The sequence below is a fragment of the Phaethon aethereus genome, assembly GCF_964289735.1.
Source record: "Phaethon aethereus genome assembly, chromosome: 10".
Classification (NCBI taxonomy): Eukaryota; Metazoa; Chordata; class Aves; order Phaethontiformes; family Phaethontidae; genus Phaethon; species Phaethon aethereus.
Window position 1 is genome coordinate 9,210,850 of NC_138586.1, and position 576,716 is coordinate 9,787,565.

At 40.7% G+C, this 576,716-nt stretch overlaps 2 protein-coding genes across 2 annotated transcripts; one reads left to right on the forward strand and one right to left on the reverse strand.

Annotated features, from left to right (window-relative positions):
- Positions 1-11,232: 11,232 nt before the first annotated feature.
- IDS (iduronate 2-sulfatase) lies at positions 11,233-19,892 on the forward strand (the record flags this gene model as incomplete). The annotated part of the gene is made up of 8 exons (XM_082004122.1): positions 11,233-11,850; positions 12,900-13,077; positions 13,955-14,043; positions 15,288-15,488; positions 16,099-16,269; positions 16,873-16,999; positions 18,508-18,681; positions 19,390-19,892. The coding sequence occupies exons 1-8, from the start codon at positions 11,719-11,721 to the stop codon at positions 19,890-19,892; spliced, it is 1,575 nt and encodes a 524-aa protein (XP_081860248.1). The 5' UTR covers positions 11,233-11,718.
- Positions 19,893-132,504: 112,612 nt separating this feature from the next.
- Positions 132,505-471,048, reverse strand: AFF2 (ALF transcription elongation factor 2; the record flags this gene model as incomplete). Its single annotated transcript, XM_082004365.1, has 22 exons — positions 470,827-471,048; positions 382,229-382,349; positions 374,104-374,994; positions 284,891-284,935; positions 261,880-261,966; positions 259,121-259,157; positions 258,819-258,870; positions 221,946-221,997; positions 206,476-206,513; positions 164,806-164,968; positions 163,256-164,275; positions 161,037-161,161; positions 154,584-154,818; positions 152,526-152,665; positions 151,900-151,963; positions 148,410-148,546; positions 145,002-145,073; positions 144,551-144,644; positions 141,703-141,750; positions 141,143-141,192; positions 137,084-137,298; positions 132,505-132,626 (listed from the first exon to the last, which is right to left on the reverse strand). Exons 1-22 carry the CDS (start codon positions 470,871-470,873, stop codon positions 132,505-132,507), a joined length of 3,855 nt encoding a protein of 1,284 aa, XP_081860491.1. The 5' UTR covers positions 470,874-471,048.
- Between the last annotated feature and the right edge of the window lie 105,668 nt (positions 471,049-576,716).

Below are 576,716 nucleotides of genomic sequence, written 5' to 3' on the forward strand. Positions count from 1 at the left end.
AAGTGTCTGATGTTTCAGCCATGAAGCAAGAAACCAATTGTTAACAAAATTGGCTAGGAGTAGGGAATGAAAGTCTACAAGATCAAAGAGATAAGCTGGATTTTTTTACCTTGTTTTCAGATCTGAGATCTAGCAAGATGACATCTCAGAATCATCTAGGAGTTGTCCAAATTAAATACAAGAGAAAAATCAGAAAGCTCCATCTCAGTGGTCCAAAGAGGAGTGTTGGATTACCAAGTCCAAGCTTACAAAGGATGACTAAATATGAGGACAGCATGAGGTGATTTATCTACCCTGGGCTTTTTGCTTTACATAATTAGCTTTACATAAGTCTACCAGGCACTTGTTTTTAACTTGTATTGTAGTAAACATGTGTATATCTTACAAGAAAAAAACATAAGTATTTTAAAGCAGTGGTGTTCTCACACAGCCAAGCTGTTGCAAAACAATCTTCAATGACATGATCACATGCTGTTTTTCCCCACAGGATTCCTGCAAATAAGTTGGGGTTGTCCAGCGAAGCATCACCTTGTGCATGCTTTTGTTGCTAAGGTGAAAAGTGTCCTGTGAAGAAGTCAAATAATTTCAGAAAGAGAAAGAATGTTCTCCTTTAAGGCAATTAAATCTTACCCTGTGTCTATGTGAGTACAAGCCAGGCTTCTCTGGTCCTTTTTTCCTCACTTTGTATTTCTTACCCACTAGGTATCTGTGTTTGAGATCCTGGGACCTAGTCTACTCACACCCGCAGCAGTAGTGATGAGGAGCTATGCTCATTCAAACCTGCATTATAGGGTTCTGTAACAACAAAAAGTTTGGAAAATCAGGTCCTAGGTGGACAAAATAAGTAACCACAATTTTGGGTTCTAGATGGATAAAATAAGTAACTGAAATTTGGGCCATAATCTGTTCCTTGTTTCTCCCTGTTCTTTAATTCCATCCTTTTATCAAAGGGATGAACTTTTAGTGAAGAAAGAAACACTTCTGTGCTCAAAGTACTGAAATAGCATGAAAGCTTAGCCTCCAGTTGCCTCTGCACTCCCTGGCCTGCTACCTTCCAAGGGCAGACAGGAGCATTGTCCATGAAGCAGCACTGCAGAAGGGGTAACCAGATCACAGCTGCTCCCACCTTAGCAGCTTTGTTCTGTGACTCCCTTGTGATGGCCTGGAGCAGCAGAATATTTTGCTCAGCTGAGGCTGGAGTTTCTGCTGAGCATGTGCAAAGTTTCTATTTACTTATTTTTAAAAGGCTTATAACATTATCATGTTCATGAAAGTTGACAGCTAGATCAATACTTATTTTTGGTTGCTGATTCTAATAAAGTTACAATTTATGTTCAGTTTCACCTTTTAAGACCTGCAGGGGCTTTGTCTTTATTTTACTCCCCTGGTTTTCCAGTTAATTCCTGATGGATTTTGGAGTTTTGATATCCTGCTGCTCCCCACTATCACTATGGCTACCTCCTCTCAGCAAATCTGTTTTCCAAAGCTTATTGCTGCTAGAGCATTTCAAAGCAAAGGTGGATCATGAGTTTCATTTCGTGACTTAACATGGTACGTGTGAAAGTCCTTTGCATAAAAAGTGATCAGAGCTATTATTTCACTTGAGCAAACACATACTAGAACACATTTGTCCCTTTGTGGTTTTTGCCTGAACCTTTTGGACCATAGAATACTATTGAGAATTTATGGAAAGGAGAGTTTTTGGAAAGGGCATACTAGTTTGAGCTGTTTATCGCTCCTGCAAAACACCTTTGAATCTCATAAACTCAAGGGAAAATTACAGTATCCAGAAAGGACTAGTTACCTTGTTGAAGTGTCATGCTTAAAAGGGCTGAGTAAACTCAGCATAGGGCCTTTGGGATCCAGTACGCTGACACCTATAATGGTAGAAGATGGAGGATGCAGGTTAGACAGAAATAATCTTTTGAGTTTTGTCTCCTTTTATACTAACAAAAGAATGAAATGTAGAATCATTATATTAGTAACCAGACATAAACTATTCCATCCTGCAGTCATACTCAGGGTTATATCAAATTCTGAATACATTGTATTGTATCTTGATTTTATCTTGATCTGTTATGTATTAAACTGGGAATGTAACTGGTGTGGAAATGTGGTTCTCAGAAAGTTTTCTTCTGGTGGACCAGACAGCCTGCTGCGGAGCTTACTGTGTACTGGGGTCATATCTGGCACATTGATGGGATGCTTCTGGAGGTATAGGTCATTTTTAGCATATGAAAGTGTTACTCATGGGTAGCTATAGATCAGTTTGTATGGTCTCGCGAATCAGAATTTGGAAACTACTGGTTTAGTAACAGAACCAGTCTCCTACTGTGTACACAGTAAACTCAGAGCAGTGCAAAAATGTCTACAGTGGCTGTGAGCAAAAAATTTTTTTGTGGTTCTGAATCTTCTACCTCACAAATCCATTCCCTGTGGTGAACTGTGAAGAAAGGAGATAGTAGAGAAAGGAAGAATTCGATCTTGTCAAAAGACACTGTTACTCACTATTACAATTGCTAGTTCTATGTCTCTTGGTCTTACTACTGTTCTGTTTTAGTCAAACATGATAAAAAGTGTTGTTAAAAGAATCCTGAAGAGTAGCAAGTCCTTGCTAATTTCTAAAAGGCTTTATCCTGACCTTGAGCACTTTTTAATTCTGCTTTGCTCTGCCTAATTAGAGATCCTTGCTTACCCTCCCCTGTGCTTCCACCTTCATGACACTTCCTTTGCATCCCACAGTTTGCATGTATATGGGAGGCAGGATCTGCATCTTTGCAGGAATTAATTCTCCCAGGCTTTGCAGGTAGAATGACGCTACAGAAAACATCACCTTAGTCAGAGCAAAGTAATTGTGTACTTTGGTATTCTTGTCAAATTACTAATTGTAAGGTTTTAATATTTGAAATGGAGAGTTGTTTAACAGAAGAAGGGGACCTTCCTGTTAGCAATACCTGAATACTGATGAGCTTATTCACTTCCCCTCTAAGGAAGTTGTAACAAGGGGAATAGAAGGCGCGTTAGATTTCCACTATTAACAATAAATGGGGGTCAGATTATTTTTAGGTTTTTTTAACAACTTTATTTTGTAACTATACTGAGGATGCCATCCAAAATATGCTCTAAAATCTGCAGCAACTATTAATCCAGCATAGCAAACAGATTATAAATGTTTAAATAATAGACCAGTCCTTGCCAGGAATTCAGTAGTATTACATGACATCCTGTTTCCACAGGCTTTCCTCTTTGCAGGCCTTATCTCTTTATTGTATCATGGAATCACAGAATCACAGAATGGTAGGGGTTGGAAGGGACCTCTGAAGATCATCTGGTCCAACCCCCCTGCCAAGGCAGGATCACCTAGGGCAGGTTGCACAGGAACGCGTCCAGTTGGGTTTTGAAGGTCTCCAGAGAAGGAGACTCCACAGTCTCTCTGGGCAGCCTGTTCCACTGCTCCATCACCCTCACAGTAAAGATGTTTTTCCTCATGTTGAGGTGGAACTTCCTGTCCTGTCGTTTGTGCCCATTGCCCCTCGTCTTATCACTGAGAACTGCTGGAAAGAGACTGGCTCCATCCTCCTAACAGCCACCCTTCAGATATTTATAGACATTGATAAGGTCCCTTCTCAGCCTTCTCTTCTCCAGACTAAACAGCCCCAGGTCTCTCAGCCTTTCCTCATACGAGAGATGTTCCAGTCCCTTAATCATCCTCATAGCCCTTCGTTGGACTCTCTCCTAAAGTTCCCTGTCTCTCTTGAACTGGGGTGCCCAGAACTGGACACAATACTACAGATGAGGCCTCACCAGTGCAGAGTAGAGGGGGAAGATAACCTCTCTCAAGCTGCTGGTCACACTCTTCTTAATGTACCCCAGGATATCATCGGCCCTCTTGGCCACCAGGGCACATTGCTGTCCCATGGATAACTTATTGTCTACCAGGACTCCAAGGTCCTTCTCCATGGAGCTGCTTTCCAGCAGGTCAATGCCTAACCTGTACTGGTGCATGGGGGTGTTCCTCCCCAGGTGCAGAAATTTACACTTGTCATTGTACTCACCACGTAACTTGAGAAATTGCCTGCATCAATGCTTATGTGCATGGAAGTTATTTCTTATGGGCTGCACTGCAATGTGCTTGCCTGCCCTCACAAAGCAATTGGGACGTGAGATTTCATTGAGCATTACCTGAATTGTAGGCACATTTCCTGAAATGGGTGCAGGGAGAGGTCAGGAAGAACTCCAGTTCCTCAATCTCTTCTCTGGCCAGCACATCAGAGACGGAGCTGGTAGTGTCTAATTTGCCATGTTGATAGGCCAAACAGGAAATGGGAGAAACTGTGACTGAGGTGTGCCTTTGATTCATTGCTTTTGGTGGTGGTAACAGCAGTTGCCTTACCTATTGCCCAGTACTCTGAAGTCAGTCTAAATAGTATCTTCGAAACAGCTCTGATACTACACGTGCTTGGGAAAACTCATTGTGTGAGATCACTAACCTAGGACTTGGGGGAGAGAGCAAGCGTGCAGCAGGTGAGCAGATCTGCATAACTCACTTCAGCCATGGATAAATGACTGCATATAAAATGAAGGCTTATAATGAATATTTTTGGATTAGGAATGTATTATCTCAAGTCTACAATGTACTTGCTGGTGCATAGCTCTGCAGATTAGACTGCAAGGACAGACTACAATGGTATCTTATCATTTATCATAAGAATGTTAACAAAGTCTATGCAGATGCCTCTAAATATGATGTTTTTAGCTAATCCTTGAGTGCTAATGTTCACAGATGACTTACAACTATGTTTGTTTTGATTCTGAAAGTAGAGCTATGGATTCTTTCAAAAGATTCCAGAGATTTATCAACATTATGTCTTAGTGGTTCAGGCAGCTCCATGTTTGCTATAGGTATTTCACTCCCCCATCATATGTGCCAGAGAAAGCTACAGATACTCAAGCAGGTGTTAATATTTTTAACGGGCTTCTCTCTCATTTTCTTCATAGCAACTTGTACAGAACTAAACTTCATCAGTCCATAAAACAAAAAGGAAAACGGTGCTTTTTTGAATAAAATCAGTTTAGGGATAAATAAATTTGCAATCAGAAGCTTCCTGTAGCGATTAGTCAAATACTTTCTATAATGCATGAGAAATAAATGATAATCTATTTGTGATTAGTTCTATTGATTCATTGAAAACATCATTGCTCTTTGAGAGTTTGAGTGAACGGATCATAGTGCCCAACCACTTGTTTATGAAAACACGCTTTCTTAGAATTACTGAGTGATGCAGAAAAATTCCTTAAACTTGCTAATGAATCTAATGTGGTATTTGCAGTTACTCTTTTGAGCCAAATGCAACTTTTGGTGAAATCACTGGGGGACATGTGCAAGGAGAGGTTGCATACATGAAGGGCCAAGACATCCTTCCCAGGCAGAGCTCAACACCTGGGTTATGTTATATTGCCTGACTATATTCACTTAGTCTTAAAAACACACTTTATCTTCCTTGTCAGAAGAAACGATGAACATGAAAATCTGCAAATCTTAATGTTAGTTTTGATTCCCATCTTGGAAGCTATTCCTTGGCATGTTGTTGTCCTCCATCCAACAGAGGAGGATCAAAGCCATTTTGCAGCACAGGAAAACAGCAGAGAAAGCCAAGTTGATCACATACTTTGTAAAGCAAAATAAAATTAGTTCTCTCATACTTGCATTAATTTCTCTATAACTTATTCCTTAGATGCTGACTTGAGACACCATTACCTACTAGTTTCTTGGGTTTTGGCTCAAGAAGTTTGAACACTAAAGAAATACAATTTCCAAATGAAGCTGATGAAATCCTTCTTTAAACAGAAAATGTACATGTGAAAACTTTCTTGGAAAGCATCCCCAGTTATGAAAATGCTACTTTATAAGATCTACTATGGGTCTGATAGTACAGCTATTTCTTACAGAAGTTGCATTAATAGAATTTTTCCCACTAAAAATATTGCTGTGCTGAATTTTTAGCATGTCTTAATGTGGGTCTGTCATAGTTGATTTTAAGATATTTAGCTGTTATCTTGGTGGCCTCATCTACATTACTAACACTTGTGCAAGCAACTACTGTAGACCCCCAAACCTTCAGTATCGCTAAGCTATCACATTGTCAGATCTGATACTCAGTGGTGGTGGCAGGTGGAGGAGGCTGACATTCATAAGGGCTTCTGGGACTTCTAGCAGAATGACTGAGGAGGAGTGTTGTACAAGGTATCGCCAGTGCAGGCAAGGTTTAGGTTTAACCTTTCCAATTACACTGCTGTAATTTCCAATTACAACCACACCCAATACAGCAGTGGTTTAGTTCAGGAGCTCAAATGCCCATACATCCGGGGTGGAGTGGATATCTGAGCTGTGAGACCAGTTTGTCACAAACATACCATTAGGACTGTGATTTCAGTGTCTGCAATCATTTACTTGGCATCATTCCAGTTTGCTTTTTAGCATCAGAACTTGTGTGCTGTCTGAAAAATAATTTTTCCTGTGTAATTTGTTCTAGTGGACTGAACTTAAGATGATTGCTAAATACTCATGTTCAGCAAACCAGGAAATCCATATCAAGTACCACCGAAAGAGGCAAGCGTTACGGTAATTAAATGCATGTGCAATAGCAAAATAATTCCTTGGCTTTTTCCATAAAAAGTATCCAATTGAAGAGGTGTCACTTGGGACACACTGTTCAATACATTTCCAGTAGCTGGTCTATGCTAAGAGGGTTTCTGATACCTGTGAGATACACTGCTTATACACAAAATTAATTCCGAAGTATTCAATCATCAAATACACTGAATAATATTCATGAGCTGGTTGCATGTTGTGTACTATGTAGTAACTGAATTTGTACTAACAGGGTTCTTGATTAGACTCAAGCATTTACACTGTGTGTAGATCCACATAAAAATAAAACTTCACTGTAATAGTTTAGAGAAGGTGTATGTGCTGGAATGTGTATGCACATGCTGTGTAATACATCATGTATTGGACTTTTGAACCACACATCCCACTGAACAATAGGATTGTGACAGACCATGGTGGGTTGACTCTGGCTGGACACCAGGTGCCCACCAAGCTGCTATATCACTCCCTTCCTCAGCGGGACAGGGGGAGAGAAAATATGATGGAAGGTTCATGGGTTGAGATAAGGACAGGGAGATCACGCACCAATGACTGTCACGGGCAAAACAGACTCCACTTGGGGAAAAATTAATTTAATTTATTGCCAATCAAATCAGAGTATGGTAATGAGAAAAAACCTAAATCTTAAAAACACCTTCCCCCCACCCCTCCCTTCTTCCTGGGCTTAACTTTACTGCCGATTTTCTCTACCTTCCCGCCAGCAGCACAGGGGGACGGGGAATGGGGGCTGTGGTCAGTTCATCACACCTTGTCTCTGCCGCTCCTTCCTCCTCAGGGGGAGGCTCCTCACACTCCTCCCCTGCTCCAGCCTGGGGTCCCTCCCACGGGAGACAGTCCTCCACAGACTTCTCCAGTGTGGGTCCTTCCCACGGGCTGCAGTTCTTCACGAGCTGCTCCAGCCTGGGTCCCCCCACGGGTGCCGTCCTTCAGGAACAGGCTGCTCCAGCCTGGCCCCCGCAGAGTCCCAGGTCCTGCCCAGCAAACCTGCTCCAGCCGGGGCTCCTCTCTCTCCCCACGGGGCCACAGGCCCTGCCAGGAGCCGGCCCCAGCGCGGGCTGCCCACGGGGTCACGGCCTCCTTCGGGCATCCCCCTGCCCCGGCGTGGGGCCCTCCCCGGGTGCGGGTGCAGATCTGCTCCCCTGTGGAGCTCCATGGCCGCAGGGGCACAGCCGGCCTCACCGTGGGCTTCCCCAGGGGCTGCTGGGGAACCTCTGCTCTGGCGCCTGGAGCCCCTCCTGCTGCTCTGACCTGGGGGTCTGCAGGGTTGTTGCTCTCACATATTCTCACTCCTCTCTCCAGCTGCAGTTGCGCAGTATTCCCCCCCCCCGCCCCTTCTTAGCTATGTTCTCCCAGAGGTGCTGCCACTGTCACTGATGGGCTCGGCCTTGGCCAGCAGTGGGTCTGTCTTGGAGCCGGCTGGCACTGGCTCTATCGGACCTGGGGGAAGCTTCTAGCAGCTTCTCACAGAAACCACGCCTGCAGCACCCACTACCAAAACCTTGCCATGCAAACCCAATACACAGACGACTTTAGCCAATGTTCCTGGTAAGGTTATGGTGAGTACATACACAGCACATTTCAAGCCTCAGGTATGCTTGTTTATAGAGAGAGAAACAGGCTATTTTCTATCCTATTCTCTTAAGGAGTTAGCAAAGCAAAGCAGTTGTAGAAAACTAAGGCATTGGTACTATCTGCAAACATCTGAAAATGCTTAACTGTTGAATTGTATGTTTTTCTTAATTGGCTTACACTTCTGGTTTTTATAGTTTTACCAGTAAATCTGCTCTCTTCTGATGTATACCTATAGGTATTTTAACAAAATATCTTGCATTACAAAAATTTTTAGATTGAATTCAGTTTCATAGTTCTGTCAGCTTTTCCAGAAGCGAGAAAAAAGCTGCTTCTGGCTCAAAGGTGGTTCTGTTTTAAGCATTGATACCCGCTCCAGTGAAAGCAGCCACCAATTTGGGGAATATTGATAGGAGTTCCTCGGTGGTTTTAGAGTAAAGTTCCTATATTTCTGCTTCATATTCTCCATAGCACTTGTAGTTTAATACATGTGCAGTTGGCATATCTGGGTTGTGTCACACATATGTGTATAGAGAACTTGCACAAATGTACTAAGTGTGCTGTGCCTGGCATGTATTGGAGGTACTGTATGAGCCACCAACACAGCAAGCATGCAGGAGATCCAACCTACCCAAGAAGAGCTTGGCTTATTGAATGTGTTTGCCAGTTGATGTGCACATGCACAATATGTCCAACATCTTGAGAAGGCACCAAGTTTTGTCTGTGCTTTGTGCTATTTATGTATTGGACATGCTGTGAATTAATTGCATCTTGTAAATCTACTGCCCTGCTTCTAAGTAAGTGATAGGGTATGCAGACATTCCAGACAAGCCTTCAAAATCTTTATATTCCCTTTTCTGGGTGGCAAAAAAAAAGAGGAGCATCTAGGAAAGTCTGTACACTAAGACTGTTTTCACGGCAATTTCTCTTAGTGCAGATAACTACAAAGTTGCAGAAGTACCACAGTTTGCACAATCCCAGCAGCACAGAAGGACTAATCCACCTACCTGCTTGCCTCTGGTATCCGAACTTCACACTCAGCTATTGATTTTCTTTCCATATGCTGTCCTCAGTTTAAAAAAAGTGATTAATTAGGGCATTTCTGTCTCAGAACTCATGCTGACAACATTTTAATTTTGATAAGAAAGAGCAACCTATTCAGTCCTGAAGCACAGAAAGAATAAAATTATAGATTCCATTACAGATGCATTGCTTTTCTGTAAAGGAAGGCTTTTTTCCCTAGTTGGGTTTTTTTTTAATAGCCCCAGCCTAAAGATATTGATATTTGCCAGTACATTTTCTGGTTAATCTGCCATGTGTAGTCAGAGCAGCACCTAACAGTTGCTGAAAAAGAAAAATCCACATGCCATCACAGGTACCATTTTCATAGTAGTTTTCACATGCAAGTGAGTGAAAAGTTGGCTGTATATTTGTCATCACTTTACCTGCTTGTTAAATGTTTAAGACTACATAGTTATGGTCTTTTTAATTCTTTTATAATCTTCTTGTGAGCAGCTTTATTATACCATCTTGGTCTTTGGTAATCTTACAGTTGCCAGTTGGGAAGCATCTGTATAGTTAACAGTGAGTTTATTTAGTATAGGAATACCGGCAATAAATCTATTCTCTCTTCTACAATTACAGATAGAAAGCATGAAAAATTTCAGAGCTTTTTATAAAACTAGTTCTTCCTGAAACTTTTAATATTATGAGAAGGGGGCAACATACAGCTTTTGTGTCTGCTAAAGCCAAGACTGGTCTTTGAAGGATTGGCCAAAACGGTGATCAGAACTTGTCTTCCTTTTCTGGCCCTCTAGACCCCTACAACAGTGGAGCCGAAGAGGACAATTGTCTTGAAAGCAAGGCCCTGCCTTGTGCAGCCGCAGAGGAGAAAGCCTTGGCACAGGCACAGAGCTTGGCCCACCCGGACTCTCACCCCTTGTAAGCGGCAAGCCATAGGCAAACACCGGCAGCGCAGGCCTGCAGGCTGCACAGAACGTGCTTGCTCACCAACTGCCTACAGGAACCTGACCTGTCTCGATCTTGGGGTAACTCTGGGAATGCAGTCTTTGCTTAAAGAGCAAAAGTTCGCGTTAGCTGTTATAGAACTGATTAACAAATGGGATTAAGGTACGACTGAGACAGCTTCTCTAAATGCTAAACCTTGACTTCCTCATTCCCCAACTACTTGCACGAGAAAGAAGTAATTGTCAGGACGCCATCACGCGTTCCCTCTCCCAGGGAGGCGCTGCGGTGCGCGCCCGGAGACTCCTGGAAGGCACGAGCGCGCTGACACCTACCGGCCCTCCCGCGCTCTGGGGCGCTGCCGCTTGAGCGGTGGCGGCTTGAACGCACCTGCCCCGCCCACCCCCACCTCCCGCCCCGCCCCCGCCCCGCCCCGCGCCACCGCCTTTGCGGCTCGACGCGCCGCAGCCGCCTTCGTCCCGCCAATGGCCGCCGGGGCTCCTGCGCGGGGCCACGGCGCCACCGTGTGGAGCGCGGGGGAACGGTGTCGTCCCGGCGGCGGTGTCGAAGCCCGTTGAAGCCGGGCAGTGGGCCTGGGCCGGCAGCTGGGCCCCGCCCCGGGTGGGGGGGGGCCTAGAGCCGCCCTGACCGTCCCCGCCGCCGCGCGTGGCGATGGCGGTCGTTTGGTTCTGCCTCTGCCTGCTGGGGCTTCCCCGTGACGCCTTCGCGTTCGTCCCGGAGGCGCCGGCGACCCGTCGGCTGCGCATCCGCGGGGCGGCGCGCGGGCCCGGAGGTGCGGCGGCGCTAGCTTCGCGGGAGGGGAGGACCGGGCCGGCGGCGGCGGCGGGACGCTGGGGGAGTCGGGCGGGGCTGCCAGGGAGTGCAGGGAAGCCCCCGGGCGGGCCCGGCCGCGGTCCCGCGGCGCTTCGTCGTTGTCGGACGCGGGGCTGTGGCGAAGCCCCGTCTGCCGCCTGGCGGGTTGCTGGCTGCCAACGCCTCCGGCAGTTTGTGCGCTGTTGGAACCACGATACAGCTCGCCTCCTTAAGGGCGTTTTCACAAATAGCTATCCAACTAATTTTTGAAAAATATTTTCTTTTTATCCGTTTGGAGCAGGGTAAGTAGCATAACAGTGTCCGAGTTTTACCTGTGGCTTAACACCCCTCTGAAAGCTTGTAGGCTGTAGAATTCAGTAGTAGGTAGAACTATAAAACACCTCTTTATTTCACACCACCTTTCTGTAGCCAGCTGAAGGCAATACCGTGGGAGGAAGCAATCAAATAGGAAGGGAAGTGAAAACTATTACAGTTCTGTCTAGGCCACATAAGAATTCTTTCATGTTGAAGGAATTAATCACGGTTTTTAAATTTCCTTATAGAGATGGCAGATGCTGTTGTTGATTTTTTTTTTTTATTAAGTATACTTCAGGTTTAAAAATGATAAGTCTGTATAAAGTAATCTCTACTTACTGGAGCTCAAATTAATATATTCCTAATTCTGTTACTTCATAGATGGCATGAATGTCCTGTTGATAGTTGTGGATGATCTACGTCCTGTTTTGGGCTGTTACGGAGATAAGCTTGTGAAATCTCCAAACATTGATCAACTTGCTTCTCAAAGTATTGTATTCAGCAATGCATATGCACAGGTGAGGTGAATAGCTTAATAAAAAAATGTTTTCTCTATGCAAAGTAATTACTGGTTTATCATAGTAGGTGTTAGGCAGAGCATTAGAAAAAGCAAGTATTTATTAACATTAAGTATTTCCAGTAGAACGGTTGGGCTCAACTATACTGTATATGAACCTATCTTTACTAAGGTGAGAAAAATGAAAACAGGGCACTTGAATGATAATATTTTTGTAGTCCTTGGAGAAACGTAATGTCACTCAAACATTTTCACTGTTAGCAGCAAAGTGCTGCTTAAAAATGCCATTTTACGAAATTAGTGTTCTTTTTTCCTACTGTTTATAAAAAATATTTTTTACTTTTTTTTTCTTTTGAGGAAATCTATTCTAGACTTTTATGAAGGGATGGCTTATGTGGTTAGCATCAGTCTTAAATACAAGACTCAAAATCTCACTAATTGCTCTTGAATACTTTGCATAGGATGCCTACATTCCCAAGTTTCTCTCTGCTGAGAAATTAGAAGATTGAGTCTAATTCTGACTAGGGGTTAGGACTTTGGCAAGAGCCAAGAGTTATTACTTCAATCTGAAACAGAATTGGTGAGGCTGTTGGACTGTAACCTGGACTCTCTGTATGTATATCCTTTTCATTATTCTTAAGGCAGTCCAGATCAACTAGACTTTGGGCTTTTGTCAGTACAGTCCATCTGCCACTTTGGTTTAATTCTGTGTGAGTGTGAGCTACTAGATTTTAAACGCTCTGTCTTTAGTGCAACTTGACTTTTCTTTTTTGCACTACTAGCTGCATAAACAAAGCCTTTAGTGCTTAGTAATTGGTTATTTGAGGAAAAATTATAGATAGGTAAACGTATATCTTGCTAAAAGCTTGTAATTGGGAATTGATATTCTTAATAAGGATGCTGTTCATTCCAGCTTGAAGTGATAGGAAACATTTTCACTGCACTTCCTGAGCCTTTGGATGTGTTGCCCAGCTACATCTAAGTCAATTTGTATGTGTGTTTTTGCTTTTTGTTCAAACTAATTCTCTTTTTGGCTGGCTTTCTCCTCAGCAAGCTGTGTGTGCTCCCAGTAGAGTGTCGTTTCTTACTGGACGCAGACCTGATACTACCCGACTGTATGATTTCTACTCCTACTGGAGACTACATGCAGGAAACTATTCCACGATGCCCCAGTATTTCAAGGAGAATGGCTACGTGACCCTATCTGTGGGGAAAGTTTTTCATCCTGGTACAGTTTGAGTTGTCGTCTACTTAACATACACATGTTTAATGTATATATTCTCACAGACTTTACATATAAATATCGATTCTGTGATTCTTGTCTGTATTGACAACCTAAATCATAATCATGAGCCAGATTGTACCACGATTGTAGGTTGTCTTTAAATCTTAAGGCATTAGAAATGAATATATAAGATGGCTCTTATCTAATGAATATTTTTGTATAATGTCTGAGGATTGTGGGAATAAATGTCTAACATTCTAAAAATATGTCTGGAAGTTAGGTATCTGCTGAAGATGAAATTACTGAACAGCCTCATTGTCTTAGTTCTGCTTATACATGTTTCATAATAGGCTATCTGTCTGGATCAGAAGATATAGAATATATGACTAATACTACCAATTAAATAGGAAATTAGTTCACTAGTTAAAAAGCAATAACATTACTGAGTTGAAAAATACTGTAATACTGACCCTCTTTTTGGTAGTTCTTTACACCAGAATTAAAGTTGTGTGGATATATGAACTTTCAGTTGATAGTAAAGCTAATGAAGGAAGTACATGAAGACTGTTACTAATCCCGTTTTTTTTGGTGTTTTTTTTTTGTTGCTGTTCCCTGAAATAAGGTTCTTCAGGAGGCTTGAGTCTCCCTCACCAGTAAAGGTGTATTTCAGGGAAAAATGTCAGTCTTAAACTTTTTGACTTTTATTTCTTGGTTTTCTTTTTCTCAGTTGTCAAAGATAATTTGAAACATTCCTTCATTTACCATATTTAAAAAAAAAAACAAACAAAACCAAACAACTGAAAACAAGTTAAACTTGTGTTTGAGCTCTTCCTGGTTCAGTGAACTATTTGAGCATTTCTAATGCCTTTACCCTTTTCAGGGGTTTCATCCAATTACAGTGATGACTATCCATACAGTTGGTCCATTCCACCCTTTCATCCTTCAACTGAAAAGTATGAAAATGATAAGGTAAGGGTGATTTGTGGGACCCTAACAAAGAAGGGTTTTCAGGATATAAGCAAGTTCTTTGTGTCAGGCTATCCTCTGGGGTTTTTGACATTGCAACCTTGTGCAGGGAAACGATGAGCCAGTTTGATAATCTTTCTAAGTTGTCCAAAAGAAGGCCTGTCTCTTCAGTTGTGTGTCATGTTAATTCATGTGCCCATCCTGCAGATATTTTAAGTATTTCTAAATTAGCATTTGGAAACTTAAGTTACTGAGGTATAAAAGTGCTTGCAAGAAAGAATGATCTTAATTTGTGAAAAGTGCAGTTGCCAGCTTCCACACTAATCTTGCTCTGCTTAGTAAGTGACAAAACATTGCCAATGGGCTTGGTGAACTTAATTCAATAAAGAGCTCAGGGCTAAGCAGGTGGAGGTCATAATTAAAATATAATCCTTAAATAATCTGAAACTTTATCATCTGATTTGGTTTTCTAGACTGTTTGTTACTCTTAAGTGTGACCCAAAAGAATCTGTTTTATGTTCATGTAAACATTGCAATAGCATCATGTGCTGGAATCTATACACTGCAAAGCTAGGAGCTCCAGCCATTAGGCTACATCCAGCCTTGGAGATACTTTTTCTTGCATTTACTGCTGAAAAAGACTGGTTTTAGCAACAACAGTGTTTGCATCCATGTCTCCTCTTCATGTTCATGTAGCAGCTCTCCCAAACACCCAGCTAAAGCCACCTTTTCTTGGCAACCATTTAGTCTAATTTATCTTTCTTCACTGATTATATATTGGCCACTGCTGGCATTTGCTGAGAAATTAAGTTAGTAGCTTCCAGTCAGCCTTCTATGAGGTCTAGGGGTCAGGAGGAGTAAAAATGCATGCATGTATGTAGTGTAGCCAAATTCTGCCTCCTTGCCAATAGGTCGGAGATTCAATTCATCATAGAAACTGTGTGTTTTCCCATATGACTATGTTTAATCTTCTGCCCAGCTTTAGAGGGGATTCTGCTTTTCCATAGGCATGGAAGTTGCATTCTTCCAACTCCTGAAGCTGTCTGCTGAGCCATCTATGTACTCAGCGCCCTTGGTATTCATAGAAATTGTGACATTCCTTTTTGTATCCAGTCTGCAGTCTTTTGTTGGTAGAAGGATTGAGAGGCAAACCGGTTTGAAAGTTGGGGAACAGAGGATTTTTTCTTTGCTTTTACACAAGTTAAGTTATTTAATAAATTCTTTTTTTTTTTTTTTTTTATTTAAAGACTTGTAGGGGAAAAGATGGAAAACTTTATGCTAACTTGGTGTGCCCAGTGGATGTGACAGAAATGCCCAGTGGTACTCTGCCTGATATTCAGAGCACTGAAGAGGCCATACGCTTACTGAATGTTATGAAAACCAACAAGCAAAAATTCTTCCTGGCTGTCGGTTACCACAAACCACATATCCCACTGAGGTACCCGCAGGTGAGGAGACGAGCCTGCAGCGAAAGGAACTTAGACAAGTGTTCTTTTTGCTTTTCAAAGCTGTTTCCACAAATATTTTATTGCTACAGTTTCTGGAAAGCAAGCTGAAAAAACAGACTTGATTTGGTGTAACTTCAGCAGTTGCCTGTGCATTTCAGAATGCTTAATGAGAATGAGTTGTGACCACTCAGCCAAAAGCCAGACTTCTACCCCCATAATAGTGACTGCTATTGCATGGAAATAGTGTTCCGCTTGATGGAATATGACATAATAAGGCCTTACAAGATGTTGTACTCCATCCCCTGTTTGACTTGGTGGCAAAACCCCTGCTCATTTCAGAGGAAGTGATGTTGGGCGTTTTATCTTGTTATTGCTTTGAGATACAGGAGGCTGTTTTTAGGTACTTACTAACTCAGTGTTTTCCAGGAATTGGTTGGGGATAACTAGCATAGTATTGCTACCTTTTACACTCTGGAGGAGGGGGAGTGAAGCCTTGTAAACTGTAAGGATATTAAAGGGTCATGCAAGGACAAACATTTGCTGCTTTACAACACAAAGTTCACAGACCTTAGAGGCGAGGGCAGTCTTTATGTGTGTTTGTATTGTAAAGGAATTTCTCAAGTTGTACCCCTTGGAAAACATCACATTAGCCCCAGATCCCTGGGTGCCTGAGAAACTACCTTCTGTGGCATACAACCCCTGGACGGATATCAGACAGAGGGATGATGTGGAAGCATTAAATGTTAGTTTCCCTTACGGACCACTTCCAGATGACTTCCAGGTAAGCTGTCAATACAGTGCACTGAAGTCAAACTGCCTTAAATTGTTCAAATGCAAGGGAGCCCTGCCTTGCATGCTGTCACCTCTAGCTTCATAGGCAAACCTTCACTGTAACTGCCGTCAGTTAGGAGGAAGAGATCAGCCATCAACTAGTGGTAGTAGTATGTGCTCCTGGTTTGTATATAAGGGAATGTACGTAGCAGCTACCAATGTTATGTTTGTTTTTGTTATCTGAAAGTGTTTATCTGTTTCAAGCCATCACTCGGTGTACATTCTTTTGCAAGATTTTGCTTGACTTTCCAGTACTTATGCCAAAATAAGGTGCACTGGCTGGACCCTGAGAGAAGCAGAATTGATTGGTTTGCAACATCTTGCTTGAAATAACTTCTGGGAGATAGATAGAATGTTCTAAATGCCCCCTCCCTGTTCACCTTTTCTGGGACATTAATCAGGCTACAGACACTTAAAAAAAATAAAGCTTTACAAGTAAAATCCTGTAGTTCCTTTACTTCTTTACTTACATAGCCACCCAGTGGTTCTCCTGTGTGTGTCTGGGAGAAAGCTAACTTTTTTTTTCCCTCTCCCCTGTTTTCTTAACTTGCAGCGGCAGATTCGTCAGAGCTATTATGCAGCAATTTCTTATCTGGATATGCAAGTTGGCCTGCTCTTGAATGCTTTGGATGATGTAGGACTCTCAAATAGCACAATAGTAGTTTTTACTGCTGATCATGGTAAGCGTTTAAATCTTTCTCCACTGTTAATAACTTAATTGTGCAACTTGGTGCTGGCTTATTAATCAAGTGTGTATTTATATAATATACAGCAGAATTACCATACCTTGTATAATCTGGGTAGTCTGTCTCTAATTAAATGGACTGACACAGGCTTTTGTGGCTGCACAGTTCTGTCCCCCTGCAGGTGCCTCTAACCAGGTTGAGGGTTTGCTCGTGAGTGATGAGACTGTCTGCCAGGACACTGGGCTGAGCTGCTTGTATTCTCACCTCCTACCCAAGGAATGGCTCTTGCTGGGAACAGTGCTGTGAAAGGGTAGCAACTGTTCCTTCCCCTTTACAATTTGTAGAGTCATCTGGCTGACAGGCTTTCTCATTAACTGCTGAAGTGTGCTTTCTTGCACTTGTCATTGCTGCTTGCAGAGGTTCTAAACTGATAGCAACATGGCTCCCTCCTCATAATTGAGGTTTTGCACACTCTGGATTCTGGTGGGAAAAACCTGAATTTGAGTCATGGTGCAATTACCCCAAGCATTTAATGTTTGTTTCAATGCTCTAATGTTCATTAAATAACCCGCCCATGATCCCTTTAATTGGGGTATGACTTAGCTGACTTAAAAGTTAGGGTATGGCTTAACTAAATCAATTTAAAGTCACATATTTAGTTAATTTGAGTTGACTTCAGTGAGCGTGTGTGTATAAACAAGCCCTTATGAGTTGTAGAGCAATGGGATTAATACTTCTGGTACTAAAGTGACTCTAGATGTTCCTTCTGACTTGCCACTTTGACTTGGACTTTCCACTGTAAACTGCATTTCTCTCTTCCTTGCTGTGGTTAACTGTAAACAGTTGGTGTTTCCAGTACCATGGGTAGCAAAATGATCCAAAAATATCATGTGTTAACATAACTGTCATAGAGCTCATTTGTCCTCCCCCAAAGTGAAGTTAGCAATAAATCTGCCTGGAAGGAAGTCATGTTGGCATCTCTTCCAAGAGGAAGAGGGGAGCTAAAGAGTTTTGATCTCTATTGCTTCCTCAGGGCTAACATCCTGATATGGCAGTCTGGCATAGATAGCAGCCTTGGCTCCAAGGGATGTTCAGTTACAGTGTTAACAGAAGTATTGGAGAGCTGGCAGCTGCCCAAAGCTTAAATGAGTTCTTTGTGGAATTGATTTGGAGACTCTTGCAGGCACTGTGACACACCCCAGTTCCTCTTTTCTGCTGTTTTAATGCTGATCTCCTAATTCTAATCTAGAGTAGGGGAAATAAGGAGAGGTGTAATTATTTCCATAAGAGTATCAAGTTGAAAGATTTAGGTGGCTGTTGAAATAGCTTTCATATTAGAGAGAAACCTTGTTATATTTAAATATAGGTTGTTATTTGCCTTTTAATATAACCTTGGTAACAGGCTAGTGGCCTCAACAGCCAGAGTCAATTTACAGTGAAAAAGAAATGATGACTAAATTACAACCCAGTATCTGCTTTGAATTGTATTCTTTGTCATCTAGGATGGTCCCTGGGAGAACATGGTGAATGGGCAAAATACAGCAATTTTGATGTTGCTACCCGTGTGCCGTTGATGTTTTATGTACCAGGAATGACAACTTCTGCCATTAGTCAAGGAGAGAGGGTCTTCCCCTACCTTGACCCTTTTAGCCGTATTTTAGGCTTGGTACCTCAAGGTAAATTTCCAGTATTTATTTTTTGTTTGCAGTGGATATATTTAAAGGAGAAGTGGTGATGTAAAGATACTTTGCCTACAGGCAGCTTGAGTCAGTGTCATTGACTGTGCTGCTTGTACTGATGAGGAACAAGATGGTGAAGGGAATCTTTGGATGCATACTTTTTGCTTTGGTTAGATCTGCTTTAGTGGAAACAGCTAGATGGCTACATTAACACAGCAGGTGGTTTATTTTTGTGTGGTGTAGATGCCCAAAAGAATACTTGACCTACCTCCTGTAGTGGTGGCTGCTGTCTTTCCAACAGTGACTAGTAAACATTCTCTGTGTAGCATCCGTACTTAAAATGGTGTCATTGGAAACTGTTTTGATGGAGGCACTCTTGTGTGAAACTATTGACACTGGAATTTGCTTTGTCTTTCTGAAGAATTCTTTTTCAAAGTAATGAATATTACTGTCTTGAAGGTTACACATTTGAGAAACATAAGTGCAAAAATTTTCTTGTTAAAAATACGTCATAAATGCATAGACTAGCATCTTCAGAGCTAGCTGCCACACCTTAATTGCCCTGATTTTTGTTACCCCACAAATCCAATACAAAGCACTTTCAATAAAACACCAACTTAATTATCAGAATAAGTTTCTAAAATGTTCTACCAGTGTCTGTCAAACCATCATGTTCCATAACTTGTGTTTTGATGATTCTTCTAGGGCAAAGCAAAAAAGTGGTTGAACTTGTGTCTCTGTTTTCAACGCTTGCTGAACTTGCTGGCCTGCAAGTTCCTCCTGCGTGCCCAGAGACTTCGTTTCATGTTGCGCTGTGCACTGAGGGGGCAAGCATTGTCCGGTATTTTAATGCCTCTGAAGAGAAGGTGGAGGAAGAGAAGAATAGGTGTGATGACACTTACAGGTGTTTTAATGAAGACCCTGTTGCTTTCAGCCAATATCCCCGGCCTGCAGACACTCCTCAGTGGAACTCTGACAAACCGAAGCTGAAAGACATCAGAATCATGGGCTATTCCATGCGTACAATTGACTACAGGTATACTGTATGGGTTCAGTTTAATCCTAACAACTTCAGCGCTAACTTTGAGGATGTCCATGCAGGAGAGTTGTACATGGTGGAGACTGATCCAAACCAGGATTATAATATCTATAACAATACCTCACATGGTTGTTTTTTCAAAAAAATTCTTGGCTTCCTGAAGCACTAGGGTTCAGAAACTTCTTTGTGCATGTTCTTTGCTGCTGAAGTAACTTCCCTTTTTTGTATAAAACCTTTCTGTTGTACATAAAACAACTGGATTGAATTAAAACCCGGTTTGTATCAAAACACTAGCTATTGTCTTTGTCTTGTTACAGCCTTTACTACACTGAAGTAGTCAAGTGAACTTCTGCAGTTGTGTTTTCAAACACAAGCTCACAACACTTCTGAAAAGGCCACATAGGGTATGCAGGCCCATACTGTGAAACACATCTGGTCTGTTGTGTAGGGACTGAAGAATTAAAATTCATTATCTGTGCTGAAAGTGAAAAGTGGAAAAAGAGAAACTTCTGTGTTTGAAAGGCTGTGCAGAGAATGTGTCTCTGTAAACAGGTCCTGTCCACATTCTCTAGGAGACTTGTGGCTGGAGTGGTCAAGGAAATATTTGATAGTGGTGAAGGACTGAGGTGTCTGCTCTCATCAGCCTTACCTCTGACTAGAGCTAAAAGAGAAACTTCATGTGTTTTGTTCAAAATGTAATTATTTTAACTAGAAGTTTTAATCTGGAGACTGATGCTTCTTATCATGCAGGAGGGGATCTGAATTTTTAATTAATGTGTATGAAATGAGTGCTTTCATCACTGAAACGCTAAATAGCACTGAGGGGTTAAGGTAACACCAGTATGCTAGTCTGTAGTTTTTCATGAGGATTGGTCTAGTGAGGCACCACAGGTGAAGAGAAATGGAAATCTTTAGCTGTTGTAGTTTGCTGGTTACTGTAATTTTGCACTGAGCAGTTCAGCTTGAGGATTGTCACGTCCAGTGACAGAAAGTTGGATGTTGGCATTATTTGGTGCAAAGTGGGGATTGGCAGTCTTGGTTTTGGACTAGGATAGCTAAAAGCTTCTCATTTAGTTTTAAGTTTTTAGTGTGGCATTTAGCAACACAGGATGTGGACCATTAGTTGTCCCAAGCTGTGCTGGTAAGTAAATTTCCATCTGGCCAAATGCATTAAGGTAAATATGTTTGGGAGCTTGCATCTGAGAAAAATGGTTTTGCTGAGTATTTTAAGTGCTATCCGTACCTTATGTTCACAGCCATGAGGTACACTGTGCTCTAGTGTGATGGCAATAATTTGTGTTGTGTTCTATCATCCTACTAGATTTCTGCAATTCCCTCTCGGTAATCGAGGCTCTCAGAATTTGTATCTTAACAGATAAGAGCTTGTTCAGACAGTGCTATCTCCTGCTACCTGCCTCAATGAACTGTTCCAATTCCTACAAAAAGAAAAAGCCATTCATGACTTGTCTTCCTCAGATAAATTGACTTCAATATTCTAGAGAAGCCACAGACATAACTGTTTCATTAAAATCCATGTGACAGTCTTATTCCTAATTAATGTAGAAAGACCCACCATGAATCTGATTCTCTGTTAAAAGGCAGCGGTTATTTAGTGCCTTAAACTCAATTAGAAGAATATGTTTCTTATGAACTTGTCATTTGTTTTACTCAGCCCAAGATGCTGTGTGTTCTGCAGCAGCATTATTCCTGATGAAAACCATATTTTCCCCTCACTTATGCATATATACTTAGATCCCCAGCTGGTGTGTTATACTGCAGTTGCACATAGTGGATTCAATGTAGCTATACCAATTTCATAGAACTGTAGAATAGTTTGGGTTGGAAGGGACCTTTCAAGGTCATCTAGTCCAACCCCCCTGCCATGAGCTGGGACATCTTCAACTAGACCAGGTTGCTCAGAGTTCCGTGCAACCTGACCTTGAACGTTCCCAGGGATGGGGCATCTACCACCTCTCTGGGCAACCTGTGCCAGTTTTTTACCACCCTCATTGTGAAAAATTTCTTCCTTCTATCTAGTCTGAATCTACAATCTTTTAGTTTAAAACCATTACCCCTTGTACTATTGCAAGAAGCCTTCTCTTTTGCAGACTGAACAACCTCAACTCTCTCAGCCTTGCTTCACAGGAGAGGTGTTCCATCCCTCTGATCATTTTCGTGGCCTCTCCTGGACCTGCTCTAACAGGTCCATGTCTTTCCTGTTTCCTGTGTGGAGGGCTCCAGAGCTGGACACAGGACTGCAGAAGGGTCTCACCAGAGCGGAGTAGAGGGGCAGGATCGCCTTCCTTGACCTGCTGACCATGCTTTTTTGGATGTAGCCCAGAATACGGTTGGCCTTCTGGGCTACAAGTGCACATTGCTGGATCATGTCTAGCTTTTCGTCCACCAGTACCCCCAAGTCCTTCTCGTCAGGGCTGCTCTCCATCCCTTCATCCCCCAGCCTGTACTGATACTGGGAGTTGCCCTGACCCAGGTGTAGGACCCTGCACTTGGCCTTGTTGAGCCTCAGGAGCTTCACACAGGCCCATTCCTTGAGCTTGTCCAGGTCCTTCTGGATGGCATCCTGTGTGTCAACTGCACCACTCAGCTTGGTGTCATCTGCAAAACTAGCTGAGGGTGCACTCGATCCCACTGTCTGTCATTGACAAAGGTGTTACAGCACTGGTCCCAATACAGATCCCTGAGGGGTACCAGTTGTCACTGATGGCTATTTAGATATTGAGCTGTTGACCACTGCTCTCTAGATGTGACCATCCAGCCACTTCCTCATCCACCCAACAGTCCACCCATCAAATCCTTATCTCTCCAATTTAGAGAGAAGGGTGTTGTGGGGGACCATGTTAAAGGCCTTACAGAAGTCCATATAGATGACATTGGTAGCTCTTCCATTGTCCACTGATGTGGTCACTCCATCATAGAAGATTGGTTAGGCAGGACCTGCCCTTAGTGAAGCCATGCTGACTGTCTCAAATCACCTCCCTGTCCTCCATTGTGCCTTAGCATAGCTTCTAGGAGGATCTGTTCCATGATCTTCCCAGGCACAGAGGTGAGGCTGATGGGTCAGTAGTTCCCAGGGTCCTCCTTGCTACCCTTTTTAAAAATGGGTGCAATGTTTCCCTTTTTCCAGTCTCCAGGGACTTCACCTGACTGCCAGGACTTTTGAAATATCATGGAGAGTGGCTTGGCAACTACATCAGCCAATTCCCTCAGGACTCTGGGGTGCATCTCCTCAGGTCCCATAGAGTTGTGCATGTTCAGGTTGCTCAGTGGTCTTGAACCTGATTTTTTTTTTTATCTTTTTCAGTAGTGCCCAGTGATAGGACGAGGGGTAATGGGCATAAATTGCAGCACAGAAAGCTCCACCTCAACATGAGGAAAAACTTCTTTACTGTGAGGGTGACGGAGCACTGGAACAGGCTGCCCAGAGAGGTTGTGGAGTGTCCTTTTCTGGAGACCTTCAAAACCCTACTGGATGCGTTCCTGTGCAACCTGCCCTAGGTGATCCTGCTTTGGCAGGGGGTTTGGACCAGATGATCTTCAGAGGTCCCTTCCAACCCCTACTATTCTGTGATTCTCTTACAGTGGGAGGGACTTTGCTCCTCCAGTCCCTGTCTTGCAGTCCATCCACTCGAGAGGTGTGGGAAGAGAGATTGCCAGTGAAGACTGACGCAAAGAAGTTGTTGATTGCCTCAGCCTTCTCCTCATCCCTTGTTACCAGTCTGCCAGTCTTGCTCATCAAGGCGGGTACGCTTTCTTTTGTGGCTGACATACCAGTAGGAGTCCTTATTATTCTTTGCACCCCTCGCCAAGTTCAGCTCCAGCTGTGCCTTGGCCTTCCTGACTCCATCCCTACACAACCGGGCAGCGTCCCTGTACTCATCCCAGGACACCTGTCCCTGCTGCCACTGCCTGTGCAGTTCCTTCTTGCCCTTGAGTTTGCCCAGCAGGTCTTGACTCAGCCATGCTGGCCTCTTGCCTTCCTTTCCTGATTTCTTACACATGGGATTGACAGCTCTTGTGCTCTATGGAAAGCATCCTCAAAGTTCTGCCAGCTCTGTTCTGCTCCCTTGTCCCTGAGGGCAGTTTCCCAGGGGGTCCTGTTGACTAACCCCCTGAAGAGCTGGAAGTTTGCTTTCCTAAAATTCAGGGTCCTGACTTTACTCGTTGCATGACCCCTATCGCTCAGGACTGTGAACTCCACCAGTGCATGATCACTGCAGCCCAGGCTGCCTCCAGTCTTGAAGTCACCAATTAGCTCACTTGCGTTGCTGACCATCAGGTCCAGTATCGCATCCCCTCTGGTAGGGCTGTCTATTACCAGGCATAGGAAGTTCCTCTTCCATGCGTTCCAGGAGTCTTTTGGATTGCCTATAGCTTGCCGTGCTACTTTTCCAGCTGATGTCGGGGTGGTTGAAGTCCCCCAGTGGGATGAGAGCCTAGCTGAAGGTGTGTTTTATTGAGAATGCTGCCAGGCAGAGATTTGGAGTCTGCAGCTAGAGCTAATTATATCTCTGACAAACTTCCCTTCAAAGGAAAACCAAATATTGGGAAAGTTATTTTGGGGGGATGTATTGAAGCGTTAAGGATTAATCTAAATCTCTGGTATGCTACATCAGTAATACAATGTACATTTAAAATTAATCTGGCAAATGAGTATTATCTTCGACTTGGCTACCTGAACTTTGTGTTTTAATCTCCTGCTAAAACACCTGTAAAAAAAAAAGAAAACCTCAACTAACTTTTTGGGGGGACTTAAAATTATAGCATGTAGATAAATTATTTATGAATTTATTTGCATGAAAACATTCTTGTGCATACTCTGCCCTAAGCCTCCCATCACTTCAAGTAATTTAATTTTTCAAGTGGAGATAGAAGTCCTGGTGCTAGGTGATGAGTATTTTTTTCCTCAAGACATTCTCTTTATATTGGAAGAGTGTCATGGTTTAACCCCAGCCAGCAACCAAGCCCCACACAGCCGCTCACTCACTCCTCCCTGGCAGGATTAGGGAGAGAATTGGAAGAGTAAAAGTAAGAAAACTCATGGACTGAGATAAAGACAGTTTAATAGGTAAAGCAAAAGCAACACACACAAGCAAAGCAAAACAAGGAATTCATTCAGCACTTCCCTTCAGCAGGCAGGTGTTCAGCCATCTCCAGGAAAGCAGGGCTCTATCACATGTAACGGTGACTTGGGAAGACAAATGCCATAACTCTGAGCATCCTCCTGCTTCCTTTTTCTTCCCCAACTTTATATGCTGAGCATGACGTCATATGGTCTGGAATATCCCTTTGGTCAGTTTGGGTCAGCTGTTCTGGCTCTGTCCCCTCCCAGCTTCTTGTGCACCACCAGTCTCCTCACTGGTGGCGTGGGGTGAGGAGCAGAAAAGGCCTTGACTCTGTGTAAGCACTGCTCAGCAGTAATGAAAACACCCCTGTAGTATCAGTGCTGTTTTCAGCAGAAATCCAAAACATGTCCCCTTACTAGCTACTGTGAAGAAAATTAACTCTACCTCAGCCAAAACCAGCACAAAGTGAAAAGCTGCCCTTGACCTTTCTTAATCGAAATCCAGTAATCTTTTGGGGATGCATGAAACAGAATTGTCTCTGACAGCCAGTGAATCAAGACTGGTATCCCTGTGCTCATGGCAAGGACGTTCTTGAATAACTGCACAAGTCACTGAGCAAGGCTGCTGTCCACTTAGCGAGCAAGCGAGCAGTTTCCTTCTGCCTGCTGCTGAGTTGAGGCGTAACGGTTTTGAGGATGAGGGAGGCATAGCAGTGAAAAAAAGCTTTGCTCTTGCAAGTACTGTATGAGTTAGTTTTGTTATGGAATTGCTTGAGCAAAATGCAAAACCGGTGAAGACAAAGGGAGAAGGCACATTTTTTCAAACAAACCAAAATTCTGCTGCTTCTGGAGAGCCTCAGCTGTGGGCTTTGCCAGGCAGAGCAGCCTTCACTGAAGAACAAAAGAGCTTAACAGGAGCGATAAAAGCGAAGTGCTCTTGTGAACAGCACTCTCTCTAGAGGGAAGAGGATGCAAGCCAAGCATCAGGAAATAAATGAGATGCTAGTGCTGACCCTGTTTCTCAGGATGGCACCAGAACAGCTGGAAGAACAGCGTGATGCTGCATCAGCAGGAATTGTTACCTGTGGTACATGTATGGAGAGATTCCACTGGGGACCCCAGAGTAGCCGTCGTAAGCACTTGGCACAAAGCAGAGTCAATAAACAGGCCTCTGTTAATAAGCTAATGTACAGGAGTGATTAAGCAATGGAATTAAAATTTTGGTCCCTAAACAGCTATATATTAGTCAATCATAACTCATGACATTTTTTCTAGTGTAAAAATATACAACACCCTAAAATAAAAGTTTTTAAAGCAAAGTAAAAAACACGGTGTGTACAAAGCAGAAGCAATAGGAATCTTTAAAAAATGGCTGTGTGTTTGGGTGTACTTTGTAATACTCTACTTGAATGTTTACAGCATGCTGTTTGCAAAGGAAAGATTTGGGTCTAATTTCAGGCATGCTGTGCACACTGGAGTGTATGGAAACGCTGTAGCTACATACTGTGCTGTGCAACAGATTGGAATCCCCCCTTTGCCCTGTGCTCTGTGCTTGCTGGGGGAAATGGGGTACGTTTTGATTTAATAGCTGTCTCTGTGAGTTGCAAATGTTTTTGTGTGGTGAGACAGGCAAAGGCAACTGAGTGTCCTGGCTCTTGGTCAGATGTTACCTAACTAATCAGTGCTGCATGTTGGTTATGTATTAGTGACTTGCTGCTGTGTTGTATTGGTCAAGTGGAGTCCCCTGCTGGAACAAGTGTTCCACAGCATGAAAGATGCGATACAGGCATGATGCTTCTATCAGGGATGTTTTTAATTCCTGGTGCTAATGTGTATTTTCTCTGATAGGCAGCAATATCACCATTGGCAAAATGGCCATAACGTCATGGTCAACACTCGGCTTTTGCAGGGCACTGTGCTCAGCTTGTGTTTCAGACCTTTAGGATAGAGTCTCAGACTATATTTGGGAAGTGCCTGGTGGTTGCAGCTGAGATCCTTTGCTGAATGTGGAATTCTTTTTTTTTTCCTCTCGTGGCTACTTAGCATTCAAATGTGAAATGCTACATAAAGAATGAAATTGCCCTCTTGGTAACTAGGTTTTCCAGCACTTTACAGTTTTCTAGGCTATAGACCTTCTTGCTCTTCACATCAGAAACTCCCAGCCAAGTTAAGATGACTCCGTGTCAAAACTTTTTATGTCTCTATGTTTGACTTCCTAGCTAATGAAAATTATCTTCAGATCTGCATGGGTGGATCTTGACTCCAATGTTCTTCTCTGCCTACATGTAGAGATCTCCTTTTAAAGTCTGTGGGAGTTCTGCTTATGAAAGAAGATAGACTACCAATGTCAAGATCCACCATATGAAGCAGCAAAAAGAGCCTTTTGCCCTCTGTCTTTAACACTTGGCTCAATGCTGAGTACTAGAAGAACATTTTTATCCCAACTATAATGGAGCTTTGAGTAAGCAAGAGGAAATGGCAAAGTTTGTGATATTTCTGTAGGTGCAGTCGGACATGGAGTGGGGATAATAGACTGAAGCAGCAGAGAGGAAAGGAACAGTAAGACGTAATGAACAGTGAAACCTGATATAAAGTCATGATCTGAAAGATTAGGATCCAGGAAGAAGATAGAAAGAACAGAAATCTAAAGAGAGCAAGACTGGAAAGGGAAATATTTTCTATCTCTGGTTTTAGGCACTGCAGACATCTAGGCATACTCAGATCTTCCTGTTTCTGCTCTAATTTATTTCTGTGTTTTAGGTATAAAATCTGTAAGCTTTGTACATGCTGTGATTGACTACACAAGTTCTTTGAATTTATCTCTGAAGCACTTTTGAAAATCGACGTCTGGACTGTGTGTTGTGATTTTGTCCCAAATATACTCAATTTGGCATTATCCATGTATTCAAATGTTCTTTTCTTTTGGTCCCAATGCCATAGTAGAATCAAAGTCTTTAATTTCTGGTATGTTATACACTTGTGCTGAAGATTCCCAGTTTAATCCTTACTGTGGAACTGAAGAGCAGTTACCTGTAGTTTACATATTCCTAATTGTTTGAACGTGCTCCATGGCCAGCCTGCACTAAATGTTTAGCAGATCTCTGGGCTGGATTCCTCCTAGGCAGCCTGCTGAGGCCGCTTGGTAAAGTGGATACAAATGAAGTCAGGGTCTGGTCGTGCTTCAGGGCTGTGTTGGGCTGCAAGTATAGCTGCAAGTCTTACGAACAAAGTCTTGTTGATGCATCTTCGTATAGATTATAAGAGCTGGCTGAGTATCATCTGACTGCGGTCTTTTTTGTCAGGAAAAATGTTTATTTGATTAAATCAAACTATCTTATGTAGAGATACTGCTTTGGTGACAGTTTTATTGAAAAGTTGTGCTTTGATAAGATCAGGGACCTTCGCTTCAATTTTATTTCAATTTTTATTATATTGCATAATTTTGACATAATATAAAAGGGTATTATAAGAAATGAGAATGCAATTACTTTGTGAAAATAATAAAGTCAAAACAAAAAATTTTGACCTCAGAAGGAAAGTGTTCACCTTTGTCAAAATGAAATGGCTCATTTCATAAGTGTCAATTCAAGTTTTTAAACCAGAATTTTTTGTAATTTTTGTCTTGCGGGAAAACTTCAAAATATTGGCAACAAGAAAGTGATGGAAAAAATCCCAATTTGTGCAGCTTCTCATGGTATTAAAAATGCCAATTCTAATCTGGCTCTACAAATAATTACTCACATTAGCACAGTGTTGAAGGCTAGAGTTGGGCTTAGGCTGTTACTGTTTGTGGTGCTCTAGAGAGAGAGTGGTATCTGTGCCCCAACTCTCAGACTAAACGAAAGGAGGGCAGTCAGGGAAGATTACTGCTCTTTTACAGGTACGGGGCTCCAGCCTAGAGAACTGAAATTTTTCCTCAAGGTCAGAAAAGAATTGTGGGCAGACATGGATCTAAAAGGACATTGATTCCTTATCTGGCGCTTTTAACCCAAGGCTGTTTCTGTTTTTCCAAAGCTTTCCAAGTGTGGTCTACAGATGACACAAATAGTCTGAGTTGAGGAGACGCTGCCATAAAGAAGAGGTGCCCAACTGGAAAAGGCTAGTGGTAATTCTTCTCTGAAAAATGGAGCAGCAGCTTTTTCTTCCATTTGCTCTCTTACCCCGCCACTGTCAAGTTTTGTTGTACTGCCTTGCAGGTTCACCCCGATGCTGCTGTCAGAAGGTCACTTCTCCCTCTCCTCCTTCCTTGGGAAGCCAGGCTACACACCCCTGCAGAGCCAAATAAATGCTTCCCCTGGCCAGAGAGATGCGGTGAATTTAAGCAGGTCTTTTTCTTCCAACAAATTGCCTAATAAGAGGGCAGGTATTAATCACATGTCTGGAAAAAGTTTGTTTTGATCTCTCTGTCTGCTATTCCAGCTTTAAAGAACAGAGTCTTTCTGAAATATTTTCTTGATAATAGAATTAGGATATAACTCCTAGAAGACAAATCTTGGCAGGTATGAAGTGTATAATATCTATCCTTGATTGAACCTACAGCCTAGCCTAATACTTCCCACGTTTTCCTGTTTTCAAAGTGAGTTTGATCTTGTGCTGAAGGAAATGATTCTTTTTACTTGAGCCCTCTCAAATATTTCACAGCAAGAAGGATGTGATCCATTACTTATGCAGCTCTCATTATATGCAGCTGTGGGATACTCATCTTTTTCCTTTATCAGCTCTGCTGGAAAACTTGGATACCTAGTTTTACTAAACAAAATCCAGGTCGGGGATGTTAAAAACAAGTGGATTGGCTTATTGAACTTGATAGTATAATAATTTTCGTGTCTCCAGCTTTAGCTTTTCTTTGCTGAAATAAGATTAGCACAGATTAAAGCTATTTATTTTGGAGATACAGCATTCTGGACAGGAAAGCTGTCATGGGTTTGCTTTAAATGGGTGTTCATATTTTAAGAATTTGCAAAGCCTCATTTCTTTTGAGGGTTATTTGTTTCTGTAACTGTTACTCTTGCCTGCAATTACTGTTTTCCAAGATAATACTTGGTGGAAACACCTCAAGTATCTTCTGTATTTGTTCCATGTTGCTCTATGAAAGCAATGACGTTCTTTCTGATGTAAACCCATGCAAATGAGATGAGAATTTTTCACTGCCTTTGTAAGTGATGGTTTATCTAAGGATTCTTTTAATACTCACTTTTTGAAAGAAAAAAGTGCTAACCTTCATTTACCTTTATAAAATACAGACAGGCCGTGACGTAGTAAAGCAATAAGCCATGCGCTTAAGTATAATTCCTACTCGGTAAAACACTTAAGTGTGTTAGCTAAGTATGAGTTTAAAATGCTTTACTGAACCAGTGCCAGAAGACTGTGGCACATGCATCCCAGTGCTAGCGCTACCAAAGGGAGCCAGTGGGCTGAAGAGACCTGCCTGAGTGGGTAACTGCTCTGTGTTTTAAGATCAGTTGATCACTTTTCAGGAATGTATTGGGTTTATGTGGTAAGGTTTTGGTAGCACAGAATGTAATTTCTACGCTTCATAAGGCTCTCACATTTATTAGTTTGAAACAATAGCCAGGTTTGGATTTCTCAAACTTTCCTGTATCCTTGATTGCAGATCAATAACATTTCACTTTTCTTGAGAGGTTTAAATGAATCACAAGACATTAAAACTAAAAACCAGGAGGTGCAAACACATGATGTTCCTACATCAGATCTCATTCACAAACCTCATGTAAACCGTCCATCTGCTTTACAGATAGTGCTTGTCTACACTTTGCGTTGCCTCTTCTTCATGACCGCAGCTGAAAGGATGCAAAACTCTTCCAGCTTTTCACTTCTTTGTTAGGATTTTGTAGTACTTCGGCTGTCATCTGCATACGTGGGAGCGGCTCTTCCCTGTAATTCCAGAGCTCCTCGACTAGAGGTCAGTAACACATCAAAGAACATGAGAGAAAATCATAAACTGTGGGATATGAGATACAACTAGACATTTTATTTTGGATTTGAAATGAAGACTTGTGATATGGTTAATCATCGTCAGCTATAAGCCACTGAGATATGTGACCAGAGTAGTGGAATTGTCCTTCTATTGTCTATTTTTTTGTATTAGAAGCATGTTGGAAGTAGTGCTTCCAAATTTTAAACAATGAGAAAAATTATCACTCTTTTAATATAATTTTATCGCTCTTTTAATATCATTTGTTCTTACATAGTAAGTTGCACATTTCCATGTGATATGTAGTTTATAAAAAACTTGATTTCTAGAAATTTTTGCTGCTAAATCTTTATATAATCTCTTCAGTTGCATTGGCATTTTCTTCACACAGTGCTAGGTAATGTGCTTGGAAGGAAAGATCGGTGTGTGAAGCAGAGGTGGTTAAAAGTAGATTACTTTACAAATAGGCTCAAAGTCCTATTTTCCGTGTCCTTACAACTTCATAGAGTATAGAATAGATCAGTCACTTTTTAATAAAGGGTAAGTTTAGGAATGCTTAAAGGTAAAATAGAGATTTTTTTTGTTCCAGTCTACTTTAAAAATAACCCTTATTGTTCCTGTAATCATTTCGTTCTTTTTTTTTCCTGCTAAACTGTTCCTGCTCAGTGATAGAGGAATTGGTCATCTGGACAATTAAAAAACGATTTATGGAGCAGCTCTTTCTCTTCCTGATGCATTTCTTTAAAGGATGTCTTGAACTGTGCTGCTATTTTAGTAACAAGTTGTTCAAATACATACTCTGAATCATTCCTCCATAGAAGCAGGCACAAAGCTTTGTTTGTATTCTTTGAGTGTGTCCTATCCTGAAAATACTCATTTCCTTTATCATGACTAATGCCATTACTGAGTGGTTTTGCTGAGACATTCAGCTCAGCTGTGTTCATGACCGTGATTAGTGTATTTGTCTCCAGCTAAAATGCTGATTCTTATTTGAATACTGCACTCCTAAGAGCTGTGCTCTAACTCTTTATGAAGGAGAAATCGCTGTTTCCCAGCATTCTTGTCTTAGCTAAGTTGATTGCTTTTTCCCCTGCATAAAGAAACCTAGGCCAAGGCACTTTCATATTCTTCTTACATATACAAGTCCTGTTTCCTTCACTCACGAGTTTTACACTTGCAAGCTACATTGTGATTTATGCCAGAGTTAGTAAGAGTGGAACCAGACCTATTATTTCTAAAATGAAAAATATTAACAACAATTATAATTCATGGGGTAATTCTAATGAACAATATCAAGATGAGAGATGCAAGCCTTTCTCAATGTAATGGCTACCAAGAGAGACAGGCCTACCATCAGTCCAGACCCCCAAGACTTCACCAAGCTCATTGCACTCCAAAAATCTGTTACTGAAATAAGAGTGTAAAGGTGGTTATGCTATCTAACACAGGTTTCTCATGATCTTGGCTCAAAACTGAGCCAAAGACTTAATTTCAGCTGGATTCTGCATGTACTTTGGCTCCATTTTTTTTTGTTGTTTATTTTTTCCTGCTGTTTAAATTCAGGAGAAGCATAAGAGAGAATAAAACAAAGTCCCCGAGACACGTGTTTTCTAAGTGCAGTTTGGTTACTATCTGTACAGACAAGTTCATAGGGAACCTGTTGTATAGGGGGAATATAAAGTCATGTTTGCATTAAGAAACTCTCAGTGTAATTTGAACTGAAAACTTAAAAATACAAAACCAGGTCAGTGGGACTCCTGTTGTGAGCTGCAAACACAGGAGACATCTTGTGTTGGAGCAGCAAAATGCATTAATGAGTGGCTGGTTTTAAGAAGTGATTATTCCTTGGCAATGTTGTGGGTAGGACAATGGAGATCAGTCTGAGGGTTGGTATTTAGTTTTGTGAGGGTATCATTAACAATAGTTACATTTGGAACTGGGACTAGACTGAAAAGTAGCGTCCTTTTCTTCAGTTCTCTTCCGCAGGCAGTCTTCAGGCTGCACAGCAGCTTCACTTTGTGGCCAGCCTGCACTTTCATGATTAGTAACCCTGGCCCATTTGGTGTGATACCAGCACCTCCCTCTTTAGCACCAGCAAGGCAAAAAGATCTTCATAGACAGCAGTCACTGATTGGAGTTTGAGCAGTATCACTGCTTTTAAAAACCCAGTGCAGTCATCTCTTAGGGTCTGGCATCTCTGTTTCTTGATGCATTGCTTGTACATTGGCAAAGCACTGCACTCCGACCTGCCAGCTCCAGAAGTGAATGGTGACAGGCTGTCATTGTCTGTTTCCCCTGTCATTCAATCAATTTTAAAATGGAAACCCAAGCTCGTGGGGTAGAAATGAGGACTTTCATGCATTTGATCATTGAATGAATAGGGGAAACGAAATGTAATGGAAACTCTGTTTTTTTTAACCTCTTTCATAAAGTAAATCAAGTTCTCTGCTGGCGTGACTATATGAAAGCCACTGGGATTAGCAGATTTGCATTGTTTCACTCAAATGGCAAAGGTAGATTTCTAGTTTAAGTGGTGTCGTGTTTTTTTACTAGAAAATGTTCAATGTTTCAAATCTCCCATTCTCAGTTGGGTCTAGAGACTGGATAAGGGCCCAGTTGTGCTAGACACTGTGCAAACCATCGCAAGGCTTTGTGCTGCGGCTGAGCCGACTGCCAATAGCAGCGACGGTCCCACCTCCCTGCTGCTGTTCACAGCTGGCTGGCTCTGCCCTCACCCTTCTGTTCGTGCATGTCTGATTCCTTGGGAGCTCGTTCAGCTTGATAACCCAACAAAAAACACTTTTTTTTTTTTCTTGTGTTGATTTATCTCCCAAGAAGTTAGAGCAGGGCCAGAGCAGGAGGGAGCGTGTGACCTCAGACACAGCTCCTGACTTGCAGAACTTAGCACCTTGGTGAAGAAGACCGATGAAAGCAATGCAATTACCATTCCCTTCCCTAGCAATGTATTTGAACTTTTCAAGTGGCTTTGCAAAGAGTTTGGTAGTTGTACGGAGGCAGTAGTGCAATTAGGGGATGTGCATTAGTATGTTGTTGCAAGGGGTGAAGGTGGTAGTCTGGCCTGATTCCAGAAGGTGATGAGCACCAGGTGGGAACTGGATGAGGTGAGCTCATATCATGAACAGCAGTTTAATGAGTAGTAAAACTAGGGGGATCTGATACTATCGCTTTCCAAACTGGGCAAGCTCAAGATGCTAAAACACTGACTTTTTTGTCAGATGCAAAAGACCGTTTAAACACTGCTACTTAAGCATCATACTGGTGACTTGGATAACAACTGAAAAAAACATTAATGATATTCACATTGGGATGTTGCTTTATCCTGTGTTCTTCTGAAGATTAATTTTTGTGCAGTGTAGTTTTTACCATTATGGGTTTATAGTCTAATCAGAAGTTTATAAACTTGTACAACATTAACAGGCAACTAAAACACTGTTTGTTTTAGGGTGAACAGGTTGTTCCAGCTCCAGGTGAAATCTGTAGGCATATTGCAGTTGACTTTAAAGAGTTGGAACTTAGCAGATTTCTTCTCCTCTTCCCTGAAACTCTCCAATCTGCTGATACAGTCTACTGTCTTGGACTAACAATAAAGTTCTTTAGCTATGTGGTGGTACACTTGCACGGAAAGCCCAGCTTTAGTCCTATTATTGTCTTATCTCCATAGAGTTATTTCTGTTATTGTTTATAGCTTTTGAAAATGGGCTTATTGCCAACGAGAAAGCAAAGAGGGAAACTCTCTCTGTGACAATTTTCATACATCTGGTATCATTATAAATATTTTATTTTATTAATAATAAATAGCAGTTAAACCAGAAATGGTTTCCTTTTACGGGTGATGGTAGGACAGCTGTCTGGTTTGTAATTCTATAATTTGTCCTACAGGCAATTTTGTGCTTATGGCATATTGACTTCAATAGGGAATTCTGCTTAAAACCTGATGGCACAAAATATAACTGTGTATTTCCATGAAGGCAGGTGTAGGCATTTGTGTTTCTACTGCCAATCCCTAGGTACCTCTTTGGAGAGGCTTTGGAGGAAGCAATTGGTGGGCTTTCCAGGTGTGTCCTGCATGTGAAAGGAGAACTTGCGAGGAACAATTACACTGATCTATGGTGTGAGATAGTTGAAAAGTTACCTGTCCTCCCCTTAAGAATTGTTTTAATCTCTTCGGAGTCCCTTGGGGCTTTGCCATTAGGAACAGGATCACAACTTCGATGAAAGTTACTGAAATTGCAGCGACACCTCAAAGCTTTATGCAAAAAAGAAGCCCCATCATGCTGATAGTGTACAAGTACAAAGACCTCTTTTTAGGTTTCCTGATGTGTGCTGGAAGACATATCTAACCCCACCAGTGGTCCTTGTGTTTTAGTGGGACTTGTTGTGGGGTAAGGATTACATCCTCTATCTCATCTAAGTGGTAGTCCCAGCGCCAAAGAAGAACTGATAACACTGAGAATGGTTGATTGTATTTAGCAGAGCTCTCCAGTTCTTGTGAGCTGAGCTGAGCTAAGCTGCTGTCTAGCAGGTGAATCGGAAAGCTTGAAAGCAGTGAGTATCTGGAGCAGTTATTACCTTCCCCTGACAAGAACCTGACTGGCAAGTGGGGTTTATACTTCTAACATTAATAGCAAAAACGCTGCAACCTACTGACTAGTTCTCAGACACAAACCAGATACCAGAGATCCAGTATACAAAGTCTTAACCCCAAGGCTATTGGCCCATTTTTTTCACTCTTTCAAACAACCTTGCCTCTCATAAATCTGTTGCTCATTTAAAGCAAACTTTCTGCTTGCATCAGAAATTACTTCCAGCATTGGATATGAAGCATTCTGCAATATGTTATAAAATGAGGGCTGGATTCACTGCTTAAATAAAGCAAGCCAGTTTGCTTCAAACGGGGCATTTATTGCTACCTTCATGCTGTATATTTATTGTGAGGATATTGTCACATTTCTTTCAGTTTTGAAAATGTAAGTTGGATTTTCTCTTTCAGGTTGCCATCTGGTATATTGCGAACAGTCTCAGAGAGTAAGAGGCCATCTGTTAATACTTTTTCAGGAAGCTTTTTATAGAGCAGTGAAGTGGCAAATCTCAAAAACACGTTGTAATGACTTACAAGATCTCGGGTATATGTACAAGTAAAGGCTGATATTTTATTCCTATCAACAATATAGTTATCAAGCTGGGAAGGAAAGGAAGAGAAGAAAGAGAACTTGCACACAAATGCACATGCATTTTAATGGATCTATTGCATATATTACTTTTTCTATTTTTACATAAAATGTAAAATGAGTTTCTGAAGCTCTGATTCAATTTATGCTTATGTACTGATTGCCTCTTCGAGAAACTGTTTCCTTCTTTAACCATTAATAGAAATCAAGTGACCCAGGATTTTGCCTAATAATACTAAAAATGTAGCTTGTGTTACTGTAGCATGTGATTTTACACCTCTAGTGTCTGGTATACCTAAGATGCTGATACGTCTCCTGCAAGATGCTGCCATGTAAGAAGGCCTCCAGTTCATACCTTCTGCTTTTAGTGCAGAAGCCTCAAGTTCAATATGTGGTATATTCCTATGGCAGAAGGTTAGTCCCACATTCAGCTCCACAAGTAGAGAGATTTTCAACCCAGGTTTGGTATGGCTGACAGAAGCGTTGCCTGATCAGCCACTGAAGTATTCTGACTGCTGTGGAACAAAAAAGATTGTGAAGGAGCTAGATATGAGAATTGCCAGTTAAATGCACACAATGAAGCTCGCTGCAGAGCACTGCAGGAGTAGTTAGCATTAACACTGGCCTCTCTGTGTGTCTGACAGAGCATGCCTCTGTTTCTTCTGCCCATGGCTCTATTGTGCCTTGAGAGCAAGCATGTAAATCCTTGTAAGGTGCTGTGATACTGGTGATGGTTTAAAAAACCAAAACAACAAACCGTGCTGATGATTGGTGCTATCATTTTATAGTAAGGTAAACTGAAGACCTGAGGAGAAGAGGTGACATTTGTGAGGTTATCCATGAGGTCTCTGGTACAACTAGTAGATAGTGGGTTTCCTGAGAGCCTCTCTGTGGACTATATATGCTATACCATTTTTTTGCACTTGCGTTGTCTTCCTCATAATTTTATGGTACAACAGAAGCAAGTAGAATTACGTCACATGCCTGTTGTGTGCACTGCTGAGGTTTATCCCAACTCTCTTCTGGCCTCTCTGAGAGAAGACCTGAGAAAACGCTTGCTTCTTTCAGGATCAGACCCTTTGAAAGTGCTCAGAGAAGCATTGGATTACTGATTTCTTTGTAAGCCTGACATGCTGAGGAAGAAAAGCAAGTGCTGATTATCAGGGCAGGTGACTGTAGTTTTGCTACCACAGCAAGATGTGATCAGTTGTGTTTTGTTGGGTGCTCATATAAATCCTTGGTGAATGGTGTGTTCTACTTCCACCTGTGCATTATCTGAAATGTCCCAGTCAAGCACATTTTTTTGTATTTTAATGCTGTATTCATCTTCTGTGCTTTGTGTTCTGCAGTAACAAGATTCCATGGTGATGTCCTTGGGCATCCCTCTACAGAACCAATCCTGCTTCAATGAAGAATAAGAGTAAATTCTTTTTCTCTTCAGTGGTTCCAAATTCAATAGTGAAACACCAAAAGTATCATCCAGGTATCGCTGGTAATAAATGTCGATGCTGCTGCATGTCAAGGCCATGTAAACCTGTAGTAAGGCCTGTTCAGACTGGCATTGTGCTTAAATGGTGATGATATTTAAACAAAACTAGGCAGCTTTAAAAGCAAAGGCAGCATGAATATCACCATAAAATTAAGCCCACTAGCCAGTGGTGAGAGAATCTGAAGCCTGTATGTTGGAAGAGTTGTAAAAGCAATGCTTTTCAGTGCTAACAACCCCTAGAAATAGAGAAGTAAGTGAGCCCAGCTGTGTTCAATATAATGTGAGTCAGCTCTGTATAATCATATCTAGCAGTGGTCAGACTATCTTCTAAAGTTTGGTTTATAAAAAAAGGACTTTCTTCCAAATTATTTTTAGAGGCATTCTCTTTTATTGCATGGAGAAACACTAATCTTTGTCTTGTTCCTATGTTTTTAATATAAAAGGAAGATAAAGAATCATAGAATCATAGAATCTTTGGGTTGGAGAATGAACGGTAGAAACTGTGGAGAAGCTATTTTGTTGTCTGAAAAAGTACAACATCAGCTACAGATTTTAGTTATGAAGTATGCTTTTTTCCCCATCTAACACCCATACTATGTTGCTAAAGGATCGTTACTTAAGCAAAGGCAAAAGGCAGTCATAATTTTGTTATTGCATTATTTGAGAATGCTTTTTGAAAGACCTACTATTGAATCCAGAAAAGAGTTGATGGAAATTAGTTCTGTTGTCTCTATTTTTTCATCTCGAAACGAGCCTAGATAGTCTTGACTGGCAGCTGCCCTGGGCTCTAGCATCTATCTTTCTTTGTTAAACGTGTGAAACTGCTGAGGGATCTCCTGAGATGTCAGTAAGTTAAGTGCTGGTATGAAGACGTGCATTGTGTCCTTCATCCATTTCATGTCTATTAAGCCAGGTCAGCATATAGCTCATGGCTGAAAATGATTCCTCAGAGGTGAAGGCTCATAGAAGTCCCCTAAAAATTAGCTGCCAACAGCTCAGGGCTGAGAATTACAGCTTATTGGGCCACTATAGTGCAGGTTACTACAATCTCCACAGATGACCAGATTGAATTAATGGTGCATCATGTTGAATTTTCAAGTGCCCTAGCATATGGGGTACTACTTTTTGCCATCAGAACTGAGATGTTACCAAAATACGTGAGCTACACCTGAGTTGTACTGGTGTAATCTGGAGCCCAGGCCTCTCAAAGTATCAGGAACATAGCTGTCCTGTGTTGTTGTTTGTCATGTGTCACTGTGCTTCATGCCTATTAGCTGGCATTGTGTAGATTTACTGGGGTAATGAAATATGAAAGATTGAATCTAGTCCTGTTTAGGGTTAAGAGTCTGTAAATCCACTGTGCTTGCAGAGACTAGGAATAATTTAAACACTGCTCACATTCCAGCCTCTGCAGTAGGGATGGGTATTTTGTTTTGAGGATTTTTTTCCTTATCTCAACTGCTGTACCATTTGGCTATCTGAAGCTTTTGCATGCCTCACAAACACCATCTGTTACAACCCAAGACACAAATACTGCAAGTGATTAGTAATATAAGCCAATGTTGCAGCTGTATGTGGTGTGGAAACCTGATAGAACCAGAACTTCCTTTGTAAGCCTGACATGCTGAATAGTGCGTTTGTGGTTTGTCTAAGCTTTTGCATTCATCAATTAAAGATTAACTTTCTGCTGCTATGGAGACATGTTAGATTTAAAAAAAAAAAAAAAAAAGAAGACTGAAGAAAACAAGCATTTCCTTATAGAAAATGTTAATGGAGCAAGTAAAGCACCTAGGACAGAAGGAGTCCCTAGCAGGGAAATCTTTCCAACTGCCACATCCTAATACTTTATTAGATGAATCTTTGATGGGTCAAAATAGTCTATGTATTCTTATCAATGCTTTTCCTAAAGTTGTAAAACACTGAAAATATACATATAACAGGAATCATTCAGCTGTTCTAGCCATGGGCAGATTGCAATAAATACCAATATATTCCTCCTGTTATTCAATATGTGTTCACAGCACAGACCAATTCTCCTTGAGTTCCAGCACTGTTTTTTCTCTCTTTGTTTTATCCTCCAGCATCAGCCTTGAGTGCAGTAATGGATGAAGAACTGCTTGTGCTGGAGGATAGCAAATTAGAGAGGAACACCATGTGTGCTCATGGAGGTGCACGAGGAATGAAGAGGAAAGGAGAGGGAAGTTTATATTTGACAGCTTGCAGGATAATTGCGTTAGCGCATGATAATCCAGGACATGGTTCAACCACAGAGACTGAAATTCTGAAATGGTGGTGTAAGTCCCTTTTTAATGTTGAATAAAGGAAACTGTTCAAATCAAGAACAATGACAGTTCCGTTATTGCTAATCTTCCCCTCCGTCTCTAAGCTATGCATGCCCCTTTACCATCTTTAGGCATTTGGATTTCCTTAACATCATTAGCTAGGGGAATAACAAGTGTGAGGACAAAGTTTGAATCACCTTTGTATTTCTCCTCTCCGTAAAAATCTCTGCAAGAATCTTTCACAAAACACTCAGATCCTTATCATCTTCTCATGCCACATAGTCCTTGTTTTAAAAACAAGGAAAAATTTTAATTCTAAAAAACTCCTCTGTTAATGTTATAGATTAGCAGGTCAAATCTGGAAGAAGGTAGGTAGGTGTATGATTTTTGCTTATGTAGACCATTTCCTCTATATAAGTGCACTATTGTTCTTAAACTTGGTTGTTTTTTGTTTTTTGTTTTTTTTAATATTTTTTGTCCATGGAGACAGGGCAAGAAGTAATGGCCTTAGATTGAAGCAAAAGGTTCAAGCTAGATATTAAGAAAAAAAACCCCTTACTGATGGAAAGGACAGTGAAAACTGGAGAGACTGTCAGGGAAATTGTGATGTCTGCATCACTGGAGATCTTTAAGAGCAAATACCATATCTACAGTTGATCTCACCATGGATAGAAGGATGAACTAAATGGCATTCTCGGGTGTCTTCCAGTACTATGATTTTGTAAGCTTGGTGACCCAGGAGGTCTTTTCCAGTCCTGTGCTGTATGTAAGAAACGTCAGGATCATCAACAGAGAGCGAGCACGGACTCTGAGATGCCTGGCTCCTGGGGTGCAATCCACTGCCATGACCAGAAACCCGAGGCCTTTAGGATATATAGGGAAAGTTAAATGCCTCCCAGTGGACTCTGGATAGAGGGCTGGCTGAGCAGGGAGGTACTTAGTTTAGCTAGTGGGAAAAGCTTGAGAATGAGCAAATCTTCATCCTTTTTCTCTGGAGCTGTGGCAGCAAAAAGGCATTGGTGTCAGACCAGAGTATACAGTTAAGAAGTCTTTGCTGTATCATGCTGTCCCTTGCTAAAATACAGTGGTTGATACTCAGGCTGATGGAGGAAGCAGAAGTTACTCTCTCCTGTCCCTTTTCATGGCTGAAACCTGGGTTGTAGGGCATCCATGATATGGTGGTTGGTCTGTGGGAATGTAAACCCACCTTTCCTTCTATCTTGAGTAACTCTTAAGCACTAGTCCATTGAGCGGGCTGTGGCCTTCTGGGCACTTGCAGTTAACCACCCAGGACTCATCGTGCCAGACGAAGGCAATGAGACTTTCCAGCCTTGTGAGCAGGGCATCTCCTTGGAAGAGGAAAGGTGCTGTCTTGCCCCAGGAATCGCTGAGGCCAGTTCAGTGGCTTGCCTTTTATTATGGGCTAGATTGCAATGGAGGTAGCTGGCATTTTATTGATATAAAGTTCCTTCTGGTGGTTTGATAACTCGTATTTAAATAACTGCAGCACATTCTGGAGCACTGAGCAGACACATGTTTATGCCCTGCTAGTTGCCCTTTACTGTGTATTATGAAGTGTAAGACAGCAGGACTGTGAGTGGCTGTGATTTAAATGACTAAATTTACTCTAGATTAAATGTTTGCCTTTCATGTTTGATTTCTCATTAACTGAGAATTTACAAAGTCAAGTACACAGTCCTATTCTTATTTGTAAACTTGCAGCTTTCTCTTTTAATGTCTAATAATAAGTTCTCCCCTCTGGTTGTTTAATGTATCACTTGTGATTCCGTTTTGACAAATCTCTCAGCAGTTCAGAAAACTCTTTGTTACAAGGAAATAAATATCCTGCTGACTCAATGGGAAAGAAACGCTTTTTGTCCTTTGAAAAACGTTGCAGCCCTGTAGATTGGTCAGTGTTACTTATCTGAATAGTGCTATTGTAGAGAGGAAAAGGGTACTTTATTGGGCCAAAGAGCATTCAAGGGTACTGGAGTATGTAGGGCAAGCTTATCAAGGCTTTACTTTGGTAATGTCTACTTTTGCTTTGAAAGATCATCTTACATGTGATATTTGTCTCTGTTAAATGCATTGCCTTTATTATTGCAGTAGCTTTTCTTTTTTAATTACAAAACGCTGACAAGATGTTTTGCAGTGACATATTATAACTGCATTAACCAGGTGCATTAGGATCTGTGTATATGGCAATTGATGCTTTCTTTTTGTCACTTACATAATGAACCTTCTGCCTGTACAGAATAAAATATTTATCCGGAATGCAGGCTAAAGCAAATGCTGGAGACTGGGGGAGGAAAAAACAGGCTGCCTGCAGTGAATAATTGTTGTAATCTCATTGTCCTTTGCAAAGTTGTTAATTAAGGCCTTTACTAAGCAGACTGTGCTTGCAGGAGTCCCACAGAAGTCAAGTTGTTGTACTCTTGTGCATCTGTTAGCTCACTGTTTTTTGCATACTTAATACAAGGCTCCCCAAGTTTCATCTTCAGAGAGATTATATATTAGGAAGGATGTCTTGTAACGCTCTCCCCCCTTTCCTTCCCTGTACTTCCTTTGAAATAAGAATGAATACAACACCTGAAGGAGGCTGGTAAACTGGTGTATAGAGCTTGAGTATCCTCCATCATCAATATTGTCATGTAAGCCTGCTAGGGATGTGGGGCTGTTAGTTTACTTGCAGGTGCTCTCTGGAGTTTTCTCTGCAAGGAGCAAATGGTATAAATTGTGTGTAGTTTGCCTACTCTGGTTCCAAGTTCTTTTTGTAATTTAGTTTTTTATTTCTACAGCAGCTAGAAGATCCATGTAGGGATTTTGACCATTCCTACTAGGCAGCAGCATAAATAGTATAAGGAAACAGTATTTGATGTGAAGAGATCTGAGCAAAAAATGACCTATTGTTGTCAGTTTCTTTATAGACATTAATGGAAAGGAGAATTTTGAAAAACAGAATGAAATTAATTTTTAGGTTGTTTCCCATGTGAGGGGACAGCATGGGAGGAAGAAAAGAAAGCATGAAAGTCCTAATTTTAAGAAGTAGCAAATGGAGAAGTTTGGTGCCAAGGGCTGATTGGAGGCAAGAACTGACATCTTGGGAGCAGATGAGAGGAAACAGGATGTGTCAGTAAATCATGAACAGCCTCAAAACTCAAGGCAAGCAACCCATAAATAATAGAGAAGGGAGAGCCCAAGGAGGAAGGGGAAAAACAGCAACACGTGAGCTAAGAAAAAGTTATTTGCAATATGATATGGGAGAGAATGGTATTGGGGAAAGATTGCATTAGGAAGGCCAGAGAGAAGAATGTTTATGTGACAGTAGATTGGCCAGATTCTGTGTGAAAAAGCAGGGGAAATAACCCCAACCGTTATGCAGACAGAATCAGCAAAATGGGGATGTGAAGACCGAAGTAGGGATGGATCAACAGGTGGCGAAGGAAGCAGAGTCAGTGCGGGGACTTTCTGAGTAGGGAAACACTGAATATGGTAATGCTGGGTGAACAAAGGCACAGAGGAAAATAGGAAATGGAATGAGGATGAGAAGAGTTCCTGAGAAATAAAAGACTTGGCAGAAGCAAAGTAATTTCTATGTCTGATGGGAAAGGAGGAGGAAAAACACAGAAGGAAGAATAAGACATACAAATGCCTAAAAGTCTTGTGTCCTTTTTTTCTTCATAGAAAGTTGGCAAAAGCTTGGGTTGATAAAGAATAGGAGGCAGAATGAATTGTGGAAGTGGATTTATTTTTATCAGAAAAGCAAACTTTGCTAGGGGCATGCCAGAGAAACTGATGAAGGAAGTAATTCTGGTCTCCATGATTCTACTGGAGCTGCTTTCCTCTGTGAGCTGAGCTGAATGGTGTCAACAGAGGTGATCTGGGATGGAAGCTTGGAAAACTTGCCTGGAAAAGACAAGAGAGACCTTATTAATGGAAGACAGAAAGGAAGGCAGTTGAGGAGGGGGCTGAAAGCAAAGAGAAGTTTTTCCTGTGTACTAGACACGTGGTGCAATTGAGTTGTGAAAAACCTGACAGACATGAAGTGGGAATGAGGTGGAGAAAGTGGATAGTGCTAATAAAGGCAGTTGTAGAACAAGGGCTCTGCAGCAGAAGAGTCAAGACAGACCTGCAAATGTGAGACCAAGAGATAGGTGACTGTTGTGGTTTAACCCCATCCAGCAACTAAGCCCCACGTAGCTGCTCGCTCACGCCCCCACGGTGGGATGGGGGAGAGAATCGGAAGGGTAAAAGTGAGAAAACTCATGGTTTGAGATAAAGACAGTTTAATAGGTAAAGCAAAAGCTGCGCACGCAAGCAAAGAAAATTAATTCACTACTCCCCAGGGGCAGGCAGGTGTTCAGCCATCTCCAGGGAAGCCAGGCTCCATCATGCATAACGGTTTCTTGGGAAGACAGACGCCATCACTCCGAATGTGTCCTCCACCCCTTCCTTCTTCTTCGTTCCCGCTTTATATACCAAGCATGACGTTTTATGGTATGGAATATCCCTTCGGCCAGCCTGGGTCAGCTGTCCTGGCTGTGTCCCCTCCCGGCTTCCTGTGGACACCCCAGCCTGCTCGCTGGCCAGCCAGCACGAGGAGCTGGACTGTCCTTGACTGCTTAGCAACAACTCAAAACATCAGCACGTTATCAACATTTTCCCATTCCAATTCCAAAACATAGCCTCACACTAGCTTCTATGAAGAAAATTAACTCTATCTCAGCTGAAACCAGGACAGTGGCCATGACTGCAGGTGGCTCATCAGAACAGAAGTTGCCCTCAATGAGATTTAAGGTGAAGGAGAGCCAAGAGTCAGTCGGAGAGGAAGGCTGATGAGAAGTTGGATCCATGGTAAACAGCAAAACTGAGTGGGTGAGAAGGCAGGACTCCTTGTTTACTAGAATGAAGTATCTCTCTGCTGCTTAATTAGTTTAATTAGGTCAGTTATTTTAAGTGAGAGCACATATTTCATAGTTTTTGGCAATGTCTGTAAAAATAGGTTTTTAAAATAATCAACAAATATGTATAATTGAAAACGAGCTCAAATTACTGACTGCCTTAGCCAGCTGTTTTGTATTTATTGGGTGAATATTCTGGGATAAAGCAAGAGTCGCACTGCTGCGCAGAGTAATTCTGGCAGAGGGACGGGTGATCGCAGCAGCCACTCCAGTGGGGTCTGCCCAGGGCCCATCCCAGCCCCTGCCCTGCTGCTGAGCGGGACCAGGAGCGGCCATCAGCACAGTGCAGGTATGCAATTTAATGCTTTCCAGCCTACTGACCCAGCCTCCAGCAATTTGGATTTTCAGAGCCAGTCAGGTCTTTTTATCCCTAACTTCTGCCTGTCTGTCTGTCCGTGTGTAGCGAGATTGCCGCTGGGAGGGGAAGCGGTCCTTCCACCGGCAGAGGTTGCTGCTGTTCCCTTCACCTTCTCCTCTCTTCAAGCTAGCTAACCTGTCATGTCAAGCGTTTAGCTGAAAGCAGTGGGAATTGTGAAGCTTTAATGTTTCCCAGACTGTAGTCTGCCACATTAACAAATCTTTCACTTTTCAGAAGATGATAGTGTCAATCAGGATGACAGGCTGAAAGACACCATTCATTGTTAATTAATTATTAGCTGTCAACTGAAAGACTTTGTTGAACTAAGAACATTCAGGCAGATTGTGGATTTCCTCTTTTTTAAACTTTATGTTTAAAGGACACTAAATACCCTTAATTATCAAAGTAAGTTGAAATCCTTTCATACCTCTTTCTTCTGCAGGTGACTGCTTCAGGTACAATATTAATTATAAATAGAATGAAGATTCTGTAGCTTCTTATTGCCTATTTATGTTTTCATAATGGATGAACTAAAAAGGAAGAAGTTTCCTTTCTTTGCTTTGGTAACAGCCCGTGATCCTTAGGCTGGCTCCAAGTTCTGGTGTTTGGAGGAAACAAACAGAAGAAGAGAGAGTCGTGTTTCTAGAGAAGGCCTGAAGGCTGTATAACCTGAAATGGGGGCCATGAATTTGTATGTGATTCTGTCATGTAAATCCTTAGATTTGAGTTGTTGGAATATTTCAGTTTTACTCCTCATGTCTGTAAGACTTTGACCAAAAAAATTAGGGTAGCTTTTTTGCTGGAGTTCCTGCAGGTGGGAATGAACTCTTATGGCTTTTTCCTAAGTAATAATCTGATTTCCCAGCAGTTCGGAGCATGCCCAGCCATCACTGCAGAGCTTTCTGATACAAGAGCCTTACAGTTAAATGTGAGGATGCTCAACTCTTCTGGTTGGGAGGCGATGGGAGTGCCCAGTCCAGGAAGGCAGCTTGTGCACCTAAGTGCTTGCAGAATGTGTCTGCAAGTTTGAAAACACTGGCCAATCCTCTCTCCATTTGGGCCTGCCAAACACACAGGGATACAAAAATACGTACCTACCTCATAGGAGTGCTCTGAGGCTTAATTAATGCATATGGGTAAAATGCTTTGAGATCCTCAGGTCATAATGATACTTAGCACTTTATATCTTCAAAGCCCCATACCCAATGCGAAGGAACTAATCCCAAACTAATTAGGCAAAAGGCACTATAAAAGTGCCAAGTGTTGTTATTTGCCTTAAAGTATTATTATTTAATCACAAATTGCCTCAAAGTGAAGTGTGACTGCATGAGATTAGACATAGTAATTAAGGCCTTGATTTAATATTTTAAAATTATTCAGCATACTTCAATGCAGCTCTTGAATTTTTTTCATTCTTTCCCAAACACCCGGCACACATTTTAATTTTTATAAACACTGCATCCTCATCACTTAATAGGCTTTCCCTCTTCTCTCAGTTGTGTGCCCTTAGGATGTTGCAGTGCTGAGGGAAGATAGTTTGGTGAACAAGGATTTGGCCAAGTTGGAACATAGCAGACTGAGTGTGTGCATGTGGGAAATAAATATGACAGGAAGGAAATGTGTAAATAAGGTCTTTCTTGCATGTGTAGTAGATATATTTATGTATGTGCTGTGTAAGTTCTACAATGCAAAAACAGCTATGAAAGCATCTGTCACCTCACATTACTTATTCTGCCTTTGAGATACAAGCTGCAGCAGACCTTCTTAAAGACGAAACTTCTCTGCCTGTCAGGGAGCAGCTGTAGCTGTTACTCTGATTTGGGAAGCAATGACTTTGGGTAAATAGTCTGGTGAAATTCACCCTCTGTACAGAAGCTCAGAAGAAGGTTTAGGCACCACTTCTCTCCTAGATAAACCTGTTGTCAAGGTGGAAGTGAATGTGAAGACCTTGTGTACAGGAGTAGATTTCATCCACAGTGTTACAGTGGGTTTAGGGAAAAACTGTTAGTGGGAATTGACTATACTGGCTCTTCTTTTTAAAGCAGTAGAAGAGATTTATTTTTCAAATGACTTGAAGTTCATAGTTACATGAGGGCTGGATGCAGTATGACCATACTGTGCCGCTGTAACTTTACAGACCTTGGTGGAGATAATCCCCAGGCTTCTAGTGCTGTGAGATTATAATTACAGTGAGGTTGAACAAGCAAGTTAATGGGATAGGAAGGCTTCATATTTACAGGGGAACAATGTGGAAGCTTTTTACTGAGTGAGCCGTGTGGTGGCATGCAGTCAATACCTTGACGTACTGAGAACTTGGTAGCAGCCGCACAGATATTAACTCTGTAGGGTCACCATACTAGAGGGCTGGAACACCTCTCCTCTGAGGACAGGCTGAGAGAGTTGGGGTTGTTCAGCCTGCAGAAGAGAAGGCTTCTTGCAACAGGACAAGGGGGAATGGTTTTAAACTAAAAGATTGTAGATTCAGACTAGATAGAAGGAAGAAATTTTTCACAATGGGGGTGGTGAAACCCTGGCACAGGTTGCCCAGAGAGGTGGTAGATGCCCCACCCCTGGAAACATTCCAAGTCAGGTTGCATGGGGCTCTGAGCAACCTGATCTAGTGGAGATGTCCTAGCTCATGGCAAGGGGAGTTGGACTAGATGACCTTAAAAGGTCCCTTCCAACGCAAACTATTCTATGATTCTAGTGAGAAGACATGAAGCAGGAGAAGCGGAGTAGATCCTGTAGTCCAGGATTGCAATAACACTGTGCTTCCTGACGAGTCTCACTGCAACAGGTAGAATTACTTCCAAAACAAAGTAGTGCTCAGTAGGACAGGAACACCACCAAAATCGTGTTTATCTTTGTGTATGTGTTTACATTTGTAAACTACAATTATTTAACACTTACCCAATCAAAGTAAGCTTTACGAAGTTTGGGGGTTTTTTGTAGAGCCATTTTTTTTTGTAAACCATAGCAAAAGGTTGTAAAGTGTATTTTCATGGAGCCATTAAAACACATTGTCTCTGGACTCTTACCATCTCTCCATAAATCTCTCCATCATCTCCCCCTGAAACTCACAGCATTTTTTTCATGCCTTGGAAGTTTGTTGATCCTATTTTTTGGGGGGAAGCTGTTCTGTTCCCAACTGGTCTCAGAAAAGATTCAAGACTGGGAAGTGTTGACATCGGTCTGAAATCAGTCAGAGGGAGCTGCTTAGGTAGCAGTTGGTAAGGCTGGGCCTAGCAGTGGAAACAATTGCAGGATATTTGTGTCTCAGTTACTCTGAGACATGCAAAACATTGAATGCTTGAACTCAGTTTTGAAACAGGCAAATTTTGAGTGGGTTTATGATGCAGCCGCATTCACTTTCAAGGCTCAAGCTTCTATCCCTTGTGTTCTTTATCTTTCATAATACAGTAGCTGAAAGAAATGTAGCTACTGGAATGCAAAGTCTGTTTGCAGGGGACCAGATGTTCAGCTGTGAAACTGAAGCGACTTCCCTGACTTCACACCAGCTGAGGGTGCAGTGCTGTACAGCAGGACCTGGGCTGCAGCATCCAAGTCTTTGATGCCTGAAAGCTTGAGACAGTATTTTTCAGCATGAATAACCAGGAGGTCTCTATTTATTCTTAGCTTGCTTTTACTGAAGTGTTCACCAGTCTTTTGCAGTGTAGGTGCATTGCTTTTGCAATGAAAGTCACATATTAACTAACCTTTGCCTCCTCCTGGAACGAAAGCAAAAATCCTCCACCCTGACAAAAAACATCAACATAGGAATGATCTTTAAAATGAATAACTGAACCAGGAAGTTGTACTAAGATACATGAGTGTGCTTTTGTGGTAATCTCATTGCCAGTATATATTTTGATAGAACTTCAGGTGTGGACAGCATCTACTGTAAAGCAGGGACAACTGAATGCTCCAGACAGGCTGGTTCATCCTGGAGAACTGAAGCTCCTACTGAAGAGGCTGACAGGAAATCCTCTCCTGATGCATACTCTTGATGCTAGGGGAGGAAAAGGTGAAGAGGTGAAACAATGAAGCCTGCTGTAATTGAGATCATATTTTGATGAAGTTTCAATACCTTCTTTTGTCTTAGTTGCTGAGCTGGTGAAAGCTGACATCCTTTCGGCAGAGCCACACTGAATTTTACCAGCCTGAGCTCTCTCCTTCACAATCCATGCAGGCCCCTTGACTTCTGAGCTGTGTGCCTTTACAATGACAAAACCTGCTGAGGAGTCCTAAATGTGGTGTTGCCCCACCCAAACATACACCAGGGCGAGCAACATTAATGTCTTCCCACTGCTTACACACCTTGGGGAAAGATGAGGTGAAATGAAGCGCTGACCTAAAAGACAAGAGCCCCTGAGGAGATAGGTGCTATCAAAATGTCATCTAGATAAATAAGGACCCGAACTCCTAGTATCTTAAGTAGCTAGACTATTGATTAAAGAATCATGATAAATGAGTATAGGGCTGTGAATTAGATCAATACCATCAACTTTAAAAGTCAATCTCCAGCTTGAACAGAGGCACTAAAATAATGCACTCAGGAGAACCACAAATCCTTGGGCTGATGGTGGCCTTGAGGTTTTAGGTTTTTCTCTGCCATTTCTTTTTTTCTTTTTTCCTTTCCTTTTTTGCCGTTTGTTTCCCTTTGTTTCTGAATAAACTTTAAAGGACTGGTAGAAGAGATGTTTGTGCCTGCAGGTATTTCATAGTTCACAAAATTAAGTAAGACTAGCAGTCGACAAAATCTGGGCTTTAGAGTAGATAAGGATATCTTTAGGACATTGTTATGCAACTCTTAGCGAGAAAATTTTCTGTGGCAATCATTGTGCTGGAAGTAAAGGGTCAAATCCTACGGTGGACAGACATCGACGCTCTTGGTCTAAGGTCACACATGCAAGGAAGGAAACCCTAAAATTTATTTTTTTCTTGAAAAGGGGATCATGTGCTTGGGAGATTCTGCAAAAAAGGTCTTTTTACAGGGACAAGAAAGAAAGAAATGACTAAGTTTTGGAAAATTAAGTACCCTTGCTTTCTGTGCTTCTCTGGCTGAGACTTCGGAAGGGGTAGTTGGCCGTTTTAGCATGCCAGGTATTGGAGAAGACTAAAAGCGGTGGTGCTGTGCTGAGTCAGAACCCCCCAGTAGGGCTCTGCATGGACAAGGGTTTCATCAAAGGTCTGTTTCTCGGGTCATATTGGCCTTTTCGTGTAAGCTTCAGCAAAGTCATTTAACCTTTTCCGATATCTGTTTTTGCATATATAAAACAGAAATGATCTTTTATGTGCATGCCTTATTGGTTGCTGAGATGATTCATGATTTCCTATTCCTTATTACTTCTTTCTGTTATTCTTGCAGCAGAATTGCTCCAGGGCTTCTTAAAGTACCTTCCTTCATTTGCCTACATCTCTACAAAACAAAAATGTAGCAACAACCAATTCAGCAATGGCTGTTGGTTGTAAAGACTGCTAAGGATGTCTGTAGGAAGTATTTCTTTCGTTTTCTTTTTGTGGAAGAAGTCCTAGTGTACCCAGTCCTTATTCTTGCCCTTCAAAATCTTTTATTCTTTAATAATGGTTAATTTCAGAGGTTATAGGTATGTTATTTGTACCTCACTGTGAGCAAGAGACTTTTCATCAGTGTTTCTGCACTGAGATAGGACTCAATTAGCGCAGACATTACCCACAAACGTATATTTTCATGATGCTGTTTTTGGAAAGCTTCGTACAAATCGGAGTCTGTGAACAAGCTGTCTATTTCTGACTGTATATAGCCATTGCTATGAGAGTTTGTCTTATGATGCTATTAAGATTCTTTCCCAATACTAATATGAGAATTATATCTATGCTGGCAAACTGTATGTGTGTTGATTTTAATAGAGCACTCTCTTGTCATCTGACTTCTTAGGATGAAATTAACCCCCTGTGCAGATATCTGGCACTTGTGCATCACTTGAGTCATCCTTTGACGTGATTGAAATGATACCTAGCTCCTCTGCTGGTTTGTTTCACAGAAGTGAATTTCCTGCAAGCAAGGTAACAACTCTTAAAGCAGAAACCCTCTCCTTCCCAGCGGCATCCTCATTTCACCTTCAGAGTGCTGATATTCCCACCTGAAATGAGGAGACAAGCTCTCGAAAAAAACTGCTGGAGAGTAGAGGTCAGGGTGATTGCTTGGGAGCAAGCTGTCGTTTATGATCGTTTACAGGGGCTGTATACTCAGCAAGTGCTAGTGCATAGGAGAGAGACCTCCATCAGAAACGAGGTGTCTGCTCCTGGGAGTTTCAGTTCCCTTTTCTGTAAGGGTGACAGTCATTCAAAAAGATTAGTGGTGCAGTAGGACATCAAATTGCTTTTAGTCTTTACATGATTCTTCTTCATGGCAGAAATTTGTATAAAAGAAGGAAAAAGTTAAGGAAATGTTTGCTGTTGTTGGAAAGATTTTCCCAAATCATGATTCTAGAAAACTAAAAAAAAAAAATTTAAAAATGGGCTCAATTAGAAGTGCTAAATGAGGATCATAATGAGATATCCAAAGTCTTGCCAAGTGAATCTAATCACTTTCTGATCCCAACAGCCACACAATTCAACTCTTTCTTAGCATAATTAAGCAAGTGACAATGAGGATGCTATTCCAAGACATGGTAATGAGATGCTGTGGGGCCTGAAGGCTGGAGGGGATTTCCTATTAAATATTTATTGTATGTGCAGCTTCTTCAGTAGCTAGAAATATAGAAAAGGAAATTTAGCCAAATAGAACTTCTTTTCTGAAATTGATCTGTGAAAAGCTGAATAACTGTGGTCACTTGATTTTGGACTGACTATTATTTTTGGCCTTCAGGCTGTATTCAGCATCAATAAAAATCATAGTTTATGTAGGAGGAAAATAAATTGGAGTAAGTTAAAATGTAGGAAAATAAAAATGGAAAGGGAATGAAAAGGAAATAGGAAAGTGACAAACCAATTAGGGAGAGTAAAAATGATAAAAGTCAACAGGAATTAACTAATGATGGGCTGTAGAATGCTGAAGGAGTAAAAGGTTTAAGGGAAAAAAAAACATGTAGAAAGGAAATAATTGGATAACAGAGATGATGGTATGAGCCAGTGAACTAAAAAATAAGACGACTTTTACGCATAGTGAACGTTTAATTCTGGATCCAGGGAGAAATGAAGTATGCTTTCATCATGTTACTTTAGGCAATTTATGGGGGTTATGGAAGTCATGGATAACCTATGTTTAAGTGAAACTGTAGAAAAAAAGCTCTATCAAGGCCCCGGGCTTTATAACACATTTTCACATACACGTATACAAGCCAAAGAAGAATGCAGAAAAATGCTATTCAGGCTACAAAATTGAGCTGGGGCCTTCTCAGCTATTGATTTCCCTGACTCCAGAAAACCAGTCTGCTTTCATGTTCCTCAGATGTTCTGGTCGTCTGCTGCACTGCCTTATGATCATCCTTATGATAAAGGGAGAAATAACGGCAGAGCAGAGTTCATTCCCCGTTAGTCTGGGAGCACCTAAAATTAGGTTGGATGGTGTCACTGGTGGCTTCTTTTTAAATGCAGCTGGTGCATGAGGAAACGCGTTCATAAATGCCTTCTTATTCCAGGCAGGAACGTGCAGGGGTGACAGGTCCTGGGGACAACAGAGTGCTGCAGGTGTAGGGGCACTTCAGGACACGGAGGTGGTTGCAGACCGTTCTGTGCAGAGTCCACCAAGCTCTAATGCTGGAGGAGCAGGCTCTTGCTCTGCTTCCCTGCCTTGCCTGCCCTTGAGAGCTGCCTTAAGTGCAAGGACTGTGGTTCTTCCCAGCCTCTGGCAAAGTGCAACGGATGTTCTCTGCACCCTGTTTATATTCTCCACGCTTTTGAGAAGCAGATGGACGGATGAGAAATAAATAAGATCTGGGAAAGCAGTGGAGTATTATTAGCTCCCCTGCAGAAACTGTAACCTTCCCCTCTTTCCTCCCTCCCTCATCTCTTCGGCTCTTTGGGCTTACTGACCGTCTTTCCCTGGGTGTTTGAACGATGTCTCTGGGGTATATTGGAATCCCAAGGAGAAACCGCTATGTAAATAATAATAATTCTTGTCGTACTTGCTAAATGGCACTCATAATTTAAAAACGTTTTTGGCAATAGGATCAAATTAACTTGATGAGAAAGCTCTTTTTTCTTGTAAAGTACTAGGAAAGCTGTGAGACAGGAGGTGCAATTAATTATCTCACTTGGATTAAAAGCTCTTTTATTTGATATTTGATCTCTTATTACTTGATTTCCCACAAAATTGCTGGTAACGTGCAGTCCTACTTAATAGCTCATTAGCACTCCAGTGTGGTATTTGTAAGGTGGTCAGGTTTGTGTATAATAAAGCAGTTGCTGGCTAGCAGTGAATGACTTCAGCCATAATTAATTAATTAAATGTGTGTAAAACATGGTTCATTAGCAAGGTGTGTGACAATCTCATGGTGTCCAGTGCTGTAATGGGCGTGATGCTACTGCAGCATTGCTTCATTAGTTTCCATCTTCTGCTAGTGTTGTTTAGGTAAAAGACCTCTGGTTTCCAGGGCTTGTTCCAGCGACCTGGTAGCGCTGGGAGGAATAGTTTACGGTAACCAATCGAACAGCATTTCTTACTGTTTTCACTTAAAACCCACACAATTAGAAATTATTACTATAGCTTAACAGCAGTAGCAGAACATTTGCTAGGGAAGCTGGAAATCTCAGTTCAACTGCAGTTCAAGCAATAACTATTCTTTATACTCAATTATGCGCTGTAACCCATTAGGGAAGTCTGTGGTTTCCTGATGTAGGTTTTTTTTCCCCTTCTGTGTTACAGCAAGGTTGCAACTGGCTACAAGTATATTAGAAATTGGTATCGTTGTACAATTATTCTGCAGGCTATCTAACTTCTACCCACTATATTTATCCGGCACATTTAGAGACAAAACAAAGCCAGGAGCTTCAGACCTTTAACCCAGATGTTGTTAAGTGTGGGAGAATGCTAATCTGCAGAACTGATGCACTTGTGGTGTAAAGCCATTAGAAAGTCATTCTTTAGACCGACTATATCCAGAAATCAGTGAATACCTTGTCTTCTGGGCCTTGATGGTGAGTGTCTGTTCACAGAGGAAAAGCTTGAAGAGAAGTTTATTTGTACCACTTGAAACCTTTTGCATTCAACCTCTGTGAAAATGGGGTCAATTAGTTCTATCAGCATCTTGTTTTGCTTTCATGAGCCAGGCAAAAAACCTTTCTGAGCTTTTGAGAGTCTGTGGATGTGATGATAACAAAACCAATTAAAGGAGGTATGATATTTGCTACTGTAGTGAATAGGGACATTAAGAATATTGCTTTTCCTTTGTTTTAGATAGGTTCAGTCACACTGAATGTGAGGTTCAGGTTCTGATGTTTGTGTAGTTGTTCTTGTTGAAGCATTTCTCTGTGCTGAATTGTTTTATGGTTAGGAGGGCCAGTGTGTTTGTGTTGTTAATATTATGTTTTTCTGCTGCCCTGTTTCTGAAATGAATTCCTGGAGAGCTTCAGCACCCTGCGATATTGATATAAAAAGCCTGCAGTAAAGATATTGTTGATGGCTCTGCCGGTTGTTCAGAAATATGGTTTTACAGTGTTATGGTCACATTTGACTGGTACTTAATTAGCTATCTGTTCTTGGTGTTTGCTGTAATCAGAGCACGCGCAGGAGTTGCTTTCTCCAGTGGGTGCATTGGAGGTCATTAGAAAGGTTACGATGGGACTAGAAAAGAACCGTCTGTGTGTCCTTGTTCTGGTGCCTTCCGTGCAACAATTTTCACATCTAAGGCATGACTTATTTTGGGACTGTTTTCTTTCTGAAGTTAGTGTACTAAATTCTCTATAAAAATTACCATTGCTAGTTTTCTCCTGGCTGGAGAAATTTTCTTCCTTCCTCTGGAGGGAAGACTTTTTTCTTCAATTTTGCAGATCACTGTGGTGTGACTTTGGCCCAGGCTCTTGGATTGGGTTGTCTGAACTGTCACAGTAGACTTCACCCAAAGTGTTACTGAAGCACTGCAATACACACAGAGGTTTTACCTTTTTACTTAAAACATATCCAGCTATAAAGGATTAAGAGAAATAACGTAACCAGCTTCATGGGAAATGACACTGAGAACAGCGTCCCCAATTTCAAGAGTTCTCTACTTGTCCTAATTCCATTTTATTGCCTTAAGCCTGAACATGAGCAGGTTCAGTTACAGGCTAAATACGAATGTGCAAAGCTGCTCTTCCCACCCCTTTACCCTGAGCGTCCCTCACATGCCAGTTATGTGCTGCCAATGCCTTCAAAGCCATTAGTCCTCATTTCGGTGTTTTAAAGTCTTATCTTTCAAAGTTCCACTATAATATGTTTCTTTCCAGAGGTAGGCAGTGAAACTTGTTCTTTTTGAGTGGCGATTTCTGAGTTGGGTTTTTTTTTAACACAGAGGATTCTTTTAAAGAAAGATATGTTATTTCCTCCTCCTTGAGTCTTCCTTCCCCCCATTATTACAATTTTCAAAAATGTAGATGCTCCTAATACAGCAGAGACCGTTCCACAGCTCTGCCTTTAATGGAGTGAGCAGATTGCAGTAAGAATGCGGTGCTGCTCAGTAAATTTAATGACTTTATGAAGATAAATGTTTCCCTTCCAAAGCCCCTTCTTGTCAGAATACATTTAATACCACCATTCCTTTGAGAACTAAATTCCTGTAGCACTTTGCAGCATATTAGCATGTTTTTCTCACCACATGAAATTGCACTTCAAGCAAGAAATAATAATGTTTCTGCATCCCCTTGTACATTTTTATTACTGCCAATGAATAGGAGTAAATTAACTATTATGGCTAACATTATTCACAGGGACAAATTCCTAACTCATTTTACAGGGAATAATAAATAACTGAATAAATAAGATGCCTTTAATTTCACATGTGAATTATTAAAGATTCCTCTGAGTAGGAGGAATAGGGGCCAGTTGACTTGCCAAACAAGATACAACTCTATAAGAGAAGTTAGATGTGTGTCCACTCATCTTTATTTTCTTCTATCCTCCCAAAAGTGTAATGAATATCCTTATGTGACTCCTATGAAAACAGGTTTCTCTTGTCTGGTTATTTGTTTCTGTGTATGTTTATCCAAATACTAATCTGGGAGATGAGCCACATTTTGCTGTTAGTTGCTTGGATGCTGCTCTGATTGATGGCAGTTATTGTAGGATTTACTTCATCTGCAGACCTTAGAGTGCTTTTTAAAGACAAAGTCCTTGTACCCTTTTACAAGGGAAACTGAGGCTCAGAGTGATAGGTGTCTTGTAGTAGGTTACTCAATGCATCAGAGTCAAAGCTTCAGTAGCTCACAATGTCTTAGGCCATCCTAAAGATTACCTTGTGACTTGAAAGAAGAACTGACCCTAAACAAAAATCTTTAAAAAAAAAAAAAAATTTAATATCATTATCCAGTTCAGAAGGGACCAGTCTTTATTTCAAGCATTTTAAAGTGTTGTTAAAAAAAGTTATGAAAATCTAAGTATACTTTTGTATTATTCACCAAGAGTAAAAATCTCAATGAAAGTAAAATAAAGTTTTTCCATTTTGTAAATGGAAAAACAGGACTATTTGCCCATGAATTTTTTTACTGTGGAAAAAAATGCCATAAATAAATTCCCACTTTGTCGAAATCTGATGGCAATAAAATATTTCATTGAACCAAAATGGTATTTAACCAGGACATTTAAAAATTCTTCTTCTTGAGTCTTTTAAAATTATATTTTGAATTTACATGCTTAATCACAAATTGTGCCTGCTTTTCTGTCTGTGTTTATGCCTGTGCACGCACACATGTACACATCTACTTCGGCTTCATTCCTAATCTTTGTTGCGTTGTTTTCTTCCAACAGTATGTGGGGCTCCAGCAGCACCCTACAGCCTGAATTTGACTGCAGGTGGCCAACATGTGCACTTGCTTATGGTGGAAGATCACTTCTAGCCATATTTGCCACCTACTTCACTTGACTAACGCACAAAGATCTGCCTTAACCCTTTAAGCTGAGGAAATAAAATTGCCATTTCTGCATACTGAGGTGATAAGGGCCGAACTTTGTACACATTCATTCTCAAAGCACTGCCACTGGGTGTTGGAGGTGGAGGAGGAAGCAAGTGTGTACCCACGTATCGTAATGCAGCATCTGGCTTTTAGGCTGAGGGACTATGTGTGTCTAACAAAATCTGCCACTCTTACATCATTACTTACTCCTTGAGGGGGGTTGCTGGAAGAGTAAAGCCTCTATGGTTTAACACACATCTCCACAACTCTTTGGCTATAAATTTATACTTTGATATCTGTAAAGGTGAGCATGAAGATGTGTGGGTGCTGTTGTTATAACTAGAGCTATTTAAAGACGATCCATGAAAACCATTTTTACTGAATGGAAAATCGCAGCAAAGGATTGGTGAAAAACGTATGTTCTACTTGAAAATTTCAAATTCTTTATTGGAAGCCCGTCCAACCCCCACCATGAAGAAATCTTTATCGTAAAGGATTAGTTTATTTGCCTGGTCTTTATTTTGCTGCAGAAAACAATTTTTTTCAGCATGAAGAATATTCAGAATATCAGGCAGAGAAGGACCACTGCTTTCCACCCAGCCCTGATCCTAATGCCTTTTTCATTCCTGTCTTGGCAGGCTCACTGAATGAAGCTCTGGAACAATCTCCTACCGCTAACACCGGCCGGTTCTCCGTGAGGAAGTTGCGGAGCTGGTGATGCCCTTCAGCAGGGCCTGGGTGACGCACCCGAACATCAGTGCGAATTTCTCCTTTGTACCCCTTAGTCATGTTTTTTTTTTTTTTCTGCTTCCCCTCCTCTGTTCCTCCGCAATAACTGTTGTAAATTAAACAGTTACTTCTCTTCTTCTGGTTTCAAAGCTTCAAAGATGTCTGTGAGCCCATTACCTTTGATGCCGATTTCCTGTTAGAATGCATGTTTTGGCGTTGCAACATCCTGAAAAAGTTTAATCTGAAGCAGAAGAACTGTAAAATGAAGAGAGCAATTACATGCAGCCCAGAGCTCTGAGCAGCTGAAATGACAACAAAGTTTCATCTGTTTATTAGGTTAGCTCTGTTTCGGATAAAACAGTATTAGCAATTTATGAAGAGGAGAGTAGGACTTTGAAATTGAATATCTGTCAATTAAATCTGAAAATTTTAATATGAAATGCTTTTAAAAGTCAAATAACATCTATTAAAACTCCAGATTTAGTCAATGAGATCAGGCTGTACCTTGGGTATACGCTATAGGAAAAACAGTATATACGTGACAGAACCTTACCTGTGAGTGGGAAGGGATCTTCTTGTAGACAGAGAGAAAAAACGAGGAAATAAAACACCCTTCTACTCTGCAAAGAGAATTACCATGTAAAGACAGTTACAGTTGTCAAGGCAACTTTGCTTTTACTCGTGCTCCAAATGTGGGCTCTGGAATCCCTCCCTACCCTTCCCCCCCCCCCCGCCCCCAAACACTGATCCACCAAAAAAGGCCCACCACCCAGATTTTTTTAGATAATTTCTATTTTTCAATAGAAAATTTTTGAGCAAAAATAGCCAAGGTTTTACATTCCTTCCAAGAGGAAGTAATAGAAAATCAGCCAATATTTGGAACTGATGCTTCTGTCTGTAACTTATTCTTGGTACTTAGCGATCAAGCTCTAGCGTTTAGCAGGGCGGATTAGGGAGCCTGCTTGGAGTATGCAAAAGAAGAAAAATAGACATTGATCATCTTTAACAGAGAAGCAACTTCTCATCTCTTCGGTTTTGATAGCGTCCTTTTGCTCTGTGTTTGCACACCACTTAGCTATTCACAGTGTTAGTCCACACACTGTGGTGAGTCTCTCAAAACCTCTTTCTTTAAGCTTGAAGGGAAGCACGGAGAAGAGCTCAAGTCCTTTAGCTGACTATCGAAGAAGATGGCATGGCAGCCTGGGTGAATGGGATTTGCCGTTCCCTTGGCTGTGGAGCGCCCGACGGCCTCGCCCTGCGGGGTGGCCTTTGCTGATAGATTGTGTTTTCACCTGGCGACTGAGTGCCGAACGACTGACAGCGCGGTGATGCTGTATTTACTGACGCATGGATCTTGCAGCTGTACCCTCATGGGACCCTTTGCTTTCCAAACCAGAAACCATCTTTTGGTGTGTGTAAATTTATGCATGTTTAGAACACCCAGCAGAAAGAGCGCAGGGTTTGTGATCAGTATCTTAGAGTTTAACAGCGGTAACATCAGTATTTTCCGTCTCCACGCCTACGGGCCAAACATGTATACCTCAAATTGTTTGTATGCCACAATATAATCTTCACTGAAGTTGTCTCAGCTTTTCTTATTTGGTCACAGTAATACTGTCAATAATCCTTGTTTATACTAAAAATGCAAAAAGAAGGACAATCTTGTCCTTAAAGCCCAGGGCTCAGCTTCCTGACCTGTAGTACAGGAATATGAATAATTCCTTTTTCTCTCTGTCTTATGGTACTTAAAATGAAAACTCTGCAGGGCAGATGCTGTATCTTAGTGTGTGTCTATGTGGTACCTAGGACGTGCCCCGATCTCAGCTGAACCATCAAAGTGATGCTTTAACACCTGTAATGTCAAAGAACAGATGTACCTCGTTTTTTTCTGAACTATAAGAAGGTTTTATATTCTGCCTGTGGTGTCACACTTGAAAACCAGTACAGAAAAGCTGTTGTTTTTGAACAAGTTAATAATATACAAAATTTCTTACAATCCTTACTTTAAATGATGGCCGAGCCCAGAGAGTCGTGGTGAATGGCGTTAAATCCGGCTGGCGGCCGGTCACAAGCGGTGTTCCCCAGGGCTCGGTTTTGGGGCCGGTCTTATTCAATATCTTTACTGATGACCTGGATGAGGGGATCGAGTGCTCCCTCAGTAAGTTTGCAGATGACACCAAGTTGAGTGGGAGTGTTGATCTGCTGGAGGGCAGGAGGGCTCTGCGGAGGGATCTGGACAGGCTGGATCGATGGGCAGAGGTCAACTGTATGAGGTTTAATAAGGCCAAGTGCCAGGTCCTGCACTTTGGCCACAACAACCCCATGCAACGCTACAGGCTTGGGGAGGAGTGGCTGGAGAGCTGCCTGGCGGAAGGGGACCTGGGGGTGCTGGTTGACAGCCGGCTGAACATGAGCCAACAGTGTGCCCAGGTGGCCAAGAAGGCCAACAGCGTCCTGGCCTGTATCAGAAATAGTGTGGCCAGCAGGAGTAGGGAAGTGATCGTGTCCCTGTACTCGGCACAGGTGAGGCTGCACCTTGAATACTGTGTTCAGTGTTGGGCCCCTCACTACAAGAAGGACGTTGAGGTGCTGGAGCGTGTCCAGAGAAGGGCAACGAAGCTGGTGAGGGATCTGGAGCACAAGTCTTATGAGGAGCGGCTGAGGGAACTGGGGGTGTTCAGTCTGGAGAAGAGGAGGCTGAGGGGAGACCTTATCGCTCTCTACAACTACCTGAAAGGGGGTTGTGGCGATGAGGGTGTTGGCCTCTTCTCCCAAGTAACTAGTGATAGGACGAGAGGAAATGGCTTCAAGTTGCACCAGGGGAGGTTTAGATTGGATATTAGGAAAAATTTCTTTACCGAGAGGGTGGTCAAGCATTGGCACAGGCTGCCCAGGGAGGTGGTTGAGTCACCATCTCTGGAAGTGTTCAAAAAATGTGTGGATGTGGCGCTTCAGGACATGGTATAGGGGACACAGTGGTCCTGGATTAATGGTTGGACTTGATGATCCTGAAGATCCTTTCCAACCTAGTGATTCTGTGATTCTGTGTGATTCTGTTTCTGTGGCTTCATATATCTTCATGGTAGTATTGCATGACAATATAAATGTTTGCTGAACAAACTCCTTCTGTTTTTACAGTGGTCTCAGAAACTGCCTTTGCCAGGATACTTCACTGGTTGAACTTGATTGCCAGAAACCATACTGGGCAGAGACCATTACCCATCCTTTAGAGGTGAGGACTTTCTTCTATGTAACTTGTAGAGTATCTTGCATAATCCACTGTGGCCTGTGAGTGGATCCAAAACAGTACTGTAATACAGGTTGGTGAATGCCAGTTGCAAGGATGTGATATCAATTTCCAGATCACATAGTCCAGTGCTGGATGGTTAAAAAGACACAGATGAAAAGACATTCTATAAGTGTGAAGCTGTGCTTGGGGGAATAAGAAGAAATATGGGTAGTTGTGATGCAAAAAATTACCCTGCAATGTATTAAGGGATTCCAGGACCAATATTTATGCTGAGGGAATTAGTTAATTATGTATTTTCTTTAATAGAACCATTGATAGGCACAAGACTAAATAAATTCTTGCTGTAGGAAGGGTGTATCCTTCACAGATGTTCTCTTCACTGTCTTGGACGTGGTTTGCAGACAGTGCTTCTAGGACAGAGATCTGAAACTTTTGCCTCTGAGTTAGTTTGGATCCCTTTCATAATAAATGGAAATGATGTGTTTTCTAGCCTGTGATTTGTCTGATCTCTTTTTGATATGTGCCTTAGGGTGAGATGAACATGTAAAATCTCTCTCTCTAGGGGCTATAAAGTCATACTGGACAAGTAGTATAAATGGAGAAGTCCCCATTGCAGATCTCAGTTTCGTTCGTCCACCATGCGTTGGGACCATATAATCCTGAGGACTCAGTTGCCCAGAGGCTCAACTGGAATCGATGAAAAGGTGTTTCTGAAATCTCCTTGTTTGTCTATCAGCATTGCCAGGAGCTGACTGTCTTCTGAAAGTCCAACCTTAAGTGCATAGCTGAGTTGCATTTAGCTGAGTCTCTTTTCCTATGGAGCTATTACTGTTCCAAGGCCACAGTGGATACCTAACTGCCAAGGGACAAGTACAGTTGTGCCAAGGAGGGAAAAAATTCCCCAAACTCATACCTGAGGTCTTGGCAAGTTCCTCATGGCCAAGTCACTTTTTTATGCTACAGTGACTCTCATGTACATATATTGGTTTTATTTTTTGATGGAATACACAAACCATTGGCACTTGCCTTCAGTCCTCCAGGTTTGAATGTGCCCGTGATAAATACTTCAGGAAAACATTATAGTATAAAATGAAAGTTAAGCTACACTGGTGTTTGCTGCTATGTAAACACCAGTTGTTCGGAAATGATAAGCATTTTTGATATCCCGAATGTATGTATTAGTGGGAACAATGTTATGTAAAATGTTAACATCTCTCAAGACAATATAAACAATTATAAGTAACTTTCTTTTAATGATGCAATTATACCGTAACAAAAGGTGCACTGTAAATTAACATGACACCACACCAGGTTTATGTATTTTAGGGAATAAATTCCAATCCAGCTAAGAAAACAAACAAAGTTTCCAGAAAATCCCTTCGGAAAAAAATAACTCCGCTAAACCTTTATGAAATAAAGTCTGGGAACTGAGATTGTTATTAAATCTGACCTTGATCAGATTTTTATTATGTCAGAAAAAATGGTTCTTAAGAGACAGAGTTGTCATGGGATTAGAGTACATCTACAGCAAGATGTTTCCATGGCAACAAATCAAACACCATTTCCTAAGTCTGCAGTCGTCTGCTTCAAAACCATGAACTTAGCATTGAATAATTATAGAGAAACACAATAATGTTGTGTAAAGAGAGGGGGGGAAATAAATCAATCTCGAGGCAGTGATTTATTTTAAAATGCCAATTAACCCCATCAGTGTGATTGTTTGGAGCTTCTGTTGGTGGCGGCAGGTTCCACGTAGGTATTTGGTTTTACAAATTGAAAGCATAATTTTTTTGTCACACATAACCTTAAAAAAAGTGAAAGACGAATCATAATTCCACCAGAATTAATGAAGTCTGAAAGTTATGTATAAAAGCTGTAATAGAAATTCAGAGTTGTGTCAGAGACTCCAGGCGGCAGTAGCACATGATACTCTACCTGAATTCTCCTCATGTTTGAAGGACCTGAAAACATACTTGATACGGGTACGTGTTTAGTCTCCTACAACCAATGAGCTATCTAAATTCATAGGCTCCAGTGTCACACAGCTGTCATCTTGGTGGAAAGTTAAGCCAGTGAACATATCACCACTTAGAACTTGGGGAGTGAGTTAAGGCTATTTAGTTTATCAGTCTTTTTCCCATTCTGCCATAATTGTATTATGAATGCATTGCTCTCCTCCAGAAGCCGTACCTTCTGAATTTATCTGCTGTGTGGGGACATGTGTCTCTAGATCTCTTTTTTTTTTCCCCCTACAAAATGGAACATGCTCCCCCCCCTCCAGTTACTGGGGGGTTTCCTAAGTACCTGTGGGACATATTGTACGACCAAGTTAGAAGACAAGTTGTGTTTTGACATCACACTTGATGAATGACCTTTAATTAAAGGACACAGGTTCAATGCAGAAGCACAGTCTTCAAGCATTGAGTGCAAGTAGCCTGTGCCTGCTTGCTTCATTTTAGGTGCGTGTTACTCCACAATGTGGAGGCTGCAAGAAAGTGTTAGCAGAAGTTTTGGAAACCACAGGCCTGAGACTCAGTAGTGACACGCTGTCCATGCTGTAGTAATTGCTCACACAGCTGCATGTTCTCTTCTCCAACAAGGTCTTGCTAACAGAAAAATCCTAGGATGGGCCATTCTTGTGCATGTATTCCAGCTACTAATAGTTTGATGAGTAACAGTCGGAGTCTCACCATTAGGTCGCAGCCAGCCAGCAGAGATGGAAATGTGCTAGTGTTGGATTGTAGACTGCAGCAGTAGACCTACCGTCACGAACAGGGTAACACTAAATTGGCCTCTGACTGCAATATAAATTCTGACAAAGGGTGTGGATTTTATGCTGCAAAACAAGGGTGGTCTTAAGGGGAACTGGTGTAGCCTTGAATCTCATCACAGCTGCTGCTTTCTCCTTTGCTGCTGGTCGGTGGGTTCATTCAAGCCATCCTCCATTTCTGATTCAGCTACCCTTTGCTCCTGGTGTGGTGATGAATCAAGGTCCTGCTCCAAATCAGGTCATTTGATATGTCGGGTGTGGATACCACTCAAATTTTCTCCAGAAATGCTTGTTTCAATGTGGAAAAAATGCTGGAATCTGGATTTGTACAGTATTAATTTACCTACCTCAGGAGGCTAACTTCACAGTTTAAACCAGAGGCTGTATCTTATTTTAATTCAAAAGATCTGTGGGTGCATTCCTGTAATTTTAAAATCAGTGAGTCAGAATAAGGTAAATGCGGCAGCTGAAACTTTCATGTAGATTGAAACGATAGGAATCTTTCACTTCTTATGTGTGCACAATTTACAGCCATTAAAAGTATATTAGTGTCGTAGAAAATGGGAAAATTGTTTGTTCCCTAAAGGTGTAAGGAAAATTATACTCTTCTTGTTCATAATAGGGAATTATTAATAAAGATAGAGAATTGAACCCACTCTGAAATACATGATGTTTTTAACATAGCTAAAAATAATGATGATGTTCTGAATTTTTAATGGAAATACCTAGATAAATATTTGTATTTTCTTTCCTTCATGAATGTTTTTTACATTAATAAGCCCATCAGTGAAGGAAATAGCCAAAAATCAACAGAATCTCCGTCACCGTAGTGTCACGGTTTTCAGTGAGTTTCTCTTCACGGCCACCCTGCGAGGTGGGATGAGGTCTTTCTCTTCATTTTTACTGTTGGAGAATGCTGAGAAGAGGGATATTTTTTTCTAATAACTACCTTGATATTTTTGAAAATCCCAGGTGGTGCTTAGCTGCACCATTAATTGCATGAAAACTGAGCTTAATGACTTCCCCAAGACTACACAAGCTATATTTAGGAGATCATGAGCTTGAGCTAGCCTTTTGCAAGGCTGGGTTACACTGCTAGCTGTTGGCCCACTCTTTTTCATGAGGCCCGCACTCCTAGCTAGTGCTTCAAGGCCGCTGTGCCACCCACAGATAGACACCATGTGGAGTGGGCAGGCCTTTGTTAGAAGAAATTAACTGCCAGTTGAGATCATTGATCACTATGCTTCAGTCCTCTCTGATAAAGCAAAGTTGCGTGAATTTAGGGAAGAAAAAAGGTAAGTCTCCTCAGAAACGACGTATTGCTGTAGGTGTAACAGGTAAGCCAGGCAATGGAAGGCTGCCACAAGAAATGCATGCAACTTGGCAAAGGCCGGTGGGGTTGTTTTTGTGCAGGACTCCTTTGAGTCACTTGTCTCCAGAAGTGAGGAGATGGTGGTGCCTCAGTCTGTGCACCAGTTCCTTCATGAGCTGGATGGCTTAAGTATGAATTTAAAATATACAAAAGATGAAAGCTACTCAAGGCTTGTGAAAATGGGTTTGAGGACAGAGCGTGGCCCATTAAATGACATAAAAGTCCTCCAGGAGAACACAAAACATCTGAGCCATGTGCATTTGTTGGTTTAACTCATTCACTACCGTGTCATGTGTATGTTTCTGGAAATGTCACCCTGTATCTTTTGCCCAGTAGATTTCAAGTCAAGTTGAAGACTCAAGTCATGTTTCCAAAACCCTTCTTTTCCTGTCTTTATTTCAACAGTAGAATTATGTAGCGATGCCAGTCCCACAAACAGTTGGAGGGCATGCGCCATACTGGTGGATATGTACAGCAGAGATGGGTTATATCAACCTGTATACATTAAAAAGCAAGTAACCCAGGGACATTAGGACTTTGTTGTCATGCTCAGGTCAAACTGTGCATTTATTGCTGCTTGTTTACAAGATGATTTTTTGCAACTAGACTCACACATGCTTCAGCCCATTCTCAGAGTTTGATGTGTCACCATGATACACTATCACTAGTGATTATTATATTGTGGAAATGTCTAGATAACACTAAAATTTCTTCCATTATCTAGGACTGAATTTGGCACTTCTGCCTGGTGGTGACCAGGAGAATGTGTTGTCCTGGATGGATGGAAGAGGGGAGGAAGCAAGACACCATCCATAACCATGACTCACCTGGTGTAAGAGAAGAGACCGCACCGTGTGGATCAAGAGGCTTTTGGGCAGTGCGTTTCTGGCTGGATGTGGTTGCTGATGGTGCGAGGCTGTGGTGTGCTGAGCCACTGAAGGAGGTTTGGGCAGCGCAGGATTGTGGTGCCCGGCTCTCCTGTGGAGCCAGGCCATAGTGACTCACTATGTAGCGAGTCAGAAGATGTATTTGGGAGCATGATTTCAGAAGAGCTACTCACTTCTCAGGGTTTCCCTGTAGGGACCAGGTATGTCCTCCCTGAAGGCTCAGAAAAGCTCCAACTCTCATTCTTCATTATGAGAGGTCTGAGCCTCCCTGAGCCAGGTGCCAGCGGGAGGGCACGTAGTTTTGCGGTGAGGACTTGTTGCTGTCAGTGTTGATGGTGCTTAGACAAATGAGAATATTCTTGGGCAAATGATGTGAGGTCAGAAACCTGAAAAAATTAGTCTAGATGAATCAGAAACTGCATGAGGCCATCTATGTATGTATAAGGTTCCTGGAACACCTTTCTGTGTGATCAAATCTTAGATTTACGGGTTGTGTTTCCTATGTAAACACTGAGCTGCAGATGACTGCTGGAGCAACTGGACACAAACTGCAAGCAAGGAGCATAATCAAAGTGATTTTTCCTCTTTAAATAGAAGGAGGAGCTGGCTCTGTGTTACACTTAAAATGGAGTTTAGACAATTCTGGGTAATGGTGCAATGATGATTACATTGCTTGAAAAAATGCAGGAAAGGAAGGACTGCACACCTGAGCTGACCATATGGGATACATAAGGCCCGGCAGTGCAAATGTTGGGTCAGTAGGGCTGAAGTACTCCGCTGTGATCCTCGGCACTCGTGAGAATAGGTTAAATATGACAGACACTTCACGTAAAAAGGTGGGGGTTTATTATCCACAAGCTGGATTCAGGGGAGAACTTTCATGTGCAGAGAGGCTGAAAGGTCTGGGCCGGCTAACAACTGGGGTGAGTAATAATGGAAACGTAATAAAGACTGTATCAAAATATTGAATAGCATGAAAGCTGACACTGTTTGCTCCTGTTTGCCCTTTCTAAGGAAGATATTGAAATGGGAAGATGCCACTTTTAAAATTAACTGAGGCCGCTTGGGTTTTCAGAAACAAGCCCTATGATTAACCCGTCGCGTTTACCGCCTCGAGATTTAATTGAGGCCGCGAGCTTAGCCGGGTGCCAGAGAGCGTCAGGCATCTGCGTGGGCAGCGGGAAGACGCGCAGCCCGGGGGCGGCCGGGGCTGTTTGGTTAACGCGAGCGCTGCCCAGGGGCGGCAGGGGCGTCACGGGCCCAGGGGGCGGATTTAGCCTCGGCTGCCCGTAGATGAGCGGCCGGAGCCGCTCCTGCGTGGGCGCGGGGAGGGCGGGAGCGCGGGGCCTGCAGCGCGGGGCGGCGGCAGCAGGTGGCGGCGTCCCCCGCCCGCTCCCGCCGCTGCCCGCCCGCTCCCGCCGCCCGCTGCCCGCCCGCTCCCGCCGCCCGCTCCCCGCCCGCTCCCGCCGCTGCCCGCCCGCTCCCGCCGCCCGCTGCCCGCCCGCTCCCGCCGCCCGCCGCCGGCTCCCCGCTGCCGGCGGCGCTGGGCTGTCCGCAGCGCGGAAGGTCCGTGTGCCGGGCACGTACAGCTAACACAGCCAGGTGCCGCCGGTGAACTAACGCGGGTGGCAACCGCTTTAGATCAGGTCGGGTGCTGTGTGTGGCTTTAAGCGTTAAACGTAGATTTTCTACTTGGGGTAGGGAACCTAGCTGGGAATCTGCTAGAAATGGTAACAGTAATGAAAGTGATTTTCTCTTATGGATATGGTAACGTTTAAAAATGAATCTAAAGGAGCTAAAAAATTAACAATGTATTACTTGTATTCCTGCTTTATATCTTTTCTACTTCTCCTATTTTATGAATACCATTAGAACCTGAGCATTAGCAGAGACTACCAGGAACAGCAGCTGCCTCAGAGGCAATACAGCTTGTTGAAGATGTATTTCCTAACCATTAATTTGCAGGTGCAGGTGGATGTGAGCTCCTAGAGGTGCCGTATTGCAGTTCCTCTTGTGAGACATGGGTATCAATATAAATGCTTCCTAAGCAGTCGGTTATCCAAAATGCATACTCAGAGCCTTTGGCTGGCTGCTTGACCACTGGACTCGCTTGATGTGGCTTCTTGTCCGTGAAGGTTTGTGCACGGCCATCGGGCTGTGCGGGTACTGGGGATCCTTCCCACGAGCTGTGTGCGTGATCCCTCCTGTGGGCAGTGTCCTGGGCGCAGCAAGAGCAAACGTGTACAGTAAAGGGATCTTTTACCTCTAATCAATCTACCTCTCTATCTTCTGCACGTATTGACTAGTTCTAAGGGCAGGAGCAGTAAAATATTGGACAAGGGTTAGTTCCTGAGAGAACGTTATGTCGTTATGCTGTCTTTAGAGGAAGACTGAAGACAGTAATCAAAAGGGCTATTTTTAACCATGGGTTGATTTATTTGGTTTTTTTTGTACAGCTATTGCACCTGGAGCCACTGGTGATGGCTTGATTAATTCTCGGTGATTTTTTTTTTTTCTCCACCTTCCGCCACACAACTCTTCTGCCTGGCATGAAGTTGCGTTGCAGCAAGCACAGTTTCTGGGTTCTCCCCTGCAGCCCCAAGTAAAGGCAGCTTTGGGCCTGTTGCTGAGGGCAGGGATCCTGGAAGCCAGTCTGAGTTTGCAAAGTGGATGATCCGTGTGGAGGTAAGTCAGCTGGGAGGGTTTTTCTGTTCCTTGTAGGCATGAGTAGATGCAAGTGTAGCTGAAGGCCACCTAACCTGGGTATGGTGAGCAATGTAGTGAAGGGTAGAGAGTGGCCACCACTGACTGCAAAGCTCCCCCAAGAAAGTGAATGAATTGGTGATGATTATTATCCAGCATAGGCTGCATAATGTGCTACTATCATCCCTGTGTTGCTGGCTGTACCACAGCTTGTTTAAAGCCAGTTTGAGTACCCATGCAACGCTATTATATTGACTTTGTAGCCCTACAGTGAAGGAAAAAGAAAGATTCCTTTCATCTACAAGCATTAGACAGATGCTGAGGAATCTCCTCTTTGAGCTTGTTACCTGCAGTGGGGGACAGAGAGTGAGATGGATTTCCCTGCCTGATCCTGGGGCCTGCACCTGCCAGATCGGGACCCAGTAACTACCTAGACAGATACCTGTCCTGACCCTTGTAGCAGCATTTAATGCTGAGTAAATTCAAGGCTACACAGCTATCAGAGCATTGTGGGAACATGTAAGGAGCCAAGATTTTCAAAAGCGCCTGTGAATTTTGAAATCTCAGACTTCAGGCACCTATCCTGAGAAAACCTAGGGAAACCCAGTGGCAACCACTTCTGTAAAATCAGTGCTGCTAGTTTGTCTGCCCCATCCAGAAATGTTCTCAAAATATTTTGCCTCCCAGGATTTTCTGAATATTCCCCATTCTTCCCCATCATAATTCACACCTTATTTTTTCCCCTCTGTGTGACTCAGTAACAGTCACCTCCCTTTTTAATTTCTCCTAGTTAAAGGTCAGCCTGAGCTGTGAATTACAGATGAAAGGATGCAGCCCAAAGCCAGCCTAGGGGCCCCGTTTGTGTTGTGGATCTCTCCTGAGGGTACTTCTGTTTGCAAGTGCGTGCCTTGCAACTTCTGAGAGGCCTACAGAGATTACTATTGTTTAGGGTAAGTTCTGTCAAATTTAATATTCCTCTAGTAATTTTTCTTTTTCATATTTCCTTCACAGAACCCAGACACTTTCAGGCTGTAGTTTTGAGCCTACTCTGTGCTAAGTGTCAGGAATGACTTTTTGTCCTCAAAGCTGAAGAGACATTTCCCACCAGTGCAGATGAAAATGTCTCTTCCCTCCAAGGAAGAGGAGAGGGCAGAAAGTGAGCTAAGCTCTCTTCTCACACTTGAGGGTAAAAAATTGCTGGATTTTGTACACCCACACATGTTTCATAAAATCTAATCTTGAGGGATCTATCTAATGTACTTGAGCCACTGGTAGATAGACACAGTGGAAGGGAATTCAAGGGCAGCTGCAGTTAGCCCTAGGTGTAAATACAGCTGAGGAGCAATAAAAAAGGACTATCTCCTGCTGAAACCAACTCTCAAAGTGACGGAACCTCTACAGGTCTTCCTTTAAGGAAAAGACATGTTCACCATCCTCATTTTTCTCCGTAGCTCTTGTTTTCACCCAGGTTGCCAGGTGTCTGTTTAATTCCAAAGCAGATGTCTCCTTCCCCCTGCCTGGATCCCCCCGCCTGTGGACAGCGTGGCTGCTAGCGTGTTGGAAACACCTGGTTTCCCCCATGATGAACGCTCAGAGCTATACCAGTCTGTGGCTCTGTGGGTTAAATCTGAAGCATCACCATGTGTGTCTTTATTTTATTTTCCAGACAGGATATGCAGATATGGGTGGTAGAAACATTATCTATCGCTTTGAGATGCAAACCTACAAAGAGAATGCACCAAAAACTACTAACCTTGTATCAGTTATAAGTAAGGAAATCTCTCTTGTGTCTTTTTTTATTCTTTTGGGGGGATTTTATCTATAAATTGAGGGTGTTAAGAGTTCACCTCACTGCAGGTATACCTAGCACTTTTACTGTGATGGCGCATAGATTGCACCATGATTTCCGAAGAGGCTGTTCTTTAAAGAGATAAGATACAAAACAACGGGCATGCTTATATAACAGATCATCATTTAAGGTAACACATTCTGCCTGACATGTAGTGTTTTGCACATTTTGAATTGTCTCCTGCCAAAATATTCAGGCCTGCAGGGGGAACCCCTGTTGGGAACACAGGACAGATGGATCTGAATCCAGTCATGAAACTCCCTGGGGCCAGCAGTGTGATGTTAATGATCACACCACAGTAAGATGTAAAACATACCTTTGTGCAGCTCAGTGTAAACAGCAACTCCGGTATTATGATGTAAATGAGAAACCAGCACGAGATGGTGTGTGAATGGAAACACAGCAAGGTGCTCTGTGAGGGAGCAGGATGCACAGTGCAAGGGGAAATTCTGCACATTGCAAATGGAGGTGGGATTAAAACATGGATTCACTTCGTTGTAGAGATAAAGTTTAAATACTGCTTGGGCTGATGCAGAAGGGAGGGAACTCACCAACCTGTACCTAATCCCAGCTGAGGTTCTGGAAGTGCAGTGGACAGGTTACAATTAGGCTTGGCTTCCTGGACTCACCAATTAAGATCTGGAAGATGAGGCTCAGTCCAAAGGGAAGAAAAAAATCACCAACAAGCCTTATTCTAATGTATGCTGCAGTCCACCCTCCTGCTCAAATCGGGGCCAAATTTGAAGTTAGGCAATGTTGCTCAGGACTTTGGCTGGTTTTCAGGTATCTCCATGGATGGAGGTACCTTTCTGGGAGGCTTGCTCTAGTGTTTGGGCACCTTCATGGTGAAAACATTTCCTGTAGCATTAAAGAAGTCTAAAATGGCTCCATGGATGGAGGGCATGAAAGATGACAACCTGACACAGGCAGGCATTAAAGGGGCTTGAGGGAGTCTCCAAAGGTGCAGGATGTGCAGTTGGGTCTGCAGCTTTGTTTGAGAAATCCGTGGTGCCCCTTTGAAAGTCCTCCCCTGTGTAGGTAGTGGCAGCTTGTCTGCAAGACACGATTTGCATTGGGTTCTTGTGAAACAGGAGGTGCAGTCAGAGGGTGTGGTGTCACCAATGTAATTTAGAAATGTGCTGGGCAGCAGGAGCGGTGCTGTGTCTGCTGCTGGCTTTATTGTAACAGTGATGTGCCTCTTTGTCCCAGAGTTCCCCGTCCTCTTCCTCTCATCTTTAGCAATGAAGTGAAGGGCTTGCTGGGAAGCTGAGCTTGACGCTAGAGGAGGTCATACTTAACTAACCTCCTGGAGTTCTTTGAAGATATTACTGCCAGGCTAGATAAGGGGAATTCAGCAGTGCGCTTAGACTTTCAAAGAGCATTTCACAAAGTTCCACATCAGAGATTAATAGCTAAGGCAAAAGGTAAAGGAAGAGGAGGTAATAGAGGATGTTGGATCAAAACCAGCTCAAGGGCAGGTATGAGACAATAAGCACAGACGAAAACTTTTCAAGCTGGCAGAAGGCTGTTCTTGGGACTGTTTCAGGACCTCTGTAATGCATAATCCAGACAGCGCAAAGGTGTGCCACCATGCTCATGTTGCTAAGGCAGCCCAGTTTTGGCACCAGCAGCAGCAAAGCATCCTAGCTAGACCCCCTTCTGACTTGCCAGCCTTATCAGCCAGGAGCTCTTTCACGTCTTTTTTGGGTGGGAACGGTTGTCAGCATGGTCTGGAGTCACTGGTGTCTCTGGGGCCATGGTGAGGGGCTGCCACGTGTTTCAGAGCAGTCAGTGTATTTGTTGGGCTTTGAAAATGGCGAGCCTGCTCCTCAGAAACACTGCGTGAATGTGAAACTGCTGATGTCTGAGAAGTTACTCCAGCTTTGCAGTGGGCTGAGGGAAGAGATAATTTGGTGTAAGGTCTCCTCAAGACTGCACACAACCTATGCAGATTCACCAGGGCCAAAATCTCTTCAATGACTCTGCTGACAAATGGCAAAATGGAGTTCAGTGCGGAGAAACGTGAAGTAATTAATCTGCAAGCAGGGAATCGGGCTCGGGAATATGTGCTAAACAGAGCAAGCATTCAGCAGAGGGATTAAGAGAGGGATTTGATGTATGTGGTGTTAGTTTCTTTTGGAAAAATCATTGAAACTGTCTGCGTAGATCACAGCTGTAGTAAAAGGGCAAGCAAGAGACAAAGCTGCATTAATGGAAGGACAGGATAAAAAACAAAAGAGGTGATATGTCTGTTGCTGTAAAAGCCATTAGATCCCACCTGGAGTATTGCAGCCCCAGTGTGTTGTAGCATAAGGCAGCAAAGAGCAGCCCTGCAGAACCAGCCTGTGAGCAAAGGTGAGAGCGCTGGGTTTTCCTCCGCAGGCTTCCGCCCACCCTGTCCATTCATCCTCTAAAGAGGAAATCTGAGGAGCACAAAGAGTTTCCCTTTAAGGTCTAACAGAGGTTGGGAATTTTGAAGTCAGTTGTATTTTTCTCCAGAGCATTTATTTCTCTCTGTCTTTCTCCTGCTCTCTTCCCTCCATCTCTTCTTTCTCTTTTAGTTTGTCATCTTTTCTTCCCTCCTACCCCCAGTCTGGGAGTTGGTTTGTCTTTCCCAAATACATTGCTTCTCCTCCACCCCTGCCTGGGAAGTGGAACTATTTAGTTACCTTGCTTCGTGTGACTCCTGAAATAGCCCCATCTCCAACGAAGAGGTTGTTACTTTAAGTAGTACAAGTTTTACAGACTGTGCAGCAGGGTGGACAATACATTTTTTCCCCATAGATTTGGATGGAAAGAAATCAAAGTTGTTACTGTGGAAGAGGAGAAGCTCAGCAATCAAACGGAAGGCAGGGCATGGAATATTACACAAACTGACCATCGAAACTCTCAGATGTGGCTTTCCTTCCTCAGTCAGAGGAGTTCACAATGGTACGGCTGTTTCTAATCATAAAAATTCCGTACCAAAATCTTCTTTTGTTTTCACTGGTGTACATTCAGAGCAAGTTCAGCAAGTTGCTCTGAACTTACCCAGCTAGAGAGGACAGCTGATTTCATTTGAGCTGTACAAGAGACAATCTTATTTTGCTTTCCCTTGGATTAAGGTAAGCTTGTCAGTCAATGCCCAGAGCCAGTCAATACAGCACAGCTGCACCAGGTGAGAAATGCGCTTGACAAACTGTCATAATACCCATTTCTTCTGCTCCTCTCTGAGCCAGCCCTGACCACTGGAGGAAGGCTGAGCGCTTTAGGTTTGTTATGTACCTTAAGCTGTTAGTTACAAGCCACAATCGTGACAGCAGCTTAAATGATAGCAATTAATATTTCTCTAAAATGGTGGGTTTTTTCTTTTCATTAACTGATACAACAATCTACAGGCTGATGCACAAAACAATAAAATAGGTGTCTAATAAGAAAGGGAGAACTTGTTATTATTCTTGCTGTTTAAACCCCCTGGAGTGGAACTGGCTATTGCTATAAAATCTGTGGAATTATCCTTGCTATTTCAACTTGCCAGACCAACCTTTTATCCCTTTAAATTCAGGTCTTTAGAGCAACTTGCCAAAATAATCTCTTGGCACCACTGAGGTGATGATCCACGTTGTGCTGCTCATGTAAATTCCCTGCTCATAGAACCATTCATCCTGGAAAGATTTTGGCTGGGGACTTGTGCTTTTAACTCTTTTAGCTGCTTTTGAAAATATTGCCTTGCTATCTTGCGGGAAATGGTCATGCCATGATGTACCGTGACAATGCTTCGTATGGGGAGTGGAAAGAAACACTTAAATAGAAATTAGAGCTAGACATGAAGGTGTGTAAGGAAAATCCAAATGACAGGATTTACCTTCCAAATCTTAAGGGCAAAGAGAGTCATTTGGCCCTTTTCTTGGATGTAGCTGGGCAAGGGAAAGAAACGCTGAGTCTCATATGATCTTAATTACACGCTGTGGGTGCCAGCAACTTTCAGGCTACGTGTGGATTCTTGACTGAGGCTCAGTGTGTGAACTTTGTCACTAGAGGAGTATGTCACACACAGAGCTGGGACATGAGCCATCATTCACAATTCAAACAAACCCCAAGCCCTTCAGAGATTGAAAAGAAATGTTCAGTTAACCATAAAAACTGTGGCATGATTCTCCATACCCTAGTGCCCTTTGGGAACAGAAATACTTTAAGCTCCAAACTCAGGCCCTTCTTGTGAGGCTTTTTGACTAGGCTGGAACCATCAACTATTCAAACCATTATACAAAATCCTGCTCTTTTGCAACTCCCAGCATTTTTTTCTAGACCAGGAGCACTAAAATTCTAGGCTCTAGAAGCAAGTCCACAGCCGTCATCTGAAACATCCCCCCTCGATTTATGGGGTGTCTTGGCAAAGTGCGACTTTGAACACGACAGAGTCTGGAGGTGGGATGGAGCTGACAGTGGAGCAAAGAGGTAAGTGCTGGGCACAGGGTGCTCTGATGGTTACCGACTGCAGCAAAAGTGCCTGTTCCCCAGCAAGCCTGAACTAGAGAATCTAAGTGAAAGAGATCATGTTAGGAACATTTCATGTTTGCAGATACTTGGCCTTTGGGTGGTGTGTTGACCGAAGGCCTGCAAGACTTCACCTGTCTGGGTAGAAGCCACTCAGTGAGCTGCGTAGCAATGCTCAAGCATAAGAGATGGTACAGCAGCCTCCTCATCCTCCCACTTGGAGCCACCTGCGCTACAGCGAGATGGCAGGCAGGTCGCACCCTCATCCGCAGGACGTATCTTAGTTTGATCTCGCAAACAGAATGTTGCTGTGAGGAGCAGCTTCTGTGTTTTGGCAGGAAAGTGTCCTTCATGTCACCTCTGGAAGTGAAGTTAGGCCGGCTTCATGTTCCTACCTGAGCTGCGTCTGGGAGGAGGAGGGCTCGGAGGGGTGTCTGTGTGCTCCTCTGAGATTGCATCCTCAGCAGAAAGCGTAAACAACTGGGGGGATGTTCCTGTGGCCAGCTGTGTGCTTGCAAAATTGCTGCTCTCGTGATCAGCAATAAAGGTTTTTCTGCTGCTGCTCAGAAATACACTGAAGGTTTAGACCAGAATGAAAATCCATTGTGCAGGCGGTTGTTCACATTGCGTACTCTTTTCTGTGCATGAGGGCTCTTTGTACTGTCTTTAGGGGGAAAAAGTCTGCTGTGGAAATCCATCATGTCCTAGCAGTTTAGTAGAATTACAGGGAACATGCTTACTTACCTAAAAGAACAAATGTGAACATATGGAGATAGCCTTTTTTTCCTTAACCTTAGGAAGTACCAGGAAAGATTTTCATGTTTATAAATTGTCATTTTCTTAGCGCAAAGCCGTGTGGAAAAGTCAAGTGTTTCTTTATGAAAGACATGATGGAAACTATTACAGCTCTGCTTCTTGTTATTGCTTGAAAAGCAGAGGTAGCAGCAGAGGAGGAAAGTAAGCACCAAAGGTTAGGTATGAGCCACAGGCAAAATGGTTGGGCCTCATCAGAGTTTTCTTTGGCTTCCTCAAGTCCCTACCTGTCCTTCCAGGCAAGAGTTCTTTCTTCATTGGCTCTTGTGTGGATCTGTCCTCTGATAGCTGAACCAATAGCTCTTCTCAGAAGTGAACAAACATGAGAATAACGTCTTTGCTCGTGAGGAACACATCTGGGCAAACACTACTATACTTCTCTGTCCTGCTGGCTCTAACTCTCGTCTCCTTTTGACTTGGAGGGGGAGAAATTGGCATTTCAGTGTATGAAATGCCAGCTGGGATCAAATCAATGCCATTGATTCCATCTCGTGCCTCCAAAGAGCTGGGATTCTTCCTTTTATTTTTTTTTTCCTCTGGCTCTATTCTTTGAGAAGTAGAAGAGCGAAACAAAGGCGCTGAGTACTGCCAGTGGTCCTCAGGCACAGCGGCCAGAGCCAGAGCTGCAGAGCCCTCCGTGAGTTTGAATAGCTTTGCTCCTGCTGGGCTAAATCAGGTTCGGATGTAGGAACTTGATTTTCACTTTCTGGGTTGCTTTGGTTCACTGTTTGTGAGCACCAAGAGGACAGAGTACCCTGCTCGCTGGTGTAGTTGACAGCATACTTTAGAGAGTTATGCTAGTTTACCATTGCTGACATTATGTCTCTATATGTTTTTCTGACAGGTTATAGTTGTGCCTACGCTGACTGCTGAAGGCAGTCACCAGTGACCTCTTCCGTGGCCAGAGCGGGTCCTGCCAGCAGCGGGGACGGCAGGCGGTGGATGCAGCCCACTGCGCTCGCGGAGCAGGCAGCGAGGGTGGGAGCAGCGTGCTGCGCCCATGGCTGCTCCCAGCCCCGCTTCTTTGGGCGGTGTGGACACAGCCTGTAAATCCGGCTGTGCAGCAGTTGTGGTTTATCAGGTTAAGGCCTGTGCAGTGGTTATTGATGCTAAAGTCACGCCAAGATCTTCTTATGGGCCCAGTAATGCATGAAGTATCAGAGGGCAAAGCAGGGCAACTCCTAGTGAGGCAACGATAGTAAAATATAAATGGAAAGATGTAAACTTGATAATGCAAATGAGTTTACTTTCCTTTTTATACAACAGATGTTGTTTGACCTAGGAGAAAGAATAATGTTATAGAAATTGAGATCAGTCAGAGGGGAAAAAAGAAAGTAGTCTAAAAATAAAACACAAACAGCAGCTGCTTGAATTGTATTTGTAATATATCAGTGTTGACAGCTCGCTCTTTCCCCCAGTTGAGGCAGGAATCCTATGGAAGCGGCTGGTAAAGCAGAGCTGTTTCCTGAGGAGGGATGCGAGCAGAGGCGATGGAGAGGCAGAGATAACACCGCTTCACGCCAGTGTGTGCCCTGGGCAGGAATGGTCTTTGGACATGTGCGAGGGGATGTGGATCGCATCGCTGCGCAGGCGCATGGCGGGGCTTGGGATCAGATGGTCCCACCGTTGATCATGGTGAGTAACACTCTCCTGCAGTTAGGAACCCAACAGAACAGGGTAGAATAAAGAATATTAGACTAAATAGAATAAAGTAGTCCAAAATTGTGTTCTTACCATAGTCTGAATTCCCATTTAGGGCGAGCTTTCTAAGTGGTGTTAAGGTAGGTGACCTGTGCTTATTTTTGCTAGATGAGAAGCTGAACTTAGTGTGTAAGGTTGGTGGAGTACATCCTTTTGATATAAACGTTTCTCAGTCTGTAGGCTCAGTCAGTGGGAAAAATGCTACCTAGAAAAAAACCAGGATGAAAGATCCTGACTTTTCAGTCCAGCAGCTAGTGGTTTTGCACTGTCAAGCTTGGGCTGTTCAGCCAGGACTGTGTGCTTAGGTCTGATTTGCAGCAAATGGGAAACACCTCCTCTTTCAAAACAAGAGGTCTTTGATAGGGGCTTAAGTTGAATGTAAAAATTAAGGCATTCCTTCATCGTTTGTGACCAGTTAGGCTGGAACTGGCGTAATATGACTGTGAGAAAAACTGTATGTCCTTTCCTTTGTGTGTGAGGAGCTCTGCCTTCGCCGGCTCGGTGCTGGGAGCCCGAGCAGGCACTCTGCCTCTCCTCGGTGCTTGCAGTGTGCCCTGTCCGCAGTATGCTGTAGAGCAAATAACACATTTTTGTTTTTATACAAATGTGCATAACTTCATCCATTTCTTGTGGCTGCTTTGACAGGAAAAGGAAATTTATGACGCACATCACCCATTTATTTGGCACAGGCAGTGTTTATTGCTGAGGGAGGCATTCTCATGGAATTGATTGCACAATTTCCTCTTGGTGTACTGTTTTCAAGTAATATCCCAAGACCTCTGTGTAGTAAGATACAGGGAAACTTCTTTAAACCCTGCAGAATACTACAGCAGAGGAAAAAAAAGCCACACAGTGGAAAATAAATAGAACAGAAAAATGTAATTTTAATTACACTGTAAATCTGGAGCTTTCTCTACTCTGCTGGGAGTCTCTGTAAAAACACCCATTTCCCAACAAGTTACATTTCTAGGTTTCTCCACAGAACTAAAACCAGCTTTGGGTTCTATGGCTGTTTCATTTTCAGAGATATAAAAGGTGGTTTTGGTCCAGTGTTGGTTCTGGTTCATGCTTTAGGCATGCCGGGATTATGGACAGGTAGTGGGGGAGAAAGTGCATTTTGGAAAAAGAGGAGGGTATGTTCTTAGCTTGATGGCTTGCTGAAAGGGTCCAGCAGGACCCTGTCCTGGCTGAGACAGGTCCCAATAGGCAAAGATGAGTTCAAGCTATTAATGTCACAAAAGGCAGGAAGAAAGGGGTTGTTGCCTTGATTCAAAGGACTGTGTGACAATATATATCTTAAACAACATGAATGGCACACAGTAGAGAAAGAGAGAGAGAAACATCTGTCCTGGAAGAGCATAGCTCTTGTCAATTTTTTTTTTTTTTTAGCTATTTTAATCTGCCCCTGCACAATCATTTGTACCAAAGCTTCAGTGTAATAGTTGTCTCATTTGCACGTGGAGAGGCATGGAGTTGCTTGCACACAAGTATATGCCAGGTGATGGTGCTGGTTACAAGTAATCACGAACTGAAGATTGCAACCAGAAAATTTAGAGCTCTTTTTTGAAAAGATGACTCTCTTGTGTGGGGTGTAGGGATGGAAGAACAGTGGTGCGTAACAGCAGTTACGGGCAATAGATTCTGTTCCCTTCCACTCCATAGGAAATGCCAGTGACAACCCCGCGTGCATCTGCGCGCTGAAGGTACATGTCTGCTTATGAAAGAGTCGCCTGATGAATAATCTTTTTCTTCTTCCGTGGCTGCCTGGTGAATGGCTCCTCACCTGCACTGCTCTCCTAAATTCTCGGAGGGAGTTTTGGCAGCCAGCACAGCTTTAATTTTATCATTTCACTTCTCTAGTGAACCTGTCGGTTTCTGCTAACTTGCCGATTATTCTTTCAGGCTCCAGAAGAAAGCGATCTCCTCCTAAGCTTCTGTTTTCACACTTCTGAAGGGCAACTACATCTTCTCACCTTCTTGATGCTCCTCCTCAGGGCCCGAAGCTGGGGACCAGCTTGAGCACGAAGCTGCCTATTCTGCAGCTCCCTGGTTTACAGTTGCGGCGGTGGCTTGCACTGTATGTTTTTTTAGCACAGAGGTAGCCGGCTCACTGGTAATGGCCTTTTGTACGCGCTGACCTCTGAACCAGAAACAAGCCTCGAGCCTCGGAGGAGGCCAGTGATTAATCAAGTCGGAGATCAGCTGTGACTCAGCCTTTAGATCCCAGCTGAGGTTGTGTCCAGGGCTGATTAAAAGAGGAAAATATATTTTGCTATTAACAGCTGTATCTCCCTCTGACTGAGGACAAGGCACCATGGATAAACATATTTATGTTTGTTAGATGTGCAAATTGTGGTTCCTTTGAAAACCTCACAGTTTATCATAAAGCCTCAGAAAGCACATAGCTGTTTATTGACGCTAGAGGACTTCCCGAGACTATGCCGTGGAAGCCGCTGCTCGGAGTATTTGACATAGGCTAGCATGTCCACAAGGGAAAAAAGCCCAGACGTTGCCATCTGCACATGAAAGGCTAAAGGTGGCTTTAAGCAGTCCTCTGTAGGAGATAATTTGCTCCCTCCAATTAGGTTACACTTTCTAGATGCCCCACTTTAGAAGCCTACAGAGTTCCCAAGCCCAGCTCTATAGTTAGTTAGTGGTGAACAGAACATATAAACTTTATATTGCTAATATCTTTCACAGTGCTGGGTGATATTAGCAAACTCCAAATAGCTGTCAGGACCTCAAGGTATCCTGGAACATCCTTTGATGCTACAAAGTAATGCATTTTCCGTATTATTCCTTTGAACACATTATATATGCACAGTCTAGCACTTCGTATAGGAGAGGGGAATTATCATACAATAAGATTTTTTTTTCCTCTAGTCCTTTCATGGCCATAACATACAAAATTTCTTCTTAAAATCCAGGCTAGGAACTCAAACTTAATTTATACAGCATTGAAAACATTACAGGGCATAAATCAGTTCAATTTTTAAAGTTCCTGTATGATATTTTCAGAGCAGCCAAATTCCTTCATTCGCCTGGACTCCTTCCAAAATTCTGCCAGCGCTCATGGAAATCTAAATAACTTTGGAGAAAAAGCAGGTTTTCTGTGGAGGCTCAGATTACCCTGTCACCCTTCTTCCACTGCAGACAGGCCTCTGATAAACATGGAGAACAGGGACAGGGAAATTACTTCATTACTTCATGTCCTTTTCAATTACAAACATCGAGGAGCCTGAGCCTCCTGCCAGCTCACGCCCCAGACCCTTGCAAATTTGTGGCTTTCAAAAGCCAACAGTTGCATTTCCTTTGCCAGCAGGGATAAGCAATAGAAAGCGAGCAGGGGAGCTCAGTGAATTTTATTTCTGAGTGTTATTTAAAAAGTTTCAAATCTCAGCTCTGTTTATTTAAAGTATGACTCCAGCTGAAATGTAAGTCTGTGAGCTAGAGAAGTGATCAAAACAGGGCTGCACCTTTCTTTTTTTCTGAGAATTAATCACTTAGTGGTGGTGTGTTACTGTAATATTTCTGTGATCACTTAACCTGGAAGCGGTACTTCCAGATAGCTTTGTAATATTCTCCTGCTGGCATCTTCAGATCTACTATTTGTACCGTTCATCTGTTTTCAAAGCACACGAGGTTAATGCATTGTTTTTCTACCAGCTTTGCTTTGTGTTTTGATTTACACCTAAGGAAACAAGTGTGTTTTCTTTGCTGTCATTTTTCCATTATTGATGAACTAATATTGCAAAAAAAGGCCGTTTAAGATCTTACTCTGAAACTTCATTATTTCTACAAAAAAAAAAAAAGTAAACCCCAGTTTCAGAACATTGTGTTACAGAGGGGAAAAAAATGTGGCAGGAGTGAATCTAATTTTGCACTTTGAGTGTAAATCTTACAGGCTGAGCTTCAGCTCGGCGTTCAGGTCTGTGTTAAAAGTCACTGAAATAAAAGCCCATGTTTGGGCTCACCATAGGTGCCTGTACCTAGCTCTGGGGAGGGTTTGCTGAAAGGCAGTCGCAGGGATTATTCTGCTCCTCTTTTGTTTACACGGCGGTTCTGCGGTGTGGGCTCGGGGGACCTGGTACCTTGGGCTGCTGAGATGTCTGCCCTGCAGTGGTGTACGTCCTGACCACCTCGCTGGCCAGCAGGGAGGGGAGGGACAGGAGGACGAGGAAATAGGTTGGGGGGGTTCTTTGGTGCCTCACAATTCAGGTTTTGCTTTGATATGAATCCAAATATTCAGACATGCTTGTGAAATGAATGTGCAGTGGGTGCGGCAGAGCAAAGAGCTGCGCACATGCAAACCAAGAGGCCGTTCCCTCACTACAGCCTTTCCCAGGTTTTACTTATTTCTTACCTACACATTACTTGAACGGTTCTGCTTAAGATGGTAGGAATTTTTCTAAGTAAGTGAAATGAAAGTGGGGGGAGTTGCTCAGTTAGAAGGCGCGCAGCATCTTTTTCATGCTACCAAAGCAGCATCCCTTGGCTGGAACTCTCCTGGGCTCAGACGGGGTGGGGGGGTGTGTGTGTGCTCGCTTCTTGATACTCCCTGCTACCTCTTGGGCCGTAAATATTGCGTGAACCACAAGGGAGGCATGTCTACTGCTGGTATCAGCCCAAATGTGGAAGTACATAAAGCAAAAAAATACTAAGGAAAAGTTCACCAGACTTGGAAACTCCCAGCTGGCCAGGTCTGGGCTTTGGGAGCTGGCTGGAATGAATGATATGTACCTGAAAAAATTTTGCGTACTCACTGACTCCCCAAGGCGTGACACCAAAATTCTTTCTTTTTGCATAATGCTTAGGTCATAATGATGTAGATTTTTTTAGTTAATTGAAATTTTGGATGCACTGTAAGCAGTTTTTTCCCTTTAAGAAGGAAAACTGCAGATGGACCCTCATTCTGTTTCCTGATGTGTCATAAGGAAAGGTGTATCACCCCAAGAATGCCTATTGCTGTGACGAATCACAAGAAGTGGAGAAAGACTTAGTGCCTGCTAAATTTAGCCTGTGCAAATCCAGCACATTCCAAGTCCATGGAGTGAAATACTGTTTGGAGTAAAATATGATTGAAACATTTCTGGGAATATAACTTCACTGGCTAGTTTACCACCTGGACTTAGTTTTCATATTGTAGGAGAGGAATTAAATTTTTATTATTTTTAAATTATAGCCCCCCCCCCCTCAGGTCTCTTGTCTTCCCACTGAAGCAAGCACTGCTAAGCTGCTATAACTTTAAGAGCATGAAAGCAAATGTTGTAAAGAGGTCACTGTAAAGGTCACGCAGCAGGTTTGATGTGTCAGTGGATAAATGATGGGATCACATCTGGAACAGTTTGGTGAATAAATAAAATGTGAAAGCTCATATATCACTGCCCACCTTCCAATCTGTAAGGGAAAGAGAAAATAAATTCTCTAATAACCTTGTAAAGCACATAAAAGATATTGAATAAACTCTTGAAATTTTGTGACTAAAACTGTCCGTATTAAATAATGATTTTAAGAGTGGCAGAAAGCTTGAAATACAGTATGAGTCTTCCTTGTAAAATGTTGTTTTATTTTATGGTTTATTTATTAGACTATACTTGGATAGCTTTGAAAAATATAATTTTGAGTTTAACTATGTGTTATTGAAACACTCTTCCTTTAGATATGTCCCCCAGAGGTATTTTATATTTACACTTAGGGAAAAGAATTTTCAATTTTTATTACACAGTGCTGTATTATTGCTTATACTGCCACTATATTCTGCCTTCTGCAAGTAACATTAATATATGCATATTTTACTGCCATTACCTTCAAAAGGCCTTAGAAAACCCATAGGTCTAAAATGATTTCTCTAAGCTGGTCATTACTGACTACTGAATTAAGATACGACAGGCTGTATATTGTTTTACTGGGCCATTAATAATAAGCCCCTGTGAATTGTAAGACAGCAAGCTAGAAACTGAGTAATTTCAGTCACCCAAGAAATGTACAGTATTAATAAAAGGCTCATAGAAACCCGTTCTGGAGCGTGAGTGCCTTTGGTGCCTGAGGAGGGACTGAAGGCAGCGGGTGAGTTTTGATCTCCAGGCTCCTGCAAGCAGCTCCCTGGGACGTGAGCGGCAGGGGCTCGCGCGGCTGCGTAGGCAAAGGATCACACTCGTGTAGGAAAATAATACGTGTAGATGTATGGAGGGACGATGTATAGTTGCTGCCAACAGCTACAGAAGAGAGTTGTGCTGCTTATTTCCCTCGCTTGTTGAAGACTGTTGCAGTGCCACCGAGTGAGACGCGGCCAGCCACGCACACCCACGCTGCGCTCCGCTGAAGTCACCAGGACGCTGGGCGGGCGTCGGGTACACCCAAACACAGGCTGCGCTGTGGGAGCAGCAGGCAAATTAGTCACGTCGCTCCCACCGTTCTGCTGGGAAGGAAGAGCCGAAGCCAGCGCCTAATGCAGTCACGGAGAAAGTGTCTCACCGGCCTCAGCCACAGGCAGTTGGGAGCAACGGGCTGAATGCTGTCGGTGGGCATGGATGTAGGAAGTCATGGGGTGGATGGCTGGACATCCAAGGTGCGGTGTGTAGGCTGTGGGTGCTGGGGTAGTTCGTTAAGAAACCTGAAATGTCATCAACTAATACCTGTTTGACCTCTACCTTTCACTCATGCAGTGCAAGGCATTTAGCATCTGAGGTAGACGACGGAACAAGAACTAAAAAAAACTATAGGCAGAGTCTAAGTGGGTGATAACCAAAAATACAGCTTTGGTTCTGGAAGACCATGTTACCTGTAGCCTTTAACCTGAACTGTGGCGGCACTTAGAAATTGCAGATCACCTTGTAACATTGCTAGACATCACTGAAACTGATGCCAGGAAGCAAATCAATGACTTACAAGAACATTTTATTTCCCTAAATATGATCTTGTTGCAGATAAGTCTAATTCATTTATTAAGCTCCACCTTAAAGTGGATTTGGTTTCTTGTCCCTGTCAGGCAGCTGTTCTAAATATCTTATTCCTTTGATGAGCCGAAACTTCTTCAAATATCCAGCTCATACTTCATAGCCAACTTAGCTCTATTAAACTTTTGGTAAATGTATGGTCATGTGGTCTTTGAAGACAACCATATTTAATACAATTCTGTGCAGATCTTTTTCCTCAGAGGAAAGGTAATTTAACTTACAGAGAGTATCTTGTACTTTAGCACTGATTTCTGATTCCCTGGGCAGATCAGGGAGAGTGTCTGTCCTGGGAACTTGGAACTGTGGGTGTTTCTCTTTCATATTTCTGTGATTGTTTCTAGTTGCTCTAAGGATGAACGGAAGCATGTGAAATTCTTCAGAGAGAGTGACAGGGCTGGGGCAGAACGTGACACATGTTCTAAGGCAATAAAAGTTGTAAAGGCAACAATTTCTTTAGCAGAGACCTGTGATGAGGTGCCATGTTGAACTTTTCTTGGCCAGTAACAGTGATCCATGAGTTTCTTTGCAGAAATGATACCTTCTTTTTACTCAACTTTATTCAGATTAATTTTTTCTTTTTGTAAACCGAATTCTATTTCTATTCTATTTATATTAACTAATTCTATCAAACTGAATTCTATTTTCTATTCTATCTAGGTCTATCTGAGGGTCTGTATAATAAATGAATGATTTTCTGTTCCTATTCTCTTAAAGTTCCTCTTCAGAGTCCCTTTTTATTGTATTGCCTCTTCTGAGCCCACTATCACTGTGCCCATCAATAAACTTTCATGAATTAACCTGCTGAGAGGTGGGATGGGAGAACCTTACATTGCAGCTATAAGATTAAATGCTGCTGTTGAACCCTGGACAGTTTTCTGCCACTAATCTTTTGGTCTGACTAATATAGCTAGATATACTACCCACAACTTTCAGTGATGGAAATCATATCTAGATCTGGTAAGCAGAGAAGTAAGAAGACTGGGTGATAAATACATTAGGAAGAGCTATTTTTGACCATGTGTTTGGCAACATTTTGAGGATACGTGTGATTTATAGATGTTACCTCTAAAACCTATGTTAAAAGAATACTATGACTGCAAAACAGCAGAGCTGTATTTGACCACTTACTCTCCAAACTTTTTATATCTATATATAAGAATAGGGTGTTATGTAGGAAATGTGCATATGAATGATTACAGAGATAATCTTCTTCCCATGATAAGTTTAATGTCCATTACTTGAATGTCCAGTCTTTGTCTTGTTTCTTTACCCACTCCAGACTTAGGATGGATATGTGTTTGTAGGCCACGTATAGTTAGTTGTATCTGTGAGGCCATTCATGTAAAGCTGTATAGTCATGTATGTGCAATAGCAAGCAAAATTAAAGATGTCCAGGGAAATATAACAGTAGCAAAGCATAATTTTTGCTTGCTTTTCTGGCAATCTAAAGTTTTTACTGTTGTTAACTTTTTGAGCAGATTTTTTTTTAAAGAAAACTCTAACTCTTTCAGAGCTCAGTCCGAGGCAGACCCCTTTGCCCTGTTGCAGAACTCTGCCTGAAAGCAGGGAATCTGCACCTATAATGGCCACGGGCAACAGTCTGTGAGGAGAACGACATGACACAGGCTTTGCCTATGTGATGACTTACGCAACCACTGAGAAGGCATCTGAGGGTGGGTGGTTATCAGCTTAGTTTTTGTTACCAGCTGATGATTTTGTTACTAGCTGCTTCAGAGATCCAACGTCTACTTTCAGCAGGCTATATTAGCCTGTGAGAAACTTTGTGATTCTGGAGCTATCTAGGGTTTCAACCCTCAGCTGACAGCTAAGACTGCAAACCTTGCTTCCAAGTACCCGAAGTAAACGCTTTAAGGCTTCATTCTACCTCATCTGGCAGCTGTGGGGGAGGCATAGCCTAGCCTTAAGTCAAGTGGTTCAAAGTCTGTAAATGAACCCTTGCAAGCCTGCACTGAATTGTTATTACGCACACAACCTTGCGGGTAGGGAAGAGTGAAGATGAGTAGAAAACCCAGAAGCCTTAATTTCATGGCTGTGTTTCTGACCATGTCTTTCTAGCCCACCATGGGTCAGTGTCTCAGTGGTGGCTAAGCACATATCTATCACAGCTGACCTGGCCCTAATCCTACAGTTCTTTGCCCCACTGATACACTCTCTGAGCACAACCACTCTACTTTTGGAGCCAGTTATTAGTTTCCTGTGGGATGTCTTCAACTTCCCTGTACTTTTCTGAGAAGTTTTAATCTTGATGGAATGTCTGGCTTTAGAGACATGCACAGCAGAACAACTGTGCTGTGAGGAATATGGTTTTAATCAGAGTGAAACAATGCTTCTGCTAATTTCGTGGTATACTGTGTAATAGATGAGATTCTATGCTCTTTCCTCTGTCAGACTATGCAACATCTTGTATTTTCTCTTCCCTGCCAGAAGCCATCAAATCTTTTTTTGAAATTCAGTTGAACAACTGCCCTTGCAAACAAAGAGGAGATTAACAAATGATACTGTAGGCTGAAGGAAATTTATGAGATTGAGGAAGGAAATACAAATCTTTCAGAATTATAAAGATCATGGCAAATAAACTTACAAAATAGGAGCTGATGCCATGTTGTTAGAAGATCCAACCATTTTAATTTTGAAACATTTCAGCACATTTACAAACTGTGGTCAGCTAAACATGCTGCTAAATCAATACCTGAAACACTTTTTAACTTTTCCAACTTGGTTCTTACATCTGCCTTTTCTGGGGGAGGGGCAGGTCTTTGAAAATTTACAGTATGGGGTATAACATATATGAGGTGAGATGTGATGCATGGCTGAGGGGAGGATCAGACCAATAATCCATCGTAGGACTGCGTTATGGTTCTACAATCCACCATCCATCTATGTCAGGAGGGTATGCTTTAAATGGGAAGTGGTAGCTATTGGAACATGTAAGATTAATAGGTGATGTGTGTTAATCACAGGATCATAGATGTTGGGTTTGGAATGGTCTTTATAGACTGTTGAGCCAAATCACCAGGTTCTCTTGCGGTTTATCCCAGGGATTTTCCCTCTGAGAGTGCTAGCTGGCGTCGGCTGGAATGTGTCTGTTGATAATACTTGTGGTGCTTCTCTTTTCAGACTGCTATGCTGTTGAATTACTGTTCTTGTTGGAAAGTTTTTTCTTGTTATCTAATCTAAACTTGCCCTTCTTAAATTTAAAGCCATTAGCTCTTGTAGTACATTGCACTTGTCCAACCTTAAATAAGTCTTTTTTCTCCTTTACATTATTTCCACTCAAGTATTAATTACCTTCAACACTTCTCTTTATTTCTCTAAGCTATTTAGGTTAACTTCCCTTAACCTTTCTTCGAACCCTCCTCTCAAAGGTTACCGTCAGCTGACATACTGTCTTGAAAATGTTAACTGTTGCTAAAAGCACTTCTTATAGAGCACACTTCCTACCGAGTGTGCAGCCAGATAAATACGTGGTGACCTTTTTTTTTCTAGGAGCTCTCACGGACATAACATGGTCATGCAGGTGATTCTTAACTACTGACTTTCCCAGTAACATACCTGGTGTTCTCTGCTTTTATTTGTGGATAGAAATCAAGGTTTACTTAAGGGTAAAGGACCTGACTTGAAAAGTACCCAACACAATTGCTCAAAAACTAAAGTGAAAAACCGAGATAGGGTGTATGGCCTGGTGGTAAAATCTCAATTGTGACCTTCTAGAGGACAAATTCTGTCCATTAATGTCTCCAGATTACTGAGGAAGCATGGCACAGCACAGAGTGTTTAGTGCTGTACACCCTTTTCTTTCAGGGAGGCTAAAAGACTTGAAGTCTTGACTGGCTCTCAGAGATGAGGGCTGAAACCCTGCCTGCCATCAGGACACTTCAAAGTCAGTTCGGTGGAAACTAATTGCATAACTGTGGTTTGCAACTGAAATGAGCTTGTGGACCCCAAAACATAACTGCTTATAGTCACTAGCTGGGAAGCAAAGCTGCCCAGAAACCCCTTCACCTCTGTCCTGTCCTAGGTAGGATTATTCCTACCAAAAAATGCCTACTTCCAGAAACCTACAGAGGAAGGTGCCTGTGCTACCCTGGGCACATGGGCTAATTTTTAAGCTTCTAATGCAGGATGCATATGGAGGAAGCGCCATTAGAGTATTTCTGCTCATTTACCTTGGAACTGGTGAGAATCTGGTCCTTAATCAAGAATCATTAAGTCAGGAGGAAAAAGTTTTGCTGTACTAGTCTGAGCAAGGCACACACATATAGGAGAAGTTATATTATCCCTTTAACAATCTAGCCATTAAACTCCACACAGGAACATCTGTTTCCTTCATATTCTTTGCACAGGATGGGAGTTTTGCTCTCAAAGACAAGGAGCTTTGCTATCACATTCTATATTTTGCTCTGTTCCTCTCTTTCACTTTTTCCAGGGGAGGTTGAAGGTGTTATTTGATACCTGCCAGAAAAGAGCCCATCTCTTACAACACAGGCTTCTTGTGTCGCCTTTGAGACCCTCCAGTGTTGCTTGTATCATCAGGGAATTAAAATGTTCGAATTGATGCAGACAAGATGAGAAAAGTCTGAGATTCTGGCAGGATGGTTTTTGTTCACAGTTGTTCCCAGGCCAACAAAATTTGGGGACCCCTGTATTTAAGGGAGAGTAGAATGTGTGAGAAGCCACCTCCCTCTCACACATGTATCCAGCTTGAAGCCGCATATCCAGCATGCCCACTTTCTCCTATGCCTGACAACAAGCTCCTCAGGATCTTGTTTTAGAAGCGTACGAACTCTGGTAAAACTGAAGTTTCTTGAATTCTTGCCCAGAGCTTTTCTGACTCATCATTTGGTATATTCACATGTAACTCATTTTCCCAGCAAATCTTTACTCCAGACCTCAAAGAGGATACAGGAATGAATGAAGAGTTGCTGTTTCTTTTCTAAAAGTTTCTGAGGAAACAGATTCTTTCCTCTTTCTGTGGTCCTGATTGCATTCTCAAGCCTGGTGCTGCTCTTTGTGCTGTTTTAAATCCAGAACTTGAAAATGTTCCAAAATAAAGGGAAATCCTTGTAGTAGTCGTACAGCTGAAATGGTCAGGTGACAGATGACAGTTTAGTGTAAAAAGGTAAATGAAGGTGTATTTATGAGTATGCCATTCTCTCAGGCAGGTGAGACTTTTTTTTTAAGTGTCTTATGTGCCACATTACAAAAGAACAATAAAAGGCAAATTCTGATCTTTGTGTCACTTTGCATGAAATGTTTTAACCTTGCAATAGCTGCTTACTTTTTCTGATAGAAGCCAACTGGCATTATCTTCTACTCAAGAGACGAAGCATGGAGAAGCTGTGTCATTGCCCAGGGCCTGGCTGGCTTAGTGATGGTGTTTTCAGCTACCAATTGTGAGCCTTGATCTCTCTGTTGCTCTAGTGTTTCCTTCTTCTAAGGTGTGTTATTCTCTACAGTCATGAACCAATGATCTCTGCTGGGGTAGTGTAATTTCTGGAAGGAATTCCCTAAAGAGAAGATTCAATACGAATTTTCAAAGAATCATAGAATAGTTTGGGTTGGAAGGGACCTTCAAACGTCATCTAGTCCAACCCCCCTGCAATGAGCAGGAACATCTTCAACTAGATCAGGTTGCTCAGAGCCCTGTCCAACCTGACCTGGAATGTTGCCAGGGATGGGATGTCAACCACCTCTCTGGGACAGTTTCACCACCCTCATTGTGAAAAATTTCTTCCTTATATCTAGTCTAAATCTACCCTCTTCTAGATTAAAACCATTACCCCTTGTCCTATCACAATAAGCCCTGCTACAAACTCTGTCCCCATCTTTCTTATAAGCCCCCTTTAAGTACTGGAAGGCTGCAGTAAGGTCTCCCTGGAGCCTTCTCTTCTCCAGGCTGAACAACAAATCCTGAATCCTAAAGCTGAAAATATCTTAAATATATTGGTGCTACTTGACCCGTGCACACTTTGTTATTCAGAATTAACATAATGGAACAAGGACACACTAGCAAATATGCTGATGAGAAATCCTTTATTTCACCAAGTAGGCAGAAGTTTGGGGAGTGAATTCTTCACATCTAATAAATTAAGGCTGCCCTCCCCATGGAGGAGATGCAAGAACCTTCTGCAGAGCTAGTATTCCCAGAAAGTGTTGAGTGGTTGTGATGGGTGCATCTCGCTCTCTGGGACTCGAGCCTCCACAGCAATGTGGGTATAAAAGGAGCAAACATTTGAAGTACAGCTCTATTTCCTGCTCGCTGCATTGCTCTCTGCAGAGAGGCAATTGGTGGAGATGTGGTGATCCTACTGTTATCACTCACATTCGATGCCTGCACAGCAGAAGCACTGTTTGGTAAAGGAACCTCCTTTGAAATGTTCCCAGAACTCCAGATTTTGCAAACCTCCTGATGTCTGCCAAAACACATGCACTTTTAGTCCCACAGAAGCCAGAAATCGCAGAATCATGCAGAGACATCTCCAGAGGATCATCTTTGGCATTAAATGGGGGATGATTGTTCATACAGAATGTGAGAATGGGAAAAACAAATGTGGCACCCTCTTGAATGGGTTGATTTATGATGGCAGAAGAATTGGGAAGTACAAAGCTGCCTTCCGGGACCAGATAATTTCATGTTTTAGTTGCTTGTAAATAAGTGAGTTTCAGATAAATGCACCCATCTAGCTGAGTGCACGTTTCATTACTGGGAGGATTAAGCTAGTTTAAAAGATTTAGGAAACTACAGTGCCAAGTTCATGTTTTTTAAGAGTGCGGACTGCCAAGCCCAGTGGGTGTAAGAGCTACTTTGGAAACATTTTATGAACTATTCCTGATGCATATCTTCAAAATATTTAAAACAACACCTGTCATAGTTGGTTCTCTCTTTATCCTCTCTTCATGCCAAGTAATGGTGCCACGTGGTTTCTACAACTGAAATAACTCTTGGAATACAACATCCTGCAGCTCGGTATGCAGTATACATTGGCAAGACTTCTTTTTTTCCTTTTTCTCCCCTCTAGGATTACTACGTATTGGGTATGAGTGCTAATAAACTGCTTGGGAGCCACTATTATCATGTTAATCTGGATTTGGCATTGTAAGGATATTAAAGCTATTCCATTATCAGCCTTGTGAATAAGAAACGCCATGGACTTTTAAATATTTACATTACTGTGAACTACAGGCCCAAAGGTGTGAGGGGACTGTATTCAGACCTCCCACGATGGAATCTCAGGCGTAAAGCGGGATTTAGCCTCCTGACTATGCAGGATTTTCACATCCTATCTCCCTGTATAATGAACAGAGAATAAGCGATTGTTGGCTAAATTTAGGTGCTTATAGCAAACCACAGATTTTTTTCCACTGATTTTAGAGGGAAGTGGGGTCTGAACAACAGGTTAAGCCCTTCTTTTTATCCTAAATGCAGCTGCCTGAATAGCTTCTGGCTTGGCATCTCGAAGCATGGTCTGTACCGAGGCTGTGGGCAGCTTCAGCTTGGGGTCCTGTGAGTCCAGTCTTCAGCTTCTTTACTTGTTTCTCATCCAAAGGATGCTCAGTGAAAAGGAAAGCCATTACTGGGACAGCTGTTCATACAAACACCATCATGTCCTTTTAGGGCCTGTCTAGCCATTTTAGCAAAGAATTGTTTTTGTCACTGTCTGTACCTGATGGCTGCAGGCTGGGGGTAGCTGGCACAACCCAACATCTCTTCCCTGTGCTCCTCCATCGCCACAGAACACGCCGCAGGCCATGTGAGCGGTAATACGTAAATCATCATTAGCAGATGTTTATTGTTTCTTTTTAGAAAATCAGATTTGACTAATCAGCATAAGTGAAACATATGCTGAAATTAATTAAAGTTTGTTTTAAAATAATTTGCATGCTTATTGCTTTTAACTGATTGTAATTGGGGCTTTTGAATACTTTTTAACAAACCGAGTCACCTAGGTCGAGCTTTTTAAGGAACTGATTGGCACATTGCCGTACAACTTCCACTAATATTTTGCTGGCGAAATGACCTGTATTGCACTGAGTTCCCAATCCCACTGCATCACAGGAAGAAGAAAGACCATGTCATTGTTTCCTATTACGCCATAGCGGTTTTCTAATGAGTACAATTGCTGAGATATGTGTGCCATGATGAAAGATGTGATGATCACAGATTAACTGAACATAGCAGAGCTTTTATGAATAATATACAGAATTGACAGCATGCTTAAGCATTGCGTGTGGTGGGAGGTCTCATTATTTTGGCAAGAGTGCTCACCTGCAAACATAACTTCCAGCCACCTCTCGCATCCCTCCTGGACAACAACATGTATGTCAAGGCTATCACAGAAGCCCATGGCTTGGGGCTGCCCTACAGGTTTGTTCCCTGACCGGCCACGTTGCAGAGGGGATTTAAGCTGATGTTACGGATTGAGCGCAGAGGGAGCAGCTGGCTCTGCAGACAGGGACATTTAGGGTGGGAAGGGACTGGCATTGTCTCAAGTTCTGCCCCAACAGGCAGCATGGCTTAACTGGCTCAACCCACTTGCCTCTGTGAATCCAGCACAACCGCCAAAGGCAGCAGAATCCTCACCAGAGCACACTGGTGTCTTGCTTGCGCTCCCAGCTGAGGAGCCTGGGTTCTACATCTAGCGCTGCTGCTTACTTATTGCTTAACACCGGGCGACTCGCTTCTGTTTTGGTCCTCACACAATTTTTGGGTCCAAGAACTGTCTCTTTGATAACAACAGCCTGCACAATGGGGCTCTGAACAGGACACGCTTTTAAGTCTGGGCATCTCACTGGGAGCCAATGAACCGCATGCTCCAGGCTTTAAGTGGGCTTCTTAATGGTCTCCAGGTGGAGATGAAGGTGTGGGTTATGGCCTATAACTTCCTAAATAGCCTGGGGCTGGCCTAGCCATGGTACTGCCTTTCTCTTCATGGAGTCCTGCCATGGTAGGCAGGAATGTGCTCCTTTATGGAAATAACAAGGTAACCAGCAGTCTGCAGCTGGTCTTAAGGAAGTGGTCCCTTCCCCCCCTCCCCTCTACTTCTTTGGTTTGCAATTACCCGAGTTTGGTGACTGGCGAGAATGGCCTCAGAAAAAGATGTGTTTGAGCGAATCTAGAGTGCCTGGGAGGCAAAAGGCTGTCTAGTCAGTCAGCTGAGCCCCAGTGAAAGGCCTTTCAGTAAGGTGGGAGTTAAATCTAATTGCAGTTCAATTTAATTTTATTTAGTCTCATACATCCAACAATCCTGATCTGGAAAATCTAAGCAGTCCTGAGGACTCAGGCTCCTTGTACGCTGAGCAGGCCCTTCGGTGGAGCTGTGTATCAGCATCCTGCCACTGATAAATACTGTTCATCCCAGCAGAGGATTTGTCTCGCTAGCACTACTTACTCTGCAGTGGAGCTTGCAGGGTTAGTGCAGGACTCGGTTTGTTCTTTTCATTCATTACCTTGCTTAGATCTTCCTCAGACCACACTGAAGACAAGAGGCACTTATTAAGAGCAGCAGTTTGTTTCAAGTGCTTTCTCATAAGTTTTCAGATCTTCCTGCTATAATGTCACAGCATCACTGGCTCCTGTGATGGAGAATAACAGTGGTTCATTAGGCTCATAAATCCAAAAGGAAGAAAGACTCTCCTGGAGACATGAGTAGCTTTATAACAAACAGAGCAGCGGGAGAGCCTGCAAATTATCAGCCCAATGCTTTATAAACACTTTATCATCAGTTGGGGGAAATTACAATAAAGAGCAATGAGTTAGTGAAACATAAACTATGGCATAAACGTGTCCCATGTTCTCTGTCCACGTTTCATGTAAAAGCTTATTTTGAAGCTACGGCACTAGGGTGAGAATCCAGGACAGCTTCAGAAGCTCTTCCTCATCCAGAGATTGGTCCAGGCTGGAAGTTACACAGGTTATATGTCATATGTACAAATTTTGCCAGAAGACAGAAAAAATATGCAACATTTAAAAATATCTCCTCCTATTATTCCAATGCAAGCGCTGCATGACAATGAGCTTGATGATGTTTACACCCTATCTAACAGTTTTGCCACTACTACATTTTTAAGTGTGTAGCTTTGATTTATGATCAGTGATACTAAGATCCCAGCCTGTAAATTTTTACAGCAAGCAGACTTGAATTATGTGTTGAGTCTGCTGCACTGGATCAAAAATGCTCAAAATGCTCTCTGGGAAGATTTAAATATATATGGTCTCTAAGCCTTGGAAATATTGCTTTAATGTGCCTATGTGATTTTTAACAGATTGTGAGTTCAAATCCATTTATCAGCTGATGTCTAATGAGTTTGGCAGGCCCTTACTACATTAAGTATAAGAAAAACTATGAGCATAATGATGTAGACTGAGGAGAATTTAATGAACAAATAAGTGACCTTCACGTTTATGTGAGATAAAGATTTCATGCCAAATTTTGCATAATATATGCTGGAAATAATGGGATATTTATTAGATTTCTTCTCTCCCTTCTCCTCTTCTTTACACAACACATTTTTTGCATAACAGCCCTGTGTCAACCATGGCATGTGACTGGGGAGAGCAGCTGACCTGCAGTGGCTAAGCCTTTCAGTTCTACCTGGGGGAATCTGACTGAACAAAATAAAGGAATAAGTCATCCAAGGCCTGCTTCAGGGTGGCAGCTCTGCTGGAGGTGAGCACACGGTTGCCACAGGTATTGGGGTTTGACTTGGTGTCTCCACTGCCAAATCACTGCTTAACTCTTCTGGAAAATCATGTCACCCATTTTGATGCTTGAATATGTATTTAGGAGCTTAATTGCAGGAGCTTGTCTCTCTAAAATGCATCCCAGCATTTTGGACTGAATCCCACTCATTTCATTGCATGGTGTTTCCTGACTAGTGACTACTAGTGACTGGCTCCAGTGCTTCTGAAGAAAGGGGGACTCCCCTTAGGCTGAGGAAATGTTGAGCTCAAGGATGTAGTTGAAGTTGGCTGGATCTGGGCTTTATTTTTAAGGTTGCTTTGAATGATGAGGATGGAAGAGCAGGATAAGGCTTCAAAGGTCTCCTCATTCTCCTGCCCTGCCATCACTAGTTAAGCTCCACTGCTAACTGGTATTTAAGTGTCCCCTTCTCTATTTAAATGACATAACCTGCATGGTAAGATCCTACATGTTGCATCATCCCAGGCCAGGACCTTGACTACATGGGCTGATAGACAGTAATGAAGGTGGAAGACCCACATGTCTGGGTGGCCCTTTGCAGTCTCCACCCAGTGCCCTCCACCTGTCCACTCATGAAAAGCCCCAGTGCTCTTGTCTGGGTCCAGCTCCACCTTCCATATCCAGACTGGGCTCCTCAAGGGCCATATCTGGGTGCCAGCAGCTCAGACCAGCAGTAGCCCTGTCTCCATCTACACTTCACAGCGGCAGATCCAGCCATGGAACTGTTTGTGTATGGGTCTGGGGAGTGAAAAGCTGTTAGATCAATAGGTGCTGGCTCCACAGCTTGTCCCATCTCCCATGGGAGCAGCCAGTGCTGTGAGTCTGTCCCAGTGCCTCAACTGGAGACGAGCAAGCATGAAAGACAGCCCACACCTTCCTTGGCCCAGCTTCCACCTTTCCATGAAGGTCTCTGGTTGCTGCTGCCTACCCAGGGAAAGCCTGACAAATAGACTCCTTACAACAATCTTGCAACAGTGAGATGGACTGGCAGGAAAAATAATAAGCTGTTTCTTGAGGCTGTGACATCGTACTTTCATTAAAAAGTAACCAATGCTGAGAATATTTGCACCAGAGGCAATGGGAGTTTTTGTTGAGGCAGTCCAACTCGGTGGGAAAGAGAGAATCATAATCTGATCATTAAAAAGGGAATAGGGCAGAGGGGCAGTTTTCTGAAAGAAATTGATTGCACCACATGGTAGGAAAAACAGCTACCTTTTTCCCCATCCTTTTTTTTGTTTATGCGGGAGCAGCAAAACCTGACTTCATTTTTCTATTTGAGATGGTCTGTGGCTTTGCTGCATGTCCTGTAACTCGGCAGGTATTACAAAGTGTATTTCCAACTAATGAACTGAGTGAATAATTTATTTAATGTGTCAGACATGGCAGAAGGTACTGCAGCCAGTCACTGCTCATGAAGTTAATTGCTGCACTAAGAAAACAAATCTGTGCAAGTCCTCATTTCAAAGTTATTTCCAAACATTAACTCAAAAGTTATTTCAATAACGAGGCCTCTCAAAAGGAGCATCACTTTTCACAGCACACTGCGTAGCTCTGTTGACCCTCAAGCACTGTTCAGCTGGGTGAAGCATAGCTCAAACAAAACTTTAACTGTAAAACTTTGGCAAGGAGGAGGCTGTGTAAAGTCTGTGATTAATTAGCAATTAGCAATATTGAAATGCAGTGAGAAGGGAAAGAATTGGTTCTGTGCAGAGATTTTTGAATCCCTGTTTAATCAGAAGTGTTTATGCTGAGGTGGTGGGCACTTGGGAGGTCTGAAAGTGAGGTAGTCAGACAACCTAAGCAGGAGCAGCTTTGTGGCTTGGATGAGCAACGGTTTAGATACTCACCTAAATATAATTTTTTTCATTGCAGTTGCCAAATTTGAACACATAGTCAAATTCACCATTGAGCCAAACTCTTCCCTCAGATGCCAGGATGTGTGTTGACCGCGGAACGCTGTATGTCGATCAGGGGAATGGCCAGATTGCTTATGTGCTGCCCTGAGCCTCTGCAGATCCGTATTTTAAGGCACTTAAGTGGTGCCCTAGCTTTGTGTTAGTCTTCTACAGAAGGTGAGTTTCCCTATCAGTAACTGGGGTTTGTTCTATCTTCTCCTTGATGCAAACAAGATAAGCAGTATCATGGGATTTCTGAACCTCCTGTAAATGGAAACTCCTGGCCTTATCTCCCACTAAGCAATGTGGTCTGAATGAGGAATAAGATATATCACAGACAGAATTCCCCCCTCCTTCTGTCCCATTTTCTTGAGATCTTACACAGACCTCCACCTACTTAAAGTCACTCTTGGCTTACCTTGGAGAGATTTTAGGGGTATTTCCCAAACTGTTCCTTAACCTTCTAAATTGCTGAAAGGAATACACACTTATGGAAGGGAAATCCTGAGGTAAATTAAACTTTTCAGGAAACACTTAGGCAGCAGATAACAGGTAACCAGGAAATGATGAACTAGTAGCCTGCTCCTGCTCACCGTAGCTGTTCCTGGGAAGCAACACCGAGAGGTGCGTTAGCTGCCTCCCTTTGCTCTGTGGCCAAGGGATGTGTCAGCCCGCTGTGAGCAAGTGCAACTCCATTAATTTCCATTTGCATTTAATTACACCAAGGCTGAAGTTGGTCCACGGTGTTTTATTGTATTCCTTTATTTGATTTTGTTTAATTTCTGCTTCCTATGCCATAAAGCTGACCAGCTGAACCATGCAGCATGTAGCAGTTTACGGTAAACCCTCCTTGTTTGACTCAGTAATGGATGGAAACTATTCTGAAGTTAATGGTATTAGTGAAGAAATACAGTCATTCTTAACCAATCTTGTAATGCCCTTTCGGAAAAATGATACTTTAGACTACTTTTATCGTTCGATTTACAAGTCACAAATTTGTGCAAGAAACTTGACTTTCAGTCAGTCAGACACCCTATAAACTGAGCAGGGCTGGTTCACAAATGGTTTTACAGCTCCATACACTTCCCTGGAGGAGCCATCTCCTTCCTGCTGGCCAGACACGTTGCCTTGAAATGGCTGCCAACTTTTTAAGAGTTCCTTTTTGGCTATGTTCTTCTTTTCATAGGAGCATTCATGGCCCGAACCCAGGTTCATAAGGAACAAAGTGTAAAATTAATCAATGGATTGATGCACTGTTTAGAATAAAAACAGCCTGGTTTTGGCTACATTTTCTGCCCCTCAAGCCAAAAGAGTGCATGTGTGTACATGAAATATAATTTAGTTTTTCCTTTGCTGCCTGTTGATTTACCTCTAATTCATTTTCCTTTTGCCTCTTATTGAGTCTCCTCTTGTCTGGGCAAGTTTAACCCTGTAGTGCCTGGTCTGCACAGCACACAGCAACCTGAGGGACCCTGTAGGTGGGCCCTGAGATAGTTACAGGATTCATTAGCTGCTGGAAGGGGTACGATGTTGTCCAGGAAAAGGACTGTGTGAGCTCAGCAAGACACAAGTGAAGCCTTCGGTAGGTAAAATCCACCTGGAGTTTTAATGACTTGTAAAGCCCTGAGAAAACCTCTCACTTGATATTTATTACCTTGAATGTCTTCCAAATGAACTTTATCTTAAATGTTGCTCAGCCTTTTTGGAAGCGTGTGTGCCTTTATTGAAGCCGTTAATACACAAAACTGTTCTTCCCTCCATGGAGAGAAACCACAACTTCTCAGTCACAACAGGATGTAACTTGAGACTCTGTGTTACAGAGCTTTAGTGCATAAACATGTGCATTCACACTTTAAAATAACGCTAGTGATTATTAATCAAATATCTCGAAGCAGAATGCAAGCCAATATAGTGTCTGAAGAAAGAGGAGGGTTTAGGTGGGCCGTTGGATAATTGCATACATTTCACAGACTCCAATGAGCCCTTTTCAGACAGGGGAAAGTTGACAATAGCTGTGTTGGTAACCTTAATTTCAGAAGTAGCTGGTCTGGGAAAAAATTAATCATATCGTAGGCACTGTCTACTGCCACTCAATCTGGTTTCTATCACTCTCAAAGTCATGTATTTTTAAAAATACCAAAAGCAATTTAAAAATACATCTAACAGTAATCACTTCATTGGAAACAACACACTGCAATAACATAAAACAGCAGCCACTTTCCTGTGAAGATTTATGAGACAGACTAGTTTTCTCACGACTTATGCTATTCCTGCCTTATTGTTTTGTCAGCATTGGATATGGAAAGTGGATGATATGTGAACACTCTCCAGCACTAGGAAGCTTCAGAGTTTTGATTAGGTAACAAAATTGAAAAAGTGAGTTTGCTTGCCCTGTTCAATCTCTGTGATTTAAATTTGGGTATAACAAAGACGCCTCAGCAATGAGCCGCCCTCTCCCAAGCCCACACTTGTCACTGTGGCTCTCGCAGATGCTGTCTGGAGCTTGATTCCGAATTTCCCCTGCTGGGTCTGGAAATCCAAAGGGACGGTAAATGTCAGAGTCAGCCACTGACTTTGCAGTCTGATGAGAGGTAAAATGATAGCGATGGCGAACAAATGGACACATGAAGGTATTTCAGGGCATGTAAAACTACGTTGAGACAGGCCTCGTGATCACATCAGTGTGGACAGCTCACGCCGTGCCCAAGGGACCTGGCTGTCCCGTGTTTGCGGTGGCCGACTGCTGCTGTCCCCTAGAAATCAACAGCCCGAGAGGATGATGATGGGCCAGAAGCGAGGAGCTTGGATGGAAAAAAATCCTCAGTAGTTAACGGGGGGAACTTGCTCTCTGTGAAAGCCTGGGGAATTCAGCCCAGCGTCAGTCACTCTGAGGGCAGAAGGTAACTGGAGTGTGTATCTGAGAGGATGCTTGGTGGGAGGATGCTTGGTGGGAGGCAGCTTTCAAAGTGAAAACAGAAAGCTGATTTTTCAGCACTTGCATGCATGCTTTGGGATCACTCCCCCCCATCCCACCGAACCAGAGTAAGGCCACCCTGAATGTGGATACAAAACCTCTACTAGTCAGTACTCCGTATTACAAACACGCCTCATATCTTGCACGTTCTTATACCAAATGCCTGTTACATCCTCAACGGTAATACAAAGAAGCAAATGCTCTCTATGGCTTTTAAATCTAGACCAGTCATAGAAGTGAAATTTTATTCACACATATATTACATATCTCTCTATATACGAAGACAGAACATATAAATAATAAAATGGGGTTTTCTATATGCAGTTTACCACCCTGGGTTATATTACAAAACACTTTTATTATAATCAAACAGGAACCAATAACATAAAAATACCCTACTCTTGTATTACTGCTATTGGGTTCTCACACCTTTTAGTCCACTTCCCTGATGGTGCTGCCAATGGCATCTTGGCTGGCCTTTTTGTAAATTAATTGCAACCTTCTGAAAAAAAAGTTTATTGTGGAAATGTCATAACTCAGTGTATTCTCTACTGGCATTAGCGTGCTGCAAGTCCCATGTTCCTTGGGTAGATCTGCTCACTGCACAGCTGGCTGACATCTACCAGGCACACTTACTGATGTGAGACTATTTTGTAGGCGCAGGCCATATATTCATAATAATTTGTAGCAATTCATTAAAAATAAGTTGCCTGTATTCCTAACAGAACAACAATTAATGTATATTGAAATAGTGATTGCTTTGCTGTAGTTCATTAGGAAGTCATATTTTAATTCCTATTTAATTACAATCCAGTTAGTACCATTTATTACCAATAATTCTAATGGGGTAAAATAAGAGATGTATTGAGAACTAATGATAATGTTACAAAGGTTCATTTGGAATTCACACAAAAATTCATATTTAATTACAATGGCATTACTTCTACTTCATTTGCATGAGGTGGGATGTGGTTGTGATTCTTGCTGAAGGATCAGCCTCTGCTGAACGTGGCTGGTGATGCACGATCCTCTGTGCTTCAACCTCCAGGCGCTCTCCTGTCCAGCATTCATCTGGGAATCATTTCTGAGTTAGAACGAGATGGGGACGGTTGTGTGTAACAGAGGACAGAGTGAGATGTGCATGAGAGGGCACAGTGAATTCAACACGGATGTAAAGCTGAAAAAACAGGTGGAAAAGTGCTGTCCTCGATTTTGTCCTGAGCCTGGCAAGAACTCTACCTGGTAACGGGGCTGGTAACGGGGCTTTTCTCTGGTAAGACCTCTGCTGTGCTCTGCCTGTGCAGGCTCCAGGGCTGCAGACCATGAAATGTTTAAGTGAATTGCCCACTGTCCTCTCAAAAAGTGTTTTCAGACAAGACTGGGATTTATTAAAAAAACACAACACTCATAGAGCCTAACAAGGAAGGGTACTAAGTCCCAGGCAGGCTTCTTAAGTCTGGGTCTGAGGGTCTGCCTTGTGCTTTTCCAGAAATGGGGATGCAGTCCCTGAAGTAAAACTAAGACTGCATCTGGGCTGTCTTCCCCTTCCCACCTCCAGGAAATACCGACTCTAGTCGAACTTTAGACTCATCTTTCGAAAAAAATTATGTGGTCATTCCTAGTTTTTCATAGCAAGACCACCTGATACAGGGGAATTTGAGGATAGTAATTTTTGTTTTGAGTTATACAGCTTGAAATGTTTGTGGAAAGTTACTGTGTGCTTACCTTGCTTGCATTAAGGCTTGATGCCTAAATTCCCCTTAAAAGCAATGAGTCAAATCCGTCCCTGGTGTAAGCTGTTTACTGTAGTCAAAGCCTCTCCACCAGGGACTGATTTGGTCAAATGTTCCTGATGCTACAATCCTAAATCAGCAAAATTATTCCCTTCCTATAGTCAGCTCAAGGCACAGGATATTTATAACACCCACTTACATAGGCCCTCATATTTTCCCTCATTCTCATTTCCCCCTTCTCTTTATTTCACTGTGTGTCTATCACCTTTTTTCATGTCTCTCCAGATGAATTTCCCAGCATCAGATAATTGAAAGTCAGTGAACTGAGTTTCAGGTTATTTTGCTAAAAGATGCCTATTATTTTGATGAAGCAGGTGCACAGAATTAAAAAAAACCCTCCATAATTGCTACTTTACTATCAGGCTTCTGCTGCCTAATCTTCTTTGATGTTGGTAGAACAAGCCTTCTGTCTCCTCTAGGATGATTACAGGGAACATTGCTCTGTTCCTCCTACAGAATCCATTCCTGATGGATATTAAACCTGGGTTATCAATTAAAGTTTCCTTATGTGCCGAGTGATTAGAGCCAGGATTGTGTGTGATTTCTAGCATAAAGCAAGTCTGAAGTGATTTCTGACATTAATATTAATTAATCACTGATATGCCAAACGTTCACAAATGAATGCACAAGGTGAGCATGTACAATTTACCATAGTAACCTGGGACTGAAATAACGACTGAACTGGTCTGATTTTAAACATTTGGCAACAGTTTCCATAAAGTCTTCTCAGTTTAATTAGCTGAAAAAGAAGGAGAAGCTGAATGAATAACTAGGGTGTTAAAAGTATGGCTGTACTACTGATTCTGACCAAAACGTCTGGCTCTTACGCTCTGTTCTCACTTATGGCTCTGACAAGCTTCAGATCTTTGGTGTAAAATTTTGGATGCTGGTTTTTGGCTTTTCTGAGTGAAAATAATACCCAAATGTGGACATGCTGAAAGTCTTAAAGTGTGTGTGGGTGTGTGTCTGCCTGTGTGTAAAGCGAGAAAGAGAGGCAGTGCTTGACAGAACATGCACATCTGTATAGACTCAGATTTTGGCAGATTCAAAAATTTTTAGATTCAAAATCTAAAAAACATCTAACTTCACATCATTCATATCTTCTAGCACTGAACTGATGCCCACCACCTCTTCTCAACTTCTGTGTGGGACTGGGCTACCCCTGAGCTCACTCTGGACACATAGCTAGGCATTCAAAGGCTCATAGAGGTGGAACAACCTCAGAAGAGTGCATACGTTAACAATTTCAGACCCTCACTGTATGTGACTGAATAGTTTGTTTGCGTTGAGTGAGAGCGTAGTGATTGCCTTACCATATAGAGTGACACAGGCATGTTTACAAGTATTTAAGTGGCACTTACATCTGTAGTATCTGATTACCTCCTAAAGGGCAATGAAATTGGGCAAGGAATCATTATTCCTGTTTTGGAAGTGGAAAACTTGAGGACAAAAAAGTGAATTGACACCAAAAAAAGATACCGGAGTTGGAAATAGATAAAAAATCTCCTTAGCCTCAATCCTGTGCTTTAGGTAATCTTTGAGCTAAAAGCTCATAAGGCCATACTAGTGATGTAATGGTAAAGAGACGCAGCAATGACCATTGCACCTCTGGCTGTTTAAGCCAGATGAATAGCTGGCAAATGGGATTTAATTATCCCAACCACACTAACCACACAGTCCATTCCCACCGATGCTACTTTTACTGTTGGCAGGAGCAGAACAGTGCTGCCAGGCATTAAGGGATGACTTCTTTTTCCCCAAGCATGTGATGTTCTTTACACATACAACATCAGGTGCAGGTGGCTACTGCTTAATCAGCTATATAGTTATACCCAGGACATCTTCCAGACGCTTCACGGCTTCTCAGCTGTGAGCTGTTCAGGTGACTGGCCTCTAAAACCCAAATTCACTGCTAGAGCAAGCTGACACAGTACCTTTGGCCTCACTGGAGCAGTGTGTGTTTACACCAGCAGTGAATGTAGCCAGGTGTATGGGGTAACTTGTGGCTTTTGCAAACACTTTCAAATTTCTGCCATCTCTTTAGCATCTCTTAGTTTGGCTGCTTTCTCATTTGCATCGGCACATTTTAAATCTGAGCCTTGTTCAGCAAGAGCCCAGTTTATCCGTTACTCACGTTATCATAAATCTTATACAAAAGCAATTATGAGGAAAGCATATTTCATTCTTTTATGGAATTCCTTAAAGCTGATGAGAGCATTCAGATGGTTATTTTCATCAATGAACCTTTGATAGAGCATTAGGAAACAGAGATGGTGTCTTTTAATAGACCATTATTACCTGCCTTGGGTGCAAGGAGCTCTCATGCATTCCAAAAGTATATTAATGGCAGAGTAAAACATGACTTAGAAATAATATCCCCAGAAAGGGCCTTATTTTCCCTCTTAAAATGATTTTAAATGGATTTAGCTTTTACTAACTGCTGCACTCACGTACAGCATGGGAGGTGGGTGCAATGAAACTCCGTTTCCAGCCCCGACGGGGAGCTGTGTGGCTGCTGTGTTGCGGCGCGCAAACGCCCGCCCCGAGGGCACGGCTGCTGCGCCGCTGCTTCGCGTTGGTGTGGGTGCCGGCCGCGCACGGGGCCTCGGCAGGGCGAGGGCACGCGGCCGTGCCACGGGGCTCAAAGTGGGACGTGGTGCTCTCACAGCGGGGTCGTGCAAGGGCACAATAAGCGGGCACCCTCGCTGCCTTTCACCAGCAGAGGACCCTGTGCGAAGTGTGCGTCGTGTTTTGCCTCGCTCCTCACCTGCTTCACCCTCCAGCTTGCCTGCCCCGGCTGCCGGGCTTACAAGTGGAAAGAGATGTCAGGGAATGGAGTTATTTCCAGGAGGATGAGGAATGGTAACAGGTATTTGCCAAACTAGGATAGTTTGCATATAAACTTGCATAGCAGGTTTCTTTCTCTCACCTATTTCTGTCCATACTGAGCTTATTTTACCCATCTCATCTCCCATGTGCGGGTGGTCTCGGAGCACGGTATGGCACCAGGGGAGGTGCCTACACTGTGGCCTGCTGGACTCGTGTTTGAGTTCAGAAGCTCCTGGATGGAGCACACGGGCTGAGGGGCAGCCCTCCAAAGTCTTTCCCAAGGCCGGACGGTGAGGAAATAGCTTCCAAATGTGAAGCTGGGAGAGAAAAGGTTCACGAGAGGGAGTAGGAAAAAAGAAACATAAGGGAGGCTAATGGGGAAAACGGACCCAGACTTTTGCGTTTAGGCAAAGCTGCTGTCTGTGGAGTCAGTGGTTCCAGGGAAGGCCGAGACAAAACCTCTGGGGAAACCCAAGACAAGATTTGACAGCAGCAAGGAGCAAATAGGAAATTCTGTGTGGCTTCCATGGGAGGCTTGAAGGGAAGAGGCTGATAGAAAAATAGATTTCTCTGTTTTAGGACAGATAAAGCGTAAATGTTTCAAAGCCTAAAGGAGGGAATGATGAGAAACGCGTGCAAAATTGCTCGCCATAATTAGGGAGCACGGCGTGCACAAAGGCCCACGGTGAGCCTGCGTGGTGTGCACCCTTCCGCAGCAGCGGTGGGAAGGGGTCAATCCAGCAATAGGACACCTCTGCGCTTTCATCTCCGCCCGCGGGCAGGCAGGAACGAGACGAGCAGTGGGGCCCCTGCAACACTCACCAGCACGTAGCAGTGTAATCCGGGAGGTGAATGTGTGTCTGACAACGAACGTACGTTAAGTGGCGTTGTCTCCCGAAATAGGAAGGCTGCGGTTTTCCAGCTTAGCAACAACTAAGCAACAACTTTGCCCGGGGGATGTTGTCTGAGGCCATGAGCTGCTGCGGCTCAGCCCTGGGCGCTGCTGGGCGAGACCGGACCTCCCGCGGCCACCACCTTGCGTGGGCACCCGGTGCTGAGCAAGACCCACAGAGCTGCCTTAGCTACCTTTCTGCAGTAATGATGTCTTAGCAAGCACTGGGAAGACAAAGTTGGGTAAGGCAGGGCATTTGGAGCAAATTAACAAAATCAATAATAATAATATTCACTCTCTTCCATTGCTCTTGTTTGAAGCCAAATTATGTTTTGCTATAAACCAGTCTTAAAATAGTATCGTCTTTTCATGTGTGACTCTTAATTAAAGTTAGGAATTTTATAGGGATTTTTTTTTTTTTCTGCATAACATGAATTCTTCCTCCTCCTTTCAACTCAGGTAGCTTTTCCTTTAATGATCTTCACAGACCATCTTTAAGAAAAAGGTGAGCAAGTGATTAATAAAAGTGTGAACAGGTGGTTGCTCTGCTACTGAAAAAGACCAGTAGTGCAATAATTTCCTAATTATTATTATACCTTTTAAAGGTTTTTAAATACATGGTAATATATTTTGCCATCCCTTCTTCTGGCACCCCTCTTGCTCCTGGCATTATTTCTCATGCAGAATAATAATTAATGAGAGCTGAGGTATCTAATATATATTTTATTCCTTCTGTTTCAGTCCCTTAAGTAACCATCTTGTCACATTTGTTATGCAAATTTTCACACATTGCATGTAATTTCAGCAATATGTGAGAATGCCTCTCAAAAAATGCCTTGAGTATTTTGTTTTATATATTTGTAAAAAATTATCATTTTCTTTCTTGAAAGTGACATTTTTCCATAGCCCCTTAGAGAAATGGATGAAGCTACATAATTGCTCTTACTTTACTGAGGTAAAGGAAAGCAAAGAAACAATTCTAAGCATAAGGTTGTAATAGCGATAGCGATAGGGATAGCAATAGTAGTAGTAATAATAATAATAATAAAAACAACAATAATTTTTGAAGAGAGCACTCTGATCTTTCTTAAAGGCTGCAAAATGTAAAATTAGAAACAAAGTAAGTACTGTCTCCACTTGGACAGGAAAGTAAGTATTGTGCATGTGTTTAACTAAAGAAAGTTATTTAATGTAGATGATGGACCATGCAGACTATCAAAGATATGGTGCTTTAATGAGAGTTAAGTGCATCCATTATGCATTTGTCAGCTTGGTCTGCTTGCTTGTAAAAGTTTCGTTGTCTAACAGAAATTGTCTTCACCGTAGGCTAAGTAAAGGGATATTTGAACACAAGGCGCTGGAGGGACCGAGGGAGCTGCTGAGGGGTGCAGCAGTTTCTGGAGCGCGCCGTGGGCCAGGAGCGCTGCCGCAGCCCCTGCGCCGGTCGCTGTGCCGGATGCCCACGCAGCGGGAGCAGGGCCCCGGCCCTGGGCTGCGTGGGGAGAGCCGGGCGCTGCACGGCGTGGCTCCCGTGGGGGTGATCTGCAGCCTGCTTGGCACCGGTGTGGTGTCTGCAGTTCAGCTGAATAAGCTGACTTCCTCTGTAAGTTCAAGTTTAGAGCTGGGCAGCTGAGGCAGGTGATACCCAGGTTTGGACTTGCTGATTCGCATTTCCACATGTCCAGACGTTCCTGCACTGAGCTCTGCGTTGCCACGCAGATGTGCTCCCTTTCTACTTTTCATCACCCTGGAAAAAGAAAGGCACTAACTGCCTGGTTTATCCGCCCTGTCTGGTTTTCCAACCAGCACTTCAGGTAGGATTTTCTGCTTTGCTAATGGTGGGCTGTCTCAATGGGGCAAATGGTAAAATTCCCATTCCCTGCAGCAGGAGCAGGACACAAAACCAGTGCACTTCGGAATGCGTTTCCTCACATAGTGTCCTGGGACAAGGATCATGTTGAACTTACAGAATTGGAGAACAAGTGGTTGATCCAGCTATTTGACTCTCATTTAGTCCACGTAATTTATTTTGAGTCCTTCTGGCATGTCCACTACCCATTAATTGGGATCTGAAGCTGCACCCGTGCACTCGAGATAGGAGTGTCCACAGGTTCAAGAAATAGCTGCATGGGCTCAAGCCATCCTATTTTCTTGCTAAGTTCAGCTCTGCTTTTCCTGCAAGAAGATATGGATTTCCCTATTACATTGCAGATGTGCATGAAGTGGGGCCGGACTATCAGGACTGTATCTTGGAATTCGCAGCCAGCAAGTGTTCATCTATGGGACATAAGGCAATTTGTCCTGAGCCTGTTTAAACATGTGTGGGCAGTCTCGGTGCAAAGAGTACTTTCCTGGGTTAAACTACTCTACTCAGCATCTCACAGAATCGGTCCTTATTCGGAAAGGCATTGTAAGTTCATGTGGGATATCTTAGCATACAGTTCAGGAGGGGTGAGAAAGGTGACATCTTTCAGGTGAGAAAGGAGGGGTGACATCTAGACCTGAGCAGGCAGTGTGACCTTGTGTGCGCACACATATATATGAGGACTTGGACTTTCAATCTTGAAGGAAAGCCTTCAGGGAATTTGGGTTTCTTATGTGTCAGACTAGTACTAACATTATGAATCTATCAGTGCTGCACAACTTGGTGAGCAGAACTTTTCTCTAAAGACTTCAGGTATTACCTTCCAAAAAGAGTGAGTTGGTGGGTCTGGAGTACTTACTAAATTATTTTGCTGCGGTTTGTCATTGGCAAGGGTCCTCGGGTCATGCAACTCTCCCACTCAGTTCTCCCTTTTACCTTTAATCACACTTTTGCAGTGTTGGATAGTGGCAACCATTTGCCCACAGAGTCCCTTCAAGGCTTTGGAAATCTATTTCTGGTGACCTTTTCCATGCTTTGTTGGAGATGTGGTCAAAGCCAGCCTCATATGGGGGATTAACCTATGAAGGGAATGATTAATTAGGCAAATTTGAAGGAAAGTCAGATCAATGTTTAAAACTGTTCCGCCTTGCTGAAGGCTGGAAATTCTCTGCAGGAAAAGAGTGGTTATTTTCTATACCGAAATATTCAGGGTGGTTATACGAAATGAAAACTGTGAAATGCAATATTGTCAGCACTGTGATGAGTGAATACTGAGAACTGAGGTTTGAGTTTGAGCTTCTACACGCCCCCCCCCACTTAAAAACTATATTTTGTTGTGAAATGAAAGATGACTATGGTTTGAACAACTATAAAATTTTGTTTTAACATTTGGGGGCTTTAAAGATGGTGTTAAAACTGGGATTGGGAGGGAGGGTGGAGGGTGGTGTGGCTCTGTGTGCATGTGTGTGTCAGCGGGAGCGGGAAGCAGCTCTTTCTCTGTCACACTCCCGCAGCCCCCAAGGCTGGCACCTCTCACAGGTACCTCAGGTGGCCCTAAATGATGCCGGCAGTCCATCCTGCGAAGGCTCGCGTGCCGAGTGCGATACACGCCATTGACTCCCACTTCACGCTCCGCTGCAGCCAGACGGGTGTCTCCAGCATTTTGGATGCCGCGCTGCCACTGCTCCTTGGCAGCCCTGTCACGGGACGTGGCCGGCCGTGCCGACCCGCACCCCGCTGGCCCGCGGCAGGGCCGGGGAGCCGTGCCCCACCTGCGGCAGACAGGGCTGTGCCCAGCAGCCCTTGCCTCTCCCCAGGGCAGCCCCCGGGCAGCACCCTGGGGGGCCCTTCCAGTGTGTCTGCAAGGACAACAAAACACAGGCTGGAGGTCTGAGGTCCCACCTTCTGCCTGAAGAGGGGTCTCGCCGGTGCCAGACTACATCAACTATAGCTTTGCCTACGTTACTCTTGAAAATTTCTTGGCCTCAAGGCTGCCAGATTTTAGAAAAAAAAATTGTTTTTGAAAATTAAACATAAATCTCTAGAATTACTCCAGTCTTATAAAAATTGTCAACACTAAAGCAGATTAAGCAATGTGCTTAGGAATGCCATTTTATGAGAGTGCCAGTCCTACATCCACAGGAGCCCTGGTCGGGCGCCTTCACTGAGACCTGGAATGTGTTTGAGCAGCCCTGAGTCCACTCCAAGTTACCTTTGGTCAATGCTCAGTGCCCTTGAGGGCCAACTTCAAGGAGCTGTGACTGTTTTAGCATCATCACTAGATTTTCCTTCTGCACTAAAGAGTAAGAAATAACAGGTCCTGAGGTTCTGAATACCAGCTTCTGCTGAGAAACATGACTGCCTCCCAGACAAGCCCCGGAGTCTCGGCAGCAGCACTGAGAGCAGAGCCTGGTGCGTGTTTAGGTGTAGGGTGCTCTCCTTTAAACCAGGGGAGCCCAGAGGTGTAACTCTGGGGCTGCTTAGTCTGGTACTTTCTATGCAGAAAAAACCCCAATACAGCAAACCCCTAACTCCCAAAGTTTTCAAAAGCTAATTGGGAGGGAGTGAAAACCAGAGTTATGTGTAATAAAGGAGGGATATTCTGTCCTCCCCATCCTGAAAAGCCATGCAATAAAAATGTAAATATCTGCCTTGAAGGCTTTCTTAATAAACCCTGTAATTTCCTTAAAATTCTTTCTATAATATCAAAATCCTAAACCACTTTGAGATGAGCTATTTTAGACTGTAATTGGGCTATTCATTCCCTATGCATACAGTGATCTTAATCTAATATGTAACAAGAACTTAAAAGCTAATCAATAATGGAACACAATTCTCTATCAGTAGAGCTGCCTGTTGACTCCTGTGAGAGAGATCTTCACAAGACAGCTTGGCTCTGATGACAGCCTTATATTTATTTTAAGCATGAAGTTGAAACATCATCTTTCTCTGTGTTGTCACTTCCAATTATTTTTGGAACAAAAACACCAGGGGGAAATGAGATCCTCATCCTGAAAAGCACATTCGTATTTGATAAATAGCCACAGATTCTGGAGAATGTTTACTGAAATGTGGGCTTGAAATGCTTTCACGTGCATTTTACTAGAGCCATTGATTATCTACTGTAACATGTGTCCAGGTCACTTTACTAAGCTGCCCCTTTCCTGCGCCTTAGAGGTTAAGGAAGAAAAAGGGCCCATTACCCTGGTGCTGGGCTTCCATGTTTTCCCTGGATAAAACTAAGGTAAAATTAGCATTGAGAGGGAATCAAAGTGAACCGCCACTTATTGTCCTTCAGTGGAAGTCAAGAAGCCTTTTATACCCTCACGCACAAAAGACAAATTCCCACTTTTCATGTCTATGCAGTGGCTTGAGATGGAGAGGGTGGAGGGAAGGGGGTTAAGTGAGTACACAGATGTGCCTAAAACCATATCAATCATAGGCATGAGAAAATGCTGCCCTTTTAATAGGCAGACTGAACCAATGTGCACAGCTGGATTTTGAATTTTATGGGCTTTCTCAATAAAATGCAAGTGGAAGACATCTTACATCACTCCCACAGCTCTGGCTATTTGTGCACTGCATCACTTTCCGAGCTGCACTGGGAATGGAGGAGCTGAAGGCCTACAGTTGTAGCCACGTACAAGCCCCTTGCCACTGTCTGGAGCCAATTAATGTGCGTTTTGGAAATACATGGTGGGTTTCTGATGTCACGTACACGTCTACAAAGTCAGTGGATTTAATGTGGAATTAGTCAGGGTATGAGGGATCAGGAGCTGGCTGGGAAAGCTCCTCTCTGGAGGATCCTAAATGCCAGTGATTTCACGTGATTATTTATTGAGCTTTATAATACTGCATATATCCTCATGCACACCCCTTCTCCTACAAATTACCCTACAACTTTCCAGTCTTTCACTATGTTGTAGAGGTTAAGGCTTTCCTAAGTAACCAAAACATCTAGGAAGGAAAGCTTGCTAAATGCTGAGCTAAGCTTAAACACTGACCCTCTCTCTTAACTGTATCAGGAACTTTATGTACATCATAAAATGTAATAATTGCTATGGTAACTGCTCATTCATACTAACTAAAGGTGTAAATAGAGTTGTGTAACGTACATAGCCAGTGCTAATGTTGGGAGCACAAGGGAGGTCTCCCCATTGAAAGATTTAATTGATACATTTGCTGTATAGGAAAATTTGCTTCTTTGCCCTTAATAGGTATATTTAACATCTTTAAAGCAATTCTCTTTCATGCTCCTCCCACTCTTGCCTTGCAAACCCTTTGGACATGGAAAGCAATTAGACAGTTGCAAGGAGATGGCAGATAAAGCACAAGGCTGTATTTACCTTTGTTTCCCTCCTGGCAATAATTCGACCTTATCCTTTTCTTAGGTGATGCCTCGTATTTCAGTTGGCCACAGAGAGGGAAGGAGAGTGAAAGTATGTGTTCCTCCTCGTTGTGTGACCAGTGATGGGTTATTCCCAAGCTTGGGCTCTGTGTGGCCATTGATTCCTTGTCTGATTCTTTGGCACATCATTTTGCCACTATTTTGATCACTTCCATAGTAAAATTAATAACTTCATGTCAGATGCTCTGAGAGGTCTGTAGAAAACAATGCCAATGGAATGAATGGGAATTTTATAAAGGCCAGTCTTGGACTGTATAATGTGTATCTCCCTGGCTTCTTAGCCATGTAACCCTTAGGACATAGTTAGAAGGCATATGTATGTGTACATGTATAAAGGCATAGAGATACACTAATTGTCTCTTCTAGTTGTTAATTTGATGTAGGAAGGTTGTTTTTGCTGTTTAAGCTAGAGACTGACTGACATTCTGATGAGCATAGGGTTCCTGCCTTTTATACAGCTCTGAAGATGGAAAAAAAATCAGTGGTGGTTTCAGCTGCAGGTCTCACTCCTGAGCAGGACTTGTGTGTTCTTGACGACCATTGCTGTGGCCAGCAGCCAAGTTTGTGTACAGAGAGCTAGTTATTTGAACAAGCTTCACGAGGTCTTTAGGGACCCTGGAAAATGTGGACTATTTCCTGGCCATCCCATAGAAGCTGAAGTTTAGGACAAGCTGAGAAGCTGAATAGGTAAGTTATGGTACTCTTGGGTTGTGTTAGGGCTTTAAAAATGTTGGAGGGGGGAGGGTACCTTCCTACCGGTGGAGAATATCCTTCGGTGTGGGAGTATTCAAATGGTGGACCACTGTGCTAAATCTGAATCTCAGCTCAGTTGTTCTTGCCTTCTTGTTGGAAAGAAAAGACATTTTCTTAGTGGCAGATATTTCTTTCACTGCGTACTACAACTGGCAGCCATTAGCTGCTGGACTACCAGCACTGAGCTGGAAATCTCTGCAACCCTGACTAGGTCCTGGAACGACACCATGCCTAGACAATATATTTGCCCCACCTCCTAAATGAGACACTCTGGCTCAAATTCATTCCCCGTGCAGTTGGTAAAGTCACACCAGATGCATCTAGCCCAAGAAGCAGAATTAGTGTATTTAGATTGAGAAAGATATCTCCTGTGTATTGCCAAACACACTCTCCATAAGCCTTAGTTTGGTATTTTCCCTTTGCCTAGCTGAAGCTCAGTCTGCACCTTGAATAATACATGTAAGTCTTTGATTGACATTCACTCCTAAGCATTTAGCTATCTTGATGTCTTGTCAAGTCATCCTTTGATAAAAGCATTTTAGGTGCCACAAAATATAATCACTTCACTGCAGCATTCTACATTGCAGATTCAAGTTTCTCTGCACATTTTTCAGCTAAGGATCTTGGCACTGTCGATAGATCTGTTCCATGGGCGATTTTGGATGGATCTATTAATATTGCCTCTAAGAGTAATAAGTCCTGCTCTTTTACAAAGTGAATCATCTGTCTCTGCTGTGGACAAGTGAAATTCTCCCTCATTGGACTTGTAGTCCACAAGTTGGCAGGGTTTCCTGTTTTGTTAATGGTCTTCATACAGCAGTGAAGTCATTTCAAAAAACGTTCAGCCCAGTTTTGGGGCCAAGTAGTATGTCTTTTGGTTATTTGTTCTTCTAGACAGGGCATGTCACCATTAGTCATACTTCAGAATGATGGTTTACTTTCATTATTCACTGACTGCACTGCTTCCGATTCAGCTCTTTCCAACTCAGCAAGATTTTCCTGTGCTAATTCATCTGAATAATTTCTAGAAGAGTTTATATCAAAGGACACATTCTCAATGTTAATAAGTGCAGGGGCTTTGAAACAGCTTGTAATTCTGGTTGTTTAAAAATGAACTTTTTAAAGGTGTTTATGCTATGTATGTGAGCATGGTATGTGTCAGTAGCGGTCTTAACATGATTGATAACCCTTTCCCTTTTTATTTATACTCTGTTTGGGACATCTAGCATACACTCATTCTGTGATCAGAACGTGGCTCCAGACTGAACACTAGGTCTACTGCAGCAAACCAGCAGCCCTGACATGTTTTAGGAGGTGGCTCAGACACCACAATTCACGAGGCTCTCTAAACCTGGCCACCTGTTCCACTTTCACCGTTGTGACCACTTACTTCAGATGAGGATGACTGAGATCTCCTGGAATGGCTCGCTACTGTGGATTTTTGGTAGGGCTCAAGTGATTTATGTGCTCTGATGTAGGCCTATCTCCTCCTATGTTTTTTTATTGGGAACGTACAACGTACCCACACATTTATATGCTACATCTGGCTCTACATATCTTTGACTCAGGGCAGAGGCTTGATCTCACTGGTTGCATTTCTGAATGGGTTTTTATCCTCTTGAAGGCTCCTTGGTTTGGTTGCTATTTCTGAACTCCCCCCACAAACATGAGTCTATCGTGTGTCATGTATTCTTACGTTCCTGAGCTGTCAGCCTGCCCATAGCAGCAGTGAATTGTGAAAGGAAAAAAATGAACAGAAAGTTAGTTAAGCAGAAACGTAACCGCCCACATCATCTGGTGTGTCCTACTTCACTGAAGCCATCTCAGAGCCTAAGGAGACAAAAACAAAACAAAGGACATTTTGTAACTCAGGTTGATATAAAATGAAGTTTTATGAGTTGCTCTGGGAAGAACTTAGAGGAGTTACCCCAAACTTGGAATTTTTGGGGTCAGGGTGCAGAGAAGGAGAATTTTGATAAATTGGGGAAAAAATCTTTTTGCTTTGGAACAAGAACAAGAGTTGCTCAAATGTTCACATGAAACAGAAATGCTGTTCTTTTTACATTTTCCAACTAATGATAATTACCAAGGGTATGTTCAGAATGTGACTTTTCGTGGTAGGCCCCAATGACCCTTTAGGACTGGTATCTACAACATCAACTACTCTAATAAAGCTCACATCCCTTGACTTTCTATAGAGTCAATGAAAAGAAATAGGATGTTACTTCTAGTCAATATTTATATTTATAGACTTGAGTATAGACTCAAGACTCTATTCAGATTGCTTTGAGTGATCTCCTACCTTAAAAAAAGCCAAACCCAGGTATCCGATTGGTTAGGGAGAATCAGATTCTCTGAAGTTGCCAAGTTTCTTCTCTCAGTAATCAATGGAGGGACTTGTGTATCTAGTCAGTACATGTGGGATGTTTTTTCTGAATACTTGGATGGGTTTTGTCTAGAGTTCGGGGGTGCCTATTGATTTAAGGTGTCTGGAGGCTTATGTGTGGTTGCAGGGCGGGAGGTCTGCACAGCTCACAGCCTGCTTAGCTCCCTGTTTTAAAGAGAACAGACACGGACCTCAGCTTTCACCATTGCTGCCCAGCCTGAAGGACTTGGCATTTCCCTTTAACAATACTTGGAACTATGCCCACTTTCCTTCTCTCTTCCTTCCTTCCTTCCATCCTTCCTCTCCCACCCCAGGACACTTTTTTGGTTTTTCTGATCCCCAGTTCTCATGGCTGACATTTTTGAGCCCTGGGATTAGTGATTGTGCTTGCTGCTGCTCAGATCCCTTCAAGCACTCCAAACCAATACAAAGCTCTGGGCTTTCAGCCAATTTACTCACAGGTTTATCATATGCTGACATTGTTTCTCTATAAATAGGTCTACCTTTACTGACATTATTGATTCAACTGCCTCTCTTCTCACTAATACTCTTTTTAATGTATCCAACCTGTCTTCGTATTTCACCTAATGAAAGGCTGAAGTCAGAGGGGTAGAGGTTGAGGAGGTTAAACTGCAAGCATAAAGGTCCTAGGCTTTAAAGTCAGTGTTTGCCACGTGAGATGCACAGGCTTGTCAGTGGAGCAAATCTGCAAGTCCGAGCTTGCTTTTCCACCAGCAAAAGGAAACCATCAAGACAATTTCATGTTTTAATAATTTGAATTAAAATAAGTTTGGACTACAAAACCCTCCATCTGATCTGTTCACGGGTTAACGATGATAACATAGACCCTAATCCATCCATCTCAGACTGTATGATTTTGAAAACAAGGAGCAAATTTTCCCTCACAGATAGGAACATATCTCACGTGCTGTTTGTCTTGGAGCTAATACAAATTAACAGATCAAAGTTGTAGTTGTCTTGCTTATAAAGTAAACTCAGCTTTAATATGTCATTTATGCATTTTCTGTATATAGGGTTTTTTTTGTGACTGACTGACTGGGCAGTTTTTGTATGCAGCGTGGCTCTCCCGTGCAGCAGGAGCAGAAGTGCTCAGCAGTGTGTCTCGGTGTCCATGCAGGCAGCAGCACTTTCCTGCAGCGTGGTGGGACGGTGCTGTGCTCTGAGCTGGGGAGACTGGCACCCTCACCAGATTTCTGCCGGGAAGGGCTAGTGGGCAACTTGTACAGCATGGCAGCCACCAGGCCATGCATCGTGCCCGGCAGATGGCTGCGAACTCATTGCACCCTTACGGAAAGCAAGTTCTCCCCAGGCGGGTGTTTAGACATGGCGACAGCAGTTGGGAGCTGAAGACCACGCTGCAGAATGGGTGGCGAGTGCATAGGGAGGTGCTAAGGGCCAGGTATTGGGTCTGTACTTAACCAGTGAAGAGAAAGAAAAAGATGCAGAATGAGATCAGGGTAGGGGAATGTCCACTAGCATATGGGACCAAGAGTCATTCAAGGTGAGCTCAGCAGGGCAAACCTGGTGGCAGCCCTGCCAGGGGCTCCAGGAGCCATCAGGGGTGTTGGGGAAGCTCCACTGGCTCGCGGCAGCACGGGTCTGATGGGAGCGCAGTCTCAGGTGATAGCATCACCCGCAGGAGCTGCCTGGGAGCCTGCCGCTCCTTGTCTCCATACCACAGCTATCTCCTGTCCGCACTGCGCTTCTCTGCCAGGTTGGCAGAGTAAAACCTCTACTTTCCCTAGTTTATTTTCTGACGTTTGGGCTGCTGGACTCATCTCTGGCATGGCTCGCAGATGCCACAGTGGCTGAGGCCACAGCATTGCCGGCAGCCAGCCTTTCCCCACAAGGCTGGGTGCCCATTTTGTGCTGGTGGCACCTTGATGCTGGCTTTGGCCAAATGTTCTCAATGGGGCAGGAGAGTGAAATTAAACAGTCGGATCTGGCAAGGGAAGCTGCAAGGCTGCTGGAGCAGTAGGCCATTAAATATCACACTCAAACTGAACAACATCCACCCACCCCAATAAATCATAAGAGATAAGACAACATTTCACATTGTTAAAAGTTTATACTATCTCTGACTTCAGACATGTTACCATTAACCTGGGAATTAATCAGAGTTTTTCATTTGCTCCTTGTTCTGAACTATAATGAGCCCTTTAATAGTATAAATAAAAAGATCTAAAGATTCAATAAACTATAATGTTACAAATGGCAATCATCTACCATGTGAGGCCTCTGTGTTAAAAAGCATCACGCAGCTGGAAACAAATGCTTCTGTATAACATTGTAAATAACCTCTAAGCCCACTACTAATTAAACTGAAGCTTCGCTTCTCCTGGGCATTGAATATATGAACCAATTAAGAAAATATAATTTCTTTTTGGAAAGACTTGTTTTTTCCCCCTTATAAAAAAAAGGGGGTGTGTGTGGAGGTAGAGAAAGAGCCAGTGACAGAGAGAAAGAAATGGAAAGAAAGGAGAGGGGGAAAGGAAAAGAAGAAAGGAGTTTCACAGGAGGGACCACACTGATGCACTGGGGTTACAATAATGAGATATTTCTGCTTTAAGCAAATTTTGCACCTGTAACCTGCAGAAATATAGCCATAGCACTTGAAAAATTACTTCAATGCTGCACAGTGCCATGAAAATTTATCTTTGAGATGATTTTATTGCATGGTTACCCTAGGCAATTAAATCAATAAATCTTAACTGTCAGAAAGGTTGGCCCACTGCCAGGAATAAATGAAATGCGCGGAATCAGTAAATAAAAGGTTTCTGACAACTCATTCTAGGAATTATTTAGCAGTTGGGCTTTTTGTTGTTGGTGGTGTTGGTATTGCTGTCTCCAGCATTTATTGACATTCTCTGTGAGAAATGATTATGCTAACATACACAATGTAACCCAGAGATATGGAGAGACGGGAGAGCAGAGTCAGGCTCTTCAGGGTAATAAATTACCCTTCTGGAATCACACCCGAACAGGAACTTTGGGGGGCTGATAGTGCTGGTGGAGGCAATCGGAGAGCTGGGGTCTGGCCACGGGCTGGCAGCACACCGGCAGTCCCAGTGCCAGACACTGGGAGTTTTGTGTGCTGCCCCATGGTGCTTCATTATTTAAAGAGATGTGCTGTTTCCATTGATTGATTCAGAGGTGTTTGAGATTGAAATGCCTCCTTGAGACATGGAGGTGACATTTCCATAGGCCTAGAGAGTACAGGGTTCACCACGGGAGATGCCAGTTTTGACAGTGAAATCATAGTTACACCTGTGTAAACCCCGAGCAGTCAATGCAGCTGCATTGTTTTTCATGCTGGTGTTACAAATCTGAAGGCCTGAATCTGATTTCACTTACCCTGGCATTTGACAGGTTAAGTCAGTGTGAAATAACCTGGAATTACGCTCAGGCTCTGCCTCCCTCCAAAAGACACTTGGGTGAGGGCAGGTGACCTGGTTAATGAACTGATAGATTTTTAGTCATTGTGGTCTTCTACTTGAACCTCCTGAATACCAACAGGCCACTAAACTTCACCTGCTAAGTCCTGGTTCAACTCTACCTTTACTGGCTGAACAAGCCTGTTCCTTCAGCAGGGCAGCGGCTGCCGGGATAACCACAGACCCTGCGGGGCCGCCCCGGCGGCGGGGGATCTGCATATCCCCAGTGCCACCGGTGACAAGGACATGGCTTCCAAAGGAGGGAGCAACCCACTGAGCTGAGCAGCGGAGGTGGCCACTGCTGCCTAGGACAGAACTAATTAGATGGTCTGTGAGGCCGGTCCCTCATCACCATCACACTGGGACAGTCTGGAGAATATGGGTCTGTCCTTGAACCAACACCAGCTCTGTGGAGCCAAGAAGGGATTTATTTTAGTAGTGTGGAAAAGCCAAATGTCTGTATGCACTCTCTGGACACTCAAGTGACCTCCAGTCATCGAAGCCTTTAGGGAAAAACTCACCGCTCTGCCTGGGGCCAGGAGAGACTCGCTGATGCAGCTCAGTCCAAGCCAGAGACAGATGTCATGTCATGTTGGCTGTGGAACATTTCATATGAAAGAGTTTCCTTCGCCATAGCCTATGGTTCCTCAACGCCAATGGCAGAGCTTCCCAGGCATATTACTCCTCTGACACCTCCTGTCCCAGTCACGATTTTGCAGCCTTGGTGCTCCCCAGCGGCGAATCTGCTGCCTGTCGTGGCGGCTCCGTGCAGCCAGGCAGGACGACACTGCTGGACGGCAGCTCAGGCTCAGGCCTTCCGCATCGTTGAGTGGGTGGCTGGGGCACCAGGGACATCCTGGACACCCATCTGGAGGAGTTTCCTCTTGGCTAATCAGGTCCCAAACCATGGAGGGCATTAGAGATCCGAGTGCTACGCTTAATGGCATCCACTTCTAGGTACAGCTAAAGCCAACAGGCTTTTACAAAGCTGATTGGCAAGCGGCTTCTCATTGCAGATAATTCCCTGCCAGCGCATCCCAAACGCATAGGTGATTGCTCTTAAATTGATGGCTCGAAGCACAATAACAGCCTTTTTATTTAGTTCCTGCTCGATAGGCAGCGGAGGCAGAGTTGCCAAAAAAAAAAAAAAAGAAAAAGAAAAAAGTGCTGCAGAATTTGCTTTCTGTTACACCACTGCGAGGCTGAAATTCCTTGGGAAAGAGAGTTAAACAAGGCTCCCAGTGCTGCCCAAAGCCCGGGATCAGCACTAAGGGGTACTTGGAGTGTGCTGAGCTTTCTGGCAGCTCCTGCCGCGGGTGGGAATTACCCTTCAAACACAGCAAACACTCAGGGGCCTCATTCTTGCAGCGGATGAGAGCTGGCATGCTGAATGAGAGCAGCTGGCACTAAGGTTTCATGGAGGGTGGCAGGGCAGAGGGAAGCCGGTGCCCCGGCACCCCGGCAGCAAGATTCAGCTCCCTTAGAAAGCAGAAAATGGAGCATTTTTCATGTGGCTTCATCATGTCCTGCCACAAACATTTCTCATAGCATCCCCCAGCCAAGAGGCTGAGCCCTGTCTGCATGGAGCTGGCTGAAAAATGGGGAGCGAATGGTGGTGGTTGCTGTTGCATTTTTTTTACTTTTCCACTCAAATCTTCCTTTCAAAATGTAAACTCTGCAGCAAATCTTTATGTGATCCTACAAATGCCAGCAGCCACATGTTCAGGCGGCTGCATGCCAGCGGCTGCAAATCATCACTGAGTCTGGCAAAACACAGAAGGTGCCCAAGGGCAGTGGACACACTGCCCTGGGAGAAATGTGTGAGAAATGTAACCAGAAAGCAGATGAGAACAACTCCAAAGTTGGTTTCACAGATCAATGACATATAACTTGAAAGAAAACTGATCCTAAAAGTTATTGCCCAAATTTGCCAAATATTTCTGGCTTAGGAAAACCAATGCTGTCAGGTAGCAACTTTTCTTCTGCAGTCCAGTTCCTCAGGTCTAACCGACAAACCCATCCCTTGTGCTTGGATGTTTTCATTTGCCCATAGGTGTACACGTTCCCAGAAGAGAGGCCAACACATCTCGTTTTCAGAAGGCCAGTCTATATACAGGCCTAAAAATATCAACTGTAGCTCATATGACCACAAACTTCTGTTTAACGTTAGCTTCACATGTGGTTTGTGTGCTGAACACATTTACTATAGTAAAGTCCTTCCAACCACGTGGACACATTATGGGGGGAAAAAACCCCTGAAACTCCCCATGCACATGTGCCTTTTTCAATCAAAGGGATAAAAGGATATCTAAATCCACTTTGAAATGCAGCTGGTAAGTGAAATCCCTCTCTATTACATGAAGCTGATCTGCATTGCTTTCCTTTTGGACCATGTAGGAGGGGCTGAAGAGAGTCTCAGCCTTTTCATGAAAAGATTTAGGCTAGACTTCCTACTCCTTAGGTCCACGGGCCACAGGAAGCTCCAGTCAGACTTCTCAGATATAAATAAGACTTCACAACCTCTATGTCTTTCATGCTGGCAACTAAACATCCCATGGTCTAGTGCAGCTTGTCATGGGCCAAATTAATTCCTGAGGGAGTTGTGCAGTTAAATCATCTTGGCTGGCTGAGAAATTGTAGTGCTTCTGTCTCTCTCTTGAGCCTTGCATAGCTCTTACCAACATCCTACTCCCACTGCCTCAGCCCCATATGACCAGGGAGGGAGGGAAGATGTCGCCTTGGCTGGGGAAAAGGGCCACACAGTGCCTTGCCTGAAGCTGTGAAATTGTGTATGAAAATGAGCATCCAAATGCCCATTTTCTATTACCCCCCTCATTGCTGTGTTTGGAGAAGACGCTTCTCCATCTAGCCAGCAGACCAGCTGTGGGAATCCCACATAGTGGCTATATGAATAAGTACCCTTTTTTTTTTTTTCCAGAGGGCTTTATTCTGAGTTGTGCAGTCGCACTAACAGCACGGTACAGCACAGGCTTATGTGGAGCCATTCATCATTCATAGCTGGGATCACAGAACACTTCACAGCCGATTACAAGGTTACACATGCGGGGAATGACATGAGCTGCCTATCTGAAGTCAAGCTTCAAGCTGGTTTCTGGGCACACCCAGAGGATGCTAAGGACTCGGGGAATGAGTGGCACACACAGCATCAGAGCTGCCCTCCTCTCTCCTGCTGACCCAAAAAACCTCTCTCCCCAAGGTATTCCGAGAGGATGTTTTCTGGCTCCTTGAACACAGAATGGGCACATGCCATACAAAGCCAGCTCCAAACTCTCCATTCCAGATTTTCTTCTGAAGTGTCCTATTGCTAAGAAGGACTGGAGCTCTAGGACCTGCTTTACAGGTAACCATTGACACAAGTGGGATGAGGAACACTGGCAAAGCTGTATCCTGGTGGGACCGGACAGCCTTGAGCTGCTTCATGTGATCAGAGTGCTGCAGAGAAGTTGGAGGATATCAGCGACTGGCCCTTTGTTTCAAGCCCGACTATACAACAAATACTCAGCCCACCGGTGTGCCTCTCAAGGCACCCTTCTGAGCAGCATCTGCGTTCTGGGCTAATGCCCCCGGCCCTGCCGAGAGCGAGGTGGTCTCCAGGCTAAGATAACCTCCTGGCCGTGCCTTCCTGCAGCACCTCCAGTGCGCCCGGTTCCCCAGACCAAGACGAAAAGGTTTTAAGCAGGACCGTAAGCGTGAGGAGCCGTACAGCAAACCACGGTGACAGTTTGTTTTGTTGGAGACAGTGGCCCGAGACGGCCTGTGTGTCGGCAGCGCTGCGGTTTGTCCCTCCCCGGCGGGCAGCCTGGCCTCGCCTGCACCGTGCTCAGCGGCACCGGGCGTTCAGCCTCGCGCCGGGCAGCCACATCACATGCTGCTTAGCATCTCTCGAGAGCTTTTTACATCTTTTTTGAGCTGGTATTCCTGGTGCTGGCTCTTAGAGCTATTTCTGCAACGACGATATAAAACCTGGCGTTTCTAGTTTTGTCATGCTGGGAAGCCCCTGAGGAGAAACGCAGCCCTGTGCGGAGGGTCAGCACGCTGAACCGCACCACTTCAGTCCCGCGGCAGCCTTGGGCTGCTTGTCGGCAAGCAACCAAAAAAACCCTGCCTTTGAAGCCTGGCTCCTTTGCTCTTTAGGTTGCGTTGGGGACAGACAGGAGTTAGGCTGCTGTCTTGCAGCTGAGGCCCCTCGGGGATGGGGAAAACACACTATTGATCCTGTTACCTCACAGCTGGTATCAGCACTACATTATTTTCTAGCATCGAGTCATTTTAAGTCTCTGCAATGACACAAACACATTGATTAAAAATTAAAACGAACGACAGCTCTCCCACAAACAGTACTTACTGTACCATACTTATTGTATCCTGGGAGGGGAATGAGAAAATAGCAGAAGACAGAATAATTTATAGTGATAAAATGGGTTACATTTTCATAAAAATTTTATTTTACCTTTTTTTTTAAATAATTCAATGCACTGGCAGTATAATTAATCCCTCTATGAGAGACACAAATGTACCAGTTCAACCAATATTATTTATACAGAGACATTGTGTTTAAAAACAACAAAAGTACATTTAAAATGTTTGTACATAAAGTATTACTGTTATTTCTTTTTTTCTGAAGAAGGAACAAATGTAAACAAAATGCATAATTGTGCAACACGTTGGAAATACAAAGCAAAACAGGCAAGATACAATTTTATACATATAAAGCAAAAGAAATCAAACTTTTATAACTATACAACATTTCAGTAATTGCTTGACATTTTAACAGTTACCTTGGTCTGTACAAAACATCTTAACTTATACTTAAAACTTTACAAGAATAACATGCTTGTTCAGAACAAAGACACCTTGTGGAATTGCAATGATTATTGATATGATATTTGCACACATGAGAAAAAAAAGGCTACTTTAATAGTAAATAAAAAGTAAGAATGTAAGGTAAAGGGCCATTTAGTAAACAGTAATCTAATTCCAATAGCTAATTAAGTTGCACTGCAATGCAGAAATTAAATCTGACTTTTGCTGGAAGACCGTAAGGTCATCATGTTGCTCTATTTCCAGGAACCAGAAGAAAGCATATATAAATTTTTCTGATATTTTGGTTAATTATACGTGTGTGTGCACACACAGAGAAAAAGGCGGGGGGGAGCAGGAAGGAAAAAATAGTATTTGCCACAACAGCCAGAAATGGTGGGCAAGAGAATGTACATACTAGACTACTCCCAACACGTCTAGGTTAAAAGACTAAGACAACTAGAAAGAGCAAACATCCATCGAGTTTGCCAGGATTACTTTTCCTGAACCTTAGTTGTATTCTGCTTTTTTTTTTTCCTTTTCAGAAGACAGGAAGCAACTGGAATTGAATTGAGCCATTTTTTAAATACCGGGAGTACTACAGCCAAGGACAAAACACAAACCAACGGAGAGCTCGAAACCAAAGCAAAAAATAACTGTATCTTTTGACTTGTTTTCATACTCTGTGAAGATATGTCCTAGACCTTTTGGATGTGGTTAAAAAACCAGCATTTAAAATTCAGTAGAAGATATGCAATCCAGAGATGTCAAAAATACAGACAGGAATAAATTATACAATATTTTATGGAATTACAAGGACTGTCAGCTTGGATACAATGTACATCATTTTAAAGTGTCTGCAAATCATACATATGGCTAAAATTAAACTCCTGATTGCATCAACCTAACATATTCGGTGCCTGATCTGCGACCTGTGTGCTCAGCGCTAATTCACACAGCTACTCCTGTGGACTTCAGTGAAGCAACCTGCTGGTTAGGATGCTCAGGGGAAGAACGGCAGAACTGGGCCAAGATAAATATTTGTCATATCATTTAAATGTACAAAACCCATTTGGCTTAGAAAAACCACTTTAGCCTGCTGCAATGTCTTTGAACTAAAGTAACAGATTCCGTCTCTGGACTGAGAGCATTTATGACACATTTGTATTTATTTGCCATTTTTCTATGCAAGCTAATGGTGATGCCAGTAAATATTTAAACTCAGACGTAATGAAATTGCAACATGCCTTTTAGTTAAAACCAAAACATATGCAAGTCTAGATGGCAGGCAGAAATTACCCTCCAATCCTTTTAGCAGGGATTATCTGGTTCTGAATCAAATAGTTCAATATATACTCGGCTTAAGCATGTACTTATAAAGCCACACTCGGGCATACAGCACAGTATGAAGGGGAGAGGACTAGTTTTTCAGCTGGTGTAAATCAGCAGTGACATCTACAGAGCTACTTGGAAGCACATCAGCTGAAGCTCTGGCCCACAGTCATCAGTCTAGTTTCTGATAACGCTTTTCCAGGCTGTGTGGTCTAAAGCAGTTTTACAATGATGTGCTCTATACTGCATAGCTTTGCAAAATACAGTTATTTCCTTACAGGCAAGGATTATGGTACATTAATAATTTCATTGGCATCATCAGTAAAAAAGGCATGATGATAAAAGCTTTGGGAGTTTATCTGCATAGAGATATAGTGGCAAAAATTAGTCTGGGGTTAAAGGGTTTGTTCCTCAGCATGTGCATATTGGATTAACTCCACTGAAATCAGTACTCCTATACCAGTTTACACCAGTCGAGGAACTTGCACTCTACCTCTGTCATAAATAAAGCACGTATGTTACTATCCATTATTCATTCATAAATTGAAGGGTAAATGCCTCCTGCCAGGGGTGTCAAAGCTTCTTCATGTCTGTAACTCCACGTTATTTGTCACTGAAGTCAATGGTGGTTTCCCTGAGCAAGGGCTGAGTCAACACATGGTCTGGTTGAAGAGCAAGTCTGCTTGCAGTTATTCCAGCACTAGTCCAGAGACCTTGAACTAATTTCAGTAGGGTGAGTGCTCAGCCAGAAGAAAAATAGATGTAATTCCATTGAATTAACTGGGTTAATGCAACTGAAGTTCTGGCCCAATAAACTTAACTCTGGTAATGCTATGACATTTTTGTTAATCAGCCTGTCCTTTGATAAACAGTGCTCAGCAAGCTCCATAAGACTTGCATGATTGCCATACAACAGCAGAATTTGGTCCCGTGAATTCTACAAGCTGAGCCAAGGTACTTTACATTTGCTTAGCTCAAAGTTTGGTCCATTGTAGGTACTGTTGGCCATTAAAACAATGAAATTCACTTCAGAATCTGACTTTCCTTCTAAATCAAGAGAAGGAAATAACTGAGTAGAGATTAGGGCTATCTCTACTTGATGGATTTTTCAATGGAATTACAACAGGGTGACACTCACACAACTGTGAGTAAACTTATATCCAGCACAGAATCATAGAATCATAGAATAGTTTGGGTTGGAAGGGAGCTTTAAAGGCCATCTAGTCCAACCCCCAAGCATAGAGAGCTTACAGAACTTGCATAGAGGGGAACGCAGTTAAAATCAAAGAACAAAACAAGTCTCAAACAGCTGCATCATGCACACATGGCTTTTACCCCTGGCATCAGTAGGACTCTGCTAGAGTCCGGTAAGCATGAGTGGTCCTGTGGACACCTCCATTTAAGTTGCAATTCTGCAGACAGTGAATATTGCCTTAGTTTTATGATGTTACTGCATGCACCATTTCTGTCAACTCGTTTGGCATTTCCAGATGCAGTGCAAGGAAAAGTGAGTTCTCAAATCCAAGTCCCATCTGCAGCCACAGAGGACCAAGACCTAAAAGCAATGCAAAGCCACAGCTCTGTTGCCCCCAGGCGGTGGGGCCGGGGGCAGTCCGTCCTGTTGGGCACAGCACTGGTCCCCCCCTCCCATGTCTCCCGCACACCAATACTATGGCCAGGGTTATGTGGGGATTCACACTGGGCAGACCTGAGTAGTCCAACACCCTGAGCAGGCTGAGGGCTCAGGGAGCTCTGTGCAGCTCCGCAGCCTGCAGTGGGCAAGGTCAGATCTTTTCTGCAGCCTCTCTCCAAAGCACCGAGTACACACATGGCTACTTGAGCTGGCTGCTGAGTCCCTGGGCTTGGTCCTTGCTGGAGTTGTAAAGGAAAAAGGTTTTAACTCTATGGTGACTTGAGGGCAGTGACAAGCATTAGCTCTTTGTGACATGTGGTAGCACCCTGAGGTGGATTAAGGAATTGGATGGGATGATGCCATATTCGGATTTTGTAGGATACCATGGTATAGGTGTTATTCTGCAGGACATATCAACAGTAATGAATGCCCTTTCCCACGAAGAACACACAGGTTAAATTCATAATGCCAGACTGCACCAACTTGTCCTAGTTTCTTTAAACCACTCTTCACATCTTTACCATTGCCTGATACGATTACAGTGTCAATGAGCTGCCTGAGATGTTGCTACATACCCTGTGGTTCTAGGCATAGCTTATCTTCATAGTATTTCTGTTGAAGTGCCTCTTGGTGTGGCCAGGGTTGATTCTCATCTGACAGCATTTTTATGCTGTAACTCATCTGCACCTGAGTTTGCTCTCACTTCTATCCGTAGAGCCACGGCATCCCCCTGGGATCTGAACCTAATCCCTTCTGACTTCAGCAGCCGCCACCGTGGGTTTAAACTGGCGTGAGATGATCAGAATCACTGATCTTGGAAGACAAAAGAAATAGACAAAACATCTTTGAAACCGAATGGCTAAAGTCATGCTACCGAGTCCATCAGAAAGGCAGGCCTGACAAGAATGCTGTAGAGAAGATGGCTACTCTGTAGGCCAGGCAGGAACACTCTACATTCAGTAGCAGGGCAGTTTTGATAATGGAGAGCCTAACCAAGCTTTTAGCCTAACATATAGGCTACAAAATATCAAGCGATATATCTAAAATACATCACTATATCAAGTAAGATATATATCTCTCATTAGACAATACAGAATACCTATATGCACTGCTGTGTATAGTGGTCTCGTTATATCATGGAAGTCTGGGAGGAGTATTAGAAATAGAGGAATTGAGCCCTCCCAGCATTTGTTTTATTTGTAGTTATAAAATAGTATGTAAAGCTGGAAGATGTCATAAGGACAGTGGACTGGTTTCTCATCTTCGTCCCCTTTGCCTCGCTCCCAGCGCACTCCGGAGAGGTCGGGGAGACGCTGCGAACGGCAAAGGCCCTTTGCAGTGACACCTCGGCCTGTGGGCCTGCCCACATACGGGGCATTTCTACACCTGGTTCAAAATGACAGTTTTCTTTGGTGACTTGTGAAATATTTTGTCGTTCTTAAAATTTCAAGACACCAGTCTATTGCAAATGAGTTAACCTTCTGAAAAACGATGCGCTGACAGCACATTCAGTTTTGATACTGACTTCAGGGACCACAGGACCAAGATGGCAGAGCTGTTGCTACTTTCTGCCACAGCTTCATTGCCTGCAAGGAGACAAGAGATGCAAACAGGGCTATACACAAACTACAGAGGAACACTTTAATAATACTGCTAGCACTCAGCAGTGGTTGGAGTGGTTTCTCTTTATGGCTATCACATATTTTTTCCTGTGCTATGAAGCAATATTGACCAAGGCCTTTCTGTTGCAAATCCACATCCAAATGCATACATATGTGTACACACACAGAGACAGTGCTTGCTTCAATACTGCGTGTACTGGAGTTTGTCCTGAACTCAAAGCAAACAAGAATATTAATATCTAAGTCAGAATCCCTTCCAGCCCCATTTTTGTTATCTTTTAAGTTGCACTCACAAAACTAATCATTGAATTTAGGCAGCATTAAATACTCATAGAAATACAATGAAAACATTTATTCCAAAGTACCTAAAAACCTGTCAGTGAATCTAAACTGTTATAATGGAAGAACATCATAAAATCTATGAAATTAAAAAAGCATAGAAATTAAGGTCCAGATTAAATTTCTCAGATTTTGTTTTTTTAGGAGGAATGAAAATCTCCATCTTTATTCTTAAAAAAACCTCATACTGATAGCAACAGACCTGTCCCTATCTTCAGAGGAGGTAATTTATAAATGAGACAATATATTCACAGAGAGACTGTTTAAATGATTAAAAGTCCAAAGGCTATGTAAGAAAAAGTGAAATTAAGGTATAAGAAGCAAGCTGTGAAAGTTGCCACCAACACTACCACCAAAAAGGCTATAAGCTAAACCAGAATGACTAAAAAAATAAAGCTAAGACAAAATAAAATGAAATTAAAAAAAAAAAAAAAAGCAGAGATACTGGGCTATCCAAACTCAGCATGAACTGTTTACACTGTTAGTTCGCTAAGCGCGGGAAGAGCGATTCATCCTTTGAAAGGAGCCGTAGGAGCACAGCTGAGATCAGTGACCAACAGGACACGGTCTAGGGGAACATAGCCCATACGGGATACATCACCTCAGGCTTTCCCTTCGATCCCTGCTCTCGAGGAGCCAGCACACATCACATGGCTAGAGATACTCACTGCACTCAGAGCAGGATATTCTGCCTGCACATTGTCAAATACTTCACTTAAGACCTGCTGCAGCTCTTGACATGGAGGTTAAGTGCTATGTAAATGCCTTGCTCGAGCACTTAGGACTTTGCTACCCTTGGATCTTGTACTGATGGAGCTCCCAAATGCTTGTGTTTAGCCCTTTACTGGCATGCTCCCTTCACTGCTGAACTATTGATATTGCTCCAAACCTCCTGAAGCATGGGACACAAACAACAGTCTTGTCAGCTCAGGCAATTTTTTGTGAAGCTTGGTGTCCTTCTTAAATCTCCGCTGCAGAAATCAAGAGATTACATCACTGTCCCAGTTTATCACTATTAGAAACAAATGTGTCATTTCTGGCCCTCTGCATGCTAGAAAAATGCCTGAAAACGTGTCATGAAATCAGTCTCAAAGCTCAGTATTCAGAAGGCGATACAAGAACAAAAAAAGTTTATTTAACCTCCCCCACCCCTCCCTGATTTGAAGCCAATGTTGTAATTTTTGGTGCTTGGTTCATGACTTTGAATGCCCGAAGCGGGCAGTATTAAGAGCAGACATAGCAAATGCCCAAGCAAACATATGCTGCTTCCCCATGGACTGAAACAAGCAAACAATCTCATTTGGTTAACTCTGCTGGAAGTAATATTTTAAGGGGTAAAATGATTCCACAAAGATGACATGTTGGCATTTGAAATGAGATGAATATAGTGCCTGTAAAAGTGCAATAATCCTTAATAACTAACCCAAAGGAGCATCATCCCCAGGGATAAGATGGTAATTCACTCTCCATATTTAATTTGTTTCTAAGCTGCTTTTGAAACAAGGCTGCTAAATAGTATGTTGGCTTGTGATCCTAGACTTGACTGCTGGACTTACTATAATCATGTCATTGATTCAGCATGCATTTCAAACTAAGTCACAGGATACAAAACCAGGTGGGCTAATTTCTTAAGCTATTTAAGCAAAAGATTGGGAACACGGGGTAAGTTGGGAGATAGGAGTCTGTTTACTGCAAGCAACAGGGGAAAGATAATACATTGTCTTCACCGAGTGATCGCAGCAAACTCTTTGAACAGTCTTGTGTTTGAAGATTGTATTTCAAGACATATCTATCCTTCATAAATGCATGGAAGTCTAGGATTTCAGTCTACATTAAAGGAACAAGTGATGACAATGCACTTAATTAGACTAAATAGTTACTGAATCTCATTAGTGAGATCGTGCAAAAAGAATGGAAAACTGGCTTATGACAAAACCACCCCAACACTACTTAGTCTCAAGTACTCACTCTAATAATAAAAAAAAAATACTTCAAGTGTTTTGTTTTCTTTTTCTATAAAAAACCCCCAGCAACCACGTTTCATCTACATTTCTAAGTAGTTCTCACTGTTGTGGTTTTACTCATTAACTACTGAGGCCAGAAACAGCCTGACAAATGCTGTCAGATTCACGTTTCAGCCATGTTCCCGAAACCCTCAGAGGACAGAGAAGGGTGTATCGACCACTTCAGGAACAGCAATGTGCAGATAATACAGGATGAGCATGTTCTGCAAATGTCCTTTTCAAACAACCTTAAACTGGATGATTTCTCTAATGATGCACCTTGGCTACATTTGCAATACAGTCTTGTGGAACAAAATATTAGGAATTATTGATTTTTAAGAAAAGGTAGTACTAGAGGGAGCTAATACACAACAGCTACAGTAATGTTCGTCTTTAATGTGCACTGGGCAGAGTCCTTAAACTGCTCTTATTGCAAATATCCAAGGCCAGCTCTAAAAATCATAACAGTCTGAAACTTTTAAATGCAAATTTGTCCTATTTATCTGGTCACAGCCCAGTGAGTAGAATCCAATAACTCACCAGATTAAAGGATATACAGGATTATATAGCAGAAGGTAATTGCAATTAACTAATATCTGGATGGCATTTAATACACATATTGTATTATTTCAATGAGATGAGACAGAATAATATTTACATTACTATGACCATTTTCTGTTTATAGAAATGGAATTTACAGTTCAGTAAGGTATGCAGGCATTATATCGGGAATGAGATGAGACCATTTAAAGTCTTGTGAATTATTGATATAAATTCATTTTGGTTTGTTTCATGCACCAGCGCTTCCTGCAGTGGCACCAGAGGAGCAGTGCAGTTTATAACAGGGGAAAAAAAGAAGAGGAAAAAGCAAATGTGAAATGGTGTAATTTATTCACAATTGCTTTGAAATTCTATGTGAATTGTCTCATTATTATTCACACATTAGATGAATGGTCCAAAACATGACAGCACGGGTAACCAGATGCAGAGCTTGGAAAATAGGTAATCTGACTGAAGTATTCAGGGCCATTATTAAACAAATGTTATATTGCTTTTGGGTAAATCTGCTGATTTTATTTAATTTGACATTGTTTTCAAGATAGCAAGATAATACTGTTTGTTTCTAATGGTCTGAAATGAACAAAACAGGTGAAAATTGATGCCACATGGAATTATAATGTTTCAACAGTAGCTGGTTAGTTAAACTTCTAGAGACTTTCATGAAGAATCTGCATACACTTATTAATGGACTTTTACATACAATATCAATGCTTAAGAGTGTAGCAGTCCTGTTAAAATCTGCTTTCACTGAGTCACTATGCAAGGAGAGATTGTTCTATGAAGAAGAATCTTGGATGAGTATTTGTTTGAGACTAAACAGTGAAACTGAAAGAAAATTCACAGATTTAGTATAGGAATGGTAGATAAGACTATGAAAGCTAGTATTTTGAAATTGCCTAAAAACTGCAATAAATTCTGCTGCCTACTGAAATTATTAAGCCAACAATAAACAGGAAGAATGGAATATCAAAACCTCATTGCATAGTGTGTCATCGTTCTTTAATGAGGCATTCCTTCAACCTTTTACCTCTTAACACCTTTGGTGATCTTACATTATATACCTGTAAGATATTCAATGTTCTCCTTTAGAGATTAAGCCTATAGGAAGTATGAAATCTTAGGAATGTACTGTGTCACACAATGATGCCAGAATTAAGCATCGAAAAGCTTGGTTCAGGTTCAGAAGATGATTTTGAATGAATAGCTATAACTTCTACTAATTTATTTCAGAAGGGACTTCTCATATATACCCTCAAATATTTAAGAACTATTTCTCAGGAATCCATATCTTCTCAAAGTGCTTTTTTGTTTTCACTTGAAGGCAGCATGGACTTAAAACAATACTGCAGGGAATGTACCGTTCCATAAAGCACATAAGGATGGCAGGATCCAGGAGACACAAGGCATAGAAAATTGTCGAAAATTATTAGATGGTACAACACATACTGCTCTTGAGTCATAAGTTCCATTTATGGTGACTTCTACTTCCAATAGATAGGATATTAAAAAAGGCAATAAAAATGAAGTTACATGAATAAACTTCCAGAAATGAGTGGAGTTCCACCAGTGATCGTCTCTGCGCTGGTAGAGGTAGAAGAATGGGGATGTTATGAACAGGGCAGCAGTCACTACAACAAATGAGCCTCAATGCGGAGCCAGTGGAGTCCTTGGCGAACGTAACGAACCAGATTGGTCATGCTGCTGTGTTGTGTTAAGGGTCCCATCACTGAGTCCAGGTCTACAAAGAATTCTGCAATACACAAAAAAGTGAAGTCATTGTTTCAGGTAATGGTACAGAAACACATGTATTGCCATGATTTCCCACCCAGTAGCAGCAGTGCGATTAGTGAGGTCTTAAGACATTGTCTACCTGAGCACATGGCCAGTAGGAAAGAATTTAAACAAAGGCAACAATGTATTTAAACAGCCCAAATTAAATTAAGTATGCTGGGAGTCAACCACAATGTGGTATGAGTTGTTGCCAACAGTTTTCCGTTAGCTCTGATGATCTGCACTTTCAGTTTTTTGACCCCAGGTTTGCTGACTGCATGATTTAAACAAGCTGCAGTGAATTGTGGCATCCTTTTCCATGCTGTACCCTCTCCTGGGCATGAAGAGCTTGCAGAAGTCCTTGCTTGCTCTTTTCCCCACCCTCCAATTTCTGTTACTGCCATTGCAGCAGTTTTGGCCCTCTGCTCATCCTGCTGCAGCTGCAGGCCCCAGAGGATGTGTGCAGAGCGGGAGAGAGAAGGAAGAGGAGAGAGGGAACACAGCAGGAAAATAGCATCTAGGAGACGGGAACTTATAAGGGGAAAGAAAAGATGGGTAAGGCCACTGGGATCGGGTGTTGGGAAGTTAACAGGAGGTCACTAAACAGAGAGCCATAGTTAGGAAGTGACACACCAGTTTATGCCATGTGTTAGATGCTCTCTGGGTGAAAGACTAATCCTGTTAGGGCCAACAGACCTTTCCTAATTGCTTTTAATGGAGAACTGGATTGTGTCCTCTATTCTCCCACAGCTTGTCTCTCTGCTCACAGGAGCGTGGGCTTTCCCACACACACACCACTTACACTAAGGCGAGTGGGAGCCCCCTCTCAGTTAAAAGCCCCTCAGAGCTCAGATAACAACCAACAATCACAATAACCAGTGGCTGAGCCCTTACATTCTCACCCTATCTGAAATCCAGCGCACGGCACTCAGCCAGCTAACACTGTATTGGCTGTGGTTCGGGAGGGCAGATGCTGGGTACAAAATCATTATCAGTACTTTCTTCAGCAAGTAAGTGCTGCTTTGAGGTCTTCTATAAAAGTATTGACAGCCTGACCCTGGTCAGCTTGGGAGCTACAGCATTATCACAGCACAAAGTGATTTGGCTGGAGGCAAGCATAATGAAAGCTTAGGGCTATCACCAGTTGTGTTAAGATGCTGCAGCCAGCAGTTACTTTTAATCTTCCTTCCTCTGTCTTTTATTCCCCTCTTCCAGTGTAAAATCAATACATTTGGAAGTGAAATAATGCATTGTCTTGCTTGCATTCTAGGCTCAAATAAATAATAATTGCTGAGAATTCACCTTAAAGCCCAATTTCAGTTTAACATCTCTTGAAAAAGCTACAAGCACTGAAGCCACTTATTAAATTTATATATGAAAAAACAGGCCTTTGTCACTACAGAGCTGATGATAGTTTTCTACTGTAGAGAAAAAGTGCTGCTATCTTTGGAAGCTTAAAAAAAATGTCTGATTTTGTAAAGTCAGCTGAGAGTTTGATGTTATAAATGGTGAACAACTCTCTAGGTGATCCAACACAAACCAGTCCATGGGTTGGCTTTGCAAAGTCTGCAGTTTAGCCTGACCTGCTACAGATGCAGAGTTTATGGCAAACTCCATCTATTCTCCCCTCCACACTAAACGCTACTGAGCAGGGGAAATTCCAGCAGAGGTACACAGCAGCATGCTCCCACTTTCCTTTTCAAACCAGATCAGCTTGGCGGGTCAGAGTTCTGCTGTTCTCCCTCTTGGTACGCCTTTTTATTTTAATGGCACATCTTTTGTCAGGCTGACAAGAAAGGCTTCTGTCTCCTGCCCTGAGCCAGCTGGACATGAGTCAAGTCCAAATCGGGAATGTGAAGGCATCCTTAGAGTAGCACAAAACCTAAGCTGTCAGCCATGGACAAGGGAAGGCTCCTACAACGTGGAAGAAATCTCTTGTGTCTGCATGGGCATGACCTAAGAAACATCTATGACAGCAGTAAGACCCAGATGTGAACGCTATTAGACATTACAACAATGGGGCCACATTTTTATACCCATCTCTATTAGCTCATCAGGGACATGTTCTTGGGAAAGACACCTCCTGTGATTCAGAAGACAACAGAAACAATGAGAGCTGACCACAAAAAAAAAAAAAGTTACTGGATCGGGGTTTTTTTTAAAGAAAATTCATTTTTATCTTAAGCATGGGTTTCTTTGTGGGTTTGTGTTTGTTTGCTTGTTTTTTGAGACCATTTTTATTTCAAGGGGGAAAAAAAAAAATCTAATTTTTTATGGTGAACTGACTGTCCAAACCCCTGAGAGAGAAGCTAAGAGATCTGTGCTTTGCCTGGTACTCAAGGCAGAATCTGGGGTTTGGACCTATCCTGTTCGCTGTCATGGGGCATTTTTGAACTCACAGTCCACATGCCAGCGTGTCAGAGCTTGGACACTGCAATGGCTGGTCCAGCTGGCAAAGGTGGATTAGAGATAGACAGGGAAAAGGATAAGTCCTGTCCCAGCCAGCAAGATACAGGTGTTTTGAATTGAGAGGTGTAGATGACTTCTACAAATATAATTACAGCTAGGTTTCATGAAACACAGCAACATTTCTCATGTCAAAATGTCTTGAAATACATCCTTCTGTAAATGGAATCCACTATGTGATATGATGAAGACCTGCAGAGTACCACAGCAGTTCTTATATACTTTTGGTTACACCATTAATTTTTCAAATTGCAGTTTAATTGTGTCTAAGCATGCAATTTTAAATTGAGTATTTAATTAGAAATGAGGTATCTTTCCAGGCAAAATGTGGAGACAGACATGCTATAGCATGTATGAAACTCTGAACTCTCTCCAATGGTTTATAGTACTTAAATGAAATTTGAAGTAACACAAATTTTCCATTCCCTGGAACATGGCTGCAGTTTGTGAAACAAGATATGAAAGAACAGGGCACAACCCTAGATGTCTTGCTCATGTGAGAAACCCTTATTCATGCATCCAGTCCCACTGAAGTCAAAGGGACTGCTCATCTGAATAAAGATTATTCCTATATGGCTTTGCAGAATTGGGTTTATTTGATCGTAAATCAAAAAGAGAACAAAGAAGAGTGTAGGGGGAAAAATGCAGAAAGAGAGTCAGCAGGTTTTTTCTCATCCAGCTCTAGGACTGATAACAGCAGTGGCTGGGTGCATTTTCTGTCTGCTGGCTGAATGCCTGAGCTATTTTGATTCAATACCAAGTAGAACATTTAACAACTCTACAACACACAGAGCTAATTACAAGACTATCACCATCTCTTTCTCCTATCAGAGCATCCTTCTGCATTCCCACTGTAACATTCTGCAGTGCATTTGACAGGGAATCACTTTCACATTTTGTGAAAATGGATGCAGCTATGGAAAAAATCCAAAATGACTGCACTGCTACTAAATTAACCAACGCGAACAAAGACAAGAAGCAGTGGGGAGGACTGGACAGAACTTCTATTATTGTTCCTCATCCAGGGATAGATCATTATGACCCACCATTCGGACATAAAACTCTATAAATCTCAAGCTTAGTTTCTCTAAATCAGTGGAAATTTGCCACTGACATTAATGGGAGTAAGATCAAACTGCATACAGCGAGAACATTTGTCAGGAAAAGTCAGCCATCTGAAATCTCAGTATAATTTAAGAGAATGAGCCAATTCATGATGAGAATATTTCCCAGTTAGGGTCTGCACTTCTAGTATCAAAGAAAGCTTTGTCAATGATTTGTGTAAGCCCAAAGCTGGAATCTGAATTATTACATTATCATGGGGAAGTTCACAGCTGGCCAACAACAGGCCAAATTTGTCCTTTAGTTACATCTCAGTCACTCCACTATACTCGATATAACCCTGCCACAAACTGCTTGCCAAAAGTCTTTTGAAACAACTGTGGTAAAGACTTACATGTTGTTGTTAGGAGTAAACAAGCAGATTTGCAATCCAACCATAGGATAGTCAAGGTTGTGGCTTTCAGTGGACATCTCCTAATCAGATTCCTTGCATAAACATAAAATCTAATGTTTGCTTATTATGCTAGCTAGCATTTTAATAGTTTTAAACTGGTTGACAGAGCGGTATGAAAATAACCTTGGTGCTTTATGGGAAGCTGAAACTGTGAACAAATTTGTAGACTCAAAAGCTCTCATCACTTGGGGCTCATGTTTGCTAAATTATTTGCCAGCTGCTCTGATAACCCCATGTTCAGCGTGTGTTACGCATCCCCCCTCTGTGCTTGACAGGAGAAGATACGCATTGGCTACAGTGACCAGCAAGCAGATTTGGTCTGTTTGCTCAAGTTGTCACAGTTGTGCTCTTAGATGTGGTGGTCCTGGGTCCAATTCCCCACAACACCTAAGAGAACAGAAAGAAAACTAGGGCCGATGAGCCAAAGGGGACAAGGAAGAAGCCAAGCAGGGCACCTTTGTTCTCTTTAGTCAGCTTGTCAGCCATGTCCCAGTGCTCATAGCTCCGCAGGACGTTGTTGGTGATGTTGACGTGGCTGGCAGCCATGTGGTGGATGCGCTGAGGGATGGTGATGGTCCCTGCCAAGGAGGAGCTGGTGGTGCCTGTGCTGCTTCCAGCAGAGCTGACAGGGGACGGGCTCAGGGACATGGGCGATGGTGTTTCTGTGCTCCTGCAAGAGGTAAAGGGAGAGTGAGTCCACTTCGCACACGCCACTTCTTTGCCATCCTAAATGCACTTGAAAAATTAACTCTGCACCCCAGTCAGGGGATAATGTGCAGTAGTATCTCCTGGTTTGATGAGAAAGGAGAACTTACAAACTGGGAATGACTGAAAATAAAAAGGGATTTAATTCTCCCTACAAATGAATCTGTTATTTAAAAAAAAAAATCTATCATAAAAATAGAGCAATCTTTCAGAGAAAGAAGTATCTCATAGCTGTAACGATCTTTCTACCTGCTGCCAGAAACTGCAATGGCAGTTAGAAAACACTCAATGTGCAATATTGGCTTATTATCAAAGCATTTTGTGGAAACCACAATGACAGTTTGCTCCAAATACAGTCACCACAATAAGTAAAGTGCAAGTCTTAAAAGCACCCTGCAGAGCAGTATTAGGAGCTGAGGGTACCGTAGGATTATGAATATCTCTATAGGATTCTTTAAGACTGGCTATGGAGATTTGTTTCTAATTGCCTACAGTTCATCCACAGTTTTGTACAGAGCAGCGTTTTAAGTTACCTACTTAGTGCAGCACTAATGTTCTAATATAGATTTTCTTTTAATTCTAACACCAGCAATTAGGAATCGCCTGCTGGCTGCAGGCAGTGTGGAGGTCAGCACAGCAAGCTCATGTTTAGAGCTGTGCAGCGCTGAACGCTCACCTGTAGCCATTCTCTTTGAAAATCTGTTTCAGTGAACAAGGTTAAGGGTTCCACAAATCTCTTCTCTTGCCCCCATGTGGAACCACTCACATAAACAAATGCATTCTATTTGCTGTGGAATACACTTGAAACGCAGGGCTGAGACGCTCTCGGTGCTCTCTGTGTGAAGCAAAGACACCAAAACTCTCCGGACAGAGGTGTTGCATCCCCTCTCTTGGATGGCCACTGATGCCTCATCCTGTGCAACAGCATCGAGCTCACTTAGACCCATAATGGGTCTGACCCAAACTCCAGGACAGAAAGGCTCCTCCTCTTGGCTTTACAAGCCACCATCAATGGTCCTGAACATGAAACGTGGGCCCAGACCTGCAGGTGCTGGAGGACAGATGGCCACCACAGCACTGCCTTGGGGTGAAAGGCATTTATGGCAACAGCTTTTGTTGCAGATTTCCCAGCAGTGCTCAACAAGAGACTCCTGCGATACATTCTTTTTTCAGAGCTAGAGACCACATTAATTCAGCCGCTAGTAGCTTTTTACACAGCTTATGTGTTATAGTCTGAGCATATCCTACGGCACAAACGTTTATTTTTAAGTCTCAAAACATACTGGTTACTTGACACACCACAGTGTCTTTAATGCACAGAAGAGCTGAACTATACTACATTAGGTCTGGGAGCAGTTAAAAATCACAAGTATCTGAGGAGACCAGGAGTATTTTGTTAGAGCCACTTACAACAAGCTGACGCACTTCTGCCAAATAAAGCACATTGTTCATTGGATTTTCCCTGTTGTGCACAGCCATTATTACTGTGGTGAGTCTATTAAATCTCTCTATTTTGTGCTTTCTGTCGCTAGAGGTGGGAAACATTTCTGTAATGAAACCAGGAAAAATTTGTTTCATTGCCAGCCTGGAACTCAGGCCAACCTTGTAGAGGTTCACAACCCTTTCAAACAAAAGTGGCCAGAAATTCCAGTAAGCCAAGCTGAGATTTTTGATGGTTTGAGATCCCGAGCAGATTACACTTCATGGCAATGGATAAGTTTTGCTTTGTTCAAAAAAAGATTTAATACCCTGCTGTCTCCCCATTCTGAACCAGCCTGCTGATCCATCTCCAGTGGTGCCATACCATGATGGTGTTTGGTCTCTCCTCTGTGGTGAGCGACTTCTCTTCCTATCTGGTACAAATTTGCAGGGGAATAAGGGGAAACTAGAGCGAGTAGCCCGGGGGAAGGCAGAGCATGTGCTGCCAGTGGCAGCACCAGGCCCGTGAGACAGTCCTTGGGGCCACCAGGAGACACCTGAGATATACAGCAACTCTGAGCCAGCTTAAGAGCTTTTCTACTGAGACACCAGACAGAGGTGACAGAATACCCAACTGTGGACTGTGGTCTTTGTGTGTTGAGTCACTGGTGTCATAATAGCACTGTTATAACAAGGCCTTGTCGTATTCAGTTACCCTTACACGTCAAGTGCTTCCTTCTCTGAATAAGAGAGATGTGCACTTTCAAAGCTTTACTTCCTTATCTCCAAAGTTAGTGGGAAGGGACTGATCGGCTGGGTGTCATGTTAGAAGTGACGCTGACCCGAACGCTGCGTTTCTGCTGCCTACCTTGTGACTGGACAAGAATTTTCTGCTCCAGTCAAAACCCACTGATTCTAAATCCTGGGCGCCTAATCAGCTCCTTTAAATAGCAAGGGAGATGTCATCGCCTGTAGAGCACACACTTCATAGGGCTCTATTATAGGACAGGAATAAAAGGACAACTTCTGCTCCATGAAATTTTTAGGTATAAGCCACTTCTTAAGGAACAAAGAGGTGTAATGTTCCAGTGGTCTATTTCGGCACTAAAACTTTATGCAAACCTTACTGTATTTTCTTATTGCAATACAAGTTTTCACTGACATTTAAATACCTTGAAAAACTGGCACATATTGAATAATTTAATTTAGTAGTTGCTTTTCCAATGTTAAAATATCCTTTAGGTTTTTATTTAAAGTAGTTTTATATTTAATAATTTTAGTTTGTGTTGTAATCTACACTTAAATATACACACACATTCAAAATAATTTTGTGTATTTATTTGGCATGTGTATATATATATACACCCCAAAATATTCTGAATTATCTAAGATGCCATTTACCTGTAAGCAAAATGTCAGAATTTTTGATTCAGAATGAAGTCTGTTTGAAAACTTCAATTCTTTGTGTGCTAAACTTCAACCCCTTCTACAGTTTTATTACTTTGTTTCCTTAAAAGCATCTCATAATTTGTCTTTATGAACCACCAGAAAGCGACCATTAACAATAACCACTTTCACGTAGAATTCAGCGTACTGAAATAAAGAAGGAAAGAAAGGTGAAGTCCTTCTCCTTTGTTTTACCTGTATGCGTGGCCAGGAGAAAGGAGCAGGAGAAATGTGTGTCAGGTGGCAATAGACATTGCAAGATAAGGGCAAGGTTGCAGCAGCAAGGCACCTTCACTGAACAGCAGATCATAACTGCTTTACCCTGACTTCGTGTCTGAGGTGAGGGTGTTTTAACCTCAGTATAAAGCCACTGATAATTGGCTGACTAAGTGCTTGCACATTTTCACCACTATTACGCCTTCAGTTTTATTAAACAGCACTTACCATATATCAATGAAATATTCATTGGTCTTTCATTACTGAACGAATCATTGAAAAATCATTGCGATGAAGGTTAACTTTACTTTGGCTTCCTGAAATGACATGGTACTTGCTAGCTAATTAACAGGTATTTTTATGGCCTTCATTTGGCTTGAGAAGCAAACTGTCAAAGAATTCAGCACAGACCCACCACAGCTGATTTTAGATTTAAAGGGGCCTTGCACAAAGATGAAGGTGTGTTTGAGCTCTTCCTTCCCTCCCACACTGGATGGCTCCCATGGGTACCTGATTTAGCTCAGTGGGTGTCCCTCACCCCCACAAGCCCAAGGCTTGTAAGATCAATTCTGTAGCCCAGAAGAACATTTTCTACCTGCTACATGTTTGAAACATACCTGTAGCTCCCAAACCACTGAGTCATGGCCTTGTCCTTTGCCAAAACATTCCCCCCCGCCGCCTTGGAACCACTTGTTCCCAGACAGAAGTACTCAGCAGAAAATACTCACTTTCCATTGCCACCCCAAGGTGAGGGGGCCTGTGAGGCTTTTGAAGAGTTCTGTAAGTACAAAAGCAAAATGTAAATAAAGGTGATGCAAGTACATGAATACTGATGACACAAGGCTCAACACTCCCTGTTTTCGTTGCAAGAGCTACAGTGCATGTAGCAGAACAGCTCCGCACATTAGTTCCATAATTAAATGTCTGGTGGATGATAGGTAGGTTCCAAGCAGTGGCTTGAAATTCGCTTGATGAAAGAGGGAATACAGTAAAGTTCCAGTAAAAGCAGATGTAGTTCACAAAGAAGTGGTTTAATTACCACTGAAACTTATCCTACAAGGTTCTTCAGAGTGCAAATAACTTCTTATCTTTAGGGGGACCTGCAATCTTTCAATAAGAAACAAAAAGAATTTGGGTTGATGTCTTAATGAAATTAATCCCTCACAAGTTGCAAGGGAAGGTGGCTTGGGATTCAGATAGAATCTAGTAGAAATTAAACTTCTAGTAAGGATCTGCTCGAACATCCTTGTTTTTATGTATTTTATTTGCACAAATGGACTTTCCTTACCTGCTTACTCATCCTGCCTTTCACGTCTGTGTAGCACCTTGTACAACCCTGTACAAAAAGATTGCCCAGCAACAATAAAGCCCAGATTTTTCCAGTCTTGCTCAAACTAGGTGGTATCTTACTTAGTTCCCATAAAAAGCTGTATTATCAGGGATGAGGCTATCTATGTGTGCTTTCTGAAAACAATCACTTTGAGCTCCCTTGCAAAGAAGTCAGCACACACAGTAAAAATTCAATCAAATTTTACAAGTTCTCTGCAAAAAGAATTACCATCATTATTACAAGATTCATCTGGTTGCTCTAATCACTATTTTGCACGTGAGGCACAGAGATTCAGCAGAGCACAGAGCAGGCCAGGGCATGGCCCAAGGTCACCAGCTCACTCTGGGAGCAACTTGACTTCTAAAACACAGCTAAATTTGCCAAACAGTGTTGACCAAAGCAGAAAATGCTGCCCAAACCATGATACCAACCTTGCCTGTATGTTCCTACACAGTATGCCACTGTGTTTCATTAAAGATGTGAGCATGAAATGGAGTGTTTTGCAGTGCAGAGCATATGTAGTGTATATTTTTGCCACCCACTCATATGTAAGAAGGAGGCAGATCCTAAACTCCTCTAGAAAGTCTTCAGAGATGAAGAAGCAGGGATGAAGAAGTTTTGATGTTAGCTTTTACTGTCTGGGGATTGTTCCTGACAGTATCTGCAGACAAATACTAGATCTGTCAGGATTAAGCCTAGATCTTGATTGCAGGTAGTTATTTGACAATGAAAATATTTGAAATATTTTTGCCAATGACTATTGACAACATATTTTCAAAAACATAATAATCTTCCTCAAACTTTTATGTGAAATGCATCAAACGATGACACTTCTGCTAATCTTAAAAAGTTTTATTTATATTTTAAAAATTTATCATTTTAGTTATATTTTACTCCAAGTTGTCTCTAAACCTTAAAACTACTTTTATGATTAAATGTTTATTTTCTGTTTTGAGATGTCAAAAATATAAATCTCAAACTTTTAATTGGAAATTAATCAGAACCAGTTCTGTCCACAAATGGTTTCAATTTAGGCAAAGCGGCACTTGTGAGGAACAAGATGAAAAAGAATTCTGCCAAAAAATTCCTCTCCAGTTCTGCTGTAAACAGTGGGCTGCTTTTCACAGTTAAAATTGTGCAAAATTTTGAATAACAACTCTATTCAAATAGTTAATCTATTTCATTTGTATTACAGATTCTCGCTAGTCAACACAGAGAACACTGTGCAGCAATACAAAACTAATACCTAGTTAATAGCTCCCATTCTTTTCTCCTCCCATGCCTTTACTACAAAAAGATCCTGAACATATAATCTGTATACACTCAAACACTACTTCCAGCAAATGAGTTACAGTGCCCGTAGCATACACGCGCTAACATTAGCTGAAATACTCAGCTTTAACTGGATGCCTGAAACCAGCATCCCTCATTTGTCTAATTTATTATGTCTTAAATTTTTTTCTCTTATTTTCATTTACATTGCAAGACATTTTCTATGTGTGGATGCAGTAAAATGGTCTTATGCTGGGAGTAGTAATATGTTATTCGCTGTACCTATTTGCACAGCAGAGAAAGTAAAATGGCTTTAAGGGGAGACGCCCCCCCCCTTTTTTTTAAAGAAATCATTATTTTCTGCAGAAAAAGTTTATCAAATGATTTGTCAATAACCTTTTTAAAGTGACAATCTACATTCATCCTGGATAAACCTGAAGTGGATGGAATACATTTCATGAAAATGCTAAGGCTATAAATGTGTCTAGTCCAAATTTAATTTGTTGTGCAAATCCCTGACTGAAAGCTCTGCGTGTACAACACAGACACTCCTAATGACTTCAAGAGAGCCTCAATTTAAGCAGAGATAGGAGTAACATTACTGAAGTTACAGAGATACACACACACACAGGGCACCAGGGAAGTCAGGACTAAGTGGTCATTGCTAGCATAGTAGTACTGGAGTTTTACAGCAGAAGGACCATTTTATCACCATTTACATGAAAATATTAAAACTGCAGTGTTAAAAGTTTTACTGGTTTGTAGTACTAATATGTCAAAGCCTGGAACAAATTCAGAGAGGCTGAAAAAGCCAACAAAAAAAGACTGATGGGCTGACAAACCAGTATAATTACATAATTATAGAGTAATAAAATACAAGAATTAATGTATGCTTCAAACAGCAATAACCAGTAAAATATGAATATCAAAACCTTGGCAGAGCTGAAGAAAGATTCTGTTTCTCTCTAAATTTAGGAATGGTGAGGACTACTCATTCTTACACTGGGTAAACAGCATTAGATGAGGTAAAGGAAAACACCAGGTCATGACAGTCAGCTGATCTCCACTTGATTCAAGGTAAAGGCAAACTTTCGAGATGTAGATATAAAAGGAGAAATTTCTGAGTCTGCAATAAGCTTCAGCAAATCTCACTGAATTTAAAATCTAAATTTTACTAACTAAAGCCTAAATAATTGCTTTATTATGGTTCATTTGGGGTCAGTTCATAATCACTTGCACATTGAAATCTTGAAAGAATCAGTTTCCTTTACAGAAACTCGCATAAACATTACATGGTGTTGAGAATAATGTTATTTTAGTAGAATTACTAAGTATGGTCCTTTGAATCAAGTGACTAATCCAAAAAATCCCCCAAATCACTTCTGTCCCCACTCCTTAGCAGCCACCCTGCCTGCATTTCCCAGAGGAGTGGTTAAATGTGGGACTTTTAAGTCACGCAGTTATACTTGTAAGACCTCTCAGCGCTGGTATGAATTTCATTTCATGTCAATAAATTAAACAGAATGAAGATTACCTTAAAATATTCCATCAGAGATCTGGAGTACTTCATAGCATGGTCCTTCTTTAGTTTAAACATTCTCAAGTAGAGAAGTGATAAGCATCGGTAGCTGTGGTAATTAGGAAAGGATTATGTTAATTCCATTGCTTAAGGAAACCTATAAAATGTAAAAAAAATAAATGCTGACCTATATTTTGCAGTTTCTGTTCTAAGGATAGATTTTGAAACATAAGCAAATGGAGAAAGAAAAAAACATGGTCAAAAGCATTAAAATCCCATCTTGATAAGAGTATAAATCAGAAGAATAAATGTTTAGTCAGCTGCTGAAGAAATCCATTAGTTATCCTTTAATAGTTTAATGGAAAACAAGAATAATGATCTTCTGTAAGCTGCTTAAGTAATTCAGTACTTTTAAAGTCCTCCTTAAGATTTTAGCTGCTTCTCTCATTGTTGCAACAGGACTTACCATAAAACTGCTAATTTCTTGTCCCCTTCTGTGGCAGAAGAGCCTGTGAAATTCTTGAGTCTCATTGCATACCTTGTCAGAAAGGTGAGGAGAGAAGAAATTGAGAGTTAAGATGTTTCCAGGAATACTAGTGACATTCTGAAAAATAATGGCCACACATAGATATTCTTCTCTGACTGCAATAGTTAATGGTCACATTGTTCTGTAACGATGAGATCAATATAAAATTCAACAGAAAGCACCACTTAAAATCTGGCGGCCTAAAGTAAATCACCAACTCATTTTCTAGGCCAACTAGGTGAACTATTCTTGGACATATTAATGATATTACATCCAGCCATCTAGGCTGAGTCCTGCAAACATTTGTGATGAGTGTTGGACAGAAGTGGAAGATCTTCTCTTTATATGTACTGAAGAGTAATATATAAGAAGGTTTTACATATAATACTTTGGGCTTGAATAATACCTTCAAAATCTTTCTCATAAATGCTTCTTCAAAGCCTTTAATATATTTTATATAGAAAATGATTTTAAATACAGGAAAGGTCATGTTCACAGCTTTTTAAATTCTTGGGTCCATTAATTTATGAGTCTTGTGTACTTGGTCTTCCCTCTCTATTTAATTGCTGCTGTCCAGCATTTGGATGATCAAAGATTGAATATTCCTACCTCCTCCCTCTTTTTTTTTCTCCTTTAACTGAGAACACTCCATTCCATGCATTTAGTCTCTTGAAAATCAATTCATCGCATAAAATCATTGTTCTGAGCCCTAATGCAATTTCACAGGTACTTGTGTTAGAATAAGTAATAGGGTTCAGCGTTGCGTAAGAAAGTTTCAAGGTATCCAGGCAGTCTTGATGAGTTCTCATTTACAAGGAGGTAATAGAGTGCAGGCAGGCAGTGCTGTTCTCACTCTGCCTTCCTCCCACCACCCCCATCATCAGCCCCCAGCTTGCAGCTGTAGCACACCACCTGATGTGCTTCTTCCATGTCCTATCTCACCTGCTCTTTGGTATTGTTCCAGTCATACTGAATGAATCTGATCAAACATGAAGATATGAGTCTTTTTGGGATTTTCAACATTACCATTAACTTAAAACACCTTTGACAGTCAGATCTGGTATTTCCAATCTCTTTGATGCTCCACTTGCTTTCACAAATAGGTGTCTGATGCAGATACTCAGGGCAGACATAGCTAATGCAAAAGGGGAAAATGGTGCTTCTGATAAAGGGAGGAGTGAAAGTGAGAAACACATCCTTCTATTTCTTACCTCACAGTTAAAATCTATGTTAACATTAGAACCATACTGAGAAAGTGCATGTGCACAGCCGCATACTTGGTTTGTACATTCGGTGCCCACTGTAGCCCACAAGAATTGTGTATTTGTCCATGGAGTTTATTGAGCCTGTACCAAACTGCTGCTCACCTGGGAAATCACCTTTTTTCCATATCTGACCACTGACAGCAATTAAATGGGCAAACTAGTCTCTCACTGGCTGCCTAGAAGATGCTGCATGCAAGAGTTGGTAAATCAAGCTCTACCTTTGATGGTAGGTGGTGGAATTAATCTCACTTGACTGTAGCTATTTAGAAACTGGCAATCTGCTATAACAAAGGCCTCCAGGTTTTTCCATAGCCAAAAGCAGTTCAAAAAGCAATCCAAAAGCAGTTCAGGTGCTGCTTCCATACCAAGGTCTGTCTATCACGTAGCCTGCAGCAGGACTGTGCTGATACAGGAACTGCTGGGAAGAGCACAGCAGGGGGGCTGCGCACGCTGACGACTGCCAGTTGCTCCCAGATGCAGCTGTACCCTGAGGAGAGCTGCAGGTATCACCCAATTGTGAGCTACTCCTAGAGCTGCCATTCTCCGAATTAAGTGGTGCACACGTTGTGGCTCTTGAATGAACAAAGATTTTTGGTCCACCTGCTCCTCAACAGACAGACTGCTGTACTAAGGGACAACATTTTCAACTGTGCTGTGTGGTTTTCTTAAAAAATAAAAAATAAATGTGGGCTTCTGTGAAGAAGCATTCACTTCTTTAAAGAATATTTCTTGAAATACAATTAATCCTACCATACAACTAACTGCACTTGTGTACTTTAGGGCACAAAGAGCTGAACTGTCCACTGTCAGAGTGTGGGAAGAGTTTCAGCACAGCGGAGCAGAGGCAGGCAGCTCCTTTTCTTACATCCTCTGCTCTCGAGGGTTTAACTTGGAATGTAAGTGTTGAGGGAACATCATTTTTTTGTTGAGTAATCTCTTTAGATTTTCTTCTCTTTATGAAGTGTAGAATGTAAAAACATGTTTTTAAATATTTAACAGGCATATTATTTACCTAGAATAAGAGCTTCTTAAGATTTGATACATTTTATTATGTAAATACACACTTACTAAAAATGTACAACATGCATTATTTTTGGCAGTCCCTAATAGCTAATCTGGCATGTTGAAATCCTGCATGTTAAAAAGACACCTTTGTCATATTAAACTCCAAACTTTTAGGGCCTGATTTGCCTCCTTTTCTTTCTCTGGTGTAAACTGCCAGTAATTACACTGACATTAATGTTGATACTCCCAGCATTCACTGGGGAAAGCAAAGGTGCATCACAGTGAAGAGGAAAAATCCGGTTGTTCTACTTACAGGTAAATTTAATCCTGCTTGATTTCACTCTGATAATTTGCGCAAGTAAAGCAAACAAGCCCTTCGTTACTCAGGAGACCATTATTTCTACAGAGCCAACAGTATGAAACAGCTATAGGGAACAGCAGCAGATTTTAAAATAATAATTCAGACATTTTATGAGTAAGTAAAGGCTCTCTCATCCATAGCCTTTGTAGACTCTAGCCTACGAGTCTAAAAACTGTATTAAAACTAATTCAGCTGGTTCACATTCCTTTAACAGTAAAAAATATACTTTTAAAATACAATATATGTGGAAAGCTTCCTCTCTGGCTATGATCTGATGTGCCAAGTTTCAGCTTTTTTTTTCTTACCAGCCAAGTTATAAACCTCTAAAAACAGGGTTTGTAATAGAAATCCTGATAGACTCACTTTAATGTTTTGAATTATAAAACTACACCTTTTAAAAGACAAGTGTCATTGCCAAACAGTGAAATTACTATACTTTACTTCCACCCACTACATTTCAATTTTAATTTTATGAATATTGCAAATTATAACACTCACATTATAACCTCTAAAGGGGATAATTTATAAAAGCAGTGTCCATCAATTATAAATTTTCCATGACATTAATAAAATGGCAAGAACTAATTATGATGACTTCTGAGATGAAGATGCCTTGGACAAATCATTAATACGTTGAAATGGTATTTTTTAAAACATAGCAGGTTCTAATTATGACTGAAATGAGATTATGAAAATGATCACAGAAAGGACATTAACCTGATGAGTTCCACAGTCTCTGAGTACATGGTGTATGGAGATTTAGCTTCTAATGGATCTCGCTCCATAGCGTTCCCGCACTCGATGAAGGAGAGGGCAGCATCAGCATAATTCACTGCTTTGCCGAACTTCTCCAGCTGCAATGGGAATGACACCGTCAAGAAAATCCATCAGCTTTAATTTCTAGGTAGACAGATCACGATACAAAGCAACACTAGCATTAGGATGAAAGCAAAGCGACGCTGGTAGTTAAGAATGAATTCATACAGTAATTAAGGCACAGACTATGTTTTTACCAAATCTTTTCAGGTATTATATAGCCAGACGCTCCACAGAGGAAAGTCAATGCATGGATTTACACGGGCAATGAGGGACACTAAGCATGTATGAACAAATCCATATTGCTCCTCGATACATGAACTAAGTTTGAATGTCACTATGCAAGAGTTAAGTAATAACTCTATGCCATTTGTCAGACGTCACATTCTGTCTTAACTGTTGACAAAAAAAAAAGTCATCACTTACATGGTGACTGAAAGAACAGGAAAAAAAAAGGAAAAAATATAGCACTGCTAAATATTTTATTTTAGTAGGATTTTATTGCAAAAGGTTTTAGCCCTCATAATGGTTGTGATTAAACTGACTTAGACATACTGATTTCTTTTTTCATGTGTAATGAATATTATATATGACATTTTTATAGTAAGTATTTTATAATAGTATTTAACATTTTCAATCTTTGATAGCTGTATGTAAGAATTCTACTAATGTGGCATTTGATATAAGAGATCCAATATACTTTAAATAATTTTAAAATTTCTTTGTATGTCTCTATCAAAATATTTTTGATGCATCTGCATATGTTTTCCATTCACAAAATAGAAGCCTATCCTAGCAACACATTAAGCAGAACATTTTATATTGGTCCAAGGTAACAGTGTATTTGCCTTTGTGGCTACTTCTAAGCAATCCTTATAACTAGTTCCCTCTGCATACCTTTAATTTCAAGTTCTGCTCTTGCGCATTGATAATGTGCAAAGCCTTTGTATAATTGATAGGTATTACTTCAATGATCACAAAAGGGGAAATATTTCTAAATGTTTTCTCTCTATTCCAATGGCTACTTCTCAGCATGTTCTTCAAATGCCTTGCTTTGAGTCTTCCACAGATGACGTTTTGTGGTATTAAAAAAAAAAAGAATCAGGCTGCAAGCAGATTTAGTACAGACACACAGTTTGAGCCAGAAATGGGATCTGATCCTGCCCTTTGCTCCATGCTGACTCTAGTGGAGTAGGTGGAATTGCTCCAGCTCATCACAGCTCAGCTGAGAACAGAGTGAGGTCTCCAAGATCTCCATACGGCACAGTCAGTTGCCACTGCAGCAGCCCATCCAAAGGACAAGTTTTCATGGAGTCACTCCCGTAAGATGCAAAACGCCCTGCCCTTCACCAGAAACCTATTTTCCGTACAAGCTCAGGAACAGCATTGCCACAAATCTCATTAACATTTGCTGACACGTTTTGAGGTCACATGCATTATCTTTCTAGCCACTGCAACACATCTTTCAATGCCGTGTGTGCTTTGTCATGTCATCACCAAGTAACCAGAAGCAATTGTTTCCATGGGACGACTAACACTACGGGATTGCACAGCAAATGTGTTACATGGAGATAATTTGTGTGCAGCTGTATTGGGTGGAAAAAAAAAAGTTGAGGCCTAAATAGCGGAAAGAAAAAGCAGATACTTTGTTCATGGGTATTTATGTCTGCCAACAAGTTGTATAGTAGCGGATGGCCTCACATTCCCGTAAGAGCACTCGGAGTGTCAAACTGCATGCGACAGGCAAGGCCTGCCTGCAGGCAGCAGCGTGATGTGCTGTGCCTGCTCCTCTTAGTTCTGCTTGAGAAACACCCCTGACTCTGCAAGGCATAGTCAAAGGTAAGAGGCTGGGAGACAGGTCAACACTTTTCTGAGTGAATCAGGCTGTGGAGGGAACTGGATTGACATAGCATGTTGAGACCATCAGGAGCCTGAGCCTGTAAATATTTGCCAGCGTGGAGCAGGCGTCCCTGTGCCAGAACCATGTGTATTTTCTTTAAAGGTCAATCAGCTGTGGGAGGTGTTGTCAATCTGCTTCTGCCAGCCTTTCCCGTGTGTGAATGTCAGGGCTCTGGCTGAACACGCTCTGCTGAGTTGGGCTGCAGGAATCGGTGCCGGCCATCTCCTGTAAATGGGCAGGTCGGGAGGGATGACAGCTAACTTACTGACAGCCACGGCAGGTTGCCAAAAACCTCAATGCGCCTCCCACAGAAAACACACTTGGTAACACTGTGCCCCGAGTCAAAAAGGAGCCCGGAGAGCTGAAGCAGTCAGCTTGACATGTCAACTCTCCTTCAGCTCACTGACAGTAGAGGGAGACCATTTATTTATTTATTTATTTATTACACATAGCATAGGATTGTTTTGGGGTTTTTCTTTGGACAAACACTTATTTCCAAGCACAAAATCTCTGATGTGGAATGATATAATATGCATGCAAAAACCCCACATATAATGAAGCAGGAAGTGAAAAATCACCCAGTTCTTTTTCAGCTGTGATTTTACGGGGCAAAGTGAATGGCCACACTCCATTTTAGACATCTTAGTTTAAATAAATAGAGGAGTCAATTCCACTAAGCCTGCCTAAATGAGACGCTGTTCTGCATTCTATGTAGCATACAGGAGCAAAGTTCCTACCTACAAAGCAAACGGCTATTAAAGGCACTTCAGTGCTAGCAAATAGCTTGGATTGAACAAACTATGATAGAGTATAATATGTCAGATTAAGTAGTTTTATCAAAATCAAATCACTTTGCAAAATTAGGTCAATCTTACTGGAATTTAATCTGGGGCAAAATGAGAGAAAAAGCTTTCCCAGCATTGAACTACCTCATTGCAAGATTTTTTGGGAAGAAGCTTGTTGAGTCTTTATTTACCAGCCTAAAAAGCATGCAATAAAAATGAATGTACTATTTAAAAGTCAATTGTTGCAAATTTTAAACAATTGGATTGGAAATATCAAACAGTTTTACCACATGATAATGGGGTTGAGGGTGATTTGCCTTTCTTAACTTTCTGTTATGGAATATTTCAACACTTTTGTTTTAGGCTCAAATTCAATAGGAAAACCAATTTCAAATACACATCATCTTTCATGAAATTATCTTACATCCTTTGTAAACATCACAACCGTTGCTCTTCCTCAGAAGAGATACCAGCTATTGTAAGAAGCTTCTTTTTTTGGGAACGAATTGTTAAAGGCTAGGAATGGTGCTCAGGGTTTGACTTGTTGTGGACAGTGTGTTCATGGAGTAGAATCTGAAGCATACTTTAGTTAATAGGAAGGTTCCTCTTGGTTTCTGAGGCTTTGGATGACATTTAGAATGTACATTTTTGTAACACCCAGCTCCATAGTGGAAAGAGACACCCCCCACACCCTGTGATAACCTACCAATGCATCTGCTTTATGCTTTAGCTTCTTAGCCTCTTGCATGTAATAATCCGCATTGTGAAGCCTGAAGAGACAAAATCAATTATTTCAAGTCTTTGTTTTCATACAATTGGACAAATATTGTTTGAGAAAATTGTTGACTGCTTCCAAGAACAATTTTGACATATACGCCCACTTATCTCTTTAAATCTTAACCTGATACTAATCTGAAGCTGCTGTATGCAAAGATATGATGGGTGACTAGAATGTAAAATAACTAGCTGTAGAAACTGGCCACCCGAAAGACCCATTAATGTGTGCTGAACAGAGGAAAATGAAAAATTTTTTAAACTAATTAAGCATAAGAAGTTTCCATTAGAGGAGCTAAAATAAAAAAAAAATGAAGAAGAATTACCGTGAACCAACATTCATGATCTGAAAACATTTATCAACAGAATCTTCATTAATCAGTGACAACAGTTCATTTGTAAAGATTAAAACTGTGTGTGCCTTTGTGCAGCACTATCCACGCAGGTGCCCAGTGCTAGCATTATAATCAAAGATACTCTCTTTCATTGGGAGATCTGCTTGCATGAAAATCCCAACTAGATAACATGTGGCTATCCCAGAGATCCAATAATACTTACACATCATCAAATGTTATTTTGGGTCTTCTGGGCTCAGAATTCCCATTGGAAAGCATTGGCATTGCAGACCAGATGTCTGTTTCTAGATGGCTGGTGTCAAGAAGAGTGTTGACTGTTGGCGTATTGTGAGATTCTTCCTCCTAGAAAAAAAGGACTGTTAGTAACTCTTCATAGTTCAAACAAACACCTTCCAACAATGTAAGTGCTCACATACACCCCACCAAAAAAATCCCAAACAAACAAAAGGCTAAGGCACAAAGTAATACTCATATATACCTGATTACATTCAGGTTACCTCACAAAACCACTCTTCCACCCTTTACAACATAAGTCCATTAGGTGAATTAGGCAATATGACTCTACCTTGGACCTCTCACCTGCACCGTTAACTCACACTCTTAGGTGATGTCAGCCTGGATACCACAGTGTTACTGGCTAGAGACACTGGTTAAAGCAAGGGTGGGCAAATCTAATGCAGAAGGGCTGGATTTAAACTCAACTTCATTCAAGGTGTATCACACTAATGTAACCTTTTTTTCTATATTATTATTAGCTAACTGTAAGGTGTTTAAAAAATTTGCTCGGATTTCAGCAAGGAACCGTTTCCTCACCCTTGCTACACAGAACAGAGAGAAGAACGGGAAGCAGAAGTCAGGAGCTATGCCTTTGCATTGATTAAAACCAGAAGCATAACAGAGGCATTTAAATCAGGCAATTGCAACTTGCCAGCTAGGTCCACAAACTAAATTACAGATGAACCAATGAACTAGGGAAAGAAATCTAACATTTTTAAAGAGACAAATATTTCATGTAGCATGATAATAGATAAAGCAAGGATAAATCCGACTAAAGATGCTGGGAGTGAGAGGAAGTGGCCCCGCTGTTTACATAGCATTGTTTATTTGCTGACATATGCAGTTCATTTTGGCATTGATTTCAGTTGAAGGCAGGTGTATTACTCTCGCAGCTTGAAGTGACACAATGATATCAGAAAGCAACAGGGATGAATGAATAAGGTGAAGTGATTTGTCACCTACGATCCAATGCAACTTGTGAGTTTCACTATTACAGTGCAGGGTAACAACCTTTCACAAAGCAGCGAACTGTGAAAAATGGGGCTATGCATGTCCTTTTCTGTGGCCGAATTCTCTTCTTATCTTTTAATTTTGACAGTGATACTAAGATACAGTTTGATAATAAATGCTATGTCTGAAACTCTAGAGGGAGGACTATTTTCTAAACTGGACCAAAACCCTGAAGTTTCCCCGTTTAACCTAAAAGAGAATGACAAACTATGTGAAATTTCACTTTTTTTTTAGTGAATTTGCTAGCAGCTTCTAGTTTTGGCTCTTTATCATGTATTTTCAGTAAAAAGACATCTGAATCTGGTGAAAAGCCAGCAAGAAAGAATTGTCTATGTGACAACCTTTGATGGGGAGATGGCTCTAAAAGAATGATGGGGTTTTTTTTTGAAAAAAAACCCTATTTACATGGTATCTGAAAGCTTATATACATAGTTCATGGGGATTAGGTGTAAATAAACAATACTGCTGTAAGCTGGGAGCCTGCAAGCCTGAGAGAAGATATTTCCATGTTGAGTGTGCTATGGATAGGTAGCGCTCCTTTAAATTTTTATTATCTGTTTAGTTTAGGCCGCAATATTCAGTATGACTACAGTGCTTAATTCTGGCTGAGAATTTCGGTAATTATTCAGGTGATGGATGCCAAAATTCTTGAAATTTTATTTTCAAAATGTGTGTGTGGTTGCTACAGAGTTAAGGGACTGATGGCAGCTAGTTGGTGGCTGCAGAGGCTCTCCTTAGGCTCAGGGACAGGGTGTTTCAGGGAGTGACACACAATGCCAAGTAGATGCCTAACGCTGATCTAAAACCGGAACTTGCAAGAGTTGCTTATGCCCCGCTCTGTAAAGATCCACTCCTCGCTGCTCTTGAAAACAGATTTAAAAATAGATACTGGGGAAAAAAAATCAAACAGAACAAAATCAAGTTAATTTTATTTTATCTTGTTCACTTCCAGCAACTGAGGTCGGTTACTTACACAGATTCCTTTGGAGTTAGAAGAGGATTTATTTTCATTCTTTCTGTGTTTAGAAACAGAGGAGGAAGAGCTGCTGGTCTGAGAGGTGTTTGTGACGTTGGTCTCTTGGCTGAAGGAGCTGTTGTCACTGCTGTGCCGCCGATGCACAGGCTCGTCCAAGAGGGGGGATAATGGAGGAGGGAACAGCTTCTCTTCTCTTTTCTTTGCCACCTTCTTCACTGAGCTACTGCTGCTCCTGCGACACAGAGAGGAACCAGTTGCATTTCAAGAACCTTGGTTAATTGTCCATAGCACAAAGCTCTAGATTTTATTTACTGAGAAGCTAGCTCTACCCTCAAATATGTCCTGCAGTCCCCATGTCGTAGGAGCTAAGTCAAAAGGGGACAGGCAGCGAAAACAGAAGAGCTACCTCTGTCTTTTCAATGGCTGCAGAAACCTCCTGCTTTGGAGGACAACTCTCAGTGCATTAGTACAAATTGCACCCAATTTATATGCTAATTTGAGTCAGTCTTCATTTGAGAGGTCACAGAGGTTCTGACTCAGCAAAGTGCTGGAAAGTTTTACATATGGGGTTAGTTCCTTTGACTTGAAGTATGACTATTTATGTGTTTAACATTAAGCATCTTTTTAAGAGGTGGATTAGGGCCTACCATAAGCAACCTTTGCAAAAAAACATAATAGCACATGGCATGTGAACAAACAAACAAAAATTTATAACAACTACAAAATGATAACCATAACAGTAACAAGACAATAATTATTTGACCTCTAGAATAAAACCAATGTTCAACACTATATTAAAATGATACTCTGTAGCTGGCAAAAGCCCTTGAACAAATATTGGTTGATGAATTGAACGTGATTCAGAAAATGAACGTGGTTTTGACATGAAAGCTTGAGTAATATGATAATCTATTGTCTGTTTTATGTACAGAAATTGTTAGCTGGCTAGAATTGGCAGCTGTGATACACAGTAAAAACAAAAAAACCTGTTAGACCTTTCTTCCCTCAAATCCATCAAAAAAGAAAAAAACAAAACCCAGCACTCCACTGACTATTTAACATGTTAATTTACTCATAGATTTTTATTTTAGGTACTGTCCCAGCTCAGTCAATGAAGATAACTTGAATTTTAATCTTTTGTTAGACATCTTAATATCGCACTACACGATCATTTACTTTTCATGATTATTGACTAAAATTTCAATAACAAATTAAGTCAACAAGAATTTATGTGTCGTTCCCAGTCACTTTCAGTCAGTGTCAGGAATTATAGATCTACTTTGCCTTAAAGTAACCAGGGACAGAGGAGAAGGCAACCCACGTTTCCTTACTCCTCATTCTGGAGTGCGCTCTCATTCCAGTCTCGCCTCTTTTGCAGTTTCACCAACAGTATCAATACCTGCACCTGCTTTGGGCATTCCCCTACTTTGGACCTTTGGTGATATAAAAGAAATTTAGCCTATCTGTGAAATCAGAGAATGAAATCAAACAAACTCGCCATGTTTCAGGTTTTATATCTCTTCTACTCAAAACTATTTTCAACTGAAGCAGAGTTAAACATATCTTATTTGAAACTCTCTGGTATTAAAGGTCTTCAGACTGAAGAAATAAAATGAGCACAGAATTTGTCTTGTCTTACAGTAGGACTGGTATGGATGCTGTCCTGCTCAGAAAACACATGGGACTAAAGAAGATCAAAGGAAAGCGACCAGGTTGGAAGAGACTGGCAGTTTTTCGAGGAGACCAATTTTATGCACATGTGGTCCTGCAACATGGCCTTCAAAAAGTTTTCACTCAAAGCCCCATCTGTTAGCCTTCTTACCCCCACCCCATCTGTTACCTTTCTTACCCGCAAAGGGCATTTTGGAACTCAGACAACCTACTACAGCTATAGCACAATAATACTCTGAACTTCTTCCAGTGGAAAGTTTTCCAAAGGAGGGTAAGCACTGCCCCAAGAAAGCACGTGCAAGTGCTACTGGATTGTACAGAGGCAAAGCAGACACAGTTAATGAAATACCCAGGAGCAGAATCCAAACCCTCTGCCTCTCAAATGAGTGTCCTACACAGGGAACCCTGAACATGCATATATGGATGGGAGCATGGAGCAAAGGGGTTCTCTGTGCCACTCTGCAAGGAGGTGTGTGGAGCTCTTCTTCCTCCCTGGTACAGCTCTGCAAAGGGAAGAGCAACCAAGTCTGTCAGATCTACCTCAAAAGTGTCTGAAGAAAAACTGCGTGTGAGCCATTGGCCAAGTCCTCTTTAGGATCTGACTCTGCACCACTAGTGAGGCTCCTCAGCACATCCCTGGCTGTTGCCAGGGCTAATGCAGGACTGTCACTTGCACAGTCTTCCGCTGCATGGGGAAATTTAAGGCACATATAAAGCAGTCGAAGCAACATTCCTCAGCTGCTACATGGAAGTGAAGGGATTAAGACAGTAGTACAAGAAAAAATTAAGGCAGCTGCAGGTACCATGGTTAAAACTTCACTACTTAAAACTTCACCCGTTCACTTCATCTTTGGACCCAAATATAAGATGGGGCAAACCAAGATACAGGTGCAGCTACTCAGCGCTGGCACACAAGTCAGTCTGTGGGTAGGAAGACTTAACTGCAAAGGAAAATGTGCTTGGGGATATTTTTTTTCTACATAACTCAAATTAAAAAAAAAAAAAACAAACAACAATACGGTTATAATTCTGTCTGGTTTTGTTTTTTCTTTTTTTTTTCCCTATTGCCCACTTAATCTTGCGACTTTTCACAGGAATTAAGCTGAAAATTTATTTAGCAATGTTACCTCCCTCAGATTTACGCCAAAGCATTTATGTTAACAATAACCTCCATGAAATAGTTTGTTACCAGCAGTTAACCAGATTGTCACTTTGCTTTGGGTTGCTAATGGCTAAGAAACTGGTCTTTGATTGCAGTAATCACTAATTTTGAATGAATTTATTGCAATAATTACCGAGACTCAATGGTTTAATTTGCTGACATGATTGTTAGTTAAACTATATTTAAAATCTAGGGAGAAACACAATAGAAGTGCAAGGAAGAAATACAAGCAGAACTGATGGTCTTGTGGCTGCAGGGTTTAATCTGTGTGTCTGAAAAGGCCAATTATCAAGGAACGAGAAGGCTTCCCATCTGCTTTTTTTTTCCCAGCCTGGTTTCTTTTAGGGCAGAAAGCAAGCAAGCAGGCAACAAGAGGTCAGTGTGTGAATTTCCATCTACTCTCACATATCAAGCTGCCTTTCTTTGCCCTTCCTTTATCCACTCCTTGTGGTATGCAGTGGTATCTCTGGCCTATTAGTGAGACAAAGCCATTGTCTACACGAATCACTTGGCTTTCCTTTGCCTCTACTCTCCCTGTCCACAATGAAATGCCGCACATTGACGGTGTATCTGATTTTCTGCAGGGGGTTAGCAGGGAAAGGTCACTCCCGCATTAGTTTGGACCATATGGCAGCAACTGAATGAAGCTGAAGTCATTGTTAGATGTAGAAAGCTGCCTCTGCCATGAACAAACCCCAATGAACGCTGTTGTGACTACCCAAGGGATCGGCTACTGTATGTTGCCAAGGACAGGTGCATCTTTAACTAAAAGTCAAACAAAAGGGAACAGGAAATCTTGAAAAACAGTCTGAAATTTTTGCCTCAGACAGACTTCTAGCATGCCTGTTAGACAGCAGGCATGTTCCACTAGTATAAGCCTAGTCTGAAACTGAGACTCACGGTTTGTATCAGCAAATTACTCTGTTGTTACAAACTGCCAAATGTTGGCGAATAGTGCCGTGCCTGGATTGGGTCTACCAATCAGGTATTCAGATATCAATGGTATTCAGCTGCACATACAATTAATGATTAGATTAAAATTGTTCTGGCAAGCAAGTAAATACATACATAATCCTCTGCTGCAAAGTGGGCAGCCGATCTGACAAAAATCCAGCCTCACAGCAGTGTTTCAAGGTATTACTATGAATTACCTGGACAAAACACAGTATCATCTATTCCTTCATTTGCTATGAAATATCAGAAATAAGGAAAATACGTGTCACATCTGATTTAGGAAAAGGCATCAGCCCCAGAGTGTGTGAGGGAAGGAACAGACAGAGATAACTAGTTGCATATGCAATTACTACATAATATAAACTGGCTCTTGCTTGTGCGAATGGCTTTTAAATTCACAGCTGACCATTTCAAGTCTCTACACTCAAATTGTATATGTGGTCATAGAAACTTGTGGAAATTAGGCATATAATTGCTGATATTAGACATGTAACTCTTCAAAAATTAACTGTGCATATTTGCTTGCTTTATTGAGCCCATATATTCAGGGAAAGATTATGAGAGACTTGTATTCAAATGCCTAAACCATAGACAGGCAGCCAGTGAGAGCTGCAAAAGCACAGGTATGGCCAGTCTTTCACTGATTCCTCCAGACTCCTGAATGCTTCAAATTTTGGCCCAGAGATCATGGTCCTTCTGTCAAAACACTCCTATACCTATAAAAAGCCCAATGAAAGCCTCTGAAGTCTGCCTTGGGGAACTTGGCTTGTTGGCACAGGGATCCAGTTCTAACGGGGGAGACCTAAGGTTCCTCCCGAGTGAGAACATCCAGCATGGGACGAGTGAGAACATCCACCATGGGATGTAACACCTTCTTAATGGAAGAACATCATCATCACACCTGTAGCTGAATCACCCTCATTTCTCAAAGTCCTCATTTATAGACTTAGGAGTTATGAAGGAAAATGTAGAACCTTTGGGAATAAAGGAACAAATGGCAAAGTCTGTCTCTCAGCCTTCTACCACTAAAATGCTATATTCCCCATGCCCTTGAACACTGTACTTTCAGCTTCCCCTTTCTTGTGCCTCCCCTTAAAACTCTACTTAACCCTCTGGAGCACAGAACCACTCCTGACTGCTTAAAAACAACCTGGGGCTCTCCAGAAATTTGTCATCACACAGTTCAGCCAGCTCCCTAATCTTTTGGGGAATATGTTGATCTATATTCAGTTGCACGTCTCTGGGAGTTGAAGACCTGGATTATCAAACAGTATTGTACTTGTTTCAAGCAAACTCAGAAGACACTAATAACAAATGCAGTATGATCCAGGTCTCAATCACTGCAGTGGAAAAAAAGTAAGAAAATTTTGTTTCAAAACTTGAGACAGATGAGAGGAAAAGCTAGCATATGGAAAAAACTATTGATGGACACAATTATATTTTAACAGAGAATACCAAAGGCTTGAAAGCTCCGAGGAATCAAATTAATGACCTGGAAAACAAGCTCAAATTAAGAAACATCAGGTTGGGGGTGGATCCTTAGGGCTTGCTGATGACAAGAATGGCAAGATTTTTTTAATGGATTGTGGAGGTGTTGGGGATAGATAATCCTTGATTCCCTCTGCGATATATCTCTGCTCATTGTATTTCTAGCAATGACAAACAGGCAAGACCCATTATGATGTTTATCAAATGTACAACATGTTACAGATCACATTGTAACTTTCAACTCACCTGCCTTTCCTGATTTTCTCAGGGGTAGAATGAGAAGTTAGTTCAAGGACTGAAGTTACTCTGTAATTACACCAGTATAAATAAAATGATGCTCAGCCTTCTTTATGGATTTTAAAATTTGTGTGCTATTTCATAAATGATTTTGGAACTTTATCTAAATTTAAATACCACTACAATCAAATTGTTTTCAGAAGCACGTTGCAGGTTTGATTCTTTGCTTGTCCTAGTGTGAAGCAGAAAGAAGTGCCTCATCTCAAAATAGTAAAAGCACAAAATTAATGACAGAAGGGAATTGGACTCTTTGGTTATTTATAGAATGTTAATCTTGTGATTATACTAATCAGAATCATTACGTGGCGCCTGTTTGCTCAAGCATTATAGCCATCTCTCAAAGACACTCTGAAAGGCACCAACTATTTGATTATATGTCTGCTAAAAATAAAATGTATGTCTGAAACATTTAGGATGGTCACCCCAGCGTTGCTGTATATACAGTTAAAGAATAAGAGCTGCTGAAGTGAATGGCAAGTCACTATTGTCACTTTTGTTCAATAAAACTGAGAACTGTCTCTTACGAAAACGATTTTAAAAAATAAATTCCAGACAATCAAATAAAGCCCACTTTTAGTAGGATTCTCTGGCCGTAGAGGCTAAGGATGATGGGGCAAGAAAGAACATTGAAAGGATGCAGTACGGGGGTAGAAGAGTATCCCAGGATTGTGATGGCACTCTGAATTCATGTAGTTCATTGGAAGGATGAACGAATCTCATCCAACACCATGTGGACCCTCTTCCTAATGGATGGTAATAGCAATGCCAGGTCACTTATGGTTATGAGCTGTAATACTCATCTGGCTCTACAGCAAAGACAGTTGTAGAACAGTACTGTGAAATCCCTCATGACTGATATGTGAAAAAAAAGAACTTACTCTTTAGTGCTGGTTAATCTGTGATTCGGTATCGGAGAGATACAAGGTGGGAGCAGGCATGAAGCTGAAGGGTCCTCCAGGCGCTGCTTCTTACTTTCAACAAAGGTATCCAGGCTTTCCATCTGCTTTAACAAAAATAGTAGAGCTTGAAAGATCCAGCATCTATGCACAATTTCACTTGCCATTAAGAGGAGCTCAGGAATCTCAGTGTACATCCTTTACAGTAGCAGTAGTTAAAATACAGGTGAAGAGAAGTCAAAGTCACCTGAAATCAGGGCTAAACATGCTCCAAACACATGACATGAAGTTATATAACAAGTGACAATTAGGAAGCAAAATACCTCATGTGCTATAGTTATCTTTTGTAGTGCACTGGAATTTAATTAATAATTCAGATGGAATGACTTGATAGTACCAAATCTTACTCAAGTAAATAGCTTGTACTTATTGACTTAATGGAAGTTGATGGGAAAACTTCCCTGAGTAAGTATTCCTCACAGGGCTAAAAGACTACAGGACTGAGCTGGGGTAGTCATTAACAATGATAGCTGGTTTAAAGTTTGCTTTGAAAGATTCCCTGATGCATGACTTTTGTGCCTGAACTAGGATGATACAAGCAAAGCTGATTACTGTTCTGTCACTGGAAACTTCGTATCAGCCTTCAAGCCCACTAATAGATGACTAAAATAAATCTTTTAATAGCATGATTTAGAAAGACAAATCAGGCTCTCTCTACTCTGTTTTAACTGTTGATATACCCTCAAGTCATCCTAATTGGTTTGTTTCCCTTTGGGTAGCGGTGAACAATCATACAGCGACTGAACGGGCTGTTTCGGAGTATAGCTTACATTTGTACAGTCCTAGAGCGAGATGCCTCATTTTGTTACTTTCTAATTCAAAGTCCCAGCCAATGAAATTATGAGGTTCCAACTTTCATATAATCCTTTTTTTTTTCCTGAGAGCCCTCAGTTTAGTTGTCAAGACTATACTTGTGTTTTAGCCAAGATTCCTTCTCCATCATACTGACACTCCACTAGGTTTCTTGTATAATTAACATACACCCTGATATACTTATACATACATATAAGCATGGACATTTATATATCCCTTTCCTCTTTCTTCTCTTCTCCTTCCTTCTTACATGTCTGCCTTCAGTGTACAGCTAGAATATAAATTGAATAAAAACCTGCCGAGTTTACTCATGTGATTATTTCCACTTAATTCAACAGGGAAGGAGCCAGTGCAGTGACTCATGTAGGCAGGGGTGCAGACCCTGTGTCTGCCTGGCATTGTCTGTCTTTGTCTTCTATTAACTCTCTCGTACCACTGGACTGCTCAAACTCAGGATTTCATGAAGTCCACTAGAACAGACAGCTGAAGTCACATTCACAATGATTTATGACATTTGGGGTATAAAAAAATATACACTATGGTGACTTCTCACAGACAGACCAGAGCACAACCATTTCAGCTGGAAAAACTGATTACAAAAATTCATTTATAAAACTTCAGATTCTTTTCTGAAAACACATTTAGTTTGAAGTGCAGTGTCATATCCCACAAGGCAGGATTCTCTTGGGCATAAATAACATAAAACATATGATAAAACATAACGCTTAAGTCAAAATACATTTGCCTTTTCAGGTAGCTGTGTAGAGAAAGCAGCTAGTTAAGCAATGATATTTCTATGAACCACATTTGTTTATACAACATAACAATATAAAGACTAAATTCACCAGAAGCATAAGCAAGCACCATTCCATTGACTTTAGTGAAGCTATGCCTTTTTAAGCCAGTGGTGAAAATGCCTTAATTCTGCAGACAGTAAGACCCTGACTTCCAAATAAAAGTCACATTTTCTGAGTATGGCTGAACCTGTAGTAATATGAACTCACCGCTGGGATTCTTTCTGCAGATTACAGAACACTGGAAATTAATGGGTAAGTGAGCAAATACAGTGAAAAAGCTTGCAAGACAAATCTCAAAAAAATACATTGTTCATTGATTTTGTCAGCTGGAGTTTGTTTTTTACTAGTTTCTGATGATAATTTGCAATGCACTTGTAAATGTATGTCCTTTGTAAAAACAATAGAGCCTTAGTGTTATGACGCCTCCTTACAGCCCTGCTGCAGGAGCAGTGAGGAATCACCAACTGTGGTCCTGACCTTGAGGATGCATAGAAAGTCAGTGTTTTCCTCCGAATAATGAAAACAACTTACCTTGTGTTTTCTTTTGGATTTTGTGGATGGTTTTTCAGCTGCTGGGGTAGGGGACTCTCGAGATGGTCGCCTGTGTTTCACAATTGCCTCTCTTGGTTCACTTTTCACAGACGTGGTTTCAAAAGGCTCTTGTCCAGGTATCCTAGAGAGTAAACTAAGGTCTATTTTCACCCACAGAGATTTGAGGTCTTCATATTCTCTCAGGGGGGAGAGAAGTTCGTTTTGTACAATTGGGATAGGAGAAAAGAGCTGCTCCTCCAAGTCATTGCTGGTCTGGTCAATGGATGTGTTGCTGCCATTGCTAGTTAAACTACTTACGCTGAGGATGTTACTGCCAGAGTCTTTCACTTTGACACCATTGCCAGACCCAGTGCAAGCTGGCAATACTTTAGCCTGCAAGCTCTCCTCCTGGTCTGTATTTGAGTCAGAAGTAGATGAATCTGTTTCAATGAATTCGCGGGACTTGGGGACAATTTTGCTGGGGCCTCTGTACTTTTTCTTCTCTGAAGTGAGACCTGTGCTACTTCGTGGTTCTTTCCTTGGAGCAGTCTTCCCAACTGCTGCTTTAGTTCGAACCTTTGGCTGCTCGGGAGGGTCCTGTATGTCTTTTTCTTTGGGAGTGTTGCTGGTATTATTTGGTTTGGGCCAGTTATACTCTTCTACACTGGAAGTCCTTTCTACCTTTTTGGGTTGCTTTTTCCCAGTAGTCCTTTGTGAAGTTGGCTCATTATGAGCTGGTGACTTCTGCTTGGAGCTTTTTGCCTCTGGGGTTTTCTGGGCAACCCGCGGTTTGGCTTTCTCTCGGATGGGACTAAGGATCGCCCGGTCTTTGGAATCGGTTGGGGGCAGGCTACTGTTGATCTTCCCTTTGTTTGGCCCTTCGGCCTGCTGGTTGCTCTGGGCCTGGGAGCTGGTCTCGCTGTGAGGGTCATTTTGACTGTTGATGATGGTCTTGTTGTGGGGGTTCACTTTATTTAGCCATTTATCCAGCTGCCATTTGTTTGTTGAGGGAGGTTCAGGCTGCAGTTTGAAGAATGACAAGAAACAAATTCAGACAGAAGCAATGATTTTCCCTTTAAATGAGAAAGTTTTTAACGTAGCCTTTTATTTCAGTCAACTAGTGGTGACTGCTAGTTTTATGGGAGTATTTATGGAGTATTTATGGTTAATTAGGCTTCCTTATCTGGTTTACAATGTGGCCCTGGAGAAATTTAGTACAACTAAAAAGTTTAGCTGGTCCCTGAAGACATAGTTTTGTCATGTTGCCTTTCCTTAGTCCCAGCTGAATACTGTGTCAATAAAATCTTCTCCAGCTACTGGCAAAAATCTAAATATTTCTTTAAAGCAATTCAAATGTAGGCCAGAAGGATTCTTCCAAAAGCTAGAATGAGTATGTGGGTCATACACGTAAAATGATAGAGGGAGAAGAAAGTCAACAGCATCAAACAGCACAGAACTCCAACATCTTCCTAACAAGGAGCAGGATTTCACTCTCTTTTACACCTCCCCCTTCGAGCTGCACTGGCGAGGAGCTGAGAGTGTGGCTTTACCTCTGGTGTGGCACTGCGCGACTCCTCGTTGCACTCGCTGTCACTGGAGCTGCTCTCACTGTCAGAGTCGGACTCAGAGCTGCTCTCAGACTCACTGGAGCTCCCGGAGCCACCGCTGGAATGGGCCAAACCAGTTGCATGTGCTGCTGGCACTGTCAGGCTGCTGTGGGGAGAAGACCCTCTCGTGTCAGTATGCTGCTTGTCTTTCTTAGGGTTGCCTTGGGGGGAGCTACCCTGTTCACACCAACTTTCCTCAGTGTCAACTCCCTCTCCTGCAGTACAGACCCAATGAAAGCTCCAGTGGCCATGCCACGACGTAGCCACCAAAGGAGCCAGCTGGGTTTATGCTTCATGGGACACACTGATAATGGTGTTAATAACATTACCATCATCATCACCCTCTAATGAGAAATACTTCAGTGTCACAAGCCTGAGCTTATTAGCCCAATGATTGTGAAAACTAACAATCACACCTAAATAATTCATTAATGGAATCATGGTTTCTTCATTTTCTGCTGGTTCATTTATAATTTATGATCAAAGGAACGACATCAGGCAACTAATATTGGACAGGGCATTTAAAAAATTAATTTTAATGAATACTTTTACACTGTGGTGTACAAAAACTACATATTTTTGAATAATCTCCAGGGACTGCCCAAGAATTTTTTATTTGTAGCTGTTTTTTCTCTCATGTTTATGTTAATACAGTGAGAAAGTGGCATTCATGCTGAAAATAAGCCTCTCTGTGAAATCTATTTTTCTATGTCCTCCAAGATGTATTTATTAGCAGTGCACTGGCTGCCATTGTTTTTCCTCAGCATTTATTTCTAAACTGAGTTGTTGGATGACCCCAGTTTTCAGCACTACAGAATTCTGACAGTCTGAGTCTTTATGAACTCACCTTTAATTTCAACTTTCTTTTTGTCAGGGAGATAACTGTAAGGTTTTATGTCTTTTCAGCTGATCTATACAGAGACTTTTTGATGATTGATTTTAAATTTGTGAAGCTGACAAAGCAAAGCGTTTGAAAATTGACACCATTTGCTAGTACTCCTTTATGGATATTCAATACTTCTCCTTAATATATCATATGCTCTGTGTGTCCCATATCGAGTGATCCAGAGATGTCTAGAAGTTATAATACAGTTTTGCCTTCATTTCTACTACCTGCTTTTCTACTTTCCTCTGAGGAGGATTCAAGTAAGCCAGGTACATGCCCTCCTTCCCCTTTCACACTGAGATACTCAAGATGCTTTCTTAAAAAAACACAGTAACCAAGAAACTGGAAGTTGGAAAAGCCAGAAAAAACTGATGTGTGACCCTGCTCTGCTACAGTCTTTACAAGTATTGCCATTGGCTTCCGTGACAATAATATATGGGCTTTAATTTTCTTCTTATGCTAAGCTACTTTCTCTCTCACTCCTTGTTGGTAAACCTATCCCTTACACTGCGGTTGGTAACATAACTGTCTCTTTGAGCATTGCAGTGGTCCTGCAGTGCCCATTGCCAAAACAGCTTGGTGCCTCAGGGTGCATTAATGAAACAAAATTACTCACTTGGGTAATTGCTACAGATCACTAACTTTGTTGCTCATTAAGTGCATATACTCCTTTTTTTTTCTTCAAGAGGCTCTTCACTCAACTCACTCAAGTAGAGCTACTTAAAAAATTTCAGCTGGAAGTTAACAAGTAAATCAAAAGAACAGATTATTTTAAAGATATGGGCATTTCTGAAAGTATTATAGAAAGCTAAGCACTGCTGAATTAAAAAAATGTATCTTACACTTTGTATTAGTGTCATTATTTTTGGAAACGGTTTGTGCACTTGTTTTTCTTTCTTTAGCCCTCCTTTTCCGTGAAGCTCAAGAAAATGTAGGGAAATATATTTTTCACTTCTTTTTTACAGCAAGCAAGGAAACAGAACAATGGAGAAAAAGTGAATGTTTGTAGGGGAGTTTGCCTTTCAATTCAGTATCTTGTAATTTCGGTCTTATATTTTCTATTTCGAAACACTAAGTAGATGAAAACCAAGTTTTCCTACTTTATCACAATTGTTTCCAAGAAGAAAGAGTTCGAAAAAAATAGAAAAAACTTCAAGGATTCCCAGACTAAGGACGCAAACATGATAATTCCACTCTAAAATCTAAAATGGAACATCATTTTCTGACTGTCCCCGTTGTTGAGCACTTAGGGAAAGTGGGAGAATGCCTTAGTTGGAGCCTGAGGGAAGAAAGCTTGTGTGACCTTGACTTGTACTGTCTTCCCCATGCATGGTGATGCACAGCAGTCCGGACAAACCACACTAGCTAAAGCACTTCTGTAAGCCACCACAACAGAAACAACAGCACCTTGCCTGGAGAGCTCTGAATCACTTTCGGCCGCTCCATACGTGAAGATTCTTCCTTTATTCCACAGGAAAGTTGTCAGTGCTCTCACTTAAGGGGCCCACTGATCAGCTACATCTGTCCTAGGATGCATGTTAGAAAGAAGTCGTCCCATGTCAAAGGGGGATTCCCTACCTGGCTTGCCCAGAGGAAGAATGCAGCTACAACGGGGAGAAGGGAGCCATCTTGCTGGCAGATCGGGACAGCCAGAGATGCTGCACCTATGACTGCCATCACAGACAGCACAGCCTTGTTTGGGAACCCTCCTCTAACACTGTGTGCCAAGCAATGAGTCGAAGTTGTCAGAAAATTGCTGGACACTCCTGAATCTATTCAGACATGTCCCCCATGCCCCATCAGCCCCCGAGGTGGTCGTTGGCTGGTCAGGAGACTGTTCCCCCCAGGTCTGTGGGATCCAGGCATGCAGCAGCAAGATATGGGCTGGGAAAATGGGTTTGTCTAAATAGAAGAGATCAGAGCAGCCCCATCATACAGTCCAAATAATAAGTGATAGGGCGAGAGGAAATGGTCTCAAGCTGCACCAGGGGAAGTTTAGATTGGGTAGTAGGAAAAATTTCTTCACCGAAAGGGTTGTCAAGCATTGGAGCAGGCTGCCTAGGGAGGTGGTTGAGTCAGCATCCCTGGGGGTATTTAAAAGATGTGTAGACGTGGCGCTTAGGGACGTGGTTTAGTGGCAAACTTGGCAGTGTTAGATTTATGGTTGGACTCGATGATCTTAAAGGTCTTTTCCAACCTGAATGATTCTATGATTCTATGATCAGCCTTGAAAAAAGTGTTATTTATGGGATTATCAGAGCAATGAAGTTGTAATTTAGAAATTACTTTTCCCTAAATCTGTAAGCTTCACCTGTTTCACTTCTATTTTCTGTTTTCACCCCAAAATGGAAGTGAACATGGCAATATTAATGTTTCAGCCTTGCAGAAAACTCCAGTTCCCACAACCCTAGCAGACAGCTCACTGTGAAGACAAAGAAATGTTTAACCCTCAGCAGCATCTCCAAGAGCTCAGGGCCAGGCATACGGCTACCTGGCACATGTTGGTCCCGCAGAGAGTAGCAAGGCCCATGGCTGCACCGAGCTGGTAGGGCACCAACCACATATCCTGCGGCCCAGTTCCTGCAGGGAATTAATGCACCTTTGTGGCAGGGCATATAAATCTATACCAGACTCTTGCAGTGGCAAAGCTCCTTGCCTGGAGTGGTTTATGCCCAGGCAACGCCCATACAGAAGGATGTACGTGAGGCTGCTCATATATCTCTGCAGATCTGCCTAAGTGCTCTGTTGTCTGTTGTCAGTGCTGGCAAGTTTGCTCTCATTAAGATGACTGATTTAAAGAATATCACCTCTTATAATAGATCAAAGAAGGAAAAGCCAGTGTCCCAGCAGCTAAGGATAGACCTTTCTAGCCTTTAAACACAACCTACATCTTTTAGCACTCCGGAAGAGAACTGACACCGTAGCTGGGATGCACTTACACAAAACAACTGGAGTTGTACTGTAGCAGACTGCAACTGTCTGACAAAGAAGGCAAAGACCAAGAACAAAACCATAGAAATAGATGGCAGCTCCAACCTGGCCTTATTTTCTTTCGTTCTGCACACCAGCCTCAGAAAAAAGTTATCATATGCCAAACATTACTGAATAACACAGCTCAGAAAGCTTGCAGGAACCAGACAGACTCAAAATAATGTTTTTCATACAAAACACAATGAGGTCATATTTGTCTTTCATCTGGGATAATAAAATTATGCCTTGGCTACATCGAGTGGTTTCATGCTGAAGACATCATTGCTGATCTACATTTTTAAAGTTCACTTTTCATCATGTAGTTCGGGTTGAGAGTAACTCTGTTTGTATGCTTTGCAAAACAATCAGGTAAGACCCAAAACGCCTTTCCTAGCATCTCACCATACTAAAGATAGAGAGATCTTGCACATAGCTACACGCACAATCAACTTCTAATAATGCTGTTCAGCAGAACAGAATAAAATATACAGACCTTTCACATACAAGTTTGTGGAAAAAAATCTTTGCTTCTAATAAAATTAACTTACTGGAGAGATTCTGGTTGTCTTCCATTGTTTTTTTTTTTTCCTTAAATAAAATGTATCTTTTATTCAATAGAACAGGTTTGTTTGCACTCTTAGCAAAGACTTTCCTCAGCTTCAAAGTTAAATAACACTTTTTAAAAGATGCTGGGATAGATTCTGCAAATGTGCATTCAAGCAGCTGTTATACAAATAAATCGGGCTGCTTCTATTAAGTATCAACTACATGAAGTGGGGGTTGCCTCTTTAAGAGACTTTCAAAGCAAGCTTTGTTGTGTTGCTAAGGTCCAGACAAGGAATGCCAGCCCGGACAAGGTTTAAAATGGATTTAAAGCATTTTATCACCAGACACAAGTCCGCAAAGTGACTAAAGGGGGCAGGAAGTACTGGTATTTGAAACTCTTGAATTTTTATTTCTCAGCAGGAGATGAGCACTCATATTGTTCCTCAGTGTTTGGGTGGACAGTGTTTTTATTTCATTTCAACTGAAAAAAAATATTAACAAAAACAATGCTGCACAATGGAATACAGTATTATTTGGGTAAATAACACTTAGAAGAAAGCCAGTTCATTATTACCGCTTGAGATTGGAGGCCCCAGCTGAGACCAGTGACCTGCTGTGCTGGGATCTGTGTAAATACACGATGAGACACAGTCCTTGAGCTAAAGAGCTTGCAATCCAAACACACAAAGCAAACATCAGAGGTATTACAATCATCCTCATACTCAGTGCAGGCCTCTCACTTTCTCTAAGTGTGAGGCCTCTCTGCAGTTAATGGAAACATCACTTTCACCCCCCTTTTAATTTTGTTCTCCCCATTTTCCAAGCCTTGTGCTCAGCACTTGAGCTGAAGCCTGCAGGGCAGTCAGACGTCTCTGCCCTGACGCAGAGCCCTGACCACGGGTGTGCTATCTGGGAGGAAAAATACACGCGGGACTCAGCAGCAAGGATCCCTGCTACTCTGGCCAGATGGATCAGCATCTGCTTACCCCTCTCCAAAGCAGCATCTCCTGTGCCTTGGAGACGATAGACACTGGAGTGACACCCATACCGTAGGTAGGAGGAAAACCAGACCTCCATCTTTTACAAAGGCCACAGAATCATAGAATAGTTTGGGTTGGAAGGGACCTTCAAAGGTCATCTAATCCAACCCTCCTGCAATGGGCAGGGACATCTTCAACTAGACCAGGTTGCTCAGAGCCCCGTCCAACCTGACCTGGGATGTTTCCAGGGATGGGGCATCTACCACCTCTCTGGGTGACCTGTGCCAGTGCTTCACCATCCTAATTGGGAAAAATTTCTTCCTTATATCTAGTTTAAATCTACCCTCTTCTAAAGGGTAACTCATGTGTTATTTTTCCAAAGCCAGTTAAAGCAGACATGGCATTATTATGTGTCTGGATTATTATGCTGCCTAGAGAACTGAAGGCCCAACACGCGGCTTACACTTTCTTTGTTATTGTCATCATCTAGACTTTTATATTATTTTCAACACATCATTTACTCCACTGTTGTAATAAATTATTTTCAAGATTAAACCTGGTAGTTACAAGAAAGATAATATGAAATACCAAAACTCATTAACCTCTAATAAGAAAAATAATAAACTTTTTACCCTGTAAACACATATGTAAAAAAAGTTATATAATTCAGACTACGGCAGTAAAACTCATCAAGTAACAAAAATTCTTAACAAGTCCTTAGCTATCTCCTTGAACTTCTCACCAATTAGATGTAGTCATGTTAATTGCTGTGAAGAGAATTTGGCAAATAGACGGTGCCCTCTGACAATAGGTTTATTCATTCCAACCCTTCCTTTTTAGGGTAATGATGAATTTGCCACTTGTTCCATTGCTCTACCCAGAAATCAAAATGTAAACTTTGAGAAAGCAGAGCGCTGCTGGGCAATGGGAAATTGTAGATGGGAACCAACCAGTGAGTCAACAGCGTATCAATGCTGGCAATGTATTTCCACAAGAAGCAGCACTCTACAAAGGTTGCTTTACTGCATAAGTCTATTTTCAGGAAAAATTCAACCAATAAAATCTGGAAAGGGGAAGGTCTGTGCTGGAAAAGTGACTACAGACTTGACAGGGTGGTTGATCTTCCCGGTGAGGCACTGGATTGGGACTTGGATGAATTTTGCTTTGTGTCTGAGAAGAAAATACATCTGTGCATCAGTTCTTGTTGAGTAAAAGAGAGACTATGTTGCCTTAATCTGGCTTGTCTGTTTAAAATGCAAATTCCTCAGAACAAAGACTCTGATTGGAGAGGACACTGAAAAGTGAGCACCCAGCTCTGAGTAAGACTTTTGTGCGCTACAGCCACACTACAGCATCTACCAGAGTAGATGGTAACAGACACTCTTGGGGGAATACTGTGCTCTCCTGCTCACTACACTTTATTCTGAGAGAAGAGCAAGGAACAAACTGCCTTCAGCTTTTCAGAAGCTAGCCCAATCTCTCCTCCAGAATCTATTTCTACAGAAAAACTGTGAACCTGAGGGGCATTACTAGGAGTTACTGGGCTCACTGAATTCTGCATAAATGTTCAAAAAGGCTGCTTCATTATTCTAGCAGATAATAATAGAGCAGCACCTAGCAGATTAAATATTTAGTGTCAGAATTTAATACTATAACTGTTCAATAACGAAGTTTTATTTCTCTTCTATTCTTACACCATTATCAGCAAGTAATATTCTCTTCTAATTTGAAAGGGAGCTGCCATTTTTTAATAATGAATTGTTCGTATCTGTATCTTCAAACTTATATATGACTGCCATTAGATCGCTTTTTAAAGAAAAGGATTGCTCTGAGTGATTTTTTCACTGCCTTTCCATTGGTTAGTATTAAATTATTTATCATCAGGCTGGTAGGATCCAAATCTAAACTTTCAAAGATTGGTTGACACAGGAACTGAAAACCTGTATCAAGCCCTTTTAAAATATTAATCAGCACCCAGGTCAATGAAATGAAATAAGGTGTGGAAATTGTTACTTCAGCTAACGTTAGCACGCATAGTAAGACATCACTTATGATGGCTCTCTCATGTGAAAAGACATGGAAAGGGGAAACCTCTCTAATATGTTATTCAGGATATGGCAGCTGATCTGCCAGTATCAATCCTGAATGCTGTAATGCAAATCGGAGTTCTGATTTATTTGGAGGGGGATGTTAATTTACAAAATATTATATGTAAAAAGCCACATTCTCATTTTATTGTGCTCAAAAGTAACTGTTTTAATCAAAGACTGTTTATAATAAGGTTGATAGAGTTACTGCAACAGATTTTTTTCATATACATATAAACCTTTATACTTCGAGCTTTAAAGACCATAAAAAAGGATAGTAAAGATGAAAGAAATAGAAAGAATGACAGAGTTAACTCCTATGAGCCACAGTCTATGTCAAAGCAGAACTAAAGTGATTGACAGCTTGCATTAGTAATGAATAGAGTGGGGAAAAGCTGCCAAGAACCCGTAACAAGGTCAAAGGCTTCCAATAAAGAATTACATTAGCCACAAATCCTAGGTGGAACTGTGAATATACATCTGCAATGTGACTTTAACCATGGTACTGTTTCTACTGTCCTATTCTGACCCTTTTCTGGGTTTTATCCTGGGCTACAGCAAGTCCGGACTCTACCATACTTGTGATAAAGAACAGGTGTAACATATCAAACTGCTTGTGGAATTCTAAAAGCAAGCAGAAGAGGAGGAATTTTAATGGCAGATCCCTAACGGTGCACATAAAAAACTTTCTGAACTATTGGTATTGTAATCACTCTCCTTCCAATTTCACAGCACTCTTAAACACACTTGACATGGAAGAGAAGGGGATTTTGCATATTAAAACCAATATTGTACCCGTGATTTGTGCATGCATCACCCACCTCACCTCAGAGTTTGGAAACAATTTTGTGAGCATGATATTATTCAGGGAATGCAATGTATATAGACTTTTTGATGTACAACATTTTAGTGAATGGATTCAGGTGTCAGAGAGCATTATTTGTACTATGCCCTGATGTGCTACTGTTTGTCTGGCATCTGGAAGAACAAGAATACAATCTCTTACTATGATACTCCAAAGGGCCTCATTTGATGTAAATGGAACCATTTTATTATATCAATATTGCCCCACTGAATCAAGCTAGATATGAGTATTGATACATAGAAACTTATTTATTTTCCACAAAGGAAATGTGGAATACTGCATCTTTCAGTACCCTTTGTGAATCTTCTGTGCAAGTTTAGAAGTACCTATTCACTCCTCTACTGTTTATAATTTTAAGTTAACATAAAATGTTTTTTAATTAGTCACTTATTTGCACTTTCATTTTACTTATTTCAGCAGAAAGTCCAAGCGTGGTCATGATAAAAAATGTCAAAAGCGAACCTCTAAAAGCAAAGTGTTGGCTTTTTTTCTCGTTCATGTATGGCATAAATTTGGACACATAACATTGTAAATGAACCACTCTGCTCATTCTAACTCAGTCCTACTTCAGTTCTATCTGAAAACAGAATCCAGCTTACAGAGCCCAGTGGGAAGAGAACTGGGAGCTATGGGACCAAAACACACTGGTGCAGATGGATCCACATGACACCTCCAAATCCTCAACATTTCCAGTCTCATCTTCTATCCGAGGAAAGCTAATTTTACTATCATCTTGAGCAATCAAGCAGTCAGAAAACATGAGAAAGTAGGATTTTTTTCTTTCCCCATATAAGACAACACCTCTGCGCTTGAAAAGGTGCCAAAAGGCATATCCTGATTTTCCAGAGCTTTACAGCACACACGCAGTCATTCACACCTGCGTGCTATGTACAAGTGTCACAACGTCAGCTCAGGAAACCGTCTGAGGATTTACTCTCTGTGGGAATCCCTTGGGAGCAGATCAGCAGTATAACCACTTCCAGACAAGAGCAAAGAGGATGACTCGGGAACATGAGTCTCTGCAAGCCAGAGAAGGGAAAGCAGCCTGTGGCAGTCTGCTGAAGCCACCCCTATTCAGAAAAAGCCCAAGATTGCTCCAACTGTGGCTATTGTCAGGAGCATGATGAGTAAAAAGCAATACAGAAAAGGGCAGAGATAAAAACTGAGTACAGTCAGAACAAATAGGGCAATATTTTGCTAAATGAGCTTCAGCTGCTCACAAAGTGGTAGCTACCTCTGTGCGTTATATACTGTACAAAGCACGAAACAGCAGTGTTGGTGCTAGAGGCACGGCATGGTTTGTAGGCATGTACTCAAATGATTAAGGCACAAATAATCCACCTCTACAGAGATGACTACAGCACCTTTGTAAATAAAGACAACCCTGTAGTTACAGCACTGGTCTGACACTTCAGAAAACTGGTTCGGCTCCTGTGTCTCTCTGGGACTTAATGGACAAAATAATTCAATTCCTGGCACTTCTTCCCTGTTTTTAATAGAGATAGCATTGTGAGACTCCAAGCATATTTACATTCAACAGATTTAAGCTGTAGGATAACAGGGGCTGCAGAAGTACACAGACAGTAATGAAAACCGCAATCAGACACTTAGTTTCACTGCTACTTCCATAACAGTAAAAAGGAATCATCATTATTAATAACAGGCAATTACTCTGAAATAGTTTTTAAAGAAGTATTCCTAAAGGCACATGATGAATTTATGGCACACCACCAGAGCCTTTCATGGATATAAAGATGTACTTCGGCACACATGACTTGTTTGTTGAACAAGGAGAAACCTGTCTAGTGAAATATTAATAAAGCTGAGTGCTGAAACATAGGTGTCTTCTTTACAATTTATTTTAAAAAGGGGTGAAAAACTCCATTTGGAGTGGAAATCTAAACCTTCTCTATATTTCTGTCTAATGTGAACTCCTTTTAATGCTGTTGATTTTTGCCAGTTACATACTACACTGCTTTATAGATTTTAAAAAAAAGGTATTAAATCTATTTAGGATTAGATATCATCTTGGAGGATCTTATGTTAAGAACAGAGCTAAATCTTTAAGCAGCATCCACCCTTAATTATGACACACATAGGTATTAAGGAAAAAAAGGTGCTTCTCTGAGTGATAAATGGACCTGAAGATCCTTCACAACATTCACTATAAATCTCAAAAGGCCATTAATAAACACTCAGAAAAAATGACAGTTCCAACAAGTATCTGCTCTCATACTTTGCCTAATACTATCAGTGTCATGTTTAAATCTGACATCTTAAATCTTCGACATGAAAACCCTTTAAGTCAAAAGGCTCAGCTATTTTAAACAGAATTCTCTATGCTTGTTATTTTGAATGACAGCAAAAGGAAACAGAGAATCTTTAATTCTTTAACCTTATCTGTCTGAGAATCTTGCCTTTCAGCCTTTTTCATCAACACCAAAATAAAGGGAAGATACTATTATCTTCCACACCTAGTTGCTGGGATCTTGTGGGCAGAGTCGCCATGTCTTCCAGAGGGGGCTGTTGGTGCTCAGCACCTTCAGGATGGAGCTCTGTGGGAGTCAAGTCAAAACACCGCAAATAGAAGGACTGCACTGCCTGTGTGCATGCTGAGGACAAGTTTGGGGCCAGCTTTGATTTAAACGGGAAACTGGGATTGCCAGAAGTAACAGCTGCAATCCCCTCTGTCACACTGCCTGCTTTCTTAACCTAGGCTGAGAAACTGGGATGCCTGGCAGAGGCAGTTAAAATCTGTCCTGGAAAGGACTGTGAACAACCACTGTGTTCCCCAAGAGGAGTTCAGGAAAAGAGAAGCGGAGTGACCATAATCCTGAGTATAAAATGGGTTTGTCAATGGGGTGCTGAAAAAAAATGACATTTTGTCTATTTTTTCAATGCAGACAAAATAATCTAGATCTTTAGGATTATTTAAATTATTTCATCTTACAAACTTTCCAGCTTATATCCCCTGAAAATGCGCAGGGATAGACAGAGGCACTGTGGCCCGGACCTAAAAGGCTGACCCTGAATTTCAAATCAGTACTAAGCTGGATCCTGCTCACTGGTCCGTAACATTGCTTGGCTGACCTCTCTCTTTTTTCGCCCAGCAAAACCTACAAGGCCAGTCTGTAAGTTCAGATGATGCCCTCAAAGCCCTGGAACAATTTAGCATCTATTCAATGCTTTGTTTCCCCCTTTGCTTTTTAAATGAAACAATAGCCCCAAATGGTTCTTATGAGTTGCACAGAGGCTGCTGAGAGAAAACATAGCATGGCAGCATGTTCCTTCCACCACGCTCAAGTCAGGCTGTATTCCTGCACCAGCAGACCGTCAATGGGAGTTTGACATGGGCAGAGTTTTGAAGCTGAAAGCTGTACTTGCAGGTTTTAAAGTGGAGAGGCTGTTATTTTTGAATCTGAATTCATAAAACATCACTGATCGTCTAGGTTACAGATGGACTCAGGATCCCACACTTGGCTCCAGAGCTTGGATAACTCACACTGCGTATCTGGGGTTTGGGTTCAAGCCCATCTTGAATATAAATTTAGCATGAAAGAAATACATGCAAATACCAGGCATATTATAAGATACTGCCAGCTGTTTTCTTCCACTTACGAGACCGCTTCTGAGAAAGCAATGTGTTTTTTTAAGTATATGGTGGAATATGGGAGTGATGACAATCTGGTATCCCTGAGTTCAATGTGAACCTGACCTCATTCTCAAGTTTAGGGTGTCTCTTGCTCCTGACACATGCCTTCCTAGGCTACATTCTTTATTAAGTTTGTTGAGAAATGGAACAGTGTGCTCACAACCCTTTTTTGGATCTCTCCTTGAAAAATATCTGTGTTCTATCTGTACTTAAATGACAGCCTGCTGCTTGTTTTCCAAGAAGATCTGTGCCAAAAGTCCGGATAACATTTAACTCACAGGCTGGTATACACAGAGCTGGCCTTGCGGGTCATGTTCCCAGCTGAGTAATGGACTCACTATATTATCCCTGGCAAGTCTCACAGGTTGGAATTTTCAAACAAAAGCAAACAAAATAAACTTTTGTTTTGTGATTTGATTATTTTTTAATGCTACAGCTTATTCATTTTGTTTTATTAATTTGTTGGTCCAATGGTTTTTATGTGCTGCAATTCAGAATAGGTCTCTCTCTAGCACCATGTTTTATATAGATATGGGAAATGAAATGTAAGTCTGATACAATTACAGTCGTATGCCATGCAAGACAATACTGTAAACATGACGACAGCCTGAAAAGCTGCTTAGCAAAATGATCTTAATATACAAGGCAGTGTGAAAATGTAAAAAGAATCTATAATGACAACAAAGATTAGCCATTTGCTCTCTAACCTTATTTACAGAAGCAATCAGAGGTATTCAGGTCGAGTTAATGACCCTGTCTCCAATTAATTCAATTGTCTACAAACAACACTGATGCAGTGGTTGTCTCAGAGTCTGCTACATAGTCTCTGAGGGAATACATAAGACTCCATTAAAAGTGACAATAATAATGCATTTATTACTGAAACACTATTGTATTATAAATAAATTCCTGATGTTAAATTATGCTCCACGCTTTAACAGAAATTCAATTACTGAAATAATAAAAAAGACAGTGTATTTGCCAAGTGCTTGGACTATAATTTGGCTGCTTAGTTACCAGCAGTTGGCTGTTTTGCAATTTCTTGTTCATAAAGTATTTCTTTTGAATAAACGCCAGACTTTTTCATACAAATTTCATGAACAAGTTGCAAAATGAAATTTTGAGCTTTTGAATCCAATTATGAAAGACATAACTAAATCTATTATTGAAAAAATATTCTTGAAAGCCCTTCTTGCTGTTGTTCAGCTCTGTGTAGTAATTGAGGTAAGCACAGGTGCTGTTCATTATGGGCCATTGTGCACCATCTGAATTCTGGGAACTGAGGAATTCAGATGGTTTCAACTCTGTTTGTGTGAATAACAAACAGGCGTGATTCGGAGGTTGGTTGTACAAGCTTGCACATCACTCTTCTGGGACTCCTAAGACACCTGCTTATCCTTTTGAAGCCAAAACAGTATCATTTATGTTCTGGCTATTCTTCCTACAATGATTTTTGCAGAAGCAACGTATTTCCCCACTCCTCTTCCCTCGGGCTGCTATCAATGGCAGAAGTAGGAACAAAAGAAGATAAGGATAAAACAATTCTCTAGTGAGGACAAGAAACCTTAGAGAAGCTCTTTTTGGATTGATGAGACTCAGGCAAGGAAAACCTTGCAAGAAAAGAAGGAACTGCTTCTCATACTCAGCATCATTCCACCTCTCAACCAGTTTCCTGTGGTAGCCTGTTAAGCATAAAATGTAATTTCATTTTTTCTCCTAGCACCAATCTGTCTTCTCTCTTTGGGGCTTGGCCATGTATTTATCTTCCTAGTGCCTCACCCATTGTCTTCAGACGTTTTACATGGAAGACATGAAGAGATGCATGCACCTTGCATCCTGCTATGGGAGTGCAAATGAAAAACTGCTGACAGTCTTCGTATTGGATCCCATAGGTACCTGCAGCCATATGGCAGCGTGTACGTGGGTCCTGGCTCTTCAAGGCATCACAGACTCTCACCTCCGCATATTTCAAAACGTGCTGCCTCGACTATATATTTCTGCTGACAGTGATTATTTACTTTGCACTTCTATTTGTTGATATATTGCTAGTACTTATCAGCAGAGATGTTATCAAAACATCTGGGGATAGAGTGTGTATGTGGCGCGCTGCAGCCAGGCAGCCCAAAGGAAGGAAACATGGAGGGGAAGTTCTTGCAGTCTCAGTGTTAAACTGAAAGGTACCTTTTTTTTCTTTTTTCCCTGACACTGATTGCAGTGCAGCTCAAACTGCCACAGTTCAAGTACTTCTGGGAATATATCGAGCTGCCAGGAGATGGTATCAGACAACACTTTGCAGAAGTCAGCAGGCACAAGAATTCCTTGAGCAGGTAAAAGATTCAGATATAATTCAGGATCTGCAATATGATTTTTCAAAACTTGCAGCAACCAAAGTGAGATAACTTATTCTTTGAATTAACCCCTGTCAAAAGCCATGTACAATTACAACAGCAGAGCTTAGTGCCACTTGAAAGTCAAGTTACGACTTGGGAAGAGGAAATAATCCCATACAACAAACGAACAATTAAAGAAAGGCAATCACTGTCCTGAAACTTCAGTAAAAACAGGCCTACAAGAAAGAAGGCTTAGGATTTCAGTGGGCTGCAGGGCTGAGGGTTTTACTACATTAGAAACTGGTTGGCAACACTGGAGAGGATCATATTTACACGGGATAAGCCTACAGACTTCTAAAGGGGCTTGAGCTGGCAGTGAGGGACAAAGTGGCATCCTATTCATAGTGTCTGACTTCAGTGATCAATGGCAGTATCTCCTTCAGCCAGGGAACCAGAAGGAATCTGAGTGGAAGTGGATATTTCCTTCCAGGTGTGGGACTAATTAGCCACACATCAGAAAAGGAAAAGGAAAAGGAGAAGTAAAAGGAGAAGGAAAAGGAAAAAGAGAAAAGGAAGAGGAAGAGGAAAAGGGGAAAAAAAGTGAAGAAGATGGCAAAGGAAGCTGAGAGCACTCATCAGCCCAAAAACTATTCAGGAACTTAAGGTGAAGGCAGTATTATCACAGCAGATTACACGTTGAACGAAGTTCAACAGCATGAGACACAAAAGGAGTTTTCTTGGGGAAGGTGGAGACCAAAATTACGACCAGGTTTTCAAGCTCCAAGTCTAACATGTAGCTTAACTCCAAGAGCAACACAAGCTACAGAGTTTGTACACAGGTACTGTTTTTCTCCGGGAGTGTGCCATGTTTTAGTACACTGGTGTCAATTATTTGGGGTTTAGGATTTCTTAGTGGTGACCATAAATGAGGCTTATTTATATTCTGCAACTTGTAAGCACATAGTAAACTAAATTCCTGGAAAAGGCTAAGTATCAGCTCTGACTTCAGGTCTCTGGGACTAGGTAGAGTCCTGATTTTTGCTGTATTTTGTTCAACTTGATACACATGCACTTAGTGCAACCATCCCATCAGGCGCTTGCACTTCTGTACAATAAGAGTGACTCAGGAGAAAGACATTTGCTACAGACCTTGCTCAGCTTAGTAGCTGCTGCTCCCAGGGGGGAAGCTACTCATCATCTGAAGAAGAACAGATATTTAAGTGGGATAGGAGAGATAGAATTGCCACAGACATGTCTTTCTTCTCAGTAAAGCTGGACAACATATGAGGGGAAATAGACTTTATAACAGAATCACAGAATCATTAAGGTTGGAAAAGACCTTTAAGACCTTTAAGTCCAGCCATCAACCCAACACCACCATGCCCACTAAACCACGTCCGGAAGTGCCACGTCTACACATTTTTTGGATACTTCCAGTGATGATGACTCCACCACCTCCCGGGGCAGCCTGTTGCAACGCTTGACCACTCTCTCCATAAAGAAATTTTTCCTAATATCCAGTCTAAACCTCCCCTGGTGCAACTTGAGGCCATTTCCTCTCATTCTAGTGCTAGTTACTTGGGAGAAGAGACCAACACCCACCACTCCACAACCCCCTTTCAGGTAGTTGTAGAGAGTGATAAGGTCTCCCCTCAGCCTCCTCTTCTCCAGACTGAGTTCCCTCAGCCGCTCCTCATAAGACTTGTGCTCCAGCCCCCTCACCAGCTTCGTTGCCCTTCTCTGGACATGCTCCAGCACCTCAGTGTCTTTCTTGTAGTGAGGGGCCCAAAACTGAACACAGTATTTGAGGTGCAGCCTCACCAGTGCCGAGTACAGGGGCACAATCATTTCCCTACTCCTGCTGGCCACACTATTTCTGATACAGGCCAGGACACTGTTTGCCTTTTTGGCCACCTGGGCACACTGCTGGCTCATGTTCAGCCGGCTGTCAACCAGCACCCCCAGGGCCTTTTCTGCCAGGCAGCTCTCCAGTCACTCCTCTCCAAGCCTGTAGCGTTGCATGGAGTTGTTGTGACCAAAGTGCAGGACCTGGCACTTGGCTTTATTAAACCTCATGTAATTGACCTCAGCCCATCGATCCAGCTTGTCCAGATCCCTCTGCAGAGCCCTCCTACCCTCCAGCAAATCAACACTCCAGCCCAACCTGGTGTTGTCTGCAAACTTACTGAAGGAGCACTTGATCCCCTCATCCAGAGGGGATCTTGCCATCTTTTACCTTTAAAAGAAGGTAAGCGTGAGCACTTGCTTATGGAGGGGATACCTTCACAGGCCTCCACACCATGCCTCAAACCTATGACACGTTGCCACAGTGCTGGACTAGGTAAGACTCACAATGCCAGATGTGCAAGGCATTAAACACAAACAGAGATTATTTGCAAATGTGGCTTTAAGGAGGAGTCCAAGACAGAAAACTGAAAACGACAGCAGTAACTGATGAAAGGGACAGCAAGACGAAGTCTGCAACAGGGCAGAAGAAGTAGGAGGTCTTGAGAGGAGAGATGAGGAGATACAAGAACACATGAGTAGCCACAGCCAGGGTAGGAGAAAGGGAGGCTCTGTTGAATAATTTGCCATTTTTGTTAGGATAGGGATGAGTTTATGGACTGAAGAGTTTATGGACTGAAAATGGCCTTATATTTCATATACCCCTTGACCACATGATTTTTTGGAGGCATTATACCTAGATAACACTATGCAAGGTATAAACATATGGCCCAGCAAAACTTTGGAAAGACTTACTCAGCTCTCAGATTCCTGCTAGGGAGACTTAACAGATCAATCTGTCACTCCTTACTCCTGCTGAAGATTCGCCCTCCTCTGCAGAAGTTTAATTTACTGAACGTCTTCTCAACACAACTGGAGAAAGCAAAGTCTTACCATCTCAGTCATTATGTCAGCATAGCTCTGTGTATTTCTTGGGAAAGCACAGCTAAGACCACTGCATGATGGTGAGAATAAGTTATTCAAACGTGGGACCTGAAATAAGTCTCGAGATGCTCAGACATAATGGGAGAAGGGTGACACTAGCAGCAGTACAGGCAGACGTTTAGGCAGATTATAATTACTTAAGTAGCAATTTGGCTAGGACACTAGGATTAACACCCTTAACTCAAATTCTTATCAGAAAGCAATGAAATCTTTAATGACTGCAAATGGCCAGGACCTTTGCTTTGTACCAGATCTGAAGCAGCAACTCTTACAGCACAGTGGCCTCTAACACAACATCCGGCCATTGTTTCAAATGTGTGAGGGGAAACCAGCCACCTAGTCAGCCCCCGTACCACTCTCTACAGCGCCCAAGTGACCTGGAGAGTACGTCTTTCCAAGCACTGTCATGGCCCAGCTCTACACAGCTTCAGAAGAAGGCTGGAGGAGAACGGCACAAGTGGGCATGGCTGGGGGCCAACAGAGCATTTAGCTGTCTGTCATTCCTACAGCAGATTCACATGTACTGCAAAGTAGGTTTAATTTATGTTAATGTTAATTTATATCCATTCACAAGAGCATAACGGGACTCTAACACTGACCAATCATGGGCCTAATGGGTTTTAACACTTCAATGCACTATGGGATCAGAGAAAGTTACAGACATGATAACATCTAATAAATCCAATAAAAATGGAGATCAACCAAATAAGTTCCTGCATGTCAGATATTAAATATGACTAATGTTGTTTGACAGTGTTCCACAGAAGGTGCATTGGAGTCTCACTTCTTCCTTATCATTACCACAGAAAGAGAAAGGTAAAGCACTGCAGGAATATAAATAATTTGAAAAGCCTCATAGACAATATTCTACTATGCGCCTCATTTGCACTTAAAAAAACCTGCCCTACAGACCTTATGTACTTTTAAGATTCATCTGAAAGATACATGAAGAAGTCTTCCAGTCAAAAATGTACATATTTAATGGAATTAGATCTCTAGGCAAGAAAATGTCAGAAGAAAAGGAGAAATATTAAAGTGAATGCAGGGTGCTCCTTTCTAGTGCTTTCCTGCTTTGATAAATATCTTCTGGGATGTCATTTACTAGAAAGTCATGATTTAACAAAAAGAAAAACTGCAGTATAAAATATACTTTCTTTATTGCTGAAGTAAGTTGCTATTTTCATATTTTCCCTCTGTATTCTGCTTTTGTCAGCCAGAGGCCTTGATATTTGCTTTTATATCATCCCCATTGAAAATGCAGTGATTATTGTGAAATATTCAATTGCAGAGCTCTTCTGATTACATGGCAAAGGGAGATCATAGGAATCTGTACTGCCACAGCCCTTTCTCTGCCTTCCAGTCTCATGTGAGGGCAATCAAACTTAAAAAAAAAAAACACAGAAAGTAAAAGACCCTGATTGTAGTGTTCAGTAATCACCCTGGGCCCTATGGGCTTGAAAGAAATCCTCTTTATTCAGTCACATCAGCTCCAGCTGCCTTTGCTGAACAGCAGCTGAACATCTGCAGTGCTCTTCACCCCTCCACTGCTGGCAAAGCGAAATCACCTAAAGGCACTGCTCCAAGTACAAGCCTGCAGAGGCCAAGAGCCTGATCCTGCCTCGCAGCCGGGGCGGGTACTGCAATCTATTGAAACCTATTTGGAGAGTCTGGTGGTCCACTGGTGATGCAGAAGGTTGTACTACAGATCTTCCCCCCAGCAGGACTTGAGAAGCGCAATCCTAATTAGCTCTTCTATGGAAAACATAGCAGAGCTCTTAGAAATTCTCCCCCAGGATAACCTGACAAAAACAACTTCTCATTTAAAGTTGGCATTACTACCTGCAAGACAGTATCAAACTCCCCTCCAAAGTAACACATTTCTATAGGGAAAATTCAAATAAAATATTTTGAGTTAATTTCACCCACAATGAAATATTTTGTTTCATTAAATTGACTTAAAATGTTTTATGTAATCAGTTAAGTCCAGAGTGCAGTCCCTGCTGAGAGCTTTAAGTCGGCTGCATCCTGTCTATGAGGGATGTCTTACACAGTGCAATGCAAAGCCAATGAAACCTTTCAATCAATTTAATAAAAGTATGTTGTTTTCAAGACTGTCAAAATATTTTATTTGATTGGAGGTATTGGAGAAAAAGCACTTCATATAGCTGAATGCATATGTTTCTGTTTCGTTTCTGTAAAAAATTGTCAATTTTTCATACTACATTAGAATTCTCCTCACTCTTATGCACGACCAACAGCTCTCTGTTTTTTTCACATACTTTCACAAAAAGACCAAGAAAAATCTAAGTTTCCAGGCTCTTCTCTACATCTACATTTTGCAGTGATGTAACTATTACAGTGATTATCTTCTGCACACTGGCATGCCATCTATACACATATATGTGTATAGATTACACATATATGAGAACACTTAATACATTTATTCAATATATGAAGTCTTCAACAAAATGTCTTATTCCAAATTCCTGTGGATTTCCTACAACAATTTACCAAATCCCAAGCAAAACTTGTAGTACTCCTTGTTTCTATAAGGATGTCTAAATCTTGGCACACAGGCTGAAAGTTCTGAATTGTCTGACCAACGCTACAGAGCTTTTGGGGAATGAAGGCAAGCACACAAAATTAGGATTCCTATTTCAAGTCTTGTTTTTAGGCCACTGGACTTTACTTACTAGTTTCTCCTACTTTCTAAATGCAGAATGCTGCTGCAGTAAAATACAACCAGGGACATCCAGGATACCATTTATATCTTGTTAAATGCCTGCACATGTTCATGTAACTCTCCTGCACCCATCTTACATACTGATAGTTTGTCACAGATTCACTTCCCACAGCATAGGGCGAATTCACCCTATAAATGCCCACACTCTATCTCCTTGAGAGATGTTCCCTCCTTTCTGGCCGTGCTGTCTGTTTGGGTAACAGATGCTGATCCTTGAAGTATCCCTGTCATCATCTGTACCAGCCCTCACTGCATTGAACTGTATCATTTGCATCTCAGAGAAAAGTAGTTTCACGCCATTCACAAGCCAGCCAGACACTTCTGTATGTTATACTCGCTTCATATTTTAAAGACTTTTTAAAAATGCTGGTTGAAGAGTTACATTTTGCAAAATGAGGAGTGTGAAAGTCCCGCCGCAGCTCGCTGGGACACACGATGTGCGTAGGCATATGTTCAATCACATTTGCTTGTTTCCACGTAGAACTCGACTACAGCTGCATGTTGTGGAGGAACTGATCCAGCTCACGTTAACTTGACTGAGAGTTGGAGCTGATCCTAAACTATACCCCCCAAAGTGCTGCTGCTCTGAAGTACAGAAAAGTAATGAAAAAACACCAAACTTCCACTTCATAGGGAAGCATCACACTCTTCTTCCTTCTTTCAGTTCAGTTTTACTGAAAGGATTCACAGCTTTATGGGAAGACCTCCCAAAATCCTCCTGGTGGCTGTACTTCTAAACATGAGCAAGAGCTGCATGTCACTGACATAGTCCCTTAGTCCCATTTCTCATTGCTGATACTGTCTTTTAAAGCAAATGTTAGTAATAAGACATCTATTTTGACTGGAAGTCCTATCACTGAGCTAGAAAGAAACAATTTTTTTTTTTAATGTAATAGATATTTCCTTCACTAAAGTTGAATTGTTTTGGATTTACACCAGTGTGACCTCTGTGACTCCTGGCTCTACTGGGAGAGTCTAATGCTATGATAACCTTAGCCATGTAAGACGAGCCTTTATTTACATTCTATTTAATAAGTAGGATTTAAAAAAAAATAAAAATCTTTCATCTTGAGAATTAGCTTGCTTATCCCAAAGCGACAAACCGTCTGTCTTCTTTCTATGCCTCGTATCTCATGGCTTCAGTTTCTTAGCCCCTCTTCTCATCTTGTCAGCTTTCTCTATTTCTGCTATGCTTTGTATCAAAATTCTCTGCTGGGCTAACTCCAAAGAAATCAAAAGAGATATGCCAGAAGAGGTTTTGATTCATGGGACAAACCCTTCATTGGTATAAAATGATGCAGATCTAATGCAGTAAATGGAGGTATGCTGCTTTACACTAGTTGAGGGCTATGTATTACATCTCTAATGACAGCCTGGCTACCAGTGGCATTTGTGTCCCTCTGCTTCCAGCCTGCAGATGATTTTAAGTTGCCAGGAGTATTTGCTGCTGGTATTAAACACTAACTTCTCTCACATGCTTCTTGGCTCAGCCAGCCTACCAGCTGCAGCACTGCCCCAACCTTGCTCCTGATGTGGCTAACAGAGACCAGCAACCCTGGGCTAGGACAGTGCTCTGGCTACCCACAAACCAGGACAAAGGATTTTCTAGTGGCATTTAATAATTAAGATTTCTTTTTTTCCAGCCTGCAACAAGGGACACTGCGAGAAGTGGTAGAGATGATGCACACCAGCCTCCTGCTCATTAACACTCACTTGGGGAAAGAGATAATTTGCCTTTGTCTTTCCGAGCCACATTGAGAAATTTATTTCAGCAGCGTCAGTCACATGAGATGATAAAAATGGTGCAAATAATGCAAAGGAAAAGACCGGCCTTAGCATGATTTGAGTTTATACATTGAATAAGGTTACTAATTAACTGATAAAGTGCTATTTGTAATTGTCCCTCTCTGATAAATGGCTTAGAACAGATGTTTTAGTGTGCATTTTTTTCTTATTGTTTCAGATACAAGAAGATGTGCAAAACTGAAAAAAAAAAGTCGTGATCCAGAAAGCAGACTCTGTGAGATAAATGGAGTGTTATGCAAGACAAAAAAATGCCACACACACTTCCTGGAACAGAAATCGCCCAAAGAGCCCAATAACTTTCCCAATATGTGCAGTAAATGATGGCAGAAATGAAATGCATCCTTCATAAATGTAGATAAATTAAAGCCTAATCACTTCAAGCACACATTTATTGCTCTACAGCCCAGGACTTGAGCTGCTGAGGAGCGAACAGCAGTAGCTTAGGAAATCAAGAGCACAACTTGATGTTAGCTTGATCCTGGCAAGTCCCACTGCAGAGCTGTCAGAGGCTTGTTCTGCTTCATGCCCAATGCCCGAGGAGCCCCAGGGTGACAGTGACTGTGAATCTGCATGAAGAAGGGACTCTTTGGCCAGGCAGCAAATATCTGCTGTGCCTGCCACTACTGGCAGCCACGCAGTCCACCCAGAGCTGGCTAGCTAGGCGTCATTGCAATGGGCCAGGGTCAGCCATCTAGAGTGTAGCAGAAAAAGTGCAGCCTACAAGTTTTCACTCCATTAGATAGATGTGAACTCTTTAGGACAACCATCACTTAAAGATACTGTAATTAGAACCTGAACCTGCATAACTGAATAATCCTGCATAATCTCTTGGATCTTGGAGAGGCGCCGGAGAGTCAAGGCTGTGTCCCAGTCCATAACCAGTACCGTGAAGAGCATCCCTCGGCATGAGAGTTACATATGTACACCGTCTCCTTGCCCCCCCAGCCCTGGCTGCGCTCCCTGCCCTGGGCTTTAGCCTCGCCTGCGGTGGCAGCAGTGAGGAAAAAGGGAAGGCTCCCAGTGCATCGCAGCACGTTAGCCCTCCACCTCCTGTGTCCACAACTTACCGCGGAGACATTTCCCAGCGCGTGGTGACACTAAAGGGTGTCACCAAAGGGTAAATGGCATCAGGCCTCTAATCGTCAGTGCACTGCGATCTGAAAAGAATTCTGCAATATCAATTCTTCTAATGGTATTAAAGGAGGCAGTATTACTTTTCATTTGTCCGAAGTAATCTGATTGAGTGTAACATAGCTGAAATTTCATTTCCTATATCTTTATTAAAGCACTGCCACTTTTTAAAGAGAAATGTTAGCAGAAGAATAAACAGAAACTATTTTTATTGTCTAGTTTTTTTTTTTTAAAAAAGGAAGCAAAAAGGAAGGTAGACTGGCTCCATATTATCTTCTAATCAACCATGAATCATAAAAATTTTTTTTAAAAATATTAAAGGACTTGTAACTGCAGTGTAATTAAGTTTCCAACCATTGGAGGGATTAGTTTAAATCTGACCTGAGCCATTCTAGTTAGCCAGGGCATCTGTTAGCTCTTACTGAAGAACAAAGATTACATATTATTTCAAAGGGTGTGTATAAGACACTTGTGGAATTGAATGGGCATGACAAAATGAATTGATTTATTTATTTACAGTGGTTTTTTTCTTTGTGACATACGACTTCCTCCAGAATGCTCTGCTCCTATTATCCTGCACTGGGACACAATCATCTTTTAAGAATTACGTAGTTATGTGATACAAAATGTTTGAAACACGGTAGCATGCTCAGGTGGCATTTGCTCGCAGAAACACTCCTTTTAATGCTTTCATTAGTGCCTTTATTGTGCATAAAGGGAAAGTATCAAAACTTCACTGACAAAATACAAGGAGACTATAGGAAGGCAAGTTTTGAAAGATGCTCAGGTTATTACTGACAAATGCCATTGTCTGACACCCCCTTGCTCAGTAGTAAATGAACGAAAGAAGTGCTAATTGCTTTGAAGTTAATAAAGATTACATTGCCTTTCAATAACTGGCATTTGTTTAGCTACTATGATTATAGCTATCTCTTTCTAGTTGAGCAATGTAAGATGGCAGGAGTTCCACCTTTTACAAGTTTTAAATCCCTGTAGAATTGACAGAAAAAGCTGTAACCACAAATTGGTTTGCAATTTTCTTCTTTCTTCCCAGCAAGCTCTGTATGGTTATATTATGAACCTTGCTTCAAACAAACTGCTTCTGACTTTTATGATCCTTTTGTGATCTAAATGGCTATCTCATAAGATATTCCACTGCAGCTTCTTTTTCAATTGCTTTTACTGTGAAATGGCATTCTGGAGATTTCTGGGGACCATTTCACACTCTTACAGTATTGATTTGCTAAACCTGATGATAGGTTTATATTTAAGATACAGTCTAGTATATGAACAAAGTGTAAAGCTTACGAAGAACAGATTCAGGACTTTCAATAACCCCATCTTCTTGCCTCTTTAAAGCAGGTTATTGTTTGAATTTTTCAGTGCAGGTTGCTATATGGACTGCATTTCTAATTGTCTTGGAATGTTTCCATTACACTTAATTACCATCACAGAAAAAATACGGTGAAGTTGACTGCTAATAACTTGTAACTCTTCCCAACATAAGGTCAGAGCACATAGGCACTTGGGAACTTAAATGGAAAAATGGATGTGAGATTTTTCCCTGATTTCTCACTTGTGAGGATGGCAAGGATAGACTTTCTCCTGGGTACGCTAGAAAGCTGACAACAAAACTAACTTCTTTGGGCTTTGATGTTGGAGATAGATACACATTTTCTTTAAAAGACTGATCATTGTACAATGGTTATAGGCCAAGAAAAAATAATCTTTCCTGGAGTTATAGTATAAAATGAGTCAGAAATGCTTTTATGCAGAGAATGACACTTAATATTCTATTGGGGCAAACCACAAGCTCATGGCTCTGCCTTCACCCTGGCAAATGTTATGAAATTAAGAGATGGACCCAGGTAACTCAGTCGAAGCAAAATAAAACAATCAGGTGTGCACAAATGCAGTGAGGAACATCCGAAAAGCAGGGGAATGACCTGGAAGAGCTCGGGAGCTGAGTTCCAGGACATTTTGTTTAGAAGATGAAGCAAAACAAATGCTATAAATATGAACAGCATCGTACATATACCCAAGCAAACATGACTGTGCTAGCGTTCCCCAAATGCTAGTGAACTCCAGTAGGATGGTGCAAAAATAGGAGAGTGAGGGTCTGAGACAGCTTCTGGAGAGGAGGCAGTATTTAGGTCTCTGTACAACTGTATGTGGGCAAATTAGGGAGAAGAACTGAGAAATTCACTGCAGTGGAGGACACAAGACAAAAGGAGTAGGGAATCCTCTACCCTGCAACCAAGACTTTTAGAGCAGTGATTAAAAGATCATCTGACTGTAGCACAGTTATATGTTAAAAAAATATTAAATGGCTCCTTTTAAAAGAGAAGCTGAAGTACATATGCTAGAGTATCTGTCCAGAACAATCCTCTCAAATATTATTAGATGCATGGCTTTATTCTTGAAATGTGTGGATGAATTTTGGAGTATGTGCATGAGCGATGATATGATTATACATGACTGCTGAGTGAAGTCTAGATGAATTGCTTGTTGATATTAAACAAATGAAGAAATTCCTCTAGCAATATCTGGAATAAGTGAAAGTAACACTAGTTAGAGCTGACCAGGGTCAGCTTTTGCTTACACAACAACAATCTTGCATGCTCATTTCTAAGTCTAGCCTGATGTCTGACTTCTTTCTCTCTGCTTCCAGCCATTTCCATTTTTTTGCTTTGTTTTTGCATCTCTGTCCCTCAGTGGTGTAGGATCTCCACTACTCTCTTAAATGTCATGTAGACTAAAAAAAAATTTGGGATTTTCTTCAAAACAAGTTTCATGAAAAAATTGGAACATATAAAACTGAAGAATCACCAGTGCTGCAAAAATATTGACAGCGGGCAGTACTTAATGAAATTTATATGTGGTGGGTTAGCAAATAGATAATCAGAGCTGCAGAGCCTTTAATTGCTGGTGAGGGACTTTGAAATGTGTTGCAGTGAGTTTTTTGTGCATTTTTGTGGCTTGCTAAATGAAAGTTTCACATATGTGCAAAAAGATGAAAAGTTCATACCCTCCAGGATCTCCAGACTTACACAAGAAGTCCTGCAAGATGTGCAGCCATTTCAAGATTTTAAAGGGTTGTTCCATTCTTCTAAGCTATCCATTATAGAACACATAAATCACCCAAATCATCATCAGTATTATATCTCATTTTTATGATAGATCTGGCAAGAAACATCTGTCAAGACTAAAGCCTAACTACTGTCACAGTAGCTATACAATAGACACGGACATTTCAGAATACCATTAACAGTCTGGATGAGAGAACAGGGAGTATGCTTGTTAAATTAGCAAAGAACACATATGTAAGAAGGTATGCAAGTATTTTGGAGGCTGGGTAAGAATCTGAAACGGTCCTGATGAATTGGAGATTAAGATCTGAAGAAACAGGATAAAATTCAGTGTGGGCAAGTGCAAAGTACTACAGTTTATCAGGAAAATTCAACAGCAAAAATACAAGGTAGAGAATGATGAGTAAGGTAGTTTTGTGGAAAAAGATCAGATGGTTATAATGGATTACACACTGAGCATCTGTCAATACTATCAGGTTGCAGAAAAGGCAACCATTCTCTTGGGATGAATAAATGGAAGTGTAGATTGTAAAATATGTGGCATAATTCTTCTGCCCTATATGACAGGTATGGCTTAAGCTAAAGTACCTGTTTACCCAAGATGGCTGCTGGCAAGCTGGGAAATAAAACTCTGTATTTTGCATCCCTGCTTGTAAAACAAAACCAAGTTCTGCTTCTGAGGTGGTACATGAAATCTGGCTATGTGCATCAAAGATGGGAACCACTATTTGAAGTAGCAAGATGCTTCTAGGTCTGTTCTATGGTATCCACACAGATGCTGAGGAAGATCTCTACTGAACTAATTTCTGCTAAATTAGAAAATCTTCCTGTTAGCACCTAATATTTAATTCTTCTGAAATGTTTCTCTCACTGGTAGATATTGTCAAGACAGTGTTCATTTGCCTTGTTTTATTTAAAAGCAAAAAAGCTTTTATATGCCCTAATGTCCTGTATCTAGACATCCATATCCACCTGTCTGTCTGCCTGACTATCCATCTGTCTGTCTGTCTGTCTGTCTATCTATCTATCTGTCTTCATACAGATCTATATAAATGAGACCTACACACCTGGATACACTGGAGATAGCAGCATACAGTCTTTCTGTCACACATCTAAAACCTTCACCTTACTTTTGCATCTCAGATCTTTTTCACCAGATTAAAATTTGTGGTGTACTGAGATTGATTATTTATTTATTTATTTATTTATCCATCCCCCAAGAGTTTTTACTGGTTTTTAATACAAAGCACCTTGGGCTGTTTGTAGTCAAAGACGTCCTCGTCCTGTGCACATACAGGTTGCATACGCAACTACAGCGCTGCAGAAGGCACATTTCAGAACAGTCATTAAGGTACTGTATCCTCTGTGCCAGCTGAGAATAACCTTATAGTAAAGTTGGCAAGAATTATTCTGTGATTTCTTCTATGAAATATTTCAACAGGGTCTTTAAAGGCTCAACCAAACATTCCTAAAGTAAATTAAGCAGATGACATTATCCTTCCCTCTTGACTTCATGCCCTGAAACATTGAATGGACACGTTGCCAGATTCCAGCTTCAGTGAAGCTGCAGTGACTGAAAATCAGTGCTTGTCAGCAGAATAAGAATAAACAACACTCTATTAAAGGAAGGACTCAATATCCTGGTTTTGAGAACACCACTTTACAAAGAAGCATAGTATCTATAACAGTGGGAAAACAATTTGGACTCCCAACCTGCAAACTTTGTTCAACATAATTCACATGTAAAAGTCTCTTTCTTCCTAATGCCTTTGGATATACTGGCTGTCTTTCTTATTTTAGGAAATCATACTACAATTACGCTTCTCAAAATAACCAAAGGCAGACAGAGCATAAAAAGTTTACCTTTAAGATTAAAAAACTTTATGCAAATACATCGAGAGGAGATTGAACAATCCAAAATACACAGTGTTTTTTTTCTATGGCTATTCTAGATAAACATTAGCAATACAGGGGCTACTTTTCAATGTTGGTATCAATATCAAAAGACTGGAAAATCTTAAAACACTGAAAGACCATCTGTGCATGCTAGCAACTGCCAAATTTGCAACTGTGGTTCCTTCCCTACTAATTCCATATTTTCCTGATAGATTAATGGGCCTCATTTATCCAGAATAAATAAATGTGGAAGGCCCGCCTTCCCCCTTCACTGTGCCTCATCATTTTACTGATTTCCACCAGACCACTGAGCACACTAATGCAAGTAAGCCACTGTCTGGATTCAGAACTTATCACATTTGGTAGAGAAAGAATGCTAGGCATTGCCAGTTTCTTCACAGACTGAAAGTCCTTGAAGTTAAAAAGAAATATATTCAGAGAACTCCATACTACAAACAACAACAGCAGTTGAAGGATTTTTCTTTCCTTTCCCTGACTTAAATGTAACCTATGTGCAGAAAAGCATGGATATTTTACAATACTACTCCTGTTTCACCATGTGCATTTGTCTGATTATTTCTTTTGAGAGGCATGTCAGACACATATATTTAGACTTCTAGCTTGCTAATTTATGCCAGCTAGTGTAAAATTATAGGGTTGAGAATAAAGTTGCAGAATCAAACCTTTCTATGTGCTTTGAAGAAAAATTTTCTACTATATACAGTAAGACTTCCACAATCCACAATTTGCTAATCTTTTTCCCTTAGTAATTTGCATTCCTGCATGCACACACATGCATTCACAAACATACATACTTCACAGTTTTAATAAGAGAATCATATTTCAATGACCTCTCATACTATTCAGATTACATTGATTTCTGTAAAATGTATTACTGTGTAGCTGTGCTACCACATAGCTAATAGTGTGTTTAATCTACAAAAGTCTGACTACATATATCTAACACATTATCTGCCCCTTGGATGATTTCATTGTGTGTTCATGGGGTGCTAATTGCAAATTTGGAATGCAAATAGTACATAATCTTGTTAAACACATTTCTTTAAGAGAAAGAGATTTGCCTTTGCTGTATGTCTGCTGTCCCTGTTCACTGTAGCTCCAGGTTTTGCTAAGAGGTATAAGCTGATAAAGCCTGTTGGTGCATTTGCTGACATATCTCAACCTGAATGACATTATCATGGCATATTGTATCTAAAAAAAAAAAAAAATTGCTAAGGATTGGGCATCCCATTGGCAAGACATGAGCAAGCCACATGCAAGAGAAGCACGCACTCCATGGATCTGTAGGAGCAAGGCAGAGGATTGCCGCCGTGCAAGCTCTGACAGGGATGCCTGTTGAAGTTCTTTACTACGTTCTGTAACAGCCTCTGTTGTCTCTCCTTCCTTGTAAACACACATTAGGTTAAAAACAAAGCCTGGAAATTCCTCCAAGTGAAGCACAAGTGAGGAGCAGCACAAATGCCCTAATCCTAAGAGTCAAGAGAAGGAAGGCAGAGTGGTGTAGGTTCACCTTCAGCCCAAAAAAGTAACAGATGACACATTTTGGTTATATTTGCTGCTAAGCAGTCTCCCAGTATTTAATACGCTATTGTTTCTAGTGAGCCAAATCAGCAATAAGAAGGTTAAATTAACCTAAAAGAAATTACTATCAAAATCAAGCAAAAAATGTAATCTCCTTCTCTTTGAGTTGCTTTTCTGGATCTTACTTATTTTTCTAAATACAGACAAGAAGAGGCAGTCCTATTCTTTATCTGTTCCAGACAGCTTTTGAAAGCCTAGACTTTATTAGAAACCCTCTGGTTTTTATTCATTGCTTGAAACACTCTGTGCTAGATTTACTTCCTATTTGCTTATTTTTGCATATATAAAATGACTGGATTTGATGCAATTTCTTTATATTTACATCAGTATGATGAGCAAACTCAATCATATATATCCATAAATTCATGAGAGTATTAAATAGAAACTTTAATTATTACTTAAGTAATAAACTCTGAGATTACTTAAGTGAAAGCTTAATGGGGCTTAGTAGGACTTAAGCAGATGATGAAGTATTTTCTGAAACGGGGTTATTTCCTGAAGACCATTTATGGCTTTTACAACCCTGACTGGGTCTGAAGTGACAAGCACCAAGCTGTAACATTTAAGAAGTTGAAGAAATAATATATATGCAGACTCGGAAACACACTGACTGCACCTGCTTGTTCATGCACATAGTGGCAATGTAATTATTTTGAAGGCAACTGGTTATTCAGTTAAACAAATATATCAAGGGCTAGGAAGAAGAAGAGAAAAATCCAACAACCCAGAAGACAGTTTAAAAAAAATTAAAATATGTCAGAAAAAATGGAAGTCCTCAGTTATAGCTTATCCAAGATTTTATGGAGGGAAAAAAACTTGACTCATTTGAGCCAATACTGTTTACAGTTCCTGCAATGAAAATTCTAATTTTGTGCTCTAATGAACACAAAACGATCCATAGTCAACCTTGGCAAAACATATAATGACTGTGTAATTGAAGTGACTTTGTGACATTAAAAAAAAAATTCACAAAATTGTAGGAAATTGCCAAGAAATAAAACTATGGGATGGACAGTCTTGGATATGTGATACAGACAGCCATATCATCTTTGCTGCTTGGTAAATGTTGGGCTTATAAAGCTGTGAGACATTCATCTGCAGTCCTTCTTCTTACAGGTTATTATGACTAATTGTGAATTACAGCAAGTGAATGTGTAACCCAGAATTTACTTCTTAAAAGCACTGCTTGTGCTTTAGGCTACCTGGCACAATCAGTATGTGTGGGAGGTGCTATATGGTAAGCTGCCAGGTGAATCTCAATGTACAGGTTGTGTGACACTGGTGGACCTTCAAAGAGTTCCTCCATTTTGTAAATTTTATGGAGAAGGGGCACCAAGGAGAGAACTGAGATCGCAGCCCATTGGAGAGGATATAGCTTCAAGCACTGGCATGGGTAGAAGATTCTCCAAGACACCAGCTTTCTCCAGAAATATCCCTGACGGAACTGGCAGACACTTGACTTGCAGGCTTATGCTCACCACGATGCATGTTCTGGGCTGTTTACTCTTTGAGTTTCTTCCCTCCCTTCCCTATACCCTGACCTCCAGGAGGGCCCATGCCTTCATCCTCCAGTGGGCAAAGCACTTTGCTCCCTCCATCTGCCTGCACAGACGCCTCTCCACTGCCCAGGGACAGGGGCTGAACTGATGGCGAGAAGGTAAGTACCAGGAAAGGAGTAGTTCTGTGTCAGTGAAGCACATTAGCATTTAACAGCTGCTGTGCTGAAATACAGAGAGATCAATTAATATCTGAAGTCCAAATTCTCTTCTGATATAACGCCACTTACACAGAACTTGGCTTTAAATATCATAGTTTCGATTTCAAAAATGACTGAACAAATATCTTCTATTTACTTAGCACAACGACTTCAACAAGCACCTGAGGTAAGAATGCTAATACCACCTCCAAATGCAATATTAAAGCTTTTTTTCTGAGTATTCCTGAATGATCTGGGGATTGGGCACCTAAGCATCTTTAGGAGGAATGAATAAATAATCTCTCCCCATTTTCACTGCGGTATGATTTTTTTCCAGAGATCAGTATTTCAGAAGACTTTTCACAGTGCTCTTTCACTTGAAAGACAAATCTTATTCGACATGAAGTTCCATTACGAAGAAACTGTTACATGTGATGGCACTGGTTATTGAAAATTGAAATGAAGTGAGAGGAAGCTAACACCAACTTGTATGAAATTCTGCTGTCTTTGAATGACACAGGGAACTCAATATATCTAATCATCAAAGTGAAGCCCATTGGGAACCGAACTACAGTTGTATTGCAGAAGGTTGCTACTTGATTGCTAGACCCAGAAGTGCTAAGCCATATGCCACTTATTTCTGTGTCTAAATAGCTTACTATGATTGATACCGAGGGTAGCTCTCTTCTTCACAGTGAAACAATCATGAAGACAACAGGAGTTAGGAAACAAGAGTATACAGATTATTTTTCACAATCCTAATTTTAACCCTGTCATTTCCTGGAGCTTAATGTCATTTATTCTTCAATAAACTCAGTCTATGCTCTTTTTTTACTCTAGCTTTTGCACAGACCTTAACTTGCTAGCTGCATTCAGTATTTTTTACTCTTGCTGCTGTCGGTGTGTGGCCAGACAAGCCTGATTATAAGGGCTTGGTGTTGGCCTTGAGTGTAAAAATTTTTCCTACTTTCTTTAGAAAGACTTTTTTTCCACCGTCCTTGTGCCAATCTCCTTGATTTTTCATCCTCACTCATCTGTCTCTCTGAATCATCCTTTTCCCAGTGGTCCTCCAGACTCCCCACACTCAAAGTCACTCCAAGGTCAGTGGCGGGCCCTCGTATGCGGGCGCTCCACGTGTCCCTCCTCCCAGCTGGAGGCAAAATGTGCTCTGTTTACAATATGCTCAGTTTCCACTTGACAAGGCCTGGAAGCCACTACATACATCTGAACTCAGGTCCTGTAGTTAGAGTGAGCACAGTGCTGTCAAGATATGGCCCACTTCTACAATTAAAAGCCAGCAAACTGGCAGGGTCTGACGGATGAGCCGACACTTGAACATACATTACATCTGTAATGTGAGAGTTAGGCGACTCAACACAGCCTTGACATACAACACAAAACAAAAATCAGCTCCGACATTACAAGCACCCCTGCTCCAGCTACGTTAATCTCTTCTTTCATCCATGATCTTTGCAAGTCACACAGCGTTAGGGTAAAGTGTTCTGCACTTAAAGGAATATCTGCAGCTTCCATGCCACTATTAATAAAAATATTTAACGTTCTTGTTAGGAGGCGCAATTTGATTACTGAACTGTTATCCAACAAATCCTGAAAACAATTCAAAGTAAATTTCCCTAATATGTCTATTTTTCTATCCTGCCAGAAGGATTGCTAATGAATTTGCTGCTTGAATGCACAGACAGATTGGGAACTATAACTGTGCTGGCCTGGGCAACATGGCACTGGCACCAAAAACCCATTTGTACCCATGCAAAGTTCTCTCTAGAGTATGTCTCTCATCCAGAGGTGATTTTCCAATAAAATCAGCCTTGATTATTGCAAGCGCAGGAGCAATCCCTGAGGGAGTATATCAGGCAATTCAATACTAGGAAATGTTGTACTAGGCAAAATTAACCTTGTAGCAGTGTTATTTCCTGAAACATTATCTAGCTTTTGCCTTTCTTTCGTATTCATCGATCCTAAATGACTGGATTTTTTTTCTACTTCTCTCACTTAGCACAAGATCATTATTTTTTTGTACTTGTATTTAAAAAAAAAAAAGCGACACCTGTTTTTCTTTTATTTCAGTTACTCACTGCCAAAGTAAAGGACTGTTTTGCTGTATGGCAGGCACTTCTTTTTGATACGTAAAAGGCGATAGCAAGGAAGAGAACCTTTATTCTGCCCTATTTTCATGACCCTGCAAGGCAGAGGAAACCTACTAGATATATGGCCATGAGGCCACAAGTGAGCAAGAGCAAGGAAACTTCATTCTCCCCTCTCACACAAGGTAAAATTAGGAGAAGTGCCAGTGAAACTAGTGTTTTGCATTCCAAAAGAGAGAGCAGGCCTACAGATTTCAAAGATACTGTTGACATCAGTTAAATCCCATGACCTGATAGCTTTATTTGCCACCTCTTACCAGGCTCTCCAAGGCAGGGATCTTCATCTGGAGAGTGTCTAGCACATGCTAGAACCTAAATAAACCACACAGTCATATACCTACACTAAAACTACTTACAGTTTTGCTCTGGTTATTTATCTTCCAGCAGCACAAAAATAGCATAACAGTGAAATTCAGGGGTATGAGATCTGAAGGCTGGTTCCTGTGCTGGATTCAGCCAGCTGTACTGAAACCAGCAGAACAGGTACTCCAGTTTATACCAGCATCAGGCCTTTTCTTCAGTTTTTCCTAGCCTTTGTTGCTTGGGTGCAATATCTTAATTGCTCAGAAGCACATTTTTAAAGCATTAATTTAAAAAAGATCATAGGTAGTTAGAAAACAGCTATTACTTAATACAACGCCCCAAACAAACACATAGAATAACTGATTAAATGTCAAGTAACTTAAAATTAAAAATAATAACCAGAAAGAGAAATAGAAAATCTAAAATGATCAGAACCACAGCACAAGTGAGGAGAGAAGAATGGGTACTCTTTTGATCAACATGCTAAAACTGGAAAAAAATATTGACCTTAATTAACTTTTTTTTCTATCAAAAGAACCAGGCAAAAACAAGTTTTGTTTGGCTCAAACTTTCACTTTTTCACAACTTTTAAAAATTGACCTAAATGTAATCTTGACAAGCTGTATCAAAATGAAGATGTAAAAATGTTGTTTTGAAAAATCACAAAAGTGACCCAGTTAAAATGAAAACACTTATTTTTGTCTGGCTGCAAGACTCCTGTCAATGTTTACACAAATGCATGATTACCTTTAGTCAACTGGCATATACATGTCTCTGTAAATACACAAAAGAGAAGGCTTCTCTAGCTGTCTGAAGTTCTGTGATGGCTACCGAGCAACGTGACTGGCTTCGCAGCTGAGGGGCACCTTGTGGCTGGATACAGCGGTGCTTGGTATCGATGGTGTACGCTCAGATTTCTAAGCGATTAGATGTATGAGCTCCCAGAGTCTGTTCATCTCATTGTCTTGTAAGCAAACATTGTGCACTACACAGGATGTGTGGTAATTTAACCATCTGCTATAAATTATACAATCAAGTCGGAAGCATTTCACTATAAAAATGTATTGAGCTCATTTGAAAAATGTGTGTTCTCTCTAGGTACCTGTTGTGGTGGTAGTTGAAAACCTTAATAAAGCACAAGCTATTTTGTATTTCAGGACTTAGCCAATGTGACTCATTTGTACAGTTTTAAGTCCAAACAAACTGCTAGTCAACTAAATTATAACTTATTACCACAGGCTACAGACTTTTAATACACTCTGTTGTTGGAACAGGACTGATTTACTGTTTTGGGCCCTGCCAGTAGTTATCATGCATCATTTCCCTAGAAATAAAAATAGCCCTACTGTGGTTATCCTTTGGACTGGTAAAAATATATCTAACAAGATGTGTCAGAGGAACAAATTCAGAAAATAAAGGTAAAATAGACTTATTATTTTATGTCTAAAGTACTACATCTTCCAGCTGCTGTGATGACTTTGGAATAAAGCAAAAGGTACTGCAAAAAGGAAAAAAAGATCTAAAGGAGCAATTGAGCTCTGATAAAACCACATGGGGATAGTTGAATTGTCAGAGCTTTGCAAGAGTCAAAATTTACATAAAAATCAGTATTTACGGATTAATGTGATATCATCAAAAAGGATTTAATATGTGTGTTTCTTTGCAAACAGTTTAAAAGCAGCAGTTCTATAATCCATTTCCAACACTAACCTTTAACTTGTAAGAGTAAAATAATCCTTCGCAACATTTCCAGAGTTCACATTCAGCTGAGGAAATGTAGCCCCCTAAATAAAACTCACTGCAAAGCAGCAGTAGCATATGCGTATTGGTTTTCATCGTGATACCCCAGATGCTGCCCCTGCTGCGAGTACTGCATGTCTGTACAGACTCTACTGCCTGGCCCAACCTGCAGAATCAGTGGCATTTGGGGGTTTTGTGAATTTTTGGAGGGACTTTATTGCTGGTTCAGTAAAGTCATGCCCTTGACCGAACTCTGCACCTGTGTAGATGCCTAAGTGGACAGACTAGGAAGATCAGGGGCTGAAGAACATTGTCTATAATTGCCTGTAAGCGGGCTTTTTCCTGGAGTTCTGCTGGGGATTTGAGTGCTTTTGCATGCTAGACTTAAAGTATTAAAACATAAATATGAATGGATTTCTTTGAGAAATGAATATGGGCAGGCAGTTTAGGCACTGTGTTGTAATGGATTTTTATAACTAATTGAATCGGTGCTGGCTGATTTAGTAGTTCGCCAGGAATAGTCTGAGGAGAAACAACGGGAAGGAGGTTTAGAAGCAGAGGCTGACAGATGGCAGTGTGGAAATTGCTTGGGAGGTTTACCGAGAGTGAGAGTTATACCAGGTTTGGGCTCTTTGTTTCTTTAAAAGTGGTTTAAGTCCTTTAGCAAATGTCCTTTAGGTACACGTACACAAATGTCCATAGGTACTCATGGTCCACAGGTGCCTCTGTGTACATGTATGTACATATATATACACATACATATATGTACGTATAGCCATCCTCCCATACAATTGTGCATGAACGGGAGGCTTTTTCAACCTAGACATGGCACACTTTTTTTCTTCTTTTTTTAAATATGGGACAGGAGACATCCTGCAGCAGAAGAGCGGAGGGTGTGTGTGGCACACTGCCCCTTTCGTACCTCTGTTGGTTACAAGTGCCTGATTTGACTGATTAAAAACAAAACAACCTCCAGACCTAGCCCACTGGCCTGCACTTTTGCCAGTGGGAGGAAAAGATCTGTTTACGGTTACTGCTATTACAGCATACATTAGCTGACCCTTGGTGTCCGACCTGCTTGCCCTCCCGCTTAGTGAGTCAATAAGAAAATCCTCTGGCTCTGCATGACTTGCTTAGACCTCAGACCTTCCATGCAGAATAAGGTCTGTCCAGGGAGGGAAAAACAAGGTGCCACTCCAGCTGGCAAAACAATGATATTTTTAAAGTGCAGTCAGTAGAAACAGTCAGTCCTATTCCATGTATAATCAAGGATGAAAAGGCCATGAAAAATACCACTGCGCTTTGCAAATGAGAGGTCAATTGAAATGTCAAGATATCAAATGTTAATGGATTGCATTTCCAATGACAGTTGGGACAGAAAACCATACGGAGTCAAGTCAGATGCCCTTCTGAGGAGAAGATGAGTTTTATGGCAGGAAAAGACAAGAAACACCAGAAGTCTTTCTGGTTAACAAACTTGTGGCTGATGGAAAACAAATATATTTTGAAAATATAAAAAGCAGCGGGATTTTAACACAAGCTATAATACCAAAACATGTATCTGGAAGTCATTATATCTACAGCAAATTTAAGCACATGCAGGTGTTTGGGGAAAATGACATTGCTTCCTATTTAAGATTTTTAAAGGGACTATAAAAGAAGAGAGTATAAAGGACACTCAAGGAAGGCAATGTTTTCTTCCCTGAAGCAAGAAGTCAGTTCCAATATTCTCACAGTTCTACAGCAGTTCATGGACTACATGGGCCACTCTTAAAAGCAATCATTTTCCATTTAAAAAAACCTAATTTCTCTCTTACAAAACTGTTGTATTTCATAGTGTTGGATGACATCAGCTTTTAGCCAAATCATTCTTTCACCTAGCCACATTTTCCCAAGGAATCCATTGGCCTTTTTCATAAAGGACTGTAATCTGAGGCCTTTGTTTAGAGTGACATTATATCCAGTCCTTAATCAGAAGGGCATTGCCATGCAAAGAACTCATCTCTTTAATATGAAAAAGCGAAAAGAAACTAGTTTTCTTTCTAACCACTGTCTCTGCCTGACTAGTAGACACATAGCCTTCCTTTCCAAATTGTAGAGAGAGTTGCCTTATGTCTTTATTAGCTTACTGGTGGGCTCACATACTTATAGAGAAAACAGCATTATTTGTAGCTTTTTAGTAGGAAGACTCCTTGGCCTATACAACAGAGATATGTAGTATCAGGAATGAAGACCATTGAGTAATCATTTGCTCTTTTGTGTAAGAATAACTACATGGGTGGTTCCCAGTGAACATATGAGGAAAAGGGATTAAAAGAAAACAGACAGTATTTTTTCACACACTGTGGTGCTCAATGCTGCAGGATGTTGTGGGGACAAAAAGTGTAAGAGAGATTTTGCATGGAGGATAGATCCATTGGTACCCCCTAAACACAGGATTATAGAAGTGGTCAAAAGCTGTGTGCAGGGAGGTAGGAAGATACTCCCTATGCCTCCGTAACTGCTGTTCTTCTTTCTCCACCTCCTGCCACTGGCAGAGATAAAGCACTGGGTTGGTTGACCTTCAGTCTGTGTTAATGTACAGGCTGCCAAGCCAAGTGAATTTATACTTGAGAGTGAGGCCTAACTCTGACCATGCCTGGATCTGAGGGGATCCTGCAGCTTAACTCACTGATGAAAGACAAGTGACGTGGTCCAAGTCAACATAAGCACAACTCCTCTAGGCTCTATGCTGATGTGGGCTCCCAAGTCTGGAAAAAAAATCTAGGAAGAATGATCATCAGCTGGGTTTCAGAACAAAGCTGCTATTGAATTTTAACGATATTGCCGTTCTTCCCCTCTTCCATCAAATCACAGGGTATATAGAAGATTATTTCCTCTGGATGTATCCTAATTCAAAACAATTTCTCATGTAACAGCTCTTTAGAAAGTGTACACCCTCCACAGGGTAAACTTGTTTAAGTCATGTTACCTCTTTCAGACTCAGGGATAGGAACAGCATGATAAGGACCAACAAGTAAGTAAGAAAGTATCTAGGACTTTGCATCCCAGAAATGCCTTTTCTGCTGCAGACTCTCAGGGTAAATATGGATAAAACCAATGGGGGAAAGCACGTGCTCCTTATATGACAAGGGCAGGAAAGGATAAATAAGTTAAATGTAATAGATTCTGCAGTTAGGGGGGCCACCTTGGTGCCACATACAGACAGAAAAGGTTCTTATATTTTTGAAAAAGTAACCCCACTATTTCCACCCAAAAAAACCCCAACAAACCAACAATCCAGTTCTGCAGACATAGAGACTTCTTCGCAATTTTGTGTGTGCCTATTTATAACAATATTTTGTCAGATGATGTTACTGATACATAAACATGAGTTCCTATGGATGTGTTGTGTCTACAAGCAACATGGAATTGAGACCAAGCCTTCTGAAGGAGCCAAATGCCACCTGCACCTACTTTGGCCATCAGGAAGTTCACACCAGTTAGTCTAAGCACCTATAGACACTTGGACATTAAGAAAGCAGCTGCTTGTCTGCCTTACTGAACTGTAGTAAGAAAACTTCCTTGTTTTTTTCCCTACATAAATGTTAAGTGCTGGAAGGATTCAGTAGAACAAAAAAGAACAGTAAACTTCCTCCTGAATATTGAACCAGCAACATTAATAAACTAAGCTATGAAAAGTAAATAGACCATTTCTACAGAAATCTTCATCATGCTCCTAAACTAACATGTTAAAAAGTACCACTATTAGGCCCTGTCCAAGGACTCTATATAAACCACAGTCTTTAAAAGGGAGTGATTTCTGATTCCAGTTTTGGGACACAAGATCTATGTCCGTACAACATAAAAACACGGAAATTTGTAATGCTAATGACAACTGCGAATATTTTATATATATATTTATATATCTTAAAAAATATATATTGTAACAGATGTCAAATGCAGTTAGGTTCAACTCAACTTATTAGTGCATGGCTTTTAGCCAACAGCAATTCACATTTGCAAAGTGTACTATCACATATGTCTTAATAACAGAAACGTGTTTTTAAAAATGTATGTGATAAGTCACATATGGTAGAAGGAATCGGTACAGCTTTCAGCCCTTATGACAATGGAAGCTACTAACTTTATTTTGCATAGCTGAAGAACATTAAAATTCAACTGAAATTCTCTTTGACATTTGAGAGCTACAAAAGCAACGACTAAAAGCTAAACAAGCCAGAGCTGTACTAAGTGTGGCTGTGATGCTTATGTAAATGTAACCCACATCTACTACAGCTATCTTAAAGACACTATTCTTACTTTTGCCCTGAGAGGTAATATTTTAGTATACAATCATAATTGTGCACAGGTACCTTAAATGGTTACATGTCACTGAAAAATACTAGGCAGATTTTTCAGCTGTTTTGTTATGCAGAGTGTAATTAATATGTATAATGGATTCCCTAGGGTCCTAACCGAAGCTGCCACCATGAACATATTCACAGAGAAGTTAAACAACCAGTTGGGGGAAACATGACAAGGTAAAATATGCACATGTAGGTAGAAAGAGTGAGACTGTCCATCTGGCCTTCTTCCATTCCAAAATGTTACACTTACTCAAGTCCCATAAACGAATGATTTAACCTAAATCACCCTTACCCCCCACTTCCAAATCTTTCTGGTGGATTAATTGGGCATCAGTGTCACATACACGCTGATTAATGACTGCAAGGCTCAATATCTCTGTTATATGTCAGAAAATTCAATTCAGCTGAGCTGTTGCTGAGAATTTGACTCAAAAAGTAAAAAAAGAAGTGAATGAATGATAAATGATTATTTTGGACTTGTTCCCCAGGACTCTCATCACCTTGCAACTCCTGGATCTTCTAGAATGTGAGGTGAAAACACAGTTCATTTCACACCATTAAACAACCACCAGCTAACAATGGCTTTAATTCAGCTTGCACTGAATTTGAACTAGCCCTATAGGCAAGAAAGGTCCCTTGTCTTATTAGAAGTTTCATGTGCTATCAGGTCCCTGCTGGATCCTATTTCTAATTTTTATCAGATTGAATGAAACATAAAGAGAGAGTGATTTATGACTGCCTTGCATCTTGCCTAATCACTCCAAGGAGTGTTTATACACATTTTGCATTCAACTTTATAAGGTGTAAATGACTATACATGATGGAAGCCAAGAGAGGAGAACTGTATTCTTTTGTTATGTGTGCTAAAACACAATGATTTGTGAGTCCTGTCAGTGCACGTTCTTACAAATACAAAACCACTCCAGTCCAAAAGCCAGCATGATCAGCAAACTACTATAAAAATAAGAACATTTCCTCTGTCTGTAACAGGACTATACAGTTACTGGGACTTAGTTAAACTGCAATGATCACCTACGGAAGCTGAAAAGATGTGTTTTATTGGTACATAAGAGCCTATTAAGACTGGAGTATTCATTATTTAAACAGAATCACTGACTGCTGGTAGCTTTAACTGAAAATGCCTTTTCTCAAAGAGCCAGGACATGTATATAGCAACTTTCTTAATTCAATGATATATGGTTAAGTGTTGCCGCTAGTGCCCTAAGATTTAAGAACTTCTCATAAAATGCCCTGGAAATTGCTCCCTGGTAGCTTGCTCATCCTTCACAGAGCCCTACTGTAAAGAGCAGAAACATACGTGTGTGTATGGTGTGAGAGACGCACACACAGAGGGAGAAAGAGCTCTTAATCAACAGGATGGCAAAGCTTTGATACATAGGTGCAAAATATTCCCATGTGTCTAGAAATCATTTGGCACATTCCTAGCTATTTCCCCCCTGTCAGACCTTCTCAAGGATTGCAATTAAAAATCATAATCTTTTTAGCATGTACAAACCTCCCCAAGGCTAGGAGCACTATGTATTGAGTATGATTGTGATATTATTTGGCAGCTATTCATAGACAACACATTAATTTATGGAAACTGGATGAAACTTGGGGAGTGCAATCATTAGGGACACATGAGAAATGTTCTTTCCTCAATGGAAAGCTTTCCTCAATGATACTGATCTTTTTATAGCTATGATTAGGGGCAGCTTGAATTCTCTTATCTCTTGTATCTCCCTTCTTACTGTCCTAGTCTTTTTAGTGATTGTATACAACAACTTTGTTAAGCGTGCAGTTTCAAACAGATATAAAAATAACTTACTTTACAGGAATGTTTCTCAATTTTGTCTTTTCAGCAGCCTGTGAACAGAAGAGGGGTGGGGGAAAGCAAACAATTAAGCAACACACCAAAGCACAACCGAGCCGCAAGCAAACACCAGCGCGCAGATGCTCATCAGAAGCGCGCACCCCGGCAGCCCATCACAACCCAGGCAGGAGCTTGACCCTTTCAGAGAGATGGTAGAGATACAGGTTTTAAATACTTCTGCCCCAGTTTGTGATATCAGTGTGTTTATTTTTAATGGCCAGGAGTATTTAGGAAGCACTCATTCCGGGCGATCACTTCATTTCCCACTCCGAGGTCTGGCCCCTTTGTCACAAGCTATCTGTCCAGATCTGGAACAAGAACAACAACAGCAGAAAATACAGGGAAGAACGGACCCAGTTTCCAAACCAGTTTTTATTCTCCAACAACAGAAAAGGGCAAGGGATGACCAAATGTTCAGATCAATTTCCGCTTGTGAAACCTTTGAGAAAACACACTCCAAATCATCTAAATGAGTAAATCTTTGGGCCTCCCGGCCTGCACCACCTCAGACATGGAGCCTGGTTCCAGTTTATTGCTGAACCCATTGATCTGTGTACAGTCCATTTATCATTCATGAAAAGAGCCAGTGATCTTCACAGTATATTAGAAGAAACAACTCAGATCATCTGTCAACGGCCCTCTTATTTCTGTTTCCCTCTCCACAGGGATTTCATCTCCTTCGATTCTTCTTGAATTAAAATGTTGCTAAGCAACACAGCTGGGGGCACCGATGGCAGAGCTGTGCCCGTCTATCTCACTGGTTAAGCTGCTCGAGATGTTAGTGGCGGTTTTGTTTTTTAATGCTTCTGTGGCATAATTACGTAATCTGAACCAACCTTGCACACCCCCCCGCCCCCAATTTTTTTCAGAATAGGTAAATAACATTTTAATGCAAGAGGGCTTGAAATATCACCTTCAGGTAAACTAGTTGTATCATTTCAGAGAATTCCTCCTAGCGTTTGCAGAACAAGATTGTAATAGATGTCAATGTGGAAAGCGGTCAGATGGGTAGTGAGATTACAAGCACGGAGAGCGGTGAAAGGCAGAATTAAGACAACTGATCCAGAAACCTCTTATAGTACGGAAAGTTTTAGGGCTTAATTACCTTCAGAGATATTTTTATAAAGCCTACCAAAATTGAAGAGAAAGGTTTTGGTGAGGAACTTTAACCTCTGCTATGCTTAGGGATGGGAATAAAATGGTTGCCACATAGGAACTGCTAATATTAGCGGTCCTAAAAAATGCTCACATAAGCCCTTGAGGAATTAAATCCTTTAAGAAAACTGACTAACTTTTGAAACCTCTGGGACCGGCACAACTGTGTTGCAAATTTTGCCAGAATGAGTTTTCCTTTGGGGTCTACTATGGGGCTAGTTTTTCAAAATACCTGCTGTTTTGGCACTTTTGCCTTCAATCATAGCAAAGATAGAATCTGTGTTTAAATCCATGGAAAGCCCTAATAATGAGTTTAAAATTTTGGAGAAAGAATTAGAGCTTGTGAGAGCTGAGATGGTGCAACAGCAATGCTCTGGGCTGGCTCCCAGCGTGTGAAGAAAAATGTGTTTCTTTCATTTGGATTATATTGTCCATCTAAAGAATAAATGAATGAATGCATGATAGGAAACAATTATATTAATTGTACAGTAGGGTTGCTAAATAAAACACTTAAACCTCAGGAAATGCTAAACTTAAGATTGCACAAGTAAGTGTTCCAGACCCAAAGCTAATTATGTCCTCTCAAACAACCCTATGATGAAATGGGGTCCCTGCCTCATTAGTGAGATAATGTGAGTTGTGCCTCTTTCCAATGATACTCTCCCAAATCTCCTTTTTTCAGCTGCCATGTGTAAATGCAGAGTCAGAAGCATATTGTTAAGAAATCTGAGTAATAAACTACATGTAACAACACACAAATGCTTCATTTAAAATGGATTAAAACGCCATCAAAAATGGCATTTCAGTTTCCCAAGTCTCCCACTAAATGCCAAGTTTCAATCCCATCCTGCAGGGAACTAAAATTATTTTTAAAGCTCATAAATAGCCTTCCACAATGGCAGAAGTTCTTTTGACTGTACAGTGATATTTTGCTTGACCCTTCTATATACCAGATAGCTGGACTATAACAATTCTGAGTTCAAGCATGTGAAACTTGCATCTAAATCAGCTTTTTGTCCCCCAAATTATTAAAAAATTACTACACAAAAACTGATATCAAAATACAGATACAGAAAAGAAAACACAAGAGTGGAGAGTGTCTAGGATCGGATCACAATTAAATAATAATAATGCAGCCAATTCTAATACAAAGTAAAGCAAAAGATATTCTGGAGAGCATGTGCGTGATGGTGTGAGATAAACTGTTTACATGAAAGATTAAAGAACATGAAGATATTTCAGGGAGTTAGCACTGGCAATATTAAAGTCATAGAATATTAAAAAGCGGAGTCTAAACTGGATGTCAGGTTTTTGACTATGTAGCTACATTGATGGCAATGGTTTACCCTGAAAGAAACATGGTAGATTTAGGAAGAAAGAGTTATAGATTTATTTTATTTTCGTGGACCATGAACATTATTCTAGCACATATCCTTCCTTAGATTTTTACATGGAGAATGTCCACGTTTTTTTCCCTTTGTTACTGGGAGAAGGCACTTTCCCAATTCTTAAGAAAAGGCACATGCCTGAGGGACAGTGTCCTTCACACACATGGTCACTCATACAGAGTTGTAAACAAATATTGCAAATGCTCAGGTTAATCTACATGCTAGACTAGTTTAATGTTGGATTATCAAGCAACTGGTCATTCCCTATTACAAATGATTCAGTTTGCCTCCGAGTGGTACCATGCACATTATATATGTCAGGGATTCTATCTGAGAAATAAATGCCGTATCTGGCCTTCTGCTTTTATTTGTCTTGTAGGTGTTACTCATTCATTTTTTAAAGCATATTTGTTGTGATATCATGAGCATGCCCAGTGGCAGAAGATAAAGGCAGGCAAAATCAAAGTGACATAGAGTAACTCTACACATTAAGCTTTGATGCAGAAACGTATTGTTTGAAAATATTTGGTGTGCAGCAGGTCTGTCAATTACAGCTAATTATTTTTCTCTGATCAGGAATAATGCAATCTTGTTTTAGGCAGGTTTCTTTGAAATGTACATCTTTTATATAACTTCATTATACGAAAATACTTCTTCCAAATTACTTTTTTTTTTGGGCTGCTATTGACTCAAATTGTCTGTGTTGAGTAGTTCTCTCTGCTTTGATAATTAACTTTTGATCATTACTGAATTTAGCAGCTCTAGTTAGATGTGTTCATAGCCATCCTCCTCAACTATTTCAGTGTTCATCGCCTTTAATCTTTGAACAAAATGATCTCATTGAGCCTCCATCAGCCTTGCTACTCAGTTAATAATTCCTGTTTCTCATCTTCATGACTGAATTTGATTTGTTTTAGACTTGATGTGAGCTTTTGATTATTAATTTAAGATATTTCAAAGACAACCATGTTTTAAGAGTTATTTTTAATCTTATATTCCTAGGCCTTTACAAATAAGAAACTGGTTTTAATTCCACAACGATTCCTGAACTTCATGTATTAAAAGTACTACCTAGAAACAGAGGAGGTAGGAGGTCCCTAAACCATGATACATGTGCCCTGAGTGGGAGATGATGTTGCAAAAGACTAGAATGAAATTGGACTGGTATAATGTAATATTCAATGAGTGTTAGGAGAATTACATCATGGGAACTTTGCTAATTTTGAGCTTGAAAACATGCATTAAAATAATTTAGGATCATTAGAAAATGGAAGCCAGAGTGAACTAGACAATCATTCCACTTTAATTTGTAATTTCCTTCTGATAATTTTTTTTTTATGATTACGGCCTTTCCATAATTGTGCCTCTGCTTTCTAAGACCTTAATTCAACAGCTGACTCTACTGTTGAATAAGAAGAAAGATGAAGAATACAGGAGAAACAATAGGATAAAGAGGTTCATCCATCAGAGATGTTTTCCCATGACTATTATAACATGAATGATTCCTATCTCTTACGTTGCAGTTGCATTACACCTGATTTTGGCACTAGTTGTTTTAGCATTAGTTCAAGAACCACTTGCACTGTGCTTTAATTGATCTGCAGTGTGGATATACCCATAAACTTATTTTGTTAGCAGGTATTTAACTATTACACAAAAGATCAAACATGGGAATAAGCACAACTTCTAGACTGTGCACAAGGACCACAAAATGTGAAAAATTATGTTTCTCTTTGTCACTATCAATTACTGGACAGGCTTTTGGATTGAAAGAACCAGAAAAAAGTAGACCAGTCATTACAACTTTCCTACGTCACAAAGACCTGAGGAGAATGAATTGAAAAGAGGCTGGCTTAAAAATATCAAAGTGAAATAACTGGCATCTGCAGAAGGCAACTTACATTTTTGGTCAAGTGTTACAGGGGAGGTGTCTGCTATCCAAAGAAAATATACATTTTCCATTGCATAACTGAAAACCCAGGATTTTCAGGGAAAACTATTTGATTTTGAGAAAGTGTGATTAGACAAAATTGATTCACAAGCACTCAGCCACCTAAGAAGGCAATTGCTGAGCTTCAGAGTCTCTTAGGGTGAGACAGATGGCACTCCATGCCATCAAACATGTTGGCAGAAGAAGGAAGGCCTTCATGCTTTAACTTTTTCCATGAACTGCTGCAAATCTAACTTAGGTTTATCTCCCAGTTTCTAACCAGCTCTATATGCTTGGGTGAATAGCTAAGCGACTCAACATGTATACAACCTACCACGCTGTTCTCCTGTCCTGTAGGTATAGAAAAGACTCCTTGGAGATCCAATAAAAACAAAGAAACTTTCCAGTTTCAGTTGAATAATATCTATATCTATATCTATATCTATATTTATATCTATATCTAATCTATATCTCTATCTTCAGAGATTATAATTTGTCTTGGAAGTTATACCATGCTTTTATTTATACAGAATGCCTTACCTGTGATCCTAAGTAATGAATCAAAACCCACTACTTATCAACTGCACTGTCTTGTGTTGTGCTCTGATTCTGTAATGATACAGTTGGTGCTTCCTGTGGAGGAAGGAGAGTGTAGTGTGCAGCAAACAAACTGTCCAGAATCGTGCTGGGAATCAGAAAGTCCAAACCTGACGGCTGAAAGATTAGCATGTGATGATACATGCATAAATATGTGTATTGTGTTCCTTTTTTTTTTCTTTACTTCATTGGTTACACTCTCCTCTACCTGTCCCCTAACGTCAACAGAGGAGATGACTATTTCTTTCTTGCTAATTGCCTTTGACGTGAAGTTGGCATCCTTATATTTGAGATTGTGTGTGATGTTCTGGGTCAGTCTCACCTCGAGGATGAAAAGCCCAATGTTACTGCATCTAGGACCACAACCAATGGAGTAGATACTCTCCTCATCACGTTGCATTTAAAAAAAAATAAGTATTTTCCCTTCAGAAACCAAACATGTGGGATGGATCAACTAAGATCTATTTCTTGAAATATCAAGTCACCAAGCATGTGGTATCTACAAATCAGAATGGTTCATTGAACTCTTGCTGTGTATAAACCACAGAGAGCTTCTCATCATTGCTTTGAGCAACCTTCATGGCTTCACAGAGAGATGCTCAAGAATCTGAATAATAATTAATATTGAAATAGTGGAAATTTAATTTTAATTGGTGCAGTGGAGGCTGGGTAAAATGAAAAACAGAGTTTAAGTGACCAAATCTAAAACAGTCTGTCTGTGGGTTAGGAGTCACCTTCATCCTTGATGTAAGTGAAGTGATTTTAATTGAGCAACAACATAGATATATTTGGGCTTCTGTCAGCATTCTTCTCAAATTGCTATGTTTCCACCAGGCCAATGGTGGAAATCAAACTAAGGAAGTGTGCAATGAAAAATGTGGCCATTTCCCATTCTTGAAGGACTATTCCTTTTTTTTTTTTTTTTTTTAAATGGAGAAAAGAGCTACACACACTGAAGTGCATACTACATTCTGACAATTACTTGTTGCTTGTGTAGACATACCTGAGCTGGTTTTAAATTAGCTAGTGTGGGTACTATGAACGTTGTTGCTTTTGTCACACAGGCTTCAGTTTACTCAGTGTCTCTGGTGAACTTTACAATACAAACTGTTATTGCTATCTGTCAGTGAATGGACTTATTTCAGAGATAACTCACATAACAGGTATGCTTATTTTAGGACTTTAGTACCCATGTATCTTGACAGAGGAGGCTTGAAACAGTGCCTTCCTTCCCCTATTATTTTTATATATCCTGGATTCTTTCAAAAATGCTTTTGATGGGAAATTGCTAATTGTACTCATTTAGACTCCTGCATCCAACAAAGGAGAAATTGTAATATGACATTACAAATTCTACTGATACTACTTTTGTAGTCCTACAAAGCATTGTCAAGTTGCTTTACAAATGCTAATCAATGTCTCATGGAGTCTACTAGATTTAAATGCTCTGACAATACCAATTGACTTGGTCATTGCAGAGCTCTATGGCAGAGAACAGAAATCCTGGCTAGAGTGAGGCCTGATATTTCATAATTGTTTTATTTGGATAATAAATATACAGCCCTGGTGACAGAAGTGTACTGAATAGTTCATGTCTAAGAAAAAAAAAATCTGAATTGAAATTCTGGTTTGAAACATCATTTCCTAGCAAATAATTTGTTACACATTCATTACAAATGACCTAGGCTTAGTGGATGGTAAAGCTATTGTTAAAATACAAAACATCTAGCTAGGAATAAAACTCAGTTGTCTTATTTACTGATGATTTTCCTAAAATGTGTGTTTGGTTCAACCCTCCACATGGCTAACAAATCAAAAAAATCCATTATTTGTTGGGTTTACTCCACAGTCGCATTTCAACATGTTAATGACATGATTAAAAATCTTGAGGAGGCAAAAGAAACAGAGAAAAGGTCAAGAAACATTTATAGAGAAACAAAAACTCTTCTCTAAATTTCTCTCAAGAAATAAGCAGCAAAACGCTAGATTCAAAGAGTATCCTGTGATATGACAGTCTCCACAACCTGTGTATTCCCAGTTCTAACACGAGTATTCTTTGTATCTCCATCCCTGAAACGTACCTAAACAGTGCTGATATTTTGAGGTCTTATAATGAGGTGTACCTTTAGTGTGCAATGTCTGATTGTTACTTCTGCAACATACACATGAATTATAACTTGCTGCCTCAAAATGGAAAGGAGGATAGGCAGACATCTCGGAAACAGCCCCTCATACCCCTGCCCATTTGCAGTTTATGCCCTTATATTTTCCTTTGTGGCAAAGGTCTTTATCTCATTCCTTGGGAAGTCCAACCTATCCTTAGTCTCTTCCCTACTCTAAATCAATTAATAGTTCCCTAGACTTGAGAAGCAAAAGGGCAGAGTCAAAGACTACCAGCAGTGGCAGTGCTGGGAAGATGTGAATTGATGTTGCTATTGTTCATGCTGCCCATTTATTTCCTGTGCAGAACTAAAGACTTTAAGGATTTTAATTTATACTGAACATTACATCTATGCAAACAGGCAACAGAGGTAACAGAGGTAAACACACATGAAATAAGTCTTTGCTGACCTTGGTCTGGTTTAGTACATTGCTCAGACGACTTAGCCAATTACTAAATTGCACAGCTCAAAAAATTAATATATTGCCATGAAACTGGTAATTTTGTAAAGGAGGCATGCTGTCTGTGAGAGCACCCTGCCCAAATCAATTGGACTGTCATGCTGTGGTCCTGACCTGTCCCTACGAACAGGCAGAAGGTCTGTTCTGGGACAATTCATCCTGCTGGCACAGAATGGAGCATCTCCAACCCCAGTAAACCTTGCAGCAGCAGATGAATTCATCCTAAGAAAAATTAAGGTGTTTAGTTCTCATTACTGTTCTCCTTCTGGAATACTTCCAGGGGAGATCAACTTTCACTTCTTCTCCCCTTATTCTGGCTGACAGAAGCTAATTACTGGATTTATCATGCCCTTTTCATCACCTACTTTGCACTTGTTCTGGCCGCCTATGAGTCCCTCCTTCAGACTTTTGCAATCCCTCCCCCTGTCTCAAAGCCAGCACTAGCACTATCCTCTACGGGTGTAAAAAACTCCCAAGAATTTAGATTTTGAAGTTCACAGACTGTTGCTTGGGCTTTTCAAAAGGAGCGACACTGCAGATGGCCAGCATAAGAAAGCCAGACACTTTCTTTACCAAAACACTTCACAAGGAATTAATGATAAAAATCACACTCCTTTTGAGCAGAAAAAGGAGATAAATGTTTCCTATGTGGTCGGATTAGTGAGTGTTGAGCACTGAGATGGCCTGCAGATATCACAGACTTCAGATTTATTTTTATAGGACAGAATGGTCAAGTCTGGCTTTTCTCTTAACAACAACAATGCTGGTGTCAATCAATTATCTCACCTGCTGCTGCCTCTGCTTGCTGCCAAAACAATACAGGGCTTTTGCATAAGTGGCATACATAGCAAGAGACTCTGGGGAAATATATTTTCCTCCATGCTTATAATAAAGTCTCCTTTAAAAAAAAAAAGTGTGCACAAGCATGCACATGCACAGAGTACATTATTCATCCTGTGGACTGAATGCTGCATGTCCTTCCTCCCTCCCATCCCAAAAAGGCTGGCAGATCTCCAGCGTCTGGTCCTTATAGCTGTACTGAGGAACAACTGCCCTTTCCACCTCTATTTAATTAGCGATGGAGGCATCGCTTCTTTTTAAAGCTTCTCCTTCAGGTGAATGATGTTTTATGGTATGGTTGACAGAGCCTGGCTGCTTCAGGCTGGTGGCATGAAAAACTAAAGCCCAGAGGCTGCTTAAGAGGGTGCTGAGGGGCTAGGAAGTGCCTGCTTACTTGTGAGGAAGTGAGGAGAGGACTTCTTGCAGCTGTATTTATCCATCTTTTCAACCAAGGCATTTCATTCTCCCTTTGCTAGGGCTGCCTGCTTGCCAGTATTTTATTTTCCTGTATGATTTTCTCTACTGCAGTGGAAGGTTTTTGAGACACTGAGCTGCCAGTGCATACTAGACAACTCGTGGAAAAAGCAAGTCAATGGGAGGGATGGGGCTCCTCCAGCTCCTGTGCTGGTCTGGGCTGCTTCTGCCCCAGAGCCCAGGTAAGAGCATGGCTGCAACCTGCAGGGGCAAACTTAGTGTTGTTGATCTGTAGCACTGTGCACTCTACGGCAACCATTTGTCCTGAGGGTTGTATTAATCCCCTTCCTCACTGATGGATGACCTCCACAACAACATGTGTGGAAACAATTACATGAGATTCTGTGAATTTGAACAAGTTAAAAGCTTTTGATAACACTGTGTATTTAGTGGTGTGCCATGTTTTTCACTCATAACTGCTGCAAGCTCAGCCCGGGTCTCAGAGTGGTTAACGAAAGCTTCTGCTGATAATAAACAAATATATGATATGAACCTACATCATTACCACGTGAATTATGACCTTAGATGTGTCAGCCATCAAATCTCTTACTACCAAAGAATTGTCTAACAGAAGCTGGAGTATTCATTTTAGACAGTTGATGATATATGGTTGTTTCAACTAGTGTTGTGCAGAATAAAATAATTTGAATGTCAACTAAAATGGACTGAGGTAGCAAGAAGAGACCTATCTTCATGAAAGGATTTTTCATGGTTATAGACTGACAAGGTTGGAGAACGCCTGTATTATCCTAATAGCTTCTGTTTTCATTAATGCCTTAATGAAAACATTTCACTACAATTATAAAACAGGACTGTAGATCTTAAACACTGCAATGTGGGTTCTTTCTCAAAACACATGCTACTGTGTCTACAACTGATGCTGCATCACTGGGATTTCAATGTAACCCAATGACAGATAAACTGTTTACATTAAAAGACTCTATCAAAGTTATTTTGCACCTAGTTTCATCCTAATCCATCTGATTTTTCTACAGCTTTGACAAGATGACCTCTCTCGCTGTGTGTGCAGTATTGATGTCATTACTGAAGAGCTGTTCTTCAGCCTTTCTGCTGATAACAAAGTAAATGGAAATGTAGAGAAACCTTGGGGAGGTAAACAGCTTGTTCAGGATCCAGCTAAAAAATGGGAAAAATTACAACAGGAAAAGATATCTCTTATTACAAGGAAAGTGGTCACTGTTCCACTTTAAAAGTGCTTACATGATACCATGACGGCATTCTGTGTCTTAGAATTTCATGAGCTTTTAAAAAATTTAACTTGAGTAAAGGCTTTGAAAGCTCAGTATGCATTGTAAGAATTCAAAGCTCAGCCTATCACCTTTTTAGACTCAGCTACAAGTCAAACCTAATATTAACCTAGCAAAAAAGAATTATGTTTGTGTAAATTACAAACAATAGAGCAGAGTCATGGATTATATGCATGTCTTGTGTTTGTATGTTTATCATGGAAGTGGCAATAAAGTGGCAATCATTAAGGGAAGGAGGGAAAGAAATCAAATAGAAAGGAAAAACATTTATTGATTTGTTCTGCCAAAACCACTATATACATAAAATACTGAAAATGAAGGTCTGTAACTAGTACCAAAGTTTCTTTGGTTCAAAAACACACAGAACGCTAGCAATGTGCTTTAAATTGAGTACACATTTCAAAGGTTAACAGGACTATTCCTTAGGCAGAAGAACAAAGAGGAGCTGGTTAAAGAAAATTTGGTACACTACAGCTACTTAAAATACTGTATCCAGGCACAACTCATTTGGATGTCTTTGAGCTCAAAGATAATTTGAATTATACAGAGGTCCTTTTAAGAACAAAAATACTAACCTGTGTTTCATCTAAGTTCTTTTAGCTGAACTGAGCTACTAATTAAAAATCTTCACTACTCTCCCTAATTTCTGATTTTTTTTTTTAACAGAATAATAAAGCCATCTAAAAGCGCTGTCCTTCCTCACAGAAGAGTATTAACATTATAATCTCTGAAAAGCCTTGTCATCTAATGGTTTTACTAATAACATATCTTTCATCTGCCTTGACTGTATCTCTTGTAGCCAATATAAAAATGTTGTGCAGTAGGACTTCTGAATGCAATACTGACGCATATGCCAACATTCCTCTCAGTGACAATACTACAAGAGTTTACAATCCAGGCAATGCTTAAATGTAACAATATGTCTCAAACAATACATTAAACAGATATATACCTGGGATTATAAATATGTGACATAAAAATCTATTGGGTTGGTCAGTGTGCATATTAAAAAACATTCAAGTAGGTCAAATTGTGTATAAGTTAAAACTTTAAAGACAGCAATTTTAATAAAACTGTCAATACAATTTTCTTTGTAAAAACATTTGAGACTGATTATGCTGCTTATATTGAAAGAGAAACACAAGGTCTATATCTTTAGATCTTTTATTGAACTGTGAGCGCAGCATCAATAACTGCTTCTCAGCTGTAAATGAAAATTGATTCCAGATCTAACCCGTCAGTTTCTGTGTGTCTTTAATCCCAAGTCACCAGCAATGAGACATAAGAATCAGCATTTTGTCTACGGGACAAAGCATGTGTCTCATGGCCAGCTCCGGTGTCTACACTGAAGATACTGTGGGATGTGTTCACATGTGTTAGATATAGGCAATAACTGTGGTGTCTCCAAGCAAGGCCCAAAAAGTGATGGTGGGAGTTTTCAGCTGGAGTGTAGTGGCTTGTAACTTGCCTCATGCTCTATTGCAAAGATCAGTATGGTACAAAGCTTTACAGATTTGAAGTCTGAAGGGACCTGCAATGAACATCTCTCATTGGTCCTCCTGCACATCACAGCCCAAAGAAATTCAATTGACAACTTCTACATCAAGCCCACAACTGCCAGAAGTCTAAAAGGAGAGGGAAACCACAAGGTTTCCATACAATTTGCAGCAGTTTGGCACTAATAGTTTGGTTTTCCAGTCAGCTCTCACTTGCGGAAGTCTCTTAAGCCCTCTTGGGTGAAATTAAAGTGTATAGCCTCTTTTCAGGAATATTGGTGATATGTTGCTAGGCCATCATCATGTGTGCCTTAACTAACTTTTGGCCTAGCACTTATATTAAGGAGAGTTCTTCAGATCATGTTTACAACTCTTAGGAACAATTTCCAGTTATTCAAAATCCTGTTTGAAAAGTGAACACTAAAAGCGAGCAGCACATTCAGTAACAGTGTTGTTAATACTATCTATAGAATAAATATATTCCACTGACTTCAACCTGGTAGCTCTCATCTTATCCAGAAATCAGGCTCAACTTCTTAATTATATCATTGACTGGAGCATGTTGGGTTTCTCCTCAGCAGTGGGAAGAAGGGAGACGTTTAAGACCTGAAAGAGCAAGAGGTCCATGGACCCCTAAATAATGCAATACAGGTCAGAAATAAGTGTGCTCATTCATAGGAGTGAAAAAATAAGACAGAAGATCGTGCTTTCTTGCAGACAAGCTTCTAACAATCTTCCACCATGACAAATGGACTATTGGTAGTCTCAGAAGACAGGCTGATAGATCAAACACTCGCCACATACTAGAGACATTCACTAGAAGATGAGATCAAGGTGCATTTGTGGATCAGTGTCACTACCACCCCTGCCATGTAAAGATTAAAGGGTCCCTAACAAGTCTCAAGGGACAAATCCTAGGTCCTACCAACCACTGTTCCCCAAAAATTTCGATTTCTTTGAAATAGGAGTAGAGATAAAGATAACAAACTTGATTTTTACATACTGTGTTTTTATTAATAAACATTAGTAAATGCCAGCTCATGCTTCACATTGGCTGCAGGCCTATAGCAAAAAAACCCATAAAGATTGTAAAGACAATGATTCCCTTTCTTTATAGAAGTGTTGCATAAACTGTTAATATGAATTTGAGCTGAGAGTTTTAAACTTTTCTCTCCCTGTCAGAATGCACACATGTGTACAGCTGAATTACAATGGCCATTTGACTGCAAAATCTTTATGTTTGAAAAAAAAAAGTATTTTTTTAACCTTGGGCTCCACAGCTGAACATTCAACATTGTAAAATTCACATATTGTAATTGCCTGGATCTACCCTCATGAATTAATGTTCTACATATATTTCAAACAAAAACATTGCAGTTACTTTGTAGATGTTTATGTGTCTGTCCAGTGGGCCAGATCGACCTTTCTTTCCATTTCCAATCCTCCTTCTTTAAAAAGATATGGCAGAAGCTGCTAAAGTGTGAAGGCACTGCCAGTATAATGCGTGAGTGATGCTGCTCAGCTTTGCAAGGCCATAGTCTGGGATGCAGTGTGTGACAAAAATCCAAAGGACAGACACATACCGTCACTCATTCAGGAAACTAAAAAGCTGAGGGATTCTTTCCTATAACATGTATAACTTTGTCTATACCCTCCGTTTGTAATACAAATAAAGAGATGCAACCATACAGGTGTTTTGTACATAGCAAAGGTGAAGGTTTCTCTTGAAGTGCAGGGCATTTAAGAAATATGCTCAGCATGCTTCCTGTCCAGACAGTTAATTTATTTTTTATGTGACTGGAAGCGCTCATGTTTGGAATCCATAAATATACAGACCATAATCTGTTTCTTAAGAAGATATTTGGGAGAGCTTAGAAGACTTGAATCAATTCTAATCACTTAAAGTGAGACGAAGTTCAAACTGCCAAAAGGAAAAACATTTCCTATGTACTATAAAATTTTGAGAAACTACATGAATGGTCCTTATTGTGCTCTCTTGTCTGTAGCTTATGCTGTGAATGGTATTACTGGAAAGTCACACAGCGTTTTGGTGCAGTCTGAGGCTTCCTACAGCTCGGCACATCACCACCACAGAAGGACTCAGGCTGCAGCCCCTGAACTGGGAGCAATGTGACACTGTTGTTGAGCATGACACTGCCTTTAGGTAAGAGGCACACATGTACCACATGACAGCAATGATGTTTTGAGCGCTATCAATATTCCACTGTGCAGCGTAGACATAACCGTGTCTTTCCTGCTTGGGATTAACATCAGAGACGACACCTATTCAAGTCAGTGAGGGCTTTTCATTTGATGTCAGCAAATGCTGTATCATTCAGCAATGGTACGTGATTTCATCTTAGCAGTGTAAATTTGTCTAAATTTGAAATAATTCTACTTAAGTCACTAGAAAAATAATACTGTAGGAAAGCAAAAGTAATTCCTACCTGATAATATATTTCCATTTCTATATTTTGGGCATCTCAGTATCACAATGTCATCTTACAGGACTATTTGGGCAAATTTCCTGCTGGTTTCATAAGCCACCATGTTTGTACAACAGCGCATTGCAAAAGTACAGGCTTTTGATCTTTTGGCTTCAGATGAGAGTGCAAGTCTATCTTGGTGCTAAAAAATACTGACTTGTATGACTAAGGGGTCAACTGACACCAGAAGGTAAATTTTTCCTGGCACGACCCTAAAGGACGGATTTAGGTAGGTTGAAGGAGAACATTTAGATGGTTTAAAAATAAATAAGAAAGATCTACTCATAATTAACATTTCCCAGGCTGAACAGATGATCTTATGCTGAATTACAACATTACCTTCCTCTCTATTGCACATGTTTACACATTTGAACCTATTGCATATATAAAGTAACACGAAGGATGACTTTAATCCAAAGCGTCTTTTTTTTCTGATAAGAATGTTGAGAATATGAATTTTACCAGCATTATCCATAAATATTTATAAAGTGGGAAGGATAGAGAATGACATGAGCCAATTTTCTGAAAATGATTCTTCATTAAGGTCCCAAGCAGGTGGAGAGACTTTCAGTATTGACTTACGGCTACACACTGAGGATTCTCCTTCTCAAATGGGAATCGCTGGATTACTAACTCCCAGCCCTTTACTCACTGACTGGAACAAAACTTACAGACCCAATCTTCTCGGGTGCAATTGTACAAATGAATTGCAAAGGGCAAACCAACTGCAGTTGTTGACAGTGGTCTGATGTGGTCATTTTACATCCCCTTCCAAAAAGGTCATCAATTTCAGAAATTGATTGTGAAACAAGTGGAGGCTGTTCCACAGTTAGTTTCGTGCAATGGAGGATAGAAACTTGGAGCACATTAAGCTATTACTGGGTGATGCCATGTGTGATCTCCTGTTCCAAAGCTCATAAGTCATGTTTTGGTTTAGTTTAATCCACTTCACGAAGTTAATTCAGCAAAACTGACAAAATGCATTCTTATTAAAGAATAGGTTTCTTCCCACAGAGGTTCTATGTGCAAGCAAGATTTAAGCTAATGGATTCTGCAGCACCCCAAAATCCTTTTGATGTAAATATAGTAAACCACATGCAATCACATTCAACTGATGAAACAATTTTGTTGAATTATATGGTCTATGCACTTATATCAGATGTATTTACCTGCTCATTGTCATCTTCATCACTGCTGAGTTTCAGATCATCCTCAAGCATTCTGAAAAAAAAGAGAGGCAATGGAGAATTACATTTAATGAATTAACTTTATATACAATGGGCTAAATTTACCCTTCAGCAAAGTCAGAGGAAAAATCCCTTTCAATTCAACAACAAAATCAGATCTGTGATAAGTAAATTGATGAATACTCCATGTATGTATGTATTAGTTCTTCTGTGTGAAGCTAGGTAAGAACAAATGACTTTCAGACTCATCCACCATGAAGTTTGGCAGTCACCTCCTCTTTCATGTCCTCTTTTATTTGTACATTGTCTCACGGTGATTAGTCCATATACACCTATGTATACATCTAAATCAGAAGGTGTAAGTGAAATTCAGCTCTGAGACTGTTAAAAACTGAGAAAAAGTCCTCCATGTTTCATTCCTGATCTAGGGCATCACTGATTTCCTTTGAGGCCAATACCAATCGCCAGCTATCAAACTGAGAATGCAGAGTGGAGAATAACAAGAAGAGGAGGAGCTTGTCTGAGGCTTGATGGGACCTCACTGTTGTTAGTATTTAAAGGCAGAGTAAACGTTTTCCAAGTGAGCAATCTGTGAATTCATACCCCCTTTTTTATTTCTTTATTTTTTGAAATATAGGGAAATCTCACATCACTGCTCCCTGCCCTTGGTTAAAGGGGAAGGAAATTCCTAAAAGATGTGACTGTCCCAGTGCCTCCTTCCTTTCCTTTGGTAGAAGAAAGAGTTGAATGATGCATATTACTATATTAAAACTCATCTTATGATATTGCTTCTTTTTTTTGTTAATCCAAAACTTGGATGTGGCAAAACAGGTGGGGTAAGAAACCATATTATTTGCTGATACGCCTTTGCAGAAAAGGTCTCTTCTTTCAAGGACTGTCTACCTAGACACGACTAGCAGCCACCAAATACACTCCTGTACAGCTTCGCATATATTCAGGCATTTATCTGGTGGTCCTCCTCTGAGCTGGTATTCCTTCGGGCACACTTCTACTTCACACCCATCTTTTCACCTTGACAAATTCTCTTACCACAGGATGACGTATGAATGAATCAGCACATCTCAGCCAGGTCCGCTGTGACAGCCACTAAAATTGCCCAGCTTCCTTTCTCCCAGCCTGAACTCCTTTACCCACGGCAGGAGGCTTGCAAATTGCAATTACTGTTTCCTTTCTGCCTTGATGGAGACTGAAGTCTATGATTTTTTATTGTTAGCCTTTAAATAACTGTGGCAATCAATGGATGTTCTGTTAGGAAGGTGGTTTTTTTTTTTTGTTTGAAGACTACCAGTAAATCATGGAAGCCTCCCGGTATAAGGAATTTTAAAGACGGGACAATAATCCCAATGTGGAAATATCAGAAGGTTCGAAGCCCTGCTGGTGCTCTTAAAAAAAGAGAAAGTGCAAGGAGATCTTTAAACCGGTTTGTAACTCATCTGTCTTTCAGTGACCTCTGTTGTCGGGCAGCTCAGTGGTTACAAAGTATCTGGACACATAACTACTAGTCATTAATGTCTTGATAAATGGCAGATGCCTCCCTGTAATATGTGAACCCATAAAAGTAAGACTGTAGCATGGATAAAAAATCTTCTAAAAGTTAGAATTTGTGGTGGGTTGACCCTGGCTGGATGCCAGGTGCCCACCAAGCTGCTCTATCGCTCCCCTCCTCAGCTCGACAGGGGAGAGAAAATATGACGACAGGCTCGTGGGTCGAGGTGAGGACAGGGAGATCACTCACCAGTTACCGTCACAGGCAAAACAGACTCCACTTGGAGAAATGAGTTTAATTTATTACCAATCAAATCAGAGTATGATAATGAGAAAAAACCCCAAATCTTAAAAACACCTTCCCCCCATCCCTCCCTTCTTCCCTGGCTTAACTTTACTCCTGAATTCTCTCCCTCCTCCCCGCCAGCAGCACAGGGGGATGGGGAATGGGGGCTGTGGTCAGTTCATCACACCTTGTCTCTGCCGCTCCTTCCTCCTCAGGGGGAGGCTCCTCACACTCTGCCCTGCTCCAGCCTGGGGTCCCTCCCACGAGAGACAGTCCTCCACGGACTTCTCCAACGTGGGTCCTTCCCACGGGCTGCAGTTCTTCACGAGCTGCTCCAGCCTGGGTCCCCCCATGGGTGCCGTCCTTCAGGAACAGGCTGCTCCAGCCTGGCCCCCGCAGAGTCCCAGGTCCTGCCAGCAAACCTGCTCCAGCCGGGGCTCCTCTCTCTCCCCACGGGGCCACAGGCCCCGCCAGGAGCCGACCCCAGCGCGGGCTGCCCACGGGGTCACGGCCTCCTTCGGGCATCCCCCTGCTCCGGCGTGGGGCCCTCCCCGGGTGCGGGTGCAGATCTGCTGCCCCGTGGAGCTCCATGGCCGCAGGGGCACAGCCGGCCTCCCCGGGGGCTTCCCCAGGGGCTGCCGGGGACCCTCTGCTCCGGCGCCTGGAGCCCCTCCTGCTGCTCTGACCTGGGGGTCTGCAGGGTTGTTGCTCTCACATATTCTCACTCTTCTCTTCTGCTGCAGTTGTGCAGGGATTTTTTTCCCCCTTCTGAACTCCGTTTCCCCAGAGGTGCTGCCACCGTCGCTGATGGGCTCGTCCTTGGCCAGTGGTGGGTCCATCTTGTAGCCAGCTGGCACTGGCTCTGCCGGACACAGGGGAAGCTTGTGGCATCTTCTCACAGAAGCCACCCCTGTAGCTCCTCCGCTACCAAAACCTCACCATGCAAACCCAATACAGAATTTTTCAGGAAATATTAATCTTTAGAGTCCTGGACTTTGGTGATGAACAGGAACTTTTAATGTTGTTTATCTAGCAGACACATTCATTTTTTTCCCGAGTGTCATTACTTGCTGTGCCACTCTCAACGTATCACTGTACCTCCATCTATCCACAGCCCCAGATTGTTATCTGCAAGTCTCATTACACACCAGAACAGCAATACCCCCAGGAAGCTGAGACCATCTTCATACAGGACTATTACCATTCTGACTCTCAACTCTAACTCAGTCCTACACTCCTACTTTTAAACCTACATCTCACTTTAATGTGTAAATTATCTACTGCTTTAAAGCAGTACTCTAGATAATATGCTCCATTATTATTTTTTAATGCAGATCTAAGAGGACATAATGCAAAGGATCTTTTAATGAACGAAGCCCAAAGGGTAGTGGTTTTTTTGCTTTCCAGCTATCACTTTTTTTTTTCATTCGTTACATGTTAAATTCCTTTTTGACATATCCTGGTAGAAATAAACCAAAAAGAGCAAAGGAAATTCCATATTGCATAAATGGAAAGAACAAAGAAGAAAACATAAAAAAGATAAATGAATACACTTACAAAACTAACCAAACAGCCATCTGAAATGGCTGATTAATAACTGTCCTCATACAGCCTATACTGCAGACACTTTCTAACAAGTACAGTAAGTGCATGACATGTTTATTGAATATTGAAAAATATAAAATGGATATAAAACATGATTAGTAGGAAGGACAACTGTTAGAGTTGGTTTCAGATAAACTAAATTTGCAGGATTTATGAGTTCCCTTCAAAAAACTAATGGATGTTTAGACAACTAGAGAGAGGAAAAAAATTGGATTTTGGTATTTCTTTAGCAGTTCCAAGCTTATCACTTGGAGTATATAATTCTTCTTAGCCTGTTTGGCTAAATGAAGAATAAGTCATCCCATTCAGTTACAAAACTCAAAGGTCAAAAAACTAAACCACACAGCTTCTAAAATGCATCACACTCTCCTGGCAGATGGAATAATTAAAGAGAAACTAGCTAATGCAGTATCAACAATAAATACATGGTAGCCAGAGAAGTGAGGGAATAAATTAAAAATACACAGTATGTGCAAATGAAAGTGGAATGCTGGAGTTCAAGTAACCTGCTCCCAGAGGATATTGGTTGGAATATTTTACAGAAAACAGAGGACTAGATGGTCTTCCACAACTTTAAAATGTGCTCAGTATTCTGAAGGCATGGGTCACAGTAGCTTGTACTGTTTAATGTTTCTATTAACTCTCATTTATAAGCAAGCAGCATCTGATCACACTCAAAGCCCAATAAGGGCTTTTTAAGATTGCCAGCAACCTTAATCCAAGGTGACTATTTCACTATCATATCTAGAGAGGTAACTCATTTCAGCTTCAAAGCCCTGAGACAGAAGAGCTCTGTACCTACAGCTCTCAAACACTGTCTGGATAGTTTGAATGTGAAATTAGGCCCTCTTGAATGAGAGATCCCTGTAAATACGCATATAATTTATTCTGCTTTATGTAATTGTTAACCTCAGAAACACCCAGACTGGAGATCAGAGTATATTTGTTATGAAGATCAGGCCAGCTATTAATAAAGGCCAGTTTGGTGGATATGTTAAAGTTACAACAAATACTGTCAGTGAGGGCAAATCAAAGAGAAAACTGCCTGTATCATAAAGCTATCTCCAGAGGTGTTATGAATTAATTTTATTTCCTATTCTTCTCTGACCCAGATGACATTATTATTGAATATACATGTACTTGTTTGTCTTTTCATCCATAGCTAATGCAAAACACCACTTTAGGGAAAGAGTGGGATTAAGTAGGATTTTTTATTTCATTATTAGAGCAATGCCATTTACTGTAACAGTTGAAGTTGTATCAGCACATTTATTATAAACTACAATTTTCAGAGGTTTATAATTTGGAATGTAAAATTATTGCAAAGCAGAAACATCAGGACAAAGCAACACATTTATCTGTGGTGTAAGTAGGGGCAACCTCACTGATTGACTACAATACCCACTTCCTCCAGTGATGAATTGGCTCCCAAAGCAGATTGTTCCTACATTACAAATTTAACTAGACAAAAGGCTGAATGAGGGCTTTATTAGGGTGAGTTCTGTAAAAGTCTCACTTTTTGTTACATAGTAACAAAGAAGTATTCTTTTTAGGAGCCTTCAACTTGTACTAGGCCTCAGAAGATGATAAGATGGACTACAATCAAAATGAGCTATTTTTATAACAGTTTATGATGATTTTGGCATAGCATTTTTGGCATAGATAAAAATTTATCTATCTTTGACTCTTCACACGTTTTCCAAAAACATCATTTAAAAATATGCCACAATAATAAACCAGTTTAAACATAATCAGAAACTCCTCTGTGACTGTTCTCTTAACTGACAGTGTCAAAAGATTATGCAAGTCCCATCACGGCTTCTGTTTCTCGGTGGGACAGAATCTTTTGTCTCTGTTCAGTATGAACAAGTGACAGAGTCCCTCTAGCCACTCCCAACAGTTGTTATAGCAGGAGTTACTCAGTTAAAACGTAAGTTTAGGTACATTTTTTTTAACTGCTTCAGAGAGGCCAAAGCTACAGAGCAAGATGATCTAGGACTTGATGAAACTTTTGGGTCACTGAAATAGTTTTCCCACCCATCAGTGCTGGGAGGAGCAAAGGCAGCAGAACCTCAACTGAGCTCTGGGGTCTGAGCTGAAATTTAGTAGGGTGTTACCGAGCTCAGCTGCATGCACACTGAAATTGGAGTTGTAGCCCATGCCTACTGTTGAGTTCAGCAGGTGTTTTGTGCACACCAGACCTGCTGGTTTGGGATCCTGTGAATGAGTAAGTGAGATTTGGTTAGGAGATGTGAGATAATCTCCTCCCTGAAAATGCACTATCATGACATAACTCAATTTCAGATATTTTTATAGAAGACACTGAACTTCTTAAAGGAGTATTTTCACAGCTCAACATCCTTTTTTTTGTTTTCATGTATAACATATTTAAACGCTTTTTACTAGTGAACAAGGTCCGGATCGCCAACAAACTTCTGAGAATGCTATGCATTTCTTCCTCCTCTGGTTGTGTAGGGCTATGATGGGAGTATGCTGTGTTTGCAATATGATATTAGAGAGGTGTGGTGAGACCACTTCATCAAGGAGGAGGCGCTTGAATGGCAGTGTAAATAGGATCCAGGTTCTGCACTTCTAATTTTCTCTGTGATCAGTTCACCACTACACTGGAGCTCCACTCAGATGTAAAAAAAGCCTTGTGGGAATGAAAAGGATGGAGGAAAGGGAAGAGGGGGTTGCCAGTAGACAGCAAAGAGAATACTTGGCAATCCCTAACCCTGAGCTGCCCAGAAAATTAACTTGCTCATGTCAAACCACATTTGTACAAAATGCATATCCCATCTGGGTCATATCACACAAACACAAGTGTTTCTTCTGCAGGAAGGAGGACAGACAACGGTGTTAACCAGACATACACGCATGTCATTCTTTCTTGTCAGGTTTGTCTCTGGTAAAATGGGAATGTATTTATAAAATTCCCACTTTTCAAAATATTTAGCCCATTTGTTTTTGTAAATGTGTAACGTTGTCCTTGCAACCTCAGTGGGCAAACCATGCTTCTGTCCCATGAGTGGGGTTGGATGTATTACTTAAATTTGGCTGAAAAGGTAAGGCTGAAACTGTGCCTGGTGACACAAAATACATGGTAAAGCATGGATGAAGAGAAGCAGTGGCTGGTATGGGAAGTATACAGAGGATGTGGCTGCTCTCCAGTTGAAAGAGTTCCCTCCTGCTTCAACCTTCCACTGATACAAAAGAACAATACTAAATGGAGGTTTGTGTGATTTAGATTGCAGTAGCATGTGCTACATCTAGTTATTCTGTTCGATATTAAAGAGAGGACTTAGACTGTTACAGCAAATTTCACTTGTGATACTTAATAAGACTTAAATCCAGAGCAGGCAGGAATCGAATAAATGTCTCAGGTGAAGAGAGTAGTACATTACCATGCCTAGCTATGAAGCCCTTGTCGCACTCTCATTTGCAGCAATATCTATGTGGAGGGAACATTGTCCATGCAAATAGTGACTAGCACTGAGATGAAACCTTTTCTACCCCTGAACTTTCATGGAAATAAGACCATCAGTACTACACAATCTGTGCCAGTTTACCCTATGGACTTTATACCGAACTTGTTTTTCATTTTACTAGAGCATTTCTCTACAGTATATGAGAGTGGTAACTCAAAAGGTATCATGCAAATGACAAACTGCATAATGGAATTCAGATGTATTTTGAGAATGTGTTGCACAGACTGGATCACAATTTTATCATTTATCAAGGGGGAAGAAAGGGGCTTACGTGTGTGAAAACGTCTAACAATAGATTTCCCCAGAGAAGTTTATAATACAGTGGACAAAAAAACTGGGGAAATGAAAATAAATGGTAGAGTAATTCCAAAGGAAAAAAGAAGATCTTCCGTTTTAAAACATCCCATCGATAAATCTTGAAACCCGATATTCACTCTTTTGCTGAAATGTGCAAGTCATCTTTAAAATATTTCCTCTGAGATATTGTAAGAGTTACGGTAAAAGAAAATCTCAGAAGATTAAATAGAATTTACAAGCACCATTTACCTTAATAGTCGGGGCCACTTGTCCAGGAATTTTATATGTTCTTAAATATAATTTATTCATTTTTTCTTTTCCTCATACACCATTTTCTTTCATTATATTCTTGTCAATGATGAGGTCAGTCTGGCAAACTCTTACTCACGGGAGTAACTTCTACTCATTTGAGTAGTTTCTGCTGCCTGAATAGTACTAATTTGCTTAAGGATAGATCAAGTCCTCAGCCTCTGGCCTGAAATTGCCACCCCTTAGAAAGAACAAGTCAAGTTTCGTGTCGTCACTGCAAAAAAGCCTGTGAGCAATCGAGGTACCTGGTCTCTTCCCTCCCACAGAAGGCGGCACACGTTAGCCTCATAACATGGTCAGCCTCCCTCTGGCCCAGCTGATGGAAAAAGATGGCTTGCTAAGAAACACTCCATTTTGTGTTGTCACACTCAGCCTGCCTTAGTGTTCCTGGCACCATATCAGTAATTAGTGTAATTACAGCTGGTGAGAGAGAAGTAACCCCTGTGGTTATCTATGAGGTACCTCACAATCAGAGAGTGCACTTCATTACTCATCTCTCCGTATCATCTCTTAATTTCAAAAAGATTAAGCAAAATTAATTCTTTCAGTAGAAGAATTTCTTTATCTAGCCATCCATTAATCTCTATGTATAAAATGCTCTTCAAACCAACTAAAATATTAAGTTGCTACTAAGTGCATTATAACTACTGCTGTGTTGACAGGCATTTTGTTTTTCATTAAAGTTGAGACAAGAACATTGAGAGGAGGGATAAACCTATTGCCAATTTTTATCTGTATATTATAAGCATAGATGGAAATTTGTATGTTTACCATGAATAATACTGTAGCATATCCAATAACTGCACATCTATATTGAGGCCCAATCCTGCTCCCAAAGAACACTTTGAATAGAACGGGAGCAGAATTGGGTCAAAATATTTTAACAGCAGTTTAAAAAGTCAAAAAAAGCAGCATCTTTTTGTTTCAAGCTGGTAAGTTGATATTTTTGTCTCAGTAAAACTAATACCACCATTTATGCCTTCTGCCTAGAAAAGTGCTCTCTCTGTTACACTGTGTCTCCCTCACTGTCCAATGACTCCTCAGTACAATATATCTCTCTGTTTGGCAAGGCCTGAGAATGATGTACCACTGAAGCAAAAAGGGGGGAAAAAAAAAGAGAGAGAAAGAAAAGAGAGACAGGAACAAAGAAAATATGGGTCCAGGAAAAATACAGAGAGGGACTAATAACAGTTTCTAAAAATGCCAGTGTAAAACTTGTATTCTTCAAGTTTTTGAAGAATAAAAACGAGGACCCCATCTTTTTTACTATGCCAAATTTTGCCAGTATGCACAAAGCTTCTACTATTTTCCCTTTGATCAACTGCAACGGCTGATATAATTTTGGGTTCTGCTATTTATCAAGAGCAATATATAGTCCAAGAGCCATTTCTGTGATACATACTCATTCCCAATACATTCCACATGAAAAACACCTGCTTACTGCAGCCATATTTGATTAAAACTGTCTCCTAGCCAGAGCACCAGTATTTTTTCCGGTAAACAAGCCTTCAGTTGGCATATTTACACACAAAGGCTTTGGAAACTTAGCACACAGTTAAACAATGATGGATAATTCTACAGCAACTTGCAAAGGTGACTTTAAAAAAATCATACCAGAAAATATATTAAAAAGAGTTGTTCAAAAGGGAACAAATAACATAGGACTGGTTCATCTATCCAATGTTCTACAGTGCATGTGGAAGGACATTAATTTTATTCATTGATTATAGTATTTTATCTTTTCTTTTACTCCGTTTAAAATCTGGTAGCAAAGTGAGACCTTCAAGGAGGTGTTTGATGAGCTGTCAGTACCAACACGACATTCACAAATCTTTCCCTGTGCACTTTCTTCCCCTTACACAGACCACTTATATCTGAAGAGCAGAGTTCTTTTGTTTCTGCATATTGGAAATGACTTGTGTCTGGTAAATCTTAAGCTTCAGTGACCTGATCTGGAGTGGAAGCAGCTTTTTTGTTCATTAAAACCTTTACAGTGATGTATTTTTGCAGCTCTTTCTGCCATTTGAACTATTTGCCTCTGATTCCAAATGGCTGTCTGCAAAGTTCAGTGTCATGGAGAGGCTGCACTTCAGTGTTAGCAATAAGAATGACACTGAATCCCCAAGGCGCTTTACGGAGGCAGTACGGACTGAGAAGAACTCCGATCCTCTCCGGCATGGGTATTAGCACTGCATGGAGCTGGGCAGTGGGGTGATGAGGAAGAGAAGCTCATCCAGTGCCTGCTATGGGGTAAGCCTGCATGGCAGCTCACCAGTAGTGCCAGTCTGTTCCAGTCTGTGAGCTGCAATGGCACCCACAGCCCTCCCACATCAGCTGTGTGTGATGTTGGGGCTAGTATCTCCCCGTCCCCTCGCAACCACAACCCATCTCCAGTCGGCCAGTGGCCAGTGAAGGTAATGGGTGTCCTATACCTCCAATATGTAGCATAACGCACACAGGGGGACCTCTGCCGCCTTCTCACTGCCCTGGCACAGTCCTGTGGCAGGACCTCAGGAAGATGGGGGTGGTTTTGCAGTCTTCATCCATAACACGAGTCAACTTTATCCACCCTTCACAAATAAGGGTCAATCTGAAAAGCCAAAAGAGTCTCAGAGAAAGCTCTGGATAAACAAATCAAGGCAGCTGCCTGGACCTCAGATGCTGAGAACAGCGTGTCAAGTAAATAAAAAGTTCAACAGAAGATAATTTATCCTCAGTTCACAAATAATTTTCCTACTTTAAACTCTTTTAGCCATAACAAGGCCCAACAACCTCTTGACTGCAATTAACATGAGAACTATTTCCCTCCATTGCCTCCATTCCTTAACAAAGTCTTTGAACAGTGTTCATAGCCAGTGAACACTGTTTGTGCCCTGAAACCAAACACAGGTCTGCAAAAGGGTACTATTCAGTTAATGTTTCTCCAGTGCAAGCACATCAGCTCCTATGAGTTCACAGCACTCTAATATGATGTGGAAGCTTTTCACTCAGTTTTCATAGCTTAAGCACATACAGAAGGAAAAAAACTATTTTGTCTAGTAAAAACTATGTCTGTCTAGTATTAGGGCCATCAGAGTTTTCCAGCTCAAACATGGATGCCATTAGGGTCATGCCTTGGTTAAGGAGACGGGGACAAAAAGAATAGAGGAAGACAGAGAAAGAAAATCCTGTAAAAAGTAGTAATCCAAAAATGGAAAAGAGAAGGCGGAGGTGGAAGAAAAGGAGGAAGAAAATGCCAAAGGCAAACTAAAACCAAGTATCTCACTGTGCTTTTGTAGAATATGTACTTGTGCCAGCTTTGCTTTGGAAGCAGAATGGAAGGGATAGGAAAGGAGCAGATATATGGTCTCTTCTTCCTCAATACAGAGCAGATTTTCCTTTTGTAGAAACATCATTTATAACTGACCATTAGAAGAAGTTTATTCAAATTACAGTGTTTGCTAATGTGAGGAAACTTGCAAACTCCTAAATGAACTCAAGAGATCCTCAAAAGCTCAAGCACTGCTGGGATCTGCTCATCCCTTCACAGAAAGGATAAAGAGTATTTGGCAAGAAGCAAGCTGAAGGCAAAGCCTTCCAGTTTCTTTCACAACACTTGCCTCTAAAAAAGCTGTAGTGTGACCAGCGTCCTTGTATTTTAAGTAGTTCAGTGCGAGTGGACCCTAACTAATCAGATGAGTGGAGGAATGGCAACAAAAGACTCTCTGACGGCTATCTCAGGTTGAGAGGTTTTTGAATCCCTGTGGTCAATTTGTCCTCAAGAATGAATTGCCAGGGATGACTGTACTGTAACCCAGTAAAGGGGTCTGTCTGCTTCATTTCAGTGCAAATGAACAATAACTTCATAAAACTGTAAAGTATTTATTTACTTGTTCAAAAAGAAGACTTGAGATGTTTAATAGACACTGGTATGGGGAGGTCTTCCAGTGGCAGATACTGAAAAGGCAATGTAATGCAGCCATGGCATGATTTTCAGTGATGTGTTAGGCCTTGGAGAATGGGAGCTTTAGCTTCAGAAACAGTGTTTGGTCATCTGAAGAGAAGTGAAATTTTTCACGTCAGATTTTTAAAGAATGCTTTAAACTTAACGCTTGCCTTAAAGAGAGATTTTCAGGGTGTGCATTGCCAAAGCAGGACTCCAAGAGGGGATGCGAGTCTTGTATACTGGCCTGCTGATGGTGTACGGTGAATAAAGAGCAAGGGTCGGCCGTAGAGAAGCTGAGCAAGTACCAGGGCCTTATGCGTACATGAGAGAACTGACTGGGGTTTTCAGTGCCGCAAAGATAAGGCGACCTTGGGGAAGGCGAGCTGCTTTTTTACTGCACTAAATTTCTGATCAGTTTTTAAAGCCACTTCTTCTGTAGCTGCAAAATCCTACATCGAGAATCCACACCTATCCCACAGATCTGATACAAATTTTGCAAAGAGAAATGAATCCTCAGTAAGGCAGTTCACTTCTATCCTTAAATGAACACTCTGTGGATCAATCTAAAAATGCAAAAACAGATTAATCCAAGCAGTACTAAAACTAATATAAATAGAGTAGATAAAACCAAGCAAGACTAAAACTAATATAAATAGAGGGGATAAATGAATAAAATACTTAAATGATTTCTGAATCTGGATGATTTATAAGGCACTGAATACGCATGATAGAAATCAAGTACCAAGCACAGTCCTGAAAACACTGACTCATGCAAGTAATCCTTGCTCCTGCAAGCACTGTTTTTCAGGCTCAGATCCAAACACAATGCCTGACACTGTTTGCTCTGATAATCACTCTAAGATAAACAGATATGAATAACTGCAAATAGTTCCAAGCATTTCCTTTCACTTACAACGTAAAAAGAAAAATTAGAGGATAAAATGAAAATGTATGTTTCCACTTCCAGATTTCATACATCATTAATTCTGTAAAAATATATCTGTCTTCATGCTGATACTTCTCTTTGCTTGGCAAGCTTGAAGAATGCAATATGCTTGATAACCTGATTGAAAATTTGATCCCATTGTTTAACAAAATGAGGATTGTTTCATAAGGGGCTCCACCATGTCTGTGCACATTTTCCCCTAAGTAACACTGTAAGACTTGTATTTCCCCAGACAGCTGAACATTTATGTTGATGTACTTGGCTACAGATCCAATCTTGCACTGGCTGTAATACAGGAGAATTTTCCTCAGCATTTTGAATTATGGCACTGAAATAATTTAACAGTGCCTTCTATGCATTTTAAACAAGTCTTCTGATATAGTTAGGTCTTACTGAAAGTTTGTTTACCCTATAAATTATGCCACATGGTTAAACCACACTTTGGCCTGAAATCTGCAGTGGTTGTTTTTTTCAGTATCGCTGCAAAGGGTGTAACTCTGCAAGAGCTAGCATTGTCCCACATTCACGCACACCACATGTACAAATACTTTCCATTCTTTATATTCCCTAGGAAGCCCAGGTTAGTTTTGAGCTATCTGCTAATTTGCGCTTGCAGAGCCCTCTCCGATGTTAGAAGGATGAAGCTGGGAGGAAGCAAGAAAGGAATATTCAGTTACTGGTTTAAAAGGTTACAGCAGAGATACCCACAAACACTGTTTATGCCTAATTACTGAGAGCAAACCCTGCAAGTTACTATAATGGTTCTGGTCCTAGTGAGAATATGACATACATTGACATTTCTGAGATGGGGAGAAAGATGACCTCTTTTAGCAGCTCCCTGCTTTAACGTCTCTCTCCCAAAGTCATCTTGAGACCACTCTGCTCTTCCTTTACCAGAGAGCCTTTGAGGAACATTTTGGTTGATTCTCTGAGAATTAGGTTAATGTTATTTTCACACTCCCAAATTCATTTAGTTATGAGATGAAATGGATGTTACCATTGAAAAAACCTTGAAAATTGTAACATGGTCCTCAGTGCTAAAAACATTGCAGAAAAGAAAATTCCAGAATACCATTTTTTTGCCTCTCCTTTTGTACATTTATACCAGGCCTGGTACCCGGTTTCTTTGTCCATGACTAGAGTACCTCAATGTTATTATAAGACAAATAAACATGAATATTAGTACACAGAATTGATAAACGGAACTAAATGTTTTCTTCAAAGGGCAAAACCTAGAGGTGATGCAGACTAAACTTAATTTCATTCATAAAGTCTAATGATATCTTGACTTTACAAAGACAAATAATAGTATAATAATATGTCAAAATTGTCAGACTGGATCAGGCCTGTGGTACATCTAATTCTGCATCTTGTCACAAGAGACTGTTCAACAGAACAATTTCTTAGTACTGAATTATTTTTCCTAATATAATTGGAATGAGATGTTGGTTCATTATGTTCATGGAGCACACATGTCTCCCAAATTCATTATTCCAAACTTTTTTCAGAATCTCTTTGAACCCTGCCTCCCCTGTTGGCAGCAACCTTGAGTCCTAGCCGTATGCTGTGTAAGAACCTATTTGTTTTCCTTGGCTTTCTGAATTTCACGGCATGCCTCCTAGCATTTCAATTGTGAGAAAAGGAATGCTAATTTCATAGGATCTAAGTGGGTCTAGGTGCTTGCTTCCCATTAAATTTCACTAGGGTTTCAAAACTTGATTTTCTATCAGGATAGTTACAAGGACATAATACACCTTTTTTCCTATACTTTTACTTTTGTACTTTCTCATCTTACTTTATACTTGCTATAGCAAGTCTTAGTGACAATTATCTTCTGATGAACAAGGAGGTACATTTAGCTTATGTCTGACATGAAAGCTGCAAAGCCCTCCCCACTTTTGCTCAGTTTTGATGTTAGTTCAATGGAAACAGAATGAGTCCCACAAAGAGGAAATTGCGTGATACACCTCGCACTTGGTGCATGAGCTGTTAATCTACACGCTAATCCAGACGATACATATGGTTTAGGTAGTTAGGTAACTATCAGGGCACAACACTACCTTTCATCTCCTAAGGTAATGCAAAAGTTATCTCTCAAATCCAATTTAAATTGGTGCTCCCTTGAGCTCAAAGATAATTTCTCTCTAATCCTCTTCTGGTTGTCTATAGTGTAACCTTCAAAATCTCAGCTATGACACTGTAAAAAAATGATCAAGTCATAATTTTTTTAGCACAAAACCTAGTTATTTTTCCTGGTGGCACTATGTTCCAGCTGTTATCAGATTCAAGAATTCCTCAATTGCCTTGAACTCTGCATTTATTTTACTTTTCCAGATTTTTGCCAATGAAAATACCTCAGCACTGCTTGAAGAGAAAATAATGTTGTCATTTTTATTGTGCCATATCTGAGATGATGAAGGTCATGCTAACTACAAGTCTGTTCCAATTGCTACGGGGTTGGGTGAGGTGGGCTTTTTATTTTATTTTTGGTTTTCCCCTTGCTCCTACCACAAAGTAATAGGGATTTTCCCCTTTCATTCATCTTGCCTTTTGTTGTTTTTAATCGACCACCCATCAGTGCCGAATTGCCTTGTAACTGTCTGCTGAGCTTTCATTTGACAGAGATAGCTGCTATTGTTAACACAGCCTTCACTTCAGCCCATTTAACTTTCCTCAGTTTGACAGCTTCACAATAGCCACCTTCCATCTAAAGAAAACTGTGATTTAGTAGAAAGGGAATGTGGGACAACAGCCTGATCTGTCACTCAGTCTCCAGTGAGTTCTCCTGGCATAAAGTTCCCCCACAAAGCCATAGGAGGATGAAATACTAGATGAAAATAAGACGGTCATGAGACATGTTCAGTTATATATTCTGGTAAAATCTAAACAGCAATCACACTTAAAAATACAGCCCTTTTCTTGCGCTGAGCAGCAAAATAAATATTTTGATTGATTTTAAATTTCAATTTTTTACTTATATTCCAGAGCAATGCCTGGCTTTCTTTTCTCTCTTTTATTCACCTAGTAATTGTTCCTTGATTGATCCACAACAATCCTAGTGGAAACTATATGTCACAAGTAAATTAAAGCTTTCATTGGACCAGTCAGTGGTCCTACTCCATATAAGTCTACATGAAAAGATGTTGATGAATTAAGACCCTGGATGTCCTCCCTTACCAACAATTTAAAAAGTCAAATTACAGCTGCCTAAGCACAGCCTCAGAATACTTCCCAGCTCAGCTCCACACACTGCTTTCCAGTCACATGCATTTTGGAGATACATTTGTAGCTGTTTTTTTACAGTTGTGCATTTATGCCTAATGCTCTTTTGCAGTTATGCTTAAATTTGCTTTTATCATTTGGCACAAATGACAAACTGTAGACATCCCACTATTAGATTTGCAGGCACCATTTTTTTTCCTAGCCATAGTTAAGTACCTGTATTATTTTTTCTTGTCCAAAATCCTGGGTCCCAGTTTGACGAACACTTTCTTGTTAAAAAATGTGTCTAGAAAATTGAATTTGATTACCATAAAGCATAATTTATTTCAGTCCATCTATATTCCTCTCCTTAGAGCTCTCATTAACTTCAACAGAAGAGGAATGAGAAAACAGAGTTGGTACAGCTGCACGCTGCAAAAGGAATCCCCTAAACTGACTGCCATGTTCACCTGAGTTTGATAACCATTTCCTAGTACTTAAAATAAATAAGCTTCTCTGGTAGTGGTGGCTAATCACTGAGCAACATGATTTTTTGTTTTGCAGCAGCCATTCAAAGCTTCAGTTAAGAGTTTACCACAGCTATGTAGAAAGGCGTGTTCAGAACTGGAGACAGAAAATTGGATGACAGATAAACACCAGTAAAAAGACAGATAACAGATACTGGAGAAGCATCTATTGCCCAGAGTTCACTTGTGAGAGAGTACCCATGAGGCTACAACTAGGAGGAACACCAGGCTGCTCCACTGTTTCTAATTAGGGAGGACATCCTTCATTTTATAGCTCCTGTGGTCTAATTTGTAGAGAGCCATATCCCCTAAAGCTTTCTGTAAACCAAATTAAAACTCATTCCATCAAGGAGTTTTAGCAATATACAGTCTCTGATCACAATACATACTCATGGTCATTGAGCTGCTTCAGGCAGTCAGTTAGGGGCGTATTCTTTTTTTTAGGGCTATTCTTTTTCCTTTTTATGAGGAAACAGCGAATTTCTTCTAGGAAAATACATTTTAAAGACCAGAGAGTCTGGTTCTGTTTAAACAGTCATTCATAAGAAGAAACAGTACATACAGTCTCTCTACTGATTTTCCTGGTATTCTGACTTTTAATTAAAACATTTTTCCCTACTTTTTCAGTTGACACCTCAAAGCCAGCTCAACACTGCTAGCAATTTTTTTTCTAAATGAAAGAAAAAAGTTAGCTTAGGGCATTTTAGGACACTTAAGACTCCATGAATGCTTTTGAAGTTTTCAGTCCCTTCTCAATCCACAAAACATTCATATCATGTGCAGCAGTAACACAAACATCCTATGATCTACTCTACTGGTCTTTAACCCAGCTCTGGACAAGAAGAGTAAATTCAATTTGTTTGCCCATTCAGTCCTTGGCCTCTGTGCCACCACTATCAACAAGAGTGCCGATTAGGATTACAGCTTCTGGATTTGGACACATGTCCATTAGACTCTGATTGAGACCTTCAATTCATTTCACACAGGCCACTGAATAGCTCTGAGAGTGTAATGACTTTTGTTCACTACGAATCTGCCTTGAATTTGAACTGGTAGCCTGAAGGTGACAGGGTCCATTATCCTATTGTTAGTGCAGCCCATGCCAGCCGGACTCCCCTTCCCAGTTATAAGAATTCGGTGCAGAACTTGGTTGCTGAACTTCTTACACACACAATTTCCTGAAATAACTTCCCTCTTCCATTTCTGTGGGATCTAATACAAACACACAAGTAATTACCCATGCATCTGGCATGGCTGCTTGTATCAATCAATAGTGCAAACACTAAGTAGATGCTTATTTCCTTCTACGTGCCAAGGGACTGAGCTAAACTTCTTCAACGAGGATTTCAAGAAAGTATTTATCACAGCTGGTGTAATTACAGAATACCTGTGAAAAACCACAAAGGCTGAGGAATCTAATGAATAAGTGGAAAACTACAGCATAATATCAAACAAAATGTCTACAGTCAAAATATTGCACTAGGTAAAGGTAATATATTCCCCACCTCAAGGAACAGCACAGCACACTTTGAATGCAGGTAGGTGAGAGCTTTGCCTATATTATGTGAGGATACTTTGATAAACATTCCCAACTCATTTTGACAACGGGTGGCCAATATGGCAAAGTGCTTCAGACTGGTTCACAGTAGCAGTTTGATATTAAAAACTGACCAGTAAAAAATTTGATAGGCTGTCCCCAAAATGGTGACAGCTGTTAACCTTGAGAAGCTTATGAAAGGGGGTGCCCTGTGGCACTCACCATTGCCTGGGTGAGTCCCCAGATTCCTGCAGGGTGCTGCTGACCACTGTGCCTGCTACATCCATCTCCTTTCTCTCCACTCTGCATTCTTGTCTCTTTCATCAAGCCTTTATCCACTCATTTCAAACAAAACAAATATATTCACTGTTGTTTAAAGGCTCATCTACATGTCCTGTGAGTTATTTTCATCATCAGTTAAAGTTATTTCAAAGTAAACTGGTGAGAGAGCAAACAAGAGACTGTGTAGCACTATGTCATGTGTCTTCTCAAGCCAGTTATATCTCAGCCAGAAGTTAAAAGAGAAAAAATTATTTAAAAACAGATTAAGCTCAAGTTGCTAAAGTATAATAAATTGCTCTATTTTAACTGACTGAACTGTGCACACTTACAATACAAGGGCATATTTCATTTGGGTTTATGCAATTGTTCAGTCTACTCTTCTACCGTTTCACCCATCACCAGATGAGAGAACTTGTCAGGCAAAATTGTAGTTAATGATGTTTAATGGTGGCTAAGCCCAATAGACGTGTTTATTTCTTTTCTTCTTTTTTTGTTGCTTTACTCTCTCTGAAATAATGAAAATATTACATGAACAACTTCTATATTATTTGCAGGAAAAGCTTCCATTACCAGTGCTAGGTAACATAAAGCTTTATCTGATTTATACAGCAATCTATATAAATCCACTTTTATGTTTTATTTGATTCCAGCCATTAGGCTGTGCTAGGAAGTAATTCTAAAATATATATCATAGTGGCAATTCACTGTACAATACATTGTACCAAATTAATCTACATAAATCTATACCTGTGTGCAGGGAACCAGCATGGTAACATCACCAGTATGGAGGAGGAAAGGATGCCAGTAATTCTACTTGCAGGTTTTCTAGGAAATTCCAAGCTTTTTCTAAACCACTGAGCAGAATACAAATGTTCCCCGTTGAAAAATGCCTCTGTCTAAATTAACTGTATCATCATTAGCATAGCTCTTACATTTTAAATTTCAGAATATGAAACTGCATATTAGGAGAGGTATTTCCTCTTTATTACTGATCTGAAGTCAGAGACCTGGAGCACGAATGGGCTGTTTGGAACAGAATATCCTTTTAAAAACCTGTATTCCTTACTGATTTAAGAGTTCTTTACATAGATGAAGCCAGTGTGCTTTGTACAGCTGAATGAGGCCAGCTGGCAAAATAGGAGCGTATCAGTATTCTGACTGCTTTTCTTTTGTTTGAATATTACCTCAGTGGCCATACACTAAACGATGTGAACTTGATGGGTTTGACTATGACCTCAGCTAAACTGAACAATATGAAGCTGGCACATCTGTAATCTCAGGCTTGCTATTTTTCAATTTATTTTTCACCTGATTTGTATTAAGATGTGGTTGAAATTTTAAAATAAAAATAAAAAGGGCCCTTCTGCATTCCAAATCAATCAGCAAACGCTGGCATGCCAGAAGGCAGGCTTCATCTGCCTCTTCACACCACATTTGGTGGATCTCTGACTTATGAGAGCTTTATTTCTAAATGTTTATGCAGAAAGAAATGCTTTACACATCCGTTCCTTCTCAGATAGCCTACAGGGATTTCTCGCAACACTTTCTGCCCCCCCGCCTTCCAGGTTTTCTCCCTGTGGACACATAAAGACATAGTGACAGCAGGAGTAGGCTCAACTTGCAGTGAGCAGCATCCGTATATATTATTGCTATTGACTCCATGAGATAAGCTGGACATCTGTCTTTACTTTTAGGAAGTTCCACAAGGATAAACATGAACGTGAATGTGAGCTGCCCATGGACAGTTTACTGGTGCTGGGCTTCTGTCACTTTTGGCTGAGCTATATTTCAGCCTCGGGTCACAAGAGTTCAGAACATAGTCAATTAATCAAATGGTTTCTATGAACATAACTGTTCAATAACTGTTTCCTATTCAACATAACCAAGGAAATGAAAGGAGGAGGTTAATGTGGAGATAGCTAGGTTACATGTGGAGCTTTATGCAGCAATCCTTGATTAGCCATCACCAGACAGGGCATTTTATTGGTGGAATTATGTGAGACAAAAGAACAAACCCAGAACATTTACGGCCTGATCCTGCTCTTGATAAAGTCGAGTCGAGTTCTTTCGTTGACCTGTGCCTACTAGTTGAGGATCTATGATTTCGACAATAAAATTAACACAGCAGCAGAAAAACAAAAGAGAGAGATATAAAAACTCTCTCTTACAATGCACTGTGTTTACACTAAGAAAGATACAGGATTCAAGTCTCTAAGGTGAAATAACTGCTGCCAAGAGGAGGGGAACTGAATATGGGACATGGCAGCCAATACGCTGAAGTGATGGGGAGAAGGGTATTACATCAGTGCAACAGGTTTACACCTGTTGTATCAGTGGTATGAGGTGGGGTTTGTAAAGCTGCCAATTCCAGCTGGTGAAAGTGCCTTGATCTCTGCTGCCCAAACATGACCTATGGAACGGCGTGGGAAGCAGCATGCTCACTCTGCCAGCCACCCATTTAGGAGGGCTTTTCTCTGTCTCGCCTTTCTAGAAGAGTTGGGATTCTGCTTTGCATGACCCAAGTCTGTTAAAACGGGGCCGAACCAAGCCCTTTAAGCAGCGTGAGAATTATTCCTTTCGATGCGATAAAAAACTATAAATATGTGTTTCTAACCATGAAGACAGCAAGCTTTGGAGGGCTTAAATGGAAAAAGCTAGTTTAGATTGAGCCAATTCTGGGTATTGCCGCACATGTCAAATAGCTCTTCACTTGACAAACGGTCCCAAAGAAATCTATGGGGCTATTCAGGGAGTAAGGTGGTGTTTGGTATGAGTAAGGACATAAGAATCTGGCTCTTGTTTTATTTTCAGAGAGATTTCAAGTATGTGTTTGTTCTAATTTTCCTTTCCTTCTAGGATTGCTGGTATTCACTTGGCCTGGCTTTAGAGGCAAAGGGATGTAAAAAACAGCACTAGTGAAAAAAACCCCACTCTCCAATATATGACCAAAATAGGTTTTTTTCCCCCGGTAAAATATGTGGCATAAACAAATTCCATAATGATGCTACGTGTTATAAAAGTTTTATTGGCACTTGTTTGGGCTTACCCGCATAACTCACTTGTGAGTTCACTACTCATGGGTAATGCACTCATCCCAAATGCATGCTAAAAACCAGCTTGTGTAAAAAGCCCTATTAGAGTTTAACAGAGATTAAACTAACAGTTTTTTTTACAGAAGCTTCTTACATTACGGAGGTTCACAGAAATTATAAAAAATTTAGTCTATAATAGGCAATGTTTTCATTAGGCTTATCCCAAGCATCCCATATTAAATTCCGTAAGTTCTTAACCAGTGACGTGTATACCCACTCTGCAATTTTACATTTTTCCCCTCCCTATCTCTAACCACACCTTTGTGTCATATCACACACATGTGGCTGCACCCAGAGAGAACATGGTCTCTGTGCTAGGTCAGGCCAGACACAGTACAAGAGTCCTTGCTCTAGCAACTGTACTGTCTAAACTGAAAATATATGGAATAGGAAAATCATTGTTCCTATTTACAGACTGAGAACTGAGACACAGTTTCCAAAAGGTCCTACAAGAAGTCCCTGTTCAAGCTGGAATTAAAATCAAATTCTCCTAAGCACTGTGCCTTAACCACAAATTCATCTTTCCCCAGCATCTGTGATTTTCTCCATCCTCTGTATTCCACGCTCACCCCTGTACCATTTAAACATCTCTCTTTAGTACTGTAAGCGACATGATTAGTACCTGTCTTGACTTAAAGCATCACACACACACAAACTGCACACCTGGACAAGCCAACTCGTGAAGAGCATGAGTAAGGTTATCAGGCCACGCACTCAGTGGGTCAGGAAGTGTCAGTTAAGTTTTGCACAATAACCGTTACCAACCAACCGCCTAAACTTAGTCTAAAGCAATTCCTCAGCCCCCCAGAGAAAGTTGCAACAGAAACAGGAACAGAGGTGATGCTGACTGGGCAGAGTTAAGCTGATTCTCCTCAGCTTGCTTTCCTACTTTCCCCCGCTTTCTTCTCTAAATATCCTCTGACTCATAGTGATGCATGTGAGGATTATATAGGCAACAGTCGTATCTCCTGCATTGCCACATTCAACCTGAAATAAGACCACCACCCAGAGAAGTTCCTCTGGACACTCTGTGTTTCCAACTACACATCCTACTTGGGCAGAACTAGGGAGAATTTATGTAATGAACCTAAGATTTCTTCTTTTTTTCTGAAAAAAATAGAAAGAGGACATGAAAACACTCAAAGTGCCTGATTTTTTTCTCTAAGTAAGTATTTCCTCTCAATTTTCAGGTGAACATTCTGTGAAAATTTATGACAAAAATCAAAATTTTAGGCAGTGTTTTACAGACAACATTCTTCTGTTAACTCACATATGAGAGAACTCTAAAACTTGGTAAGAAATGAGGTTAACCCTTAAAAGAAGCACCTAATTTGCCATCATAGCAAAAAAGTGAGATTAAGAAAATGCTTTGGTGAATTGCTAGGCATATTGAGTATTAATGCAATACAGTTATTTCCAAGGAAGATGGAAACATTAAATAAGGAAGAACATACTGTCCTTCTCATTTTCAGAATAATTTCTTGCCTAAAGATAGACATACTGCTTGATTTTCAATCACTTCAGAGCAAGTAACTTTCTCTAAAATCCAAAGAACATACCTTCTATTAACAATCTCAGCAGTGTCTAATAAAAAAGCACTTAAGCACAAACTGTACTTAATTTATACAATGCGTAGTTATAAGTTATCAACCCCAGAATCCTGTGCAGGAATTAAATATTCAGTTTTTCTTTACTGATTCAAGTAGGATTTTTATCTCTTGACCGTGGAAGCTTGACAGTGGGGGAAAACGAGTCAAGTCAACCCTCCAGCAAGAAACTCTTGGAAGAGGAGAGGTGCAAGTCTGCTCAGGGAAGTCGGGCAGGTAGAAAGTTTACAGACTTTCAGAACATTCTCAGTTGTCAATACAGGAATAAACATGTCATCTGTTTTCACTGAACCCACTGGCAAAACTATGAAATTGCTGAAAAGACTTTTTTTTTTTTTAATTAGCATAGGCAAGTACATTGCCGATATGGGTTAGAGCAGGAGTGGAAAGTGCCTGAATCAACAGATACGATGTGCTGGATAAATGCTAAGCGGAAAGCTATAGGGAGGACAAACACACATATTCTGCTTAGAATATATTAAAAAAGAAACGTCAGAGGAGCAGGCAGTCTGGGGAAGGGGATGGAAAGAAGCAAGGTAATAAAGCAATAATCTCAGACGCAGCCCTGGAATTACCCAAAGTCTGTAGTGCTCTGTAGGGATTTTAAAGAGCACATTTAGGAAATTTGTTAGGAATTAGGAGAGCAGGGTCAATGAAGTTAAACTCTGTCAATAATCACTCTGTAATATGTACAGGGATCTTCCACCACAGTGCCCGAGGGCTACCCCTGAACTTAGAACTGAACTTTTCAAATTCAAAAAGACCCATTTATTGCAGCAAGTCATTTGAGAAAATCTTATTATGGAAAAAGGCCTAAAAATAGAGCTGTTTTTTTAACACGCAGGACTAGACACGCCCTCCCCCAGAGCGCTTATGAACCAAACTTTGCCAAGAGGAATATTTAATGAGAGGTTCTGAAGTCATTAGTCTGTCCATAACAGCACCTCACGTGACTGCAGGGACGGGGGAGGCCGGGTAGGCCACACACAGAGCGACCAGGTTATCAAAACACGGGGGCCCAGCTCTGCGCTCGGCTTGCCGGAGGCCGCTGAGGCCAGCGCCCCCGCGGCGGCCAGGGGAGGAGGAGGAATCGGCCTCTCCCGTACCTGGTCACCTTCGCGCCTCCGAAGAGTTAAGGCCGTGTCTCCAGGGCGTCACGGTGTGCTGTCAGGGGGTTTTTACCTCGCGCTGAGCAAACCGGCGCCAGCGCAGAGGCGGCGCAGCGCTTCGCCCCACTTAGTCGAGCACTACGCCGCCGTGCAACGCCACAGCGCTGCTGCCTGAGGCCGTCGTGGCCCGAGTGGACACGCCAGCTCCTCAGCGCTGGCCCGGGAAGCTCTAACGCAAGGTGACACCACGTCTGCCCCCACGGCGCTCATCCTCGCGGGCGCTTTGGAACATCACCCGGCCTCAGAGGCTCCGTCACAGGCATTATGGATATCTCGGCATATGGCCTTCAGGAGGAGGAGGGCTACAAAAATTCATTGCAGGCTTATGTTTTACTTGAGTATTTACAAAAAGCATGTGCTCAAAGTTAAACGTCCTCTGCTCTCTCTTCGGTAATTCAAAACATAGTGGTACTATGGGACAGTATTAATGCTGGATTGCTACAGATACCGACTGCCTGAGACAACAGCCACTTGAAATGTTTCGCTCCTGGTGAAAATAGCTAAGGCGAAAGGTGGGAGTTGTGTGCTATGCGACCTCAAAGAGTGAAATAAAAAGTAATTTTTTTTAAGAGAACTACCTAAATTGTGGATGTTTTTAAGAGGGCTATCTAAGGCCCCAGAACTGGATCTTGCTCTTTTTTTCTCAGATGACATTCCAACAGTCTTTTTCATTGTTAAATGGGTCCATGGTGCTAATCTGCGGTGGTATGTTACCAGAAAACAGAAAATGCCCAGAGTTACTTGGTAAACATGGTTCTTAAAAAGGGCCTTCATGTCCTTCAGATGAATGATTCTAGTAACTTCACTAGATTACTTTTATGACTAAGCATACTGGGATCCTGCTCCACTGTTAACTCATTCAATTTATCCAGCAACACATGTAAGGCAAGTGAATCCACCACAGTTCATACTTGTAGCAGATTTAGCTTTTGGGTGTTGCATATGAAAATATGCGCTCAATTCAAAAAATTCCAGTTTTAAGTTAACCGCTAATTTCCAGTCAGAATATCCCACAAAGATGCACTTTGTCACCCCTCATACCAAACAGAGTTTCACTGATGCTTTATAAATGGCCATCAGGAACTCAGTTCCCAAAGGCACTCGCCACTGAAGTCCTAACCTGATGAGGCAGGAGATCACATGCGTGTGCACATGAGATTACAACCAAGAGTTGGCAACACAGCACACTTGGGTCTACCCTCACGCCTCCTCTTTCTTCAACACGAAATTTAGTTTCAGCACAATTTGAGTATTTTGTTGACAAAACCCTACCAGGTCTTCTATAGGTGCGTGCTCGTGAGTGCCAGAACACATCAGCACCATCTGGACTGAACTGAACTGAATGCACTCGGGAGCTGCTGGAGTACCCTGAAGGCTGTCCTGGGCAGGCATGGCAAATCCCAGTGCACAGTAAATTAAGAAAACGTGCATGTTATTCTGCATGGGAAACATGACAGGTTTGTGACAAACCCACTGAACGCTGCTCACAAACTTTGTGGGACTGGGTGCTCATGAGTGCTGAACAACCTGCAGTTGAAAACTCTGAATGTTTAATTCTGCATCCCTTCTTCATTCTGCTTACTTATGCTTTCCAAAACTCAGTGAAATCAACTGCAGTTTGAGGGATACTAAGACTAAACATGTTTTTTTCTGAGTACAAGCTCTGGAGCTGTAAATGATTAATATTAATAACAGGAAAAATCTGTCAAGTATAAACAACATAAACAAACAGTAACAACCACTTAAATTTGTTAATCTGAGAATTTATTTTCTCTGATTCTCTTTCATAAACAAATTTTTTTTTTTCATCAGGCAGTATCCATTATGTTCATCCTTGGTGTAGTTACAAGGCAAAAAATGTGGATTATTGATGAAATAGATCATAATGGCTCTTTCCAAGCCATTATCATTTATCATTTAAATGTGTATTCAATGAGCTTTAATCTGCAAATTTGTCACGATTGGGAGCCATTATGATTTAACAGATTCATTGTGTTTGCTTTATTCTTTTTTTAATACGATGCATGGTGTGTGTTCTGTAGACTACATATGAAGTAATTTTACCTATCGGAATGGATTTTTAAAAAAGTTACTGCAGATGAACAACAGCTGTTTATTAAAGGCTTCAGTCTTTAGAAACACAACAATGCTGAAACACCATATCGTTATACTAATAAATGAGTCCTGCAAAATCTTCATAACCAGGCATATTGCTCTTTCTTCTGAAAAGTCTCAATCTCCCATTACTTCTGAGAATGGCACCATGACCAGTCATACCTGAGATTTCAACTATATAAAGTTTTTCCAGTCCCTAATTAGATACTTTTTCTACTGGTTGAGAAAAAGCAAACAAAATCAATGAATGCTCTCTCACTGGTATTAATCAGTCTGAGCTGTGTACCATATATTACCAAGGATCCAACCAATATCAATCCTTGTGTAGTTTTTTTTTAATTCACTAAAGTCAATTAATAATAATAAGAATAGTATTTAACACTTTGGCTAAAGTAAAACAGCATAGTAAGTTCTGTATGTTGGAGAAGGAAGGTGATATTGGATTTTTAGCTCAGTGTTTGCATAGCTGCACAATTCACAAAACTGCAAGAAATGTCAGCAATTGGCAATACATGAGCTTTCACTGGTTTTTGGCTATGGCAGATTAATTCCATATCCAGTTTGTATATAATTCACTTAACACCTTTTCTTACTCAAGTTTTGCAATTTCCTGAATAAAATCCCTCTGCGAGTGAGCTGCACACCGTCTGAGCAAACTCCCCTTGCAGTCACCAGCAACGCTGCCATTTGTTCTGAAAGAAGACATGATGGGTAAATGCAGAAAAACTTATCAACCCAGAATCCAGATCATCCTCGGGTTGTGATCTCCCTTTCCTTCTTGACATTACCAACGAACGCTGCATGGGGGAAGGCTCCTCAGCCAGCCATGAGGCAAGATGCCAACAAGCGATCATAACTATTCATACCATGGCACGGCTTACCTCATGCCTTTTCTATTTTGCAGGAGGCTGCTCTGAACTGGTTTGGGGTGGGGACATGGAGGCAAGTGATACGTGCATGTGATTGAGAGCTGTGCCAAGATTAGTTGGAAACTGTGGCCTCCAAAAGGGCTATCAGGCACTGTGCTCCTCCTGGGTAAGCAGCCTACAGCCCTGCTGCGGTGCAGCTGCGCTGGAGCAGCTGAAAGCTCACAGAGCCACCGCACGCCCCGGGAGATGGGCTCCCACCACCCCTCAGGCCATGCCTACGGGCTGCTAAAAGGAATGACAGTGCTGAAGGCTTTTCTCATTATACATCCCAATATTGTAATTCCACAAAAAGCTAGCGGATAGCTGTAGTAGGACTGCATGACACTGCTGCACTCCACTCACATGAGGTGCATGTGGGCACTTTCACGCTACCCTTAAGCATTGTTTGCGCCATGTTCACATACTAATGAATTATTCATGGATTTTCTGAGGATGGATGACTTTTGCCTTAAACACAAACATTTCCAAGTACTAAAAGATATGCATCTAAAAATAAAAAAGGAATCATCTATTGAGCTTAATGCAAACTAATCTCACATAAAAGGAAGTATTTTTTAACAGCACATATCTACTTTATGGCACTGGTCTCTTAACTTAGTGCTTATGAGTTAGGGAAACAGCCCCTTGGTGGATTACTTTTCATAGTTTGCTCAGTAATGTGTTTACAAATCCATTGTTACAACTAGATGCTTATATATTTTGATATACAGCGTGCACTACAACAGTACATCTTCAGAGATTTCATGCTTATTTTAAAAAGCTATTTGAATGTTTCTTTACCTTCCCTCCCAGCAAAACACAAGTTTATTGCCAGATACTCCAGGGCTCCATAGTCCAGTGTGACAGTAATTAAGGCAGAATTAGTGGTGCTTTTCAGGAAATGGTAACAGTGGCAAGCAGGATGGGCCAAACTCATCTCTGACAGCAACTCCTCTGAAATAAGTAACTTACTCTAGGAATTAATTTGACACTTGAAATTTCAAATAATGGCCTCTATTTTTAACTGTCTGACATTACTGAAGCACATAACTCAGAGCCTGAGAAATGTTAAGTGGATTTTGTTTCCCTTTGTTAGAAAACTGCTCTACTCACCCACTTTCTGCCATGCATTAAGTCAACAGTCTACTCCAGAAATTAGCATTTTGTTAAGATGATACAATGCATTAATTCAATGCAACCTGCACTTGCTTAATGCTTACCTGCCCTTGATAATGGACAGTATTAGTGATAAACATTATCTCTAAACCATGCAATGAATGATACAAAACACATTACCTGAAATTTTGTTTGTGAACCTCTGTAATATTTCCTCTGATCTTATAATTATACAATACACCAATACATAACAAATGCAATACTTTGGTACCAAAGTCTAAAGAAAAATAAAGGGAGTATTTCTCTGTGCACACCTTCTACTACCTGAACTCAGACTCCAAACATGGTCTTAGGATTCTGCAGTAAGTTTGGACACTAAGCTTTGTCAAAACCATCTCTTCCAAAAATTTAATGCCATCTACCTACAGCTGTTAAACTTTCATCTAGCTATGTATAGTACCTACAATCCAATCTGATTCTGCAGCAGTTATCTAGCTGTACAGAGCATCTAATGCAATCCACTGGTATGTATATATCCATTAACAAACCTCCTTTATCTGATATGTAAAACCTACACATTTTTATGATTTTTTTTTTGTGTGTGTGTGTGTGAAGAAGACAGCAATCCCTACAGGGACTTTAGAAAGAGGGGATACTGGCTGCTAGGAGGTAGCATCCCCCTGTGTGATGGGGGGATTGTTCTGGTCCTTCCTTGCCTTGGGCAGGGGAGCAGGGCCCTCAGAGCATCCTCAGGACCCTCGGGTGTTTGGGGAAAGCCACAGGTTAACATGAGATGGTGATCTTCAAAGTTATTTTATTTGGGAATGAGAGGGATTCCTGGATAAAGTGGAAAAGAGCAGGAAATCTTTTATGTGACCCTCAGCACCTTCTCCCTTCAGGTTACAAATGCATTCTGCACTCCACGGGGAAAAAAAACAACTTAACCTCCTTTAGTAGTGAAGGACTTGCACTATTATCTCCCTCTGACTGTTGCATTGATTAGATTGGAAAATGAGTAACTTTTATCACACTTGATCTGAAATAGCACTATCTAGCTTATGTTTATCCCTTCACATCTACAGAACAGATAATTGCATGGATCCTGCAATTATCCTCAGAGGCAACGCTGTGATGTCTCTTTTGATCTCTAGCGTCAGGTTAAAGGAGAGAAAAATAGAAAGTTAACCAGTGATTTAACACTGGCCACTGTCTGGCGCCTGCTACCAGTCTGGTCTAGGTGGTTTAGACCTTTGCAAGTGTGTGTCTGGCTCCCTTCTCACCATGCAGGTTTGCTCGCTGCCACTTCTAATATGAGAGTCTGTGCTGGATTCTGCAGCATGTGCTTGACTTTGAATCGCAACAGATTTTTGCCTAAAAAAAAATTCAAGAGACAGTTTTCTGGTTTTGGTTTTTTTCATTTCTCTCTTCCTAATTTTTTTTTTTTAAAGTACAGGGAAAGGCAGATTATTTCAATTAAGAGCCTGTCACTGACAATTGTAAGCAACCTTTCTTCAGTTCAGTGCAGCAGTTGCAGTTTTAAGTTTCTCCCTGCTTCTGTCAGGATCTAATTTTCAAGGCCCTGTTGCCATGGCAGCAAGTTGGAATTTTAATCCAGTACTAAAGGTCAAGACAGGTCACCAGTTTCAGTTCCTCTTCAATCTCCCCATAAAGAGCCGCAAAAAGAAGCTGAGATAAAGGTCTGACCTAACAAAAAATTCCAGTCTAGCACACAGCCAGACTTGAAGCTATATGATTTGTATGGGCTTTCAAATTTGTCTGGAACTATTGAAAATCATGCTAAATCAACTATGGGCAGCGTCGATTCACATTCCTCTCTCTCTGCAGAAAAGCACATATATGTCCTTAAAACACGGTTATGTGCATGTAACTTCTCAGGGATCCCTGAAAAGCAATTACTCCAGTAGCCTCCAACAGGTAGATAGCTGTGAAAGCAATCCCCCCATTACTGGAGATATTTACTACCTTTGCAGACTCAGATGAGCCCGACAGCTGCATTTAAGTCTTTCTTGTCAGTATGAGGAAGATGAGTCAACATCTTTCTTTCAAAACCTGTGAAGATCTTTTTGTGAAGCATTTTGACTAAACAAGACTTTCCGGTAAGGGACAATTTCCTGAAAGCTTAACTACCTTCAGATTTTTTTTACTATTTTTATCCTGAAGGATAAAAAGCTCCCGTGGAAATTAGGAAATAACTTTTTATTTGCCAATTTTCTACACCCCCTCCTGTATTTTCCATAACATGGATTTTAATTAAACAAACAGTTTGCACCTACTGGAGTAAGGCCACAGATATCTCCCTCCTCCTCCAGGGCTACACCATTTTTTTGGAAGCTGCTGTTACAGCACTAGGAAAGTCTCAAAATGCGTTTTTCCGAGATGCATGGACACAAGTGAGGGAAGTAGCTCTTCCTCCAGGAATTTGGAACAGTAATTAGCCCAGCAGTGGGGAGTATTTTCCTTTTTCACTGTTTGGGAGGACCTATTTGTAAGGTAAAGCTATTCTGAATCTGTGGCTCCAAAGGCTATCCCAGACGGAGGATAATGCAGTGAGTGTGGCCTCGCCCCAAGTTGTGAGAACTTCACTTCATAAAAAATAAGCCCTCTGGCCAGAAGGTTGATAGGCTTTGGAGTCCTGCTGAGCCCTCAGCCCAAAGGATAATGGTAGCAATATAAGTTCCTCTGGATGGAGACTGTAAAGCTGAGAAGAATGTGGTGGATTATTGGGGTTGTCAGAGGGATTCAGAGAAAAGATGCAGAGGATTAAGTTGTGATATTAGGAAAAGTGGCTGTTAGTCTTACCTAGAATATTTAGGACACAAATTGGGAGTTTCAAGCCCAGTCTGGTATTGTGAATGCCAAACTTCCTGGCAAAAACTATTCTTCTTTCAAGTTTATCACCCATTTCTGATTACAACTATTTTGCAGCATGGTGCAGATGAATCTGGGTGACAATTTTCTCAGTTTGTCTCAGGTTACTGACATCTACAAAGCCAGTAAGATATGACAGTAAGAATGAAAGGGACTACAGCAGAGAGCATCAGGAAGAAAGAGCCAGAGAGAGAAACGGCTTGTCTCTGAACCTGCAATTTACTGACAGGTCAGTGTTAAGACTGTAGGGTGAGGGGAAGGGTGTAGGGAGTAGGGTGAGGTCCAAATTATGGTGGCCAGAAAGCCAAGTAAGAAGTTAGTTTATATGTATTTTATCAGTAAGTCACCAAACAAATGGGTGGGAGAGGTACTGAGTGTGGAGGCTTCCTCTGCTCTATCCTGATTTACATTTTCAGATTTCCTGAGTACATTTGTTTTTCAAAATGAATGTTTGAAGTTGCACTGAAGTTCGGAAGTGATTCCATCCCACAGAAATGTAAATTGGGAGGTCGGTTTGAGGCTGGCCTTAAGCCATCAAGGCACAACATATGCTGCTGCCTGTGGAAAAGCTCTTTAAATACAGCGAAACCTGTGGCAGATTTGCAGTCTAGGCAGTTTCCAAAATGGGAACTGATATGTAGCGGACACGGAAATACATCCTGAAACCAAACATGTTAATGTGTGTCATTTACCTGTCCCTATTAATACTGACACTTCAGTGGTTGCATATATTTGGCAGTAATGCAGTAGTGCATCCTACTTCAGAACAAAGTATTTCAACTGCTACTTGTTTGTTAGGGCAAATAAGTATTGAATTTCTAATGTGGGGTTATACAGTATCAGAGGAAATTCAAATAGTTTGGTGCTCACCTGAGTTGCAGTCACGAACGCTGGCAAGAATGCAGTTGGTTAGCTTGTTTCAGGCATTCTTAAAGGCAGTAATTATGCAAGTCTCTGATAGTCAAGAAAAATTATTCAACATTGATCATCAAAATATATGGGAATTAATTTTCTGTTCCCACAATCTTTTAAACTGATTTATAAACATGTCAGGAGAAAGAGATCATGGAAAAGAATGTATCAGGAAATAACTTTATTTTGACAGGGAGGTTAAACTGTATGTGAGCCAGCTGAATAATGAAAACAAATTAAAAGTCTAATTTAGAAATTATTTTGAATAATGGGCTTATCTTCAAGGATAGAGGGCTTTTAATTACGACACTGGATTTTAATGCATTTCACAGCAGCTGAAATATTTCGCACATTTGCTGCTATAGGGAACTGTCCATAGGAAAGCATGTTATGTTTTATTCCCAATTACTTAGTATTTTGCTGAAAAGGAAAAGCTTGCGGCAGTGAGGAAAAAAATGATACAATCTTGACTCCCATTGCTCCAAACCCAAGAACTTATGAGGCAAAAGGATACAAAGCAAACTTCTAACTAACAAAACAAAACAGTAAATATGAAAGATGAATGACATCTTATCAGAACAGACCCTTCTATTTTCATTTGCTGTTTGTCCCTTTAATATGGTGCACTAGAGCTCTCTAAAGATTAATGGAGTTCCAATTACATGCCACTGTTGTTTCACTTATCATAATTTGTACATGGCAGTGTAAGTCACTTGTATTCATGACTTTCCCAGTTTACCCAGAGGGAATATCTTTGGAACTTTCTATTTCTAACAAACAGGCAGTACTTAGTCTAATGATTAAAGCTTGCCATACTCGCTAAGTGAAAATGAACGTATGCTATAAAAGAAAGCAGGCTATCAACACTGCGGGATCAATTGATGCTCTTACGCTTTAATACGATCGACTAAAAACTGTAATTAGAACTACTAAAATTTCAGCTTCTTCAGTGTATTACACCTGGGCTGGCCTGTGCCTGGAACTCAGATATAGAGTTGGATACATAAATAGAAGCATTCCTCCTATTCCAGTTGGAGATGAATTCTACATTTTTGGTTCATGTGATTGAACTGGAAATGATGCACCAACACTGAATGAATCCCATTTTTTTAAAACCGATTCCTTTCAAGGTTAAGAATTCATCAGTGCTTCTTGATTTGAACAACAACATTACTTGTTGTCGCATTATCCAATATACAATCCTTGGTGTAAAATACTCTTGATGGCTGATTACTTTTCATAAGGACCTCATGCTGGTTCATTTCAAACCATGAATTACCTTTAACTCATAGCTTGAACATGCTGCCAAATTTTTTTTTTCTATGCTCCCAGGTGTCTGTCCCTGACACAGTGGAGGACTTCCAAAAAGCCCTTAGATACTTAGTACAATAGTTAGATGTCAAGAAACACATTTCCATTTTCAAACAGGCTTCCACCAAGTATTAAGATAATCTTTGGGATTAGAAAAGTACTGGTATTTACTGAAATTTTTTTAGAACAGTGAAGTGAAATCTCGGCCCAACTGAAATGAGTGGCGAGCCCCCTTTGAAAAATCCTTGCCGAAATATCACATAAAGAGTTTCAACTGCTTGTTTTGGTTTTGAGCCCCCTGTATTTAGATGTTCTCTAGCCCCCACGCAGGTTGTGTATCATTAAGTATGATGGATAACAAAAACTCTATAAAGATAAAATAAGTCGTTTTTGTCTGATCTACACAAATTTAAGTTTTTAATTGTTTCCGGTAGTTCACTGAGCCCATGAGAAGATCCTTTTAATACTATATTAATACAGTAAGTATATGAAGTAATTTTATGACAGGGGAAGAATACCATTATGATTACATTCTTCTTTTTAGCTAGGCTTTTATGGAAACTACCCAAGACTACTCTGCACCATGATTTCGAAACACAGGATGTGCTTGATTAAAAAGGTTCTGGGTAGTTTCCAACTGGACAGAGGCCAAATGCTAACAACCAAAACAGAACAAAAGGACTGGATGTTTGAGGATGACATACTTGCAATGGTAATTATATAACAGAAACCTAAGTCGTGAGCTGAGTTCATACCCTCAAATTCATGGAAGTTGACAGAAAATCCTTCTCAGTGCAATTGGTTGCACCTTATCTGTACCTGCTTACTATGCTTCATAATAAACTAATCAGAGTAGACTGGCTGAAAACCGACTACACAATACCCGATGGAGATTTACAGTGAATTTGAAATTTAAAAAAAGGGAAGCCAAGTGCAGCAGTTTTACACAGTCTGATTTCAGCTATAAAAATTCACCACAGTATACACACATGTGTGCACATCATTGTTCAAAATTTCATTTTCAAGATTTTTGAGTAGAAATTAGGATCTGAGGTACATGTACTCATATAAATATAGGTGCCGAATTTAGACACAATCCCAACTACTTTAGCTTCTATTTTACCTGCTGCAAAGCATTGAGGATTGGGTTTCTCCAGCATGTGGATGTGATAAAGTACATTGAAATAGTATAAAAAGGAAGTAATCTGTATTTCAGGAAGCTTTACTTAGACAAGAAGTCATGCACCTTGCACTCCCCTACAAAAGCAAGACGTTGGTCAATTAATCTACCTTGCAGGATGTTGCCTCCATTCTTCCCCCTAGGAGCACGCACCTGAAAGGTTATCTTGCAAAAATCAAACATCCCTTTGGTCTGATCTTCCATGATGCCAATGTTTCTACACCTGAATTGTGTAATGACACACAGGCAGCTTGGCTGCTGGAGCAGAATACAGCATCATGAAGGTAAAGTATCTTTGTTCTGCATGCATCACTCAACTAGTCATGGTATAATTCTGTGATATGGTGAATGCAAGCACATTACTACCAATTCCTATTGATTTCTAACAAAGCCAATGGAATCTATAAGCCTGTCACTAGGACCAACGCAATCTGATAAATACTATATTATTAAAATACACAATGACTGCAGGAGCTGTCAATCTATCAGGATTTATTTGGATCGCACTATCCAGTTCTACTTGATACCATTACGTCTTTCTGCCCCACACTCTGCTTTAATTTCATTGTGTACTCAAGTGCTATAATTCCCAGTGAAAGTGGTGGTAACTGCACACGCAGATCTAAAGAAACAAATTGGCCCTGTAATACCAAGTCTCACAGTGGACTGCCTTCTAACCTCCCAAAGCCCTATGGAAATTCTTAGAAGCTGCCTTAACAATTTTTCTGCAGTAAAAGAGAAAAAGTGATAGTAATGGGTTAGCTGATCTTCATTTGGAAGCTAAAAATAAAAGTAGCTTTATTGCAGCTCTGATCTCTCATGTGTAAAATCTATCACCTACCATAAGAAGGCAGTTCATTGCAGCAGAAATCTGATTGATAGTACTGGAACTTCAGATCAAGCAGCAGAACAGAGAGCAACTGGTTCATAAAATGTACTCAGTATCTTCGGGTTTTATATCAGGCTTCCTATAGAGAGCTTTGGTCCCATTAAATGCACTATATACCACTGAGCTCTGAAGCACTGTTCTTTTGAAATTCAGCTTATAACTATAAACCATGATTGACAAGTCTATTACTGTTGGTTACAAACTATTGAAATATTGTATTTTATGGTATACTCACTAAAATATTTTTCACAGTGGAATCCTAATACACTTGCTTTAGGAAAAAAATAATTTTAAGATGTAATAATATTTTTTTTTACTATGGAATGTGCTTGATGTTAGGTTTGGATCACTTAGATGCTCTGAAACATGAATGCACCTATTCTGTTACCAAGAATAGTGAGCATAGTTGGCTAGATTCTTTAAGAAATACAAGCCATTACTGGAAATCAAATAGCAAAGTGCAAAACCTAATTTGTTACTAAGTTTCATAAATATATGCTATTCATGCAAATTAATCTATTTATCATTAGAATTCCCATTCAATTCTCATTCAATCTGAAGAGAAAAACATTTAATTTTAAAATTGAATTAGTCATTTAACCATAATTTTGTAAAGCTTTACTCCACAAACTTTACGTGAATGAGTACTACCATGACTTGAGTTTATGCGTAAAGAACTAGACCTTCAGAGCCTGGTGAGTGCATCAGTGGATGCACCCACATCTAGTCTAGTCCCGCATCTCTTACATGGTCACAGACAAATCACTGAACTCCAGCAAGTCCTTTCCTGTACACAAACTTGCACTAAGAGTCAATACATTTAAGTTTACTTTTAAAACCTATGTAGGTATCTCCGCATTAATTTTTCTTTCCCTATAGGATTTACCTAAAATTGTGTCCTCAGTAGATTAAGTGGAACCACTAGAATAATTTTGAAGTAATTTTAAATGAACATACTCTATTTACACAAACATCAGTTAAGCTAGTGCAACTCTGCATTCAGTAGTTTAGAACACTGAACACTAAAAAAAAAAGCAGCTCTGAAATAAAATCAGACCCATACATTTTCATAAGTATGAAAACAACAACCTACTTTTTCAAAGTTATTATTTAATTCCCATTTGTAAATTATTTTGAGATCCTGGGATAAAAGTAAAAAACATTTCAGCCTCAACTCACTGCTACATTATTGCAGCCTTACACCAGAGGAGCACCAAAGAAAAATGGTTTAACACAATGGAGAATTAGCTCTTCCTCAATTTTCAACTGTCATATTTATAGATCATCTGTGATTTTCAGCTGTTTCAAAGTGTATGAAACTCAAGACCAGCTTTTCAACACCAGCTAGTAGAATCATTCCGTATGATGTGTTTTACTCTCACTGTATGAATGCTAAAATTCCTGCATCATCTGTTCATTGAGTTGCATTTTCTGTTGTAAGAGGCTTAGTATCTGATGAGAGAAGCATAAAAATGATTTAATTTTGGCAAGCTGTACAACTAAAATCAGCATTATTTCTGCTTAATAAACTCATCTTTCACACATACCTCTGTTAGCTAATGCTTAAAAAGAAGAAACAGTAATAAGCACTGAAAACATAAAACTGGTTTATGGCTAATTTTTAAGGACTACTGAGAACACCTGAACATCAGGACAAGATTATGAGCAGAGCTAGACTTTAGTTACCTTTGGAGAAATAAGCTCATTCTTTATGACAAATTTAAAATGAGATTTAAAGCTGGAAATAATAATACTTACGACTTTTGTGGCACTGACTTAGTTGCAACTTTCCCTGCTGGATCACTCCATTCTGCAAACAAAGGAAACACATTTTCAAATGTCAAAAGATTACTGTAGAATTAAAATGCACCCAAAGCTGTCAGCCCATCTAATTATACTTGGTTTCACAACATGCCACAATGCATAACATGTAATAAAAAATGGAACCGATCTGCTTTAGCACCATAGAAATTAATTTTTTAGCCTTTGTTTTAATGATGTTAAGCAGGAAAATAAAATACCCAACCGTGACTGTTAGGACTAGTATGATAAAGACCTACTTTGTACATTGTATCCTGAGGTCAGGTGTTGAGAGTCCTACAAAGAAGAACACACAAAATGTCAGCATTAGTTAAATAAGATGAACAAGGTAAGATATATCTTAGCTTGCTAGATTAAGGGCACTGGCATTATACAAACAGGGGAGGAGATGGTACAGGGAAGGGATCGTGTGATTGTTAAGGCAGCACCAGTTTTAAAAAAAATGTTAACTGTGGAGACAGAGCACCACTGAGGGACCCTTTCACAGTTCAGACAAGAGCTTGTCCTCAGCTGCTGTAAATCTACATACCCCCTTTATGGAGTCACTGCACAGATTTATACCCGCAGTGGTCCTAGCCTTTTCCAGGCTTGGCCATGGATGTGTGTACGAGCCATCTATGATGTACAATTTAGACTGCAGCACGAATGCAACTATGCATTACATTGAGCACCGCTGCCTTTCTTTTTTTGAACTCACTGCTTGGAAATACAGTAACCTTTATTGATAGTCACTGTTTTTATTTGGACTGTGACACGCAGGATTTGATAAAGATGCAGAAAGCAGATCTTCAGCTGATGGAAATTGGTCCAAATCCAATGAAATCAATTGAAGTACAACGACTTTAAACCAGCAAAGAATCTGGCTTTTAACACTGAGCATGCTAATGCCGGGATTCTTGTTGGCTCACAATAACTAAGTTGCTTCCTTAATGTCACAGTGTTTTTTCGCTTAGTTTTTCTCTAGACTCTATAGTCCACCGTGATTGTAATCAGCTTTCCTTCCAAGCAGAGTTTGATCATTTGAAATTAAGGTGTTATTTACAAGCTCATCTTACAGCCAGGCACTACTTCGCTGGAAGTGTTAGTTACGTAGGATGTTAAAGTCATTAAAGCCCTCACTGTGCTTCCTCTCAGGGCATTATTAGTTCCTAATATTATACTGCGCTGTCAGTCAGTCCCTTGTGAAGTAAATCATGCCCTAAGAGTAAACATGGCACTTTAAATTTGAATGTCAAAGGGATAAATTGTTCTGATAAGTTCCATCTTTTTTATCACACTTTTTATATACGTTTCTCATGAGGATACTTCTTTTTTTTAATAGTTAAATTGAGAACTTCTAATAGTGCCCATCTCTGGTTTATCTGGCTGCACAATCTAGCCACATTATGTCTAATATCTATAATTTGCCTAGCTATAGTTGATTTAATGTGATGTTCCAAAGAGCCATTTCTGTTGTATTTTTTAAAGTAAAACTTGCAAACTTGGAAACATTTATGTGCTTGCCTATTTCCTGAAATGCTAGCTTAAAAAAAAAAAAACCAACTGATTTACGTTTTGTATTGAAGTGATATGGTCAAGAATTCTAGGATCAACATTTAATGTGCCCAGAAATTAACTTTGATGTGGATCTTTAAAGTTCAAAGCAAACTTAACAGAAACAGAAAAGCAAAACAAAATTTTAGCTTTGCTGAAGCTACGCTACTGCTGCTAATGGAGATAGCGGCTGTCTGCAGGACTTAGACCAATTTCTGTAGGGCCTATCAAAACCAGAGCACTAAATTAAGAGATAGTATAAATTAAAAAAATACAGCTTCCAATGGGCAAAAACATCTACTTGCACTATATTCACACAGGTCAGACTCCACTTTTACCTAAATGGGTTCAGCTGACTTTAACCCACTTGCAATGAGATTTATACTCTTGTACGATTATGACTTCTGATGCTTAACGCTGCAGCAGTTAACTGCAGTGACAATGGCAGTGCTAGAGCAGTAACAATCACATTTCATTAAAATAAGGCATTCTGGGCACTGGCTTTGTTTTTTTAAGGAGCCACAGATACTGCTAATTTCATATGATTTCCAATTAAGTATGGCGGCTGCATTTCAGATGGGAATATCTGCCAAACAGATAAAATTAGTAAGAGGAAAATCACATCCTAGCTTCTAAAACAGGATATGATTGCTTGAATAATAATGTCAAGCAGTACCAGTTTTATAAGCTATTTCCCAAGGTCCTGCCTTTAGAAAGAAACTTTTACGTCTCAGACTGTGGTAGATTTTGCACCCTGGGGAAGTTCTCCCGTTCCTCAAACATCATCAGCTCACAGTTGTTCAGGTCCCAGCATAAGATACCTCCGGCAATAATTGCCTTGGGTACGAGCTCAGTCTCTAACGGTGCTACCAGAATCATATGTAGAAGGCAACAATGGAATTTGGGCTAAAGACGTGTTCAAATCATACAGCCTAATGATTGACTGCGTGTTGGGTGAACTGCAGGTACTCTCCAGGAATGTGCTTTTGACGTGGCAACTGTTGAGTGCGTGCTTTTAACAAGACTGACACTGAAGCAACTTTGTGTGCCCTTGGAGTGTGCACACAGACAGATGCCATAGCACTGTTCACATGCAGAATCGTTTTAAGTCACCATAATTTGACCATGCAGCCTAAAACTCATCATGCAATCAATCACTAAGTAGGAACAAATGACCATTTCAGTCACTACATTGCAAAATAATAATGGAAGAAAACCAAACAAATAAAATATAATGTACTTGATGTAGACTCTTTTAACAACAGAGATACTTTGTCTCTGCTGAAACTTCTGCAGCTTTAAACAATCAGTCCTACTAGTAACAACAATCTGATTGGGAATTTCCAACTAAAAATAGTCTTAGAAATTTTTCAAAATGGAACAAATCACAAATATTAACTCTCCAGCGAAGAACACTCAACAGAACAGAATGTTAATTAGGTCACTGGTAATAGCCTACTTGTACCTTGCTTGGGATAGAAAACTTGGTCTGCTCAGCCTTGCCAGGAGTGTGAATAGCAGTAAGAGGAGGAGGCCAGGAATGGGTCATCTCCTAGGGAAGAAAAAAACCCATGTTTTTGAAAACAAATTCATGTACATAAAGAAGAAAGAGAGGGAAAAAAAAAGATCATGTATTCTCCACTGAACCTGGAGATGCAATTGCTTAAGGAAGCATCACCACCCATCCTTATGTGGTAGATGAACACCTTAACTGCCCAAGAGGCAGCACTTCCTGGGAACGAGGGTGAGGACAGGTTTAACTCTTAAAAATCTTGACCATCTGTGTCTTCATCAGGTGGCAGCTGACTCCACCTCCGTGGTCAGCCTGTCAAGCTGTATGACTGAAACCATCATAGGCAGAGAACAGGGATTTACCTGCAAATAACCCAAGGACGAAGGGGATCCCTCCTGTATCACAGTGGGTGCAACCCTACAGAGGATTGCATGGTGGCAAAATGCAACCCTATTCAAGACTGCATAGAGGCAAAATAAACCAGAGGCAGGTCTAAAAAAAACTGGAGTGGGCTTGCAGCATGAATTCCTGGTGTAAAGAGAGCAGGGACAGTGTCCTATGTGCCACAGGCACTCACTGTGGTATGCAGTGTCACAGCATCAGAGCACTATCGATTCCATTTTAAAATGAGGGACTGAGAGATTAGTCGGTTTGCACAGGATTACAGAGAAAGCCCGTGCTTAATTAGGAAATCCAAGTCTCCGGTGAAGACCTGCCTACCAGACCATCTAAGCAATACGCCCATTTTCTGTATCAGTGTGTTAATTCATCACTTGTACACACACGTCTCAACTATCTTCAGAGAAATCCCCTGGGTGCCCATGGCTATGAAATACAAGCAGAAGCGACAGTGCACACCCCGCTGCTTCATACCGAGGCCTAGAACCGCCGCCTCGCCGAGCTTGGTGGGAGCAGACTGGGGCTTATGTTCAGAGGAGGGGGAAAAAATCAGTAAAACTGGGAAACTGCAAAAGTGTTGTTTTAGGCAGAGCTTGTAAAGGCCCTTCTAATGAGTGTGTTTTATGGTAGATGCTGCTCCATTCTCTCTTATCTTTGCTTTTAATTTCATAAATATTCAGAGGCAGTAATACTTGTCTCTGGCAATCTGTTATATCTTTAACTTTGTTGTTTTTCTTTGCCTACCAAAGTTCAGAAAGGATTCTTTCTTGAGACAAGGGAGACAAAAAGCAAGAGAAGGTCTGATCTAGAAAATTTTGCGTGCAATGGCCATAATCCTGACCGCAGTAAAGTAAACCTCCCAGCTGCTGTTTCACACCGGTCAATCCCAGGGCCAGACAGAATGAAGCTTATGAACACACCAGTTTCTGTAAGTAATGTGACAGCCACTGCAATTGCTCCAAATATAAAAATACAACATAATACAATTAATTAAAGAAAATATAACTTGTGTCAAAAGGGCAGCGTGATGGGTGCGTTTGGGCTAAAGACATGGATGGCCTGGGTGGCTACAACTGGGTGCTAATGTATAATTCACTGAAGATACCGCCAGCAGGTTTCAGGTCTCCAGCTGTCCCTCACAAATCACGTGTCACACAGGAGGTCAGGAGAGAGAAAGGAAAACTATGCACCACGGTCCTCAGTCAGTGGGACAGGCGGGCACATAAACTTCCCCCAAGCTCCTGTTAGGGACTGGTATTTTATACAAGCCCATCAAATTCCCACCCTCGGCAGTGCTGCTACAACGAGCGATGCTCAGCCAAGGTCTGGCTGAGCCCCACAAGGGACAGAGGCCAGGAATGACCACTACGGCGAGGAGCCCTCGCCAGGCCTGGCAGAGGCAAGGGGCAGGGCTGGTCCGGCAGCTCGGCCCCACTGGGCTCTGCCGCGCCGCCGCCCCCAGCACAGCGCGCCACGGACACGCTGGCGGCTTCTCCAAAGGGCCATGGAGCTGCGGACAGTGCAGCCTGGGGCTGAGCTTTGCCCGTTCCGTGTGCAGGTGGCTCAGGGACAGGGGAGGGTGCAGATATCTCTGCACTCCGAAAGAACTTTTGGGTTTCTGCCTGTGGAGGTCAGAGCCTGTTTTCATTGTGCAAAGCCCAAACAGCGGCAATGAGGAGGAAAGAGGCAGCTCGTGAACAGCTCATCCCTCCCGGTGGGTGAGGCTGCGGCAGCTCAGTGCAGTGATGAGAAGTACACTATTATATTGCATTGATTGTTTGACCTCTGCACAGAGGAAAGCAGAAAAAGATTTAAGCATCCGGTGGACTTTTCTGTGAGATAATATAATCCAAATCCTGCATGCCTCTGCCAAATCCTATGCCATAGAGGTTGCTTTGTGGCAAATCTCTTCATAGCAAAACGATGAAACAAAGACTATATCACATAATTAAAAGAAGGACAGGAGCCTGATTGAAGGCAGAAACAAAGCATATTCTAGAACTGCAATTATAGGCTTGACCTCAGTCTCTTCCTGCCCACGCAGAAAAGGCTGGACAGAGAGCCTAGGATTCACAGGAAGGTGATGCCAGCAAATATTTCAGAATATTCACTGTCACAATGCAGCTAGGGTCCACTCCGTACCAACTCGGCGGGCTGAAGTGTAAGCAAATCTAGTCATCTCCCTGTTAGGGGACACCTGAACGTGAAACAGCGGGAAAAGGAAAAAATGAGTCTACTATTATTTGAGGAAATTCAATTACAAGGTAAGAAATCCTGACTCCGCTGAGGTCAGAGGCAAAAGTCAGCTTCAGTGATGTCAGGACTATCCAATCTGTGTGTTTACAGAGTGACCTTGTGAGCATCAAGGTCTATTACAAAGGTACAAGCTAGCTACCGTGAAGCATTTCACTTCAATTATCACTGTAAAAAAAATTATTGGATAGAAAATTCCAGATAGGATCACACATGCAAAACAACACAATTTGTATTTAAAGCTCAGCATATAAACAAACTCTATGTGTGGAAGTATATAGTTATTTAAAGTAACGTACCTACACCTACCTACAGATGGGTGCCACAGCACTGTTGACCAAAGAACTTTGAGTGATCGTAGAGAAAGTTTTGAGTTTACTCATCTGAAAAATTTCACTTCAAAATGTATGGGCAGCTGCCCCACACCAACCACCACACAGCTGCATGTTATACTCACGCAGAGCACTACTGAGCTACCGAATGACATGCAAAAATGGCACTGCGCTGTTCTCAGGGAAGGGTCAAAAACCCAACCCCACATCCTGCAGAGATGTGACTGTCTGCTTAAATCTCTTGTACTCTGTTCCTTAAGCACATGCACATTACTTTGGAGAATGAGAAGAAAGGATGTCATTTGTTTAATCATCCACATGACTTCACCATTCTTTGCTATGCCTCAATTTCTTTTGGAGGTCCCTCATCTTTAAGTACTTGCTAAGCTCCATTTTGTTTAACTTGTGAAATCTGATATATCTACCTTATAATATGTTATGACTATAAAGAACCACACAGTGTGTGTGTTGCGTATGCATCCATCAAGATGTATATATAAACATCTTGGTTTGTAAATATCTGGGAAAGGAGGCAGGGAATTACATTCTTTTTTTTTTTCTAGGAAAAGTTAAAAAATGTTAATGAACCCAAATTTGGAAATATTTAGTAATTCCTGGAATTAACAATACTAAAAATGAGCATATGAAATGTTTTAAAGAGGAATTTAATGGAAACAAAGTAATCCCACAAAATTGAGTTAGGATTTATTTTCACATGGTTTGGACTTAAAATAATTCCAAAATCATGTCAACTGTTGGAGTGGGTAGACAACTGCTATGGAAGCATGCATTTTTTTATAGACCTGGAGATTAAATGAGAAAGTAAACCTGCACAGTCTGTTGGCTTAAAAGTCACTGTGGTCCTCTGATGTAGTAACATCAAGCATCCTCCTTTCTGAAAATTATTTAAACATTGTTTTAATTGACTCCATGTGCTTTATTTATTAGAGCTAGGCATGTCTCTTCATCTAAGTCTGCTTTTTCAGCTATAAAAGCCCTCAGGTAAGTAACTAAGAAGGACACATGCAGATGCAATCTAATGAATCACCAAAAATACAAATACTCCAAGCAAACTTTTTAAGGGCTGCAGAAGTACAAGGCCAAATCACGATTTAAATGGAAGTAGAGGACTGGGAAAGGATTTAAACTTGCAAGTTTCTGAGGAAAAGGCCAGACTGAGAGAATTGAGTACAGGGGATATGGGGCAGATGGTAAATAGCTTTACAAAACCAGTCCCTAAAATTAATAGCCGCCTTCAAGATTTATTTCCTTTCTCTGTATTTCATTTTTCCATCATTTCCTTCTTGTTCAAAAGAAAGTGTGCGGTGTTTTTAAATACAGATAAAAGCCCTGAGCCAGGCTCAAAGAGGTCATTATGGAGAAAAGCAGCTAGACTGTGTACTCTGCATCCCTACTGAGGCAGCTTCCCTTCCTACAGTGCACTCTAAACTGTTTACCCTGATCTAATTTGAAGTCTCCTAAGATATAGGGCTCATGCTACTTCCCTTGGGAGAATTGAGGGGAGACATGAGAACAGTCTTCAATTACAGAAAGAGCTGTTGCTAAAGGAGAGAATAATCTGTTCTCCAGTTTTATGGTGGATATGAACTTAAACTGCAGCCAGAAAGATTCCAGTTAGTCAAAAAGCTCTCTAATGGTAAGGACTATGCAGCACTGAAACAGATTGCTCAGAGAGCCACACAGATTCCATCTTTGGCGGAACACAGGTAAGAACAGATTAGCACACATCAGTCAGGAATGGCTTGGGCAGGATTGATTCCTGCATTTGGACAGGGATGTATAGTAGATGATGAGATTTCTAAGACCCTTCCCAGCCCTTTTTCTTGTTCTGTAGTTTGATCTCTGTTGGCCAAACGCTACCCTTACTGCCTCTCTTGTGGATAGCAGAACCACAAAAAGGCAGAAGAAGAAAGCAACAATCCCGGTGTTTTTCTTCTGTGGCATTAGAGTCCACAAAGGCAGTTTCAGGGTTGATGCTTTGCCCACATCATTAGAGGGCAGTCAGAGGAGCAGAAGGAGGAGCAGCCCTGCATGCATTGCTAGCAATACAGGCAATTTGAGGCCACTGCTGCTAAAGAGACCTTATCTGTGGTATTCTCTCTGTCAACTGCCCTTCTCAGTCCTTTTAACTCTTAGCTAAATCTGTTGCTTTAAACCTTCTCCAATTTTTTGGTTACACAATATGTTAAAGTTTCATTCAGAAAAAATTAATATCTGATGAATAGATGTTCTAAGGTTATTACAAACTTGACGTTACAGCTTGTGCTAAGCAAGCTACTGCCTTGATGGAATAAAGGTAACCAAGTGATTTACCATTTATTAAAGCCTCTGTTAATGATTTATTAATGTTTTATTAACTATTTATCAATGCAACCTTAATAAAAAGCATGTCTTGTTTCACAGTATCTTTCTGGTTTCTGCATTTATACAAATCCAATCAAACTCATTCTGCTAGGAAGCCAGTAATGCATGAGGGGTGGCCACATTTTATGTGTGTGATGCATACTGAATTAAAAACCATTTCAACCCACTTCATCTTAGGGGAAAAAGCTAAGGAAAGAATGAATATATATGTATTTATACATGTACAAGCAAATGACACGAAAGCCTAAAGGAACACAAAGTCAATAAACCTACCGGTTGTTTTTCATTCATATTCCTTATGAAGGAATGGAAAGATTGCATGAGCAGTTGGGAATATCCTGATTAGTAATCTGGCCTGCTTTATACTGGGCCAAAGGCTTCTTGAGGAAGAGATTTTGATACATTGTCAGTATTGACAGGGACATGGATATGCATTTGATTATCATGTTTCAGCACTTCAAAAAATTCCCAGTATCAAAGGGACACCATATCTTTTTTCTTGTAAGGGAAAAAAAAAAAAAAGACAAAAGACTTCAGTGGTGGTCTGATGGCCTCCAAGAGAAAGTCAGCTTTCCTGGTATGAATGTTAAGGCAGGAAACTTTTTACTCATGCAAATGTTTTAGCAAATTTGTTACCAGTGGCTACTGCCCAGTACATACTTTTGGAGGAACAAAGTGGCAGCATCTGCAATGATGCCTTTGTCATACTAGAATTTATCTTATTATAATTATAATAAGATAATAATATATATTTATAATAATAAATTATAAATTTTGTACCAAAAATTACTAGAAAGCTATTTGGAAATGCAGTGCATACATGCATGAGTTTATTATTGAAAATCTAGAGTTTATTCTATGAAAAGCAACCATTTCCCTGACCATAATCTAAAAACACAGCGTTCACCTTGTGGGTTTTGTCAATGACAAGTTCCCTTTGCCCAACTGGGGAATGGGATGCATTCCATATCATCCCATGGTAAATTAAAATTCCTTCCCATATTAACAAGAAGGGGAAGGAGAGACAAAAATGATATTCAGTGAAAATGAATACAGAAATTGCTTTAGAAGCCAATAGGGGTTGACTATAAACTTTACAACATATGTTTTCCTTTCCTAATTTGTTAACATTTGGAAATCCACTAAGACAGTGATAGCAATATGGACATTTTCTTTTTCTGTTGAGCTTCTCAATACTCTCTGATTCCCGTATACCTAACACTTTTCAATATACTTTTCTCATACTGTAGCTTTTATAACTAATAACACTCACATTCTTTGCTTAGAGCATTTAGAAGACAATAAAAAAATAGCAAATCATGATTGATGTGCTCATTGCTCTAACCAATCTTGTGTGTGTGAAGAAAAACAATGCTCCATTACAGTGAGAAGATAGCTCAGGAGGCTGTTTTAGGGGGAGAGTAATGAAGCTACACCACATGAACCCACCACCAGATTTCCAATTTAACAAGTCTGACACAATCCTAAAAGTAACCACAGCCTCTGTAATAGTGTGTCTACACTGTCAAATGGTTTAGGCCCCTGCTGCGGTCTGTGCTGTGCATATAATAGTACATTCCCAACACTCCTCTGTGAAACACGTTGGATACTCTTCAAGGTGGATTGGGACCATTTTCTTCAGGATCCACCTCAGGAAGATTATATGCTCAAAAACTGTCCTGAATGTGGCTCACACTGCCCAGGACAGTCCTTCAATTCAATCCCAAGCAAGTTTTGCGCCCTCGAGCACCTTCTCACATGTTCATGGCATTTTCAGGAAACATGCAGCACAACCCACTAAGGGTCCTACCGTAGAAATATTATGGCGGACTGCAACAAAACAAGAGGTCTCTAGCAGCTGCATCTCTACTCTTGTAGAGTAGGGAGGTGATTCTGCTCCTCTAACTCCGCTGTGGTGAGACCCCACCTGCAGTACTGCGTCCAGCTCTGGAGCCCTCAGCACAGGAAAGACACAGACCTGTTGGAGAGGGTCCAGAGGAGGCCACAAAAATGATCAGAGGGATGGAATACCTCTCCTGTGAGGACAGGCTGAGAGAGTTGGTGGTGTTCAGCCTGGAGAAGAGAAGGCTCCGGGGAGTCCTTATTGCAGCTTTCCAGTACTTAAAGCGGGCTTATAAGAAAGATGGGGACAGACTTTATAGCAGGGCCTGTAGTGATAGGACAAGGGGTAATGGTTTTCAACTAGAAGAGGGTAGATTTAGACTAGATATAACGAAGGAATTTTTCACAATGAGGGTGGTGAAGCACTGGCACAGGTCACCCAGAGATGTGGTAGATACCCCATCCCTGGAAGCATTCAAGGTCAGGTTGGACGGGGCTCTGAGCGACCTAATCCAGTTGAAGATGTCCCTGCTCATTGCAGGGGTGCTGGACGAGATGACCTTTAAAGGTCCCTTCCAACCCAAAGATTCTATGACACGGTGCTGTGTCTTTCACAGAGCACTTCAAGGCTAAAATCCTGATCCTCCATACTTACTAATTCTCAGCCGTGCTGAGATCCCATCTGTTTAATACTGCATCCAGAACTGGATATTCGGTTAACACCAGCTAACACCAGTTTTAGAGTCCTAAAAGTTAATGATACGCCCACAAATATTCATGTACTTGCAGTCACACGTACTAAACCTACTTCCAGAAAGCTAGGCATCCTTCATCTGTCACTATTGGTAACTAAACTAATGACTTCGTTGCCCAATACACAGTACCAGAGTCTGACTGTGGACAGTATGGCCAGTGTAATACCTCCTGTTCTTGGCAGCTTCTCATCCCCACTGAGATGCACAGTCATATCCCATTGATTTTATTTATTCAAAACGATACTTGTTGGTAACCATCTCCAGGGATGGCACATCTAATTTTCATGAAGGTCCCAAGAGATAGGAAGTATGCATTGAACTGTTAAATACAACATAACATCCTGGCAGTACAACAGTATAATATAAACAAAGGCACAATAAGTAATAAAAAGCTAATTCTTTCAAAAGTTACTAATACCAACATATAATTTCATCTCTGCAATTTAAAAAACATTGGCAACATTTCTCCAAGTAAATAAGCAACTGTGTTTTGAAACTATTCACTGCTGGCACTTGTTTAAGGGAATCTGGTAATTTGTTCCATCCATCCTGAGCTTCACAAGCAAAAAAGCATGTCTTGAATCGCCTGTTTTTTTCTCTGAAACTTAGGGTTCACACCAAGATGAGAGCAGAACTATAATTTACAGTTACAAAACAAGACTGCACCTACCCTGAGGCACTCCACTGTGCACATTTATACAATACATTACACCATCTCCTTTACGTTGCCAGATGTAATCAATTCATGTTTTTTTTCATACAACAGTGAATTATGTAGTCACATGACAAGACCTTATCCATGTAATTTATTACAAAATGCATTTAATTTCTGGAGCCACTTATGCCAACATCGTGAAAAAATAAAACCTCCAAGTTCAGTATCAGGCAAAATTAAATTACTAAACTACAGAACTTCTCATTCTGTAGGCTTAGCACAGAAACTGTTTAAGTTTTACGCTGTGCCCTAAGTTTTAGACCCCTGTAACCAGTTTATAACGCACATCTTGACAATATAATGAAACTGAATCTAAAAATCATCATGGATTTGAAAGCATACACTTGTGCCAGAAGATACCAGCTTTAGTCTTAAAACAGCAGCATCAATTATCTGAAATAGCATATAGGGGGAAATTAAGAAACCAGGTTAGGCAACTTATTTGAGTTTAAAGCTGCATTCTTTTGCCTAAGCCATGATTTGCTTTCATTAAAAGTGGACTCCAAGTTGTTACTCATCAAATACAAAGAAATGAAGCTACCACACACTGCTGTACAATACACATTGAAATCTTTCACAAAAGATGTTTTTTTTGCCTTCAAGACCAAGACTCTGCCAGATCTCTTTTATTCTGCTTACCACACAAGCAGTATTGCAGCATGGATTTTCCTGAGTGGGTGTGCCAGGGTAGCATTTCTTTTTAATGTTTGAGTTTTTCCCTCTTACATGGTCTCATGAACACCTCAATTGCAATGCCATTAAAACAGTGGTCTGAGGTTGAAGCAAAGACAGAGTGAACACCTAGAAAAGTTCAAACCTGCCCCTACAGAAGTTGTCCTTTTTCACCATTTCTTTTTCTTCATCTATGTGATGGTCTCCCTACCATGAGTCCCAGTTGAAAACTTGCTTCTCCCTTAATGTCTGAAGAATGCACTCTCCCCTACAGGGTATGATTATCTTCCCAGAGCCTACATCAGAGACTGTGAATGCTTTGAGGGCAAAGACTGTCTCATTTTTTGTCTTACGCAATGCCTAGGGCATGGTGGAGCTTCTGAATATTGGCTGGCAATTGGGAACTGTGAATGTTGGCTGGAAAGTCCTGTGTGGACAACACAGCCAGCTTGATCAGCATTCAGTGAGCCCTGGATGGACAAAAAACTTCAAACCGAAGCCTGATCATTGAATCCTCTTATTTGGCACCCTGTTTTTTTTGTAAGGTTAAAAACTTAGCATGTTTGCCAAAAAAATATGCTACGGGTTGTGGCCTGTAACAGAGAGGGAGAGTCCTTGCTGCCTCTCACACTCAACCCTTTATTTCTCTTCTCTTACAGAAAGACCTAAGCAGCCACCTGAAACTCGATCATGTGACCTGGCATTTATTATAGTAATTTTAGCCTTTGGAAAAGAACAAACATTTCAGTCTGGATTTCCTCTTCCTCACTTGTGCCTTGAAGCAGGTCTGCTCTTGCCTGTGTGTGTCCTGCAAATCATGCCAACGCTTCCCTTTGACCCAATCCTGCTAAGCTAACAGGTGTAGAAAAAATGGATGTATGTTATGGAAGATTTTTTGATACAACATATACTTTTTTGACATGTCAGCCTTACCCAAATAAGTCAACTTAAGGAGTAAAGAAAACCAAAGCCAAAACATGCTGAGGTGTTTTTTGATCTCCCTTAAGGTATGGAGGCTTCAGAGTATTTCTGATAGACAGATTCCTACTGTCACGTGCATGCATTTGATTCCTCATTTCCCAGCTCGTTCTTTCTTATAACGCTAATAAGTCTGAGGTTGAAAACATTAAATACTCAGAAACGCCACTAAGACTTACGACATCTGAGGATGCTTGGACCCAACACAGAGTGGTCTGACCGTCTGAAATCAGCATCTTCAGACTACACACCAGATTAATATATCCTCCTCCCACGCCTGCATTTTTAAAAACCTTCTGACAACAAATACATTGAAACAAAGCAACTCCTAAAAATAGGGCTGAAAAAGGGCAAAGTCCATAACCTTCCTGTCTCCAAACACTACACTACTTTTTTCCCCACAGGAAAACCAGTGAATATGACACAAAAGGCACAGCACTAAAATGCAGTAAGTTTGGTGCTCCAGCATTTAAAAAATATCTATCTACATTACTAGATGATGACATGTATTGTCTGTGTTGCTTCTAGATGGCCAAAGAGGAATAGCAAACTGTTCATTAGTAATAGTTTATCAGGGGTCATATGAGCAATCTGGAACAAACTTGGAGCAAGCCCAAGAAAAGACCACCCAGTAGACCCATGGTTGCTAGTTAGCTCTAAGCAGTTAGTGCTATTTGCAACTCCAGCTGGTGTCAAACACTGACAATTACCAGTTATCATACAAAGACAAACTGGAATAAATCTGCCAAAGAATACTTCTTTTTTTTAGTACAAAGCGCAATGTATTATCACGTTCAAGCAATTATCACAAGGAGCTGTTGAGCTCACTTTGCTGGAGAGATACAAAGGCTAGATGCAGTAACACAGCATTCTTTTTGAAGGATAACTTGTGTTATAAGTGAAAGACACTGTAAAATGACAATGCTGCTGCAAAAGGAGACAGAATGATACATTTAGTCAAATTCCCAGTCTAAGCCTTTTCAAAGAGCGCAAGCAGTTAGTGTAACATTCCTCAGGGTTCCTGTATCCTTTCAAACATGATAGCTTTCTTGTAGTTTACACTTATCATATTAAGCAAAATGGTAATGAGGAGATCATGACAACTTCTTTTAAAAGCAACAATGACTCAATTGCCAAGGAAAAAGGAGCGATAACTATTTTCATGGAAAGAAGTCTCCAGTGAACGCCCCACTGTTGAAGCTGTGTTCTTTGGTTTTGTCTGAACTCAGGAACGACAAGGGGCTGCTCTTCAAAAAAATCTGAGCACCAGTTTTCATTTGATTGGTACAACACTCCTTTTTCAGATAAACTGGCAGCTCAAGCCTCTTATTGAACAGATTTGGGACTCAAGAGGTTAGAAATTATAAAATACTGGAATAAGTGGGAAGGGATTAATTGGATTGATTAAAAAAAAAAAATCACTACTGGGAATGTTCTCCTACAAACCAAACACTAAGTTTTTTTTTTCTGAGGCTCTGAAGAATATTTTTGAAGGTTAGTGTACCTTGGGGTACACAAACAACATACTCTTTAGCAGCATATACTCCTGGCAAAGAAATTAATGGATTACACAGCCCAAAGGGGCCTTTAACACTCAGTGCTTGTGCAATAAATTCCATCAGAAGATCACAAAGATCAGTACAAGAGATCAGTACCTGCCATTTTCCATCTTGGTTCCAGAGGTTAAATTTGGTCCATGCCTTCCATCACCTACTCAACCAGCAGCAAATGCAAAGACCACCACCCTGCCTTTTTTTTTTTTTCTTCACATTAGCAACCCATGCAAGTCTCCTAAGTGCATGTGTGTCTATGTTGCTCCTGTTTCAGCCTAAAAAGTACTAGTAGGTATTATTTCGACCTCCCCCCTGCAAATATTTGCCTAGACATTGCACAGAAATTTTGGAATAGAAGAAATATTTAAAGAAGAGCCATAAACAGCTGAGAACAGGATTTCTAGTGACACCCACACCAGAGCCCTTGCCTTAGGAGCCCTGGAAGACAATACAGTAACACTTGCAGGAGGCAGAAAAAGCAGAGCATGCAGAATGTTGAACAAACACAAATCTGGGCACTTAGGTCTGAACTTCAGACTACTGTTTCTAGTCAGTTTTTATCTCTTGCCTCTGAACTGCGGCCAACAAACACCTCAATGCCTTGACCTAATAAAACCATCTTCTTTTCTAATGCTACAGCCTGACATTTTCTTCAGCTGACTTCTGCAAGGCTGGGGAGCTGTATGACTGCTTTTAAATCAAAACGAAATATGAGAAATTCCTTGGAAAAAAAAAGAAAAAAAAAGAAGCATTCTGGTCAGATTTTCTAGCTATCCAAAGAAATTGTTACACAGCTGACATAAATCAACATGGCAGGATCTACAGGCTAATTAAACAAATGTGACAATTTTACTGTGACAATTTGAAAACGCTGAAAAGTGCCTCCCATCCACAGTGTGCATTCTTCTCAGATGTGTATTAAAACCCATGTACTGTATTAAGAAATTTAAAGGAACCTATCTATTCAATAAAAAACACAATTATAAGCACAATTTGAAATATATGGCTAAAAGAGATTGGAAGTTCATGAGGTTTCTCAGAACATTCAATTCAATGACATGCTTTCTTTAAAGACATGTTAGACATTCTTTATAGAAATGGATAAGCCACAGTAGAGAATCATAGAATCTTTGGGTTGGAAGGGACCTTTAAAGGTCATCAAGTCCAACCCCCCTGCAATAAGCAGGGACATCTTCAACTGGATTAGGTTGCTCAGAGCCTTGTCCAACCTGACCTTGAATGTTGCCAGGGATGGGGCATCTACCACCTCTCTGAGCAACCTGTGCCAGGGTTTCACCACCCTCATTGTGAAAAATGTCTTCCTTATATCTAGTTGAAACCTACCCTCTTCTAATTGAAAACCATTACCTATTATTGTCCTATCACTACAGGCCCTGCTATAAAGTCTGTCCCCATCTTTCTTATAAGCCCGCTTTAAGTACTGGAAGGCTGCAATAAGGACTCCCCGGAGCCTTCTCTTCTCCAGGCTGAACAACACCAACTCTCTCAGCCTGTCCTCACAGGAGAGGTGTTCCATCCCTCTGATCATTTTTGTGGCCTTCCTCTGGACCCTCTCCAACAGGTCCATGTGACAGGGATGTAGTATAATTTAAAATATCTGATTGAGCCTTTCTTTTTCACAATTATAACAGTAATAATTCCAGCTGAGGACCTCAGTGCATTTTGCTAGAAACTAATTTAACTTTGCAGCATGATGGCAGTGAGGTTCTATTTCCCTATTTCACAGAAGGAGACACTATGAAGTGAAGGGGCATCTCAAGGTTAGACAGGAAGATTAAAGGTAGCATGTTTTATCCGAGTCTATGTATTCAAACATTTATTGAGAGGATGTTCAAAGAGATGGGAAGATGGTCCATATCAGTCTTTTACTGGCAGTTGTGAAGTGGTGTATTCTGAAGACTTTGACAGATGAAACAATCTCCACAGGTAAGAAAAGAGCTTCTTAAAGACTTCAGAAAGAGCTCCACTGACTATGCTGCAGTCTTAAAGCCTACAGATCAATGGCAAGTAGACATAAATTGCTCCCCCAAAAAAGGCGGCTTCCAGAACTATTGTCCCTACAGAATGTGGAATAACCTGAACTTAAGACAGATGACGACTGCAAGACTGCCTTCCCATGTTAGACTGCTTCCACAAATCCCATGGAGGCTGGCAAGGCTGATAGCATGTCACCACGTCTCCTCCAAAAGAAAAGTCCACCTGCTCATCCAGGGGGTCTCTTAGGAAGAAATACTTCTTGGCCTGTAACTTGGTTGGTGTCTGTATTCTCGCCTTAAGAAGAAGAGATTAGGAGTGACTTGGGTTAAATTTAGACTGCAGTACATGAAGAATGTGACAACAAATACTCCCGGTATCTGCTGTAAGAAAACACTTCCACCCATTTCCTCTGAGAGCAACAATGAGATTCAAAGTTCTAACTTCAGGTTTACTCCAGGTGTCATCTTTGTCCTTTTTCCTTTACTTTCCTTCTGAGAGTGCAAGAGCAGTGAAGCGTCAAAGGTTGCAACACGGTGGGCATAGTTAAAGCAGTGAAAAGCACACCTCAGATATCTGGCCCCTTTCTGGTCCATTTTTTAAAATTTCTCTAGTTCTTTCCTTACATATATTTTTTTTACCCATCAACCATTTTTTTAGGTTTTGATTGTCATGGCCAGCTGAAACTTCTGACAATTACAAAGACGAGAGCTCTTGAAACTCTTTCTGAAGATTCAGTTACATCTTTCAGCCCTGTCTTCCCTTGGACACTGCAAGTCTGTCTAGCCTCTTCCTAGCTCTGCTTCTCTTGACTAGCCACATACAGCCAACTTATCTTTCATGGACCCCACCAGCTTCTTCAGCAGTGCTGACTTACAGGGAGGCTTCCCACCAGGACTTAAAAACCCCAAACTTGCCCTCAGGGCTGCAAAAATGGAGCATTTCCGTTTTGTGAGATAAAGATCCACAGAAGATTCTATGGACTTTGTCATTTCAAACCAGAATTGTTTCTAAAGCATGCATTCATTTCAGAAAGCCTGACTTGATTTTAATATGCTTTCAATGTCTTCATTATGTGCCTAAAGCAATTTGTTATGTAGAGTACACATTATTAATCTACTTAAATGAAAAGTAACATTGCTAGCAGTTTAAACACTCAGTGCCCATATTTAACCATGTTTCATTTTGACAGGACAAGATGAAGTAACAGAAATGATTAATCTGAGACCAGAGTAATATTCTACCACCTATATTTCAAAATAGGACTAGATTTTTTTGTTTAAAACTTTGGCAGTAGGATGTGTAAGTGGAATATAGGAGCTTCAGATGGCTTTTCCACTTGATCGCGCTGCGTACTGTGCCAGTAGTTGTTGTTAATGATCATTTTGAAATCGGCAGCAGTACTCCAGGACAGGCACACAACAGGCTTTGAAGTTCCTAATGATGTTTTCATTACAACATAAATTCAGGTAGCACACAAGGTCCTTAAGGGAGGATACCTGGTACAGTTAGAGCCAAACACTCTAACAGTGTAGAAATGTTTAAAATTTTCCATCGAGTTCAGCACTTGAGGCCTTTTTTGTTCATGGGAGCACACAAAAAGTGAAAGTTGATCTGACCTCCTGGATTCTTTACGTCTGTTTTGTCTTGCACTTTCACTCAAAGATAAGGGGGATACTCTTTATTTACAGTGATGAAAAGGGACGGGAAATCAGGTCCCATGGGTCTGCAAATCTGGAGTAGGAATCTTAGTTTTATGAGATCTCATACTACACTCAACTACAAGATCCCATCAACTTGTTTTCCCACATTTTTTGTCTCTTTCACTTCCAGTTATTTCTGGAACTATGAAACTTAGAGGTATTTGAAAAGGTAGTATATGAAGTGACGAAAACTTTTAAGTGCCACAGAGGGTGCACCTGATCTTCCACAGAAGTTGCAAAACTTACTATTATTTTTTTCCTCCAAGACAATGACTTTGCTTGAATTACTTTCTTGCTTGAACTGGCTTTTAAAAAATTAATTTGTGTGTTCTCATAAAGTCTCTTTTTTTTTTTTTCAGAACAGAGTACTGAATTAGTGAGGATGTCGAGCATGTAACATGTTGCAATACATAGTGGATCATTTCTGAGGTGACTGTCAATGAGGAAGTGAAACTAGAATTGGTCTTTTGGTGCAAAAGAGATGCTAAAGAGCTTGGAAAACAGATAAGAATTAACATTTTTTCATTTAGTCATTCATTTCTCATGAGAGTGCTTTCATTCACTTCAGGAGCAGTAATACGTGTCCAAGCTCTTGTGATGTCAGCCCACTTTGCAGTAATTTTAGTAACAAAGGTAAATCTGGCAATGATAGCAGAATGCTACAATACTAGTGAAATCAGCACTATTTCAATTTGGCAGTACAAAAATATATGCTAAAATATTATGGTTAAGGAGATAAGAAAACAGAATTGAATAGTGAGTTTGAAATAGGTGCACTGCAATCTCTCTCTCTTTTCCTGAATACCTTTTGTAATCTTTTTTTTATTGTTACAGGCTGCAATAGACCCACAAATGATCAGATTTTACATTTCAAAGTTCTTTGCTAAATAATTTCTTTTAATACTGCTACAAAAATAAAACCTTTATTTGATAAATGTGCCTGCAGGCTGGAATCAGACCTTGCTTGTCTGTCCTGACAAAGGTCTAATCTTTTGCTGCCTTACATCCTGAAAAGGCATTTATCCCTGTAACAGGCAGGTGCAAAACACCACCTTTCAAATACAGGAAACACTGCACACCCACACACATTTGTCAGATCAGACAGTCAACCTTTTCTCCCCATCACCTCCTCAACAGCATGGAGTCTGCTTTGCGTTGATCTGGCAGCACAAAGCAGGTTTATAGTATATATCTACATCACAAGTGAACTCCTCTCATACTTATCTGTGCCATGCCAGCAGTGCAGTGGTGGCCCACAAAACCAACCGCATAAGCTAAGTACTTGCGCACTGACTCGTGCCAACCTCCTACTCAGCTAGCCTAAAGTTAGCTCTGAGTTTTCTACATCATGTACCTTCAAGTTAATATAGACAGTTTTGGGGTACTGCTCCTGAGATGCCTTTCTTATGGGTGGCACCATAATATTGTCACTGTAAAGATGAATGGACAAAAACTTGAATAAACTTGTTCCACTGCCTTCAGGTGTAACTGGTGGCCAAGGTGAGCCTCCATGCTAAGGGTCTGCTCTAGACCAGGAAGACCTAAGATTGCATTCTCCAACTCCCAAAGAGCCTTTTGCACTTCAAGCCTACACCAGGTTGCCCTCAAATGACTACAACTACTGATCTCACCAAGCCTGTGTGTGTACAGCTGGACAATGCACAAAATGCTGAGAAAAGGCTTCTTTTGACCTTCCTGGAATTGCTGCTGAATGCTTGTGGTGCTACTGAGACTAGAATTGAGCTGATCACCTACCAAACCAGGAATGAGTTGTTCTCAAACAAATTTTCTGGAGTGAGACTACATCTAGAGAGTCGTCAGAGCAAAAGACTAGTTGCTGCTTTTATGTATACCTAAAGTAATGCAGGAGTAACTCCTTTTTATTTAATAATGGCAGCAGCAACGTGAGTGGAGCTGCTGCCAATTTATACCAGTGTGGGAGGAAGAAGAATTCAATGAACTCAAATGAGATCAGAGGTCAGTGGAATTACCCCTTGATTTATTTTGATGTGAGAACAGAAACTTGTTCTGCCTCCATTGAGAAAATGCTGATAAAAAGCTGAAAATTCAATGGCTTGGAAGTTGCTAAGGAATTAATTGCCTTTATCCAGCCAAATCTTCAAGTACATAAGCAAAGCCTAAAGGAACCCCCCCGTTACAGTTGTAACACATTGCTTTTTTCAAAGCAGGCTATTACCCGTTCCTTACATGCTTCCAATGGCTGCACACCAGACGAGGGACAAAGGCCACAGATACACATTTACATGTGGGTTGACTTTTCAATCCATTTTTTCATTTCAATAGAAATATAAATCACCTTATCCTGGAGAAAGAGGCAGCTTGACACAAAACATACGGTGCTGGGCTATTTTCATAGCACACCTAAGACATACAGGGATTCATTTATTTACTCAGCTATTTAAAAGTGGCTACTCTTACTCATTCTCTGGACAGCTAAATGCCAGGTTGCTAAGTTACTGTTACTTGACATCATCTCCTCCCCAACGTGTTCCCACATTTGACAGGTTCACATGATTTACTAGGCCAGTCAGCTCGTTATTCACTTGTCCAGTGACGTCTGGATAATCATTTTAAATTCACATCATGTCCTCCCCAGCAAGCCCTCAGATTCCACATGAAAATATTTAAACTGCCTGTCAGCTACTAAGTGCATTTGTAACCACACTGGACAGTGTACCTGTATTTTTCAAATTACAATTATTATAATTAGGTTCAGCATCGTTCCTCAATGCTGATATGTATTTTAGAAGAGAAAACAATTACTAAGGGACAAATAATGGACTATATCTGTTACAGTCTAATTTCACTCTGTGAACAGCTCACCTCAGCTGTGGATGATACATATTAAATCCATTAGTGCTTTCAATTGGCATGAGGAAGGTAATACTACACATAATTTGACCAGTCAAGGGCATTTTCACCTGCTGATCAATTTACATATTCTCCAACGTCATTAGACATGAGCTAGTCATCAGAAGAATAGAAGACCATACAAATTATAGAATCTGTTCATTTTACTCCAGTCATTTTTATACTAATTACAATCTGAATTATATTTAGGATTTGTTTTGCTTCCAGACTAGAAAGCTTTTAATTAATATCACAGCTGTCCACATAACATCAGAAGTCCATCTAGTTACTTGATGCCTTACAACAGTGAATATGCACCTACAAGAATTCTTTTGTTCCTCTAAGCAGGGACAGATTTTTAGACAGAAGTGCCTGCCCAAACGGTTAGCAACACAGACACGAAAGCTGTATGTGTACAGACCAGAGCCTCACTTCTGTGGGATTATATCTAATCGATTGCCTAAACATCTAGCCCAAAGTTTCAATTTACACTACGAGTCCTCAAGAAAATGTAGTTAAATAAAATTTCCTTTCTGTCCCGTGTAGTGTTGTATGCTTATCACTTCCCTACCCAGAGGTAAACCAGTGCTAAGGGAGGTCCCTCCTGTGCTCTATATAGGCAGAAAAAGGATTGCTGCTAGTTCGCACTCAGTGTCACACACCTACACGCACCGCGATGCCTGGACCAGCACATTCACGCAAGATGCAATGACAGCAAGGCACACAGATGTAAAGCACTGGTACAAGCGGCACAAGTAACAGCTTCAGAATATTAGTTTAAAATGTCAATTCTCCCGCCCCATCTGCACTTTGTATCACAACATTTCAATGAACTCATTTTTCAATGGCTGCACATAGAAAGTGACAACTTAATTTAAATCCATATTAATAAAATGTGAATTACACACACACACTGTTGATTGCCTGCCTTCCATGTTATCCACACTTTCAAAGCCATTATGTTGTTTTAAATAAATAGGCCACATTTTGGAAGAGAAAAAAGTGCATCAACCACCAGTTTATTCGCCTTCATCTTTCAATTTGGCAACCTATATTAAATGCAAATCTCCTGTACTACCTTTACAGCTTGGCCTTAGCTGTACAAGAGGGTTTTTTTTAATTATTATTACTATTTTTAACAACCTTCATGGCCATCTTAGTTAGAAAAGCAAAATCAACAAGGAGACTGGTCTGCCATTAAACATTGGTTGTAGTATCAGGAACAGTCCTTAAAACGTGTACACAGGATGATATCAGTGGCTAAGTGTTTCAGGAAATCTGAAGGACTGTGAAATTTTGCCTCTGAATACTCAGGGGTCTGAATGGACTCAAAACCTTTCCCCTCACTCCGTTGGAAAATTTTGACCATAAACTTAATTACACCTTTTTTTTCTAGGGGGGCGGGGGGGGGGTAAAGGAAGACAGAGATTAGGAATTGCAAGCCTCTATAATTACAAAAACCATTAATCAAGTTCAGCTTGAAAAAAGAGCTCTGCCAAACCAGAGGTCACAGATCTTAGCTTGGGTCCCTCTTCCTTGTAAAGTCTAGCACAAAAACCTACAAGAGTTACTTTGTCTTTCTGAGGGGTGAAATTGAATTAAGTTACTTAATTCCCTGACTTAAAAAAAAAAAAAAAAAGGCAAACTTCAAGGCATGAAATGCTCTCAAGGGTGAGTGGCAGGGCCGGGGCACTTTGGGGCGCACAGCTCAGCAGCGGACATGGCCCAGAGCCGAAATTGCCAGTCATTGCCAATGGTTTGGTTGGTCAAAACGCACAGTATTAACCCCCGTCTGTCTGCCTTCGGGACTTGACTGTCTTGCAATCCTTCTCGTTTACCTCTGCAACATCCCGGATGGGATGGAAAGGTTATTAGCCTATTTTTTTACCTGGGGAAGCTGCCATCAGGGAGCTGAGGCCCACAGTCCTAAGGCCTCGTCAGAGCCTACATAAATGGTCCCAAAGGGCCAGAAAGTATCTGTCAGGGCTGGGAACTTAATCCAGGTCCTCAAAGTGCAAAATCGCTGCTGAAACCAAGGGTCATCCTTTCATCTGAAGCAGACAGCCTGTATCTCCCGATACAGGGCTTTCATGGAGAGCCGAAAGAGTGGATTTTGAGCACTGCTGGGCATCACATTCTCTTACTTACTTTCTTTCTGTTGCCTATCACGTAGAGTATGATACTCTGCATGCAGCCAAAACACATCCTGCTACCTTACTCTGCATTATAAATTTGAGAAGAACAAAGTCATTGACAAAACTCAGGTACTTCTACCTCCACGTGTGCTTCAGCTCCATACAAAGCTGAAAGTGTAAAACACTGCCACTGAAGGCAACCAGTTGGGACTGGGGTTTGCTGAGCTTTTGATGGGCAGCCCCAGAAGCAGCTCTGCGATCTCTTGGTTTCATACACTGAGGGCTCTGCTGGCAGCCTGCAGCCTGCTTGCAGACATGTTACAAGAAGGCTGCAGATAGCCTGTCAGGGCCCAGAGCTCCCTAACGCCACGCCAATGGCGTACTAAACCACCCTCACCATGTAACAGCATGCAAGCCTACCCAGCTGTGCATCTGGTGAGGGACCGTGCACCCCAGATGAACCATGGCCAAGGTCCCACGCTCACCTGCAGCGTGCCAAGCCCATAGCTGCTCCCTGGCATGGGCGGTTTCAGATGCTCAGGATGGCTTTTGGCTATGCCTGTGGCTACAGCTGACAGGTTTGCTCCATGGCTGGATGGCAAGACTGGGCATGGTCAAGAAAGATCTGCTGGTTTGTATCCCTTTTTTGTGTGCCCATTACATGCCCTTGTGAGACACAACCCCAGAGACATGGAAACCTGCCAAATCCCTGCTCTGTCCACCTCAGTGGTCCCTCCAAGTTTAACAGTCTGCTGGTGGCAGGAGGTGCTGCTGTGGCCGCAGGCACTCTGCAGCTCATCCTCATCCTCTGAAGATTACAGAAAGTCCGGCACCGACCTCAGCAGGTTCCAGAAGGAAGCCCGGGACATTCTGCCTCTGTTGACTCAAATTACAGTCATGGAGTAGGAAACAGGATCACCTCCTCTTGATTAGAAAAACGACATTTCTGCTTCCTGTGATTTATATGCACTGTTCCCACATTAAAACTGTCACCTGGATGATTGATCCCTGAAATTCCCTACATCACATTTCCTTTTGATGCTGTTTACTGAAAAGAACTGTCAACTATAGTCATTCCAACTATAGTAATGAACCTAATTGAAATATATAAACAGGGGAAGAAGACTTTTAAAATGTACCAAGTATTTCGTACAGCCTTTCAACATTTTCTTTGCTTTTCCTCCCTTAAAGTTCTATAGGTAATAAACCCCTGCTCACTTTGAAGGCTGAAACTAAGTTTTTTCTATTTCCTTGCATTCATTGCTGCTGGGTGCACATGCAGATGTATACTCCTCTGCTACTGCAGGTCGGCACGTGCATGCTTGCCTGCTGGTTCAATATACTTTTGCAGCAACACTGGCAACCCATAGGGGCATCAATAGCATCCCAAGATAATGTGTGTACACAAAACAGGAGCAAGTTTCCCAAACAATTTAACTCCAGATTGCAATGAATACTGAGAAGCCCATTTTATTTTATAAGTAAGAAAAAGTCCATGTCTTTGCAAACAGGTTTGCACAATTGTTACATATGATTTAAAGTCTGGCTTAGTTTGTACCAGTTGACCCTAGTGATAAGGACACGGCCAGCACAAATTCCCACTGGAATTTTAGCCGTCTACACTGAAAACCAGCAGGTTGGCTGGCAATCCCAGGGGGTAGCTCTGACAGATGGGAAACTCAAACCATGAGGATAAAAATCTAAATCCCAGATAGAGACTGGTAGGTTGCAAACCTGCCCCCAGACAAATCTCACTGCCAACACGGGACCCCAAATTTGGGGTCTCTGAGGAAAAGCCCATCTTATGCTTAAAGTAAGGCAGATTTATATGTACACAATTTGTTGTGCACACTCCCATTTTTCTTGTTACATGATCTTGTCACAATTAAGCCATGCTCAGTTTGGAGTGGTTGTTTTAATTTTCTGTTTTCAACCACTGACCAGAGCTCCCAGAAAAAAAATGTCTGTAGGTCTTTAACAAAGCCATGAACAATGAGCAATTGTTGTTTGGGCAAAGAAGGAAGAAGACTGTAGGTCAGTCTGTGAGTGGGAGAATTAAGGCGACTCCACCTCAGGGTAGGAGAGAAATGTGTCCTGGAGAGACTCACAGAGACTGAGAGCTTAAAAAAAGAACAGGACTGTGTGTAAATCCTGTCTGAGACAAGTGGGTAGATGCATAGTATTAGGTGAACTGACCTTACTCACTAAAGAGCACCCTGGGCCTACCACTTGGCTGTGTCTCCTTAATACAGACCCGTTACTATGTTTTTATTTAACTACAGCGCTAAAGACAGCCATATAACTCTTCTCCATGAAAGATGAAATAACAGCACTACAATTATACAAAAGATACAAAAGCAAAGGGTATTACTCACCCGTAATATTTCTTCCACACAGCTGGAGTCATTGGGAAGGGTAACCTAGGTTTAAAGAAAAAAAGAAATGTTTAGTCAGGTGCTGGATGCAAAGTTCAGTGACTACAACCACACAGGTGAACAGCTGACTAGCAACTGCCTCTGTTTGAAGACTACTGTGTCCACGCTTGCTGCCTACCAAATTTTCTCGTTCAGATCAACATAAATCATCAGCAGAACCCATTTTGTCAAAAGTTGTTTTTTCCTTCCATGCTGCTTTGTGCTACTGACGACACTTTTGAAGCAATAAAGCACTCTGATTTCCTCACAGTTGAGAACTGGCACTAGAATTGCCTGAAACTTCTGTAATTGAAGAAGATCCCACTGTTACTCCTGTCGGCAGCCTTCAGAGAGAAGGCGAGGTTTGGTTTAACTTGCCGCACACTGCAGCGAAGGACAGAGGTGATAACAGTTAGAAAAAGCTGTTACCATCAACTATCTTATCCTACAGCTTAATAGGCTAACAGCCAAGAAAGCTCTTAAAACTTAAAACATATAATGTAGTAAAATACTGGTTGGACTATAAGAGTCGCTGCTGAGTTTGCTGTCCCTCACTTCATCAGCCTGTTGCAGGTTAAGTTAAATCCTCTGGCCACTGAACAGCACACAGGGATCCGCCTTGAGAGGCTTGACAGATATTCCTTCTCCCCTTAGGAAGACGTGATATATCTATGCACACAACCATACTCACGCATACACACAGTGGTACCCTTAACATCTTCCAATTGAAAATCGAAATGTAAAAATGGCACTTAGAGCATTTACCGCAATCCCTCATTCCAAGGACACGAAAGAGCACAAAACCTCTAAATACTGTAAACAATTACATAAACAACAGGCAGACATGAGCCATACGTACAAGCATTCTGTACCACTTGCAGGTAGTTATGATGGGTTCTTATCATGGGCGTACAGCAGAAGAGGAAAAGACAATATTCAGGAAGGTACCGAAAAACAGGTAAGTGCTTTGTACCATAAATATTCAGTGAGACTTTTCTGCCCGACGCTTCTACCTTATTGCCCTTCGTAACTAGTTTGGTAAAAGACACTCATGACTAAACTTAATCTCTGTCATCCTAATCTGCTATAGAGCTTGACTGAAAGCACTGACCATGGCTTTCCTCATATATTTCAGCCAGCACTAAGCTTCAAGAATAAATCCACACAGCCACAAAGTCAAAGACCAGAAAGACCTATTAGATCACCAAGTTCATGCTCTGCTAATGTAGCACATTTTCCCCACATCTTCTAGCACTGTGGCTAGTCTGACCCAAAAACTGTAGGGAAATGGGTCTCCCATCCTTTCCCTTAATAAAATGTGGAGCAGTGTTGTAAATTATTTGGCCCTTTTTTGTGATAATTGTTAAAATTTTGCTTTCAGTGTCACCTCAGTTTTTTTGTAGAGCTCTTCCCACTACTGTCAGCGATTCGTTACTTTCTGTCACACTTAATCCACGCACAGACATGTAGAATTATACTCCATTTTTCTCAAATGCTCTATGTTCAACTTTTACCTTCTCTCCTGATAAACAAGATTTTCTATCTCTTTGGAATATTTCACCACTGTTCTCTGAATTTCCAACAGTTCATCAGTATCTTGGTAAAGAAGTACTCAAGTGAATATGACTACATTTCAGGGATATTAGTGATTTTGATCTACTTCAGCAACTATAGATTATAATTTTCCATAACATCACTTTAAAACATTCGACTGACCAAAAAAAGAGCCTTACTTTTTGACCCCAGTTTCTACTCAGCTCAAATTCTACCTAATAAACCTAGGCTGAGAACTTCCAGTGGATGGTCAGCATTAACTGCAATAGGCATGCAGTCCACCCTCATACCACATGACTTGATATTCCAGCACTTCATTGCCCTCGCTTCATCCCCTACTTTTCACTTAAATAACTTTTTTCCCTCTCAATACCTGTAAGTCCTTTGCTAGTCTGTGTTTTCCAAACATCACACCAGCTCCCCATTCAGAGAGGAACAGAGTCAACTTTAACCAAAAGATTAGCAAGCATGGGTGTTACTGCAATGTGCAGTGGCATAGTGGGAGTATGTATGTCTCTAATACACTCCTGATTTTTTTCATTGAAAAATTAATACATTGGAATACAAGAAAACAAACCAAATACTCCCTGAATAAGCTTGCAGTGTACACACCAACCACAAAATCTCTCACAGCAGTAACAGGAGCTGCCCAAAATCCAGATGAGTGAGTCAGATTGGGAAGAGAGAGCGCAGCAGATACAGAAGTCCTCTCTTTCTTTAACACCCCTCCCTACCATTACACATGCCATTTTCAATGGTTAGCCGAGAGACCATGTGGATTCCTTTGTTTAGACATGTCATAATTGTGATAATTGTGTCCCTGACTACTAACACAGGGCAGAGCATGTTCTTACTTGTTTCACAGTCCTCTCCCAATTCACAGCCCTGTTTAAGTTTATGTTACTTCAGAACTAATGATAATAATAACAATAAACATACCATTTTACTTTAATAAAGCCCACTATATACTAGGCAATCACAACCAGCTTCTGCTGGCAGCACTTGCTAATAACTTTAAATGCTCGTGCATCAATTTAATTGTGTTAATGGCAAAGAAGATTTTAATGGCTTGACAGAACTTTTGTTCCCTTTGGCATTGCTTTGTTTTGAATCATTGGTATTAATGTAATGCAAGATGTCAAAGTGTTGTGATTGTCATATAGGGGAGACCCAAGTAGGAGCTAGCACAGAGGAAAACATTTAGATTGATGCAAACACTAAAAGAATAATTATTACAACATGGCTATCAGAGAGAAGATCAATGTAAGAGTTTTTCAGTACATTACTATTAATGGATTTCTAAAGAAATTAGACCATTTTTCTAAATTCATGTTACAGTTGCACATTCTAAGAGTCTTGAAAGGCACAGATCTGTTAGAAACTTAGTCTATCCTGGGGAAAAAAAACCCCAGCCTCTCAACCTTTCAAAGTGTGAATCAAAAATTGCAAGTTTAATTGTCCATAAACACTTGCATTCAGCTAACAAGTGCAAGCAGGCCCACATGGCACACCATGGCTTCCAAGCATAGATTCATCAGGACAGAGTGAAACAGAGCAGATATGATATTCATCACCTTCTCGAGTACTAGTGCTATAACAAATTGTTATTAGAATTGCCGTTAATAAAATGCCATGTTGCTCCTGTAGTTTAGTCAAGATTGCACATCCATCCCATACTACTACTTTCCCAATCTAAGAAAAATCAAGTAGTTTAGGACCCATTATGTGATTCTCCACCCACTCTCCTTTTCAGCTTTCATCGTAATCAGATTCTAAAAAGGAGGACGCAGCTTGCGTTTGTCCACGCTTTCGGTGCTTTTCTTCCTTTGTGAGCAGCATGGTCTAACTCAGCTGAAAGGACAGAGTCCAGGAAGCTGGCTCCCGCAATGCTGAGTAGCTGCATTTCACATCATGAGCTCTTCTCTCGGCCAGCAGCACATTCATGAACCCCAGACTGAAGAACAGTGAATATTACATAAGCGGCAGACAGACGTCCTGAGGTAATAAAACTTCAATCAAAACAAAAAGATTTCACAACAGCTACATGCTACACTGAACTCATCTTCCAACTTCATTTTAATCTGGCAAAACTCTTTTGCATCAAAATGCTTCATGTCTACTTTTAAATATTGCTTGCTAAAAAACCAGAAAGAACAAAAAAGGAAAGGCCAGATGCTCAAAATATTCCACCTAATACAAGACAGTATTATAAGGCTCTCTTCACATTTTGGTCTCACAAGAGGGAGAACAGAACTTAAATGATGTGGAACCAAAGGTTTAATGTATGGCTTGGATGGCTCAGTGCTAAACTTTAAAGACGGAAGTCGGGCAGAAATCTAAGAGTGAGGGAATAGTTGCCTTTAATGTTATGCAGATCAAATGACATGGGGTGAATGGTTACAATATCTGATAAGTCATGTTGATCTAACTTTCCATTTATTCATTCAGCAGTTCCTTGACCACTCTTACCTCCTGGACAATTTATAATCTGCATGAGATCAGATTTTGTTTTTGCAGCACAGAAAAATCATATAAAATCTCTTTCCCTGTAATTTACATCCGACAGCAGGCATTTCTCAGAAATGTTAGCAACAAAATCTTCCAACAGGCTTGTCAGAATAGTTCTGAAAATTCAAATGTAGTGTCAGAAAGCAGAAATATACAATGAATAATGTCTTTGCCACAACTGACCGACTACATTTTCATCTGGATAAACTGTTTGTGAACAATCCCTCTGGATTTATTGATGCACAATTGGCATTCAATAAGTAACCTCTTCTTCCTACCTTTGTTTTACTGGAAAGATAAATGTAGCATGTTAAATGAATGTAGGAAACCACTCTCATCTCTTGCATATGAGCACCTACGTGCTTATACATCAAGAGCTCAGCTTTCATTGTCATCTCAAGGAACCCATTTTGACTCTGGGGAGATGAAGATCATACTACTGTTTACTCCTTCGAACACAAATTGATTTTTCACTTGCTAGCATGAAAAGATCCTGTGCATGAGCCTTGATTGATCATTTCCAGTGTGCACTACACAGTGACAAGAGGAAAACACTCAGAAAACCAGAAGCAGCAAAACCAGGACTGTCAGCAGAAGCTTCGTCCTGCAAATGCCTTCAGCTCTGGCCAGGCCTCCTATTAAGAGAGGGGGCTTCTTTTTTTTTTTTTTTTTTTTAATTAATATAAGTGGGAAATGGATCAGGCAGTACTTAGAATAGCAGGGTTTCCAGATACAAGACATTGGACTAGATGACCTTTGAATGTCCTTCCAACCTGTACGAACCTATGATTCAATTTTTGCAATTTGCTCACCACAAATCTAAGAAGATGCAATACTTCACCTGCACTTGAATGGAGTATATACCCACGCCTTTCCAACAGCAGCTTTCCTTTGATTGCCATCAGTATTTCCTTGCATGCTCAGGCTTCATTTCCCCTCTTCAGTCATTCCCTACATCTCTCCTGGAGTCACCCCTTTCCAGACAGCAGCCTGCCCCTCAGGTGCCATCTGACTCCACATTTCTCCTCCTGAGGAAGACTGTTTCACATTTACTTCAGGTAAGCTTCACACCACTGCGCAGAGCCCACTGCTCAAACCTCCCTGGGTTGTTTCACAGTTCATGCTTTTGTCTGCTAATATTTTGTCCCAAAAGGGTCTTTCATGTTAAAGACACCTGAAATAGATGTCAAACTAATCTCACTAGCTGGGAGGATCTTGGCTCTTCCTTACTAACTTCAGTGCAAATGTGTAAGAATGGGAGCAGCAAAAGAGCAAGGAATGGATATTGCAACCTAAATGGCTTTTTTTTTCTGGTGTATTTGGTGTTCATTAGGTTGTCACCAACATATATTAGGATTGTATGTTTGGGCTCTGGAGGGAACTGAATGAAGTCAAACGTGGTGGTATTAAAAAAAAACCAAATAAAATTGCTCCCTTGGTACTCAAATACATATATGTGTTTTTCATAGCGTTATTAATTCTCAAAGGAGCCATTTGTGGGTCCCAAATAATGTATACCCACAGTGTTCTTTTAGTACCTCCCCCATCCTGGAACCAAAATACCATGAGAAGACTACGTTTTCCATTATTTCAACCCCAAAAATATCTCCTGGGGCTTATTAAAAGGTCTGTGAAAATATATACTTTATATATAAAAAAAATTAAGAAAGAAAGAAAAACTACTGCCTAAAACAAAATACAGAGAGCTGCTCCTCTGCTCCCCCGTAATACAAATAGTGCAGAAGCAGTTGTGTCAAATATGCATTTACTGGGGAACCTGAAAAGAGGAAAAAGTTTTATGGAGCCGACCAAGTTAATTCATTTGTTAAGCTAAGACAGCCTGGCCTGCAGTCAGTGCTGCTCTTCCAGTGGTGGATGGAGAAGTTTATGCCTCTTCCCTCGAGTAAAGCAGATTAGCTAGGATAAATAATTTACTGGTGTGGTCCAAAATGTGACTGCATCAGACTCCTGCTGACTTTAGTGAACTTCCCCAAAGGTCACTAGTTCAGAAGCCAAAACTGCCCACAATGGGTACCTTTAGTTTCACACAAAAGCCAATGACTCCAATATGCTCCTCTCCAGTCACCTAGGAGCTAGAAAAAATGGTGCAAGTACACCAGGCTGGGGCACTTGGGTGCTAGCCCACAAATCGGAAGGAATTACAGTTTGATTTCCCTACAATGAATTCGGCTTACAACGACCTCCCAGTCAAAGCAACCCCAACTGCAAGGACAATGTTTTTTCACTGGCATTTAGTTCTGCTACAGCAACTTTTAAACCAGAATGACCTGGATGTGACAATTATATTTTTCTTGTTCTTCCAAGTGCATGCTGTATTTAGCTCATTTTTTCTTTTTCATTTCTTTGATGTTTTCTTTTAACAATACCATTTCAATGTTGATCAGCATGAAATAGTCTCCATGAAAGCACAATATGCTGATGTTCAATTTAAACTCAATGGTTCTCCATTATTTTCATGCAGCAAATTGCCAAACTCTATTAGAGAGAGAAGCCTGATAAAGCGATCTCTCACTTCAAGGTCTCCTGGGAGTTTTTTAATGTAGGTACGGCTGCACATTTTACTTATGGAATATTCTGAATGTAGTATTTTAGCAGCTCGCAATGATGATAATACCAGAGTAACTGGTAATGTCAGTATTCAGCCAGGCCCCAACAAAAGTGGCATTTGCAGTACCTAATTTGTGACCAAAACACCGGCTTGCATAAAGGCTGTTACAACCATTTAATACTGACAAAGAGCAAGGAAATTTGGAACTTCACATTTTCTTTTTTTCTTTCTTCCTTTATTCTTTCCTTTCTCGCTCTCTGGCCCTCCTCCTCCAATGACTGCAAGTACTTATTTACTTACATGAAACAAGTACATTTTCTTATGTGCCTTGGTATTTTCACTTTATTCTGGAAGAGATTACCTTATACGTTTCCATTAAATTGATGATAAAAGGCACCCTGACCTAAAATGCCACCGTGCACTTGTCCACTTGAAACATCAAAGTCTGACTAACAGACTACGCAGCCCTCTGGTGTGGTGAGATATACGGTGTGGCAGAAATAAAGATCAAGTGTCTGTTTCTTGTCTTACTTCTACCAGTGTGAATGAAATCTAACTCCTCTGAAGACAAGGAAGCACACAAGTATACAGGGAGTGTGAAGGGAGTTTGGCTTCCAAGTCCATTCGCCCTCAGTTAGGGGGATGCAAATTAGACGCCGTGTTTATTCTCAGTGTGACCCCGTTGAGTAGAACCTCCCGGAAATCATTCAAATTCCCTTTACTATACAGACATGGCTGTCTACATTTAATACAACTTGGGACAGGATCTCCTTTAAATCTGCCTCACATTAGTGGAATTTGGTGTCCGTTCCCAGTCCACGCCAGCCTGAGAGCGAGCAGCCCCAGGCAGGAGTCACGTAACTTCCTGCTAAAATAGCAGCAAAGTCACCAGGTCAGACTGTGGCCTTGGTGACACGGCTAAAACTCCGCTGATGTCAGTGAAGTTGCATCAGTGTAACCTGAAGCATTATCTGACCTCATTAATTCAGACCGTAACATTTCCTTCAAGATTTGAAAGAGGAACCTTTTAAAGCATCTATTTACATCCAACAATATTTCTGCTGTAGCTACAGGCATACAGTAGGTGACTGTGCTGGTTATCCTTCCCATTCTTTTTTTAAAGAAGGTATGAATGTCCTCACTGAAAAATGTACTCCTGGGTTTAATTTGTACAGTAGCTTGCACAGCTGCAAGGCCAACGCTGGGACCCAAATTAATTGCTTGGAGCTTGTTTGCAATTTACCCGTTTGCATATGTCCCTCCACCACAGCCACAACTTGCAGATCGTGTCCTGCGACTGTCTTCAACATAGATGGCCAGAATTCAAAGGACAAGGACATGGTCTTGCCCAGGGGGAAACAAACCAAATATATTTTGAAATATCTTAGGGTTTAAATACCAGCACTACCTGTTAGCATAACTAGTCCACACAAATGTATTTTTTTTACATAAACTTCAAAGAAATAAATGAAATTCCTATATGAAATAAAAGCCATTTTCCTTTTATTGGTAATAACAAAATAGCACAATTGATGATTATGTCTTTATTGGGATTGGATCCAAATTCAGACTACATTAAAAGCCAAATCTTATGCTCATTAAATAGTAAGACACACGATTATCCCACTGCCATTGAGTGTCATGGTCATCATACAAAAAGGGAGCTAAAATCACACTTTTTGGACAGTACGGAACTTAGAACAAAGAAAATCTGGTTTTGAATGGGATCTTTATGGCCTCTCTTTTAGTTACATTTCTAATTAAAATGCTTTGATCTATTAATGCCAAGGGACACTGCTAAATGTATTCAATGCCGAAGTCGCGTACTTTTCCTGAGCTCCCAAAATCTCTTAGATCTGTGTGCACTTACTCCGTGCGCAGTTAAACCGCTCACTAAAATGAAAAGATATCTAAGAATAACTCACTTCCATTAGATTTATAAATCACATTAATTAATTCTACATCTCCACTGGTGTAGAGACCAAGCTCTAATGCGAGATCTAATTAAAGAAAAGGGGAAAAAAAATTGGAATTGAAACACAGAAGTAACTGTTTAGCCTCAAATTAATGAGGCGCTATGCTAAGCAAGAATGTCCATAAATCCCTAATGAGGATTTTAAACACATTAAAACTTCCTAATACAAAGTGTTTGCCTTCCTTTTATCCAATAACAAATAAGCCAATAATTTTCTGCCTCTAAATGACACTATTAACTGTCATGGCATGTTTTATTTCACAAACCCTCCATTCAAATACAGTAAAACCAATTAATTTGCCTGCTGTGAAATGTGTTCCTTGATAGCTTTTATGTGATTTTTCTTCTCAAAGAAATGTAAATAGGAGGTCAATGTAGGTGCCTGATTTTGCTTAAAAATATGCCGCAATAACTATAGATTTTCTAGTCAGTTTGCATTTCAAATGAATTGAAAGATAACCTCCATTTTCAGGTCATCAATCACATAATGGTCTCCCGATAAGTAAACAGTTACAGAGTAATAGTTTTATTACTAGGGAAATGGTCCCACGTTTGAGCCATGGTAGTTGCAAAATTACCACGTTGTACTGCTATAAATAAGGGTTCCCAATCAGGGTGCTTGGCCTCTCCGCCTTCCCCAGCAGCGCGGCGAGGGCCGCGCCGCCGCGCGCGCCGGCCGGCAGCAAAGGCAGCGCCGTGCACCGGGGTGCCCTCGCAGCCTCCGTCCTGCACCGCAGTTAAACTCCACGTCTTTTCACTGTGAGGATGTCGATGGGTTATCTTTTTTTTTGGTCAAAAAATCTATAGAACAAATAAAAGATAATTCTGTGGTTTCACGGGTCCCCTGGGCCCCACTTAGTAGGTCTCAGCAGAGAAAGGCAAGACTGGGTTACGACTGCCCCACAATTAAGGTGTATCTGAATCTCTGAAGCTCTTCTAAGGTTTTGTCACTGGGAAGATCAAGATCAGCCTAGTAAAAAGTACACGTTTTATACTTCAGAAATGCACCTTTCACAGCCTGCGCCCACTATGTGGGCTGAACCGCACTCTAAATTGAAGGCAAAATAGAGGATAATGCATGGCATGCCATGCTTTATGGGGCCTAACTGAATGCCAGTTAATCTTTACAACATGTACAGTTCCATCAGCTCTTGCATTGCATCTCGATCACATGGAGACTGTGGTTTCCTTGCCTTAAGATGGAAACACAACTTGAAAAAAAAACATGACGCACCACATAACACACAGGGAGAAGGAACAGGGAATTAGATAAAATAAAGATGCCTACAAGCGCTGCAAAGGACGTAACTGCTCGCTTATTTAATCGCCTGCAATAGATTACCAACCAGAACCAGATAATTTATGTAGCATGCCATGACAGCCGATTTCCAATTTGCACTATCTTGTACGTGTGTTTCCTATTGAAATAAGCAAAGAAAATCTGCAGCCTCAGTCGGAAGAGCAGTGCCAAGGCTGCCTGCCACGTGAGGAGGGCTGCTGAGAAGCGAGGTGGGACAAACCAAAGGCAGTGGAAGTGCTCTGCAGCTGTGTTAGCCCCCATCCCCGTCACTGAGACACGCGGCCCCAAACCTTCATTCATTCCTTCTCCCTAACAGAAATTCCTGTTACTATTGTCAGAAATTTTTGCCATTCTGACTTTTCTGCAGGGATGACTGGAGAAGCAATTTATATTTAGATATTATTATCATACAAAATTATGTAAGTATGTATCCAAATAAGAGAAAAATGCATTATGCAAATACCTGTATTTTGCTCCTTAACCACAATCCTGTTTAATAAGCTTAGGAATTGGATCGCAGCAGTTTCAAAAAGTAAATTGAAGAGACCCTTTGTCTTGCCTGAACAGTGAGAAAAACATGTTCTTTCTACACATTCTCAGCTAATAAAAAATCCCAAATTAAACTTTAAAAAATATTTAAGTGAGAACTATGCTTGACACAGTCAAAAATCAGGAAATCAGTTTCATGATGGATACAAGCTTTTTGCAATTGTAACCTGCATTTTGCTCACTTTGAAATCCAGTGTTTCTGAAGTCTCAACTAAGCTGCACCTCTCCAGAATGCAGCTGTCTGCATCTAATTTTGCTGATAAAATGGAAATAAAAAATTATTTTTATTTTCACAAAGATCACATATGATATCCCACATCAACAACTTTTACATCTACTTCTTAATCGAGACATTGAATTGGGCTAAGATCACCTGACATTATTTCACTTCTGACCTTTTCAACTGTCAAAGCAGACAGATTTTTATCCTACAAGATTCGAGCCAAAGCCTCAAAGGTGCAGTGCCAGAGCATTAATCCATTTCACTAGACAGTCATTGAAATTATAATTGAAAGTTCAACTTACTTTAGCATTTTATGCTGAAATACTTCTGGCAGCCCAGGGCAGAAAGTCGAAATCTGGTTTCTAATGGAGACCATTTCCAATGGTTTCTAAATGTTGGCAAAATTCCTTATTGTCAAAGTGATCAGCAGATGCTGGCTTCCATTAATTTACTTTCTGTGACTGCTGCTCTCTTCGGGAAGCCTTTCTTTACCTAAAGATGCTGACCTGCTGCCAGATCCCATCAGAAGTGGACTAGGAAAGACACTGATTTATTAGGAGATGGGACACTTCAGGGAAATTCCCTACAGCAGCCAGAGCAGATCCCATTCCTCCATTTATTCTTACTGATGCCATAAGCAGAAAAACAAACCTGCACAGAAGACATAATGCAGATCTGTAAAAACTCCAAACTCAAGCTAAATAAACTGACCCATGTGTATTACACTATCAAGAGTAACTCCAGAATCTGAAGACAGCTTTTTCTCTTCACCAACAGGTTGTCATAAAGGAAAAAGGACTTTTGAATCTGAATGTAGTATCACCATTTTAAGCAGTCAATGGGCTGTAAAACCCTTGTTCTGGTACTCTGGAGCTGCCCAACAGTCTTTGGCCAGGAAGTTTCCTATAAATAACAGTTTATTATTCTTAGACTAATCTCAAAAGCTATCTAAACAAGCATTAAGTTAACTTGGAAGGCATGTTTCATTAAAACCTACATGTCTTTTTTTCTTCATTTTTACAGTTGGGGCTGATTAGTAATTCTTGGCATCTTATCCAGAGGCTAAAAAGTTTCCTTTTTGGGAGCGGGAAGAGGGAACATGAGCACTAATACCTATTATGCAATAGGTATTATATATAGGTCATTTTATCAATGTTTGCAAGACTACTATTGTATTTGCTCTATAAATTATATTGTCTATCTCTGCACAAGATCCCTTAAATGCTTAGTGCCAGGATATTAGCCCCTTAATTTAAAGCACTGAGAAATAATGCTGCAGCAATGCATGAGCAATGGGAAGAAAACAGCCCTGAAGACCATGTTAACTCGGTGTGTGTTAGGTCTCCTTGAGACACAGCGATCTCGAGGCTCAGCTCTCAAAGTCAATCCATTAAGGCAAGGAGAAAACAGATCTGTGCCTAGGCAATGCAAATCTCACAGAAGGGCATCTGAGGCAAATACCAGAATTGCATGATACCTTAGGGACATCAACAGTGACATTAGCAAACCTTCTGTACCCTTGCAGAGGGTGTCTTGGCACTTACTGCTTCAGCACCTTTAATTACTTCACTGTTACCAGCCCTATCTGAGATATCTGCATGTGTGCATGTGCACATGGGTGTATGTGCGTGTAATTAAGTGTATATGTATTTCTCCTTCCCTTTCTTCCTACTTAGATCTTAATAGCAAAGATGATCCACTGACCTATGGACTGCTGCTAGCATTATTTCACACGCACAGCGTGACCCCTCCTACAGTAGATCTGTTTGTGTCCAGGTCCTGATACAGCACAGGTAGCAATTGCTCTTTGCATCCCTGTCCGGAATATTACCTTCAATCTCCTTTGCTGCACTGTACTCAATCCGCATACCCTGTCAATGATCCAAGGCACAACTGCCTGTGCCCACAATGGGATCAAGGACACAGGCCCTTTAACAGTCAGCTTTCATAGAAAATGTAGTTAATTTCAAACAGTTTTACTTTACAAACTTTACAGTAAATATTCTGACAAAATTTATTAAAGTAGAAAATAAAAGAATTTTGAAACCACATAGAGAGCATTTGGGAATTTATATTTTCATTTTGCTAGAGGTGTACTACAACTTTGGGCAAGTTAATTAACTTCTGCATTTCTTTGTTTAGGCATCTTTACAAACACAATAAGCAATATATAACTAGCCACCACCTAGTTATAGCAGGAAAGCAGTGGTTTGGAGATCCTCAGCAGATGGTGTCCTATAGGAGTGACATATATACGCAAAGCTGTATACAACTGGAGATTCCTGACTGCTGTAAATGTCAATCCTCAATAAATGGTTTGACCTTTTTTATCTATTATTTCCATGTTATAACTGAAATCAGGTCTGACACACTGAGCATTTCAGGGGAATAAATGCAGCCTGGGGATGACTTTGCAGTCTCGTGTCTCACATCACACCCTTGAAATGCAATGATCTCCCCAGAAACACAATGATGACTTGGTACTTAAGCCCCAAGGACCTCCCAGCATCCGTTTGCTGGCTGACCTAACAAGCCAATGAGCCCATTATCAGCATGTCTTTATAAGCCAAGGAGGTTTCTTTTTGCAGAACTGCTTAAAGCATATAGCAGCTTGATCTCAGAGAAGTTATTCTTTAGACATTTAATTGAGATCTTCCATGGGCAGAGTCACCTTCTGGATGAACCCACTGCTGCACTGACTACACAGAGAGGCCAGGGTCACCACTCTGCTAAATTGGGGCATCTCAGTTAAAGACTGAAAGCTAGGTGAATTAAATATGGGTCACAAATCCCACAATTGCACTGCAGTTCATGTGCCAGGCTGAACTCGCAGTGTAGAAATGGAAACAGATGGGGAATAAATTCCCCATCAGACAGTGGCTTGGGGATCTGAATGCAAGACCGAGAGCCAACCACTCTCGTCAAGCTAGACAATGAGCAATTCGTTGTCTAATGATAATTTTGAACTGGAGGGAAGAAGGGGAATTGCTTCCATTTGGACTTAAAACAACATTTAAAAAACTTTCCAGAAAGCTGAAAATTTTAAATCGGTCATTTTGTGTTGATTTAAAAAAAACTTCACTATGACAAAAATGGAGGTGTCTCCTACTGATTCCAACCTGGTAAAACACTTCCATTAAGAAAACAAAACAAAACAATGGCAGGAGCTCCAGAAAGAAAAACACAGAATTTTTTTTTAAAAATGGAAACACCAATTAGGGAAATGTCTAAATGTCTGCTCCTGATTTTCACTATTTCCCAGGATTTGTGAAATGCAATAGCATAACAAAATATTAATAGAAGTGGCAGTGCTGCTAAGTTTGATCTTCCATTGTAGAAACTGTGTCCCCCAAGTTGCAGGGCTATATGTCTGAATTTCAGGCTTCCCTCACCCACAGCTTTGCCAGTGGGATAACAGAAAAGCCAGTTTCCATTTCACATACAACTTAGTTCATTAAAATCACAGAACTGTTACAGGGCTAAAGTGGGGGTTTTTTGATACAAATGCCTCTGTTTGCGTGCTACCAGTAAGCTCAACAAAATGAGATGAAGAAACTCTCAGAAATTATCAAACTGCCATATTTTTCTCATTGGCTTTTACAGCAAACAGCCCCGCTTTAATTGGCTGAAGGGAAAAAAAGCTGTCATATCTGAAATGGCCAGAAGAGAGAAAATGCTGGCAGAATGATGTCTTCCTAGGTGAAGGTAGTCCAAGACTTAATTCCATGTGTCAGGGCAAGATAACACACAGTCATACGCATATGATCTCATCAGCCCTTCAGGAGACAGGATTTTACTTGATGTTTGGTAATATTATTTTAGAGACTTTCTTAATATGTTTGCAGAACACACCAACAAGGAAAAAATGCCACGTAAACCTCAATCCAGATACCACTTAAAGGGATATGCAATCATTATAATCAGAGTAATCACGGCATTATTAATTACAAGAGGAAAAAATAGATAAACAACCAGTAGGAATATCACGTGTCGGCAAAAGCATTTGCTGTCTATCATCAGCGTTTGCATCTCTCCCTCTCCAATGCCTGCGTGCACTTAAATGTATATATGCACGCACCACCTGGGCCAGCAGCGCACCCAACACCCATCAGCCTGAGGGCATTATTCAACCTACTGGGGTGAAAAATACCCTCGCTGCCACCTCAGCTCTGCCACCAGGAGCTGCTCGGAGAGCTCCTGCCCGTCCACCCCTCCTGCTGGCCTCCGGCGGGCAGGCATTTGGGACAGTGTGATGGTCCCCATTACAACATTGCTTTATGTTTCGCAAAAAGTCTTTCCAGAGCTTCATACTGACTAAAAGGGAATTCAGGATCAGTTACGAGATCACTTCCCATTTCTTGAGATGACTGCAGGCATTTTCAGTGCTCCTGCCCCGAACCTCTCTCTGCAGGGACCCCTGGCAGAGGTTCCCCAGCAGCCTCAGGCCAAACCTGACCTGGTTCCTGTTGCCTTCCCCAGTGCCATCAGGGCTCCCAAGCGCAGCACTATGACCTGAGCCGCCTCCAGCAAATTGCCCTTTGGCTCCAGCTTGAGCGACCTGCGAGCCCGAAGACGCAGGAGATGGCTGCACCAGCAAAAGGGGTTGTGCAGGTTTGGAAAGTTTCCTTCTAAACAGCAAAGGCTAAAAACTTAGGATGTGATTCTCCATTGTAACTTGACTGCTAGAAGGGAGGTACAAAATTGTGCTGGAAGAAACCCCTTTCCTAAAGAGTGGCCTGGCCAGGCTTGCCGGAGCCATGCGTGTGTCCCTGTCCCAGCCGCCGCAGACTGGGGCTCCCACAGCAAACCGTCACCCCAGCCCAGCCCCTGCTTGGCCCCACAGCACCAAACACAGCCTGAAGCCACCCTCAGCCTGCCTTCACGCGGGGCCAGAACAACTATCAGAGCTTTCTTTTAAGCCATGAAACCTTAAACTCTGTAAATCTTGACAGCAACTTGCACTCCCAGCTAAGCCATCAGCATGTTAAAGCCTTAGGGAGATAGACAGATACTTGTGGGTTTTTATATATAAATTCATATGTATTTGTAAATACTCAGATGATTTCCATACACGCCCACCAGCCACACAATGCAATAATAAATTATTCCAATAAATGGCATTACTCTAAGAAAGCAACAAGGATAAATATAATTGCACAAGGTTTAAACAGGATGTAAATCAGCATTAAAAAAAAAAAAAGGCAAGTTAACGTGAAGCTGTTTACTCCCAGACAATCTCCACTGCTCTAACATTTCAGCAATAGCCTCCAGTCCTGAGTGTGCTGCAGGAAGTAACAGAGAGCAGTTCAGCAGATGAAACAAAGAGGACCTAATTACCATGCGAAGCACAACATCCTTCAGATGTGATGAGAAACGTGACTGCATGAAAAACTGGTCCTGGGGAAATTTCAAAATATGACCACCCAAGCATAAAGAAGAGACCGCCGAAAACCAGAGAAACTGTAACATGAGGGTGTAGTATTTCTATACAAAGAATAATAGTTTAAACACATGCACATACAGATACTGTGTACATACACACATATGTATGCAGACATACTAAAACAAGGAACTATGTGATTGTGGATGAAAGCTATAAATGTATAAAAGCTTTCAAACCATATGCTACATATTAATAAAAAAATCACATAAATTCTTTCTATGTTGATCCATGGAGATTCTTGAGGGAAAAGCAAACAAACAGCCAAATGCATGAAAAACAACCAAGCAGCCTGACAATCTAGCTCTATCCTTCCATTTTCATCATACTTGGCCATTTAATATTCATTTTTGCCTACAATTCCACAGTTTGAATGTAAATAATTTACGAATATTGGCCATAAATTATTTTGGAGGTTTTGTTGTGGTTTGTTTTTTGCCTTTTTTTTTTTCCTTTTTTCCTTAAAGAGGAGGAACACAGATGATAAGCAGTGACACGTGGGAGCAAGGGAAAACCTGATTCTCAGTTACAGGTAGCGAAGTTGTGTCATTTGCAAAAAACTTCAAGGAAGTATTTAAAGCCACAGTGGAGAAAATGCTGGCTTGTGCTGCAGTTGGGCAGGGGCCATGCTGCTGGCTCTGCAGTTAGCCTCTGCCAGCTGCACAGAGCTCACACTGGTTTGGCACCAGTGCAGCTGGGAGGACCGAGACCCCCGTCACCAGCATGATGTAAGACTATGCTCAGGAATGGCCATTACTCCCTTCAAGGTGGAAATACAGCGTACCATTTCTAATTTTGATCTACCAAATAGCATGCCCTTTTGGACAAGAAATTGCTAAAGAATTAGCATCTCCTCAACACCCTTTTGCTAGAGAACCTGAGCAATCAGGTGTTAACCTGATTAATCCCTGTTAACCTGGGGTGTGCGTGTGCGTGAAGCTGAAGGTGCATTTTGAAAAGCTGTTCAAAGTGTACAAAAACTGAAAAATAAGTTTGCAAATTCCTCAGACAATCAATATTGCTCTCCAGCTCCAGATTCCCTTTATCAATGACAGCCTCTCTTGTTGCAGTGATTAGAGATTCTGCATCTTTTAATCACAAAGAACATGACAACTACACCCTATCTATAGCTTTGTGATTTACAGCAATTGATGCACTATCATAATTACATTAGTGCAACGATAGCTTTTGGGTGTTACCCAAGCAGCTGAATTTAAATATGGTTGCACTTGTGACAAACTGACAAGGAAAATCTGATGTTTGAATCCAGCACTGACTTTAACCCACTCAGCTTCCCTTGCCTCCCTCTGCCTGTTAGTGGCAGGGATGAATCATTCTTTTCCTACCTCACCAATTCTAATCATATGAAAATAGAAAGCTGACCCGTGGACTAAAAAGTGAAGCCACACGATGGGGTTGTCTTGTGTATGTGTTAACACACAGAATATAAGTTTTGGGAGCAACATCCCACTCTTCTAATAAAGTATGTTGCTATGAGCAGGTGGATTTCAGCTTAGCCAGTATAGCCCTTATTTTGATTTTTTTTAGATGACTCCCCAGTCTATACCATAAAGTCATTTGAACACTGAAGCTTCCTTTTAATTTCATGGGATTTGTTTGTTTTATTTTTAGCCTGACTCCTGACAGAAATGAGACACCCACAGGTTGAAGTCATGGGAGTCTCAAATAATGCATGTGTTTGTGCTCTCATACAAAAAGGGTGTTCAGCTCACCCTGATGTCCAGCATCAAGGTCAAAAGATAAGGAAACTCTTCGGAGTTTGAAAAGAAGGCAGTGGGGGAGAGGAGAGGGACCCTACTGCTGTCCCATTACAGCAAAAGCTAATAAAGCTCACCCTTTGTAAGATATCAGAGGATCCGCATGAGAGCGACATTACAAGCCAGGCTTCATTAGCTCCTCCGCTCACAGAGTGACTTCTTTTTACAAGAGAACAGAAGATTTCAGTCTCCTGAGCTGAAAGAAAGCACAGACTGGCAGGGAAGATTGAGACTAGATGAAAAGCAGGTTCTTCTTCTCTCTTCCTAAATATTATCATACAAAGTATTGGCTTGCACCCCCCCCGGCAGTGTCCCACCTAACAGCACTCAAAACAACGAGCAAGTACCAGAGCTAGTGTCTGCTACTCGCAGGCAATGGGAACCAATTCAGGAGAACTTGCATCTTTTCCCAAAGCCTCATCCAATGCCAAAATGGCTGTGGCATGTGTCACAGACTTCTTGGAACACCTCAGTTCAGCTCACTGCTCTGACAGATGCTTCTCATGCAAGCCCAGGAGACTGCACTCTCTATCTGACACTCGGCTTCTACCCAAAGGCCAAGACAATGGCCTTTGTGGGAAGACCACATCACACCTGACAGAGAGAAGCCACTTCACGATTCCTGACACTAGCACCTTGGTTGCAGGCACACAGCCAGCCACACAGCACTTCCTTCTGAGAGCTTTGGATTTACAGCAAGAACCCAAAAGCTCCAAGCCTAATATGTCCCGAGAGATCAAGGACACTACTGATGGCCTAGATCCCTATAACCCAAGTATCCCAACACAACGCTGCATCACGTCCCAGCATCCCCATTTATGCAGTTAAGTGCTGGCAAGTGCAGCAGTGGCACCAGATCCAACATGCTCTGCATTTGTCAGAACAACGCACAGAGCTGGCACCGCTTCTCCTCTCGCTTTGAACACAAAGAACAAGGCCCAGAGTGACTGGCCCATTCACCAGCCCTGCCCCAGGGCAGAGGGGGAGGACACCAGGAGAACTGCAGAGCTAGGTCCCCTTACATCGACATGAAACCTCAGAATTAACCTGCTACATTTTATTATACAGTTAATTTACATACAACATCCTGGTGATGTTTCTGAGTATTCTGAATCACTGGAGATTATCAGAGCCTCCAGACTGCAGGCAGGAGTCCATGGAACAGAGATACTTGCTCTCTCCCTTCCTCAGCAGAGATCCCCTGACCTGGACAGTCTGTCCAGCCGCTATGTCCTCCTGCGCCGCCGCCTTCTAGGAAGGGTTACTGACGCGGATGTAGAAAGATGCCTGGGATCGGCCCCCGTAGTCTGACTGTAAACTTGGCTTTGCTGCTGGAGCTGATCATTTTCTCCCGATGACAGAGCACAGGAATGGACTGAACCGTGTGTTTAGTTTGGGACCATTTAAATAGCTGGAAGGATGCTCAGCGCCAGTGTGCGTAGAGTGTTTATTGTTCTAAATCGCAAGCCAATATATAAATACACATCTTTTGAAAAATCCACTCTTTTCCTTAAAACCCTGAAAACCCGCCCAGACTATTAAGTTTCATTTCTGGGATGAAATCTGTTCATCATCGCTGCATGCATGGCAGGACCACGGCAGTGCTTGAACAGACTAATTTTTTGTACAGCTGTACCGTGATTCTGCTCGTTCCCTCCGCACTGCTTGAGCTGCAGTTTCATTAATATCCAGGTACACATTGCGAGGCACAGGTTTGTAACTGTGTTGTGACCCAGCTGGATTGACGTACTTGCCCCGTGTGTTGTCTTGAGGCTCTAGTGACAAGTACCAACTGAGCTGCTAAGCACAGATTTAAGAAGCTTGTTTTAGGCAGCTGCTGGATCCTTTCCAGTCTGGATATTCTGCTTCTGGATACAGCTCCCAAGAATAAACAACTGTTGTAATCACAGTAAGATAAATACTTTATTACAGTTGAATAATGTTGTTTCTAATTACAGTATCATTGATGTATTTTCCTATCAGAGGAAGATTTCCACTTATTCTTTTTTATATTTATTTACCCAAAACATAATACTCTGCGTGATGTTTGCAATTGAGCTGCTGCTGCTGCTCTCTTTTTCTGTCAGTTTTACAGCTGGGTTGTTAGGCAAAGTTGATCTCACATCCTTCCAAAAATCGAACAGGTATTAGTGTAGCCCAGACAACTGCTCTCAAAAAGGGGCTCTTCCTATGCCTTCTTGGGGTCAAATCCCCTACTGGATGCTATAGCATTCGAATGGGAGCCTTTTTCAAGGAATTAAAAAGCCTTCTGGATCAGAACTAACAAGCATTTAGCTTTGTTCTCAATGCTCAGTCGGCTATGTTGGGAAACTCAGGTTGATATTTTGGTATAAATGGCTCTTTTTTTGCCAAGGAGATACCCTATGGATTAGCATTTAGTAGGAAGAGAAAATTGCTACAAGTATTGCTCCTCCAAGTCATTTTTCTCATTGGTGCTGCAGGGTAAAACGGCAAGCACTTAAATATGGGACAGGCCAGGAGTTGAATGAGCAACAGCTTTATTTCTGAGTCTATGCTGCAAGTTACCTGCAAAATCCCAATAACGTGCGACTCAGCTGCAATAATATCATGCTGGTAAAGATAAAAATATAGCCGATACCCCTGCTCTTCCTCCCTAGTGCTTCCCTGCATCTAAGCTCCCAGCAACTGCTCCTTCTCACCCAGCTCCCATGCATTTGGTTGTGTGGCTCTTTGAGGATGTGGGTAATCCGAGATTATAACCTGAAATCTTTAAAAATAATCCTATGTCAGGAGTGGGTTATATGGGAAAACAGAGCAAGTGTTACTATTTATTCAGGCAGTCTATAGTAAAACTAAGCTCAACAAGAACAGGATGATGACAATAAAAATGGAAAGTGCAGTTTAACAATGTAACTTCTTCAGCAATGATAACACCACCACACCCTAACCTCAGCAAACAACCGCAAAAACAGGTCGATGAACCATATGGGCTGCCCTAGAAGCATGCCCAAAACCTGTCAGACCCTTTTATACAAGATTCGAGTTCTCTGGGTAAAAAAATGGGTGTTGGGAGGAGATTATTTGTTGAGCTCCCATGGCTTTGAGAGCACACCCTCTACATGCTAGGGCTGACACTTATATTCATTGAGCAAAAGCCTTAATGTCTTTTTTTCCCTCACTTTTTCTTGGAACCATTGCTACAGACAGCACCAAGATGTAAAGGGGCCTTCTATGCACAGAAATTATGCATTAAAACACATCCAAAGACTGAAGAAGTTTGCTTTGTGCTTGGACTGGATTCCCAGCAGACAAGTTGGGACAGAGGGAGAGACTGGAGGCACAGGAGCGCAGCAATCACTGATCCATAGAGTGGAGACAGCGACACATTCAGGGACCAGAGAGGACCAGGAGTTTTCTGGAGGTTGTACAGGAAACTGGGAACCGAATCCAGGGTCTGACACCTCCACTGGTGAAATTGCCGGTGACTTCAAACACCATTGACTCATAACAGCTACAACAATTTACACCAGCTGAAGACCTGCCCCCAGGAGTCCTGCCTTGCCACCCTCTGCTCTTATTCTAGAGATCGATGACTCTTACAGGTCAGATTTTTTGTTTTGTTTTGTCAGGCTTAGATTGCTTCTTTGTACACTGCTGAGATCAAATCAATTACTTTCCACTCCAACCGTCTGACCAAAGTAATTCTAATGGAGCAGAAAGCAGAAACTCAGATAAAAGAAGGGACGGCATATTTTTCACTGTTATCTTTGTGCTGAGCATGATAAAGAAGGAATGAAGGCTGAAATAAAGACCATTCTTAATAATTTCCCCTCACGTAAGAGTAATGATCTTAATTCCCACCCTTTGTCTTTGCTGTGGAGACTGGGGACATGAGTTTAGATGGAAGATGAACCCTGTAAGTCTTCAAAGGAAGAGCACTTATAACAGAAATCCTGTTTCCCTGATAATCATATCCAGAAAAACTATTATTTTGGAACATGATTGCATTTTTCAGCTACCTTAATACCATTTTTACTGTTCAGCTGCATGAAAAATTACCTAACCTGTTGGAATGGATTTCTTGACCCACACATAGCTACATTAAAGGGTGTAATTTAATGCAATCTAACTAAATTAGCACCAATTAGACAGGCTAAATTAAAGGGCATGTCACTAATAAATTTTATGCTAAACATATTACTGATAATAAGCTCACTAAAAATTGCATAATGAAATAAAATATTCTTTTTAACACTGCTCAGTCTAAATATGAATATATAAAAAGTCATGAAATAATGAAATACAGTATGCTAATTCCCAGTTGCCTTTCAGGATAACATCACAGCAATATTAAAATGCACCGATTACAGTGGTGTTTAAAAACAATAGGTCAAATCCTACAGGCAAGTCAAAAGCCAGGCCAAATTCCATGCCATATCTAGGATCCCGATCCTGTAAAATTTACATATATATGCCCAGCTCCTTTGAACTCAGCAGGTCTGCTCTTGTACATGAAGTTCTCAGCTTGCTGCTGTGCCCGCTCAGAGAGCTGAATTGTAACATGGACCAAGGCATGAGGAAGGACTGCAGAAAGTGTTTGAATTTGCATTGGGACTTTTTTTTTTAGAATATTTTCCAATTTTAACTTTCCAAAATACAAAGTACCAAAGCTTTACAGTACATTCGTCCTAAGTCCCATATGTAAAGTTATCCCACAGTACAAAAACTAAGGTCAAAGAGCTTATTCAGAATAAGCAGTTCTTTGATCAGTGCAAGTAAGGCTGATTTCACACAGTTCTGTTTGTGTGTGCATCTGTCTGTCCTCTCTAGACTGCGTTTTCTAATGTCTGAGGAGAGTTGGGCTCATACCATGTCCCTTTTCCTGACCACAGCCTTGCTAGGCTCTCTCTTTCCTAGCTGACTGCTTGTTTTCACAAAACTTTCAACTTTGAGAGCACTACCATCTCTTCCAAATTTGATGGAAATTGGTCAAGAGGTGCTGGGTGGGCAAAAAGACACCTCGACACCCCTCCAGCTGCATAAGCCCCATTCCTACCAGCAGGTAGTGGGAACTTGGTGACTCAGCTATAAGCATGGTTTAAGAAAGGGATGTTTAGCAGACTGAACACATTGGTGTCCATGTTTTCAGCTATGCCCCAATAAGCAGCTGGGAGAGGTGTAAATGAGCCATATGTGACTCCATTCATTTTCATCCTCAGTGAAGCTCAAAACTCTTGGATGCCCCTCACTCCCAAGGGCTAGCAAGGTACTAAATACTGCCAGACAACTTGGTAGCATCCCCACGTAATGGACACGTCCTCTGCTGGGTAGACCCAGAGGTTTATGACCCTTTTGCATCTTCTTTCTGACACAAAACGATCAAAAGGTCAGACAAGATCTGGCACTCATGTACAATTCATCTATCAAATATTTATTAATCAGTAATAAAGTAAATCAGGTATAGTAAAGTGGAAGTGACATCTTTATTAAGACAAACCAACATGGCCTGAATAGTAAAAGAATGGGCTTCTGGAGCACATTCTCTGCATTCACACATTAACTAATTAGGGCCCTCAGCAGGGTTCTTGCTCACATCAGTTGTCTTTTCTCACACAGGTAGTCTAAAGTTAATAGCCTCGTTCATGTAAGTAACATTTGTAAAAGCATGTTCTAGCCCCAAATTCCCTGTCTTCAGCTCCTCTGCAAAAGTCAAAACCCCCAAAATACTTTGAGACAGAAATGGAGGTACTGTTTTAATAAACATGAGTAATTCTGCAGAAAACCTGCATTAAAGTCCATCTGGACAGTTTTAAACGGCTTCCTGACACCCCGTGCACAGGTTGTGGCCGATGCTTGATGCAGAATTGAGCCTTAAACCAGAGCGGAAGAGCGGTAATGTACAAGTAAAACTAGGGAAATTTTGCAAGCTAAAAAATGAACATACATGGACATCACCTGCGTTTTGGGCCTGCAGCCCATCCTCAGACAACAGTAAGATTTCATATCAGAGCATGCTTCCCCCTCACTCCTTCATAAATACATTCTTCCCCTCTCATAAAAAAACAAACAAGTAGGAATTCCTGGATCCTGTTCAGGCCATACAAAAAAAAAGGCATAATGACATTGTGCAGTGCCCATTAAAATCCTGAAAAGTACTAAAGGCACCTGCAAACTAGGCTTTTCCTGCTTTAGTGCTTCCACTTGTTCAAACACATTTTTAAAATAGCTAAGAAACTATGCCAAATGACCACTGTTAGTCAAAGACTCCTTTCAAATTCTGTGAAAACAAACCAGAATCAAAAATGGTGAACTGCCACCTATGCACATGTTACTACATGAGGAACTGAAAAATGACTGAACTTACATTGGTGCTTATTTTGAGGAAAACTGTTGGCTTTGGAATAAGAAAGACATATTTGTTTTTTTTAGGAGTGCTGTGGTTTTGTTTTAAAAAAATGAATTCCCAATTTTTAGAATTTTTTTCCCATCCAGACTTTAGGTCAGCACCTGTGTGGATGCAAATTGCCATCATTTTATTTACTTCAGATCAGCTTTCAGAGTATTAGCCTCTGCAGGATCTAGCCCATCGGAGACACGAGTACTGTTCCAGGACACTTCTGGGCATTGTGCATTGTGTGGCATAAAGCCCCAGATGGTGGCTGCCTCTCTGCAAAGTGTTTTTGCTAAATCAAAAGCAGCCCTCTAAACACACAGCTTCGCTATAATTTAAAAAACAATACACAAGCGCTTTATTCTCTTTAAAAAAATGATCAGTTTGGTTCATTAACCTATAGCCATACAAAAGCAGGAGTCAATTACATTGCCACATCAGATGTGTGTAAAGATAATTACCCTGCAAAGAAGATGTAAAGGTGTCCATAAAGGCAGTGAAATGTGACCTATTAAATCAAGCTGTAACCTATTATGGGTCAAAAAACACATTTGTAGGGCCAACAGGCTCATGGCAATGGCCAATCTAGCATGAATTCTGCAGGTGTCTTTTTCAAATAAACATGAAATCTATCCTTTTCATTCCTGCAATGTTACTGTCGTCTTACTTTCCATACACACTGTTTACTCGTCACCCATATAAAAATGACACACACAAATGTCTCTTCAAAATTATGCAGAAGAACACACCATGTATGAGCAGTTAAAGAGCAAATAAGACACAGAAAATAAGCAACAGAAAACCCACAAAGAGCACCATTACCCTGCTGTTTTACTGGGCATTTCACAATGCTATTAGTCTCTCTGTCATCTTATAGACAGTACCCTTAGTACGGTAAATCTGCGTTGGAGTCAATGATCCACCTCAAGATCTGACCCAGCTGTCTATGAAGACCAATAAAAATAGTATAAATGTCCCAAAATTCTTGTTTTGTGAATTTTTCTAAGACTAACTTGAACTTATTAAAAAAATAAAATTAGCATGCAACTTTGGTTGGTTGGAACTAACTTGTGAGTGATGTACCTTTTGATTGATTTAAACCACTTCATTTCCAGTAAGCACCTCTAATATTTGAAGGACCTAATTTAACCAGTTTAGATTATATTTTGCCTCATTTGTACTCACTGCAAAAAAAATGGGTTGAAAAAAATCTGCTTTATGTCACATGTTAAAATACATAGGTATTACTGAGACTTCTCAGAATGCCTCTCCTTTCCTTCCCTTTCAGATCACTCAGAATAACCTTTTCGCTTACACTGGGATTGATTCTGCATTCACTTGCACCAGAGGTCTAATAAGAAATAATTAAATGGAAGTCACCAGAGTTCTTTCATGGCAATCCCAATAGAACTGAATCTGTAATTAAACTTGCAATTTTTTAAACAGAAATATTGCATTAATACAGGTGTACAGAACTGAGGCAGAAGCACTGATGTAAACAGTTTCACCACAGTGCTGAAGACTGTAACAGTATTAGTGTGGGAAACAGTTTATTATTTCTGATTTATGGAGCTGCTGTATCAATGGTCCTCACTCCAGTCACTTCAACAGAGCTAGGCCAGATGACCACTGTGAAGGGTCTCACTCTTCAAGGGGGCACAGAAATGGACTGCATTCTAAGCAAACACAGGAATAAATGATGAGAAACTCATGCTAAGTCAACAGAGTTAATGGTGTAAAATCCAGACATTTAGGTAAAGAACTAGGGCCAGAGCATTTAATTTAAAAATGTATTTACATTATTAAAACTATGATCTGACCAAGTTATCCATCAGGGAAAGCGTGTATACCCTGAAAAAAACATCTATATACAGATGCTTTCACCCTGGACTAGGCAGCTTTGCAGGTAACACACAAAACCCCACCTCTGCCTCCTTCAGAGTTACTGTATTTTTATTCTTATCTAACATACTCCATACTTCTTCATATCCTTCACGCTGCATAGCTGTCTTTTAACTGTTCCAAAAATAACAGTCATTAAAGGAGGCACAGAGATGTTCCAGGCTCTTTGTTGAATCTGAATTCACACCAGCTCCATCACGGAAGGTTGGCCACAATCCTGTCAGCAGCAGGTGTGAGGCTGAGCAACTTTTTGGAGAATTAGTCTCATCTATCATATACATTTGTTTTGGGTTAACTGGTATGTTGCTCACAGCAAAAGAATTTGAGAAGCCTCCCACCCCGTGCAGAAGTTTAAAGTATTGGTCAGTAACGTAAAATGATTCTGCAGAGATAGCTGCGGAGATAAATTGCCCACTTATCTATCTTAGTTTGTAAGACACATCAGGCGTCATATAAGACATTAGTCCTAAGGGAGTAAGTCACCTTTATAATCATCACAGAGGTGAGAATGTTGGCCAAACACTAACTAAATCAAAAGAAAAAAACATTTTCTTTGAGGAACCACAATTTGTGTAACACAGAAGCCCAACAAATGAAGGCTTAGCAAATACACTATCTATCGTTTGCTTTCCTGTGCATATCTATATCTGCATACATGTTTTTTAAGAAAAACACACTTAATATGGTTACGATGATAGCAACACTATTCTCCGTGTTCTTTCTTTTTCTTAAGCAATTCCAGAGAAGAAATTAGGTATTGATTCTCTCTCTCCCTATGTCATCTTTTCTCTTTAAAAGATTCACGGCTTTCAGGCTTTAGTTCCACAAACCAATAAGGCAGCATCCAAACAAGATTCACTTTTCTGAAAGGAGCGCTGATTGCTATTAATTCTTCTGGTTTTCTTTTTTTCTCAAGGTATTTTTGAAGTGTCTTTGTAGAGAAGCTGGGAATTAAAAATGTTTGAAGTTTCATATGGCAAAGCCAAGAGAGTTGCTCTTTCATACTCACATCAGAGCAGTCAATGATGCTAAAATAGTCTCCAACAAGTCAGGCAACTGATTCCAAATTTCCAGCCCCAGCTGACATTTAATTACCCGACACAGAGAAGAGCAGTTCCAATACACTCAGCGGAGAGACTTGCACCAGAATAACCAAGACCACCCTGGTGTTTACAGTACTGACAAAGTATGTGACAGATTAAGGTTCACGCCTCTGAGCTGAGTTCAAGCGAGTGGGAGCATGAAGCTGGGTATGGTTCCTCAGCGTTCTCCACTAAAATGGTGGCCCTCTCCTGTCCAAACAGGGACATGTGTTACAGTGGAAACCCTCTGTACTCTCTGAGAGCATGCTAATCTTCTGTTCAATGAATTCCTTCAAACGGGTCGCTGTCACTTTTCTGATGCAGAACACCAAAGTGGTTGGAGTCTCCAACCTGAGACTGAATGGTCAGGATCGGCCAGAGGAGTGCAAACAAGGAGGTAAAAACACTTCTGGTTCACCACAATTTTATCTGTAAATGATAAGCTTTAATCCCAATAAATTCACTTGTGCTATCAGGAAGTCCTGTCCTGCAAAATGTATTTCGTCAGAAATAAAGACTTTATTGTTGAGGCAGATGTAGGCTGGAGTACCTAAGCTGACTTCAATGGAGGTGGGATGATTTATGTCAGCTGAAGATCTGCCCTTAGTTTCATTCAAAAAAGACAAAACAGACTCTTTTTCTGATCAAGAGGTGGAATTTTATAATTCAGTTAATGAGGAAGAACTAAAGTCCATAGAGACACTAATGGTTAATATCAGATGTGTCAATCAAAATCTATTAATGTTAAGTCACTAATTTGATTTGTGAAATACTGTAGCAAGGATTCATATAATTTTTCCTTAAGGGATATTCATTGGGTATTAAATTAACCTAGTGGATGTTTGTCCTGTTTTCCAACAAAAAGAAATGTGTTCACAATAGCTCACTATACAGGGCAAAACCAGTGAGCATAGAAAGAGAGAGAAAGGTGCTTTGGTTTAACATTCATATTTAATCTAGTACTAAAAAGACATTTAAATTTGTCTTACCTTCCTCAGCTCTTTATAGAATACCTTAAAATGTGGGTTCCTGGTGAGGTTAATTTAAAGAGCCAACAAACTTAAGAGCTCTGCTTTGAAGAAAAGTAGGTACTTAATAGACCATTCTGACCAATGAACTCTTTTGCTGGCATAAGGATATATACACTTTGGATATCATTTGTAACTAGGCTTATACTTTAGAAAATTGCAAGATGACGGTTTTATCAGAAGTATGTCATTGTCTCTACAGTTCTGTTCTACATTAAATAGAATCATAGAATCATTTAGGTTGGAAAAGACCTTTAAGATCATCAAGTCCAACTGCTAACCTAGCACTGCCAAGTCCACCACTAAACCATGTCCTGAAGGACCACATCTACACGTCTTTTAAATGCCTCCAGGGATGATGATTCAACCACTTCCCTGGGCAGCCTGTTCCAATGCTTGACAACCCTTTTGGTGAAGAAGTTTTTCCTAATATACAATCAAAACCTCCCCTGGTGCAACTTGAGGCCATTTCCTCTCTTCCTAGCACTAGTTACTTGGGAGAAGAGACAAACACCCACCTCGCCACAACCCCCTTTCAGGTAGCTGTAGAGAGCGATAAGGTCTCCCCTCAGCCTCCTCTTCTCCAGACTGAACAAGCCCAGTTCCCTCAGCCGCTCCTCATCAGACTTGTGCTCCAGACCCCTCACCAGCTCCATTGCCCTTCTCTGGACACGCTCCAGCACCTCAACGTCCTTCTTGTAGTGAGGGGCCCAAAACTGAACACAGTATTCAAGGTGCGGCCTCACCAGTGCCGAGTACAGGGGCACGATCACTTCCCTACTCCTGCTGGCCACACTATTCCTGATACAGGCCAGGACGCTGTTGGCCTTCTTGGCCACCTGGGCCCACTGCCGGCTCATGTTCAGCCGGCTGTCGACCAAATACTTTAGAATCACTCTAAATCTTATGATTAAACTCCCTGTTTAGTGTAACAATAAAAGACATTGAAAATTAACCAATTAGTATCACAAACAAGTATACCTAGATTAGACATAACTTTGGTTTTATAGCTACAGGAAAGTTCTGTATTTGGGAGGAAAATATAGGGAAATGGGCATTAACTGTAAGAACAGCCCTTCTTCACGCAACTGTATGTATTTACATGTGGCCATTTCTAGGCTTTGGGCAAATGAATATGTATCCAAGAGTCAGTTTTGGTTTTACACAGAAGACCAGCACCAACGCTATGCTTTGCTGTGCCTGACAAAAGCCAGATTTTAGGTGAGCTAACAGCACTGTGTATACTTTGAGCTGACCTCCTTGAACAAACCATCCTATGGCATCAGCTGAATGAAATTCCTAGTTGCTAGACTATATCCTGTAGCAATATTTTCTTCAAAATTACAGCAGCTCATGTTTATCATTTAGGGACTACATCGTACAAACTCTGCACCAAGTGCCTTTGCACTCCTTGATTTAAGTGGGACACTCCCCAGGAGAAAAAGCACTAATTTACACCAGTTGTGGCAGCACAGGGCCCGTAGAAATGCTACGGTTTAGATTTATTTTAAACACTGGTTATTTTTATTACAGCTAACATAAAAAACTCTCTTCTCATTCATAGTTGTCAGTATTTTGTTTTTATGTAAAATAATAATAATCATCATGATAACAATAATAATAATTCCAGATGTTTGTGTAAAGGCAGTTCATTAAACCACAGCTGTGCACTCTTCCATGTCATAATTTTCTCAGATAAATTTCATTTTCTTTAAGCAGGTAATAAATACATAAAGCTTTTTTATCTATATATCTTTTAATCGACTGCAGCCATTTAACCTAGACCTTCTAACCAGATTAATAATAGAAAACGTGTCATAACAATTTCTTACCACAGGATGAATTATCATTATTGTTTTGGCATTGAAAATCCTTTCTGCTACCTCAAATTACCCTTCTTTTCAACAGTGCACAATACATGAATCACTTCCCTAATCCTACATGTTACTAAAAATCACGTCCCAGTACAATAGAGCCATCTGACAAGCTACTTTCTGACAGCATGCTAAACTATTGTGGTGGTGAATTCCCAGAGACCCTCTGGATCTGTTTCATTACGAAAAGTTGCAAGTGAAAGCCAAAGGAGGAATTGCTCGTAGCCTGTGAGAATCCACCCAAAGGCTGGACTTCACATCCCAGCTCTTCCCATCACTCTTAACGTCAGGGAAATGGATACCATTATGCCAAGTAGGTGTTAGGTGGAAAAAACGTCGTCAGAGCTTCAGCTATACCTCTTCTGAAATCTAAAAATCTAAACATCTTTTAAACTTTTTAAAGCTGGGGGCAATTATAGTGCTGTTTCCAAACACCATAAATGCGTGTGTATCAATAGCACTGTATATATACACAGGCTCTGATCCTTAGCTGCCTGGAAAATCAGTCAAATTTGACAACGTCAAATGGGATTTACATCAACTGAGAATCTAGCCCTCCAATTTGCAAACGGACGTAAAAGGATTAGTGGTCTATAGAGCAAGGATATAGTTGCAAACCAATGACTTAAAATTTTCAATGTTGATTTTTGTTCTGATACTGACACTCTCCATAGTTTCAAGCTAGTTCTTTCTTACAGCAACCTCATAAAACGTATTTTCTTCCCTGGGACTTGAGGAGTCATGAACCCTGCGTTCACAGTGAAGCCAGGGGCAAAACTCCCAATAAGCTAAATGTGCAGCATCTTCTTTGCAAAGGGGACAAGTTTGTATACGTAAAATGCTTTCAAGCATGTGTGTACTGAAAAGTAAATTAAAAGTAGGCTGATGGGCACAATCCTCCCAGGTGCCAGGCACCCTTAATTTGGTGCTCCAGATTGACTGAAGTGAAGCTTGCACTTCTCAAGATCAAATCCTGGTGGCAAATGCTTTGCTCAGTGACTGGTGAACTATTCATAACGCACACTTACAATTTTTAAATGACAGTAATTAGATGCCTGGACTTAGGCACTGCATCAAAAAATATAGACTTTCAAAGATCTAGAACACACGAGACAGAATGTTACCAAGTCCATTTCTATTACTGTTTTTGAAAAGCTACTAAACCATCTGCCCTCTTTATGATCTAATCAGAACCAACTTGTGCTTCTACCAGACAAGTATTTAGGCAACTTTTTATTGCAACAAACCAGCATTCATCAAAAGTGGCGTATTTTTAACACTAATTCTAATTATAACAAGCAGTGCATTTTGTGTGCTTTCCAATTATGCATGAGAAAAGTCAGCATAAGTGTCCTCTCTTATCATAATTATCTGTTTCTAATTTCAATTTTGGCTATGACTTTGCACTCAGTGATGTAAATGTAAATGTTCCTGTCAGATAAAGATTAATTTGATTTAAGCCCTCTTTGTTCTAATTATATATTCTATTTCTGCTCACCATGCAAGTTTTGTTCGAAGCCACATCTGTATTTTATCACAACAATGAAGAAATTCTGTGGTATTCAAAAAGGTAACTACAGGATTTCAGCTAGTCCTGTCAGGCACTGTTATGACAGTGTATGCTAGGACCGTGCCAAATGAATTAATATTTTAGCTGACTAATTTACGGATTACTGTAATTATTACTTGAATATTAAGGTATGTGAACTTTTATCAAATGAAATAAAACTTGTTGCACTAATTGCTCCCTTTACTCCTAAGGAAACATGACCTTTATGGGCTTTGAACCTGAGCACACTGAAAATACTGAATGATACCCTGTAGGCGGAATAGGAGATTTAACACGGAGAGAAAGATAATTTTATCTCTGACTAACACGGAACATACCTTCCTGATATTTTCCTGTCTGGAAGCCAAGGTTTGGGGGATAGTCTAGAAAGATTTCTGTCATCGAGCACATCAACACTGTGTGCGCATCCGGGAAGAAGGTAAGACAGAAATAGTGGGTGGGTAATTCTGCTGTGTTTGTCCAGACTTCGGGTGGAGTCTCACACTTACAGGAATCTAGAAGTATTTAAATTATGAGTTTTGCAGAGCCTGCACTGCAGGGAAAACTTCAAGAGCATAGGCTAGTCCTGGCTTCGACCAAAATGGGATGTGACCACCGGCTGTGTCTTCTGGAGGTAGCATGGGAATGCGCTTTGGCAGAAGCATGATTCAAATATTGCCAGGACCACTGTGTCTGACCTTGCTTGCATTCTCATCCTGGAACAACATGTTTTTCCACCAAAGCCATGACAAGTGAGGGCTAGCTGGCTGTGGAGTTAGGTCTCCAGGCACAGCTCAGAGGGGTTTCTCATAAGTCTAATGCAAACTGAGTTCATATTCCAGCCCTACTGCTAGTAGGGCTGATACACAGTCTTTTGTCCCACTTCTGTCACAAAACTTACAGCAACTTTAACAGTATTCAATAGCTTCACCAACATTTTGTTGAAATTGCCCAACAAAATCAAAAGCCTTGATACATATGGATGCAACCACATACATGAAACCCTCCTTTTTTAAAGAAGTTTGACTAATAAGACTTGAAACTTTGAAGGCTTCACTGAACCACGCAGACATTGTGGCAGTTCCTATTCTGCAGTCTGGCTTTCTATCCAGAGTCTGTTTCTGGCTCATCCTCTCAGCTGCCATCTCCTCCCAGACCTCATTTCCCTCCCCTCTCTCCACAGGAACAGCCATCGACATCCATCTACTCTAACACTCACAAAGAACAAACAATTGCACCTAATTTTCAAAATAGAAAATCTCTAGGATTCATTAGAAAGCTAAAAAAAGATCATTTTTATTTGAATACTAAAAAATAAAATTAAAAAATGCTTATGGCAACTTTACGGTCACAGCGAACACTCAACAAGGCTAACTATTATCCAATAGCTCCACGGTGCAACATCTCTTTGAACAGGTTTCTCCTGACATTTCTGTCCACCTCAGGGGGCAACCACTCAAATAAACAACCGAACGACTTGAGAGGTCAAGATTTAGACAGTTACCACTCACTGACATTTAGACTTCCAACTTGATCTGTGCCAACTGCTGTCTTAGACGCTGACTTCTGAGCATGTCAAGGATGCAAGCTGGCATGTAAGTACTTCTGACTGGCCACTGTCTTCAGAATATATTTACAGCATCTTCTGACTACTCTATGAGATTGAGAAAAACTAAGCATAAAAGTGTTTTTACACAACATCTCACCACTTCAATCCATTATTTATAAATGAGAGATAGGAGGTACATAAAAGCATTGTTTGGGTTGGTGCTGTTATAAACAGTTTTTAATTTTTTTTAATTTAGAAGAACATTGTTGTTTTACTTGCCAAAACAAAAATACACTGGAATATTGTGGTGATCTCAGCACAGTGTTTCTGGACCGGGGGTGACCTTCTGTACCTTTTAACTGGAGGAATTTGGCCCAGAGAGGCAGAAATCAAACAACATGTGATTCAGAGTTGCTGCAGAACCCGTCACCTCTCATCAGTTTGTGATTTAGTGTAACCTGAACAGGGACAGCCCTGTTATTTTGTATAGGAACCAACATGACATTATCCAGAGTCAGGAGGTCATTGGTTTAAATCTCAACTAATCTGATGTGTCAGACCAAAGGCTCAGATTAGGCAGTTGGAGAAAATGGAAACATTCCTCTGCAATTTAATATCATAATTAACTATGGACAAAGGATACAACTACTTCAAAAGAAATAAAGCTTTAACAACAAAAGATAATGGGTCAAATTCACTGTTGGTATAAACTGCCAGAACTATGCTGATCTCGCAAATCTCTGTCAGCTTTCACTAGTGGCAAATAAGGTTACAATTAATGAATTTCAGTGATCAAACTCCAATTAATTGTTCATTGCTGAAATAATCCAGCTGGATGCCTGTGTGTGCAGACAAACACTTTATAATATCACTGCAGCAGTACTTCAATTAACAAACAACAGTAACAGGAACTGCAGCACTAGTTTGGGAGCAATAGGTGAATTTACCTATTAATTTTGTTTGAGTTAATCTTTTGAAAGCAATCAGATGCTTAGTGCTACCAGAAAAACATTCTGCAGACTGGGGAGACAGAAAGGATATGTATTGTAAGGTTTTACTTACAAGTCCAAATATTCCTAATAAATGAATGACTTTTACTGAAATGGGTTGGACTATATCCATCTGCAGATGAATATTGGATACATGTGCTTTCCTGGAGAGCATGCAATAAAATGATTGAAGCGGTGATTAAAAGAAACACATTAGTAAAAATGTCTACCATAAATTTATAATGTACATTTTAAACCGAAATATCTCTGAATCATTATAAACATCATTAAAAAATGAACAGCGGGAGCTACTTCAGGATACTTGCTACCTTCTTCTGCAGACCTGATTGCCTGAGCTCTTGCCTAATCAGAATGGCCATTAGAATTCATTGGGGTTTATCTGTTAGAAAATACATTCTTCAGAAATGAGGTCTTGATTCAGGAAAGCATTTAAACACAGGCTTGAGTGCTCTTCCAAATAGATGTGGTTTCTGTGTTAGGACCTTGATTTGGAAAGTACTTGTAGACTTTTAACAAAAATATAGTTCACCTGAGTTCAATTCAACAGCTTAAATACTCCAAGTTAAGCACTTATGTCAAGTCTTTGATTGGAGAGGGGTCTAACATGTATTTTTTCATTTTGCAAATGTTTGCTTTTTGAGGACGTGAATAGCTAAATAATAACTGAAACTTTAGCAAATATGCTAGTTAATTTGTCTGACAAGATAAAATCCAGTCTTCTATAGAGCCCTCTGTAAACCCATAATTCAACAGCAGGTGCTTCTGTTCAAGAGAGTACCTCTGGACTGATACAAATATAATGGGAATAACATTGACATGTTGCCCCTGCTTCCTAAATATCTTTTGAGGGAAAAAACCCCACAACAAAAGTATCTGGGACTAATGAAGGTTGATTGCTTCTGAATGACCTTAAATGCCTCTTCCTAATTCTACAGCATTGCCCCCTGCTCTGAACTACTGAGTTGCCTCTTAAATTCATTCTTATTTGCAGCAGTAGTCTTCTCTGGAAATTTATAATCACACTTAAAATTTACCCCACAGTGTGTAATTTTCTGTGCAAAATCATGAACTACAAAGCAGCCATAGAGCTAAAAAAACTAGCAAAAGACTTTCTACTCATAGTTTCTCCTGGAGAATTTAAAATAGTGTTACCCTAAGGCAGCTTTTTTTTTTTTTAATAAAACAAGAAGTAATGGGTATCTTCCATGACTTCCGCATACAAAAAATATAATTAAAAATGCATAGTATGAAAATGAATGAATTTGTGGAAATGAATGAATTTTGTCCATTTCCTACTTATTAAATCGTTATTATCCCAGAAGCAAAAAGCTACATCACCACCACCTCCCTGATTAGCCAAGCAAGGTGGCTGAGTTACTCATTCCCTGAACTACTCCGTCTCTACCTTTTGTGGATTAATAAAAAAAAAGGAGACTGTGCTTCCCAGGTAAATGGGTGACAGGACAATTGTTCTTGAGATGAATGATATTAACTGCAGCACAAGGCAAGGAAGAAAAAGTGGGTTTTAATGCTGTTGAAAATTATGGCCTTAAGAAATACAGTGGATGACTAAAAGTCCTCTATTCAATGAAGAAATCATTGAGAAGTTCTTGGCAGGATGTCAAAAACTGCATTTAAGAGGACAATTAAAACAGTATAATGCAAACTCTATAATTAGAACCATATCTGGTTGAGCAACGTACTATTTGTCTTCCAGGCTGTTAGAAGAAAAATTCCCCATGAACTGTTGCCAGTGTTTACTGGGATATTTACCAAATAATACAGATTTATCAAGAAGATGAATTTTGCTACTATAAAGATTAAGTGAAAAATTGCATGCACCTTTGTACCTTGAAAGATACTTCTCTGATATTCATTTACCTCCCACAAGTAACTCGACTTAAATATCCATATATTTACATTATTTTACAGGGACAATGACCAAGGTCCTCCTTCCGATTATGCAAACTCAGGCCTGCTCCCATTAAGGTGTCAGACTTCCGTGCAGTTCAAGCCAGCACAGCTTAATTTGCATCTGTTGAGAAATAGCCCAGAATTTAAAGGAGAACATGGGGAAACTTGCCAGAAGCGCTACAGGGAGCCCACATTTCACCTACAGAAAATGAAATAGGGCATCCATATCATGCCTTATATTGCAGAAACCATGGAAGTAGTAAAATGAGAAGAATTTGCCTGAAAAATAAAGTTTACACTTCCCATTTAGTGAACACAAGCTTTAAACAGGGGATATTCATGATATAGGAAGACATGCAAGGAGAACATTTAAAATTAAATGCAAATTGCTTTCACAGCAAAGCTGTCTCTTTGGGAAGCAGTGAAGCCCTGATGCAGCATGGCACTTAGGAGTTAACCAAGTGGTTGAGCAAGTAACTGAATCAGGGACGTTCCAAACTTTGAGCAGTGTGAGCAGTGTCAAGACTCGGAGAGGACCTTTCTACCTGCTCCTCTGAGTAGTCTCCTGCGGGCTGACGCGAGAGGGCTGGCGCCGATGGAGAGCAGAGGGCAGCCACGCGTGGTCATTTTGGACGGAAATGAGCCGGATTCTCCTTTCACAACTGACGGGGGCAGAACCACCCCGGAGCTGCCCCGAGCACAGTGGCACTCTTCAATTATTGCCAGCCCAGGCGGGAAGAGCCATTACATGCTGCAACGTGTGAAGCACCTACAGAAGCCCACAAGCCATTTAAGCTCCATGTGCTCTGGGGTGTGACTAATAAGGGACTTCAAAGCTTTGAAAAACCTGAATATCTTGACGGTTATCCGAACCAAATTTCAGAATCTTTTGAAGATATTTCGTCTCCGCTCAGGGCGTCCATTTTACAAGGCACTGGGAGAAGTTGCAATTAGTTAACCTCATTTTAGCAAGCAATAGTTTTACAATGTGCTTTCCCTTCTTTCTTTGTGCTCTTGTCCCAGCCACAGAAGTTAGGGATCCCAATGTGCTGGGTACCTGAGATGAGGGGAACATGAGAAACCACAAGGAAATCATGAGGAGAGCCTAGTTTTCCACCCTGGCCCTGTGAATCCTGCTATTCAGATACTCTACCTTGTGTTCGATACTGCCTCTTGGTGGAAAAACGCTGTTACACATTGTAAAGTTTAATTGTTCAGAGAATCTTCTGATCTGGTTTTAGAGGATAGTTTCTCTGAATTTAAAAGCAAATCTCATGGAGGATCTCCTAATATGGAGTTTTATTTCCTGTGGGAGCACTTCTGTGGAGGAATAGGCAGGGGAATACATAAGAACTAGATGCAAATTCCAGTGGTACAAATAATCATAATGTTCAGCACAGTGATTATACTGCGCACGATGCAAACTCCAGCAGAGAAAACCCACACATGTGCATTTCTCCTACTGAAGAAAAAGTAAGTGTAACACTGAAGCTTAAACCTCCCTGGTTTTCTTCTTTCTCCCACACTCTGGACTGCATAAATTCTACAGCATATTTTACTTTTCTTCACAGGTCCTGATTAGCCTAGGTGAGATAGAGGGTTTTTTCCTAAGCCCAAGAAATCAGATGTTACTCTCAGCAGTAAAACATTAGAAAATTAATGGATAGCCTCTTAAGAATACATCCCCATCATAAATAGTGCTGCCCTACAATTCAGCCTACAAAGAAAGCAAGCAACAAATTTTACAGATACTGTAACCATCGAACTAAATAATAAGTCTATTATCTTTAGCAATATATTGCCTTATATACATGAAATATAATAGGTATTAGTAAGATACTTCTCTTTGTACATGACAGATTACTCCAGATTATTTCAGCATTATTAAGACCTCTGGAACATCACACCAGTAAAAAAAAAAGGAAAAAAATATAGCCCAAATTTTTAAAGGTCAGCAACTAATTGTTAACCTTGGAGGGGGAAGAAATCGGTATTTTTATCGACAGCGCTCAGATCCTCTTGTAAATCATATTCATATTCATATACTTAAGCATTAATTTACATACTTAATTTTTGACAGGTTGACAACTGCAGTCCTTCTATCCTCTTGGTGTAAAGTAAGAAGTCAATTGTTATTCAGTGTATCAGTTACAGTGGTAGTGCCACTAACTGTATTTTATATAATGTGCTATCTGCAGAAAAGCAGATAAGAATTTGATTTAACATCCAATTAAAAGCCGTCATTGAAAAATTACTTCAAATAAGCCTTTTATTTTCTTTAATCAGTCCTCAATTCAAGCCTTCCTTGGACCTACTGAACCAAGCATCAGGACTCATGAATTTTGATTAAAAAATTTGAGCCCATTTCTAACTTAAGCAGATTTTTTTTGTTGCACTGTTTGATAGAAATTTAATAAATCTATGAATCCTTGCCAGCGTCATTTATCATCTTTTTTTCCGCAAGACTGGCCTATTATGCCTCGGCAGTAAATTATGAGGAAGCCAGCAAACCAAAACTTTTCAGTCCGATACTGAAGAAGAGATATAATCACTTGCATTGAACCATATAATTATAGTAGAATATGAATCTCTGAAACATTAGGTCCTGTTTTGAATATGTAATGCCCATGCTTTGAGAGCCTACAAAGATTTCTAGCTGATCTAATATAGCTCAGTTTAGCATCATATTGAACAATTTGCTGTTAATGAAAATGACAGCAAAAGCCATAAACAACAAGCTGGGAGACTCAGTAAGAATTATTAGGGAAATTTCCCTGTCTTTGGAAGAACAAATCTGAAAATCAAACAGTCACCTTTTAGGATTCTGAGTCAACCATGTTCATTCTGAACAAACGGGGAGCTTAACCTGGGGCCAAGTTGTGCCGGTTTAGGGCCGAAGTCGGGACATGACTGAGAATGGGGACTTCTCAAAAGCCCTGGTGACGCAGCTCATATACGCCTAGGCTGCTTATCATTTCCCCTCTAAAGGGCAACTTCACTCACTCTGTGCATGAGTAGCTCTATTAAAAGCATAGGGAGCCACGTGCTTGGCTGCAATGTAACATCGGGGTGCTATTACAGTGCGAGAGTGTTCATCTGAAGTGTCCCTAAAGACCACGCTTTGATGACTTGTTTTGACACTGGTCTCCCCACCTTCCCTAGAGAGCTGTAGGGAGAGAGAGGCCCCTCCAGGGATGAATTCGGACAAGGAGCTGAATTAGCTGCTCCAATTCACACTGCAGAGATGCCTATTTCTGTTGATACTATCTCCAGGAGCCAAGGAGACTCTCTTCCTAAATTAGCCACTAAACCTGGGGGTGAAGTGTGGCATGGGTGTGAACACCCCACCCCCAGCTGCCCTCCACTTTATGTTGGGATCTCTGAATTTACAGTGAAGGACAGATTGCCCTGGGAACACAAGGAAGCCATGTATATACACGTGAACATAGACACAAGACAAAAGATGCGGTGTTTTGGAAACGCGTCTGGCCTAGGTTTTCCATTGTTTTTGAAAGAAGGTCCTTTCCTTGTTCAAAATTTTTTTTCAATCAGAGCAAGTTGTTCCACAAGCTGTGGAAATACCAAGGGCTGAGTTTGGGGCCCCCGGTCCTTGCACAGCGGAATAATCCAGTACCCCCACACTCATCTGGGCCAGACAGGGCTCATACAGTACCGTGCTTGGACTACCCTGGAGCTACATACACATTGATCAGCTGGTTAATACCAAATGTGTGCTACCAACGACATCGCACAACTGCTCCAGTCGGTTGTGCTTTCCACAGGGTCTGACAGTATCTCATTTCTCCCTCAGCAAAATTAAGCAAAAATATCTTTAACTTCTTCAGCCACCAAAAAAAGTTGGGTTAGGTCCATTTATCATCTTACCTAAACTGGTTCTTCCATCGTCACTTGGTAATGGAATTCTCAAAGACTATCTTAAGACTGACTTTGTAAAATAATCACACTTGTCCAGGCTTCAAGTTTTTTTCCTAATATGAAAATGTCCTGGACTCTAGTCTGGCTGATCCAATGAAACATACCGTGTCAGAAGTGCTGTTCTCTGCTGTAAAGCAACATCAGTTTCTTACTTTACTCTCAAACCACACTGGAACTTTTGTGTGAGAGTCTGATGATATAAAGTACTCATTCAAAAAAGAAAAAGGCTTGAAAAGAAAGGTTAGGCTGAGCCATAAGAAAATGTACAAACAAGGACAGATATTCAAAGGGGGAAAACAGAATTTTAAATGAAAAAGCCTGTCAAGTATTCAAGAATTAATTAAGAATAGATCTAAAGTAGATGAATATTCTACTTGAGTAGCTGTAGTATCATCAAACTTTTGCTAATAAAGCAGCCGTTTCTTCTGACACTATCGCCTAGAGATTCCTATTTCTTACATTATAGCTGCTCTACCACTTCTTAATTAAGGAGGTGTTTGGGGATCCTGCAGTTAGGGGTGTGCAAATGTGTGTTATTTCAGTGCTGTCCTATAACGTAAAAGACTTTGCTAAGATCAATGCACTTCATTACAGCCCGGAGATTCTTCAGACAACTGAGTTGCAGGAGAAAAGGTCCCCGTGCAACAGCTGGTTTCACAAATTTGTATTATGACTTCTTTATATATACATATGTCAAACTCCTGGACAGAAGGCAGTAGGTATGAAGTTGGTTTGCAAATATATTGCTCGTTACACGCAACCAAGTTATTCTTTGCAAATTCAGCTGGTGTATGAACACTGAGGGTAAAAAGATCCAACCATTCTTAGGGGACTCCTGATATAAATCACTCCAGCTACCAGCCTCAGTTTATTTTACAGCACTTTCTGATCCCGCTCCATCAGAGAGAGCTAGACACAACTGCAGACCCTCAGAGTATGTCTTAGAAAAACAGTCCCATGGTTCCAGATTTCACAAATACCTGCTCAGGAAAGCATGCAGGGATCTGGTGGCAGAAAGCTGCCAATCAACTCTGCAGTTTTAAATATTTTAAGAGCTTCTTAATGTAAAAATAATGCAAATTGCATTTCCTCTGATCTATGGCAGGGAACAAAACTTCCCCCCCCACCCTTAATAAGCTTGGTAAACGAAGTGTAACCATACCTGCTAAATTACCTAACTGATGATCTCCTGGCTTAGAGAAGAATTTCTGTCTAATAAAAACAAAACTGCCCACTGTGGGACATTTTGCACTAGACTCAGAGGAGCGCAGGGAATAGAGTTTCCTGCCCTGATTTTGATGCTCTCTACAGGAATTGCCCTCTGGCCCCTTGGCAGGAACTCCATGACCCAGCTGAGCTTTCTACTGAATAGCTCAGCAGGGTGCAGGAGCCAGTTGCATGGCTTCACATGGTGCAGAAAGCTGTGGAGCTTTTCTCCTGAACAGCACCTCCGCCATTTGAAAACATCTGCAATAGCTACTATTCTTGGGGGGTGTGGGGGTGGGTGTGAGAAATTCTCCAGCTGTTCCATCTCTGCTGAATCTTTCTTATTCCCATCTACTGCCCTCATGATGATTTTGAAGGACACCAAATGGTTTCCATTATTCAGAGTGGAATAAGACCTGCTCAGCAAATACTGTTACTCCTTGAGAAGCACCTCATTCAAGCAGCAGCTCCCTTTATAACATTACAATAAAACTCACTTAATTTTATATAGTATTAAGAAGACACAGTCTCACAGACACACTAGAGAAAGAAAGGGGGGAAAGTAGAAATAGCTCCTAACAAAAAGAAAATGAAGATGGTGTTTAAAGAAAAGATCTTGTTCTATGATTGAAAGGGGTGGGTAGACCATGTCCCATACTTGTAGGGTAGTTGAAGAGGAAAAATGACCTCTCTTCAGTGCACCAGCTAATACACCAAGAAGGAAAACTGCCACAGGGAGGTGGCCATGCTGGGAAGAGGGTATGTGAGCAGATGGACATGAGGTCAGTAGCATGGAATAAGGCCAAAGAGCTCAGTTTTGAGTTTTATTTAGACTTGAACTGAAAGCTAAGAAAGAGAAATGGAAGTTAGAGCCCCGCTTGCTTAGAGCAGAAAGGAAATCAGCTCGGAGCACTTTGTAAAGATCAGACTTCACATTTCTGATAGGCATGTACAGGGTAGGCGCCACCAGCGCTAAGGTACTACTGAAATCAAAATGTCCTTTTTGGCTGCTTGTTCTTTCATTTGCTAGAGCAGTCTAGCTCAATAATCCAAAAACTGGGTGGCATTTAATATAGCAGCTAGGGTGCTGAGAAACCACAGCCCAGATACCTGCTGCACTGCGCCCCATGACTTAGCTGAACAGACTCACATATCTTGTTTATCAGTTTAATTAAAATGGTAAAAAGGATAAGAATATGCCTGTCTGCCTAGCACATGGTCACCTATATCTTTTTATTTTCATTTTGCTACAATCAGCATCCTTTGGATGAGGATTTAAAGAAAGAAATATGATCATGTGGAGGCATATTCCAGCATTAAAATGATCTAGGGGCATACTTTTCAGCTTTATAATTTCTTTTTGTTCAGGGGATGAGTGAATTTAACATCACAAACATTTCAATTTACTGAGGCTTCACTAATCCTGCAATTCCTCAGCACCTGTCAGAAGGACTCTGCCTATGGAGATGCAGTCATCAAATTACAAGAGAAAGCACAGACATCTGTACAGATAGATGACCTCAGAAGAGATCTTTGTAACAGATAAACCCAGGAGTTATTTATTGTACTTCTGGTGAATAACTATTTAACCAGATTTAGGGTAATTTTCGGACTAGAGATAACATCTATCTAATGCTTACACATATAATTTCTGTGTGATCTCAAGTTGTATCATTTGTATGTATTTGTATAGTCATTATAAAGCTTGTATGTTTAATGTTATCTACACCTTCGCATAATGTGCCAGATGACGCAACCTGTAGTTTTTAAAGACATCATGATGTTTAAAGGTCTATTTCCACAGCTATTAAAAACTGTTTAGAGGCACATAAAGAAGAAATATATTTAGATTGTTAAAAAAAGTCTTTCAATGTTTGTTTTTTAAGTATTGATTCTATAACACTGTGCCAATTCTTACAGATTTTGATTAGCGAACAGGGGACTAGTAAGTATTTTACTTGGTCATTCATAGTGTTTTCAGCCTCCAAAGAAAAGCAGAAGACATTCTCAGCCGTTTGAAAACCATAAAATTTCTAACAGATAGTTGAAAAGTCAGATCTTTAAAGTCACCTCTAGCTTTCGTTTGTTTGCACTTTTAAATTGTATTTTGAGGGAAGTAAAAAACCTCAGATGCTACATGAATTTTCAAAATAGTACTTCAAAAATGTTAATTTTACATTTCTGCTAGCATGTCATGATCATATTTCAGTTTAGATTACATTACAGTATATCTGTGTACCACATTAGCTCAACATTACCACTGCCTTTAGAGGAACAGCTTAAAAACAATGTGTTTAAGGATAGCTTACTGCAAAGGAAAAAACTTGGCCTCATGAACACATAACAAACTAGGCTGCTGGAAAGCTCAAATTCAACGCCTAAACCAGCCCCTTGGCTGGCCATATCAGGAAGGCGTGTGCCTTTATCGGCTGCAGCCTCTCCACCGCGTAACGCCTACAAGAGCGGAGGAACCTCATTAACGGCACAACCTGGGGACACCGTTGCCAGAGTTCATGCCGCGGCGGTGCCTGTGCCAGTACACATCCTTTAGGTTGCGTACTAAAGATTTTTCATGGCGAATGAGTATTTCAGGACAAGACAAAACATAAGAAAATAACGAAAGCAAGGGCAGGAAACACAAAAACCCTGCACAGCAGCAGGAGCAGCAGGCACGGCAGAGGTAGTGACAGACTGACGTTCAACTCTCCGAGTCATTCAGATTAATGAGCTCCAGAAATGTGGGGTCCCACTGTATTAATATCCATTACATAATGTGCTTCCTCCCCCAGTAAACAGAGGATTCAGGATGCCTGGGGTATAGACTATCTCTTACCGAAGATAATGGGCCCAAACTGATTTTAGACACAGGTCCCTTTCCCTGGAGACAGTTCCTAATGATCTCCAATGTTACAAAGGCATGACAAAAATATAAAGCAGTCACATTAGCCCAGCTAGATCTTTTACAATTACCTTAACTCCTGCAAGAAGTCCATCATATCTTATTCATAAAATTTGTATTTTTCTGTGTTTGCACTTACATAGCCTTTCTACTTCAGTCCATTGTACTATAAATGGAATATATGTTTATTTTTCATGGGCACACCAAACTGTCTTAAATAAAAGAAGCTAACGCTTCTCAAAGGCTGTTCTTAATTTTAGTTTTCTTTCCTATTAGTTGATTGTACCATGAGTGTTTTATCAAATTATACTACTGGAAATTGCTAATATTGCAAATGCATAATTACAATGGATGTGGATGTTTTCTAAATACAGGTTCCAATCCGATATTTACTCCTGCTGGAAACTCTGGAAGGGCTTTGTTTCCTGTCTGTGCTTGTCTCCACCACCAGGTGAGGGTCTGTCCCAAAATAAATTAGTATTTTGTCAGCCATACTGTCAAATTAAAACATTTCTTTATGCTTGTGAGGCTGAAAGCCACAATTTTCAAACATTAATTACATTCACTGGTGGTAGGGAGTGCATACATACACACTGATACATTAAGAAGATGGCAGCTTTCCAAAAAAGCCTAGCAGCCAAAAAAATTAAACATTAGTAATTTATAAAGAATGATCCAAGTTTTAAGAAAATATGAACTTTTTGCTCAACTGCATTTTTTAAATATAGCATGAAGAAAAATAACCGTGCTTCCTGGCAAAATCTGGAGAGGGAAATAGAGCTCTTGAACCATCCAGGAATGTTCTGGTTTTGATCGCTCTCACTGAAGCCAGCAGCATCTGCTAAGAAGGAACACAACAGAACCTTTGCGTTTTTCTCTTAAGGACCTGTCTCACCCCCGTGAAACTCAGCTGGAGCTTTGCCACCTACCGCGGGGGAGGCCGGTGACGCGGCCTGCAGGACACCCGCTGCAGGACACCCGCTGCAGGACCTCATGGACACGCACCGCCTGAGAAAGTCCAGGCGGAAGCTCACCCAAAGCAAGCGCACTTTCCTATACCACAGTAAAGAGCACTGTCAGGCCGAACGCAGCCAGCCAAGAAACCGGTGGAGACAAAACCAGCAGATCCTCTGTCACCCCTCCTGGTTGCCTGCTTATGCCTCCACCTGCCCATTTTTCAACATCACTTGAATCCAGTTGAACCAGTACAGCCATGAAATCAATGGGCAAAGGGGACTGATGGCTCCAGGGTGATAGGAACAACAATAAAATCTGTTAGGCTCCTGCCGTTTAACTAAAATATCTGCTAAAAGATCTGGTTATAAAGTGTGGAAGGGCAGTGAAATAAATGAATGAAGTCATGGACATGGGGCATGTAAGGCACTGAGCTGTTTTCTGAGTGAAGGGATGCAAAACACGCAGAGACATGTTTGCTTGTAGATCTGTTTCTCCAGCAAGAAGGACCCTTCCGCTGGTTACAAGAGGGCTTGCCTGAGCCAATTCTCTTTTGCCCGCTTTTCTGCTAAGTCCCATGCGAGTCTCTTACTTCGTAACTTAACCCCCCTGCCCGCAGAGCCCCCGCGCTACAGCCGGCCAGCTGGAGCCCACCGGCAGGCACGCACCTTGCCCGCCAGCCCAGAGCGCGGCAGGGTTTGTCCGCCCGCAGCGACAGCCCAGGACATTTGACAAGCAATAGCTGAAAGCTTCCCTCTGGCCGCGATGCGCAGAGCCAGCTGTGTGACGCAGCCGCAGCCAGGCGCAGGGGCGAGAGCCGCCGCCACCGCGCAGGTAGGAGTGTGGCTGTTGGACGTGTGGCTGGTCCCGGCCGGCCGCCCTCCGGCCGCCTCTCGGCCAGCGGCGGGATCAGCTGGTCCGCCTGGAAGGGTTCCCGGGGGAAGCTCGGCACACCCGCCGGCTTTCCCTGCGGCTCGCAGCACGCCGGGCTGGGTAACGCACTGGAGGGATCCACAGTTAGCACCTAACACAGGTCACGACTCCACCAGGACTTTGCTTTTTGTTCCTTGTGTTGCAGGCAAAACCCACCGACAGCCAAACGATACCTGCCGCACCAGCGCTGGCGTCTGCACGGAATTAATCATCGCAGCAATTAAGTCTCGGGCCCTAACAACTATTCGATTGTGGGGCAGATCTGGATTCCCTGCTCAGGCCTGACTGAGGCAAAAGCATTAATATCAACACGAAAAGATCTGGCCGTATGTTTGTGTATTTTGTTCTAATAATGCTCCAGGACAAACTCAGAGGAACGACATCTGCAATATTTACAGTGACAAAGTGCTAGCATAGTGTGCCTCTCTCTGCGCTGAACCATTTGTAAATGTCTCATTAAAATGTACTTTTTGTTTCTTCCCTCTTCACTTTAAACTGGTTCATCTTCTTGGTTTTCACCATTTCCGGGGAGAAAATGTCAAATCACACAGTATCAAAACAGCCACTCTAGTTTGAGCTCTTTTGTTTTTTAAGTCACCCTTAGCTGAATTATTCTGACACATTCTGTGGCCAAAGAAATGTGTTCCGTGAATGATGCAACATTTCCATTTAATTTTGTTTCTTTCTAGGACAGGCTACTTATAACAGCTACAGTCGTCTCACAACACAAATCAGATATAAATTAATGTAAGCAAATATTGTACATACAGAGTTTGCTGTGGTAACATGTTCATACGCTTACACTTAAAATGCGGGAGTACAGGTGAAATGGATCTTCAATCTATTTCAAAACAATGAGAGGAAAAATGACGTCAGATGCAATCTAAACTAACTCAGAGAGTAATTAAAAAAGTTATGAGAAGAAACCTACATTGTCTGGTATTGCATGTCCAGCAATACCTTTAAATGGCTTTATTACTTGCCATCTGTTTTGTCATTTTCCCTTAGTGTTTATATACTTGTATAAAAATTCTGTTTATTTATATGCAACACATTAGTTTTTATGGCAATGAATCAAATATAATAGGCAAAAGGTACTTTATTTTAGATTAAAGGTATGACCAAAAATAGAGTGTAAAATAGGTAGGGATGCAGGACTGTTCTTGTCCATTGAATAATCCTTTTTATACGTTCAATAAATAGACCAAGGAAAGTGAGCATGCCTCTAGCCAGGTGACGTTTTACTATTCTCCCATGGAACATCCACCCACTCTGTTCCCGTTACATGTCTTTGCAGCTTCTGATTGCAGGAGAATATAAAAACTATAACTAGGTAAGACTGAAATGAAGCAGGGATAGAGCAAAGCCATAAAACTGGGATGCAAACTTTCCCAAAGTTTGAAGGTGTTTGAACCCAAGATTTTGGCTCAGACCCATCCTTAATTTGAAGCAGCATCTGGCAGACCAAATGCTCTACAAACGCTGGCATTATGAAAGATGAAGTCTCATGCGACACAGCATGTTGGAAGAAACGCTTCCTCCGTGGAGGAAGCTGAGTCGCACAGGAAGGGTGAATGCAGGGAAGCTGGAAGTTGCAGCTGCATGGAGGGACCCAGCTCCCACCATCCCTGTGGTGCTCACTTCAAAGGAGAAAAGACCTCCTGCTTTGGTTCATGCAGTGCTTGTCCTCCCTGCTGATCCTCTTGTTCTCGCCCCTGTTCTTTTCCTGAGACCTAAACTCCATCCAACTCAGGGACACAACTGCCAAGAAACTGGGTCTCTGGTGCTGTGGCCAGTGTTGCTGCACAAAGACCTGTGTCCTGAGCTAGCAGCACCCATTAGAGGATCCCAGGAGTCTTTTCACACCTCCTTTCCAAAAGCACTTAGGTACCTAAGGATGCATAGGGATGCCTAAAGGGATCTTCCTTAGGAATAGAAGAAATTTCAAAACTACCTCGAGTCTGGTGTTCCTAGTGACTTGGAAAATCCTGAGGATTTCTGAAAACCTCACTCTTTATTACCCGCATCCTTACACATACACACAAGCTTGGTCTTCCAGCCTTAACCTCACAATTTTCCACCCAAAACAGGCAGATGCTTTATCCTGGTATTTGTGCATTTAATGTTAATTGATACTTAATCACAGCCGAAAAATCTATCTGTGTATTTTAACAGTTTGGATGTGGCTGAAAATAAGGGGCTTATTAACTGCTGTGAGGAACATTTCACAATAGGATCTGCATTTTTCTAGTACTCTGTAATTAAAGTATGCGCTAACGTGACCACAACATTTTTAAACAGCTGGCACATGGAGCTGAAAAAATAATTAATTTTCAATAAAAAAGTTGCTTTTTATTACCCAGGCAAAGTTCTCCAGTGACTTTTAAGGATCTGCCAAGTGAAATTCAAAAATGAAAATAGAGTCTCTACACTGGCTGTTAGCCAAGCTGAATGAAACACGAATAGGCTGATTTGTGCCAAGTATTAGACATGCTGAACTGAGGCAAAGTGGTTAAGTATCTCCCCAGGTTTAATGTTTCACAAAACAGCGTATCTGCCCCCAAAAACGCTGTACTCAGGGGGACCCACTGCTGTGGCTTTCACTCGTTTTATCCCTCTTCTCTCAGCAGTCAGGAAATGAAAAAGTGGTTCAGAAGACAACCGAAATACTTCTCTACGAGAAGCTGAGACCCTTGGCAGAAAAACCTATACGTCTGGGTTTAACAGTTACATAATTAGGGATAGGGGAAAGAAAACCCAGCAACAAATAGGAGGTTGCAGCCTAATGGCACCCTCTGACAACAGCCGCATGAAAGCTGCCCTGGTCACCCCGCTGCGCGACGCGCCCAGAGCTCTGGGCGTCCTGCGACGGCCACGCTGCCCTGCGAGGGGGCAACAGCACCGCCTGGGCACCTCGAGCAGCCGCAGGATGAAGTCTCAAACGTAGCGTCTATATAGCGTCTATTTTACCACCTTTGCTTTGCTGGTAAAAAAGGAGCTTGAGAGACTTTTTTGTTTTATGTTATCAAATCTATAATCCCCACAGCTGTACCTGACAATGAGCCTATGGGTCTTACGCACTCTGGTAATGGCTTTTTATGTGATGCTTCCCACTGCTAGTCCAGCAAACTCTCTTTGCGTGTATACTAATGATAATGTCTTTAAATACAGGCAAACTACACCGAGTAAGGGAACCAGTAAAAGCAAGTGACTTCACTGGTGTGTGCTAAAACAAGAGGCTCTACAAGAAGCTGAGACTTTTGGCAGCAAAACCTGTATATTTGGTTTTAACTGCTAAATAACTACTGGTAGGGGAAAGCAAACACAGTAACAAATAAAAGATTGCAACCTAATGGCTCCCTCAGACAACAGGCAGGTGAAAGCTACAGCAATTTACAGACATACTGAAAGTCTTCCCAAACTTCCCAGATGTCTTAACCTTCCCCATCACTTGACAAAAGGTGAAAAGAGAAAAACTAAGAGAAGTGCTTTCTTCCCATCTCTCATTTTAGCATCACCACTTAATTCCCAAATACTTAAAGAAATGATCACTTGAAAGCTTATCATTTATCATTCACAGCTGTTGGGAACTCACAGTGCCAGTCCTCCCAAGTTATATGGTGGAATTACAATTGGCAACTGAGTGGTTATCTGAAAACACCAAATACTTTATGATTTAAGCCAGGACCTAAAGGTACTTTGGCCCACGCCACTCCACAGCTGTTGTAAGAATTATTTTTATAGTACAGTTTGTCTACTGATTTACTACTATTGTTAAATGAATTCTAAAATTTGCTTAAACATTCGTGTTTGAACGTGAGGGAAAAATAGCTTCATTAGCAAAGGCTGAGTCTAATAAAATGGAAATAAGTCATCTGTCCCCCAACCCCCATCTACGAGCTCTTAACAGTTAAGGAAATTGTGGTAAATGAGTTCCAAGGACGGGGGAAAAGAGGCAGATTTGTATTTCATGCTCCAATAAGGATAATTACTATGCTATTGTTAATTTAATATATAAATAAAAGCAGGATGGAAATATATTTCAGAGTTCGAGTATTCTATTGGGTCCCCTTTCACAGCACAATGCTGAAGCGACCCGAACCTGGAACCAGTTACTTCAAAATGTATTTTAATTAAAACACATGGGCTATTTTCAGGTGGATAAAATCACAGTGGATTCAATGGCAAAGGGCTGGCTGAAGCTGCATTTGCACACTGAGTAACCTGGTGTTAAATCATTGCAGCAAAGGTGCTCTGTCCAGAAGGCTTTCAAGTATCACAAGTAAAACAAGTCTGGGTTGCTTAAGTTCTTACAGCTGATCCCCTTTCATGGAAAAAGCCAATTACAGATCACAGATGTCTAGACTAATCCTTTTAAATATCACAGAGGCAGGAAATAACGTGAAAGTGCAATAAATGACAATTTGTATAGCCCGGGTAGCGGTGGAATAAGACAGCACATGAAAAACAAACACAAAAAGGCTCAGACGTACAAAGGAAAAATAAAGGCTTAACATTCAAGCTCAGTATGGTAAGACTGGAGACTATGGGCTAGATTCCGTTCTGATTTACAGCCTGCAAATCCCTTTCAACTGCATGGAGAAAAATTACGCATAGAATGTCTGCCTGTGCTATTGAATTACTTGTTCCTCCTCCTTTAACCTCCTCCCCCTTTATTTCAACACTACATTTTATTCTAACTTTTGTATAATTTCTGAAGTTTATTTTAATCAAGGGAAAGGAAAATTCTGTTTTCTAATAGTGTCTGCATCTTTCCAAGGCATATGTCCGGTAATTAGTATGGTGGGCTCATTAGCATAAATATACAAAGAAATTTGGTTTTAGAACACGAATACCATTTTTGCTATGGAGCAATATAGGACAGGTGACAGGCCCAGCTGGGAAACCTCTTTTTCATTTTTCTGTGACCACAAATCAGACATCTTGGGCTCACAGCAGGACAGGCTCTACTGGCAGTAATTGGCACCATCTGTAGCTGTCAGAGCAGTGCCTGGCATTCCAGCATTTCATCTTTCCAGTCAAGGCATTCATCACTAGTCCAAAACTCAGCCAGCTGACACTGAAAGATTAACTTGCATTGATTTGCTTGGATAAGCTCGCCTGTGCCTCAGTTGGTACTGAACGTTCCTGTTTAATAGCCATCACCATCACAAGATGTTTACAAGGTGATCGTCTACTTAGCTTTTTCCATTCCCCTTCTTGGTCCTAATGTGTTTTCAATTATTATAATTTAGGAGATAGTGAATTAAAAGACAGGAAAGTGAATGTAGCCAGCAATCACAGAGAGCGAGAGGTAATGAAAGGATTAGAAACTCACAGCAGTGGCTGTTTACTGGTTTTAAATGAGCAGCTTCTCCCACCCCCGTATGTGTCAAGAGACAGAACTTGTTGATTTGGGGGTTCGGCAACGGACCGAGTCTCCTCCAGCTGTCAAGTCTGCATGATGAAACTAAATGAAACCGTTATTATTTTCAAATGCAATTTTCCAGTACTCAGGTAATTTGGTTTACATATTCCAGGAAAGCTTTATGGTAGCTACACCAGATGCAAAGTTCAACCTCTTTCTCTTAATCACTTAACGCTATACCTACTTACCAGTGTTTTTAAGCCTCTGATGTGTTCAAAGCCCAGAGCTTAATCTTTCACAGTCATACAAGGGTCATTACTATTTCAATTTAGAAACCTAATGTGTTCTGTAGAATGTTTTTGGGTGAACGAATTGCAATCTGAAAGTTAAAATTTCATGTCTGTTTTAGCAAATGACAGGCAAATATAAGGACATCCCCAGGCAAACCTAAGACAGTAAAAATTTGTGAGTCTCACTTAAATGACCATTCTCTTTCTTGATAACGAAAATAGATTCTTCTGTCAGTAAATAAAGGGGGTTATTGGAGGATTTTTTAATTACCTATTATAACCCTATCAAAATCCTGCTCAGATAAACCCTATTACTTCCCTCTCCTAGGCATCTTCTCATTAACGGCTTATTTCCCATAGCACAGGTGATGTGTCACAGCCCACAGAACACATCCACATAGGGCTCGTTGGTACTTTTAGGTATTTGGGGTCTTCTCTGTGTATCTACTTCAGACCAAAAGCTCTGTCATCTCAGGCTTCTTTCTACAGCCATTTTGGGATGAAACTGAAAGGGGGGTGGAATTAACACTGAAAAGCATCTGTGGTATCGATGTGGTGTATCTACAGAGCACAATAAAAGACTAGGGAGAGATATTTGCTAATGCCCCCGGTATGAATCGGCTCATTGGAGCAGTGGGGTACATCAGCCCAGGCAAAGCACAGTGCCCACAGAACCATACAGCACCCAGCACCTCTGCTACCTCCCAGGGTAGGGAGGTATCACACTGCATCACGCACAGCTAGCGGACACACTGCATTGGGTTGCGCGAACGTGCCTCGAGGATGTCTCACTCAGGATGATCACCTGGTGGCATTTGTGGAAAGAAAAGTTATAAAGCAGAGTGCTCACAGAGAGCAAGCGTTGGGAGTGTGCATGAACAATTGGGGCACCATGGAAAGAAAATGGGTCAGAAAGGGGTTGCAGAGCCCAACTGTGAGGTCCTGCGGGGGGAATGGGATAGCAGAACCATCTGTCAAAGCCTAGGGTACAGCTTGGGGGATGGCAACTTCATCTGGGCATGAGAGCTCTACAGGCCCAAGAAATACCAAAAGAAAATTCAACTTTGCATGAGATACAAAACACACACGAGAAGGTGACATTGCATCAGGGAGCATGAAAGCAGGCAAAACGCAGGCTCGGAGAGGGGCCAGTGGCTCCCAGCAGACCTGAACGTGTGCTCCTGAAGGTGATTCGCTTTGCCCCTGAAAACAGAGTATTTCAGTTAAAAGGGAATATTGTGGCTATAATTTAGTGATGCCTGAGATGGACTGCCCTGAGAACATTTCCTAACTTTAGAGGCATGTGTTAAACTAGGCTTGTAACGTAGTGGGGTTTGTCCTTTTTTTCCACACAAGAATAGCAATTTTCTCTCTTTTTACAATGAAGACAGGATATACAATACTCCATCAAACAGAAAAGAACAGTGGTATTTAAAATAGCTCATATAAATTACATATATTTTAAACTATCTTTGTCAAAAGCATTTCATCCACTACAGAACACTCATGAGTGTTTGCAACACATCTGTGGAATAAAATAAAGAGTTAAGCATAAAAGAGTATTAAGTCATCTGGTTTGGAGAGATTTTTGTATTAGATCTTGTTCATTTATTAAGTGTAATGTGATAGTGGCCAGATGATTAATACAGTGTGGTGGGAGTGATGTAACAGGAAAGATAAAAATGGATATCATAAGTGGAAAAGAGGATGGAGATGTGGAGGGGGTACATAGGGAGGGTTGGGATAAGGAGGTTAGTGTTTACAGTGTCCGAGTGTGACAGACTTCCTTTGGAATGGTTTTTAGGGAGGATTTACTCTTTCAGCCGGTGATTATATTCCACAGGGTGTTCCAAGTGAGGGAAAAAAGCACAGTGTTAGTCTGTTTTGAGACAGAGCACCAATATGTTCAAACCATTTTTCTGCATCTACGGGGAGTGAGATTTTGGTTGCCTCCACGTGTGCTGAATGGTGCCCACGGGGTTGCCCCACTGCGAGCCTGGCAGGGACTCAGGGCAGAGAAGGCAGAAGGGATGTTTTGTGGATAAGGAGCAGTGCTGAGAAGGGAGTGACTGGAGGATTTGCAAATCCCTGCTATTAATTAATGGGTACAGCTGCCTTTGGCAAGAAATGCCTGGAGGGCAACCTTAGCAATAAACAGCATTGATGGACAAAGGTCTTAAAAAGGTGGAATTTATCCAGAAAGTCTCACTGCTTTCAGATATGTATTCTACCCTGTCTGTTGACACCTCCCACATCTGTATTTGGGATGGATCCTTTATTTGGCTTGAAGTAGAAATTGTGAAACTCCATGGCTAACCAGGTGTCCCACAGGACAGTGCTAAGGAATTTAGTTAGACTTGTGCTCACGGTGTGACCTGATGGTCTGCACAGCAAAAGAAACTACTCACTACATCAACACCATATCACAGAGTACTTCTACTCTAGGGCCTGTGTGTTTCTCATACGGGTCAGATTTTCAAAAGCATTCAGCACCAGCACATTTCACTGGGGAGGTCTGGCCAGATACTCAAAACAGATCTGAACATCCAAGAACATCTACTGAGTACCTAAACCTGAAGGAAATGTAAAGGATATTATAAGTTGACCAGATTGGTCAACTGCAATTTTTACAATATGATCACGCTGGTTCAAGTTGTATAAGGTGATGTCAACACACAGGAGAAGCAAAGAAGGAAGGAAAACGATCAAGCTCAGCCATGGCAGCACAGTGCACTTATGTGCCAAGAGCCTTACTTTATCCCTAGTAAGCATACTTGACAGGTTTCACCAGAATGGCCATGAAGATAAAACCATTGCTGCTTAGAAGGACTGGGAACTGCTCAGGGGAATGAGTCTTCTGTATTAACTTTTACATATACAGAAGGTGACTAAAGGCATTAGGCCAGCCTGGATTGCTCCAAGGGGATAACAAGCCCTGTGGTGAGATGGAAATGCATGTGGATTGTTCTAAACCCCTCTCCTTCTAAGCATTTTCACATACTATTAAAATAAACTGTACTTTTGTTTCCAAATAAAGGCTGCGTTGTTACTAGAGTGACAGCTGTGCACGGACCCATGGCAGAAGATCCGGCGCCCTAACTACCCCAAACAAGCAGTGGTACATGCAGAACTCATTGCATGAGCCAGAGTGCTGCAGGATGTCACCTAAAGACAGCCACTGGCTGAAGGACAGCCATTGCCCTGCCCAGGGACAAGAGAAGATGCAGAGAGAGAAACCAGCAGAGCTCAGCTCTCCACAGCAGTCTCCATGACTCAGGAAAACCAAACTGACCTTTTCTCTCTCTGACTTAGCTGGTACACTACTGGTAGCTCAAGATTTGGAATAATTTACCAACTCCATTAACAATACTAATGAAGTCAGTATGACAATAAAGCCTATACAGAGGAAGAATCCCAGAGTGGTGGGAACTGTCAGCATTTCTTACAGTCTTACCAACAAGGCCTGTAGGTATCTGCAGTGTGCTCCCTCTTGCATTACAACGCAGAGGGCTCTGCTGCTTCTGCTTCCCTCTCCTGATCCAGATTCAACAAGGCAATGCCAGGGCCCTGGTTTTGAAACCCATGAGCAGAACTCAAAGAGAAAAACTTCTCTTGACAAGAAGTCAGAGTTATGTGGACTACTGGTTTAATGTTTCTAAAGGGTTTAAAAAGACACAATTCAGTGAGACACTGAAGAACTAAGTATGGGCTCTGTTTTTATGAAGCTTAATATTTATAGGACTAGAACGGTTTATAGTAAAAATGTTTGTTTCCTCTAAACAGCAGCTTCTTTCCATACCTTGCCCTCTGAAGTCCACTCTGTACATACATGCCAGTTCCTTTCAGAACAGCCCAGCATACAACAGTTTTTGGGTTACATGATAAAACACCACTACGTTTACTAAGATAAACGTACTTGTAGAAGAAAAGATGCCTTCTTTTAAAGAGACCATTAATGAAACAAAACATCTTATCTATGGATCAAGCAGTAGCTGTTTGCTATCAGATTGACTACAGGAGTAAAGATCTTTTCATTTCTGAGATAGCAACAACATTTTTTTTAGATGGTATTTACATTTACTTAGCAAGCATTAGAATAAATCTACCAACTTTGAAGAAACAGTGCTAGCGTGCCAGATCTACGAAGAGTTCTGAGCCATTTGGTGCTTCTCCTAAAGCATAAGCTACGACATCATAGAGTCTCATGAAGAACTTTGTTTCCATTTATTTAAGAGCTTTCTAGCTTACACAGTCCCAGAGAAAAGCTTCAGAATGTTACCCTTATTCGTTTGGAAACCAGAAAGCAAACAAGAGTACATAAGACCTTATTACTTTTTTAAATGTCATGATAACTATGCCAGTCTCATGATTTTTTGAGAAAGAAACTTTGTCTGTCTTACCCCCCCCCACACTTGCTTGTCAGTGACAACATCCAGTTTGATTAACGCTTGGTTGTAAATGCAGGCTAGGACTTTTGGCATTAGAAATCACATTTTCCAAAATGATTATTGGTCTGAGTGGCTTAATTAGAGGAAGACCAATTTGAACTTCAAAATTGCTGCATGTTTTCTGTGAAACTCAGGCTTTTTTAAGGTCCTTTAGCTTGTTCCACTCCCTCCTAAAATAAGCATTTGAAATTGCCCAGTGTACCTGAATACATGAGATAGAAGTGTGCATTGGAATGGAGTACAGCTCTCAGCCACACAGCTCTGAAGGAAAAAACAAAGTTCCCTGGAATTGCTGAATTCATCTATTAAAGGTATATTCTGGAATAACAGAGCAGAATTTGCTTCTCTTCCAGCAGTAAGCTTCTACCACTAAAAAAAATACTACAGAAGGATAAATTAGGGAATTCCATAGCACCACTCTAATTTATAAGAGATGAAGACCTTTGTGTATGTTAAGCAAAGCAATAATGATAAGAAAATATTTGAAAACAGAGAGTCTGATATGGCATTTTAAGTGCTTCACATTGCATAACTTTCATTATGGAGTCTTGTCTGCTTCTCACTACATGCATGTTGTCCTCATTAATGTCAAAAGGATTTATGTGTGCATATGGAGGGAAGAATGTATGCCTATGTGTTTGCAGTCTCACCTGTTATCTTTCTCTTGTCATTATCTAGCAACTTCCCTTCCAAAGGACAACATTTATAGCTCACTGGTAAATATAAGGCAGATAAATTTTATGTACTGAAGCAACGTGAGTATGAAGTTGGTCTGACTCAATTGTATCAAACCAGCTGAAACATATTGTGTACACAACAGACGCATCTCTGGTTTCAAAGTTTTCATAAGGAAAAATTCCTCCCGGCAAAAGAAATCAAAACATTAGGATGAACTACATTGGATCTCAGGAATTTCCCCTGCAATTATTAGGATCTCCACAAAAATGAACCATTAAAAAGCAATCCTTATTTTTCAATGCTATCAGCTATAGCACATCATCAAAAGTTTACATAATTCTTAAAACCAGATACAAAATGTCAACAGACTGCAGCTGAATGCGTCATAGATACGGAATACTCTCGCAGAAGGTTTCATTAAGTCTAACATGATTTAGGAGACTTAAGACACATTGCTTCAAGATTTTTATATCACTGCAGTAAGTACTCCAGGGATGTTTCGACCCACTCGAAATTGTTTTAGCTGTGCTATTACCTGGGTCAGAACTGATGGCAGCATATATCAATTAGATTCTAGCAGTTTAATACCTGCTCCTATGCATCTGGTCACTCAGAGGCACACATCCTAAGATTTCCATACCCTAGAAAGAGTATTAAAACAGAGCTCTGGAACGGGCTAAAGTTACCTCATTTATTTAAGAGGCAGACTTAAAGAAATGACATCGGGAGACTATACCCATTCAGATTACAGATGTCCACTCCACTCACCACAGGGACTGGTAATGCTTCTTTTTTCCGATTACTGCTAAATGTTTGCCTTGACCGTACCAAAGATTATGGTGCAGTACTGTAACTAATTAGGAACAGTGAACTGTAGACTTTTTGATAAACTGAACTCGTATCACTGACATCGATTAACTCCAGTTTAGGATCTGATCCCTCATTTTTTATTATTTTGATCCCTGTTAAATAGACTGCATTTAAAAAATAGCACCACTTCAGTATATTCTCACACCTAGAGTCAGAAATACATGGGTGTTACTTCTGTATAGTGAGGTAACTACAGCTAATGACTATGTCAGTGTTGATCACTGTGTGTATTTCATATGACATGGCAGTAGGGTAGATCTGCTTTGCTGCAAGTTTTGATCGGCAGTGAATTTGTCCCTGAAACTTACTCAGCTTGAGTATAAGTGCCCCTGTGACACAATTTTATTATTCAAGACCAGTTTTATCCACAAATTTTTTCACCAATGCAGCACAACATGGTTAGAGCTGCATTTTTAGTAACACTTAAGTAAGGCTTAATGTCTAAAGTAAAGAATTTTGGCATTTGAGGAGCATCTGTTGCTTACTTCTCTGCTGTAGGAGTGTAAGGCTTTTGGACTGCTAGAACTACTGGGTTTGGTACCTGGTGTATGCAGCAAGAGACAGTTCACAGCCAAATGACTTTACACTGACTCAGACAGAGAGACACCTAAGGTCAGCAATACACTGTTTGTGGTTATGATCTTATGATCTATGTGCTGCTCTGTACATGTTACTTCATACGGGTGCCATTTTTAGCGTAAGAAAAACAGGACATTGGCAAAGACAGCAGAATCAGTCTCTACAGAGCTCTTTGCCTCTTTTTCAAATACTATGCACATCTAGAACAGAGTGCCTTATCCTAGCAAAAATAATATCAGCTTTCAAGACCCCTTGCTCCGTACCTGCAAGTGCCAAGATGTGAAACAGGAACAAAGACAATTCAGTGTAAACACTAAAAATATGGTTAAGCCTCATGATCAAGAAAAACATTGGGCTTAATAATATCCTGTTAGTGCAAAGGACTGCACATATAAACCAACTCAAAATCTAACTTGCATATTATAAGGCAGTAGCATTTTTACAATAAAGTTATTAATGCTCTGAAAAACCTTAATAAAAGAAGGAACTAGGGCTGTAAGGGCAGAAAGCTACAGGATTTGCCCTCCAAACTTTCCAACGGGGGAAATCCATCTCTTCTAGCACAACTGTGTGCAGTTTTACAGTGGTCCTGCTTCTGCATGAATTTCAGAATACATTTACTAGAAAATTCATTATATGAAACATTTATCCCATGAATAAATTAGAGACTCTGAAATACAGTGCAATAAAACTTTTGCTGCTAGAAAGATTTTTATGGGTGAAATAACGTGAAAATTAGTAACATTAAATATGATTCTCCTTAACCCAGAATAGTCACCACACAATTATTTTGACATGTTCTGGCATACATCATCATAGATCTAGTCAAATGGTCTTATATAACAGATTTTGAACCCTTTTATAAACCATCAAGGAAGACACAAAAAAGGGCAGTGGAGATGAGAGTTTTCAATCCTAAACTGCTGAAGAGAGCAATTTATGCCACTGTATTCAAGAAAAGCCAGATGACTTTTTCAGAATGGCTTTATGGAGTCCTTGAGTGGATGAGCAGTTTTACTTTTGTCTCTGTTGTGCATTAGGTATGATACTGTAGCATGGGGTAAATGCATTTAAAGCAAGCCTCCATATGCATTAAATGTGAAGTCTGCATGCTGTGTTGAGGCACTGGATCATGTCTCTGCTAAAAAAATCAAAACTTAATACGTATACAAAGCTGCTCTGTGCCATTAGGTTAACCACAGATAATCCCACTAACAAAGTGTTAGTGACAGCCTTTTTGGGGTCCAGATCCCAGCACCCTTCATGCAGAACAGGTGACATGAAGATAGCACTTCCAACGAGTAAATACACCTGAAACGTTAAACCCTTATTGGAAGGTATAGTAGTAGGTCAACATACATTGAAATATAGTTTCAAGCTAGACTGACAAGGCAGGCAAGATCTCTCACCTATTCTTCTCACCTGATTACAGAAGACAATCTAATCTTGGATGAAATGCATTACTTTTAAAGTGACTAAAATGTGGTGGGATGAAGCACATTGCGAGGATTTAAATCTAACTTCAGATAGCAGAATTTCCTTATCCTATGCTGATGGAATTGCCACATGTCACAGAGCTGCCATACTGTGCTCAGCTTCTTCAAAACAGTAATGCCAGGCTTGCAAGAAAAGTATCTCTGCTTTGGAGTGCTTGTTTGTAAAAGAAAACAGAATAATTTTGCTTTATTGTGGAAGGTATTTTAGGGGAAGACAGACTGAATCCATGTATTTTCTTTGGGTATTTCCCTAGTCACAGATTTTTGTCTAGTTAGGTGGATCTTGGGTTTTGGCAGACTAACAGCAGACTCTGTTTACTGCCTATTCTGAAGAACAGACATTTGTGTGGAGCCTTTCTGGAGGTGCCCCTGTCCAGACTCAAATGATTAAATAAATATTTATGAGTATTAAAGTATGTGTCTTTCTTAGGAGGGAAAAAACACTGATGCAACTGAAAGTGCAAGGCTGCAGAGCACCCTGTGCATACCAGTTATTCCAGTCCGGGGTGCATGAGCGTGACTGTATTCAGAGGAGTTAAATCAGACACCCTTGAACGCATTATCTCCCTCTCTCTCTCTGTTTGATTTCCCACAGCATAACTTTACACATTACCTCATGACGTCTTTATAGTGGTGGAGAAAATGATTAGACCCCAGTCCTTGAAAAATCGCAAACACAGACTCATTTGTAGCATTTTGCTGCTCTAATTAGCACATTACTGAGGGGTAATGAATAGAAGCCTGTGAAGAAACTGAAAAATTAGTACCACCAGCAATGTTCGAGTAAAAATCAGAACTGTGAGTAACAGTACTCAAAGGATAGGGGTAATTACTGGATACTCCCAATATAAGGTCTGTCACTTGATCCTAAGGGACTCCGGGGCTTCAGCAAGCCCCAGAGGCCCAATATTCCACCCCAATAAACGAGGTTCACAAAGTTCACTCAGAGTTAAAGACAGCACCACAACTCTATTGTTCTTGCTTTCTTTGTTTAAAGGTAGTTCTTAAACAGCATGGAGTTAGACAACCTTCTTTTGTATGTTAATCATTGGACTCCTCCATCTGTAATGAGATATTATAGTTTCCATGTGTGTGAAAGCATGGAAACTGCACCACTCCAATAACCAAATGCGCAAGGACGCGTGGATTCCTTAAGCCCAACAAACTGCTGCAGTATTTGTGTTAGACAAGGTCCTTTTACCATTTCAGCGGTCTCCAAACAACTGAAAGGTGCATTTTGAGAGGTAATCAGAGGGAAGGGAAATGTTACTCTTCAAAGGATGGGAAGAGACCTTGACCATGTAAAGAAAGGGCAGTGCCTCCTGCCTGAGCACTCAGGCCATCCGTCCCACCAGCCTGTAAGTAATGACAGCACAGATGCAAATCTGCAGCAAAGCGTGTGGACTCTACCCTCTGAAAAAAGGGTTACTGTGGGCCAGGGTACACCAGCCTGCAACAGCCAGCCACAGGCAGCCTTCAGAAAAGACCAAGCTGTCTCCTTCCAGCTTTGGGAAGAGGTGCTGACCTGGCGCTTCAGAGAGCCCCCCTTCAGATAAGCAAGGGCTTCCTCTGCCCTTATGGAGGGAAGCTTTCAACTCTGACCCATTCTCAACCTGATGTAAAGGGGCTCCAGCCTGTAGTTTATTACATATTTTTAAAAAGGCCCCTTAGGATCAACAACTTTTATTGCAACTTTCAGTTGCACCATGCACTCGTAAAGCTAAATTAAGCTGGAGTCTAAACGCCATGACCCCTTCCTCTTACCTACTTCCTTTCTTTCCACCTTCCATGATTTTTTGTTTTTCTCTAAGTATTTCACTCTTAGAATTAAAAAAAAAAAAAAAGGAAGAAAAGGTACAAAAACCAAATTCCATATATAAACACTGGCAGCTTTCAGGCTTGCTTTTCATCCTGAATCTAATGGGCAAAGAGCGTCAGTGCATTTACAAGCTTTTCCAAGTGAGCCTAGAGGGGCCTGTTTACCAGAGATCGAATCTCTGGCAAACAGCTCATTGCAGCTCTTCAAACAAGCTGAAATTATGACCTTATGTTATTGTTTCTCAACAACCCAAACCTTTGATGTAAACTAATGTTGACCTTTCCAGCATATATTTGACATGAAGCCACTTTTGTTTAAAACGCCCTATGAAAATTCAGCTCCAGTCTTATTGGATAAAGCCTTTTTATGGGATAATAAATAATAGATAATAAACAACTGGAGCCAATTTAGTCATTGAAGTATTTTCTTTGCCTGACTAGCTATCATAATGGATCTTTTCTACCTTGGCCTGTGTTGGGTTGCCTCACACCACACTGTGGGCCCATCCAACCTAAGCCAAACCATAGTGAAGTCAGTGGAAAAAATTGTCAACAATTTCCAGGTCTTCTGTCTCTGGGTGAAACCTAGATTACAACTAAATTAAACTGCATAACTCCCAATGGACATCTGCGGATTTTACATATTAGGAGATATTCCCACCTCTTACCTTAGCTTTAGGTGGGTGTCCAAAGTAAGCAGGTGTATCCAGAAATGAGATCATATAATTTGGGCAAGTTAGGCTGCTAATTAAGCCCCAGCAAGTGGTTACTTCTGTCAGCTACAGCAAGCCCATAGAGGTGGGCTCCTAATATAACCACCTTTCCTCTATTGAACTGGTGACTCTGTTCACTCTTCTTCTACCATGCCCACCAGTGGTCATCTGCATGTCTTCCCATGCTGCCCAAGAGCCATTGATGACTGGTATGTGTAGGTAAGCTGCACATTCCTTCCAACAATGTGTTTCATTTTTCATGACTAATCTCTAGCGCCTTATTGTTTTGCTTAATTTGTAAAGCAGTAAAAGGGAATCAACAGACAAAAAGGAAGATAATTCTGTTAATTTTTCGAAGTGCTGCTATTAATATTTAGTACTCTCCTCTCCAGCTTAGCAGTTTTAAATACCAGAAATTCAGTTCGAGAATCCAGATAAAAAATGAGAAACCTTTATGCAGAGTCCATTAACTAATGCTAAATTAAAGTGGCATTGAAATGGAATTAGAGGGATGTGTATAAAAAAGAACATGTGACAAGCACATGGGTACCACATGAATCCATTATGATAAGTATTCTTCCAGTAAGAGCAAATGAATTCATTCTGACCACACACTTAAAATAAAGCCAAACCTTTTTTTTTTTTTAAATAAATGTCAAAATATCATCTCACTAAACATACTGTCTTTTGCTGGGCCAAAAGATTCATAAGACAGTGCTTCGGTGTTAAAAATATATTTCACTATATATCACTATAATTCACTATATAATTACTATATATCAAATAGTAAGAGCCTCACTTTCTCCTACAGATTTTGCACTCCAAATTGGGGATTCAAGCCTTAGCTGAGCCTGTTACAGTAATCTGTTTTGCTGCATGACACACTCCGAAAGTGCCTGAATTCTTTGCTGCAGAAAGCTTCCCTATGTGCCAAACTGAGTAAATATGAGCAAGCGGCAAAACAAAGGTGATGAACCCCAACCTTTAAGGTAGGCTCCACTGGCAGCACCATGTTGTCTAACCTAATAACCACGTTCAGAAAGGAGCGTAATTCGAGGAGCACTTGAAATAACTACCCCTTAACATTAGAAATATTAAGCCTTGGGTTACAAAATAGGTTGGGGGCCAGACTGATAGGCCACCCATTTTTTGGAGAGCAGAGATCCATGCAAATAAAACACACACTTGTGAACTCCACTTGCTAATCATAAAACAAGCCCCATGCAAATCACAGAAACAGCAATGACAAATTTCACGGGTTCGTCATGGCAAAAATGGCAGATTTCACAGCATGACACTGATTAAAAGACAGGGACAGAAAAATCATGAATAAAGACATTTTAGCTGCCAAAAAAATTAGGATTTTAAATACTGAATACTTTCTTTATTAATACAGTTGTCTTAGGTGGATATTCTCCAAAGCAGTAAAACTGACATTAAAGCAAATCTGTAGCCCAAAAATACTCCCAATTTTAGGAATATTTTCCAGAGGAGATCAGCCTCCCTAATTCTTAGTTTAGATAACCGCTGAATAATGAAGCAGAAACAATCCAGGATGACAAAATGAACTTCACAGAAATACATTTTCTGAGTACAGGCTTCCCTGAACTGGTGGCTCAAGTCTTTATACCAACATTGGTATAAAGGTGCATTACACCTTTCTCCACAATAAGTAGTCCCAAGGGAAGCGTAATGTCAGATAATAAGATCCTAGTTCTCACCGATAGACGAAGACTTCCCATTTATTTTTAGAAGCATTGACTAATCAGTCATTGCACTGTAGGTCCACGTCCAACTGCTTGTCCAAAATTTCTGAAAAATCCAAAGCCACACATAATACAGCTGCTTTAGGGGTTGCATAAAGAAAGGTTAAGTAGCTCAGCTCAATGCAAAATGACTCTGTTTTGGTGTAAGCATGGAGTTTTCATCCAACCTCAAAGCTGAATCCAGGAACAAACAGCTAAAGCTCAAGTCTCTATTACAGCCCAAAGACTCTGGTGGGAACCCAGAATTTGCACAAAAGAAAGTGGTGGTCCCTGCCCCATCCTGTTCCTTCTGCATCACCAACTATTCCTGCCATTCTCTTCCATGCTCTGTGAAGGAGGCTGGAGAGAGAAATGATGCTTCTGGAGAAAAACAACCCAAACTGCTTACTACAACATTATCCTGTGCTCTGTGACTTGGTTAGGAACCAGAATCTGCATTCCATGGAAAACTGTTATTTAAAAAAGAAAAAAAAAATTGACTCTAAGTCAGAAAGGGTAAAACATATCTAAGATCGAAACAAAAATCCTGTGGAAATCATAATAACGTCCGTTAATTTTACAGATAAATTTCTGAATACTACGATATTATGTTCCAGAAAAAGATTTAAGAACTAGAAATATTCATTTCTGAGAATGCCATATATTTTGTTTCTATTTGGAAAAAAACAATATATTCCATTTCACTTATTTACCACGCCACATATATTCCAGTTCATTTATTTCCTATATCAATTATTAAGATTTGGCCTTTCAGTCCCTTCAGTGGCTACGTCTGACTAACCAAAGGGGAACACAACAGCACAGTTCCCACAAGCACACTGTGTCCCCACAGAGGAGGAAGGTAAATCTCGCAGTTTTTTAATACAGTTCCATGGTTCATCCAAATGCAGTCCTGTACTGCAGTTTCTTTTAGGATTGGAAAGGACATGGTCTCCTATGAGAGTTCAGAACCCCTCAGGATCATGAAGACAATGCAAAGAGACTTTGTGAGAGGAACCTCAAGCATCTTTCCATTTCCATATGAAAGGATCGATATGGATCTTTTTTAAAACAAACCTCTTATGGGGCACTTCTGAGCAAGGGAAACTCGGATGTCCTCTCCTCCAAGGAATGTGGCGCCATCCTCTCAGTTGAGGAAGGTTAATACAGCATATTTGGTACAGAGAATTAACCTGAGGCTTTTGCACATAACTGAGGCCCAGAACAGTACAACACTCACAGTATGCTGGCTATTTTTTTTTTAATACAATCTCTTATTAATAAATATTGGCACAAGCCAAAGAAAACTTCATAAAAGTGAATGGTTCTAGCACTTGCTGAAGAAACTTAGACAATCCCTCATGCAGAAACAAAAAATGACCCCATCATTCATTTCTCAGAGGGAGGCAGCAATTTCACGGGGCAGTAGCCACACAAGGGACAAAACTTAACATCTTCATTATAATCTACCTCCCAGTTCTGCTCATCTGTATCTGATCAGAGAAAGAAGGTGTTCAAATTTATTGTGAACATTAAACCCTTGCTGAGGTTCAAAACGTTAAGTCAACAGGCTGTTGAGCAACAGTGGAAAACCACACCCAAGCTGGTTTAAGGTCAGGTGTGAAAAAAAGCGTACGTTTCTGGGGTTTGAGTTTTCTCTAGTTTTTTACACAAGAACAAAGATCAATTAGTATCTATTTCAAATCATTATTTAATCTGTCAGTTTAATGCTCTGACTTCTCCTATGATGGACCTTGGCCTCTAGCAAGCTGGATGCAAAATCTCTTCCAAATACCAGCAGTACACATATGGCATGATGGACATTTTTCAAAACCTACTGCACCCCTACATTTTTCTTGATTGCTCAACACATTGGTAGTCATTACTGTAGCAACTTATTGCAAGCCAAGAGATATAAATGTCTTTCAGGGCTGACTGGCAGGGTGTTGTAAAACAATGCAGCCAGCCAATCAAACACATACATTCTCTATTCCTCTGTGGGGAGACAGTATATATTTTTCAGTGGTATAGCTGGGACTGACTGCCATCAATCAAGACTTGGATTTCCAGTCCATCTCCACATCTAAGTATGCTGAACAAAAGGCCAATCTAATTCATGAGTATCATTTGGTAAACTCCTGAAACTTTATTAGATTAACTTTTTGGACAAAACAATAGAAATAATCAGTTCATCGATTCAGGAAAAGATCTCAAAAGTCAAAATGCTTCCAAAATTAGATCGTCTCTGCTTTTAAAGGTAAGCAGATGGAAAACATTTGATTCTTATTTATTACCAGTTAAATTTATGTCCCTTATTTCACCATAAACTACAAGACTTCACCAAAGTGTATCTTATTTCACTGATCTTTAATAACCTGAAAACTGGTAACAGAAACCTATAATGAAGCACCCCATATACTGTAAATTAAAAATAAATAAGAGACCTCAAAGAGGTTTTCTTCAAAAGCTGCTTCAGTTTAGTGTTTCATTTTGTATATACACTAAGAGACATCTGTAAACATTTCTAAAGTATAATGCAAAGGAACTAGCTACGTTATTATCTATTCTAGGCACATGGTTCAACATTTGTTTATGCAAACCATATAATTGGAAACTCTGTCCATTTTCTGCTTGTGCTAAATATTCTGTGTATAAATACTTTTCATAGTAGATAAATAGGGTTTTTATTTAGGTCTTATCACCTTCATATTACATATTCATTGATTTCTAAACTGCCTTAAACAGCTCTGTAGATGTGAAACATTATGAATTCAGTTTTGGCACCTTGGTATTAAATTTGCATATCAGGTCACGCACCGCTTGACATACATGCAAAATTGCACTGCGGCTATTTTATTACAACCCACAAAAGATATTCAGAAACTGCATGTAGCATCAAAATAAATTAAAATGGATAAAAGACCCAATAGTGAGACACATTTTTTTTATTGTTTAGTAATGCCTAAAGCCATTTATATGTTCTAGTTAATAAGCAAAAGTTAGACTAAAACAATTTTTAGTCTTTCTGTTATTACATTTTAATTGTAGGGGTAAATATATTTATTTGTCCCTTTACCAACTGTGTCCTACTTAAGGCTTGAATTATTTGAAATTGTATGCTATAAAAAGTAATGTATATGGATCACTGGCAAGCCTTAATGTTCCTCTGCGTATGTCAGAATGTATACAGACACAGTGTATGAAGTCAGACATGCAAAGCAATATATTTCTCTAGTTGATTTTGTATTTGAAATGTTTTTGTAACTTAGTGTGCGTGCCAAGGCTGCATTTGCATGGAGACTCTGCATTTAACCAAAGTTAAAAACGCATCAGTCAATGCTGTTCAGATACTACAGCGCCCTCAAAATATACCAACTAACTATATAGCAAAGACATTAAAAAATTAAATAGTGGGGGAGACGTTTTCCAATTGCTCCTCACTAGGGCTCCCTTTCAATGTCCACAGCATTTCAGGATAAGTAATTTGGCATTTCCATTCACTAGTTGCCGGGCCACGCTCACTTGGCTGCTTAGGTACGTCACCATGCCTGAAAATCGGGGCCTCAGGTGTCCTACAAACTCTCCGGGGGGCAGAACGGTGCGCACGAGGCAGCTCCACCACAGGTGCGGAAAGGCCGGGTGAGCGCCGTCGCCCTTGGCCGCCTCTCCCAGCTCCAGCGCCCGCTCCCCACGCTGCAGCCAAGCGGATGGGCAGCGCGAGAAACTGCCGTGCGGCTGGAAGGAGCTCCTGAAGAGCTAGCCAGAGCTCGCACTGGGACCTTCTGCTGCAACCCAACACCATGGTTGCTTTATCACCCTTTGAAAAGTCATAGTTCCCTTCCATGTAGAAGTAGGCAGTACAAGCATCACCTCGCTCTATTTTGGGTAACAAGTACCTGTGAGCACAGGGATGAGCGTGTCTTCCTCAAACAGCTCAACCCCAGACCCTGTGCCAGAGCACTGGGACCCGCTGCATCCCCGCAGACCTGCAAGGGGTCAGGCAGAAACACAGTCTGAGACCCACAGCTGCGCACGCACCGTCGTATCCCTCTATTCCTCCCACGCGTGCCAGGGTACACGGCAGACGTGACTTTTCCTACGTGTGCTGTACTCGACCACTAACGACCCATAACCTTGGGAGATCCATTAGAAGAAATGTTTGTGGGGGTTGTTTAAGAGATACAGCAGTACCTTCTAAATTGCATGATCCATCAAATCAGGGCAACAGCCCAAATGAGGGAAATCCCGTAAATAGCACAGAGCAAATTTGAGAGTACATTTTACGGACTTTGTCTAACTTGGGCTACCATGAAAATCAGATGGCAGAGCACCCAGATAAAGTCAGCGAACAACCTTCACCCACACAAATGAAGCAGGTGGTGCTTGCACCAGTCAGTATCTGCTGTTGGGCCCTCAGCCAAAACTTCTGGCTTCTAAGTTTGCTCCGTTTCTTCTCAAAACATCACAAAAGGAACCTGAACCTCTACACTCCTGAAGAAAAACGCTCACTGAACTCAGGGGAGAAGGATCAGAGCCTCATCTGTAGTAGCTGGCAGAGGTAGACAGACCTCTTAAGAAACCTGCATGAATGAAGAAAAAATCTAAGCTAATCGGGACCACTAGCTTTATAGCAGAAACCTTAAAAAATTGACATAATATAACAAATTGGTTCAAAGCATTACTACAGACCACCATGCTAAATTCCCACATCCTTAGCAGTTTGTAAAAATGTTTAATTTATGTTTATGTATTCTTATTCAAAATGTTAGTTAACAGCCTGTAGGGACCCAGTAATAGGATCCTTTTTTCTTTTTTATGTTTATTAGCTACATTAATGACTGTTTCTGCAATTCTACTACAAAGACTTGCGTTAATGAACGCCAATTAATTCTGAAATGATTTTAAACAAAGGGTGATGAGAATAACCAATCAACCATGGCAGTGTAAAGAGCAAGCAAGCTGCTGTGACCTAATTTTTCTGTGTTGATTCTTTGCTGTCACAGTGCATTGTTATTCATCAAGAACACCTATAGATTTTGCATATACATATGACAATATTATAATTTTGGAAATGCTCTGTTCCTTTCCAACATGGGAAATTACTGCATTTAAACTATAGGTTTCAATAACACTGACTCAAAAACTGCAAATACCTAAGAGGTCAGGCATATCTCTACCAGCAGACGGACCTTACTAATTTCAGATTCCTAAAATTTAAGACGAGAGCTCTCTCAAACGCTTGGAACATTTGTTATATTTCTGTCTGGAAGGCCAAAGAACCGTATCTCCAGTTCACACTGTTTAATTAGAGGCATAATATCCATCAATCTATTTATTCATTTATTTTCCACAACAAATTAATCTTACAGCCATTTAATTCAATTCACAAGGACTCAAGTATAAAAGAATTCCCTGAAACCAGCAACAAGTTGAGTGATTATGCTCCTGAAATAACACATATATGTGTCAAATCTGACCTAATAAGTAAATAGACCATGTAGGCAGATATGACTTTTATGTGCCTACTGAGTGAACAAACATTAAAAAAGCCATCCAACACTACTCTAAATTTAAACAAAATGAACTGAAATTGATAAATGCCATTTGCATTTTCACCTGATACCTACTTAGGGTATGTGCTTCCACTACTAGAGCCTTTCCAATAACAAAAGCTAGATATTTTAAAGTTAAAATTTCTATAAATCATCACAGAACAAATTCTACCATTTCATTCTCTAATAGACATACAGTAGGGAATGGACCTTGCTCATCTATAGTTCATTCATAAATGTCCTCTTTAGTCCCAACATACTAAGTGACATTAAATTCATCACAGTAAAAAGTCATGTTTATTGGCGGTTTTCAACTGGAGATAACACCATTGTTTAATAAAAATGCAGAAAATCATTAAGCGTATGAACAGTCAAGGCCTCTACTGAAGAAATTACAAATCTTTTTGTTCGCTATGTGCAATACAGGGGCACTTCTCAACACAGTATGAAAAACATTCTTCTGAAACAGAGTGCAAAGGGCTCTATCAGTTTTACTGGGAGACACTCATATTTACTGCAGTAGGCTTCCCTTGAGTAAAGACAGAGGGCTGGATCCACGATGCCACAGACGTACAGAATGAGATGAGCTTTGGCACCTGTATGAAATACAGGCACAAACTGAGGCTATGTTTAGAAGACGGCAATCCATTTCAACCTCCTTCCCTCCAAACACAGTAGATGCCAGCCACTCCTGACCTATGGTGCCGTGAGTAGCATTCCTCCCTCCAACAACCAGCAAACTGCGTTCTCAACTTGTGCCACCCCTGGCAAACATTTTGGTGGCATTGTTTCAGGGTTTGAAAGCTGCAGTATCAGCATTCAGCAAATCAGGTTTTCCAGTGTCCATTTATGAAGTCACTCCATATTGCTGATGACTGATTCACGTTTATAATGATAAAAAATTTGCATTAACATCTAGCCCTCTACAAAGGGTTTATTACTGAAATGCCAATTCAACCATAGCTGTAATGACCCTATTTTATAATGCACACATTTCAGGCACTTTTGCAAATGGTTTAAAAAAATGGAGCAGTTAAATTATGCTGCTAACATAACATGAATGTGTCATCACACCCTATCAAGCAATTTCATATCAAACAATGATGTGATATGGAATTTTGCCGTTACGATACACTTGGAGGAAAAAGGGCAGTATTAGAACAATGATGCCCACCTTCCATTCAGCAGTCTGAAGTATCTTTCAGTTATAAGAAAGTCTAACGGATAGATGAAAGATAAAGATGGACTGACATCTTATTAGTTCTCTTTTTCTTTGGTTTGTAAATAGTAAATGGAGGGTCCCAAATTTACCAGGTGATTTCAACCAGGAAAACTGCTGTGTGAAACAACAGATATTTCAAACCTAAAGAAGCTTCATTTTCAAACTCCAAGTCTTCAGGCTTTTCATCACCATATTTCTGTATGCATTATACCACTAACAATGCGATATACAAGAAGGACAAAATGTCAGCCCCCGATGGAAATGAACTCACCACCCTTCAGCAATCAACAATCAGACCTTGCTTAATTTAAATGTGTTAGATCATCAGTCTATTATTTCTCCAGCTTTTTATAATGATTTCTAACACTGGCCAGACATTGTACACCTGGCTGGAAAATGTTTCTTTTTAAACAATACAAGAACTAACCAATATGTAAACCCAATAATTAAATTACATTTAGCCGCTGGCCACTGTTATTCTGCACTACTTTCCCACCAAGGGAGCTATAGTGATCTGATTTAAACAGCAATCTAGCAGAACACTTTTCATTGCCCATGATTCTTGTGCAGAGTAAATTGGCTTACATCAGATTTGACTCTAATTTGGGTTTCAGAACAGCTAATTTGAACTTAAGCACCTATAGAAGGGCTGTTAACAAGAGGTGTCAGCACTGGAATTCTTCTCATACCTGTGCTGTTTAAATCCAGGAACAAGAGCTCCTTATAGATTGTATATGCTTTCTAGCATGCCACTTGCAATGTTGTGCGAGGCAGAAAGCAACTTACCAGGTATTTAACAGTGTCAAAGGAAAATAACATGGATGCACACAATGGATTCTTGCTATATGCATGTCAAGCAGAAGTAAATACATTTCTTTCCAAAGATATAGCTACCTTGTGACTTGATCAACCCCGGATTAAATGTACCTTAGTCCTTTATTGTGGTATTTTGGTGTTTTAGATGTAGGGTCAAATTCTGCCCATTCTTAAGTTACCAAGAGATGCATGGAACTATCTAAAGGCTGAATTTCATCATCATTAGCTGATACATTAATAGCACTAATGTCTTAAATCTTAATATTCTGGCTCATTAGCTTAGGTGAAAGACTATTAATATAAAAGGTATATTTTAGCCAATCAACAGAATTTATGAAGACTTTTGTTTTGTTTTAAAACATTGCCTCTCTTGCAGTATTAGTGGTTAGTACAGACACTAAATCATGATATTATCATTAATAATTATAGAATTATTATCTAACAATATAAATATAAGATCTACTATCACTTTGGCTCAGGCAGAGCTTAACTTCATTTTACTCTGTCATAAATCGCGCCTGTTATCCCTATCCATACCCAGCTGGTTGATGATTTTTTTTTTTTTTCCAAAAGTACAACAAATTTAGAAAGGGATGAAAGGAATCTGTGGGTTTGTTGGGTTTGGATTTGCTTGTTTTCAAACATACATCAAGAAAATTATTCTAAGAACAGCTCAGAAATTGGTCTTTTAAGTGACAATGCTGCTTACAGAAAACAAAATTAAAAGTGTACAGAACGTATCTCGACAACCAAGATACTTCAGTGGTCTAAAGCAGGTTCCTGGTATTTTGGCATCTCATTAGAAGTCTCCTATTATCTCTGGTGCGTAAATGTGATCACAAATAAGCCGTACAGACTGCTAAGCAGAAATCATGCAAACAGGCTATTAGAAAGGAGAGTCCATTTGGCAGTGTTGAAGAGATGTAAGTAAGATTGGCTGATTGATATACAGTAAACCAGAGTCAGGACCTACACTCTAAACCAAAATGTAAATTCTGTATGGTTATGTACAGAAAACACCATTGATTCTGATGGAATTGAGCCAAATCTGCAAATGCCATTTTGAGAAGATTCCAGCTACAAATTCAAGCATCGTTAGAGCATCAGTTACAGACACTGCGGTGGCTCCAAACTCTGCTTGTGCAGCTCGCACAGGGGCTGTTTTCTGTTGATAAGAATAAAGAGTCAAAATGTGCCCAGAGTTGTTCTTGAATGACTGGGAGTAGAAATGCATTTAAGGAATACATACTAGATGCATTATTAACATGATTTTGTTTGAATGTTACCCTTTTGCATCTTGCATTGAATTATGAACTATATTCTTAAGTTCAGATGTATTTAAAATAATTAGCAATAGCAACACCAACATTTTATTTTACAATTAAAATATGTTCCTTACTGTTTTTCTTGTGTACTTGTTCATTTTCCCCCAGACATAAGTAATGTGTAGACAGATACATTGTTTATTTATGACCCCAGTGACAAGTTAATGTGGCATATGTGCCTACAATGTTTGACAGATAAAATGAGTTATTTACAGAAGCTGGTTTTATTATGTATGAATACTGAAGCAGCTATAGTATTTGGAAACTTCTCCATTTCTTTTCCCAAGAGCTTGTTTCAGTGAAAGTTGTGGTGTTTTGAAGATCTACATAAGAGTCCAGTCCAATCTATAGTGCAGTCATGATCTATACATGCTTATTTCAGGGGGGTTCTTTCTGAATTTGTTTTTACAGGTCTTGATCCAACACCACTGAAGTCAATGACAAGTTTTCTATAAGCAACAGTGGGTTTGGAATTCAGTCCTTAAAAATAAAATCCCTGCAAAAGAGTAGGTTAATATCTGGGTCTCATGGTTTGGCATATTACAGATGTATGGAAGGGGGTGAAATAGAGAACACTTTTTGTCTATTGACCTTAATTATAAATGGCCAAAAATTGTTTCCACTGAAGCCAAAAATAAAAATTACACTGACTTTGGCAGGAGCACAAATTGATCCTCTCGGAGAAAATGCATTGATTTTTCCTTTTTAGTAAATAAACTCAAAAGCTTAGGCACCAGATTTTAAAATAATTACTTATATCTGTTTTACTTAAATCCAAATGTGCAAGACTGATGTGCTGTGGGGATTTTTTTTTTTTCTTTTTCCCAACAGTCTTCTCTACTCCATTTTCTATCCTTCAGTTTTGGAACGGTTCAGAACATTCTCACAAAATGCCGCAGACAGTGTCAGTAGCAGTGATCGCTGCTTACTGCCTTGGGTCTAAACCTGCTGCCTCTGAAATGCAGTACTTGTTGTGCAAGCATGTTATGCAAGATGCTGCAACTTTAAGAGAGCAGTGTCAAAGGTAACTCCTAAGGAGACTTGCATAACAGCCACATGCAAAAATGCCAGTGTTGGCTTTTTGTTGTGTTTTGTGGGTTTTGTTTGTTTAAAAAAGGGAACTCTGTAATTTTCCAAATATTTTTCTCCAAGAGCAATCTCAATAGAGCTATGTGCACATTTTGCTCAATTTTCGAATGGCTTTATACACATCCTATATGATATATATTTTTATACACACATACAAACTCTTGCTGTAGCTATCCAGACCTTGAAACATTTGGAACCCTTTCAAGGAATATTTGTGCTGTCTATTGTGGGCAGACCTGAGTTATCTCAGCCCATGTTTCAGGCTAGGGAAAAAAAAAATTGCTGAGAACTTCAGCTCAGGCTTACAGAGTTTATTAGCTCAGACACAGAGCTGTGGTAAATGCAGTCCTGTAGCTTTTTTTTTTTTTCCCCTTCCTGACAGCAGAGAGAAAGCAATCATCCACAAAGGAAATCTTTGTTCCAAAATATCTGCTATGTTCTTTGCTCAATGTGACACTCAATCCAAGGTAAGACTTTGCTACAAGGATGTAGGATCACAACAATCCACATGCAAAGTCCAGCCATCACCACTGTAAAAATACATGAAAAATGGGGGGAGAACACATCTGAATACCTTCTCTTATATACATACACAAATACAGAAGCTTTGGTTCTACACCTTATATATGTGTACTATGATCACCTCAAGGTTTAAGAGCAGCTTGCTAACTCAAAGCTGCCTAACAGAAGATATTGGATTGTTCTCAGGTACCCAGCACTCATTTAAAATGTTCAGGCTTTTCTATGACAACAGTACAGGTTGTGCTGCTATCACAGCGGCAGCTATTTGCAACGTGCATCTGATGGTATATAAGAGGAAACTGGAGTTTGGCAGAAGTCTCATGCACAGCTTACCTCTCCTTAGAGTGGAAGTATTAGTGATCTGATCTAAAAACACATTATTGCAGTCACTGCTACTCCCTTCAAATGGTGCAAACAAGTCACAGGAAGAGGCTAAGACAATTGAGACATCAGCCAAGAGAACACCCTCCAGGTCTGCCATTTGTCCAGGTGGGCATTCCTGCTGCTGCATCCTCTGGGCAGCCAGAGTCCAGCATCCTGCACCTAGGTGAAGACCTGCCTTCCTCTTCCCTTGTACTTCTCCCCTTCTCAGGCCCTTTCTGTCATGTCCGCTAAAGCATGCACTGATGCCTTCACTTTTCTCCTCTTCTACCTAGTGCCTGCAGTGTCTTCCTACCCTCTAGCTCGCAAGGCACAAAGCTCCCGACACCATGGCCAACACGCCAAACCGTTCTCCTCCTCCCCTCCTCTGGCTCCCGCACTGCAGGCCTGCACCCTTCCCACTGCAGGGGACACAGTAAGTGCCAGGAGCCATGGGGTACCAGCACTGTGGGCAAAGCTGGTCTTGCTTCATTCTGAGAGGGACTAAGTGTGAAAGTAGGAACAAAGAGGAATTTAAGAAGTAATTGTATGATCCCACTCAGCAAGAGACAAACAAGCAATGCCAGTAAATTCAAGCACTGAACATAACAGAGAGCATTCAGCTGAAAACTAATTCCCTTGGGTCTCACTTTTGGAGGGACGACCAGAAACGACAATTGTTAGAGCCTGTGATATCTGTCTGTATTCAGAGCAAAATCAGAAACCAGATGCAGTGAAGATCTCCACGTGGCTTTATGTCACAGGAGACGAGGCAACAAAATATGTAATTCCTTTCCACTTCTATCATGTGTGATCTATTGTGAAACCACAACACTGTGCCAGGAAAAGCCTTCTCAGCCTCTGTACTGCAAGTGTGGATGTAGATCTAAGTGGTCATATGACTGTCTATGTACTGCGTATCTGTAATTTTACATCTGGATTTACACATATGCACACACACAGAGAAAACAAACCGATGATATGACTGTCAGAAAAATAATAATCTACAAAGCCCGCAAAGGTTCAAATTCACTAACGCAGTGCAGCAGTCAGTTTTACTTCCTGTCCTTTGAAGAACCAGGTACGCACAGAAAGGGAAGCAAGATGAGATCTGCAAGAACCTCACAAAGAAGAAACAGCCTGGTTCTGGAGAAGCCCAAACAGAGGCTGTAGCAGCAGGGAAAGTCAGGTAACACACCCTCAGCACATTTTAGGTATTCCCCCCATGTTCTCTGTCACAGCCAACTGCAGCTCGTTCCTTCAGTTCTGGCTGCTCTTGATCGAGTCTCCTGTTTTGCCAACACAAACTGCCACATTTTTACTTGCAGTTGCCTTTAGCCTGGGCTCTAAGCCCATTCTTTCCACACTGGTTCCCGTGCCACCTCTCTGCCTGGGACAGCCATGGAAGTACCCCCACTACACCCCACTGCCACAGGTTCGGTTTCTCTCTGGACTTCCGTCTCTCTCTCTCCCCACCATTACAACAAAATGCCATAGGTAATCCTAGAGAGTGCCAAGTAAATATTCTCGCCATTATACACGGGTTTGCTATCATAAGGGAGTTATGTTCAAGCAAACTTTTTATTACAGGCATGCCACAGAGATAGCATTTTCTTTCTGCCTCTGGCTGTTGACTTCAAACCTGGAAATCCCACTCAATAAGGCATTCTTACAGCGCCAAATTCCAAGGCAGCTTGCAGTAAAGCACAACACTCTACTGAAATAGTTTAAAGCCCAGTTCATAGAGTCATAGAATCACAGAATCACTAATGTTGGAAAGGACCTTCAAGATCATCAAGTCCAATCATCAACCCAACACCACCATGCTCACTAAACCATGTCCCGAAGTGCCATGTTTACACATTTTTGAACACCTCCAGAGATGGTGACTCCACCACTTCCCTGGGCAGCCTGTTCCAATGTTTGGCTACTCTTTCAGTTAAGAAATTTTTCCTAATATCCAACCTAATCCTCCCCTGGAGTCACATCTTTACTCATCATGCAGTGCCCCATGTTAGTTAATGGGAAAAATAACGAAATACAGGGCCTTTATACGCTCAGGATTCCAAGTAAACCTGGCCTCGTAGAAGGACAATCCTTACAATTTTACAAGGTTTATCTGTGAACAGTATTTCCTATGTATTTGACACAAGTAGCCTTTTCTTCAGCATCAGAGCTGCATGTCTTATTATTCCAGCCATTTGTTCTTGAACAAACATATTTATTGTGGCTAATGGAAGGGGAAATCCCTCTCTCTGTTCATGCCTCTCTTCCTTTCTGTCCTTCAGTGACCTGACACGTGCCTCACCCTAGAAACGAAAATGACTGGAGCAGCCAAGAACATGGAGAATTGTTCTGGGCTCCCGCTTCTGAAACCACATGCAAGATTTGTTACGGAAAATCTCTCATGCTAGGCTGTAAAAATTAGCTCCCTTTTAATGTGCTTAGTTATGGAAGTTGCCTCCACCACTTACAGAAGTTTTCCCTTCTCAAAGAGCGAGACTTGGGCTGTCCACCTAGAGGTGTAGCCTGTGGTGAGGAGAAGGCAGAGTCTTCTCCATTCTTGCCACCTGCTCATATAGGCATTTACAGTTCTTACAGGCAAGCTACAGAAGTCAGTCACCCTTTCTATAACACGATGACCATTAATTTTATTCCAGGCCACTACCTGTCCTAGTGCCAGAGAAGTAAGCTGTACCTACATTCGTAAGAAGCGCAGCACAATAGGAGTCAATCTGTGGAGAGAAGGAGTTGGTGCCAAGAAGCCAGTGAACATAGTGTGTGTGTCTTGAGGGAGAGGAGGCGAGAGAATGGGCTGCATGGCACTAGTTTGACTTCTCCTGAGCACCAGGGAGCACTTGGAGCATATTACGGGCATCCCTGCAGAGCTTCTCTTGTTTTTCTTTCAACTTAAAGAAATTTAGTTCACATATCCTGAGACCACTCCTCAATGAACCAAAGAGCAGCAACCGGGGAAGAGCAGTTTGTTTCCAAATTGTGCTCCCTAACAGAAACATACCCTTTTTCTTTCTAGCACTCAGCTCTTTTAACCGAGCAAAGTCAGCAGTATATACGATATTCCTGATTTAGCTAAGCATCTAAAATCTGGTTGCTTATCTGAAGTCTTCATTATAGCTAAAACACTGGTTCTGAAAAAGTGGGATGAGAATTGTAAGTAAACAGGCCATCTCTCACAAGATCTGATACTTGGTACTAGGGACTTGAAGTGTGTAGAATACTAATAAATGCAGAAAAAACATTATTATCAAAATAAATCAAATATATTCAATACATCAAAGTATATTAAAAACTGTAGCAAACAATTTTCTTGATGAAATGCAGGTGCAGTTACATCTTAATAAAATGCATTTACGAAAACAGCATTTGCAGATTTTAATTTTTCTTCTCCTCTGAAAAGCAATAATTCTCTACACCCCTGCTACATCCTACTCTTGCTGCTAGTCCTAAATAAGTCTCATTCAGATGACCATTTATGTCCCAGTTTTGCTGCTTCTGTTCAAAATCAGAAAACCTTAGTCCTCACATGAAATTAGTGGGATTACTTGCACAGCAATGCCAACATCAAAGGGTAAAACAGGTCTAACCTGGCTGTATTTTACAATCACCTCTACACCCCTTAGAGAAGGGTCTGCTCCTCAGTCTGGTTTACTTTGTTTATCTGGTGTACAGTGAATTGGGAATTTTATGTTTTAAGGAACTGGCAAGAACTAGTTTATCACTACATGGAAGAGAAAAAGCAATAGCAGTTGTAAGCAGAAATTTAGTGGGATTTAAACGTATTTCTTTGTATTCACATGCAGAAACTTTTTGAATGCACCCCTGCCTCCATTCCACTCTGCACAGTTATTTTCTATCTGGTGGTGGAAGAAATAATTTATGACAATGAAAAAATGTCAACTGTTGGCACAGACAGTGCATATCCCCTCACTAGCTTTTTGCGACTCCACAGACCTTAGGAAACTTTAATGGTAAAGTTTTGCTTTCAGAAATATTGGCATAGCCCTAAATCCCTGATTTCCAAACTTGGATCTGCAAACCATTTGTGGTCCATGACACCGCAGTGCGTGGTCCTCGCCATGAAACCATGTTAAATGGTGACCTTTGTGATCATGGTATTGTGCAGCAAATTATGTGGTTGCTAGGATAATTGCTTTGAATAAAAATTACCCTTTTTAATATTTCCCTAGCTAAATTTGTGCCATATTTCATGTCAATGTGTAACTGCATGTGTTGGCAGGAAGGGAAGATGTTACAGTCTCTCTCTCTTCCCAATGCAAAATATACTGTGAAGTTTTACTTCACAAGGAAGCCGCTTAAGAAAGCCACTCCTGGATGTAAGGAGAGGTTCAAAATTAAGCGTATTCAAGTGTCATTAGCATGTGCCGGTAGAAATTACATATTTTTCGAGATGTTTTTGTTTCTGATGACATGGAAGTTAGGGTTTCTTGGCATCAAAAAGGATTAAGCCCCACAGATGTAGGTTACTGACCAGGACGTGAAGCCTTCATTTAGGGTGAATTCTAAGTAATAAAACCCAAATCCTGACTCCTGCAAGAGACCTGAGGATCTTCACAGTTTTCTAAGTTTACCAAGGGTACGTGTCAGTGTTTTAACGTATTTAAGAAAGAATTATCTCAGTGTTTTTATTGAAAATACTGGCAAATGTAAATGGGTGTCTGGATATTTACAAACAGCAGAAATAATTGCCAGCTTGTCTTGTGGATTTAAGTGTCACAGCTTGCAGCTCAGTGAAATATAACACAACGTGTTTACACATCTGGGGGATATAACAATGGGAGATTACCCTGAGGAAGTGTGCAAGGGAAAGCAACATGTATTAACTGAAATATGTTTAGACTGGTAGTATTAATTGGCAGTATTAATGGGGATTGAGGCTTACACCTATGATCACTTACTCCTCTCAAAGATCTTTGCAAATCCAAGCAAAAGCAGGCTCATTAGCCTGGAAAGTGACTGAGTCTGTGCTTACCTTGCCTCTTCGTCCCTCTGCTCCCCAAACCTTTTCCTTACACTCAACATTATTTTACAAATGGCTACTTGAATGGCAACCATTGAAAAAATTAAAATCAACACCTATCTTCTTCTTAAGTTCCCCGCCCTGGATGTATACAAAATCATCCTCACCAATGTGATCATGGGAGATCAACCCTGGGATGCAACTTGAGGAAATCTCTTGGAAGTGGTTCCTACATATTCTTTTGTCATGGAAAAGAATAGTCATTCCCTCCCTAGGAAGAGAAACAGGTCCTCCCTACTCTGTGGGCCAACCATGCCCTCTACTCTCAGTTAGGAGTTGAGGATCTATCATGCTACCATAGATACCTCTACCTCCCTTGCGTGTATTAACTTAAGAGAATGAACATACCCATTTGTCCGGTCTCATTTACATACTTAACTAAATTTATGATATTCTGCTGCTCTCAAGACTTAGCGTGAGGGAATGGGAAACAAACTTTACAGTGACCCAGCAGGAATAGAAAGGCAAAAGTGAATTCTTCTACTTGCAACAGGAGACCTGGTGTTGGCACCTGCTCCATCATCATGATTTTCAAAGCAGGAATTTTAAAACTTCCTTTGGCCTGAGATGAAACTCTTGGCATTTCTTAACTGTTCTTCTCTTGCTTTATTATATGAGGGAATGATTTAATGTTTCTTTTAAGATGGGAAATAGTATCACTCACTCTGCCATAGCTAAAGCCTGCTTTAGGTTCTTTTATTACACAATTTTTAAATGCACATTGCCATAGCATTTCATAGGAGCATATTTACATTTACCTTTGTAAAACACACAGTATATTATGTTGCAATTAAAAGCCCACAAACTCAATCTGATATTTCTTCACTAATTTATTCCCAAGCCAATATGTATTTTAATGTTCCAAACCGTTGCTAATTAACACATGGAAATATTTTAACATGGATTTTGATTAATTCCATTTAACAGTCTAACCAGTGCTAAAACATATGTGGTATGTCATTTCTTTCTTTTGAGGAAGGCATTGGCATTAAATCTTTCAATCTTCCTGAGCACCAAATGCTAATTTCAGGAAGATTAAATAACAGACTGCAGCTACAGTTTCCTTTCTTTACTTCCCAGAAGGTGAAATGAACATATTTATGTGGGAGGAATTTCTTTACTGCACAAGCCAAAATACAGAAATTAGATTTTTTTTTTTCCCCCCAACATTGCTAATACACTAGCAATCGCCTGCCAACTAAATAACTTTAACCTATATCTGCAGTTCATGGAGAGTTGCCAAGTTATATGTTCAACTTTCTTTCACTCTGTTTTTTTTTTATTAAAGTATTCCCATACGATGTTTTCACCTGCAGCCTCTAAATGGTTTTCCATATTTGAATCAGAGACAACTAGCTTATAGCAGGGTGGCTCTGGCCATAAAGCCGGAAATGCTCATATAAGACCCTGCTCTGATTTTCACACTTTGAAGGTATGTTATAAATATGTTTCGTATGGTATTGCTCTGTTGGTTTACAATCTGAGCATAATTCTGCGTGTCAATGAACGAAGCATACGGAATACCCAGAGGTGTGCGTGTGAGTTAAGCATCTTGCGCATGTAAAAATGCAAGAGCCCAGAGCAGGACGAGGCTGCCTTCTGGATCATGGGCTCATTGCTTGCGTACCACATACAGATTTTCACAAGATGGCGTCTGATGAGCTTAAGAGCAGTTAAGCACTTCTGCTCTTGTGATTCCCATCAGAAAGCCGCCCACACCTGGGTACTGTAGTTTCCCTTTCCCCTGTGGTAAGTCCAGTTTCCCTGTCCTCACTCCCACCGTCCATCCTCTGCTTCATGGTCAACATGTTCCTACCAAAGGCTGAAGCAAAGGTTCACTGTATGTTCAGCTCACACCCACATCTCTTTGATGTCTTCCACACCTCTGTTGCCTAAGTAACCTTTTCTTCTTATTCCTTCCCGAGGCCTTATTTTACTTGTTGCAATATCCTTTCTGAATCTTCGTTCAGCTTGACAACATATGGTACTATCCCTCTTCCTTTACATTTCGCTAGCTGTATTTCAGTCTCAACTGCTAATCTGAACAACAAATCTAATCTGAAATCAAAGCATCTGAACGACGGTTTGTGTTTGGTTTCCTATTACCTCTACAATATCCGATCACACTTTCTGCACCATTCAGCTGCCCAGATTCCTGGCATTTGCAAGAGAGCATTCCAGTTGTTTCTTACTGATCTAACAGATAAAGCAAAGTCCAATTTTCTACTTGACTGCCATTTTCATCTGGATTAGAACTTTCTTCTCCAAGTCTACATTTACATCCCCTGATTTTCTTGTGATTTCTTTATGCCTCGTTTATACATTTAACAGGTGTGTGTTGGATGTAATATTTTCATCATATTCACTAAATGAGTGGCCATGGGAGAAAGTCAATTATAGCTACTAGCACGAGTCCCTGCTCTTGTTCAAGAAACGGAGGCTGTTGTAAGAAGCCCCAGATTCAGTCGCAGTGATGATTCACAACAGCTATCATTGCCCATGCAAAAACACGTGCATCTCTTGCCTGTACTTTAAAAAAACACGTGACTTCAGTGTTCTTAGATTATTTAAAACCTTAATTCCTGCGCTCTCTACAACGAAAAGAACAGAAGAATTTGTGGAAAAAAAAAATCTGAAAGTTAGGACAGGAAAGAGGAGTGAATATGTAAGTAGATTCTTTTAAGCTGTGTGTTACTTTAAAGGTTTGCATCAGATAAAATAATATTTAACACAGCTGATGGTAAAGTTTACAAATGGCCATTCATTCTAGCACAGAAGGCCAAATGCTGATACCCAAATACTTGCCAATCCTGTTCTCAGTCAGAAGCATAGGTGCTGTTCACTCGAGGGCTGGTCACAGCCCAGAGTGAAAAAACACGTCATAAAAAATCCAAATACCTGAAAAATAGCATTTTCTCATTTTTTCTCACACTAGCATTCTTTGTTTTACTGTTCACAGAGAATACATTTATTATAGCAGGTCATGTTCCAGAAAAGTATTAATAGTGCAGAGGCTCCAACTTGGTTACACCTGCTGGACTGGTCTTAGAAGGCAGACCTTGTGGCTGACAAGTAAGCAGACTACCAAGATCCAAGAGTATCCCTCCTTATTCATTTGCATACCAGATGGATGGAAACAAGATGCTGAAAAATTAGCTCTACCGACTCCTGGTCATTATTCAAAAAGTACATTACCAGTCAACATGAAGATATCACAACACTTAACACTGTTTTTATATGGCTTGTGATGTTTTCCTTAAATTAATGGGAGGAAAAATAAGAGATGCAGTTTTAGTTATGGAAAAGCAGCCATAATAATGCTTTTCCATCAGATATCCGAACAATATTCCCCTAAGGGTAAAAAGTAAATATTATAACCCTCTTTCCTAGTCAGATGCACCAAAGCACTGAGGACCACTCATCAAAATGAGAAACAGGATTGATAAAGATTTCTGCCTCCTGTTTGATTAAAAAACCTCCACAAATTAAACTGGCTATAATGAGTTTGAGAAGTACCAAAGTGACTGTCCCATAGTCACACACCAAATCTATTGGCAGAGCTATGAATACACCTTACAGTCCCCCTGCAGCCATTAAATGATGCCTCCACATCTTTGCTCAAGCAAACCAAATTATACTACTGCTCTCCCCAAAGCCTTTGAGGTCATTTTACTTTGTGACATTTCAAATGACACCATTTGAATAACAGTATTTCTTACACTTAACTTGGACCAAAACCATGCTGCTTATAAGCAGTTACTTTGGCACTGGGAATTTTAAAAAGGTTAAAAAAAAAAAAAAAAAAAATCACTTTTCAAGACACCATGAGACTGACTCTTGACAAACAGAAGCACTCTCATTTTTTTTCTTCCTCCCAGCAAGAAAAGATTAGGAGTAGCTTAAAAAAACCCCAAACCAAAAAAACACTAATAAATGCAGAATGGTTAAGCAGCTATCTAACCCTTCCTTCCCCAAACCAAATATACATGGTCAGTTCTTTTAACTACACCTGTTCAACTGACTTACGATGTAAGTGCCCTGTTCTGCAGTCTGATGTGAAATGCAAAGTTCCCATTGGTCACAGTGGTTCAAAATCAGGCCCTAAATATGTTTTTTTATGTTTGATTTAAAATAGGCAAGCTGTCCTCTTGCTATCCCTGCAAAACAGCTTTGCTAGCAATTGTCCAAGCAATTGGACAGTAGCCTTAGCAAGGCCACAATAAGAGGTCTTCAGTCGAGTGGTGTCATATGGTCTTCATTTAGAAGTATCACAAGAACATTACTTCTCACAGTATTTACAAATGAAAAACATATGGCTGTAACCTGTAATACTGCAAGAAATTCTGCACTTTGGGTTTGTTTTTCGCCTCAGACTTTTGAAATATGAACCAAGCAAAGGGATTTCAGCTTAATGCGTGATTCAGTCCATTCTTTTTCAGAACTCAAAGTCGGGGAAACAGCTAAAGCTTGTATCTGAAAAAAGTGATTTGCCCACAACCATGGTAATGTACTACAGTTGGCAACTAGAGTAGCGTGTCTATCAAAAGGGTGTGGGGTGGTTAGAGACATCTACTTTCCATTCAATTAAAAAAAAAGATATTAAACTGGTTTTGGTTCCTATAAAGAGTACTGTAAGTCATATATAAGCCTCTTGCATTTACTATTTAGGTTCAATCAATATGGTTATCTACCTGCCAATTTTTCTTGCTCTTTAATGCAGAAAGAGAGCAGCCTTTTTTATAGCTAGCTCAGAAAGTACTAAGCTAATCAATACATGCAGCGATAACAGAATGATTTGAAACATGTAACAGAAGCTTATCACTTTGCAGTATACTGAACACGTCAAAATATTTTCCTAGAAGTAAAGTGAAAATAGAAGTTCTCCATTTTTTATTACTTAAGTGGGTGGTGACACAGATGTTGTAGGCCTTTTGGATTTTTTCCTAGCTTTATATTTTTGGGAAAATTTGATATACGAGCCTTTGCTACTTTGTAGGAATGTGAGGCCAATTTTGCAGTGAGATTTAAAAACTCTGCTCTGAGATTCAAACGTTATCTCCATTGCCCTTGATTTCTTGTCCCTAAACATTTATTGGAAATCCATGCATTGTTCTGGAGAACTGCACGTAAGATCTTCCAGGAATGCATCTTTTGATGTTCCCACAGACCTTAATCCCCTTTGCTTTACTCAGTAATCTGTGTTTGAGCCCAATCTGAAAAGTGGAAGCTTTCTTTCAGCTATCTCCTGTTGACTTAGTCGATTTGAAATAATTTGTAAGCATCTGATTCCTAGAGGTTTAAATATGCATACATGTATCAAGATTCTGGATTTTAATGCAGCAGAGAGAGGATCAGCTATTATTATGGTCTCTAACCGCTTCTCTTTTGAAGAAACGCACGGGATTTAACTATACAGTTCTCTTTTGAGTGGTAACAATCATCTGCCATCATACAATTTAAGTAGGTGGAATTCTACACGATACAAAAGGTCTTTGCGATGTTCCAGGCTTCCCATGATTTACCAAATGTTAAATGCGAGCTCAAAATTAATATAGATAGGTGTGTAGTTATGTATGTAAGTACAGACTAAAGACACGAGAGTTAATAAGAAAGGAACGGGAAATGTTTACAGCTTGAGGCTTTCTATCAATTTTTCTATCAGTTTTAGCTCCAGGACCGTTGTTATAAATTCTATGCGATGATATCTGGTGCATTTCTGCATGTCCCCCTGAAGTCACACAACGGCCTTATGGCCTCCCAGTTCTGAAAGGTTTGCTTCACAGTTTCTGAATCTCAGAGGCTGGAAAGCCCGGGTACTAGTGATTACACTGGGTTTTGCTCAAGCCACTAAACACTCATTTTTTTTTACCTTTACCCTTAGAAAACAATACTGATAAGTAAAATGAAGGAGAAAGGTAAAAGAAATCAAAAGGTTCGCAAAATCATAAAGAAATCCTTACAGGACATAACTGGAAGTCTACAAGGGCTCTGCTGTTCCTATTTCTCTACCAGAAATGGCCACGCATGGTGCAGACAGGTCTGAACTAGCTTTCTGTGGGTGAGTCAAGGTCTTGAAATCACACGACAGCATCCACTCAGAGGCAAGGATTAGTCCACAGGTGCATAAGTGCTGCTAACACTACACACCGACTCAGTCTGGTAAGTCTGCGTGAACTTACCATGAATCTCTACAAACTCAGAAATCACTAAACCACAATCCATTGCACAGTGGAGAGATGCCAGCAGCAAGGCATTAACAATGCTGTCCACTCCAGAGGAGCTGGAAGATGGATGGGCATCTCTGAGGGCAGAATTGGGCCCAGCGAATGAGCAAAGATTCTTAAAGCAACATTTCAAGTGACACAAATTATGTTATAAAATTGATCACTTCCTTACACATGGCAGAATGCTTCCAGGGCACTCAACATCCTATTCCATTAAGCCATGATAAATGAGATCATACTTCCAGATCAGTCTGAACTCATCTTTTAAAACTGCCTGTTCAAATATTTGGTTACTTATTCCCCTCCCCCTCAAGATAGCAAAAACTGCCTTTTTCTTCTCCAACCTTGCACATCTTAATAGATGCCATTATTGCAGGACCATCACCTAGGAATTTTATTTCTTCACAGAATTCCTCATCTTAAGAGCATGCAAAATTTTGAGAAAAATCACTGAAAAACATATGGTGTGCAAACTCTACACGTACACTCAGCAACTTGGAAAAAACGGGCTCAAAGATACAGCAGAGACACAGAACAAATTGTGAAGAAATGCCCCAAAAAAGTTACTGCCCTACTGCTAGTTTGAAGAAGATCACCGCCACCACCACCTGGAACAGCGTTAGGATGGAAACCTGTGGAGCAGGAGCAAAATTGTTTCAAGCAGATCACTACGGCTCAAGGTGGCTAGGGAAGGTTCATAAATTGATAAGCACCACCGAAGGATCATAAGCCTCCACATCAATTGTATAAAGATTACAACAGAGCCACTCGCTGCAGTCATTCTGAAAAGGTTATGGGTTTCACAGGTGTGCACTGTCAGTTCTGATTAAGCTTAAACTAAACCAGTTATCTATAACATCGCATTGGAAGTTTTATTGCTGAACGCAGGGTAAATCAAATTCAGGATACACATCTGTGCAAAAACACAGAGGGCCAAAGTTCACAGTCCTGACACAGGCGAAAAAAAATCCAGCCCTCCAAACTCGGGAGGAGATTTGCCTGTAAAGGATCCATCACTCTGGCTATTGTCAGATGTTCTGTAACGGAAAGGAAATTATTCGTCACCTTAACACAGCTTTGGGTTTTCTTTCCCTCTTCAAACCACTGTTCACTCTTATAACACTGACTGTTTTAAGATTATTATCTGCATTCATTTCTAAAGTGCCTAGAGTTAACCATTTATCTGATCATAAATGAAATTAATTATACACCTGTACTTTTCACTACACAACTTTTAGTTTTCAGGATGTAAACTAAAGCAGCTATAGCAACAAAGTCACAACATAATTTTTCATCTGTGTGATGAGGAATCTTTCCAAAAGCAACAGTTCACATCAGAGGTTCTTAGAGCTACACAAAAAGACTGCGGCCCAAAAAAACATTGCTAACAAGTCAATTGATTTAAACAGTGACAGGATTTCATTCAAAAATTAAAGAAAGAAAAAATGCATTCTTAATAGTTGATACAAGTTGTAAAAGGTACATTCCATTTTCAAAAATACTTTGTATTAATGCTGCACTTTGAAGTGCCTCTATTGACTCATAGTTTTAATAGATGGCAAAAGTGAAAAAATTTGCTTTTGCAACATCATTATTTCCTTTGCATGCAATTATTTACTTGCCAAACAATGCTAGTGACAAATCGCAACAGACTATGAAGCCATCTACATCAGCAGATTTTTAACCTAAGGTAAAAATAAACAGAAACATCTGTAAAGTCATCTTGTACAAAGCTACGTTTATTAACAAATACATTTTCTAATAAAACACCATCTGCAAGCAACCCTCAGATTCCACTTGATATAAATAGGCCTTTTACTGTTTTCAGATGCAGTTCCCAGAAAATTATTCCAAGCTCTGCTGCAAAACACATCAGTCTTTGTTGCTGCCTGGAATGTTAATAAATAACATCAAGTTTTTAAATAGTCAAACAAATTATTGGCTTGAAACAATTATTCCAATAGAAAAAGCTGACCTTTTGCAATAAAGTAGTTTAAGAATGCATCGCTCCTCATTCCGAGTATAAAAATATTACCAAGCAGGGAAATATTTTGGGGAAAACAGAAAGCTATGAAACACCCATATTGCAATTCTGCTCATACGTATGCTTTAAACCTACCTGGCCAAGGTTACTGCTTTAGAGAAACTCAGAATAAGAGCACAAGTATACAGACTATAAATAGTCCAATTGGTATCCTTATTATACATCTGTGCTTGGAATGGACACGAATATGAACCAACTAAAATGTTCCTCACAGGACTACTATACTGACCAGCAATACAAAACGCAACAGCTTAAACTGCTGGTAGCAGAGACTGGGACTGAATCCCAATATTAAGAGCTCTTCAAAATGCATAAAAGCTTTAATGGGACACATTTTCATAAGCATTACTCAGAACTTAAGCCACATTAATTCCATTAAAAGCAATGGGAATTTAGCAAACCCTGCAAATAAACTCCTTACTGGTGGAACTATTTAGTACCACTGAAATGTGAACACTGCTGTTTTTCCTTAGAGTTTAAAACAGCAATCCTTCTATCAAACTAGCTCCTAACTGAAAATGCAAGAGTGAAAACTGCAGATGAATTATTAGAGTTCTCCATCCAGAATTCTAGCTGGTATAAATATATTACATCAAGCAGAGATCCAACCTTTTAACATTGATCGGAAATAAGCAATGTCAGTATTCCAAACTCTGCTTTTAAAACTTCATTAAATATTGTTACTGGGACTATCACGACAAACTTTGCCAAAAGTAGTCAAGCACACTCTAGAAAAAAAGAATGTTTTAGACCATAATTCCAGGAAATGGAACAGCATATTTCCAGAGGAAAATATTCAGTGCAGGAAAAACTCAAGTGGTACAAGAGAGACAATATTTTAAACTACTTACTTCAGTAACAGGAGGAATGTTGAGCTTTGGCACTTTGTTCTTCGAACTAGGTGTGTTCACTTTTCCTTCCAGCAGTGTTCCAAAGGCCTGATTTCCATATCCACTCTCAATTTCTATCGGAGGTTTCAGTTCAGGTGAGTCATTGGGTACCTGGTCCTGACCGTCCATAGGCCTGACATATGCTGTAGGCTTTTGCTGCACCATGCTGTTTTTACAGTGAAGTCCTGGTGGGAAATTCTGGGTCGAAAGACCATTGTTTGCAGATAACAAAGATGTGGAAGGAAGTGGAGATCCAGGACCATGACCTACAAACTCAAGCTCTGTGGGTGACTTCGAATGACTGTTTTCTTTGTAAGTATGTTCTCCAGCTGCTGACTTTGAATGAGTATGCCTCCTCGAATGTGAAGATGCTGCCATAGAATTTGCTTCCTCAGTTCCTCCGCTTTTATGCTGCTCGCTCTGACAATTATAGAGGTCTTCATACCTGCCCTGTGGCTGGTCATGAGAAGAGCTATGCTTTGCCCGACTCTGCTGACTACTGGATTGGCTTGGCTGGGCCCCACTAGAGTTGTGACCACCACGTGACCAGTCTGTCCTCGACTTCCTGCTGCTCTGGTGACTGTGTAGCAAAGTAGAATTAGATGACAATGAAGAAGGTGGAGGCATTGATGTCGATGAGTGGCCACTGATCTGATGAGATGGGATCATCCTGTTTCGTGGTTCTGGGAAAAAGTTCTGTTCATTTTTGTCAATGGGGGTCTGTGGGACAGAATTCTTTGGGATTCCTACAAGGTGGCTCTGGTTAGAATGGTTGGTTAACAGGTCCTTCATCTCATCATAATTTCCCAATGTGTTCTGGACACGGTTTGCAAGGGCATCGCCTTTATTTGTCTAAAATATTATAAAAAAAAAAAAAAAAAAGGGAAAGAGTGAGTAAATTCCTGATTATGGCATTACTGCTCAGAATAGTTGTTTTAGAAGATGGCAAATGTTAGCTCTTTAATGGTGTCATGCTGACATTTAATTTAATTTCAATTACATTTTGCATATGTATGTTAGAAAAACCTATCAATAGCTGTGTTCAAAGAACCTCTTGAAACAGGCTTCCATGAGTAACACTTGTACGCTGCTTCCCATTTTCTTAAACATGCTCTCAGAGAAGTGTTTGAATTGCATCAGTTATGGATGTTAGGAGCAAAATAGGCTAGCTCTATGTCAGAGACGTTGGGCCTGTACATTTCATATAGTGCAAAACATGAATGTGCAATTACTGGCTAGTGAGCATTTGAATTGCAATCACATCATTTATTTAAGTATGTTATTGCTCTATCAGCACCTTGACCCATAGTCCTGCCATAAATAGAAGCTGGGTAGTCTGTAATAAACATATAGCGCCAAACTCTTCAGTGTAACTCCAATTACTTTTCTATAGAGGGTTGAGTTTGACCTGAGGTATCTACCATCTGAATCCAGAAAAGAAAAAGCTTCTATCCACTCAAATGCTACAGTAGCTTCAAATTAAAGATCATTCAAAAATATTTTCTTATAGAACATAAACAAACATGATTGCCACATTCCTAAGTATCGGGATTCTTCCGTTGTCTGCAGGCTGGTTGTATTTGTGAATCATGCTTTTCTTTGAATTCCAGTAATTATTAAATAAATCCTGACTCATCTGTGTTTCACTGCTATTATACTTTTTCTTTTGAAGCATAATGTGGGTTTTTTTGGTTCTTTTTCCCTTTCCTTTTCACCTGTAAAAAGCTGGGCAAATACGAAGGAAGCTATAATTAATACGCAGCTAATTTCCCGTCTCTTCCTGTTCTAACTCACCCCACAGAGACCCAAAGTACCAGCCTTCTTACTGACCTTTATGCTCCATTGAAACGACCAGCAGAGAACTAAAACATCTTATTCCCCGTGCTTATTACTTCACAAGACTCAAACAATAAAAACAAAGCAAAACTATAGTTCCTGTGCAAGCAGATGGTTAACTTCTACAGTCTGGAATTTAAATGATGAAGTTGCAGAGGATACAGCCAACTGTACTTTTACTTATGTTTGGGGGTAATTTTCACTCATTACAGCAAGTAGTGCCACAGTCCAAAGACACCTTAACACCAGGCCATAAGTTGGGGAAAGGCAGCACTATGAGTTTGTGCTTGGTTAGAGTGTGTCATACTTCACTCCTCAGCGATGGATCCTACCATGCCACCAATCCATCTTCCTCAAGTATTAAGCAGAAGTATGAGTGATGACAAAAATCCATGCATGGATTTCTCCTGAAATATGTGCTTATATTACCCTCTGCTTAACTAGTCAGGAGATGAGAAGAATATTGCAGAAAGACTTTTTTTTTTTTTCCTTAGTACTGCACATGCCATAAAAAATGTTGAAAAAGAAAATAATAAATGCGAATTTCCTTTTGCTCATTCTCAGCGATTGTAACATATATTACCACTGCACTGAGGCAGTGATTTAAAAATTAACTGTTCAATGTTGTTCTCATCTATATACATTTTGCCAGTGCTCCTAACTGACACAGTTAATAATCCCAGTTGTGGAGAACCACGAATCACTTTTATTCACTAAGTCCCTAGGTTGGTCATTTTAGTGGCAAAAATTATATTCTAGCTAAGCCAAGAATAAGCTCTTTGTATATGAGCTCTTTGTATACGAGTCTCCTTTAACTGAGTTGCACAATGAGCTGTTTGGGCAGCAGCCAAAACCAGGCTCTCTCTGTTCAACCCCCAAATTTAAAACAAGGAGATTCCATTGTGCTTAAGGTCCCAGCAGGAATTATGATGCAAAGTCCAAACACTTACATACTTGTTCTGTTTCCTCCTTCCCCAAACACTTTAACTCCTTATGGGATAGCACATGGGAAACAACAAAGTATCGAAAAAAGCCCAACCACCAGCCTTCACTTCTGGTTCAGTTACACTTCCAGAGTACATTTAACTTACTTTCCAAAAAGCAAAAGTTTTAAAAAAAAAAAGCAAAAAGTACTGATAACATATCATCACTGTAACACTTCAACATCAAAGCACATTAAATGGCTCTTGTCTAGAGCCTTACAGAGGGAATCAATATTTTAATTTGAATGCAGAGCTTTTCAATAATTCCTGCGTTGGAGGTATCTGATTCTCTCAACTTATTTTCTTTTACATGTCACATAATGATAAATATAATTTTGCTTAACTCTGTTTTATGCAGAATGTTCACATCCTGGGGATAAAAGACACTGTATAAATGTTAGGTACTATTATTTGTAGTCATTTAATGGGAGCATTAATAAAAAAAATTATTTCCTGAAAAGCATGGAGATTTAAATTAATTTAAACATTCTTAGCATATTTTAAGTGCACTAAAGCTCATATCCAATAGTTATTGAAGTCAATGGAAGGATTATTACTCTTTTCAATGGCCTTTGGACCAGATTGCAAAGCAAAAACATATAATGAATGTGAGTGGTAATTTGGCTTATGCTTAACTAAGATTAGAGCACACACAACTAAAACCAGACTTGTGCATCACAACCTGAATGAGCTCAGGTGTGTAGTGCAGTGTAATACCTGCATTTAAGACTTAAACCATAACATTAATGTTTTTATTTTATTTCCTCAACAAATTCAGGGCGCTCATGAGAAGCAGAGTACTCTTGACAAGCCTGGATACCAGCAAGACAAACACAAAATCCAGGCATAATTTCTGGAGCTCTTTGTTACTTCCAGATTGTGGACAATTTCTACCCTCAAATTCTGGATAATTGGCTGATTTCTTAAAGGAAACCACTGTACATCTTATTTTCTGAGCAGCATGCTGAATCACAATTTTGCCACTATCAAGGAAATGCAGCATTTTCTGAGTATTCCAAGGCATAAATTGTATGTCTGGTTTGTGACTCGTGGCTAGTAGCCTTCCCCCTCATTCTAAGCTCTTGTTAATTTAGGAAATATACACCTTCCTACATTTGCTTCTATTGCTTTCAGAAAAGATCTGTAATAGAATCCTATTGGAAGACTAATTTGCTAGCTAGCTATTGCATTATAGTTTTACAAAGAAAAGAACTAATGCACTCAAACATACAGGCCCAATTTACAAGGGTTTTGTGAAAATTTGTATGAAACTTGAGGTTTCATAATTCAGTCACTTTCACATGCCTCATAGTTAAACTAATCTCCATGGATTAGAAGCTGAGATCTTTTTTATGCTAAGCTTGAATAGTGTGGAGGGGCTTTACCTGAAAAAGATAAATGATTTAACATTCACCAAGGACTCCCCAATGAAAGTGCTGCCCATTGGGTTCTGTTTCTCAAGTTGAACTCTTCTGAGGCAATTCCTTTAAAAACTAACAAAAATACTCCTACTCTTTTCTCTAAAATACTAATCTCAGAAACTCATTACTAATTCAAAACGTTAAAAGGTATCAACAATTCAGTAGTAAAATTGCAGCTTCACTCAGGAAAACTCTGACATTGCTTTTTCAAATGTCTGCTGTCATAACACTGCAGGCTCTTCTCCGATCACTTCTGCAAAAACAAGCATTAGCAGGTTGCACCAGAGTTCGAAGACAAGACCTGCAACCCACATGCTCAGTAACTTGCATTAAAGGGCAGCACAGCCCTTGCTGCCTGACCTTCCCAAAATAATGCTGGATGTCATCACATTGTCAAAGGTGTTGTTTCCCCACATGAGACAGCAGAGCTTCAAAAGAACACTTTTATCTTTTAGCAAGTGTGTGCAAATGTATTTTATACACCCACAGAAATAAATATTTCTTTTCATGTATGTGTACACATACACATACTACAAAGAATCAATGTAGAAACATGTACTTACCCAAAACTGTAATGATCACCTACGTTTTACTTGACAGAGGGATAGAAAGAAAGATGTTCTAACAGCTAGAGCAAAGTGATGATAGATGGAGGCAGGTACTCCACACATCTCATGATACACAATGGCAGTAAGCTCCGTGAGAAAATTTAGCCTCTTTCATCAAGTTTTAATATCCCCAACCTTAGAGCCATCTTAAAACAGCTGCCAGTTGTTCAGTCTTTAAAACATCAAAACAGCAGTGGTGGTATTCCCTACCCCAGCAGTCCCTTCCCTGGGTTACTGTTGAAGCAAATGAGAAAGGAATGATAAGCAAGTAAGGGCACTAAGTCTGGGAATAAAAGAAAGGAAACACCTCTTTTCGTATTTCCTGAGACCTGATATTCCCAACCTTTCCTTTGTCACTGTAGTAGTCTCCATCTTACCTCCCACTCCCAGATCTTTCAGAAACATATCAACCAATCCCTTGAGCTGATGCTCCTTAGTGGAGCTAGCTCAGATGAGGATTTGGACCTTGTGCCCATCACAGGCTACAACACTTGACTGTGCTGGGCAGTTTTCTCTCATTCTGCTCCCACTGACAGCAATCAGACAAGACAAGATGGGCGCAGCTCGTTGTGTGCACCAGGCTTTGAGTCTCATCCACACAGGGACATCTGTTCATCTCAAAATGGAAAAGGGATTCAAACTGAATGTGCAGCACATTTGTTCTCACCTCATGGCCTCTTCATTTTATTGTAGAATAAACATGAACAAACCCCTGAATTTAGTTTTGCACTTGCTTAAGAATGGAAGTCATTACATATCCACAAAGAGTTAGATCCAGCTTTCATTAGTCCCTAGGAAACTGTATTGTGGCTGGTTCTTAGCAATGCAGAACTTACAAAGGAAACACCAGTCTATCACTTTGTCTTTTTTTTCCCCCCATAGTGAAAAATATAGGCAAGACCTAGCTTTCCTATTCAGTCTTGGTTCTTGTTTTCCAAATTTAAGACAAATGTAACTATTTTTGCATAAAATTGCCTCTTAATTTTTACCTTTCACAACTTATAATGCTTTTTTAGGATAGTAATACATGATGTTTTGCTCAATCCCACAGATCCAACAAACTTCTCTGCCAAGCAGGTGAAAAAGCAATTAAAAAAAATAATTTGCTCAGAAAATCAGCAGGATAATATTCTGCTTTTTAGTTGTTCAGTTTTTGACCAAACATACGCTCTGTGTATACTTGCTGCAAATACATGCACACTAAACAGATATAAAATCAGCTATTATCATTCTTATGGTACAATAGATATTGGGGGGGGAAGGGGCATGTGTTTTTAGTTCCAGACACAAAATTTTGCAATGATTTGCATATTGGTCTACCTACTGAAATGCAAATGACTACTTACATGAACAGAAGTGTTTGCACACCTTGCAGGAAGTCTCAACAAAATCAGTTCATAGTAAGTTATTATTCCAATGATAAGAGTGCTAAATAAGTAAAGGTGCTAAAGTGTGGTCCAATGCAGAAATAGTTCATTGATTAGACCTTTTTATAAAGACAAAACAAAAAGACACCACAAACAAACTGTCCTAGTGCAGAGTCCTTATTTGGCTGAATAAGTCTCTGTCATGGATGAGTGGAATGCACCTCACTCAAAAGCGAGGAGCAGCAATATGTTTTATTAAGGTAAAATAATAATTTGAGAGAGTTCAGTAAGTTTGGTGGCAAGGTTCACCTTATTAATTACTGCATGGAAGAAACATACAAAGGAAAATTGAGTTAGAATCAAGTTAGAATGATTCACACAGAGACCAGAGATGCAAAGAGTAAGGACGACCCTCCCGCTGAGTCACGAGGTTCAGAGTTGATCCCCTTGCTTTCTAAACTCCTTTTGGAGCCTAGGTGCAGCTGGATCCAGTCTTAGTCTCAGACTTGGTCAATGGTTTATGTCTAATGGAATTATCCATAAAATATTTACAACAATACCGAGTAGCCATATTTATTAGTAACGTTTCACAGTATTAATTCAGTATGCTCTCAGTCACTTACCGAGGATCTGTCACAGGTAAGGGAGCTCTCCACTTTGGGTAAGGAAGGATCTCAGTCTCAGGTGAGGAATCTCTACCCTTGAGAGGTGTCCCTGCTCAAGGGGAGAGTTACCTGGTGTGCAGTCCAGCTGCAGTTCAGGGAGAGCTCAAATTGGGCCCATCCTGATGGTAATATTTATAGGGTGAAGTAGCTGGCTGCTAGTCAGTAGTACAGACAAGATAGATGTCTTCATTTTAGCTCTGGTATCTTGTTCTGTACTTTGGTTATCTTGCACTTTTGGGTTTTGAAATCACCTTCAAAATATTTTTCAAGACACCTTCACTCCCTCGTATGTGAGCCAAAGCTTTCCAGCTTGCAAGTTCACCCCAAGGACCTAAAGCCTGTTGCTCCTTAGCCAGCCTGAACCAAAGTATAGCAAGGAGGCAAGCGTATCTGTTACACCCTCCCCATCTATAATTATTAGACACCATCTGATAATAACACCAGTCTTTCCTCCTCCTTTTCGGGCGATTTTCAAAGAGCCCTCATCCTCCCTACAGCTGCTAACAATGTAAAATGGAAAGATGAAGTGGTGGCCTTTCAATGGATGTCACTGATTGGGAAGAGAGAGATGGAAATTTACATTCTGATGAATTCTTCAGGGAATATCTTACTGAAAATCAAAGCAGCAGAAATCATAAAGGGGGACATCCCTTGGTGATGAAAATCTCAGGCAGAAAAGCTCCTTAGAGAGAATAAAACTTGTCGTAAGTCCCTTCCATACCCTTATTATGCTCCCCAAAGATTCAGACACTCTCCCAAAAGACTTCTTTGGATGGTTATGATTGCACAGGAAAGCTTATGGACTCATTATCTAGAGAGAGGACATTGGTTTCAGCAACTCATATATTTTCTTCTTAAAAATAAAAGGACTAAGTGCTAGTTTTGTAGGTACGACCCCACTTGTAGAGATGCCAGCTGCACAGACTTCTATTCCAGGACTGCAAAGTGTGTTTAGAGGAAGAAATCTTCAACTGGTCTGTAACCAAAATTCCTGATTTTGTCAATGCTAGCATACAATGCTGGGCAGAGCATGCAGTTTACTCTGCTGCCATATGTGGATTTGGATAGTCAGTGTATTCAAGAGTATAAGTACCAAGGCAGATGTGATACTTTCATTTCTTACAGGTGATGAGGTTATTTATATTTGTAAAATGCATTCAGGTGAAAGACATTCTGAAAAAGTAAAAGCATAACAATGCAATTTACCTTGTAGGGTTCCCCAAAGAGGTTAAAACCTGAAGCAAAAAGATCTTCATCTTGCTGGACTTCCTGGTTTCTTCTCTCCCATTCTTTCCGCTTAAGTGCACTCCGGTCTTGCTCATAGTGACTAGAGACAGACAAAAAACCGCAACACATTATTTTCCCCACAATTTGGTTACATATTCATTACTATCAGTAAGAGCAGCAAAACATCAGAAACAGCGCAACTCTTGAGGACAATTCTGAAATAAAGCAGCAGCCACTGAATAATTTTCCCGAATGTAAATTTGGAATTATAATACTATATGAAATTGGGCAATAGGACAGTCAGTACACTAAAATGAAAACAGACAAAAATGTCCTTTTCAAATTAACAGAGCATTATGCAGAAGTATAAAATACATTTTGACGCATTTGCATGAAGTCTGTAAAATTCATGCGCACGCAGACACACACAAACGCACACACATGTGCCCATGAAGACTGTGTCTGTACAGAGAAAGCAAATGTGAAGTCCAAGAAGCACAGCAACATCTTCAAATCCATTTAACTGTGTAACATTTGTCTCCATCCATCTCAACGCCCCAGTTCGGCCTCGTGTGATTTAGACCACCTAATTCTGTCCAATGTACTTGTTAAAATTTAGGTATGGCTTCATTGTGGGTGCCAAGGGTGTTTTAAACAGTGCTTTTGTAGCAGGCTCCCAGATGAGGCTTTTGGATAGTTGATTCCAGCATCAGATAATCCTACACACAAACAGAAAAGGATCCAGTGCGTCAGCGTAGCAATAGTGAGTGGCATTTATCTGTACGTCAGCTCACTTTGCGCACCTGCCAGACCTAGATGACAAGCTGAGAGGCCACATTCACTTCTCCCCTGAATAGCACTGAAGTACTTTGGTCTCTTGGCTTTGCAAACTACTGCCTGCTCCTCAGAGGGAAAAGATATAATTAAAACCATGAACGAGAGGGAAAAATAGGAAAGGAAAGAGGAAAGGAAAAGATGCATGCTTCAACTTGCAGTGACAACTTCTCATGTGACAAGCATTAAGGGACACTTCTGTGCTTTCAACCCATATTTGATTTGTTATGAGGCTTGTGGCCCTGCTTTGTGTCAGTTAATTAGCTACCAAATTCCAGATGACAATTTGAATAGCAAATTCAGTATATGTACTGATGTTATCTGTCGTAAGCAGTATTTCCCTGAATAGCTTCTGGACATGCATGCATACATCCATGTGCACACTTTATGTACAAACGCATACATACAAACACATACTACATATGTAACAAAGAACAGTTAATTCTCCTGTCTCCGGCGAGAATGAATTAAATCTCCATAGAGCTCCACTGCACTTGGAAGATAAGGAAATATCTACAACTTTTGCCTTTTTAGCTCAGCATGATGTTGTATTGAAAGCTTCACACCGAGAGATATAATGAGGAATGAACTGCACTGTGATGAGGCTTTAACAGTGTATAAAGTCACTGATTTCTGAGTGAAACCACAATTACTAATTTGAAGCACCAGCTAATTAAAACCACAGCTATGTATTTAGCCTCTTGTTATACCTACTGCAGTTTATAATTATGAGGACCTCTTTATCTACTCAATTAAAAGTTCTTATGATTCAGGCAGGTTGTGTTTGAACCTGCAAGTCCTGCAGAGAGCACAGGAAAGTATACGTCTGTTGCCTGATGACCACGTATCCTTACACTCATGTACTTGCTTTTGTACAGGGAAAGAAAAAAAAAAAGACTAATGCCACAATAAAAACCCCAAATTAGAAAAAAAATTAATTAATAATTGGTTTAAGCAACTCAAGAGCACTCAGGCATGGACTGAGTAAGGCTTGAATATGGCTTGTAAACAGAATGCAAAACCACTTACAGGCCAAGCTGAATGATTTCCACCGACATTTTCCTTTTATAAGTTACAAGACTGAAAAGATGCCACATTTTATTTATTTATTTAAGCACCTCCTGATGTAGTGATGTCACTGGCACCAACATCAAGCTCCAGAACTTTGTTATAATCATTCTTGGTATTTTTTTGCAGAAGCTACAGTACTATTTGCTGGTTTCCTGAGGGAAATGGAGGGGAAACTGTTATAAACAACAGCCACTTTACTATACTATATGTGATCATATTGCTGACACAACACTGCAAAACACAAGCGATCTGTTCACTAAAAGGTGAAGGCGGGCATGAGTCTCCCTTCCTTTCATGTCCTAAATCAAGATTAAAATCCACAGGTAAGGGAATAAGTGAGTACAAAGTATTTTCCAAATGGGTATACGAAGAAAGGACAAGGTTGACTCTCCCTCTCCTCACAACTCTTCTGGAGTAGGGGGCTGGTTTAGCCCAGGAATAATCCAGCCCAGGAGCAGTAGGAACACACTGTATTCACCCCGCTCATGGGAGATCTCTGCAGGGATTTCTTCAGCAGTTTGACTCAGAGATTGTGTGACTCTTGCAGCAAAATCAGATTATTATGGAGTTATAAACCAAATCTAGACACCAGCAGAATGGATCTACATAAGCAGGAGTTTATATCCTGTGTAAGTAATCTTTTCTTATGGGAGCAGTCCTGTCCCAGGCACTGCCAGCATTCACTTCAGAAAGAATTATTCATGAAAATCAGAGTTGCGTTTTACAGCTTCCCAATGGCAACCTTGGCCTAGAGTTTCAGGGTGAAATCCTGGGCCCATTCAAATCAAATTGAATCTGGCCACTGAACACACAGATCACAGAATCACAGATTACAGCACAGAACAGATCTCATCCCTCATGTGAGGTTCCAGCACTTTGTTATCTAAAAGCTGACTCTGGTCTCAAGCATGCAAAGTATTTAGGGAACCATGTGAGGCATTATGCCATATCCTATCTGAGAAAAAGCAGCAAAGGATCTAAGACTATTTAGATGTTTTGTGACACATTACAAAACCACAAATTCAAAAATTATGAAAACAGCAGTAATTCAAAATGGCATAGTCACTTTAAAAGACATTAACTTAACCCAAGACAGTATTTACAATGTTAACAGCAAAAGGTTGAAAAACCAGTATTTTCCAACACAGCATACTGAAGTATTTCTCTTTTCATGCCTGTGTTTATGTAAGACACCTATTCCATGCACCCACAAGGTGAGCACAAAGGCACATCTGATGCCCTGGACCCCAACAATGTTTATGGATTACCAAACTGAGAACATCCATTTTCCAATACGAGCAAAGCCCTAAGTGTATTGAGGCAGGGGTAGCATCTCTCTCTCATATTCTCCTGTGAGAACAAAAAAACCACCCCAAAAATAAAACAAAACAAACAAACAAAAAATTAAAGGTTTGTTTTGAACTTTCCACTCCCACAGTCACATTGCAGCCTTAAGTGTACAAAGTAGCTATTCAAAAGGAAGTGGTTGCTCATCTTGTCAGGTCAATTACTTGGCTTATTTCTCTGCAAATGTATTTTTGCTATGGGAATGCTTGACAGGGTGCTGATTGTGGCTATGGCACGTCAAATATTGTAAGATCATACACAGATTAGGATAACAACTTCTTTGGGTTCTTTGTAATCCAAAGTGGGATGCTGATTAGATCTTAAGGCTGCAATGCACTGAGAACCTAATGGGATACTCTCCAGAAACTCTTAATGCGGCCACAGTGCAATCTCTGGGACTTATCTTTAATATTTGGCTTAACTAACGTTCTGTGAAATACAGATATGTGATTAGTGGCAAAGGTGTCAGTGAAAACTATAGTCAGATACTATGAGGAACATCAGAGTTCAGTCTGTCTCATTAATATGAGAAACACTTCACGACTCCTCTAAAGCCTCTAAAGTAGGAAATCACAAATACAGACTTTTGCAAACATTTAGAAGAAAACAGCTGCAGGCCACGATACCCACTATAACCGAGAGGGCCAGTTCCCTAGACACAGCTGTTAGGTAACAATGTAGTTTAAATACATGAGCTTTATTGTTTTGTTACCACTTATTAGATTAATAATTGAATTTAAATGGAGAAGTCTGTACATAAATCTGAGAAGATCAGGAATGGTAAGCAGTAAGAATGCTATAAGAGCACATGAGACCACTGATTTATAAGTTACCAGTGTGCTGGATATGGCAGAAAGAATAGTAACCGTAACTGCATTATTGTTTTGGTATGTTTAACATTGAGGTAGGCTGCATATCCACATCAAATAACAGCATTTGATACTCAATCTTTTAAAATCAGACCAGCATACATCCATTTGTCATTCTTCTCAGCTGTGGACACCCTAAGGGACAGCGTGAGCTGATGCACTGTGACAGACCGGGTGCTCAGCCTGTACGAGCCTGCAGAGCGTCAGTGAGGCCCACGGAGCTGCATCCTGCACATCCGTTGCGGCCCACGATGGCTGTGGGTACAATCCGCACCAAACGGAAAATGGAGAAGGTGGCTGAGGTGGAAGGAGGTTATATTGAAGCAAAAGGTAACTTGGCATGCAGGTAGGTTTTGGACTGGAAGCTAAAAATGCGGATCTGGTGATAAGAGGTGGAAGTCAGACATCCACTGTCTGCAAAAGGGAAAACCAGAAGTAGAATAAAATTTGGGGCATTGGAAAGGACAGTCCAATCATCCGTGGTGAAAGTGTGAAAGTGAGAGAATGTGGTGCAAGAGATTGGGAGGGAAAGAAAAAACTTTTTAGGACAGACCATAACAGAGCAAGAGGTTAGATGGAAGAGTTGAAGGACAGTTATAAAGAAATAAGACCACCAGCTAAAGGCAGAGACCTAGCATTTGGGGTTACCTTCAAAGATGTGCTAACTAGAGACACAGAAGTAGTCTCCCAAAGTGTGGAAGACTAAGAAAGGCAGACAAGGGCCTGAAAGGCAGGAGAAAGAGTAGAAGAAAGAAGTCAGACCAGGCACGTTTGAAGGAGTAGTCACTGTGACATGAAGAAAAAGTAGAAGAGAAAAAAAAAAAAGATCAAACACCTAATGTTGCAGAAGAATCATGAATGAGAACAGAACACTGCTCTGTTGATTCAGTCAAAACAACAAAAGCTCAATAGAGAAAGAATCAATAAAAAAGCTGGAGCAGAGAGGCTTTGTAGTAGTGACAGACTACATCCATGAGGATAAATGAACAACAATTCAAGAAAAACAACATTTATCCACAAGTTAGTGAAAAAGTAGTTGCTGTTCTCAATAATGAGTCTGAATTCACAAAAATGCACACTACGATCAAACCAAATACTCTTCTGTACTAGTTCTGGCCTCCCTAAAGTATCAGATGATGAAATGATGAAAGAAGTTCTCAGCTGAAATGTTTGTCATTTGTGGAAACAAGAAATAAACAAAAGCTTCTAAACTAAGACACAATTGATATAAGATGATATAAATTTGAGAATTGAAAGTCCTTTCCCAAGGTTATTTCTTCATCGTTCCGTTTTTGGGACAAAATCATTGCTCTGCTACGAGCACTCAGGAAGTTGGTGAAGTAAACCCAGAAACTGGGCTTCCTTGAAAACTAACTCATATGCTGGCACAAGGTATTAAACATCCCAAATCAAAAATCACTCATGAACATATTTGACTTCCATGAGAAATCCAACTGAGGTCAATGAGAATATTCCCATGCTTAACATACATGCTTGCTTTTCCACATGAGGGCAATTCTTTTTCAATACAAGTAAAAATACAAGGCAAAAAGTATTTCACCTGATAATCAAACTAGGTAAAAGACTACTTCTAGCTAATACATTACAATAGGAATTCACCTTTACATAACTCCAAATTTATCTCATCCTAACTCCGTTGATTTCATGGAAAAGCAGAGTACCACAGCATTGTAAAAGGGAAGGAGAACAGGCTTCCTTGGTATATTCAGATTCTCCCAATATACACTCTGGATTTCAATACATTTATTCCAAATGGGGGGGGAAAAAAAAAAAAAAGCAGCCTGAGGTTTTAAAATGTATTCAGTAAATTAGGGGAATTTCAAAACCTGATCTTTAAGCAGAAGTATAGCCAACTAAACATATCTTCCCTGCTCATCTGAAGTCTTTGTTTCACTTAATGATAATCATCATATGCAGCACCACATTTAAAATAGCAAAATTCTTCTTTTTCTGTTTATTGCCATTGCTCTTGTGTCTTTGTCCTGGCAATTTTACTGCTTGACAGAGACCAATCAGGCCATGATAGAATAGCTTTACAACTTCTCACTCTCTTTCATATTTAACATTTACTTTAATGTTGTGTTCTTCTTCATAGCATGAATAGTTACTGAAAGTATCTAACACAGAACGTATCTATGCACTTCAAGATAAATTATGTATTTTAAAATATAGAATATTCCATCTTTGATGTTCAACAGTTCTGTAGAGAAACACTTGAGATGGTCACTGGTTATCTATCCACATGAGCTAAATCTCTTAACAATTTGCATTAAAAACAATGCCATTCCTGTAGCACATTTGATGGAGAATACAGAAGATTAAAGCCTCCGAACAAAATAACACCCAAGAGATCCCTGGGCAATTTACGGAAATCTAAGCTAGGATGCTAAGGGTTTGGCTTATATTTGTCATATTCTTCATTCTTTTTAGTTATTTCCCCCCCCCCCCAAAAGTACCTAGAAAATGTTATTTTCACTCAATTTTCGCCGCTTTTTGGTATTATGCAGCCCCAAACCTTTCCTCAACATGAATGTTGAAGGAACAATTCTGGGGGAATGGATGACAGAGATAAGCTCCTGAATAGTAAGTGTATAAAAAATAGATGAGGTTTCAAAGGGGAGCATTTATTGTTTCCTGTATCATAGCACATTGTCTTTCAATATGATTACTTATCAGTCTGAGTTATCAAAAACTGGGATGAAATAAAGCGCTTACGCAGTTATGCTTCATTGATGTCAGCTAGGGGAGCATGAAAATCTCCATGAAGTTGGGTAATTGATGTGTAAATCAGAGCTCAATCACTCTGTAATAGAAATGGTCCCACTGAAAGTATGGTTGTTGAACAGTATTGCAGAGAGGTGGGAAAGAGAAACAGAATCATGATAAGATTTTTTTATTAAAAATGGTAATAACTGGCAATTTACACAATTTTCTCTTCAAGAGAGAACTGTCAGATATGTTTAAATGCAAGTTGCAGACCACTATATTTGGCTATCCTTATTCAGCAATAATTAACTGTTTCTGTTTTATTAAAATGCTTGGGGACACTGTTATGGATTTTTAAAAAGCAAATTAAATGAACATGTTCATCCTCTGAAAGGCAACACGTGTAAATGACATCAGTGATTGTAATTTGGTTAACAATGTGTGTTCAAGGTATGTTTTGGAGTCCTATTACAGTCTTCTTGTCAGTTCAACTTTGTAGTATGAGAAACAAAAGCAAAACTGAAAGAAAAGAGGGAGAAAAAAAGAAAACTAAAGAGAAAAATGGTTATAATATAACCACAGCTCCAAAAGGACATTAAAATACAAATATTCCTTAGAAAATGATTCACATAAAACGGCTTTCCAATGTGTAATATTTCTAAGAGTAAATCCCTGATAGGTAAAAAAAAAAGCTAGTTATGATAACACTATGGGGTTGGTTTTGTTGTCATTTTTTTCTTTTAATAAATTAATGCACATTAAGGCATTGCAATCAACTTCCTAGAAGAACCTGCAAGCCAGTATTCTAGTTATGACTTACACTAAACCACTGATAAACTCTAACAAACTTGCGTAAATGTGAAATTTATGAGTATTTTTGGCATCCAATTAATTACATTCAGGACAGGATCTGGATTAGGAAGCTCTTGTTAGATGGGTAATGTGCTGTGACTGTAAGAGGACTCTGAGTACTACAAGGGGGTTCAACAGGCAGAGGTTCAACCTAAATTCTGAATTTCATTGCCCGTATGAGTTAACAGAATATGACAGTTTCTTCTTTTCTTTTTTTAATTTGTTTTTAATTCTGTTCATCTCTCCTGGAATTTGAAGTTTCTTCAAAATTCACTGATGGCAATGAAGCTATTAAGTCTTCGCCAAAGATAGAGACAGTATAATTCAAACATATGTCCCAATGGCTTCCTAGCTGCCATCATACTTTACATGCCCATCAGCACCAGCATTCTACGTATTAATGTGTTATGGATGAATATTGTTGCATTCAGTTGCATGCTGTGCATTATACTTTATACACATCAACAGCAAACATGCTACAAAGTGTATGTTTGTACATATATTACTCCCAAGGCATAACACTACTTTGATGCAATTAAATATCTTCTGACAATGCTTGTTACAGTCTGTTTTTCCTTCACCTGGATACCTTAAATTACTAAAAATTTCTTGAAAATGTCCAAGTTTCTTGTTGTACATGCACTATTTTCAAAGACTAAAATGCATTTTAATATATTGTAAACAGAAAATCTTTAATTTATTATCATTTAATGTGCACAGATTGCATTCTTACATCTGAGCTGAAAAGCATTTTGGAACTCTTAGTTTTTGTCTTTACTTTTTTTCATATTTACAATTACAATTGTTCTTTAATGTTGGTACTCAAAACTTTTGTAGGCACCTGTAGGATGATTCCTTAAAAAACGGAATCCCCACATTTTGCAAGTATTTTCTTGAACTATCAGCAATGATACACAATAGCTAACGGAAATAAATCTAGCCTTTTAAGAAAATGTTACAAAACAATCATTGATTAACACATTCTTTTGGAGATAGATGAATCAGACTCAACTGCTTGACTATTTTATCACAGAAGTGCTTCCATGCTACTCCTACAGCTCTAATAAATGCTCTCATTTACTAGCAGGCACCTCTACTCCCTTGAGCATTTTCACATGCTGTGCAGCTCTTTAAGCACATGTTCTTAAACTTAACGTGTACTGAAGAATACCACCACAGGAAAATTAAGAATTCAGTAGGATGACTATTTCATTCATCAATTTTAGATTGAAGGAGAAAGCATGCAGGCCTCTGTGTACTGTGCACACATACAGATTTATTCAGAGACCCCAATACACAGACAAATACTGCTGTAAGCCTAATATAATTTAATTGATTGTTATTTAGGACACTGTTTGGCTAGAGAAATTATCTTCTAATAAATTATTCCTCTCTCAGTTGAAACCCTGTGTAATTGCCTCCAGTTGTTGTAGTAATATCTACTGGAAAAGAAAGAGATGATCAAATAAATGCAAGGCACACTGTTTCAAATTCAAGTAAACATGCATCCTCTTTTCAGTGCTGCTGTGAAATATATTGCCCATCTTGGGCGCCGGCAAGTTGCAGGTGATGCAATGATTTTGTGACTTCATAAGATTTAGTGGTCGTCAGGTTGGAAAGAACCTAGAATGTTTCAAACCCCCAAATTTAAGCCTTCTTCCCCTAGACCTTAAAAAGCCTCACAGCAATAAGATGCCTGTTATACACAGCTTCGGAAAGAATAATAACATTTTGTACTTATTTTTCCTAAATAGATTCAGAATCAGCAGGTCAATGGATTATCATCATCATTGGTTTCTAGTGAGTAAGATAATCTATAACAAATACTGCTCATGTCTTCAGCAAACATATAATGCTTATTCCTCATTTATAAACGAAGTATAAAGTATGACAAAATAATTTAACCAAAGCAGCACAAAGTTCATCAGCATTGCTGAGGTTTACATCCTCTCTAAGGACACAGTTCAACTTCAACTGATGCTACTGGCAATTTTCCCAGTGAATTCATCAATGAGGGTTGGATGGGACCTAGCCATTTAATAATGACAAAAAAGCCAGGTCTCATAACACAGCCAGCTCTAAGCAGCAGCAGCAACTTATTGGTATAAACTAGTTTTTCTGTTATATTCCTCATGCTAACAGGAATTCTTTATCCACTGCCAAGAGTTTAGAAGTCTTAAGTACTAACCAGCACATGCCAAAGCTACAGAGCTTCTATGGTCATTATTTACAACAGATATTGACCGCAAAGATTCCCTGTTTGACAAATGCAAATTAAATGAAATTTAGGAATGTCTTAAAAAAAAAAAAAAAAAAATCAAGTGAGATACAAAATAAACTTTCCAGTCTACTCCATTATCACTTTGAGCTAAAGCAAAATCTCTTTTTTTTTTTTGGTAGTTTTTTAGATTGTACACATGACATCTCAGCCAACTCACTGGGGAATAATCACATTTGGTTCTATCTCATAGTAAGTGCCACACACACCAAGCAGCAGATCACAGACCTTGTCATTGAGAAAAAGTAAAGCAAATGTACCATGCTCCCTGTAAAAACAATAACCTTAAATTTAACTCAACATGGGAATCCTGTGCTATTAGGGATATAGCCTGTAAGTGTTACTGACACAAGTTTGAAATGTGCCCTGGCATGTGAAAGCTAAAAAAGAGCACTTAGAACATTGTAAAATGATTTCACTTCTTTAGGCAGAGCAAAATCATAACACAACTTATTTAGACTGGCCAAAACTACAACCTCATGTCTGAAATTATTTGGATTTTTAAGGTGGGCGTGATGCAAATGTTTATCCCAGTACTGCAGTTTCCAGAGCCAAATAGAAATTATATCTGTTTCCTGAATTATGTTTTGAATGTGTTTGAAATCTCACATGCATAACTGACTTCATGAATGACAGAAATATCACAATGAAGAAAACATGGCCATCTAAGGCCAAATTCCCAGAAGAAAGCAAGACCAAAGCTCTGTTTAATCCATCCTGCCTCTGACAACAGCTAACAGCAAACACCCAGTAAAGCCCCTAGGAACAGAGCAGAGCGTTCACCAAAACACGGGCATTTTTGGCACATGAAGTTACGTACAAAGGACCTGGTATCTTTGTATTTAACATCCCTAGGAGGCTTTTCTCCAAAGAATGCTCTCAGACTACTCAGTGGCAAGGAGTTTCGTAACTCATCTGAAACTTATCACCTTATCTCAAACTAGGTTTACCATTCATATAGGTCTGAAAACCTGATTGATGTAACAATATTGTTTGTATTAATTGAATATGCAAGAAGATAATTCACCTGCTTTGGTTTTTTTTGGTACTTACATTTATTACAGGCAGATGGAAGCTCCTGCTCTCCTCAGTCTCTGGAAAATCTCAGGTGCATAACCCATGGCACTAACTGTACCATGCATTTTCAAGACCAGCCACATGGAATACTGCATCCTGAATAATAGTTATTTACACTCCAAACCCTTTATATATTTATATATATTTGCTGTCAATCAGCAAATGAATATCACTTATTTTCATAACATGAACACAATGAGTTATTTAAAAGTGCATCCTTTTTAAATTCCCTACCATCAACCATTTGTCTAATAGAAATATTATACTATCTAACATGTAAATATTAAAATTCAGTGTAAGTTGAGTCATATTCATTGGAGGCTGGCCAACTGCAGCACATTTCAGTATTTAATAATAAAACAGTCTAGTATAAAAATATGTAAATTAGCTTCCATCCTGCTTTAATACTCACTTAACATGAGAAGAAAGTGAATGCAATTTTGTTTGGATATTAAACATACTTTTTTTCTTTTGATTATTAAAGTATTATTACAGCTAAATGAAAATGTGTTTGCAACCTCCCATCCTCTGAATTCTTACAGGTCACTGTTATCACTAATATTTTGTCTCTCTAGCTGGCTGCTTTGGGAGATCTCAAAGCTCTTTACAGATCAGAGCAAGTCATGCCTGATTACACCTCTGGGAAGGAGCAACTACTGTCAAGCAAAACCATGGAGGGAAAGAAAGTTTAAGCAAGTTGATGACAGTCATTCAAGAAGAGACAGCTGTGGGAAGAAAGCTGAGGAGTCCCGACTCTCAGATGTTAAACTTCAACATAAGACCAGCTGCAACTTGCAACCATTTATCCACCACGAAACTCCGAGCTGACAACCATCAGGTTGAAATTTAAGACTATCTAACAATACCATACAGCAAGAAGGAATTATCTTTATGTGCATTTCCAGAACATTGGGTCATATACCACGAGCAAGGTTTCTCCTGCTGAATGTCACTGGGAGCGGTCGGCAAGGATGTTCTTATTACATTTGCTGGAAGGATGGAGTGTATCAAATGATTTAATTTCGTGTAGTGCCCCACTTACTTTGACAAACTGATACTGCACAGGGCATAATGTCATCAGGTGATGGAAGTACAAGAGCACTCAGCTTCCCAGCTCCTTTCATACCAAGGGCCCGCAAGTGCTACTGCGGCAAGCTCAAAACTGGCAAAGTTGTGGCTGCAGAGGCAATATGGGCCCAGCAACACAAAACACCAACCTCCTCCTCTCACCAGGAACTCCCATCCTGGCAGAAATAAGCTTCATAGTCCCCCTGAGAGAGCCCATCTTCCCCTCAGCCTCTTGAAGCACTTTCAGCACTGGCAACAGCCCAAAACCGCATGTGAACTTCAAGCATCATGTCCACGGTCCTCTGACCCCAACAGGAAAAGGACTCCGAGTTAAGCTGTATTGACAGTAAAGTGACAGGATACAATCATGAAAGTATGATGTACTTCCACTTCTCAGCTGGTATTGCCTTTGAAAATAACTAATGTTGAGCTCTCCTCATTTTGCCAAATATATTAAAACCTCAGTACCCATAGTAGGAAATGTGTGTTTTGTCACACACACTCTTTAATGTGACAGAAATACAAATTTATGTTTTCTCTCATACAAATACCTAATGGGGTTTGAATAAAATAAAATCTGCACATTGCCATGTGGAAATTAATTTTAAAGAACTGTTTATCAATTTTATTCCACTGATAGTAACAGACAGATTTATGAGGCAATTAACTAAATATTTGTTTTTTCACGTTTCAATTCATTATAGCAAATTAACAATTTTCCACTTGAAAGTCTTGCATTGCTACACCGAAAGCCTAAAAAAAAGTGTGTATTACTGTTGGTCTAGGAAGGATTCCCTGATTTTTACAACGTGGATTATACTCCTCACATTAACTTAACATACTCTTTGTAATTCAAAACTCCCCACATTTCTGTATTACCCCAAAACCTGTCATTCTTTAAATGCCAGTTTCAAGCAACCAGACATAAATAAAGAATAATTACAGCTCTAAAGCCAATGTAACATCTGTTCAAGCAAACAATCCTACAGAGTGTATTTTATAGCCACATAACACCCACCTATGGTTAAGACAAGCCTGAGAGACAAAACCAAGGGCCTTGACAGATCGAGCTTAGCCTCCTGAGCCACCAACGCCCACATCAGACAACCCGCCCTGAAAGACCTGATGGAAGGAACAAAATGAGCCAAGCCTAACATCCAGTTAAACACCAAGTAAAAAGAGAACACAGGAAAGGTCAACCTTTAGTGTAAGGTAGCTCACCTCCTTGGCCAGTATGGCCCAAAACCTCAGAAAAGGAGATCCCGGTGAGGCTGCCTCCCTGTGCACCAGGAGCCGCCAGCAAACGCCCCCGGCATCGCTTGGCCATGGCCAAATGTGGTTTTTCAGCATGTCAGCCAGGAGAGCACAATGCCTTACACTAACAGCCTCCACAGTAATTTGCATATCATTAGCTATGAGCCCCGTGACTGAACATGTATAGCCACATTTCACATCTCCCTTTACTTATCTCGATGATTTAAACATTTTAATTAACAATTTCAGCTCCAAGGAGGTCATCTGGCCACAGCGTGTGGATCTCTTCCCCATTGTGGGCCAGGTATTAAACACATTAAGCAGCAGTCAAAAGACAAAACTACAGCTTTATGCTCTTTTAACTGGTATTGTACCAAATTAACATCAGGAGGAATATACCATACAGATATAAAAGCATCTGCTTGTATGACTGCTTGGATTCTTTTCTCCTCTGTGTCTGTGTTTCACCACCTTCCATGGACCTTATGGAGAGCAGGTCTACCAAGACTTGCTGATCTCGGGTTTCTGACAGGTCAACTCGTCAAGGATGAACCTTCCTGAGGAAACCGCATTCCTCAGTTCTGTACACATTCTGGCTATGCATTTCCTTGAATAAAATGTCATTCGCTCACTTTTTAAAAATTGTTCTGTTAATTCATTGGATTACAGCACAATCACATCAAAGCATTAGTCTAAATAGGATTTTGTAGCCAGATCTGATCTAGAAGATTTAATATTTTACAGGCCTCCATCTCATAAAGCTGAGAGAAATCATCAGGCAAAGGGAGAAGATGGGACTGCCTGCCACACCGAGTGATGAGAACCTGTGATTCACAGGATAACTAACTCATTTTTTTCCATTGTTAGTATTTACAAATTTGGTAACAACAACAGGGGACGAAGGCTCTCCTGACAGTTATTAATTCAGAACAATGTGCAAACACTAGTTAAGCAGTTAATTGCAATTAGCAACATTTGTTCCAAATTGAGAAACTGAGGCATGGAGAGATTAAAGGACTTGCTCATGGCCACAGGGTGAACCAGTGACAGCAGCAGGAGTAGAACCACTTCCCATTGCCCATGTCTTAGTGCCGTTATCTACAACTCCATTAATCTCCCTTTTAAATGGTAAAGGGCTACTATTAGAGTGTCTCTATTTGCACTACCTACCAAAAAAATTTACCTGCCATGTATCATTTTGCAAGGGCTAAAACCTAAACTTAATGTTACCATTAATACTCTATTTATAGTGTTTGTCTCTTTCAAATTTAGTATCACCACAGCCACCACCAGCAAAGCAAGGCTTCAACTTTAGCACTCGGGAGGCTAATAATTATCAAATTAATAAAATACTAGAAAATTTTGAAGTATTCCAACTGGCTAGTAGAGAGGCATTAATTCTTGAGAAATGCACTGATAAATTCTTGATAAATCCGTATATTGTTATTTATGAAGTTCTTAAGCACTATGTAGTATGTCATCCTACCAATCTACCATGTTAAAACAGATTAAATATAAGCACAAATTTGAGCATCGTTAAAAATACAGACAGCAAAATGGTACTGTTCTTTATCCTTTTTACTTAAAAAAAAAGGAAAAAAGGAAAACACTAACAAAATTAAATCAGTGAATCAGTGACCTCAGTACAGGGCATTTTCTGGAGACTAATTATGGGCTAGGATAGACGGCCTTTACTTGTACTTTAGGTTATCAACTCCTCCCATCCGATCACTAATTCCCCAGGAAATGCCTTTTGCTTCAATAATTTTTGCTCAAATAGATCACCAGCGAGAGAAAAAAAGTCATGCCACTAGAAATGAACTATTGTAGAGCCTCCGAGTTGCATCTGCCGTAATTTGCACATAAAGACTTTACAGGTGACTTGCAAAGGCCTTTTTAATTGTATTTGTGACTCCTTTTTTTCACTTAGCATGATAATAAAGGCAGCCAGTGGGCAAAATTTGTGATGCTTGCAGAGAATGTTTGGAAAAGTTCTTTAAGATGCTTTCCACGAGCTCTCATACATTAAAAAGTGCAGGATACTGAGCCTTAATTAAGAGCTTCTTTTTAACAGTGTGAATTTCTGATACATGAAACAGCATTAGGCCCCTGTTTTATCTTGAGGGGAACAGAAAGACAGGACAGAAGCAGAAAACAAGCTTTCAACCCCTGCTTAAATAGCAAAAAGAAACTAAAAGAGCATATGACCAACTTCTTATTTTGTTTGCAAGACACGTTTAATATCAGGATGCTGTGGAAAGGCTCTGCATCACTCAAGTTTCATTATCATTACAAAATATAGCAGAAAGCCTTTACTCAGAAGTTTATTATCATAAATAATTAAAACAAAATAATCCTTATGGTATGAAATAAATGAACAAAGTACATTATAGGATGCATTTGTTCTGGGTTTTATAGCTTTTTGCTGGCTCCCTACATCAGAAAATTCTGGAATTTGCAATCACTCTCCTGATCATTAGTCTGAATCAGGAAAATTTTACTGCAGCTGGCTCAAATGACTTGTTCTGTCAAAAACAGGACCATAAGTGCTCTCTACTAGTTGCATATGCAACATACATTTTTGTGATAAATCAGAGTATGTGATATGCAAAATGTTAAAAAAAAAAATCAAGGCATAGGATTGATTTGTGAGAAAAACAAAGAAAAAGGAGAAGAAGAAAATCTAGCTCTAAAATTAAAAAGATTGTCTGATTTCTAATTACAAAAATGTGCTAAGGTACAGATGAAACCATTAAATCTCCGCAATACTCACGCTAACAGTATATTGTTCTCATAAGCTTGAAAGTGTTGGGCACACTTGTGTTCTTTGAAGTTTTGCTTTGTTCCTTTGACTTATTTTATGCAGGTCAAAGATCACCATCACTGCACGTATCTGTCACTGAAGGATAATAATGCTACAACTCAGTTTGGAAGCAAGCTAGGCTGGATGTTAAACTAGCAACAGACACATCAATCTTACTATTCTTGAAGACTGCAGTTCAGCGCCTGGAGGTTCGAACTCAGAACTAATGATAGTTACTAGTTTCTGCATCTTGATGCTCCAGGTTAGGTCTCTCTTCTTCTGAGCATCCTGTCCCAACGGACAAGCAAAACACGCCAGGAAAGCAAATTATCCTGCTAATCCAGCAAACACTGACAGAACCCTACTGGAAAGCAGCGGGATTGTAGGGAAGCATACAGAGACCTGTGGCAGAAAAAAGAGCTTTCCAAGGAAAATACTAGGAAAACAGAACAGTCATCAGCAGTTGGGTAATACTCATAATTTGCAAGACCTGGAAATACTATTATTATTTGTGCAGTAACACAGAATGTGAAATATTAGAGCACATCTCTTGTCAGCTAAATAACTGATGAGCACCAACCCATAGGCAGGTCAGAATATAATCCCTCAGTCATCAACTAGAACTGAATTTTCTTATACATAACTTAACCAGGATAAACTGGGAGTCAAATAGTTATTGCTTTTACCTAAGAAATCAGCATCTAATATGAATACTTAATGCATTTACCTGCCAGTTCTTTGCATACAGCAAGTTCAATTAAACAAACTGAAGGGGGTATGGTACCTGATGGAATTCCAATCTCTGTTGTACACTTACAAATAAATGAAATCAATGTATGCCTATAACAAAAAGCAGCCATATTCCTGCCTCACAATGAAACTCATCTGCCATGCCAAACATAAGAATTTGATATATTAAGACGATGGCACTTCCTAGTGCCAAGAGCAAGGAGAGGAGAGGTAATGTTTACATTTAGTGTTCATACCTTCACTTGTCAACGAGGGTCCAGTGTTAAACACCACAGAGGATGTCTTTGCTGAGGGTTTTTTTTATTAAATTGAGCCAGATTTCAGAGCAGATATATATGTGTAGATGCGTTTACATTGCACCAGTTTCTTAAATGCCCCCAGCTTACACTTCCCACCACCTGGGCTACCAGAAGGGGAAATTAAAAAGAAACATATCATGTAAAAATGTACATGTAAGTGCTTAAGAAACCCAGGAGGCGAATAGGTATCTTTTTTGTTGAAACCGTTGCAGCGTTTTAAAGCAAGGAGAGGAAAACTGGCTCACAGATGAAGCAATGAGTTTAATGGGCTATAATTTTCTCATACAACATGGAAATTGAAATTGCAAAAACGGCAAGAATGTATTTGTTTCTAGTTCCACTGGGTCATCATCTCCTCCAGGTGCCTAAAGGCACACATTCCAGTGTGCAGTTTCTATTCTTTCTATCCCAAGCACAGCTCAACAGTGTTGTGGATCAACTTTCCCTCTTTGTGCACCAGAATCAAATCCCTTCAAAATGAAGTGGAAGCTCTCCACTGACCTCAGCAAACACTAAATCAGGCCATAATGCATTCAAATGATGGCTTTAGTTTGCAGACAGATAGACAGTATTTATCAAAATCACATTGAAATACATAATGTAACACACAAGCATAAATTACTTTTCAACACACACATATATATACATAGTACCTCCTTGGAATCATTATTAAGAAGGAGGGTGGAAATCGTTTCACCCTCAAAGCACCCATGTACTACTATTCCCTTGGGAAACTCTGCTCAGAGAAGTACTTTAGGGAGCCAGCTACAGCTGTGTTAAGAAACCATGTATGGTTTCATATTTACAATAAAAAATTTTTGCACTTAAAATGCAGAACTGGTAAGAGAGAAAAATAGTATTAATATATGTAGGATTTCTTTTTTAATGGGAAACTCTGAACAGAGCCATCATCAGCTACTCTGTAATCACAGCACATAACAGCTCAGAATCGTTACTGAAGATGCACAAACTAAATAAAAATAAAAAAAGAGAAATAACACTAAAATTATTAAAGCCAGTTTGATGCCCAGTAATACAGTTGACCTCAGAATCAAACAAGCTGGTGGTCTGTTAGGGCACAACATGAAATACCCTACAGGAGTTGAAATTTCAATCCTAGCTCAGGAGTTTCTCTTAATATCAAAGTAGCTTCTTAGGAAAGCAAATGAAGTACATTACCTCTGGTAATGGTAACCATTTACTCCTTGAAAAGCCTTGAGAGAGCTCTCACACAGGGTAGCCTACGTTTTATTCAATCCTTTTGCATACTCTTATTTTCAGGTCATATAACCTGAAGGACAAAGGATTCACTTAAACTTTTTAAAGCATTCTGATTTTATCAAGGATTAGTTGTTCTGACTCTTCAATAATTCAAGCTTCATCCTAACAATGTACTATGTTTAAATGTGAGCAGCATTAAAGCTGAACATACTTCCAACATATTGCTACTGAATCCCAAATGGTCAGCACAAACAAACCACTAGTAATACAATCAAATTGAAGACCTCATCAAGATCTTCAATTATTCATATTTGTTGTTTATACTAAATAGAAACTCAATATAATAAAAACTTATTTAATTGTACAGCATGAGGTTATAGTCAAATCTGCCTATAGGTAGTTATTTTGCTATTTAGAAAATGAGAAAGAGGGAGTCAGACGTTCCCTCTTATCTCATTGTTTTACAGTTATATCAAATAATAAACTATAACTGCCTTGTGCCCTAAAGTTAACCAGAAAAGCCATATTAATAGGTCAGCTAAGCTGTGCGTACAGATGCCTTGTTTTGCAGTAGATCAGTGGTCCATTACATGTATTTAAAGTAACAAATAATATGCATATTATTTTTTAAATAATTCTTAATAATTAAAATAATGCAATTATCAGGATGTTTCTATTAGAAACCTTGTGTGGTCATTTTAAGACTTATTTTGGCATTATACAAAGCAAAAATAGAAACTTTACCCGAAACACTGTGCAGGATCAGAGGTCATGAGACCTGATCCACACAGGTCAATGCTGGGACATGTTGGGAAATATGTATGACAGAGGGACCAAGAAGGAAAAGTAACTACAGGTTTAGTTTTAATTTCTGCTAATGACTAAAAATACAGGGCTTTTTAGAAAAGCTTGACATAGAGGCATAAATTTCCCTCCATTTGCCAGATGAAACACACTGCTTTGTTTTTCTTCATCATGACGTAGCTCTCAGTCTTCTCAATAGGAACGAACAATTCCCGACATCGAACTGCTCAATCAAACAAAAGTGGGCCTCCCCTGCTTAGCTGGTTTATTCCCTACCTCCTCTAACACTTGGAAAAGATTCAGACAAGAGCTACAAGAGCTATTAGAGTGCCTGGAAAAACTTGCCTTACAAGGAGAGACTACAGCTCATCTATTTAGTTCATAAAGGAGAAGGTTAAGAGGCAACCTGATCACAGACTATGAATACTTACACAGGGAAAAGATCGCTGAGAACAGATGGGTATTTAATCTAGCAGAAAAAGGCATAACAAGATCCAGTGCTCGCAAGCTGAAGCCAGTCAAATTCAAACCAGTTTATGCAGCATCAATTTTCAAGGATAACAAAATAATAACTATTTTAACAACTTAACTAGAAAAGCAGGGGATTCACTGCCATTTGCAGCCTTTGAACAGCCATTGGAAGTCTTTCTTAAAGATGCACTACAGCACAGGGGTTTTGGCATAGGCCCTGGTAGAATGGATGAAACGAAGCCTTCTCCAGCCAAGCAGCACTGCTCTCCTCTGCCTTTGCCCTCCGCAGCCCAGCGGGTGGGCTCCTCACTCGACGCTCTGTGGACGCGCTTCTGGGGCCTGAGCTGCTGGGAGTCAGACCTGTTCACAAACGGCCTCTTCTGTCCCCACGACACTCACAGGAGCACAACAAAACTGCACGACCAGAGGTTTCCAGCGTATGCTCACGCTGGCATTCACAAACTTGTGCACAGAAACATGTTGAAGTTCTAAGCCATGATATAGACAGAGATCTGGAAAGGATCTTTGGTGAAAAACATGAAACTCAGCCTAACAGACACACACGATACAAAGCGATGCACCTGAATCCACCACTGTTATACACAAGACAGGAGTTGCGGCCATTCGCTGCCTTCCCACAGACAGCGGCTTCTGCAAAAGCAGCACTTGCACATCTGCAACTGGGCCATGTTGCCAGGACATGAGGCCTTGCGGAAAAGCTTTGCACTCCACCACATCTTCCTCAGTAAGGACTGGACTGACTTGTTTCAGGCAGCAATACAATAGTTAAATATTACCGAGTCGCTAGGAGAAACATCATCAAACCAGTTTACATGTTACTGTATTTCCATTCAAACTGTATTATGCTGCATACCATTTCATCACTTCACAATGCCACAAACTACCTTTTAATTCAAAACAAAGCTTTTCAGTGTAAGGCCCCATATCATAATCCAGAAGAACTTTTCTTATCTATTTCAACAGCAAATCTTTAGTGGCAACCACATGTTACTGTGTTTTAGGGATGGAGACTTTTGTATGAACATGCTGATTGTCTCCTTGAGACACATATAATCAGTATTTTGTGCCAAGAAACACTTAAGCCAACAGAGACTTCTATCACTCTGAAATGTTGTTGGAATTGAAAATGTATATTTTGGCTTATTTCCTTAAACCTGCAATAGCAGGAATTTCTTAGGGGCTTTTTATTATTTTAACTTCATTCTCTTCTCAAACTCTCAGAGATTGAACAGAAAGTCAAAACACATGTTCTAAAAGAAAGCAGCAATACCAATAAAATAATTCATTCTGATACACCAGCGCTACCTAATGTGGATCCCTCCTGGAATACAGACATCTGCCTCAGAAACTAGATGGTCACTTCTGCCTCTGTCCATGGCTGAAGAGCTGTGCCTATGTGCTGCCTACTCAGCAGCCTGCAGCTGTGAAAGTGGAAAGGCAAGCCCTTTTTTAGATGAGTGGGTGACTGTGCATCTTATACATCAGAAATGGAGCAAACACAAAACCAAACAAGTGTCTACTTGTAGATTTCAACAGGTCCCGAATGTCTGTTTACTGCTCAGAGGAGTTGCAGGAGTAACATATTCAGTATTCAGAGAGCATCCTATCACATTTGCTGCAACAGATATTTTTAACTCCCTTTTGCTCCGTATGTAGAATGTGCAAATATACAAAAGAATGTCTTAATTGGTCCTGCTTTATATAAATGAATAATGGGCTAAATGGGTTGAAGTGAATGCCATATTTATCTCTCCACTGAGGAAAGACGTGATGATTCAGAAACAGCGAAGCCAAGAGGATTCAGAGCCCTACTCACAAGTGGAATATATATCTCCTGTCAATACATTATGTATTCCATTTCTACTACAGCCCCCTAAAGGCACAAATAGAAAGAGAGAGGCAAAATCTAAATGTTTCATTTCTGCTCAACATACATTCATGGATGGGGGGGGGGGTACACTTGCTTTCAGGACTTAGGAATCAAATCTCTAGAGCCCTTTTTTAACTGAATTTTTGTAAATACTAAACTCTCCAGTGTTAGTTATGTCATCTGATATTACCATTGCCAAAAGACATTTGATATTCCTAGGAAGCAGAGGCACAAATAACACAAAAAAGGCCTCAACTTGCCCCTACTCACATGAGGAATCCCATTCAAGCCAACAGCTGTACTAGGCAGCTGCAGCATCCTTCCAATTAAGCGAGGATACTGATTACCTGTATTTGTATATATATCAGGGATACTGTATTACCTGGCTTTGAGAGCAAAAAATATACTTAAAGAATTGTATTTTTTTCCTGCTTACATGATTCCACATACGACTACTGATTTAAAAACTGTCATCAGCATATGAAAACTTCTTTTAACCCTTCTCTCAAGATACAGGCACCACCAAAGAGCTCCAAGAAAAATAAAAAGTAGGATGTGCAAAACTGGGTTATTATTTTGATTCTGCTGGTTCTGGAAGGTGATATTTTCAAGTGCTGCTGGTCTGGTTGGATTTTGTAATTACGCTAGCAGAAAGTAAGTCTCCTCTGCATTCACCCCATCAGGTAGAGAATCACTTTTAGGGCTGTGGAAAAGTGGAACATCTCATTTCCATTAATCTGGCTCATAGCTTCAGATTCATAGATGGCATTAGCAGAGCACCGCTTTCAGCCAAAGTGGAAGTTCAGCCGTGTGTTTAACTCTGCATTAACTTGAGCATGACAGAGTAAAAATGCAGGAAGGATGGCAAAAAAAAAAAATCATCTGGTAATATTTTTTCAGCACACGGAAAAGCTTTACAAAATGTATGGATTCAGTTATTCCCAAAGCAGTGTTTTGTTAGTAGCATAGTTGTGCATACAGTGTCATGGCTGAAGGATCTGCCTTGCCCACGGCAAGTAAGGTAAAGCCTCAGGCACATGTAATTTAAAATTCATTTCTACTCTAGCAGACAGGTTCAGACCCGTACCTATTTTTATTTTACAAATACAGCATTCTCAACTTGCATTCCTGTGGTCCCTACGAGCTAACACCAAAACCATCTTATTTTCTAGGTGCGTTTTAGAAAATAATACACAACTGTGTCTTTAAAATCCATCAGCACAGGTTGCAAAGGGTCCCTGTGTGTTCTCACATGAGTCCAAGCCGGCACGCATCTCCTGCGGGACACTGTGGAGCGCCTCCCGTTAGAAAGTGGCATTGCTGGCAGAAGGTATTTTTCAGACTGTGCCCAAGCCAATAAAACATGGCCCTCACACCATGTATTTTAAACACTGTTTCTTAATTAAAAGGAAAAGAAGGTTCCCCAAACTTAGTTTCCGCAGACAGTTACTAAAGGTGAGCTCACACATGGTATTGGGGGGTGCCACATAGAAACGATGGGCAAATATTCTGTGGCCGTCACATTTCGTTCCTCCTCCATTTCATTATCTTTGTACTTACAATACTGGCTATTTACAAAAAGATACCTGGTGTCAGTAATGATTGTTCTTAACAATTTAAAACTACCAGTTTGTATTAGGAGTGAAGTTGCGGGGGGGCAGATATCAAGCTGACATATCTAACTCTTACTAGAACAACAGACTAAGTGCTGCCCTCAGTCACCTATGGGCAAGTATTGCTAGTAACAAAGGACTTTCATGTTTACCAGAGAACAGAACTTTGGCCACTATTGTCCTGATCAAATGATTAGTTCATTTTCTACATTACGCCATTCAAATACAACTGAATGCCCTCAAATCCTACTGACTTCCCTATAAAGACACAATTAGATCTTCTACCTTATTCTCCTGGAGAAACCGGCGGCTTGTGGCTTAGACAGGTTTACTCTTCGCTGGGTGAGGAACTGGCTGGATGGTGGAGCCCAGAGAGTTGTGGTGAACGGCGTTAAATCCGGCTGGCGGCCGGTCACAAGCGGTGTTCCCCAGGGCTCGGTTCTGGGGCCGGTCTTGTTCAATATCTTTATAGATGATCTAGATGAGGGAATCGAGTGCTCCCTCAGTAAGTTTGCAGGTGACACCAAGTTGGGTGGGAGTGTTGATCTGCTGGAGGGTAGGAGGGCTCTGCAGAGGGATCTGGACAGGATGGATCGATGGGCAGAGGTCAACTGTATGAGGTTTAATAAGGCCAAGTGCAGGGTCTTGCACTTTGGCCACAACAACCCCATGCAACACTACAGGCTTGGGGAGGAGTGGCTGGAGAGCTGCCCGGCGGAAAGGGACCTGGGGGTGCTGGTTGACAGCCGGCTGAACATGAGCCGGCAGTGGGCCCAGGTGGCCAAGAAGGCCAACAGCATCCTGGCCTGTATCAGAAATAGTGTGGCCAGCAGGAGTAGGGAAGTGATTGTACCCCCGTACTCGGCACTGGTAAGGCCGCACCTTGAATGCTGTATTTAGTTTTGGGCCCCTCACTACAAGAAGGATGTTGAGGTGCTGGAGCGTGTCCAGAGAAGGGCAATGAAGCTGGTGAGTGATCTGGAGCACAAGTCTTACGAGGAGCGGCTGAGGGAACTGGGGTTGTTTAGTCTAGAGAAGAGGAAGCTGAGGGGAGACCTTATCGCTCTCTACAACTACCTGAAAGGGGGTTGTGGCGACGAGGGTGTTGGCCTCTTCTCCCAAGTAACTAGTGATAGGACAAGAGGAAATGGCCTCAAGTTGCGCCAGGGGAGGTTTAGATTGGATATTAGGAAAAATTTCTTCACCGAGAGGGTGGTCAGGCATTGGAACAGGCTGCCCAGGGAGGTGGTGGAGTCGCCATCTCTGGAAGTGTTCAAAAAACGTGTGTATGGGGCACTTCAGGACATGGTTTAGGGGACATGGTGGTCCTGGATTAATGGTTGGACTTGATGATCTTGAAGGTCCTTTCCAACCTAGTGATTCTGTGATTCTGTGACTTAACAGATGGGAACTTACTCCTCCAACTTTATTTTAAATAAGTCATTGTAAGTTTGCCTTTTTTGGAGTGTGATGGTGTTTGGTTTTATTTTGGTTGGGAGCTTTGGGAGGGTTGGGGGGGTTGTTTGTTTTGGGTTTTTAGTGGGGGATTGGATTTTTTTTGTTTGGGCTTGGTTTTTTGTTGGTTGGTTTTGGCTTTTTTTTAAACAAGGATTATATGAACAGTATAATGGAGCTAAGTGAAATATGTTTTTTATCTGGGAAGTCTGGAGCTTTACCCTGGCTGGAGATTGCAAATCACAAGTGAAAATCCATTCTACTCTGGGATCAGGCTGCCCCATTACCACTGTCAGTATTGGATATCCACTGCAGAGATTCAATACCAGTTTCTGTTCAAAGCAGCTAACAACAGAGCTGCAACAGTATTTGCAAGACAAATATGAAATTTATATGGCCAATGTTGAGCCATATCTATATCAAGTTATATAAAACTCTGGCTTCCATGAGTCTACATATGCTTTCAAAGAGTTACTGTCAGTAGTAAAGAAATGTCAACTCTAGGGAACCAGTTATTCAACTTAGCATAATTTCAATAATGAACAGTTTTATTGACATTTTGATTAATATTATTTTTCTTTTTAAAATATAAATCTTGGACAAAAACATATGGTACAGTCACCTACTGATCTCTATATAACAGGTTAGTAAGTAAATGGAGTTAGTAAGTGTAGAAGATGCCATTTTCCAAACACCATTTACAAATGAACCTTGATTTCCAAATGAAAATAAATGCCTGACACACCACAGCAACATACATTATCCACCAGATTGCCCCATTTGGGTTCTTAATCATAAATAGTCGGACAGCACAAACAAAGATCAGTGGGTGATTTACTGCTGGATGACTCCATAAATTATTAATTCAGAACACCTAAAACCCAAACTATACCTACAGGCATTTGAGACAAACAGAATGTCACAGTCTCAGTAACAAGAGAAGACAAGTGAAATCTGGTCTGCTTGAGCGTTTGACACAGGCACTTCATTTTTTGAAACCTTAGAAGTATAAATACTATCACAGAATCTTCATGAAAATTTGCAGTTATTGGATCAAATATTTTACCACCTACTGCAAAACTGTTTAGAACAATGAGTCACAGGTGAAAACCTCAATGAGCTCAAAAATTAATTTGGGTTTTCATCTGAACAGAAGTTCTCAGAATCTACAAACTGTGATTTCAGGGAGTAAGCTTATACATGTAATATATACTAGAAGCTGGCTTGCTGTATGAAGCAAAATCATATAAATGAAAAGGACAAGGACAAGGTATCACATAATTTATTGGGTCCCGAGGACTTGGACATGACTTATACAAATGAAGATTTGGATAAATCCTAAATTCAGCCATAGCTCTGATACCGAATAGTTTCAACTCCACTTAATATGACTGGCTCTGCTGGACATGTTCTCATCAAGCGTGCACTTGCATGAGATACACCTAACATACAAAAAACCCTGTATACTAATCCAAGAACAGCAGTGCTCAGCATTCAGTAACTACAAGGATTTAAAAGCATCCTTCTTTTTATTTCTAAAGCTATGTATTTGCTGAAGGCAAGATGAGAGTTTGTGAGTTTTAACTCATTTTAATTCCCCTGCCTCCTTGGAAGCTGAGGCCAAATTCAGAGGGTATCAGTCAAACTGCTTTACTTCTGAAAAACACGGCAGGAGAGCTCAGATTGAAAGAGGAAGCCAAAAGAGGAAACACAGACAGGAGGTTCAGTCAAGGGTGGTGAACAGCAAAGAAACTACTCAAATTTCCAGAATAATATTTGGTTATTAACTGTACTTATATTATAACAAAAGATATTATGTATGCTGATGTGACTTAAGATCCCGTCTAATCCCTTGAAAAAGCAATTCTCTCTTTCTTCAGCTACGCATTTGGCAAGATAAGAAGATACAAGCAATAGGATAAGCCTGGCTTGTGCTCCTAGTACACTGTGCAATATTTGCTTCCACTGTTCCACAATCAGTTAATAGTGGGATTCAGCTTTATTTGTTCTGGAAATACACTCAAGAAACGAGATGACAGCAGTCAACACTAAACACATAGGCTTCCCTTGTACTAAACAGCAAAGGGGGGACTCAAAAAGTTAATCATTTCAGCCTGAAATGCATCCAATTGTCTACATTTTTCCATGGAGGGAGTCCACATGATCAAACATTCAAAATTCAGCAAGAAGAGCCATGTCCTAAGTTTAAGGAGAAATGTATTCAAAGAGATACAAGAAAATACTCATCTTGGAACGTCTTTCTGTGCATAGCTGCGTAAGTCCCCATGTCCATACACACCTCCAGGTGCTTATGTGGTGTGGCAAATTACTAGACCAACCATTTGATTCAGCAGTGGGTGGAATCAAAGATTTTAAAACATTCAAAATGCCAATGGGCACTGATGCACCTTAGGTCATACACCTCACTGTGCAAATTCAGGCATTCGTCTCATTCTTCGCTCTGGCTTCATCAGGCCATATTTTTGTGTATACTCCGAACACATCCATACATAGCCAAACCAAAGGTTTTTCCTAAGCAACACTCTAATTCTAATGGCTCTCCATGAATTAGTTCCCATGCTGGGAACTGGTGCTGCAGGTCTGTTTCAAACAGAGCGACATTTCCAGTGGAGTCCAGCTGCCACAATCTACCTCATGCAGATGAACTAATGCATTCCTTCATGGGTATTATCTGAGTTGCAGGGCCAGAAAGCGGGGGAATGTGTAACAGACTGAGCTCTTGCCACATTGTGAGAAAAGGTAAATTGTCAACAAACATTTCCTACATCTGATATCTTTTGTATGGAGAGCTACGCTTTTAATAAAGAAGCAGCTGCCACTGCTGAACGATTAATCAATACTGGTAAGCTGACATCTTAAGAACTTGCTGAACTAAAGCTTTTCTCTTCCTCCTGAATTTACAAATAAAGTGCTCACTATTTGACTAAAGCCTGTCTACTTGACTGGAAAATATCAGAGTCCTATTTAAATGACATTTGCAGAGAATGAGATTTTATCCTGGTCGCTGCTTCTTATCGCTAATAATAACATCAGATTAGTGGATTTAGGCCAGCCGAGTAGCAATGCCTTTTCTGATCCCTTCTTAAAGCAGCTCTTTCCATCTGTCTAGCCAAGCTTTCCTCTGCTTGTATGGGCCAACAATTAGGTCTTAAATGGAGCTTCAATTGATACCATGTGGGATATCTATACAGAGGTTCATTGTGTTGCTAAATTCCAGCCAAGACATTTATCAACTCTGACTGCTGCTTACTTCAAAAGAGCAAAACACCTGGATATTTACAGGTATAAACATTCCTACACTCTGTTGCCGTCTTGAACAACAACAATAAATAGACAATCCAATTTTAAAAACACACAATTTGCTCTAAGATTTGTTTTCCAAATAAGATACAGGATCAGGCACTAAGCTCACGTCAAATAACACGGCTCAACCAAGTACTGTGGAGTATTTGATGCACAGCTTTCTGCATATTCAGAATCTGCCCCACAGCCTGTCGATTAACAGGCGACATGCTTCAGCACAGTGTGGCTTGTTAGCAACAGTGGTTTTCAAACAGGGCTTTAGAGGTAATGACTGAGCAATGTGGGTGCAGACAGAAAACACACTGCATACATACACACCATATACACTTACGGTATAGTAAAACTTTTTTTAAGGACGGTTATTAGTTTTGTCATCATTGTTTTTATTAGTAGCTGAGTTTAGCAGCATAAGCAAGATGTAAAATCCAAATGCCAAACCCTCTCAGTAAAAATACTAAAGCTAATTATGAGGTAAATCTACATTTTATTTCCCCTCCCCTTTTTGCGGTTTTTAGTTTAAAGGTCATTTTGTATTCCTAGCTAGGCCACTTACAGTACGTTAATAACTGACATTTCCTCTTCTTAATATATAATGCGGCCTGACAACTGCTGTGCACTAAAGATAAGATGTGAAACCAGTAGTTCTCATAAGAAACCAGTGTTTCTAGATCATGCAAATCTTCTAACTCCTGTGCTTGTTTAGTTTTTAACAAGGTCTTGCTCATTCCTAACCTTGACCAAAAAAGTGTTTCCACATGGCAGTCAGACTCATGCCAAGTACAGCTACACACAGAAAGTTGCCTGACTTAATCAAGCAATGGTGGAGACATGAAATGAATATTTAGCAAGGTCAAAGTCAGACTGCTCTTTGAGAAGCAGCAATTACTGTCAGTTGAATGAACAGCGCACAAATCTGGGATCCTATTTTACCTACATATTTTTACTATTTGTCATCCTGTTAACAAAACTGCATTAAAACACAATATTAGAAATCTAAGAACATTTTTATGGAAAGGATACAATCTACTGTATATTTATGCATGTCATAAAGCCCATAATGTATCTTGCTTGAGACCATTTATCTTCATTTCATAGGGTCACAACAAGTACACACTACTTTTCCTTCAGGAAGCCTGTGGCACGTTGAGCCAAGCATCAGTCATAATAAGAAGTGAAAAGACAAACTTGTTTCATTAAAAAATAGTGCATGAAGTAAAATGGAAAACTCCAAATTTTTTAATTAACAGGATTGTGAGCATCGCTTATCTTTGAAAACAGCAAATTGGAATTAATCACAGTTCAAGACCAAGTTAATATTCTCTCTCTTCTACAGAATTACTGTGATTGATCTAAGTCGAGTTATTTCATGCAAAAGTAGGTTAAATACTGTGGATCTTTATGACCACACAGAAAGCATTATCATGACAGACTATGCTATTGTACTTCTGTTGCTGGGTAAAGCCACAGTAACTCCAACCACAAGCTATCAAATCAGGAAAAAATCTCCAAGCCTTAAGTACAAAATAAAGTACTTGCTTGATAAAGTTTTCACAGGAACACATTACTGAGTTTGCCTGGTTGTTAAGGTCCAGTAACAACATCGTCCATCACACACCCCTTTTCTCCTTGGTTGCACATGACGGCACAGCAAGCCGAGGGCAACCCACCCCACCCCACTCAGCAGCAGCACCGCTCAGAGGATCAACAGGCTGCTCCCATGTCCTACTGCCATGGCCCCAGCTGGAGAGGGCAGCTGGCACACAAGGTGCTCCTACCACGTGGTCTTTCAAGCTCCCTTTCTTGAGGAGCGTGACAGCAGCCTACCATATCTGCTCCAGATACTGTCAGGACTAGTATATACCAGGCATGTTTCCCCATGAGAGGAGATGCTAATCTCCTTGCTAGTCTTTAGGAGGTACCTGAGCATTATGGTCTCTGAGAGACTGGGCAACTTTGCTGATGTGCATATAACTATCAGAAAATTATGCCATCTTTTTTTTTTCCAATATATATATGTGTTTAATATCTATGAATTAGCATGTACAGAAACATGCTGGTATCTCAGTATGGCTATAAACCATTCTAGCTCTGTGACCATGCAAAACACTGTTAATGTCTCAATAACTTGGGATAATGAGGAGTAGTAACAGTGTAATAAATTATGACAAACATAATTATAAACATTTTTCAGATTCATGTGTTACTTTGTGCACATACATATACCAAAGCTTCTTTATAGTTTAACCACCAATATTTAACATCCCAGTTCGATAGCCTGAGTTCAGGGTTTATCAACTGCCTGAAGCTAATGTGAACAAAGGCAATATTTGTTTGCACATCAAAAAAGGGCTACATACTGTCAAAGACAGATCTATACAAGATCCAAAGAATTGTCAGTAAACGCTGGTTTTATTGAGAAAAGCTGGTGACCGAGTATTTACAAGTTGTAAATGACATCTGATTTGGTGAGCCTCCCAGTAAGACGCTAAGACTGCAGCTCACCATTTCTCTGATCAGACTCTGGCAAGATTTTGCCCCCCTTAATTCAGTTTTGAATAAAATCTTAAAGAATTTCCTACTAGCAAGAAGGCAATTGCAGGCTATGTGGTTATATGAAGATAGTAAGATTCCTGGGGGAGCAGAGGTCCTCCTGTGTAATTTTTTTTTTTTTTTTAATCCTCAGGGGGGTAGTTTTCTCGTAACACTCACACACCCCCTATCCTATTGTGCCTTATTGCTTAATTAGCTACCGGATGAAATGTAGTTCTGTTTCCATCAACTTTATGTCTACTGTAATTGCTCTGAGTTGCAGTTCCAAAAAGAAAAAATGGATCAAATAACTACATATATTTTGTTTGATTAATCATGAAAAAATCGTTAGGGGATTAAAGTGAAACCATTTTATTCCTGTTGATCATGTTCAGCAATTTGAAATTATTTTATGATCCTGATCAGTGTAATTAATGAGAATAGCTGTTAATTAGTTACACTAGCAGGTGGGCCATGCAAAATGTATTCACTTAATACCATAGAAGATCATGTTATTAGAATTTGTGTTGATTCTGTAGCAGAATAGAAGTTTAAAAACTGCACAGGACCATGGTCTTTGAATTTTCAGCACACACACCATACATACACACACACTCAGCCACACAAAATTACTGTAGCAAAGGCAACATAGAGACACAACTGTTTAGAGATTTATGACCATAATCAAACATTCTTCTTTCTGTGATTGTCTTATTTATGACAAGTCCCTACACCAACTCTCACAGCAAAGCCTACTGGTATGTCAGGAACAAAAGAGGTTTCAAAGTAACTGGGGCTTCACTCAGCATCTTGATAATTCAGTTGCTCTCATCAGGTCCTTTCTAGTCTCTCCCTAAGGAGAGGGCTTTCTTCAAGAGAAATAACCTCTTGAGTGTGAACTTGAGACAGACAATAAAAGTGTTAACTGCTCTGCAGTGTTATGTAGCTAATTAGCAGTACTAAGAGTCTAAGGGTGATTTTGATTGTCATGGGGTCTATGAGGGATCCCCATCCCCAAGGAATACAGGCAGCTTAATACTGTGGGGTTTTTTTCTCTTTTTTTTTTTTTTTTTTTTTTTTGAGAAAAATAAAAACTGAGTTGTGGAAAAATGTGTGTATTTATACAGTGTGATACAGTTTGGGTTTGCATTTCCTGTAGGACCAGAGTTGACAGTGTAATATTACTCAAACTAAGCGAGCAGTACAGCTCCTAGAATATCTCTCCAACCAACTTACAGATTGTGCTGCAGCAACTGAAGAGAATGAGTAGTATCACAAAGGCAGAAACCATTTCTGAAGCACACCAGCCCATTTAAAAGACAACACAGAGAAAGGAAGATGTGAGCACAACAACAGACTGGGCAGGACAAGGGCAAGAGGAGGGGATCCATTACATCTAAGCATGAAACTTCTGCCCCCTTTTTTCCACCAGGAACTTGGTGAAAGTCCATGATAACCCTCTTTGCTCTGCAGCCTGATTTGTCCAGACGTGTGCAGAGATTTTTCCCCTCTTCTCTCTTGCACAATACTCTACTCATAATATGTATATAAGCCTATGTATAAAACCTCTGTATGACATGCATTTGGGCATACCTTTTAGTTACACACAACCACATTGCTGTAGTAACACAAAACTACATCTGATAGCCATTAAATTTAAAATATTCCTTTAAAAAACATATGACCCTAAGGTTAAAAAAAAAACCCAATCAATCAAACCTTCACAGGTCATCCTTAAATATCAAAATGACAAGTGCATTAGAAATAAAGATTTGAACTTAATATTTGGAGATGAAGACATTCAAGATTAGAGACCCAAAGGCAGAAGCGGGTTAACAGAAGAGTTCCTAGCTGCACACCTGAACACGTGGCTAAACTGTTCTGTTTGCTGTTGGCTCTAGGTGAGCTTGAGCTCCTGATCAATCCCTGACATGCTGTGTCAGCCCATGGCTCTGAACTATACTGTTTGCAGAAGGCTTTTTTTACTATTAGCATCAGAAAGAAGGCAAGGGCTGTCTCCCTTTGAAAGAGACTCACATACCACTGCATGAAGAGACAGCAGAGCAAAACTTGTATTATAAACCTCAGGGGTGAGCAACCCCACAAGAGCTCATTTTTATCAGGACTGAAGTTTAACAAGCTCTTTAATGGCTGTGATCCCTCATCACCAGGGACATCTAGGTAGAAGAGGAAGGGCTATGTTTTTGAGAAAGTGTTCCCCAACAAAAAGAACAACCTCCCTATTTTAAAAAGGGGAGGATAAAACAAAACAAACATCACCATTGTTTCTATAATAACTTAATGATAATCCCAATGGACTGGATCCAGATTGTAAGGAATCAGCCTCAGCCTTACCTGCTGGTTCTTGCATAAAATAGTCCATGTACATAACTGTTGACTTCAGCCAGTGCATATTGGCCTCTTCAGATGGAAGAAAATTGGTGTCGGCAGCCTCCTGAGCACATTTTAATAATCAGCCTGATCATGGGTGCATGGCAGCTGCTCGATTGATGGTGTTAGACAGCAAATAAAGAAAGATGCCAGCAGTGCCCTCAGATCTGACATAACGAGGGAAACATCAGTCATTTGGCTAAAAGGCTCATAAAGGCTCCATCAGCTGTGACACAGGAGTCTGTCTTATGCAAAGCTAATGAGGAAATGTGGCAGTGTTAGCATTCTCTTTAGACAGTAACAAGTTGCGAGTGAGCTGCATTTTAGATGAAAAATCCAGTTGAAAACAGAGCAGTTTTCATGATCTTTGCCTAAATAATATGCTGATGTCTGGGAAAGACTGTTAGAAACTGCAAAATTTTGGAAAGGTTTTAGGGCAGCCATTCCCAATCACAGGAGCCTGTATATTGATTCCCCATTGATACCACGTGTATCAGTACATAAAGCTTTTCTCATCTGACTAGCCTTTGACCATCATCACCATGGATCTCAGACTCACACATGCTGCTACTCCTCCCTTTAATGCTGGGAACTACTGGGTGTCCCAGTGGTCACCAATTAGCAAGGTCTGGGCACAAACAGGGCTTTCTAATTGACCTAATGCAGACTTGAATGGAAGTAGTGAAGACACGGCTGTACAACCCAGTCCTCCACTGGTCTGCTACTTTACTCCTCTCAGTGCTTTGGAAGCAGTGGTTTGGAGTAATTTCAGAACAGTGCCCACCTCTACTATGTGAATATTGAAAAGCAGTTATACTCCAGGAGGGTACAAGCAGCCAACACTGCCTGTGTATTGGGTTGCAGATTCAGATTGTGAAAACAGTATACCCAGGAGCTGTCAGAAGGGTTGCTTTGGAGAGTAAGGTAACAGAAGGGAAGTGGGGAAGAAGAGACTCACAGATGAACTTTCACTTTCAGTCAAATTTCCATTTCTAACAACTTCTTCCATTTCAGCTTCCTAGCATGTTGATAAATTACACTAATTATAAAAATGACCTTCTCCCCTTCTACATTTTTTCTTCCTACCACTGCTCCAGTCGATAGATTTACAGTCTAACGTTATTTCTGTGTATGCCATGAGAGCCATTCCAATAGCAACAGGGCATTATGAAAAAAACAGTCAAAAGGTAATTAGAAATCTTGCTGAAATGTTATGTTTGTTACATGAGGATTACAATGAATGATTCAATGAGCCTCAAAGTTCATCCTTAACATTGATAAGTGGGTTTCTGCCAAGAAATGCACAGCTGGTGACAGCAGGGATTCAGGGTTTGGGAGGGACACACACTTCTAAGGTGAAATTGGAGACAGGGATTAGAATCAGGGAAAACAAAGGAGGTCTTTATTCCTGGAAATGTTAAAGTCATTTTTCAGTGGCAAAGGAAATGCCATTTTTATAGCACATACCTAATCTTTCCCTTAGTTTTGATAGCAGTTATATAGGTAGAAAGTAGGATTCCAATGTTAGAACAAAGAAAACAGCCATCAAGTTTTCTGACTTTGCTCCTCAGTCACGGAGGTACTGCATCATGTTGTGTTGTGGCCGTGTGTGTGCCACTTAGCATACCTGTACCTCTAGCGTCATGTTAACAAAGCAACTAGAAAAATAAAATTCTGCTGATAAGCAGGGTTAACTTGGTATACAGGGTTGTCAAAACACAGATCCCAGCATGCTGGGACTGCAGATGCACAGAAGTTTCCCAGAGAATCACAGAATCATTATGGTTGCAAAAGACGTTTAAGATCATCAAGTCCAAACATAGTCCTAACATTGTATTCCAGACTCTTCCTGCCCAAAGTTACACTGCTAATTGCAACAGTAATATACAATGTAACCTGCCTGAAAAAGCAATCTGCTTAAATAACTTCTTCTCCTAAGAGGTTGTCCCCCCAAGTACTCTCAATCTCTGTAAGTAATGTTTCATTTTTCTTAGGGGTCCAGCTCAATTGATTTTATCAGTCCTCTGAATGGCCATTTACAACAAGTTTCAAAATAACAATCATGGACTGTAGCCACTATTACGGTTAATTAATCACCGTTTCTGAAGAACTGTTGAGATTCTTGAATGAAAGGTTACACACTGTCTATCAGTGCTTCATTGTATATTAATGGAGAGACGTGTTTTCTTATGAAAATTAACTCTCTGGCCTCCCTTTAGACCTCTGCGCTGTAAGTTAACTTTGTTTATCTGCTTTCTTTGTAGTAATGACTTACAGACTGTAATACCTTTCCTGAGAAGAGACTTCAAAATTGCACTACTTTGGAACACCCTGTCAGCATCAGAAAGCTACACTGCAAATGGTCTAAGTGCGTAATTTTTTAACAATAGGGCTTTATTTCTGCCAAAAGTTCGTATCACTGAAGTATTTCACTTTGATCTAGCTCCATTTGCACTTATATTTGCTTAGAAATGTGGCTTTGCTAAGTTATACTAATATACATTATAGATTGTTTTGGTACATAATCTTTTTTCAGCTTATATTTTAGAGCTGCACAATTTGTATGTGGTACTCTTCTCAATTTACTTTCTACAATGTATCTGGTATAACCACATTGTCATTTAGTATAATGCATTAGGTTAAGGATATATAGTGCCTAGTTTGTGAGAAGCCAGTGAAATTTTCCTGAGAAATAAATGCATGCCCTAAAGCCATTTTTGCAAAATACTAAATGGTAAACAATTACAGTGCTTATGCTAAGCTCCATGTTAACAGCTGCATGTATTACAGAATGACATACCGAACATTGATACAGAAGTGTCTGTACAGAACGTATTTAAAACCGTATTTCAAAGCTTGTAACATGCCAACATGCAAATTAATAAATTCTTCTTTCCAAATGTCACCAGCATGGTGATTTTCTGCCAGCCTGAGCGTCATTCTCCTGAAGCAGTAAAAGTAACACAGTCAATCTCCTCTGAATCCTATCTCCCCTGCTTCCTGCAGGGTCCCTGGGAGTTTATGATTCATATTCAGAAAGCTGTACGCAGTAGCCCTTTGGGGATGTATATTAATGAAGAAATTTTCTCACGCCAGAGCTGCCTCTTTATTGGCGTACGAAGGGTACAGTCTGTTCTGAGCGGCTTTTTAATTTCTCATAATTAACCCTGCCAGAATTAACATCAGTGGCATCAGCAAATTAAAGAAGCCACATCAGCTGAGTCAAAGCTGTTTCTGTCTTCCCCCCTCCCTCCTCTCCTTGTCAGACACACACACCCCGCCCCCCATTTTGTATATGTTTAAAGAAGAAAGTTCTCAAAAGTCTGTCAAGACGATCGTCCTGTCATTGCACTAAGAGCCTTGCTGGGACAGGTATGATTAGAGCATTTTCAGACTTTCCTGCTGCTAATACCAACCTATTTCAGCTCTTAACTGGCCACGTGCCATGTAGATTTGTGGCAAACATCCATGGTTTCAGTTTCTTTCGCTGTATGAGGTACAGTGGTTCACCTGATCTCCACTGTGAGCTGAGGGAACCAAGATCTAAAGCCCACTGCAAAATTCAGACAGTCTCTTCTACTGACAATGTATTAAAAGACAGATCAGCAGTGCTTTGAGCCTCTTTAATCTAGCTTCATACCAGCCCCTTTTACACAATCCTGGACTGATGATGAAAACAGACTATGAACACCAAGATATACAAACAAACACATTTTTTCTTCTGTTAAGCCAGAAATAAATGTGTTAAGTTTTTATATCCCCACAGCCACTTAAATGTAGAATTTCAGAGAAAGAGAAAAGGAATGGACTATCAATCTCCTACCTGATTTTCTCCACTGCACGACTAAGAGGAGACAGGGATACCGGAGAAAGCTCAACGTGGTAAATGCCATTATAAGAATTACAGTTCAAGCCCACCCGCCCTGCATGAAAGCTCTGAGAATCAAGACTTTAGAGGTCAAAACCTAGATTGGCTTTACACAAATATTTTCTCCTTTGTTTGATCTTTTGGTGAAAACTGACAAATTATGAAGTTGAAAGGCCTAACAAAGATGAGATATGATAAGACTGCTGCTGTTAGAGTCACATAAGAAGCACCAGTGGATGAACTAAAAAACAGTGCTCTTCATTCATCTACCTACCAATTTCTGTGGAAATCATATTTATTGATTCTCTTATTCCCTCAGACTAATCATAGCCTTTCTTTAGCAATGAATGAAACTTGTGATCATGGTCACTTTGCTTTCTGTAGGAGAGAACCTAACCCACACACATCTTTCCACGGGATCATGCCAGAGATGATGATTTTAATAGCCCACACGAAGAATTTCCAGTACTACCCCGCTACAGTGCACTTGCTTCCTTTCACACTGCCTTCTTCCCAGGGGCCTGGCATTGCACCCTACTTAAAATTTCCAAGTGCTAAAACACCTGCCTGGACTCCAAAATGTCCCTGTAAAACAAAATGATGCAAATTTGGCAGAATATGGTATGTAAAGTATCTTCCACCAACTACCTGGCATGATCTCATTGTAACATGTCAACCTAAAAAGCCCAAATCCACAAAGCCAATAATGTTTTCAGAGATTTGATGGCTTAAGGACAAGAATAGGGATTTCCATCAACAGGGGGTAGAAGTCAGGGAGAACACAATGGTTATAAGAAAGCATGTGACAGCTAACAGAGATGCACACACACTTCCCTCGACAAACCACAGATTGCATTGTAAAACACTGCAGTTGGTATAGCATTGGAAATATGCCAGTGCAACCAGAATGATGATACGCTTCTTGCATTGTCATCTGACTTGATAGGCACTGTTTGAACACAATCTGTGAGTAATTTTAGTTTGCCACAGAGACCACCAGAGGGTAAGAATCTGATTTACATTCAGTAGTCTGAAAGGTCGCAGCAATGATGGTACTGCAGATTACTTGCAGATATGACAGCAGCATCAATTGTTTGAGATTATAATATTAAGTGTTTGTGTGTATCTCTGTATATAAGAATATATGTACAGTTCTGTGAGAAGGAAACTAAATAACTGCTAAATAACATTCTGCATTAAAACTGGGAGACAACTGGATTTTTGCAAAAATTGTCATTAAGATGAATTTTTCTATGACTAGGGAAGCATAACAACCCTGAGTGAGAATAAGTTCAGGATAGTACTGGTACCACGAATGTATGAGTTCACAATGGAAGAAGGAACGTATCTAGCACTAATGTACTGGAGTCCTACCTGAAAGGTAGCAGAAAATGAGGAGAGCCAAACATGCCCAGAAGACAAGCTCTTCAGTTGGCTATAATTCCTATGTGACCCAAGCTGCTTTGTGGGAATGTCAGCTTGACTCATCAGTAAATTGTCTTGCATGCAGCTACAGTGCTGGACTATATTCTTGTCCCCCTTTAACTTCTTAAAAGTCTGAAGGATGCTCAGTGTTTTACTTAACTCCCTGCAACTCCTCCCAGAACACTAGAGTTGAGAAGATCACAAACTGCATGGGATTTCTGGAGTTGAGTCTTGAAAGTCCTCGGGAAATTATGAGACATTTCGAACAAGCAGCAGATATTTACACATCTTTCTGAGTTGGTCCTCTTGATTTTATGACTATTTCCATCACTAACATACATCTTTTCAAAGGTCTACAGATGGACAACTTAGCTGGGAGTGCTGTACTGTAATAAGCCAGGAAAGAAGGAATACCCATGAAAAAGAACAGCCAAACAGCACTCAGAGCAACTGGGAAGGTATTTAGAGCTTAGCATAGAAAAGTCTCTGAAGCCATTTGTTCTGTGTATGGCTGCAGTAAAAGAAAAAGCAACAAGGACAAGGAGATGCATTAACAAAGGGCTGCAATACAAATCATAGGAAGTGGGCTGATTTCTCTAGTAACTGCTTCACAACTGGAATTCTGTCCAGTTTTAAACATCACACAGGCAAGTTAGTTTTACTATAGAGGGGGTGCAGCTTTAAAAACCTTAAACCACCTTGGATACTTAAAGATTTGTTGTCAAGACAGGCCAATGTGACTGAATTTATTCTTGCTAGGAAAGAGATAACTTTGAAATGACTGAACTGAAATATTTTATTTCATATTAGGAAAATTTTAAATACAGCACAGAGATGTAGGAGAGGGGGAGAACCTGTTCATTACCAGTTTAAATAAAAAGCAAAACAAAACTGTAGGCCTCATTTCACATTTGGAAATAAAGAGCCAGTATCTGCTATCAGTGACAGCTATAAAACTCTCATCGACTTCGGTGCAAGCTGCAAGTGTGCATCTAATTGAGGAACCTCGATCACAAAATGTAAAGAAAAATCATTTTGCTTAGAGAGTAATGAATATGCCATATTATGCTGCCAAGTAATATTATTGCCACGAAGTCTCAATGAGTTTATGAAACAGATTGATATTTTTATTAGTAGAGAGTAGATTGAAAGTGAGCGACAAAACAAAATGAGGATGAAAAAAGGTAAAAGAAAGCAGGCTTACTGGGCCAAATGGCTTTTTCATGTCCATAAATTGCTAAGTGTATTTCTAATTAATTTCCCAATTCAAACAGCCAGAAATAAAGAACAGAGGCTTTTGACTGTGCTGTGAACTCAGGAGAGACTGTGTAGACTTGGACAAATAATAGTGTAAAATGGTTTATGAAACCAGGGGGTTTATGGTCTATAAATAACTTCCATGTATTTTTATTCTTTACACGTACAACATTACTGAGGACTGGATGATAGCTTTCACTGCTGCCTGGTTGACTTCTTCCACATACACACCCAAGGTAATGACGATATTGATCCTGAAGAGACATTTTTTGAGACAGATAAAAAAGCCACACAACTGAACTAATAGAAAGGGCCTAGCAACTTAGTGGTAAAGCTGAGGTTCTTTAAGTGAATAGCAATTGGCTATACAGTTGAAAACCTACATCCTAATATCTTCAGGGGTCTGGGATCAAGAAGAAAAAAAATAGAAAAAAAAAAGACTAAGACATCTTAAAAATTACTTTAATGCCCCTTTAGATAGCTACCATGTAAATTTTTCGGCATCCAAATATTATTTAAATCCAAAAAGATATAAAACACGTGTATTTGTCAGTGTAAACAAGAGACTCAGTGAGAAAATGCTTCTGATCTTTAGGACTTAAAGCATGCTCTTTTTTGGCTAAATGTGCAATTCAAAACGTGCCTAATTCCTAAAATCCATATATGTGACACTGCCTGGGTTTCCATGACTACTGCTCTGAAAACCATATTAATTATTCAAGAGGTCCATGCCATTCTCCCTGCGTTCCATAAGGAATGCTGGGAAGCACTGTCTGCCTTTATAGAGCAATACAGATACTTAAAAGGACTGCATCGCTGTCTCTAAATACCACAGATACCTTCTTACAGCACTATGACACCTGCATGATATGTCCAGTAAAAATTATTTAAACACTCCAGTACATCAGTTAAAAAAAAAATTTAAAAAAAAAATCCCCAAGCCAGAAAAACTATCCTCTTTCCTTTTTTTCTTCTGTATTTCAACAGTCTTCCAAAAGGTGCTTTAATTCTAGTCTCTGTTTATCATCCTGATATAATCCTATTTCAAACAAAGTCAACTAGCTTGCATGCAGTAGGGATTAATCGTCTGTGTTTTTCTAGAGGATAGAGTTTCAAATCATGAAACTTACATTAAATCAAATTTCTCACATCAGCTGTGACTAAGCAGCTGTTTGCCATATCTGTTGATCTCTGTATGTTTTAATAACCATAATCAGTGCAAGGAACATTCTTTTTACAGATAACGTTATCAAAACACCCTGTAACAAAGTAAGGAATGTCAGTGTTCAAGCAGTACATACCACCGCCGACATCCTGTCACAGCGAAACCATCACTGCCAATCACACAGGAGCAGCATGGGCGCATTACAGGGCCAATTACTCAAAGGCACAGAAGAAAGGCAAGTGGGCCAGATCCTCTGCTCAGTGGAAGCAAGACTAATAGAGTTACCCCAGATTTATACCTGTGTGACTGAAAGCATAATCTGGCCCAGCATCAAATCTTCCCGACACAGAGTCGCTTGGGATCTCAGATTGGCATATATGTAATATTCAGGCAGCCTTTATGGAAAAAGTCCATAGAATGTAAGAAAAAATTATAGCTTTTCTCCAGAATTTTGTAAGTCAAACCACTATAAACAATGCCACTGCTGAGATATATTCTAGATCTCAATTAAATACTCTATATTCCTTCCATATTTTAGCTGCAAAAATAATATTCTCTACTAATGTCTGTAGGTTTAAGGAATATTTTTCTGTTAAAAAAAACCACGACTATTTATTTTTTCTTTCCAGATTCTCCAAGTTGCAGCCCTATTACATTCTCCAGTAAGATCTACAGAATATCTGAACATGCTGCTGACGTTTTACCTGAAGTAGGGATATAAATGCAGTTGGTAAGATGAATCTGAATTTCCCCAAAGCATGGATATAGCCTTCTTTTACTCCTGTCACCACATAAAAAAGCCAAATGAACAACAGGGAAAACAGAGCTCCAGATTCAAAGCCTGTTGAAGCCAGAATACCATGAACAGATCCCAGACTGACACTCCCCGAGCATGATCAAATACACAATAGTAAACAAACCAAGAGTACAGAAATATTTTTAAGTCTCAGAATCACAGGAACACACACCATGCCTGTGCATGCCTCTCCCAGCGTACTGTCTCTTTACCATACTCCTCACACTCGTAACATTTTATAAGCTGGTCTGCATCCTGACACAGGTCATAGTGTAGCGGCGGCGCAGGAGCAGGAGCCAAGACTGAGGTGGTAGTTTTGTCTGATAATGTCCCACATCCTGCATCACCCACTTACCCTCTCTCAACATCTGCCTCCTCTCCCAGCATATGCTGGATGAAAAACTCTCCCCCTCTGGCTATGTACAGCACCTAGCACAACCCTCATCCTCCCTCAGTTTAGCTGGAATGTCAAGACATTGTTATCGTACAGCTAATACAATATCACATAAAATAATGATTTCCAATTGTCTACTTCCAGGCTTTGCTGGTGTTGTTTTTTTTTAATCTTCCTCCCAAACACATGCCACTATCGGGGCACCATCATTACTATTATTATTTACTATTCAGATTGCAGCTCTAGTGCTCACAGTGCACATTCTTTATTACTCCCAAGTTCTCACTTGCCATACCAAGTGCTCCATCCAAATACAGATAAAAAGTAATTTCCTCAGGAGCAAGGTGTGAACTGAGCATACTTAATTGTGCACTGTTATATCAACTGTATAATGTTGCAATAAAATTCCAAAACAATGTGATTAAAAATTATACCAAATGAGGATACCAAGGTGCCATAGCCAGTCAAAGCGCATTTATCCAATCTAAATTATATGCTAAGCAAATAAAATAAACATGCAATTTGCTAATTAAAGTGCACTCTCATGTATCCTGTAACCACCATAAATTATACAGCAACATTTAATTTTTTGACTGTTTAGCAAGGTTTATGACTGCTTTACTAAATTAAACACAGAATGAAGGGGGCAAATCAGTAGGAAAACACTGCTTTTCCCTTCCCGTTTCCTTTTAGATTTATTTTTTCCCATAGTTTTCTTGTTTCGTTTTTTAATAATCACACCTTCCTACAACAGTATCTTAATTTTACTATGGCTTTTCTCCACTTTCACTTCCAAAATGTATGTTCTACCCTATTCAATGACAGCTATTTGCTTTTCAAATTTTCTCCAGTAGGGAAGTCAGAGCATTTTGTTTATCTTATTTGAATAAACCTCTATGAGGAATTCTTATTAAATTCTATGCTTAAAGTCCCCACATGTGGTCAATGACAAGAATGGTGGGGTTTTTTCCCTCAAATAAGATGAAGATTTCCAATCCTTTCATTTCACCCAAAACAGACTGCCCAAATCACAAATGGCAGCTGACTGGGCTCCAGTCGAAGCTGTGAGACTTCTGTCATCTGGAGCCAAACGCTGAAGGCATTCCTGGGTTCCACTCGAGGGGAACAGTTGGGATTTGTTTTCTTTTAAAATACAAGAAAAGTCTCACACTCTCTGTTTGCCTGGCAACCAGGTCAGCTGTGTTTTAGACTTCTCAGAAACAATGTTTTATACCAGAATACGGTCAGGTAAAGAGAAGAGGGGGATGGGGGTTGGAAACCACTGTTCAACCCCTTACTCTACTCCTTTGCAGATTCTCTGAAAACTACAACAGGATTAGTTATGGGATCTGACTCTTATCCCAGTTTCTCCCTTCCCCATTTTCCATATTTCTTCTTCCCTTTCCACTTGTATGAAAGGCAAAATGCCAATAATTAACAGAGTATGCAAGTAAATGGTTTATTTTCATATTCATGCCCAATACCCAAAGATTAACATTCCTCAAAGTTTTCCATCTATCTGAACTTGAGAGACCATCTGATGTGCTCTTGTAAGTTAAAATGAGAGCATCAGACCACAGGACAACCTTTGTAGTTGGGTCTAACAATAAAACAGAAATTAATGTTCAGTGGCATTAGCACTGGAGCTGACGTACTGTACCCAACAGTAAACCCTCTATAAATGTGGAGTTAATCACAGACTATTTAGCCTTCCTGTGTAGCAGTGCTGTTGAGAGAGTTTGGCAGATCCTGACGCATTCTGCATTCTAAAGAAATGCAAATCCAAACCACACACAACTGCCAAGACAATGCAAGAGTTTTATGCAACTGTGAAGACGATTAAGGGCAAGAAAATCTTTCAGTTGAAGCCCAGGATCACTCCAGGAAGCCCCAAATGGCTGTATCCAAACAGGGTACAGAAACTGCTACTGTCACAACCTTCCTACAGAGGTCAAAGTGCTTTGTTGGAAATGTACATCATTATCATTCTAATATCAGTAAATTCATCCAAAAGTTAGAATCTTTGCAGAGTTGTTTGTTCTAGAATATCCTAGAAATTAATGCATATGCTAGAAGAAATTTGTCAGCAGATAGTCCGCACAGAGTGGGGCTTTTTACAACAAAGCAACAGAGGAACACTTTCTCCAAACCTTTTAGTTGCACTTTAGAATAATAATATTGTTTCATACATGTCTTCCTTTCATAGCAACTGAGACAAGTATATTTGTACTTTGTTGGTTACAAATGCCTTTTTAATTGGTATTACTTTGCTGGGAGGATCAGTGAGTTAGCTGCTTTATGCACAGTGCTGCCCAATTTGCAATTTCGCTGCAAGACCTTTTCCCTTAGAAATACTTCTAAATTCCTGTCTTCATTGAAAACTGCCTCTCACTAGAACAAGGAAATAGTTTTGCTATCTAATCTGCCTCCTGAAACCTGGCCTAAAGACAGCTCCTGCTTCATTGGTAATTTATTTTTTGGCAAATGGGGGGAAAATACATTTCTTTTTGTCTTTCAGACCATCCTTTTTCTAATTTTTCCTGCTGACTGGCATTTAATAATATTGCTTCTGCAATGAACAGAAAGCATTAGATTTTCTTGAAAAGAAAATGTTGCGATTTTTTTTTTAAAGCAATTTCTTCTTACATGTGTACAGAGCTGTATGTTAGCTAAAAAATATCCATTATGCCTTGCCCATGGGGGGGTGTGACACCATCTCTCAAACCTCTGCTTATGCCATGTGATGTAAAATAATTTTAAGTACCAGACAGAAACAGTCCCTGCAACCCTGCAGGTTTAAGGATGAATCATATTTTCTGCTTGCTGAATTATAGCTCCCTCTGCTTTGATTTTTGGGATTGGAACCAGACCTTGGGCTAAGAAAATTGATGCCAGTAGCTTGTGAAGCCAGTGCCCACCAAAAAGATGTGGTGGTTTTAAACTGAATGACTGGTACCAGTAAGTATTGTTAGGCTAAACACTCCAATGCAGAGACATGATGTGCTAATTGAGAGGAAACAGCGGATGCATAATTCAGGGATTATAAAATGGATTTACTTAGCACAGGTGAGGTTCCAGACGCTGTAATATTTGGTCCAGCTGTTTATCAAACTTAGCACATTTACATATGACCTTCTTCAATCCCTCCTCCCCTCCTGCCTGGCTGAGAAAAATCAATAGTGCTTTGTTGTAGGGTTATGAGAAATTCCAGAAGTGCAAGATAAGCTACTCTCTTGGTTCAACCCTAACAGCCAATGGAGCTCGAGTGACCTCACAATTACCAGAGCTATGGCTCACTATTGCTGTGTTGTTATGACTCAAAGATATTTTAATGCTGGAACAAATAGTCGCTATCATTTCCAAATTTCTTTCTGCAAGATGCTTACATATCATGCATACATATCGTCCAGCTCTGGAGTCCTCAGCACAGGAAAGACATGGACCTGGTGGAGAGTGCCCAGAGGAGGCCACAAAAATGGTCAGAGGGATGGAACACCTCTGCTGTGAGGACAGGCTGAGAGAGTTGGGGTTGTTCAGCCTGGAGAAGAGAAGGCTCCAGGGAGACCTTACTGCAGTCTTCCAGTGCTTAAAGGGAGCCTACAAGAAAGATGAGGACAGTGTTTAGCAGGGCCTGTAGCAATAGGACAAAGGGTGATGGATTTAGATATAAGGAAGAAATTTTTCACAGTGAGGTGAAACATTGGCACAATTTGCCCAGAGGGGTGGTAGATGCCCCATCCCTGGAAACATTCAAGGTCAGGTTGGCTGAGGCTCTGAGCAACCTGATCTAGTTGAAGATGTCCCTGCCCATTGCAGCGGGGTTGGACCTTTAAAGGTCCCTTCCAATCCAAAGATTCTACAATTCTATGCCCTGGGAAGCCTTCCTATGAGGTCTGAACTCTTGGATGAATAGAATCAGAAAGTCCCCCACATTCTCTTCCTCCTCCCAACATGTAACAGCAAACTTATTTTTAAAGTAAAAAACAGTGACAGAAAGTATTTTTAATTAATTTCCAAATTATTTAGAAGAACACATTTTATAGGAAAAAACCATAACTAGGTTATAATTCAAGCACCTTGTTTGTAGAGTAGGATTCCTCTCTGCTTTACTATTGGAAAGCCAAAGTAACACCACAGGACTGAATTGTATTACACCAAATTTCCAGAAAATAAAGGAGACTGCAGCCCTGCCTGTTGACCTCTGCGGGATTTTTGCCTGATTATTGCAAGATAAAGCCTTTCGACATAAAGAGGAATGAAACTGAATTTTAAAAGAAAAACGTGTAACAGAAAATGCAAGGCAATTATCTGATTACTAATAGGAAGAGGTACAGAGCCACAATGTATAATGTTCAAGGGATTATCCAGCTTTGAACAATGCTTGCTTAACAGCTGCTACCGAACTGTGGTTTGTGTACTTGGCAGAGAGATTCATTAATGATAATCTACAGTGTTTACAGCCCATAGGCCTCTAAATATGTTAAGAACCTTTTTTATTTGTATTTTATAATCCTTTTCCCTTATGTTTTATGTTTTTCTTGATATTTTTGAGATCTGAGGAGGTTTATGTTTCAAAATGATTCATTCTGCTCTGACAACTGCAGAGCAAGATTGCAGTAAATGTTCCCTTATTATCAAGACTATGTATTTATAAACAGAAAGGAAAACCATCTAAATTCATACCAGGGTTTGGATCACCACCAGCTAATACACTCACATGCCAATATACAGTGCTCTATTGTTTACATGAAAAAAGTAAATGTCAAACAGAGGTGTCTTTGCCAGTTACTAGATATTCTTCAGTCACTTCTTGGATCTGTCAGCAAACTGAAACTGCCTTATTTTTGACATTGCATTTGACCTGAACTTCGTTTAGAGGAATCCTACAATTATTTTAAAGGTACAGTATTGATTAAGACAGAGATGCTTTAGAATTTGTTTTTCAAAGGTTTCCCTGGTCTGTTCTTTATGGCAACACTTAGGTGATATTAGGAAAACAGAACATAATTAAGAATATCATTCCATTGTGGAGGGGATTATGCATTATGTAGTATACTGGGATGAAGATCATGATTCAAAAGCCAAGTCACTGAGTCCTGGCTGTAATCATTCTAACACACAATATTTCAGTGGCCATGATTCTGTCATGATAAAACCAAATGAGATTCTTGCTTCAAAGCAATTAGCACAGTTAATTTTGACACAGGACAGCACACTTCTCCTTCAGTATTTTCCCCCCATTTGTTCTCTCCCCTTTTTTAACATCCGACTCGTGCAAGTTCTCATTGCAGCTGGTTTCCCTGTTTCAGTGATGCTCAGCTGCCGGGAGCCCTCCTGCCAGGCTGCACTCCCTGGGGGATGTGGCAGTGCAAAGAGCTCCCTTCACCCACAGCAGTACGAACCAGAAACTCTCAGCGATGTGTTATCCTCATTCCAGCTGGTACCACAGGGGCATGAACACCACATCTCAAGCTGCTAGAGGGTTTTTTTTACACTGGCCCTCCAGTGCGCTGAGCTGCTGAGCTAGCCTCACTAAAATGTACACTTGAAAGAAATCCTCTCCCCTCCTGATCACTATTGGTTTCTATAGAAACAAGAAGGAATCTCTGTTCTTCTCTAAATTTTTTCTCCTAATGCTTTTTGCAGTACTGTATGAAACCAATTTTTTTAATTTTTTTTTTAGACTCCACAGACCTCCATTTATAACCTCATTCATCCAATTAAAGAACAATAGATTAGATAAAAAATGGGCATGGGGTTTAAATTTTAAGCAACTCAATCCTATGCATTAACTATCTGTGGTCAAGCCATCTCTCCTGGGACATTTTATGACTCAAGCATTTCAAAGTAAATACTTTAAAACAACGGTACATCACAAGAGTTAAAAGGGGTCAAGAGGATATTTACTTAACCACTAGTTGACTTTTTAACTTAGAAATATTTCAGCAGTTACTGTATTTAAATGAAATCCATCTCCTCAGCATCCCCATAAATTACTCTAAAACTCCAGGGTTCCCATCCATGTTGTGAGTCACCACCCCAATGCCTGCAACTTCTTATTATTTAGATAACTGTGATGTTTGCTTGCTTTGTTATTGTGCCCTTCTCCAGAGACTGCATTTGCACTAGAATTGCTAAGGCTTGTAAATATTGTATCTGCCTTGTTGTAATCACTTGGCAAATATACTTCCGCTCAGTCATATAAAAAAACCTCAGAGCCGTTGAGCCATGAAAAATTTCTCTAACAGAGGTTTGACTTTAAAAAATTAGAGAAGAAAATCTTTACAACAAATAGACTAACAGAGACTACATTAGCCAGAAGTGAAAGCAGTAATACAAAGATGTTATTTGGTGTCTACTGTTCTCTCCTATCAGAGAAAAAGAAAGCAATAGTCATTATTCACACCATGATGATACAATATAATGCTTTTTTATAAAAACAATAACAGGCACTCATTTTCACTACACACAAATAACTTCCTTTTATAGTCAACTCATATTTACTCACACGTTTACTTGGAAAGGTTAATATTCATGCACACACAAATCACTTACTGCAGGTAGCGAGTTGAACTAAACAGAATCGAGGTTGATTATATTAGGCAATTGCAGATGGGACCAAATTGATTCCTGACATCATACTAACACAGCAAAGTGACACACAGGACAGCTTCTGTCCAGCAAGTCTGAAGGAAGCACTCAGCACAAATACTGGTTTTGCAACTGCCGCTACTGCACCAGTACCATCTGCTTATCAGCAAAGATGACAATGGGACAATTGTGGAGTTGCAATCTGTGAAGTGTTACTTTCTTTCTAATCCTATGTTAGCTTTGTTGCATTTTTGCTTTAAATGAATTAAAATCTTTCTGCAGGTGCTAAGAATATTATGAGAGTTGTAATCTGAACAAGTGCTGTGTCACATTCATCCCTACTTGAACTGTAAGTCAGCACACAATTCTTGTACCACTATATGCAACACTGTGACTTTCAGCATCATCTTTAAGGATCTAGCACAGTAATGTGCAGGGTTGAAGTCACCTCAAAGCCCTTGGTGGGTCTGGTTAAGACTTTTATTCAAAAAGATATTTTTTTCTGAAAAAGACAAGGAAAAGAAAAAACACTTATTGTGTTGTTTCTTCCAATAAATAGTCTCATACTTTTTAATCTTTTTTCTTCTTAAGATTCAAGATGGCAGCTCCAAATGCACACCTCCTAATTCAATGTAGAAGAATTGAATACAGAAATATGCCAATGTTGTATTTTTTGCGAAACAGTCCCATCATAGAAACAGCTATACAATATTAATTGTTTTACATCGCTAGACACAACTTGTCCCATAACTAACACATTTTCAATTTCTTTGAAAAATAATTACCAAGTGTTTGCTCCATGGGCACTAATCACACTAGAAGTCATCAATCTGCAGAGGTTTTGTTCCATTTTACCATAGAAAAATATTGTGTGTCTACAAAGAACCTTTTTCAGCATCAGATTTCATTCAGCTTTGGAACATTCATGCATTTATGACAAAAAAAAAAAAAGCAAAGTCAAAAATCAAACAAACAGAAAAACCCAACAGTCCCAGCACAGACTGGCTACTACTTCAAGAAAAGATGTATATGACTGGATTGCTTATTCCAGCACTCAGCAGTCAATGAATGACACACTGATATTAACAAGGATGGAAATATCAAACGCCTGGTGTTCTGGTAAAAAATTGTATGGTACCTACTATGCATTTTCTCCTTCTGTCTCTCCAGGGAGAAAGAGCTCTGTACAGCTTCATGCACAGAAAACTATTTTAGGGAATATGCTGGTCAAAAGTGGGGCCTGAAAATTTCATATTGACAGCTAGGAGAAAAATGTGTGCCACAGCTAACTTTCATTGTCATATCTAGAAAGCATTTAATACAAGTCCAACTCAAATTCAACAGATGTATGGTACAGAAGAGTGCAAGACTTAATTATTAACTAATCATTAGTTCAGAAAGGGTCTGTGAAAGTAGGAGATCTCTCTCTGCCAACATCAGATTATACTGAGGCCTACTCATCCCTAATATGGCAGTGGGGGGAAGAAAAGCCACTTTATTGAAATTATACAGCTTCTAGAAGGGGAAAGGAAAAAAAAAAAAAACTTTTACAAGAAGATACTCTTTACTTTGCTAACATCAGAACATGCCTTCATTCTTTCCCTTATTCCCGGTTTACCCTACATAAAACCCCAAGGTTCCGCTTGCATGTGGCCATCTCCAGCTCTCCTGAACACAGTTCACTGAACCCACTGCCTGTTTGCCGTGGCCACTATTACAGGATTATGTTACAAAACAAGAATATCCAGTTGTTGGTCATTGATTTATCTATAAAACAGTAACTGTAAAAATGATAGAAGAGGTTCTGTACTAGACAGTCTTGTGAAACAGTTTATTACTTAAGCATTAATGACCCGTTTAGAGGTCTTTACTGGTCAGGTAATGACCAGCTAAAGGAGTTAAGGGCCCGAGGCAAAGCACTCTAATAAAACCCTGCATACAGCATGTGTTTGGTTCCTCCAAATTCTATTAGGAAAGAGAAGTGTAAAGGGTAATGAAAGACATGTCCAAGAGGCACTCATATCAGCCCTCTCATTTTATATTTGGCATAACACACATGGCCTTATTCCAGCAGCACAAATCATTCCTTGTTTATACTACCACCTATCATAGAGAAGAGCAGTAACTACAGCTGAAAATGGCCAGTCATGATGTTAAGGACCCTGTTGCTTTGGGCAAATAAACCTTCCTCCAACTGAAGGAACCACTCCTATTATTTGGACACCCAGTATGTATCCTTTGCACCTACAGAGAACACATGCTCAAAAGAAAAAGGAGGGAGCCAATATGCTGCCAGGCATCTCAGCCAGTCCTGCCAGTCCTAAATCCTACTCTAGTAGAACTAAGGGTGGAGGGATTAAGTGTCTTCTGTACTTCTATGCAATTCTACTTGAATACGAATGTCCACTTGCTTTTTACTGTTTGCATTATGAGGATAGGTGTATTAAAACAGGAGTTTAATATTGATATCTCCACTCTAAGACTGAGACAGAACAGCTGTATATATATATACTTGCCAGTAAATTAGAAGCCAAGGGTTGGAACAGTACCCAGGGCCTCACTCTTGGCTTCAGAGGCAGGTAAAACACTCAGGCCCACATAACCGCATCTTGCTATTACAGCCCCACAGCATCATTGATTTTGGTCCTGATTTATAGCATCATTTATTCTTGATAAGAGCCACTTGCCAGCACTACTCAGGAAAAAGTAAAATACAATCTAAGAGTGGAAATTAGAAAGAATAGATGGTAAGAGACTAAGAACTGCTAGAAAAATGTGCAGAGATTCCTGTATTTGCAGGATGACGTTTTCTAGGTACAAGCAAGTTTATTTGCTTAGCATTTATTACTGTCTCATTAACAGTAAAATGAGGATAAAGAGCATTCTGATGTCAAAAAGTTACTTAATTTCACTATAGCTTCTATGACTATAGTATATTTTGAATGTTTATTTTAAAAAACACTCTGTAGTGTTTACAGGACTAATTATAATAGCTTCTTTAGAGTATTTCCAAATTTTTGTGTAAACAGCCCTTTAAGCCATGTTCAAGGCTTATTTCAGACCTTAACAAACCTTCAAAGCCATTGCAACTAATCATATAAATACACATTAAACCAAATTTTAGTTTAACTCATGTACTGAGTAGAAAAATCATGGCTTCATACTTGCACCTTCCAATTTTCAAGGTCACATATCTCAGTCCTTTATTTCAGACCAGCTGAAGTGATCACAACACAGTCTAGGCATTTACTGAAATTAAATTTTCCATCAAAAGTGGGCAGAGCAGAAAACGTACACAATATTAAATAGATAAGATTATTTCTACACCTATGCACTTTGAAGGGCTAAGGATACAAAAATAAAATTCAGGCCCTAATTAAAAGTTGATTCTCTGCATGCACCACAAAGCCTGAATTCAAACCAGAAGATTTATTCATTTTTTTACAGCCAAATTATAAACTTTTGCAACACAGGGTTAACAGCAAAAGTGCTGACACAACAGTAAGTATATAGTGGCGCCTGCAAGCAACGCTATAATTAATCTAAGTGTACTGTCATTACACTAAACGCTGCTTCTGCAGGATCATTCCAAATCATGAAGCGCTTTCTCTCTTTCTCAGATAACATGCAGTTTATTTCCAATCATGTACGTTTCCAGTCATGGCATGATTTGCTAAAGGAACATTAAGTCTTGAAGCAATATCTTAATCAAATCAGAATTTTCTTCTGTAAAACAAATCTTTGGCTTTTGGAGAATTAGTAACATCTAATGCCTTGGGATAGAGACGTGAAACTGTGAGCTGAAATATGCACTGCTGGAGACCATACTCAGCCTCCTTGCTTCTAGCCATTTACAAGTACATCTATCTAACCTCCTACCTACACACCTACACTTTATATGGTCATAAACCACCAATGCAATATTGAAATTGTACCCTGAAAACTCCAGGTTTGAAATGGGTTGTATGAAAATTCACCTCATGTGGTTTATTCATTTCTGCAAGAATAGAAGTCTCTGATTCCTTTTGGACGGAACTCATTTAAACAAAGCCCAACAGCAAGCACCCATAAATTAAAGCATTATTGGTGTTTATGCAAAGAGGTACAGGTAAACTGAGTGAATTCTGTGTAAAAGACTTTAAAAAGGAAAGAAGTAGAATCTTGCATACAAAACACTAAGTGCATTCACAAAGTTATTAAGTACTTTGTGAATTAATACTTTGAAATACATACTACAAGGGAAGAAAAAATTGTATCCTGTATGGAAACCTGTTTATTCATATGCATTTAAGATTCTTCCCTTACTGCCTCCCACATCCACTGAAGTCATACCACCTTAATAAACTCAGAAAATACGGGAACAGAATGAATTTAAATATTTTACTATATGTATCTGAAGTTGGTAATTTATTATGGATAGACAACTCTCCAGAATATATTCACTTTACTTCAACATAAACTACATTCGAAGCAATTGTCTGCTTCAGGAACTTTATGACCAAGCTACTGTGATTATGTTTACAGAATTAAAAACTGTATACCAGAATTACTCATTCTTTACTTCTGATATACAGGTCATTGATTAAAGACCAATCGGAATTCTTCAACAGGATTTCTATAATAGCAACATTAACATGGAATTGGTATGCTATATTAATGTAAATCACTTTGTAGAACTGTTAGACTCCTCAGTGTAGTGCTGGGTAAATTCACATAAAGAAACTGAAAAAATACACAGTAAAAGTCAATGGCAAGATTAGAAGCCACCGGGCCAGCACAGACCACTGAGTTATTCAGCATCTTCACCCTTTGCAAACAGCAGGATTGTAACAGTGAGAATTAGAGAAAACATCTTCAGAACAACATGTGTTTAGAAGACAATAATACCACCAAGCAGATGCAGCATAATCCTTCATGCTAAGGCTATTGTGGTGCAAAGTAAAGTTATGTTTTTCTACCAAGAAATGTATTTCAACTAGTAAACAAAGAATACCGCAGTACACATACATACACACGTATACTCAGAGAAGCCACAAAACATGCCTGATGACTACCTTATGTTTTAGGAGTGAATAATGATTACAGACGTATGGTCCCTGCCTATAGTGTGTCAAAACCTGGAGCAAAGTAATATTAACAAAGTAATCATACTTATTATTTCATACCTAAAGATGGCAGTCCACAAAACATTTTCATTCAGCAGTAATTTAGCACCCCTCCTTGTGTTGGCAGTGGCATTCATGCAACTGCACAAGCAGATAGACCAGGAAATTAATCTGGCTGCAAAGTAATCCCCTCCCTCCCATTTGCACCCCACCTCCAAAAAAACAATAAAAAGAGAATGCTTTCAGCAGGATCATTTCTTGATCTGACTCACAATATGACATCCTAAAAGCCAGTACCAGCACAAGGCAGACAGAAAAAATGCATAGCTGGGGTAAGACTAGACGGCAGGACAGCATTTGTCCTGGCAGCCTGTGTACATGCCAGGGCTGAGGATATTTTACAGATGCTTAAAAAAACATCCAAGGTTCATTATCCCCGTTGTCTTTTCAAGCTTTCCAATTCTCACCTTTGGAAATCCAAACTATCTCTGGCTCAGATAACCACATATAAAACATATCACTGTAACAACTAACGACATTACCATGTCCTTTGTGCCAGGCAGCAGCAGCACATCAAGCTACGACTATAGAACTGGAATGGCCAAACTACGCCAGCCCTGTTATAGCCTGTAGGCATACCTGTAGTAAGGAAAATTAACTTAAATAACATCCACAGAACACGCTCACGGAGTCCACCAATTTGCTTCATGGGATAATTCCCTGAAGTATAGAGGCCACCAGAAAGCTGTTGAGGAAGAACATCTGAGGCCAATGTCCTAAAACATCCAGAAAAGAGGTGACCAAGCGTGCACTCTCCCCTGTTGACTGAAGAAAGACATCAGCACTAAGAGACAAGGCAGTTAAATTGTGTGGCAGGTCACATGCCACTGCTAGCCACACCTGGATAACCCTCCACATCACCATGTCACAAGTATGTCTGAGAGCACAGATGAACACAGCTGGTTTCGGGAGCCAGAGACAGGCACTTAGCTACTGTTTCCACATCTACTTAATCTACCTTCCCATTTTTAATATCCTTTCCTCAGCAGCGTGAAAGGTCTGCTAAAGTCAAAAGCAACAAATGACACTAGTGTTTCGGACACAAAGCACAAGCATCCCACCATGGTGTGGAAGTCATGGTCACATAGGTCCTGCTGAACCTCACAGGCAATGCGTACACTCTCATGTTACAACAGCAGCTCACATCTGTCAGCCAAGACTAGAGGTAGTGATCCTGGTTATTTTGTCCAATTCCTACCTGGTAGAAAGCATATAAACACTTCAGAACAAAGACCCAATCAACCCCCTTCAGGCGAATCCCAGGCCATAAGGCTACAGGATCAGACTTACTTGTGCTGCGACTGCTGCATTTTCAGTTGTTTTGTAGCTCATCTTCAGTCAGGTGCAGAGGCTGGTTTCTCCAGGCTGCCCTCTCCCAGGCAAGGGCAGCAGGCTCTGCCCTCTCAGAGTGCTGAGACCCTCAAAGCCGTGATTGCTCTGTCACCAGATTATTACAGAAAAGCCACAAAGTACTATTAAGGCAGAAATGTTTTGTTGATGGCTTTGCTAGTTTCAAGGAAACAAGATGGGCTCAGATATCTTGCATCAGGAGAGGGCTGTAGGCACCAGATCATTAGTGGGCAGATACAACCCTGAGTCAGAGCCTTACGCCAGCCCTAAAAGGCAGGAGCTCAGACATCACTGTGGATCTTGCATTTGCTAGCGGCTAAATCTAGTGATTAGTCAGCACCGAGAGCTGCTGAATCACTCTTCAAAGGCACCTATCTCCCTGCTTACATCAGCTAGGCAGCCAACGCACTTCACTTAAATAGTCTGGGCTGTCCATCTATGACCAGTACCCTTTTACTAAGCTTGAACAATGCCTAAACAATGGTACATAAGTGGGATCCCTGACCTGCCACAATATACTTGCTAATAAAATAATAATATTGACATGCGTAACAAAAAGATGCATATGATTTTGTATTAGTGGTTTATCTAATTTTTCTGATAAAATAATTTAAAATGTAATACAATATTTATCTTCTGTCTTAAGAATCATGAATATATTTAAAGATCTTTTAAAGTTCTTTTCAATTTAGATTCTATCTTATTATTAATTGTTTGGGTATTAATTATTTTGGATTAAATGAATGTAGGCATTGATATTCATAGAAGACAAATGACATACTAAGCAGATGAGACAATTAGCATGAATTACTTCAATAAGCCTAAAGTCCCCAAAATCTCTGCATCATTAAAAACTGCCTTTTATTTAATAAAAAAAAAAAATTCACAAGATTAGTATCATATTTTATTACTGTGATTCTTTAACGTTTTTACCGACTGTGGCAGACTTCACCTGGCTAAATCTGAATTCTGTCAACTTTCATTGTTAACAAAACCCAGTCTTAGAGATAAGGTGCTCTCCACAGGGGCCAAACAAAAGCAAATCAATATTTTCTAGCTAAAGGACAATCTTTGAGTCAAGATCTGTGTGAGAAAAATCTTTAGCCAATTCTTAGAGGAAACCACCTACTTAGAAATACATAATAAGCAATCTAACTTATTGCTTCAGAATTTAACAGGAGTTTTAAAAACAGAGGTAATTATTTTCTCACACTAGTGGATGAAAATAAGTGTTAGCAGCACTTAGAAGTGATGCATGCAACAGAAAATATTGGTGAAATTCAACAGAAAAACTAATAAAGTAAAACTTCTGCTCCTCAGTGATAAAACCGAACAAAAGGCATATTGGTATACAGTGGCTTTGTCCGTGACAAAATTTTGGTATTGTTCTAATATCCACTTTGACAGAAAATGGCTGTTAAGCCCTCTGTAAAGAATATCTTTGAAAATTTTCTTCTTTTGTTTCCTTTTTATACCTGAGATCAATTAAACAATAATTAAGAACTGATTTTTGAATGCTTAATCCTGCACATTTGTGCAATTTTTTTTAAGTTGGGGCTTGGCGTGCTTTTGTTTTTGAGAAGACTTAAATATCATTGAACAAAATCCTCAGGACTTTTCTTACCAGAGAGTCAAATCTTACTCTCCTTATTTAGAGGGGGAATGCTCTTACCAAAGTCAACGACACTGCAGCATCCTTTAAAAGCAACAGAGTTTATATTGTATCATGCACTGGAGTCACAGGAGTGCCAGGAAGATGATAAACAGAGCTATGTTTCAGAAGTACTTTAACACCTAAACAGAGAAATATTAGAAACACTTAGGGGAGGTGGGTATAAGTAAGGTTAATACAATTCCACAGAATGTCGCAGTTCAGTTCAGATCTCCAATCTTTCCACTCACAGTGTGGCAAAAAGTCAATATATGTATTTCAGGAACCATCAGTAACTTCCCCACTAAATCCTGGTTGTACTATGAACATGCGAGTATTCCAAAAGATGCAGGTTACATGAAACAGAAACACCTAATATGTCTGTATTTGAAAGCTGTGGGAAGGACCTCATCTGACCACGAGAGGGAGAATTGAATCATACGCATTGTTTATTCATATATATTTCCATCTCAAACCAAGCTCATAAGCAGTGCATTTCATAAATTCAATATACTCGGGCAACCCCCTCCACAGCACTGAGATCCAGGCCTACACACACTTAAGGGAGGGGGGAACAAAACCAAATCCCAGCGCCTTTTATCAAGGGATGTTGAAGCACAGACAAGAATGGTGGGGTCACCAGGGACACACCATTTGAAGACAAGCAGGGTATGAGTTTTCATAAGGGTCTCAGGAAAGACTCAGGAAAGCTGTAACCAAGATTTTTCAGATTCGGCCATGCTTTGTGATTTTCACCTCAAAATAAGATAGATACACACAAAACACGTACACTAAGATACACAAAATAAGTACACTCTTGGGGCTACCTATTTCTGTAGTCCCACTTCACACATGCCACTGGCACTCCAAAGTCTATGTGGGCAGCTGGCTAATTTTGACACAGGCTTTTAGACACTGGGTTTATCTCTTAACATTCCTACTAGTTTGGATTTTGCCTACTAAAGAGTCTCCTATACCTCATATGGAAGACAGCAACAGTTGTGACCAGAGCCCCCCAAAAATTTAGAAGGTGCCGGTGACAGAGTATTTTCCATGAAGAACATGGGACACTGAAACCTGATCTTTTCCTCAAGCCTGCAGACCCAGAGTTTGCTGATAACCCCTTTCAGGCTGGCTGCAAAGTTCATCTATTTTTTGGCCGCTGGGGAAGTCACAGACTGAGGGATGTATGAGGCTGTCGTGAGAAGTTTATGTTTATTACATTTATTGCTGCTGATAGCAATAACTAAGAGCAGTCCCCGCTGTACAGGACTTTGCAGATCTGCAATAAGTTCTTATGCTCTGGTTGTGTTTCAGTGCTTGGAGAAGTGCAGAGTAATGGAAGCAAATAAATAAATTACATGTGGGGTTTTTCACCCAGCTTCAAAATATTGAAACAAAACTATTCCTCATTTTTCAGGATCAACTATTACTCATGCTCACCCCTGAGGACTGTCTTTATTTACAAAAGAACTCATAACCATATGACATAAAGTCTATCTCAAAACCTCCCTATGTTATTTGTGACTGGAATAATCACAGACCATTTATGAGAAATTTGAGGAAGTATTAAGTATAGAGCATATTTTGGTTGTTGGCCAGGATGTCTGGACCTTTTACTATACTCAAATATATTATGCTAATCTCCAGCCAGCAAAAGAAGATGGGAAGAGAGCTCTTTTCAAGCAAAGAACATCACACCATGACTGGGTCCCAAACCTTATTTGTCAACAGAGAGATCTGGAAACCCCATTCCAAACCAACTCCAGTTGCTTAATCTACTGATGTGTAACGAACAGCTACTGATCTCATCATCAAAACAATACATGATTTACATTCTGCTGCTTCTGAGGCATGCAGTTATTTTTCTCCCTTGGATTTTGAATTCCTTTTTCTTTTCAGAACATGGCTAAAATCTAATCCTACATACGGAAACTACTTAACAAAAGCCAGCTTGTATGAGACATGCAACAGTGATACGGGAACACCTGAGCCGCATTTACTATGCTACTGCAGCTGCCACAAGATTAATGAGCTCACCTATCTGAGAAGGGAGTCAAAACAAACTTTTCCTGCACAACAGCAAAAGCTTTGTTCAGAAATAGGTCTATTTAGATTATTTCATAGTATAAAGTTATATATACTTAAACATAAGAGAGGCCATTTTGAAATCCAAGACACAAAACCAGTTGCTGTTAAGTTACCATGCCACGGCTGTACTGAACCTAGGAAAAGCACAGCTCACCATCCCGTTTTCCAAGTATGTGGAGAAGCCAGATGGAGCTACATCATCCTGTGCAATACTGCAAGGAAGCATCTTAACATACAGGTATACTGTGCACACGTGATAATATACATGCCATACACCATGCATATATGTAAACATAATGCATATATATCTCCTGTATTATCATACAGTGTATAAACAATACCAGCACCTACAAAGGTGTGTATGCACATATATGCACAGCTATAGACGAGTTCTCTAAAGCCCAAGAACTCTCCCTAGCACACACTCGGGACTTGTTTATGGACTGTGTATCCTAGATAAATGTACAGAATGCACTCAACAGCGGTGGGGCCGGTATGTCCCCAAAGCTATGGGGCAGGGCTGGGCAGGGCAGTAGGGCTGGCACATGTCTTCCCTGTCCCTGCAGCAAGGCATGCAGAACAGGGCTGGAAGGCACAAACACAGCTCCACTTCCCTAGTCAAAGGGTTTGTTCATAGGCAAAAGGGGAGAGGTCCTGCCCTGAAAGTCTGCCAGCACCGACACAGCAGAATCAGTTTATTTAGGTGGGTACTTTTTGGAAGCTCAAAAATCTGCAAAGAAGTTTTAGTGAGTTTTGCAAGTCCTGCTGAAAGCCGACCAGTAAAGCCGGCCAGTTATACTAGAAAATACCGATGCCAGCACTTCTGATAAGCAGGTTAACCTGTAATGTTTCAACTACTATCCTTGGTGTCGCTAACTGCTTCATCCTGAGTGTAATTGGCTCCAAGGGAAAACAAAAGAGGGGATTTTGTTTTGTTTTGACAAATCCACTGCAAGGCACCACACTAAGGTGCCAAAGGCTACTTTGTATTTACAACGCTGATGATACGCACAACTCAGAAGTTTCCTGACCTCAAGTACAAACACAACATGAAAGGTGATATATCAAACTGACACTATCACAGCTAGGAAAAAAAAAAAAAAGAAAGAAAAGAAAAACACCTCAGATTTATACCAGGCTTGCCTGCATAGCATAAATACTAACATCAAGCTATGCAGCTTTGTTACATCTCTGCTCAAGAGTTCTGATACAGCACAAGGGCAAAACAGTCCAGAAACAAATAGAAAGTGTTTCCAAACATAAAATTATAAGAAGAAGAGGACAAAATCTGATGAACCTGGAAAGGAATTTTAAGTTCACAGAAGCAACAGCACATTCAGGCCTTCATTAATTATCCTCCCTTAATCTTGCGCCTCATCTTACCTCCAACCTGCAGGCTGTTGGCGCCCTTCTATTTATTGTTCCTTCACCTTTTTTTCTGCCATACCCTTGTACATGGGTGAGCCCTATCCTTGGAATGGTTTCAAAGGATTTCAAGCAAGCCCTTAAAACATGCACCTTCCAGAAAGCGTCTGAACCCCAGGCTTCTTTTGAGGCATTAATAAAACCAATCCTAGAAAGCCCAAAATGAAACAGGCTTTTTTCCCCAAAAAAAGTTCCTGTTGGTTACCTGGAATCAAATAGAGTGTTACCATACTCAGGTTTGAGGTCATCCCCTCTGTACATCTGGGGTATTTTAATTGTTAAGAAAGAGCATGCATCCGTTTTGAGCCGTATCTCAATCAGTTCCAACAGCACATGCCAAAAGCTGCTTACTGTGCTCCAGGACGCTCCACTACAACTGACGCGAAAGGGATTTTTTTTTTTATAAGAAGGTAGAGATAGATAAAAATAGCACTCCATAGTATCTAAATGAAAGTAACAACAAAGAGAGAATTTTGCAGCTGTAATTGTACATAATCTCTGAATGACCCATTAGAAGAGAGACATTAAAATAAGTCAGTCACTTTACAAAAGATAAAATAAAAGCATTGATCATAAGTGAATAAGTAAAAGCAGACATTTATAAAAAAGGTTTTGTAGTGTTTTCTGTATCTTTCATACGGAATAGACTAATCATGAATATTTTGAAAATAATAATGTTGATGACATGGAGGTAGTATTGCATTTCCTCCAAAGAATATACATTTGAATAGCAGAATTTATCATATGAGCTCTGTATCGTAATTCAATTTAACCATGAAACCAATTTCTGCCTTCAACATTTTATGTTTTACGGTACGAAACAGAACATTATTTGCTGTAATGTAGTTTATTTAACCTTAACCTGATGTGGTGCAACAGTGAATACAGATACACTCAAAATGTTAATAATATGACACCTTGAGCTGATTAAAATTTCAATTGTGTTTCCTCCATCTCCTTTGGAAAGTTAATGAATTAATGAATCTTTAAAGGACAGTCAGGGAGGCCTTAAAAAGAAGATGCCTTTTTGAGTAAGGAGAGAAAGTGGCAGATTACAACTTAATGGCTTCAGAATAATGGTAATTTCCCTATTTTCTTCACTTGCCTTAGCTCAGCTAATGGCTTCATTAGTGTCCACACTCTCAAACGAATAATAGAGGACCATGTCACATCCATCTTAGTCAGATCACAATAAAACCGTTAAATACAATTCAGCTACCTGCCTTCTGCCAGTCTGTGCTACGAGGCAGAATTAGCACTACAATCAATATAGAATCCTGTTATTAGACTCTTTTTCTTTTTTAAAAAAAGTGTATCATCAGGTATAATCATGCATTGCTATTTAACTGTAGTGCAAATTTTATGCTGTATAGATAACTAGAATTACTCAGAAAGGACATAAAATGAAGGGAAAAAAATTCTGCTTACTTTATACCTATTGATAAAAAAAAGAGATTCCAGCTCTTTATTTGATAAAATTGATGGATTACCTCAAAGTCAGCACAGATATGTCAAATTCTTACTGACATCCCTTATACCAAATCATTTCACAAACCGGGCTAATTAAGCAGCTAAAAGCCTCCTTGGCTTTAGCTACCTCTATCTTGGGAGAAGAGATTCCATTCGACCAATTAAAATTTTTGGAACAAATTCAGTAACTGAATACAGTTATGCAGACTGATGCAACAAGTTCACAAACTGATCTTAGAACTGTAAAAACAAATGGGAATTCTGACTTTTTAAATGCTTTAAAGGCTTTTAATTTTTGAAGGAGTTGAATTTCAATTATTTTGTGATCATTAGTTTTAAAATGGATTTAAGCAGCATTGTTCCTTTTTACTTGTTATACTGTTTAGTTACTCTATGCAACATGAAGTCTCTGTTCAAGCATATTTTTCTCATTATATACATATTTTGTACAACAAACAATATGCAGAGTCTTTAACAATAGTGGTTGAAACATGCACACTTGGCAAAACCTAATGCGCAAGTACAATTATCCTCTACTTTTTATCTGTGGAAACCAAAGGAGCAAGCTCCAACTTCTACCTAGCTGAACTGCAGCTGGCAGCAAGCACACGAGTAATAGGGGGAGGAAAATGGCCCATTTATATATTAAGGAAAATCTCAAGTGCTTCAGGCAAAATTCTGTTCTTAGATCCATACCACAGAACCTGACTCCAGTGCTCTGCCCCTTCTTGACCTGAGTATCTAATGCTACCAGAAGCTGCTACGGACATGTAGAGGCAGAGGTTTATTGGATCATACCAATCTAAGGCAGGATTTTGCACAAAAGGATTCCTGGACTGATTCCCCAGTTCTCTACGTAACCCTGCCATAACCACATCCAACTAACGTCCAGGAAGAAACTGCTTTGTAAATCTTAGAATACATGACATGCCAGGCATCTGCACTTGTCAGCTGAGTAAATTTTTTTACAACGTAAATCTGATCCCACTGAGAAACCTTTTTTAAAATACATTCTGACTAAAAATATTTATATGCAGCACTTCTCCTGTTAGCAAAGGTAATACATTAACTGCTTTGCCATTACTGCAAGTAACTTTAGGCCTAAGGGAAAATATTTTTGTATGCATGCTATATATCCATTTTGAATTAAAAGACAATGCCAATATTATACTAAATCACAGCTGAAGTCTCAGCCTTAAACAGATCTTGAGTGACACCTGCATTCTAATTTTTTATGAGCAGTTTGTCAATGATGACACCTTAATGAGAAGTACTGCTTTCAGACTTTCTTCTGCTCACTACAGGTAAACATGAAATAGCCTCTTTTCATATTATGACTGTTTACCATTTTAGTTCTTAGTTGTTACTTTACAAAGGATTAAGTGAATTCTAGCAGACAGCTAGAAGGAACACGGAAGATCACCTATGTCTTGTCTACCTTAGGATACTAAAACCTTATGTATAAAAATTAACTCATACAACAACCACAAATCAAAACCCTTGAGTCAGGCTATCACTATATTTCTCAGAAGACTAGTTCATAGCTCACCGTGGAAGGATTTACTCTCCATGTCCAGGTATGCAGTCTTGGCCTAAGCAAATTCCCATCAGAACAATGGAGGAAAGCTCCACAAATGCATTTGCCTGTTTGACCTCAGAACTTACTTAGCAACATCATGGTAGACCCCAACTTTCTATTATACATGTACCCATTAGGGCCCTAATTAATTCTATGACTGGGCACACAGAGCTTCATTTGCAAACAGGGCAAAAAAAATGGATCATAACTCAGGATGTTATAGCATCAGCATTATAGCACCGGCAAATCCAGATGTGACATTTATTATTTCACATCAAATGGTCACAGTATTGCCTCTGTTGTTTTTTTTTTTTAATTTAACTTTGAGCACATCACTGAAACAGAACATTTAAAAACTACAACAGTAATTTTAACATTTACTTTTATAGGCATCCTTATGAGTTCAAAGTAAACTTTCTTCTGCTCACTGCCCATTTAAGATTTCTGCATCAACTTCTCTTTCACTTAAAGGCCTGTAGGAAGAATATCTTACCAAAAGGTAAACGATGCAGGAGGGAGATTACTATTTGTAGTTAAATTAGGCAAGAAAGATGCATTTACAACTTTTCTGCATAAACTACCAAACAAACCACTTTTACACAGAGTACAGGTCCCCTCAGAATAAGCTTGCTTAGCATGCAAGTACACTATCTGCCTAAACTCTGCTTTTCTGATTAAAGTTCTGTATTTAATTAAAATTGTCTTTAATTAAAATGCAAATATTCTAGGACTTTAACAATAAATTGTTTACACCAGACTGAGAAACAGCCCTCAAAGGCTTTGGAAAAAAAATAGTTTCAATTGCAAGCTATATATTCAAACTTCACTGCTCAGTGAAAATGGGTGAAGATCCTTTTTTTTCCTGTTGGCCTAATCTTTTTTAAACAAATGGAAAGATATCCCAGTTTGTATCTAGAATCCACATAGAAAACAATTCCCAAAGTTATTGGCTGTTGAGCAAGTAATTAGGCCAGTTCAAAACATCTTTTGTGTTTGAAACAATTTTGCTAGGAAATGATGCTGACACCACAAAAGAATTGCCAGTTAAACGAATGATACGCATAGCCCCTTCACTGAGTGATAAACATGGGTGCGCGCCTGTGTGCACACAAGGATCCATCTGCATTATCCCTTCGCCAGAAACATCCTGCTAGAGGTTCAAAAATAGCCGTTCTGTTTACAAAAGAGCACAGTTTAGATACAGCAGATATATAGCCTGCTCATTTCTTTCTTTAAACACTCACGGAAAGACTCTACACCCTAGGTTTTGATTTACTGTAAGGCAGACTATACGCTCTGCAGCATCAACAATACTTTTCTGTACGAAGTGCTGCAACTCAAAGGTGAATTATGCTTATGACCAATTCATAACCACCCTCCATTGGGAATAAAATTGAGCCCTTGTAGTTAACTTGACTTAATCTCCCAAAAACACAACTTTAAGAACTTTTATTTTCTTTCCAGTGAAACTTCAAACTGGGCTCTTAGTACTTGAGCGTAATAACAAAAACTACAAGCATGCATGGTCTAGAAAGAAATCCACCAACTTCCAAACCTTCCACACTTAAAAAAAAAAAAAGAAGGTAAACAGAACTTGGAATGTTTTTTATGGTTCATTGGCAAAATACTGCAAAAATGCATTATGCTCATCACCACATCCCTGTTCAAACACCAAAGAGCAGTGACACAGGTTAAATGGAAGTTACATTTAAAGTTTGAAAAATCCACTTACAGAAGCCAGTGGAACAAATCATACGTGGGAACTTTCTAACTGAAGTCCTAGCTAGAATAATGGTATGAATATGACCCCGATGGAAGTTCCATAAAGTATCTTCATTCTCGCAGAGAAATTCTTACAAAGATCCACTTGCTATAAATTTGGATTTCCTAAATTCATTGCAGATCTGAGAAACCAAAATGAAATAAATTACCACAGTTTGACACCATCTCCTTCATCATAGTAATTCCAGATTTCAGTATAAAAGCCATTACTTAACTTGCACGCCGTAATTTACACACTCTTTTACACAATAATTTTTGATCCAAGAAAAGATTCATTTTCCTTTTATAATTACCTTGTGTCAAAGTCTTTAACCTTTTCATCTGAAAAGCTAGAGATGGATTCCTTCTGGAAACATATGCCCAGCACTCAGCTCCGCTCAGCGCACCGCTGCAGGAAAACGCTGGACGTCACCGGAGCGCAGGAGGGGAGAGCAGCCAGTGGCACAGGGCTGCAAACCTAGGCAATGCTGAAAACCAAGGTACAAAGGCAGCTATCGAAAACTGCCCAACTTCTGTACAATTCAGCACTAATTTCACAGTTTCCTAAACCTGAAGAAAGACAAATAAATTACCTATTTTAACAGAGCGCATGACCACTTTAATGTTTCCACAAACATCCCCCTATGGCAAAATAGCGCAAGTACTGCGGGTTTGAACCATGTACAGCAATGAGTTAAGCTTATCGACCTTCTGGATTTCTCCAGTGAAGAATATATTATTAAATAACCTTTAACAGAGTGCACCAGTGTCACCTACAACCAATTACCACCAGCAGCTGCTTTCCAAATACTCTACAGCAAAACCATTTATTGTAGCAAATAAAACCTGTGTCAGTCAAATGTTAAGTCGTAAGTACAGCATGAGATCCACCTGAACTACAGTGGTGTGCAAGTGCTACTTGATTTGCATAATTTATACAAATTAATGTAGATTCAATAACTAGTATTTTGAGAGGATCTCCCGGAGCTGGTGTGAGCCCAAGCAGCAGGAGCACGCCTCGCCCGACATGGTGCCCATGCCACAGGAGCTGGCATCTCTCACAGGCTGGGCAGCAGGCACCCACTTGGACATCACAGTCTTCCCGTAACACTAAGTCAAGATATTTCACTCTGGTTCTTCTCCAATGTTATGATAAAAATAGAGCAATGCTCTCTCTTATTAAAATTTAGAGTAACTTAACTAGACCCATACGTATTTGCCTTTTCAAGATGGCACTTTCTAGTAGCAGGTAAAAGGCCTGGGCTGGTTCCAGCAGCTGTGGTCTCACTTTGGGGTAGGCAGCAGACAACATCCCAATAAAGAAGGTTTCCTGAAAAAAAAGCTGCTCAGTCTCCACCTTCACCTCCAGTTCGGCTCCCCGCTGTGACGCTGGGGCCAAGGCCAGCCCCAAACCTTCATCATCCACGAGGCCCCACCATGCCTGTGGGGCCGATGGACTCCTGCCCAGGCCAGGCATCCCCTTCCCTTGGAGGAGGATGTCTCTGGCTTTACTCCTCCCAGGGTGGGAGCATCCAGCCCATTAAGTGGCACGTATGGTGAGAAAGAATCAAAGCAGGAGCGAAAGGGCCTCAGACCAGTAAATACATCACACGGGGCTCAGTCCAGTCTCACCAGTGTCCAAGGGAAAGCTGTGATGGACCTCAAGGAGACGGTGCTCAGACCAGCCCTGAAACGGCATGCCCTCAGGTCTGCCCCAACAAGAGATTTCTCTGGTGCTGAGGGAGGACGATGGTGAAGTCAGGCAATAACACTGATCTGAGCCTCAGAGCAGTGGCTATGACCCACAGGGAGGGACACCAGCAGCCCCGACACTACCGCACACTGATCTGGTTTCACCCATGCTTCAGATTTCCTTCATTTTATGGGAATGCACAGCACCGCATAAAGGGCAAGAGAGGTGATTTTATACGACTACATGGCCCGTGTGGACTTCTTTCCAGCTAAAGTTGTCTACTAAAATGAAAAAAAAACTATTTTAAGTGATAAACCAACTACGTTCCCAGTTCCTAAGAAAGTGACACTCCATTACAGGGTCAGCAATTAGCTCTTACTTCAGGCACCTTTCCTGCCTGAGGAACGGACTGCTCCTTTTTATCCTGTTTCCAATTTACCTGCTGGCAGAGGTGCATGAGAAGTCTCTAGCAATGAAGTTGCAAACCCACGTCAGTATAAATTTCCTTTTTGAGAAGTTTCAATTTTGTTTTATCAGAGACCAGCGGCTGTGCTGAGGAAAGCCTATAATGATTTTCTCTTTTTCTGGCTTATTCTAGAATTGCATCTATTTTGGGGTTTTGTTTAGATCTGACGCAGCTTTCATACTGTTGATCATGTTGTTTTTCTAACCCGCCCTGAACATCTGTTGGCTCTTTCCGAGGCTGCATAATCCTGTTTTTTTTCTCTTATGTATTCCACTGCTATCAGCTGGCTGTTATTCTTGTTTTTATTTTTCAGCATACATTTTATTTCTTTTAATTTGAAAAAAACATTTAAAAGCACTGATTCTTTCTGGCCTCATCTTATCCTGCACAACAAATTCATACCTGCCACTGCTTTTGTTTTGTTCTGCTGGTTTCTTGGGGTTCTTTTTTTTTTTTAAATTGCATGAATGTAAAAAATCAGCTCACAGCAGACCTAAAGGTGGAATGAGAAGACGATGAAGGATCTTGCTTTCTTAATGATAAAAATCAGTACTTACAAAAGATGCCAGGCTGGCAGCCCTGCAGAGAACCGAGCATACACCGTTTAACCACAAACCAGACACACACACTCCCAGCAGGACCACTGCGAGCACTGAAAGGGGAAATAACAGTCAAGCCTTGGCCTCCTCGCTGGGGCTGCCAGCAAGGGCAATAATTAGTGCCAAGCGTGGGGGTGGTTTTTTTGACGTTGAGACTGGGAACTGTTTGGAGACGACAATTATTTTGCATAGCCTAACAAACAGTTATCAGATGGTAACAGCTTTTGGTCACTCCCAGGCTGGACTGCATTCAAACCTGAGACACGTATCTCCTCAGCCAACAAGTCTCCTTACCCAGTGATTACAAAACAAATAAGATTTTGAGGTTGACAAGAGTCCCTTTTAGCAGCATTTGGATTATAAAATTGCTCTGACTCACTGCAGTGTATTGCTCCCTCTTAATTAACAGCACTGAACTTTGTACATGTCTAGACTTCCTCCTGCAGAATGGCAGATTTCGGCCCTCGTGAATATCATTTGAAGTCATATTATTTACAGAGCCTTTATTCATTTCAGTCATTTGTTTCAAACATATTTTCCACAGAAAGAAAAAATGCACCAACTGCTGGGCCATTTATTCCAAATTTAACAGTTTAGATGTTTTATTCAGCATTTCAAAAAGGACTGTCTTAGGGAATTTTATGTGCTGCATTTCTAATGTCAACTTTACAGATTGTAAAGTGCCTTGGGATGCACTAGCATGAAAGGCATTAAGGTATTGCGGGATTTAACCAAATGTGTATTGCACTAAAAAGAAACTTTTATGAAAGCACATACAGATAAACACCACAGTAATGCTAGTGTTTATTAAGAGATGCTCAGATTTATTTCTTAAAGCAAAACAATTTTCCTCCTCCACTGACAAAAATGATCCTTTTCTAAATTAAAAAAATTTCCACCAGTACGGACATAAAATTGCTGAAATTTTATACTTTATGGGAAAATATATTTTCCCATATAAAAGTTTGGTCTTGACAAAAAATTGGGATTGACATTAAAAAAAAGCTTTTTTTTTTAAAGTAGATAGGCTTTAGTATTTCTGGTTTGTGTGGGTTTTTTCCCCTACTAGTTAGTAGTCTGAGCAAATTGATTAACTACATTAATTAGCTTGGCTATTGTTACAGGATTTTACGGAATCGTACAGAAAAGGATGAATCACGCATTTTGATCCATGCTTCCTATTACTATCAAAAAGTTGCATTTCAAATACAAGAAGCTTGTACAGCCAAATCCCTTGAGACGCCTGGGAATCACAGAGTAGGCTTGTACACCAATCACTTATGAGAGAGGATTTAATGTCAGTGGGTGAAGTTCACCACGGTGAGGAGGGACAGCATTACCACAGACAGAGCAGCCTTGTAAGGAGAGTTGATTTTAAAAGGCTACAGATAAAGCCCAAAGAAAGTGTCATGGATTTCAACTCATTGGACTAAACACAAGATCAAAGTGCAGAATACATTATTCCAAAAAAAAGTAACACTGTTGGAACTCCTATCACTGTGACATCAGAAGAGAAGCAACAAACAACCACTTTATAAGGCCAGATCCACCTTTTCATTAAAATTACATTAAAAATAAATCATGGTGAAGAAAGTTAAAAAACAGCATATGACTCCTACCAAGGAGGGAAGGATTAGCTGTCCTTTGCATTCTGAGTGTGAAAGTTAATATGACAGGCACAATACACACTCAGAGCTTCAGATCTTTTTTGAATGATAGGAACGTTTTCTCAAAGGCTTTCAGTTACAAAATAGCCCTCAGATTTGTTTCTCTAGAGCATCTGTAATCCAAAAACATTTCTTACAAATACAGCTGAAAGTATTCATTACATTTATAAGTGAAAACTTTCAGATGACTGGCCTGAAATCCAGTAATATTCTCCTGTTTAAAGAAAAACAGTGGAGCTATGTCTTCCAATTACAGTGGGTGGTGAAACTGAATTAAAGGAAGAAGATACTTTTTTAGCCGATGATGCTTTTTAACTACCTAGCTCTCATCCCTTTCAAGTACTATGGCATTTTCAGTTACACACAACTGTCCTTTCAACCCAAGTTCAAGGCAAAATCAACCCATACAACTTAATTTACATTTTCACTGTAGACATCACATCCCTATCTCAGTCCGTTCCTCAGAGATTTCCTCATGAAGAAAATCTGGACAACATAGGTTAGCAGAGTAACGTTTGCCAAGTCACAAAGACCACATTTCAGTGCCTGTAAAATGGAAATACCACTGTCTATGTGTTTTACACCTGGATTCAGACATATTTCTCAAGTGCTTTGTGCATGCATTATTGAAAAGGCAAACGGTTTTACTGAGCAACAAGCTACACAGTAGGATGGAACATGCAATTGTCCTTTTCCTGTGATGGACCTCAAACTGGGAAACCTGCAGCTTACAACCGTTGTTGCTCCCATAAACTGCACTTTAAGCACTGTCAAGGTCCTGATACAGATCTGAGTTTTCCCAAAGACATACTCATCAACCTTTCTACTGTTTCCTATCTAACAAAGATGTCCACCAAAAAAGGCTGATGGAGATATTTCTTCTCTTTGTCACCGAACGTGCTGACACCTCTGTTCATCGGGCTGCCAATCGAGGCATGACTGCAGACGGTTAGTTTTACTCTGATGTGGTGTAACGTACAGTTGTTACTACAAATATGGCCCCTTACTTAAACCCAGTGTTTTGCAAACTGTGCACCTGTGTAACAACAGAACAACAAATCTGGGGACTCCATGAAGAGCAGTCTTGACTCCCACATCTGATTTGAGCATCACATTGAATATCTTTGACTGAAACTGCAGCCACATACAGCATCTTTTACCACCTCTTTGTCTATGTGTTTATTTTACACTAATAGCTAAAACATCGCAGCACAAATTGTTATCTTTGTATCTATCTCAATATCTATAATTACTTTCTCTTTTGTAAAAACTAGGACAGGGAGTTGTAGCCCTCAAAGATTACAGATACCCATCTTCCTAAGCCTGACTAAGCCTAAATACACAACAATTATAAGATGGTAAACAGCAGTAATTGTACACTAAATGTCTTTTTAAAGAGCCAAATGTGCACTTAAAGTTTAACTCCCACTCACTGCTGCTCTAGAACAAACAGTAAATTAGTGAAGACAAAACTGAAAACTAAAAAAAAAAAAAAAAAAGCCCTAAAGCCCTGCAGCATGTTCCTTGGGCAGGAAGTCATTGCAAGTTTTTCTTTTTTTTTTTTTAAACTTTGTAGACATAATGCAGGATAGCTTCAATAAAGCACTGCATGTAGTAAAAGCATGTGATGATCTTGTAATCCAAAATAAAGTGTAATGCCTGGTAATTACCATGCATTGATAGAAAAGGGAGCACCCAGAGAAATAAGGCACCCTCACCCCGCAAATGAGTCCAGCTGCATTCTAATTTCTCAACAGCCAATTTATCACCTTATAGATTTTAGAATAGGGGGTTATTTGCACCTGTATGTCTCAGTAAAATGCAGCTAGTTCTGTGACCATTACAAGCAACTAAGGCTTCCTCTTTCCACTGGAACAGGTGGCACGCACAGGGCAGAAAGAACACAGCTATTTTTATCCCACATGCATCAAAACGAACTCTGAGGTACCACTCCAGCTCCACTCACAGTGAGATTACGGAGTCCTGAAACTCTGCACAAGCCTCACGATAGCTTTGCCTTTTGTTGCGTTGGTGGGAGACTGCTTTGGGAGTGCTTTCCGAGGGAGAGTATTATATAGCAAGAATGAATACAAAGTCGGTCCCTAGCAAGCATCATTCAGATTACAGTGAGCATCAAGTAGAGCAACAAGGGGGGCTGAAACACCCCCCTTTCTTCTGGAAGCGGCCAGACCTGAGCACAGAGGAAGAACCTCATTGATTAGAGAGGCAGAGGACACCAGTTTCCAGAGCTGTCTGCCTTACACATGAACATTACATTTACTGGAGGGAGAAGGGGGAAAAGAATTAAAACACTTTAAAAAGTAATAAATGTAGCTGAGAAATGACAAATGCCGACTGCTTTTGCAGCGTGCTGCAGCATGTGTTATTGTGTGAGGGCTCTCCTGACAATTAAAATGAAGAGGTTGTGTGCACTAATGGTGATGTCTAATTATGGAATACATAAAACATACTATGAATATTCCAGCATTCCCAAAGAATGTGTGTGACATTTACCACCAGAGGTATCATGTTTGTTTCTTCCACGTCCATTAGCATGTCTACACTTATAATACTGAGCATCTAAACACTTCTGTAAGTCAGGAAATGCCCTCCTCCCAGGCAAAAGAAAAGTGCTTTAATACTGATACTGTTTTGCTTGGACATATGAAAGATATTTTAAAGACCTCAGATTGTCTTCACAACTACTAGGCATGCCCTAAATCACCTCTAAAGCCAAGTGCATACTACAGTATCCATTTTACAAATATGTAGAGTGAGGTAGAGAGAGATGATCTGCCCAAAAGCCCAGCGCAGAGTGCCCTCTAACTGGAACCCCACATGTAGTCTACAGCCATCAGATTGGTTGTTCTTGCTATTTATTATCCAACATTTACTACTGCAATAGAGTCTGGAGACTAAACAGTTAGGCCACACTACTCTGTGCCATGCAAATACGTGACAAATGACTACACAGGGATTTTACTGCAACACAAAAACTGGAAGAACTAACTGCCCTTGCATAAAGTATCACAGGACAGGGGAGAAAGGCAGAAGATACTCTGAAAACTTGAAGTTTTTCTATTTTAGGAGTCAAATCTAAACATTTTAGGACTCCCCAAAATCTAAGGGTTAAAATACAGATATTTATTTTGTTTTGAAGCATGCCTTTACTCTGAACACAGCAGCTAAGCAATCCAGCACCTGTCAGTCTACTAAACTACTCTCCATTTAACCAGAATTTACACTTAGTTCAGTCAATTAATATAAGCCTTATCAGGTTCATGTTAATTAGCACACTTATTAACAGCAGTAACAGCAGCAGAAATGGTGTCAAAAGAAGAGTTTTGTTGTAGTTCTGTTGTTACCACCAAAGACTCCTATCTGATCTTACCTGGTGATCTACTTGCTCTTGTATTGCCAAGGAGACCCACTTACTTTGCCCTTAAGCCAGACAAATTATTGTGACAAGAAGCAGACTTAGGGTAGCTTCCATTCACAGATCACTTTAAGTACTTTACAGGTCATGTGCTGATAAACTACTTGCTTTACCAATTTCTTTTGGCTTATCCAGGGATAAACTGTTTTAGTTGGAGGGGAAGGTTGGGGTTTGTTTTGTTTTTCTTTTTCGGTTTTTTCATTCCTCCCTTGCTGTTTTATTTTAACCATGCATGTGTTGTAAGGTTTGTGCCATTATAGTTAAGGATTGTTGGACCAAAAAATAATTTTAATCAGTAAGTAAAAAAAAAATACACTTTGCTTTCCTTTGCTTCACAGATATTGTTAAAGTGCACACTAACACATGCCGACTTCTTAAAGCAAGTATCACTTGGAGCAATCAGTAAGGCCACTTTTTGGTATTTTTTTTTTAAGGTAGGCTTTTAATGGCATTAAATGGCAGGTACAATTTAGACCCTTCACACAGAAGATGCCTTCTCGCCTGTCAGCTGACATTAAGATGCCAACATACATTAAGTATTTTGACCAGAGTTGTAAAATTCCAGATCATTGTTTATACACACAATTTTTTTGTGGCTTTCTCTTGAGCTGCAGGGTCATAAGGGTACAATTTACAATGCAGAAGAGTATTTTAAGAAAATAGTAACTCAAAGCATAATTGCTGATTCTTTTTCCCCAACTTGAACTAAGCATTTTCCTTTTTTCTCAGTGTAATCTCAGAACCAATAAGCCTCATCATTAGTCCAAATTATTTTGAGAATGAGGCTGAAAGTTAACATTCTTTGATTAAATTAGCCACTGCTTTAACAATAAAGGGAGTATTGTGCTTCTCTTCACTTATTACTGTTCTTAACTATTCAGCATTAAATAAGACCTGGAAAAAAAATGAAATTCATAAATTGTACTGTCTGGCATATTATACAGGTAGGCAAGTGACTTTATACAAGGTGAGACAGTGCTATAAACTAAGAGTCAAATCAGAATTTAAACCTTTATCTTAGATTCCTAGACTTTTGGATGTTCAAGACAGACTGCTAACATTAGTTTAACATTATCTGTTTTTCTAATAGTAAATATAGAAGCAGGACATTTGAAACAAACCAAGTTGAACTGTAGTGAAGGTGTTTCCAGGCTACATTTTTAAGAACATACTTGAAAGACTGGCAGAACAATCCAGAGCTCTGATATTTTCACGAATTCAAAACAATGAGATACTTAAGACTCTATTCACAAAATAAGGGAAGAATAAATAGAACAGAGGAAAAATGAAGACTTAAATGTTTCTAAGTGAAAGAAACATAAATTTTCCATTTCAAGTGAGAACGTTAACACTTTACTCCTGACACACAATGAAGAAAGTGCTTGTATATAACCCAGCAATGCCAGCAGCAGAATGAATCTCTGGGCTGTGCAATGATCTAAGAAAATCTGAATGGGCATATGGGAACAGCTCATTTTGCAAGACCTCCAAAACCAACCTACTGATAAACACCGGAGGGTGCCTGACTGCCTCCATACTCATATGCCTATTTGTTGTTATTCTAATTCATTACTGAGTCATTATTATTATTTAAGTGTCGACAAATGCACTCGTGAACCAGAACAGATGCAAAATATCCTGTGCTAATGAGAAAATCAAAGCCTTTCTTATATCAGCAATTTCATATTATAGGATCTCTTTATTTTTGCCAATAAAGCACAACAGTAATTAATACAACAATATTTTCTTATTGTCCGCAAGTAAAGCAAGTAAAAACTGCTCAGATTCTGCTTTGGCTCTCCCCCCTACCAGCACAAAATACAATAAATACAATTGAAGAATTCCTATTAAGACAAACAGCTGCCAAATGAAATAAAACAAAAATCTCTCATAAAAGGCTGTTGTCCGTTTATTCAAAGATACAGTCAGGACTCCTCACAGAAAATAAGCAGCGTGGCACTGCTCTTTCATATTTAAATACTTATGCTGTGTCTTATTGCTGTAACCATCTCACAGGATAATTTGTTAACCGAGCGCTGGAAGGTTGCATTAGTCCTCAGTGTATTACAAAACTGTGGGTCGAGCATCCGCTCACGTTCTTGAATAGCAACTAGCACCGTAAGTAATCAGCTTTCCATCCCTGAAAATATGCTACTACGTATATGAGAAAGCTGACAAACACTTCCATTTCAATCATCGTGCATACAGAAGGTGCCAGGTTAGGACATTCTCCGACAGCAGTGATGGATGTGTGCTCCAGCCACGTGCAGCACCAGGATGACCCTTCCAACAGGCCAGGTTTGCTGGGGAGGAGGATGATGTGGGAAGGCTCCCTTGGCTCCCAAGACACCTGCAATGCCTACCTCCCCCAGTGCTGCCAGAGCCAGGTATGAGCCGCTTCATGTATGCAGGTAAACCTGCTGCAGAGGATACTTAAATTTAGCTGAGAAAGAGGGCACTGTTTGCTCAAGTAACGCCAGATGGAAACTACTTGCCCTCAGTATGCATACTCCCCGAATTTTGCCCCAAAAACTACAACAGGGGGTGTATCTCCGCTTCAGCAAACAATACAGCCCTTTCGAGGAGCATTCTGCGTCAGGGGAATGTACTCACGACCAAAAACACTTTCATGACAAGTAAAGGGGTTTTTTTCCTCAATTTCAGTAAGAAACACAATTTAAGCAAAAAATGACTCAGCTGTGACTGTACAGCTCAGTCAGTGGATGCACCACTGCTGCAGAGAAAACGGCCAGCGCGGAGCAAAGAGCTACGTCCCATTGTCATTTCTCCTAAAAGTGGGCTGATGAACAACATGTGATTCTTAAAGTCTCGTTCAAGAAGCTTGATGGAGTCAGAGACAGGCCCATTCCTGCGCTGGGAGTCAAATGGGCATAATCCTGTATTAACAGTTCGGCAACCCGAGGGCCTCTGCACGGGCAGACCTAGCACAAGCCTTCCTGCCCACCCAGGCGCTACAGCTGCTCCCGCTGCGTTTGCAACCAAAGCTTGCAAGTAGCTTCTGCTCTACAGAAGAGGCTGACTACACATTTTACATCAAAATACTCCTACTGATTCAAAGTATGTGGGAAAAGGAGCCAAGATTGAAATGCCAGAGCCAGTAAAACTGCAACATGTATCAACAAATGAAAATGTGAATGAAGAAGTTTCATCCTCAGCAAGTCCTCAGAAGAGAGAACCGAGATCCTCGGAATCTGCTTTTCTGACTAAAAAGGCAACTAAAAGAGCTGGATACTACCTCTCTGCTCACCACCAGAAACCAAGAGAACCTCATGTTCAGAAGACCAAGTATGGCCCTAAACACCTAATGGGATTAAATAGAAAGGGCAAGAACCTTAAACACAAATAAGAAAACATCTACAAAAATATTATCTGCAGCTCTTTAAAGGTCTACCTGAAAACAACTCCCAGTTGTAACAGCAGCATCCTGTCAATGACACACAATTTAAACGAAAGGAATAAAATACACAAAAAATAAGCCAACATTCTGGCAACAACGAATAAAAATGCCTAAATTTGTAATTTTGCATTAAATATTTAGCTTAAAACCAACAACCATGCATTTGAATTAAGATAATGTTTTAAAAACCACTGGACCCATGACAGATGAATGACAGTTGGACAATTTGATCACAACTGACAATTCACATTTAAGTTCAGAGGAACGCCCAACCTTCACGCGCTCTTAAATAAGCCATAAGTCAACATGCACTTATCATTAAGCAGGCACTTGTGCCCACTGACATTGGCATACTCACAGTACAGTACTGTGTGTGCTTAAATACCTTGCTGAATCTGGCAATACATACACACGTGGTCGCACCGCTAAAAGCCATCATTTTCAGATTTTTGACAGTCACCCCTTGTCACATCCGCCATTTGTTCCTGGATGGGTATTTTCTTTACCAGAACATTTATAGCCCCTCATATTACCCCCCATCAAAGTTGTGACGCAGTCTTAACCACAACTTTGAAAACACACTGACATTATAGTACACAAACATGTACAGAAGATATACACACTCAGACACACCAGGGGATAAAACAGACTGGGAGGAAATGAGGAACTTTATGTTACTGTCTTTTCTAATGAGATAGAAAGTGGCAGATGTAAAGATTTCATTCAACCGACAATCTCTTTTATGATATGAATAAACTACTAAAACAGATTTAATCCTTTATAAAAATTAGATCATAAGAAGCAGACAAAATCACAACTTTATTCAATACGCCATTTTATCCAGTGTGACTAATGCATTATTTGTATGAAGTTAAAGTGGAGCGTTGGAAAGCTATGAAATAAATCAAATGCTCTACTTTATGTAATCTTAACAGACAGATCCCATTAGGATTCTACTATGCATAGCTGTTGGTTAAAATCATTGACCAGTATCCTTATAAATTAATCAACGGAGGTAATGCTGGCTTGGCTGTCATCATTTGCTCCTCATCTACATTTAGAATTCACTTCAACTCTTCAAGTCCTTTGGAATAGGTTTATCAATTCTCTCGCCCTTGCTTCAGACATCCACCTAACCATTAATTGTTTACAGAAGACCTAGTACAATGGAACTGTATCATTTATGTTCCTTTTCTTTCCACAGATATTAGAGCATATATTGACACTGCGTTACAATTAGTCAGAAAGATATTAAATCTTAACCAAACATTCTAGCCTGCCTCAATTTTTTTATGAGACCTTTTATCATTGAAGTTGAATTTGCAGGCAGATTGTGTGAGTTTACACAAGTGAGAATCATTACAAAATCTAAAGTATCCCTGATCTGGTTGAACTGCAGCTGGCAGAATACTCTTGTTATGAATATATGGGAGAAAAAAATCCTTCTAGATATCAGGTTATTTGTGGGCCCTAATGTGTTTTCAAACATATAACTTCTGTGTTATGTCTGTGTACTTTATGCAGTTTCCAGTCATGTTTGTTAGATGTCTGCATGTCATGTACTGCAAGATTCATGAGCAGTCTACCAGGCAAAATTCTCACACAACAGCTTGTCTTGGGTAATGGGGAAAGAACCAGGCAGAGTGAAGTGACAGGAAAGTGTATTATATATTATCCTGAGGAGGATAACACCTAGTCATGGTCTACAATCCAAACATGTTCAAATCCTGCTGATGGGGCTGTATGATTCTGAATGACCACACAGGTGTTTTCCTACACAAATGTCAAAACCTTCTTTAATTAGGTTCCCTTATCTGTGACCGCTCTATGCGCACATTAAAGAACAGTCAGTCTGGGCAAGGGCTGTTTAAAGAGAGAAGGAAAGACTGAGCAGTAACAAAAATATTGCAATAGATTGCACAACGTTTCTGGAGCTCTACCACAGAGTTGGTAAAGGTCATCTTCTCCAGAAATGGAGTGAGAAAGCAAAGGCAGCTCTGGCTAAGTATGTTTCAGAGTTTACTACATCATTGAAAAACTTCAACCGGCTGCAGTGGCCTTTGGCTCAGCCCTCTAGTACAACTTTACTGGCCCACAGACAACTATCAAAGCCACAAAGACAATACTTCTAAGCACGTACACTACTAATAATCTCCCTAATTGCCTTAAAATGATACACAGGATTTCATCAAAGTTCATCCCCTTCTTCAAAAGCCCATTGTTAATGTCAGAACCAAATTCCACCAAGATAATCTATTAAAACACATATGTGCAAGTACCTCCTGCTTTTCTGGGACATAAAAATAAAGACCATCAACTGGTTTTGCTGCCTATTTTCCCTTGAACCTTGAAAGGACCTTCAAATAAAATTTTGTCTCTGTATTTATTTATTTTCTTTACGTCACAAAGATGTACTCTTCCTAGTGCTTGCTAAACACAACACAATAATTTGTATTCCCAAGTGGTATAAATAGAAAATATGCTCAGTCTAATAACATATGTGAAGAAAACCCGTGCCCAGGGTCAACCAACAAAGCAGCAGTCTGCTAAAAAGAAAGGCAGCTGGCTCAAAGAGCAACAATGCTTCTGAAAAAGTGTGGATGCGCTATTCAGTGAAGTGTCCAAGACATGGCGTTTACTTAAGCTACAGCTGCATATACAAAGCTGTTCTATAAGATCCAGGAAGTGACAAGTCTGCTAACTGGAGTAACAAGACCATTCTGTCTCCAAAAGGTCCATGGCCTTCACTGTCCAGATGACAGCAGGGTAAATTATATCAAATATGCAGAGTGTACATAAATTCTGCCCTTCAGAAGGTGTTTCTCTGCTTTGATTAACTTTTCTTGCAGATACGCTCTGCTCAAATCCTACCATTTCTCTTTACTTGGGCTTGCCTTTTCCCTAGTAATATATCTGCCTAGGTTCCTGTCTTGCTCTATCACCATAAACATTCATAAACATTAAGGGACTTAACCTCATCACACCCCTGTGGAACAGGAAAATATACCCATCAGAGTGGGCAAGCAGTGAACTGGAACTCAGCTGACAGCAGTCCTGACCAACGCCGAGTCCTTCTGCAAGTCACTTTGCTCCTCTCTTTCCATTCCCCCACGTATAAGAAGGGGTAATGACAATGACTTCTCTGCAAAATGCCTCCGTCTACCAGTAAAATTCTGAAATGTTATTCTTCTCACTTTGCAAAAGGATGTAAAGCAGAGAAACATAACTCAACATTGCTTCAAGGTCTGTGGCCAGAAATATCACCCCGTTTTTCTAAACATGTGTCTGATATCATCAGCACAAAAGTTGCACCCAACACAGGATCTCAACGCATAGGCTATGCCATAGACAATTTGCATCAACACTGTTTGCTCTTGTAGGTAATGCAGTACAAGCAAGCTAGCTAAGCATACAGCTAGAGTGAAGTTCAGATTAGAGATGGTCAAAAATAGCTCCCAGCTGACCCCCAGGAAGATGAAAAAGTGAACAGAACCACCAGATAAAGGTAACTACACAGCTGGGTCTTCTCTCTCACGCTTTCCACCTGAACAAAAAAAAAAAAAACCAAAACACAACACAAAAAAAGGCAAATCACCAAAGACGTGAATATCATTACCTGACTTTGACAGACACAAAGTGGCTTTCCAAAGGCAGTAAAGCAGCCAGTGGCAGAGCTGGTAAGAGAATCCATGTTCTATTCCTAAATATATATGCACCTTGATTTAGCAAAGTCAAAAAGGACGACAACTCTGCCAAGTATTACCAAAAAAAGCAAGGCAACTTAGCTCCTTCTCCAAGCAACTGCTACCCCCAGCCATTGGCCAATGCCTCAATCCCTTCACCTATCCCTCTTCAAAGGCTTGGTGAAGACAAATGGGCCTTCCAATGTGCAACGAAGCATAAAGTCATGAAAATCAAAGGGCTGCTTTTTGAGTAAATATAAGCTCCAAAGCCATTGTCCTCTCCCACAGAGGAGATCTATGAAAATGCTTACTATAGCATATGCACAGTATTCTTTACAGCTCTGCCTCCCTGCTGACCACCAGCCCCAGGGCCCAGTCCGCTTCCCATTACAATCAGCTTCACCACACCCACTGACTTGTATTGGAATTCTTTCAGGGACCCTAACTAATGAGTTTTTAAACACTTGTAGACAGAGAAGATAATTCCTGATCATTATTCTTCATTGGAAACACCAGGAAGAATGTCATTCCATTGTTCTACAGGAAAGAAACTGGAAGAAAAACCACCCCCACATTCAAAAGAGCCGTCTGAAGTTTTTATACATGAATTAGCTACCCCAAGTTATGGGTGTCTCACCTGAAAGTTCAGGACAGGGACCTAAAAAGTATGCAACCTTCTGAAATTAAGCCCCCTGAAATCATCTCGCACACTGGCCTCTATGCAGACAAAGAGGTCCATAATCAACAGGCATATATTTCTCCAAGTCTTGAATAGCACATTCTCAAATATATTCTACATATTCTCAAATATGGCTACAGACAGCAGCATAGAAACAGACCCACCTAAACACCATATTACTGCAGGATCTTAGTCGCTCTCATGACATGAGACTGTAATAAATGGGAACTGGCAACCTTAATGACATTTTATATTTCCTGATTTTATATTTAAAGCTTTGCATTTGCTTTCTCTACTGACAGTTGTTTGCTTTTTTCCTCACAAGTGAAATCTTGACCTAAACCAGTGATAAAGGTTAAAAAAAGAGCAAGTAGACCTACATAATGGATTGTTACCCTCAGAACTAAAAATATTTTAAATTAAAAATATTCCATTGTGAGACCACCTTCTCAGCACAAATCACAAGCCACCAAGCACTGCTCTTTTTACACAATCATACTTTTAGATGTCTGTCACTTCGTAGGATGCAGATACCATCACCTATCATAAGGGCCTACACTTGAATGACCAAGAAGGAAACTTTTAAACTATGGTCAAATCCTGACAACAGTCTATGCAATGTACCATAAGGAAAAGCACTAGTCTCAGTAGTAAGACATCTGCAGGTTTGAGCCCCAGGCACTGAAAGCAATGTAGAGCTACAGAATCTACTTATTCCACACCACCATGTACACCCACAGCAATAAAAAAATAGCTATTATAGTACTTGTCAAAGCAACAACTGAGTGATTTTTAACTTGGTGCTCTATCTCATTTTCTTCTTTGCTGGTTGTTAATACCCTGCCTCTATAAAAACATATAATTCTGAGTGGGCTATTCATGTCTTACTGGTAGCACCATGCAGCATCTGAGTCAGGAATCTGAATTGCTGACTACAGCTCCTCACTGAACAGGACTTACACACTGTACATAGCAAATGGCATCCCCCCATCCTCTACATTACCTACAATGAAAATCAGCTTCCAGTTATGATATCATCTCCAACTCTCCTTAAACCTCACTATCTCAAATCATCTGGAACAAGGATTCATCGATAATCTCCAGTAAAAAGACGCAGATGAACTGCTGAGGTCACATAAAGAAAAGAAATTACACAACTAAGAGTTTTCTTCTCTCGGTGGCTTAATTTAAACACATTCATGAAATGTCATTAAAATGTGATATAAAGTTTTACAGAAGAAGAGCCTACTGACTAGACCTTTGTTTAACAGTCATAATAATTTACGGTGTAGATCTGCTACGTACGAATTGAAAAACAGCCTCTTCCTGATAAAAGTTTGTAACAGCTGAGAAGTTAACTGCAGGAAGTTTTGGTTTATTCCCTTACCTCAGATCTCTAGTTCTATATTATTTTTTCAGCATTATGAGCCCAACCGTGTAAGCCCATCGTACTGACTGCACTCAACAGCAATCTTGTTGAAATTAAGGAGCAACTTGCAATTCTTTTCAAGTTTCTGCGAGACTAGGCTCCAGCACAGAGTTTTTGAAAACAAACCCCCCAGCTCATTCCCCAGTATCTTCACTCACAACTGCACATTGAATATCACATGCCCTTTGTCAGAATCTTTGGTCAAACAACTATATCATTAGAAGTTATTCAAAATTGAGCTTAAAAGCTACTGACATACACGTTGCCATCCTTCCTCTCATTTTTTATCTCTACAGTTGCCCATTAGTCAGGAATAAGGTAAGTTCTGACCTCTGACCAAAGCTATTAGAACAATTGAAACAAATATTTTTATTACAAAGCATCAATATAGAACATTCAGCAACAATAAAAGGGTGAAAGAGCTGTCTTTTTGAGTCACTCTTGTGACTTCCTGACTACATTGTATTATGAGTGGTCTGGAAGGTTATACTAACTTGACATATTACTGGATTTATTATCTTCTTTTTCAATGCTTAAGAAAGAATTTGTAATATTGCAAAATCCAGAGTTGTGGCACAGTTTCAGTTTTCAGTGTTAATAGATGTTTCATGGCTTTATAAAATCTATTCTGTTAACTGCAACCACGAGAAAAGATTCAAGCTTTCCTCTGTATTTTTCTTTTCTTTCTTCTCAAAAGGCAGCACTAAATTTGAATTAGACAGGTTCAGAATTGGGCTCTGTGGAGTTTTTCCACATGCATAGTATTAGGTGTGTGCAAAGTGCCCTGCTGATCCCAGTCATTGGAGAGTTGCTCCACATTTCATGAAGTCTGCCTTTGGGCCAAAACAGGGTCAAATCCGGGACTCTCTGAAGTCAATTGGGAGCATCTCCATTGACATCACTGGCTACTGGCTCAGGCCCAAGATGGAGGAAAACATGGGTACTTTATGGTATTTATTGATTATATAAATTTAACAAGCATCCAGGAGCCCAAACCCTCAAGTTCTCTACACAAAGAAATTCCACTACCTCAAACTAAAGGCACCAGGGAAATACAGGATGGGGTCTATCTGTTTAGATGCTTATTTCCACCTACTTCATAGGTTCAGTGTATAAAATGTTTCCTACTATTCTTCTAGACTTTTTTTTTTTTAATGAGATTTAATATTTGCATTCTTTCTGGCTGCCCAGTTATTTGTGCAATCATGTAAAACTGCTGATAGATTTCAGGCAAATGAATATGTACTATACAGTCAGAAACAACATCAGTTTCCATTACCAAATACATAGAGAACTGGGGTTTAGTCATTAGTGAAAAATGCGGCACATTTTGGGAGTGATCGAGAACCCAGTTCAGTAAGACTTAACTTGGAATCAGAGTTGTTTCAATAGGACTGCTCTTGTGCTTAAAACTACATACCTGCCTATCCACCCTGCTATATTAAGGCCCACATGATTTTTCTGAGAGCCAATTGCATCCCATCTCGTGTGATGGGAATTTTGCTTGACTCAAATAAAAACAGAATTTGGGCCTCATAACACAAAAAGCATCGCAACACCCCTTCCACTACACTGCAGCATGCAGTCTCAGTCCTAAGAAGCAGAAAAAGACCAGCAGCGTGCACCTATTTTTTTCAGAGATCATTTAGTATATTTATTTAACTTAATACCTTACAGAATGTCACAAATTCCAGGTTGCAGTGATAGTCTTGTCGGACAGACAAAGGGAATAATTCTGATTGACTGAAGGACCTGCATCATAACACCATCTTTTACTCAAAAAGAAAAACCCCAAAAATATAATTGGCATTCACGTACAACGTGCTTAAAAGCTCTGAAGTTCCGCCTGGCTTCAGAATAGCTGAACGGTATCTGAAGTATCTACTCTCCATCCCAACTTGTATATTTTAAAAGTCATTAAATTCTTGAATGAATCATTAGGAAAACAATTCAAATGCTGTTAAACTGATTGTAATTTTGCCTCATAGGATAGATGTGAGCTTAATGTTTGCAAATGGCCAAATTCTTTTAAGATTTACACTCCACGGAGTTCAATATCACCCAGGGAAGAATTACTGAATCAGGATGTACTTCAAGTACAGGTTTTGGCCCAAGATTATTTTTGGTCTTTCTCAGCTGCTTGTTTTGACAGCATCTAATCCCCCTCACCCACCCACCAGCAGACACACAATCTATCCATTTACATTTTCAAAGCAAATTGAAAAGGAAACGTTTTCAAATAATTACTTGGGGATATCTGTAACGCAAATCCAAAAGTAACTGCAATTCAGCTGTAATGTATCTTAAGGAGAAAAAAGGAGAAAAAACTTACAGAAATCCATTCAAAATGTGACTTTCTCCTACACTAATATTCTCACCATCACCCCTAAAAAAATGAAAATAAAAAATAAAAATCAATCTAATTCCCAAAGTGCCTATTTAATCCATTTCACACATTCCCATCAGAAACACAACACTGTTTCCATGTTCAGAAGACCTTTCATCTAGCGAGCTATCATAGACCCTGGTGAAACAACAGTAACTGAGAAGGTCTTCTGCAGAGGCACAAGGCAAAGAGGGAAGGGGGAAGGTGGGTGAAGGAGGGGAAATGGAACTGAAACAGTTCACCTTTGTCTGAAGAGAAGGATTACCCCCTCCAGATTGAGGACTATGTTGGGTGTACACGCTGCTGTGGCGTGCAGTATGTTTTTGCATTCACACAGGAGAGGAACCTGGCCCACAGATGGCCTGTTCTCAGCTTTGTCAGCCACAAACAGACCTTTGAACTTTCTATTTATATAACAGTTTTAGTGAGTTTAAGCCTCTTCCTGTATAACTGGCAGTTTGCTGGTTTTGCTGTAATTAGGCTACTTGTGATACGTAATATGAAGAAGAAAAAACCCGAGAGGCTTGTTTCTCTGCAGTGAGAAGTCTTCCTCACCACAACCACACAGCTACAATGACACTCTTACCTGTTGATCTTATTTCCCTTTGTCAGGTTTTATTTTACAGACCTCAGTGTGCATTTTCCCGCTAAGTATTTTCTCCACTTCCACTTTTTTTAAAGATTGGAGGACTTAAAAAAATATTAATACCAACAACAATAAATGTAACATGAGCCATGAAACTCTCTGCCTTTTTTGTGTTAGTGAGGAGCTATATATTCTGCAGTGGTCGGGTTTTTGTTGGGTTTTGCTGTTTCCCAGCTGCTGATTAATGGCACCACCTTACTCCATAAGCAGGTTCAAATCTAGCCACACGGTCCCAGGACACTTCAAGATTTCATTTACTTGGTTACCACAGACAAGCATGGAAAGTGATTTAAAAGATGAAATTTGATTTTTAACAGCAAGCAGTCCCCTCGGTGCACACAGGCATTCAAGCTTTTCATTATATCTATCTCCCTTCCTTTCTCCCTCATAGAATGGCTCATATGAAATTGCAAGCCCAGGTGAACATGTCTTATTCATCCAGGAATCAGAGCAGACTTTAGGTTTGGCCCTTTCACCTCAGACAGAGTTTAGATTCATTTAAATTGTTTTGGGTTTCTTTTCAGCTTGTCAAGTCTGGCAAAAGATCCACTGGGATATTTGTGGCCTTATTTTACACATTTGACCCCAGTGTTAACGAAAAACCCCACACCAACCCTCAGCTACCCTCCCAACCACATTCTTGATGAAGGTTCAATGAAACACCTCATTTTTATACTACTGTGATCCCTCCTAATATGGGACTATAACAGGCTGATTCTGCAGTTTGTATCAAGACAAAGTTCCCACTAACCATCCGGAATGCCAGGCGAGGATTTAAGAACATGTGTAGTGGCAGCGCACACTGTAACTTTGACAGTTCTTGACAAAATACATTTCAAGAAGTGACACCAAGACGCACCTCTGCTGGAGGGGGGAAAAATTAACTGTATTTTTGCCACCAGCCTCAAACTTTTTGAGACTTATTTCCTGCTATAATGGCAACACATAAAAAGCCTTTACACCTTTTCATCAGATTAAAAAAAAAAATCTCTGCCTGAGCGATAAAATTTTTTTATATATGTATTTCTCAGGCTAACTATGTTTCTGTTGTACTTTGCATACAGATAATACATACAAACACCTACACACACACTGTAGGTCTGAGCTTGCCTTCTTGGCGATTGCAGCACAGATTAGCAGAAGTTTTGGGTTTGCAAGGAATGCAGAAAAAGGGTCTCTAATTGCCTTATAAATGCTTGTGAAACACGTTTTACAAAGGCCAGCTTACAAACAGAAGGAAGGAGGACAGTTTCAAAATAAGAAGGAGCAGCAATTCACACATCATGTTGTATATACTGATTTGTAAATATTATGAAGTAACCATACCACATGGGATTCACAGACAAAAATTGATAAATCTTGATGGGTGAGCATGCTTATTTCTGTGTGTGTAGAGATGATGCATGTATAACATATATTACATATATACACATGCACATATTTATGGATAGATGAGCTAAATTCATCTCTCCTTAAGCAACCACTTGTCGGAGACAGAAATCTTTACATGTACAATAGAATGTATATCAAAAGCTAAATCCAACTTGATCTCTGCAATAAGTAATTGTGTGTGAACACCTATGCCATATAGAGAGTTTGTGTAGGTATCAAACACTTTGCAACGATCAAAGTAAAAATGTTCTTTCCCCGTGGACCCTAAAAACACTAAAACCAATAAATATCACTGTACAAAAGCAAGCAAATGGAATTTCTAGAACAAGTGGCAATATGTTCATATTTTATGGAAAAACAGAGGCACAAGAGTTCCCTTCTTTCTGATGCATGTCTCTAAATCCACATAAAACCATAGTCAAATGAAACTAAGTTATTAAGCAAACATTAAAACTCAATACCTATAATGTGTTTAGTATTTGAACTACACCCACATATCGGGTTGTAACAGCTTCTATTAGATTAATGATGTTACCCACACTATAAATTAGGCAAATTGTATGCAAATATTATTTGAGTAGTAATACGGTGGTTATCAGTTGTCTGCAAAATAAATTAGTGTAGCAGAGTAAAGATAGTGTGGTAGAAGCATAATATTTAATTGAGCACTAATTTTATTGTGATTATTACTTTTAAACAACAACAGTATGGTTATTAAAAGATGTAATACGCTGGTTTATGCAGAGCTGATAAAACACGCACATGATCCAAAATGCCTGCTTACAGATTAATATTGATACAGTGTAATTTACAATTCCAAGGATTTACTCCAAATTGCTGTAAAATAGAACGTGACAGCTACTTGCTTCTGATTATCTTGGATTTGCAACCATAGCTGTTGGACTGTGTTTGGCAAAATGATAGTTATTAACTAAATATATGATCTTTTTCCTAGACATACCTTTATATTATCAACAAAGTAAAGTAAACACCCTGCAAAACATGAGGTCCAAATGCACATGCATACACACATATAATCTGTGTTGACGTTTAGAGATTAGGATCACAAAATACAGTATTTAGTCTCTTTCTTTCTTGGCAAACTGCACTCCAGCCTAAAAGCATTTAACAAAGCAGTAACCAACCACTGTATTTCACCGTTAGTGAAACAGTTGCATAGTTAAAGAATTACATTTGCTAAATTGAGAAGTAAAGAATCAATAAGACCAGTCAAAGAATAAGCATAATCTCATTAACCAGCCAGGGAAGTGACTAAATACCTACCCAAATTCTAACTTTCCCAGCTACTTGTCACCCACCGAAAATTCCTTAACATTCACTTTGGTAACAAGTTTACGATACACTCAAAACAGATGCATCGATCTTTTCAAGATATGCACCTATTTGCAGAGCAATATAAACCTAAATTCCCACTCTTAAAAAAAAAAAAAGAAAGAAAGGAAAGAAAGAGGCAGAGAGGAAAGAGGGGGGAAAAAAAAAAGAGACCTGTTACAATATCACGGGGACTGATCTTCCCACTTCCCAAACTAACTTCAATAACGCTTCATCCAAAATAGGAAACCGTAAAAAACAGCAACAGAAACCCCCACACTGGACAGGGCTCCAGTTGAACTGTGCCGCACAGCAAAACTACGGTTGCTTTTCTCCCCGTGAAAGGAATATTGTCACTGACAGCAGTAAACACATTAGCAAAGCCGCGATCCCGGGGAAAACATCGCCCCTCCACACCGCTCCCCTGCTCGGGCAGAGGGGCTGCTGTTGCCGTTGCTATTGCAGCCGGCACCCCGGCACATTTCAGCGCTCTCCCTGCCTCTCCTCCCTCTCCGGCCAACTTCGCCCCCGCCGCCGGCGGACCGCCAGCTGCTCGCCACCAGCCGGGGCCGGCAGCGCGGCCGCGGAGCGCGGCGGGAGCCGGGCGGCCCCGGCGGCAGCTGCCCCGGCGCGGCTCCCCGCGGGCGCAGCGCGGACCCGCTCCCCGGCGGGCACCGGGCACTTCGCCCCTCAACAAAGGCTAACGCACCGGCGGAGCGAGCAGGGAGGAGAGGAAGGAGGCAGCTGTTGGAAGGAGAGGGGTGGAGAGGCAGAGGGAGGAAAAAACCCAAAACAAAACAAAACAAACAAACAAAAAAAACAACCAAAAACCTACCACTGCTGCTCTAAGTCCCAGTCCCTGAAAAAGTCGAATAGGTCCATAACGATCTGGTGGGGAGACTCAGAGAAGTGGTGCCCCCTCCCCGCCCCGCGCCGAGCCGAGGCGAGCCGAGCCGAGCCGGCGCGGCTAGGGCTGCCCGGCCGGCATGGGCAGCGGCGCCGCGGGGAGCGGCGGCCGCCGCGGGGCCGCGCGGAGCCGCCCGGGGCTCGCGGAGCGCCGCCGCCGCCGCCCGCTCCGGCCGCCGCCAGCAGCGCGGCGCGGCGCGGCTGGCTGCCTGGCTGGGAGAGGCAGGCACGGCGGCGGCGGCGGCCCTGGCGCACGCACACACACACACTCGCACACACACACACCCTGCACACCGCGAGGGGAGGAGCCGGGGCGGCCCGAAGCCGCGGCATGGAGCCGCCGCGGCAGCAGCGCCGGGATCTGGCGGAGCCGCGCGGCCGCCGCCCGGGGAGCGCGGGGAAGTTTTGCAGGAAGGGAGAAGCGGCGGGGCCGGGGAGGGCGGCGCGGCTGGGCGCCTCGGGATAATCCGAGCACGTCCTGGCTGGGCTCGGAGAGGGGGAGAAAGAAGTTGAGGCGGTGTAAAATGGGCACCTGTAATTTAATTGCCCAAGCCAACCGCTGTGACTAAACAATCCTGAGTGCCACGGACACGAGAGGTGCTGCGGACACGGCTCGGCCACCGCTCTGGGTCAGCCTTACCGGGGAGGCGCACGATGGGAGGGGAAGGGGCAGAGGAAAGCACAGGCCCAGGCAGCCCTGGGGGGGCTGAGCAAGAAGGGTCCTCCCGAGTGTCCTGGGGTTTTGCTCCAGCTGAGCAGCCTCTGCTCACCGGCTGGGATGGCCGCCCTTCCCACTGCCCGGGAAATGGGCACAGCTTGCCTGCGGGCATCGGGACTGGGGCACCCTGAAGCGCTCCTTCAGAGACCATCCCTCTCCTACACCTACCCCAGGGAGAGGCCAAGCGCAAGTCTCAGGCTGCCCACAAACACGACAGAAGGGGGAGGGTGCCCACTGCACCCTCCATCCGCTAAATCAAATTATTTTCTACCCAGGCTCACACACCCAACTTCTAAACAGTAATTAATACCTTATGATGGTCCGTATCCATTTTATAAATAAAGAATTCCAAATACATATACCCACTGAGCAAACAAGTACATACATTGGTATTGCAAAGGCAGGACCAAAGCTATGTTCATTTTGACTCCAGTTTTCTACAGGACCAGTGACATTCTGAACATCCCCGTGTACTGGCAATTCTTGGGAACTTGATATTGCCAAAGTTTGAAGTGCCCCTTGCTTTGGTGGGGTCCCATCTCTACAGTCACGCCCCAGCCCCAGGAGGCTCAAGCAGCCAGTCACAGCAGCCAGCTCTGCCGTCACAGACCAGGATCCCATGAACCCTCTAACAGAACCATCTTTATGGGTTTCCTGAGAATTATGAGACAAATCCAAGATTACAAAGCAGGTCAGTGGCAGAGCAGCTAATGTAATCCACGATTTTTTACTTCCCAAGGAGTACACAATTATTTTATAAGCGCTATTGGGTTAAAAATATCGCTGAGGAAAAGCTGTGGAACTGTTATCGGTGGCAGTCAAACGTGACAGACTTCATCATCTTAGCCTGGGCTTCACTGCAAGATTCGCGTTTGCATCGTGTGTCCTGTGGGCCCCCAAAAGGGAGGGAGCTCAGGCAAGGCTGTGCAGCTGACAGTCTGTGCTCACACCCAGCAAAAACCAAAGCACTGCTCCTCTCCCCACTGCAGGCAGGCAGGTGCACGCAGCATTTCCTTTCTAGCATCTTTGTTTTCTCCACCGGCAGACTCAAACACACTGCTCTGGACCTCGAGCTTTAAAATATCATGAGTCAGGCTCCTCTCTCTTCTGTTTCTTATTTTAGCACCGTGGTTGGATTTAAAAGTCCTATTCAAAATCATACTTTGTGGCCAATACTTTGAACCAATTTGGGAGGTGGGGTCATATTTTCAGAACTTTTCTCCAGAAACAGGTACAGAGGGTTGTTTTTTTTTTTTAAATACTATTAATAATCACTTACATTCAATAACTCAGATATTTTTGATATCTTGAGCTGGAACCATTAAACTGGACTAAATGACTTACTAAAAGCATTGCATGCTGCGACTTGCAGGATTTGGCAGTTCTGCTCCCCCGGTTTTCAGAGCGGGGTCTGGTAGCTGCCAGCCAGCTGCCCCTGTGCTGGAAGGGTCTGCTATAGCAGTTGTTCTTACGAAGCAGAAAGAAAAAACACTTCCCTGGTATTAGTACCTTCACTTTCTTAAGGTAAACCCTTTTCAATTCTTCAGAAACTAGGAAAAGCTGCACGAAATAGCTCCTGAAAAGGCTTTCAGAGGTCATTCTAGCAACGGAGTGGGAGATCCTGCATGAGCAATGAAACCTGCTGTTCACATGAAGGGCAACAGTAGAGATAATCCCTCTCTTCCAAGGCTATACGCTTGGCACCTGGAGCTCCCCAAACACCCCGCGCCCTCAGCTGTATGAGAAAGTTTGTGCATGAACCAGCTTTTCGCAGTCAGGTTTCAAACCGCCCAAGGACGCGCCTAAATGCCATTGTTGCAGACGCCCAGCCAAGGCTTCGTTGGGGTCCAGCACCGGACACACTGCCTGCTGCCGGAGAGGCTGGCAGGAGGGTGCCTTCCCTACGCCTCTCCCCAGGGACACAGCACACTGCTGCCAGCAGCCACGCTTGGCCCCACAGAACCCCAACGCACACCAGCCGCAGCAAGAGCTGGCCGGGCTCCCTGCCTGCTCGCTGCAGCCATGGGCTACCGGAGGGAAGGGCTGTGGGGAGTGTGTTGGGGCGGTACGCGCTCCGGTAGTGCGTGGCCACCAGCAGCGGGGAGCAAGCAGCCCCTGCGAGCCGCCAGCTCAGGGGCAAGAGCAAGCACGAGGCTGTCCCAGCTCCGGCTTCAAATAGTAAAGGGTTCATTTACTCGAACTGTTAGGAATAGAAAGTTCAACTGCCCTTGGCGTGACCTCTTTTACAGTTACAGTGGAAAATACAACTGCGGTTCCCAGCACCTGCAACAGCTCAGGACAGGGATAATAAAGATCAGCAAGAGCTCCTGGGCCTGTTCACCCCTGCCCAGCCCTGCAGTCTGCTACAAAGGGGAATGCTGGCTCAGCACAGGTCAGGCTCTGGTTTTGCCGACAAGGCTGCAGGTGCCGAGTCCTGCTGCCATTTCACCTGCGCCTGCCCTGTGCCAGCTAGCCCTTGCCCTGCCCATCCTGCTCTACAAGTCTAGAGCCGGCTTTCTGGCAAGATGCTCCTGGTGGTTGTCCCCGTTTAGGGTTAGAGGAGAAGGAAGCTGCCAGATCGCCCCTCTGATGAAGGCACAAATGCCTGTCCCACTTAGGTGGCTGCTGCTGCTGTGGCTGAGATCGAGCGACCGTGGGTGGAAGTGCAGGGCTCTACAGGGCTTTCAGCACTGTACAACCAAGGGAGCTGCTGAGGTTGCACCAAAATGGTTGGACTTCCCACCTGCTGCTTCAGGTTCAGCAGCAAATAGCAGGGTACAGAGTTTGAAGCAGGGAAGGGGCATCCCAGCCTTATCCTTTCTCTTTCAAAGCTGCATATGTCCCATGATAACCTCATTAGCCAAAGGCTTTGCACACATGCTCTGTATATGCAAATGGTGATACAAAGGCAACGAGGAAGACGTGGAGCAGTAGTAATGAGGACCCGTTCAGTGCTCCAGTCCAAAGGCAGGGCGCAGCAGCCAGGCTGCAGCCACCACAAGCCACCCTGTTGTCCTTATTCCTGAAGGAGGAGTGGCAGGACTATGGCCGTGGTGGGTCAGGCAAGGGAGACTGAGGCCAGTGGTCCACAGCCGCAGAGGCAAAAGGTACCTAACTGAACTGCAGCCTTTGTGAGACAGCACGGAAACCTTTTCTGCTCAGACTACTCCATTTAATCCAAAGAAAACCCTGTTTTTCCACGAAACAACAAGAATGAAATCACAGTTTTCTATCCAGAAAATGTTAATGGAAAATTTGTGCCCAGCTATGCTGTTGAATACAGATTGGAGATATTTGGATTTCTGAGGAAAGGAAGGTCAAGTCATTTTCACAGTGTGAAAAATGAAGCTAACAGAGTTCATATTTCTCTATGAAGCAATGATTGATTTTTCTTTCGGTGTCTCATTCATACTGCACTAAACATGTATAGAGAACAAACTTATAACACCTCAGATAAAGCACACAGATTACATTAATACATTGAAAATTAAGTTAACATTAGCATCTGTTTGAAGGTAGCACAAGAACATTTAGACCTAATCTGTGAGAACAGGCCATTGGTATGAGTGCATAAACCTCATGTATCCTAAAGCCTTATGTATCAGAAAAAAATCACCCTCGAGATGTGCGTATATAAAGTAGGAAGCCATCATGTCCCACCCCTATGGCTAAATTTCCTGTTTGGAAGCACATAAGAATTTTAGTTACCAAAAGTATGTTGTTTCTCAGTTTCAAATGCATATGTATAGGTAATCTTTATTTTCCTGTCATCTTAATTGCAATTATCATCTCCATGCTGCCTGAGTGATTTATTTAACTATGCAGAGCTATTCTCTTATTAGCATTGTTACTCTTATTTTATGAAACAAGAATAATTTAATATAATAATCACTTCTGAAAATATATTAATAAAATTTTCTTACTGTGAGAAGGGGGAACGTTTTTGCATCCTGCTGTATCCTTACCTCCTTCAGTAAGTTTTTCTAGACTCCTTTAGGAAACACAGTGTTTTGTTATTTTTATTATATTAGAGTTCAAAATGGTAAGCTCTTATGTATCATATATTAAGACATGTCCACAGCTAGCTGCAGGGACACACCAAGTTTCATCACGCTTTGCTCATATAAGGTGTGCAGTGGATGTTATAAGGTCCCACAAGAGTTGGATGCGGATTGGTCAAAGGGGATTTTGGTACCTCTCTGTAGGTTGATCACATGTCAGCAAAAGCCCCAGGAATGCCATTCAGGTGGTGAGAACGTCCCCCTTAACACATGTTGCAAACTAATCCTTTCAAGAGATGCACACGTATAACCCAGCAAGGATGTTACAGGAACTGTGGTGCTTAGACTGCGACACTGCGTGACCATACCTGACCAAGGCACAGCTTCACCATGATGATTTGCCACTGTCAGAAAAAAACAAGGGGAAAAAAGGCAATAATAGAGGGATTCTTGTTTATTACTGTCACTGCACATTAGCCAGGCAACTCTTAAAACACTGTCAGAATAGCCTAAACTTTCAAAATTAGGCAAGACAACATATTCAAAAGCTATGAGAAAGCCACTTTTCAGAAAGAAGTAGCCAAAAAGATCTATTTGAAAACAGATGCAAATCAGTTGTGAAAAGCAAGAGGGAGGGTCACACAACTAGGAATTTTGAGAGCACCAGTGGCCAAAAGTACAAAGTCCCTATGAAAAAAAAACCCAACAAAACCAATTCGACTTTCAAATAGACATTTCATTAATTATTTAGGATAATCATAATTTGATCCTCCTCTCCCATCCACCCCTCTCTTTTTTCCTTTCTTTTTTTCTTGATTTTAAGTTTATTACAAATACTTTGCAGGTTTTAAAGCAGCTGGCTGTCTTCTAAGATTTAAGAAACAAAATTTTATTTCATGCTTGCCAACTGATTGCAAACAATGGGTAGAAGTGAGCAGCTAAGGAGGAGGCCATCTGTTGCAATCCCTTCCTTTAACCAAACCAATCGCTTGCAGCCTTACCGTGGCTCTTACCCTCTCCTAGGCTGGCACGCAGAAGCAATCTCTGTAGTAGCTTTTTAACTGATTGCATGGCCGTATGTTCCTTACGGCTGGAACCAAACCTAACACACAGCATAAAACAAAACTACCATACCGACTTTGAAACACAAACACAGCCAGAAAATTGAAGTGCAAAAGCATGGTAAAAAGGCTTTTCACATCAAGTTTCCTTCTTTCTGCCATGTTGCTTTCAAAAGACAGAAGCACTTTACAGCAATGATGTCTGTATATAAGCTGCTGAAGTACTGTCTTGTCTTCAGTGATTTTTATGATGATATTCTCTAATGCACTTTGCAGAAATGTGAGACTAGGAAAAGCTTCCTTTTTATGAAGGAAACAAAAAGAATAATATGTGGCAGATAGCATTAACATGGAGGCGGAATATTAGACAAGAAAAGTTGATCCCGTGTTCCCTTTCTCTTTCCTCCCTTTATTCTGTTATTCTGATAAGATGACTCTGTTATGTTCATCCCCTTCAACCTCAATTGTCTGGTCATCCTATGTTAGGAAAATAAACTTTCCTGTCTTCTACTAATATTAGAGCATAGTACCTCTAACAAATATGTTGAGAGCAGATCCTGTAGCCATTCAGGACTAACTATAAGGAAGCAACATAATCTAGGCAACAGCGTGAGTATTTGTCTAGATGTCCAATACCAAACAAAGGAATTTGATGATAAATACAAAGCATCAAAAAGTGCAAATAGCATCCATGTCTATGAAATATTCCATGTATACAATGAAGAGTTTAGACAAAACTGAAATTTATTTAAGGAGAGACATTCCCCCAAGACGAGGTTGATAAATACTGGCAAAATGTTTCTTTGCTAGTAAAAGCCATTAATAAATTATGTCAACTTTATGACAGGATCACTGTGTTTTCACAAATGCATACCCAGATGAAGGTATCTGGAGTTTTTGTTCACAAATTTGACCAACTTCACAGGATTTTGTGAGTGTTTTACTCGTGCATGGGGAGGCCAATAGACTTGAGTCAGCAGACTTCTTCCTGGCTGCATTGTGAGAAAAACAGGACTGTGGGCAGTCATCCAGACACTTTGGCCATTAATGGATGGATCCTATAAGCTTAATACATCCTAGTTTGCTGTGACATAACAAACTTTATGGTATAGAATATACCTTTAGAGTACCAGCCCATATATCCATTCTTTGGCAAGCACAGAACACTTCATGAAAGTTGGTGGGTTTGGGTCTTCATCGGCCCCCCCAGCCTTTTACAGGAAACAAAAGCCAGTTCTGACTTGAGAAAAAGATATTCAGGCCCCCCTACAAGACAACGATAGAAAAGCTTCCCCAATCAAACATCATCCAAGCCCTGGAAGGCCTGGTGAAACTGATACTCCATGCTGAAATAGCGTTGAGGTTAGAGCATCTGAGATGGTCTGTCGAAGGCGTTTGAGAGGTCTTGGAAAGGTTCTGCTGAGAACAGTGTAAAACCATTGCAGCAATTTCTTTTCATTCAAGAGATAAATGTCTGGCATATTTATTTCATAAAGTGAGAACCAGTATCCCAAACAAATAGCTAAAACGAGCATTATTCAGTCTTTTTCCTGGCAACCAGCTTAAATGACCGTGTCTTGCTTTTCTGGGAAACCTGCCAGGTGAGCTTTGAAAGGATCGTAGTGCTGACGGCAAAGTCTAGAGGGTTCGCTCTGTGTGCTAACCGGAGGTCTGTTAAAATAATCAGGAGGAGGAGGCAGAGGCCTTCATCCTACACAAGAGAAGAGGGTCAGAGCATAATGGCACTGCCAGGGGGAAACTGAGAGGGCTATTAAGCTCACTGGGGCATGGACTGTCTTTTACCATGTGTTTGTACAACTCTAGCACTGAGATACCCCAGAGTAAAGTCTTTTAGAGTGATTAAATGACTTATGCTCTTCAAATCTATTTCCAAAAGTGAGCAGTGTAACTTCCCTTTACTCCTATTATTGGGCCCAGGGTGCAATTCCACACCCACCTTCTTTTTTCTGTTATCCCTGATGAAAAGCTGCTGCCTTGTCACTTATCTGGTTCACTTGCAATTCTACTGTTTACAATGACCGTGCCTCGTGAAGTCATCTCCATGGCTAGAAGAGGTGGGTGGCACCAAATGATGTTATACCATTTTGTGATGTCACCACATTTACTGAAATGAAGTTTTCAGTGAAAAAAGTGAATAACAGAACAGAATTCTTAAATCAGAATTAATCCAAGCTACATAATGAAGAGCTGCCAAGTGAAAAATTTGCTACCGTGACTTACATATTGAACTGATTTAAATGACCTAATTTATGAAAATACATTTTAGAATGCTTTTCTGTCATTGTGGAAAACGAGTCCTATAAAAGTCAGTAATCATCATCCTTGTGATATTATTAATATGAATTTTCCTATTAAATAATATAGATTATTAGCTGTTTCATCCCTAAGGAAAACACTGATATTGACACAGGGAGAATTTAACTTTCTGAGTGAAACAGCCACACTTGGCAAGGAGTTTAAAAGCAGAATAGTATTTATGTAAATATAATGAGAAGATTATAGCTGATCTCCTTGACATTATTCTTCCATAAAATGATGGAAACCTTAGAAATTTATCTGGACTATGCTAAAATAACTAAATATTGAAAGAAAACCTTACAGCCGGCTACAGTGACGGGAAACCTGAAAAGCCTTTTGTCCACTCTGCTAGGAATAGAAACCTCTTTGTGTATTATAGGTGACTAAGACCAAACAGTGCTTGTTACAGATAACAGTGTAAACCTCCATAAGTAGCTGCGTCTTGACGGAAGACTTGACCTAAACGATCATGGACCCTTCTGTTGCTTGTTCACTCAGTTTTAATTTTAAAGGCTCAGAAATAACAATTTAGGCTGATGATGCATTTCTTTAATGCAGCTGAAATATGGTATACTCATGAATAACTTTTTTTAAAAAAAGATAGATGTACAATATTGCACCACTAAACCCAGCTACAAGAGTAAGTCACCATGTAACTGGTCATACTTGTAAATTAGTTTTAGGCACCTGCTAGACATCATGAAAAGAAGAAGTCAATCAAAAGCAGAACAGCCAGCTACAGCCTAAGGAGACTGAAAATATAGAAAAATATCTATCATCACCCCAACTGCAACCTTAAAACTGCATGACATATCAGTTGTAGGAAGAAAAAAAGTCAAGCACAGATCAATGTAATCAAGTGACTGATTACTTGACTGAGAAAAAAATTAGTATCCTATGCATAGAGAGATTTCTTTTTGGATTACAGTGACAAATGCTTCCTGATCTTTCTAAGACCTGCACGTGTTTAATGACGTTCATTCAGCAGGCCTTAAAAGAGAAAAAGATTTTCTTAAGTAGGTGCTTGAAATCGCATTGACGTTTTTAGAGGAAAACCAAAACAGTTCCTTTGGTCCTGTTTTGTGCTTTTAGGAATGTAATTTCAGGCATAAAAATGTTAAAAATCAGGGCAGAAGCCATTGGGAAGATTGTACACGAAGTGTGATACAGTAAGCAGAGGCAAGTAAATAAATAAAACAAATTAAAGCATACCTAGGTAGTTTTCTGCACATTATTTAAAAGTCATTATTCATTTTAGATATTCTTTCTGATAAAAGTACTTTACACCTCTGGTGTTTCCTATAGTAGTAGCAAAGCCATGAAGTAACCATGAACTACTGAGTACTACTCACATTATGCAACATGAGAGAGTAATTTTAGAGGTCTGCTGAGGCCTTCAATTTCTGAAACCCAGTTTTATCACATACATTTCCTGACAACTGGGTTCCATTTTCCTCGGTCAAAATATGGAACTATTTGATTGTATTTTAGAATTAGTTGTGTTAACCTGTACTTTGAGAGCAGTCACAGTATTAAATGATAGATACCCATTAAAAGGAGCAAGTCTGAGTCATTGAATCCTTTATACAACATTTTTGTAAAAAATTTAAACATGATTTTGAGAAGTAGAAAATGGACCAGTCCAGTGATATCTGTCATTACTCATTTTTCATATACTCAAAGTGATTATTCATTACTCAAAAATGACGTAGTTAAATGCTAAGTCTTGCTAAAATATTGATCATAATATGTAGGGGCATATAATTTATCTGAATCAAGTGAAATATGTTTTCCTCAGCGAGATGATGAAAGCTTGTCTCATTACAGCATTATTTCTACTGAAGTTTCCACCATTAGTTAGTTTAATGACTCTGTGAACATTTTAATTGAGAAGATCCCTGGGTAAGTTGCCCGTTGAAGACACATGGATGAGTTTAGGTTCGGGAATGAAACAAATGTGCAGTCAGCTGTGCTCAGCCTGAGAGCGCAGGCAGAAGGCAGAGAACCAGCTACAAGAAAATACCCAGATCAGGAGGGGCAGAAAGACTTGGAGGGGAAAAGGTGAAGAGAGCTAGGAGACGTGAAAGGACATGACTTGCTGGTGAGAATACTTGGGCTGGCAATGATACAGACACCTGTTCACTTGAATTGTTCTCACCCTCCCCAAAAATCCACTGAGGCCAGTGGAAAACTACACTGACCTTTGAGAATCAAGCCTGATAAGAAAAGGTAAACATTGCTATTACAAGCTTTGGTTTCACTCTGAATTTTCTGAAATTCTACTTTGCAAAAGAGAACAAATTAACCAACAATCTTTCATCATCCCTTACCTGCACACAATGATTCACATACATTCAAAGGAAAAATCAAACACTTTTTAATATCAGCTACATGTACATGAGATGAGCTACATATAGAGATATATATGTATATCTCTGCCCAATCAAGTGGTGCTCTGCTGCCCTACCTGAGGATGTCAGCTGGGTCTTTATCAGCTTGTCAATGAAGTCTTGTATTTCAGTAGTGTGACACCAAAACCCTGATATCAAAATATTTTGTGGCTAATTTTGTTCTTGTTACTGCCAAATTAAGGAAAATGTTGCTACAGGAGACTATGCTCTGCATCAGTAGCACAGAAGTGGGCTCATTCCCACCTGTATGTGCATTTCTTTGAAAACAGAGTACTCTAGGGAGCAAATGGACACAAGTAGCATGCTTATTTAATAAGAAAAATACCAGAATGGAGGAAGACATTTTTATTTCTGATTCACAGCTACAGAAATAGAAGCCAAGAAGAGCTTGAGTGATTTGCCTGAAGTCACATTTCATTGGGTTTGTGTGGCAAGGTTTTGGTAGCAGAGGGGCTGCAGGGGCGGCTTCTGTGAAAAGATGCCAGAAGCTTCCTCTGTGTCTGATAGAGCCAGTGGCAGCCAGCTACAAGGATGGACCCGCTGCTGGCCAAGGCCGAGCCCATCAGAGATAGTGGTAGCACTTCTGGAATAAAAGAGTTAAAAAGAGGAAACCCAGCCCCTGCACAACTGCAGCTGGAGAGAGGAGTGAGAATATGTGAGAGAAACAACTCTGCAGCCACCAAGGTCAGAGCAGAAGGAGGGGCAGGAGGTGCATCAGGCACTGGAGCAGAGATTCCCCTGAAGTCCATGGTGAGGCCAGCTGTGACCCTGCAGCCCATGAAGCTCCATGGTGGAGCAGTTCTCCATCTGCAGCCCATGGAGGACCCCATGCTGGAGCAGGTGGATGTGCTTGAAGGAGGCTGTGACCTTGTGGGAAGACCACACTGGAAGAGGTCTTCTGGCAGGACCTGTGACCCTGTGGGACACCCATGCTGGAGCAGTTTGTTCCTGAAGGGCACCACCCCATGGGAGGGACCCCAGCTGGAGCAGTTCATGAAGAGCTACAGCCCATGGGAAGGACTCATGTTGGAGAAGTTTATGGAGGACTGTCTCCGGTGGGAAGGATCCCACGCTGGAGCAGGGGAAGACTGTGAGGAGTCCTCCCCCTGAGGAGGAAGGAGCGGCAGAGTCAAGGTGTGATGAACTGACCACAGCCCCCATTCCCCGTCCCCCTGTGCTGGGGGGAGGTGGCAGAGAATTCAGGAGTAAAGTTAAGCCTGGGAAGAAGGGAGGGCTGGGAGGAAGGTGTTTTTAAGATTTGGTTTTATTTCTCATTACTGTGCTCTGATTTGATTGGTAATAAATTAAATTTCCACAAGTTGAGTCTGGTTTTTGCCTGTGACGGTAACTGGTGAGTGATCTCCCTGTCCTCATCTCGACCCACGAGCCTTTCGTTGTATTTTCTCTCCCCTCTCAAGCCGAGGAGGGGAGCGATAGAGCAGCTTTGGTGGGCACCCGGTGTCTAGCCAGGGTCAACCCACCACATGTGTAGTTCTGTGTATTTTAGTCTGGATGTCAGATCATAAGACTAAACTGTTAGCTCAGTCTCCTTTCAGTCGCTGCTGGTATCAGGCAACCCCACAGGACTTATGCTTTGAACACCCACAAGTTAGACATGGAAGTTGGGGATCTTTGAGTGCAGTCTACCTTCTTCAGTCACTAACTTGCCTTAATTGAAAGATCTTTAACTTGGGACCATATATTTTTGTAGCTATCTACAGTGTCCAGCACAAGAGTCCTTGATCCTGGCCGTGTTCTCTCTGCACAGCTCTCGGAGAGCTGTAATTACTGAACATGAGAACTAGTGTCTTTTGCAGAAACTGATCCAGGGCCCAGACAGCTGATGGAAAGCAAGTGAGCTAATGAAGCATAACTAATTACCGTCACACACACACACACACAGAAAGACCAGAAAAAAGAGGTACTTGGAAACACCGTAATGGGCTCAACAACTCAAACATCTCACATGTAATTTTGTGCTATATGCACGACAGGTTACATTCTCCTTCTGAGGCCTTTTACGAGACAGCCTCAGATATTATGTGCTGAAGTTACTAATCCAGGGCCAAATATACATTAGCCCTCAGCAAATGGTTACCCAGAGAAATGCAATGGGACTAACTGAATGGGCCAGTAAGTTTTGGCTCCATGGAGGCATTGCTGCCACAGAGTATTCCTCACTTATGAATAGAAATAGCAGAGAAAAGCATAACAGTTTAAAAATATCATTTCTATTAAGAAAAAAATGAAAGAGGATGAATCTCTGAATATTTCTCAGAATACCATTTTATTAGATACATCCAAACCTGGAAAGCTTAAGCCTAGGAAAAAAAAAATTCAACATGGTAGGATTGATTCTAAACAATCTCACATTTCACATAAAGAAAATGAAGTGTTTCACGTAAACACTTCATGAGCAAGATGATTTACATTATTTTTACTTTGTGTCTGATTATTGGAAATAAAAACATATAACCCTGCATTCATTTCTTAGTTGCTCTGTAGCACCTTTGCTGAACCTTTCTATGAAGTCATACACATGCAAGATCAAACCAGAGAGATGGGAAGTAGAATGTGCTTCATTATGGCAAGTACAGCTCATCTCCTCCTCCACAACACAATTTATTAGTTTCTAATAGAAATGTAATGTTTCTCATTCTACATTTTTACAGCTGCATCAAAATATTAAAGTGTGAATTGCAATTAAACTCACACAGTGCTCTTAGCATAATTTCCCTTGTATTAATACTTAGCAAACCAAGTTATTGGTGTAATATTACTCTTGATACTGGTTGTCATAAAGGGATAAAGCCTCCAAATAGTAATAAAGTATATTTTACTGTAGAGAGAGCGGCATTATAAAAAAAAAACCCCAACATTATGCTACTGGAGTTGTTAATTTCTGTGGAAGGGGGTGGGAAGATAAAGGCTTCTGACTCCTTAAATTATAGTTTGCAGGTTAGTACACCAACTCACTTAATATCTCTAACCAGTTAATTTGCTTGCCTTCTGAAAGCACCCATGTGCAAGGAAATGCTAGTGCACTCCAGGGATGATTCTAAGATTGATTGCTTGGCTCTAGTCACCGATAACGGTATGTATTCTGCTAAGCTCTATTTTACATGTGTCTAAAATCTTTTTAGATTTTAGAGGGAAAAATGGAGGGGCAATAGTTGTTTCCCATAACCTCAATTTATGAGTGTGTGGTCTGTTTGTAGAATTTTGAAGCAGAAGTGCTAAACTACTACTTGCAAATGGCAATAGGTACATTAACCTAGGGGTAGAGCAATTGCAGGTGTGATACGCTTATGTAACTCATTAGGAAGCTTGGAAGTTACTTTTTGTATTTTCCAGCTGCTCCTTAGATTTGCAGCTGGCTGTAGCTTTTTGTGGCTTATAGTTCAGAATTGAGCTCATGGAAGAAATGAAGAGGCTTAATGTTTTCTTATGGAGGGAAAAAAAACCAACAACAAAGCAGCTGAATTAAATGCCATTAAATGGACATGACTTTGGTAGGATTGCCTGAGCTGGATAGTTCTATAAATGCATCTGAAAGTATAACTTAAATGTCAAGGTTTAAGTTGTTGCTGCTTCTTTTAAAAACTCACCAGGTAAAGCAAGCTATTTTATAGTCTGAGTGCTGACCCATAGTGTAATCAGAAACGGAGCTGCAGTATGGGTCAACAGGTTTCATCAGATTTTGCCTGGTTACTCAAGGGCTGGAAGCAATGAAGACTTGGCCATGCTGCAACCAAAAGCCTGGTGAGCTTGTGTAGTCTGTTCTGTAAATCATGTAATGAAAACACCAGATCATTTTATTAAGTTAACAATAAAATCCCAGTCTCAGGGTGATGCTGAAGGAGGTGTTGAAAAATATTATCTTGATTTATTTCAGATAGGCTCATGGTTTTGCTAACATCCAGTGTGTCTTACTGAGAAAGGACCCTCTTGACTGTTGCCCTCCAATCTGCAAAGTCATTTCTGTCAGTGGGGATTTCTCTCCCTTCCAGATGAGAAGTCCCTTTGCAGTAGGATTAAAGACTGCTGGGTAGGGAAGTGGTAAATCTGTGAATGGATGCCCAGATTCTGGTCCATGCACAGTGCAACACAACATCATGGAGCAAAATATAAATAAAGCAAACCTTCCAAAGCTGCCGCAAGCTCCAGTCCCACCTGTCATTGATGTCAGATTGTTTTTAACAGCATAGGCTTCTGTCTGTGACAATCACTGGTAATAGATTCTCTGATCTGGGTATGCTGAACATGAGGCTTCTGTATCACAGCCCACAGAATTAATGCTGTTTGTAGTGTCTAGGATTTGCTGTGTCATTCATGAACTGCCAAGATAACTGCATCATTGCAATGTGTCACACATTTCATATTTTTCCTCCTCTTTCCTTCTCCCTTCCTTCTATTGTATTTGTCTCCCATAAGTTTAATCTCTCCTCTGCCTAAGCCACCAGCTACCAGCAAGAACAAAATACTTGAATATGATGAAAAGGCCATTAATTGCCACCAGCCTGACCTGCCATCACAGGCTGCCTGCCTCCTCACTCCGCATGGGGAGGTTAATCTCCTAACTCTGTGCTGCTGTACCCAGTAAAATAATCCCTCCCAAGCAACAGCAATGGTGGCATTACTTTTGCTAATGAAGCTATGAGAACTTTGTGAGGTGAAGACTATAAAAGCAGTATGGTGACAGTCTGTATAAAAAAGCGGTTTAGTGTTCAAGGGTCTAACCCAAAGCCTATTTAAATACAGTAGAAGTTTCAAATGTGGCCCCTAATATCTTAAGCACATCTTAGAAAGACCTTGAGCACCCAGGTCTGGGGCAAGGTTTACTCATCTCAGTCTGGCTGAAAGTAAAATTCTCCATTCCTTCCTCATGGCACATTTCCTAACAGTATAATTTACAGGAAAATGATCAAAATATCATTAAGAAATGTCACTACTCACAGTCAAGTTCCTTTCAGAAATATAAGCAGTGTGTGGCAGGCATAATAAAGTCATGATTAGGCATGTCCTTTAAATCAAAGGAAAGGGAGGCAAAGTAGATGTGCCCTATTCCATCTCTGAACAGGCTGTTTGCGTGACCGTGAGCAAGTACCTAACTAGCAAATGCCCAGGCATAACTCAATTCTTTAATGCCTGTAAAGATATTTGTACTTCTGCACTATCCAGCAATAGCAATAACATCATCATTTTCTCCCTGCACATCAGGGGTCACTGACAAGCCGGCCCGGAGAAGCACACTGCCGCAGCCGCTTCCGGGCTCAGCCTGGCTTCGGGGCCGAGCAGAGGCAAAGCAGCAGCTGAACCGCAGAGCGCGAGAACAAGGCTGATATGATCCTTGACATTAACGGTGGTCACAGTTACTCCAGACTTATATCTGGTTTTACCCTGGGAAATGAAGAATGACAAAGACCTAGAAGAAAGGCACCAGAACAAGAGTCATAATACTAAAGAAATGAGTTCTGCATGGGCACCACCAGTTCTCCTCAGGCCCCTCCCAGCTGTGTTTCTGCTTGCAAGCCCACACACACAAACCGAGGCAGACACATATGCGAGAAGTGATCCATTTGTCCTGTGATAACTTTACTCTAATCAGCCATATATCCTTGGCAGCTAGAACTACATCTGAAAAGCAAAAGGTGTTCTTCATTGCTTTCTGTTTTCCTACAAAGAAATAACAACATGGTCTCTGTAGAAAATGCGCTTGATAAATGATTCTGAATAACACCAGGAGTTTTCTGAAACAAAAATAGGTTAGCAGTTTTTTGTTTATTGTTTATTAAAATGGTTTAATAGTGAGTACAAAAGCAACTGAGAAAAAAATTGTATGCTAAGATAATCAAGCACATCTCTGTATGTAGCACTAGGTTTTTGTGTTGACTGCTTCACATCCTGAACGAAAAAGCCCACGAGACGACTGAAAGGGGTGAGCCCTCATGGGGCATTATTCCAGGGAGTTATTCCTGGCTTACTTCCAGAAAAGACACTCCCAGGGTGGATATTTCTGTTCCAGAACAAAAGTGTCTCATTTTGGATTCCTTTAGCCTTTTTAGAAACAATAGCTCACCTGTTATATTTGGCGCATTCTGCCAAATCCACTTCCCTGGGTAGACACCCCCTTTATTGTGTGGAACTTATTCTTAGATCCAGGTGAAATGTTATGTGACCAATCTAGACAAGAATTAAAGGAAAATGTGTGCATGAAGTACTGAATATATATAGCACTTGTCAGAGATGCCGTCGAGTTGGAGATCTTAACTGCAGTCCCAGCCTAGGACCAGTGGATGGAGAGATGCAGAAGCTTTAGTTTATCTTCTGGTAAGACCACCATGTATATTATATGCATATACCATTAGCAAGCCAGCCACAAAACAGGTACCAGCGAGTGTTTTAGACAAGGAAGCTCCTGATCTTCAGACACTGTAAAGGAGTGGGGTCAATCCTATCAAAGGGTTCTTTGTGAGCCTGTTTCTTTCTCAAAACAAGTCCTGCAAATCCTAAATCCACCTATGTCTAGGTTGCCAGATTTGAAGCAGATACCAGATTGTTTTACTTCCCAAGTTTGGATATAACAAACACACAAAAAAATCCCCAAACACACCCAAAACCACAAGATAACACACATGGGAGCTGTGAGCTTTTCTTAAAGCTGAAACGATTCTTTATGAAATAAAATATTGCTGTTAGCCCACTCTTGCTGTAAATATAGTCAGTGCCAAAAGGTACATTGGCTTTCCTAGCCCCATTTGTCCAGCTCAGTCATAAAACGGTAAAGAAGCCAAAGCCTAGATGCCAGCTAAAACTGTGGTAAAGCCAAAGGTAAGGACTAGATTGTACTGTTCTACCTGGTGGAAAGAGATCATAAAGGCATCCAAAAGGGATTTGACTTACAGACAAGGTGACAATATTTCTGAAATAAAAGATTGGAATACTTCCATAGTGACTTTTTTAGGGTCATATAAAAGACAAAATACCCATTTACAAAAGATGCGTGCTGGTGGTGTTATTGCCAGCTCGCGAGGCGATAGCTACACTTGCATATTACTTATAGTGTAGGTTTATTTCCAGACACTGAGTGTCCTGGAGACATTTATCATATGCTGCCGAACAACTAATGTTAACATCCACTTTGAGCAAAGGAACAGCTTTAAATGTCTGCACTGATCCAACTTTTTCTCTCTTCACTCCTCTGTTAAGCAGACAGAACGCTTGTTCCGCTGGACTGTTTATTCCTGGCAAACATGGAACAAATTCTTCTCAGCCTTGGAAAAAGAGCAGCCTGTAGTTATTAAAACAGAAAGAGAAGCAAAATAAGAAAACTGGGTCACTGAGGTGTCAGAAAAAAGAAATTGCTGGAATGTCATGAAAGAAAAGAGAAAAAAATCCAGATTGTCCCAAGTTTTGTTGTAGAAGAGACAAGCAGGAAGGATCTTCAAAAGGAGGTAGGGATTACAGTGCTACACTGTGACTTCTCTGAGCTTCCAAAGGGCTGGCAAATCCACTAGCTTATGACCAGAAATAAAGAGCAGTTACAGCTGGGCAATGGCAAATGGATTCCTGTAGACATATAAACTTCTATGCTGATGCCTCCCAGCAAAGAATAGAAGCTGGACTGGTGGGTTTCCAATGTAAACTCATATTGTCTGTTTAATTCTGGTTTTATTTAATGCCTCTGTCCTTTATGTGGCATTAACTTTAATGTAATATTGAAGGCTTTGTTTTTTAATAGCATCCTAAGTGTAAATGTAGTAGTTATATAATAATAACAACAAATCAAGAATGTACTAGAGTCACTGCAATAACTAATAATAATGTTAAGACACAGTCTATGATGCATCTAAAGTTCAGTACCTTAGAGAGTTAATTAAGTCCTAAGTTAATTGGCAATGATCTAATTTCTAGACAGGAAATGTAGCCAATTATCTTGTTTATGCTTAAACAAGTAACTGAGGTCATAACAAGACTTTTTGGGGTATTATTGATTGATTCATAATTTCTTAATTAATTTTGATTGACTTTTAAAGTATCTTGCTTCTTGACCTAATTCTTTGCTTCTAGGGAGATGAGATGAAGCTACTAACATGATTGGTGGTGAAGTCACAATCACCATTTTCATTGCATAAAATGTGTAGTTTTCATAACTCCACTGTACTTTTAAGGTGCTATACTACTACAGATAAAGCTTTTGTGGCAAAGTGCATATCAACTTACTGTTTTCATAACATCGTGCCTACCTTTACTAGTCATAAGGTACACCCAGTAACATCAGCCATGCCAAGTTACATTAAATCATTCAGATGAGCACTTCTACGTCAGTTCATGTGTTCCTACTGTTAATTGCATCAGGAAATTATGACCTTTTAAAAATAGTTAATGGATAAGTATAGGAAAACAAACCCAGGTAGTTTTTTCCAGATTAGAATTATGGGGAAGAAAACTGGTCCTTTACAAGACAACTTTGTTCCATGACAGCTTGCTCAGCAGCTTGAACCTTTTTTAATTGCAAGTGACTTCTCCCATCGCAGCCTTATCCAGAACCATCCAACAGTACATCAGTTATTACATAGACTTAAAAAATTGAGCATAGTGTTAAAATTCAGCTCATGGGAAAGAACAGGCCAAAAAAGACCTTTAGCTCACATCATCTCCAGTGAATAACTTCTTTAGCTGCACAGTCACATAGCATTGGATGAAATTATCGACTCATTTACCTTGTCTTCTATTGTTTTAGACCAGGATATAGGTACAGAGCAGTAAAATGTCAGTGGTGATGATGGGTGACAGTGCATGGGGATGCATCTGCCTAGGAAAGTCAGAGCAGGATGAAGTAGGTAGCAGTGCCGCTGCTGCCCTAAGTTCCCATGTCCCCGTGGGAGAGCCCCTTACCAGCGCTGCTAATGCACCTCCTGCCAGCAGAGCCCCGAGGGGTGGGTCATACCAGCTGTACTTTCTGTTCCATGTAGACTGGTTTGGGTAAGCTAGATGGCCTCCCTGTAAGGAGGCATATTAACCCAGAGATAATTAAAGGCCACAAATTATGTGCAGGAAATTCATTTCTGACAGAGTCAGAGGGGAAAAATCACTTCCAGGAGGACAAAGGGTTTGAACTGAGAAAAAGTAACAAGACTTTTAAAAACAGAAGCGCAAATTGAAATGATAGTGCTTTATAAAAGGCCAGAGAAGTACGGATATGACCATAGTTTAAACCACCATGACCCAGGCAGCAAATGATATAAAATTGACACTACTTTTCTGGTGTAGATACGGAGCAGTCCCAGAATAGTATAAACACTTTCCTTCTTTATCTCCCTCCCCGCTTCAAGAGCAGTCCTTTTTTTCTCATTTAAATAATCCCACAGGTTGGGAATTAATTGATAAACCCAGGATTTTTTCTTCCCTTGTGTGAATGGGCCTGTTCTCACTTAAACAAAATATTGTGGCAATTTAGAAATTATTCTTTACATTGATGCAAAACTCTTCTACTTAATTATGTTTTATTCCATTGCTGGAGTTTTCTACTCTCTTCAAGTCCTACTTCAGTATCCCTTGAGTACCACTATTTCATGCTATTCTGATTTTGGGCCATGTGATTTGTAGCAAAGCATTAATTTTCAGTTTTATCAGATATTCAGTGTTGAACATGGCACCAAGCACTCTGTCCTATCCCCTTTGTAGCTAGCTCAGTACTTCCCCAGCATCATCTGTCTCTTCAATAATGGAAGGTGGAAGTTATCCTTCGGATAAAAACTTTCCTTATAAGAATCATATGGGCTGATTTACCATACCTGTCTCCTCCTACAGAGTTAGCACTGATTTCCTAGCTCAAACTACTCCCAAAACTTGCAGCATTTTGGAGGTAGCCACTCCAACACTGACAGAACATTTATTGACGTACACTGTGATTTAGTCCAGGGCCTCATTTGCTTTGTACATAGTTTCACCTCGGGAGAAGCATAGGACCAGTTCTAGTTTGAAACAGTATCTAATCTGGAAAGCAAGTCCATCCATTTAGGGAACTAAACCAAGGTATGATGGCCCTAGTAGTGTTGTGGGAGGTTTCAGGAACAAACATGAAAGTTTTATAAAGAAAAGCTTATTTTTTGTCCTACTTTCTACCATTTTCCCTACTCTTAATGCTGTACCTGTCACAATGGTGTCCTTGAAGCTTAAGAATCTGCTATGAGCACACCTACCGTTTCTTTCCACAGCTGGAGCTGAATTTTTTAAGTACTCAGGGTGAATGTTTGTTTCACTGGAAAATGAGAGTGCTTCTTTTCTTATATTTTCAGATCTTGTGGTACAAACATCTTCCACTAACAATCTGCTTCCTATTCACCTGACACAGGGGGGACCCCCTACATTCCCGTAGCAAGTCTACACCTCTCCCTGCTACCCCACCCCCACTTTGCCAGGAATTCTGCTTTTCCTATAGTTCAAAGGAAATTAAGAGCCAGTGTTTTGGGGTGGCCCTATCTGTAACTTCATTTTGTACTATTAGAGACAACTAAATTTCCTTTATTTAGGCTAGAAAAATCTTATAAAACTCTCAAGGTTTAAAAACCAAAATGACTGAGAGTAATCTACAGTTTTAAGAATAAAATATACTTTTTAAAAAGTCCTAATAATAATGTCTTCTTTCATGCTAGATAAGACCCAGGACACATAGATAATGAGTGGTTATCAAGTTTTTATTTTTATATTTTTGATATAAAAGTTCAATATATAAGATATTTAACTCCCTTTAAGCAGACTGAAATAATTCCTTAAGTAGAATGACTAGAGAAAAATCCTTCTCAATTTTATCCACAGGTATAAAGCCTGACCTCGGCTATATATGTGCCATGCAATACATGGCAAAGCAGAGGAGCCCAGACTAGCACAGGAAATCCAGATCCATGCCTCAGGGGTGTCAACTGCACCACTCAGCTTGGTGTTATCTGCAAACTTGCTGAGGGTGCACTCAATACTGCTATGTCATTGATGAAGATATTAAACAGCACTGGTCCCAATACAGATCCCTGAGGGCCACCAGTTGTCACTGATCTCCATTTGGACATTGAGCCATTGACCACTACCCTCTGGATGTGACCAGCCAGCCAATTCCTCATCCACCAAACAGTCCACCCATCAAATCCATATCTGTCCAATTTGGAGAGAAGGATGCTGTGGAGGACCATGTTAAAGGCCTTACAGAAGTCCAGATAGGTGACATTGGTAGCCCATGTCTCCTGATGTGGTCACTCCATTATAGAAGGCCACTAGGTTGATTAGGCAGGACTTGCCCTTGGTGAAGCCATGCTGACTATCTCAAGTCACTTCTGTCCTCCATGTGCCTTAGCATAGCTTCTGGGAGGATCCGTTCCATGATCTTCCCAGGCGCAGAGGTGAGGTAGTTCCCAGGGTCCTCCTTTCAACCCTTTTTAAAAATGGGTGCAATGTTTCCCTTTTTCCAGTCTCCAGGGACTTCACCTGACTGCCAGGACTTTTCAAATATCATGGAGAGTGGCTTGGCAACTACATCAGCCAATTCCCTCAGGACTCTGGGGCGCATCTTGTCAGGTGCCATAGACTTGTGCATGTTCAGGTTCCTCAGGTGGTCACGAACCTGATCTACTCCTACAGTGGGAGGGACTTTGCTCCTCCAGTCCCTTTTCTGCAGTCCATCCACTTGAGAGGTGTGGGAATAGTGAAGGTGTGCCAGTGAAGACTGAGGCGAAGAAGTTGTTGAATATCTCATCCTTCTCATCCATTCTTACCAGTTTGCCAGTCTTGCTCATCAAGGGGGGTACACTTTCTTTGACCTTCCTCTTCTGGCTGACATGCCTATAGAAGCCCTTCTTACTCTTCTTTGCATCCCTCGCCAAGTTCAGCTGCAGCCGAGCCTTGGCCTTCCTGACCCCACCCCTACAAAACCGGGCAGCATCCCTGTACTCATCCCAGGACACCTGTCCCTGCTGCCACTGCCTGTGAAGTTTCTTCTTGCCCTTTAGTTTGCCCAGCAGGTCTCCACTCAGCCATGCTGGTCTCTTGCCTTCCTTTCCTGATTTCTTACACCTGGGGTTTGAGAGCTCTTGTGCTCTATGGAAAGCATCCTTAAAGATCTGGCAGTTCTGTTCTGCTCCCTTGTCCCTGAGGACAGTTTCCCAGTGGGTCCTATTGACTAATCCTGTGAAGAGCTGGAAGTTTGCTTTCCTAAAATTGAGGGTCCTGACTTTATTCTTTGCCTGATCCATATCCCTTAGGACTGTGAACTCCATCAGTGCATGATCACTGCAGCCCAGGCTGCCTCCTATCTTGAAGTCACCAATTAGTTCACTTACATTGGTGACCATCAGGTCCAGTATCACATCCCCTCTGGTAGGACTATTACCTGGCTTAAGAAGTTATCCTCCATGCATTCCAGAAATCATCTGGATTGCCTGCAGTTAGCCATGCTACTTTTCCAGCAGATGCTGGTGTTTCCACATGATGCTGGTTGTGTTTTCACTGCTGGAACTGGGAGCAAGTTTTGGATCAGAATCACACTCTGTCATTTGAAACAGGCTTAATTCAAATTAATGTTGCTCTATGTACACCATTTTAAGGATGTTTGCCTATTTGTTTTCTTGAAGGCAGGAGGCTAGCACAAAGTGTTACTGCTGGGGAACAGAAACTAAAACATTATGACAAAAGACATGTAGTGCTCGGAAATTCTGGGCACTTTTGGTCTCCATGCCAGGCCAGCACCTACACCGTTATCTCTGGAATGGCCAGAACAAGACAATGCAATAGAAACTTCTGCTTTTGTTATTGTGCCGTGAATTTTATGGTCTACTTCAAAATTTATCTTTAAGTTATGAAACTGTTATGCCACCATTTATTCTTTTCCAGTTGATGCTCTGTAGAGAGAAGACTGCCAGTACCGTTTCTGTAAACATCTTTTTGCCTCGTCAAAGTATTCTCAATTAAAAATATATTAATAACCACAAATCCTCAGCTGTGCTCATTTACATAAAAAGAGTGCCAAATGGTACAGAGCCTCCTGTGCTGCCTTTTCTGAAAAGATAAAATGTCTGGAAAGCACTGTAAAGATCTGGCTGTTTCCTATACAATAGTGAATGCACTGATACTAACCATTTCCAGTACATTTCAGTTTACTTCTGTTTTTCTTAATCACAAATGGGAACTTTAAATAAAACAATTTAAAATTCTAATGGGGTACACAACTCTTAAAAAAACTAATACCCTGTTCATAACATGCCATGCAATTTATGAGTAGTGTCCTCTGGGTAATTACCAAGACAAAACAGAGAGGTACAGATGCAAAAGAAGTTAAAGCAGATTGGCCTAAAATCAATTCTGTTGTCAGCCGTGTGGTCTTTAATAACTGGGATTGATCATTGCTGATTCTACAAACATGGGGAGAAAAGCAAGCTCATGAGGGTCATCTGACTTCATCAACATACAAATATGTAGGTAAACTCCCCATCAAGTACAAGCAGTCCCCAGCAATCGTCATTTTACAAACTGTTCCAGCAGTCTCCTTTTGATCAGCCCTTTGTTTTGAGGGTGAGAGGGGCAGAAGCAGCACATGGCCATTCTGCCAAGAATAAGTATTACCCAAAACACGAGATGTGCAGAAGACATCAGCTGCAAGCAATGGCCTTGTTGATCAACTTTGGACAAGGTTACAAAACCCCAAACACCTGCACAGAGCTTCAGTACTGCACCCCATGGTCCCAGGCTGGGGATGACTGCCTTGGCAGATCCAGTCAAGACAGCTCTTTTGAAGTAACTCGATCAAACTGGGCCACACGTCAGTTTAGTTTCCACTACAAGGAAGCCTGTTTGCCTGCTCCAGGCTGGCTCTACAGTGCAAGCCAGGGCATAAGGCCTGACCAGGCTAGAGCCAGTCTGGAACATGAACGCTTGAAGTCCAGACAACACACACGCTGGGTACTCACCACCAGCTGTTTGCTCAACCTTTGCTGCAAAAGTTATTAAGCTTCATGCGTATTGTGTGTGGGCAGAGAATTCAGCGTGTGCATACAAGTATCCTTTTATATGCAGAGAAATATTTCTGGGTCTTAGGCAGGGGGTTGGAGTCTTTTAGTGACTGTAACTTTTTTAATTAGGAAGCTTTTTTCACTGTAGTGTTAACTTTCTGGTCATTGCCTCACAACTCATTTCCCTTTCTCCAGCCGTGACTTATCCAATTCTCCTCTCCCACTCCTCTCTTGATTATGGTTTGATGTTTTGTTTAATTTCAGCAGCTTCTCCAATTTCTTTTTTTTGTTGAGAGGTTTTTGTTGGGGTTTGTTGTTTGATTTTTTTGGGGGGAGTGGGGGGAATGTCCCATTTATGAGTTCCTGATCTTGTTATCTAACCCATTTCCCCTCTGTCCAGTTTTCAGTTGTTACAGTCAAACACATCTGCCTTCTGCAAATTAATGTTACTGTTGCTATGCTTCAATGCTTTGTATTTCCAGCCCCTTTAAACCTCTTCCTTTAGAACACTGTTGTACAATAATATATTGAATAAATGAGTAACCACTTCATACTGCTCTTGTATTTATGAATAACCAGAACAATTTCTTTTTTTGGCAGTGAATGAGAAATTAGATGTACTTTAAAGGCTTCTAAAATGTATTTTCAGTTGCTACCAGATGAAATCAAAGAGACAAAATTACTTCTTTCTGCTTAAATATTTCATTGATTTTTCCTTAGAACACAATCCTCTCGCCTCTCTTAATCCAAGACATGCACAATGATTCCTGGCTACACCGTGAGGCATTCTTTATAGATCTAGACTTGATCAGGGTATTTATACAGAATGGCCCACAGTAACATAAAATGCATTTTAATGCACATGTTCTACCTGTATAGACTAGTGCCCAGAAACTTCCTAACAATTGGACTGAATTTGACTCTCTCTGCCTGACATGCCTGTCTGGAAGTACTGTGTCTGCAGTGCTAAATTACACCCATATTCTAGCTACCCATGGCTTCACACAGCCCGTGCACATTAATTGTTCCATCCAGAAACAAAATTGAGAAAGGCATGTGGGACTTTGGATGGAGAGGGGAGCACACTTATTGAAATTCATGTATTGCTCTGCTTGATTCCCCAAGCCACACGCAGGAACACTCAGCCATAGGCGCTGCATCACTGTCTCGGAGAGAGGGAAGAACTGGGGCAGAACTGTTCCACTGTGTGGCTTCACTATCGGTCACAGCTTTTCAGACATGCAAGGCATGAACCCAAGAACCTGGCCTGTTGGGTTTCAGTGCCTGCAAAGCCAGAATAAAATACACCTAGAGCTACTGTGGTAATTGTGTACCAATTTTTGTGCATTTAATCAGACCCCAGATATTTTCTGAAGATAAAAAAAAATAAAGCCTTATAACTTCTCATCACATAAAAGCAGGATAAGCTTATGCATTCCTCCAAGCTGAGATCAAACTGCTGCCCAGCAACCTGCCCAGCATTTTAGTGACAAACTTCTTTAGTCTCTCCAAAACAGAAACAGCAAAACATGAGCATTTTCAAATCAGAAATGAAACTTCCGACCACACAGAAAGACCACACACAACTACAGCAGCACCCATGTAAGTCTGCATGTATGCTTTGGCTCCTAACAAAGCCATGCACAGCCCCTCACTGGTGTTGCTTCCTTAGAAGCATTGGTTATTTCAGCAGGAAGCTCTGCACAGGGGCCATCCCAACATCAAGGCACACTTGAAAAGAAAAATGCTTTGATTTTCAAAAGCCCATTTCTTAATTTTTAGCAACTGGTGTAAACCAGGAGCTCCATTCCTCTTGGTCCAGTGTAAACGCACTCTAATTTAAAGAGCAGATCTAAGTCTAGTCTTTCAACATGCAGAAGCACCCGGACTCTGCGTGGGCTGGGCAGACAAGCTTTTTGCATGGTGTGGGGCTGAAACAAGGAGAGAGTTGCATTTCATAGTTCCACTGCTCATCTCTGAGCCTGACTTCTCTACATGGTATCGGACAGAATACAGCCCACAGGGAAGGATACAACACATTTCTTTCTGGTTAGATTGAGCTTTGCAAGTGCAGATAACTTTTTAATATTTTAAAATACATTTTGAATTACAATTGTAATTAGGCAAGGAGCTTTTTTCCCCATAATCACACAAAATGGCCCAAGCAATTTAGCATTCCAATTTTCACTTTCATAGAGCAAATATTAGACTGTCCAGTTACATTATTGGACGATAGATAATAATCCTAGGTCATGCTGTATGTTTTTTTAAAGTAGATATGTAATATGGAAGATTAAAAAAATATTATTCCAAAATTACAGGCAGTTTTTTGTATAGAATTTTTCTAGTTCAGACTATAATTCTAACTGGAGAAGGAGCCAAATTATTTCTTAGCATTTTCAAACCACTGCTTGCAGGACACTGCAACCCTGAGCTGGGACAACTGCATATCATCAAAGTAGTCACTTAAAAACATGAGCCCATTCGTGTCAGACCCCTGTGAACCCGTTAGTCCAAAACTAGAGGCATGGCGCAAAATTATGCATAGGGGTATCATCTGCTAATTGAAAAAATGAAGCTAAGTATATTTGCTCACCACAAATTAGGAAAAAAAAAAATCATTCTGCCACGCCCATTTCAGATCTCATTTCATAAGCAGTTCTTACAAACATCTACTCTGTGATAAATCATGTCTTTAAGGATCCCAGAAATGCACATTTTTCCATAGATGTGTTTCCTTGAGCTCTCTGTATCACTTCTATGTTCATACCCAACTGGATTCTATCATACTGCATTCTTCAAGCACACATCTGCTTTTCTGTCTTTGTTGTTTTAAAGAAAATTAAAATGAGACTTAACACTTTTAATTAGATGTTTAATTCATGATTTTGTGAGCTATTTCCTTCCAATATGAATTTTGTCACACAGCTATAACTGTTTTTCCACTGCCAAAAATTTTTTTTAAAATGCTAACTCAGTGTCTCCTAAAGAATATGTATTGCACAATTTGGTAAAGAATTTGAAAGTGAAAGTCTCATTTGTTAGTAAAGTAGGAATGCCTAGTAAATGTCACAAGCTGTGGCTGCAAAAATATGCAAAGTTCAGAACAAAAACAAACCCCAAAACCAAAGGAACAGTTTAAACATATTTTATAGTGGATACAGAAAGCACAAAGTTTAAGGGACTGGTTAAAAGAGCAAGTTGTGCAGAACATGGTTCTCACCAATGAGATGCAAGTATTTTGCTACCTTTATGTTTTTATTTTTTAAAGGAAGAAATGCAGAAATATTCCTCTAAAAACAAGTGAAATGTGACTCAACTATTTGAAGAAGGTTGCAAAGAGCAGCCCAGTCTTCAGAAGGAACTTCCCATTTCCCCTCTCACTGGCATTCGGTGCGTTCACAGCATTGCTTTCCGAGTCCCTCGGTAGCAACTGAGTCTCATTCAGCCAAATGACATTCCCATTAAGAAGAAACACATACCAGGCAAAGTCCCATGCCTTTTCCTTTACTGTCTGTTATTGTTTCTAATCACAGGAGGAAGGTGAGCAGGATTTGGCCTGTCCTCAGGACCACATCATAAGCTATGCCTCAGCCTGTCCTGCTCAAGTAGTCCTCCCCCCTCCGCCTTTTCCCTCCAACCTATTATCCAATACACCATATCACCTGCTGGTTGGCACTTTGTTGTTTTATTCACTGCCCCTTGCATAGTGTGGGAACCATCTTTGTTGCTGCATGTTGCCGTAGGAATAGACTGCTCAGGTTGTGGAGGCAACATCAATTCACAGGTTTCTAGGTGAATCTGTCAAGGCATTTGTTCATACTTCCAAAGGTACAAGTACTCCAGCTCTATCAGCATAACTGATTATCATTATTAATAATAACAAAAGCTCTTTTGTAGGGCAAGATTCCTGGTTTTGCCGCACCTGGTGTTGATGGTCTAAAGTGAGCATCCCTGCTGAATCTACTTGTTCATCCTCTTGCATGTACTTAGCCAACCTGGTGATCCTGCTCACAATTTTCTGAGTGTGTCATACCTGTACAGACTCACCATGCATACTTGGGTTAGTCTCTTCAAACTGCAGCCTACAACCGAACATAATGGCAAACCCCATGGCTTAGCAAGACCCAAGCCCTGAGCTGAAGGCAGATTCTATTCAGTGATTGAGATGGAATTCTGAGGACTTCCCTGAGATATTTAGGGTTGTATGAAACTGCTGTTTCTGTCTGGACACTACCATTCCTCTTTAGAAAAAGTATTTCCATGTATATTCTTGTATAAGCAGGTTGAATAAACTTTGGATAGGTTGGCTGATAGTTTTTGCACATCCTTTAAAAGTGACCTTAACATCCGGAATCCAGGCAGGCTGTCATGGTTTAGCCCTAGCCAGCGACTAAGAAGCATGCAGCCACTTGCTCACCTCCCCCTAGGGATAGGGGAGAGAACCAGGGAAAAAAACCCAACAAACAACTCATGGGTTGAGGTAAAAATAATTTAATAGGACAGCAAACAGAGAGGAAACAACATTGATAACAACAACAACAACATTACTGATAAAGGAATATACAGAAACAAATAATGCACAATGCAACAATTGCTCACCACCCAGTGACCCATAATCCATCCCTGAGCAGCGATTCCCACACCCCTCACCAAGTCCAGTTTATATATTAGCATGACATGATATGGTATGGAATATCCCTTTGGCCAGTCAGGGTCAGCTGTCCTGGCTGTGTCCCCTCCCAGCTTCTTGTGCACCTCCCTGCTAGCAGAGCATGGGAAGACGAGAAGTCCTTGATGTAGTATAAGCACTACAACTACTTAGTAACAACCAAAAACATCAGTGTGTTATCAACATTATTTTCATATCAAATCCAAAACACAACACTATACCAGCCATCAGGAAGAAAAACCAACTTTATCCCAGCCAAAACCAGGACACGGGCTCAGAAAAGTACAGTCCTTCCCACAGCGCATGTGATGTCACAATGCAGTTTGTTTGAAAGCCCTGTCAAAGCAACTGTGATCCAAAAGTTGTGCACACAGTTTGGCTCTGCCAGAAGAATGTTGACCAGCAGAAGTTGGTGGCCAAGCTTCTTCACCATTCCTCCCTTTGTACAGACCCTGTAACCTGTACTGCAGTCAGCAGCTTTTGAGTCTGCGTTTTTTGATGCAAAATTACGAACTGTTATTGCTTGTGCTACAGAACTAACACACAGGCAAGAACCACAGCAAAAAACCCACTCTGTCTTGTACCAAAGCATCCAGGAGGACAGGGGCTTCCCCGAATATTACATGGCCTTAGCTGTTGGTAAATACTGCCAAAATAACTACCAGTTGCAATTTATCAATGTGGACATCCACAGTCTAAAAAATGTATCGTCAGAATCACTGACTGAAGGAGGGAGAAATGGGACAAAGCAGCCTGGACAGCCTGAGAACATGCAGGTTTACACCTTGTCCAATCCCTTCCTCTCCCTGAAGCAAGACAAGTGGGTCATTACCTGAGTGGTCATATTTGCATTGTTTCAGGTAACGCATTAGGTCATAATTTGACAAGATCCCCAAAAAAGCTGTATAAGAATCAAACCCATAAATAACCGGAAGCTGGATTTCCCTCCAGGTAACTGTGCAAAGATCTACAAAAAAGACCTATCAATAATTTATTTACTTACATACTTACTTCAGTCAAGTTCTCCACAAAGCAAGGTCAAAACCTTTGCAGTCAGCGGGGGAGGCACTGCAGGGCTCCGGAGCGCCCCAGCAGCGACGCACGTGGGCACAGGTTGGCAATGAACTCCTCATCGCAGCCTGTGGCTGCAGGTGTGCGAGGCTGCTGTGTGCACACTCATAAACATCTTTGGCTTTCTCATCTCGGTGACTGAGTTCAGAAACTGCTCTGGACCCCTCTCAAAGTCTATTCTCAACCTGGAGCCTAGTTAAATCACTTAAAGGGAAATTTAAATCAAAGATGGTTTTCTGTATCCAGCTGAAATGGAATGTTTAGTGATTACAAAAATATAACCCTTCAAGTGGGCTCAGGGTTCTGTGGAGAGGTAGACAGGCCAGGAGCAGTCTGCATGAAAGAGAGTAAATAGTTTTGTGGGGGAAAGGCATTTTTGTCTTTTAACAACAGCTACTAATGAAATAGCAAGAGTGGCTTAACAAAGAAAACATGCAAACATTACACTACTGTGAATTATGCAGTTTGGTAAGAGATAAAATAATAATCAGCTCACCATCAAGACCAAATCCCCAAGCTGCTTGTAGGATCATGATCAGAGTGGTGCTGAGTCATCTCTTTTGCATACCTCTGCGGTACACAGCATTCTCAGCATACCAAGAGCCGCATCTTGCAAGCGGACTGCGAATCCATCAGCCGCTGCCACCCAGGCCCAGCGGAGCAGGCAGAGGTGGCCTCTGCGCCAGCCCACCGCTACTCTGAAGGCATATTTTGTACGCTCAACAGCTTCTCCCACTGCCAGCTCCTACCCATCTCTCCTTCCTTTTTCTCCTCAGGAGGCACTTCCCTCCCTCCCACCCACCCACACCTGCAAAAGGCTGAAGCTTTCAGTCAGCCGATGGGGATGGTTAGTGGCAAGCTGGGTATTTGTTGGTGTAAGGAGGAGACCTTAGCACTAGAAGCCCTCTCTGGCTGTGTGTATTTAAGGAGCTGTTGCAGCGGTTCTAGACTGCCTGATAACCTCATTGTCACCTCCCTAGGTGGCTGTAGGAAAAGTGCTGCAATTTTCTTCAGAAGGGCAGGAACCTGCAATATAATTGAATCTGTCAAGTCAGTTCTGATCCAGTGTGTGAAGACCCCAGGGTGATTTTCTTCCCTTTATAAACCTGAACTTGATTTGCTTAATTTCTTTCTAGATGAACCTGAATGCTGGCTTTAAATTCTCATGGCCTCTTATTTATTATTTTTTAGACAGTTCATCCCTCCAGACACAAATCATTATTACTAGAGACTGGAGGGAAAAAGCCCAAATTCAAATGAATACATATATATATATGTGTGTGTGCACGTGTATATTAAGCTGCTACCTGTCAAAGGCAGTTTAATGAAGCTGGAGGGAAGCTTTTAAATAAAGTCATGGAGAATGTCAAGTAATGTGAAGCAAGCTAGTTAAACACAGAAAAACCTGTCCTCCCTTTCGTTTGGCTCCTGATTTATGTCAAACTGAAATAAATTATAATAACACAAGGTTATTAGAATTATCTATGATGTAAATGTGAAGTGTATGCATTTAGAAATCTTGACTATAAAACCTAGATGGAAGCATACCATCCATAGGTTCCAAAGCATCTCATATAAAACACATGCGAAGTACACCAAAAAGAGAGAGCATGAGAAATAAAGATTGAAGTCTCAGAGCTCTTACTGAAGCACAGATTTTCTCTGAGAGCAATATTAGCACAAAATTGTTTGAAGGCAGAGACTGGCCAGTGTACAAAAATGCCAAGATTGCATTTAATTTGCATCAAATCTTAAGCAAAACCTCCCGCACATACATTATTTTTACAGTTGTAAAAGGGCATACCCCCAGCAGGGCGCAGAAACGTGCAGCAAAGGAGCGTGAACCATCTCAGCAGCCTGTTGCCCACCCTGCTCTGATGCAGGGCTGTGTGGCAGAGGAGAGCTGTGGTGCATAACAGCCTTGTGAGGAAGCATCACCGGTGTGTCACAGCTGCGCACTTCCTGCGCGTGTGTCTTTTCTTGCCCGCATCCTGTGCGCGCACACGCGGGCCGCTGGGGTTGCCCTGTGGGCGGGATGTCTGTGCCTCCAGGTAGTTTCCTACTGCCTAATCATTTTCCTTACTTTCTGGGTGGGAAATCTCTGTAAAAAACTTCTCTGAACATACATGCAGAATATAAATTTCCAGGAAAGTGGCAATGCTGATAGTAGCTCTGCCTTTTCTCAACCCTCTTTTGCAGCGAAGCATTCTGATAGTGAGTATCTTTGACTATAAATAATAATAAACTTTACAGAAAGGAAATGAATATTTTATACATCTTGGTTCAACAGACTCCAGTTTAATTCTAAGCCCTTCATTTGAGAAATCGGTTGTGAGGTTGATTATATGTCAAACCATCCAAGCCAATGAAGTTATGTGGATGCTATTCCATGCTTTAATTTAAAGAGATAAGACCAGTGAAGAACAGAGCATTTGAATATTTTCTTCTACAGGTGACTAAAGATCTAATTACTGTTAGCAAAAGCAAACTCTTTGTGTCAGAAAGAGTGCTAACTTCAGTAGCTACAGATTAAAACACGCTAGTTAGTCCTTTTTATATTCAGGGAAAAAAATTAGCGCATAAATTCTTTTATACTTTCAGTGAAGATATTTCTGGAACTGTAATAAATTTCTCATGACATGTAATACACTACTGTTGGATTTTTTTATTTTTACCTTAAAATTATGTCTAAATGGGACCATCCTATTAGGTATGATTTAATGTTCTAATGTAATCCTGTGTGATTACAAGAAAGGTCTCAGGTTATTTAACAAGTAACATTTTGGATTTATTACAAAAGTGATATTGGAAGTGTAGGACCTGTGGGGAGCCTGGACATCATCTGCTTGGCAGTTGTCCTCCTGCCATTAACCTACAGAAATAACCAGCTTGCTGTGCAGTGTCTGGGAAAGTGGAGTTTAGTTCAGGGCTGTATCCTTTAGGAGAGCAGAAGAGGAAGACAAAAGAAAGATTTCAGCTGTTTCCATTACTGACCTTGTCAAAACAACCACCCTGTGGAAATAGCCTGGCCACCTTGTCTGTGGTGTCCTGAAGAGTCAACACCAGGGAGAGACTCTGCCCGAGTAAATATGTGAGTGAATAAATCTTAAAATCCAGAGAAGCGAATTCAGCATGCACTCTGTCACCTGAATCAGGTTCCCTCCCTTTTGTACAAAACTTATGTGAGAGATGAGAATATGCCCCTGTCCATTCTCGCTGTCCCAATATAGCTGTCTGAGAATCCAGTGTAAGGCAGGGCAGAATTCAGCTTGCAAAGTCATAGCTACTGGTAAGGATGTGTGAGGAAAGCTGACCCGGCTGGGCTGCCAGAGCTCAGGTAGAGAGCTACTAGAGCGGGCAATTAGAAAAGCTAACTTCTAATTGCAAATGAAGTAGATGGACATGGAACCGTGTGATTACTCTGTTACAGCGTCGTTTTCAGGAGCAAAACTTGCACCTGAAAATGTATTTATTGGAATTTTTATAGCTGTACTTCTGGTCATGAGATATTTATTTTACAACTAGATAGAAATGAGTTAAAACAAAGGGGAAAAAAATCCTAAGCTTTATCTCAGTGACCAAAGTAATGTCTGTTATAGAAGTCTTTTCCTCATGCAGGCATGCTAGTACTGCTCAGCCCGGGCACAATAATCTTTGTGTAGCCAGGCCATACAAAGAAAGTTCTGTATCACTCCAGCAAAGCCACTGCAGAAGTAGAATAGGTGTCCTAGGAGAAGTGCAATTTTAGCAGAATAATTCTGTTTATATAGCAGCTTTCACTGGTGCAATTATGATGACTAGATATTACACTCCTCTTTCTCTGCACCTGAGAGGATTCATTCCTGTGCCAAGAAAAACTACAGACCAGGCCAGAAGCAAAAGTTGAGTTAATTAGAATACAGATAAGCTCTTTATGACTTACCTCTGTTTTGCCACTCTTATTACACAAGCAAAATGAAAGTCATCTCATTATGCTAGAAACTGTACCAGCACTCAGCTTCCTGCTATTGGTCTCTAGCTGGAAACCAACTACGGTGATGGATGGAGTGAAGAACAGGCAGGTACAGACAAGGAGAGATCAAGGGAGCAGCCAATCATCACAGGAAACTTGATAATGTTTTGATCCATTGCTGTATCCAAATCATTTAAACATTGCAACCAGCAACAGTGGTATCATGTGAAAACCCTCATTCTGCCTCAGCGTGTGTTGCAACCATTTTTACATTCCCCTTCAGCCATCAGAAATCTTATGCTTGTGTTATTTCTTTATTGCTTGTTTGTTTTTCTGTCCTTCACTGCAGACTAGCTCTGCTGGTCCCACTGTCTGGCTGTTTTAGCAGCACTCATCCAGTATAAAGCAGAGCATGTGATACACTTTTTCAGGGCATTCAGACATGAACTATTTTTCACTCTGGATTCCCTCTACCCTGTTTTGCTCCATAACTTTTCCCAGTGCGGTGATCAACCCATCCTCCAATCTGCTTTACAACCTCACCGACAATACTGCTCCGTGGATCAGCCCAGGTTGCTGCAGGATCATGATGATTTTATGCCTCCAGCCTGCCACTTCGTGCTGGCCCTAACTACCAGACGAGTGGAAGTCCCAGGGCTGTTCATGAACTGGTATATCTAGTACAGCCAGCAAGCTGGCCTGGGTTGTCAATTTGATGTATTTCATACTTAAGTAGGAGTGTCAACTGGTAAATCCATTCCTTGCTAAAAATAAAGGCTACATAATAAGCCTGATGCTGTAGATCACTTTAAACCAGATACTGTAATCCCCACTTGAGATAGATACATGACCTATTAAATTAAACATAGATTCCCTCAAATTACATGCAGAACCTCTCTCAGATCAGACTGACTCCATTACTTTACCCTGTAAACAGAAATATTGAACTTCTGTATATATTCAGACATGATGTATATAGTCACTCACCAGCTTTTGTATATGCATGCTGTATTAAAAGAAGTGTGCCTTGAAATAAAAACAATGTTGACAACATTTTCAAACCCAAATACCTGATACCATCTTCCTAAATATGTATTTAATTTTGTTAACAAAATAAGTCTCGGTTTTCTGAATAGATGACTTCTATGGCAGGTGAGGAAAAACATGCCATCTATATTAAGGTGCTGCTAAATTATTTTGGGGGCCCACATTTGAAAAACGATCTTAAGAACTGGGAAAAAAAATCAGATCTGACAACCTTGGGAATTCTCCTATATTTGAATAATTGCACTGAGTTCTTCTAGATTTTTTCTGACAAAACACACATTGCTGTAGAATTTGCAGCTCAGTAAACTCTGTTGTTGTAGTAGTTGTATTTTACAACATTCTGGTTATCTTCACTCTGACACTGAAGGGTAGCTTTGGCAAACAGCACTAAGATGACACCAGGAAAGAATATAGCCCTGTGGCCTGGTCTGGTGAGAGGTTTTGATAACACCAAGACTTCAGCCTCATTTTTTCATGGATCCTGAGATGGACAGAAGAATGAGTACTGTTTTCATGTGGATTCCTGCAGAATGAAAGAAACAGGTTATGCATATTTGATGCTTGCATGGCACCCACTTAGTGTGCTTTACCAGTTACTGAGCATGGGCTGGACATTGCATTATATCATTATGTACAGGGTTAAAACAGATTACTGCTGAGTACCCACACCCAGCGTTTCGCAGCTGCGCTCTCGCTTTGGCACGCAATCAGGGCTTTCTTCCAACATAGCTCAGCAAAACTGCTACCTCCGTGTCTTGCAGCAACTCTTATTTTTATATTCATATTTATCACCACACCTATCAAGCTCCTCGCTTTTACAGCTTTTTCCCTTTTTTTTTTTGACTTCCCAAACTTCATCGCCTTGGCTGTTTCTTTGAGGGTTCACTACAAAACTGGTGCTCTTTCTACTCTTTTGGAGTGCTGGAGCAGCTCTGGTATTCCCACATGAAGCTCCAAATCGGGGATGTCAAATGGGATCAAATGTATCTGAAAAACAACAAGCCAACTGACCAAACAAATGAATAAGCAAAAAACTAAGCAAATTACATGAGGCCCTCATCCAGGTGGGTGCAACAAATAACGCTTGCACTTCTAGAACAAGGATAAATCAAGATGATGTAGTCTGTAGCAATATTACAGGGGTAGTATTTTCCCACACGCTGAAATGAAGTTCTCTTGAGCAATTCCTGCAGTGGATGAATCACTGTCTGTCTTGGATGGTTTATTTAGAAGTATTTCTGTTAAGCAAGAATAGAAGAGAAATCTTATTCTCTACTGTATATGAGTCCTCATATTTGCCAGTATCGTACTGATGCAATACAGTGTTTCACTCTGCAGTCACACACAAGTTATGGTAAGGTGTCTGTCAATAAGTCTGCAGTTTTCCAAACAGCATATCCATGTTTGGAAGCAAGGAAGCTGAATGTACTTTATTGTTCTGCAGGAAGATCTGCTCCTGAGCTGCGTATTGCGCATCAGGTGCCGAGGCTATAAAGGTAGTAGTAATAATTCCATGAATGAGGAACGTCAGTTGATGGCAGTGGGATGTGTGATGACTTTCTCAGAGGTCGCAGCGTTGGAAAGTAGCTGTGACTGGGAAGAGCTGAAGCCATTTCTTCTATAAAAAAGTGTGAAGCCAGCCTGTATATTGGTGAAGCCACTTCAGGGATATACTCCAGCAATAAGACATGACAAGTTGTGAATTACAGTGCATTAATTCAAGCTTAGCATATTGTCAAATATGGGGCCAAAGGGCTAAGAGCCATCCATACAACTAGGTGTGAATTAATTCACACTAGTTCACACACTGAAGTGTCTTATTGTGATAATAGATTTAATACTCCTAAAGTGTTATTTTAAATTATCTATATATTATTAATTAAGATACAAAATTTATGCCTCCTGAACACTGAATTATATCTCAATGAAACCATTGCTCAAAATTCTTATTAACCCAGAAGGTCACTCAATTTCTCCTGCCCATTTCGTAATAATAAATAGTATAAACTATTCAGACCATTCCATCTCTTTGTTACAGGAACTATCACCATCAAAAGGGAAATCCCTCTTCCTGTACGTAAAATTGATGCTTAAGTATGTGGTTGGATAAATGTGTCCTGCATGTAGATGTTCAGCCATACGTGTCTGGACTTCTCTTTGATAAGTAAGTGCTGGCTACCACTGAGTGATTATGTGCAAAAACTGTAGCAGGTACACAAGCTCTAATCAATGAACTTTGCTACCCATCAATTCATATTTCCAAAGTGCTTGCTTTGAAATGAAAGTCATTATGGATGTGCCAATTAGTAAGAAAAGTACACTAGGCTTTTGTCTCTTGCCAGTGGAGGTCAAGGTACTCTAATTTTAATAGAGTGTCATCCAGAGAAGAGCTAAAAAACAGATTGGGTGGAGCCCGGGCCTGAGGAAAGTCCATTAAAGCTGATGGGAATTGCCCAGAGTGGGTCAAACTCATTCACGTTGGCCAGGAAGGAGTTTGGTCCCGTGGGAACAGTTAAATATTAAATCCATTTCTGGCTTTTGTTTTGTTTTGTTTTTAATGGAGTCTTGGGCTTCTGAGCTGTTTATAAGAGAAAATGATATAGTAAATTATGTAAGATAAATGATAGAGTCTGGCAGTGTGAGTAATCTACTCTTTGTAGCTAATTCTAATTTTTTAAGCTACTGCATGTCATAGCTAAAGCAGCACATGCTATCACTGAGCTGTCTTTGAGATTTACTACTTGTGTTAGTGTTTCATCTCTGGTTTGTTTAAAATGTTTGGGGGGCTTGAGTCTATGGTGCTGTGCTAAGGCTGTGAGCTGCATGTAAAGGGCTGAAAATGCCCTCTTGCAGCTGGGCGGATGAGCGGAGATGTCTACTGTGGAGGCAGATTGAAGTAAATGACCAGCAGTCATGTAAATGTTTCTGTATCAAAAGACAGTTCTATCAAGGGGTGACACTGGAAGGCCTTGGCATGGGTGAAGGCAAGCTATTGCAGACCTGATGGGCGCAGAAGCAGTCAGCTCTGAGGCTTAGTACAAAGGCAGCCATTGGAATACGTGCCCTCCACACACTGGCTAAGCAAACCTGTCTCCTCTTAAGACAGAGGGCTTCCAAGTAAAGTTTTTTACATTTTATTGATCTTTGTCTTTTATCTTCCTCTGCAGAAAACCTTTCCAACAGAACAAACATTTTATTAGATAGTTACACCATTGTGGCTGCTGTATGTTCCTTCTGGAGTACACTTTTTCTATGCCATGCCATCTTTGCTTTACAAAGCAAGTTAATAAATTATATAGTTATGAGCTTTGATTGCATCATGTTCAAACTGCTCTCTCCGAGAGGCTGTGTTACCCAAGATATTAGCAGAGAGCACTGCTCTGACCTCATTTACTGGGCAAGCAGGAGCACTGCTGAGCCGCAGACCCCGGAGCATAGTGAAACCATTGTCTCCTTCCAGGACAAGCCATGGAGCCTGAACCACAGGAGCGTAACCTTAGATGTCCGTTAGCGTTTCAGGCTGTGTTACATGTGTAAACAGTGAAAGGAGACAGTATCTAAGCATCTGGGAGAAAAGTCTATGACAGGTTTATTTGATATTTTTACTGGAGACCATACAATTACTGGAATACCTGGATTTATTTGAATGGAAGTATTATAGAAATATTCTCTCTAGTGGTTTCCTGCATGCAGAGGAAATTTCATTTTGCAGCCAAAATTTTGTCAGAGGGTCACAACCTCTTTCTCAATGCTGAAAAACTGTTGGAACTCACCCCCTATTAAAATGAGTCTTCCAAAGAGATTAACCCCCCTTGGCCCATGACAGAGGGTCCCCTCGCGCCGCGCGCTGCCCAGGGCCAGGCATGAGTAGGCCAGGCTAGTGCGGCACACCCGAGTGCTTTTTCATCAAAACCCTGCCAAGGGTGGCATCTGCACCAGGACCTGCTCTGGGGCTTGATCCTTGGCAAGACAGGAAGAGAGTGGAAATACAAACATGAAATGTATGTTAACCCTGTTTCTGAAGGCAGCAAACTCCTGGTGAGGGAATATCGCCCTGACTGCTGCACGGGCAGGCGCCGGGGGTTTCACAAAAAGAGCATCACAGCTACAGCTGAGGAAAAGGGGTACAGGGTCTTGACTTGTGCAAAATTCAGCCAGGGTTTGTTTTCTCACAGAGTTACTTCTGGTTGCTGTCTTCTGAGTGAAACCTTTTAAACATGCAAAACATGTGGCTAAAATGGCAATTCAGAAGTACTGGTCTGCACACTTTGAAGTGAAACTGAAAGTTTCGTTTTGGAAATCTTGGTGGCCAGATACAGCCTTGCTCTGCCCCATTTCCTTTCCGTGGAAGCAGCTGCCGTGGCCATCTCTGTGCTAATGTGCATAAAAAACAAGCTAGTGACAGAACAAGCCCGTCCCCTTTTTTTTTCCAGCATCCGAACTGCCAGACTAGATCAGAGCTAGAGTCCACCTAGTCCGGTTTCCTGTCTCTGACAGCAGCCAGAACCAGATGCCTTGGACAAAAGCACAAGAAATCTCATTTTTGGCAAAAAGGGAATAATCTACCCCCCTTAACGGGTTCATCATAATCTCTAAGAGTGGGAAAGTGTTTGAAACCCTGAGGTATGAGCTTTTACATCCTTTCTACAACTCTCTTAGCCTTAATTATCATAACTCTGGCACCTCTAAAAACTTGTTGTAACGTTTGGCACTGTGTCGAGAGCAAAGTGCGTTGAAAGAAGAGAACAGGACTTCTAAAAAAGCTGAGGCACTGCTGGGATTATTGACTCAAGGACCTCAGTGAGTGAACATAACACAGGGTCATGTTTCCCAGTAATAACATGGGTGGTTGACTTCCCAGCATAAGGAAAAACTGGAAAAATTGGAACTCATGTTGTTTTGGATAGAGCCCAAGAAGTTACTGGAGATTTACAATTAGATCATGCAAAAACTGTGGGCTGATTTAGTTTCATTTTTTCAAGCAGATGTTGGAGAGGTCCCACAAGAGGTGGTGTGGAGGGCAACTATATTAGTAACTGAAATAAGTGTAGCTAATTCCAATTTAATACTGTATTTTATGCGTTACAATCACTTTCCTAAGTGTAAATACCAAGCATATTAATTATTCCATGGTAATTTTCTAGCCTTATAATTAAGTCGTTTTCCTTCAAAAGAACTTATAGAGTTGTGGCTCAGATTTTCAGCAGGCATTTCTCCTATTGGCAGCAACATAATCTATTCCATTTTCACTGATGAGCTCTTCTGACTAAGAGGGAAAGTGACAGTAACATCTATATCAGATCATCTGGAATTGGCCATCTGCACGTTGCATTAAAATATGAAGTGGATATCAGTCCCATGGGGCCAAGGTTAACAGTTCCTTTCCATCTGTAATTCCTGTCATTCCTGGGTGCAGTCTGTAAACTGTCATATGTCACAAGCATTTGCAGAAGATACGCGAATTACTAAAAGCTGACCACAGCAAGACAAATACAAGCCGTTCTGGGACTATTGGTCAGTGTGGGTTTGTAACAATAGAATTTAATTATCTTCTGGGACACTGGAGACTGTCTTGGGCTGGGGGATGGTATGTGGAGTAGTATCTGATAGACTTTCTCAGATTGTTCATCTTACTTGCTGTCTCAGGTGGTCATTTCTGCTTTCCTGTGCTTACCCAGACTGATGCTACCAGTCTAGCTTTACCCAATTGTCCTTAAGGACAATTATTTTGTGCGGTTATATCCTTAATTATATCATACAGTACCCAGGAAGCAAGCAGAATATCTTCCCCGCTGTCCACAATTAACAAAAAAACAGTATCATCACCAGCACTAAATACTGTTCTCAGAAATCATATTACTTAGAAAACAATCTCATTTTCTTTTTCCTAAAAAAACCCAGAACAAAACTGAAGCATGATTTTGATGTTCTCTGGTGTTTAGTCTGTAAATACTGGAGGACACAGAGATGCCCAACAGGGAAAAAAGCTCAGCTGGACAATCAGCCTCTCACACTCACAGAACTCCCTCTGGATTCCCTGGAAGTCCGGCGTGCAGAGCACACACCAAACAAATCCCACTGTGGCTGACCCTCTCTTCTTGTACAGGAACCTCCCGAAAATAAATTCTCTCCGTACTTTTGACAAAGCACAAATAAACTTCTAGAAGTTTTGCAGTGGTATCAATGTCCTCTCTAAAAATAGAGCTTCAGCTCTGACTGAGCAGAACATCAGGAAACCATCATCACATAATAGTTGTTCAACCTGCTGACATGGTGTTTCTCCCATACTCTCACACTGAAAATTAGCCAACCCTTTAATTCCTGCATTAGTCACCTGTCAAATTTAGAAGATAGTAACCACAAAATAAGCATCCTGGTGACTCTTGTAGCAGTTTGGCATATTTGTGCTTCATAGCATGGCAGTAAATGGTTAATATTTGTGTTTCTAAAGCAAAAGACTTAGGTGCTCCTGACACATTCTTCCTGTCCCACCTCAACATAGACAGCTGTGCTACACAGCATCCACTGTCTGAAGGTGATTAAGGATTGATGCTTAATCAACCATAGTTCACATGGTATGAAGTTCAGTGGGAACTGAATGTACTCACAGCCTTGAGGCTTGGGCTCGAAATGGCTAAGCTAACCTTTAGACATCTCTGAAAGGCTGCTCTGATGTGTATTTAGTAAAGTGAAATGAAGACTATAGAATAATCAATCCCTCTATCCTGTGACATGTCAATTGCTTATTTTAGAACTGTCTTGGCTGGTTGATTATTTAATTTCCTTGAAAGCTAGAAAAATAATCATTGCGAAAGTTGCTAATATACTCCAGGTGAAATGCAACTAAACCGTTCATTCCAATATTCACATTAGCCAAAATATGCTCACAGTTTTGTATTTTCACCCTTTGCTCCTTCTATGTCACAAAATAATTATAAAAATGATTAAATGATTTTAAACTATTGGATTACAATTTTTTTAATGATTGACTTAACATTTCAGTTCATTAGCTTTCAACCTGAACTGAAATTTATTCCACAGTCCTTTTCTTAATTTGTTATGCTCCAACTTTGCTGTTTACATGATTGTCACTAAATGAAGATATCATTAACCGAAGTTTTAATTGAATGTCATGCTTTGTATGCAGTGCACTACAATAGGACTGTGTGTGTATTCACTACAAAACAATCAAAACGTGGGATTTGACTTTTCCCCCCTCATTCTCTGGAATTTCAAGACAGTTTGGGATTTTCATAAAGCTTTTTTGTAAAAGCACAGGTTCATGTGCACTTGAATAATGTTGATGGAATCATCAAAAGAGGCTGTAATTATACTGTCAAATTTATTTTATTTCTTCTGTGCATTTCTAGCAATATTTAGAGCTGCTTTATGCTTCTGCTACCAGATAAATCCAACTTGATTGCAAGCTGTGTAAATTAAATAATCAGTTACTCTCTATGTGCCATGCCCTTTCAGAGCTTCTGAGCTTACTTGTATCGTGATAAAAGAATACCAGTTACCCTTTGGTGCTACTCCAGGGATGATTTTTGGTGAGTTATATATCCCAAGTTTCCATTTCAGACCCCTATATCTAAATCTTACCTGATTTCACCACCACATTTCACCACACAGCTCTTGAGGAGTGTTAACATCCACTTGGCCTTCACCGGGAAAACACTCCACTGCCAGCAATGCCTCAGTCTTCCCAGAAGCGGATATATTTGAGTTTCTCTCTTCCCTAAATCTCCCTGGGTTGCACAAAGCAGATGTCTGCTTCCGGGTCCCCCACAGGGGACATCCCACACCATGCCATGCCATGCCGTACCATATTATATCATACCAGTGTTCTCAGGGAAGCCCTGAAAGAAATCCAGGCAGCCTACATTTTTGGCTGTTTGGACAGAGTAATGGACAAGATGAGCTCTCAGGATCATCTCTAGACCTATTTCGATGATAAATATTCACAAGAATAAAAAAACCACATATGGGCAAGGGTGAGCGTGATTCCACGAGCATGTTGTTAGACTGATCATTGGTGAAGAGACTTGAGCTCTGCTCTTCACTGTCTGTTTTGGTTTTGGTTTTGTTTTTAAGCACTGTCCCTGTATTTCTAGCAGGATTGTGCAGCCATCTAATTATACACAAACCAGATTTTTTCAATTAGTATTAAAGTCAAATGTTTTCTTTACCTGTGGATTGAAACAAGCATGTATTTCAGCTCATGACTGCATCTACATTAATGTTCCTACAGTGCAGAGTACAAAGGCTGAGTTATTCAAAATGAGGGGTATGGCTGTGGAAAGGATCCAAGCTAATCAAATGGAAGCAATTTCAATTATATAATCAAACAGTTATATTTTAATTATAATTGTTGCCACAGGGCAGCCCAGGATTACTTTGTGTGAACCTCTACTTAAATGTTTATTTCTGAAGAAAAGTATTATAAGGCATCTATGGCAATTTCATTATTATTAAGAAACTAAAAAGAATCTATAGTTAGCTAAGGGACCAGTGCAATTACCTACATCATCTTTCAGAACAGTAAAATGTAATAATAAGCCACAATGAGAAACTGGAGCCTCAGAAATGAATCAGATGGCACTAAAAGAGATTCACTGACGGGTAGCTCAGGGCTTACTGAGCTGTTATTTATTACAGGGCTAGACTTTTTAAGCTACACTGGTGAAAATAGAGCAACAAAAAATATTGCACCGGAATTAATTGTACAGATTCACTCTTCAAGCAAAAATAGACTATCAGGAAGTAGTCTTAAAATGAAGTTCAGAATACAGAGAATTTAATTCATCGCCCTAAATCTCCAGGGAAACCATCATTTCTCTGACAGAGGGCTCAGCAACGACTCTTTACAATTCATATCCCATCCTCTTCTATCCATCCCTCTGGATGGTCAGGGAAGCTCTTCTGGAGTCCTCTGACCTCTGCTCCTATCAGAGCTGTGCAAGTATGCTTTGATGAACATCCAACTTCAAGCTTTTCTGATCCATAAGTCAAGCATTTTGACTTTTAACGAGATGGTTGAGTGAAAGGAAGGCTTTCCATGAGGATCAATTGCCATTACAATCCAAGTGAACAACAATTTGAATATGAACAGGAGATGTATTTAGACGATTTAGGTGTTTTTAGAGTTTTGATGGAGTTTTGTTGTCACTAGGGTGCAGAGCTCAGGCCTTCTTCTGCCCTCACCTCACTTCCCCTTTGGTGCAGCTGACGTGGGTTATCAACAGGCATCTTGCAGGCTGAGGGCCATGGGCACAGGCTTTACAGAATAGTTTGAAAACCTGACCATATTCTATGTCCTATCACATCAGAGTACAAAAAAACAGGCCTTCATAAATTGTGCATGACAGCAGAGAGGAAAATGCAAGAATGTACCCCATGGCTTGCAGAGGACTGGTTTTGTTTCTTTGAAGTAGGATTGTGATCCACAGATGGTAAGGAACAAAGCAACTATGGCCAACACGTGAAGAAATTGTACTTTTTCTGAATGTGGGCTGTATTGATTAGGAAACTAAAACTGCTCTGCAGAATGCAGGAAAAAGAGAGGTTTTATTCAGTAGTAACATATCTACATTGTTTTGGATAGGAACAGCAGAATAAACCTCTTGAGAAAGCTTTTGTTTTATTTTTAGTGTTGCCTTTTGGGAATAAAGTTGGATTGGAGAAGAAGTACGTTCTTCATTTCTTAACTCAAATTATCATAATTCTCTACACACTTTTGCATCAGCAGCATGATTTAGCTGTTCTTTGGTCAGCCTTTTCTCAACCCCTATGACTCATCTTTAGAACTGACCCATCACTGAAAAGCTTCTGGCCTCAGGGAAAACATTTCATCTAAGTCCCCAGATTGGAATAGAATTTTCCACACAGTGATTCAGACCCCACCAGGACAGTACTTTAAACCTCCTGATCACACCCTGCCCCTCCACTATACACACAGATTTTCTCAAAGGTAAAAAAACCTGATCCAACAATGATGTAAATCCTGTCAATATTTCAGGATGACAAAAGAACCATAGACATAAATGTTAAAAAAAAAAAAAAAAATTTTTTTGAAGATTTGGTTAGACACACTATTTATGCAGAAAGTACACAAAAAGAAACACAGTGTGGATTTTTAATGTAAATTTTACTCGCTTTCTGCAATAAGTAAAAATTGGAAACCACCCAACAATGCTTTAATGGCAGGTTGAGGCCAGCCTTTGAACATCTCATTGCCTTGAGAAAATTTACATTCTGTGTTCAAAAATAATTGCTAGCCTGAATCTTAACATGTCTTGGTCTGTAGACTAACCTATGCGAGTGTTTCTGCTATTGCTGCTGCTGTAAAAAAAAATATTCCAGGAGGGCACTAGAAAAATTACAGATGGAGAAGGAGTTTTCTGATGGTTCTTAATATCTTATTAACACTCCTCAACTACTAGATCTAACATATCAGCTTTCAAAGTTTACTCACACTGAACCCTTAGCTATACATGCTGTTTTGCCTCTTATGCAATTGCTATTAGCTTTACAACTATTGTTTTGCCTTGAACACAACCACTCGGGAAAGATGTTTCATGCTTATAATATAACTTGTTTTTAAAAAGTATTCCTTGCCTGAACCACTGCCAAATAGCTGATGGTTTCTCTTTATAGTTTCACTTAACATTGGCTTTATATTACAGAAAGCACACAGAAGAAAAATGCATGAACGTCTTAGGGCAAGACTTTGCTCACCTTCTTCCTATACAGGCTTATATTAATCCAGGACAATCCCACTTTGGAAATACCATATGCAACAGCATCATTTAATTACCAGGTAATTACTGCATTCAGTGAGAACCTTTTCTGAACAAGATCTGCTCAGCCTGGAGGCCTGGGAAAACAGCAGCAGCTAGTTACAGGTTCCCCATTTCATACACCAGTCTGTGCAAGGCCCAGCGCAAAACTTGGAATCATTTAAGGAAGAGTTGCTGTTGCCTCATTCCTGCCTCATTCCCTGAGATCCAGCTCTCAGTCTTTCTGTTCCATCCCTTTCCTGCAGTCTTCCTAAATCTCCTCCGTGCACAGAAGAATGCACAGGAACCTGGTCACAAAAGAATTTGAAAATGGTCCTGTTCCTATGTTACATGGTTCCTCTTGTCCTGTTAGCATCGCGGTGTTTCCAAAGTCAGTTTTGCTGTTACTGTCCTAACGTTAATATTATGATTAATGTCACAGCATTAAACTATAATGTTATGCATCTTGTAGAACTTGGGGCTTGTAGAACACCACACAGGCCTTAAACACATCCTTGTTAGCAAACTTTCTGTAAGACATGACCTTTCCTCTGGAAATAATGCTGCCTCGAACCAATCAACCCACATGCAGACAAAACAGGCATAGCCAGTTCATTTACATAACCTCATCGCAAGCTCTTTTTCAAACATTTGCATTAGATCAAACGACATTTACAGCATGTTTTTATGATATAATGAGGGACCATATGCATCATAGGAACTGTAAGCCTTCGTAGGGAGGTTCTAAATACATTATCCAGGTGTCATGGCCAGTTTGAATATGTAATTTGTTTTGGCTGGTGGTATTCTGGTAAATCTGCCCATGGTTTGGTGAAGTGGTGGCCACCGGGACTGTAAATCATCTGCCACTCTTCAATGTTTCTAACCACGGTCAGGGCACACATCAGTTCAGCACTGTAGTGATGGCAAATTTTTTGATGGACAGGTATTTAACGCTTTCCGAAAACTGCCTCCCTTTTGAGTGTCTCAGGTTAAGATCTCTAAACCAATACCAGATTCATACATGTTGAGTAACTGTGTACATTTAAACATATATATTTTGAAGCACTTGTATCAGATTTAAAATTTTTAAGTCACATTAAAAGACATTGAGAAAAAGACCAAGTCACCAGCTCTCTTTTGTATCTTCTGTTTTCACTGACTGTGGTTGGAGGAGGTCTGTGGTATCCCATAAGTGCTGTTTTACCACTTACATTATTTTCCCCTCACCAATAAAAGCTGAGTCAGCTTTGATGTTCTGGTCGTAGTTGTTACAGCACGTTGTGTCCCACAAGACAGAATATGGCACAACCGGTACATAATTAAAAGAAAAACGTCAGGACACTTGAAGGACAGGTTGATACAATAAAAGGAAAAGCAGGCAAGTGAGCCACATCTGGTCCTAACAACTGGACTCTTTGATTACCAATTAATATATATGGTAGGTTTGGAATAGAGTTTGAATAAACAGAGAACTGAACAGAAGTCCATCAAAAGGCGCAAGGCACCAATTTAGTCTGCCTCAGCGATGGGGACAGGGCTGCAACATAAGGCACCTGATCTTCTAAAGCCTTCTTTCCGGTTTCCCATGTCACAGGTGTTAAATAAATTCCTGAAATGGGATGAAAAGTTAAAAAGTCAGAATTGTTTGTAGCTGAAAACAGAAAACCATTAAGCTGGTTCAGGTTAATTCAATATTTTGATTTCAGTCCTTTCTTTTCCTTTCCTCCGTTCAACTGCTAAGTTTAAGTTAATCCTCCAGACTTCCCGACAGAAGATCATTAGTAATAGGGGAAAAGAGCATATTTTGACAGGATTTTTTTGAGTTCCAAAATACCATAAAACTTTTTTTTTTTTCCAAAACATTTTGGATTTCATAGATAGGCATCTCTCAAGGATGTGAAACGAAACAAAACATTTTATGGAAGACATCTACACCATACGGTCCCCCATAAAGCAGAGAACAGCATCTGTGGGACCACGATTCTCCTGCACAGGCATGCACAGCACAGATACCACCCCGCCCCTGTCCAACACACCAGGAGACAATAGCAGAGAGTTTAGGGTAGGAGAGAGTTAAACAGCAATGTATTCAGATAAATAGAAGTTTTGCCTGCATCTTGTTTTTCTCGGTGGTAGATTGGATCATCTCATCTTCTTTGAGGATCTTCTTTGTCCCTTCACATGTCTAAGCTCATTTCTGATGAGTACGGGCAATATCCGTTTGCATCTGTACCCCTACAACCAGTGGTCTGTGAGCCAGCGCAACCACTGACCCAAACGTGGTGCTGCGGTATCTGCTGGTCTGTCTCCACAGCCCACACGCGCAACAGCCCAGTGTCCCGCAGGTCTTTTATCAACCCACAGCCATGTGCTGCATTTCTCAGCCAAATTCTGCTTCACCTACAGCTTCAAAAATTCATACAAGAAGACATCTGCAATAGGTTTGCCTCCCTGGCATGGCACAATCAGTAATGGCCACTGGCTCCGAACTTGTCAGAGTGCACTGCATTTTCATGTAATAAACAGACTAAGTTTGAACAGCTTATATGGCTGGTTCAATGAAGTTTAGTAAAATGAGCTCATTAATGCAGCTTTCAAAGGAACTTCAATTTTCTACGTCGCAAGATTTTACAATCTTTCAGTACTAGCATTAAAATCTCTCTGATTCTGCCATGCTGCCAAATCACAGAGCGCATGTGGAAACCCCAGAAGTTCCTCTAATTGCTTGTAAAATGCAGTTGCCATTCTCTACTTACATGAGATGGGGCCACGACTGGCATTTCCCTAACTATGGACGGGATCTGCTGCTCTTGCTCCCGTTTATTTTTTTCAGGAATACAACAAGGAATGTAAGACTTTAAAAGAATTTAGGAAAACCAGAAAGGGACTCAGATAGTTCCTAATAATGCCATACACATACACGCACATTTTCACATTTTTTTAAACACCCTCAGTTGAGTACTTGCTGTATGACTTCTAATTTCTGTCAGACAGTTGCTTTATCACACCATTTAAAATCTCCCAAGGTGGTTTTGAAAAGAGGTGTTTTCTTAGACTGTCAGTGCAGCATTTCAGAAAAGCAAGCTTCTGTGGAGGGGAGCATGCGAACCACACGCTGGAGTAAAATATCTAGCACAAAGATTTCTAATGTCTCTGTAAGATACCCAGAAGTCAATTAACCTGCTTATAGCTTATCATACAAAAAAACAATCCATTGTCTTGGACAGAATGGAAATTAATTTTTTTCTTCACTCTCAGTGGCATGATGGCACTTGTGAAGTTGTTGTTATCAGAGTGGGAAATGCCCATTGGAATGATAAAATGTATCATCACATCATTGGCCCAGGTATCTGCCATGTTTTATTTGAAGCCTGAAGCCTGCTGGAGGTGGTTAAATCTCTCCAGATGGCTGTTTTAAAATAAAGCCTGCCTAGCTGCATGTAATGCAAATCAAGATAAGGCTCAACAGTTTTTGCCATTGGAGGGCCTCACATGATGTCAATGAGGAAAACAACAAAGGAAAAGAATGAGGAAAAAGGAAAAGCTTGTATTGAGAGGAGTTTATTTTCTTACTGACAGCAAGCAAACAGATGGACAGAGATGGATTGCAGAAAGCGTGCTCCTAATCTTTTTCTCATTCCTTTTTGTCATAAAACTGGGACATTAACACACTTGTGTATTAATGCAAAAAAAATCCAGCAATGGTAAAGAGGCTTAGCAAGGTTCCTTTGAAAGAAATGGTGATAATGCTCTAGCTTTTAAAAAATTTGAAAGCCACTTGTGAAGAAATTGTATGAGCTGTCTCTGTCTGCCCTTGTTGCCACCCAAACACATGGCAGAAGCAACAGGCAACAACTGTTGAAAGGGAAGCAGGTGGTAGGGCAGATCTTCCTTCATCTTAAGAAGGTATCATCCTGAAGCACCTTTTCCTCCTGTTGTGTCCCATAGGAGCTGGGAAACCCACCTGGCAGGGTGAAGGAGTCTTGTTTTGAGGAGCAAAACTTACCAAAGACAAGAACAAAAAAGAGCACATTTTCTTTTGCATTAAAAAAGAACTGTACACCCCACAATGTTCTTTGGCTAAAATTCTGAGGTCAAATGGGTAGCCAATTCATAGTAATTATTTTTAGCTTTCCAAATAAGAATCAATCACTGCTTAATTAAGGCCACAATGTAAATGGGCAGCACTAGACTTCTCTAGAGAGGAAAAGCTCATGTTGTGTATAGTTATTTCCTTTTCCTAACATGTGCTTTGGTTTACATCCACATACAGGGGCTTGGGGTGACAAATAACATCATTACTGGAAAAGAGTAAACAGCTCACAGAGAATAATTTACATGATTTAATATAGCTTCACTTTCTGTTCATAGAGTATATGTAAACAGGTTGTAATTTTCTCCAATTATTCAATTGAATTAACTTGACAATATGTGTATATATATTAACTTGTTTACATTCTTTTATTGTGAGGATCAGTTGCAAAACACAATATCTGAGATTTAAACTCTGTTAGTCCATTGGTCATTTTAATCACAGGAAAGTATTTCTATCCCTCCTCTAGACTGACTTATACAGAGGATGAGTTTTACTATGTTTGTTCAGCACTCAGAACAATTTAGTCCCAATCCTCCCTAGAACATGTGCATGCTCCCATAACTGGAATTTATGAGTACAGCTGTGAAAGTATACTATTAATCTGAATTTCATGGTAATGCCAGTATCCTGGCATTATGGCATGGATCTATGACCATAATAGAAGAGTTATAAAGCAAAAAGTAGAAGTACCCCAAACACTGAAAGGAGCCAAAGCCTCTAATATTCATATACCTCTTCATTGGTTACATGGAATAAAATGTGGCATTGTTGTTGGAAAAAAATGCAGTCTTTCTCATAAAGAATCATTCTATCAATCACTGAAAAACACATGAGAGTCAGCCATCATAAAACAAAATAGATTTTAAATTATTCTCCAGTGACCAAGACAACTAACATTTTATTTCCTGAAACATCTTTGACATCTCTACTTGTTTTTTAGAACTTAGTTATGAAATTTTTTCTCTAGTATTTTTCCAATCTCTTAAATTTCAGAGTCATGGAGGGAAAGAGTTGCCCAGTTATCCTAGGTTCTCTCTGATTTCTGCCAATGGCAGAAAATCAATGAGGGTGGAAAGCGTAGTGCTTAAGATTATTCCCCCTTTGTGTCAGCCCCCCCAAAAAACATAAAAAACATCTTCTGCATAACCTTATATGCTTGTTACTCTCACTGCTTCTGCTTAAGATCTTTGAATAAATGGTGGAGGAGAAATCAAGAGAGAAAACAGACCCTATAGTGCTGGTGGCATTAAGCCTCAGAGATTAGTTAGTGTTTATCTTAGCACAGATGGTGATTCCACAGAGGAGACTTGGACCTTGGTGCATCTAAGTGTTATGCAAACACAGAGCAGAGATGGTGGCTGTCCCACAGGGTTTGCAGTCTGAATAATCGCTTTTTGTACAATTACCCTCATTCAAGTTCATTTGTAGCTTAAAGCACTGTTCAGTGTGAAACTAGAACATCAGTCTGAACTTCCATGTAGTGATGAACAGAGTTCTTAGTTTGGTAATTACATTATTACTAATACCGTTATTATTATTATTTCCCTAGATTAAAAAGGCTAAGGGAGATGGAGATTGGTGGGAAGGTCACTCTTGATCTAGATGTTCCCAGACTCAATTCAGCACAAACAGGCTACTGCCATAATTGCAGGCAACAATATTCAGGAACAGTATAGAGTGGGTAGAAGTACACACTGGATAGCAATTTCCAGCTACAAAACTTCAGCTGGGCATTTGTGATTGGACTATATTTGCTTCATGCCAAACAAGTGGGTGAACATTGCCTGTGACCTTGCTGTGACCATGGCCTGCTCTTTCCTTTGAAATGGGAACCTCTCTTCCTTGCATGACATAAAACTAACCGGAGAGGAGGTTCCAAGTTTTCACCTCATTAGCCATTTTGGTGGAAAGCAGCTGTATAAAGAAATATATATATGAAATCCAGGTGTGAAAGATTTCAGCGTTATATGGCAGTTTCTAACTATGCTTTCATCATACATAAAAATTGCAATTTTGAGATTGCTACTAAACCAAACAAAATGGAACATCTTTGAGTGTGTATATTTTAATAGCCCACACTTGTAGAAAATGTTGGCAATGTTTTTCAGAGAATGGACAATTTTCTTTAAGGCCCAGGTTTCTTTTCTCTCTCAGCTTCTTCTATTGCTCTCTTTCTATTCAGCACCAATTTGTTGATTTGCAATACCCAAAGATGTGTGTTTTCTCTTCTTATTTGACTCCAATTTTGGCTGGACCTCAAACCAACGCCTGTGTGTTCCTTGCTCAGAGATTCATTATTAAGTACAATCTAGTGGTTCTTGCATCCCGCCTTTTATTTTCCCAGTCCTAAATCCACAGAGGGACTAATAAGCCTGAAGTGGAACATGGGTGGAATTTAGGCACTTATGTTCAAGAGGATGATTCCTAAAATGTCCTACATAAAGCCTAGCTGGAGTCCCCAGACATCTAAGTTTGCATTTCTAAAGTCCGTATGCATTTAACTTGCCTGTCAAGGAGTGTTGCGCTCCCAGAACAGCACAGTAAGTTAGTACCTCACCTGCTCAGGGGCTCTCCAATTTGTCAAACCACAGTCCAAATCACTGCAGGGGCCTGAGCCACACACCCAAACCAAGCTTAGCATGCACAGATGTGAATGAGTTGTGCACAAAAGCATAGCAGTGAGGGCAGCTTTCATTCAGCTGGGTGGTGGTATCCATCTTATCTATACTGGTTTGGTTCAGTATGTAGGTCCAGGCTAAACAGCCTTTCAGGAAAGGGAGTTTAAAACCCTCTCTCCCATCTTCTAAGTGTACTAGTGGCTCTTCTGGGCTCTGGGACTCACCAGTCTTAAAACTGCACAGCACTGTGCAGGAAAACATTTCTAGATGAAGAAAACTACAACATGCATGACACAGATACCCTAGGACCTTTAGTCTGCAATCTAATATTTTTCAGACATTTTACATTAGATTATCATTGGAAAGGGTAAAGAAAAAATTATATAGGACTTTCTTGAAGCATGGGGTGCTTCCCATCACCTTGGGGAGCTAAGATGCGCTCTTTGCAGTCTTCATCGAGGGCTGGCATAGGTAGCTTTTGCTCAATAAACACCCTTCTGAGGTGCCCATCTTTGCCCATATAAAACAGTTTAAAGCCTTTAATGCAGATTCACAGCTTCCACAGATAGTCAGGCCCTTAAAAGCTAGATGCAGTGATGACAAGCATCCAAGACTGATACCACTCATAGAGCTGAGCTTCAGTACTTCTCCAGGTGAGCAGTCTTTTTAGTGTTTTTGATCTGCAAATCAGAAAGCAAAATGCAAATGCTCTCACTCTCCCTAGTCCATGGCATAAGATGTACAGGAGTCTCACTCGAAAACAACAGGCACTATGTCTCTTTCACCGGATGGGCGGGCACATCTGGTTCCTGAGTACAGATGCGTTGGGGTGCAAGGACTTAACAGAAACTCCAAAATGTTTTGAGCAGATGCCTGCTTGATCTATATGTTCTGGTGACTGGGAAATTGAACTGTACTGTGTGCATCCCAGCAGATAAGGACAGATACAGCCAGGTTATTCATTAATGCTTCCTCTGAGAATATGACATAAAATAGGAAATCAGTAAATTATTCTCTGACACAGTGTTAAGTCCTAAGTATTCAATCCACACATTTTAGGAGCTTGTTGACAAGCTGGAAATGATCCAGAAACACTTTTGCAAAGATTTCAAGGTCACAGAACCCATTCTGCAGTTGTAGACTCCAGAAACACCAACTGTTTAGGTTATGCTGGAGGAAGTCAACTGGTGACTCACTCATGGTCCAGAAATAAGGAAAAATAATCCTTATTAGGAAAGAGGCATTAGTGAAAACACAGAAATGAGGTTTCTGTGTCAAGAAGAAATAAGCTTTTGTATTTTTGGTAATAAATAGTGACAATAACGGAGTGATATGACTATATATGCACAGCTGGAGTGAATTCCTCAGCACTTGAATTCTTTAAATATAGATTGTCGGTTCTCCAGGATGTGCTCTCTGACAATATGAGATTAAAGACTGGACACAGAAATGAATGGGGGCAAATCTATGGTTCAGTGGTGCCAGTAATCTTAAGGTCATCAGAATGGTTCAAGCTATTTTTAAGAACCTATGCATCTTTTGGGAGAAATCCTCAATTATTTGCACCATATGCGGTATTTTTCTGTCATGGTTTTACTTTGAATATTTCAATGAAACATATGATTTTCCAACTCGTTCTCCAAGACTGTCTTTTTGGCAGGGATTGTCAGAGTTTTTTATCCTCTAAGGATGTCAGAAGGTTCTGTATTTTGTCAAACTTTGTGGTAAATAACTCAAACATTTACTTTCCTATTTCTCTGGCTGCTTCACAGATAGAGTGCAGGACCTCTTTTCCAAGTCAGTATATCATGTCCTGGATCTGTAAGGAGTAATTTGAATGGTTTCTGTGGCACTGAACAAGACATAATTTCAATGAGTAAGACTGGTAAAGTCATTAGTGGCTGCACATAGGCAGTATAGTGGTCAGTCAGTCATTCTGTGCTCAGGATTCCTTTTCTACTGCCTGTCTCTAGTGCAGACAGTATGTCACATCTCTCTACTCTGCTCAGACAGTCATCACCTCTGGCTACTTTTGTCACCATTCTGGTAGTGTGATACCTGCCACTTCTGTTGTAGTAATTACATGCACATGGTTCAGTTATGTGATACACATCATATATACAAACTGACAAAGAAAACACAGCTGTAGCAATTAAGAGGAACACCAGCAGTGACTTAAAAGATGATAGAAATCTGTGTTATAACATACATCATTTGTCCCCAAAATTTCTGTTCTGGAGCCACAATTGCAAGTATCAATGGATGAGTTCCTGAGCAAGAACTGCTGCATTTTCAAATGACTCTGCAAAGCAGCAATGAAGAGAAAATTTAATTTATTTCAATTAAGGAGGTTTATGAGTTATTGCTTAGAAGGTTTGCTAGCAAGCATAAGAGTGACTTCCACTATATGGGTTTTTTTTGAACTCCAACTGAGCCACAGAAGCAGAGGGTTATGAAAAGCTACCTGACTGATGTGTTGAGCTCCTGGATTTCTACCATGCTAGGACTGAGTGATCTTACAGCTTAGTAATGACAGGAATGATTACCTCTCAGGATGGATGTAATGCTACATTTCAGGGCTTAGGTGCATAACTGCTTTCCTTTTATTATATCTCACTTTTGTACTTGATGTATTCTAGTCAATGGCACTATAATTTCCCAAGCAACTCCTGCTTTCATAAGGAGCCCTCCTAATGACTCTGCCTTGCCTCATTTTCTCCTCAACAAAATGAATATCTCCCCTGCCCTAAGCAAAGCCTGTTTTTATTTTCCCTTCTTTATTTTTGTGCTTGCTGTGATGGACCTTGAAGATCTGGCCATTTTCAAAAGTTAATGAATTCAATGCTGAGGAGAAGCTCCACGCCATCAGCCTGGGATGCTGCAATATGACAGCTATCCATGGGTCGTGGCACTGGGCTCCAAGCTCTGCTGCCTGTGCTGCATTTCCCCAGCAGTAACTGGATATTACTGGGAAGAACCAGCCAACATGAGGGTGACTAATTTCTGGCCCCTCTGCCTAATTGCAGCATGTTGTGGGGATTTTAAGCAAAGCATCAGAGATGTGGACTCCAGGGCAAGAGAGGGATGTTATCTGCAGACCTTTGTAAACTGAGGCAGGTAAACTACAGATTACAGTCACCAGCTCAAAACTAAAGACAAAGTCTATGTAAGAGCTCTAGTCATTTCCGACTTGGATAAGTCACTTGGCATGAAACACCCTGTACCTCAGCTATCCTCCAGCGTCAGATATTTCAAATACACTGATACTACCTCCTCACTTTTTTTGCTGTTTGTTGTTTTAAATGTTGTTTATAAGACTTCAGAAAGCAATTCTCATGCTGATTCTCCACAGATATTTATCAGATACAAAATGCAGTATCAGATATACAAGCGCTGACAGATCCCTCTGTACCCAGCTGTTTTGCCCTTGTTTGGTAAGGTATGCAAGATTTATTCCTTGAGCCACTTGTTATATAAAGCAGGTATTGAAAGGCAGTCAGCATTCCTGGATACATTCACGATGATGAGGGAAATCCTCCAAGTCACAGAGGCCAGATGGTGGAAATCAAGCACAACTCACTGTTGCATCTTCAGAAATCTCCTCTCCTATATTTTACAGTGCTTCAATGTTTTCTCTCTTTCTCTAACCTGCAAATCCACAGAATGTGATAGCTGCTATTTTCTTTCCTTGTCCTCCTCCATTAATCGTTACTCAGAATGCTAGTATTTGTTTTGTATTTACTGGCTTTTTCTTTTTTTAACATATGCCTAAATAAAGAAGCTGACAGCATAAATGACACTTGCAACCTCATTTTTGCATTCACTTCGTGCAGAACATATTCATACTCACGGCACACATTACTAAAGAACAATATCCCTTTAAATCACTCTGAACATAATATCTTTAAGGCACTGATTAAGTAGTTGCCCCTATCAGTGTAACTACTGCCTTTTAAGTGTGCTGTTAAATCAGAAGCTCATCAAATGGTCTGATGCTAGGATGTAACAAGGTTCTGATGGAGTTGTGCTCCTTTCAAAGAACAAGCATTTTTTCCATCACCCTCTTAGTCACCTAATTTGACTGAGATCTAAGATCCTAATGCATCAGTCTTGTTAATTCTCTTGCCAGTACATAAGAAATTGAAGCAATAAACCACAACCTGTTTGTAGTGATGTTAACATTATCATGTAGTACACCAGCTGACAGGAGCACCGCTTTTCCATTAAACTTCAGACAATACAACAAGCCTGTAGCTCTTGGGAGTGTCTATCTTGTCATGTCTTTTTTCTTTCTTCTTTCTAAACCACTGATGACTCACCCAAAGTGCTGACCCTACATTCACTCTACTCAGTGTTGGGTTTTGCATCATAAAACACTGACTGGTCTCTCATTTCTATTGTAGTTTCTCTTTGAGTGATGCTATCATTTATGTATCACTAATGTTAAGTTTCCAGTTCAAACCAGCTGGTGCTAAACATTCCAGGAGAACTGTCAAAAAAATATCTAATGGGGTTAAAAAATGTTTTTCCTCTAATCTGACTCCTTTAAATGGTTGAATCTTTTTTGTTTAAATGTTAAAAAAAGGAAAGAACTCAGGCAAATAGCATCTGTTTCAAAATGTCAGCCATAAAGCTGAAGTTTGGCAAAGTTGTATATACAACTATAAATATAACACAGCATATGATAACATGCAGTGTTGAGGAACTGTAAGCATCACTGATAACAGCACACCCTTGACAAACTAGCTTCATCATAAAGAAAGAAGTTCCATCTCAAAATTGGACACAAAATCTAATGTAAGCAAAGTGCCCTGTAAAAGCCTCAATGAAAAGTATACAGAATGAAAACCGTAAGACAGGATTTTAATGGCAGCTTTGTCTGAATAAAGGCTACAGCATTCCAGCTCTTGGGAGTCATGGTGGTGTTGATGCATGGGCAAAGGGAAAGAGGGAGTTCTTCTGAGGGCTTTCTTTCACCTCTTACATTTGGGGCAAATCTGAGTTGTTTCTTCCTTTCTGAAACCTGTTTTTCCCACCCTTAATTATAGTGCATTATTTCCTCCCAGAAAAAAACGACACCCTTCTGCATTTGCCAGAACATGCGTATTCCCCATTGGTGGTTGTTAGAGATACCCTACTAGTATATAACTTTCCATGTGAGGGCTGCCATGGTAACACAATTTACTGTATACGAGGGTTAATATGTGCATAGACACAGAATAATGTGCAGACACACAAATTACTGCTTCCCTGTGGACTGCTTCTTCTGGCACTGATTTTGTTGCTGTTGCTGGACACATGCTTTATACATTAAAGAGAGAACAAAAGTCTTTGCATTTGATCTTGTATGCTGACTGTTAGGATATATAACAAAAATGTGTTCTTTACAGTTGGAGGAGGAAGAGGTTGCAAAATCTCAAATGCATTTATGCTCATGAAGATGCTACATGGAAGTGAAGTAAATTCTGAACTGATCTCCAGGCATTTTTACATACAGCAAACAAACAGGTAATTGTTTGTTAGAGGTCCAGTCCACTTGCAATGGTAAAAAGTTATTTATTCTAAATAAGGAAAGTATCATTTTGAAAAATAAATGAACGAGGCAAAATAAAAGCTTTGCAAAATAGCAATGGGATTTCCTACTCCGCAGCTGTGTGCTATTACCGACTATAGTGTATCACTCAAATGCTGCTTTTAAAGGGGTTACTGTCAGCCTACGGGGATTAAGATTGAGAATTTGCAATTCATCATCTTTATTTGTAAGTCTGGTAGCTTGCCTGCCCAAATTAAATACTTTCTCTATCACAAGTATACTTTTCAATTAGTTAGAAACATGGACTGCATTTGATTCCAGTAAATAAACAAATTATAAACTCTTGAATCTTTATTAATTTAAATCAACAGTTTAAAATTCAGTTTTGCAAAGTACATGACACTCTGAGATATCTTAACATAATTATGCCAACTTTTCTGATTGTCAGAGTGTCAGACATAAACTCATTTTCTTCAAATTGCAGAGGGAACTGGACAGGCTGGATCGATGGGCTGAGGTCAACTGTATGAGGTTTAATAAGGCCAAGTGCCAGGTCCTGCACTTTGGTCACAACAACCCCATGAAACGCTACAGGCTTGGGGAGGAGTGGCTGGAGAGCTGCCTGGCGGAAAGGGACCTGGGGGTGCTGGTTGACAGCCGGCTGAACATGAGCCGGCAGTGTGCCCAGGTGGCCAAGAAGGCCAACAGCGTCCTGGCCTGTATCAGAAATAGTGTGGCCAGCAGTAGGGACATGATTGTGCCCCTGGACTCGGCACTGGTGAGGCTGCACCTCGAATCCTGTGTTCAGTTTTGGGCCCCTCACTACAAGAAGGACGTTGAGGTGCTGGAGCGTGTCCAGAGAAGGGCAACGAAGCTGATGAGGGGTCTGGAGCACAAGTCGTATGAGGAGCGGCTGAGGAAACTGGGGTTGTTCAATCTGGAGAAGAGGAGGCTGAGGGGAGACCTTATCGGTCTCTACAAGTACCTGAAAGGGGGTTGTTGTGAGGTGGGTGTTGGTCTCTTTTCCCAAGTAACTAGTGATAGAACGAGAGGAAATGGCCTCAAGTTGCACCAGGGGAGGTTTAGATTGGATATTAGGAAAAATTTCTTCACCGAACGAGTGGTCAAGCATTGGAACAGGCTGCCCAGGGAGGTGGTGGAGTCACCAACACTGGAAGTGTTCAAAAAACATGTGGACGTGGTGCTTCAGGACATGGTTTAGTGGGCATGGTGGTGGTGGGTTAAAGGTTGGACTTAATGATCTTGAAGGTCCTTTCCAACCTTAGTGATTCTGTGATTCTGTGAAATACAGGACACTTTATGCAGGCTGTTGGCATCAAGCTCCATTAGGATTTTGCCACAGAAATTATGCTAAGGGTGACACTGAAAGAAGAATCAGGCCCACCTGTTTCCACCCTCTTTCTTTTTTGTCTCCTGAGTGCAGATTTGCAGTTAGGAGTAACATTAGTCTTTCCATTTAAGAGACTCCCAGTAATTTGCAGAATTGGATTTGCAACCAGAGGATACTGAAACTTTAACTGTTTTCAGCACCGTTTAGAGCATTCTGGCAATACAAAGGGAAAAAAAAAAAGAAAAAAAAAGGAAAGAAAAAGAGCTGTGATACCCCTGTGATATCACACATTTGTTAATCCCTGTGATAAACCAGTGGGATCAAGGGCACCCTCAGTAATTTTGCAGATGACACCAAGCTGGGTGGTGCAGTTGGCACACCTGAGGGATGGGATGCCATCCAGAGGGGCCTGGACAAGCTTGAGAAGTGGGCCCATGTGAACCTCATGAGATTCAACAAAGCCAAGTGCAGGGTCCTGCACCTGGATTGGGGCAACCCCCAGTATCAGTATACTGATTATATTATATTATATTATTGGAGGATAAAGGGATTGAGAGCAGCCCTGCCGAGAAGGACTTGGGGGTACTGGTGGATGAAAAGCTGGACACGAGCCAGCAATGTGTGCTCACAGCCCAGAAGGCCAGCCATCTCCTGGGCTACACCAAAAGCAGTGTGGCCAGCAGGTCGAGGGAGGTGATTCTGCCTCTCTACTCCACTCTGGTGAGAACCCCCATGCAGTGCTGCGTCCAGCTCTGGAGCCCTCAGCACAAGAAAGACATGGACCTGTTGGAGAGGGTACAGGGGAGGGCCACAAAAATGGTCAGAGGGATGGAACAGCTTTCCTGTGAGGACAGGCTGAGAGAGCTGGTGGTGTTCAGCCTGGAGAAGAGAAGGCTCTGGGGACACTTTATTGCAGCCTGACAGTACTTAAATGGGACTTGTAAGAAAGATGGGGACAGACTTTTTAGCAGGACCGGTTGCAATAGGACAAGGGGTAATGGTTTTCAACTAGAAGAGGGTAGATTTGGACTAGATATAAGGAAGAAATTTTTCACAATGAGGGTCCTGAAACCCTGGCACAGGTTGCCCAGAGAGGTAGTAGATGTCCCATCCCTGGAAACATCCCAGGTCAGGTTGGACGGGGCTCTGAGCAACTGGATCTAGTTGAATATGTCCCTGCTCATTGCAGGGGGTTGGAGTAAATGAACTTTAAACGTCCCTTCCAACCCAAACTATTCTATGATTCTATGATCACAATCTCGTGCAGAGAAGGCACTCATGGGCTCTTAGAAGCTATATAGCTGTGGGTGTTCAATGTCAGCCAAAGGCATACTAATTAAGGTTCATTGTCATGATAGCAATAGCTACACAGTTTTCATGGCAGATAGAGTCTTAAAAGTATAAATACCTTTTGCTTTGAGTAGGATTTAATGTTTCTGGAAACACCACTCCTAATTTCTACTTCACAGGCATATAGACCCGCTTCCAACCCTGTGGCTAGACAACAGCTCCTACAAATTCCTGCATGAAGCTTTTTGCTACCTCTGAATTCTCCCAGCCCCAGGCTCCTAGGGAGATCATGGGCCCCGTTCTTTTCAGTACTGGATTCTCTATTAAAACCGTGAACACTAATGGCTTGAACCTCAGTTAATGAAACATAACAACATAACTGGAGGTATTCAGCTATCGGCACAAAGGAGAGAAGAAATAAATCCAGATAAAATAAATAAGTGCTATATTGAAGCGGTTAAATGACTAAACCACCAAGGACTAACTGCACGTCAGACAGTTCTTCCTTTAGTGAAAGGAAGTGTACTGAGAGGAAATCTCCTTCAGTAACCATAAACACGGAGTAAAAGCACACATAGGACACCACGTATTACTCTCCAGCTATAATGACTTCCTGTCAAAAATGGACAAACAGGCAGAAGTCATTAATCTGACTTCTCTCTGTGTTTTGCTGAGGAGATAGAAACATAACATCAGGAGTCAAGCATGAAGCACTCCAAGCTAGCCAAGGAAACAGGCGAAATGAGAGCCGGCTCCGGACGACGCAGGGTGCCCCAGCCTGGCACTCCTCCAGAGCGCTCAGCCTGCCAGAGCAGCCACTGCCCAGGGGCACGAGCAAACCTCACTGCACCTGCAGCACATGGTGTTATGCAAACTACACCCCCAGGTGACACTGTAGAGGTCTTTCAGTGATTGACTATTTGGGTCAGGGCCCGCAAGTATCCCCAGCTCGCAGCCCCTTGGTGCAGCCCAGCTGCCGGGACAGGTTTATCGTGCAGCGCTGGGTTCGGAGGTACAAGCCAGCAGCCAGTTTTAGCATATTGACTTGCAGCAGTTTGAGAATACTGTTAATCTAAACCACATACAACCAGTTGTGTTCTTAGTAGATCTTCAAATATTAGGTAGAATTTAGCTTTAATAAAAGACCATCACGTATTTAACCATGCCTTTGTAACTCATACATAATACAAACCGACAATTTGTTCCCTTTTTGCTTATGTGTAACATGACATGATACTCATCTTCAAATAAGGAACAGTAGCAACTTCATATATGGTTTTACAAAGTAGCACTTTTCCTTTGTCTGACGCCGGCCCTGAAAACAAAACGAGAATCCAAATCAACAAATTGACGTATCAGTCCAAACTAAGTTATATTTTTGTGTGCAGCAATTGGGTGCTAGTCATTAACCTAGTTGAAAGTTTTTAAATACCACAGAGAAAGCAGGTTCATTCTTCCTTTTTAGTGCTATAGAAAAGTAATATGGTGGCTTGACTCCATTAATGACAAAAAAAAATCATAGATAAGTGTGTGCTTTCTGTATTTTATTACACAGGAGAAATATACTCAAATACATCAAGAAGCCCCACATATGATGGATAGTTCTGGACTGAAATTCTTTATTGGCATGATCTGACATTCACTAGGCATTTCAAGAGAAATTCCCCGCTGGCCGTATTTGTGGGTGGCTGAGGTCATGTTTTGTCCAAGTTGTTCAGCTTCTCTCAGGCATCCCTGAGGAAGGGCAGTGGCTGTGCTGGGGAGTCTGGTGCTGATCCTTCTAATGGCCACGTTCGAAGCTGACAGGAATTGACCAATTTATATTTTTAACTTGATCTGTGGTTTTTAATTAATTCATAATTTTTTTTCCTCTTGGTGAGTTTTTCAAAACTCTTTCCGGTAGTTTCTGGGATTTATGAAATGCTGCACTAAGAATGAAAGGAGGCTTTTCAGGACATCTCTGCTGTGTATGGTAGTGCATGTGTCTGGCTGTAGGCACGTTGCCGTGTGCTTCATTTAAAAACTGAAACAAATGCATCGAACACATTTCAGATTAAATATGATTATTCATTTTCCCCTTTCTCCATATTCATAGAATTATTTCTAGAAGGAACACCACATCATCTTTCACCAGTAAAAGAAGAGCTTTCCCCTGCAAAGTCATGATCCAAGAAACTATTAAACTTCAGGATGGCTTCAGTGCCATTCAGTTCAAGGTTAGGAAATTATATGTGCAGTACCTGAGTTTTTGTTGTGATGTATATCACTTCAGAGAGATAACCGAAAGTAACTATCTCTGCAGCTGTGAAGCCTAATAATAGAGAAATGCTTTCAAAAAACAGGCAAGTGACTTCAAAATAAAAATCAAATTCAAAACTGAAGAAACTCATTAAACCCAGGACCAGTTCCTAGGGAAAAAAAAAAAAAAAAGAAAAAAAAGGCACACTGTCTCTATTGTGTTACTGTGTGGGTATTGTATGTGTTCATTCAATTTTTGAGTTCAATAAAATTAGTTTAAATACAACATGCAGGTTACATTTCCAAGCTGTGTTTCAGGAAAGGCCTTTTCAACGTATCTTCATGGGAAAATTGTGCCACGGTTTAAGTGGTGACATTTCAGAAAGCAGAAAAGTTGCACAGTATGAAATTGTCTGTGAAAGAGATGAATATGTTATTTATTATGATAAGTACTAGTTATGTCCAATCATTCAGAATTTACTCTTCAGTGTGTGCAAGGGGAATGCAAGCTACTTAGGTTGCAATTAAATGCACCTTAGACTATTGAAATTATGAAGAAATAGTAGGAGAAACATAAAAGAAATCTTACAACTGAGCTATGAGAGGGTCAAAAAAGCAGCTCAATTTTTTCATGACAGACATAACAAGGCAGATCAGAAAGCACAGACACATTGCAGACCTCAGGTTCTGGAAGAATAAGGCAATGAGTTAAATATCAGCAGACTGGTCAATATTATTTCTGAGAGTATAAACTGCACTCTCACAATTTCTTCTAGGATTACTGAGAAGAGGCCAAAGCCCAGTTTTAGGCTGGTATTAACACAACTCTTCTCACGCAAAATTTGACTCACTTTCTCAGGAAAATTAAATGTTCCATACTGAAAGTCTGTTTAGAGGGGGACTCCAGCTGGATACCACTCAGGTCTGTACTCATATAAATCTCAAAGACTGCAGGAAAGGTTGCAAGAATCCATAGAAAACAAAAGCTGCACAGAGCATGCCAGTGGAAAGCAGAACTGCCCAAGCAGTGATACCTGGCTCTTCCAGCTGTCTACACCTTCAGAAAGGGAAAAACAATCACATTTACTGACTGCACCAAAACAAAGATAACAATAAACTCCACTTAGAAGCGTGTAGATCTTCCCAAAAGTCATACTGGAAGAAATACAAATTTCAGGTTTTGGTTTAAATACGCACATTTGCAAACTTACAGCCAGTGATTCTCCAGATTCTCATTCTTTTACAGAAATGTGCAAGACATGCTAAGCCAAGAAAAATAAGATTGCCTGAGATTCTCCACTCTGCTGCACAGGTACAAAATCCTCAGAACCTGAATAAATGGCAACACTTCAGAGTTATGCTATGGCAAGGTCAGTCTAAGTCCTGGTAGACGTGGTTTTTGAAGCAAACCTGTTTAACAATAATTGCTTTTAATGACTATACCTGAATGCATTTCAACTGTTTGCAAGGGCTCACTATTTATAGATTCCAGAGAATGTTAAAAGCAGGTGATGGAACTGCGTAGGTTTCTGTGCTGTTCATGACCTCTTACCTACTTGAATCTTCTACAGACATGGGGAGAGGGCAAAACTGACAACATGTGTACCTAAACTTCAGTGGCTCTTAGTTTTACATCATTCATAAAACTTTCCTACTCCATGCCATCTCACTGACTATTAGACTGGTGATCTGAGTATTGTGTTTGTGATCATTGCATTTGGCCTTAGTGTAGAAGTGAGAGCAGCACCCATTAAATCTGTATATGTGAACTCCTGTACAAATATCAAATTCCTGATTTAGTGTGCCTGAACTTAAATGGTGCTAAATATTTTCTTTTGACATAACAACACTGTACTGAACTTCGAGAAACTCACTTTCCAAGCTATGCTTCTCAGTAATAGCTAAAAGTTATGCGTCTCAGCTCCACAGCTTTTGAGAATAAAAACTGAGAACAAAGTCTCTGTGTAAAGCAGAGGACATCATAGCCAGCTCACAGATTAAAATATAGACAAGTGATTAAAACACCAACAGAATGTAAAGCTTTTCCTTATTCATTACTACATTATGCAAACTGTAAGGATCCAAGCACTTCATGGTTGCCAGTAATAAATAATGATGAGACATTCAGTTTTCAAATTGTGTATAATACTGAAAATTTTGCTAATAATTTTGCACCTGTGTACTATAATTACATATTTCCTCTTTGATATTAATAATAATAAGATATGATTAGCATATTATAATTTAAGGAATGGAAGAAAGATTATGTTTTGCTTCTTTTTGATTTGGAGGAGAGACACTTTACTATGAAACAGTTTTTCTGTTGAAAACTCATGGAAAAATACTGACTGTCTTTATCACAAGTGGTTCAAAAAGAAAGTGATATTTTAGCAGGTGTCACTCCAGTAAGAACTGTTATCAAGACTTCCATTACTTTTGTCTAATCAGTGAATATATAGTTACAAATTATTCATATACCTGCAACTATGTTCCTAATGCTTCAACAGGCACTATTTCCAACACCACTTTAGATTGCTTAGAATAAATTATAAATGTAACATTCATTAGTTAAAACAGATTCCCGGTAACATCACTACCAACAGTGTTAAAAGAAACTTCATGAAGTTTCATCATGACATACAGCATAGTAGCATAAAGAAAATAGATATGAGCATTTAATTAATAACTGAAAAAATGTTAAAATATAACTCATAAATTTGCCAAGCTTTGCATTCTAGAAATAGTTTTCTCATTTATTTATTTTGTTTAGATATATTTAATGGTTACAGTAAAGAGAGGTTGAGTGGCATTTCAAAGAGGACAAGGGATCATTAGATATAATAGGTTGCACTTCCGATAGTGAGGAAAGCTATCATTCAAGCTTAATTAGTAAAAGCATTTAAGAGGTTGGATGGTGCTTAGAAACAAAGGCAAAATAGATCAGTGTCTAGAAGCTGAATGCATTGTAAACAGTTATTTTAAAAGCCCAACTCTTCCTCCTAGTTGAGCTGATAAGAGAAAGAAATACTGCAGTATCGTAGACTTACAAAACTCTGGTTGTAGATCTGTACAGCCAAATGTTTACCTTCCAAAGATCATGAAGAAAAGAAAGAAGATTGTATTTGAAAGGCTGATGTTGAGTAAGTTCAGCAACACCTCCCACAATGGACTACTATGCTCTTTGCTATGTACTTTATGTGTTCTGCTTAAGTTTGAGAACTGATAAACAGATGGTGAAAACTGTTGTTCTGCTACAGGTTTCTTCTGCAATCTTATCTTTCCTTACATATTTCTATGATATTTTTTTCTACAGTATGCTGCTCTCTTCCAGTTATTTCTTCCATTCCATTTGTTTTATCTATAAAGGTGAGGGAAGTAATGAGGAGAGACAACATGTGGCCACCAGTGTTTTATTGAGAAAAATGTATCGTAGAAAAGAAGAAACAAAAAGAAATTGGGTTGTAGTTTTCAATCTATTGAAATCCATGATCATGTTTTCCTCCCTCTAGCAAGTATTCCAAAGGTTTGGCCAGTTCTCAGGAAAACTCCCTCATGTGCTCATGAATTGATGGCTATTTTTGAAGATTTCAATGTCCAGTGGAATACAGATACCATGGAAAATCATGACTATAGAGGAAGAGACAGGCAGTCTTTCAATCTGCTTGGGGTTACTTACTTGGAAGACTGAATTAATTTGTCCTCTGTATTAACAAAGATGCAGTGAAAGAAGAGCACATGAAATTTGCTGGAATGCATTCAAGACATGCAGTTCCATTTCTAGGCCATATGCCCTGAAAATGACTTAGGTAATTTTCTCATATGTAAAAGGGGTTGAATTAAACCAATCTTTCTCCCAAAGACCTTGTGAGGTTAAACACAATATTATTTTCAGTTAAAAAATACATCATGCATTGAGAAAATACTGTACTTTTTGTGCAAGATGTTGCATTTCTAATGTGACTAGAAGTCCTAGAAAAAAAGAAGAGTGCAGCAGGAATAGTATTCTATTGATAGTTGTGCTTATCCCATAAAATTTAATGAGTAACACTTTTCTCCTTGATTAATATAGCCCCAAAGGCCTTTGTTTCAAATATTATTTCTAATTATTCATGGTTTGTAAATGCAATCACAAATAAAGATGAGAGGAAAGCAGGCTTACTGTTTAATGAATTGGATGGAAACACTGAACTTTAAACATGTAAAGAGATGGATATGAACACTCATATATCCAGTCTAACAATTAGATTTTGTCAGAGGTAGGATTTTCTTTTGCTTAGTAATAAATTTGTCTAAATAGCTTTACACACAGTGTATTTACTCATAGTGAGCAGAATACAAGATAAAAAAGAAAAATGCTGTGAAAAATAGAGGTGAAGGTGCTTATTTTTTATTGACTTTTCCTATTAACTCTGTACACAATGAGTGCTCACCAGCAACCCCATTGAGATCTGTCAGGGTGAAATCTAGTCTAGGTCTTGGGTTACAACTACTGCTGGGTATTTTCACACCAGCAGAGCAGGTCCAACTTTCCTCTACCTGAAGGATTAAAGGCTAGTTGAATCATTGGTCTTTCCTGTTTACAGATTGAAATATGCTGTTTTGGATATCGTGTGACCAAATTCCATGATGTAAGAAAAAGGCAAAGTCAGGACTGAGCAACCTACAGTTGTCAAGATGGAGAAACTCCAGGTATTAATTACCCAAAACGCAACTGATGTAAAACACAACAGGATCCAAAAACTAGGTCTACTCTCAACTCTATTGTTATGGCACCATTTTGCAGGTATCTGATCAGGCTTTATAGAGTGACGTACTGAAAAACAAGATAGTAGGAATTCGATCAATATACGAAAGTGCTCACACTGTACCAGCCTGGTAATGTTCTTTAGTTTACAGGAGAAAAACCCTGACACCTGGTGTTAGAGCACGACACTATGTTTCAGGTGCAGCCCTCTGTAAGGTTATTGCTAAGCCAGAAACATGGTGTTGTGTTCTAATACCCATTTCATTGGATGATGGAACAGCATGGAGCATTTTCCTTAAGTACATCCACAAAGTATGACACAAGGAAGCGTTTGAATGGAGCATTTGTCCAGTTTTGCTGTATTGGAGGATTAAAAAATAATTAAAAATAAAGAAAGAGTAGTCTTGCTACAAAGCTTGCCCTGCCTGTGTCCGTAGACTGTCATAGCTGTAATTTCGGCAGATCTAATAACCTTTTCTTTTTATTATTTTTTTTAATTGGTGCAGGAATGTTACTTTGTTTATAATGTGCCCATGTTTCACACGTTCTTTAATGTGGACCAATTTCTGAAAGCACCTGTAATCTAGAACTAGTGCAACTACTGGCTTGTCTGGATTTAGCCACACATTAACATCATCACACTTTACTCAGCTTTCAGTGTGTTGCAACGAGAAAAACAGATACATGAAGTGAAGGCTTAAGGAAATGCCAAGCAGCCTTCGCCATAGATACCGAAGTGAGATATGCTATATTGGGGTTCTGCCAACTGAGCACTAAAACAACAGACACATAAATTCACAACATTAAATACATTTCAGTTCTAAAGCAGAACTAAAGCCTTAGCTCTTCTGTTGCTCTAACAAGTTTTACACCAGAACAACTGTATCTGCTTCAGAATTACCCACATTTTTGTCAGAACACGATCCGGCCCTGAAATGCATAGAGAGGTTAAACAATACATGGTGGAAAGGAACACCCAGACAGCCAACACCTCCACAACTGCCTTTGAATACTAAACAATGCACAGCAGAAACTAGAATATTCCATGTTTGCCTTTAATCACCGAGTACCACTTTTTAAAATTTAAATTCATGCCTTTGAGTGAGTTTTTGTTGCCAAAAGCAACAGGTCTTAACACATATAGTGTGAAACCTATTGTTTAGAACTGGCACTAACTGTTCTTCCTCCCTCTGTAGCAGTAGGGAGTTTTTCCAGGTATGTGGGAGGCAAGCTGCTTGGAGCCATTATATTGCTTGTTCTCTGCATGATCTCCTTCATTAAATAATCTTTTAATGCAACATTAATAGTAATTGCAAGATTACAGTTCAAAATATTTGATAACATCACACTATGCAGTTGAAAAGCTACCGATCTCTTCTCTAAATCTGGCTGTGGGGGGCAAGCCCACTGTGAAACACCACCAGTCCCTTGAACTGAAAGCATTGCAATTCCTTTTGTTATTTCCGTTCCAGGTCTGGACGTCTCACAAGTGATAGGTGGTACAACCTAGCAATGGAGGGCAGAAGGAAGGAAAACAACTGGTTAGTTTGCTTTTTACTTTGAACTTTTTAAAGGACATGAACATGGAAGGATTTTTATTGATTCACAAAGTGGAGGACTGTCGATCACCTAGTAGGAGATGATATCTGTGTATCAGTACTTGCATTCATAATGTTTGAATATGCATAGGTATTTCAGAAAAGTAAAATTATTCAATTTTTACCTATGTTGAGCTATCTGTTTCTTCTGTATTTTCTTCATACATGTAAAAAATGAATATTAAGAAGTTTGCAACGTTAGATTCTGTAAAGCATTAGCAAAAATGTGCTTAAGTCTACTATTCTGTCTCAGTCAAATATAATTTCTACTGTGATTAGTATTGACTCTTTTTGACTGGCAGCTCCTTCAGAAGAATAAATTTTAAGCCATCACCTACACCAAATATTTAGATGTAGTTAAACTCTATTCTTCCATTTTCTCCCAACTCAGTATCCATCAGTCACCTACAGGTTAAGAACTGAAAAAAAAATTGATGTGCCTTTCCTCTTTCTCCTGAATATTAATCTTCAATATGAAGCTTTATGTTGATGCTAACTTTGAATATCAGTAGTACTGATAACAATAAAAACATTTCCTACCGTGTCTTGGTTTCAGCTGGGACAGAGTTAATTGTCTTCATAGCAGCTAGTGTGAGGCTATGTTTTGGAACTGGGATGAAAAAAATGTTGATAACATACTGATGTTTTCAGTTGTTGCTAAGCAGTCAAGGACTTTCAGCTTCCCATGCTCCGGCCTGCCAGCGAGAAGGCAGGGGCGCACGGGGAGCTGGGAAGGGACGCAGCCAGGACAGCTGACCCAAACTAGCCAAAGAGATATTCCATACCATACGACATCATGCTCAGTATATATACTGGGGGAGTTGGCCAGGGAGGGGCCACAGTTCAGGAACTAACTGGGCATCGGTCAGCGGGTGGCGAGCAATTGTGCTGTGCATCACTTGTTTTGTATATTCTTTTATCATTATTATTATTATTGTTATTGTTATTATTTTTCCCTGTCTCATTAAACTGTTTTTATCTCAACCCACGTGTTTTACCCTTTTTCTTTTCCGATTCTCTCCCCCATCCCACTGTGGGGGCGGAAGGGTGAGTGAACAGCTGTGTGGTTGTTTTGGCTACTCATGGGTTAAACCACAACAGTCCTTTTTGGTGCCCAACATAGGGCTTGAAGGCTTGAGATGATAATGACAAAACTGACTAGAGGGTGTTAGAAAAAAATTATCATAAGAATTTATTATATTAATTTGATAGTCGGTCACAATGTTTATTTATTTGCTCTCAAATGTGTTCTCAGAGGTGTGTTCTATTACACCTTATTTGCTGTATATGTTTCCCTTTGTGCTGTTTGTCATCTCTGGGAACTGGGTCAAGCTTATCGTTGTGCTGTACTTCATAACAGAGGCTTATGACATGATAAAATTGCTGGCCGTGACACTAATCTGGTATCTGTACTCAGTATTGCCATCTCTCTGTACTTCGGAGCCATCTCTTGGAAACTATTAATAATTATACTGTTTACTTTTTCTCCTCGGAGAGCCAATCTACAGGGGAGACACCTTCCTTCACCTTCCCCTTCTCCTCCATGCTAGTTACAACAGCTCTTGAGAATTTCGAATATCTTTGGGATCTTCAAACCAGCATGCTCCTATTGCTAAGTCTCCTGAATGTGTTTCAGGTCTTCTTTAAAGTTAAAGAATTATTTAAAAATATCAACCCCACAATGGGCACTGTGGCTACTCAAACCCCTACAACAGGCACTACAGCTATTCCAACCCCTGCAGCGTGCACTGCAGCTATTCCAATCCCGGGGACAGGCACTGTGGCGACTCAAACCCTAGCGAGAGACACTGCAGATGAACTAGCCTGTGCCGATATCTGTTGCCCCTATACACAAGAAGAAATGGACACAAAGGTCAGCTTGTTTAGTGAAGGATGATGAAGAAGGATGATCAAGAGACCTGGAGGAGGAAGAGGCAGAACGAGAAATAACCACCTGATCCCTGTCCCTGAGTGAGCTGTGAGAAGACTGCAAAGACTTCAGACATCATCCAGGTGAACACATTGTTGCCTGGCTGCTCTGATGCTGGGATAATGGGGCCAGTAGCCAGCAATTAGAGAGTAGGGAGGCCAAGCAGCTGGGTTCCCTATCTAGGGAAGGGGGCATCGACAAGGCAACTGGGAAAAAAACACAAGCCCTCAATCTCTGGAGGCGACTCCTGTATGGTGTGAAGGAAAGGTATCCCTTCAAGGAAGATGTTGTATATCACCCAGGCAAATGGACCACCATCAAGTATCCAGTACTTGAGGGAATTAGCAGTGGTGGAAGTGATTTACAATGACCCAGACAACACAAATCCACATGACAACCAGAGCACACTATCCACGTGGTGGAAGTTTGTTCGGAGCACGCCATTGTCATACGCCAACTCATTAGCAGTAATGACCTGGAAAGACGGAGACGGACCAGTGGTGGATGAATTGGCTGGTCAATTCCAACAATATGAAGAAAATTTATCCTCCTCCCTATGGGCCTGCTTCTCGGCTGTGGAGAAACTGCCAGACATGATGGCCAAGAAACTGTCCTGGGAGTTTCAGTGATCAAAAGATGGTATAGTCTACTCCCCACTTGTACAGACCAGTATTTCAGCTGTTAAGAGTAAATGTTCTGCTCAAGAGGGAGGATATAGAGGGTACACACCTTGGGCCATCCTGTGGTTTTATCTGTGTGACCACAGAAAGGACATGAGGAAGTGGGATGGAAAATCTACCCCGACCTTAGAGGCCCGGGTATGTCAATTGCAAGGAGAAATGATCACGAAAGGGAGTTCTTCCAAGAAAATTGCCGCTCCAGTTTCCAGTGAGAAGTTTCTAAGCCAGGGTAGAAGGGCTGGTCTGACTTCTGATCTTAATAGAGGGACTTCTGATTCATATTTACAAGAAGTGAGTAATGAATACTATGACCAATCTAGAGGGGCCCTGGCTCCAGCCAGGTGGAGGAGAGGGATAACTGAGTTTACTGGATCATGTGGATTTGATGGTCTAGCATGTGAGTCCTACAGGAGTATAAGGCTCTAGTGCACAGTGTACACTAATGCCATCAAGCCATATAGGGGCAGAACCCATCTGTATTTCTGGAGTGACAGGAGGATCCCAACAACTGACTGTACTGGAGGCCGAAGTGAGCCTAACTGGGAATGAGTGGCAGAAGCACCCCATTGTGACTGGCCCAGAGGCTCCATGCATCCTGGGCATAGACTACCTCAGGAGAGGGTATTTCAAGGACCCAAAAGGGTACCGGTGGGCTTTTGGTATAGCTGCCTTGGAGACGGAAGAAATTAAACAGCTGTCCACCTTGCCTGGTCTCTCAGAGGACCCTTCTGTGGTGGGGTTGCTCAGGGTCAAAGAACAACAGGTGCCGATCGCTACCACAACAGTGCACCGGCGGCAATATCGCACCAACAGAGACTCCCTGATCCCCATCCATGAGCTGATTCGTTGGCTGGAGAGCCAAGGAGTGATCAGCAAGACTCGCTCACCCTTTAACAGCCCCATATGGCCAGTGTGAAAGTCTAATGGAGAGTGGAGACTGACAGTAGACTATCGTGGCCTGAATGAAGTCACATCGCCACCAAGTGCTGCCGTGCCGGACATGCTAGACCATCAGCACAAACAGGAGTCAAAGGCAGCCAAGTGGTACACCACAACTGATATTGCTAACATGTTTTTCTCAATCCCTTTGGCGGCAGAGTACAAGCCACAGTTTGCTTTTACTTGGAGAGGCATCCAGCACACTTGGAATCAACCACCCCAGGGGTGGAAACACAGCCCTACCATTTGCCATGGATGGATCCAGACTGCACTGGAGCCAGAGTGAAGTTCCAGAACACCTGCAATACATTGTGACATCATCATCTGGGGCAAGACAGCAGCAGAAGTTTTTGAGAAAGACCAGAAAATAATCCAAATCCTTTTGAAAGCCAGTTTTGACATAAAACAAAGGTCAAGGGACCTGCACAGGAGATCCGGTTTTTAGGAGTAAAATGGCAAGATGGACGTCGTCAGATCCCAATGGGTGTGATCAACAAAATAACAGCTATGTCTCCACCAACTAGCAAAAAAGAAACACCAGCTTTCTTAGGTGTTGTGGGTTTCTGGAGAATGCATATTCCAAATTACAGTCTGATTGTAAGTTCTCTCTATCAAGTGACCCGGAAAAAGAATGATTTTTAATGGAGTCCTGAGCAAAAACAAGCCTTCAAATGAATTAAACAGGAGATAGTTCATGCAGTAGCCCTTGGTCCAGTCCGGGCAGGACAAGATGTTAAAAATGTGCTCTACATGGTAGCCGGGGAGAATGGCCTTACCTGGAGTTTCTGTCAGAAAACACCAGGGGAGACTCAAGGTCAACCCTGAGGGTTTTGGAGTCAGGGATACAGAGGATTGGAGACTCCCACTATACTCCAACTGAAAAAGAGATATTGGCAGCATATGAAGGGGTTTGAGCTGCTTTGGAAGTGGTTGGTACAGAAGCACAGCTCCTCCTTGCACCCTGACTGCTGGTGCTGGGCTGGATGTTCGAAGGCAGGGTCCCCTCTACACATCATGCAACTGATGCTATGTGGAGTAAGTGGGTCACACTCATCACACAGCGGGCTCGAATAGGAAACCCTCGTTGCCCAGGAATCTTGGAAATGATCATGGACTGGCCAGAAGGCAAAGGTTTTGGAATATCACCAGAAGGGGAGGTGATGCATGCTAAAGAAGCCCCACCGTATAATAAACTACCAGAAAATGAAAGGCAATATGCCCTGTTTACTGATGGGTCCCGTCGTATTGTAGGCAATGGCCAAAGGTGGAAAAGCTGCTGTATGGAGCCCTATATGATGAGTTGCAGAAGCTGCTGAAGGACAAGGTGAAATGAGTCAGTTTGCAGAAGTGAAAGCCATCCACCTGGCTTTAGATATTGCTGAATGAGAAAAATGGCCAGCACTTTATCTCCGTACTGACTCTTGGATGGTAGCAAATGCTCTGTGGGAGTAGATACAGCAATGGAAGCAGAGTAACTGGCAGTGCAGAGGTAAACCTATCTGGGCTGCTGAATTATGGCAAGATATTGCTGCCTGATTAGAGAACCTGTTTGTATAAGTACGCCATGTAGATGCTCATGTACCCAAGAGTTGTGTCACCGAAGAACATCAAAACAACCATCAGGTCGATCAGGCTGCTAAGACTGAATGGCTCAGGCGGATCTGGACTGGGAACATAAGGGTGAATTATTTATAGCTCGGCAGGCCCATGGCACCTCAGGCATTCAGGGAAGAGATGAAACATATTGATAGGCTCGTGATCGAGGGGTGGACTTGACCATGGACACTATTGCAAAAGTTATCTGTGAATGTGAAACATGTGCTGCAATCAAACAAGCCAAGCGGTTAAAGCCTCTTTGGTATGGAGGATGATGCTTGAGATATAAATATGGAGAGGCCTGGCAGATTGACTGTATCACACTCCCACAAACCCACCAAGGCAAACACTATGTGCTCACAAGGGAGGAAGCAACCACCAGATGGCAGAAACATATCCCGTGCCCCATGCTACTGCCCAGAATACTATCCTGGGCCTTGAAAAGCAAGTCTTATGGTGACATGGCAGCCCTGAAAGAACTGAGTCAGACAACAGGACTAATTTCCGAAACAACCTCATAGACACCTGGGCCAAGAGCATGGCATTAGTGGGTATATCACATCCCCTATCATGCACCAGCCTCTGGGAAAACTGAACAATACGATGGACTGTTAAAGACTGCATTGAAAGCAATAGGTGGTGGGACATTCAAACATTGGGGTAAACATTTAGCAAAAGCCACCCGGTTAGTCAACACTAGGGGATCTGTCAATTGAGCTGGACCTGTCCAGTCAAAACTCTTATGTACTGTAGAAAAGGATAAAGTCCCTGTAGTGCATGTAAAAAATATGATGAGGAAGACAGTCTGGGTTATTCCTGTGTTGGCAAGGGCAAAACCATTCATGGGATTACTTTTGCTCAAGGACCTGGGTGCACATGGTGGGTGATGCAGTAATATGGGGAAGTTCCATGCGTCCCTCAAGGAGATTTGTTTTGGGGGGAGAATAGCCAATGATCTGAATTATATTATGTTAATTGCCATATAATAGTGTATGTCATAACTACTGTGATTGCTATATGCCATATTAACAGTATTATAGTAAGAATCACACAGATTAATTAATGATAGAACTAATGATAGATAGTGATAGAACCAAGGCTGGCCTCAGCATACAACAACCCAACTCCACACACCATTTGTCCTGCCCTAACAGACTATTAGAGATGGAGCCCAACGTCATGGACTAAATGAACTCAGTGGACATTTCATGGACATTTGTGGACATTTTACAGGGGTGGTCCATAGACTAAGGGAATAATATCTGTGTATTATGTCAAGGGATGGGAAGGGTGGTGGTGATTAATGAGGTTGTATTGGATAGTGTTCTACCTGAGCATGATGTAAATGGTATGGAATAAGGGGTGGATACTGTGTCTTGGTTTCAGCTGGGATAGATTTAATTTTCTTCACAGAAGCTAGTGTGAGGCTATGTTTTGGAATTAGGATGAAAAAATTGTTGATAACATACTGATGTTTTCAGTTGCTGCTAAGCTGTCAAGGACTTTTCAGCTTCCCATGCTCTGGCCTGCCAGTGAGAAGGCGGGGGCGCACGGGGAGCTGGGAAGGGACGCAGCCAGGACAGCTGACCCAAACTAGCCAAAGAGATATTCCATACCATACGACATCATGCTCAGTATATATACTGGGGGAGTTGGCCAGGGAGGAGCCACAGTTCGGGAACTAACTGAGCATCGGTCAGCGGGTGGCGAGCAATTGTGCTGTGCATCACTTGTTTTGTATATTCTTTTATCATTATTATTATTATTGTTATTGCTATTATTTTTCCCTGTCCCATTAAACTGTTTTTATCTCAACCCACGAGTTTTACCCTTCTTCTTTTCCGATTCTCTCCCCCATCCCACTGTGGGGGCGGAAGGGTGAGTGAACAGCTGTGTGGTTGTTTTGGCTACTGATGGGTTAAACCACAACATACCTGCAGAAATAATCTGGATCACATTTAAAATAAAATGTTACCAGTTCATTGGTTATTATTTTTCCTGTATACAAATTCCTCAACACTAGACTCTCAACTGTCCTTAAGGTGAAATAATCAAAAACTTTGTATCAAGGAGCATGACAAGATGGGAGAACCCAGGAGGCACACAGAGCAAGCCACAATTTTCACTTACACAAAGGTGTTGAGAAGAGTTCTTGCAAAAGCTTAACAACAGAACAGAGCTAAGCAGTACTGAAGAAAGGCCTGAAGCCAAGACCTTGTATGACTGACTACATTAGTACAGATGAATTGTTCAAGAGTCCCCTGAAACCCAGTTTGAGAATTACAGTAGATCTTCCCTATAAATGGGCAGAAACATTCAGAAACTCCATAAAAAAACACTGCCTAAATTGGCTTAATTCAACACAACTAGTTCAGCATAACTAACATAACTAGAAAAACCTTCAAGAGCAGCTTTATTTTGGAGTAAGGTAATCAAACTCCTAAACTCAGCAGGCGAGACAAAACCTCTCTAGAGACTGTGGAACATGATCCATCCTGGATAGACATCATTGCTGCCTTCCATTTCTGTGAGGTGTTCAGTCTTAAATTATGAAAAAAACATTTTTTAGAATCCATTTCATGACAGAGATATATTTGTGATCACTTTCTTGCACCAGGACAAAGCTGCTATTTCATCACTAACATAACCTACCGCTTATCTGTAGCAGGCTTTTACAAAAATAGCTGAACTCTGGTTTTGTTTTTTGATTCCCCATCTTGAAACAAAAACATGTGAAAACAGATATGTCCCAAATTTTCAGAAAGGTAGGATTTGGCTATATAGTCAGACTCTTCTTGTAGATATCTCTCTCTCAACACTCATGGTTAACATAAAGAAACATGCCATCTGCAATGCGTGTGAACACACACATAGGGCTGTGTTTGGAATTTTCAACTAAAGTTTTTTGGTGTTGGAAAGAATGCGCAAAAGCCAAAAACATGGATATGAGGCCAGCATGGAATCGCGAAAGTTGGATCAGTACAAGCAGTTCCATGAACCAAGAGGAAGTGTCATTAGTATCAGGAATCTGCCAGTATAGAGCAGATTTGTTAACCACAGGACAGAGGCTGCAAAGGAGCCCAAGAGCAGCCCAAGACATCTCAGTAAAGATGCAGAGATACAAATTCCAACCTTAGACACATGCTGAAGCCTAGCCCCAGTCAACGTGGTCATATAAAGTACTCCATCACTCAGACTGTGAAGTGAGAGCCCCATCACACTCCCTGAACTATTGTTGACCATAAACTTGCCATGCCTGAGTGACATTGACCCTACTAGGCCATAAACACCAAAGCATCACTAGTCATGGGCACGCTGTTAACTTTGTATGGCAGGTGAAGACATTCCAATAATTGGCTTACTGAGTTGCAGGCAGAGACAAATAAGAAGTCATTAATAACAAAACTGCTATGAAATGACACGATTTAAATAAAAAAAAATACATAATAATTGAAAAAAATAAAAAATTAACAGCAAGATTCATCACTAAAAGAAAAACAAAATCAAAGCAGAAGTAGCCAACCACCCATATCCCAGGGAACTTGTAACAACAGTGTTTTCTGCAGGACATATTAGTTAGAAATTCAGAAAAAATGTAAAATATTTTATAATTTATATGGTATATACATACCGCTGCGTATGAGGAATTCTTTCTGCATGAAAAGCCAGCAAGTGGCACCTCATTAAACAGGACCTAGACTTAATCTAACTTGGAACAGATAAAAAAGAAAGGAATCATATGAAGCTATCCCGCCTGGGGGTTTAATCTCAAAGCTTTTGAGTATAATGAATGAATTAAGTAGGGCAAGTGATTAACAACAAAGAAGTGATCACATAATAAAACCAGAAATAGTACTGAATTTAGAGCAATGTCTCCATTGTTTATGGACAAGACCCTGCTGTGTTATTTTTATTGTTTTAACTCTTAGAGAATAGGCAAACCATATGACAGCACATGTTCTCCAGGTTCAGATGGAAAGACGTGGGAAAAGGCCACAAGCAGAATACCTAATGGTGCATAAATAATGGACTGTTCAGATATCAATATTTATATCATTATGAGAATAAAATTCAGTGTGTAAGACTTGACAATATTTTAAAACATATTTCTCTTAATGATGTAAGTGTGGAATAAACACCATCAAAATTATGATGCTTTATATTACTGGCATGTGCTACAGCTGGTTTGCCCATCAGTCAAACCGGCATGAGACACAGTTAGAACAGTGCGACACCACATGGAGCTTAGCGCCTGAACTTCCAGTGGGCCCCCCATGCTGCCTGTGCAGGCAGGGGGTGGGAGGCAATGCCTTTCCTTGCAAGCTTGCTGGCTGAACTAGGAACACACTGACAGATCACAGGGCTTTGTTTGGGCTTGTGCTTTTATGGCTGGTGTAACTCAAATTAAGCTGACTGCCAATTAATGCAAGCCAATTCCCCTCAGGGTAGATATGAGGTGTAGACAGGTACAAGGCAGTGCTCCCTTCCCCTCAGCTACACCCTAAGGTACATCATGAAACACTGTGGAGAGTCCAGGCTGCGAGCCCTTATCATGTTATCTAGACTGCTCTGCTCTAGACAGTTTCTTGCATTGCGTTCTTCACCCCCACTCTAGCATTACTCAGTCCTGCTTAGACTATTTAACTCATTTTAAATCACAAACTCCAGTGTAGGGAGATCCTGAAGTAAACCCACTGAGCAGAGGTCAAGATAACTCAGTTATCTTGCCAACAGTGAGAAGACTCAGGAGATGTCTTACTGGCATAACAAACCCCCAAGTTCGCCTATGTGACATGAAGGACAAATATCCTATAGCCTACTGCAGGCAGAGGTAATTGCTCCTGGGTGAGCTAGGTAGCACTAAGTCAGCACTTTACTACCTGTCTTTACCTACATAAGCCAAATTTTCTTGAAGTAAGAGGCTTAATAGTTCTTCCTGGGTCATCAGTTCTTCTCATAGCATGTGTTGAGCAATATAATCTCTTCAGGTCTCACACACAACAACAGACAACATAAAACAGGTACCATGGTGGCCAGCAGATTGAGGCTTGTGATCTCTTTGATGCCTAAGTGAAACCTGAGAACACATAACAACCAAACAGTGTATTTTCTTCTACTAAATGAAGGTACCCGTACAAATAATTCTTCAGGGTCTAACAAGTATCAAAAGAATTGCATATACTCTTTCTCTTGTGTTATTAAATGACAAGAAAGAATATCTTTTTCAGTGTCTTTTTTTTTTGTTGCCTTCACAAACAAATCTAGTATATACTGAAGTATGTCTAACAGAGGTATACAAACACATGCAGCTTGAAATTTGAGATTTCAAGACAGAGATCACTAGGGGAAAACCCAGATTTTCTCAAGGTACTTGATTGGCTCATAAATTTTGCTTTCCATTCACTAAAGCTTTCAGGGAAGAGAAAGAGAGGATAAAGGCTGTAATTGATGGTACAATGCCCACAAGCCTCAACAGATGTGATCCCTCGTAATGAAGCCTGTGGGCCTAATTTGGCATTACTTACTACCAGAAGGATCTTATGCAGGGTATCTTTCTAAATCTATGTTTGGTTGGCACCTGTGCCTTGTTGAAACTGGCATAGCACCTTCTGAGTGGGCATAATGCCATTCTAGCAGATGGGCATGAGAGCAGATAGGATGCCAGAGATCTAGTATTGCATTTGCAACAAACTTAAAAGTAGCAGGGTCTAGGGTCTCATCACAGGACAGCTGAGGTGGGAAGACACTTCTGGAGATCCGCCAGTCCCTCCCCCTGTTCAGAGCAGGATCAGCTAGAGCAGGCTGCGTCCAGTTGGGGTTTGAATTATCTGCAGGGATGGAGACTCTACAAACTCTCTGAGCAATCTGTCCTGTGTCTGACCATCCTCACAATAAAAAAGTTTTTTCTTATGCTTGAATGGAATCTTCTGTATTTCAGTTTGTGCCCACTGCCTCTTGTTCTGTGTCTGGGCACGACCAAGAAGAGTCTGTCTCCATAGTCTTCACTCCCCTATCAGGTATTCATAGAGACTGATAAGGTCCTCCTGATCTTCCTGTTCTCCAGGCTGCAGTCCCAGCTCTCTCAGCCTTTCCTATGACAGATGCTCCAATCTCTTGATCATCATCATGGTCCTTTGCTGGACGCTCTCCACTAGGTCCACGTCTCATACTGGGGTGCCCAGACCTTGACACAGCACACCACGTGGCCTCATCAGTCCTGAGTATGGGAAGATCACCTCCCTTGAGCTGCTGGCATTGCTCTTCCTTGTGTGGTCCAGGAGGTTGCTGGTCGCCTTTGCCACCAGGGCATATTTCTGGGTCATCCCAGAATAATGAACACAAAGTGCACACCTACGCAATTCTTAGGCCTAAAATAACTCTGAAAAACTAAAAGTACCCTCTGTGCTTGGGAGATCATGGTCCTACCAAGCGGGAGATGATCAGGGAAAAGAGGGTGAGCCAGAGAGACAGTACACCTAGCACAATCCTCAGAAGGATATACCAAGAGGTGAGAGGAGATGCCAGAACTTAGCTTGCTTCCCAGCTAAATACATTTAATATAAAAGCCATGAATTACACCTGAAACTGGAAAAAATGATAACTGGAACATTTCTAAACAGTAAACTGCAACCTATGGATCAGACATCACTGAACAAAAATAACTCAGCTGATGCCAATTTACAACAGCTGACAAGTAGGTCTAATACTTTAAAATAGCCTAATGCTTTCATCTGGTCCTTCAGATCACTGACTGATTAGCTATCAGGTGCAATGGCACCTCCCTGTTGTGTCCTTAAAAGCAATCTAGTCCATTGGGAAAAAAAATACCAAATATGAGCCAAATCCTATTTTGTTGGGAAGGTTTTTTATTCTTTTTGAAGTAAAAACAGACTTAGTTTTACTTTAAGGCTCTGGATCTATGGGCAGAATTTTCATGCTATGTGTGCATTTGTATTAACTGACAATAACTTCGCTGTGTTGAGTGATGCAAGATGGGGACCTAGTGCTCATCCTCATATATTACTGCTCAACTTCATGAATATGTGAGTAGAGAGAGATAGATTTTACTCTATTTCCTTGCATCAGTGTTTGCTTTGGTTGCAGAGCAAGCACCTGCTGAAGCAAAGAGAAGATCACCAGAGCCCATAACAATTATCTTTGGGTTATTTGGGTTTTTTGTGTGGTTTTTTTTTTAAACTAGTCCTTGGTGCAAAGTTCACTCCTCTGATTGAAATTTGTCCCCTGAAAGAGGACATCCTGGATAACAAAATGGTTTATGAATGGTATTCTAATAAAACATTGCAGCAAACTCACATATCACAGAAACTGCATAGATTGAAGTGACCCTGTATTTTGAAGTGTGTGCATAATGATTTGCATGATATTCATTGTGTTAAAGTTGAAAATATTATTAACATCTTTGCTCTAAACATAACAGACCAATTTATTCTAACTGGCACTAATAAAAGTATCATTAGCTAACAGTGGGCAGTGGAAACCACAGCACAGAGAACATGCAGAAGAATAACAGATAGTTCAAGAAAAAGGATTAAATCTACTTCACGCTGGCACTGTACAACTGGGTCATCAGAACATTTTTCTAACAAATGTAATCTACAATATACCAAAAGTATGGTCATCTATTATGCTCAGTATTAAAGCAAAATAGTACTTAAGGAAAGTGATGCAGAATAAAATTATATTAGCGTCTTGGATCATCTTTAATGATACCAAATTTAAAGCATGATATTTATGTGCTCATCTTCTTATCTTCTAAAAATATTCTTACCCCAATTAAACTTGCAAATTTTAAATCTGTATTTTGATTTGCTATAATTTTTGTATGTAAGATTCCATTTATTACCACTTATTTCCAGCATGATAAGCTAATTTTTCTGCCTTTGCCTTTATGTCTTTAGTTATTTGTTTTTAAAACCAACCTGCAATTTTGATAATTCCAGGAAGATAGACATTGCAGTGCACTTTGCTACAGTACAGGCTTAGTCTTCCCTGTTGGATCCAAGTCTTTCAGAACTTTCAGTGTTTTTTAAGCCTCTCATTGTGCCCTAAATAAAAATATAAATGATTTGCAATTAAACATACACACACAATTACACAACACAGGGAGATAAAATCAAAGAGAAAATAGCGTCGAATATTCTGCAAGAAGTTCTTGGACAGCTTGGGAGCTGAATCCAAGTTTGTTGTGTCTCAACACACCGTATCATTTCTTCCTCTAGACCACCATGAACACCCCTACTCATCTTCCCATTTAACTTCAGTTTTCACATTGCAAAGACAAATATTTTAAGTTGTGATTTCTAGACTTATACAAACATTTAAAACTATTTCATATAAAGAAACCCAAACTGACTCCAAGAATAACATCCAAAGATATAATCAGCAATATTTTTATCAAATTAAGGTTTTTGTGTGAAGTATCAGGGAGGAAGTAAAGTTGTCATAGACAGTGTATTGAACAAATGAACATTCAAGCACAGCAAAGAGCATGTAATGAGCCAGATTTTCTTGTACAGGTGTAGAAGTAAAAAGTTAGATACAGTTTTTCTCTCTAGCTCAAGTGTATTTATTCCATTCTTGCACACTAGTGGACTTCCTGTGTAGTAATACTTGCTACTGACCACAGTCCTTAAGAGGGATTGGTTTAAATACCCAAAACCATGAGATAGCGTTTCACACTCATAAGGAAACAAACACAATAAAAACAGAATATATAAGAGCTATAAAGCGTCAACAGTCTACAAAATGCACCATAAAACCAAAGAGACAGCAGAATTTTGAAAATAGCAGATTTCTATTAGGATAATAAATTTATAGTCAGTGATAATTTGAGACCCCACAAGCTAGTGGGCCTCATTGACAGGGCTTTAAACTACAATCAAAAGGTGATGGGTATAATATCTGGCTTACCCATGACAAGCTGTGGGATGACACACCAAGGTTAGAGAGATGGGGTGCTAGTGAGGCACCTCAGCCTGCTGCACCAGAGAAAGACCTCAGAGGAACAAAAGGGGGTTCCTCTAAGAGGGTGACATGGCCAATAGACCAGCTGAAGTGCCTCTACACCAATGCACACAGCATGGGCAACAAATAGGAGGAGTTGGAAGCCACTGTGCTGCTAGAAAGTTATGACCTGGTTGCCATTACTGAAACTTCATGGGATGAATCCCGTAACTGGAGTGCAGCTATTGATGGTTACACACTGCTCAGAAATGACAGGCGAGGAAGGAAGGGAGGAGATGTGGCACGGTGAGCTGTAGGCCATCCAGGAGACTCCTGGAGTGCATGGAGGATAACTTCCTATGCCTGGTAATCGACAGCCCTACCAGAGGTGATGCCATACTGGACCTGATGGTAACCAATGCAAGTAAACTAATTGGTGACTTCAAGATAGGAGGCAGCCTGGGCTGCAGTGATCATGCACTGATGGAGTTCACAGTCCTAAGGGATATGGATCAGGCAAAGAATAAAGTCAAGACCCTCAATTTTAGGAAAGCAAACTTCCAGCTCTTCACAGGATTAGTCAATAGGACCCCCTGGGAAACTGCCCTCAGGGACAAGGGAGCAGAACAGAGCTGCTTTCCACAGAGCACAAGAGCTCTCAAACCCCAGGTGTAAGAAATCAGGAAGGAAAGGCAAGAGACCAGCATGGCTGAGTGGAGACCTGCTGGGCAAACTAAAGGGCAAGAAGAAAAGTCACAGGCAGTGGCAGCAGGGACAAGTATCTTGGGATGAGTACAGGGATGCTGCCCGGTTGTGTAGCGATGGGGTCAGGAAGGCCAAGGCTCGGCTGCAGCTGAACTTGGCAAAGGATGCAAAGAATAGTAAGAAGGGCTTCTATAGGCATGTCAGCCAGAAGAGGAAGGTCAAAGAAAGTGTACCCCCCTTGATGAGCAAGACTAGCAAACTGGCAACAAAGGATGAGGAGAAGGCTGAGGTACTCAACAACTTCTTTGCCTCCGTCTTCACCGGCAGTGTCTCTTCCCACAGCTCTCAAGTGGATGGACTGCAAGAGAGGGGAAAGAGAGCAAAGTCCCTCCCACTGTAAGAGTAGATCAAGTTCATGACCACCTGAGGAACCTGAACATGCACAAGTCTATGGCGCCTAACAAGATGCACCCCAGAGTCCTGAGGGAATTGGCTGATGTAGTTGCCAAGCCACTCTCCATGATAATTGAAAAGTCCTGGCAGTCAGGTGAAGTCCCTGGAGACTGGAAAAAGGGAAACATTGCACCCGTTTTTAAAAAGGGTTGAAAGGAGGACCCTGGGAACTACCGAGCTGTCAGCCTCACCTCTGTGCCTGGGAAGATCATGCAACAGATCCTCCTAGAAACTATGCTAAGGCACATGGAGGACAGGGTGGTGATTCGAGACAGCCAGCATGGCTTCACCAAGGGCGAGTTGTCCTAGTTTCAGCTGGGATAGAGTTAATTTTCTTCATAGAAGCTAGTGTGAGGCTACATTTTGGATTTGGGTTGAAAAAATGTTGATAATGTTATATATTATATATATTATATATTATATATATAATATATAATGATATTTTCAGTTGTTGCTAAGCAGACAAGGACGGTCCAGCTTCTTATTCTGGCCTGCCAGTGAGAAGGCTGGGGGTGCACAGGAAGCTGGGAGGGGACACAGCCAGGACAGCTGACCCAAACTGACCAAAGAGATATTCCATACCATGTGACGTCATGCTCAGTACATAAAGCTGGGGGAAGAAGAAGGAAGTCGGGGGACAATGTTCAGAGTTATGCGATCTGTCTTCCCAAGTAACCGTTATGCATGATGCAGCCCTGCTTTCCTGGAGATGGCTGAACACCTGCTTGCCGATGGGAAGTGGTGAATGAATTCCTTGCTTTGCTTTGCTTGTGTGTGCAGCTTTTGCTTTACCTATTAAACTGTCTTTATCTCAGCCCATGAGTTTTCTCACTGTTACTCTTCTGATTCTCTCCCCAGTCCCACCGTGGGGGACCGAGTGAGAGGCTGTGTGGTACTTAGTTGCTGGCTGGGGTTAAACCATGACACAAGTCCTGCCTGACCAACCCAGTGGCCTTCTATGATGGATTGACCACATCACTGGAAAAGTGAAGAGATACCAATGTTGTCTATCTGGACTTCTGTAAAGCCTTTGACACTGTCCACCACAACACCCTTCTCTCTAAATTGGAGATATAGGGATTTCATGGGTGGACTGGTGGGTGGATGAGGAACGTCCAACCATTCCTCATCCAGAGGGTGGTGATCAACAGCTCAAAGTGCAGATGGAGACTGGTGATGAGTGGTGTCCCTCAGGGGTTGGTTCTGGGACCAGTACCGTTTAATATCTTCATCAATGACACAGGCAGTGGGACCCAGTGCACCCTCAGCAAGTTTGCAGTTGACACCAAAGTCAAGTGGTGCTGTTGATACACAAGAGGGGCGGGATGCCGTCCAGATGGACCTGGACAAACTGGAGAAGCGGGCCCACGTGAACCTCATGAGATTCAACAAGGCCAAGTGCAGGGTACTGCAGCTGGGTCAGGGCAACCCTCAGTATCAGTACAGGCTGGGGGATGAAGGATCGAGAGTAGCCCTGCTGAGAAGGACTGGGGGTACTGGCAGATGAAAAGCTGGACATGACCCAATAATGTGCACTAGCAGCCCAAAAGTCCAGCCATATCCTGGGCTGCATCAAAAGAACTGTGGCTGGCAGGTTAAGGGAGGTGATTCTGCCGAACTACTCTACTCTGAGGAGACCCCACCTGGCGCACTGCATCCAGCTCTGGAACCCTCAGCACAGGAAAGACATGGACCTGTTGGAGAGGGTCCAGAGGAGGCCACAAAAATGGTCAGAGGGCTGGAACTGCTCTGCTGTGAGGACAGGCCGAGAGAGCTGGGGTTGTTCAGCCTGGAGAAGAAAAGGCTCCAGGGATACCTTATTGCAGCCTGCCAGTACTGCAAGGGGGCTTGTAAGAAAGATGAGGACAGACTTTTTAGCAGGGCCTGTAGCGACAGGACAATGGGTAATGGTTTTCAACTAGAAGAGGGCAGATTTAGACTAGATGTAAGGAAGAAATTTTTCACAGTGAGGGTGGTAAAACATTGGACCAGATTGCCCAGAGAGGTGGTAGATGCCCCATCCCTGGTAACATTCCAGGTCAGGTTTCGACGGGGCTCTGAGCAACCTGTTCTACTTGAAGATGTCCCTGCTCATTTCAGGTGGTTGGATTAGATGACCTTTAAAGGTCCCTTCCAACTCAAAGATTCTATGTTTCTATGATAATTCTAACAATATGGTACTTTTAGTCTCTAATTGTGTGTTTTAAGCACCCTTTTGAATGCTCTGAAATGGAGAGTCAGTGAATTAAATCTGCTGAGAGAAAAATGTATGCTCTTACAATACTTGGCAAAAATCTGGTACTGGATGAAAGCATGTTAGACTTCAGTTCAGCATGGATAAGGCAGAGGTAATTCTGGTTGGCAGATGAAAGTGTTTTGAAGAATTGGCAAGGTCTAAGAGCACTCCCTTGGCTGAGAGCATCTGCTAACCCATGGAGAATGCACTTTATAATCTCAGGGTTTCATTCTTCCTTGCTTCTGGTCTTCAGGTAGCAAAAAAAATCAATCAAACACTGCTATATGTTTCTCTAATCAACAGGTTATAACTTTGCCTCTCAGATTCAACCTCTGTCCAGTTTACCTGTTGCCATATTTGCATCAAACTGGACTTCTGACTTTTGGCTATGGTTCAGTCCTACTGATAGGCTTTGGCAAGAGCGGGACAGTGCTGCCGCCCTGGGAGCAAAAGAGCCTGCTGAACACAAAGCTACACCTGCGTTCCCCTCCTCTCCACCCCTGCACCCAGCAAAGCAACATTTGCACCACTGTTCACAACCAACAAACAAAAAGTTGCAGGCGCACAATAAAAATAAGCAGCTGTTTAGTGTTGGATCCCTTTGTTTGAAATTTACACCAAGTGACACACAGGCATGTGGTGGGATGCTCTGGTGCCTGAGGGAGCCTGCTTCCCTTCTCTACTCTCTCCTAAGTGTTGTTTTTCTCTTTTCAGCCTCTCTCTCACTGACCCATGTACCTGCTGTTTCTATTTCTGAGAAGAGTTTGGACAGAAATGTTTAGATTTTGTCAGGTCCACACTTTTGAGGAATAAGTGTTCCCCTTCACCCACTCTTGCTGCGCCCTTCACACTCTCAACACACTATGAAGAGTGTGCAGAGGATACCACATCATAGCAAGTATATAATAAAAAATTATATATTTTAGGTGAAGTATGCATGCCTCAAATAATTTTGACCTAGATAGAACCTGCTTTTATTAAGTTGCCACATCTATTACCAGGGAGAAAGAGTCAAGTAGGCTATAGTATTCCATGGGTTTCTTTTTACAAGCTTTGCTCTTAAAGGAGAACTTTTGAAACATTGTTCTCTCTCATCAAAGAAGATGAGAAAGAATAGGATTAAGGTGAAGAGAAGAATTTCTTTGAAAAAGGAAGATATAATTACACATTTTCCATGACACATGCCAGAAAATGTAATATTGGATAATGCAAGTAACCTCAAATTTTTCATTGTATTTTAATAGAGAGCTCTCTTTTAAGATTTTTATATTATATACAGTATAAAGTTATATGTATAGACACTTCTCTCACATAAAAAGGATTGAAAAGGAATCAAACAAGAATAAACTCTTCCTCCCTAACCACTAAGGAAGCATGATAAAGAAGGACAATATCAGATTAGCTACAAATTTTCCATCTCATTGTTTCCTGAAAAATAAAATTTTATAATGAACATACTCCATACAAGCTGTGCAGAGCAAGTATCTCTTCCAAAAATGCACAGAGCAGTAGTAAAAATCAAGCATGGACTCAACGACATCTGTTGTGGCATTGTTATCAAATGCCATCTTTTTTACACAAATCTGTAACAGTCACTACTTTTTTGTGTGGAAATATTAGTTTGTCTGAGGCATCTGAAAGTTGGCACACGAGGACCGACAGATGCTTTGGTTTTACCTCATCTTCAACTTACTTGGCTTGTCATTACACTAGCTACAGCTCGGCAAATTATTCCTCTGCTTTGGAAAGCTGACAAAATGCCATCTGTCTCTGCATGGTTATCAAAACTAATACTGTAATGTGAAAAAACTATGAACTGAAATTGTACCTGGCAACTACATGGTGAGGTCGAGTATCCTGTTATATTACCCGCATATACAAATTTCAGTTAGTGGACACCCACCCATCCCACTGTGTGCTCAGCCTAAGGAACAACCAGTCTCTGACCTTTCTTGCATGTAACTGTTTCTCATGCCATTGACATTGACTGACACTAATTATGGCTTAGAATGCAAAATGAGGTAGCTTCTCACCAACTGAGACTCCAAGGTCACTATGATTAGAGTATGAGTAGCTTTTGGTTTTACTTATAAAAATGAGAGGCTGAATGCACGGAGGAAAGAGGTGGAAAGGTTAAGGAAAGGGAAAGAGCAAGATTACATCAGTGTGGTTCAGCATGTAATCGGGCTCTCCAACAGCTACAAGATTCATCACTAAGGCTTTAGGGAGGGGAAAACATGAACAAGGTGTCATTAGAGAGAACAAAAAAGAACAAAAAGGTATGAAAAGGCCTGACAGTCCTATCCTTAATCTGACAGAGAAGAGATAGGCATCCTCAGAGCTTCTCTTCCTTTTTAAATACCATGGAAATTTCTCCACCAACTGGTGAGGTGCAGCCGAGAGTAAATACCTCATACAGACACATGTAACAAAGCTTTCTACACTGCAGAAATACTTAAATGACAACTCCAGAGCTAGCTCCAGCCAAATGCATTTTAGAGATAAAACTGAGGTGATGATCCTATGGATCATCAAAAGGAGAGGTGGTCAAAATCCAGGCTAGTAGACATTGCCCTCTCTTTCGTGGAGATTCTGAGCTGCATGCTGTTAAAAATGAGAGAGTAGAGTGTAGTTGTTCTCATCGTCTTCCTAAGTATCCCCTACCGCTTGTGGTCAGATAGGATAAAAGGTAAGATGGTCTTCGGTCTGAAGCAAAACCATGTTATATTTTATCGCAAAGAGAAGAGGTAAGGGTAGCACAAAAAAGCCCACTGTCTTTATTCAGCAAAATGAATATCAGATCCTGCCATAGTCTAGGAGTAATGAACTACTCTCTGGTCAAGAAACCATCCCCTGGACAACCTTATTCATGGAACTGAGCAATTAAGCCTATAATGCACAGAGCATACAATGCTATTTTTTATTTCATGTTTAAAACACCACAGAAAGAGCATCAGTCTCCCTCTGCCATCTGAGATATACATTGAACTGAATATTAATTCCTTCCAAAATTGCATAAGCTTAGTAATATTTAATATGAGAAAGGCTGACCCCAAAACCTCCTATCCCTTATGTATTTTCAGGCTGAAGTTACTCTTACCTTGCACTGATGTATGATAACAATGAAGTTCCCTGTTGATACAAATGTGAGTTTATTTAAAGCTATCCAAGGTAGGAGAACATTCATATGAGGAAAAAATGCTTTAGACAAATGGTGTGGACCTTTTTTTTGTGGAAAGACATTTTTAAGTTTAATTTAACAAAATCAACATCTACTCCTGAGATTCTACTGTTTTCCTCTATTATTTCTATTCCCATTTATCATGATTTTTTTTTTTTTTAATTTCTTAAGAAAAAGTTTGTGTAAAATACATACCACCTTCCATGTACTTCTGGAAATGGTTACTAGAGATTCCTTATGGGCATTCATTGTCTGCTCTAGTGAGGAGTCCTATGGCATATACCTTAAGAATGATGTTCCTTTAAGTTGTGCTCTGCTACCCCTTTGAACTGGCATCATAATGTAGGACTAAGAAATCATTATATCCCACTGGAATCCCTTTCTGCAGAAGAGGCAGTATGCATTGCCTATATGCATTCACACCTCATCTAAATGAGTAGAAAAGAACAGAAAGACTGAGAAAGCTCAGAGCTTCCTCTCTTCCTTGAAGGCTCCCTTTTTTTCTTCCATACAACATTCTCCCTTGTGTTCTTGGCTACACTGTATTATCACGAGCTCCTTGGGAAAAGACCTCTTCTCCCTATCTACAAAGAAATCATTAAAAAACAGTAATGTCTTGGCTTCACTATGTAGTTGCTTTCTCCTTGTATGTTCTTGCTCCCAGCAGTGTTAGGTCCATGTGTAGCTCTTATTCACAGGAAAATCTTTTAGTCTTAGAGTGAGGTCTTTGTAGAGAGTCTTTGGTGTTATTCTTCTGTATTTGCAAGGACTCTTGAATACCGGGCTGTCTGGGACACAGTATCTAGGGGAATAACTGATATAGGCTAAATGTAAACTAATTTGGGGGAACAAAAGCAGCCTTCAAGCTATATGCAAAGTTACTACAGGCTGTTTTTTCAATGAGGGTGAGTGGAAGTGACAATTCTTTTGCACTTAATGAGCCAGAGTAGCAGAGATTAGAGAAACCCTCTAAATTATTTGGCTGTTGAATAAAAATCCAATTTAAATCTTGTGCAAAGTAAGAGCTTTGGTTCAGCTGTAGAATCAGGGTGCATAAGCAAGGAAAATAAGCAGTCTTTTAGATCCAGTCCCTAAACTAGTAACAGTTTATTATATAAAAGCCAAGCACAGATAATGAAGAAAAGAATACGTTAAGAATAAAGAAGAAAAGAAATCCTTGGGAGACCAAGAGGTTTGCTTCATGTTAACAACTACTCCATGAAAAACAGTAGCCTTTCTAGAGAAACTGATATGCCTTGCTCTTACACTCCTTTGGGCCAGGGCCTGTGAGGAGACAGCAATTCACAGTGAAGCCAGCATGGCAACATCAGAAGACATTTCTGCTTAGTGGTGTTGCTCAGCAGCACCCATCATAACTTTTCAAGCACCTAAGAGATACTCCGTCAGGACTTGGGAAAAAGCGAATGTATTGCAAGGGAGTAAAACCAGCAGAACAGCAATAGAAGATCTAAGAAAAGATTTACAGTGTGGAGGACTTCAGTCAAATATTCTCAGTCTTTTTCATCTTGCAAAGTCACACTTCTGCACCAGCCAGGAAAAAAATTTTCATTTCTTATTTTGTTCACAAGCAAAAACTGTAACTTGGCAGTGGTCCATTGCAAACAATAAACACTGACAGAACTTTGCCAGTTACCATAGTGGTTATATATCTTGGAGCCTGTCCTTTCCTCTTTCTTTGGCTGTCTGTCTCTGCAGTCTGCAAGATATTCAGGCCAAGGATTGTCTACTACTTTGATGACCACATATGCCACCTCAGTGAAAAGGAATGCAATGCTATGTGTACAAATAGATATTGACTTTTGGACTTCTTGAAAAGTATAACCTAAATGTCAAACTAGTCTTAAAAAATGAAAATACATGAGTTCCTTTCTTGTAGGAACAACAAACAAAAATAACACACACACAAAATCTTCCTAAATTGTACTGTAACTGTTAGTTTAGAAGAGCTAACGAAGACTGACTTCTTGTGTATTCGTCATACTCAGACAAATGTAGACTTTAACTAAAACTGTCTCATTGAGGAATGGGGCATTCACATCCTTCATCTTTATGGAAAATGCATAACTGAAACTCAGAGTCCAGATTCTATTTTAAGTGGGATAATCATCATGGTCTTCCTCACCATGTACTTTCATGAAACTTTTAACCATGCCTCATGGAGGCCTCTGCATTTCTATTCTGTTATATATACCCAGCTAACAGGAAGGGGGTAGAAGAGGGGTTCTATGACATGGTCACATCACCTCATTTCTAAATCAAATAAGGCTTAAAAATCCTAAAAAAAACCCAAGATGGTGGAGTTAGCTCAGGCTACAACTGATGAGGTTTCCCAAGACAGCTAAGCTAATCTAATGCCCAGATGAGTCCACAACACCCTCTAGCCCATTGTTAAATACAAATCTATAGAGCACATCACTGTGTTCAGTCCTCAGAAGGTAGGTCTTCATGATGATTGTAAAATTCTCATTAGGCTACTGGGATTATCTCTTCCCTTTATCTTATTTTTTTGTCTCTCTATAAATACTGAAGAAAAGACATGATGAAACAATGAGTGATTCAGATTTTGCCTTCAGTCTTTATCATCAAGCATTTATCTTCTTTTTGTCTCTGCAGTTTTCTATCCTGCAGTAAGTTTATTGTAGTGCTTCTGAGGGATTTTTTTTTCCTTTCCTTTCTCTCCCTTCCCCCCAATACTCTATTGATTTTCTCATTTTTACAAATAAGCCTAGCAATAAATAAAATTACAAAAGGACAGAATCATTGCTGAATAAATACACTCATCAAGAATAAAAAATTGGTGGCTAGACTGGGGAAGTTACAGTTCCCTCATGTACATTCTTATTATGAAGTGAAAATGCAATTAGTAAAAGAGAAGAACCTCAGAGTTAGGCTTCTATTTCCCATTTTTGCTACTGATGCATTGTGGTCACAGGTGCTGTATTTTAAGGTAATTGGGCAATATTACTTAAGATGGGGGTGAAATAGAGGTGTTCTAACTCCACTATCCTGACTGCTTGACAAGGAAGTCATTGCATCACCCTTCCATCACCATTACAACTCCATGCAAGATCAGTGCAATAAATAACCATCTCTCAGGTTGGCTAAGAGATGTATAAATGGAATGTTGGCAAGCTGATTTTTAACTTCTTGGGTTGAAAAGCTCAGGTATACAGCACATACAGAAATGATAGATCAATATTCCTCTGGATATTCAACATGCTTTAGGATGCTAAGTTCTTGTTCCAAAGTATTATGGAAATATTTTGTGACCTTAAGCATTTACAAGATCACAGCATTCTGCTCAGATGTGATGGCAGGACTATTTTACAGGGCAAGAGAAGATCCAGCTTAGTACTTTCTACTGCTAGGCTTCTGCTTTCTACAGATAGATTTATATTAGTACAAATAGTCTCCTAATACTTGAAAAAAAATAGGGCACCAAATATATAATAAACGTTTTTTGAAAGCAACAGCTTAGATCCATTTCCTAGTCAGTTAAGGTGTTGCATGTTTTGAATATCCTTATATGCTTAGATTTTTTTTAGTATTTATTCTTTTTGAAAAAAAAAAATCTGTCATTTCACTAAGACTGAATACTAGTTACAAGAAAAAATTTCAAGTAAAATATCTAATACATTACCTGTTCTTTTTCTGCATAAAAGTCTCTCTAAACAGGTTAAGAAAATAGGATTAAAAACTGCCAATACCTTAATACCTCTAGTATCTCAGCTGTACATTTTCTATGCCACGAACTAATTTAACATTACAGTTGGGCCACTGCAGTACAGCAAGAAACCTCGACCCGTATCAAAAAGAAAGACATGGTGGCACCATTTGTCATGTATGCTAAATATGGCTCCCCTGTAGGTGCCCACGGCTGTCTTAGCACAGGGAAGAGGGGTCACTTTCCTTGGGGAGCTGCTGCACCGGAGCCCCGAGAGAGAGGTGCGCCCATCAGGGCGCCCCGGTTCAGCACCTCGGCCAGCTCCTGCAGCTGTGTACACGCGTGTGGGGGTGTGTGGGAGTGTGTGTGTGTGTCAATGATCAGCCTAGCATACTACCAGGAGCTAGCCAAAAGTCATGCCATGACCATGGCTACTTTTTGTGTCCCATCAGCCTTTCCCTCCCCAAACTTTCCCGCAAGGTACATGGAGTGGGAGAAGGATAGGTAATAACTTTGCCGTGTTCCTGTGTGTTCAGTGGTTTAGGCAGTATCTGCACAGTTGGTTTCAGCTGTGGCCTTGCTCTGAAAACACATTTTTCATTCCTGTCATAAGATACATTGGAAAAACTAAACTACTGAACAACACAGGTGAAAAATGAACAACAGAGAGAAAGAAATGTCAGGGAGACAAAACTGAAGGAAAACATAAAATGAAAGCTGATACTTGATTTTTGCTTCTCACTTTGTCACAAAGACCACAACACAGTTTGCTTGTGCCTTTTTGAGAGGGAGCAACAATAAGGCATGGGGACAAAGCACAAGACAGCTGGAGGGAAAGTACAATAGTACTTCATGGCAAGATGCACTTGCTGAAAAAAAAAAGTCTGTAATCTCAGTTGAACACAGGGTAGACTCTGGTTGAGAAATTAACTGTGCTGGACAACAGAGCTAGTAAATTAAAGCTCCATCTGGATCAGGTTGACACTAAAATAAGCTGCAATAAAGTCTGGCAAGTTGACTAAGCTAACCAAAACTCCTCCCCCAAAAAATCTGAGAAAAACAAAATAGTAGAAGAATTAGAAAACTTGGAGAATATGGAGACTGTGGGGTGTTGTGCTGATTTGCATCCCTGGTGTAAGAAGCAGTACAGGAATTGCATAAATGGAGGAAGAATTAATTATGTATAAAAGTACCAGAAACCTAAATGTTGACAGAATTCCAAAGGAGATTAATATTGCAGAAGTTGCTCATGCAAAGCTGTGTGGGATGATGATATGAACAACATTATAAGTGACCTCATCTAACATCAGAGAGATTGCCTCTGGCATAGGAAATAAAAACTATTGCCTTATTTTTTGTTTGCTAAAACTTAATGAGATGGACAAAACAGGGGAACTTGCTTAATGGTATTTTCAAAAGAGGATAACTACATCCATACCTACATTTCAGGAAAGTTATCAGACTTAATATTTACTACCATATAAAAGAGATTTGATTTAAGTATGCTGCCTTCTGACAAGAAAACATTATTACTACTAGAGCAGTCTCTAGACTCTAGACTCTCTAGCCTCTTCTAGAGAGCAAATGTTACTTCTTGTATAGTCTAAGCACAGAGAAATTTTACTTCTTCATGATTATTCAATTGCCAAGGAGGAATTGAACATTACATAACTGATTTCTAAATTCTGTATTTTAATTCAATGCGGTGTTTAATTTGTTTGACAGATTCTATCTTTGCAAAGATGGCCCAGCATATATCATAGAAACCTGCCACTCTACATGAAGAATTTCCAGTAGGCACCAAAAAAGGATAGTCACAGAAAGTTAAAAGCAAAGGACATTTGGAAGGTTAAAAAAAAAAAAAAAAGTGACAGTACAGAAGGAAGGAAATCCCACCCAAATTTGATTAAAGCTTTCAGCAAAGACTATTCAGTACATATTCCACCTTCAAGGCAAAAATAAAGTTCTTCAATCAGTGATACAGGATAAGTTGAAATAAATTTCATTAATTGGATGTATTTGAAAAGGTCATTTAAAAATCACCACGAAGTAGACTGCATCACTAGGGTCTAATCCTGCCTTCGTGGAAAGCAATGGTGTTCCTAAGCTGCCTCAAGCCCTCAAAAAGAAAAAGTGTTGTGTAAATAAGGAGGGTCACAACATGTACTGACAGGTCAGAACAGATCATAACCAGAGATAAGTTTCAACCCCACATTCTTTTTCTGTATGGAGCACTAAATTGTATTCAACACAGTGGGAGCTAAGAACTGATAAAACACAGAGTCCCCTTCTCTGAAAAAATACTTTCAAACCACTGAGAGTAAAACATTGTCAGTGATGAATGAATAACAACTGGTCTTCTTCTCTGTATTACTACAAGATTCTTTTCTGATTTATTTGAACATCTACCTGGGACAAACCCGATACCCTGAAAGGGAGAAAAATCACTTGTTTTCCAGTAGCTCAAGGATATGCAAGTGCACAGCAGAATTTGTCCTTATCCTCAACATCAACAAAAAATATCATGGTGAATGTATTGCACTGACATGTAACGTTTGGTCCAATGTATACAATACTGAAGAAGGAACTAGTAGATCAGTAACTTCCATACAGGGAGCTCTCCGTACTGTCTGGGCACCTGACTTTCTATCCATTATTATGAGTCTGTTTGCAAGATGAACTCATGGACTGGGGCTTTTTTGCCCTATCTTCTTTCCCTGGACACCCCTAAATATAAAGACATCTCCTACTCTGTGTTTGGTATTTGCTATTATCCATTAAATGTCTTGAATTATCCATTTCTTTGGGAATGGATAGATAGTTTCTTATTTTCCTCTGTAAGAAGCCACATGGGCTATATTCCATGTTAAATAACAAACTTAGTAGTAAGAACAGAGACAGCAGTTTTTCCTGGCAAGACGACTCCTGATGTGAGGACAGGACTGTGAGCTAAGTCAGAGCTTGTCACCTCTGTGCCACTACCTCGTTTGTAATCTTCACCAAATCCATTAATCTGGTTCCCTGGGTTCCCAGTTTCATTTTTTGTGCAAAGCTTTCTTGCCTCTCGGGGACATTGAGAAGATGAATTCATTAATCTGTAAAATGCTGAAAGGTCTGCTCACCACTGGTTTCAGAAAAGTATCACCATGAGAGTAGATTGGCTAGAATAGAAAGAGCAGAAATTGTTTTGCTTGGATCCCACATAAGGAATCTGAATTATCAGAACTGATGAAAGACAATCACCTCTGGTGGAACTGGGAAAGCTGTAGGAGGGAAATATCTGCTGAACTGACCCAAAAAGAGTTAAGAGTCTAATGGAAAAAATCCCTATGGGTTTGAACTTAATGTGCAGTGACAATGAGGAAATCCATCTGGATGTAAATCTGCAAGAAATTCAAGGCATCAAGAAAGGAGGCATTCATGCCTTTTATGTGTTAGGAGTTATTGTATCCAGCATTTGTCATGATACCTTAGATAATATATAATTGTTCTCCAAAGGGTTCTCCACAGAGCATGCATAATGAAGCAAGTTTCAAAAATGCAAGCTTTGGTGAGAAGAGAGTGCCTCATGGCAAACATGAATGTTCCTTGCATTAAAAAAGGACTCAGTTTCAGTAATTCAAATAAATTCTTCACACTGGTAACAGGCATGTGAACAGCCCAGATCATATTTAAGATCAGGAAGATAATCAGAGCTCTTGTCCTGTATGCTTTTAAATCCAGGGTGCTGGTCTGAGACTTGCAGACAACCATCACCAGCAAGAGCTTAGCAGGGTCAGCCATAGTTCCTTTATGGAAGAGCTAGGACTTACTACAGGTGAATCAAGAATCCAGAGTAAATTAATAAAACCAGTATGGAGTCAGGTCAAGAACAGCAAAGGCAAGGACTAGGAATTAAGTGTTTCACTTTACTTGCAAACTTTTGGGGCCAGTTGATTTTGTATCTCTGTGATTTTGGTGGAAAAAGGCCCATTCCTTCCTTGCTTGCTACCAGAATGCAGCTGTCTGCACGAAAGGAGATGGGAGCTATCACAGACCCAACACGTTATTGTAGAACTGAAAAAAGGTAAACGAGCCCAAGTCCATGAAATCAGTGAATCAAATGACATTGTTTGTAGGAAATGGAAAAGACTATATTTAATTGATATTCGTGCCAGGGTGATGAACCAATTATGAGGCAAGCTCACAAGAAAGTTCTTCTGGACACACCTGAGGACTTTGGCAAGTGTGTACTGTAGTCAGCATTGTCTTCACCTGTCTATGGGAAATAATCTTTTAGTGTCTCAAAGACACAGTGAACTACCTGACTTCTATGTTGATACTTGACATGCTCTGAAACTGTATGATGTACTCATTACCATAACCTTTAAACAGATATTTTATTAAACATGTTTTTAAATAGTGCAGTTTAGAGGGTGGAATTAACAAGCAAATAAAGTAGAAAAGCAAAGTCAAAATCACGATGAGCAACACACACTGGTTATTCCTTGAGGCTGCTCATGTTTTAAACACCCCCTCTTAGAGCTGTTCAGTACTCTGCACCGAACACAACAGTGTCCACTGGTGATTGACACTCAGCCATTACACAGTGCAGTTTTGTCGGCAGGAACTCAACAAAAAAGTGAAGCTGAACACCTTTGGATAACTGCGAAATGGCCATAATTTTCTCAAGCCTCTTCCATTGATACTGATAGGAGTAACATTTTAAGATAAGCCTCTAGAAAAAAAACCTGTAATTTTCTGGTTTAAAAAAAAAACTTGGTTTCTTTCCCTACTGCATTTTTGGGAAGAGGAAGCCCCAGGCATCTAACTGAAAGCTCTCAGTACCCAATGACACTGACCTACAAAGCATAATACAGAGCAATCACACCTCCATGGGGTAGCTATTCAGAGACATTCAACACCTATACAGGTGAACTGGGTTCCTTGCTTTTTGGGGTTGGTGTTTGGGTTTTTTTCTTTTTTTTTTATTTTCACCTCTGAATTCCTCAGTATGGGACAGACTTTTTCTTTCTTTTTCTTTATTTTATTTCATTTTTATTATATCACCTCCTTTTTGCCTTTGCTCCCCCTCAAAGTTACATCAATCACCACTACCAGCCTGAGCTGGGAAAGGAAAGCTACTTCAAGGTCACTGTGTAAAAAGCCCTAATACTTTTCAGTGAAAGGGAAGGGAAAAGAGGCTGTAAGTGGCTTCCTGTTTGTATTCATTGTTTAGGGAAACTCCTTAGGAAGGAAGGAGAAAGTATGCGTGGGGAGAAGGCTGTATGGCCAGAGGAAGGAGGAAGGGCCATACACAAAAGGGCGGTCCATAAAGATAATATCCCACAAAGAGAAAAAACTTATTGACATGCTAATAAATGAGTTCAAGTTAGAGAGTCATGAAGGAGACAGATGCAATTCTCCAGAGACAAGTAGTTCCCTTGAGGTCAGTTGACCGTGAAAGGGGCTGGCCATCTTTGACAAGGACAGATACTGCAGAAGAAAAGTGGGGGAACTGCTTACAATAAATCCAGTGTGTGTTTCTTCCTGGATTTTCTCCATGCTGCCAGAGGAGCAGGCTGCATGTAGCAGCTGCTCTTCAGCTGAGCCCTGACATGATCTCTTGAGCTAGCCAGTGCTTCTGCTTGCACTATTCAGGTGGGTACACAGATGGAAAGGGGCTTTTGCCATGGAAAGTACTTTTTAACCTGCTTCCCCTTGCTCCTCTCCTTTCCTCCAAGCTTGTATGTTAGTGATCTGCAAATAAGGTGCTGACACCAAAGGAACAAAGGCAGCAGAAGAGTTAGCCATGTTCAGCCACTGGGTGCAATATTTGCCTCCTAGCCAACTACCCCATCTCCAAAACTGTTTCTGTTACCCAGCCCTCTGAACAGCAATTCCTGACATCAACCTTGGTTTTACATGCACTATTTATATTCCATATTTAAAATAAAACTATGCTAAACACACTTCAATGTTGTTTTACAAGTATGGAAATATCATATTTAGCCTTAACTGAAGGCTGAACTACAATGCGCATACACGAGGGTAAAGCTGTTATTACATACTATTTCTTGTTAGCAGTGTATTTTGTAGCACTGAGTTCCCTACGTTTAGGGTTTTGTGTTTTGACTATGTGGGCACAGGAGAAGCAAAGGAAGTGTCATATTTTTTATCTTTATATTGTTTACAAACTACAGACTTGCAATAGAGCCTTTATATATCATCTTTCAAAACACATTTTGAGTGCTGTTGTTGTTGAAATATTAGGTTTCAATACCTAGTCACCTATGGTCACTTGCAATGACATTATTGTTCTAGGTGCCCTACTAGCACAGAATAAAAGACAATCTCTATCTCCAAGAATTTATAATCTACAGTTTACACATAAAATCTAGGCAAAACTTTTCAAACAGATATTCTTATTTAATTGCTGGAGAATTTAGATATAAAACTTTTTTCCTCAAGTGAGATTCCTATAGACATCTAGAGTACAACAGTGCCATTAAGAGGAAACTGTGTTAAAAGAATACATTAATTTTATTTTTAAATGTAAATATTCATGCAGAGCCATAGAAAATGTAGATTATTTTTGTCACAGAGAGAAACAATGTGAGTGATTAATAATGTGGACATTCTTGAACTTTCATTTCCTTTTGAGTACTATGACATTTGCTTCCTGATTCTGAAGTATTCCTACATTATGCTACAGCACCAAGCCTCTCCTCTTTAATTATCTATTCCCCCACAAAACCAAAGAGGTAAAACATATCTGAGCCAAGATACGGAGTCAAACAATGCCCCCCAACTGCCCTGTTGCACTGTATTTCAGGGAGTCTATGGAGAGATTGCAACACAACAAGAGAGCTAAAAAAAGACAACCCTGGAACCTGAGATAAGGAAGCACTGAGAAAAACAGCAACCACAAGTTCTCATGGGATGAGGCTTGGCTGATGCTAGAGCAAGAAATACATGAAAGAAACCGCACCCATGAAGCGACAACTTCTGTTCAGTGATAAAGATCCAGATAGGCTCTTGCATGCTGGGTCTCTGCCTTGGTTATTTATATCATTCAAATAGGAAAACCTATTAATATATAACCAAGAAGTCTGGAATCAAAAGTGATTGGCGATTATCTGTTTAATCCTCTGTATAAATTTAAAAAATAGAATACCAAGCACATTCTTTAAGGAATGTTTAAACTGTTACAAAACCAGTATCTGACTAAAGGCTAATAAACATTTTAGTGCAAGACTATGGACACAGTTAAAATGTGTAAAATTTTCAGTCTTGGTGTCTGTGCCAGTGCTTCTGGCAGTAAGGCAAAAAGATCCTGCCATCTCAAGCTTGTGTTTGCATATGTATCAATTTAACACAGACAAAAAAATCAAGCACAGTACATCCTTGGTATGCAGCAGCAAAGTACAAAATGATGGTGGGGCTAAACAATGAGTTTTGGTTCAGCCTGACACCAAAGCCTTGTTAGTTCCCTTAACATTTGGCTTTTCTTTTCATTATAACTCTGCTCCTTTAGAACGTAACTGCATTGCCCCTTACAGTTAAGCTGCTTCCCAGTTGTTTTTCCTAAACACAATTCAACACATCTCTAATCTATGCTATTCCTCTAACTGATGCACTGGTGTTCTGTAGAAAACCACAGCACGAACCAAATTCTCATTTCAGATTGATTTCCCTTACCATTTCAACATCACCAAGTACATGAATTAAACACCTGATCCCCCTTACGCCACCAGAGTCCTACAAACTAGTGCTCGGCAGGCCATGCACACACCTCCCAATGCTTTAAGGACTACATGATTCCATTACAATGAAATTGTCATTATCTGTAAGTTTTTACACTTGGAATGATTTCTGTAGACCCACCTTGGTCTGTTGATGTCTAGTGAAGTTGAAACTAAGCTGAACTTTGTTGGGGAGATCTTAAAAGGCTTTTCAGTGATGAAAGGCGTTTACTTGGATTAGACAATTGTGGGGGATGTGTCACACGCTTATTTGTTCCTACACTAATGAATATATACAGTACACGCCTACTGTTTGATCTCTCCAGAGACAGGTGTTTACATGTGATTCAGCTCTGTTCCTACATGCTTTCTTTTTCCTGAACCACCTGACCATCCATATATAAACCTCTCAGCCATGCACTTATTTCTGTTTTGAACCTGTGTTAGGTATATGCGAGTACATCTTGGCTGTGTTTTAGCTTCATTTGATATCTCTGCCCTGTGCAGGGAAGAGGAGGGTTAAGTGGAGCCCTGCAGTTCCTTACCCACTGTTTCATTGCAGAGAGCAGGACACTTCTTGCCCAACTGGGAGAGGATGACAGAGCATCCTGACACAGGGAACTGCATGCATGTCCAGCCATGCAACCACAAGACAAGCACACAAGAAGTGAGGTGCAGTCATAAGAACACGTGACCTAAGAAAAATAAAATATAAAATAAAATAAAATAAAATAAAATAAAATAAAATAAAATAAAATAAAATAAAATAAAATAAAATAAAATAAAATAAAATAAAATAAAATAAAATAAAATACATAGGTTGGATCCAGCTCCAGGCACTGAGGCTTGCTGTACACCATAACATATATTTCCCTGGATATGGCTAGGTAAGCTGCTGCTCTTACTTCCAGAAAAACTAAACTCAGTCATTGAAGATTTTAGAGGTTTATCCTTAAGAGCCCCACCTGTCTGCTGGATCACTCAGTAAAATTAGAGCATTGACTATGTTATAGGGTGAAACAAAAAACAAAACAGCATTTGAAAACAAGCACTTCAAGTACAAAAAGAGTAGTGTAATTAGAAGACGTGGTACGAAAAATAATGAAAACTGCAAGGTGGGCAGAATTGTAATGGTAACATGATTTAGTATGTAGACTAATGCCTTCTAAACAGGACAGGATTGGAAGTCAATACTTCAGTTTATTGTTTTGGTAATGATTTGTATTTCTTACATCTTTCAACAGTATGAATGAAACACTCTCTATGAAGTTACTGATGAAACATAAGCTTTAAGTTTGTAATTTGAAAATTAATAAAAAATAATTTAAGCAAACTGAAATGAAAGCAACAATGTAATGGTCTACTCACTTTTCTTCAAGGCAAGTTTCAAGCTTAGAAATTAAGGAAAACCATGAACTGTAAATACTGTTTACAACCAATCTGTTTTTAAACAAGTTGAGGGAAAGACAGAAATATGACATCCAGCAGTCACACCTGTAAAATTTAAACTGTAAAGAACACTACCATGTTTTCTTTCATTGTAGGCTATAGACAAAAGTTTCAAATGTTTGCTCTTTAACGACCCAACTGGCAAAAATAAGCTACTTTTACAACTACATATGATGTACACTTAAAAATTAATCTGTTTAATTCTGCACTGTGTATTGTATGCATGGCTCAACCATGATATTTTCCTCATGCAATGCCTGATATTAATTCTAATCTCAGACTGCTCTCTACTGGTAATAAATTATGTTAAAACTCATTAAATATCTGCAATACCAGAGACATGTAAAGAACTGCAGTTAGCACATATCCTATCTTCGAATCAGTGGAGGAATGAGAACCTTAAGAAGGTAACATGAATTTGAAATGAAGAGTAAAATGCAAATGCTTAAGCCAAAAGATCATTTCACTTTGTATTGACCCATTACAGCCCTATTCCTGCTCCCACTGAATTTAATACTAAAACATGCAGCTGCCCCAGATTATTTGGTAGGGGCCTGGTCTTTTGAACATAAATAATTCTTTCTACATTCAACCAGGACAGGACTTGCAAGAACTAAACATGCTGGCTGCAAGTGGAGAACATGGACAATTTGGTCTTGTGTTACTTCCGCCTCTCTTGACAACCAGAGATGTCTTTTTGAAATAACTTGAACTTGTTCTTAAATTTGATTTTTTTTTAATTACAACTACTGGGTACAAAAAAATTCATCTATTTCTTCTCACAATTTCATACATTAACAAGTTGTTCCATAATACTAGAAAGCACCAGACTAAGTACCACATACTATAGCACTGGCATTTTTCTTTTCCCTATGGCATATATATGCTACATTTGATAATAACAGTAAAATACACTGTTCACAACCTGATCTTGTTTATACTGAAGGTAGTAGTGAAATTCCTCTTAAGACCACTGGGAGGTGTACCTGCTCTGAACCTCATGGGAAAAAAATTAGATGCTAGGTTTAATTTTTTTTCTTTCAGGTTACAGAGTACTCAGACTTCAGGCCTTGCTGAGGTCCTAGCTTTGAACCTCACTAGTTCCTGAGACAAGAGCTCTTGACTTAGACCAGACACAAATGCCAGTTGATCTGGTTCTCATCTATCTCAGACCAGCCTCCAAGAAAAAAAAAGCAAACCAAGCCAAAACTTTTCTGATACAAGTTGAAATCATAGAAACATAGAATCATAGAATCACAGAATCATTAACGTTGGAAAAGACTTCTAAGATCATCAAATCCAACTGTCAACCCAACACCACCGTGCCCACTAAACCATGTCCCGAAGTGCCATGACTACACATTTTTTGAACACCTACACTAATGGTGACTCCACCACTTCCCTGGGCAGCCTATTCCAATGCTTGGCTAAAGGTCCTTTCCTTTTGTCTCCCCTTCCTACTTACTTCAGTGTTTGATCATATCTTTCCATCACTCTTTGAAACATCTCTTTCTGTCCTGGCACAGATTTGCACGAGGAGGGAAAGAAGTTAATGGCAGGGCTTATTCACTCTGTCCAGTGCAGCCTGTGAGAATGTTGCTTATTTTCTTTTCCGTATGTTCTTCAATAACTGCCCGGACTTAGCTCTATTTCTTGATAGAATCATAACTTACCTTCTGTATTGTTCTACCCCCAACTTTTTTTACTATTTAATTAACTAATTTTTAATGCTGGCACATATTCTATATATTGTTTTTTTCATCCTTACAGTCTGAATCTATTGCGGTCATGAAAATAAACTGAAACCTAGCGGGGTAGGGTGGAGGGGGAAGCGGAGAAAACACGTCACAAAATAAAGTCCCACAAAATCTGGGTTATAATAGAAGTACTGGCTGATTTGTTGCCTCCCTCTGTGTCAAATTAATCCAGTGTGATAATTATTTGCAAACATATGGATCACATGAAAAAAACCTGAAAACTCTTGGCGGTCTGGAGAGTTCAAAAGCATATTTCATCATGAGCTCTTGCTTCCATTGAACTGAATTGTATTCATTTCATAGTCTAGTTATGAGCTAAATCTGAGTTACTCCATGAGTCTAGAAAATTTAGACAGTGTTTGGGACCTTCTTAAGCTGTGAGAGCCTACTCCGAAACACCACAGCATTGCGTGACACAATCCTTTTGAGCAATATTGTTAGAAGGATGATCCCAAAGGTGCCCCCCTATACAGCTGACAGTCTCAAAAGCTGTGCTAGATGACCCCTTCTCGGGTGGACACTTAGCCCACAGTGGCACTCTCAGCTGTGTTCAGGGACTCAAAATCAAGGCAAGATCTTACTACAGAATTGAACTGCACTTCCTAAAAGGGAAATGGCCTTCAACTTTCTTGCCACTCAATTTCAGAGGACTGATATACACCAGCTATCATCCTGCTGAAGCAACTTGTCCCAAACTACTTCTTTCCTCTAGTGTCCTTGCAAGAAATTGAAGATTATTTCAAATCTCATAGACAATGCAACATTATATACTGAGCTCAGGAAACATGGCAAGGTAGAACACAGAGCTCAGCACTGAGTTACACAGCAACCCATCACAACACCAATGAAAAAAGAACACACTGATGGAAAATTTAAAAAATTTAAAAAACCCAACAAACCAACCCCCAAAACTCCCACAAAACCAGGCATTGTTCCAACCATCAGGCAAACAACTCAGGTTGGAGGATTTACTGCCCAATTATCACGTGACCAGTTATTGGACAGAGTTGACAAGTATTTCA